We start from the raw sequence: 470,280 nt of genomic DNA on the forward strand, positions 1-470,280 counted from the left end.
GACCTAACTCTCCTTACTCCACACTCACACCAGTAGCGTGGCTGATACCAGAGGAAGTCAGAAAAAGGAAGAACAGAATGGCTGTCACAAGGTAGAGCTGCCCAGGGCATGGGTGGAAAGGATGCTTTCAAAGAAAGACAAGAATGAGAGAAAATACCTACTGGTCCAAAAAGAGTATAATCAGAAGACTTTACTGTTTAAAAGCTGCACTACCACAAAGTGTCTCTATCAATGCTGTTGAATGCTTTTTCAAAGTCTATGAAGGTCATGTATGGGGAAGTTCCACTCAAGTAGCTGTTCTGTGATCACTCTGAGAGCTGCCGTTTGATCAGTACAAAATCTATTACTTCAGAACCTGGCCTGTTCTTCCATGAGCTATCTATTTCTGTCTTCAGTCTCTCCAAGAGAATCTGATTGAACACTTTCCCAGTAATAGACAGTAATGTGATGCCCCTCCAGTTCTTGCATTCCTTCAGGTTGCCTTTCTTTGCAAGCTTGATAAGGTAGCCATGTTTCCAGTCTTATGGGATCATCTTCTTTTGTAGGTGTGCTGCTGTTAATTTGCAGAGGTATATTTGAAGGTGGTAACTCTGGAGGTTCCATGTGGGCAGGATGGTTCAGTAGCTCTTCAAGAAGTGTTTCTTCCACCTACTGAGCTGCTCACTTGGTTTCATGAGCACACAGCCCTCCTTATCCCGTACTGGCTGATCCACCGTATGCTGTGACCCAGCTAGCTTCCGTGTGATGTCATACAGCTCTTTCAAGTTTCCCCAACCTGCAGTTTGTTCCAATTGTTGTGCAAGGTTTTCCACAAAGTTGTTCTTATCCAATTTGACAGCCTTTTTAACTTTTCTGTTGGCTTCTGAATACAGTCTCTGAGCTTCCACCTTGGCTGCTCTTGTTTTGCTGTTGTTGATTGCTCTTTTTCTTGAGTAATGTGGCTATCCCAAATTCATGCCAACTGAACTTTTATAACCGCAGAGCACTACTTCAACATTCATGTATCTATCAGTCAATTTCCGGCCCATGTTCTGTGGACACAGACTGTTTCTCTGGGAAATTTGTGGTAATATGCCAAGAACATGAATCCAAGCAGTTAGCTGGTAGATATAGACTTAGTAAGTACATAGCCATCCAGCTACAATAATATTCACAGATTGAAACCACAATCCGGCAACTATAAGCCCTGTTGAAAGTGTTACATGTTCCACATCTGAGGCTGATTTAGAGATGGTACCACTCTGGGTGCCAACTGCAGGGTTTGGGCCCTGACTCAGCAAAGAACTTAAGCATGTGCTTAAGTTTATCACTCTTTAGCAAAGCTCTTAGTGCATGCTCCATTCCCTTATGTGCTTTGCAGAACAGTGATGAAGAGGCTCACCTTTAAGCTCTGAAGGTCCTATGTTCAATCTCTGATGAAAGCTCAGAAAACAATTATTACAAAACTCTTATATCCTCCCAGTTGTTTTATAATTCAAAGTGAAATGGCTGCCAGTTAAGTAATAGCTCGGACCAGAAGAGTAGGGTGAGGGAATAATTCCTTTCTTGTCCTAGTTAAAACTCACAAAATTAATAGAATATTTAAGGATACTTATGTCCATATCATGAAAGGGATAGCAAGCACTGTGTGCAATAGAGGGACCAATTTGCTCAGGATGAATAATTCCATTAACTTGAGCAATACCCATTAGGTGAAATTCTCCGGTGCGTGGAAGGCTCCCCATATTTCTTAAGCTCTGCATAGAGGCATTGTGGAGGTTCTGCTGGGTGAGTTGCTGCACAGTTCATTTCCACCATGTGACAAAACAGATCTCCGTGACAGACCTGAGCAGTTTGGATGGTTACAGAACACTGTGGAGCCATGCAAAAGGTGACCTAGGAAAGGGACTACAGGCACACACTGATGTACTCCACACAGCAACCCCAGTACTCTCTGGCCCTTGTGCATCGATTTCACATTCCCAAACCACTCCAAACAGCACCCTAATAGTGATGTCTTTTGTCAGTGGTGCAGGTTTAGCCCAAGTTAGTAAGAATTGCAAAATCAGGCCCAAGAGAGTCTTACATGGGAAAGCTGTTACTGATTCCATTCTGACTGTGAATTTTAAATCATCCTCTCTGCCAGAGTTTAAATCAAGCTATTAAAAAGAGACTTAAGATCTATTTTGTGATATTCACAAGATCAGATTCAGAAATAATAAGTGAATAAGGGGCATTCTTCCTCAAAAAATATTAATAGCTAGTTTTTATCTCAATTTTTGAAACATATTTCACTTATTAATGAGTTATTTTTTACCACAACTGGATTCTGAAATTAAACAAAAATTGGAAGGAAGACAGTTCAAAGATCTCAAAAAATAGACAAACTTAATTGTTTGCAAGAGAAAACATGAGAAATCAAAGTTTTAAAGAAAAGGAAAAGTTATAGCACATTGGTGCTACAGTAAATATAATTGAACGCATTTCATATTTGAACTAAGTGCTTAAAACTACTCCTAAGACCAAACTTATCTACCCTGAATATATTTACAGATGCTTTGATTTCAGCTGAAGTTTTCATGAAAATTTTTTTTTTTTTCTGGTTGCTCACTGAAGTCAGTCCCATGATAAAAATACAGCTAAAGGGCTTGTCCTGCAGGTGATTTGGGAAGGTGAAATCTATGCAGAAGCATGCAGGTGATCCCACTGACTTCAGCAAGACTACTCATCAATAAAGATAAGGTCCTGCATGTTTGTGGATTGTGAAGACTATTCATAATCAACACCTTGAGCAGCATGACTGCAATAAACTCCTATAATGCTTTGGAAACTGTCATCTAATTTTGAACATCCTCCTAAACAGAAAAATAATGTTCTGGAACCCCAAGTAAAAGTTGTAACCTCTATGCTAAACAGTCTCAGGTTGCCTTTCAAATGTTTAATCCAAACAATTTACTTTTAGTTCAAAGCGCAGAGTTCAGAAACTGTCTCCAAATGTCAAGTTTGAGTGACCTAGGAACTGGCTACAACCATCAGTTCACACCTAGGACTCATCAAATAGCGGCAATTTTCATTTGTAGAAACATGGGTTGAACTTAAATAAAGGGCATAGAGATGTGAAGCCAGGTTGCTTATAGAGAAGGGGTTTCAAGACTCAAGTGATTCTACTTTTTCTAGTCATTTTAAGAACACGGCCAATCCTGCACTATGTTGAGCCTTCATAGCATTTACTTTCATATGACTTAACAATAGATACATTTCAAGAGTGTGAAGATTACAAAGTCACTCAGTCACACTGGGTATCAGGTTTCCTGTTCCACCTTACCCCAGACCGCTTCTAGAAACACAGTATGATGTAGTCTCTCAGTATATGTCTGCATACTATTTTTTTCAAAGGACCCTACCTCACTCAGTTCACAGCATAGTGCTCAATTAATGAGCAGCTATTCAATATGTTGTTTTATCTCATGTTTGGCCCTAGGCCTTATTTACTGCACAGTATTCAAATCCTCTTGTGGTAACAGAATTATTCATTTCCTCAGGGGCTTTTAAAGTCCCTCATCACCATAACATCTGAGTGCTGCACAAACTATTTATCTTTACAACAACCTTGTGAAGTGAGGATGGTATTATTATCATTTTACTGATGGGGAGTGAGGCACAAAGAGATTAAAGTTAAGAAGGGCACACCAAATTGGGGTGACCAATTTGAGACACACCTAATATCTCATTTCAGAATACCTGGGATTATATGTTCCCATCACAAGCACTGACAATACAAGTGCTCAGAACTTCTCTAAAATGAGAAACAAGCTTGCCACTGAGCTTGATAGGCCCAGAATTTCACCCTGGTGTTTAGCTAAAGGTTGCATAAGTAAAGTGAATGAGGCTGCTTCTACACTCTCACTCTCCCATCAGAGGTGGCATGGTAATGAGGCAATTCGAAGCAGGCTAATAAGGCACTAACATGCATATTCAGCACCTCATTAGCATAATGGTGGCCATGTGAATTTCAAAGTGCAGACTTCATGTCTAGATTGGTGTAAGGGAATGTCGAAGTGGGACGCTTATTTCGAAGCTGCCCCCATCTACACTGTCAATCTGCAAATCAAAGTCTACACTTTGAAATTCACATGGCCACCACTATGCTAATGAGGCACTGAATATGTACGTTAGCATCTCATTAGCCTGCTTGGAATTGCCTCATTACCATGAGTGAGAGTATAGAAGAACCTGTTTCAGAGTTACAATAGTTGTTGAGCACAAGGATATGAACATCTTGGTAAGGACACAGTACATTTCCCCTACGTAATATGTCACAAATGTAATTAGAAAATGTTAAAAAGTCAGAAATGTAATGTATCCAGCACATCTAGAAACAAACAAATTTGTGTTAAAGATAGCGAACCTCTTCTTACACATGTGGGCAGCAGAATAATACAATCTCAAAGTGTCAGCTGTTTTATAAGTTTTAAATAAGTGTTTTTTAATAAAGTTAGCTGGTTTTAGGAGAGAGCTTTCGCTTCCTGAAAATTAAATAAATCAATCAGGATTTTTTTTCTTTTTTTATTGTCCTGGAGGGAAAAAAATTATGACTGGTGAGTCATCCACTTATTGATATCTTCACTCATCAAAGAGGTAAGAGCAGGTTTTATAGCAGCTTGGGGAATCATGGTGAAATGACTAGTGAGGCTTAACTGAGCTGAGAAAAGAAAATCATTAATTTAGAGTTTCAGGTTTTTCCGACAGCTGGGTCTCCCCCACTTAACGACCTCAAGATCTACACAGGTTCATTTTGAGGCTTTATTTAGCACTGGAAAGGGAATTCTGATGAGATATTTTAAACCTGAGATGGTAATTTATCAGACAATATAAATAGGCTCCCTATCAAAATATTATTTCCTAGCTCTTCGTACTGGTTCACTGTGATATAATTTAATCCTCAATTACATCCTTCCAGTTTTCATTATATGCATTAACATCTCTTGTTAGCTACAGTTTGGAAAAGTTATTAGTATTTAAGGATATGAACAATACTGAAAATAAGACAGACTGGAGAACAAGTTCTTTAGAGTCAAGGATTCTCTTTGTTACTATTCTTTTATGCTTGTTCAGTACCTAGACGAATAAGCTCCCAAATGTGACTGGGGCTTCTAGACAATACTGCAGAATAAATAAATAATATTGTTATAAACACCCACTGCAGATTTCTCAGGATCAGCTCCCAGTGATTCTGTGTATGCATGTATGAAACAAATAGGATTTATAATCAGCCATTTTTATATGGGGATCTGAGTACTTTGTACTGGAAAGAGAATAAAAAAGCAAGACCCATTTTTCATGTTAGTCCTGATAACATTTTCCTAGACTAAGACCAGACTAGAAGTAAATACATTTAAGTACAGGGCTCCCAAACCTAAGCAAACTTTGTGAAAAATACTCCAAAATATTACCCTATTTCAAAATGAATACATTATTGAGTATCTCTATCGTCTCATTTTTGGATCTTACAAGGAGGCAGAAAAGTAAGGATTGTAGAAATTTTCATGGAAAGTACTTACCATGTGCTCCATCCATCCTAATGGGTGTCTATTCTCGCCTCACTTGACACAAGTAACTTCCACTATAGGTAACGGGAATACACATAATGGAGAATTTAAAAGAAAAAAACAACGAAAAAAAACCCACTAGAACACATTAGAGCAATTACCTAGAAAAATTCAAGTAATTGGCCTCTTGTGTGAATTACGCACAGGCCCTCACCATATTTCCACTGGGAAAAGACCAGTGGGAACAGAATCATATCCAAAATAACTATCCATCAACTCTAGTTAAGTAAGCAGAGTCTGGTATTAATTCAACAGCTAGCTGGAAATGATTGATGTTATGCTGGGCTGTAGTCACTAATTCTGTTCACCAACTGGGCTACAGGATGGGCTTAGGTCTAAGCTGAAGTTCTCTTCAATCAAAACAAAGATTTGTTTAGCAGCTTTCCCCACAAGCGAAGGTTTCATGTGCATCAGCCCCCATCCAATTAGTGGGAGAGCACAGAGAGCCAATGGCGCCGACAGAGTGGGAGGGGGCCACCTCTATTCCCCCGAAAAGGCGGGGCCAAGGGTGGATGGGGCAGGGCCTTCAGCCCTCAGCGCCACCTGGACCATGGTGCTGGACCTCACTCCCACTCACAGACAGCAGTGCTGCAACGTTGATTCAAAGGGGCTCAGAGATCATAAGAACAGAAGAACATAAGAATGGCCATACTGGGTCAGACCAAAGGTCCATCCAGCCCAGCATCCCATCTGCCGACGGTGGCCAATGCCAGGTGCCCCAGAGAAGGAGAACAGAAGACAATGATCAAGTGATTTATCTCCTGCCATCCATCTCCTGCCCTTGTTCTGAAGGCTAGGGCACCATACTTTATCCCTGGCTAATAGCCATTTATGGACCTAACCTGCAAAAATTTATCAAGCTCTTTTTTAAACCCTAATAGAGTCCTGGCCTTCACAGCCTCCTCGGGCAAGGAGTTCCACAGGTTGACTGTGCGCTGTGTGAAGAAAAATTTCCTTTTATTAGTTTTGAACCTACTACCCATCAATTTCATTTGGTGTCCCCTAGTTCTTGTATTATGGGAAAAGGTAAATCATTTTTCTATATTCACTTTCTCCACACCATTCATGATTTTATATACCTCTATCATATCGCCCCTCCATCGCCTCTTTTCCAAACTGAAAAGTCCCAGTCTCTCTAGCCTCTCCCCATATGGGACCCGTTCCAAGCCCCTAATCATCTTAGTCGCCCTTTTCTGAACCTTTTCTAATGCCAATATATCTTTTTTGAGGTGAGGAGACCACATCTGCACGCAGTACTCAACATGTGGGCGTACCATAGTTTTATATAGGGGAAGTATGATATCTTTTGTCTTATTATCGATCCCTTTTTTAATAATTCCTAACATCCTATTTGCCTTACTAACTGCCGCTGCACACTGCGTGGATGTCTTCAGAGAACTATCCACTATAACTCCAAGATCCCTTTCCTGATCTGTCGTAGCTAAATTTGACCCCATCATGTAGTACGTGTAATTTGGGTTATTTTTTTTTCCAACATGCATTACCTTACACTTACCCACATTAAATTTCATTTTAATTAAAATTAAATTAAATTTAATTAAAATTAAATTAAATTAAATTAATTAAAATTAAATTAAAATTCCCCTACTTCGGCAGCAGCAGTGGCTGGAGCTCCAGGCCCCTTTGAACCACTGGATGAGGGGGGAACTGTTCCCTTTCCCCACTCCACCCTACCCCATCAGCAGGCCTACAGAGAGCTACTAAAACCAGCTCCCCTATTATGTCCCTGAAAGGAAGTTGCAGTTAGCTCGTGAAATTCTATAGCTACCCTCTATCCAAATTCCATCTGTTTTTTATGTTTCACCACTATTTACATTAAATATACTTTGCACAGCTTTCAAAAACAATCCTGGGGGATTGCTTACTGAATTTTTACCATAACTGGCCCCAGGTCTCAAGATCTTTATCTGCACCATCACTTTCAACATATCACTGATCTTTAATGCTTATGGGAAAGGGAAAAGCCATGGCCTTTCACATCAGGAAGTTGTCCATCAACTGGTTCTTATCCAGGGGCTACTTTAATGATGATACCAGAAAGCAGCCAACTATTTTTCATAAATAAAAAAAGCATCCCCCATTATGAATGCTTCCTGCTTACTGTGGGAAATATAGTTGTAGGTGAAATATAAGCCTTGGCTTGAATGTATTTATTCTTGTTATTAAGCATTGCAGAATGCTTCAAATTTTTCTCACCTGACAGCTTAAACCAGGGATAGGCAAGATACACAAATCAGGTGCCAGATCAGGCCCATGGATGGTCTCAACCAAAGAGCAGCCAGCCACTGCTTTAAGAGGCTGCCTTCTCCCTGTAGCTCTCTGTTTTGGATGCCAGAAAGGACGGGGAGGCTTCTGCTCCTGCCCCCTTGCAATACACCTCAGCTCCCATTGGCTCGTTTCTGATTTCTGATCAATAGGAGCTCAGCGATTTTGGGGGGGGGGAGGGAGGGGGCAAGAGCAGTGTGCAAAGTCTCCCCACACTCTCCAGCATCTGCAGCAGAGAGCTACAGGGAACAGGCAGCAGTTTTGGACAGTCTGGGGCTGCAGAAGACAGAGAGCCTGCTATATAGGACTGCTGGCTGAGAGCAACTCAGGTAAGTCTCCTGGACAGAGCCTGCCTCTGGCACCCCAGCACCTCCCACACCCCAACCCTCTGTCCCTGCCCCCTCCCATATAACCCTAACCCTTTTCCCCTCCTTCTGCACCCATATCCCCTCCCAGACCCTGCACCCTAGTCCCCTGCCCTAAGTCACAGCCCAAACCCCTGTTCTGGGTCACAGGCCCTTCCTCTCCTGTCCTAGGTTACAACCCAAACTCCTTCACACCCTGCTGCATCCCAGACCCCTGCCCCAGGTCACAACTGCCTCCTTCACGCAGACCCCACACCCCCTCCTGCATGCCAATGCCTTACCCCAAGCTCCCTTCTGCACCCTGCCTCCATCCCTTCACCTCCTCTGTTAATATCATGAGGAGCGCATACCTTGACCACTTTCAAAATTCTTTAAGCCCCACCCCCATCAAAAACTATTGCCCACCCCTGACTTAAGGCCTGATTCTATGCCCACTGAAGACAATGGAAGGCTTACTATTGACTTCAGTGGCTGTTAGATCAGAGCCTTCTGTGGCAAGACAGATCCTTGCAGCCTCCTAATGACAAGCTGAGTTGTGACAATTAGCAAACAAACAAAAACCTTGCCATTATTGCTCTGGATAGTTAACATACTCCAATTCACACAGGAAGCTATTACTACCTCTGCAAAAGTGTTACTGAAAATATTCTATCCAAACAGTAAGTTTAATGCATAGCCCAGTAGTTCCCAATCTTTTCAATAACATGGCACATTTCAATGAGACAAACAATTCCACAGTATACCCACTTTTCTCAGCTGAATCGAAATCTCATAAATGTCACATTTACTTACATTTACTACGGTTACAGTCTTACTAGACAGGTTTGCAACACAGTAGTGCATCTGACAAGCTGAACAAGGATCAAATGCATTAATGTTTCAAATCCATCATAGGATACTCCCTCTTAGGCAGCGAGCACAGACGCATTTTCAAAATCTGCTCAGTGCCATGCTAGGAATGAGGGTTGAGTAAACAAGTACCCACTGAAAGCAGGTTGCCTCCCCACTAGCCCATTGGAGCCAGGATGCAGCATTTCAACCATGCCCTAGCTCCAACAGACTCCCGCCCTCTTGCCAACGCAGGGAGCGGGGCCAGGCTCCCTGCCACTTGTTCAGGCAGGAAGCAGCATTTCAGCTGCCTCCCAGTATGAACAGGGTCCTGAAACAATTGGCATTTCCCCTCACAGTGACTCTGAAAAGAGCCACCACAGCAGGAAATTGATGAAATTTCATGGCACACTTGGACAATTCTCATGGTACACCAGTGCACTCCTGTACACTGGTTGAAAACCACTCGCATAGCCAGTTAGAGTACATGAGGAGAAAGAACTCAGTTATGACCTGATAATGGAACCAAAGCATTTTTATGAACTTCACTGAACAGTAATAAAGCATAGGCACAAAATGGGAGGGCTCAATGTGAAGTCAACTCCCTTAGACTTTGGTTTCCATTGATTTCAGGGAGACTTGAGCAGGTGCAAGGTAGGTGTCAGATAGGTAGATAAGATAGATTAGATAGATAGAGCAGAGCACACAAAATTCCTGTTGTACGTCTGTGTGTGTGAGTCTACTGGGAGGTTGTGGAGGAGCAAACACCCTCTTCCTTCTCCCTCATCATACTATGTAATGGTCCCCAATAGACAACAGTGATCCCTGCATTGTGATTCACTGGGCACAAATAGGGTGTCAACAGTATTGTCATTAACATTCAATAGCCCAGCAGGTGCGGGTGGGTGGAGGCAGGCTGGCAAGCAATTGCAAGGCTGGGCTGTGCTGGCAGGACTGCATGATCCCACATGCTGCGTCTACACTTGCATTCCTCTTTTGAAAGAGGTATGTAAATGAGGTAAATTGAAAATGTAAATGAGGTGTGAATTTGCATAAGTGGAACCTCATTTGCATATTCTAATTTCAAAAGAGCTTCTTTTGAAAGAAGAAAGCTAGTGTAGATGCTGCTCTTTCAAAAGTAAGCCCCATTTTCAAAAGAATCCTTCCTCCCATTAAATAAAAGGAAGAAGGATTCTTTCAAAGATGGATTTACTTTCGAAAGAGCAGTGTCTACACTGGCTTTCTTCTTTCGAAAGAAGCGCTTTTGAAATTAAAATATGCAAATAAGCTGTCAAATACGCAAATTTATATCTCATTTACATGTTCTATTTTCCTCATTTGCATACCTCTTCTGAAAGAGGAACGCAAGTGTAGACACACCCACAGTGTTATGAATATGATATGGCCCAATATATAGCCCTGGCGACACCTTCCATATGCATAGTTCCTCCAGGAGCCTCTCCCTGTTACACTTCAACACATGATTTAAAAAAACCTCCTCAGGGACAGAGAGCAAAAGATCACATCTCACACTAGCTAGGTACTGTACAGAACCATGATACTGCCATGTAGAGAACAGAGTTAAACTGAAACACAAGCATTTCTCTTGACTTGAAAGAGTCCAGTCGCATTGTATTTTGCCTTATGGAATAGCCCATAATCTGCACTTTGAGATGATGCGGTTGGTTTTATTGGAGTCTAATAGAACTATTCTTTGACACGCTTCATTAAAAGATTACTATTACCTCCAATTCCTAAGGTCTTGGATGGGAATCTTTCTATTGACTTCAATGGGGGTTAAATTGGGCCCTAAGATAGCTATGTACTGCAGTCTAATCTTTGAACAAAACAACTAACTTCTATCTTCTATTCATATTGTGCCATTCCACTACTGTTAACAAAGCTGCCTACATTTAACACACTAGAATTACTCCATATATAAGCTCAAATTCTGCTCAGCTTACCCACACTTGTAGCACCACTGAAGGCAGTTAATAACATGCAGAGAATCCAACCCATGGTGTATTTTTAAGCATTTTACAGCTTCCTTTGCTATTATATCTATGTAACTGAAGAGTTGTGCTGCCAGGAACAGAGGAGGTCCTTACCCTATCATCCTGTTCAATGTGTGGTCATTAGGGGGATGAGGCCTCCTACGGACCCTCCCATTTTCAGCATCCAAGATAACGGACAGGCAACATAACACTCCTTGCACAACACAGTGTGAACAACGCTGGCCAGGGCTGCATGCATGCATGTAACTGGCAGAGCTGAACTGGGCACTAAAGGCCAAATTCATAACTGCCACAATTCCACCAGCTTAATCATAGAATCACAGAAGTATGGAACTGGAAAGAATCTCCTCTTGTCCAGTCTGGGTCATTACAAGGGAGGTGTGGGGCCTGGGGCAACCCCCTCTCCCATCACACACCCTGCCCTCACCACTGCTTCCCCCTTCTCTGCCCCCACTCCACACTTCCCCCCAAAGCCCTGCTTCTGCTCCACTCCTTCTGCTCCCAACTGAACCCTTGCCTGAAGCCCCGTCCCCCATGCAATGCAAGCTGCAGGATTACCTGGGGCATCTGGCTTGGGGTGGCAGCAGGGGTCGGGCTCCCACATTCACCACAGCATTGGGAGCTGGAGCAAGCCAGCAGCCTGCGCCACTCTGTACCCATCTCCCAGCCCACTCCACTCTGTGAGGGTCCTGGGGCAGCCACCCAGAACCCTCCTCTGGATGGGACAGCTCTGCATCCAGTCCCCTGCACTCAGGGCAGGACTATGTAACAACCAAACCATTTCAAATATGTCTTTATCTGTTTGGTCCTAAAAATCTCTAGAGACGGAGATTCTGTAACCTCAATAGGCAATTTGTGCTACAGGTTGCACCTCCCTCATCCAGCACCATCGGGACCTGATCCATCCCAAATCAGGAGATTTGCTGAACAAAAGGAGGTCCCCAGCCTCATTCTCACCCCACCCCTCACCTCCAGCCCTACCACCCCATACCCATGGCCCATCCCTGGCCCCACTGGCCCCATGGAAGATGGCTCAAGCCCTGTCAGGGCTGCTGGCACCAGCCTCCATCGGGGAACCAGCACCAGTCCCTGCCAGGGAGTCAGGCAGCTGGATCCAGCCCTGGCAGGGTAGTCAGCACCAGGGACGCAAGCCCCTGTCCTCCCCTGCACAGGGCCACCAGTCCCCCTGTCTCTGGGCTCCTGCCAGGCAGGGCTCCCAGTTGCTGGCCCTTTTCCTTGTAACCTCCCAGCTGGAAGTCTCTCATCCAGTAACATCTGTGATCCTGCCAAATGATGGATGTTGCCAGATGAAAGAATTCCAGTTTTGAGCAGTGCAATCTGTAGTGCTTAACTACTCAGACAATTAGGAAAAATTTCCCAATGTCCAACCTAAACTTCCCTTGCTGCAATTTAAGCACCTTGCTTTTGGCCTAGGCCTAGAGGTTAAGAACTGTTTTTTCATCCTCCTTCTGGTGGCAACTTTTTATGGCATCACTTCAGTGAAATCACACATGCAAAAAAGTGAGCTCCTTACTTTTCAATATGTCACGTACATCTAGACAAGGGCCTTCCTGTATTTTTTTATTTGTCTTTAATGTCTGCATAATCAACTACAGCTGATAAGATTAAGATATTAACCACAGGACAGGGCTGTTTCATAGCAATTTTATCACTAGAAGTAAACTGATCGAATTCACAGATCTCTTGGTCTTCCTTACAGAGCTTCTCTTCAGCTATGCAAACGTACTTAATGGACAGTTGCTCATTGACTCAAGATTTTTTTATACTGAAAACTGGACTATGACTCAGCCCCTTGTTTGTCATACTGGAAAGTAATTCACTTTGATTAGCTTCGGAGATTCTCGGAGTTCATATTTTTTAGTTCTGTTAAACAGATTAGTCTAATCTTACTGTTAGGTGGACTGTTGATGTGAGAAGGACCAGTTAACCGCATGACAAGTTGCACACCTGAAGAATGACAGACTAAAATGTGGTTTTGCCCTTGGGGCTCCCTGAAAGACATTGCTGTTCACCTCTTGAGAAGTAAGAAGAGTCTGAAGTCAATGGGATTTGGAAGCTATCAATATCATGCCAGATAAAGCTCTCGGTGCAGAAATAAGCCAAGTGATCCAGACATCCTGAAATTCCCCATCTACTCCATAGCTCAAATTTATGGACCATTTTAACACCTACATGGAGCTGTTATAGTGTATTTATTGCCTTTCACTTTCTGGAAATTTACTGACAATTTCTCCATCCCGTAGCGTCTACCATACATTTTAGAATTATTTCAACAATACTGAAATACTTTAGTAGTAAATCAATACAGTTGCATAAATCCCAATTTGCCTGGGATACAGTCATTTAAGTTTAACTTGATACATGGCAGGAGGGGGCCCTGGTCCAGGTGTTTATGATACGCTACAGATTATAACAATTAGGCCATGCCAAATTGCACTCCATGTCTGTTTGAGCTTATTTACATACATTTTTTTTAAAGATGCTTCATTTGTGTGTTTATGTACAAACATGTACAGGTAATAGCATATTTTTTAAAAAGTAACAAAAGTTTAGCAGCCTCCCACGTAAATTATAATTGCTTCAATGTGGTAGAAGAATTTTCATGTGGTAGAACAATTGGTTTATCAGTCGTATATCTGCATTTAGGATTTGGCTTACTCTGGAGAAGTCACCTGCATTGTGTTATTACAACATAACTGAGTTCATAGGTAAATACCTTGCCAAATATTTAACACACTGAGTTATTTGTATCTAATGCAAGTCATTCACCCTGTCAGTTTCACTGCATGCTTCCTTCCTGTGAGAACAGAAATGCTGTTAGATAAAGTCACCATACAGTATGTTGGAGGTGAGAGTAAACACATGAAGTGTGAAATAAGGGAAGCAGAACATGGTCTTCACATTCCTACTATGCAATCATAATGACACTGGATTATCTTCAAAAGCGGCAATGAGATTCATATCAACCCAAACACAACAGGAGCATCGAAATGCCAGGAATCCCCAGTGCAGGGGCCTTGACTAACCAGATACAGTACCCTAGGGCCCAGGGAGTGATCTTTCTACAATCAGTAGTGGCCTTCCTAGGCAAGTGGCAGAGTGTGCTGTTGTGCTCTGTTACTAGTGGTGTGGACCCCAAAGTGAATGATTTGAATCAGTTTTGGAAAATATATTTTCTCAATATTGATAACTATATAAAAACCACTTTATACTTCTATGCTGCTTCCAGTGAAGTCAACTGGGCAAATCCACATAACTATTCCCAATATTCAAATCTGTGTCCTTGGACCTTGGGGCTAGCCAGGCAAAGGCAGAATATGGTTCATTACCTCTTTTCAGTAGTTTAATATGCCATATATATTGTCAATATATGTCAGCAAGTGGTACAGAGATAGCCCTTATAAAAACATGCCCTTTGTCTTAGATAAATGTACATTTGAAGTTATACCATCCACTTCCTATTGTAAGCACAGGGAATTATCAGGTGCTACTAGAGATTAGGGGACAAACATATCCCTCTATCTCAAATATTTTTTGCAGTATTGGAGGATTACCACTATTATTCATGTTCTTGAAAGACAGAAAAATTGAGGATGTAATTACACATACTATACACCTCACAGAACATTAGCAGAGAACTTCAGCAGTGCAGCACAGATCTTGACCACTTGAGCTAAGTCCCTTAGGTGACAGTCTAAGAGGATAACAGCCTTCTACAACTATGTCTACATGAGAAGCATCTGTTGACAGAAGTTACTGTCAGAAGAGATCTTCCAGCAAAACTTCTGTCAACAGATCACGTCCACACACAAAAGCAGATTGAAAGAGCAATCTGCTCTGTTGACAGAGAGTGGCCACACTGCCCAGCCCTCTCTCAACAGAACAGCTGACCAGAAGCTCAGCAAACAGGGCTGCCTGTTGAACCAGAAGCCTTGTCTATAGATAAAAGGGGCCCTGGAGCATCCATATGACTTTTTTGTCAACAGGAAAGTGTCAACGAAGGTGTTTTACCTGAATGGGAAGAGGTATAATACTCTTGGCAGATGTGCTAAGTTTTGTGGACAAACTGCTGACAAAGCACATTTTGCACGTTGATGCTCTGCAGGGTTTTGGTGGAAAAGCACTCTCTCGTAGACATAGCCAAAGTGAGTAACTACGTGGGGTGGGGGAGAAGAAAGTGACCTTTTACAAACATATTACACAGAGAGAGAGCCAAATTATGACTGGGGGTAAATATAGGTCCCTACCAGAAAACCCACATGCAGAAGAAGGGAAGATGATATAAGTTTTCTGTCCCACTCCTTGTTATTCAAAACCTCATGTATAAATCTCTTGAAAGGCCCTCTGGATATTTCCAGGGCAAGTTCAGGAGGTGTGCACCACATATTACTGCATGGAAGCTCTCTGACTTAGCAAAAACTACCCTTTTGTATCCATTATTACTGCTCTGTGTTCCGATAGCCTGTGTGCAATGTTATGAGGAAGGTATCCCAGACTCTGGTGAGGTGACAATTGAGCCTCCAAGTTCCCTCAGGTGTGACCTCAACTATAAAAAGTGAGTGAATGTTCATAACCTGTCAAAATAACTTTAAACAGCCTTATTTGTTCTGTTAGCCCAAATGACTGGTCTAGAAAGACCAACTCTTTGCCTTGTCAGGAGGAGAACAGAGGATGTGGCCCTGCGGGACAGAGTGGTGGGGAGCCATAGACAGCAACAAGGCAAGCATCAGTGGCAAAATCAGCATACTGGGGAACAATCCCCCAGGTACTTTTGAATAGTAACAGAGAGATAGCCTTGTTAGTCATTATACTATCAAAACAAAAAGGCAGTCCAGTGGACCAGGTACTTTTGTGACTGCACCCTGTCATTCTCCCCTTCAAATCTTCTCAAAGAGACCTTGGGGAAGAAAACAGACTGGTGTGATGCTGGCAGGCTGAAAGAAAGGAGAAAAGGAAGGATCAAGCTTTGTGATCATGGCTGCCACCACCACTACCTCCTGGTTCTCAGAATGATACCATTGTGCCTTCTTCATCCCATTCCTGAGAATGTCCTCTCCATATCAGGCCAGAGAGAGGGACATCACAGCTCCACTCACTGCAGATTAATCCAAACTCCTACCTGCGATGCAAGACTCAAGCTTTGTCTACATTTGTAATTTTAAAGCATAGCCACAACAGCATATTAACATGACCATGTGATAACAGCACCAGTGATGGTAGAGAGCTCTCCCATCACTGCAGGTAAACTACCTTCATCAAGAGAATAGGGAACATCCCTAGGAGCATGTTTCCCAGCGCTGGGAACCGATTTACACTTGTGCTTTACAGCGCTGTGAAGAGACAGTGTAGACAAGCCTAGAGGCTCCTCCTGTCCGTCCCCGCTGCCCCTGCTCCCCTGCTCCAACATTGCCTCTTTTTCCTTTCCAGCCAACAGGAGTCTGGCTTAACAAGCCAAGGCTGTATATTTTGGCTAAGGCTGTATATTTTGCAGTACTGCTATAAGCCTATCACAAGCGAAGCAACTAAAATCAATGCTGTGAACAGCCTGATGCTGATACAAATTTGCCAGGTGTCAGAGTGGCTGATAAGTCTGTTTGCTGGATCTGTGTTCCTCCAGTAGTGAGGCTGCAAGTGAGAGTTAACACCAGAGGCAGAAGCTGCATTTTCTATTGGTATTCTTCTCTCTCCCCCTTTGTATGTGTTTGATATGTTTTGTCTTCTAGGAAACAGGACTGGGCTTTAAAGCTCCGGCCATTAGTAACTTCTTTTTTGTACCCAGGGAACAATTACCATCCAGAAGGCTGCCAAAATTTTATTCCCCATTCTAAGAAATTTCTACAGCCGAAGGGCAAGGGGAAAATAAAAGTCAAAACAAAAGCCTTATTTAATATTTTACATTTCAAAGTCTAACTTTTTTCCTTCTTTTCTTAAATCCATAATAAAAAGTTAGAACTGTGTTTGCCATGGTACTCAGCAGTCTGTGGTCACTGTATACCAGCCCCCAAACTTGTTGGGCAGTGACAGAGTCATGTTAACACCTTTAACTCTTTGGGACCACTTAGTTGATCTAAATTAACATAACACTTCTGTGCACTCTCTGGACAAAACTGGCCTCCTCACGTGAAATACTCTTATTTCTGAAAAGGGTGAATAATTAAGTAGACTCTGTATTAAATTATATATGGATCAGTACTGCATTTTGTTCAGGTGCTAGTAACTGATTAAGAACTAATAATGTTTTTTTAGTTTGGGTTTAAATATACATTCTGCAGTCCCAGCAAAAAAAAAAAAATCTGATGATGGCAACTAAATGCCTAACTAGAGGATGAAAGTAACCTTTGTTTTATCAGCTCCATTTTTTCACCTTCAAAGAAATTATTTCAGGGCCCACCAAGGATATGCAGAATACAGTCACCATTGTGGTAGAAAAAAGCACTGTCGTCTTAGTTTGAGAAAAGTAAATTTGAGATACTGTGTGCCTGAATCATATTCTGTCATGTCTGAAGTCCCATATAAATCACAATAGTTGATAAAGATCATGCTTTGAATATAAGGACATCCTATTTTTTAACTGGTAATCCTCTCTTTCTGCCTGCATTACTCATTTCTCATGCTGAGAGGGAAGATCTACCATCTGTCATTGCAATTCAGGATGTCTAAATGGATTCTTAAGGAAGCAGTAGATATTAGCAGTAATAGCACAAATTAGTTCCTTCAAATATTCACCCTGGATGGCTCACGTGGATGGAAACATGGATACAGTGAGTGCTTAAGGGCTGATGTGTCTGTTTTGTTTTTGCTTTTTCTGTAATAAAGACATAATGCAGGAAAGTGATTTTACCAACACTACACCCTAACATGATGATAGGTTTCAAAGTTCAAACTGAAAGAAAAAGAAACAGATCCAGTAGGGATACAGAGATGGGAGTGTTACATCACAGCTAATTCAATCAGGCTGGATGGGGATAAGAAGATGAGAATCTCTAAAGGCTTACAATAAGTAATTTTCCCCTTTAGGCATTCTCACCTTCTTAACTATACCTGCCCTGATTGAATTAGCTCTAATATAACACTCCCATCTCTGTATCCCTGCCATCTGTTTATGCCATCATGCATCTCATGAAGCAAATTACAACTTGCTAAAGATTATGCCATAATAATATTGTTAGTCTTTAAGGTGCCACTGGACTCTTTACTTCTCTTGCTGTATTTACTACACCTTAAATCATTTAAAATCCACATGCCATACTTAAATTCAAAACCTTATTACTACTACAATTTAATGTTTACCAACACTCCTTATTACCCATGCATTAAGGGTCAGATTCTGGGCACTTAGAAAAATGAACTTTGGACTCTGTCCCTGTATATCTTCTGCACAGCAAGCTGTGTGGGAACTGAACAAAGAACATCCAAAGTACTACTTAACACGCAACATCTGGGCAAGATTTCGCTGAATGCTTATTTGTTATTGCATTAGAGTGTTTCATTTTCACTACCCATTCACATTGTGTTTCTTGGAAACCAATTTCCACAACAGCTAAGCATGCCCTAAATGTGTAAGTTAGTGTTCTTAGTTCCATAAAGATAAAACCTCAGTCCGAAGCAATTAGCTCATGCCTACACATGTGGCCATATCAATTTTGAACTACTCAGAAGGAAAAAATTAGGAAGCAGAAATAAAAATAAAAGTTACAGTGGAAGAGTGCCCCAAGGAGGAGCCATGTAGCTTGGCTCAATGGCAAACACTGAGATGAGAAAAGATTATGTAAATCTCTCTGAGACCTGGGTGTGATAGATGGCAACTCAGGGCAATACCCTGGGAAGAGCTGAAGGAATTAACCTTGGGGAAGCAGAGGAGGGAATCTGAACCAGGGAGCAGAGGCTAGCTACTCTTGTCAGAGCCAAAGAGCAGAGCTTGAAGCAGAGGGGACAAGTGATGCCTTCAGCCTCATCCTAATAAGATGGGATGCTGTACAATATACAGTAGTTTCATGTTTGTCTCCATCTAGCACCATGACCTTCCTTGTTACAAAGAACTAAACCTTTCAGGGCATTTCTTCCAAATCATTGAATATTTGGTTGATTTTGAAAAATGCATTAGGTAGCATGAAATCAGTGCCACCACCACTTTTCCGTGCAGAAAGATGAACAGCTGCCTCCGTCCCATACAGCACCTGTTACTAAAGGCCCACTTCTGCTCTCGCTTAGGACTGCGGGTATCTTCCCATTGCATTCAAAGGAGCGGAGCTGGGCCTTTCAGACTATTCGTTATGCTATAAAAATCACTGAATTGCCAGAATTCATTTGGAGCTACGTGAAAGTGATATAGATACTCACTGAAGCCTATGTAACCCAGGCCTGCTGAAGTGTGGTGCTCTGTCCCCCACTAGTTGTGGTGACGCCAGCTAGAGACTGATAAGCCAAATCTAGCCCTGCTTAAGACACCAGGGTCTTTTAACTCAGCTCCTCCATTTAGCTCAAGAGGTCCTAGGTTTGATCCCCAGTAACAAGGACCCAGGAGGGGGGATGACACCCTCCACAACTGACCATCCAAGGGGCCTGCAAAAAGTCCTTTTTGTGTATTTCCTTCTTCTTTCCTATTTTGTTTATTTTACATGTATTTTGCATCACCCAGCAGCTCTCAACTCCTTCCCATTCTGCTTCTACCCAGAAGAGAGAATCTTAGGCTTGCAGGCTGCTTCCTCAGACTGCAGCTCTGCACATGTAACCTTTGTCCAAAGTCTGATACACTACGGGCCATGAGAAGAACAGGGCATGACCCTGCTTTACCCACAGGTCATGTGAAAGTGACAAGGCGCCAATAGCAGTTACCATGGGAACGGAGCAAGGAGGAAGTGGAGAGCACTGGGAATGATAGAGCTCAGTTAAGGCCCATGTTTAGTTTGAACTGGCAGCAGGCCATCCAGCATAGCCGTGTCCACACGTGCACATTACTTCGAAGTAGCGGCACTAACTTCAAAATAGCGCCCGTCACGGCTACACGTGTTGGGCACTATTTCGACGTTAACATCGACGTTAGGCGGCGAGACATCGAAGCCGCTAACCCCATGAGGGGATGGGAATAGCGCCCTACTTCAAAGTTGAACATCGAAGTAGGGCACGTGTAGACGATCCGCGTCCCACAACATCGAAATAGCGGTGTCCACCATGGTGGCCATCAGCTGAGGGGTTGAGAGACACTCTCTCTCCAGCCCCTGCGGGGCTCTATGGTCACCGTGTGCAGCAGCCCTTAGCCCAGGGCTTCTGGCTGCTGCTGCTGCAGCTGGGGATCCATGCTGCATGCACAGGGTCTGCAACCAGTTGTCGGCTCTGTGGATCTTGTGTTGTTTAGTGCAACTGTGTCTGGGAGGGGCCCTTTAAGGGAGCAGCTTGCTGTTGAGTCCGCCCTGTGACCCTGTCTGCAGCTGTGCCTGGCACCCTTATTTCGATGTGTGCTACTTTGGCATGTAGACGTTCCCTCACAGTGCCTATTTCGATGTGGTGCTGCACAACGTCGATGTTGAACGTCGACGTTGCCAGCCCTGGAGGACATGTAGACGTTATTCATCGAAATAGCCTATTTCGATGTCGCTACATCGAAATAAGCTACTTCGATGTAGGCTTCATGTGTAGACGTAGCCCATGAGATGCAAGGAGAGAATACTGAATGCGACTGAATAGAAGACAGATCAGGTAGAGCTAAGAGTCAGCAGTACAGAGATTACAGCTGTTCAAAACTGAGGAAGTCACCCTGAGATAAAGGGCAGCTGGAGAAGAGAGGCATCTCAAGGATAGAGCTCGGAGAAGTTTAGAGGAATCATGAATCAGACACTGAATAATGGGCAGGGAAGCAGAGAGCTAATCTAGTGTGGAAAACCAATGTGCTAAGTTTTATCCTGAAATTTGTTACATGGTATTTTCTTAAAACTGATTTCACTGCAAGAGTGTCAAACAAAAGTAACAGGTCACTAGAATGATTCACTGTACCAAGCCTGGAAAGGGCACTGCTAAAAAGACATACATGTACAAATCTATGATTAAAGCAGGGGCTCTGGATTATCACATAACGCCTTTCTAGTGAGCAAGTTTTCATAAGGGACTCAGCCCTCTCCCCACCCCAGATTTTCACAGGAGCCCAGCACATTGATTGTGAAGCTTTTGAAAGTTCAGCTCCATAAAATTAATCCAACCACATGCTGAGCCTGAGCATTCTGAACCCCCACTGATTTCATCACCTCTCAGGAGGTGCACAGGCCCTAGCAGAATCAGACTAAGGATTTGGGAGCTCTGGACACTATCCATGCTATGCTCAGTCCTTCTTGGAAGTAGGGCATTTGTACATCACCACAAATTCAGGACTTTGCTCTTTCACCCCAAAGGAGTACACTTATTTTTCAGTCACTGAACTTATGCATTAGTGTCCAGTTGAAAAGTGCAGCAGAGAAATGTATTCTTGTTTACATATTTCCAACCTTTGCCAAGTTCTAATTTTTCAATATTGCTCTGTTTAATCTTGCCATTTGTTTGTCACATCCTGGAATCTATCCCACTGAATGACTGACTTGTTAGCCTCTTTCAAATCTCCTCTGTGGTATATCCTGGGCAAATGAAATTTCTGAATTTGATTACAATCATTATATGTCTCAAATATATTACTATGTGTTTAATACAATGCATTCCCAGCTGCAAGCCTGGAGAAACAATTAAGAGGAACCTCGCATTTAGTGGATACCAATAACATTAATATCCACCCACTTTAATCAGTGGACTTAAAAAAATATATGTGCAGTTGAGTGCAATAGTGAATTTTAAGTCTGACAGAAAGAGAGAAATGCTTTTTCCTAGATTTTGTCATTACTTAACTGTATACACATCGAAATAAGACATACGGGAACAAAAGGCTCACCCCAAGACATTCTTACTCTGAATCAGGGATACTGTATCCTTTTGCATGACCTTCCTGCAACTTTCTTAACAAGTAATTTCTACATGTGTCTGTTCTGAATCACATACTACCATGCAGCTACCAATGTAGGTGGTCCAAAAGATAAATCAATCGATTATTTTGGAAATTTACATCTAAAAAAAGATATTAGCTTCACCAGTTTCCATATACAGACATCACCAGTCACACACCAGTCACACCGAAAGTTTTAGAAAGTTTTTTTTTTTCTGAGATCCTCATTGTGCAGAATTTTCATTGATCCCTTCACATATGAGACTTGAAAGCTTTACTAGCAAATCAGTAAGAAAGACAAATTCACACAAGGGTTTGGTTTTTGTTGTGACCTGTGATGCTGTCAGACTATTCAGTACAAACAGCCAGAATATAGGCATGGTACTACTACTTCTTCTGCCCCACATTTACGAGGATTACTTCAGAGATATCCAGAATCTTGTTTTCTTAAGCACACAGTGATTAGCAACATGAAGGAGGAAGCTGCATACCTTGAGGAACACCATACTTTAGAGTTGGAGATACAACTTGATTGTTGGGAAGATATCATTTTCTCTAATAGAGAAATGTTATTAAACTGTCACTGATAGTTTATTTTCCATCGTTCAGTCTCAAATCAGGGTCTTTGTCAATGGCTTCAGAGCAAACAATGAAAGCCACTGACTTAGGAAACAAGCTTTCAATGACATGTTAACAATATTTTTCTCAAAGAGACATTTTCTCAGCACTGCCAGATTCTATGACTCCACAGCATGACAGTCTTCAGGATATGCTGCCTCCTCCCTCCAGTGCAGCTAATGGCTACAAGCTATTTTAGAACTAAAATTCAGAGAGATCTCAAAATTCAACATGTAAAAGACAAGTTCCCAATGGTAGCTTGCACAGGTGTAAATAAAGAGAGAAGGTGAAGAGCAGGAGAGAATCATTTCCACTGAAGAGAAGCCAGACACAGCAACTCTTCTCTCAATAAACAGCAGCTCTCTTCAGCCGCATCTACACTAGCCCCCTCCTTTCAGAAGGGGCATGGTAATAAGGGATTTCTGCAGATGCTAACGAGGTGCTACCATGAATATGCAGTACCTCATTAGCATAATGACGGCAGCATGCAATTCGAAAGTGATGCTTTCGAAATGCCCGCCACCAGTGTAGACAGGGACTTTCGAAAAGACCCCCCTGGACTTCAAAAGCCCCTTCTTCCCATTTGCTTTTGCATATTCATGGCAGTGCCTCATTAGCGTCTGCCGAAATCCCTCATTACCACGCCCCTTCCAAAAGGAGGAGGCGAGTGGAGACGTGGCCTTTGCGAATTAGTTAAAGGGGGTGCGATATGGTCCTTTCACCTTAAGAAGCCAACTGTTCAGAAGATATCTAGGGGCACCAAAAATATTGAGCTGATCCAAAGTCTTATATGGCAATAAAAATATTGATTTTAGATTCCAAATCTATGTTTATTTTTGTAGTTTTATCCCTGGGAGATTTTCAATAATACAGCTAGATTTTTCTATTTCATACATTTTACTGTGGCTGGAACAGATCCTTTTCGATGGTCATTTGGTTTCACTTTTGATGTCACTGTCCCTCAGCGAATGTTCATTTGGTGTCTCATTAAGTTTGACTCTGAGTTTCATCCGTATCTGAAAATCAATAAAATAACTTAAAAGTACTGAATGTAACTTCACCTCCTTCTCTCCATTTCCCTGGAAATTTTTCTCCTGATACTGAATATTCAGTCCAATTTTTGTGGTGTACAAAGTATTAGGATAAATAAAAAAGCTTGGAAATGAGACGATAGGACTGGTCACTACCTTCCCTTTCATGCCATATGCTAATTTAGACCAGCTGTTGATCTCTCCAAATAGATCAATTAGATTGTTTAAAACCTTGTTACAAGTTTTCTTATGCGGCTGGCATACAAATGATGTATTTTTTCCCAGCATGCAAGTGATAGGGCTAAGACCACTAACCTCCTCTCCTTCAGATCCCTTCAGTGTCTCTTTACCATTTCATTGCCCTTGTCTTCTCTCTCCATCCCTCCCAGTGTTCTGTGCCCAGCTACCACACCTTACCTCTGCTTACCTTACCTAGCCCTTTCTGAAAGAGCTTACCTACTAAGGGTCAGTCTAGTCCAGAGCCTCTTAGCTGTTCAGAGCTGGGATGATGCCTTTGTGGGTGTTCCTGAAGTGCCCAAGACAATGGGGGCCTCAACCAAGACTCAGGTTTTTGGAAAATATTAACACTATGAATAACTATTAATAAAAATATTAATAACCTTCATCACAAGTTAGACATGGAGATACACCCAACACAGCATACCTGTCTTTGCAAAAACTAGTATGTTCCAGTAGCATAAGATGAGTACTTTTGCCCATATTTTGTTAATGTAACTTCAGGATAAAAACATTCCTTTCTGGACCCTTTATTATTTCATAATTATCTTCTAATTAATTATATAATACCCCTTTCAACTAGATTTATTGTGAATGTCTTAAAACCCTTTTTAAACAAAATCACATTTCTAAGAAGGGCCTAGAAAATGTATTACATGAGCCAAATGTGTCAAGTTACCTCTGATGGAGTAGATAAAACTGAAAATACAAGTATTATACTTCTGCTTCTAGGGCAAAATTAGAGTCAATACTATATTTGTTCTAGGATTAGGGAATTCTCCTAAATTTGTTGATGTGAATTGGAAAACACCCATATAACTTTGAAATATATGGTTACATTTAATCACCTGAGCAGGATCCCTTGGGATATTTAAAGACTAATTAGAAGCTAAGACAAAAATACATTTAAGCACAGATCCCTACCCTTGTGATGTCTACAGTAAGATAATTGACTGAAATGAGTTTATGCATCTCAGCCTGGAGGTATCAAAATCAATTGGTTTGTGGCAGAGCAATTTCAAAAGGGACTTCCTAATTAGAATAAAAACATCGATGCATGTTGTGAATTTTTTGCAACTTTTAAATTCATATACTGCTTTTGACATAATACTGCTGTTTTCAAATTTCTACTTTGTTTTGATTTTAATCTTATTAAAATGTCACTATTAAATACTGGTTAAAGTGCATGTACTCCTCCCACAACATCAAATGTAATAGCAAACATCTGTTCTAAACTTTTAAGTATATTAATTGTGTTTAAGTTACCATAAATCTTTATTGGACACTGTTACAAGGCTACTTACAGAGTATTTCTAACATGGGTTAGGCACTTCTGGAAACAAAAGTTAACTCCCAAAATTAAAATATTATGACTTTCCCCATAGCACATACATTGCATTACAAAATGAATGGCAGGAGCCAACCTGTCCTGATTACTGAGGAGAAGCGTGCATGGGATGGAACACTAAGAGAAGGACACTGAAACCTACCCACCATCATAGCCACAGGGCAAGTGTCCAGCCTAACACTCCTTTGCTTACTAGCAAAGGATGCTCACTTCCAGATGATGTGGCTAAAGTCCAAAACCCATTGAAGTCAGTAGGAATCTTTCCACTGACTTCAGTGGGCTGAAGGTTACTGCAGTTTAGTGCTCCCTGAGTTTAGGGGCATAGTGGGATAGCAAACCCTCCTCCCAGCTCCAATATGGAAGTAAGCAGCAGGTGCTGAAATGTAAGTGATGCATCAAATTCTCTTTTTGGAACATATTTCAAGCTGGTCTTCTGAATGAGCCCTATGAAACCCTATAAGATGCCTCGAACACTTTTCTTAGCTGTTAGTATACTCTCTCAACCCAAAGATGACATGAAGGTAGAAGAGGAGGATTTAGCCTTTGTAGCACTAATACTTATAATAATCTGACTTTGTAACAGAGCAGTTTCATCTTCTCTGTTTTTAATTTATATTGTTCATATTTATAATTATATCTTGGTCAATGTGTTAATATACAAAAAGCACAGAACAACTTAACAGCCAGGAATTTTATTTAGGTCTCATTTTCAGTTTTGCCCTGCTACTGGATTGGTGGATGAGACAAAAAAATGCATTCACCAGAAGACTGACCATATCCCAAAATAATTAATTCCCACTGAGTTTTATCCCCTGAAAGGCAATTTTTCCAATCATGAACTCAACACCATCACACAGAGACACCCACCCCCCCAAAAAAAACCCTATCAATCCAACTGCGCTGTATCTTGTTCATTACATCCCCAATCCACTGGGAGTTGAACTGTGCTATAGTAATACTGGTATTCATGTTTTCATAGTTACATTTTTCGCTTTTCAAAGACTGAAAAAATGTTGGGCATTTTGACCTCCATGGAAATCAGAGAGGAAGTTTTATACTTGTAATGATTTCCACATGATGATTCTTGCTTTCATTTGGGGAGTTTTTGCAAAGCCTAGGAACTTTCATGGGTACCCTTTAAACTGCAAACACAGCCTCCACTGGATAAACCACTTTGATTTTTAGGAAGTAAATTCCAATGGAATAATATTTAGGTTCAAACTTTACAAATAACTTATATTTAGGCCTATTGCCCTGATACTTGGACAATAAGGTACATTTCTTATGTAGGTTTCTTAGTATTGCAAGACTTTGGACAGAGACTGACTTGCTGCAAACCAGTACTCTTTGTTTGTTCTGCTCTCCTCTTGGCATATTGGCAAATGTACCCCGAAAGATGCAGAAAGCATTCTAGCACCAAAGTATGCATCTATGACAATCACTGCAGAAGCGGAAGAAAGCTCTATAAATAAACAATCTGAATTCTTTTGATGCAAAATCAAAATTAATTCCTATACCAAGGACTGATAAATAGCTGGAAAACTGTCATGTACATATTGACAGTTTATAATGTGGCAATAACTTTCATCACTTGGTTAAAGAGAACTGTACACTCAGAGACTATTTACAGCAATAGCTGAAGATTTATGTAGTCAGGTACAAATAGGAAGTAATGCATTCTAGCCAAGATTTTTTTAAAAAGAACATTTAAAGTTAGGTTTCCAAGTCATATTTAAACACACAAGTGTCCCAATCATGAAAATGTTGAGTATCCAGTGACTCTTACTAAAGTCAGTGGGAACTCCTAGGTCATAAGTCTTCTAAATTCATAATAGGTGCCCTAAATGAGTTCCGTAATTTCAAGAGTGCTAAGTGTAAGCACCCATTTTGAGAAATGTTGGCCTCTAAATGGCTTTATCTCTTTGAAGATTGATCCAAACCAAACATTGGATCCAACACAAAGAGCTTGTCTACACTTACGCCCAACTTTGAAGGGGGCACGATAATCAGGGCGATGGGAGATTACTAATGAAGCGCTGCGGTGAACACACAGCACTTCATGAGGCTAGTTCTCCCCTGCAGCAACTTCAAAGTGTCAAACTTCTAAGTGCCAGCAAGCATGAAGTGACCACACTACTTCGAAGTGCCTTTGCTCCCCAAAATTTTGAGGAGAAAAGGCAGTTTGAAGTAGCGTCAGCACTTCCAAGTGCCTGCAGCTACACGCATGCCAGCACTTCAAAACTGGAGCATGCCAGCAATTCAAAGTTGCCTCGGGGGAAGAATTAGCCTAATGAAGTGCTGTATCGTCACCGCAGCACTTCATTAGTAATCTCCCATCGCCCTGATTAACGTGCCCCCTTCAAAGTTGGGGGCAAGTGTAGACCCAGCCAAAGACACTGAAATATGGGAGTGTTTGAAAACTTGAATATGATTTAGGCTCACAAATTGCTTAAGAAGTGCTCCAAAAATTCTTAGATACTCACTCAGCAATCTCTGCAGTATATTTTTTTCCTCCCCTATTGCTCATCAAGGTGAACATCTTATTAAAAGGTGAAATCTTATTAAAAGCTGCTGCTCTAATGAGGATACTTAGTCATTCACACAAATAAGGGAAGGAGATGACAGGACTCTTGTAAAGGCATCAAAGTGTTAAAGATTTGCACAACTTAGTTCCTATGATGCGCAACATATTCATTTCCAATTTATTAGGATCATTCCTCAGGTTTAAACACTTCTCATGCATTGGACAAAATATATTTGAAATATAATGATATATACACATGAACAATGTAAACGGTTGAGTAACTATAGAAACAGTGTAAATCAATTCATCAGATAGGATGCATCTTAGAATACCAATTTAACATTTATGTCTGAAGTAACTAATGAGACATGCAACATGTCAAGGAGGATTTTTAATTCTGGACTAAAAAAGCCATTTAGTAGTAAAAAGTTAAGGCTAGCAGAAGGATGCTTAAAACACAGACTGACTCTCTACTGCTTTGCTTCCTGTATAGTAATTTATAGAGATGGTCAAAAATGGCAAAAACAGATTTTAGTCAGAAAATGTGGTTCCATTGAAACTGAAGTAACTCAGGGTAATGGGTCACGTCTGATAGAAGAACTATTATTGGGAAATGTCTCATGAATATTTCAGACTTCTCATTTTAGTATGCACAAGTAATTCATTTTCACTATCATTTCATCTTTACTATACCAACATATGTTATTCTAACATTTTTAACCTCATTAAAACCATTTGATGATTCTAGACAAATTTCAAACACCGGAATTTCCTACAGAATGGAAGCTCTGGTTTCCAACCATTTTTAGTCATTTTGGTTTGGAAACAGTGGGTATTTTAAATGTTATTCTTCTGTTCCGGCAGGGTTTCTCGAACACACATTTTAGACTGGCTAAGGGCTTACACGAAGTGTAAGCCAATGGAGAATCATTCTGCAGATGATACACAGCCTTTCAATAATATACTCAACTGATAACCCTTAGAAACAGAGAATGAAAGGGGTTCTGTCATATCACATATTTGGAAATGCAATCTATTTCCTTTGTGATATCTTTATCGACATCACACTCAGGGGTTTCTGCAATTATTTATTTTGTAATATCCTTCTTGGTATAAAACTTTTCTTTTATTTAAGCCAGGCAGTTTTGGAAGTGATGATTCTCATGTTAATCACACAGGAAGGATGATTTTGTGATAAAGGCAGTGGCCTGGGACTAAGGAAATCTGGGATCAATTTCCTGCTTGGTCAGACTTCTTGACCTGGGGCCTGACACTAACCCCCTCTGTTCCTCAGCTCCCAATCTGTACGGTGGGAAAAACACTCCTTTTTCTCCCAACCATTGGCTTCGCTATTTAAAGTGTAACCTCCCCAGGGAATGGACTTGTTATTGTCATTTCAGAGCCTAGCACCATGGGCACACAAACTCAGCTAGGTATTACTGGGATTAACCACCACCACCAACACCACTAAATACCCTCAAGAGAAAAGGGACATTTGACTTTGTGGCAGAAAAAGCTGAAGTTTAATAACCCTTCAACAGAAGAGACTGTCTCCTTAAACTCTTTTTTGGTTACATTTCCTCAAGTAGTCAATAGACAAGGTTGGCACTCATTGAAATACAATCTGAGGTTTCCTCCAGTCAGTTCCCCAACAATCAGTGAAGGGCCTACACCAGCTAAGGCCTAGATATCAGAATGAAGATCTTACAGCCATCGTTCTCAATGGCTATGGTTACACTACAATGTCCTGTCAACAGAAGTCACTGTCAGGAGAGTTTTCCCAACAAAACTTCTGTTGACAGAGTTCAGCCACACACGAGCCAATCAGAAGACCACTCCACTCTGTCAACTAAGCAGCTGGACTGCCCGGCTGCTCTCTCGACAAAACAGGCACCTAGAAGCACAGCAGACAGGGCTGACCATTGTTGTGGATGCCTTGTCTGTTGAGAGAGGGCCAGCCCCCCGCCAGAGAGGAAATGCAGCTTTTTTGTCAACAGAATCTGTCGGCGGCAGCATTATGCTTCAAAGCTTTGAGGCAGAATGCTGACAGAAAAAATGCAGTGTTTTGTCCAGATATGGTCAACAAAATGCATTGTGTGTGTGCACACACTCCACAGCTGGGTCTACACTTGTCTCTGACTTGGAAGGGGGAAAGCTAATCAGGGCAACGGGAGATTACTAATGAAGTGCTGTGGTGAATACTTAGCACTTTATTATGCTAATTCTCCCCCATGGCAACTTCGAAGCTTCAAACTTTGTAGTGCTGGCATGCATGAAGCAGCAGGCACTTCGAAGCGCCCCCGCTACTTCGAAGACCCTTTACTCCCCCAAAATGCTGCATGCCGGCACTTTGAAGTTTGAAGCTTTGAAGTTGCCGTGGGGGAGAATTAGTGTAATGAAGTGCTGTGTATTCACTGCAGCACTTCATTAGTAATCTCCCGTTGCTCTGATTAACATGCCTTCTTTGAAGTTGGGGGCATGTGTAGACAAGCCCCATAAGTTTTGTTGACAAAACCTGGGTTTTGCTGGCAAGATTTGCTAGTGTAGCCGCAGCCACTGAGTTTAGAAAGGCCTTCTGACTCTTCCCCTCAACTAAGTGGGAAAGGAGAGTCCCTCACTTTTCTATCTCCAGGAAAACCCAAGAGTAATTAGCAGCTTTCATACTGCAGTTCAGCAAAAATCCTCCACTAAGAAATAAAGGTCAATACTCACTCCAAAACATGCACTACAACACTCGCGATTGCCCCTCATTTGTTGTTGCAGCCCAAAGACAAAAACTCCCTGATTCCACATTGAAAACGCAGCCAAATATACTGGTGAGGTAGGTGGCATGAGTCTGTCGATAAAAAGCACAACTACTGGAAAAAGGGAAATATATTGGAACTATAGCCTGTCTCTTTTAAGGTTGTGCCATGCAACACAGTGGAAGCACCAGAAGACTAGAAGAAAGCTAAAGCTGGTATGTTTTTAAGGGGTGTTCTAGGGTTTACATTACAGGAGGTTGTCCTAGGTGATCACAGTTGTTCCTTCTAACCTCGGAAATCTACAAGCCTCTGATGAGAGAGAGTCATTTTTAAGAGAGATTATTTGGGATTTTAAAAGGGAGTCATCCTCTCAGAACAGCTGGAGGGGGAGTTCCCAGTTATAAGGGTTGATCTGGGAAAAAAAGGAAGTGAAAAGGAACATAGAAATAGTATTGTTAGGTGGCCCACAGGCATCCCCACTATAACAGACATTTTGATATTTCTCGGAATGTTATAGTCTGCCCATCACATCTGCATGAGCCCACTCAAATGCAAAACCTCACCCTGGCAGGGGTAGTGTGTCACAATCTTCAAAATTACATCCCATATCCAGTACCAGAAAAAAATATGCCCAGTTATGTCTCAGCATGGGACAAGGGGCCAACCTTAGCAAAGCAGGACGGATTGGCTTAAAAACAAGACAAGTGGCTTGCTGATATAGGCCATATCTACACTAGCCAAAAACTTCAAAATAGCCATGCAAATGGCCATTTCGAAGTTTACTAATGAAGTGCTGAAATACATATTCAGCACCTCATTAGCATGCGGGTGGCCACGGCACTTCAAAATTGACGCGGCTCGCCGCTGCGTGGCTTGTCCAGACGGGGCTCCTTTTCAAAAGGACCCCAGCTGCTTCCAAGACCCCTTATTCCTATGAGCAGATGGGAATAAGGAGACTTCAAAGTTGCCAGGGTCCTTTCGAAAAGGAACCCCGTCTGGACGAGCCGCACGGCAGCAAGCCACGTCAATTTCGAAGTGCCCCAGCCGCCCGCATTCTAATGAGGCACTGAATATGTATTTCAGCACTTCATTAGTAAACTTCGAAATGGCCATTTGCATAGCAATTTCAAAGGTTTTGGCTAGTGTAGACACGGCCATACTGTATACCATTTGTACAGAATGAAACTCTTGACTGGGTGAGGAATCATCTGCTATGAATACCAGGCAGAACATGTGTACGATTAACTTTGAGAAATGGTGACTGAAATAATGGAACATAAAGACAAGATAACCATTATGAGAAAGCCAGGAGAGCAAAACATCCTGACAGAGACCAAGACCAGAAGAGGGGTCCTTGAGAAGTTTCCTGAAAAAATATCAAACTGTCAGTCTAACGGGTCAAAAAGAGAAGACAGTTTTCTAGGAATAAAGAATTCCTCTGAGCCACTGTCACCAAAATGAAGGTAAGGCTGAGTCCCTACTGGGACTACTCACAATGTGTAAGGTTATACATGTGCAGGATACAGATCTAAAATGCTTAAAATATAACATTCTACAGGGAACCATTTAGAACATTTCATTACTTTCTACTGGTATTGAAAAAAAAAAGAAAGAAATATTTCTACATTGCAGGTGACTGGGAAGTCTTAATAGCAGCTGTATAATCTCAGGGGATTCCAAGTGAAGAATTTTACTCCCATTTTTCTATTTGCTGTGATATTCCACTATTTAGAAACATGAAAATAAACACCCTTTTTGCTTCTGCCCCCTCTTGTTTCAATGTAATCTTTTGCTTTTGAAAGAAAGGCTTAAGTAAGATACATTATTAATTCTAATGCAGTGTGTCTTATTTGATTGGTTTTTATATGGTTCAGACTTTCTCATTTGATCATAGGAACATTCCAATCATATCCATCTTTCTGGGGATTTATGTCATGCTCATCACCATGAAATCTGAGCATCAATTGATCTCATGGTTCTACTTTATTCCCTTTCATTAAGTTCCAAGGTACAAACCAAATTCTCACAATCCCAACATGCACAGTTGCTTACTCCAAACCATGAACACAGTCCAGACATATCCATTTCTCCTCAGTAGTTATGAGACACTGGTGTATAGTTTAGAATATAATAGAGTGATCACAACAAATAAAATAAGGTCAAACATCATTTCGGGCAGAAGTATTCTTCTGATGCTTCTATTAAAAGTGTCAGGCTAAGATAATATTGTTTTCTAGCAATTCACTACCTGGATTTTCTTTAGCTTTGTCAGTGGCTAATATATTTTAAGAGATAAAATGACTTTGAAGAGAAGATCTGCAAATAGTAATTTGCCTCCAATAAATATTTCATGGGATTTTTAAATTTCAACATCAGCATCCCTTATTATGAAAACTCCCTGATTTGTAGTGGAAAAGTGCATCAACCATTTAATACGTGAAATATACATAAACATACAGTAATATTGGTTTATAAACTGACCATTACACTGGATTTAGAAATAAAATGATATTGTTTATTAATAATGGCAATGCCCCCTTTTCTGAGTTTGTTACTCACAATAAATATGAATCAACTAGTTATTTAATCATATTTGCATCTGTTACAAAATTAGGCATTGCTTTGCAACACACTAGCTACGTCTACACGTGTATGCTACATGGAAATAGCTTATTTCGATGTAGCAAAATCGAAATAAGCTATTTCGATGAATAACGTCTACACGTCCTCCAGGGCTGGTGCTGTCGACGTTCAACGTCGACGTTGGGCAGCACCACATCGAAGTAGGCGCTGCAGGGGAGCGTCTACACGCCAAAGCAGCACACATCGAAATAAGGGTGCCAGGAACAGCTGCAGACAGGGTCACAGCGCGGACTAGCACTTCCGGGGCAACAGCTAGCCGCTCCCTTAAAGGGCCCCTCCCAGACACACTCAGCCTGCACAGCACGCGGTTTGCAGAGCCATAGGCACGCACACCTCAGCGAAGCAGTTATGGACCCCCAGCAGCAGCAGCAGCAGCAGCAGCAGCAGCCAGAGGTCCACCCAGCCGTCCCTGCAGGAGCAGTGCTCACCCTGCTCAATGCCATGCAGGAGGCAGCTGATCACCTTTTAATCACAGAAGAGGAGCTGCCCCCAGGGGAGGAGGAAGCAACCCCAGACCCTGCTGTCCTCCGCCCCCCAACCCGCCCCCACCGCATACGCCGCTGGCTGTAGAGCAACCCCACAAGCACCGACTGGTGAGAGCAGCTGGTGCTCAGCGAGTGGGACGACAACCGCTGGCACCAGAACTTTCGTGTGAGCCGGCTGACATTCCTGGAGCTCTGCCAGTGGCTCACCCCCACACTGAGGCACCAGGACACCGCCATGAGGCGTGCTCTCAGCGTGGAGAAACGGGTCGGCATCGCTCTCTGGAAGCTGGCCACTCCAGACAGCTACCGATCCGTGGGGCAGCAGTTTGGCGTCGTCAAGGCCACCATCGGGGCTGTCCTCATGGAGGTAAGAGGACCCACGGGGAGGGGGAGGCATCCCTGGGGGGGGGGGAGCCCGGGGAGGGGAGGGGAGGGGAGCCGAGCCCTGGGGAGGAGGGCCAGACACACCCTGCACACCTCTCATTGGTGCTCTCCCATGTCCTTCCCCTTCAGGTCGTCCGCACCATCAACGCCCTGCTCCTCCACAGGCTCATGCGGCTTGGGGACCTGGATGCCACCATCGCGGGGTTTGCCACCCTGGGCTTCCCAAATTGCTTCGGGGCTCTGGATGGGACCCATATCCCCATCCGTGCCCTGGAGCACAGCGGAAGACGCTTCCTCAACAGGAAGGGCTACCATTCAGTAGTCCTCCAGGCCTTGGTGGACAGCCGGGGACGCTTCCTGGGCATTTATGTTGGCTGGCCTGGCAGCACCCAAGATGCCTGGGTATTCAGGAAGTCGGGCCTGTGCCGCCGGCTGGAGGCGGGGACCTACATCCCCCAGCGGGAGATCCCTGTGGGGGACACCACGATGCCCCTCTGCGTCGTCGCAGACGCGGCGTACCCCCTCTGGCCCTGGCTCAGGCACCCTTACACGGACCATCTCACAGCCAGCCAGGAGCGCTTCAACACGCGCCTGAACCACGCGCGCCAGGTGGTTGAGAGCACATTTGGCCGTCTCAAAGGGTGCTGGAGGTGTCTCCTCACCCGCCTTGATGTGGGCCCCACCAACATTCCCCAGATTGTGGGCGCGTGCAGAGCACTCCACAACCTGGTCAAGAGCAAGGGGGAGGCCTTCTTTCAGGGCTGGGCTGTGGAGGCTGGCAGGGCTGACGTGCAGCCACCCACTGCCCCCAGTCGCCAGGTGGACCCCGAGGGGATCCGGGTCCGGGAGGCCCTGCAGGCCCCTTTTCGACCAGGCTGCAGGGTGAACGCTGGCAGGCCCCCCACTGCACCCCGCCATCCTCCACAACACTCCCTGCCCCTACGCCCACACCACAGAGCACACCCAAGAGCACACCCCCCCCGACTTTTCTTGCAAATAAAAATAGACCTGTTGTTCGTGAAACCACAAAACGGTGAATTCTCTCATTATATTATTACTACAAATATATTATATATTATTATTATATGATAAATAAACAGTGGAGCACAAGGAAGGGGAGAACTATTTACACGGGGGGGCAGGTATCATAAAATAACAGGGGTCTAATACAAACTATATACAACATAAAGGAGATATGTACAAAGGGGGAGGGGGAGGCCACGCCCTGGGCCCCGCACCCCCTAATGTCCAGCGCTGGGGGTTGGCGGGTGTGACCCTCGCCTCGGCCTCAGCCCTGGCCGAGGCTGGCTGGGGGCCGGGCGAACCAGCAGATACGGCAGGCGCCAGCAGGCGCCAGGTCCCCCTCGGTGGAAGGCCCCTCGGTGGCAGATGGCGGTGGGACGGCGGGTGGAGCAGGCAGGGTGGGCAGAGTGGCGGCCGGCGCGGCATGGGGGGCCAGGTAGTCCACGATGCGCTCAAATGTGCGCATAAAGGCCCCCCATGCCTCCTGGCGCCAGGCCAGCGCCCGCTCCTGTAGTGGGAGGCGCCGCTCGTCCACCTGCAGGCGCTGCTCCGAGACCTCCAGCTGCCGCCGGAGGATCGCCAGCAGCTGGGGGTCCGTCGCTGTCCGGTGGTGGTGCTGGGTCCGCCATCGGCCCCGCCCTGGGGCTGGTCGGTGCTCCACTGAGGAGCTGGCCTGCAGTGATGGCCCTGGTGGGCTCTCCAGGACCACTGACACCTCGCCGGCGCTCTCCGGGCCCTCCAATGGTGCAGCTGCGGAACACGGGGGGGAAGAAGAGTGGAGACAGCCGTTAGTGTGGCCCCCGAGCTGTGGCCCTTGTCCCCCCACCCCTCTGCTGCTGGTTCCCCATCCCCGTCCCCGGGAGATGCTGCTGCTGCTGATGGGTGTCCCACCCCCTCCCCCCGGGGGACTCCAGGTTCCGCTCCCCTCATCCCCAGGGATGGGGCATGGCACTGTCGTGCTGGGGGGGCAGGGGCTGATGCACTCTTCTGAGGGACATGCCACTGCTGTCCTTGGGGCCATGGTCATGTGGGCATGTGGAGGGCTCTGGTCATGTCTGTTGTCCCCACCCCTCAAGCCCAGGGGTGTGCACCGGGGGGGGTACATACCTGATGGTCCGCTCCCACGGTCGGGGGACACCCTGTGGGCGGACACCCTGCTGGAGCTCCGGGACGGCAGCGCGATGTGGAGCCCCCCGTCACTGGAGGAGGATTCCGCCTCCTCCTCCTCCTCCAGCATCCCAGGGGTGGGCTTCTGGGGGGGGCCCTGCGGTGCGGGGCTTGCCTCCAGGGTGGACTCCGCCTCCGGGGCCTGCTGGGGCTCGTCGCCCAAGGTGTCAAGAGTGGCCGGCGGGGAGGAGGTGTGCCGGGGGCCCAGGATTTCCCTGAGCTCCCTGTAAAACGGGCAAGTGGTGGGGGCAGCCCCAGATCAGCTGGCCACATCCTGGGCCCGGGCGTAACCCTGCCGCAGCTCCTTGACCTTACTCCTGATGTGGTCAGGAGTGCGGGCAGGGTGACCCCGGGCGGCCAGGCCCTCGGCCAGCCGAGCAAATGCATCTGCGTTCCGCCTCTTGCTCCCCATTACCTGGAGCACCTCCTCCTCGCTCCAGAGCCCCAGCAGGTCCCGGATCTCGCCCTCCGTCCAGGAGGGGCCCCGCTGCTTCTTCCCCAGCTGGCTGCCAGCCTGGAAGCCCTGGCTCCCCTTGGGGGGGGTGCCCTGGGGGCGCTTGGGGGGCTGGCGGGTGGCCATCACAGCGGGGGGGGGTGTCTCTGGGCTGCAGGGAGGCGTGCAGGCTGGCCGCGTAGCTGTGCTGCCGCCTCCACGCTCTCTCAGCTTCCTGCACAGGAAGGCAGGGGGCGGGGAGCTTTAAGGGGCCGCTGCACGTGGCGACCATAGAGCTCAGGGGCTGGAGAGAGCGTCTCTCAACCCCTCAGCTGATGGCCGCCATGGCGGATCCCACTATTTCGATGTTGTGGGACGCGGATCAGCTACAGGTGCCCTACTTCGACGTTCAACGTCAAAGTAGGGCACTATTCCCATCTCCTCATGAGGATAGCGACTTCGACGTCTTGCCGCCTTACATCGATGTCAACTTCGAAATAGCGCTCGCCACGTGTAGACGTGGTGGGCGCTATTTCGAAGTTGGCGCGGCTACTTCGAAGTAGCCGGCATGTGTAGATGCGGCTACTGTCTCATAGACATAGAAATGTTGCATGTTGTTTTAACATTTCCTTCAATAAGACATTACCTCAGCCTCTTTCCCACTATCTCACCACTCCTCCTCCCCCTCCCCCACAGACATTTTCTGCATTGTGGTAGTAAGTACAACAAACACTATGTAACTAAATAGTCTACAACAGAGGCCTTTGATTCAGTGAATAGTTTGAAACACTGGAAGGAGGCGGAGGAACATGAAGCACATAACTAAGGCTCTACCAAAGTCATAGTCCATTTTCGGTCAATTTCATGGTCATGGTATTTTAAAAATCATAAATTTCATTATTTCAGCTATTTAAATCTAAAATTTTACAGTGTTGTAATTTTAGGCACCCTGACCCACAAACGAGTTGTGTGGGGAGGGGGGCGGTCACAAAGTTATGAGGTGGGGGGAAGTGCAGTACTGCTACCAATGCTCCTGTGCTGCTGATGGTAGAGGTGCTGCCTTCTGAGCTGGGCAAATGGAGAATGGTGGCCACTGGCCAGGATCCCAGATCTGAAGGCAGGGCCATGGCCCATGGTAATGCAGAAGTAAGCATGACATGGTAGAGTATTGCAACTTTTACTTCTGTACTGCTGCCTGCAGAGCTAGACCCTCAGCCAGCAGCTGCCACTCTCTGGCTGCCCAGCTCTGAAAGCAGCAGTGCAGAAGTAAGAGTAGCATGGTATGGTATTGCCCCTCTTACTTCTATGCTGCTGTTGGTGTCTTCAGAGCTGGTTGCCCATCCTACAGCTGCTGCTTTCCAGCTACCCAGCTTTGAAGGCAACACAGAAGTAACAGTGACTATATTGCAATCTCACCTGCATCCCCTCAAATATTTTATGACCTCTTGCAACTTCCTTTGTGGTTAGGACCCCCAATTTGAGAATCACTGATCTCCCCTGTGAAATCTTTATAGTAGAGTAAAAAATGTAAAAGACCAGAATTCATGAGGAGTTGGAGGAGTGGGACCAGATTTCATGGTCAGTGATGCTGTGATGGTTTTTCATGGTTATGAATTTAGTGGCACCCTAATGATAACTGTGCAAAAGATCAGCTTGAAACATTGAAAAAATGCTACCTCACCAAACATGTTCATCACTTGTCTGGAGAGTGGAATCTGACACTAGGTGGGAAGACTCAATTACACAGGAAACATCCTATACATAGGATGTATAAGTGACATTGTTGAATGACAGACATGTCTGTATCTATTGCTTGTTGGAAATTTTAGTCTACTAAATCCAGAATGCAAATGGACAGAGATTCTTCACAAAAGTGGCAAGACCCTTGAACACGTTACTCCAGTATTTTTTCCATCTGTGGCAAAAAAAAAAAAATTGTGAGACAGGTTAGATGATGGCTGCCAGCATCTCCAGCATGTCCCATTTGCATAAGTGACCTGATGATAGAATCAAGGGTCTGAGGTTCAGAAAGCAACAAGTGATTTTGGGCATCCAGTTTGAGACATCATGAAGGGATACTGTTTTCAGAAAGTATTACATATCTGCCCTCTGAAAGGCAAGCCTCTTTTAGGTGTCTCAAATTGGACACCCAAAAACTAATGCACTCAAAATCACTACTCATTTCTGAAAAGTTAAGCTGGGAATTAGACAAGCATTGCAGGAGGATGATCAGTGGAGACCATTTTGGGAAAGGGAGCAGTAGAAGAAATGAGAGTTACCCTAAAAATTGGAATCCAGATTGTTAGCAGTTAAAATGAATATGAGTTTGGAGGAATGTCTAAATTAAGAGCTAGGAGAAAGGCAGCGGAAGCTGCATGGCACATAATTTGAACTGAAACATTGGTAATACAACTGTATCTGTATATCCTGAAAAGGGCAGAATACAAATTACATCTGAGCTAGAGCAAGGACAGGAGAAGAACCCAGAAGTAAATTCTGTAAAGACAACTGGGTATCAGATTAAGGAGCTAATTAAAACAACACCTAGTCAAGAATAAAAACCAGATGCACATATAGAAATGCAAGACGATTAAAAGCAAAAATGGATGAATTAGAATGCCTTGCAATGGACAAGGACCTTGATATAACAGATACTGTAATGGTACAACAAAACCCAGTGGTTTATTATAATAGCTGGTGACAAACCACAAAGGAACAAGATTATGCCAAAATGGTAGGGGAAGTATTGCTGCATCTAAAGGACTTCATGGCATCTAGCGAGACGAGGATTCTGCCTGGAGAAGACAACATATCTAATACAAATCCCAAGCTGTACAGCCCTACCAACTGGGGAAACCAGCTGTCTCTGACCAACTGGGGAAACGCTTATTACCTACCACCCTTGTCGCAATTTCACACATGCTATCTGGCAACCTTTCTACCAATACAATTAGATTCTTACAACCAGCCTCTTGATAAAGAAAGAGAAATTGAATGCATAATACAGCAAGATGAAAGATGAAGTACAAACTGACAATGGAGGACTTCAACTATATATAAAAACTGTTAAAATAGCACAAGAGAACAAAGTTTCAAAAAAAATTTCTTGACCCTGTAAGTAATTGAGGGGGTCTGATCCAGTAATGCAATTCTCATATTCCTAAAAACACATCAGTGAAACAGACTAGAGCTCTCAACCTTACCCTTTCCTTCCCTGACCCTTCTGATGTTCTACTTAACACTTCATTAATCTTGAACCTTAGGGTTGAATTAACATTTTCCCACATAATATATTATGTTTTACTAATTATACACGTTCCTTCAATATTTTTAATCACAACAATTAGGTTCAAGAAGAACAAATGATAACCCAGCCACAGACTGTTTCCTTCCGCAACCCCAGTTATAATACATGTTTTTGCTAAAGCAAATTGCATTTAAATTTGCTGTTTTAGGAAACACAGTGTACTGGTTTGTTTTGGACAAGAATACTTTAAAAGATATTAACTACACATTAGTCACATACCAGTTTCAGAGACTATGAAGCAAAACAAATAACAATTTTGGATGTTGAGACATAACCACAGCTGTTGCATATTCCAGAAGCTCTACTTTTTATTATTCCTGAAAATTAAAGAGTTATTTCTTATAAAAATGTGAAAGACTAAATACTTTGCCAATATCTTTTGGAAAAAATCCTGTTTCATTACTTATTAATCATCACCAAAATGAAGAATACATGCTCTACATATGCACACACACAAAATATACAATATTATATATACAGTACATTCTTTGAAATTTAAACACAATTGCACTTTGAACTCTGTTTCAGTACAAAATGTTCTACAGTGGGAAAAGCTGATTACATTTTAACCTAAATTATTTATTAACGCTTTCTCTGCAAAATATACTGTTGGCAGATGTCCTTCCTTAGACTACTCTTCAGACCAAATTCTACCCTTAAATCCCCTGAAACCCAACTGATGTCCCCAGGGACATTTAAGGTACAGATCGGTACAGAATTTCAGACCTAAACCAAAACTCCATCACAACAACAGGAGCCTTTCAATTAATTTCAGTGATCTCTGGATCAGGCCAATAGTCAGTATCTTCACCAGAAGTTTTTAAGTATTGCGATTTTTATAAATTGTAAATAGCATTTTGGAAATCACATCTAAAATGTCATGCTTTACTACTTACAGCCAGAAATAAATGATGTAATACCACTGTAGAAAAGCAAGATCACTGCTAGGATACTCTCTGTCAATTGTTATTCTGGTCCTGTGGTGGTCCACATCCTCTCATGACATGGCACTCCAGCCAGGTCATACTGTATTCTGCATCACTTCCAGAGTACAAGAAAAGCTTCCAGTCCCTCCATCTGGTCTGTCACCCTCAAATCTGGGCCTAGATATTCATGTGCCTTTATTCCAGGGTTTCCAGTAGTCCATATTCCCTTTTCAGGGCATCCCCTTATCAGTGCTTGGTAGGAGAATCATTCATAGTCAAGGCACCCTTTTACAGAAAGTCAAGGTTTATTACCCCCATCTCCTTAGCTACCATCTCCTTAGACTTCTGCCTTCCACATTTTTCTGTCTCCCTTTACCCTGCAAGGAATCTTCATCCTCCCTGCTGATCTCTTCAATCCTACTATCAGGAGAGTAATTGCAAAGTTTTTACCTGCTTCAAACTTTCTGTTTATAATACCACACAACTCCTCCCCAGAGGGATGTCATTACTGGGGCTTGACCTACCTTGCATCTGCAAACAGGTCAGCTAATAGAGTGCTGACTCCTATTAACCCTTTGTTCACCTGTGTGCGGTACACAGCCTAGCATAAATGCTCACAAACTGTGAAAATCGAGAGAGAAATATTTTAAAGAGAAAAGCCAAGATAAGTCATAGAATACACCTACATGGAGAGCTTTTGTGCTAGAAGGGAGTGAGAGAGAGAAAGAGGGACAGACAAACAGAGAGAGACTGACCACTGTGGTTCTCTTTAACTCTGAGGGTAGAAGTTCTGAAAATTCTTCCTTATGCTTTCAAAAATGAAAGAAAAAGATATGTGTAGTGACCCAAATATTGTGATACACTCAGCTCAACGTAGTTTTATACCATTAGGAAGTTATGTCAGTTTTATATGGACATTGTTTTTTGTTTTTAATAAACCATGTTGCTCTACTGGGAAGTTATTTGCATAGCCATAGTCTTAAAATACATTTAGTGAAAGCAGTCGTGGAGATATTTGTGTTTCACTTCAGCCAATGGAGATATCTCCCCAAAGTTACATGATACATCACCATGAACTGCCACCAGAGAAAACCTTCTAGGAAAAAATCCCTGAGAATTTTCTATGTTCCCATCAATTTCCAATTGGGGATGGAGTTTGCTCTTCCTTTTATGCAATATCCCCACTCCACAAAACTGGCAGATTCCCAGCCTAGCTTCTATGCCCCCTGAACCCTTCAACAGCATGGCTTGGCTCCAGTGGGGGTGATGTATTTGCAGGAACCCACTATGGTCACAGCTGCAGCAGAGGGACATGGAGGCAGAGCTTACTAATCAAGTGAGGAGGGGGAAAGTGGATTAATGTACTTCTCAAGCCCTAAACTGCTGCTCTTCCTCCCCTGGTTTTCCCTAACCCCCTGTTTCAGCATCCAGGAGCAGAGTGGACATTGTTGAGAAGTCATCTGCGTCCCTAATCTACACAGAGGAGGGGAGAGGTCACACTGAAGAGCCCTGCATGTGCAAATTTAAGATCTGTTATCATGGATCATAACAATAGCGATTTGGCCCAAAATAAAGTTTGACTCTAACTCCACATTTAGGCACTTTATTTTCAGAGGGGCTGAGAGCCAACAACCCTTTCGAAAGCCAACAGAAGATCTAGGTGCTCAGCACCTCTGATGATTAAAATACCTAACTACAGATTTTGACCACTAACTTCAGTAAACCAGGTCTGTTGGCCGTGGTATATTGCACATGCCCCTGCAATAACACTGAAATTTAGCTTATTTGATTCACTACTGGAAGATGCTCAGATACTACATTGATTATCCATTGTATAAGAATCCTGGCGAAAGAGAATAGATTAGCCATCCCCAGCTTTTCCTAATTTAATATTCAAATTAAGGGACATTGTTCATTTCTGCAGTGCAAGTGAAAAGTACTTTCAGGTGCTACTATTGTCCCTTTGCCAAACTGTGGTTTTACAATCACATTTCCCCTATTTTTAAAGCCTCTCTTCCATGTCACTGTCTGAAACACGCACAAAACATGTATTCATGTGCTTAACTTTGTATGTGTGAGCAAGCCCAGCGAAGACTATTCATATGTATTGTTAACTACCTGCGTGTACATGTATAAGTGCCAGATGAAAACCAAACTTGGAAAAACAATTACTACACAGGAAAAGATTTAATGATTATACACCAAATGCTATAAATCACACAAAACAAATATATTTGGGGAGGAAAACAGAGCAAATATTTCTCTAGTATCTATCTGTCTTAATTATTTTACTTGTAACAATAATAGATTGGAAAACTTTGAGGCAGAAGAGTAACTTCAATTGTTAGTATCCATTTAACTAATTTGTAAATATAATAAACTACTTTTCCAGATAACAAAATTATTTGGTTTCTGAGAGGACTTTTAAAAATAAAATTATTTAACAGATTTTAGTTGCATGTGGAACTATGTCATACATATCTCCATTCCATCTCATTTATTTGGCCTCAGTGATGTAATATTTGGAGAAGAAATATTTTGGCCCTTCTATTTGGACATCTTACAGTTTCCTTCAGTTATATGTTAAAATGTAATTTAAGGCCAAAATCTGTACTAACACATACAAGTTTAAGGATCTGCTCCTGCATTGTCATAGGCTGATAAATAACTTTACTCTTTTGTGTAATTCCACTTACTTCAAATAGCTATTTATGTGAATAAAGCTACTTACCTGCTTATGTGCTTGCATACTCTTAAGACCCAAAACAGCAAAGCATCCCTATCCTAGAAAACTTCTAAAGCTAAGCACATGCTTAAGTGCTTTCCTGAATCTGGGCTTTAATCATGAGTAACTCCCCTGTAATTAAACTTGTGGAAGTCTGGCATTACTAAGAAGAAAACAAGCAAACCAAACCAAACCAAACCAAACCAAGCAAGCAAGCAAACACACACAAAAATAACAATAAAACAAGTCCCATGGTTTTTTTTTTCAATTTTTTTACGATTCCACCTACTAACCACACCACTCCAGCAACCCATGCAAAGCGTCAGCCCCAACGTACTATTCCAATGATGGGGGTGTAACTGTAACACATAAAACAATTTTCAAAGCAATTTACAATAAACATCAAGCCAAACTCCTCAGTCAGATGGATGAAAATCTGGTTGTGTTATTCTGGACCACAGATTTTTGCCCCTTTCATTTTCAAATTATTTAATATTTGTCAGAAAGTACAGCCAGAGGAATCTTCTTTTTTACAGCGACGGAGGATACGCTCATCTCAAAAAGGGGCAAATCACAAAAGGAAAAATTGTATACATGCATTTTCCTGCACTTCTCTGCACCTAATTATCTTCCCATTAAGGCTGACATCTGGCTTTAACCAGTACTGTTGGGGTAGAGAAAATACTGCCTGGTGCATGCTCTGCCACAGAGAGCCTGCCAGCTAACGTGCGGGTCCATGGAAAGCTGTAGAGCACCATGGGATGCACTTTGCTGTTTCTCTGCGTGAGATGCATGTCCACCATCTGCCAGATAAACTTGCTGCTACTGGCAGTATCTGTACTAGAGGCTTCGAGGATCTGCAAACCCAGCCTGAAGATCATAGCCCTGCTTAAGTCTGTAGTACTCATGTTCAGTGTTCCCTGTAAGCTGAACGCTTGTGTGGCCACTCAGGAGAGATTCAGATGCTGCCCAAATGTTAGAAGAGTACTCACAGCTAGGTTTTCTGTTTCTACTGGTGGTGCACATAAAAAGTGTATTCTGCACATAGATGGAAAAAATCCACATGTAGATGGAAAAGATTAGAGTGCACATTGCTCACATCTTAGTTCATTGCCCAGCCAGCCAGCCACAGGTGCTGGAATTAGAACAGGTAGAGGTGCTGCTGCATCCCTAGCTTGAAGTTGTTTTAATTATATACAAAGTTTACATTTTGGTGCAATGGCTCTGATTACCCCCACTGTACAAACTGTTCTAGCACCCTGGATCCAGCCCTGCTGTCTGCCACAGAAGCAGATTCAACTTACATTCCTTCCTTCTCCGCTACCCTCGCCAAGCGTAGGGTAGAAATGAAGCCCAAATGATATCGTGCATTTCTTCTTAGAGAGCTAATTTAATGCTCAGTCCTGCATGTCCCTGAACACTAGGACCCCAATCCAGAAAACCACCTTGCAGGGTATAGCACTTGGCCCCCTTTATTAGCAATCTATGGTACTCCACAGTGCTGCTCAATTCTGACAGAAAACCTTTGGTTGACACAACAAAATCTGAAATAGATGATAATCTGAAACTACTTTAAATGGGTCACTATAAATTGCACTCAGAATAACCCTTAAAGCCGCATCAAATAATTAGTGGTGTTCACTGAATCACAAAGAAAAGGAGTGAGTGTTCATTATACTACCTTCCTAAACAATATATCATCATTCATTATCAAAGGCTGTAGCCCAGCCACACCTGAAACAGAAAAGGCAGTGGAGCCGTGGCGTCTTATACCTCCCTAACTTCTCCTTGCCCCTCACTCTGTCCTTTGCCGCCCTTCCTGCATAGCACAGGTAGACTTTTCCCCAATTAGTATTTACAGACAACAATAGTTCAAGTAAATATAAATAAGCTATTTTAAACCCAAGAGAAGTGAAGAACAACTCCCACCTCTAAAACTCCTTTAACCATAACATCTAATGGGGCCAATGGAGGCCAGAGAGGAGTCAGGAACAAGACAGCCAGTCTGGAGGTTAAGCTAGGAGAACTGGGCTACGCAGTGAGAGACCCTGGCAGGAGCATAGCCATTATCTCCAGCCCGGCCCATGAGTTCCAGAACACTTTGACTTCATGGGCGGTAGTTTGCCTGCCCTTTCTGCCTCAGTCACTGTAACGGTGCAACTCAGTCAGGCTTGTTTTTACACTGCCTCTATTATCCATGCCTCTCTAGAACAACCCTCCCATTCCTATGCCTCTACAATCATGAGCCACTCACCCCTAAAAAAAACCCAAGAAACTGAATTTTACAATATGATGGGATTTTTATATTAGAGCTCATTTCATCCATCTTCTCAAGCTGAGTTTCTTGCCTAATGACACAAGATTTGGTTGTATTGCAAATCCTCTGACAAACCTTCTAAAGTTTGGCTTAGAAATCTTCAGTCTACTGTAGTAGTGATTCTCTGACCAAAGCTCCAGTCTACAGGAAGTTCAGGAACGGAAGGTGCCTCTTTCTTAATTATTAGAGGGGAAGCCATGTTAGTCTGTATCCAAAAAACAACAAGAAATCCTGTGGCACCTTATAGACTAACAGATTTATTAGAGCATGAATTTTCATGGGGAAAGACCCAGTTCATCAGATGGATTATCATTCATAAATATATGCATCTCATGAAGTAGGTCTTTGCCCATGACAGCTTATGTCCCAATAAATCTGTTAGTCTATACGGTGCTACAGGACTTCTCATTGTTCTTACCTAATTAGAAACCCAACTTCTCAGGCAAATTTGACCATAGTTTACAAATCTTTCCCTACTCTGGCTGAGGGAAAGAGGAGATTTGCTACAGAGCTGCCTGAGAAGCATAGACCTCACATCTTATCAATTTCCTCCTCCAGGAAGAAATATATTCCAATTTTACACAATGTGAGTTTTGAGTTTTATTATAGGCTATTTTTGGTCATTTTAAAATAAGTGAAATGCTGTTGTGAGACCTCTGTTTTTTTTTTATTAGTAGTATCATTTCAAAATGCTGTGGTTTGGTAATGACAGACTGGCCAAATTCATCCTGGATGTAGCTCCATGGACTTCCGTGGAGTTACATCTGAGATGAATTTAGAGAACTTTGTTTACAAACTGTGGTGATCTGATTTAATTCAGCAACAGTACAGGAAAAAGCAAAGTGAAACAGACTGACTACAGTGAGATATGAGGAAGTAATTATGATAATCATTCTGTTCTTCAAGATGTGCCAAAATAGAGATTGAGGAAATTATCAACAAGTTAGTTTAATATCCATACTGGGAAAAAATACTCTAACAAATAATAATTGATTTGGATGCACTCAGAAAAGCCTAATGAGTCATAAACACCATGGGCTCTTTAGCAGAGTTCATGCCACATAAACTCAATGTCTTATTTGACAAAATTACAAGTACCAGCATAGAGCCTGATCCTTAAGCTCCATGGGAGTTTTGCCTGAGTAAGGACTGCATGGGTAGATACTATAGGTTGAACCTCTCTAATCCAGCACCATTGGGACCTGACTGGTGCTGGATAAGAGAATTTGCCAGATCACAGGAGCTCAATATTGTCTAGCAGCATTACCAACACTTCCACTACTTACTGAACTCTTGGAAGACATTTAGGGGTATATTACAGCTAAATAGCAGTACAGAACACTGAGAGCCCAGATTGGTGGCTGGAAACAAACTTCATGGGACCACAGGATATTTGGCCACACCCCTAAAAAGTGGTCATTTGGTTAACTAAAATTATGCTGGATTATAGATGTTACTGGATGAGAGAGTTCCAGAATAGAGAGGTTCAACCTGTAGTAAAAATTATTAAACACTTTGTAAGCATCTGGAGGATAACAGGATAACAAGCAATAGCCAGCTTAGATTTGTCAAGAACAAAGACAGTTACCAATGGTTCACTGTGAGATTGGGAGGGTATATTTAGTGCATTCCCATGGGGATTGGTCCTGAGTCCACTATTATTTAATATTTACATAAATGATTCAGATAATACAGTGGAAAGTAGGCTTATAAAAACTGTAGTTGATGTCAAGCTGGGAGGGTTGACAAACACTTTGGAGTACAGCAATAGCACTCAGAATGACATTAACAAAATGGAGAACTGGACTAATGCAACAAAATGAAATTCAATAAAGACAAGTGCAAAGTAAGCCATAGAGGCAGAAAAATTCAAATACACAACAAAATGGGGAATAACTGGAAAAGTAGTAGTACTGCTGAAAAGGATCTGTAAGTAATGGTGGATCATAAATTGAAAGTGTCATCAATGTGACACAGTTGCAAAAAGGATTAGTATCATTCTAGAATGAATTAAAAGGAGTGTCTTATGGAAGGTGAGCAGAAGTGCTGACAGCCACCACGGGCATGGAGGCAAAGATGGAAGAGGAGCCTGGTTCCCTGCCACAGAAGGGGTGGGACTTAGGGCCGACGAGGTGGAGCTCAGGGCAGTCAGCTCCACCCCCACCCCCCCGGTGTGGTAGCACAGCTCTCCACAGAGTTTCAAAAGGGCCCAGAGCTCCAGCCACCACTGCTGAAATTGCAACTGTCACCCACCACCACTACTGGCAGGCCTGAATATGGGAACTAATTGTCACTCTGTTTGGCACTAATAAGGCCTGAACTGGAGAACTGTGCCCAGGAGCCACAGTTTAGAAGAGGTGTGGACAACTGGAGAGAATCCAGAGGAGGGCAACAAAAATGAGAAAGGTTTCAAAAACCTGATCTCTGAGAAAGGGTTAAAAAATGTGCATGTTTAGTTGTGAAAAAAGATGATTAAGGTGGGACCAGATAACAGTCTTCAAATGTGTTACAGGTTGGTATAGAAAGGATAGTGATCAACAGTTTTCCATGTCCACTGAAGATATTACAAGAAGTAATAGGCCTAATCTGCATAAAGGGAGATTTGGATTTGGTATTAGAAATAACTGTCTTTCTAACTTAGGATAGTTAAGCTGTGGCACATGCTTCCAAAGGAGGTTGTAGAATTCCCTTCACTGGAGCTTTTTCAGAACAAGTTGGAAAAACACCCGTGGGTAACAGTTTACGTTTAGTCCTTCCTCACTCAGGACTGGGTCCTAGACTTGTTGACTTCTCACTTCCAGCCTTACATTTCTATGAAGGATAGACAGTTTCAGCCAGATGTGCCTTGCCTGGAATACATGACTTCTGGACTGTGTAAAGTCGCCTGGGTTAGCTACAATACTACTAGTTTAATACATGGAAAAATGAAATTGCTCTATCATTGTCAAAAAATAAAAAAATTAAAGAGCAGCCTGTGTGACATTATCCCATTTTGCTGACATTTAAAATATTCCATGGCTACTGCAACCTCAGAATGCACTTTGGATAAGCACTCTAGTATATTAATGAACACATGGGATTTGAAAGTAAAGGACAATTGTGCCTAAATTGCAAATCACAGGAGCTTTTCAGTGTGGCGTGAAACTGGCGTACATTAGTCATTTTATTCATGCACTGAACTGCTTTTCTCCTTTAGAAATGTCACAGTATTATTCTGGTGGAGAGAGACATTTTCTTTACATGATATAAACAACATTAGGGCTACATTGTGTCCACACATGTAAGCGTGTCTCAAAGGATTTCACTCATTACTAAAAGCAAGAAGACAATTCTTAAAAGAATTCAAACCCATGTAGAGCTTCCGAGTTCTATATTTCTCATTTGAAACTCTTTTAGGTAACATATGTTTAAAAAAATCACAAAGCTAGGCAATTCCCTATCAAATATGCAGATGTAGATGCTGAAGAACATATGTTCTTCCAGCTACGATCAGGATTACTACAGAATTGGAATTTTTCCTCCTGCTTTATTGTTGCTGTTGTATGGCATAGTAACATATTTCCATGGTTCCAGTCACTTCTTGTCACTAGGGAAATACACCAACACTCATAGAGAAATCACCTTCGCTTTCACAATTCACACTAGACGTTTGAAGATCAGCCATTTTTGCAGTATAGCATCAGCCCAGCCCCTATCACCCTTCACAGAAGGATCTATGTGTTTAACAACAGCCATATGGCACTTAAACACATTCCTAATAGCTTATCTAAAAAAAAATCCAGTGCTGATCTGGCAGTATTATAAGGGTCTTAGAAAGCCTGCTTGTGAACTTTCTGCCTTTCAAGCTAACTGAGATCAGATTTAGGTTAAATAAAAATTAATTAACTGGCACTGATTTTAGTGTGTGCCCATTCAGAGGGCATGTGTTCCAAACTGATGTAAAGTGACTACTTCCTGGTCCCCTTCTTTCACCTTTCTTTGGGTATTCAGCTGCAAGTAGTCAAGTTTGTCTAATTTATTGTGTACTATTATACACATATTAGCCCCACACAAACTACTGGATCTGCATTTATGGTAGAGTTGGCCCTCCCTCTAAAATAGATTTTCCCCCTTGGGCTGCAGAGTAGCGTGTCTATTGCACACTGTGAAATAAACAACACTAAACTCTTCTGTACTAATATCAGGGAAAGAGAAAACCTATGTACAAGGCCACCTTTATTTTAGCCACAGCCCACCACATCTGCATGTTTATCTTTCACTTCCACAACAGGCAAGCTGTGGTAAGACAGCTGAGCAACCAAAAGTGGAAAACAGAGTAGCCTGGTGGCTGCAGAGTTTCAGCATGTAAATCCCTTAGGTTCCCCTCCCACTGGGTAGGGGCTCCATTTCAAATTTTGTTGGAGATGGATTACTTTAACCATGACTCCGTGTCCATATTCTACTGTATGAATAGTCCATAGTAACTTAAAACTAGACCAAACATAGCCCTATTTATTTAAACAATTTTTAATGAATGCTACAGTCTTGGCCAGCTACCCCCAGCATACCTGCCACGAGCAGCACACAAGCCAATTTTCATCAGCACACCAGACAGGAGCTCAGCCCCACCTCTCCTGGCCCAGACAGCCGAGAGCTTGCTCAAAGCCATGCCGCCTGTGGCGTAACAAAAGACCGGCTAATGCTACCAACCTCCTCCCAAATGGTAAAGCTCTGCATCTTTATTTATTAATGAAGCTGCTGTAAGTAGGACTATTAGTAACTTTTAAAAGTATCTCTGTCACATAGACAACAAAAGGTCAAATTTCAGCACTATTTCAGAAAGGCTGCTGACCCCAGCCTACACCATTAAAAACAATTACTATCTAGAGTAGTGGAGAGCAACCTGAGGCCCACAGGCTGCAGGCTGCCCCCTGGGGGTCCACAGTCCCCATCTGCCTCCTTCCCACATGTGCTTCTCGTACATTGGGGCACTAAAGCCTTACGCTTCCTACTCTTCCCCCTCCCTTCCTCGGAGCTCCACCGATCTGTTGATCCATGCTCTGTCCCTCTCTCTCCCAGAGCTGGAACACTTCATATCAGCTGTTTGCATCTGTTCAGCTCTGGGAGGGAGAGGCAGGAGCATGGATGGTGCATGAATCAGCAGATTCATGGAGCCCCAAAAGTACTGGGAGAGCTGGGGAGGAGCAGGTTAATGCCAGGCTCCAGTGCACAAGAGGCACATGGGGGACAGGGACAAAGAGGGAGTGTACAGGAAGCCAGACGGAGCCCACAGAGATGATGGAGTGTCACTCATGTGGCCCACTTACTAATCATGGTTGTCCATCACTGATCTAGAGTATAATTAAATGATGTATGTCAGTAACATGGAGCTATAATGAAGCTTGGGTCACAAATTGTTCAGATTAGTTTGGTTTTATGTGCACTGAAGGGTTTATAGAAATACTTACGGTAAATACAAACAATTAATTTGGTAGGATTTCAGAAAGCAAACATCACTGCAGTGAAATTCAAGGATGTCACTCAAGTTTTTGAGACTCTGCTACATTCAGCATATGCTTTGACATTTTACCACGGGAATGTACCACACAAGGAGAGCAATGGGTAGGTGCAATGGACTTGAATGAAAAAGGGAGCAACAGGGTTCACAAGAGCACAGGAAAGGCTGGAGTCCAGGGGCAGAAGAAATGGCACAAGGGAGCACGGGGAAAAAGCAAGGCACAATGGGCTCAGTCCAGGAGGAAGCGGCACAAGGGACACGAGGGAACAAAGGGACAAAAAGAAACATTGTGGTAGGCTCAGAGGACTGAAGGGAGTGAAAGTCAAGGCAGGATGGGCTCACGGGGTGAAAGGAGGCACAAGGTGGGATGGATAGAATTTGGGTGGGCAGTCAGCCCACTGAATGCTACTCAGGGGATCCACTCACATAGACTGGGGAGGATGGAGGATGTGGGGCAGAGTTTAGCTTGGTTTTGGCCACGTAAATGAGGTTAGCTTTATTTTGGCTCACAAAAATCAGGTTGCTTATTTGCCAGGCAAAAGATGGTCATCACCCCACCACCACCAAAAAAAAAAAAATTGGAGACTTGAAAAAATGGGGAAGTTTTCAGGGCAAATTAAACAATGTTTGTGGCATGACACCTTATGTTTGTTTCTTGACAGCAGGAAAGGATTCCAGGTGGTCATTTTTTCATATTTGCTCTTCTTGCAGTGACACACCAAACCATCCAAAGGTGGAATTACCTGAACGTGCATGGAGCAGCAGCCTGCCAGGGCAGCCCTGGGTCTCCTGGTGTCTCAAGGGGCTTGTTCCTCCCAGCCTCCGTTAACAGATCAACAGGTGCAGTCCTGGATGAAATCTTCAGCAAGCCCCTTCGCCCAGAGCTTCACTCCCCACCACGCCCGGAGCCTGCTTGTTTCAATGAATTTGTAAGAAGTGCTGCAGAAGCTCCTGGCCCTGCGATGGGCTTTGCCGGATACCTCGCTGTATTCTCACTGGCAGCGCAAAGACTGGGAGAGGCGGGGGGAGAGGGAAGCACCTTTCCAGGAACTGTGTCTGAGGGGAGAGGGAAAAGTGGGAGAAGAGTGGGGGGAGGGGCGGGCAAGCAGCATGTCGGCTGCCCTCACCTGCGTGTGTCGCGTTTGCTGCTGGAGCTCCATCCCCATCCCTCAGGGGCTGGCAGGAGCTCCGGGCCTCACCCCTCTGCGCCTTGACTCCAGCCAGGAGCCAAGCAGGAGTTTGCATGGGCGGGGCCTTTTGTTCCTGGCTGACTGGCCTGCGCCCCCCAGCAGGCGAAGTGTGTTTCGGGGGTCGGGGGAGCCGAGCGAGGGGCGGCAGGCGCGAGGCCAGCAGCGACCTGGTAACAAACGGGGGGGGGGGGGGGGCTTCTGCTCCCCTGCTGCCCCCCCCCCCACACACACACACTGAGCCAAGTTCAGGCTGAGGAGGGGAACGTCCCAGCGGCAGGAGCGGCTCTGCAGCGGCGGACACGGCGGCCCAGCCCGCCCGGGGGAGGGGGACAGCAATGGGAGGAGCGGAAGGGGGCTGCAGAGTTGGGGGAGCCTCTGGGCTCCGCTCCTGCGTGGAAGGAAGTGGGAGGGGCGGAGGTCACCGGGGCGCCCGGCGGGGCTGGGGCGCGGGGTGGGGGGAGGCTGAGAGGCGAGAGCCCCGGCCCTGCAGCAACGCCTCTCGCTATAAAGCGCCGGGGTCCGAGCAGCCAAGGGGCAGAAGCGCGCGGCAGCCGCGGCCGACTCGCCGGGGGGCGGGGGCAAGAGCTGCAGGCGCGTGGCGAGCCCGCTGGATGCTGCACGGCCCGGGCCAGCGCGCGGAGAGCCAGCGCCGCACGCGCCAGCCTGTAAGTCCCCGCTGCCCTGCGAGGCAGTCCAGTAATGCAGCCCGTGGGGTGGGTGTCTCCCCCTCGCCCCACACAGGGGTCGGGTAGGGGGGGGTTGGCGCTGCCCTGCCGCTGGAGCTGGGAGCGGGGCTTGGTTTCAAGTCACCGCGGAAAAGTTTTAAGGCTGTTTGTTTTGTTTTTTTTTCTCTTTCCCCATTGGCGTTGTGAGACCTAAAGCGATCTGCCGTGTGAGTTGACGAGGCAGCTCTGCAGGGAAGTCAGCTCCCAGGGCAGAGGGGGAGTTAACTTGTGTTGGGTGGTCGCTGCCTGTTTCCCTGGTAAACAAAATCATAGATATGAAGGAGTGGGTCTGTCCCAGGAAAGCTCATCACCTAATGAATCGATTTGTTCGTCTCTAATGTGCTGCAGGACTGCGGGGTTGCTTTTGTTAGAATACAGACTAACAGGGCTACCTCTCTGTTACTCTTTCCCTGGTAGATGGTTTTTAACAGAATCACAGAACACTAGAACGGACCTCAAGAGGTCTTCACGTGCAGCCCCCCAGCCCTCACGTTAGGAGGAAGCACTGTCTAAAGCAGAAATAGAGAAGAAGCCGTGCTAGTCTATATACTATCAAAAAAAAAAAGCAGTCAAGTAGCACTTTAAAGACTAACAAAATAATTTATTAAGTGGTGAGCTTTCATGGGACAGACCCACTTCTTCAGACCATATCCATACCAGAACAGATTCAATATTTAAGGCACAGAGAACCAAAAAAGTAATCAAGGTTGACAAATCAGAAAAAAAAATTATCAAGGTGAGCAAACCAGAGAGTAGAGGGGCAAAAGGGGGGCGGTGTCAAGAATTAGATTAAGCCAAGTATGCAAAAGAGCCCATTTCTTAAACTTTTTGAGACCACGGAACACCAAACAATAATATTTTTATGCAGAACACCTATCAAAATGTTCATTAAAAAAGTTAGACAAAATACTAGCAATTAATACAGCAAAAACAAAATGAAGTAATTTAATGAGATGTTATAACAGTGAAAAAGTTACATTGTATCTGGTTTTAATAACTGAAAATATATACTTTGAATTATTTTTCCAAATGCTCTCAACACACAGTTATTTGCAGAACACCAACGTTCCGCAGAACATAGTTTAAGAAACACTGACCTAGATCATCCCTGTTACATGTTTGTTCAACTGTTCTTAAATATCTCCAATGATGGAGATTCTACCTCCACCCTGGACAATTAGTCCAATGTTTAACCACCCTGACTGTTAAGTTTTTCGTATTGTCCAACTTAAATCTCTCTTGCTGCAATTTAAGCCCATTGCTTCTTGTTTCGCTTTTCATCTGGGGAGTGTTGGAACAGATTATTTTAATTATTCTTATTTTTTACAGAAAAAATGTCCTGCTGCCTAATGAAAAAAATGTATCCACTGTTTCTACTCTGTTGTATACAGTTTTATGATAAATTTATACTTTGTTTACATAAAGTTGGAAGTTGAATCCCTTTTCCCTGGCCAAAATGCAATCATCTACAAGCAGAACCCAGCATGAAGACTGCAGAGTTGCATCAAGGCCAGTTTATTGAAACCATGCCACATATTTATCTTTATTTGGAAGATAACTAGATTGGTCGAGCTTGCAAACTCACAGTCATGTCATGCAACTCCTCTTTAATTTCTTGTCAGCAGTTCCAAAATAGAATAAAGATGCCACTTATCAAAAGTGATGGAATTTAGAATGGTAACCCCTCTGAATCTGGAGGTTACACAGGCCAGTCCTAATAGGCCATATGGTGTGCTGAAGTAACACTGATAAAGGCACCAGTGATTACAGTGGTGCAAGGTCTTCTATTGATTTTATTACAGATTCAAACTGAACATTTTAAAGGGTTGGAAATGCAGCTTTGGCTGTCTAATGTGAGATATGGGTTTCGTCTAGATTTTGTAACTTTCTGGGTAAGCTAATGTCAGTCCATTTTTTGTGATAATCCAGAGGAAAAAGTCAGCAACAGGCTTCTGTGTTTTAACATTTTAATATTTAAATGACCTCAAACCTTAAATGTATGAGGTACAATACTTGTAGAAGTCTAGGATCTTATTTACAGAGACATGCATGCTCTAATATTTCAAGATCCAAGTAAACCCACTCATGCCAGCAAAGCAACTGGATAAATCACCTTAAGCCATCTTGCACTGTCAAATTATACTCTTTGTTATGACTACAAAAAGCAGTCAAGTAGCACTTTAAAGAGTAGCAAAATAGTTTATTAGGTGAGCTTTCATGGGACAGACCCACTTCTTCAGACCATGTTATAACTGTGTAACTCTTCTGAACTTAAGAGAATCAATGGGGATGACTGTTCGGATTCATCCCATAACATTTAGCAACTTAGTTTGAATTTCCACAGGCACTGGAGTGTACCAATACAGATAGTCCCTAATTTACAAATGGGTTACGTTCTGAACACCAGGTCGTAACTCGATTTGGTCGTAAATTGGAAATACTCTTATACTGTAATCCCTCGAGGTACGTGAGAGTTTCCTTCCACGCAACCCTCGTACACCTTGAATTTCACGTAAATCAGGGAGGGCTTGGGTTGGGGCCCTGGGAGGGGGCAGAGGTAAAGCCTGGGGTAGGTTAGGGCAGCAGGGATGGTGGACGGGTGCAGTTGAGCTGGGGCTTGCAGGGGGTTGGACCCGGACAGCAGGGATTTGGTGCAGGGGTTGAGCCCAGCCAGGGGGTTCGAGCCAGGGCTGCAGGGGTGGTGGGTGGTGGGGCTGGAGCTGGGGCCATGGGGGGTTAGGGGGTTGAATGGGGTGAACCGGGGCCGGGGGGATAGATGGGAGGCTAGAGTCTCATGTGCCCGCAGCGGCTGACAGCTGGAGCTCTGCCCACACTGGTGGCTTACAGCCCAGTGCATGCTGGGGGGACCAGCTGGGGATGGGGGGCTTGAAAGGGGATGAACTGGGGCAGGGGTGGGTTGAGCTGGCAGGGTGGATAGAGCCCCTGTGCACGCCAGCAGTGGCTGACAGCCGGAGCCCCAAGTCTGGGGGCAGGGGTGTGAGCTGCGGCCACGGGAGAGAGGGGTTGAGTGGAGGGGGGTTGGAGCCCTGCCGGGGGCTGGGAGCCAGAGCCTCAGGCATGCAGGGGTGAGCTGGGGCCATGTGGGGGTTGAGCCATACAGGGGAGGAGATGAACAGGGATGCACTGGGGCAGGGTGCTTGAGCAGGGGTAGGTTGGAGCCCCGTGCATGCAGAGCCAGCCATGCGGGGGGGTGATCTGGGGCCACATAGCATATGAGGGCGTTGGCACCAGGTGAGGGGGGTCAAGGCCCAGCTGTGCAGGGAGTTTGGGGCACAGAGGTTGGTGCCAGGTCCACGGGGGTTGAAGAGGAGCCCCAGACATGCGGCTGGAGCCCCCTGCTGGGGGAGATGAGCTGGGGCGCACGGGGGGCGGGGGGTGAGCTGGAGGTTGGTCGTAAGTATGAATGGTCGTAAGTCGATGTGTTCGTATGTCGGGGGCTGCCTGTTGTTTATTTTTAAAATTAAGTGCCATAGAATTGGGAAGTCTGGTAGATAAACTCAATGCATCTGCCAGTTGTAATTGCTGGTTCTGAATTTGGAGACAAGTTTCAGAGGGCTAGCAGTGTTAGTCTGTTTCAGCAAAAACAATGAGGGGTCCTGTGGCACCTTAAAGACTAAGGCATTTATTTGGGCATAACCTTTTGTGGGCTGCCATCCACTTCATTCCAGATGCACATTTATCACCACATACATAGCTTATGACCGATAAAAGATTATGCCCAAGTAAATGCCTTAGTCTTTAAGGTGCCACAGGATCCCTCGTTGTTTTTGCTGAAACAGACTAACACAGCTAACCCTCTAAAACTTGTCACCATGTCAGGTATTGAATTTAGCTGTATGAAGCAGATAAAAGATGCATCTGACACAGTGGGCACCAGCCCATGCAAGCTTATGCCCAAATACATTTGTTAGTCTTTAAGTGCCACAGGATTCCTTGTTGAATTTGAAGCCATTTTGTGTTGTATATTGTTGATTGGAAGCATCACTCCCTTTAACATAGCTCTATGAACACAACAATGCTACAATAAATTAGAATTAAAGTAAAACGATTCTGCCTGAATAAGGAGGGCTGAATATGGCCTACAGCAGGGATGAGCAAACTTTTTACATCAGGCAGGTCCCACTTTTGGTCCCTGCAGTTAGCACCCCCCACAACCTGTCTAATGGAATCCAAACTGATGAAAATGTTGGTTACGTTCATATGAAAAAAACCCCTTTCAGCATGTGTAAGCAAATTAGTACGTAGAAAGTAAAAGCTTTGTGAAATTTGCTATATAAATGTGAATACATGTACATAAAAATAACATTTCAACATTTTTAATGAGATGGATGAGCCTGACACATAGCAGCCAATTGTGCTGTGCCCCCCACCCATGACAATTCATGCCCCACTGAGGGGGTCTGCCCCCAGTTTCCTCACCCCTGGCCTAAAGCAGGTAACTAATGTCATTATGTTAAAGTACTCTGGCAGCAGTGCTTTGTGATTAGACAGACCTTTCATACTCTTTGAGGGTGGTCCTTTTGCTTTGCCATTATAACTTTTAAAATACCACAAAGAGTCTAAATATCAAAAACACAATTAAACTGCCAGGGGTAGGCGGGGGTTATGGCAGCAATTAAACCATTTGTACTTTACTGGTATCATTGTCCAGACGGCACTGAGCATTTGTTGCATATTTGTCCTTTCTACAAACCCCCAACCACATTCTCACAGCAATGTTAAGCCAGGAGTATGTTTCTTGAATACTTCCTGATGCACATTTCTAAGAGTGGGGAAACAAATCTGTCCCATTACTCCTTGTAGGGACAAGTGTTCATTTTGAGATTTGAACATAGTGGGCACAGATTTCTTATTTGCACCAGTGCATTGCATTGACTGAAACTGAGTTTATTCCTGCTTTACATCAGAGGAGAAAGGAGAATTAGGCCCGTTGGTAATATATCCTGTCTTCTAGCCTGGCAGCAGCACTCACCACTTTGCATATTCTGTATCGACCACTGGTAATGGGAAGATATCTGTTCCCATGGCAATAATGACAGCCAGAGGTGTTGGTACCACAACTTTGCAGAAGGAGGAGCATGCTGTTTTGTCCAAGTTACATCACCATTCTAGGTACTGTTAACTAATCTCCCATGTAGGACAAAAAGATGTTCAGTTTCTACATCTTATCTGCAATAAGATATCTGTAAAATAAGGAGGCTGAGAGACAGATAATGAAAGGAGAATCCCATTTATACTTAATTGCGGTGTTAAAATATTGTCTTCTATTTGCAGACATAAATGTGATTTCCACCCCGAAGTCTACATCATAACTAACATAGTAAACTGTTCCTGGGCTAGATTATCTGTTTGTTTGTTTTTTTAAGTGCTCATCTACTATGAGAACTGACTGAAACTGACATTATGTTACATATGGATTGCCTCTCAATAACCTCCAGATAAAATCTGTTCATTTAAAAGCTGGTTGTGAATGCTACCAGCCATCCAAACACAGGCTGGGTTCTAAAATACAAATGGATTTTTTTTTCTGGATCATGGATTAACATCACTAGAGTTTCCTTAATGGGAACATGATTAACAATTCTGTTGATGATGCAAGAGCCAGAATCTATTCCATGTCAGTCTCCTGGTGCTGCATGCAATGTTCAGAACTATCAGGTGTAAGAGGTGGGAAATACTTTTTTTTCACTCAGTAAATTAAGCAGTTACCATGAGTACACAAACAGAGCTGCTCTCTGGAGTAAAAACAGTGCTATCTTTAGGAAGTTTGTTAATGTTCAAAGTAGAACCATGCTTTAAATCAGTGGTCTTCCACTAGTGGCACATTGGTGTGCTCTGAGAACTGTTCAAGTGTGCCATGAAACTTCATCAGTTTCTCTTCGCTGCATCACTTTGTAGAGCTACTGCAAGGAGAAATGCCAACCCCAGAGGAGCCCATTCACTGAAATGTTGCTGGCTGTCGGAGTGCCTGACCCCGCTACTGCTGTGGCAAGGGGTGAGCTCACTGAAGCCAGTATGCAGTAAAGGCCACACCCTGGCTCCAATAGGCTGGCAGGAAGGGGAGCCTACTCTCTCGACCTGCCTCACTTGCTCCCCCACCTCCCCAGCAAGTAATCAAACATTTCAGCACTTACTCAATTACTCAACATCCCATTTGATTCTTGTTTAGCTTGTTGTATGCTCTAGTATGTTGCAAACCTGTCTAGTAAGATCGTAACCATAGTAAATGTGGTATTTATTAGTAATAGTTTCAGCTGAAAAAAAGTGGGTGTGCCGTGGAATTGTGTCTCATTGAAATGTGCCGTGGTACAGAAAAGTTTGGGAACCACTGCTTTAAATTCTTGATCGTTTCATTTCACACAGCAGGAAAGTACTGCATTTATTTGGGCCACTCCGTAAGTTTTCTGTACTGTGTAATTTTAAGTACTGTATTTTGTAATGGAATAAATACTTAAAAGCCAGTCTCTCAGTATTACCAACCTCTCTGGTACTCCCCTGTGCTTTTGTGCCACCAGTCACAGTATCTATGCAAATTCTGGAACGTGCAAAAAATAAAATTTCAAAAATTACAAGTGCTGGTCACAAACACAGCACCAATTAAACAACTATCCTTAGTGAGAGAAGAGAGTCTCCTGTCCGGCTACTAGACCATACACTCACAGTCATGAATTCTGGGGTGCTGGCGCAATTTGCTTAGTGTGTTGGGGGTACTGAGAGCCATTAAACCAAATAGTAAGTCCAGTATAAAATGAAAACCACTTAAATCCAGAGGTGTGGCAGCACCCCCTACCCCACCGCACCCTTAATTCCAGCACCTATCCATGCACTCAGCTGCTACCTAACATTCCATTCCCCCAGAACACTTCTGGAACATCTTTTTCACATGTGGGAATAATTGCTGCCAAATTCCTTTCATCCCAAAGCTCCTCTATAATGATTGGTATTTTCCTGCAGTGCTCAGACTCCAACCGGCTCCCAGTATGTCCTCAGCAAGATGCCAAGTATTACCAGTGGAACAAGTATCTGATCTCTTGACTATGATTCGTCCAGTTTTACAGCACTGGAGCTCTTGTGTACAACCTGTTTTTCTTTTTTCTGAAATTTTTGCATGCTGCAGTATGCCTAAACAATTCTATCTTCTCTTCCCCAGTGAACTTTGTAAAGAATCAATTCCTGCCTGAGGTTTAATATACACAATTCTTACCTGAAGACAGTAGAAGCTGCAGGCAGGTAGCCAAGGTCAGAACTAGATGCAAAGTTACTAAACCTGTCATAATTTCAATCTCTAATTTCCATTTATGACTAACATAATTCCACACTCTACAAGGTGTTGAGTCGGGTATCATCAGATCAGGGCAAGCTTTTGTTAGGCACAGTTTCTTTCAGTTGAAATGATATCAGCAAATTTACCTCCTCCCAAATCATTTCCATGCACGTGTGCCACTTGTGGAGTAGAATGAAACTCTGAAAACATCACTGCCTAAAAGAGCCTGAGTGCATCTCATCCCGTATGACTTCATGCCCCTGCTCCTCTGGGTGGTCCTTCCTGCACCCTTTCTCTCCACAGTCACCTATGCACCCTAACATATATAGTTGCTAGCCTTTGTTGTGAATCCTTCTTAGCCAGCAGTGTAGGGAGCTGTTTTTCTACTACAAATCACAGCAACTGTGATTGCTTGCCGTAAAAGTGCCTATGAAACTAAACAGTTAGTCTAATCATTTACAGACTTATCTTTGAGATAAATGATGGACCAAGCTAAAATGACTTTAGGCTTTCAACTGGATCCTAATAAGAAGTGGAAAACAGAATGCTCAACAAGGTGTGATCTTTCCATTCACTGTTGTGCCACCTCCTCACACTATTACAGATTTACCCTCCTAATGACCTTTTGCAATCTTAATTCTGTGTGGCATCTATGAGACAGCAGAACTATCCAGGTGTTAACATGTATCAGTGTAAAAATATTAGCCAGTACACTTGGTTTTCATGTGTAGTGTTTATGTGGTATTCAGTAGCATGTGTCCTGTAGGGTTAGAAATGGGATAACAATTGAAGGCAACCTCACACCAAAAAAAAACCAAGGCATCAGTAAGTGGCATGATTGTGCAGGAGAGAAAAATCAAACAGCAGCAGAAGGCAGCACAGAAAAAAACTGAATAACCAAGTGTCTGATAAACTCCCCTCAGGGAAGACTTCCTGATAGGAGAGTAAGGGTGGGTACTTCTTCAGGCCAGGGCAGTGAGTTATATAGGCCCAGGGTGTCCACGCTCCAGAAATATTTCTGGCCTGGGCGCTCTGCTCCAGCAAAGTTTGAGGCTGGGTGTTTCCCCTGTGGTGCTGCCTGCCACCCCCATGTGTTCCTCTCCCACTCCCACCACCGCATTTTCTGGCCCTCCTGCTGCCCCACCTGATTTAAAAGGGCTCAAGGCTTCTGCTGCCACCACTGGCAGCACAGCAGGATTAGAGTAGCTTCCTGCCTGTTTGCTCCCTGCAGCAGCCAGTACATCCCTACCCTGAGCATCACTGCAGCCAATGGGAGCTGTGGGGGCAGTGCCTGCAAGCAGCATGGTGCACAGATCCACTCCCCGCACTCCAGTCTCGAATTGCCCCAGGTAAAAGCAACACGTCCCCCCTTGCCTCCTTCATTCTCCCCTGCTGCCTCCACACCCCCTCCTCCCTTCCAGACTTCCTCCCAGAGCCTGCACTTTACTCAAGACATCTGCATGATCCAGACTATCCGAGAGCCGGACTCCTCACCCCTTCTGCACCACAACCCTCCGCCCCAGCCCAGTACCTGCATACAACACCTAAACTCCATCCTAGAGCCAGCATCCCAGACCCTCTCCCCTACCCAAACTCCCTCCCGTAGTCAGGGGTGAGAGTTTGGGTGGCGGAGGGTGTAAGCACTGGGCATTCTAGGCACCACCAAAATCTCTACAAACCTGCCACCCCTCTCTGCAGCCCTGCTCCTCGCCTCTCTGAACATGCACATTTCCCACTGGCTGAAAGATTGCTGGCCAGCGACTCCACTGTGATGGGAAGAAGTCCCTGAACAGAACAGGCTTCTCTCTCCACTCTAACCATGCCCAAAACGTACAGGTCTATATTGAATGGACTACTGTGTCTCAGTATTTGTGCTTCAGAGAGACCTATGTAAAGTTGGTGAAGCATTCTGAGAACCTTCTGCACAACTTTATTTTCATCCAGATGGGGTTTAGGCAAGGAGAAGAAACTTTTCATCTTAATTCACTCTAAAATGTTCTTTCTCTGGTAATATCTTCCCATTGCCCCTCTTTCTGGTATTGCTGTCTTCTGGCAAGCTCCTCTGCTAGAAGTACCTGTCACAAAAGTAGAGCAATCACCTGAACATTGTTGCTTAAATATTATGCATACAATGTCATCACCTCAGGGGAGTAAACAGCCATGCAGGCCCTGGATAAAGTGGGGTGGGGCCTTGGGCAGAAGGGGTCAGGTGGGGCTGGGGCAGCCAGCACTCCGTGTCACACGGAGGGAGTGTGGTGTGCCCCCCATCACCCCAGCTACACGAAGCATGCAGCTTGGTGCTCTAGTAGCAATTTAAAGGGCCTAGGGCATCAGCTGTCACAGTAGCAGTGGGGGTGGCCAGGAGCTCTGGTTTTCAAAACAACTTCCACCTTTGCCTCTGCACTTCCTGTCAGTGGGCCTGATCTACCTTCATAAGGGCTAACAACCTTTTCTCCACAACTTCTTGAAGTTCCCTGTTCTTTTTCCCTCAGCCATTAAATTCAGATCCCCATTACTCTTTCACATCCATCTCCTACTTTTCCTCCTCATTTTTTTTTCCCTCCTGAGGGGCTTCCTCTACCTCTGTCCTCACACACTGTGCCCCCCCACCCCCAAATCTATGCTCCAGTCAACCGAAGGGTTGGCCTCATCAGAGTTGATTAGGGCAAAACTATTAGCGCCCATGTCTTAAATGTACCATTCCTGTTAATACGCCCCAGAATGATACTAGCCTTTTTTGCAACTGCATCGCCTTATTGACTCACATTCATCCACCATACCCTGAGATCTGTTTCAGCAGTACTACCTAGCAAAGTACTCCCCATTTTATAGTTCTGCATTCAATTTCTCCTTCCTAAATCAACTACTTTGCATTTGTCTTTATTAAATTTCATCTTGTTGAATTACACCAGTTCTCCACTTTGTTCAGGAAGTTTTGAATTCTTATCGTGTTCTCCAAAGGTATTACAAAACCAACCCCATTTAGTGGCATTTGCACTTTTTATAAGCAGGCGCTCTTCTCCTCGCCATTATCCAAGTCATTTATGAAAAGTATTGACTAGAACTCAATCTACAACTGACTCCTGGGGGCCCCACTAAATACACTCACCCAGTTTCACAGTGCTCCAATGAAAATGACTCTGAATATAGTCTTTCAACCAGTTGTGCATTCACCCTTATGAGAATGCAATGTACAACTGTATCAAAAGCAAATCTATAATCAAGACATATCACAACAGCTTCTGCCATTCACTCAGACAATGGAAAACCTCACTGATTTTTCAAGAACAAATCCTGCCAAACCCACCTGGCTATTGCTAATTATCCTAATATCCTCCAGGTGCTTACACATATTGTTTAATAATTTGTTGTAATATTTTCATGTGTCACAGTTAGGCTCCGATTTGTTCCCCTTTATGAAGATGGGTTTGCCTTTCCCCAGTCCTGTGCAAGCTTGCACTTTCCAGGGCTAGAGTTACACTAGCAAGTTTTGCCAGCAAAACCCTGGTTTTGTCAAAAACACTCGTGAAGTGTGCACACACAAAATGCATTTTGTCTACAGCAGGCATGTCCAACCCGCGGCCCTGGATAGCTAGTAATGCGGCCCCACAAGATCGTAAACTTTTAACATTATTATGTGATTTATATACATTAACTATATTATATAGTTTATATGCGGCCCAAGACAATTCCTCTTCACTCAATGCGGCCCAGGCAAGCCAAAAGGTTGGACACCCATGGTCTACAGTATCTGGACAAAACAGTGTTTTTGTTAGCACCATTCGGCCTCAAAGGTTTGAGGCATAATGCTGCTGTCAACAGATTCTGTCAACAAAAAGCCTGCATGGCCTCTCTGGGGGGACCCTCCTCTCGGCAGACAGAGCATCCACAAGAATGAGCAGCCCTGTCTGCTGTGCTTCTGGATGCCAATTGTGTTGAGGGAGAAGCCAGGTAAGTGGCTGCTTTGTCAACAGAGAGGAGTGCTCTCCTGAGTGGCTTTTGTGTGTAGCTGCACAATGTCAACAGAATTTTTTCAGGAAAATTCTCCCGACAGTGACTTCTATCATGAGAACATAAGAACATAAGAATGGCCATACTGGGTCAGACCAAAGGTCCATCCAGCCCAGCATCCCATCTGCCGACGGTGGCCAATGCCAGGATCCGCAGAGAAGGAGAACAGAAGACAATGATCAAGTGATTTATCTCCTGCCATCCATCTCCTGCCCTTGTTCTGAAGGCTAGGGCACCATACTTTATCCCTGGCTAATAGCCATTTATGGACCTAACCTGCAAAAATTTATCAAGCTCTTTTTTAAACCCTAATAGAGTCCTGGCCTTCACAGCCTCCTCGGGCAAGGAGTTCCACAGGTTGACTGTGCGCTGTGTGAAGAAAAATTTCCTTTTATTAGTTTTGAACCTACTACCCATCAATTTCATTTGGTGTCCCCTAGTTCTTGTATTATGGGAAAAGGTAAATCATTTTTCTATATTCACTTTCTCCACACCATTCATGATTTTATATACCTCTATCATATCGCCCCCCAATCGCCTCTTTTCCAAACTGAAAAGTCCCAGTCTCTCTAGCCTCTCCCCATATGGGACCCGTTCCAAGCCCCTAATCATCTTAGTTGCCCTTTTCTGAACCTTTTCTAATGCCAATATATCTTTTTTGAGGTGAGGAGACCACATCTGCACGCAGTACTCAACATGTGGGCGTACCATAGTTTTATATAGGGGAAGTATGATATCTTTTGTCTTATTATCAATCCCTTTTTTAATAATTCCTAACATCCTATTTGCCTTACTAACTGCCGCTGCACACTGCGTGGATGTCTTCAGAGAACTATCCACTATAACTCCAAGATCCCTTTCCTGATCTGTCGTAGCTAAATTTGACCCCATCATGTAGTACGTGTAATTTGGGTTATTTTTTCCAACATGCATTGCCTTACACTTACCCACATTAAATTTCATTTGCCATTTTGCTGCCCAATCACTCAGTTTGCTGAGATCTTTTTGTAGTTCTTCACAATCTGTTTTGGTTTTGACTGTCCTGAACAACTTGGTGTCATCTGCAAACTTTGCCACCTCACTGCTTACCTCATTTTCTAGATCATTGATGAACAAGTTGAACAGGATCGGTCCCAGGACTGACCCCTGGGGAACACCACTAGTTACCCTCCTCCATTGTGAAAATTTACCATTTATTCCCACCCTTTGTTTTCTGTCTTTTAACCAATTCCCGATCCATGAAAGGATCTTTCCTCCTATCCCATGACCACCTAATTTACATAAAAGCCTTTGGTGTGGGACCGTGTCAAAGGCTTTCTGGAAATCTAGGTATATTATGTCCACTGGGTGCCCCTTGTCCGCATGTTTATTAACCCCTTCAAAGAATTCTAATAGATTAGTTAGACACGACTTCCCTCTGCAGAAACCATGCTGACTTTTGCCCAACAATTCATGCTCTTCTACGCGCCTTGCAATTTTATTCTTTACTAGTGTTTCTACTAATTTGCCTGGTACTGATGTTAAACTTATCAACAGAGCACTGCACTATAACCATTATTGCTATGTTTCCTTCATATTATAGTTTGCAAATTGTAGTTGTGCCTCTAATACTGTCTTCCTGAGAAACTGCCAATTCTCCTGAACTCGTTTTTCCCTTAGATTTTCTTCCAATGAGACTTTATCTACCAGTTCTCTGAATTTGTTTTACTCTGACTTTTTAAAAATCTGTTGTCCTTAGTCTCCTGCTCCAACTCCTTCCTTGTCTGGGAGTTATGAAATCCATCATTTCATGATCACTTTCACTCAAATTGCTTTCCGTCTTCAGATTCCTTAATGACATTTGTTAATGTCTATATTGTGCTTAGAGTCACCGTGGATAGTTTTTTTTTGAAAACATCTGCTCAGTGTGCAGCAGCAGTTAAGAGGATAACAGAATGTTAGGAACCATTAGGAAAGAGAGAAACAATATGACAGGAAAATATCATAATGCCACTACAATCTAAATCTAATCTAAAATCACAGTATGCCCATGCCTTGAATATTGTGCACCTTTCTGGCAGCCCCATCTCAAAAAAAGATATTAGAATTAGAAAAGCTACCAAGAAGGGCAACAAGTTATTAGAGGTATAGAACAGCTTCCTTAGAAGGGGAGATTAAAAGGGCTGGGACTAGTCAGCTTAGAAAACAGGTGACTGGGGTAATACGATCGAGTGCTATCAGTTTGTGAATTACGTGGTGAAAGTGAAAAAGGAAGTGGTAATTATCCCTTCACATAATAGAAGAACTGTTGGTCAAAGGAATTCATATGCTGCAAGTTAAAAATAAATATATTTTTATTCTCACAGCCAGTGGAGCTTGTGGCCAAGAGATGCTGTAAAGGCCAAAGGTGTACCTAGGTTCAAAAAAGATCTAGGTAAATTTGTGGAGGATAGAGCCAGAAATGATTATTTACAAAGGTAATTATGGATACCCCTTCATATTCAGGGTGTCCCTAAACTTCTGACTTCCAGAAGCTTGAACTAGATGACAAGGGATGGATCACTTCATAAATTGTCCCCTTCTGTTCATTGCACCTGAAACATCAGTCAGAAGACAGGATACAGAGCTTGATGGATTGTGTGTGGCCATTCTTATGCGAAATGCCGAGTATTATTTTTAGCTTCCAACCTTTACCATACACAGATCCATAGTCTGTCTCCCATACTCAGGTTAAAAATAGGATCTGGCCCACAGATATTGAAATGATCTAAGATATTTTTATATTACAGTGGAATACTACAATTTTTATGTTAGTGGAGCCACTTCATTCTTCACTACTTTCTTATCTCTTTTGAAGTATACCAGCTGGTCCTAGTGATCAGTTACAATTGATGAATATTAAAGTAGGTGTTGGAGGCCCCACACCACAAAAGGTAAAATGGCAGTTTATTCTATCATCTCTGTTTTTGGTACCAGTCTCTCTGATTGGGCTTTGAGTTTATTATATGCAGCATGCATCTTTGGCTATGTCTACACTAGCCCCAAACATCGAAATGGCCATGTAAATGGCCATTTCAAAGTTTACTAATGAAGTACTGAAATACATATTCAGCGCCTCATTAGCTTGCGGGCAGCCGCAGCACTTCGAAATTGACGTGGCTCACCGCCACGTGGCTCGTCCTGACTGGGCTCCTTTTCGAAAGGACCCCGCCTACTTCAAAGTCCCCTTATTCCTGTGAGCGGATGGGAATAAGAGGACTTTGAAATTGACGCGGCTCGCCGCCGTGCAGCTCGTCCCAACGGGGCTCCTTTTTGAAAGGACCCCGCCTACTTCGAAGTGCCACAGCCCTCCCGCATGCTAATGAGGCGCTGAATACGTATTTCAGCACTTCATTAGTAAACTTCAAAATGGCCATTTACATGGCCATTTCGAAGTTTGGGGCTAGTGTAGACACGGCCTTTGAGGCACACTCAAACCAGACAGCTTATTAGTAAGTTTACAAATTATATTACATTTTCTCTCAGATTGTTAAGTTACAGAGTTTCCTTGCAGGCAGCCACTGTTAAGGGGTTGTACAATTCTGGCAGCAGAAGTATTTTTGCGATCAACTCTATGATGAAGTCTCTTTCCCAACAATTTGGGACCAGATGCTGCTACTTTTATTCACAGAGGCCACTTCTACACATGCACAATGTTTCAGAAGAGGGTTATCTTCTTCCGGAAGATCAGTGGAGTGTCTAACATGCAAGGGGCTCTTCTGGAGTCCTTCCAGAAGAAGGCGCCTCATTTTCCAGATTCTGTACTTCGCTGCAAAACCAGGAAGAGCACCTTCTTCCAGAAGAAAGCATGTGTAGACGCTCACAGACAGCTTCTTCCAGAAGAAGCTGTCCACCATGGTGGCAGCCCACCAGAGAGCAGAGACACTCCAGGCAACCCCTGCAGGGCTCTATGTTCTCTCGGTCCTTGCACTTTTAAAGCTGCAAGGACCCAGACACCCCATAGCAGGAAGCTGAGAGTGTGGTAGCAGGCAGCCCATGCAGGATTGCCAGCCACACACTGGCAAGGCCCTGCTGCAGGCACCAAGCCCCACGAGCCAGATGCCCGGCAGGCCAGCACCCCATGCCCCCCCAGGACAGCCCCAGGAACCTGGCCAAGGGCAGCCAGGACCCCAACCAGGCTCCCAAATGGAGGCCCCCCTCCTGTTTAGAGCCAGAGCTCCAGCACTTCCTGTGGCTCTGGCGTGATAAGGAGGTTCTCTGGGACACCAGTGGGCACTGGAGGAATGCCTTCACATTCACGCACCTTGCCCAGGGCCTGGCTGCCCAAGGCCACCCCTCCCAGACCCCCAAGCAGGTCCGATATAAAGTGAAGGAGCTATGCCAAGGATACATACGGGCCCAAGACAGCGCCCGCAGGTCCAGCCATACCCCAGGCAGCTGCCTCTTCTACCGGGAGCTGCAGGACCTCCTGGCAGTGGATGATGTCTCACCACTCTGGGTCACTGTGGAGATGGCCACACCGGAGGGGGAGGAGGGCCCTGCCACCATGGACGTCCCATCTGGTGAGGAGCTCTCTGATGGCTCCCTTGTCACTGAGCTGCCTTCCACCACCAGCACCCAGGCCACCTCCAGTCAGGAATTACTCAACCTGTTTGAGGCCACTTCATGTAAGTGCATGCCACAGCACATCCCTGGGAGGGGTGGAGCACATCTGGGCCCCAATGCAATACCCTGGTCCCAGATGGCTCATTTCAGAATGGGACACGGGGCTATGGCCATGCGTGTTGGCAATATCCAGCACCCTCTCCCATGGAGAGCCCCCTGAGTCCTATTTGATTGACTGCTTAGCGTTGTAGTGGTCCCATTGACTTGCCCAAAATTATATATTTAAAGATTTCTTATTATTTGTATATATCTTTGGCTATTCTTCAACTTTCCTCCTATATTTTGTAGGACACAATGCACCATGCAAAACTAAATAGAATTTTTGTGTTTGTAGGGACTGCAGGACTGGGTCCTCTGTATTTTCCATATCATACTTGCTAATGCTTATTTTCCTACCAGACTCCCTTAGACTGGGCTGGATTACCATGGAGGTGTGGATTTTTTTTTTTTTTTTGTCTCAGCATATTCATGTCCCACTTAACCATATAATTTGGCATTCTCACCTTTGGTTTTCTTCTTGAGACTATAATGAGGTATTCATTAAGAAACCTCCATGCTGATTCTATGGCTTTTTAATCTTTAACTTTTTTGCCTCTAACATCTTTCACTTCTTTAACGTCTCCTTTCTTGAAGCATAATGTCTTATGATGTTGTCCCTGCTGTGAAGTTGTCTGTCTTAATTACAGAAGAGTCAAAGTAAGTCAGTGGTTTAGCCATCCTGTTATTGAGGACTAAATCAAAACAACACATTGAAAACACATATCTCTGAGTTTACAAGAGAATAAGCTGTTCTGTTTTTGTGGGGAACATAAGCAGCTATTTTGTGCATCTGAACACAAACAGTTTTTACTTTCAGACTTTAAAAGTAAGACAAATAATATTTTTTCAGTTTGAAGCCTTAAAACATTTCAGCACAAAGGACTATTTCTCTCAAAAATCTTGGATTATATTTGAATTCCTGACAGTTCTTTTACTGTAATGTGAAAAATGTGATGCCATAATTTGTATGTGAGTTGGATTTGTAAACATGCCTGTTATCAGAAGACATAATGCTGGCACACGTGTGTGAAAATATTGTGTTCACATGGGTAAATATTTTTATAAACGAATGCTGGCATACATTCTTAAAGTAAAAGCTTCTGTCGGTAACTTGAATCCACTAGTACCAAATGGGAATATTCGAATATACTATACCAAATCAATGTCAGTAAATCCTATATCTAGTAGATGGGAGAAACTTTTTCTTAAGGAGGATGTGTAATTTCCACTATTTTTTACCGATGAGTTGGTTATACAGACTTTTTACACTGGCTAAAAAGTGGGGACAGTGTTTGGATTCAGTACGCCAACAAAGAGTTAGTTTCTCTTCCCAGTTTGGGGGAGGGGCAGGGTAGTTTGGTTTTATTTTGGTGAGGTTGCAAATGAAGATGCGATATGAGCTGTAATATCTTTATCTGAAAATTTTCAGTGAAAAATCTAATTATCCTGGAACCATCAAATTATGCTGGTCCTAGTAACACCTTAGTTTCAAGAATAAAAGACTCCCTCCCTCCTTGTAGGACAGGTTGTATTTTAAGGCAACAGGGCTCTATCATTGAAACACTGCTCATGTCTGGTGAGGTCTGAGAAAGCTACGTGGAAAGGTCGCTTTGCAAAGGGTTAACTTTGTGGAAGTCCCACTCCCGGATACCAGGAAAGAGCAATAGAAAGAAGAATTCAGGTGGAGATTCTCAAAGGTGAGTATGTTGGTCAAGTGCCACATCTTCGAAAGTCTCTCCCTAAAAGATGAGGCTCCAGCTGCACGACACTCCCCTTTCAGGGGAGGAATGCAAAGGAGGGAGATCAAAAATGCAAATGAAGTACTGATTTACAAGTCTCATGCTTCATTTGCATAATCTCACACAATTGCATTTCCATAAGAAACTTCTCCAGAAACAAAAGTGTTGTAGATGGGGTTCCCTCAGGGGAAAAAAAATGTTTTTGAAAGAACCCTTATTCCTGGGGGGGGGAAAAAAGAGGTTTCAGAGTGAAAAAGAGGTTTCAGGGTGAAAAAGAGGTTTCAGGGGTGCTTTCAAAAAAGTTTTTGTTTTTTTGTCCCCCTCCCCTTCAAAAAAAACTCTCTTCTGGTAACACAATCCAAAGAGATTATTCAAATAAAGCACAGGATTTGTAAATCAGCACTTCATTTGCATTTTTGATTTCCCTCATTTGCATTCCTCCTCCGAAAAGGGAATGTCATATAGATGCAGCTTGAGGCTCTGCACACAAAATGTAAGCACTGGTGACCTTACAGGAAGGAACTAAAGCCTACTTTGTGGCTGCTATGCTGTCAAATGCTGATGTGCCTCTATCTAGAGAGGCCTAATTGTTCTCCATTTGCTGTACAATGCAGAAGGGGCTATTTTATTCTATTCAGGTTCTTGCATTATCCCCATCACCAGAGTACATAAGTAAATTCTAACAATCCATTAAGTAATGTGACTAACATCTGCCATTGGAGGTTCATCTCCCTCCCACCCTCTTCCCAGGGGTGAAAAGTGTGTGTGTGGTGCAGTGCATGCTGCTTGATTATATGTACACTATGCTGTTTGTCTTTTATTAGCAGAGTCAAAGTTGCACATCTGTTCATGGACTGGGAAAGAAAGGTGGAGAGATTTGAGAGTCTGAGCACCTGTAGGAGTTCACTCCAGTCTGGGACTAGCCCCATAGGGCTCTGTTTCCTGGACAGATAAGAGAACAACAAGAAGTCCTGTGGCACCTTATAGACTAACAGATATTTTGGAGCATAATGGAGCATAAGCTGTCATGGGCAAAGACCAAAATATCTGTTAGTCTATAAGGTGCCACAGGACTTCTTGTTGTTCTCGAAGATACAGACTAACGGCTACCTCTCTGATACTTGGATAGATAAGGTTATCCTAGCTGTGAACAGCTCCATTGTGCCTAAGGCACAATTGTCAGCCACAATCCTAATCCCAGAGTTGTAGTCAAATTTGTAGGTAGTCAGGGCCTAGGGTCTCCATGGTAAAGACCAAGTCCTTAAACTTGGTTTTACATTTCATCAGAGGTCAACATGAAAGAGCAGAGAACAGTTGTAATGTGCTTATGGTAACCCCTGTTGTTTACAAGACATCATATGCAGATGGTGTGAGATCTGGTACTACCTTCTGTCTCAGAGTGGGAAAAATATGCAGCTGCAAGGAAGAAGGCAGCATGGGCTCTGAATAAGCCAAGTTAGCAGAGAGGGGAGTGGAGGGGAGGAAAGGCAAAAGCAAAAATCTGACAACCAGTGGAAGAAGTGCCTGCAGTCTTTGCCCACACAATTTTGAGCTCTTCAGGGTTTCCCAGGTACATCCCCTTCTTTCTTCATGCTCAGCAAGTCTCCCCTAGTGAAGTAAGAGTGCCCCAGAAAATTTGGGGGCCAGCTTATATCACATACACTATTTCCATAATTGTGAATTTCATTAATTCACTGGAGTTACTGCTGATTTATAATATATAGATAAGATCCTACACACTGAGCTGGGATTTGCACACACACACACACACACACACAACGCCCCCCCCCCAATACCTGCTCCAGCTCCTGCAGGGGCTGTTGTCATCCTTGGACACACAAGTAGCTCTCAGATATTTTCCTCCATCGCTGATTCAGGTGAACCTCTCCCAAGCAAGAGACAGGAGACTCTATAATTGTCTTTATAAAGTTCACTTGTCTTCTAAATCATTTCCCTACAAATATTTCTACAAGAGCAGCAGTGCTTGTCTATGGAATAGGAATCTTTGACTGTCACAGGCAGAAAAAGTTGTTAAACAAGTCAATTTAAACTTCTTAACTGAAGTTAATAAAAACAAAAACATAGATGATTTGCACACTCTGTGTAATGGCATGAGGCCCTTTTTGTATATTTGAAGTCTCTTCCATCCTGAAGCATCAGAATTATTTATGACCAAAGAAAATCCAACAGATATTGATACCATTGGGCTCAATTTTGCGATCCCTAATTTATTTGAGGAGCCATTACTCACACAATAAGTCCTTTGGATTTCAATGCAGATAAAGACTATTTGGTGGATTGGGGGCCATGGGATTCCTTGCATCACAGTTGTGATCTTCAATAAACTGAAAGCAAAAGTGCAAATGGGGGGTGGCAGAATCAAAGGATGAAAGATTTCAAACTCACAAAAGAGAGTTAAGGAGTACTTTGAGATTCTTCATCTTGGAACAGTTCCTACTCTTATATGAAAATACCTTTGTACAAACTCTGAATTTTCAACGTTTGAAACATCTGCCTGATAGATGGTTTTGTCTCTCCATCATCTTGTCTTTGATGAATAAAAAGGCTGTCAGAAAAGAGAATTCTTTACAACAGATGCTGTTTTGGGGTTCTTGTGCCTCAGATGCTTTTATCCTAGGGCGCTGACCCTTTGCCAACCACACTGACTAGGAGAGTGCCTATTCCCTGCCTTTTCTCCACATTGTATACTTGGGTTCCATCTGTACTACCAGATAAATTTGATTTTATTAAATTTCATTTTTATAACACTGAATTTTATAAATTCAATTGAGTAGCCTCACTTCCCACAAAGTCAAGTTAGTGCTACCACACTAGAGCTGCGTCTACACGTGCACGCTACTTCGAAGTAGCGGCAGCAACTTCGAAATAGCGCCCGTTGCGTCTACACGCATCGGGCGCTATTTCGAAGTTAACTTCGACGTTAGGCGGCGAGACGTCGAAGTCGCTAACCTCATGAGGAGATAGGAATAGCGCCCTACTTCGACGTTCAACATCGAAGTAGGGACCGTGTAGACGATCCGCGTCCCGCAACGTCGAAATTGCTGGGTCCTCCATGGCGGCCATCAGCTGGGGGGTTGAGAGATGCTCTCTCTCCAGCCCCTGCGGGGCTCTATGGTCACCGTGGGCAGCAGCCCTTAGCCCAGGGCTTCTGGCTGCTTCTGCGGCAGCTGGGGATCTATGCTGCAGGCACAGGGTCTGCAACCAGTTGTCAGCTCTGTGTATCTTGTGTTGTTTAGTGCAACTGTGTCTGGGAGGGGCCCTTTAAGGGAGCGGCTTGCTGTTGAGTCCACCCTGTGACCCTGTCTGCAGCTGTGCCTGGCATCCCTATTTCGATGTGTGCTACTTTGATGTGTAGACGTTCCCTCGCTGCGCCTATTTCGATGTTGGGCTGAGCAACGTCGAAGTTGAACATCGACGTTGCTGGCCCTGGAGGACGTGTAGACGTTATTCATCGAAATAGACTATTTCGATGTCGCAACATCGAAATAAGCTATTTCGATGTTGGCTGCACGTGTAGACGTAGCCTAGAATAGCCAAACATCGACTGTGGCAGCAGTGTATTGTGGGAGCCTATCCCACAGTTCCCTCAGCCCTGCATTCTGTGCCCTCTCCGTGGGCCCTGCTGCACCCCCACCACTGGCAGCACTCACTGTGGTGCCTGGTTCCTGGGTCCCCACAACTTGGGAGAGCTGGTATACTGACCAGTGCTACTATGCCTAGCTCACGGGAGCCAGGCACCGCAGGGAGCCAGGTGCTGTGCTGACCAGTTTCCCAGTTGCCATGAGTGGCAGGGAGTCAGGTGCAGCAATGCTGTCAGTTTCCCGGCTCCCCACCACTTGCAGGAGCTGGGAAACTGACCAGACCTGCTGTGTTGGTCAGTTTCCCTGCTCCCGCAAGTGGCGGGAAGCCGGGAGCCAGGTGCAACAGTGCCAGTAAGCCTCTGGAGGCTAATGAATTCAATTCAAAGATACGGTGCTTCCACACTAACCTTCATTCAAACTGTTAAATTCAAACTTGATGCTATACCCACCCTGTTCCAATGATATTATATCAATATTAGTCCTCCCTAAATCGAGCTAATGGTATTTACACGAAGACAGTCACTGGTATAACCAAGCTAGCTGCCTTAAATTCGAATTTATCTTGTAGTGTAGACATAGCCTTAGTATGGCCAGTCACAAGAATTCAAGTTTTGAGTCACAGATGCCACAAAATCATCACCAGTTTTCTCATCAAACAGAGGTAAATAGCAGGCTTCCCAAAGGCTCTGCACTGGAATCTGTGCTGTTCAACATATTCTGAAAAAGCTGTAAATGGTGAGGTGGTGAAGTTTACAGATAATATGAAATTAATGAAGAATTTAAGTCCAAAGCTCACTGTGAAGAGTTACAAAGAGCCCTCATAAAACAGAGTAACTCGGCAACAACAGGACAGAAGAAATTCAGTGATGATAAATGCAAAGTAATGTATATTGGAAAATATAATTCCAGCTACACATACAAAATGATGGGCTTTCAGTTATCTGTCACCACTCAAGAAAGAGTCATAATGGATAGTTCTCTGAAAACATCTGCCCAATGCATAGCAGCCGTTTAAAAACTTAAGGCTACGGTTACACTACAGCTCTCTGTCGACAGAAGTCACTGTCAGAAGAGGATTCCTGACAAAACATCTGTTGATGGAGTATGGTCACACACAAAAGCCAATCAGGAGCGTGCTCTGCTCTGTCAATAGAGCAGCTGGACTGCCTGACTGCTCTCATGAGAAAACGCATTCAGAAGCACAGCAGACAGGCTGTAGATGCTCGGTCTGTCAAGAGAGGCCCCCTGGGGATGTTTACACATTTGTTTTGTTGACAGAAACATGTCGACAAAGGTGTTATGCCTCATAGCGGAGAGACAGAACCCTATCGGGGAAAGTGCTCGGTTTTGTCGATATGCTGTTGACAAAAAGTAATTTGTGTGTAAACATCCAACATGTTTTGTCAACAAAACTCTAGTGTAACTGTAGCCCTACAGACTAACTATTAGGACAGGGATAGCTAATGACAGAAAATGTCAAATAATGCAGCTATTTAAATCAATGGTATTCCCATCTCTTAAAAACAGCATGCAGTTCTGGTTGCCCCACCTTAGGAAAGATATATTAAAATTGCAAAAGGTACAGACAGGAACAACACAAATGATTAGGGGTAGGTTACAGCTTCTGTATGAGACGAGGTTATAAAAACCAGGCCTGGTCAGTTGAGAAAAGGAACAACCGAGGTGGTTATGACAGATGTGTATAAAATAATGAATGTCATGGAGAAAGTGAATAAGGAAGTGTTATTCATCCATTCACATAACACAAGAACCAAGGATCACACAATGAAATTAATAGGCAGCAGATTTAAAACAAATATAAGGCAGTATTTTGTTCACGTAACAGCATTAACTTGTGGAACATGTTGCCAGGCGATGCTGTGAAGGCCATAAATCCAACTGATTTCACAAAACAATTAAATAAATACATGCGGCTAGTCATTGATAGACACGGAAGGGGGCGGGGATTGTGATTGGTCTTCCTTTCTGACCATATTTAAAATGACTCCTGGCTTGCTGAGTGTCAATTTTGGCATATAAATTCTATATCCACTTTACTGTACCCTTTGTCCTCTCTGTTTTAGGTACTTATATGGTCTTCCTCACCATAGCACATCTGGGTGCCTCCCAAGTATATAAAAATAGAAATAACAATAATAATTTCTCCCCGTCCTGGCTGTAGGATAAATAGCTTAAGTAGTTTAGTGTTTGTGTAACTTCTTGAAGGAAAGCTAAATCACAAGAATAGGTTGTGTATGTTGTTCTCAAGGTAGTTACTTCCAAGGCCATCCTTATTTCTTGCAGCGGTGAATTCCATATTGTACCATCCGCTCTATGAAAGTTCTGCTTTTCGTCCTCCTTTCCTCAGTGGGCAACAATGAAATGGAATGGAATGTAGCTCTCAGAGCAGTATCTCAGGAAGGGAGACCCAGTCCTGCGCGGGGCTTTGAATGTTAGGTCAGAGACTGTCGTCTAGACTCTCTCTATTGATGGGAGAGCCAATACAAGTGAAGACCTGTGCTGACAAGTCACTGTTTTGTAACAGCCTCTTGAGCTCTATCAAAGCAAAGAATTCATTTCTAAACATTGTTGTCAATTCCATGGGTGCTCCCGCCCTGAACCACTGACAGGGAAAAATCAGTGAGTTCTCAGCACCCAGCAGCTGCCAGCTGCCCCCCAATACAGCCAAGAGTGACCTTGAGTGGGTTACTGCAGATTATGTGGCACTGGGAAGAAGGGTCAAAGAATTTGGAGCGCAAGTGGTGTTCTCGTCCATCCTTCCTGTCGAAGGGAAAGGGCTAGGTAGGGACCATCGAATTGAGGAAGTAAATGCATGGTTACGCAGGTGGTGTCGGAGAGAGGGCTTTGGATTCTTCAATCATGTGACGCTGTTCGGGGCACAAGGATTATTGGGAAGAGATGGGGTCCACCTAACCAAGAGAGGAAGGAGAATTTTTGCAAATAGGTTTGGAAACTTAGTGAGGAGAGCTTTAAACTAGGATTGCTGGGGGAAGGTGACTGAAACCCTGTGGCTAGAAAGGAACGTGGAGGCCGGGAAGAAACGCAAAGAGGAATGTACAACAAAAGTGGACCCTTGGTTCGAGTAGTGAGAGCGGGGCGACTGACTGGTTATCTAAGGTGTTTGTACATCAATGCCAGAAGCATGGGTAACAAGCAGGAGGAATTAGAAGCCCTGGCTCAGTCCAAGAACTATGACTTGATTGGAATAACAGAGACTTGGTGGGATGACTCGCATGACTGGAGCGCTGCCATGAAAGGGTATAAAATGTTCAGGAAGAACACACAAGGGAGAAAAGGAGGAGGAGTTGCACTGTATGTAAGAAAGCACTATGATTGCTTGGAACTCCAGTACATAGAGGGAGAAAAGCCTGTTGAGAATCTATGGGTCAAGCTTAGTGGTGTAGGCAGCACTGGAGATGTGGTGGTTGGTGTCTGCTACAGGCTGGCAAATCAGGATGATGAGGTAGATGAGACTTTTTTTGGACAACAGAGAAGTTTCCAGATCACGGGCTCTTGTTATCGTGGGGGACTTCAATTACCCTGACATCTGTTGGGAGACCAATACAGCGGTACACAAGCAGTCCAGGAAATTTCTGGAGAACGTTGGGGATCACTTCTTGGTACAAGTGCTGAAGGACCTGACCAGAGGTCGTGCATGGTTCAACCTGCTGCTTACAAACAGGGAGGAACTAATAGGGAAGGTAGAAGTGGGGTACAGCCTGGGAAGTTGTGATCATGAGATGATAGACTTCAGGATCCTGACCAAAGGAAGGAAAGAGAGCAGCAAATTACACACCTTGGACTTCAGAAGAGCAGACTTTGACTCCTTCAGGAGCCTGATGGGCAGAATCCCCTGGGATGCTACCATGAAGGGAAAAGGAGTCCAGGAAAACTGGCAGTATTTTAAGGAAGCCCTGTTGAAGGCGCAGAAAGAAACTGTCCCGATGTGCGGCAAGAGAAGTAAACATGGTAAGAGACCAGACTGGCTTAATGGAGAAATCCTTGGAAAACTTAGGCACAAAAAGGGGTATAAACGTACAGCTCAAGAATGTAGGGGAGTTATCAGGAAGGCAAAAGCACAACTGGAATTGGGACTCACAAGGAATGTGAAGGATAACAAGAAAAGTTTCTACAGGCATGTTACCAAGAAGAAGGTGATCAGAGAGGGTGTGAGGCCCCTACTGGATGAGGGAGGTAACCCAGTGACAGATGATGTAGGGAAAGCTGAAGTACTTAATGCTTTCTTTTCCTCTGTCTTCACGGACAAAAACGGCTCCCGGACTAATGCGATAAGTAATGCATTGTGGGATGAAGGTGGACAGCCTTTGGTGGGGAAAGAACAGGTTAGGAGCTATCTAAAAAAGCTAAATGTACATGAATCGATGGGCCCGGACCTAATTCATCCTAGGGTTCTGAGGGACTTGGTGTATGCTGTTGACGAGCCCTTGGCTGTTATCTTTGAAAAGTCGTGGAGATCGGGAGAGATCCCAGATGATTGGAAAAAAGGCAAAATGTAGTGCCCATCTTTAAGAAAGGGAAGAAGGATGATCCAGGAAACTATAGGCCGGTCAGTCTTACATCAGTCCCTGGAAAAATCATGAGGGGCTCCTGAGGGAAGTCATTTTCAGGCACTTGGAGGTGGGGAGAGTGATCAGGAATAGTCAGCATGGATTCATGAAGGGCAAGTCATGCCTGACCAATCTGATTAGTTTCTATGATGAGATAACTGGCTCTGTGGATAGGGGAAAAAAATCAATGGATGTGATTTGTCTTGACTTTAGCAAAGCTTTTGATACGGTCTCCCACAATATCGTCATCAGCAAGTTAAAGGAATGTGGATTGGATAAATGGACAATAAGATGGATAGAAAGCTGGCTAGAAGGTCGAGCCCAGCGGGTAGTGATCAATGGCTCGATGTCAGGATGGCAGTCGGTTTCTAGTGGAGTGCCCCAAGGTTCGGTTCTGGGTCCTGTTCTGTTCAACATATTTATCAGTGACCTGGATGAGAGGTTGGATTGCACCCTCATCAAGTTTGCAGATGACACTAAGCTAGGGGGAGAGGTAGATATGCTGGAGGGTAGGGACAGGGTCCAGCCAAACTTAGACAAATTGGAAGACTGGGCTGCGATGAGGTTCAATAAGGACAAGTGCAGAGTCCTGCACTTGGGCCAGAAGAATCCCATGCATTGTTACAGGCTGGGGTCTGACTGGCTCAGTAGTAGTTTTGCAGAAAAGAACCTGGGAGTTGTAGTGGACGAGAAGCTGGACATGAGTCAGCAGTGTGCCACTGTAGCCAAGAAAGCCAATGGTATATTAGGTTGCATGAAGAGGAGCATTGCTAGTAGATCCAGAGAAGTGATTATTCCTCTTTTTTCAGCTTTGGTGAGGCCACATCTGGAGTACTGTGTCCAGTTCTGGGCCCTCAATTATAGGAAGGATGTGGATACACTGTAGAGGGTCCAGTGGAGGGTGACCAAAATAATTAGGGGGCTGGAGCGTATGACTTATGAAGAAAGGTTGAGGGAATTGGGACTGTTTAGTCTGCAGAAGAGAAGACTGATGGGGGACTTGATAACAGCCTTCAGCTTACTGAAGGGAGGTTGCAAAGAGGCTGGAGAGAGGCTGTTCACAGTGGTCACAGATGGCAGAACATGGAACAGTGGTCTCAAGTTGCAGTTGGAAAGGTCCAGGTTGAACATTAGGAAAAACTTTTTCACTAGGAGGGTGGTGAAGCATTGGAATGGTCTACCCAGGGAAGTAGTGGAGTCTCCATCCCTGGAGGTGTTTAAGTCTCGCCTTGACAAAGCCCTGGCGGGGCTGATCTGATGGGTTTGGTCCTGCTTAGAGCAGGGGGCTGGACTCGATGGCTTTTGTAGGTCTCTTCCAGCTCTGTTGTTCTATGATTCCCTGCAGCTCCTGTCCACTAGCACATCCAGGCCACTACAAACACTGATTCCACACAATGGAGGAGGCACCCCAGGGGTGGAGAAGGCATAGGGTCAGGGCACGTTTGGGGAGAGAAGATGGAACTGGATGGGAAGAGATGGTGCAGGGATGGAGTAGAGGCAGAGTGAGGGTTTCGGGGAACAGGGTGGAGCAGAGGAATGAGCATTCCTAGACTATATCTACACTAGAGGGTTTTGTCAATGCCACTGGCGTTTTGCCAACAAAACTGGGGAATGTCCAGATTCCCAAGGCATTCTGCAAATCGACAGAACATGACACTTTTGTTGACAGCGTTCTGCCATTCCACCATGAGGCAGAATGCCTCTGTTGACAGTAAGCTGGTCTGGTCATTCCAGGGCACCTTCTGTCAACAGACAGGGCTTCTGGGACACTGGGCAGCCTGGTCTACTGTGCTTCTGGTTGGTCATTTTGTCAACAGAGCAACTGGGCAGTGTGGCTGCTCTCTGTCAACAGAGCAGATCGCTCTTGCAATCCACTTGGCAATTTGGCCGTAATCTGTCGACAGTTTTGTCTGAAGATGTCTTCCAACAAAAACTTCTGTTGAGAAATTGCTGTAATCTAGACATAGCCCTAGGGTCCAGAGGAAGCTAACACCCACATTTCTAGATCCAACTTACAAGAATCGAGCCTGGAGGTCAGGGACCTTGTCGAGACTGATGGCTATGGACTTACCCTCCAATTAATGAAACTAAGGATAAGTATATGTCAAGCCCCCACCTAAGACAAAAGACACTTTGGACTGTATGACTGGAGGGGGCTACAATGTGTGAGGAACGTGTGGCAGTTTGGGGGTAGGGGACAGACACATAAATGCTTCCCAGGCAAGCTCTCAGGGCTGGAGTGAGGGAATGGGGGGTTCAGGGCAGCCATGAGCAGAGGATGGTTATGGGGAAGGAATAGGGGAGGGAAAAGCGGGTGGGAGCAAAGAGTAAATGAGCCTGCATGTTCCAACTCTGCCAGCACAGCCCAATCCCCCTGCCTCCTACCATTCTGCCCAGGCTCCGCAACATGTGCTCAGGCCCTCTACCACATCCACAGATTCACTTAGGGTGGGAGCTCTTTGGGCTAGGGCCTGTCTTGGTTGTTACAGTAGTTCAGTAGTCACATAATACAAGTTATGTGTAGAGGCTGAGCCTTTGAAATCTGGTGTTCAGGGTAGGATTAGTGACCCAGTGCATGGAGAGGGAGGGTCATTTGAGCTAGGGGCTGCAGAGATGTCACTCTGAAAAAATAGCCCATTTTTAAAAGTTTAGGGAGGAGGGGTTTGCACAGGGCTACAGATGCTATTAATGTCATGCAGGAGAAATGCATTCAGATTCCGATTTTTACCCAAGGGCATGCATGGCACCCACTGCTTTTAGGGGGACCCAGATCGAGCATTGCATTTAAGAACATGTCTTTACACCAGTAAAGGGAAGAACATGCAGGTCGAACTGGGGGTGAAAGGGCGTCAATTGTACTGAGCTCCATAGGCCCCAAAACTTCTGTAAAATCTAAATAAATAAAGTGCAATGGGCGGGAGTGGAACCCCATTGAATATGATGTACCTGGGATGCAAATTTCATTCACTGAGCCTGAAATCATGAGAAGGTTTTTGTGCAGCCACTTTGTTTGCCTGGGCAATTACAGAGCCTGTATCAGTGCCATTACCCTGGTGAACACCTCAACCTTGGCACACCTTTGTATGCCAGGGCAAGAAAGCGTTAGTAACTCATGTTGCTTGCCACAAGTTGTCTCTGTTAGAACAGGTTTTTGCTTTATGGGAATGCTTACAGTGAGCACAGCAGAAGAGTCACCACGTGGTCTAACCCACATGTTTTATGTATCAGTGGAGGAGGAAACAGAGAGGTAGGGAGATGAGGACAAGGGATCAAGAGAGGGGTTACAGCTGTGGAGAGGGTGGGCAAGGAGGATGGGTAGTAGGTAAACCTTCAAGTGTTTGTTTGAGGAAAATCTGTTTGTTTTTAAACACAGGGCCTGAAGAGGGAGCAAAGAGCAAGTGACGACTTGCTGGTCTCAGGACAAATAAATGTAGCATTTGCAAAGATAAATAGGGTCAAGATTTGGAACTGACCATGCAGGTACCTCGACTGCTTAGGGGTAAAAAATGTTTGCTGCTATGATTGCCAACATGTGGCTTCTGGGTATTTCCTGTTCCCCAAGGTTGCAGAAGTTTGAGAGGGAGGAAGGAGTATGCCATGACATGGGGATTGCTGATTATAGACTGTTTGTCAGTGTGGAGAGGTGGCCTGCATTGGCATCATGCTTTCCCAACTCTCCATCAGCTAACCAATGGCTTTGGAGGCTGTGATGTACAGCCAGTGAACCTGGAATGCAGTGATTCTTCAGCATTTTTTAGCTCCATCCTAAATCAGGAGAGTTTTTTCTTTTAACTCGAGTCAGAGCAAAGTCGGGGCCTTTATAAGAAAGAAGAGCACATGAAATCAGAGGTTGCCTGTTGAATCAAATCCAACTGATCTGAAAAATGTAACTTACAAAGTGAAGTACTTTTCTAAAACTGTCTGGCAAATAGGAAAATAGCACTCTTTCAGCTAACCCTTCCACAAATGTGTAGCAAATAGCATACAACAGATATTGGGATCTATAAACTATTTTAAAACAAAAACCCAGGTTAGTGTTCATGTCTGAATCCCAGCACAGTTGCACAATCCTAGGGTGGTGCAATCTATCACATATGAATAGAAATTGTGCATCAGGATTTCCCAACTTCTGGCAATAGCGCACAAAAGAGAGATGGGAAATCACAGCTCCTAGATCCAAGCAGAGTTAACTATATGCTGTTGAAGGTGAAAACACATATAGAATGTTCATAGACACAGGAAGTATTAGCACAATATTATATTATATTGGGAATATTATAACCAAACATTTCATCATTGTTCCAACTTCTGTCATTCCCACATGTGGAATTGCCAGTGTAGTTTACTCACAATCAACGTGTAGGCAATTGATATACTGTACAAGTTGTACCTCCCTCAGCTGGAACCCTCTGGACCTGAGCAGTCCCAGACCAGGGATTTTGCCAGAGGCAAGAAGGCCTGCTGTGAGCCCCCAGTCACTTCCTGTTCACCGCACAGCTGCTGGCTTTCTGGCCTGGCTGTGGATTCCTGGCCCCAACCTCCACTCTTGGCCACATACTGTCGTTTCCCAGCGCTGGCCTCTCAGCTGCCAGCTACCTAGCTGCAGCTCCTCAGCTCTGTGGCTCCCTGACCATTGCTGGGCTGCCATTCCCCGGCCTCAGCAGCGACATCACCTCCCCGGCTGATGCTGGGCTGCTACACCCCTGCCCTGGCTGCTGGGGTTCCAGCCTGACTCCCAGCAAGCCCCCACCCCAGGCCATCAGGCTCTCAGATGTTGCCAGACCAGACTGTCCCGAATTTCAGAGGTGCTACCTGTATTATTAAACATTTTTCCTTTAATAGTAACAAGATGTTTTAGTAAAGGCAAAACATTTCTGAATAAAAGTTGCTGTTAGTACATGGCCAGTCCTGCCTAATGATCCTGATTGAATGTTCTGATCTGAATAAGAGTCATGCCCTATGATTCTGACATGCTGGAAGCATAACTTTTTGAACCAAGGCAGCTCTCTCCCGCCCCATACATGCCAGGTTGGTCACTCATCGCATTCCAACATTCTTGGCTTTTAGAATGGCCAGGTCCATGCAGACAGACAGCAGTGTTGGAGAACTCCTGCAGTTCTGTTGAATATTTTTATCACTGATTTATGTCATGGCACAGAGCATATGTATTAAATTTGTGGAAGATACCAAGTTCAGATCGTTCAAGTGCTTTGAAAGATGGATTAAAATTCAAAATTATCTGAACAACCTAGAAAAATGGTCTGAAGTAAATTTGATGACAGTCAGTCTGAACAAATGCAAAAGTACTCCACTGAGGAATGAACAAATAAGTGCAGAAACAAACTGGGAAATGGCTGCCAAGGAAGCAGTACTGTGGAAAGGGATCTAGGGTCAAAGTGAATCACAGTCCAAATAGGAAACAAAGCAGCAGAAATGTAGCACTTTAAAGACTAACAAAATCATTTATTCGCTGATGAGCTTTTGTGGGACAGACCCACTTCATCTGTCCCATGAAAGCTTATCACAAAAGAAATCATTTGGTTAGTCTTTAAAGTGCTACAGCTCTGCTGCTTTGTTTTGTTGGAGTACAAACTAACACGGCTCCCTCTCTGTTACTAGTCTAAATACGAGTCAACAGTGGGGTGCTTTTTTTGAAGGGATGTGGGGGTGCAAATATCTTTCCATGATATACCGTAGGAGTGTTGTAAGCAAGACCCAAGAAGTAATTCTTCCATTAGATGGGAAGGAGGTTCAGAGGAGAGACATAAAAGATTCCATGTATGTAAAAGATTACAAGGAAGAGGGAGAAAATGGTTCTCCTTAACCTCTGGGAATAGGACAAGAAGCAATGGGCTGAAATTGCAGCCAGGGTGGGGGTATGGAAGGAGGATGCAGGAGCAGGGTGGTGGAGGTGAGGGGCCTGGGTGGGAGGGAGGATGCAGAAGGGAGCTGGGGAAGTGGGGTCTTGTGGAAGCTTGCTGTGGGTGGAGGTGTGGGGTCTGGATAGGAGAGTGCAGCAGCAGGCTGGGGGTGGGTGTCTGAATGGGTGGGGCATGGGAGTCTACTTGGCACTAGTGGGGGGGGCACATACGTGGTTCCATGCAGCTCTGTTTCCTGCAGGGAACCACTCCTATCCCCCCCTGCTCCCTTTGTCCAGAATTCAGCCAATGGGAGCAATGAATGGCAGTTCCCTGAAGCATGCAGGAGTTGCTTCCTCTCCCCTGCCAGGCAGAGCCCACTGGCTGGATCTGGCCCCAGCATGCCTGGATCAGACCCATGAGGCTCAGGGCTTCTCCCTCCCTTCCCCCCCGCAAAGGCATGGCTGGTGCACCAGCTCACACCCCAGTGGTGGGGACTGAACCCCAAGCTTGATGGGCTGGATCAAAGCAATCCATGGGCCAGAGCCAGCCCATGGGCCATAAGTTCCCCACCCCTTGTCTAGATAATATTTGGTCCTAACTTGAGTGCAGGGGACTGGAGTAGATGACCTCTGGAGGTCCCATTCAGGTCTACAATTCTCCTCACGAACCCAAACAGATTCCTAGAAAGAAAGAGTGCTGCATCTGGCTGCACCTTGTGGAACCCCATGGAGTCCAAGGTACAACCGTGGCCGAGAGCAGCCCTGCAGTGCAGTCTTACTGGAGCTGCACTGCTACAACACAGGGATGAGCAGGGTATCAGAGCAGGGTACGTGTCCCTTGCCTCAACATTTAGGCCAGGCCTGTTGTTCTTGCTGACTTTTTCTACAGTCCACTTTCATGCAAGGAGCCAAATTTCAGTCTACGCAGGTAAAATTCTTTTTTCTTTATCTGAGCTTTTAAACTCAGCCTAGAAAAACTGGTGGCAATTTTGCTGCGTTTCCAGAGGCTGGTGACATCCAGTCATCTTGAGTTTGACGTCCATTGCAGATGCTCAATCCTTCTTTCCACCCCCAGAGGGCCTCCCTCCTCCCATTTTCTCAGCTCCTTTTGCGTTCTCTCCAAAATATTTCTGTTTTTACTGACTCTGAGATACAATCGGTCATTCCTTAACTCTATCAGGATTCACCATCAGATAGAATGTAACCACCTTATTTGACACAAACATGAGTCATGGGGTAGTGAAAAATTATTATATTTCTGCTAGTCTGACATGAAGAAATAAAACCCACTTGTGGTTTCCCATTGTTCCTCTCTTGACATGAGGACAGTCTTACAGTCCACATCTAAGTAAACACCACTATAGCAATCAACCACAGGAATTCACTTCTCCCTAGATTTAAGAGCTGGAGGAAGTCTCTTGTGGAGGAAGGTGCTACAGTGATGTTTACTTTTATGGGTACTGGAGAACTGCCTAGCTCAAAAGAGAACTATTTTTGTGTATCATCATATAAACACCATTCAAGGGGTTAATGTGAATGAGTGTGGCAATGGAGGGGGAAAACACACAACTTTTGTAAAATCTGAAACTAATTTTACATGGAATTAAATATGTCACGGCCTTCAGGTCTAAAATTGACAATTGACAACTGATTTAAAAATCAGTACAGAATGACAGTGCTATGTATGTTTACAAAATTCCTATTAAAAATAATGGTGTTCTTCTGATAACAACTGAAGTAGATCTGAAGTGGAATCTTCATACAACTTCAACAACACCACCCACTAAGTAAGAAAATTAATGTTTAAGAGAAGTAAACCTAGAATTAGCTAAAATTCCTTTCAATATTATTCTCACTGGTATTTGAAAAAAATGCTGTATACATAATAACACAGAGCTAAGAATCTTACAGAATAGTACTTAGTTGTCAACTGTTTTCATTTACAGTGGTATAGGAAACAGTAATTTTTTTCCCCAGACTGCAAATACATTGTTTTAAAATTTGCCTCAGGATACTTAGGGAGATGAAATGACATGTGTCCTTGTTCAAATTAATGTTGGGATCTTATTCCATGATTTACTAGAGCAGGATACTGGGTTAAATGTCAGCAAAACCAGGAATGTCCTAGATTAATAGCAACTGGTGAGAGAAAAACAAAGATTATGTCATAGAATCCATCCTAAAATTGCTCCTTCTGGCATATCTTCAGTGTTTAAATACAAAGTTTAAGGATAGTACTCTCACGAACTGCGGCTATGTGAAGAATTGCTTCAAAGACACCACATTTTGGGATTGACACTGAATGATGACACTTCAGAATTTAAAACAAAAAAAATTGTATTTTTTAATAGGAAATACAGACCTCTAGTGGTCAAATGTGGTACATAGTATGAAGCAAAATTTTAGAGCAAATTAAACCACATCACCGTGGTTAATGTCATTATCATCTTTCTACCGCTTTTCTTTTCCACAAAACAAAGAAATATCCTTCAAAATGCCTCCCCTAGAACTTCAACCTGAAAGCAGATGATTTTCAACAGAGAATGCATATTAATCTGATGTATTCCCTTAAAGAAATTTACACTGGTAAAACTGAATGAAGTTGAAGGATGTTTGGGAACTAAATGAAAAATTAATCAGAGAAAGTCAAGAAAGCAGATGAACAGAAAAATAGGATGAGAAACAACTAGAATAAGGAGGAAAAGCAAGAAATGCAAATAATTTGATTTTAATAGGTCCTGAAGTATGCAGAAGATAAATATAGAGGACAGTTCTCAGGAGCACAATATATAAATTGTACCCGTTTAAAGGCTGGGCGTCTGCTACTCCAGAGCCAACAACATTAAAGCTAATTTGACATGGTGAATCAGGGTTTCACTCTAATGGAGAACTTTGCATACTCAGAGGATGTCAGGTGTCCTATGAGCAACCAAAATAATTACTGCAAATTAGAGCCCTGATCCTGCAAACACTTGAATACACCTGAGTAGTGCTGCTGGCCTCGTAAGTGGATTACAGTCCATACAGGACCAGCAGAGGGTCAGCCAAAAGCATATCAGTGCAGCTCTTACACATAGCTTTTACACAGTACATGTTAACAGTCTGTAAAAGGACATATTCACTATTCTAGTTTGCATCATATAAACAAACAGAAAAGATTTACCCAGAATGTCTTGGGTCCTTCAGGACACGGGTGTGGAGGATGCAGGAGTCAGGACAGGGGGTTAAAGAGGCTCAGGTCAGGGGGCTGCAGGCGTCGGGGCAGCGGGTTCAGAGGTGTGAGGAACTTGGGGGATGGAGGTGGGTATGGGTAGCAGCTGCTTCCTGGGACAGGGCAGCAGGGGACACACTGCCTGGCCACCAGCATTGCTCTGCAGCTCCCCAGGCCTGTCGGGAACATGCTGTCCCCCGTGGTCATTCTGGAGTATAACAGTCCTGGCTACCAGACCCCTTCCCTTTCCATGTGATGAGAAATAATCACATTCCATGAAGATCCCATTGTCCTGGCACAACCAAACCCTGATCTTGCTTTAAGTGATAAGAGGAAGTTGCATACCCAATGTGGTGGGCCTAGCTATTGCTGTTTAGGAGGAGTTCTTGAAAAAAATGGATGGATGGACATACAAAACCACAAACTCTCTTAAATATGTAGTAGGAGAATATATATGGAGAAAGACAAAGTTCTGTATTGTATCTCTCTAATTCTATTCTTCGCTATTACATTTTTAAAAGGTTACCCTTCACTTGAAGTCTGAGGTACTAAGCACTGTGGAAAACACAGGGCTGTAGTCACATGAATATTAAACCCAGCAAATAGGAAGAGTCCAATACTTTTAAAACATGATGCACCTGAAAGGCAGGAACACACTTCTTACAGTCTTCTCAGCCTATGTGTGGACTCCTCAGCAGTAACCCTGCAATAGAGAGACCTAAGGAAACCAAGGGCAGGGAGGGTGGTATTAGAAAGACCTGAACCAGCAGAAAGGCAGATTGTTGGCTCAACAGCAGGTTAGGCTTGATTGGTCTGAGGAGTTCATGCTCTGCCAGAAGAGGGTGATGCTGTAGCTTTCTAAAAACATATGAGAAATACACCTGGGAAAATCTCTGGCACTTGATTCTAATCTTGGCAGCATTCTGACCCCATTTGAACCCCATTCCAGTCTCTTTGCCTCCCTGCCTGAGGCTGCTGCCTGTTCCCACCCAATCATTCTGTGCCAACTGGATGCCACTAGGGTGAGCGCTAGGAGTAGAGGAAAAGAAGCAATCACCCTGCCTTCAGTGGCAGCACCACAGGTGCTCCTGAAGTCCAGGAACTGTAACTGCAGGGGAGCCCATGTGGCTCAGCTCAGTCCCTGCTGTGTATGCGACAGTTTAGCTGGAGCTGGACAAGTACACAGAAAATAGGAAAGAAAATCCCTGTCATTATTTGCATATTCTTATTTAGGGTTGTAACTGAAGGGGAGTCAGGCCCTATCGTTTGGATAGCCTAGTGCAGTGTTTCAGTAATATTTTTTATGCAGAACACCTACGAAAATTTTAAAAAAAAATTGTCGTCAGACCAAAAAAAGCCAAACAAACCAGCAATATACACAGCAAAAAGAAAATGAAGTAATTTTATCAGGCACCATAGCAATGAAGTACCAACATTGCATCTGGTTTTAATAACAGAAAATCTATAAAATCAGTGATTTTTATAAACGCTCACAGCACACCTGCAAGTTGTTCATGGAACACCAGTGTTCTGCAGACCACAGTTTAAGAAACATTGGCCTAGTGAATAGTCCTCATCAGCTACTATGTATACACTAAAATAGTTTTAAAATAAACTTAACTAAATAAAAACAAAGCTTGTTTAAATCCAAGAATCTGATCATGTTTCTGTCTTGCACTTGCAAATTACTGCACTTACATGGAAACCGATCCATTAGGAAACGGTCTGAAAACTGCAGCATATTCTAGACAGGCCAGCCACTAAGCAGTCACTGGATGTGCAACCCCTTTTGTTTTCTGTTGACTTGTGCTGGATTAAACCAGTAACCTAGAGGAGGCTGCCCCTGCAGCAGCGCTCCTCAGACTTCACAAGCAAGTCTTCCCCTTTTCTGGGCATAGCAGCAAGCTGTCTATCAGAGGGCTCTTTAGAAGTAGCACCACCCTGCATTATCTTAGCCTGTTTAAGCACTTGTATTTTTTCTGCCAAAATATTTTGTCATGTTGAGGCAGAGGGGAATGTTATTAGGCATATCCGCTACTTTATCTGTCTTGGTTAAACAAGAGTTCTACCACCACCTCCTTTTGCTGTGGTTCTAGTTGGTGGCAGAGTGCTTACAGGTTTCAGTCTCATTGCCGTGAGAAGGGAGGCCCTGGTAGCTAAGCAGAAAGGAGGATAAACTTGTGACTGCAATAAGTGGAAGAACATACACTCCTTTATGGTTGTGAGGGCGAACATGCTGTTTGTGCTGCTGTTGGGAAATGGACAATGAAATGAAAAGTTTGTAAAACCTTTAACCCTCTTGCAGCAGCCAATAATAATAGACCAAAAGTAGGAAGGAAAGTGAGAATTAAATACCTGGTATACAGGGGTTTTTAAAGGAACAATAAGCAAATACTTTTAGTATGGAACATATTATTGCAAAACATTTTCCAGCCTGTCTCAGGAAGTTTACTCTGAATTATGTCAGTGTTAAATCCACAGCCCTTGTATGTGAAAGGAAGATTTAATCCTTATAAATACAGGAAAGTCTTATTTCCCATTTATAGCGGGAGCAATCATCTAGCATCAGAAGAAGAAAAGTGTATATTACAGGCTCACCAACAGGAGTGGGGAAAGGGGACTGTTGCCTCTGATCCCCTTTGAAGTGCCATGACAGCGCTACTGTGCCGCTGTGCATGGTGGTGAGGGACTGGGGGGAGGCCAAGCGCCACAGTCCGGGCAGCGCTAAAGGCTGAATGCCCTTGACCACGCCTCTTTTTGGGCATGGAGCCAGACCCTCCTCCCACCTTGCCCAGCAGCTGTCAGCCCCACTGATCTATGAACTACTGTAAAACAGATAAACACTTACAACTGGCTCTGCCTGTATCGATAAGAGTCCGTGCCAGAGCACAAACAATGAAAGCATTTTTGTTTGTTTCAAACCTGACATGTGACATCTGGTTACCCATTTATAGCTAAGAGAGTTTTCACAGGAAGCTGGAGTCAGTGGTATCGTCTCTTATGTTTCAGTTGGCAAAGCACTATTTACCTTGCTGGGGCCCAGCACCCTGCCTCGTTACCACAGGCAGTTTAATTAGGATGCATGCTCATCCAACACAGGAAATGAATCGAGTGGTGAATAATAGCTGGTAGAACAGTCTGAAACCCTGCATTACCACTGACTTATTATAATCATTGTAATTTAAAAAAATAAAAGGTCAAACAGGACAGTAATGTGCAACTGGGATTAGCAACTCACCAGCCAGCTCTTCTTAGAGACTGGCTCTCAAGCAGCCCTCTCTTCCCTTCACAATAACGTGAAATCAAGCTTTATAGCAAATAGAACTCCCAGTCACCCTTACATTTCCCAGGCACTGGTTAGAATAAAATCAGTCTGCAGCCTTTTTTATTCACCTTTCAGACTATTTTGATGCTTTGACAGTCATGGATGAAGTAAAGATACAGGTTGCCATAGACATGCTCCAGCACTAAAGTATTCATAAGTCCCAAATGACTGCTAGCAAAGTAAGAGCACAGTTCACTGCAAGGAGTTAATATCCACGGTGAAATTCCATCACACCTCACTGAGCTGCCATCTTGAGAAGCTCTGCAGAAGAAATGAGTTTCAACTTCACTTCTGAAACTTTTTCTGTTGCTTTAAAGTTTCCAGAGCAGTGTGGGGGCTGAGGAGCAAAACAAGCTGTGGCTTCTTTTGAAATGTTAAGAGCTTCTTGGACTGCAAAAGTCCCATGTAAGCATTAGCACCACTTTTCTAGCAAAACTGAAGCAGTCAGGCCAGTCAGAAATTTAGTCTCACAGTGATATAAAATGATTTGTGCTCTCAAGTATATAGGGCCCAATCAAGAAATTCACACTTCTGTGTTTCCTAGAAAGACATGATCCACATCCTCTATTTGAAGTCAATGGAAAGTTTTTCCATATTCCTACTGCTTGCAAACACTTCACAAAGCTACTCTGTGTGTTTCTAACAGCTTAAATGCATCCATGAAAACATTCTTTTCTTTTTGACACATTAAAATCTCTTGAAAGGAGAGAAAACAACAAAACTAAGTTTCATACATTATTTCTTCTTAATGTGTCATCTCTTTCACCACTCTCCATGTCCTCAGCTCTATTGTATTTTAGTTAGTATTTTGCTATTTCTCATTTTGTAATTATAGGTAGTATATTTTCCTTTCTATATATGTGCATTTGAACAAGAATAAAATATTTACAATTACTTGATACAGCAGGGACAGCCACCACAGGCCCTGGGGTAAGGTGGTGGAGGGGTGGATCTACTCCCCAGAAGGGCTGGAGCCTCAGGCAGTCAGCCCTTAGCACCGCCCAGACTGTGGCATGACTCTCCCCCCAGGAGCTCTCAGAGCTCTGCAGCACTCCAGAGGCAATTCAGAAGCACGTGGGACTCCAGCCACCACCACTTCTGCAGTTGCAATGACAGTAGCTGTGAGCTCTGGACCTCATTGAATGACCAGGCCCAAGGGCAAATTGTGCCCATCCCCTCTTCCCCCACTCATTGGCAGGTCCAAATTAATATACTTTGAAGTAGATAACATGCCAGATTCATCCCTGGTTTAACTCCACCGAAATTACTCTGCATTAGTTTAGTATTTGTGCACATTTCAATGCTCTTTCCAGGCCAAGGCCCTGATTTACCCCCATGAAATGCTGAAGTTCCTTAATCCTCCTCTCACCTAAAAGGGAGTTGAGGCTATTCAGTACCTCACCGAAAGTTTTCTCAACCTTACGTGGTCTGGCTCTAGTTACCCAACTACATTTTATTGCTGCTTTTAATGCATTTTAGCCTATTGAAGGTAGGTGTTTGTTTACAAATATTTAAAACACAGATAACAATAGTTCAGCGTTCATCAAGGCCACTGGTGTCACCAGAAACCATTAGCCATCACATGAGCAGGAGGGGGAAGTCAAACCCTAAATCACAGAAAACTGTAAATCTCAAGTGGACATCAGCACCCCAAAGCACACCAGACTTTGGGTACCATGCATTGCCGAGGGGAACAAATTCCAAAGATGGGACTGATCTACTGAGAGACCCCAGCATACCCACTGGTTATTAAATGTGCCTCAAGAGTCTCAAGCTGCACAACCATAGGAGCTGCAAACAGATTTAAGAGGAAAATACCCCTCCCCACCCTGCAGAAGGACAACTACTAAATGGTGCATTAGGCAAGACCCCATTACCTATTTGCTATAAAATCCACAGTTGTATTGAACAAATATCTTATGTTACAATTCCACCAACCTTACACACGTACAGTAGGACCTTACTACTTGGAATCAACAGGTCTGCTCATGGAGTAAGGTTCTGCTCATTATAACACTGGCAGAACCATGCTCCTCTTAGCTAGCATACAGGATGTCAGACTAAATCAGTGGTGGGCAACCTGCGGTCCATAAGCTGCATGAAGCCCTTCGGGGTTCTATGTGCAGCCCAGGAGACATTTATTTTTAAACCACTGGCCGAATGCAGGATTGCCAGATTCCACTTGTTTCGGTCCATTTAGGGTTTGCTTTTTTTTTTTTCCCCCCTGCTGATATTACTAACATGACGTGCAGGTAAAGGCAGGGCACACAAAGTGAGATGTGCACTGATTGCACGCAACACTGGATGCAGAGAGAGCACCTGGCTCTTTCAGTCCATCAAAGCACTGCTACAGTTCAGTCAGCACACTTCACAAATTCTAGCTACATGAGTGCAGTTACCTAAACTATCCTATACCAGGAGACCATCTGGGTTACAACACTCTCCTGACCCACTGAGATGAAGGAGGGCTACTCATGAGTCCCACTCACTAACCTAGGCTGCCCGTCACTGGAATATATGATATAATTCAGTGGTGTTCAATAGAAATTCAAGGATCACCACATTTGTGGTTGTTGTCCTTCCATATTCGCCACCCCAAATAAAGGCCCTCCCACAGTCAGGCTACCCAAGTCCCCCGCAGTAAGCATCCTCCCCCCTCCCAGAGCCAGACTCCCCCAGCACCCCCTGCTCTAAATAAATGCCCTCCAACTCCTGCATAGCCAGATACTGCCAGCTCCACCAGCTGCCCAGTTCTAAATCAATGCTGGCAACTCACCAGAGCCACTGCCACTGGAGCAACTACTGCTGGGACTGCCAGGGCTGAAGACACTGGAAAGGATGGAGTTTCTGGAGCTGCTGGGGCCGGAGCCACTGGGGCCCCGAGGCTGCTACCACTGGGACCAGGGCCAAAGCAGCTTGAGTGGCTGTAGCTGCTGGGGCCATCGAAGCAGCTAGGGCTGCAGACGCATGCTTCTCCCACCAAACTGGGTGCATGCACAGGGTGGATGGAGGCACTCCCCGCATGCGGCTCTAGAGCCAAAATTGCCACTCACCACAAGAGTAATAGGACACCGCGGTGTGGCGAACATATTGGACACTGAAGTTATAATGCATGATAAAGGCTCTTTCTGGCCTACAAATCTATAAGTGTGTATGGGTAAAAGTGATCCTGGAATGAGAGAGTTCATGATACTAAGTGAGGAACAATAGCAGAGTAAAGACAATGGATTTCAAGAAGGCAGCCTGGGAGTTGGTAGGTAAGATTCCATAAGAAGCAAGCCTAAGTGGAAAAATAGTTCAAGAGAGTCTGCAGTTTTTCAAAGAGACATTATTAAGGGCAGAAGAACAAACTATTGTATAACAAAGGTAGGAATAAGGGCAAGAGACCTCCTTGGCTTAACCAGGAGATTGTCAATGATGGGACACTCAAAAGAGAGTCCTACAAAATATAGAGACTAGGTCAGATTAGAAAAGAATGAATATGAGCATGCAGGGACAAAATAAGAAAGGCCAAGGCACAAAGTGAGATAAAACTAGCTAGAGACATCAAGGATAACAAGAAAACATTCTACAAATACATTAGAAGTAAGGGGAAGACCAAGGACAGGATTAGCTCATCACTCAATAAGAGAAAGAAAGACAGTAATGGAAAATGTGAAAAAGCCAGAAGCGTTAAATATTTTTGTTTCAATTTTCTTCAGAAAAATTATTAGCAATTAGACATCTGACATAGTGAACACCAGTGGGGAAAAAAGTAGTATCTGAGGTTAAAATACGGGACAAACAAGTTACAAATTACTTAGACTAGTTAGATATCTTCAAGTTAACAGGCCCCAAAGAAATATATCCTAGAACTGCTTGAAGAAGAGATATCTAAGCCTTTAGTGATTATCTTCAAAAACTCATGGAAGAGACAGGAGAGATTCCTGAGACTGGAAGAGGGCAAATATAATACCAGCCTATAAAAAGGGGAATAAGGACAACCCGGGAAATTACAGACCAGCCATCTTAATTTCAGCACTCTGAGAGAGAATGGAACAAATAATCAAGCAATCAGTTTGCAAATACCTGTGAGATAAAAGGGTGATAAGAAAAACAGTCAACATATATTTGTCAAGAACAGATCGTGTCAAACCAACCCAATAACTGTTTTTTGGCAGTGTAACAAACTGTGCAGATAGGGAAGACAGTAGATTTGGTAGATCTTGGCATTAACAAGGCTTTTGATACTGTCTCACATGACCTCCTCATAAACAAACAAGAAAAAATATAGCCTAGATGGAGCAACTGTAAAATGGATACATAATTGGCTGAAAAAACATTCCCCTCAAGTAATCATCAGTGCCTCGCATTTAAGCTAGAACAGCATATCATGTGGGGCCCTCCAAAGGTCGGTCCTGGGGACAGTTTTGTTCAATATTTTCACCAATGATGTAAACAATTACAGAAGGAGTGTACTTGTAAAGTTTATGGAGAATACCAAGCTGGGAGGGGTTGCACATGTAACTTTATGCAGGCAGGCTTAAACCTGGGACCTTTAAAACTTAGTGCAGGTGCCTTTACAGCTTGAGCTAAAGGCTAGCTGACTCTCAGCCTGGGCTAGAGAGGGCACTTATTCTTTCTCTGTGAAGTGGTCAAGGTACCACTACATGGGACAGTTCACCACACATAGGTATATAGGTTACACAAGTTCTTTGGAGCACAGTATTGAAATTCGAAATAATCTGAACTAGGGAGAATTAAATTCAGTACAGAAAAATGCAAAGTACTACAGTTAATTGCACATATGCAAAATGGGATATGGCTGCCTAGGAAGGAGTGCTGCAGAAAGAGATCTAGAGGTTATAGTGGACAACAAGCTAAATGAGTCAAAACTGTAATATCATACCAAAAACACCCAGACATCATTCTAGGATGCATTAGCAGGCATGTTGTAAGCAAGAAACAAGAAGTAATTCTTCCACTCTGCTCTGTACTGATTAGGCCTGACTTTTGTATCCAGTTCTGGGTGCCACATTTCAGGAGAGATGTAGACAAACTGAAAAAACTCCAGAAAAGAACAACAGTGATTAAAGGTCTAGAAAGTATGACTGATGCAGGAAGATTGAAAAAGGGATACATTTAATCTGGAGAAGACTGAGAAGGGAACACAATAACAATTTTGAAGTACATAGATGGTTGCTACAAGGAGGAAGATGAAAAATTGTTCTCTTGAACATCTGAATAATAAGGCAAGAAACACTGAGAGCAGCAGTTGAAGGTTTAGTTTGGTCAACAGAAAAAAGTGTCCTTAACTGTCAGGGTGATTAAGCACTGGAACAAACTGCCTACAGAGGTTGAGAAATCTCTGTCAAGGGAGGTTTTTAAGGACACCTGTCAGGAGTGTCTTAGTTATTACTTAGGGCAAGTCTACACTATACTGCTACATTGGTACAGGTGTGTCTCTGTAGTGTGTATGGTAAAGACATGCTAGGCTGATGGGAGGGTCCTTTGCCATTGGAATAATTACTCTACCGCCTCAAGAAGCAGAAACAATGTGTGGAGGAGAGCGTCTTCCACTGGTGTGAACAGCATGAAATTTCCATTGCTCGGGGTTGGGGGAGAGAGGCTTTCCCTCCATTCCTGAGAAACATAAATTATGTTGACTTAGGCTGTAGCATAGACCTACCCTTTGCCCTGGTTTGAGTGCAGGGGACTGGACTCCGTCATGGACTGAGGTTTCTCCTAGTCCTATACTTCTGTGATTCTTTATAAATGAAGAAGAGTTTTAATGACTTATAAACTGTACAGCCTCCCCCTGATGCTGAGACAAGTTATAATAAGGCAGACCTTGGAACTGCAGAACACAAGCTACAAAAATAAGCATTCATCGCAATTCAAATCCTGTGGGCATCAGGGGAATATTTGCTATTTTCCTTGTAGACTCTGAATAGCACAACTGACCACAAAGCCAAAAAGTGCGGTATTCCTGAATTTGAGCCCCCAGTGATTAAGAAGTTAACATGCCACTGATGATCAGAATATGTAGATATTTGTTGTGCCAGCTGGTTTTGTGTGACTTTTTTTACTTGAAAAAGATGGTAAAAATAACTGAAGGGTGGGGGTTTTGAGGCATTTATAACAAATGAGATACCTAAATTGTAATTTACAGAAGAAGTTGCTGAGATTGTGAGGCATTAATTGTAGCTCTTAATAAAAAGTTTTGTATTTAGTTACATTTAATTAGATATTCCAGTCTTAGTGTAATTCCCAAGAAGCTAATGCTTGAAATTGCCCCTTTTATCTTTTTTGAAATTAATCTGCTTATTAAGTCCATCATTATTCCTAGCATAAGAATGCTTGTAATAAGGAAGGATAAAGGAGGCCTTAAGAGATCGTTAGTCAAGACAAAAATATATTTGAGGCTCGCTCCATTTTTAGAAAAGAGCAACCTATTAAAGTAAAAGAATGGTCTTGTGACTAAGACACTGGCTATTTCCTTTCCTGGCTCTGCCTGATTTCCTGTGTGATCTTAGCGAAATAAGTAGGCCAGGGAGGGGATAATAAGAGGCAAGAAAAGGCACTGCTTTCCCTGCATCTCAGTGTCCAATCGCTCACAGCTCGCAGCTAGTTCAGGCCTTTGCCGGCTGCCTGTATTTCACAGTGGCTGCACCAGGTCCCCATGTGAAATGGCAGATGCTGAGAGCTGGAAGCAAGGGCTGGCTTTTTCTTTGGGTGGGGGGGAATGATTGGGGGCCTGGGTTGCCTCGCCCCTCCCCCAATCTACTAGGTTGAAAGAACATTAGAAGATGTACATTATAGAACAAAATAAGATCTAGCCTGAACTGACAGCTTTAGATAAAATTCTAGTCTATGACCTATATATCGGGGTGGGCAATAATTTTTGCTGGGGGAGGGCCAGTTCAAGAGTTTGGTACGTGGTTGAGGGCCACACTTTTCTATGGAGGTGGTGCAGGGTCTGGGATGGAGGTTGGGTGCAGAAGGGAGCTCGGGGTAGGGAACTAAGGTGCAGGAGAGAGTGAAACATTGTGAAGCATTATGAAAAATATCATTTAGAACCAATAAGAATAAACATTTTGTGGGCTGAGCATCAGCAGGTGTAAGCAAGAAAAATTTCATTGAAATCCATGGAGCTGTCACAGTTATAGCAGCTGAGGGTCTGATTTTCTAATTTTTGTGCATATTTGCAGAGTTAGAAGGCTGCAAAGCTCTTCAACAGTTCATAGGGTTTGCCACAGCTAGAGAGCAGCCAAACATATTCTGGGGACAGATACAAAATTCTCACTGTATTTCAAAGTAGTTTATTTAGGTGTCTAAAATTAGTTTTTTCTCATGACTGAACGGGAACAGAAAACAAGGATTTTGGAACCATGGAAATTTACTATCTTTAGCCTTTACTGCAATGACATTAGAAGGACAGTGTCGTAGAAATAAAGGAATAATTTATATCAAATGAACATTTTTCCTTTTACTCAGAGTGCCCCAGGAAAACGTGGAACATAGCTACATATCCTCTTTCTTTTCCCCATTTTTGGATGCAACTTTTAAGTAACATTTTTCCACCTTCATGTTGTCAGTTTCAGCTTGCTGATCTCCACTAAAGAGTGTGGTATATAAACTGTACTGGATGGTTTGGTTAGAGAAGCAGCTGACTGCAAGTTCTGAGGATGGGAAGGAATTTTTTTCCTGGAGATAATCATCAGTGCAGTGGAGTGGTTAGTTCTTTTGTTACTGGTTTGGTATTGGGCAATGCACTGTGAACAGTGGATCAAGACAGCACTCGCTGAAGTCCATAGATTTCAGTGGGAGTAGAGCAAGCCCTTAATTTGTTACCTGGCTGTTGTATCTCACTCCAAATCAGGGCTAGGTGACATATCATTGGCTCAGTGAAAGGGCAATCGCGTGCAGGGAATTTAAATGCCAGGCATAACCTTTACCATACTCCATGTTTGGACATATGAAACAATAACTATATTCTCTGTTCTATGCTCATTACTTCCATCTGTATCCAATTCTACAGGGATTCCCTGTGTAACTTTTCCATTGCAGGCAATAAGAGTAAAAAAAAAACAACTACAGGATTGAGGCACTTAATATGAAAGGAAGTTTGGTGCAAAGACTCTGGGGAAAAGAAGCCTGAGAGTTTGTACTCCTAGAATGCACCACTAAAATGTTTGCTTTCACCTGAAATGAACCGAAGGCTCTATCCTGACATCCACTTGTTCTCTGAAATTCTGATTTAATAAAGAATCATGGCAGGATGTGGCCCGAGGAGCATACAATGAAAGAGAAAAATACAAATATAAAAGGTTAAAAGGAATGGTGTTAAATAAGACTATATATCCAAGAATATGATAATACAAACAGAAGACAGCCCATGTTGACAGAACTATGAAGAACTGGAAAATACGTCCAATTTGTTTTCAGTAGGAATTCTGCCTGAACAAGGACTCCTAAGTTGTTTGGTATAGGGCTGTCAGGTAATTAAAAATGTGATTAATTGCACAATTATTCACACATTTAAATAAAAGAATATCATTTACTTTATTATTTTGGTGTTTTGTACAATTTTCAAATTTATTGCTTTCAATTACAACACAGAATACAAAATGTACAGTGCTTACTTTAATTATTGATAAAAATGTTTGCACTGTAAAAAACAAAAGAAAGTGTATTTCAGTTCACCTAACGCAAGCACTGTGTTGCGATCTCTGTATCGGGAAAGTTGAACTTACAAATGTAGAATTACGTACAAAAATAACTGCATTCAAAAATAAACTAATGCAAAACTTTAGTCCACTCAGTGCTATTTCTTGTTCAGCCAATCCCTCAGACAAACAAATTGGTTTACATGTGAAGGAAATAATGCAGCCCATTTCTTGTTTACAGTATCACCTGAAAGTGAGAACATGATATTCATATGGCATTGTTGTAGTTGGCATCATAAGATATTTACATGCCAGACAATTCATATGTCTCTCCACATTTCAACCACCATTCCAGAGGACATGCATCCATGCTAGTTCTGCTCAACAACAAGCCAAAGCAGTGCATACCAAAGTGTGTTCATTTTCATCAGCCAAGTAAAATGCCCCCAGTAGAAGGTTGATTATTTTTTAACCTGTAGTTTCTGCTTCAGATTGTTTCTCTTTTAAGACCTGAACCCATTCTTCATATCTCTTCCCTCTCAGATTTTGGAAGACACTTTAGATTCTTAAACCTTGGTTCGAGTGCTGTAGCTACCTGTAGAAATCTCACATCAGAACATCTTTGTGTTTTCTCAAATCTGCGGCAAAAAAGAAGTGTTCTTAAAATGAACAACATGGGTTCTGTCATCTGAGATTACTGTAAGAAGAAATTTATAGCAGAATGCAGGTGAAACAGATCCAGAGACATACAGTTCTCCCTCAAGGAGTTCAGTCACAAATTTAATTGATCCATTATTTTTAACAAGTGTGATCAGCATGGAAGCCTGTGCTCTGGAATAGTGGCCAAAACATGAAGAGATGTACAAATATTTAGCATTTCTGGCAGAAAAATAACTTGCAATGCCAGCTACAGAAGTCCCATGTTCTCATTTTCAGGTGACATTGTAAATAAGAAGTGGCCAGCGTTATTTTCTGTAAATGTAAACAAAAACTTGTTTGTCTTAGCAGTTGGCTCAAGAATAGATAGGACTGAGTGGACTTGTAAGCACTAACATTTTACATTATTTTGTTTTTGAGTGCAACAACGTAACAAAAATATGTTTTGTAAGTTGCACTTCCATAATAAAGAGATTGCACTGCAGTACTTGTATGAGGGTGAATTGAAAAGTATTTTTGTTTACATATATTTGCACTGTAAAAGGATCAAAAATAATGTAAGGTAAGCAGTGTATACTTGATATTCGATGTGGTAATTTAATTTAGTATTATCTGAAAACATAGAAAAACATCCAAAATATTCAGTAACTGTCAGTTGGTATTCTGTTATTTAACAGTGTGATTAAAACTGAGATTAATTTTTTAGTTTAAGATATGAGTTAATGTCAATTACGACAGCTCTAGTTTGACCCATAGCTGAGATTTCAACTGAATCAAATGGAGATATTCAGTTAATGAAAAGCAGATTTATTTCTCATATCCTGATTTAGGAGTGGATTTAAAATTTCCTCCAGTGAGCTGAAGGACCCATTCAACGTAGCTATAAAGGGAACAATCTTGAAATGTAATTTAAGAAAAAAAAAACTAAAAATCTTCACTCTCTTTTTTCTTTTTCACCCAGATAAAGTTTACATTGTGCCTGAAACCAACCTGTAGCTGCAGCAATCAAGATGCACCTTAATTCATCTACCGAAGGGACTATTAAAAGAATCCATGTTGAGTGCCCTGTTTCAGGAAGGCATGACTATATATACATTATGGTTCCAACTGTTTACAGCATCATCTTCATTGTAGGCATATTTGGGAACAGCTTGGTGGTCATTGTCATTTGCTTCTACATGAAATTAAAGACTGTTGCTAGTGTCTTTCTGTTAAATTTAGCCCTGGCTGACTTGTGTTTCTTAATGACTTTGCCACTGTGGGCAGCCTACACAGCCATGGAATACCACTGGCCTTTTGGCAACTGTTTATGTAAAATAGCATCTGCTGTGGTAGGTTTCAACCTCTATGCCAGCGTGTTTCTACTCACAGGTCTAAGCATTGACCGTTACCTTGCTATAGTACATCCAATGAAGTCCCGACTTCGGCGCACCATGCTTGTTGCCAAAATAACTTGCATCATCATCTGGCTTTTAGCAGGACTGGCTAGTTTGCCTGTCTTAATTCACCGTGATGTGTTTTTTGTTGAGAATATGAATATAACAATTTGTGCTTTTCGGTACACGACCCATAACACAACACTGCCTGTTGGGCTAGGTTTATCTAAGAATATGTTGGGATTTTTTATTCCCTTTTTGATCATTTTAACAAGCTACACATTAATCTGGAAGACGCTAAAGAAGGCTTACCAAATTCAGAAAAACAAAACCAGAAATGATGAGATTTTTAAGATGATTATGGCAATAGTACTTTTCTTCTTCTTTTCCTGGATTCCACATCAAGTATTTACATTTCTGGATGTATTAATCCAGCTAGATATCATAACAGATTGCCAAACTGTTGATATTGTGGATACAGCTATGCCCTTCACAATCTGCATTGCTTACTTCAACAACTGCCTGAATCCATTTCTTTATGGATTTTTTGGAAACAAATTTAAAAAGTATTTCCTGCAGCTACTAAAGTACATTCCACCAAATGTCAGAGCACATCCAAGTTTAACAACCAAAATGAGCTCCCTGTCCTATCGACCATCAGAAAGCTTAAGTTTAGCTATGAAAAAGACGGTTGGGTCTTTTGAGATTGAATGATGTCTTGCACAACTGAATTACAAGTGTCAAAGTTCACCCCCAGTCATGACCATCACAGCTTACTGCATATTACTGAGACGTTATATCATCTACTAGAAATCATCTTTGGAAGATTTAGCAGTGGCCTTTTATATTGTCAGGAGGACTGCTTGTTAGTTTTATTTCAAGCAACCCAAGAAGATGGCAACTGGGAGACTTTTAGAATCCTGCCTTTGTGCTCATAACTTTGGAAGAAGGGTACATGATGCTTCTACAAAGATCTCAGAACTTAGGTTAAAGCATGATCCTTTGTGAACTATATGAACTCTGCAGAATTTGCTTTCAAGGTACTGAAGCAATTCTAAGATAACCGTGTGGAACTGTTATGTAAGGCATTACCAGAGTGAAGTTGAATGTTTGTTTTCTTTCACATGCTATTTAGTGTAGATGATGGAGAACAGAGTTATGTCTTAAATATGAAAAATATCCCTTTCCCTTGATACAAACAATCACATATGATTACAGTTATAAATACAATCAGTTGGTGAATATATGTTCTAAATACACAGATCTCATTTCCAGTTTAGATGAAGATGTGTGGACTTCAAGATGGCGTTCACATACCTTTTTGCAATTATTCATTTTAAACATGGCAAAAGTCTATATATGAAATAAGATACAGTTTTATTTATTAAATATAAGATTATAAATTTATATTTCTATTAATTATATTCCATACTAGGAAATCTTATTTTGTACATATTTTATCACTATGATAAATGTAGATGGGATATTTTTATGGCTGTAGTTTATATATGAATGAGTCTTACTTTCATTTGACCATGTATTTTCCTACTGACTTCAGTGGGATTACTTGTGTGGTAAAATTTTATTTTGTGTGATTAAGAGGATGAGACTCTGCCCCAAAGTTGGTAAACTATGGACATCATGGCTACATCTACACTAGCATTCCTCTTTTGAAAGAGGCATGCAAATGAAGGACATTGAAAATGCAAATGAGGCACAGATTTACATATCTGGCACTTCATTTGCATATTCTTCCTTCAAAAGAAGAAAAGCAGTGTAGACGTGGCTCCTTTGAAAGTAAACCCCATCTTCAAAAGAACCCTTTTTCCTATTTTTTTAAGAAGGGTTCTGTTGAAAATGGGGTTTATTTTCAAAAGAGCCGCATCTTCACTGCTTTTTGTCTTTTGAAATAAGCTCTTTTGAAATAATATGCAAATGAGGTGCCAAATATGTAATTCTGTACCTCATTTGCATTTTCAATTTTCTTCATTTGCATGCCTCTTTCAAAAGAGGAATGCTAGTGTGGATGTAGCCCATGTGAAAAAGTCATTAGCAAGCTTCAAAAGATAGTCAAAATTATTTCATGGAATAACTGCAGCACTAAATGAAAAATAAATGCAATAACTCAATCCACTTATAATATCTCATACTCCCTAAAAATGTTCCTTCAGTATTTCTGGACACACAAAGCTCCACAGAACAAAAAATATAATACTTAGTGTGTCAAATTCTGCTTTCAGTCAGAGAAATGAAAACGTATGACCAACTTTTGCTCCCGATTTTTCAATTCATCTAATCACTTTCCAGAAAATGTTATTCAATTCTAATTTAAAATTTAAAATTGTCTAATCTCTCCCAAAGCAAAAACCTTTTTACAACAGTCTGGCAGAGAATGACAAACCTTTAAGAAAAAGTTCCTCATAATTTCAGATGATTAGTATAAATAAGTACCTAACGGTGAAATTATTATTGTAAGGGCAGTATTTTCACAAATTAGAGATGACATACCTAATTATTTTAAGTAGTTGTAGAATTATCCCTAGCTTCTGAATATAAACATATATTATACACAAAGGCTGTTTCTACACAGGCACAAATCTTCGAAATAGCCGTATTTCGAAGATTACTAATGAGGTGTTGAATTGAATATTCAGTGCCTCACTAGCATTACGACGCTTTTGAAAGTGCGCGGCTTGGCGTAGCTACACAGGCTCCTTTTCAAAAAGACCCTTACCTTTTGAAATCCCCTTATTCCGATCAGTGATCAGTGATCGAGATAAGGGGATTTCGACAGGTGCAGGGTCCTTTTGAAAAGGAGCCCGTGTAGCCGCGCGCTTTCGAAACGATGCTTTCGAAGCGCCGCAGCCGGAAGCATCCTAATGCTAATGAGGCACTGCATATTCAGTTCAGTGTCTCATTAGTAATCTTCGAAATACGGCTATTTCGAAGACTTGTGCCCGTGTAGACACAGCCAGAGAAATACTATCTTCTCCCTGGAAAATGAAAGGCACCATTATTGTTATATTGATTTTAATATTAAAGTATAGCTCAGACTTAAACAATTAAATATATGTAAATTAATCAACTAAATAAACTTTCTAATTCTGTACTTAATACCTTACATTTAGTCCAGATCTGCTCAGATATGCATATGATATCCAGTTAGAACCAAAGGGAGGCATGTATCTGACAGCAAAATTTGCACCATTCTACAATAATATCCAAAGTGGTCACATTGCATTAAATGTTCACTAAGTTGGAGCAGGAGTGTATGATTCTGCCTTTGTATTAGATACATGCACTGATATTTAGGTCCTCACATACCAGAAGGGCTCCATCTGTCCCATTTGCAGGTTGGTTGCCTGTGAATGCTGCCTGCTGGACTGGGCCATTTATGTGCATTAGATGTTCATAGTCTTATATCATCTTAAAATGAGAGATGGTCTCTCTGACCTGGGCTATACTAGGGACCAAAGTCAATCCCAGATATGCAGTTCTAGCCACACCATTTGTGTAGCTAGAATTGACGTATCAGGGTCAACTTGCTTCTGTGGTGTAGCTCGGGGATCTTCAGGGTCACGCCAACATCCCTTACTCTGTGTGTCAGGGTCAACGACCGAGCCCAGAGAGATTGATTTTGCCACAACTTCACACACACGGCAAAATCAATCCCTGGAAGACTGATCATGGTGCGCTGACCCCCACTTCCCCCGCGGTAAGATTAGATGTACCCTCTGTCTTCTCAGGCATCAGAAAGACAGTTAAAGACAGTTTCCCTTTCCCACCTTGGATATGAGTTCCACAGGAGTAACATTCTCACAGGCTGGTGAGTTTATTTTTCAAACTATTGGAGGTGGTGAAGGGAGACAGTTGTCTGACAGCAGAAAATGAACAGGGAGGTAAAGTGGTGAGTGGTTTTGATCACTTTGTCCCCAGGAAAGCTCGCAGCTTGGTAACAAGCCCAGGAAAACTACTGCTCAGGGTTCTATACCTGTGCAAATCCTACGGCAATAGGTCAGATGTAGACTTGGTTGTGTAGCTGGGGAAAAGGTAGAGAAAGGGTGCACATGGCATGGGGTTTTTTAACAACCAACCCTACATTGGTAATTAGAGGAAGTGGGGGATTAATCTTTTGTTAAGTAATTCTTTAATCATAATTTGTGTTGGCAGACAGCAAGTGAATAGGTGTCAAACGTGTATGGTTCCTAATCTAGCATTTACAAAAACAAGTTAACAGGTGGTGGATAAGTAACTACGCAAAAACACTACCAAGGAAAATCAAGACATTTTACAAGAAAAAAAGCAAACAGTAAGACCAGGCCTCCAAGTGTACAGCCTCCAGGGGCCCCATGTGGAGGCAGTGCCTAGCTATTTTCAAACACAGAGTGGGAAGAGCCAAGTCTTGGGCCAGGTCTACACTAGGAGGTAAAATCAATTTTAGACATGCAAATCCAGCCATGAGGATTACACAGCAGGAGCCAACGTATCCAAAATCACTTTATGCCACCATCCACACAACAGGAGATTTGATGGGAGAAACTCCTCTCAACCTCCCTTACTCCTTGCGGTTGCCAGCAGTGCCATGACAGGTCAATTTAGTGCATCCCCACTAGGCACTAATGTGAGGAGAAGTGGGGTAAAAAAGATCTCCCCACTTGCTGTTGCCATGCTGCAGAGCTCTAGCACAGCTCCTTTATAGCCACTACAACAGCCCACTGGCTGTTATGATAGCAGCTGCCTCTAACATACTGGGAAGGGGAGATGACTAGTGAATCCACATAGTGAAGACCCCCGCACTCCAGGTACACCTTCATCTCCTCCTTTCCACTTCTATGATGAAAGCTACCTCTTTACAACCTACTGCTGCAGTTCCAGTCTTTGCCTATGGTCAGAAAGAACATATAAGATTTGGCTCCTCGGACATTTTTCAATGATATTCATTCAATTCGATGGCCATTTAATCAGGCCTATATAATAAGCCTTCAATGTAAACACCAGTTTTATAGGCCTATGGAGAACAAACTCATAAGAATTAACAAATACAGGGTTTAATAAATATACTGTACACACTGTCCATCTACTCTGGAAGGACAGGAGACACTGGATTTGGTTTAACTAGACCACAACTTCATTCTTAAATGTCTGGGAATCCCCAGCAGATAAAATGTCCAGTGCAAGATATTACATAATCATTTCAGTATATTGCTGGGGGCTTCCATCAACCCACCCTCTTACTCCTTCTGGTCCCCAGCTAACTGGCAGCTGAAACCTAATCAAATATAGGTGAAGGGGCTCCAAGCACTCCCTGTTTCTGCTCCTTTAAATGCTTGATCTGATCATTGTGTCCCTTCCCTATGAAGTACTGGCAGTGCACATCCACTCTAATTTTATGCAATCAGTTGTGATATTATAGCCTAACTCCCATTTCATGTTTGCCCCAAGTAAGCCTCCACAAACCTGCTGTGTAAAGATGTAAAACCCCGTCTACTTTTGCAAATCTGTCGGTGAAAGAAAAACTTCTCAGACCTCCCTCAAGAAAGAAGCAACTAAGGCCTTGTCTATGCTTAACCTGCACCGTTGAGCTACTCCAGCTATGCAAATAGTGTATCTGAAGTTAACGTATCTACCATAGCATCTTGCATGTGCTAAGGTCAGCAGGGGCTGTTCTCCCATCAGCACCATCTACTCTTCTTCTTTTGGTGGAGTAATGGCCTTGACAGAAGTAAGCTCAGAGATCAACTGTCTCAGTGGAGCAACTGTCGAATTGTCAATGGAGCAATTGCTGCCACGTCAATCTACCATGTACTAGAGACAATGCTTAACACAATGCCCACAGCAAGTCCTGACAAAACCTTGGATTTTACTACTTCCACCGGAGAGTGCTGTCCTGCATGGCTCACGTAAAGACAGCTTTTTGTGCACTAAGTTGGATCACTATAGTGCCACCCTCTCATCTACTAAACCTAGGAGGTGAGCCAATGTCCTCATGGTGCTCTGGGCTGCAGCTGTAGCAAAGTCACTGACTGGCTCTCTAGCCCTTCCAGGGGCACACATCTTTTTTAGCAAGCCAGCCAAAGGTTCCACCACTTCATGTTTGGTGAACTCATTATAATGGGACAATTTGAATATAGATGCATATATAGATCACCTTTCAGCCTGAGACAGCTCAAAGCACTTTGCCAACTATGAGTCTGGCTCTATACATTCCTTGGTTGGTGTGGGCATCTCCTGCAGCTCTTACTGGGGTCACTAGGTGTGAATCAAGAACAGCGTGCAGTCCTAAATACCAAAATTACTTCATCCACTCCATCTTGCACTCATCCACTTGCATCTGATAAAGCAGGTCTTTGCCCATGAAAGCTTATGCTCCAAAATGTCTATTAGTCTATAAGGTGCCACAGGACTTCTTGTTGTTCATCCACTCCTGTCGCTTCACAAATATATGATGTTGCCATATTTTGTATTTCCCTTCTGCTGGCAGAATCATGTTTGAGCAATGGTGTCTGAGCTGTACATTATATTTATTTTTATTTATTGTGTAATAGTTTGTGACTCATGTTTCATACTGAACCTCATCCTAGTATGAACTCTGTGTTCTTATGCTTCATCATATATGTGCCCATGTACTGGACTAAATTTCAATGAGTTCAATAGCATTTTATCAGGGATGAATCTGGCCTCTTAGTGATTTCTGTGTTCATCAGGGTACTGCACAGTGACCATTCTGCCAAAAGGATTTTCTTATTTCCAGAATTATCATTGGACTTAAGAGTTTCATCATCTACTTGAAATGCTGGTGACATCAGAGGATGTGCATGTGGTTCCCAAGTTTTTCCCTCTTTTCCTTGTGTAGTTTCATTGCTCATCAACGTGACCTCATCTAAATATACTGCATATTACGATTGTAAATGGTGATGATCCCAGAGATAAGTTTTGCAATGGAAAGAGGAGAAAATCTCAGAAATGCTGGAACAGAAAAGTGGGAGGTGGCTTATACTAAAAATTATCATCTGAATTTGCCGAAAGTGGTTTTTAGTAGGGGATGTCAAAACGTTAAATACAAAATATTTTCCTTTTGTGTTAGTGAATAACTAGAAAAAGTTTTGAAAGGCGTCTCTGTGAAAACAGCATAACTAGATCCACATGTAAAACATCTGCCCTCACCAAGGCATTGCTATCCCACAGCAAGGCCTAGGTCTCCTCAATGCTGCTCCGCTACAGCATGCTGAAGGGCTTAGCCAAAACCCCATGGTACCTGTGGGTGTCAGACCATGGGGCTGTGTTATCATTCATCAAGTCTGTCTCCCCCACGACCTTGCTACCAAGACTGAACAAGCACATCGCTAATCCCTATAGAAAGAGTTTTCAGGCTCATTGCCAATGTCTAACTAGTCCTGATGCCCTAGCTCCCAGGCCTAGGTTTACATTCTTTCCCATCATTTTTAGGAAGGTCAGGGGAATATGAATTCAAAGTAGCATAGCAGTGAGTCATATGATAATTGTAGCAGCTAGTGTGTGGTGTCCTATAACTTTTAAGTATACGTATGAAGAAACAAAGCCACAAGACCTAAATGCAGAATGTTCTATGTTGTTCTTGTGCAGATAATCTGTAAAGTAGTGAATGTCCACTGTTAGTTGTTTTAATAGAAATAATTTTAAATTGTATAAGGCCTTCTTGTGTAACTATTATTCTTGCGTAGGAAAAGAGTTGGTTCTGTTGTATTTACTTTTAATATTAATGGCTGGATCATGATTTAATAGACAATGTTTTTCCTTTTCTGTTGGCTCTTTGGGAATGACAATTAAAATGTTTCCTCTTTATTACAAGTACTCAAGAGGTACTGCAATCATGACAGAAAGCTAAGAACTGGAGAAAGTGACAGGGAATGGCAGTTTGAATGAAATGTTAACGCTGACTACATCAGCCATAAAAAAGTTCTTATAATTAACGCCCAATTCTCTTTGGCATAAATCCAATGACTCTCTGGTGACTTCATTGTCAATAGGATCAGACCACGGTCTCCATGGAGTTTTTATCCCCAAGAAGAATTTAGGATTGAGCCCAAAAACAGCACTTAGAATTTCTGGGCTAAAATCAAATAGCCCCACTTCTGTCTATGTTTTGAACTCTGGAAACCATGCAAATCCTTAGTCATGCCTACCCCACAAACATTGCCTTGTAGAAGTTTCCGCACTATAGAAGACAGGTGAGGAACACAGTGCATCTGGGCATTTACATTTTTGTTTAACTTGCTTAATCTCTGTGTACTTTACCCTTTTTACTTTGTATTATGGTAGTGTAGTGCCTAGCCCTAGAGGACCCAGTCAGGATCAAGGCCTTTTATAATAGGAAGCATACAAACTCCCTGGATGACACAATCCCTGTCTCATGGGCTATTTCTACACTACCGCAATCTGTCAACACAAGTTACTGCCAGAACATCTCTTCTGACAAAATGTTTGTCGACAGAGTGCAGCCACACACAAAAGCAGGTTGTTGTGTCAGTCCACTCTGTTGACAGAGAGCAGCTGGACTGCCCAGCCGCTCTCTCGACAAAATGGCCAACCAGAAGCACAGCATATTGGGCTGTCCAGTGACCCAGAAGCCCTGTCTGTTAACAGAGGGCCACTCAGAGTGTCCATGGGGCTCTTTTGTTGACAGATTCTGTCAAGAAAGGTGTTCTGCCTCTTGGGGGAGAAGCAGAAGGATGTTGACAAAAGCACTGAGTTCTGTCGACAGAGCACATTTTTAGTGTAAATGCTCTATGGGTTTTGTCGGCAAAATGCCAGTTTTGTTGATAAAACCCTCTAGTGTGGAAGTAGCCATGGAGTTTACAATCTATTTGGGGGTGACAAGGGAATATTAGCAGTGGCTAGAAGCCAGCTGAAAAATTAAAATTATAAAAAGATAATGACAAAAGAGCAAAAATTTCAAAATAATTTGCATCCTACAAGTTCAAACGAAAAAAAAAGGCAGCTTTTCATTTTCTCTAAGCCCAAAAATGTTAAGAAAAAATAAATTCAAATTGGTCCTCCCACCGCTTTTGCTACTGAAAAAGGGGGAAATTAATATGGTAAAGGTTTTATTTTAGGCTTATCTTTTTTTGAGCGGGTGGGGAGAAAATTTCCCACCCAAAAAGAATTTCCCCTAAATGTTCACAAAAAACAGTCATTTTAATATAAAAGTTCACTTACAATAAAATATATTGTTGGACCCAAACATTGGACCAGATCTATTAGAAGTTAGTTTACCATTGGTTGGCCTCTGTTTCATAAGAAAGTTGCCTTTTTCTCTTAAGAACCCAACAGATCAGAGGTTTCCAACCTGTGACCTCGGGACACCACACACTATATCTAAGGATCCATGAAAGGTGACTGCAAAAATAAAAAAATTCAGAGCCCAGAAAAGGCGTTCTGTTTTACTGATCAAGAGTATGTCAATGCCCCCATCTATGGATCAAAACGCAGAAGTGCTGTCATTACCCTAACAGCCCGTTTAGTGCCCCTTTGTCATGCTGTCAAATACTATGCTGAGTATATGCAACATTTCAAGTTTAATACTGTTCAGACACTTTTCAGTCTAAGACTTCTATGGTCGGGGTCTACAGACCATGAAGTGAATTTCCAAAGGGGTCTGCAACTCCATTTGATATTATTTAGGGATCAAATGATAAAAGATTAACTATGAGAGGAAATGTACCACAATGTGTATGAGTATTAGGTATCCATAAATACCATGAGATCACATATTCCTTAGTTTTATTACACAAAAGATATACATCTATTATAGATATATACATAGAGAAAGACAAATCAAAGCAGAAGATAAGTCTGTATATTTATTTTCATAACTTAGAATGTACTTTTTCCACTGTGAAAAATAATCAGGTAAGCCAGCAATGTTGAAACACACTCCCATATGCTCACAGTGTACCCGTAAGACCGCCACAAAAGAATGTAAATGACCTACAGTGTACCTTCAGTGATGTGATATAAACAAGTTTTGTGATGTGTGAATTTTAGATAAAATAATATATTAATTCTGAAACTTTTTCAAGAAGCTGGTTCAGGTGATTACTTTAGTATGATTGTCAAGAAAAATTTGGGAAAGACTGTGTATTTTCCCATATTATACACAATTCAGTATGATATTAAAGTATCTCCATGCTTTCCATATGGAAGTGGTATACCTCTGATTTTTTAATTGCGAGTCGTTTCTCTGGGTGTTTACATAAACTTTGACTATTACCCATGATGTTTCACTCTTTTAGTCTTTACAGGAAAATTGAACAGTGGATGTGTTTACTGCACAATCACTACTTTTACAGTCATTTGCTTCTAGTTTGAAAAAAATCAACATTTTGACACAAATCCATCAGTAATTATAGTTCTGTTCCCAGAAATAGTAATGTTTTTTCACAAAAGGTATTCCCATGGAGTTTTTTGAACTGTCAGAAACATTAAAACAGCCTGCAACTCTTGAACTAAGCACTGGTTCAAGTTAATCTTCTGTTCATAACCAGTGATGGTTTGTTCAAATTTCCTTCACCTACGACATCTAATACAAGGAGCCCTCCTGGCACAGAGTCCCAGCTACTCCCTCTCTGCACCTGGTGCTACCTGTCTGCAGGCACACAGACCCTAGCTCCCCTCCGATACCTCCTTGTATCCTGAGTCATTTTCAAACTTTTTGAGATGAATCACCAACAAACCCAAGCTGAATAATCTGAGGAGATGAGTCAGAGGATGGAGGGGGTACTGCCTCCCTCAGCCCTGCACTGTGGAATTGTCCAAAGACCCACCTATCCTGACCCCAAAACAAGACCCCAACTTCCCAGCCCAGAGCCCTTAATCTTCTCCCTCCCCCATCAGGCCATGGAATTTTCATATCATGTTCCAATGCTACAGTTCACTGTTTACTTTCCTTTGTAACATCTGATATATACCAGCTAGCAAACGCATGCAATATTTGTGTTTTAGCCACATTTTCACACACTGCAAATGCCAATGAATTACACTATGGCTTGTTTTTGGGATTTGGCAGGTGTTTAAAATTTGATTAATGGTATCTACTAAAGTTAATGCTTAATTCTTGTAAAGCGTGCTCCTGTCTTAACCTTCAGATAATACTTGATCTGGTAAAGCTGTTAAAGTGGCTTGAAACTATGGAGGAAAATATCAAGGATGCAATCCATAATTTTATCATATGTTTCCAGTTTTTAAATCCAGTGTGTTTCTACAAGCACACAGGTGAAAGGTTGAGGCTCTTTTTGTGGACCTTTTTGTCCCTCAAATGATGTGCAACAGTTTTAAAAGGAAAAGAAGTAATAAAAACACACAAAATGGGAGGTGCACTCTTTGGCAGTAGTATCTGAAGCTACTTTTAAATTTATTACTATTCATATTTGGGCAACTTGAAATCTAGTCTGTTTCAGCTATTTATTACAATGTGAGTAGGGGCAATCAAGGCTGAATCCCATTTTAGTTGAATGATCTAAATCTTCACACTCTAGGAGCAATCAAAAACATAAAAATACATGCAGGCACCTGAAATTTTATACCTAGAATTTAAACTGTGGGAAAAGACTATATTTCAGTAACATTCAAGGACCAAAAATTTTTGGGAGTAATGGCATTTCAAAGTGCCCATAACTGCACAGCATGCCAGCGCTTCTAAGTTGCCATGGGGTGAATTAGTCTAATGAGGTGCTGCATATTCAATACAGCACTTCTTTATTCTTCCCCACTCAGGCTGATTACCATGCCCCCTTCGAAGAAGGGGGCCAGTGTCGACACAGCCAAAGAAAAGGTTGCAGCTCATGGCTCAGATTATTGGAAGTTGTTAATGTTGATTTAGCTCTACTCCTACTAATATCAATGGGTGTTCTTTCCTATTGACTTCAACTGAAACATACCTATACAGTAAACCCTCGCTTTAATGGACCCTGATATAATAGACTTCAGAAATAACGGGAATTGTCTGCTAGACACACCCCCTGGATCCCCAAATAAATGCTAAAAACTCACCAGAGCCACCACTGGGGCTGGAGGAGCTACTGGGGTCACTGGAGTTGGAGGGGCCACCGTAGCAGCTGGGGCCACCAGGGCCAGAAGAGTGAGTGGGGTGGGCCTGCAGTGGGACACAGGAACTCTCCTCCCCAAGCCCCAGGTGCCTGAAGCGAGGTGGAGGCTGCTGCCTGCTTGCAGTCTGGGGGCAGCCAGGCTCTGTTTTTGCACAGGCAGCTCAGAGCCGGGGGGCTGGAGGAGCCATGGCACTGATAGCTGCAGGAGGCGGAAGGAGCCAGGCCGGCATTCAGCAGCTCTCCTGGTAATGGGGAGCGGGAGATGGAGGTGTGATGGGAAAGATGGTGGAGAGCAAAGGACAGGAGCGAGCAATGGGCTGGGATGGTCAGAATATCATTATACAGTACAGCCCTTTGGCTATAACGACACCCCTTTCCCCCACTAGTCCGTTAAATCGAGGGTTTACTGTACTGAGTGCCCGACAATCTTGCCCCATGACAATACTTTTGGAGCAGACTAAAAGTGAAACAACAGATGTCTAATCGCCATTCTCCCTTCCTATACACATATGAAAATTACATACAGTCACACCATCATCACTTGCAACATCATGAGATGTTCATAGTGCGACCCACTGAGCTGTTTAACTAAAAGCACTTGCAGTCAAAGCGACGGAGCCAAGCACATTGAATTTTGGGATATCCAGTTCGCAAAGGCCAGCTATTTAATGTGGAACTACTACAGTCACACGGATTAACATTAAATCTGTTATTCCTTTTGACCTCCAAACAGTGTCTGAGTCATTTTATCTGCCTTTTCCAGTGCACCAGCATTATTTTTTAATCACATATTAATCAGAAAATTAATCCAATGCTATTCACACTATACTATGCCTCCCTGTGAGAGAGTTTAGAATAATTTGCATTAACATGTACAGTGTTGCTTAGACACAGACGGCAGAATAAAGCCATACATTAAAAAAAATCATAGCAGCATAAAAACTTTTATTGGCACTTAAACGTATTTTTCCCTGATTGAAGCAGAATTCATGAAACAATTACAACCCCATGACAAAGACTGGTAATGATTAGCCTTCAAGAACTGCTGTTATTTTCTGACAGTTCTGAAGCTGTTTTTGTTTGTTTCAGGAAAGGAAGCATCAAATCTTTTATGGACTATCCAGAATGAAGAGACAGAAGAGTGCCTGTTAATTATCCAGTGTCAGCATTTCACTGAAGCTCCCCTCGTAGAACAGAAGGCCTATGTAATAATTTAGAATTCTAATTAATTCTTGTCACCCAAGCAGAATTTTTGAAGTAATAGCATGCACTTTAGTCCTGAGCACTTACATGTTTTTCCACCTCTGTACAACCTAATATAACCCCATTACAGTGAAGGAATTCTAAGGAGAACAGCAGTTATGAAACAATTTTATTAAGTACACACAAAATGACAAATGAAATGATGGAAACAAAATTGCTATAAGGAGGAAAAGTCAACATTGTAACCAAGTCTATTTTACAGAGCTCTTTCAGCCATTTCACAAAAATTTCTACTGCTACCCGAACAGAGATACACAAATGGGTCTTTGCAGATAGGAATTACGTCTACCAATTTATGATCCAGGCTGAGCTTTGCCCCTGCCACAGAGCATGGCCTGCCCTGCCCAGCCACCCTGGTGCTCTTGCAAAGGAGCAGAGTCAGGATGTGGGGGCTTGCCCAGCTCAGGAGAGGAGATTGCAGAGCTTTCTCTACTCCACCCACCCAGCGCTCCTGCTGAGGTCTGGGGTTGGGACATGGGGGCTTGCCCAACTCTGCCCATCTGCTGCTCCAGCCATAGAGCTGGGCTGCGGACTAGTCCTGTTCCTCCCGCTCAACACTCTTGCCAGGAAGTGGAAGTGAAGCACAAGGGCTCATAAGCCCTGACCCCGCTCCCTAGCTGGAGTGCTGGAGCAGGCCAAGCGTGCATACCTCAACCCCATTCCCTCAGCAGCAGAACCAGGCAGGCAGAATGGGGCAAGCCCCCATGCCCTGACCTTGCTCCCTGGAGGAGCACCAGGGTGAGTCCCCATGGCCCAACACCCTCTTCCCAACCTCACTCCCCAGAGGGAGTGCCAGGCAGACCAAGGTCAGCCCCAACCCCACTCCCCAGCTGTAGTGCTGGGTGGTGAGACAGGGTAGGTGGGGGTGCATTTTCCCCCACTCTCCATTTTTCCAGGCCTGCTTGGAGAGAGTGTCCATCAGCCCCAACGGTGCTGGAAGGGGTAGAGGTGACCCCGATGGCTCTGGCCCCTCCCTTCTGTCACTGCCCCGCCAGCCTAAACTGCCCCCACCCCAAGTGCCACAGTCTGCCTACACCACTGTTAACTTACAGTCGCACAACAATGCCTCCAAAGAGCAGGATATTCTTAATAGTGTCCATAAATATGAACCACATTACAGAAAGACCATCTCCTGGCTCACCTTCCCTTGCAATAAAAAATCTGCTCAAAATCAGGCTACATACTGGCGGCGACTACAGCATTGGCTGATACAGAAAGCAGTATTAGAGAAGACATTATATAGTGTTATCTGTTTTCAATACAAGTATTTACTCCTCTTTGAACAAAGATTCATCTCACTGGCCACATCTTACACTACAGAGATCATTTGAACGATAATCTTCTGGAAGATCTCCTTTCAAAAGAGCACATCCACACACAAAAAAGCAGGCCAAAAGAGCAATCTGCTGTGGGGACCACTCTTTTGAACAAAGGGCCCCCAGAGCATCTACACATGCTTTTTTCTGAAAGAATCTTTCGGCCAAAGATGCTTTTCCTCATTTGGGAGCAGAAGAGAGCCTCCGGAAGAAATGCTGTGTTCCTTCAAAAGGAATTTGAAAGACAGCATTGTGTGTGTGGACACTCCACTTCTTGTTTCAGAGGAGGGTCCGATTTTCCAAAAGAACTTGCTAGTGTAGACGTGTCCACTGTGTCATCTGCTCTTTGTGTCAGCTGCCTCTTCCATTTGTTCCTGCCAATGCCCCTCTATGTGCTTCGCCGCTAACAGGCACCCAGGTCACTGAAAGGGATTACTGCTTTCAGGGTTTGGATTTGTTTTGTGTATCCCCAACTTTTAGATCACCTGAGAGCTAATAACAATGGAGCGCTCCTCCTTACGAAGTGTGCGGAACATGACCTTGTCATCACAAACACCCTGTTCCATCAGAAAAACAAATGTAAGACCTCATAGCAACATCCTCTGTTGAAGCACTGGCACCTCATAGACTATGTCATCATCCACACTCGGGATTGGCGTGATGTCCTTCTGACATGTGCAATGACTAGTATTGATGACTACTGGACTGATCACCACCTTATTCAATCCATAATGGTGATTAGGATTGTCACCAAATGGAGAAATCAGAGAAAACAGATCTGATGAAAGATCAGTGTACAAGGCTTGAAGGACCCCATCAGACAAAGTGACTTCCAAATACTGCTCCAAAGGCAGCTGCCAGCAGTACACCCTGAAGACGTGGAAGAACACTGGTGTGTACTGAAAAATGCCGTCATTGGAGCTTGTGGAGAAACCACTGGCTACCAGACCAGGAAGCATCAGGAATAGTTTGATGAGAATGATGTGGAAACTGAATGCTTGATTGAGGCAAAAAGGAAAGCCTTTAGGGCCTAGCAAAGCAACATCAATTGCACAATGAAGAGAGAAATGCATGCCAAGGCCAAGGCAGACATGCAACATAAGCCAAGGACTCTGAAAAACCATTGGTGGACTGAGAAGGCACGAGAACTCCAGAATCCTGCAGACACCAATGATACAAAAGGATTTTTCAATGCTACCAAAGCTGTTTATGGACCAAGAAATCATGGAATCAATCCCCTGAGATCAAAGGATGATACCCAACTCTTGAAAGACAATGAAGCCATTGCTTCTTGCTGGAGGGAGCACTATAATGAGCTCTTGAACTGACCCTCCACTGTGGTTCTAGAATCCCTTGACTAAATCCCTCAGCATCTGCCTAGAGACTATCCTGCAACACTTCCTACCCTGAATGAAGTCCAAACTGCCATCAAAGTGGTGACGCGCAACAAGGCAATCAGACTACACAGAATCCCCACCAAAATCTTCAAAGAAGATGAGCCAGAGCTCCACAAACAGCTTCACTTCCTAATTCTCAATATTTGGGATAGGGCACAGATGCCATAATATTTCAGAGACACACTGATCATCAGTCTTTTCAAGAAAGGCGACTGGTCGGACTGTGGAAACTATCGTGGCATCTCCCTCCTGGCAATGTCAGGGAAAATCTTAGCTCAAATCCTTGCAAACTGACTCCTGCCACTCTCAGAAGAAATTCTCCCAGAATCCCAGTGTGGCTTCTGACCGTTCCAAGGAACAGCCGACATAAACTTCACTGTCCAGTAACTGCAAGAAAAATGTTGTGAACACAACCAAGCCTTATATATGAGTTTCATCAACCTGACCAAAGCCTTCAACTCAGTCAGTTGTAGCACCCTGTGGGTCATCCTCTCAAAGATCAGCTGTCTCAAAAGATTCATTAGCATTTTAAGGCTGCTTCACAACAACATGACTGCCACAATATTGAACATACAATGGACCCCAAAGCAACCCCTTTGAGATTAAAATGGGAGTCAACCAAGGCTGCGTCATTGCCCTATCACTGTTCTGCATCTTCATTGCCATGAGCCTTTCCCTCATTGATGGCAAGCTGCCAGATGGGGTGAAGATTGTCTATAGAATGAATGGGAAGCTTTTCAATCTCAGGAGATGGAAGGCTAAAAGCAAGACCTCCACAACCTCGATCACGGAGCTCCATTATGAGGATGACAGTATGGTTGTTGCTCTTTCTCCCACAGAACATCTTAAGTGCCTTTCTGAAGCATACAAGAATCTCGGCCTCACACTGAGCATCAAAAAAACCAAGATGCTTCACCAATGGGAGACTCTCATGCACCTTCTATTGAAGTCAATGAAGAAGTGCTGGAAAATGTGGAGCACTTCCCATACCTTGGAAGTCATCTTTCCACTAAAGTTGACATTGATGTAGAAATCCAGCATCCTCTGAGCTGTGCAAGCTCTGCTTTTGCCCACCTAAGATACAGGCTCTTCGAGAACTGGGACATCTATCCCAAGGCAAACCTCCTTGTATATCATGCAGTGCTTGTTCCAATGCTACTCTATACATGTGAAACCTAAACAACATACAAGCATCATTTGAAGGCACTTGAACAATATGATCAACACTGCCTCAGGAGAATCCTAATTATCTCTTGGGAGGATAGGCACATGAACACTAGCATCCTGGAATTGTCAAACATGACCAGCATTGAAGCCATTATCATTCATCAACAATTTCATTGGCCTGGTCATATGGTTCGGATGTATGATCAGCACCTCCCAGAACAGGTTCTGTTTTCCAAATTGCAGGAAGAACAGAGTGCTTTGGGGGCCTGCAGAAACGATATAAGGACATGCTGAAGGCACAATGAAAGAGTGCAACATTGGTGTCGACACTTGGGAGAACCTTGCCCAAGACCATGCCCAATGGAGGATGGTAATGCGTGAAGGGGGTGGCACAATTTGAGAGGTCCCACCACAGTGCAAATGAGAACAGGCGGAGAAGAAAAGAGCAACAAAAACTGCCCTGTGCCCCTCCGACAGCTACTAATACATGCCTCTTCTGTGATAAGACCTGTGGCTCCAGAATTGGGCTGATCAGCCATCAGACTCACAAATAGGAGGGTGACATGAAGACATCCTACTCGTTATCAACTGACTGCCACGAAGTAGATGCTTGTGAAGGAAAACATGCATGAAAACATGAATACAGTTAGCCTATGCAATGATGTTTGCCTGAGTCTTCAGACAGCATGACACAACAGTTCTATGAAGGAGACATTTCCAGTTCATCTAAACAGGGTCTTACCTCCAAGTACCACTATCCAGAAAGCCCAATCAACACTGCCCAACCAGAGTTGTATGTGTAACAAAAGAGTGCAGTTGGCCCAACTCACCCAACCAGCCAGATATACTTTGGCTGCTAGGTAGGTACTGAGGGTCCCCCTGCTTCTCCAGAGGGAGAGGGTGCCCCTGTTCTTTTCCTAATTCTGCTTCATGTCACTACTTTTCTGGGCAAGAATGGCCTGGATAAGGGGAGCTGTAAGTACTGCTTCAAGTAGGGTGTGGGAGCACAGTGCAGAGGTGGAGGTATAGGGCCCCATGTCAGGGTACAGGCAGGCCAGTCCTGGAGTTTCTTAAATTAACTCTCTGATTGCACATACTGCCTGAGATTCTCAAGAAGAGCCTTTGATGCTGCAGACAAGGTCTAGCAGAAACCTACATCAGATGACTCAGTCAGAGGTCAGCTCTCCACTGACCACCAGAAAGCAAATTACATTCTACAACATGAACACCATCATCATAAATGAAAGCATGCAGCCTATGCAATTGACAACATACTTTGGGTTAACATAACGTGGTGCAAAATGCCATCTCATGCCAGGCACAAAAATAGCTAGATTTTAGTACTATAATTTGAATCCCATGATGATGGGTTGTGATCTCCCAGTATAAACACACAGCTGTGAATGGCTATAGCATTGCTAAGGGACAAATGCCAGAAACCAAAGAGAATGACTTGAAGTAAATTATGCATTTCTTGTTCTTTGAGCTTTTCATTCTTTTTCCTCCACCCTGAATGACAAAGATACAGTAACATCTGATACTTTCATAAAGTTGTAGAAACAGCCAAGTAGGAACAGATGTACACCAGCTGCATATAAGAGTGAAATATGCTGGATAATGAGGCTAAGCATTTCTTGCTGCGGGGTAATTCATTAATGGCATATCCCTAGCTTCCCATTATAAAACATGAAGGATTTTATTTTGGCATCACTCATGCTACACACAACATATACACAGAAAAGTGATGTGTAACATCAACATTTTGTTGAGCTTGACACTTGCATCTTCTGTTATTTTAAATGTACACAGAAAGAGCATGAACATGCTAAACAGGAGCTCCGATCAAGACAAAGGAGAATGAAAGTCCCCAAAATAAGCAATTTACAAATCGCCGCTTCTTGGCAAAAATGAAGATTGCCAAACAAAATCTATCACAAGTTACAAGAAAATCTGCACAGCTTGAAATGACATAATGCTCACTTTTTTCCCCAGGAGCAGTTTACTGCTTTCTCATATAGTAATTCCTATATACTTCATATGACAGCTATCCTCAAACACCTAGGATTTGCCCCTAAAGTATAAGCAGAGATTCTGTACACCAGTTGTAAAACACTGTTTCAAGTATATGACTGCATGAAAAATTAGAGAAAAGTGGCACATCCTTAATAAGAATAAAAATAATATATTAGTTAGGCCTGTAAACGGGTGTTACTTCCACCCTGCTCCTGGCACAATAAGCCATATAAACATATTGCATATACTCAAATTTACTCCCTACCTGGGGCTTGAGTTTAACTGGTGACTCTAATAACAAACAAACACAAATCTACCTCCTGTCCCACGCTATGGTTTGCTCTATATTGGAGAGAAGATTTGCTGAATTCATACAAGAAACTCAGCAGTAATTCCACTCCATTTACATGAAGGCTTCCAATATCTGGTAGGATCCCTAAAACAAAAGAGTCCACCTGCACCATTATATAGAGCCCTGTAGTATTCTACCCTCCTACAAAACCTAGTATTATGACCTTAGTGTGATGCCTTGCATTGGCAAAGAAGGTGCTGTACACTCACCCCCTGGCTCTGTCCCATCCATCTAGCAAGGTAAAGAAATGCAGCAGACTGCGCACAAATTTGGGATTGGGGCACAACATACCTCTTCCATCAATGGTTTTTCCTTTCATAGACGTATCATGAACCTAAAGAAGTAACATGAGGCAAATCATAGATATTTATACAAATCAAACTCTGTACATTATCTTCAACATCACATTTATTTAAAATTTCCCATTTATAGTTAGAGACAATAGACGTAACACAGTATAAAAAAAAAATCAAGCTGCTGTTCCTGATGGGTTTTGCAAATGACACTATAGATATAGATGAGTGATACTATATTCAGTTTTGCCATTGCCTCTGCATTGCCACTTTGTTCAATTTGCTAACTCCCCACTGTTAATAAAGTTTGGGCATGCCTGCCAGCCATTGTCCCTGCACTTTGCTTGCCCTTGCCTGCCCCTCCTATCTACTCCCCTGATATTCCCCCCTCCTCCCCACTTCTCGTCCCCTTCCTATTTCTGTTCTTTCATGTACTCTCCCACCTCTTTTACAGTTGTCACTCCAGATCTGCACATACATTGATGATCAACAACTGCATCTTAGCCATTCTTATATGCACATTTGTGTTTCAACAAACTCAAGCAACTGCATTATTTTTTCACCTCCTACTTACTGTTATTAGTCATGTTAAGCCTAAATGTAAGATCAAAGTTTCTTGGGGAAGAGATCATAGAATACTAGAACCAGAATTGACCTTGAGGGTCACTGAGTCCAGTCCCCTGCAGGGCCAAGTATCATCTAGATCATCCCTGGTAGATCATTAACTTGCGCTTAGAGATCTCCAACGACGGAGATTCCACAACCTCCCTAGGCAATTTATTCCAGTATTTAACCACCCTGACAGCAAGGATTTTTTTCCCTAATGTCCAACCTAAGCCCCCCTTGCTGCAATTTAAGCTAAGTACTTCTTGCCCTACCCTTAGATGTTAAGGAGAATAATTTTTCTTTCTTCTCTTTGTTATACACTTTTAGGTACTTAAAAGCTGTTATCATGACCCCTCTCAGTCTTCTCTTTTCCAAACAAAACAAACCTAATTTTTTAAGTTGTTCCTCAGAGGTCATTTTTGTTGCTGTTCTCTGGACCTTCTCCAGTTCCTCCACATCTTTCTTGAAATGCAGCACCCAAAATTGAACACTATACTGCAGTTGAAGCCTAATCAACTCATAGTAGACCAGAAGAAAGTCTTCTCATGTCCTGCTTATGACACTCCTGTTAATGCATTCAGAATATTTATTTTGTTGACTCATATTTAGTTTGTGGTCCACTATGATCCGTATATCCTTTTCTGTAGTACTCCTTCCTAGACTGCCACTTCCCATACTATATATGTGAAACTGATGGTTCCTTCCTGCGTAGCTTACTTTGCATTTGTCCTTACTGTTTTATATATTTATTCTATATATTGCTGTGTGCATTTAAAATGCTGGATAAATAAAATATTTCATAACACTACAGCTACGTCTACACATGAACGCTACATCAAAGTAGCTTATTTCGATGTAGAGACATCAAAATAGGCTATTTCGATGAATAATGTCTACACGTCCTCCAGGGCTGGCAACGTCGATGTTCAACATCGACATTGCGCAGCACCACATCGAAATAGGCGCTGCGAGGGAACGTCTACACGCCAAAGTAGCACACATCGAAATAAGGGTGCCAGGAACAGCTGCAGACAGGGTCACAGGGCAGACTAGCGCTTCCGGGGCAACAGCTAGCTGCTCCCTTAAAGGGCCCCTCCCAGACACACGCAGCCTGCACAGCACGCGGTCTGCAGAGCCATAGGCACGCACACCTCGAGCGACGCAGTCATGGACCCCCAGCAGCAGCAGCAGCAGCCAGAGGTCCACCCAGCTGCCCCTGCAGGAGCAGTGCTCGCCCTGCTCGATGCCATGCAGGAGGCAGCTGAGCACCTCCTTGCCACAGAGGAGGAGATGCCCGCAGGGGAGGAGGACTCAACCCCCAATCCTGCAGCACCCCGCCGCCCCGCCCCCCCGCCGCACACGCCGCCGGCTGTGGAGCTACCCCATCAGCACCGACTGGTGGGAGCGGCTGGTGCTCAGAGAGTGGGACGACGACTGCTGGCTCCAGAACTTTCACATGAGCCGGCTGACATTCCTGGAGCTATGCCAATGGCTCACCCCCGCACTGAGGCACCAGGACACCGCCATGCGGCGTGCCCTCAGCATCAAGAAACGGGTTGGCATCGCTGTCTGGAAGCTGGCCACTCCAGACAGCTACCGATCCGTGGGCCACCAGTTTGGCGTCAGCAAGGCCACCGTCGGGGCTGTCCTCATGGAGGTAAGAGGACCCACGGGGGGAGGGGGAGGCAGCCCTGGTAGGGGAGGGGGGCCCTGGCAGGGGAGGGCCACACACACCCTGCACACCCCTCATTGGTGCTCTCCCATGTGCTTCCCCTGCAGCTCGTCCACGCCATCAACGCCCTGCTCCTCCACAGGCTCGTGAGGCTTGGGGACCTGGATGCCTCCATTGCGGGCTTTGCCACCCTGGGCTTCCCCAGTTGCTTTGGGGCTCTGGATGGGACCCATATCCCCACCCGCGCCCCGGAACACAGTGGAGGACGCTATATAAACAGGAAGGGCTACCACTCAGTGGTCCTCCAGGCCTTGGTGGACAGCCGGGGCCATTTCCTGGACATTTATGTGGGCTGGCCAGGCAGCACCCACGACGCCTGGGTATTCCGGAACTCGAGCCTGTGCCGCTGGCTGGAGGTGGGGACCTACATCCCCCAGCGGGGGATGCCTGTGGGGGACACCACCATGCCCCTCTGCATCATCGCACATGCAGCATACCCCCTCTGGCCCTGGCTCATGCACCTGTACACGGGCCATCTGTCTGCCAGCCAGGAGCGCTTCAACCAGCGCCTGAACCACGCGCGCCAGGTGGTGGAGCGCACATTTGGGCGCCTCAAGGGGCACTGGAGGTGTCTCCTCATCCGCCTTGATGCGGGCCCCACCAACATCCCCCAGATTGTGGGTGCGTGCAGCGCCCTACACAACCTCGTGGAAAGCAAGGGGGAGGCCTTCTTTCAGGGCTGGGCTGTGGAGGCTGGCAGGGCCGATGTGCAGCCACCCGCTGCCCCCAGTCACCAGGTGGACCCTGAAGGGACCCGGGTCCGGGAGGCCCTGCGGGCCCAGTTCGATGAGGCCACGGGGTGAACGCTGGCAGGCCCTCCACTGCACCCCCTCATCCTCCACAACACTCCCTGCCCCTACGCCCACACCACAGAGCACCCAAGAGCACACCCCCCCACTTTTCTTGTAAAAATAAAAGCAGACAGTTGTTTGTCAACTCAAACATTTTCTTTACTACAACTCTTATACTATTATTATTATAAATATTCTGAACAAGACAAACTATGTACAGGGGAAATCAAACTGATAAATATATATACATTATAAAAAATGTGATAACATGAAAGGGGAAGACAAGGAAGGGGAGAACTATTTACATGGGGGAGTAAGGATCAGCAAAGTAATGGGTCACAAATACAAACTATTTACAAGAAAAGAACAATAAACTGGGGGGAATATATACAAAGGTGGAGGGGGGGGCACGTCCTGGGCCCCACGCCCCTACAGTCCAGCGCTGGGGGTGGGCGGCCGGGATCCCCACCTTGGCCGCAGCCCTGGCCGGGGCTGGCTGGGGGCCGGGCGGACCGGGAGATACGCCCGGCGAGTGTCAGATGGCCCCAGGTCCCCCTCGGCGGAATGGCCCTCGGTGGCGGGTGGCGGTGAGACGGCGGACGGCGCAGCGGCTGGAGCAGGCAGGGTGGGCGCTGCGTCGGCCGGCACGGCCTGGGGGGCCAGGGAGTCCGCGATGCGGTTGAGGGTCCACATGTAGGCCCCCCATGCCTCCTGGCACCAGGTCAGCGCCCGCTCCTGCAGGTGGAGGCGGCGTTCCTCCACCCGCAGCCGCTGCTCGGCGACCTCCAGCTGCTGACGGTGGAGGGCCAGCAGCTGGGGGTCCGTCACCGTCGGCTGCTGGTGCTGGGTCCGCCGTCTTCCCCGCCGTGGGGTTGGTCGGTCCTCCGCCGAGGGGCTGGCCTGGAGTGATGGCCTCGGAGGGCTTTCCAGGACCACTGACGCCTCGCCGGCGCTCTCCGGTCCTTCCGATGGTGCAGCTGCGGAACACAGGAGGGGGGGAAGAAGAGTGGAGACAGCCGTTAGTGTGGGCCCTGAGCCGTGGCCCTTGTCCCCCCACCCCTCTGCTGCAGGTTCCCCATCCCCGTCCCCGGGAGATGCTGCTGTGATTGGGTTCAGGGGTCCCCCTGCACTGCACCCCGTCCGCTGGCAGGAGTGACTCTCAACTCAGCAGGTACGACAGGAGGTTTATTAGGCAACAGATGCCCAGTTTCTCCCAGAAGCGACAGTACAGCAGTCAGAGACGGTCCTTCCAACCTGTCCTGGGGAGAAGACCCCGAGGGGTGCCCCTCTGGGGTGTAGCTTTCCCCCTCCTCAGGCTGGCTGCCTTCCAGATCTCCCTTCCCCTAGCCTCTAACTGCGGCCCCCGATTCAAACCCAGCTCGGCTCCTCCCTCCTCTTTGTTCAGGGCAGAGGTGTAACCTGCCAGTTGTAGCCCCAGGATCATCCTTAGCCACTGGGAGCTACTCAGCTTGTTTCTCATATCTAGCCTGAGTCTCGCATTTGCACTCCCCCCACTCCATCACATGCTGCTGCTGCTGCTGCTGCTGCTGCTGCTGGGTGTCCCACCCCCTCCCCCCGGGGGACCCTAGAGGTTCCACTCCCCCCACCCCGGGGATGGGGCATGGCACTGTCGTGCTGGGGGGGGCAGGGGCTGATGCACTCTTCTGAGGGACATGCCACTGCTGTCCTTGGGGCCATGGTCATCTGGGCATGTGGAGGGCCCTGGTCATATCTATTACCCCTGCCCCTCAACCCCGGGGGTGTGCACTGGGTGGGTACATACCTGACGGTCCACTCCCACGGTCGGGGGACATGCGGGGGGCGGACGCCCTGCTGGAGCTCCTGGATGGGAGTATGATGTGCAGGCCAGCGTCACTGGAGGAGGAGTCCCTCTCCTCCTCCTCCGGTGCCCCGGGGGTGGGCTCCTGGGGGGGTCCCCGTGGTGCGGGGCTTCCCTCCGGGGCGGACTCCACCTCCGGGGCCTGCTGGGGCTCCTCGGCCGAGGCATCAAGAGTGGCCGGAGGGGAGGAGGTGTGCCGGGGGCCCAGGATGTCCCTGAGCTCCCTGTAAAAGGGGCAAGTGACGGGGGCGGCCCCAGATCGGCCGGCCGCATCCCAGGCCCGGGCGTAACCCTGCCGCAGCTCCTTCACTTTACTCTGGACATGATCTGGAGTGCGGGCAGGGTGACCCCGGGCGGCCAGGCCCTCGGCCAGCTGAGCGAACACATCCGCGTTCCGCCTCTTGCTCCCCATTACCTGGAGCACCTCCTCCTCGCTCCAGAGCCCCAGCAGGTCCCGAAGCTCGGCCTCCATCCAGGAGGGGCCCCGCTGCTGCTTCCTGGCCTGGCTCCTGCCCTGGGAACCCTGGCTCCCCTTGGGGGGGTCCCCTGGGGGTGCTGGGGGGGCTGCTGGGCGGCCATCGCGTCGGGTGGGGGTGTGGGTGGCTGCGGAGGAGCATGCAGGCTAGCCGCGTGTTACTGCTGCTGCCTGCACGCTCTCTCAGCTTCCTGCACAGGAAGGCAGGGGGTGGGGAGCTTTAAGGGGCCGCTCCACGCAGCCACCATTGAGCTCAGGGGCTGGAAAGAGCGTCTCTCAACCCCTCAGCTGATGGCCACCATGGAGGACCCCGCAATTTTGATGTTGCGGGACGCGCAACGACTATACGTTCCCTACTTCGACGTTGAACGTCGAAGTAGGGCGCTATTCCCATCCCCTCATGGGGTTAGCGGCTTCGACATCTCGCCGCCTAACGTTGATGTTAACTTCGAAATAGCGCCCAACATGTGTAGCCGTGACGGACGCTATTTCGAAGTTGGTGCCGCTACTTTGAAGTAGCGTGCACGTGTAGACGTGGCTTATGAGTGGCTATTTAGGTTCATGTATATAGTCAAAGAAAATACCCAGGAGCAAGTCTGATCATTGAATTTTGGTAAAACTAGCCAGAATTTTCAATGCTTAAGAGACCATCACTGATCCACAATTTAAGAAGTTAGTAAGAAGTGAGGATTTGTTGTTAAACTAGTATTTTGCGACAAATTCTCAATTTTGTATCTAGCAATAGGTCATTTTTAGAGTTTTTGTTAATATAAGCCATGCTATAGTACAATTTAAATACCATTTCTTGTTATCAATACTTCATGTGAAAATTATACTGTCTCACTGGATGAAAAAAACCTCAAATTAAAATTACTTGCCTAATGAGTACTATGGTCCTGCATTTTAAACATGGACAAGGATGTCAGGAGAGTAAAGTGCAGTAGAAATGCATAATATGAAGACCAGAAAGAGGTAGGAACAAGACCAATGCTCACCCCATTTCTGGTTCCTGTCTACATGCTCATTTCCTTGTATCATGTTGGGTTTTAGAGCACACTGCCACTTTCTCCTGTTCCTTTAGCAGATTTTTTATGACTGAAACAAATTCACTTTTTGAAAAAAAGTTACTTTTTGAAATTTTGCAAACGTCAACCTTGGTTGCTATGCCACTATCATTCCCACAGCGGCAAACTATCTGGAGAGCCACAAAAAAATTGCAGTTGTTTGTAAAATCAGTCTTGCATTCTTGAATTTTCCAAGTACAAATGATCAAATATATTTCTGGAAAGATAATGTGCAAAGCGTTCACAATAAATAACAAAATGTTCAAACAAACCCTCTCTTCTAAGGCTTTTCTATACTGTGAAAAAAAATTTAAAAAAAAGAGACACTCTCCTAAATCCAAAAAACAGAGAAACAATTTTGTTTGCTTTAACTTTTGAAACATAGCTGTTGTTGCTATCAAACCTCTAGTGATGAAACAGCTTTTTTGTTCATTGGATAGTTGATTTTAAATGGATGAAGCAAAACAGATGTTGCAATATAAAGAGAGCAACAAAGGTAGACACGATTGTTCCTGCAGTCTTCAGTGTAACATCGATCTTATCCGCAATTATTCAAGACCTCATGGTTATGTTTACTAGGCCAGAGTGTAGCACGGCCGCTTTGGGAGTTGCATATGTGCAGTGGAGACCAGAATTTGGCCAGTTATTTTCTTTCCCAGCCTGACCAGCCAGAATCTTATCAATAGATCATTTTACACCCACAAGGCCAAATGTAGCCATGCCTAACACCACTAACTACAACAGAGTTGAAGTTTCTTACCCAAAGGATATAAACACCACAGTAGGCAGGACTTTCAGGAGGACGTTTTCAGATGAAATAACCTAGAGCATACCATTCACACGCTTTAGGCTTGTCACTTCTCAAAACAGGATATTCTGAGTTAAGAAATGGTTGTTGGCAACTTGCACTGCCACATTCAAAACGCTGCCAGTATGAGTAGGCACAGCATTACAACAGTGTCCTCTCACCTCAGTTGGTGTTAGTTAATCTGCGCCTTGGTTTCCCATACACTCAGGTAGCTAGACTCTTCTGTGAATCCTAACCATGAACTGGTGGTTGGCCTCCTGCCATTGCCAACTTCATACTCTGCCTAGCTTCCTTTGAGGCAGCTTAGAAGGTAGCACAGGTGAACTAAGTGTTGAGCAGAGACACACCCTTTAACAGCAGGGAAGCTGCAATAGCTGTAGCAGGCAGAATGCTTCCCACAAACACCAGAACACTGTGGCAGACACAAAGCTTGGTGTATACAGCGCTTTGTCTATTTCTGAGCAGGGTTTACTTTACAATCCCATAAACCTCTGCAGATTACAACTCGCAGAAGACCTGTCTTTACGGCTCCAAAACCTGAAGCACAGAAATATAGATCCGGGCCTGTCCTTAAAGGGATAGTAAACTTGGAGGAAAGCACTTTTCACAATGTGTCCCAAATTTCCCAGCCAATGGGGGCTGCAGAGCCAGCACCTGGAGTGGGGACAGCGTGTGCCGCCTCTCTAGCCACCCCTATACCCCTTGGTTGGGGGAGCAAGATACAACCTGCCCACCAAGCCCCTCAGTTCAGCCCACATCCACCTCTGAACAAAGCCTCCATCCTCCCACCACCTAACCCCTCAGCACCCAGCACAGAGAAGGCACATGAAAGGAGCAACCAGCCACTCTGAGTGGCATGTGGCCATGGCAGGCAGGGTGCCTATTTTATTTCAGAAAGAAGGGTTCTCTCAAACACGGGGGTTTTCCCCCGAAGGAACCCCACCTAGACATCTGTTTTTGTTTTCGGAAAAGCTTCTTCTGGAAACACTATCACGTGAGATTATGCAAATGAAGGGCAAGATTTGTAAAGCAGTGCTTCATTTGCATTTTCAATCTCCCTCATTTGCATTCCTCCTCTGAAAGGGGAATGCAGTGTAGATGCACCCTCAGCCAAAGAATGGAGCATCATTCTAACATTCAGCGTAACTTAAAGTTGCAAACAGCAGCAGCAGCAGCATGAATAACACATGGCTTAAACTGTGAATCCAGTATTTCGTAGTCATAGAGTTGGAAAGGACCTCCTGAGCACTCAGGGCATGACCAAGCACCATCTAGACTATCCCTGACAAGTGTTTGTTTAACCTGACCTTCCAAATCTCTAGTGATGGTGATTCCACAGCTTCATTAGGTAATTTATTCCACTGGTTAACCACCCTGATAGTTAGAATTGAATTCAAAGAGCATTGAGCTGAGAAAGAGTCACATGGGTTAAATTATCACTGGAGCTCAGGCATTCCACCACAAATCCACATATTACTTTAAACTGACATGCATATCTAATTATACACAAAATACATGTCCTTAACTGTCAGTAATCAATACAGATAAAATAAATCTAAAGATGTAATTAACACTTGATAATGGCATCATCTTTAACTGTATAAATATATACCATATATCACTGCTTTCTATTCAGTTGCTTGAACAGTGAATAAGGACTCCAGACCTCAGTGTAAAGTAGTCAAGTAGCACTTTAAAGACTAGCAAAATAATTTATTAGGTGAGCTTTCGTGGGACAGACCCACTTCATCAGACCATAGCCAGACCAGAACAGCCTCAATATTTAAGGCACAGAGAACCAAAAACAGTAATCAAGGAGGACAAATCAGAAAAAAATGATCCAGGTGAGCAAATCAGAGAGTGGACGGGTGTGGGTGGGGGGGAAGGTCAAGAATTAGATTAAGCCAAGTATGCAGACAAGCCCCTATAGTGACTCAGAAAATTCCCGTCCCAGTTCAAACCACGTGTTAATGTGCCGAATTTGGATATAAAAGCCAGCTCGGCTGCTTCTCTTTGAATAGCGGTGCGAAAATTATTTTTCAGTCACATGCATACTCTTAAGTCATTAACAGAATGCCCCATTCCATTAAAATGTTGACTAACTGGTTTGTGGATCTGGAGTGTTTTGATGTCTGTTTTGTGCCCATTAACCCTTTGTCTAAGGGAGTTAGAAGTCTGTCCAATATACAAAGCATCTGGGCATTGTTGGCACATGATGGCAAATATGATGTTAGTAGAGGACCATGAGAAAGTGCGTGTGATTCTGTGAGTAACCTGGTTAGGTCCAGTGATGGTATTTCCAGAGAAGATATGTGGACAAATCTGGCAGTGGGCTTTGTTGCAAGGAAAGGTTCCAGGACTGGTATTCCTGGGGTAGACTGTGGCTGTTTGTGAGGATCCTCGTAAGGTTGGGAGGTTGTCTGTAGGGGAGAACAGGCATGTCACCTAGGGCCTTCTGGAGTGTGGCCTCCTGATTAAGAATAGGTTGTAGGTCTTTAATAATTTGTTGCAGTGGTTTGAGTTGGGGGCTGTAGGTGATGACCAGTGGTGTTCTGTTTTGGGCCGATCTTGGAGTAGCTGGTCTCTAGGTATTCGTCTGGCCCTGTCGATTTTTTTTTTTTACTTCTCCTGGTGGGTAATTCAGGTGTATGAATATTTGGTAAAGATCTTGTAGTTTTTGGTCTCTGTCAGTTGGATCAGAGCAAACCCGTTTGTATCTAAGAGCTTGACTGTAAACAATGGATCTAGTTATGTGTGCAGGATGGAAGCTAGAAGGGTGTAGGTAAGTATAGCGATCAGTAGGTTTTCAGTACAGTGTGGTACTGATCAGGCCATCCTTGATCAGTACTGTAGTGTCCAGGAAAGGTATCTCTTGCATGGAGTAACCAAGGCATAAGTTGATGGTGGGGTGTAGATTGTTAAAGTCTCTGTGGAATTCTTCTAGAGTCTCTATACCATGGGTCCAAATCATAAAGATGTCATCAATGTATCTTAAGTAGAGGAGGAGTAATAGGGGACAAGAGCTGAGGAATCGTTGTTCCAGGTCAGCCATAAATATATTAGCATATTGTGGGGCCATGCGGTTGCCCATAGCAGTTCCACTAATCTGGAGGTATAAATTGTTCCCAAACTGGAAATAATTGTGTGTGAGAACAAAGTTGCAGAGGTCAGACACCAGATTGGCTATGGTGACATCAGGGATGGTGTTCCTGATTGCTTGTAATCCATCTTTATGTGGAATACTAGTGTACAGAGCCTCTACATCCATTGTGGCAAGGATGGTGTTATCAGGAACTTTTCTGATGTTTTTTAATTTCCTCAGGAAGTTGGTGGTATCTCGGAGATAGCTGGGAGTGTTGGTGGCATAGGGTTTGAGGAGGGAGTCCATGTAACTGGATAGTCCAGTGGTAAGGGTGCCAACACTTGAAATGATAGGGTGTCCAGGGTTTCCAGGTTTGTGAATTTTGGAAAGTAAATAGAATAATCCAGGCTGGGGCTCAGATGGTGTGTCTGAGTGAATGAGGTCCCGAGTAGCAGCAGAGAGTTCCTTAAATAGTTGTTGTAATTTCCTTTGGAATTCCAAAGTGGGATCAGCGGAGAGAGGTCTGTAAAATGTGATGTTGGAGAGTTGTCTGGCTGCCTCCTGTTCATAGTCTGACTTATTCAGGATGACAACAGCACCCCCTTTGTCAGCTGGTTTGATTATGATCTCTGGGTTATTTTTGAGACTGTGGACAGCATGGCGTTCAGCATAGTTGAGATTGTGTCTCATTTGGCGTTGTTTGTGTATAATGTCAGACTGAGCACGGTTGCGGAAGCATTATACATAGAAATCCAGACTTTCACTACGACCCTCAGGGGGAGTCCACACAGAGTTCTTCTTCTTTTGTTGTTGGTAGGGGGGGTCAAGAGAGTCAGACTGTTGTTCATAGGTGTTCTGGAAAAATTCCTTTAGACGGAGGCGGCGAAAGAAGGCTTCAAGGTCACCACAGAATTGTATTAAGTTCGTGGAGGAAGTAGGGCAGAAGGAAAGACCCCGAGATAAGAGAGACTCCTCTGCTGGGCTGAGTTGGTAGCTGGAAAGGTTAACAATATTTTTAGTTGAGCTGTTGTTATTGTGGTTGAAGTATCCTGAGGAATGAAGTAATGTAGAAAATTTATTCTCTTTTCTTTTTTGTAGAAAGTGGAAATGTGTTTTATAAATTTCTTGTCTAGCACTGGTAAAGCCTCATACTGTGGGCTCTTGCGTGGAGTGCCTGTTTGTTGATGATAATTTCAAGTTCAGAGAGTTCATTTTTGATCATCTTTTGTTTTGCACCGCTATTCAAAGAGAAACAGCCGAGCTGGCTTTTATATTCAAATTCAGCACATTAACACGTGGTTTGAACTGGGATGGGAATTTTCTGAGTCACTATAGGGGCTTGTCTGCATACTTGGCTTAATCTAATTCTTGACCTTCCCCCCTACTCACACCCGTCCACTCTCTGATTTGCTCACCTGGATCATCTTTTTCTGATTTGTCCTCCTTGATTACTGTTTTTGGTTCTCTGTGCCTTAAATATTGAGTCTGTTCTGGTCTGGCTACAGTCTGACGAAGTGGGTCTGTCCCACGAAAGCTCACCTAATAAATTATTTTGCTAGTCTTTAAAGTGCTACTTGACTGCTTTTTGTTTTGATAGTGTATAGACTAGCACAGCTCCCTCTCTCTTACTAGACCTCAATGTGTTTCTTAAAATACATTTACTAGAATTAACCCAAAAAACGATGTGTCCCCTCAGAGTCATCAGGCCACCCTTCATGACAAAACCCTCAAAAGATGAGCAAACTACTCAAGAATAAGTTATATTCTATAGCACAAGTTCACCCTTAGAGGCAACATCTATCTCTTGCTTTGTTAGTTTTACAGCAACAGCCGCAAGTTATCTGTCATATTTATGCGCTCTCAATATATTGTACTGTATTTGAAACAGCTGGATCAACTTGAAACCAAATGGAAAAACATGTTTAGAAAGAAAGGCTAAAGAAATGACCTGTAACATTATAAACACAATACATCCTACATGAAGTTCTCACCAATCCGTTTTTTATCAACTCAGTTATTTTTGTTTTCATTCAAGGTCTCCAGCATTTATTGTACTGCTCTTAGTGGGATTTCAGATGTGTCTAGCTTCCAAACCTTCTTAGTATTTTCTGTGGTTCTTTGGTCTCTAGAGAAATGGGAATAAAATGGCACAGAATGTTTAAGGGACTGGTCACACTTCAAGTGCTTCAGCGGCACAGCTGCTGGAGTGCAGTAGCATAGATCCTTGCTGCAGCAATGGAAGGGGTTTTCCATCACTGTAGTAAATCAACCCCCCAACAAGTGATCACTAAGGGCCAATGGACATACTCTTCCCTCAGCCTAGCTGTGCCTGCATCAGTGCTTAGGTCCCCAGAGCTATAGCTCTCAGGGGTGTGATTTTTTAACATCCTAGAGGGGCATATCTAGGTCAAGTTGTATTTTATATGTTGATCAGGCCTAATTCAGCATCTTCACTTAACATTCCCCTCTGTATGAAGGACATGATGAAGAAAATGAATCAATTATCCAGTAGGAAAGTGAGAGGAGTATTCAAGCAGATATTTCCTTTTTCCTTTCCAGATGTTGCCAGATGTTACCGGACCAGAGAGTCCCAGAACAGAGAGGTTCAACTATAGCTTATTGTGTAGTGCCTGGATAGCTCAATATTGGTACAGAGAATGGTTACAAAAATTAGTGAGGAAATTATAAAGTGTGATAAAATGTGATGTGTATGCATTATTCTGTATATAACCTGATTTATTATTATGTACTTGGAACCAAGATAAGTCCCTATTCTCAGTTCATTACATTAGGGCTTGATCATCTCAACACAGTGTCCTGTAACCAATTTAAAAAAAAAAAAAACTGACAGGATTCTTGGTAACCGAGTAGAAAGGTCAGTGGCCACGTGGCATCAGTGGAAGCTCCCTCTCCTACTGTTGAGCAATGTCTAAGAGGCGGGCCTCCAATTCTTCCTCTCTCTGCCTTAGTGTGGGGTTTATAAATATGATGACCATATTTCCCTATGCCAAATACAGGACATCCTGGGGGCAGGAGGGCAGCTCCTTGCTGTGGCTGCCAAGCAAGTGCAGCTCCCTCGCTGCCCCATGCCATGGGCTGCCGGAACACGGCTGCCACCTCACTGGGGACCTTGGTGGTTGCAGGGGCAACTGCCCTGCAGAAGTGGGATGGGTTCGCCGGCTGCTCCGTGCTGCTGGGCTCTGGGAATACTGCAGGGAGGCTCCCTGGTTCCAGGGGTGGCTGCCTTGTAGGAGCGGCTGCCCTGCAGGGGGCAGCTGCAGCTCCCAGTGCCCCCATGCCTCTGGGCACTGGGAATGGAGCTGCTGCTCCACCAAGGACCTCCCTGGCTGCCCCACACCTCAGGACACCAGGAATGGGGCTGCCGCCCTGCCAGGAAGCCTCCTCAACTGCAGAGGGTGGCTGCCCCACACCTCAGGGCACTGGGAATGAGGCTGCCACCCCACAGGAGAGCTCTGTGACTGCCCCATATCTTGGTGTGCCAGCAACAGTGCTGCTGTCCCATGGGAGAGCCCTCCAGCTGCAGGGGCTCCCTAGCTGCGGAGGCAGCTGTCCCACAAGAGGCAGGGGATGTCAACTACACAGGAGGCTGTCCTGTGGCAGGGACTGGGCTATCTCCCTGCAATGGTCTCCCTGGCCCAGGGAGGGGCTGCTCAGCACTACTGGGGTACCAGGTCTGCCTTAAAAACATAGAGAGGGCGACAAAACACACTGCCCTACTCCCCAACATACCCTGTCTTACCTCTATGGCAAGGCCCCTGGCTCCTTCTCCTGCTGCTGCCTGGACTGGCCAGTCAGTACATACTGCACATGCTGTCCAGTGAGCTCCTGATTGATTTTACCTGCAGCTGCGCTGACTTGGGGAAAGAGCAGTTCAGCAGGGGGAGTGAATGTAGGGGACAACTGGCTTTTTTATTTAAAAAAAAGAGGGATGCCTGCCTAAAATATGGGACTGTCCCAGTGAAAACAGGACATATGGTCACTCTCTTTATAACCCGCGCCCCCCCCCCCCACACACACACACACTGCTGGGATAGTATTGCTAGGGTGATAAGCTGGCCTTTGCCGACACTGATTTCCCAACCCAGCAGCTTTCCAAACAGCAAACCCCAGAAAACATTCACTACTAACAACCAATCCACTCAACTTGGTTTCATGCAACTTTTAGGCTGAGAATTTGGAAGCAAAAAAAGAAAACAACTCAGATCATTTTCTCCACAAATACTGCATCTTGATGTCTTTGCACAAAAGTAATGTTTATATTATTGTATATGCCACTTAAATAGGCATGTGATAGATAAGTCGGCTGGCTCAGTTTTGGTTGCTTGGAAACCATAATTTTGAATGCTGTGGCTTTTCTGCATTTAAATTCTCAAGCATTAATGTAGTATTTGCACTGAAATCTTTGTCTGCATTATTTTAAAATGAAAAGAAAAAATAAGTGATTGTCATTGAAATAAACATGCATGCAACCTGAGATTCAACTGGTTAAAAAAATAAATAAATGATACTGATCACTAACTGCAATAATCACATGCTTCTGCAAGGCTGTTATATTGAAATCAGACCTGCTATTATTTCACAGTTTCCCTGGTTTGGATCTATACCTTGGCCTAGAAAATCCACATAATACAGATACAGGGCCAGATACACTGACACTTGTTTACAGTTCTTTGTCAGTTAGCTTTCCACTCACTTTCAGGGCTAGAGTTGCCAATTCTGCAAAAGTACCATTGATCATCCATGTTCTGGCCAGTTTGGGAATGCTCACACAATGCCAATATATATCATTCATGTCAGGATGTGCAAGATTGCATGAGCAGATCAAGAAGAGTGCATGAAGCATATGGACCATGCTGCTTGGCTACTAAACTCAGCCCAAAGCTTGACCTGGAAGAGCTACATAATGTCATCTGAGTGGGCAAAATTCTGTTGTCAGTTTTACCCATATGGGGTTGGGGAACACAGGATAGGGATAGAACAATTAATAAAACGCAAGAAAAATTGAACCTTGGCATAAACAGGCACTACTCCCTGGACTTCAGTGGAGTTCCAGCTGCTTTTACCAGGCCTGGATTTAGTCCTGTATCTTGAAAGTTCTTTAGCAACATTAAGAATAAATCCTCATGGCATTCCTTTCAGTTAGTTTATCCCCATTTTTAGTGACAGAGCACTTAACCAACTTCTCCACAGCCACTCAGCGAAGGCATTTGATTCCTTATGTATGTGTTGGTTTTAAAGTATTTAATGTACTCTTCTAACAAACCAAACTGTACCTCCAAGTGCAAATCAAACTTTTACAAGCTAATAAAGCAAATAAAATGGCTTCTGTATTAATCCCAACTACTGCTGCATTTAATTTGATTTTAAGCCTTATTCTGGAATATCATAAGCCCTCTGAGGCTGATTTTCACATCTGTTATGGATAAAAATTGCAACGCACCTTTCTCGCATAATTTACACCAATCACTTCAGTTTTTCATGGCTCACACAGTGACAAATGGGACTCTCAGTTGATGCATGCATCCGAAAGGGTTCCTTGGAGAGGTGGCAGCACTGGTGCAAATGCTGAGTCCTGAGACACCAAAGAAAGTCTTGTTTTGTTGCTCGCTCAGTTGTATTTTAAAAATTCCCAAGAAAATTATTAAATACAAATGCAGGCGGTTTGTTTATTCCAGGAGAGGGAGAAATGCATGAAAAATTTGGACCATGTCCTGCTCCCACTGAAGCAGATGACAAAATTATCATTGGCTTCAAATGGAACAAGGTCAGACCCATATGCTCATTTAATCCATACTGCTGCTGGTCATCCTTAAGGACATCAGAATGTGAGCATAACTCTGGAGAAAGGGAAGTGGCTAAAGAATAGCTAGACAAGTAATAAAGACAGACAAAATCCATCCTGGTTATCCCATTCTTAGATACCCAAGCAGAACAACAAAGGTAGGAATGAGCCAGTCAGTAGGCACAAAGAGAAATCCAAGAAACAAAGGTTACTCAAACTGGAGTATCTCTATAAGAAAAACAAAACAATGGAGGTCCCAGAATTCCTCAGTCCACACTTCAGTGTTCCCTGTAAGCTGAGTGTTTGGGCAGATGCCCAGGAGAGATTCAGGTGCCACCCAACTGATTAGCAGAGCACCCACAGCCCCCTACATATAGCAGCATGTGTTTCTATTGGTGGTGCACATTCACCTATGCCTTGATGCACATAACAAAATTTATTTCACCCATGGATGGAAAAAATTAGAGGGAACACTGGTCAGCATCTTGCACCACATTGATGATAACCTAGGGGTCTTTTGAAGATGGAGTTTATTTTTGAAACAGCTGCATCTGCACTGCTTTACTTCCGTTGAAAGAATCTCTTCTGAAAAGAGATTATGCAAATGGAGTGTGAGATATGTAAATCAGCACTTCATTTGCAATTCCAATTTCCCTCATTTGCATTCCTCTTTTGAAGGAGGAATGCACGTGTAGACACAGTGCCAGGTTCAATTCTTTCTCACTCACCTGCTGTTCCATACACCGATAACAAACTCAGGAACTTTTAAAAAAGGGATAGCCATTCAATAACTGTTTTGCTTGAGGTGTTCAGATATTATTTTGTTAAGACAAATTCATTATTATGGGAAGTGTTTTATGAATAACTGTGCTCAATGAATGAACAGCAGACTGTCACAGAATATGTGATTAGATTAATAAATTACATCTAGAGTACCTGATTTATCAAAATGTAATAGTTTTAGATTGTTTGAGGATTTCTCATATTTTGTTTATTTATTTTCACGTGATATGTCAAACTACAGAACCAGAGTTTCTGAATTACGCGGGGAGGGAAGAAAGTAACTCTTGCTGCAGATTTTTGTTAGTAGAAGAAAGGACCTGACCCAAATTCATCTGTGACTGAAATTTGCATTAGTGTAGTGCCCAGGAGCCTATTTCAGAGGAGTTATTCCTCATTCTGTCAGCAGCAAATCTGATTTATTTCCTTCAACAGATATAACTGAGTAAATTCTCTTAGCTCTAAAGTGTATAGAGTTTTAGTAAATGGAAAATCCCCTAACCCTCATCCCTTCACACCAACCTAACAATAGTTCATCCAGCCTGCTTCTCATCTAAGCAAAGGCCACCAGATTTCAAAATTATCCAGAGTTGAAGGTAACCATCCAAACACTGAGCTTTAAACTTTATCACGTATGAGGATCACAAACACCAGATGCGGAGGAAAGGAGCTTTCATGATTTACATCATTCATGAAGGCCAATACACACATAAAGCAAAATAGAACAGTAAATTCCCCAGCAATCCTAAAAAAAAATCCACTACAAACCACACTGCAATGAAAGCAGCAATTCTTTGTCTACTCTGTTTCCTGACTTCACACAATTTATTTTTTGGTGGGGTGGGACTTTTATGTTTTACAATTAAGGTGACCAGGTATACCAGTTTTATAGTGACAGTCCGAATATTTGGGGTTTTGTTTTTTATAGGCATCTAGTACCCCCAATCCCAATTATACTTGCAATCTGGTCACCCTACTTGTGATGCATATCGAACTGTCAGCTGGTATATAGTTTGGTCTTTTCTACTGTTCACAGTGATCAGGCATATCCTACCTTGCTAGGCTGGTTGCAGGCCAATGTTCCTTAGACTCACTTAGCTGGACAAGATGGAGTTTCATCGGTCTGCCCAAATCCTTACGCTAAGGAGGCAGGGGGATGAGTGTACCAGTAGTGCTTGGTTCATCCCCCCGGCCCATGCAGAGCACCAGGACATGTACTAAGTGAGCACTGAGAGATAAATTGTGCTTCAGAGCTTAAACTAGTCTCTAACTATCTACATCAGGCCTATGGGGGAGAAGCAGGGTACCCCCACTTAATGCAGGGTCTGCACCATTAACTGGAGCACCTGGTTCTGACCCCTGCTGAAGACAGGGTGTTGGGTTAGATGGACTGCTGGTCCTCCTATTTTGTTTCAGGAAGAAGGATTCTTTTGAAGGTGGAGTTTATTTTCAAAAGAGCCCCATCTACACTGCTTTTTTTCTGCCTAGTCTTCTCATGAATGAACAGGCCTGCCTACAGGGTGGAAGGGGGTAAACGGGGCAGTTGCCACAGGGCCTGGCACTTCAAAGGGGCCCAGAGCACCACCTGCTGCTGCTGCAGTAGTAGCAGCCAGATGTCCAGACCCCTTATAAACACCATGGAGTGCTGTGCTGCCACATCACATGCAGTGGGGGCTGGGGAAAAGCAGGACTGACTGCCCCAAGCTCTGCCACTTCAGCCCTTGTCTCCACCCCAGCCTCTCACCTTGCCCCCAGGCCCATGGCAGCTGTCAGCACCACTGAGAATGAACATGTCAGTCTTCAAACATAGATCATCTTCCAGCCAAAGAGGACTACCGTCAGACTGCAGCACTTGAGAGCAGCTTTTCAGAAGGCTGTGATTGCAATGCATTCGTGAATTAGACAGGCTGGAAGTGACAAATGCAAGGCTTTGAGTAGTATTAGCAGAGTTGTAAATATAATTTGAATGTCATTTTTATTACAGACGGGAACACTTGAGGTAGTTACTAGTGAGTGGCAGTAAATTGTACCAGATGCTAAGTAGTTTTTAACAGCTTTTGAGTTGCATTTCTCATACACACAAAGGGGCTCCCATTTTAATTTTCAGGTAACTCCAGATTTTCTGCAGATTACCCAGGAGGAAAGAAATTGAAATTGTTTTGTATTGAAGCCCAATGTATCAGTTGTTTGAGTTTTCTTACCATATGCTTAACTTTATAAGGCACAAACTAAACTTTCCTAGGATCTCTAAGAAGAGGAAATTGCTGGGAAGCCAGTTTCTTCCTCAGCAGCTTTGTTATTTCTCTGCAGCTGCAGCCACACAGTTACATTTGCAGGTGCAAGGAACAATATTTTGACCTTTGACCAGGCACCCAATGGGGGGGCAAAAGGGGAAACTGCCCCAGAGTCCAATGATTCAAAAGTGTGTGGGCTTCCCAGCCACCACCACTGAAACTGTGGAAGCAGCACCAGCCAGAGCCCCAGGCCCTTTAAATTGCCACCAGACAGCTGTGCCACCTCAGAGATGTGCACTGCTTTCTGAGTACTGGCTGTCCCCACCCTGTCCTTTCCACCCAAGGCTCCACCCCTTTTGAGAGCATGGATTTCTGCCCAAGCACATGACAGTTGTCAGCTGTCCCCTTCTCCTTACCTCCCGCCTCTGCCTGTTAGCAGGGTCTTTTATCCAACAGGAACACAGATGACAGACGGCCACCATCTAGACCATCTATACAGTTCCTATTAAATAAACCACTTTTGTCACTAGATCACACTATCACACAAACATCTCCAACAGCCTTTGGTAATAGTGGAATGATAACAACTTTCTGAATTTATACAGGGCTTTTCAACAGATGATCTGCAAATGCTTCCCAAAGGTTAAATAATCTACATAACAGCTAGATATAATTCTATTAATCAACTTGGGGGATAACGAAGTAGATCCTTTATCCTCCCTGAATATTCACTCAGTGATATCCAGTAAATCTCACCGAAGGCAAGAGAAGTTCATGAAGATCTATGATATACAGTATGTTCCTTCATAGTCATAGTTTGCCTTCATCCCAGATTCCTCATAAAACAGGTCTATCTGATAGAACCAGGGAAACCTAAGACCCAGTAGCCTTCAGGAAGCTGTGGCATCAACCATATATTTTTGAGCAAACATCCCAAAAGGCTGAGCTTTTTAAAGCAATCTTTCTGTGAGTATCAGGCCAGTGGTATATAGATTCTGAAATCTTTCCAGTCAGAAGGGAATTGGCTTTTTCTCCCTGTAATACCAAGTTCTCTTTGCCATGTTGCCTCTCTGCATCTGCTCACTAATGACCGGGCCAAGATACTCCAAATTCCAAATGGAGAAATAGTTTTCTGGGTCCTAGGTCCCCAGGTGTACCCAACCCCACTCCAGCAGGCATGGCCTTTTGTATAATAAAACAGATGTATGGGGAAAAATTGAGGTCTTCTTCCTATACCCCATTAAAGATGGCCCATCAAGCACTGCCACTAGTTATTTCTTATTAAGAACCCTCTTAAACTTATGTTCTCTTTCACACAGTGGGATTTTAGGGGGACAAAATGGGAGGGGAACAATATGCACCCCTCCAAACATGCCCCTCCCTTTCCTAACCCTAGCCAGATCCTGTTCCCTCCTCCCAGACAAATCCCAGCTGTAGAATGTGCTCTCATTCAGTCTAAGGGAAGGAGGATATAGCCACAGAAGGGGACAATCTGGTCCAAGCACATTCAACTATGCCTGTAAAGGTGAAAATAATAGGACATATCTGTATACTGCCACTAAAACAGCCTAAGTCAGTAATTAGGGTTGTCCCATTGGGCACTATTTAGGGGTAGGTGGAGCCCCTCCTCCTGAGTTTTATACAGGAGGCATGCAAGACCTGAGCTGGAGCTCTAAACCAAAGCACAGACTTTTTGTGAAATGTAAGTGTTGTGGAGAAGAGGTGTCCCTGGGGAAGGGACTCAGCGGTTTGTTTACAAAGGCGGGGTGACGAGGATATGAAAGGGCTGGTGATTAAATTAAGGAAAAAGACACCTACCCAGTAAAACAGCTTTCAGAGAGGTAGCCCAATTAATCTATTTCAGCAAAAGCAAGGAGGATTCTGGTGATATTCAATGTCTAACACATTTATTAGGGTGTAAGCTTTTGTGAGACACAACTCACTTCCTCAGATGCCTGAAATGAAAGAAAGGAAGGGATACAGAGATGTGAGCATAACATCACTGCTAATTAAATCAGGGTGGATAGGTCTAACCTCCAACAAGGATGAGAAGATGAGTGTACCAGAAGGGGAAATTATTTACGGTAATGAGAGAGCCATTTCATGTCTGTATTCAGATCCATTTTGACAATATCAAGTTTGTATATGAATTCCATATACAGTGGTTTTGAATGGCAGTCTGTTTTTGGAGGGTTTTTTTTTTTTGGTTGTTTGTTTGTTTGTTTTTTTGCTTAGGAATGGCAACTTGCTGTAGTAACGTGAAGGCCTAAACCCATGCAGCACAGGCCTGGTCGGAAGCCTGAGGCCTAGCTAACAACGGACAAAACATGGCTAACATAAAGCAAAGCTAAGCTGTGAGCAAGAGGCAGACCCCTGATAACAGAACTTGGCACCAACAGGGCTGGGAATGCAAAACACTAATTGGTAATTGGCCCCAAATGCGGAAAAAGGTTGAAATCACATGGTACCACCAGCTCATTAAAAAAGACATTGGTACCCACTCCTCACAGATACAGACCCAGGTTCAGGAAAGGGTCTAAAATGACAGTATGAGGGATAGAAATGATCTAAGCAAACCATGAAGTACAGGATGATGGGTGGTAACCAGACAACATTAGAGCATGGCAACTTGATGTGTCAGCAGTGAGGTGTGATTTGTTTGTATCTGTATATACAGTGGTGTCTTGTGGGGTCAGTCTTTGTATGACCTAGGGGGCAGTGGAAATTTCCCACTGACTGAATCTTTCCATTGTGGCAAGCACATATGTGCACTGGTTCAGGAGAGTCTACTGACAACTGTTATTGTACTTTGCTTTACAATAAGCCTGGCCTCACACCTTCGATCCTTATGTTGTCTGAGGTCTTTGGGACCCCTCTCAGGGTCTGCTGTGGTCATTAGGCCCAAAAGAAGCCTTCTGGTTATAATCATCGATGGAGCCAGAGACCTGTGAGGACACCCACAGCAGTAAATCCTCCTAACCACACTAGCAAGTCAGTAACTGTATGTCCAGGGATATTAAAGTGTTCCCCCACTGGTTTTTGTATGTTACCATTCTTGATGTCTGATTTGTGTCTGTTTCTTGTTTTGCCTAGATGCAGGCTGGTATGTCCAATGTATATGGCAGAAAGGCATTGCTTAATGGCAGCAGGGCCAACATCTACCACGGGCCCAAGGACAAGATGTGGGGGACTACCGCTCCATGCTCCCTGGAAACAGTGGAGCCTTGGGCAGAAAGGGTGGAGCTGAGGGCAGTCAGTCCTTAGCGCTGCCAAGAGCACCATGCTGGACCCTCCTACACCAGCCCTCAGAGCTGTGTGGAGCAGTAGAATGGCATTTCCACAGCTAGGAGCTCTGGGCCCTTTGAAATGCTGGGCCCCTGTGCAGCTGCAATTGTCAGTGGGCCTGCATAATAGCGTATATATTCGTGAGGAAGGAGGCTTAGAAGTACCTTGGAGACCAGGGGAAAGAGAGTCATGGGGTAAGGCCCACAGGTCCAAGGAATATGGAGATACCTTGAGCAGGAGGTAGGTGTTATGTTTGTGGGGAAGAAGGGCATACAGATTCCCAGGGTTCTTACGTGGAGGTCCCCATGCATTACAACCTGAGGAACCATTAAGACTTTTATGGCTTGATAAATCTTATAGGAGTCATGATGATGCACCATAGATACACACAGACAGTTGGGATAAACGGCGTACATTCCATTGTGTTAGTGGATGCCAAAAATGCTATCACTGTGGTCTCAGAGAAACTAGTGGGGCAGGACTAGCTGTCTTGGGCCACATGCATCAGATTAACCTGTGTACATGGTGCAGTCTATTATCCAGCCATCCCTGTACAAATTGAGGAACAGGGGAATACAAGGGTGAACCCAAACCTCCCATATCCTGTCCTTATAGGATAAGACTTCCCAGGGTTTGGAGGCCTACTCTCTGTGGATGAGTCAAAGGATGGTAATTGATACAATGACCAGAATTGATACAATGGCCCTAGTAACTAGTCCTCTCCACACATGTCCACCAATGAGGGGCAAAAAGGACAGTTTCGCCAGGGTCTGGCATTTCAAGGGAGCCCATAACTCTGGCCTTGGCTGCTGCTGCTACTTAGCAGCAGTGGTGGTCAGAGCTCCAGGCCTCTTTGAAATGCCAGTAGTGTTGTTCTACGCAGCTGTGAGGGACCCAGTGTCATGGTCCCAGGAGTACTAAGGGTGACTGCCCTTGGCCTGCCCCTTCCACCTTTGGCCCTGCCCCTTTTGGGGCATAGAACCAGGCTCCCTCCCACTTTGCCCCAGGGCCCATGTTGGCTGTCAGCCCCCCTGCCTCCTAGCCTTCTGTGAAATAGACCATTACTCGTTCTCCACACAGAAGCAGCCCTGGAAGACTAGGGTATGCTATGGTAGAGAAGGAATGCCTTGAAGTAAAGTGGGCCATGGAAGCCCTTCATTACTACTTAATTGGACTGAGATTTACTCTCATTACTGACCATGCCCCCTAAAATGGAGGCACTGGCACAAAGAAAGAAATGCCAGGGAAACAAGATGGTTTCTATCATTTCAACCTATTCACTTCAGAATGCAACAAGGGTCAGGGACAAGGCGTGGTAATACTGATGGACTGCCAAGGGTGCACTGTTCTTCAACCCAAGTAGCCCAACCCCCTGGAGATGGGGAAGGGATAGGACTACATGACAGTCAGGCCAGACAATGGCAAGAGGATCCCCTGGAAAGCCGAAATATTAGTCCAAGAATGTTCAAGGCCCTTTTCCCTATGAAGTGACAAGGGTTTACCTCAGGTTAGTTAGGGACACCTGAATCCAATGGAGGCCTTAGGCTAGTGGCAACAGGGAAATAAGCTGCTCCAGGTGTGAAAGGCTGTGCTCCTTCCCATAGGGAACACAGCCAAACCTGAGTGCTTGATAAGGGAAGGACTGACGCATCAGTGCAATCAACAGGATGACAGCCTGCCCCAGTGAGGGAGGCATCAAAAGTACCCCCCTGGATTTTTGTTATGAGACTGTTTCCATTTTTGTTTGGTGGAGGATCACCCTGAGGTCAACCCTCAGGACTACCCTGAAGATTGGGTCAAGGGGGCACAGAAGAGGAAAAGCAAACCCTGCCTGAGTGAGGCTGCTTATCCCACGCCCACCATCACCAGTGGAGGAAGCACTGAGGCTGGGGAGAGAAAAAAGGTGCTTTGCCGTACATGATACTTACACACTGATTGTTATTTGTGCTTTGTTTTGGATTAGAAAATCTTGTCTTCAGGCTTTTCCAGAAGACAGGCAGCGTCCATGAACAAAGCTATCCAGTCAGTTCCAAGTATATATGGCAATGGCTTACTTATTTATGTCCAGCTGATATGCTCTGATCTGTCATAAAATGAAGGGAGCAGCTGGTCTACCCAAATTTAATTTGCTATTTGATTTCTCCCTGTGCTGCCACTTTATTATACAGATATTGAACATTTATCTAATGCTGTTAGAAATGCGAGGCCATATTTAGAGGAATGTTATCAGATCATTTGACACATAATCACCAATCCTGCAATACAAAATGAACCACTTCAATAAGATTCCCTGTCACCAGTTTCCTCTGCCCTAATCTGTGATGGACACAGCAAAGATTATTATCAGAAATTATAATATTCCACATAGCTTCGCAGCTCAGCAGCACTAGCAGTAAGTCTGTTTGTGATTGTTTTTTTCAGAATGATCTCCAACTGCATGAAATGGCACAAAGAATTTCTTAAAAGTGAATTCAAACACAGAAATCTGACAGTCTGCTATATCTAAGATGTTTCCTACTGCTCAACAGGGAATGATGACATCTGAGATTTGTTTGATTACTTCTTGTGATCATTTATTCATTGCAAGTTCTGAGCTTGATCATTCTGCATTATTATCTTAGCAATGTTTGTGAGACCATACAATTTTATCAAATATTGTAGATCTCATCTTAAAATTAAAACTTTTGAAGTCCTTGAAGTATTGTTTTGGGAGTCTGTCAGAATAACTCCTGCTGTCATCCTCCTCAGTAGACTTGACTCTTAGTAAGATTATTGTGTAGTGGCAATGTACAGCGTCACAAAATTTGGTCATTTAGTTGTAAATTAAGTTCAGTCATTATATTTTGGCAACTATAATTCTCAGGTACATAAGATATGTGCAGTGGGAACTCCTTTAAACAACACGATCATCAAGGATCAGATTGTTAAGTGCAAATGACTGAATGTGTTGGATGTTCCATTCTTTAAGTTTTCCCAGGCCTCCTTCAGGTGTGGAATCAGTTATCCATATTCATTCTTAAAAGAAGTATCAACAATTTGGCCTAAATTCAAACAGCCATCTCTGGGTCAAAGACCCTAAATTACATTATGTGTGAGGAGAACAGACTGAGGCTGTGGCTATGGTGCCCCTCCCTTTTGGAAGGGGCATGCAAATGTGGCCAATCAGTGTGCAAATGAAGCATGGACTTAAATATCACGTGGTTCATTTGCACACTCGTGCAGGCTCTCGATTCTGGAAAGAGCTGATTTCGAAAGCCAAAACAGCCCTGTAGATGGGGTTCATTAGAAAGGAAACCTCACTTTCGAAACCACCCTTCTTGCCCCTCGAGCTGCAGCCCCCCACCCTGCAGGCCCTCCTATAACAGACCCACCCCATAACTTACAGGGTCTTCAGAGGGGAGCATACCCTGGATTTGGGGCAGGGGAGCTACTTACCCAATCTGGTGGCAGGCAGGATGGCACAGCCCAGTGCCCTGCTGGCCTCTCTCTTGGTGCTGCAGCTGTGCCAGTGGCCAAGCTTCATATCATGTCCCTCCTCTCTCTGCCTCTCCCTTTTCTTGTCTGGAAAACAGCCCTATTCCTGGCAGCTCCTGTCTTCTGGACACAACCAAACCCTGATCGTGGTTTCACTTAGGATGAAAGGAAGCTGACTGCAAAATATAATTTTCCTAGCGCTTAACATCTAAGAGTTCTTGAACAAATGGATTCAAAGATGCACAGGCAGATGGAGTGAGACAGACACACCCACTCTAAAATGATAGACAGACAGATAACATAGGGAAGGGATGGGCAAAATTTGGCCTTCCCAGCATTCCTATCCAGCCTGCTCAGCTGATTAGCAGAGTGTGCTGGCAGCATGTGTTCAACTACCCTCCCCGCACCTTGCTCCATCCTGAAGCTGAACTGCTCCCATGACCCTCCTACTACCTGTGCAGGGAGTTGGGGGAGAGTGCTGAAGCCATGGTGTCCTTCTACCCTGGTACCTCATTTCTGCAGAGCAGGGGTCATGGAAAAGGACAAACAATGGAGCCACTCTAGTCCTAAGTATGGTGAGTAAGTGAGATGAGTGCCTGCCTGAAGAGGCAGTGCATTGTTGCTAAGATTTCTCCAGCAGCCAGCTCTCTCACTCATTCGTCCTCTTCTCCCAACCACACACCCCATCTTTCCAGAACGGGGGATGGGAAAGACAACACAACAGGACAACTTTCCCACTCTTAAAGATCATGGCATTGCTCAGAAATTTACCCAGCACGCACACAGTCTATGCCATACACACAATCCGTGCCACAAAGTATCTGTCTCTCATACACACTCAGTGTCTCTCTTTCTCTCACATGTACACACACCTACACTCTTTCTATCCCTCAGTCCAACTCCTTCTGCTTGAGACCTTCTAGTGTCCCAGAGCCAGCCCCTGGTGACTTACCAAATTTGTGAAGAGGTCCCCCTGCAAAAATTATTGTCCACCTTTGACATAGCATCAAAATTTTGTGGTCCTTGTTTGAGCAAAGGGCTCAATGTATCAGTTACATTTGCATGCTGTCCTCATTTTGATTGTGTATGGGCCTCCGAATTTGACTGACAATGTTCATCCTCATGCTTGACAGAGCACCCCCTACTTATTTACTCACCTCTGTTGAAATCCCCATGGAACTATTTCCATGGGTATGTCTACACTAAAGGAAAGACTGACCCTGCCACAGTCGATCTTCTGGAGTTTGATTTTGTGTGCCTAGTGTGGATACTTTAAATCAAATTTACGGGGCATCTCTGTCAACCACAGTACTTCTGCCCCCTATTAGAAGCAAGGAAGTCGACAGGAGCGCTGGGTCCCATCAATCACCTTAATGGAGACAGTGCGGAAACCCGAATTCAGGTACGTCAACTTTAGCTATATAATTAACGAAACTGAAATTGTGTACCTTAATTCAACCTTCCTGTGTAGGGTAGAACTGCCCTAAGTAGAATTCTAATATATTCACTGAGTAATACATTAGTTATTTCAAATCTTCTGCATTCCCAAATTGACTGTATAGTTTCTAAACTGGAAATATAAATATGTTGATCCATTAGTTACAATCAAAATGCAAAATGGTAGGCAGAGATTCCAGTTCTTCCCTAAGTGGTATCTATTGCTGAAGCTCTAGAATCATACAAACATACCTTAGGACAGAATGTAGCCCCTATATTCCATTTTTGAACATTTGACGGTAGCCCATCAAAAGCAATTGAAAGACTAAGATACAAAGTTTAACTCAGTACAAGTGCACACAATCAAAATAAGCCTATTGGTTTGTGAATTTAGTATGACATCCATCTACCAGAATTAAGTGTGGGGCAAATGGAGCAACTGCTATTTTTCCTTACCAAACACCTTTGTGCATTTTAGCAGGTGTGAAAACAGAGGGCACAGCTGGCACTTTACTTAATGTAACTATATGTCATTTGGGGTTCTTTGTCCATATGCAGTACCTGAAGCAGAGTATCACATGAGCATTCAGGATATATCTTGGGTTGGGGCAAATTACTCCTAGACATTTAGATTAAAGATTCAATGGACTCTCTCTCAAACAATGACAAGCAATGATCCCTAACTCACTAAATGAGATACAGCATGTGTATAGAGCCCCTGTGGCCTAGAGCTATACTGTCAGACCAATCAATAAACAGCTTGTGCACCCAATTTCTTTGCAGGCATATCTATTGAATAATTTTGAATAAAAATTCATGAAAATTGTTCACCAGCAATTCACAAATAGGAAAAAAGCCAAACAAGATTCATCACATAAATTCCCTGTTATGAATAGCTCATCCAATTTTAATGGTGATGGCCCTGAAGCAGCTGTGGGACTCAAGTGCTGTTTCCACAGGTGTGCAACAAAATACACAGATTATGAACAGTGTATTGATAAAACAAGGACAAGGAATTAATTACTCAGCTAATGAAGGGCTCCTTATGTTAATAAACAGCAGGATAAACCAGATTATAAAAGCAGCCAGGAATAACCACACTCCTTTTACTTCTAAAAAAATGTGGGCTCTATTGGTCCTTGCAGGAGTCGCAGCTGCTTCAGCTCCACTTCACAGTCTCCAGTTTGATGGGTAAGAATTTAAATTATGGTTAAACCATTATTATTATTATTACTATTATTATTATTTGCTACTCAAAACTCTCTTAGCTGACCTGCCTGTTTTAACCAGACCTTTTTCTCATGCCTCCTTCACCACCAAGAGAGAAGGTGTTTCGTGTCACACCACACAATGAAGGACAGGTAGAATTCATCAATGTCTTGGCCAGCAACATGCAGGTAAATAAGATGGAGTTTGGTGGGGGAATAGACTGTAACTTAAAGACCTGGTGTTTTACCAATAACAATCTCAGAGATATTGTATGTCATAGGGCTGAATTAGAGGCCTGGTCCTGAGTCCACTAAGGCCAATGGGAATTTTCTTGTTGGAACAGGACTGAGTCACAAGGCAGGAGCTAAACAAATACATTACTAGAAAAGGTAGCTGAATGTTAACATAACCTCATTTGTTAATGTAACAGACCCTAAAAGCAAGAGAAAATGTATGGTACAATACTTTAAATGCATGTTATAGTAAATACTGCATGAAGATATCAGTTTTCAGTGGTTTCTAACTGAATAGTTGCAACAGAATTTGGTCACTTAGAAATAAACTAAAAAACTAGGCTTGTATCCAAATTCAACTTTTCTTTAGCCTCTCCCATGATATATTTCCTTCCCTGGATTTTCTTTAAAGCTTCCTTCCATGCCCAGTTGAGCTGCCTGTTTTTTTACTGACCTTGATGTAGATATATGATGACATGATGATGATGTGAGAAAAAATAATAAAGACAGCAAATGTGTTTTCAATACATCCCTTCAACTTTGATGTTGTAAAATAACTGTAAAAGGGAAAAACAACCTTCTCTGCAAGATGAAAAGATGACATGTTTAATGATGTGCAGATGTGGAGGCACTATCATCAGTGATAGGGTGGTATCTCATGAGACCAGGAGGCTGTTAGTGTTCTTCTGCCTCCTCATCCTCATGATACGAATTAACACATTAGACTTGCTTTCAAGTGCACCTTATAAAGGAATTAAATTAGAGGGCTAGTTTTTCTTTTTCTGAAGAAATGAAAATCAAAAGTCTATGCAAAATTATAGCCAAAACTGTTGACTATGGGGACTAGTAACAAATTTTGAGCTAATAAGTAACTCATACACAAATACCACATTCATGGATGGACACAACTGCCACAACCTGCCTTTGCACTTTGAGAGGAGATGGCCACAGAGGGAGCATAGCTAGGACAGATGGTGAATCAGCTCCTGGCTTAGCAACCTCTACTAAAAGGACTTCAATGAAGCCACCAGTGAGCTTGAAAGTTGAATTCAGTAAGCCAACAGGAAGTTTGTGGAAGTACCACTGTGGCTATGTCTACACTAGAGTTTTCTTGACAAAAACTCGCGAAGTGTCTACACACAAAATGTATTTTATCAACAGTCTGTTGACAAAACTCAGCACTTCTGCTGACAAGGTTCTGCCTCTCCGCTATGAAGAATAATGCCTTTGTCAACAATTTCTGTTGACAAAAAAGACGTGTAGAAAATTCAGGAGTTCCTCTGTCAACAAACAGAGCTTCCAGTTCACCAGGCAGCCCTATATGCTGATTTTCTGATTGGCCATTCTGTCAAGAAATTGGCTGAGCCGTCTGGCTGCTCTCTGTCAACAGAGCAGATTGCTCTTTTGATCTGCTTGTGTGTATGGACGTGATTTGTCAACAGAAGGTTTGCCAGAAGGTCTCTTCCAACAGCAACTTCTGTCGATAGATCACTGTAGTGTAAATGTAGTCAACCTGTCCTCGCTGCACAGAACTCCTTTATCTGGGGAAAGGGAAAAGATATATTTGAACACTGCACCTAGTTTGGTGAATCAGGACCCACATTTCTAATACAGATTACAAATAATGACATCCATCTCACTGAGTTCTGTACACTATGTGTACTGTACTCCTATGGACTACAGATACTCTATGTACCCAATCTTGCACACACTTTAAACCTAGAACGTGCATTGATCTGATTCAGTCTGTAAGGAACGCAGAATCTGATGTTTTCTGTTGTGAAGGTAGTTATAATTTGTGCACATAATTCATAAATGTATAACTATTGTATACACAGTAATAATGGGGAAAGCATGCTGGTGCCTTTATAAAAGCTGACTAAGTCATCAGGAAGTGACAATATTGCCTACAAAAGGAGAGAGAAAACTATAGGAATCTTTGCATCAATCATGATTATTCCAAGCGAAACATACTTGAAAACGTTTGTTGTTATTAGAATCAGACCTGTCTATATTTTAAAACACTTCTGCTTGTCCAAACTCCCCCCACAAAAAAAATCTTTTATAAAAAGGAAAAATGTTAACGTGTGCTTGAAATTACAGGCTGTGATGAAACTGCACAGTAAGCAATATCCACTTAAGGAATGGTATATAGCATAACTAGAGATGGGTGTCACAGCCCCAAGGGGGAGCTCTTAACTACGGCCCAGCATTACTGTATAGATGGGACACCAGGCCCACTGAAGGGCAGAAGGGAGGGACGGAAGTGCAGCAGTTGCACTGGGGCTTGGAGACTCAAAGGGGTCCAGAGGTCATAGCTGCTGCTGCTGCTGCTGCTGTGGCAGTAGCAGTGGCCAGAACCCTAAGGCCCTTTGAATTGCTGCCAGAGCACCACTCCATGCTGCTCCGAGAGTTGGGGGAACAGTGGGAGGTACATCGTGGTCCGGACAGGGCTAAAGGCTGCCCCATCTGCCCTCGGCCCCACCCCTTCCAGGGGAACGGAGCCAGTCCCCCCCCACACACACACACACGTTGCCCCAGGGCCTGCGGTGGCTTTTGGCCCTGCTGTGAGGCACTGAGGGACACACAGAATAAAGGCCAGATTTTTCAAAGGTATTTCATCACTAGGTGAGATTTTCAAAAGTGCCTACAAGGCCAAGTTGGATGACCTGCAAGAAGGTGGTAGAAAGTAATTTAGATTTTTCTACAATTGTTTCAACTGCTGTATTCAAGAGTTCGTAATCAAGTAAGAATACAAAAATTTTCAATGTGACCAGTGTCCCTTAAGTGGTTTGATACAAGATGTGAGAACACTTTAGTATTAGAGGTGAGCAGGTCTAATATTTATTTAATTCTCTCTTTTTTTTTTTTACTATTGGAATGAGATACTGTGCTCCCATCAGCTAACTTATAAGTTATCTCTGATATATATTTATAAATAAAAAAAAGTTTCCAGGTGCCTGAATGGCCCCTGGAATCATAATAAAAGTTTCCACTCACTTCATACCTCAAATCGGCAGTAGAGGCCCTGAACAAAAGTGCAAGTAAGCTATAAATAAATAGGGTAACAAAGGAGAGGGAAAAAAACAAACAAAAGAAGTCATTTCTATTATTGTTGGGAAGAGAGAATTACAAATCTTAAATAGTGAACACCAATTTATCATAATATTGAGATGACAGCACTCCCCATCTACATTATTGTAATCCCCATGGTAATAATATTTGGTTCATTGCTTAGATACCAAGTAAAAAGCTGTTTTAGAAATGTCTTTACTCACATCAGTAGTCTTTACTCATGCAAGTAGGCTTACTGAGTCCCAGGCAAAACGTATACAACTTAAGGTATAAAAAAAGACCCTGTGACAGTGGTGTGCAAAAGCTGCCCCCTGCCCTCTACTAGCAGTGGAATGTGTCCACGCATGCCACCTGCCCCATGTCTATACAACCATGGCTTTCTCAAGAGTGGAGCTGAAGAAAGAACTGGAGATGGTGGAGGAGCTGGGGGGCATGGGACAGAGCTGGTCTGAAAGTGGAGACTGAATGAGGGCAGAGCTGGGCTGTGGCTGGAGAGGAAATCAGAGCAGAGCCTGACTGGGAGCAGAGCAGGAGGTGGAGCGGAGCTATGGTCGGGGGGGCGCAGAGAGGGAATGAATGCGGAGCCCAGTTGGGGGCAGTGTGAGGGTGGAGTGGAGCTGTGGCTGGGGACACAACTGGTCAGGGGACAGAGACAGGGTGGCTAACTCTCCCAGATAGCATCCAGTTTATCTGATTGATCCACAAGAGTTGCCAACCTCAGACACACAGAGAGATCAGAGCTGGGACTAGAGGTGGGACAGGATGAGGGCTGAACAGGGTTGGGGCAGGGGAGCAAAACAGGTGGCAGTGCTGGTTCAGGGTGATGTATGTGATATGGATGACAACACAAAATCTTTACTGGTGGAATCTAGAGATGACACAAATTGTTGGAATGATAAATAATTATGGGTTCAGGTCAGTTATCCAAATGGTTCTGGATTGCTTGTTAAGGTGGGCTCATTTACATGAATATAAACACATACAAGGCCACACATGTAGGAACAAACAATGCTGTTCACACTTATCAGATGGCAAGAGTGGGATCCTGAAATGCAGTGAAACAGAAAAACATGTAAAAGTCATGAAAGATAGCCAATTGAACAGGTAGTCTACACATAATGCTGTAGCAAACATGATCCTGGCATGCACAAGCAGAATATCAAGAAGGAGTAAGAAGTGGTATCACCTCTTTATATGACATCAGTGAAACCATTACTAAAATACCGTGGACTGTTCAAGTGTTCACTCTTTAAAAAGAAGGATGAAAAATTGTGAAGAGGTCAGAAAAGAACTAAAAGGCCTAGAAAATGTGCCTTTATAATGAGAGGACTAAGTCCAATCTATTTAGTTTATTTAAGATAAGGTTATGAGGTACCTTGATCAAGCAGAAGAGGTTGCAGTTAGCAGAGCACTCTTTAATTGTGTAGCAGAAGGCTTAATGGCTGACTATGCTCAGAAACTGAAAGCAGATAAATCAGGCTATTAAAAAGGCAGAACATTTTAACAGGGGCCCTCAAAATCTATGAGCCCCAAGCCCCCAGAAGAGTTAACCCAGCCCAGGGGGAAAAGTGCCCTGCACCTGCGTGGGACTGGAGTGTGAGAGGAAAATCTAGTGACCCAAGTTGCAAACATGAAGTGAGCGTCTCCTCTTTCTCCTGCTCATCAGTTGGGGGCCACATTCATTTTTCTTGTTTTGGGGGATTTTTTCGGGGGAGGTGTTGGCTTGTTTTGCTTCTCACTTGCATGTCCCTGCCTGGCTGATTTTTCTGTGGGTCTGTGGCCCCGACCCAAAAAAAGATACCCCACCCCCAATCTACACTACGCCTGGGAGGTGGATCTATCCCTGGGTGTAAAAATCTCCACTGATGGAGGTTCTGCAGCCTCCGTAAGCAATTTGCTACCATGCTTAATTACCTCGATAGTTAGGAAAAGCTTCCTAATGTCCATCCTAAACCACGCTTATGGCAATTTAAGCCCACTGCTTTTTGTCCTGTCCTCAGAGGTTAACTTAGTGTTTCTCAATCTTTTTTTTTAAAGTACCCCTTTAAAAAAAAAAAATTAAGTACCACGAGTACCTACAATTTTCAGACATAATTTTTTTCTACCATTGCAACAGATTTGTTTAAACAACTTAATTGTTAACTGATTGGTTGGCAAGTTTATTACCTACAGGCAATTTCTTCTATTATACTTACGATTGTGCAAAAAGGATAAATAAAAAAATAGATGAATGTAAAATAAGTTAAATTTTTTATTCATAAAAAAGGTTGAGAAACACTGAGTTAGAGTACCCTCTGGAAGAACTCTGCATACCCCAGGGGTTCATGTACCCCTGGTTGAGAACCAGGGGGTTAACAAGAACAATTTTTCTCCCTCTTTCTTGTAACAACTTTTATGTACTTGAAGACTGTTATGTCCACTCACGGTCTTCTCTCTTCCAGACTAAACACACCCAATTCTTTCAATCTTCCCACAGAGGTCATATTTTCTAGGCCTTTCTTCATTTTTCTTGTTCATCCTGGATCTTCTCCAATTTGTCCACATCAGTGCTGAACTGTGGCACCCAGAACTGGATATAATAATCCACTTGAGGCCTAATCAGCACAGAATAAATTGGAAGGATGACTTGTGTCTTGCTTACACCAGTTCTGCTAATACAGCCCAGGAGGCTATTTGCATTTTTTGTGATAGGTTGACTCATATTTAGTTTTTGATCCAGTACAACTTCACAGAGCTCTTTCCATAGTTGTTCTTCTTAGGCCTTTTCCATTTCAATAATAATTAATATTGATGATAATTAATCATTGGAACAACTTACTTATAGACATGAAGGATTTTCCACACCTAACATCTTCAAGTCAAGACTGAATATCTTTTTCACAGATATGCTACAGTTCAAACAGGACTTATGGGCTTGCTGGAAATTTTACTGGGAAAGCGTCTTTAGCCTGTGTTATGCAGGAGGTCTCTCTTGATGATCATAATGGTCTCTTCTGACTTTAAAAATAAATGAAAGATGATATTTCTAATTAAACATGCCTCAGACAGGCATACACATTTATCCAGATTTTGCCTGTTAACCTACACATTCATTCCTTGCCGTAGGTCTCAGGTCAGTTAAAGCTCTTAAAAATTTGCTTAAGTACTTTGTTGAACTAGAATTCTATAAAGCTGTCACTGGTATCTGAGCAAAACTACATCTTACAGTGTGTAAACTGTGTGCCTTAATAAAATCATCTTAGGTAATTTTTCATGCTGACATTAATTTTCCATGTTGATATCAGTTTTAGAAAACTTAGGCAGATCAATGAAATATAGCTTTAGTGTTATCTTGCATTATTGGTGTTTGCCATACTATCACTATCAAGCTATGTGACCCTAACATACATACCTGTCCAAGAACCACACATACGTATACATTCCCATTTGTTCTGATTTTCAGGTTGATTTCTGGAATCCTGAGACTGTCACACAAGTAAAACCAGAAATGACAGTTGATTTCCGGGTTGAAGCAGACAAGACCTCTGCTGTTGAGAGTCTCCTGGAGCAGAGTGGAGTTGAATATGAGTATGGTTTCTTTTATTTAGTACTTTGAATATAAGAGGTTGCTATGCAGAGAAAACCCTCCCATAACATTAAGGCTATAACTGCTAGTCAGCTATTTATCAACTTTTCATTATTGTTATTCTTGTAGCACCTGGAAGCTGCAATTAAGATTCAGGTCCCATGGGGAAAGACACTATAAAACAAGGCAGTAAGAGATGCAAATAGTTTACATTCTAAAATGTCAAAACAGACTAGAGGCAGGACGAGACATAGCAGCACAGCAAGCAGAAGCACCAAAGGCCACATCACAGTTCAGTGAGACTGACAACGGTTTCCTCCCCAGACAATGTTTTCTCTTATTTTTAAGTATCATCATAAAACTAGTATCCAGAAGTTAGAGAACTGGAATTTCACAGACCCGTCTGTTTGCAAAATAATCCCACGGTGCTTTCTGATACAATCTGTCCAATACAACACCTCAAGCAATGTATTTTACTTACAACAACAACAACAAAAACTGAATCAACTTATCCATTTGTTATGTAGTGGCTATAGAGTTTAGCATGGCTTGAAAGCTTGCCTCTTTCAACCAAAGAAGTTCTCCAACAAAAGATCTTACATAAACACCTTGTACTGTATTTGCATTAAACAATGTCTGTGATGAATAGAAAGTCAGTAAATGAGTCATTTTATTCTTATTTAATCCAGGAAAATATCCCTTGGGTTAGTAGTGCCTTTAATTAATGCTTCCTTCTCCGCTGAAGTCATTGGGAATCTTTCTATTCATTTCAATACAAATCAGAGTAGGACTTAATTGGAACAGAGGCAGTGTATATAAATTTTTAAGTCCCCTATTAATTACAAGGACGTTTCAAACTGAAAATGTTATACAGAGAAGAGTATGCAATCAGCCCCTCCAAATACATCCGGGATCCCGTTATGGTCATAAAGTCATAACTCATAACTACTTACAAAGTCTTATAAATTATCTGTTGCTGTACTGTTCATTTTTTCCCAGCAGCTACTACGGAATATCACCCAGGCAGGATGGATGAATTCTGATTGTCCTCATGTCCACAAAGTGAAGGACTTATACTGCCAAGTCACTTACACACCTTTGAAAATCCCACCTGTAATTTACATTTTCAAATCACTATCCAAACAGTGAGCTGGGTCAAAAATCAATAAGATTTACGGAGTGTAGTTTGTAGCCCTGCCAGCGTATGAGAGACATAAGGTGGGTGAGGTAACATCTTTTATTGAACCTACTTCTGCTGGTGGAAAAGACAAGCTTCCTGAAGAAGAGCTCAGTGAAAATTAAACAGCTTGTCTCCCTCACCAACAAAGTTGGTCCAATAAAAGATATTACCTTATCCACCTTTTCTCTCTATGATGGTTTATGGCTGACTTGTGTTACCATAGTAGTACAAAATAGCTGAGCATAATGGCTATACAATATCTGGTCAATTAATGATGTAGGAGGTAAGTGAGTATTACTATCTCATTTTACCAAAACACAGAAACAAAAACACAGAGTCAAGTGGCAGAGGTGGACTAGGTAGCCAAGTTTTTGGCTCGCAGCCCCATGCTCAGTTCACTAGATACAATTCCTTCCTACTAGATCATGCAGCTCTCATTTAGTCCCCTTAATTTGCTAAACCTGTTTTTTCAATCTGTTAAGAATCCATCCCCGGAGACTTTTTGTTGGAGCCCTTAATATAACATAGGACACATGTATGCAAAATAACTAATGCAAAGGCGATATTTACTTTACAAACATTTTACCCTAATATTAAAGGAGAGACCTTAACAGTTATCAGTGGGAGTAACATGACTTCATTAAAGGATCCAATGGTTTCTTTTACAAATCTTAAAGAAACCACACCAGTGCTATTAACACTGCATTTGCCACTATAATTATACTTCTGACATATTCAGAGTAGCTCCGTAAAGGAAAGACCCTTATATTCTGGCTATAAAAATGTAATTATAATTCTTGAGAAGATGATTTTCAGTGCTCTTACTTCCTCTTTATAGCAGAAGAATCCATTGAAAGAAGGATTTTCTCTTTGGCAAAGGAAGAGTTACATTGATATGAGCTAGAATTTCCTACAATACACATGAAATTTCACAAGTTCATGCACCTTTCTTCTGATTAGGGGAGCCATGAGGGTTGCAGGGTGTCCCTGACAAACTTCAGCAAAATGTCCTTGTGACAGCCAAAGTAAACACAATTCTTTGATCTGCAGCTGCAGTGCCCTGAAATTATGTCAATGTAGCCATTTTATGCATTCGTTATGAAGGCTGGAGTTGCGCAGCAAATTGACCTCTCTTCTTTCCAGATCACTTTGATCAAGAACATAATGTTTTTGCAATTTTGACCCACTAACCATTCATGGTAAGACAAACACTGACAAAACAAAAGTCTGAGTAACTGAAACAAAAGCAAGTAGCAGAGAGGCAGCCGTGTTAGTCTGTATCTTTGAGAACAACAAGAAGTCCTGTGGCACCTTATGGACTAACGGATATTTTGGAGCTTAAGCTTTCGTGGGCAAAGACCCGCTTTGTCAGACCTGAGGAAGCAGGTCTTTGCCCACAAAAGCTTATGATCCAAAATATCTGCTAGTCTGTAAAGTGCCACAGGACTTCTTGTTGTTCTGAAATAAAAGCAAACTATCCCAGGATACTGACTGTTGATAAGTCTTAACCATTAGTCTGCATTCATAGGAAAGGCGAATGGCAGAGATTCAGTCAGAGGCAGACAGGACTTCAGTGCCTGTGGACTGTCTGTTTATCAGATGACGGCATTTACCTTGCTGCAGCAGGCTTAAAACAAATACAGTCGAGCTGGGAATACAGTTCAACCCATTGGTACTACGAGGCTGCCACACCACGTTTAGTTTGACAGAGTGAGGGCTACCCTTTTACAGATGTTTGCTTGGTGGCTCCAATGCATCACATTGTGGCATTATGGAACACACGTCATTCTGTGCTATCAACACAAGAAAGGCCCTGTTCCTGAGGAGCACGGGCCCACAAGCAAGAAAATGCTGGCTGCATAAGCCCATTATGGGGTGATGGAGAGAGGGCTGCTCACAGGAAGAGAAGCTACTCCATGAGATCACTCGTCAAGCATGGGGAAAAGAAACCTGTCAGCTTTGCTGCAGCTGACCCAAAAGAGTTTGCACTGTAGAAGGTGGGGAGCAAAGAGCTGGGCTGCAGGACTACTACTGGCCAGGAAAGGCCCAATCATCCCCAAGCCCATCCTTGGAGCAGAGCAAAAGGCAAAATTAGGTTAGCTGTGAATTTCCAATAACTGTGGTCAGGAACGCAGTCCATACACTTTGTTTCAGAATCACTGTGGTTCCAAATGGTAGATCAATGCCATCTGTCCAATGCCTTCTCCAGCAGAGAAAATCGATTTTGCAGAACGTTTTTACTTTACTGACAAATCTTCTCTCTATATTAGTTATGACTGTGGGTTTGTTGCAGAATTCTGATTGACAACCTGCAGACGGTACTTGATGCTCAGTTTGATAGCAATGTTCGCGCTGCTGGCCACAGTTATGAAAAATACAACAACTGGGATACGGTAAAATCTATAAATATGTTATACTCTCCATTTATTGCTTGGGAACTGGAGTCAGAGATGCCATTAAACTTAATGATTGATTATATTGAACAGATAGCTGCTTGGACTGCTGACATGGCTGCTCAGTATGCAAATCTTATTTCTCGCACTCATATTGGGACTACATTTGAGGGGCGGCCCATGTACCTCCTCAAGGTAATTGTTCTAAATTTCTTTTTACTAGTCATGTCTGTTCTTGTAACATAAATAAACTTACAATATTTATTAAGCAATCACTAGCTCTGGCATATCTTATAAATGCTCCAGGAAATCAAAACACATTTCCAGAGTTACTTTTATTGTGAATTTTTTCATACTTTTTGATTCAAGGTAAAGAATTTATAGAGTGAAACCGATCATAAATATTTTGGAAGTTCAGACCTATAAATTTAACCATATTCCCATGAGCAATGTAAATGATAATCTACCTTTATGTAATTGTCCACACCATCTGTTGTTTGTAAACCCACTTACTATAAAGGGATCTATAAATGTCAGTTTATCTGGGAACAGAAAACAAACACAATTTTTCTGTCTTCTTCAGACATAATTTTTCATCACATAACTCATATGAATAAACAAGATACCAAAAAACAAACAGGGGAGCTGACGAACAAGATTAGTCCAAAACAGCACCAGCATTCACTAGAATTTATATAATCAGCTTGGTCTTTTCAACTAGTGACACCATCATACGAAATCTACCAACACTATGTAGTAACAAAATAATCTGTGAAAATAGGGGCTTGTCTACATTAATAAAAAATAAAGCAACTAAGACTGTACTGTTTTAACTTGAATAGCTTGATTGTCCATTGAGGCAAGAACATACTTGGTTAGTATTAGGTTTCCAATTTAATCAAGGAATATAGCTCCTGCTGCTAAGTTTCACCTTTAGAGTCACTAGTCTGGAGACAGAATATTAGTAATATAGATACCAATGAGACTGTTTTTTCATTACATTTATTTACTATAGATGGGGAGGAGTGGTTCAAACAAGAAGGCCATCTTTATGGATTGTGGTTTTCATGCAAGAGAGTGGATCTCCCCTGCTTTCTGCCAATGGTTTGTGAGAGAGGTTAGTAAATTCAGTAACAAAAGTTTTCACAAAATAAATCAACTTTAGATGAGCATGACACACACTGTAACAAATGTGAAACAAATACAATAATATGATCTCCTGCGTGTCAGTCCTTGACAGCTTCTAGTCCAGAGCTTTCTAATTTTATTCTCTGATTTTAGATTTGGGTTGGAATAATACAACTTGGGGCCTATTCTCCCCTTGATGTGACACGTATATACACATTGTGGGCCAGACCCGCAGGATTGGCCATTTGACACTTGGAGCAGCTTGTGGAAACAAAGAGCATCAGAATGGCTCAGGGATGTGATGACTCCTTATGGGGCTAGTCTAACGCCCAGTGATTGCTGCAGTCTGGTTTGCTTCTTGTCACTGGCCACATCTACTATACCAGGGACATGGCTGGAAGCCAGAGGAATCCTTAGGCAACCACTCAAATTTGCTTTGAGACTAAGTACTGCACTTTAATTTCCATTAACATTATTTAAAAAGACAGTTACCTGTTCTGTAACTGGTGTTCTTTGAGACGTGCTGCTGAGCACACACCCAGTCACAGAAAGCTTTTTGCTCTAGCCAGTAGCCATAGGGTTGGTGCGGCACTCCCTGGCGTGGTGCCAATATAGTGACCAATATATGCTGCGGGGCTGGGAACTAGTTGTGAGCTGCTGCCTGCCTCGCAGCAGTGCAGGGCCGGTGCCTGCTTGCCCCACAGCACTGGGTAGTGGGGGCTGAGAGGCTGCTGCAGGCCTGAGCTGGAGCCCTTCCTTGCCTCACAACAATGCAGGGCCAGGAGCCTGAGTGCCCCTTGTCCTCCAGCAGTTGGAGCCAGAAGATTGCCATGAGCAAGAGTTGGAGCCCCCACCTGCCCTGTGTCACCTCCTGGGATTCTGGGCTGGGGCAGATATGAGCAGATAGGAATAAGGGGACTTCAAAGTAGGCAGGGTCCTTTCGAAAAGGAGCCCCATCTGGACGACCCGCGTCAATTTCAAAGTGCCGCGGCCGCCCACGTGCTAATGAGGCGCTGAATATGTATTTCAGCACTCCATTAGTAAACTTCTAAATGGCCATTTGCGTGGCCATTTCGAAGTTTTGGGCTAGTGTAGACACGGCCATTTAGGGGTAAATTATAGCTAAAGAGCAGCACAGAATACTGGGAGCCAGGACTGGTGACTGGAACAATCATTAAGGGACTGCAGAAAACTTGGCTACACCCATGATAAGTAACTAACTAACTAACTTGGCTATACCCATGATAAGTAACCAGCTAACTAAAATCATGCTGGATTACGGATGTTGCCAGACAAGAGTTTGGGATTAAAAAGGTTCAACCTGTACTTAAAAATATCTCAAAGCATTAGCCTGTTTCGCATGCCAGACTGTGGAGTGTAGAGTCCTAAACTAGTATCATTTAATCCAGGCTGTTTGGGCCAGAGCCAAAGTCCACTGAAGTCAGTGGAAAGACTCCCCATTGACTTCAGTGGCTTTTGAATCAGGTCCTTACTGATGAAGTATGCTACCTCAGAAGAACACACTTGCACTTTTGGATTTACATTGGCAAACTGGTCTGCACAGAAATTTTTGAAGAACTTCCTGTATAACAGATAAAGGGATCATGCATCAATCACAAAAGGCAATACACACTTGTACCTTTAAAAATACATTTCAGAACCATCAGCAATTCCTGATTCCATGAAAACAACAACTCTCTCTTTGATCTATACCTAGGCTGTTGCCACCTATGGAAGTGATTCTGTTATGACAAATCTTCTCGACAAGTTGGATTTCTACATCCTGCCTGTCCTTAATATTGATGGGTATGTCTACACCTGGACCAAGGTATGTATACTCTTCTTTCTGGACAAAAATCTCACCAAACTGGTCAAATATTGCGACTATCCTTCCGTATTTACATGCACTTTCCATTTCAGTACCGCATGTGGAGGAAGACACGTTCCACAAACCCTGGCAGCAACTGTATTGGTACTGACCCCAACAGGAATTTTAATGCTGGATGGTGCAGTAAGTATGGCCTAGTAGTTAATGAAATTTCTTTGGGCACTGAATTCATACATAGGGAAAGCATTGTACTGCATGCAAAGCAAGAAAAGTGACAGCCACAGACTTCATTCGAATTCCTGGAATGCCTTGTGATATGCAGCAGACATTCAAGGAAAGGTCCCTATAATAAAGTACTGCTGTTCAATAGAATTGTTCACCTATTATATATTAATTCACTTACCTAATATGACTTTTTTCAGTGATGTACAAAATGTTTTTGTTCTTCCACATATAGAACCTGGGAAAGAAAGTATTTTTGGCAGAATGCTATGCTACATTGCCTAAAAGTGTGTGAGAACATTATAAATATTGTCTCCATGTATAGTATGTGCTTCTGGAGACTAAAGGTTGCTTGAAAAGTCTTAACTATAATTTCGGTGAAAGCAAGTCACTAAACTTTTATGGTGCATTGACAAAATTCTGTTTCATTAAATATAAGTATTCGCCCTCCCTGCAGGTGTTGGTGCCTCAAGAAACCCATGTGATGAAACTTATTGCGGCAGTGGCCCTGAGTCTGAAAATGAGACCAAGGCACTGGCAGATTTCATACGTAAAAATCTCTCCACTATCAAGGCATACTTGACTATTCACTCCTATTCTCAGATGCTGCTGTTTCCTTACTCCTACTCTTACTCTCTTACAAAAAACCATGCAGAGTTGGTAAGTAGAACACAAATACTACAACTCTTCATAATTTTGGTGCACTGGGGAGAATATGAACATTTCATCTTTTCCTATTTAGCTCAGGTTAATTTCAGAATTTTTCTTACATATTTGGAAAAAATCTGAACAAGCAGCTTTTGAAAGTAAGTTTGTTTTTTATAGCAAAAGAACTTGAAGATGGCTTAGGCATGAGATAAATTCCAGGATCCCTGATTCATCTCCATCATAGATAGGTTGTATTTGTCTACAAGGATGTGTTTGTATGCAAATAATATCATGTACAGATGTATATTATATAGCATTGCTTCCACCTTATTCAGTGGGTTACAGTGTATCTGACTGCAATACATTGCATATAAACATCATGCTCTGTTGGTCAGATTCACAGCTTTTGTAAGTTGGCATAGCTCCATAGCTTTAATGGAGCTAGAATGATTTAAACCAGCTGTGGATCTGACCTAAAACATCATTATTTAATGAAGTTTAGGACCACACCCAAGCTCTACAGATTTTTAACTCTGATAAATGCAATTCAGTAAAGGAATTATTTATCCTTTTTCAAAAAGACCGAATATGTAAAAGTTGTAAGCTTTCAAAAATAAAATTATCATAAATAATAAAATGATTTCAATTCTCTGGCGTATTAGCCATGAAAAAGTTTTTTGGCATGAAAAAACCATAACAAACAAAACAAAACAAAAAAAAACTTGACCCTCTCTCTCTTCCTTTCACACTGCCAGAAATCTAAGGCAATAGCAGTCAACTGGGTTTACTGTTGCAGAACCGTGACAGATTTATTTGGGTTCCCACATGGATCTGTCATAATTCTGACGCAGAAAGGAAGAATATGGCCAACTTAATAGTTATGCCTTGGACTTGTGGCAGCTTAAATAAAAAGGGCAGCATAAACATTGGGTTTGAAGGTTGATTGTTATAATACTTCGCATGTCACACTGCTTGTCTACACTATTCCCCTCCTTCAAAGGGGGCACATAAACAAGCCCGAGCGGAAAATAACAATGAGGTGAGGTACTGTGCTTCATATGCAGCACCTCTTTAAGCTAATTCTCGCCCTGGTAACTTCGAAGTTGCAAACTTTGAAGCACTGGCAAGCCGTGTAGCCACAGACACTTTGAAATACCCGCTCAAATTTGAAGTGCCCTGACTCCCAAAATCTCGAAGGAGAGGGCTAGAGTAGACAAGAGTTTTAATTGTAAATATTCCAGTCATTTCCTACATTTTTTTTATTTGTCTTTGGTTTTTACTCAATGTTTCAAATTTTAAATTGCACACATTAGAGCTCAGTTTCATTAAATGATATAAACTCCTGGACTACTACTTTGTCTAGGTCACAGGATTCCCCAGGTGCTAGAAGTGTGTCTTTTGCTCAGTTTGAGTCAAGCCTATGTGTGACGAAACATGTTGCTCCAAGTGCAGCACATTTCTCACATCATTATATTCAGATGGAAAGAAGTTATATTGACACTCAGACACAAAAAGTGCAGTAAGCCCTAACTTTGGAAATAGACGAAATAGTAGCACTAAGGCAGGACCAATATATCCTTTAGCACTTCTTTTTTAAAAATCCTGGCTGTACAATTTTCATATTAACTTTCTTGTTCTATGGTTTGTACTAGACTAGAAGAATATACCAAATATTGAAATTTGGCTATATTCATCCATGCTAAGGTTTTGCAATTTTATGAACAAAACGCCCATTCCTCTTTCCTCCAGGCCCTTTTGGCTTAAATATTGAGTCCTCCATTCTTTAGTATTAAAAAAAAGTCATCCAGGAATATAAGAGATATACATCAATAGACCTTCAACTGATTTCACTTAATGTAAGTTAGTCTTTCCATAGTAATTTTATCTCATATTTCAAATCTGCCACAATGTCCCTGTGGGGGGAGTTTTATTATTTTTTACTACAAAGGAGCACATCCTGTCACCACTAAAAAGCTGTGAACAGATGAACTGACCCCATGTCCTAATTAAGGAACGCGTTTCCTCAGTTGGAGTGCCCAACAGTAAAACAGCAGGAGTCCCAAAGACGTTCAACTTGTACTAATATCTAATTTTAGAAAAGGCTTGGCTTTTACAGGTGAGATCACAGTATCGACCAATCAACACTGTCTGTAGCTGAGATAACTAAATGCAAGGGTCCTGATCCAAACCCTACTGAAATCAATGGAAAGACTCAACAGGCTGTAGGTCAGGTTCTAATGGTGTAGCTTTCTGGGTATTTCACACAACTAAATATGTTCACATGAACTGTCACAAAGCATTTAGGGTTGGTTTGTTTGTTTGTTTGTTTTCTTTTTTGTTTTTTTTTTCCCTTAGCAATTCCTCCGTGGTTAAAAAAAAATCAGACAGGAAAAAAGGAGGAGAAAATAAAAGGGCATAATACTATTTATATACTACTTAATCTGTCACAAAAAATCCAAAAACAAGCAGTCCTGTACTCCCTTAAAGACTAACAATTTTATAAAATAGGTAATGAGCTTTCATAGTTAAGATGAAGTGGGTTTTAGCCATGAAAGCTCATACTTAATTAATAAAATTGTTTTTGTTGTTGTGTTTGTTTGTTTTTGGAGAAGCTCCAGACTAACACAGTTACTTCTCTGAGACTATTTAATGTGCTTTTTCCAGCAAAGTTCTGCCTAGATAAAGAATTCAGAGAAAGGTTGAAGAACTAGCATGCAAGCTTCATGTAAATTGTTCTGGCACATGAAATGATTATAAATCATGTTCTAAATGAAGAAGTAAAATTTAGAACTATTATCTTATCTTAGATGTTAGTTGCTATTTCTTATCTTTTTCAGAGTGGGATGAAATGTGTAGTTAAAATGTCTCATGCCTGCTTATCATCATTCTTATTGCTCAACACTTAAATTCAATACTGTGGGGAGAATACTCTGTTATAAAGTGAAGCATGAAGGAAGGGAGCAAAATGAAGTAAAATTGGATTGAAATCACCCTATGTCTGCAGAAGAGGGAAATGGAGGCACCAGCATAGTCCCCCTCTCTCCTTCCAAGCCTGCTGACCATGAGCACAGTGTGCAGTGAGGCTCTGCTGGTATTCAGGAGGCATACTAGGGTAGGTGGGTTGACTGTGGAAAGCAACAACTCAACACAGCATTCTCCTTCTAGAACCAGATGTACAGCAAATACCGACATAGTTGCTAATTATACCAATGTCACTACTTGCCTTCACTGTCTTTGGAAGAGGAGCATAGAGAACAGGCCCACAGAATGTGGAAACTGACAGCATCACTCTTCACTGAGTTTTGCTTCCAGATGGGATTGGGGCTACTAGAAGCAGATCCTAAGGCTAGGAGCAGATCCTAAGGTCAACAGTGGTGGAGATCATCTTGTCCCCACATCTTCTGGACAGTTTGCAGGCCAGGTCCCCAGTTCCTTCCTTTGAAAGGAGCATGAGCTGTAACTCCATTGATCAGATCCTTAGCCCCATTCTGTTCTCTTTGCAACCATCTGGGCAGCACAGGGAGGACAAACAGCTAATATAAAGGGCCAGACAGAACCTCCTCTTGTGTTAGACAATCCCTAAGGGTGTAAAATGGTGTCCAATTTCTCACTTTCCAAGGCATGACAGGGTATTCCTGGAATTCCAGTGATCGTGATCGCAGGCCTGGAGGATCATTACAAGTTAAAGAAGTCTTAGCACTACTGTAACTTAAACTGGTGACAGAAGTAGCCTTTCTTTGCTCCCCATATCAGGGTGGAAGAAAATGGTTGAAGCCACATATGTCCTCCCTAGAGCCTGTGAGGTATGCACACACAATTTTCCTATTCACAAGGAGGCTTTATCCCATAGGAAGGAGACCATAGCCCTGTATTAGACACAGGTCAGTTCTAGAGTCAGCATTTCCAAGATAATGCCACCCAAGTCAGGAAAAACTGGGTCATCTCAGAAATTTCATACCAGTAACAATATTTCTGTCATATTCTCTTGGAAAATATATAACTGACCTCCACAAAGAGTACATCCTGTGTACTGCACAACTCCCTTCAACTTCCTTTCTGCCATATCCCCAGATGTTGCACAGCTCAAAAAGAATACATGCTTGGATCAGCCAGAAAAACTGTATCTTCCATTTAAAGAACAAAAGTTTCCCTCAGCCTTCCATAATTGAAAAAAAAATATTGGATACAGACCAGCTGTCCATCCACTCTCCAGCCAAGCTTCCCTGCAGCATTCTTTTGATATTTGCACTTAGCTGTTCTCTCCATAAAATTCTGTGCATTCAATTTGTTCACATTTTGGTCTCAGCTTCGTATTACAAAATCTTGGCCCTATGCTTTTAAACATCCTTATCACTGATTTGGAAAATAACAAAACCATCACTCATAGATGACACAAAAATCGGGGGGGAGATCACTGATTCAGGGCATCTTGGTAAACTGGTTGCAAGCAAGCAATGTGAGTTTTATTATGGTTAAATGTATGCACCTGGGAACAAAGACTGAAGGCCATACTCACAGGCGGGGGACTCTATCCTGAAAAAGGTTTGGGAGCTGCAGGGGATAATCAGCTTAAAACAAGAGGGGACCAGCACCAAGAGCATGACTAGTGTGCTGATGAGAATTGGTGTCAAGAATGGAACAAATGCTTTGATTGTGATCAGCATCAAGACAAAGTTTGTCATGCTGCAAAAGACGGGTGCAGACAGCCAGATACATGGGGAAATTGGCGTGTTGAGCCAGACCAGCGTGGAGAGCCACACCTGTTGACAAAGCAGGAACAGTACCAAGGCACACCTGTGCCTGCCACCAGATAGGGCCGAGGTGATTTGACCCTGAGGCCTAGACGATGTGTGGAAGAGCCTGAACTGGAACAGCATCAAGACAGACACAGATCCTGAGACACGGCACTGAGTGTCGCTGAAGTGGGCAGAGCTTGTCAAAGGGCCAGAACTGGAGCCGCCCTTGGACAGGAGTAGTCATGTGTGGAGTGCGACAAAGATTGTTGCCACAAGTGCAACCAGTGTCGTGAGTAAGACTGATGGTGCTGGGGATTGCATCATCTCCACAAGTCCCTGTGCCGGGCAGCACATGTCAGGCATCAACAAAGGGCCAATTGGTAACAGTTCTCCTCTCGGGGAATCAAAGAGGATTGAATTTGGTGCACAAAATGCCATGGCATCAGAGTCACAGGCCACAGAGATGTTGGGTACTGCCTGCACCAAAGTCAAGGTTGATAGAGCTGGTGCCAATGACTTGAGTGTCCTGGAGACACTTGCCAAAGAATGGGAGCAGCGCTGTGCTGGAAGTTTCAGGGAGCGCCAGTGCCGGGAGGAGCCCTTTTTTGACACCAAGCCTGGTGTGGAAAGCAGTGCACTGTGCACCGAAGAGCTGGGTACAGAGCCTTGGCAGAGCCAAAATTCACACTCCTTATGAGTCCAGGGCTTGAAACCCTTACGGATTTGGCACATATCAGTCTGATGAGCTTCCCCCAAACAACGAAGTCAGGAGTAGTGAGAGCCACTTATGAGCACAGACTTCAAACAGGAGCTGCACTGCTTGAAGCACTGAGACTTTTGCATGCTGCAAGCCCCCGGAGGGGACACGGGAAGAGAAGGGAAACTCTTCCCCATCTGCTGACTGTCTGACACTAACTAGAAAACAATGGCTATGCAAAAGAATTATTTACAACTATGTACACAAGAAGAGCTAGGGAGACATGGCATAGCAACAAGTACTTAGCCACAATTACAGCAGCCCATATGAGTGGTTAGAAGGAACTGAGAGGCAGTTGGATTGGCAGGGTCATATATGTAAGCATCTGCACCAGCGCCATTCCCAAGGGCTCCTACAGCTGACCCAACGGGTAGCAGATAGGGTAAATCTTTCTGCCAGCCATGCATGTGATGTGTGCATACCTAACTTGAATAGATATGAGCAAGCACTCAAAGAAGCATCAGTTTTTGGCTATGGGAGCCTGAACCTGCAGTTTTTCTAGCACCTTTCTGATTACTTGCTTTACTTGTTACAAGTTGATGTTGGTGTTCTTAGTTGTAGAGCAGAGTAAACCAAGGGAAACAATTTAAGAGAAAGATGGACAGAGGTAAATTATATTTAGAAGTGGCTCCCGGAGTAAAGAAGAGGAAAGTGAGTTTCACATAGACTCCTGATTCTCACATTATTTAATATAATGGGGTGTTATGTAATTTAACTTAACTATCGTCTGACCATCAGTCAGTTATCTTTAGTAACAACTTTTTCACCTTGGCTCATACAGCCATCCTCATCAGCCTCAATTTAGATTTGCCTCAGCTTGATGCTACCGGTGAAAAGCACTAGCAACGTGGACCTTTGTCTTGAAATATTTGTGTAGCAGTCACAAAGATGGGTCTATCCAGTGATATTAAATTTGTTACAGTGGATGGACTCAATCTGGACTTTCAGAGTTTCCACTTCAAAGGGAAATCAAGAAATCCCTGGATAACATGTGAGAGAGTAACATGAAAAGAGCGCCACTTGGAGCCCCTTGAGGATAGTTGGCTTGAGAAAGACAGAGCTTAGAGCCAATAATAGAACTGGATGGGGCAGAAAGACAGGTAGTGTTCATAGAGACCACTTTTACAGAAAGCATTCCAGTCCACCAGAGATCTTTCAAAATCCTGTTATCTTATTACATCAAGAATCCCATCAAATATCCCACTGAATTTGCCCCAAGAGTGAAGGGTTCTTGACAGCACAGGAATAGTTGATGGGTCATACAACCCCCATACTGGAGCACAAGGGGCTAAGGAGTCACTCTGGGCCCAGGCAGCCCTGCCCAGCTGTACCAGCAAAGCCTGCACAAATCGCAAGGAGAGCAAGTCAGCTGCGGGGTTGGAACTACTGCCTGACAGCTGGAAAAACAAACCTAAAAATCCTACAGAGGAGAGACAGGTGACTGACTGTGACAGAGGCCTTGTTTGCGGTTCTGTAATTTATTCTCAGCAGAAAGGGCAGTCTTGGGAAAGAAGTAATCCAGGGGCAGTTGTGTGGCACTGTAAGATGCAGAACTTACCTCCTCAGTAACAGGGTCTGGAGTGGAATCTGTGTGGCTGGGCTCTTCTACCCACTCTCAAGAGATGACACATCAATGAAGCATTTACCTCAGTGCGGAAACCTACTGGGGAAGATCCTAATCCCCAAAACCCCATTCTAAGGTGAAAACCCTGAAGCCCTTGGGGGAGCTGAAGGCCAGAACTATAACTGAAAAGGGATGGACACCTGCTGCACCCTGATCTCACCATTAGCCAGTACTGGTTGTGATGTTCACCTTTTACAGAGCCCTAACCAAGAAAGCAAACAAAGAGAGCCCCGTAACAAACCAGATGTGCAAAAGAATCTTGAAAACCAGCAGAGTCCAGAGAAAGCTAACAGATTTTCAAAATTTAGAGGTGGGAGAGGGAACATAGCACTGCCTCCTCTTTTACTGGCATCACAAAGAACTTAAAGACTGTAGGCCTGGTTTTCATCTCACAAAAGTTAGATACTGTTTCTGTTCTCGAAAAGTGATAGGCTGGTAGACAAAATGAGGCACAGAGAGAAACCTCCTTCCAGTTTCCTCATTATTTGAAGGATAATTGTTTTCCAGCACTGTCCCTTTTCCTTTTTGACGTACGTACACATTTAAATATTCTTCCTTTGGTTACTATAAAATAGCCTTCCACTTTGGTGCTGAGGTTTTGGTTTTTCCACCTTTTTCATACATTAACTGAGCAGTTGGGAAAGAGTGTGGCCTGATGCTTACAAAAAGGGATCACATATCAGGACTTCCAGGTTCTGTCCTGAGCTTTGCTGCGGACTTTGTGATGGTGTCACATGGGCACACTCAATTTATTGAATTACAGAATACGCTATTTCCAACACCATGCTCCAATCTAGAAAACATAAGGATGTCTTTTAATAGCCAGGAACTTCAGCACCTTTCTTTACAGCTGCTACCTGCTTATTATGGTAAAACTGATCCAGGATAAGGTCACCCTTTTCACAGCATTTTTTTCTCATAGCTTGCCCCTTAAATTTGGCAGAGATGAGTAGCTGATGTTTTAAATTTGCAATTGGCAGCTGGCTAACACTTAACACCTCCTCATCCCTCCCTCCTTCCAGGAAATATTTCTATTTTATTTTCCTTAGTTTTTTGCCATTGAGGAGATGACTACATTATATTAGCAGTATAGCCTATCCTCCACATGAGGCAGAGTCATTTTGTAACTTTCCCATGTTCACTGATTTCAGTCATACATGTGTATAAAAGGAAGAAAATTACAAATTTGCAACGGAAACTCTCTTTTGTGAGGTGAACAAGAAATCCTTTTTCTGCAGTTCCCAGACGCATGCTCCTGGATTTAAAGTCAATGTAACTAAAAGGTGACTGAACAAAATTTGGTACATCACTAATAGCTAAACTCTAGTGATCAACCTCTGCAGTTCCCATGGGCCTCCACTGCAAAATTATCATAGATTTTAATAAGAGGAAGCATCAACTATAAAGTCAGTTTTTCAGCAGTGAAAGATTTAACTACTCTGGTTGTTAAGATTCTGATATTGGTTGTTTATATGTCACATCATCACTTTTCTTAAAGCTGCATATGCAGGGACAGATTTAGAGTTAATAAAGCACTGTGCACAGTTTCATTATTGCCCTCCCACCAGGACCCAGCAAAGAAAAAGAACATTCTCACTTTTGCCACAGTTTTCTTTCTTTTTAGTTCTTCCACCTCATCCTATATTATAAGTAGAAAGTATATGAAAATAAAATGAGACACCTTGGTTGTGGCAGGGGGCAGGGGTGCAGGAGGGAATGAGAAGGGTGACATTACCTCAGGTGGCACAGCTTCCAAAGTGACTGGCACACTCTTCTGGAAGCTGCTCCTAGGTGGGGGTGGGCCATGGTAGGTCTCTGCACACTGCTGCCCACACGCACCACCCCCTGTAGTTCCTGACCCATGGGTTCTATGTAGTCAGTGCCCAGAGCTGAGCAATGTACAGTGACACCCCTCCCTTCCCTGGGGATGCAGGAGCATTCCTGCCACTTCCAGGAGTAGTGCAGACAGAGGGAGGCAGAGCAGGTAAGGAGGTGCCTTAGGCCTGCTGTGCTCTGCTGGCATGTCTCTGCATGCCCCTTGAGGGAAGCGGGGGGTTCCACGTGCTCCCCAGGGTGGAGTCCGGATGCGCACAGACATGCCAGCAGCTGGCCACTTCAAGGAGCACGTGCGGCCACTACACACAGCATGCTTGCCTGAGCCCTGCTGCACAGCTGCAGTTTGGGGGCCCTGGGTGTTGGGGGGGGGGGCCCATGTCACTGCATAGTGTGTTTAATGGTAAATCTGTTCCTATATAGAGAAGAGAGAGACCAGAACCAAAACTCTGTATTTAAATCTTACCCAGTCTTTGAAGAGTGTTTTAAACAGACACACAGATCTGAATCTGGCTTTTGTACAAATTTCCTCCTCTCTGTAATGTGACAAAGCAAATCCCTACATACAACTTCCCAGAACACTGGGTTGTACAAAACCCAGGTCTCAATGTGAATGTTGCAAGTTGAGCCCATTTTTCCAGTGGGAGTTGTTACAACCCCATGGTATAAAAAACTGCCATTTTAATCATTGCTCTGGCTTCTTACTACTTTCAAAGCAGAGATTCATGTTACCAACCTATTCTTCAAAATGTTTTCAAATGCAGCTTTTGGAAAATTCATAAAAATGTACAAGAACTGAATGGAAGTCAGAAGGTTTTAAATATTCCTCCTACTGGGGAAAATAATTTATGGCGTAATCTAGAGTGAAACAAGAGAGTTGAAGAAATTCTTGGGAATACCATGCTGTTCAACTCTGAACTACAGAGGCAGATATGGTAATCCATTGTTTGTTCGTATGCTGAACATCTGTTCTCAACTAATGGTACACAAACAAATATTTACCATCCCTTAGGAATACTTTCCATAGTTTTATTATCAACATGCTGTGTTATGAAGAAATGGGAAAGCCACACATTCCAAGGGAAAGTCTGCAATTTTTCATAATACAAACATTCAGAGCTGCATTTTAGTGTTGACAGATTTTGTGAAACCCCCACTGAAGTCAGTGGGACCTGAATGGTTCCCAAACTGCACAGGAAACGCAAACTGAAATAATGGAAATGCTGTTTATAGCTTCAGGGAGCTTTGCGCATCTCTGGCTGTAATAATGTTGACATTTGCTGTCTGAATTTTAAAGGATCTAATTCTAATTTCTCTCACACCACTTTTACTATATTGCTGTGGATTTATATTTGTAAAAGTAAGAGGAAAATGCTGTCTTGATAACTTCCATATGTACACCCATTGTGCCTAAATTTCACCAACATTTTATTTCGTATTTCTAGTTTATTCACGCAGATCCAAGCACACATTTCTTTCATATACAGTAATCCCTGGATGCTGTTGTTAGTTTCCTGGCTCCAGATACACTTCCATAATTAGAGCTTTGAGTATAAACTACTTATTGATGTGCTACATGAACAAAGTGTAGACATTTGCAGATTGTTAGACGATGACAGCATGAACTCTGTTACTGCTTCTCAAAGAGAAACAAGTGTTACAAATAATTTAAAACTTCTAAAATGAAGTCCTTAAGCTACAAGATAGTGTGTTAACTCAGATTTCAGAGTAAAGCTATAAATGTATGGAGCAACTTCATATTCCCCAATTGTGCTTTCTTATAGAATACCCTTTCTAAAGATGCAGTTCAAGAGCTGGCTACACTGTATGGTACAAAATATACATATGGTGCAGGAGCTTCAACAATCTGTAAGTACTGACCTATCACACACAACTGTAGTAGGACAAAATTATGTATCATGATCTCCAGTAAAAACCATAAGATAAGTCCTCCTCCCAGACACACCCTACTTTCCTCCATCAGAAGGGGGTAGGCTGTGATATCTTTATTCTTTACCTGTCTGTCTAGAAGGTATGTATGCAATGTTTCTGGTACTGCAAACGTACGAACTTGCACCTGGGTTACTAATGAGACTCACACAGTAACTATCCAGCACCCATGCAGTAAATTGATGGCATACTAGGAACTCCTAAAACAAACAGATACAATTAAACTGTAAGAATTGTGTTTGTTCAGTCTGTGAGTTTCCTGATTTCCAGGGCTTGCAAACCTCTGTGACAATAGTAACGTGAAACCTTTTAGACCAGAATTCACCTTCACAGCTCTAGCCAGCAAACTATTACTTTCTGTTGCTGTGTGCTGATTTCAAAAATATACACATTTCTGCCTCATTCTAACACTCTTTTGAAAGCCAGTTGTTGTGGTATCCCCTTTGTGATGTTATAGCACTGACCTGTTTTTTGTAAACATAGTTTTCCAAAATTTCATAGTTCAGATGTTTTGGCTGCTAGTTCCTCAGGCTAGTGCCTGCTGGTAATTCAACATAGTGGCTGTGTCTACACGTGCCCCAAACTTCGAAATGGCCATGCAAATAGCCATTTCGAAGTTTACTAATGAAGCACTGAAATGCATATTCAGCGCTTCATTAGCATGCGGGCGGCAGCCGCGCTTCGAAATTGACGCTCCTTGCCGCCGCGCAGCGCGTCCAGACGGGGCTCCTTTTCGAAAGGATGCTGCCTACTTCGAAGTCCCCTTATTCCCATGAGCTCATGGGAATAAAGGGACTTCGAAGTAGGCGGCGTCCTTTCGAAAAGGAGCCCCGTCTGGACGCGCCGCGCGGCTGCAAGGAGCGTCAAATTCGAAGCGCGGCTGCCGCCCGCATGCTAATGAAGCACTGAATATGCATTTCAGCGCTTCATTAGTAAACTTCAAAATGGCCATTTGCGTGGCCATTTCGAAGTTTGGGGCACGTGTAGACATAGCCAGAAGGATTTAGCAATCTGGAAACTATTTTTTTTTGGTGTTAAATATAATAGCTAGAATTGTTTGCCAATGTTTAAAAGATCAACTGGGATTTTAAAAATGTTTTTGTGGATTCCTCGCAGTTCTGAGGATCACCTGTAGCTATAATAGATTAGAACGCCATTCTCTCTTTACAAAGAACAACCAAGAGAGTAGACACTGAGTTCTCTCATCAAGAAGGAAAGAAGTAGAGCTTATTTCCCAACAGAAGAAGCAGAGTTCTTTCCCCAGCTCTGTGGATCCCCCAGGATCTGTACGAATCTCATGGAGATCCTCCAGAGCTAGGGGATTCAATGTAATAGACCGTAGGTCATGCTGATTCAATGCTTCCAGTCCTCTTCTCAGGCAAAAATAATCCTCCCACTCCTCAAGAGGGACCTCCACATTGAAGAGTTAACAGCAATGCAAAATAACTCAGACTGTAAATTCTGATCAGGATTGTTTCTTCTTCACTTTTAGAAGGGGGACAGTTGCATTCCTCCTTTTACAGCTGCAGATTTCCATTTTCAAGGCTATTAAAGTGCTTGGCAAGCTCTGTTCCACATTCTGGATGCACAGAAATGCTTTACTGACTCTGAATGCTTTTTACTCTGCCCTTCGTATATTTCTAGCTATGTGGTATGATAGTTATGATTAATAATAAATAAAATGATTACCAGTGACTTGTCCTTTTCTAGTAAAGTTTTCATTTTCCCGCCAATGCAGATCTTGCTGCTGGTGGCTCTGATGACTGGGCTTATGACGAGGGCATCAAGTACTCCTTCACCTTCGAGCTCCGTGATACAGGCAGATATGGATTTGCACTCCCTGAATCTCAGATAAAGCCAACCTGTGAAGAGACTACGAAAGCGGTTAAATATATTGCCAACTATGTCCTTAACCATTTGTATTAGAATGCAATTTCAAAATTATTCAGGAATGTTTGTTTCAAATTTACTATCCCCACTGTTCTCTGTTTATGATGGATAATGATTTCTGCTTCATAGGATGCTGTTTGTGCTCCTTACATTTGATCTCTAGAGCCAATGGAAATAGCTGGAGATTATTTTGTTGATCACAAATAAAATTAAATCTCCTACTGCTTGACAAATGGATAGAACATCTGTTATTCCAGCAACTGGAAATGCATGAAGACGCCCTCAGTGTCTATTTTGATTGTTTGGACAATTAACACTTTTTTTAAAGGCACTTTAATGGTCACCAAACCAAATTTAATCATAGGGCATTAACTTCTACTAAGCTGCATGAGTATATCCAGGGGCAGAACCTGGACCTCTCTGACTTAGCTGATAATAATCAGAAGCTTTAATAGCAGCTACCTCCCAGGCAAAACTAGGGTAAGGGCAAATGGGAGCCTAACAATAATGGAATTTGGGGAAAACCTAATAATGCCTATGTTATAATGCACCTCTGTACCAGAGGCAGGCTGAGATAAAAAAGCAGATAATATGAGTGGAGGCAGAGGTCCTGCCTTGAAAATTTAAAATGTTACCATTTGAACATTAAATATAATAAAGAAAATATTAAAAATAACAGAAATAAGGCTGATACACTTCATCAGTCCTTACAAATTTTGCATGTACTTATGTAGAAAATGGTTACATTGATTACTCAAGCTTAGTTCTAACGGGTTTAAATTAAAGCAATATGTGCAGTACTTAAGATGTCAGTATGATAACTAATTAATTTTGAATGTTGTATATGATTCACCAGGTGGAAGATCATGTACTTACATTGCTGCATGTGCACTTTGTAATCCTTGAGTCAAATAATCAAAGCCACGAACTTAAAGCCTCAGTTGTAAGCTTCATTTTGTGATTAAGAACCAATTACACAGACAAGCAGGAACACCAGCACTCCCAGCAAAACTTCAACAGCTAAACAATAGAAATGAACAAAACCAAACAAAATCACAGTGGAGCACATTCTAGATGGAATTTCTGCATGCAAGACACATGTCTGGTGGTACTTGAGGAACTTTTAAAAATGGGGCTGTACTGGTATACTGGGAAAGTCAATTAAACCTCTTTCAGAGCCAAGATCTTTAACACCCAGAAGCTTTCCACTTGAATAGAAGTGCTCTTTTCCCAACTAGTATAGGCTAGAATCATTAGGCTTATTATCATCTCAGTTATTTGAGCAACAGGAAGGTTCAGATAGCAGTAAAATACAACTCCAGTGAAATTCTAAGAGAAAGTCAATTGCTTGCTGAGCAATAAGAAGGGGGGTTATCAAATTTGCCATAGAGGAAAAAACAGAAGCAGGATGTTTATGTTGTTTTTAGATTTGATTTCAGCAACTCACATTGTTCCTCACATCCGTAGCTCTGACAGGTAGAAAGTGCTCTGAGGATCATTGGCAGAAATGATATCAGTGATCCCATTAGTTCAATATTATGTACACACTGTAGCACAGAACAACTGTGCCAGACAAAAGAGAAGACCCCTATTGCACAGTGACTGATAGGCAAAGAAAGGAGCTGGAAAAGGACAGGGTAATGTAAGGGTAATGACAGGGTAATGATTACGGTTGGTTACTGATCTGTTCTGAGGTGAGAATATATTTCATGTGAATTCTCAAAATGTCATACAAGCAAACTCCTTGAAGGACTTTGCCAGTATCTTACAGCTGAGACATATACAGGGTGTCGTAAAAATAACTTCACTTCACTTTAATTCCTTTTCAGCTTCTTGCAATTGTGTCAAATCTCAGATACGCAGACTTAAATCACCATATACTGTGCCTACACCATCATAATATGGGGGCAAATCAGAAGTGGTATCTAAAGAGGTATTGCGAGTCACTTTCTCTTACACTTACATTCATGTACAAAGGAACAGAAGCAGCAGGCGGAAGAGGGCATAAGAAAGTAAACGTTATAGAATTATTGTCCCTACCTTAATTTACATGTTCTTCCAGCTCCTTGACACCTAAATTACCTTAATTCAGACTCCTCTCTTCATTGGTAAAGCAGATATAACTAGGTATAAGGGAACCTGTAAGTTATACTATCTTAGCGATCGCCTAATAGTTTCCCCCAGGAAATCTGCTAATGCTCATGTTTACACTGAGTAGCTGATTATTTATAAATAATACAGTAGCAGAAAGATAGCCGTGTTAGTCTGTAATCTATCAAAACAAAAAAGCAGTTATGTAGCACTTTAAAGAATAACAGAATAATATATTAAGCGATAAGCTTTTGTGGGACAGACCCACTTCTTCAGATTTAAAGCCCTACTGAACAGACTCAATATATAAAGCACAGAGGACCAAAAATTGTTATCAAGGTTCACAAATCAGAAAAACTGCTATCATTGTTGCCAAATCAGATAGAAAAGCAAGAGAGGAGGGTAAGGAGTACGGAAGTAAGTGTTAGAGCAAATATTAAAGTACATAAAAGAGTCCTTGTAATAGCTTAGGTAATTGCTGTCCCTGTTCAAACCACGTTAATGTGTCAAATTTGAATATGAATGTTAGTTCCGAACAATCCCTATGTAAACAGTTATTAAAGTCTCTTTTCTGTAAAACACACACTCTCAGATCTTTCACTGAATGGCCTACTCCATTAAAGCGCTGGCTGACAGGTCTGTGTATGTGGAGATTTTTGGTATCTGCTATATGTCTATTCATTCTTTCTCGAAGAATGTTTGCACTCTGTCCTATACACATGGCATGTGGGCATTGTTGGCACATGCTGGAATATATGATGTTAGTTGAGGAACAGGATAATGTGCCCGTGATTCTGTAATTAGCATTGTTAGGTCCAGGGATCATATCTCCAGAATAGCTATGTGGGCAAAGATGGCAACAGGACTTGTTGCAAGGAAAAGTTCCAGGATTAGTATTATTGCAGCCTAGCCTGGGGTTGCTAGTGAGAATCCTCATAAGGTTGGGAGGTTGTCTATAGGAAAGAACGGGCCTATCACCTAGGGCCTTCTGGAGAGTGGCATCATGATTTAAGATAGGTTGTAGGTCTATAATGATGCATTGCAGTGGTTTGAGTTGGGGGCTGTAGGTAATAACAAGTGGTGTTCTGTTGTTGGCTTTTTGAGCCTATCTTGGAGTAGTTGGTTTCTGGATATTCGTATAGCCCTGTCGATTTGGGATTTTTTTGTTTTTTTTTAACTTCTCCCAGTGGGTAATTCAGGTTTATGAATGTTTGGTAGAGATCTTGTAGTTTTTGGTCTCTGTCAGTAGGATCAGAGCAGATGTGATTGTATCTCAGGGCTTGATTGTAAGCGATGGATGACATGGTATGTGCAGGATGGAAGCTAGGCTACGTAGGTAAGTGTAGCAGTCAGTAGACTACAATTACAGAATCACTGGCACATTCTCCTGTTCCTCAACTAACATCATATATGCCATCATGTCCCAACAAAGTCCACATACTTGGTATATAGGACGGACTGCAGACACTGCTTTTTCGTTTTTATAAAAGATACAGTGTAAGACACCACTGTTATCTTGGGAGTACAATTAAGCCTTGTGAACCATGATGCAGCCTCTGTATAACAAAAACATTATAACAACCCCTAACAATAAAGACTATCACTGGCAGAAATACGTACAGGCTATGTTGGGGAGCAAGAGATTTGTCTTCAGTAAGCAGTATGGTTAAATATGTGCTGTGTTTTTTCTGGGGTGACTATATTGTCTCTTATTTTGAGCTGTTGTGATACTTGACATCTTATTGAAATTTTAAAAGGAACACAAAACATTTTCCTGCCCATGCACCAGATTAGCAATACATATGGAAAGCCTGAAAAGGGCATATTAAATTCTAGCACTGTAAAATCTACATTCAGTATCTCATAAATAATTTGTACTAATTACTACCGTAGAACTGAACTATAGTGATAGAGGCTACTCGGCAGTACATTGGACATTCTCCAGAATAGATTATTTCATGATTTCCCCAAAATGCAATAAGCCTTGGCTCATATTCCTATCCATCTAGCTATTGAATGGAATGAAAGCCACAAACCATCTTCCTGTGAAAGATTTAACACATCTTGAACTGAAGAGAAGCAATCCAAAGAATTTATTAATAAAGGAATTAAGTTCTATGTAAGCACAATTTATGATGGTTGTGTGATGAGAAAAACTAAGAGAGGAAAGCCAGTTCATTGTTCAGGGCACTTGTCAGAGACTTATGAAACAGAAGTCCAATTCTGGACTTCTGCCACAGACTTCATGTGTCACCATGGGCAAGCCACATATCATCTTATTCTGCCATCTGTAAAATGTGGATTATAGTTGTTCCATACATCACAGGGGTATTCTGAGAATAAATATATTAAAGATTATTAGTTATTACAGTTACTGGGGTGATATAAATATATTTGAATTGAAATATATAACTACAGTTTAAAATAGGGTGTGTGTGTGTGTGTGTGCAGACACCAGTTTAGAAATAGAAAAATGTATGTTTCTCACTGCAAAAGAAAAAAAACAGAATGTTTGAATTATTAGAGAGGCTGATAAAGATTGTGTCAGCTGAGGGTAATGTCAAACATATGACATTACAAATCAGGAAAAGTCCAAGACTTCTAAAAAAATGGCGGTGCTTTTTAAAAAAAACTAAATGTGAGTACATTTAGCGTTTGTAAAAGTTGCTGTACCTAGAGACAAGATTCCTACATTTATCTCCATGACAGGTAGAGCAGTGACAATGCCTTGCCAGTGTGCTTCATTCCCCTTCCAGAAAAGTCTCCACGAAAGATGAGAAGGTATTTTCCATCCTCGTTCTCTCTTCTGGAGCTGACAAGATGGCCAGTTAATGGCTATTGCAGCAGTGATTTCTGTGATTTCAGCAGTTGACCACCAGAAATTGAATGAAATTATGAACTGTATTTGCCACAAGCAAGTAGACCAATGATCAGATAAACCAATTTTGTTCACTACTCATATGTGTTACCTACCAGCTCTGTGTTTTTGGGGACTCAGAGCATGACCACCTGTCAGCCCTGTGCTCTTGGGGGACCAGGCAGTAATACTCATGGGAAACAACCCCTTCCCCCAGGCCTCTGTTGGAACCAAAAGACAAAACACTGAAACTGGCAGGGATAGACACACTTAAATCCCACCAACAAGGGTGACTGGATTAAGGAAACACCCCTAGCCTCATCTGCATTGAAGATAAAACACAAAGACATCTCCATTAGCATACTGAATGGAGAACAGATCTTCCAAAGCAGGAACCACAGTGAACTATGGGATAATGAAAGCAGAGAAGCACTGCCTGATGGGAAATCTCTGCTCCAGATGGTAACGAACCCAGGCCTGCTCACACCCAAATTAGTCATTGTCAGGTCAATTCTAGTAATGGAGCCTATTAATATCCAAATACTGAAGCTGTTCAAGGAACATCACCCATAGCCAGTCATGATCAGTCTGTTGTCTCTCCTCTGTTTAGTCATAATCAAATCTAGTGTTCTTCTTGAATTATTGTCCTGTCCCTACAAAAAATCCTACCCTTGGTCAAGAAACTGTTCTGATGCCTGGATGTAAACTCTACATCAGTTCCATGGAAACTTCATTATCTCCTGCCTGATCATGCTGGGGGCTCTTCTTGTCTCCTGCCCTCTGGACCCCCTGGCTACCATCACTATCCAGGAACCCCAACCCGTGCAAGCTCCATGGTGTGGTGAAATCTCTCTCTCTCTCTCCATAGCCTCCTGACCTTGCTTTATGTAATCAACTATATGGTTTGCTAGCCCTAACAATTGTAATCAGTTTCAGTTTATATTTAATACTGTAACTCTTAAATATAGTATATATTTCAGTACCCAGGAATAAATAATTTTCATTGTCACTTCTCTCTCTTCCTCACTCTTCCTCAGGGGTGTTGTTTTGGCTTCCCCATTCACTCTGCAACAACACTTTTGTACCTGTGCTAAAGATCCCTGTAATGCCCAGAAAGACTGCGGGGTTTTCCCATCTAGTGGGTTACCGGTAGAACAATTATGTTGTGAAAGTGGGGATTGGTGAGAGGGTGTGTGTGTGTGAGAGAGAGAGAGAGAGAGGGAGGGAGGGAGGGAGGGCAGGGAGAGGGGTGAGACAGAAAGAGAGAGAGCCTAGAACTTAATCCTGTGAACCCTAGGTTAGGCAGAATAGCTCCATTGGGAGGGAATTAGCAGAAGGGAGAAGTGAAGCTCCTTACGAACACTAGTAACACAAGCAGCACACTGATAGAATTATTCTCCTCCCACTCCCATAACCCTGAATAAATAAGCATACCCCAGAGTAACAGGAAAATCTGGTAACACATGGACTTAACCAGAAAGACTAGATGTGCCAAATTCACCCACAGTCTATAGCTGTGTCTACACGTGCACGCTACTTCAAAGTAGCGGCATAACTTCGAAATAGCGCCCGTTGCGGCTACACGCGCCAGGCGCTATTTCGAAGTTAACTTCGACGTTAGGCGGCGAGACGTCGAAGTCGCTAACCTCATGAGGGGATCAGAATAGCGCCCTACTTCGACGTTCAACGTCAAAGTAGGGACCGTGTAGACGATCCGCGTCCCGCAACGTCGAAATTGCCGGGTCCTCCATGGCGGCCATCAGCTGGGGGGTTGAGAGATGCTCTCTCTCCAGCCCCTGCAGGGCTCTATGGTCACCGTGGGCAGCAGCCCTTAGCCCAGGGCTTCTGGCTGCTGCTGCAGCAGCTGGGGGTCCATGCTGCAGGCGCAGGGTCTGCAACCAGTTGTCGGCTCTGTGTATCTTGTGTTGTTTAGTGCAACTGTGTCTGGGAGGGGCCCTTTAAGGGAGCGGCTTGCTGTTGAGTCCACCCTGTGACCCTGTCTGCAGCTGTGCGTGGCACCCTTATTTCGATGTGTGCTACTCTGGCCAGTGTAGACGTACCCTCGCAGCGCCTATTTCGATGTGGTGCCGTGCAACGTCGAAGTTGAACATCGACGTTGCCAGCCCTGGAGGACGTGTAGACGTTATTCATCGAAATAGCCTATTTCGATGTTGCTACATCGAAATAAGCTACTTCGATGTTGGCTTCACGTGTAGACATAGCCTAAATGTGAAAGACACCATGAGCCAAATACACCTATGTTGTGAGTGGGCAGAACTCTGTTAACTCTTAGGGAATTGTAGACCCTCACATTAGGGATGAATTTTTCCCTGTGAACCAAAAGATACATTGTATTTGAAGAGCTGAGTATACTAACAATATTTTATTTAAATAAATGCTTTCCTAAAGCTGCTCAAGACTGACAAAACAGACAAGGTTTTCTGAAAGTCAGTTCGTAAATACTGTGATGTATGAATGGATGTTCACAATTTTAAAAACAAAATCAGTCATTGTCTACAGTTACGGCAACACTGTCCCATGAGTTTTTCATTACTGCTTTACATACTCCCCAAACCAAATGCATTCTATATACACTACAATGAGACAATTCTGCTTTCTCAGTGTGACTTGATTTCTGCCATCCAGATTCAGCTTGTGATGAAGTTGCTAACATGGAAGTGGATTTCTGGGTCAAGGCAGTTCAGTCCAGGTACATCCAGACTTTCCTGGCAGAATGAAATACAAGTATGTTGTGTGTATTGAAGAGGAACAGGACACTGTGTGCACTGTGCTGTCTTCCAACACAAATCACTTAGTAACAACGCAAACAGTGTGTTGGTAAATATCTACAGATTTTTAGTTGAACAGTTTTTAATAGAATAGGATGTAGATAGTATGATAGGAGGGTGGACCATTTGGATGAGACATTATAATGATATTAGGAGGCACACTGTGGTGCTTGTGCAATGTAGATGGACAGGTGTGGCTCTGTCACTAGAAGGAGTAAATTATATAGTTCTGAGAAAAATGGAGTTTCATTTTCCGAAGGCCTGTGTGAATATTTGCTTAGGTTTTGCTCTGAGTGATCACTGAGTTCCAGGCTGGCACAAAAATCAAATCTTCAACCAAAACCACCAAATTTCAACTAGCTTTGTGTTGTAACTAGGAAGACATTAATGCAAATGTTCCAGTTGGTGAATGAAGAGGTACTGTAAAGACCAGCAGAAGGTATGATTAGAGGGGAAGTAGGGATTCTTAAAAATACCTAAATTACAAATTGGCCATCTCTTCTTCCTCCCTGACTGTGTCCTGTTCTCTGCTTCGTCTTACTTGTAGCATTAAATATTTTCCCTTGGACTTTTAACTGTATTTTTTCTCCTTTTAGCATCTCAACTTCTCTCATCCTCCACCTCTCTCCTGCCCCCATCCTCTAAATATCTCTATTTTCTTCACTCTTTTCCCTGGTTCCCTTAATTTTCCTTTCACATATTCTTTTTCTTCTAGGAATTCTCAAAATCCTCAACTTACCATTTTGTTTCCTTTGTTCTCTCTGCTTACCCTTGCCTCTTTCTCACCTTTACTTTTCTCTTCACATTCCATGCATAATAAATCATTCCAAACAATAGATTTCAAATTAAAAATGTTCTCACACTCTAAGGAAATACTTACTGGATTTCTGAAGTGCCAAAAGGACAACAACATAGGATTTTTAGAAAAATATGCACAGTATCAATAAGGCAAAGAGAAGTCGTACTTAAACATCTCAGGATTTGAAAGAAATTTGTGAGAGAGGGAAATGATCATTCTGCATAGCAGGGTGCAAGCTTTGCTACCTTGTCCTCCAAGAGAATGTTTTATGTCGCTCTTCCTTCTCCCTGCACTTCCCACTCATTCGCCCACCCCCCGCCCCACACACACACTTACTAGAGCTTGGCAGAAAATGCTGCAGTCTTCCAAGAACAATTTCAATATTGTTAAAACAAATGTCTTGACAAAGTCAGAATTTTCCAAGGAGAGCTGACACTTTTTGTGCAAAACTGTAGGGTTCAAAACACAATTTTCCATTCAAAACAATTAACAGTGGAAATTTTAGGCAGCCCTACTTCTTATGAAAGTTTGTCCAGGAGCTGGATAAAAATCTGACACTATCTTGGGTTTAGGGGCCTCATCACTTAACCAAATGTATAAACGTTCCTATTCCCAATGTGTTCCTCTAATCCATGCACATGCCATTAGAGGTCACTGTTCACTATGAATGCACTCTTGAAAAATCAGGCCCCTGTGACTGATAATGGGTAGTGCCCATCTGCCTAACTGGATTCTGCTCACTAAGGGCCATAAAACAGTTTAGTCTACCTTAAGTGCCCCTATTGATACCAATGGGAATCCTGCAAACAGACATAGAGCGTGAACACACAAAATGCATTTTGTCGACAGTATCTGAACAAAACACAGCCCTTTTGCCAGCAGCATTCTGTCTCAAAGCTTTGAGGCGTAACTCTGCTGTTGACAAATTCTGTTGACAAAAAAGCAGTGTGGAAACCCTGGGGAGACCTTCTCTTGACAGATGAGGCATCCACAACAAGGGCAGCCCTGTCTGCTGGGCTTCCTGATGCCTGTTTTATCAAGATAGCGGCCAGGCAGTCCAGCTGCTCTGTCAGAAGAGCAGGGAGCTCTCTCACCTTGCTTTTGTGTGTGGCTGCACTCTGTCAACAGAAGTTTTGTCAGGAAATCTCTTCCAACAGTGACGTCTGTCAACAGAACTCTGTAGTGTAACTGCAGCCAAAGACATTTGCGATAGGAGCCAATCAGCTAAAATTACATCTGGGTGATATATCACAGAAACACTAATTCTTTTCTATTAAGGTAATAACCTGAGTTACCAGATAATGAATTAGAGCTCCTAGCCTGACTGCATACAAATCTATGCCATGATCCTGCTAACACTTGAACATATGAAGAACTCCGTACACATGAACAATCACACTATAGTCAATGGGTTAATTTATATTTATATAAAGTTAACTATGTCCACTCAGGGTTTGCTGGACCAGGACTAGCCTTATTCAAGTTGAAAAGTGCCTTTCTCCACAAGTAGTCCTATTGAAATCACTGTGAAATATGCTACTTATGGAATAAAGTATTAGAAGACCCACATAAAGGTATTGGGGAGAGCTTAATCATGTAGCCCTGACATGGCCCTTACTCAGGAAAAGCTGATGATATTAGGACTTTTGCCTGAATATCTACCTCCTGACCTGCAGCTAGAAGTTTATGCCCCTATAAATGTATTTCCACTTCTCCTGGCCAGCGCTAATGTGGAATTAGAAGCACATCATCAATAAGGGCAAACACAAAGTACTCGATTTCGAATGGAACAATCCACTACACACGTACAAAATGAGGAAATGACTGCCTAGGAAGGAGTGCTGTCGAAATGGAACTGTAGGTCATAGTGGACAACAATCTAAATATGAGTAGCAGTGTGAAATTCTTGTAAAAAATCCTGAACATCACTCTGGGATATATTAGTAGAAGTGTCATACACACGACATGAGAAATAATTCTTCCACTTTCAGCTGTTTGTAAGAGAAATGACAGGCAGTTTTCAGAGCCTGAACAATATGTGTGCTTCACAAATTCTAGGTCATTGTACACACACATACGCTCATGCGCGCACACACACACGCCAGTTACTTGTATATGAAATATTACATGCACTCGAATAGCTTGCATTCATTTATGCAGGATTTTCAAGGTTTACACACCAAACTTTTTAAACCATCACTGTTATTAAAGAGCTTTAATGTCATTATTAAGGTTGCACAGTTAAACACTCAAAAAAACAGGAACTGTCTGTGCAACCTAATTCTGGCATTTCCTAAATTGGGACTTTGCAACTTTATCAACTTTCACTGTAATTTATATGTTATTTCCTAGGTTTATAAAAGAGCAAACCAACAGACATTCCACCATATGCCATTTTATGGAGACACATGAGGCCTTCAGTTGGGCTGAAATCTTTAGATACATTGCATGTATTTCCGCCTCTTGAGCTAACAGAGTAACTGATAGCAGTAGGTTATCATCTTTCCTGTAAATCAGTCACTAGAAGGGAATGAGACTATTGTCAGTGAGTTTCACAGATATTGCTAGAATCACAGGACAGCTGAGACTCAGGAATCCTGAGGTCTATTTCAGTCCTTGGAGGACAATGTGTTCCAGTGGGTGCAAACTTTCTGCCCCTTCTCCTAAAATGTGACCCACATCAGTCCCATCCCCTCCAGCCTGTGCCTGTGATAGACCTCGGAGAGGTAACCTTGTTCGTCTGTGTCTTCAAAAACCGAAAAAAGCAGCCCTGTAGCACCTCACAGACTAACAATATTATTTATTAGGTGATGAGCTCTTGTGGGAGAGTCTCAGATCACCATAGACTCAACAAAGATTTCAATTATCTTACACACGACAATGATCGTTTCCCCATCTTTGATATTCACAGTGATAGCCGGTATTCCACTTAACTTAATAGACACGTGCAGAAGTTTCCCTACCTCCCCTCCCCCTTCGCCGCAACTTTCTTCCCTCCTGCCCTTCCTTCCTCCATCTAGCTGATTTGTCAGGTTTTCTCCCTCAGTTCTTCCCTCATTTATCAGTTATTCTCCAGATCTGAAGAACGGGGCCTGTCTCACAAAAGCTCATGATCTAATAAAGAATATTGTTAGTCCAGGATGGCTTCTTTTGTTTTGTCATAGATCTGGCTTTTCTCCACCTCTGTATATTTGTCTCAGCCTCCTCACCTAATCAGCTCCAGTCACCATGCCCTGGGATCCTCAGCCCAGTCCTATTCTCAGTCCACTAGGAACTGTGATTCTGTCACAATCTCCCCTCCCAATACTCAGTCACAGTATTCCCCTCACCCACAAACTCTCAGCCTCCTTGCCTAGCCATCTGTCCTTTAAATCATGGCTCTAGTCACAAAGTTCCTTGTAAATTATACTTTCATTTTCTGTCAAAAGGTTTTTCCTGCTATGTACACAAGACATCTACACTGGCACTTCTGACAATCTCAGACTTCACACACTTTAATTAAGTTATCCTTCAAAGACCCCTGTGATTGTATTATCCCACGTTAAAGCGTTGAAAACACACACAAAAAATAATTTCCCCAAGGTCACACAATGAATCTGTGGGACAGGTAGGACGAGAACCTAGATTTCCTGAGTCCTAGTCCTGGGCTTGATTTCCTCTCTAATCATGTGCTTGGTTATAGTGTCCTTTCATATAATCTCTATCTTGCAGACCCTTTGGCTGGCTCATCCGTAGACTAGGTTTATGATCAGACTATTAAGTAATGCCTTTGCCTTCGAGTTCCATGACAAGGGGAAAAATGATTTTCTCCTCCTTGAATCTCAAAAAGTCAACTTGAAAAGAAACTATGCAGGCAGTCAAGCATAATGACAATTATATAACAGTTATGCTTTATGAAGGTTTTCCATTATTATTACAGGCTAAAGAGATCTGCTTTTCTTGCCATTATAAATTTCTTTCTTCTTGAAACAATTACATCTCAAATACAATGGCAGATTAAAAATTCGTTGTCTTTACTTGATTTTAATGGATAACAAAAAAGTGCATATCAAGTGCTGAAAGTTTGAGTGTTGCTATTTCTGTGTTTTACAATATGTCTCAAATCAGAAATCTGAGGCATTAATGTTCTCATTTTTCCTTTAAAATATCAATGTATATAACTAATGCACACTTATCTATGTATTATGCGCCTGCTTCTCCTCTCTGATCAGTTTTATGCACTTTAACCCCACTGTAGAATTACTTTTGATTTGTCCTGGCATAACTGATGTGTTAGGAAAGCCATGTATGTTGGATATTAAACTGACAAACTAGGTTGACTGGATTCCAATCCAAACCTAAACTAGAAACAGAAGAAATTAAAAACAGAAATGACATATCGTTTTATTTTCTTTTCCCTTCTTCATCTTTGTGCTGCTTCTACCAATTTTTCAGTTTTTTTAAAATGTGACTGTCATTTTATACAGCTTTCATACAAAACAAACCAGCAGCAGTCACGTAGCACTTTAAAGACTAACAAAATAGTTTGTTAGGTGATGAGCTTTCGTGGGACAGACTCACTTCTTTAGATCAAACAGGTCTTCAGCTTTCAAACAGTGATTCTTACAGTCTCCTAAAAATGGAAATAACTGTTCATGGAGATTAAATCTGCCTTTAAAAGTCCTAAACAGAACATTTCCAATTCTAATAGAGCTAGACTTTCTAATGATGTTTTATGTGCTTCTCTGAATCATGTCTGAAGAGTAACAATTTAATCCTAACAAGTGAAGCATAGCTTTACTTAGTTTCAAAGGAAGACTGAATAGAAAAATGTTTTATGTTCAGTTTTGGTCACCATTATTCCTTCAGCACTTTCCAGTCATAAAATGCATTGTCATGGACAACAATGATGGTGTCAATATACTTTGCAATAAAAATCTGCTTTCAAAATAACTGGCATATTCACTTTTTCTTACCAATTGCTCATAAGTCTACACAAGGTGAACTTAATGGCATATTGTTTTCAAATAAGTCAAACATTTAAAAAATGCACACTGGGACGGTTAAATAGTCAAATGGCTAGATTCTGACCTCCCTCACACTGACTTTAATCTGTAGTAAATCAGGGGAGAGCTATCAATATACCTATGCTACATACCAAATTCTGTGCTCAATATAACTGTGCTACATACAAAATTCTGTATGTTGGATATTTTCTTAATAGAGTAAAATCCTGGTCATCCGACCCAAGGTTATCCAACCCTCCGTTTTATCCAACATCACTTGGGGCAGTACGGGATAAAATGGAATGTCGGATAATCGGGGGTGAGATAATCTCACCCAGCTTCGCACAGCCAGCAGCTTCCTAGTGGGCCCAGGGAGCCAGCCCACAGCACCTGGCAGGCCAGCCTAGGGCCAGCAGCAGCTGCCCACTGGCAGCTGGAGCAACTGAGGCTCCATACCCTGGGCCGGCAACAGGATTGTTTGCCCACCCAAGATAAGTAGGGGCTGCCCACCAAGGGACCTAGCCCAAGGAGACAGCGCCAGGGAGGAATCTGCTCAGTGCCACAGGGGTGCGGGGATGCCCACCCAGGGAGCTGGCCTCATGGAGCCAACAGCCCGCCCCTGGTGGCCTGGAGCTCCATGCCCTGTCAACTGCGGCTCCACTCCCCTGGGCCAGCCGAGGTTGCCTGCCAGGGAGCCAGCCACAAGAGCCAGCTCCATGGCAGTCTGCTGCCTGCCCCAGGCAGCCCGCACTGCAGAAATGGCCCAGGCAGACCCCGTTCTTCCCACCCGCACCGTGACTCCTAACCCCACCCCCCGGTTATCCGACATTTTAGTTATCCAACCATCAGTTGGTCCCAATTATGTCACATAATCTGTGTTTAACTGTAGTTTTCCAGTCACTTGCATTAGACAGACTTGAAGTCCTAATCATCATCTCCATTTAAAATATTATTAAGAGGTACATGATAATTCACTCAGTAGGGGTATGCAGTAAGCAAGGGACTCAGGAGCACTGTCCTATCCTGAGCACTTGTGCCCAGGAATCAGCCACAACAGCACTATCTGCACTCTGAATGTAAGGATGAGGACTCTGCTATTACCTGCACTGCTGAGCTCCCCAGAGGATGCCACACAGGTGACTGATGTCCCAGCCCACTACAGAAAACTTGTGGCTGCAGAAAGCACAAATTACACTTTCTGTAAAATCTTTAAAAAGTCCACTAGTTATGCTGGGTTAATCTGAGCACCTCTGATGCTCTGGCATGCTCTTGGCATCCCCATGTGTAAAGAATCCCCATGTATCCACACATATGGTGAACTTTCACTCCCTGCCGAGTGGCTGTGGGTACTGGAAAGGTTTTATCTGCTATTAAATCCTGGAGCCTTGGCAGACTCTTTTCTAAGTAACAATTAAAACTGTCAAGATATTTATAGCCATGGCCACATCACTGATGCCAGATATCGGTCAATCTCAGTGTGTTCTAGTGCCAAGTGTGCACTTCGCACGCAGACCACCACAGTGTAAGTTGCTTTGAGTTCAGCAGGGAAAAGGATATGTCACTGTTCACACAGATAAAAAACTAAATTACTAATTCACATGCATCCACGTTCATACGGAAGAAACACGATGTCACAGATGCCGCTCTCATACCAGTTTTATATCTTTTATTTTAGTGGAGATATCAGCTCAGAATCAGACCCAATATTATCAGGAATTGTTGAAACCCATCTTGTATTTGTCCATGCTAGTTGACTTCCAGAAACATTTTATGGAAGTCCTCATTGATGACCATCTTCATGCATGAGAGTGGATTAATGGTGGTCAGGCAGACTTCTCCTTTCTGCCTATTCTCTTCTAAGGGAGACCTCCTTGTATCTACCTGCAACTGAACAACATTTGGCCCCAGTGACCTTTTGTTGTAACTTATATGGTTCCTAATAGCTTGTTTTTATATATTTCTCCCAAGAGAGATATTGATTCCCTCTTAATAAAAAATCCTGATGACTTTTCGGTAAATTTATTCACTCAGCCTCCCTTCCTCACCTCTGTGGAAACAGGGAAGATGTCTCTTACACGCCCGAATGCTCCCCCAGCACGTTAGCTGCAGATCATCTCCTGAGAATACTTTCAGAGCCTGGGTTCATTTTTAATAGGTCAGGTTCATGCTCTCATCTCCAGCAACTCTCTAAGAAATCTTGGAGTCTTTGAAAACTTATTTCCAGAACTGTCAAGTAATTCACAGTATGCCTTCTCCTGGTTGTGCCAGGTGAGAGAATTCCTAAGGCAGTCAAATATAAGGAGTGTAAGAGTGCACATGATGTGCATGGAATGCTTCTGTATGATGCTCTCCCAAAATATTCTTTGGTTGCTATGGAGCCTCCATCTGTTTATAAATTAAAAGACCAATTAGGATGCAGTATTCCTTTGTATGAGAGACTAAAAAGGCCTTAACAAATATTTGAGGAGAGGAGGGGTAAGAAGGAACAGAAGGTTTCTCTAAAGCCAGTATTGTACTTATCATACTGTTTTTTCTTCATGAGAGAGAAGAGAGCCCATTTCATCTACAGTGCATGTGAGAAACTGCTACATAGAAATAAGTCAGAGTAGATAAACTCAGCAATTGTATACCCATAAGTGACAAAATATTATCCATTTCCATAGTCTGGACAATGATGTTTGAATGGCTAGGACATGGAGCTTAATTCTAATACCTGAAAAACACCACCAGAAGCCAACAAATAAAAAGAGACAGATGTAACAAAGACAAAGCAATTAACAGCCCCCAATCTATTTATGAACCTCCTAGAATGTCCAGTTTCTACATTTAGTGGATGATAATCAAAGCAACAGTAAGAGCTAAAAGCATGATCAGATATAGCTATAATTGCATTATACTTGTGGACAAAGGCTCCAGGATTGCTCTGAACTTAATTCTTTCAGACTTCAGTAAAGAGAATTATTTAAGCAATAATGCAAAGGCCAGGATTCTTTTGAATTGAAAAGCAATATTTTATCAGAGGAATGAACTTTCTCCATATCAAAATAATTCTAAATAGTAGTATGGAAAGTAATAATGACATTGTTTAGATCAACAAAAGAGGGACAGGAAGGAAAATAAAGAGGAAAGTTTACAGATCCCTAATTAAAGCCCCAAATACTTGCATGGTGTTTAAATCATGAATAAATCAACCCACAGAAGTGAGTAGGACCATTCACAATTAAGCACAATAAGTATTTGTAGGATCAGGGACCAATGATAGAGAAAGGGTGAATAATGGGGAGATAAAAAGGGAAAGTTCTACAGAAATATTAAATCTTTTATACCATTGTATGCATATAATATGACCAAGTGTAAGCTGAGAGCCTGGGCAGCCATCCAAGAGAGATTCAAATGCCACCCAGATGATTATCAGAGCATCCACTGTACCCAGGGCTGGCAGCATGTATTTCTTCTGGTGGTACACATCTGCACATGCCTCAGTGCATATAAAATTTATTCCACACTTGGATTGAAAAAATTAGAGAGAATGTTGTATATGACTGCTTAATATTTTTCATTGGTGAACATTAAAATAGCAGAAATATGGTTGAACAAGGAAAAATGGAATTTATGTGGTATAAAGTACTTGAGTAGATAAGGAAATACTTATAATTGCAAATCTAGAGAGGAAGATTCTGAAACCTATAAAGTAAATATTAAAATAATTAAAACAATATCAAATTGGTCAAACTGGAAAGCATATTCAAATTAATATATTTAGAAAGCATATCTGCAGTACATGAAAGGTAAAAATGAGAAAGTAAGTCAAATTTAGCCACCATGTAAACAGGCAAAACACCATTTTTATACCTAATTTACATCTGAAATTTGAAAAAAATAGGTAAAAGATTCCTCATACCTATACCACGATAAAATGTGAGATATTGATTTCATCATTTGTGCTGCAGCAGAACTTGAATTCCCAAATGAGAGACAGGGACTTATCATGCTAGCTACCATATGTATATAATAATGAAAACATAATCCCTGTTCCAAAGAGTTCACCATCTTTCTCTAAAGTTATAGTGCTCTAATTCAGAGCAGAATTTAGCTCAGAGTTGATAGCAGAGAATGTGAGGTGGTAACGGCACTGGTATGTAATTTCCAGATCTGAAGAAGTGGGTCTGCCCCACAAAAGCTCATCTCCTAATAAATTATTTTGTGAGACTTTAAAGTGCTACATGGCTTTGTTTTGTTTTGTGACTTTTATAGAAGGAAGAGTTAGATAGTATACCAGTAACAAAGGAAATTGATATGAAAGACCATAGTTGACAAAGTATTGGTCCAGATAAAACACAGCATGCATATGTGGGATAAAGGACACGGAGATAAAAATCAAGCAGGTCTTAATCATCATTTTGACATTGTCTGATGACAGTTTAGATTTCTGAGAAATGGCTGACACACCCATAACCCTTTTTTGAAGAAAAGTGCCAGGTGTGAAATGCCAAATCCTGCTCCCACCGAAATCAGTGGCAAAACTTCAATTGCCTTCAATTAGCTAGGATTTGACTCAAGTCTAGAAAAGGTCACAAGGAGAAAAAAACAAAGAAATTATTTGAGTCAGCAAGTTAAACTGGACACAGGTTGGGATAACTCTGCGCCATCACTCCCATATGCGCCTGCACTCTGAAAAAGAAGGGGAAACCATAGACATCCACTGGAAAAAAATCTTAATAACTGTGTCTTATTTAGCTTTCCCATTTCCCACAATCCTTTTAAACACATGCGCTCATTGACTTCAATTGGAGATTTGTAGTTGAAAGGACATGGTTTGAATGCTTTTGGCGGGGTTCCAATTTCTACAAATCACATCTTCATTCAGGTAACTGTTTCCTATTGTACCTTGGAGCCAGACTGAGCTTACCAACAATGTAGAGTACCTTACACAATTAACTGAAACCAATGAGACTCCTTGTGGAGTAAGTTACTAATCACTGTGAGAATCTTATTCACAAGTGAACCCTCAATTGTTATTTTTTTCAGATGTTAAATTTGGATGATTACACAAAGTTGGCATTGTGCTCTTCTCCCATCTAGCCTGGAATCATTAATATGAATCTTAATTACATTAAATATGCATGTAGGTTAAGTCACAAAACTGCATGTAACAACCTCATGCTGTCCAAAAAACCCCAAGAGGAAGTCAGTTGCTTACGGAGCAATAAAAAGCAGATTAAAATTGAGCAGACCGACAGTATTTGCTCTAGAGGAACAAGAGACATGAAGCCTATGGTGCCTTTAGGCTTGATGGTAGCTATTGTTGCCCTTGCTTCTTCTGGCTGTTTTAACAGGTAGAGCACTCTCACTTTCACTGACCTTGGATAGAAACATTTTTGATGCTTGGATGTGTTACTAATTTCTTTCCTTTATGTTTCAAAGTGCAAAGGTGTTTCGTGTGATGCCTCAAAATGAAAAACAAGTGAATTTCTTGAAGCACTTGGCCAGCATTAAACAGGTGAGAAATTTTACAGGGATTTTTATGGGGAATTTGGATTTTGGTTATTCAATACCTGGTATGTTTTTTCTTTCTCCCACGGGCGCCTGAGGGGTGGGCCCACAGCAGCTGCTGCAGAACCTCACAGAATACCTGGTATGTTGCGGTGTGGACGTTTTAAAACTGTATAGAATAAGACTGTGTCATATTTTTATTGAGTTCTGACAACTTGCCTGGGACTGTACACACATTAAATAAGACACAGCCTTTTTCCCCAAGGGGCTTTTGATTTAGTTTAGAGACAGATAAAACAGGTAAGGCATCACAGACAAATTCTGCACTAAAGTATATGTGCACAGCTGCCACTGAACTCAGTTGAGTTCACAGTCAAGTTTCTGAGGACAGAGCTCTGCTGTGTATTACACAGTGTAAAACACTGCCCCCCCCAACCCCAACAGAAGTCTCTACTTCCACAGAGGTGGCAGTGCAGCAGCCCTACTGAATTCTTCCCCATAGTCACAGACAATTCAAAAGTAGATTAGTCTGATTTCCAAGCAAAAAATCCAGCTGGAAGTTTCTGCTGCTTGGACTAAGATGCCAAGATATTGAGGGATCCATGGATTTAATGGGGGAAAAACTCTCTTGGCAATTCCAAGAAAAATCCACTTCTCCTCTTCCCAGATGGATTAATTAGAAGAAAATATTTTCTAGATCCTTTGTGACCTTTATGGTAACATAAGGGGTTTCCATTCTATCAAGCATTTCAGTATTATAGCAACTTCAGGGTTGTATTACTTAACGGTCTATGAGAAGTTTATAAATCAGTCATAAAATGTTGCTCTTGTGTGGACTTTAGCATAAAGAAGTTACTGGTCTGAAGGCTTCTGGTCTGAAAACAGGGCACTAAAATAGATATATAGTATATTCAGTTGCATTCAGTACACACATCTTTGCATAGCAACTCTTGAGTTTATGTATGTTCAAGATGCTTATAAGATAAAAATATAAAACAGTTTTTGAAATCTATGCAGGGGTTCCATTGGCATTTTAATGGAAGCGTTATGACTTCAGGGTCAGCATGACAAGCAGACTTTTTCACACTGTAGCCCAAGGTCTTTTTGAAAAGTGCTTCTGTAATGAATCCAAATAAATAAAAGCTACAAGTGCCATTTTATAATCAAAATAACATCAAAGTACTGGGAAATTTTTTCAAAGTATTTTCATATTTTTCCTCTCCCATCAAGAAAATATCTAAAGTGACTTACAAATACTGTACAAAATTGGACCTTATTTTAGGAGACTGAAAAAAAAACCATATTGTTTGAAAGTTTCCATAACTTTCAGCACGATGCAATGTAAATTGTATGCAACCCACGTCTCCCAAAAGAGCTGTTGATCTTGGAATGCTTAACATATTATATATTATACAGACAAAAATGAAATGCTGGGCCTTTAAACAATAGCCTCTGGTGAGCCCTGCTCTTTCTCTCATTGAAGTCAATATCAACAGTCTCTGTTTGGAATGGGAATTTTGTTATTAGCTACAATAACAGAAAGACTGTAACTTCTAATATAACAGAAGTTCTCCAACTGTGGTCTACAGATTACCAGTGGTCTGTGAGCTTCATCCAGGTGGTCTGTGCATAGCTCCCTCTAAAATGCATTCCGAACAGCCACACTCAAGAGAATGAAGGGCCACCAGTGTTCCTTGTAAGCTGTATGCTTGTGCATCCACTCCAGAGAGATTTAAGTGATGCCTAGCTGATTTGCAGAGTGCTCACAGCTAGGTTTTGTTTTTTCTATTGGTGAAGCACATTCACACACACTTTGGTGCACATAAAATTTATGCTGCAGGTGGATGGCAAAAATCCTTACATCAATGGAAAAGATTAGAGGTAGTATTGAGGGCTGTCCACCAAGTTAGTGGAGCTATGAAGGTGTGGCTCCACTAATTAGGTGCCTGGACCCTGGAGAGGATGCACACATAAGGTGAGGTGGTAGTCTTGGGGGAAAGTAGGAGGGAACAGTGGGATGAGGTGGAGAGAACAGGAGGTAGGTGTGGGGGACAGTAGGGTGAGAAGAGGGGTTAGGGGGAATTTGGGATATGCAAGGCTGCAGTAGTGAAAAAAAGAGGTCTTTCCCCATCTACAGGGCTGTGGCTGCTGGTAGCCCTCCTCCCCAGCCTCAGTTTTGTGGCTACTGCAAAAGCAGAGAGACTCCCATCCTTTCTAGACTCAGCTCAGGGGGCTGCTGCAGCAGGGAAGAGAGGGCCCATCCATCACATTAGAAAGGCAAGACTACAGATCTTAAAATATGAATTGTGTGCTTTTTTTGTGGAACAATATGTTAATTATCTAAGGTATTGTTAATATAGAGGTTTTAGGCAAATTGGTTTACAATAGCTAGCTATAAATATAAACAACATTTGGAAAAATAATTAAGTGACCTGCCAAGGCCCTCATCAATTTTCAAGTGACCAAGAATAAACCAGTTTGAGAACTACTGTACTATAATATTAAAAGTAACGCAGTGATAGCTGTGTTAGTCTGTAATCTATCAAAACAAAAAAGCAGTTGTGTAGCACTTCAAAGACTAACAAAATAATTTATTAGGTGATGAGCTTTCGTGGGACAAACCCACTGTAGATCTGAAGAAGTGGGTCTGTCCCATGAAAGCTCATCACCTAATAAATTATGTTATTCTTTAAAGTGCTACACAACTGCTTTTTTGTTTTGATATAATATTAAAAGGAATTTACTAGCAACTGCAGCAAAACTAGAGCATCACCATTTCATAAAATCAAAGGATGAGTCTTAGATTCATGTTTGCATGTATTAAATGAAGGGTCCTGCTGATCCAGCTTTAACTGAAACCATTGGGAGCTGGAGCAGACACGTAATACCTTTTATTATGGGGGAGGAAGGAGAAGAGGACCCAGGGTAGATTTTCAGTTTCTTAACAGATTTTCAGGTATCCTGAGATGCGTTTTGTGTGTGACTGCAGCAATGACATCACTGCAGCTCTCTTTGATTGTTTGTCTTCAAAGCAGCACTCTAGGGAAAATACTTTTTAAAAATCATACTCTAAATTTACACCACCTATTATTTAGCACAGTTAGGCTACGTCTACAACACAGCCTAAACGCAAAATAAGCTATGCAATTTGTACTTCACAAATTATATAACTTATTTCGAGTGTAGTTCAAAATAAGCTATTTTGGCATTTGAAACAGTGCCACATGTGGAAATAAAGTGCTATTTCAAAGCATCCCTAACTCCTGCAATGATGTGTACAGGGATGCTGAAACAGTGTGCCTGTTACTATGGAAAAATATTTTGAACTAATGGAGGCATTTCAAAGACACAGAGTAGCTGTTTCAGGCTACCTTGGTATCCTGAAATAGCTCTGACATGTAGACATAGCCTTTCTGTTGAATGATCAGTCCCCAGCACAGTTGGAAAAAGGGTCTTTCGTAGTAGACTCAAACTTCTGACATGACTCCATTGTCAGAAATACGACTTTATTTCAAAGAGAAAACAAAACACTAACGTATCATCATTCTCCTGAACATTAAACTATTCAGAAGTGCATATATGATTGCATACACATTAAAATGAGACACTTTGAACCTCTCCTATGCAGCTTGATTTCTGGCACCCAGATTCAGCCCATCGTATAGTCTCACAGATGGTGGTGGATTTCCATGTCAGTGCACATCAATCCAGATCTGTACAGACTCTCATGGAGCAGAATGAAATTCAATATGAGTAAGTTTTATTTAATTATTCTAGCACACTGGAGATAGAAAGCTGTCTGGAGATCAGTGGGGAGGTTTTCAGAAACACTTAAGTGACTAAGCAGCTCACGTCCCGTTGACTTTCAATTAATTCCATATCTATTGCAGTCCACTCAAACAAGAATAGTTAGGTTGTAAAATGTCCAAGGATTCAGATTTTACTTTGTTCCAAGTGCTGAGATTTTTCCATTAACCTGAGTTTGCCCAAACCACTGCACTGATTTGTTTTAATGCTATAGAATCCCAACAAAACCTCCTAGTTTTGTAAGGCAGACACCTACACATACATGTAGTCCCACTTTGACGACAGTTGTGGGGGATAAGTACAGCTAAAAATAAGGCCCAATGTGTCCAGAGGGTACCCCCAAAAAAGGGAAATCTAGGAAATCTGCATGATGATGATAGGCTACTATAAGACTTAATTTGTGTCTGTAAGAGCTTTGACATCCTCAGCTAAAAGGGAAATAGCACATTATTAATATAGCAGGCTCAGCAGAAAAAGAATGATTGAATACTTAGAGACCTACAACATTCTTCATCACTTTTCAGCCAGGGTCTGAAGTAAACTCAAGTATACCAAAAGCAATGTCCTATAAGCGTATTATCATTTTGAACAGAGAATAAGGATTCTACTCCTGGTAGTTTGTATGGCATCTTTTCTGTGGCCTGATAATATGGAGTTATTAAATATACCTTATCAGAGAGAAAGGTAAATAGTTTAAATACTAGCCCAAGACTCAGGAAACCCATGAGATCAATTCCTTGCTCTACTGTGCAATGTGTGTGTTACCCTGGGCAAGTCTCTAAGAGCTTATGTACACTCGGGCCAGGTCTACACTTCTGGGAAGATCAATGCTGCCACAGTCCATCTTCCTGAGTTTCATTTAGCACATCTGGTAGAGATGCGTTAAATCGAACTTACAGAACACCTGTGTGGGCACCAGTACTCCTAGCCCTTGTTAGGAGTAAGGGAAGGTGACCTCCCTTAGTGGAGATGGCACAGAAGCCTGAATTAAGGTGCATTGACTCCAGCCATGTAATTAGCACAGCTGGAACTGCATACTTTAATTCAATTTTCTTCTGTACTGTAATAATGCCCTATAATAACTACAGATGTAGTATGGGTGCTCCACTGTCAATATAGCTGTCCTCCTGCACCTCTAATCAAAGAATTTTGGAAGCAGTGCCCCTTCGGCCCACACATGCTCTTTCCCTCCCTCATGCTCTGCCTGAAGGTTATCTATCACTGAGCAGGTGAATTTCCCATCATTCCTTCTCAGCCACCCTTACCCTGTGATGGAGAGAGTAGCAGTCCAGTTTACTTACTTTATATTTGATAGTGTTAGTTAATAGTCCTTCAGTTACCATTCCTTTGTGCAGTACCTTGAAAGTTTCTGTTCTTCAATTCTTTAAAAAAAAAAAATCTTCTGACCCATTTTCCCAACTCATGCCTGGTTCCCTTGGCTTTAAAAGGTCCCAGTCCAGAAGGAAGGGAAGTAATTCCCATGGCAGATGGACATTTGCTGCGGTGGGTGCCTCGCAGAGGGAGACGTCTGCAGAAGTGCACCTTCAGCCAGCAGCAAAAAGCGAGGTCCTGAAAGAACTGGAAGCTAAAGCTGAAACTCCTTCTCATGGAGGGTGCTCTTAAACCAGCATCTGACCTGGTGTTAAGTCCTTTACAGGACACAGATTGTCCCTAGAGCCAACTGGCACCCAATTCATGTAAAAGATGAACACTCTATTGCCTGCCATTACTCTGAGTATTTCTTATGAGTGGGAGAAAGTGCATGGAGGCATTTCTGACAGTCCTTAATTCCAATATATTGATATGGAGGATCAATTCCACGAGCGATTACTTTCCTTGGACTTCATGGAGAATGCATGGGATCCCCAGTCTACTTGAGAGGCAGCTGTTGTGAGACCTAGTATTGGTAAGGGCTATGTGACTGGGATTCCTACATGGATGTTCGATGAGTCTTTGGATGTTGTTTAGTACAGAGAGAGCAGCTTGGCCAATGGAACAATCCTTCTAGTGCTATTTACATAGGGAATTATATTGGCTGAGCAATGCTGTTAAAGGGTGTGGATTTTTTACATCCCTCATCAATGTAATTAACCCAACCTAATTGTCCAATGTAGACTAGGTCAGAGTCACTCTGTACCTTTGAACCCCATCTGTAAAATAGGGATAGTACTCCTCTGCCTTACAGAGGTGTTATGAGAATAAACTTGGGCAAGACTATGAAGTGCTCATAGGCTATGTCAAAGGGCCCTATAAAGCATCTGTGGTCCTCAGACCCTGGGAGTCTCCCGACTATGTCTGGAGATTTTCTAGGGATCCACACCTCCAGTCAAAACTTTTCAAGGTCCACAGGTGCAAAAATAAAGATTGAAAACCCATGCCTTAGACACACATATTGTATGGGATTAATATTTTCTTTACCAGCCAGAATTATATATATATATTGTATTACAGAATTTTATTCAATAACCTGCAAGAAGAGATTGAAAAACAGTTTGATGGCAAGAGGAATTTAACTGGCAGACACAGTTATGCAAAATACAATGACTGGGATAAGGTAGGATACTAAGATTATGGATTTATGGGTGAATCCTGACCCTTCCTTCATGGCTGCAGAGGTCCCTCTGGCAGGATCTGAAGAGGCCTCTCCAGCAGAATTTGAAAGGGTGACAGAGAAAGTTTACAGCTTTGAACAGCGTGAGGCCCCAACCCTTGTAGATTAGTCATGTGCAGTGGGGTCTGAGATGAGACGCAGTAGGAGAGAAGTTGGATCAGAGAATCTGCCACTACACAGATCTTCTTGTCCTGCCTCTGCACAAAGGGAGCAGAGAAGAGGGGAAAAGTTAAAAAGAGACATTTCCAGCTTTCAAATAACCATCAAGGAGCATCTCCACAGCATCTCTGCAGCCCGGAAGTGGGAAATGAGATTGCTCTGTTATTCCCCTGTATATAACCCAAGCAGAAAACCAAATTGTTCGGGTTGGGGAAAGGATCATTTAACCCTTTGATACAAATGGAGGCTATGAATCAAGAAAGCGTGTGCATAAGCCCTATGGGCTTAAAGTTAAGCATGTTGTTCATGCTGACCTGCATGAGAATGCCTTCCTGAATCAGTACTATAAACAAAAGCAGTCACACTTTGATTCTGAATCACATTTAATCCAAAACTCGTTCAGTAACTGCAAATTGTGTTAACCTAGATTGCTGCCTGGACTGCGAGAATTGCTAAAATTTATCCTAAACTGGTTTCCCGCATGCAGATTGGAAGTACTTTTGAGAAGCGACCCATGTACCTCCTTAAGGTATACATTTCTTCTGGTGAAATTACACACATGAAGAGTGGTTCAGATTTAAAATAGAATTAATTAAGCAGAGGTGAAAAAAGCAACATGCATAAATAATACCACTCCAATCCATTAAATTCCCTACACTGAGGTGAAGAAACAGACTTAGATGAAATAGTGCCTTAGAAAATGATATCTGCAATGGGGATATAGCAATGGAGAGACAGATATTGTAGCAGCAGATCAGATATGACAGTGGTGTATGTGGTAAAAGACCTGAACCGACAAATGTAAGTCTATACTGAGTACATTAGCTAAGGTCTCCAGATATGGTCTAATGCTGAATGTATTAACAAAAACATCTACCAAACTACACAGATCAGCAGGTCTTTTTCATTCAGAGCCAAATCCTGCAAGCCTTTTTAGGCAAGACTTCTGGAAGAAGGACTCACACCTCATGGATCGCACTCATGGCGTGAGGAGGAAGGGCTACTCACAGAATTTCCCTCCTCAAGGGGGAGAGGCAGAAGGCTATCAACAAAAGTGCTGAGTTCTGTCAACAGAACACATTTTTAGTGTGGATGCTCTGTGGGTTTTGTCAACAAAACGCCTGTTTTGTCCACAAAATCTTCTAGTGTATATTTAGCCATAATGAGCTATGGATAGCCAATAAGGAATTAATTCTGCTTGAAATAACTATCCTCGTGAAAACTTTTCAATTCTGTGTCAAAGGAGAAAGGCATAAAAATGCAGCACACAATATAGAAGTGAACTGGGTTCTAGTCACACACAAAATACTTATGGGTTAAAACTCAGGAGGTCTTGAATATCAGTTTCCCCCTTTAGACTAAAGGCAAAATAAATGAGTTTGCTGGCCATGTTTTTAACATTTGAAGGCTACATCTACATTAGCATTCCTCTTTCCAAAGAGGCATACAAATGATGGAAATCAAAAATGCAAATAAGGCACAGATTTAGGACATTGCCACTGGGGCTGGGGGAAAGTTTCAGGAAGAAGGGTTCTCTTGAAGATGGGGTTTACTTTCGAAAGAGCTGCATTTACACTGCTTTTCTTCTTTCGAAAGCAGCTCTTTTGAAAGAATATGCAAATGACATGCCAGATATGTAAATCCATGCCTAATTTGCATTTTCAATTTCCCTCATTTGCATGCCTCTTTCAAAAGAGGAATGCTAGTGTAGACATAATAAATATGTTTTCTACACACAAACTACAGGTTGGATCTCCCTGGTGCTGCACCATCAGAACCTGACTGGTCCCAAACAAGGGAACTTGCTGGACCAGAACTGGTCCCCTGCAGCCAGCTGTTTGGACTGCCTGGCTCCAATGCTGGTCAGCTGGCCCCCTGCTGCTAGCCCCAGCCAGCCAGGCTGCCCCAGCCCGCTGGCCCTACAGCAAGCTGCCACAGCCCTGGCTCCTAGCCCTGGTGGAAGCAGCTCCCCAACCCCACTGGCAGCTCCTACACCCCTGCTGGGCTGCTGATTCCCAGCCTCAGTGGCAACTCCCTAGCCCCAGCTATGGCTCTCTGGCCTCGGCCAGGCTGCCACTCCCGGACAGTCCCTGCTCTGGGACCACAAGGCTCTCTAGTCCAGAAACATCCATGGTCCTGCTGGATCATGGATGTCATCGGATAGGAAAGTACTGGATTTCAGAGGTGCAACCTGTACATATTTTCAGTGTGAATGACTTACTGTAGGTTAAGAGAAAACAATCAAAACAAAAAATAGTAGAGTCTTCATCAGACACCAGTGTGTGTTTCATGTCTCGTGAAATAGCAAGTGCTTTTTTCAGACAACAGTCTGTGAAATTTAACCATAAAAGAAAACACAATCATAGTAGTTATACAGTTACAAGCACCGTATGTAGCTAAACTGGCATTTTCCTTCCACTCTAGAGAAAGGAGGGGAAGCAGTTTTAAATTCAGATTTCATGGCATCACTATTCACATCAGATCTGAATGTTCTAAATATTCACTAATCTTTATACTTTTTTCACTATTCTTGATTATTATTTTTTCTGTAAAGTTCTCTCAGAGAGCCAGAGGCAAAGCGGGGTCTGATTTATTTTGTAGAAATGTCAGTGGAAACCCTACAGGGTCACAGAAGAACAGCTCCCCTATGAAGAAAAGTAACATTTTGTCTTTGAGCAGGTTGGCAGGGAGAGCAGCAGGAAGAAGGCCATCTTCATGGACTGTGGGATCCACGCACGAGAATGGATCTCACCTGCATTCTGCCAGTGGTTTGTGAAGCAGGTAAGAACATCTTATTCAGATATTCCCACATCCAGAGTCTGGCTAGGGTTCAGAGCATGGCCTACTGCCTTCGATGTATAAAGCTGGGGTAGAGCTATGCAGACTAGCCAAGATGAATGATCAAAGAAAGATTCATATCCTATAGCAGGCATTCCAACAGCAGCCGCCAGAGATCATTTCCCCAGCAATTAAATGGAATATGAAAGATATCTCAAGACTGTAATAAATGTTCTGTAGGAGAGGGGAAGAAAACCACACTGGACACTTGTCTCATATGAGATTCTTGTGAGAGGTATAGTCTGACAAAGAGTCCTCTGAGTAACATTTGATCTAAATTAAAAGGCAAGTTTACAGAGAAAAAGGTCTTTCTGTTTTCTTGGCATATTCTCTCTTAAAATATTTGTTCGCTGAAACACATCTGTAAGTTGTGTAGTTATTTTTACTGAATAATTGGGGTCTTCATCAATGTAGAGGTGGGACAGAATTATGCTTCTTGTAAACATCTCTCTGTTATAGGCAATTATCACCTACGGGAGGGACAAGATCATGACACGTCTACTGGACAATCTGAACTTCTACGTTCTTCCTGTATTCAACATTGATGGCTACGTCTGGAGCTGGACTCAAGTACTACCCTCATTTTGTTATTTTCTATCCCCGCTTAAAATAAAAACATCTCTCTAGGACTTTTATTATTCCTGAGAATATAACTTAGAACAATTGTGTAATAAACTTCATAATAGAGCAAGGATTCCCTTAGATTGCCCTCTGGTGTAAAGTAATGCTCAGTGGAAAATTAATCACAACTATACATAGAAAATGATGTGATCTAAGCTGTTACCACTCCAACAAAATCTAGTTCTTCTCATTGATAGTTCTCTGAAAACAACTGCTCAATAGGCAGCAACAGTTAAAAAAGCTAACAGAACATTAGAAACCATTAGGACAGGGCAGATAAGACAGAAAATATAATAATGGCACAATATGAACCCATGGTTCACACACACTTTAAACACAGTATGCAGTTCTTGTCATCCCATATCAGAAAAGATATATTAGAATTGGGAAAAGTACAGAGAAAGGCAACAAAAGTGAATGGGGGATGGAATGAATTCCACATGGGGAGTAATTAAAAAGAGTGGTCCTGTTCAGCTTACAAAAGAATAGCTAAGAAGTGATATATTAGAAGTCTATACAATCATGAATGCAGTGGAGAAATTGAACAAACTATTTACCTCTTTATGCAACACAAGAATTAGGAGTCACCCAGTAAAATCAATAGGCAACAGCTTTAAAAACAAACAAACGGAAGTGTTTCTTCAAAAAATGCACAGTCAACCTGTGAAGTTCTTACCAGGGGATGTTGTGAAGCCAAAATATAACTAGGTTGAAAAATTAAAAAGAATGAAACAAGTTTCAGGAGGATAGTCCATCAATGGCTATTTGCCATTATGGTCAGGGATGAAACCTCCAACTGCCTGAAACTGGGCCTGGGTGACAGGCCCTGAATCACTCAAAATAATCCTGTTCCATTCATTCCCTTGGATGGATATGTCACTGGCCACTGCCAGAAGACAAGCTTCAGATCATTTCTCCAACTGAATAACGTGGTTCTCATGTTCTTGTTCAAGATTAAGAACCACGCCATTTTCCCTATAGAGAATCGTACTGTTTTTATTTTTAGTTCTTGTCTCTAACAAAACCTTTAGACAGAATTCACCCAGGTAAGGTAGTAGGGCTTGACTAAGGTCGTCAATACCATATAAGTGCCTCATTGACCTTTTGTGGAGATGAAGAAATGCATGGGTATGTAACGCTGCCAGTCCTTTGCACCTTTTGCTAACCAAAGCTGGGTGTTCTACACTGGCCCTGAATGGACTAGTGCAGAGAAGACTATTTAACTAGGAATGAGGTGGTGATATCTGATCCATGCTTACACCAATCCAATTGCCCCACCCCATGCAAAAACTGCATCCTCCCTTGTTCAAATAGCAGTGGAGGAACAGCTGTATTGTAGTCCTGGGCCTGGGCGCGAGGGCTAGATTCTCTCCACGGCCCCTATACAAAGCTTGATTACATGGGTTATACACAGCAGAGGCTACATATGAATTTCACACATTAACAATTACCTCATTGCTTCTCAGATATAACAGATTGTTCTAAGATCAGAACAGGATGCTTTCTTTTTCTGGTTGCTGCAGTTCACAGTACTTTTTCTGTAGTCACATCAAGCCTTGTGTTTATAGTTACTTAAAAGCATCATATATCGCCAGCTGGGAATGAACTCCAAACAAATGGGAAGAAAAATGCCTATTCTAATTGTTAAGCTCTTTGCTAACACACTGTAGACTTGAAGTACAGTTCATGGTTTGGCAATTCTGACTGATGCTGGATAAATTCATTAGATGTGCATTCCCAGCTGACTGCTTTTTGTTTGACTGGGATTGTCTCTTATTTTTCATATGAAAGTCCTATTGTTAACCATGTGGATTTTAGACAAGTTCTGAATCAATTTTTACCTTTCACAATGTACCCAATTTAAGAAAATAAGGAAGATGAGGTCATGAATACCAGTTTAAATATATCAATCATTTTGTCTTGTAGGATCGCATGTGGAGAAAGAACCGTTCCAAAAACTCCAGCACCCACTGCATTGGTACTGATCTGAACAGGAATTTTGCTGCTGCATGGGGCAGTAAGTAACTTCACTAAAATAAAGAAAATATTAAAATGAATCAGCAGGAGTGGGTTGATGATATGGGTAAACTTGCCAGTCAATGAAAATGAAGAAGTTTAATACTTCAATTAACACTGCATTAAATTTAAACTGTAATTCAAATACTGATAAACTGAACACAAATTTTATTTGCAGCTACTGGTTTTATCTCAAATGACCCATGTGATGAAACTTACATTGGACCTGCACCAGAGTCTGAGGATGAGACTAAAGCTGTTGCCAGTTTCATTCGTAATCACCTGTCCTCCATCAATGCATACCTGAGTATCCATGCTTATTCTCAGATGCTGATGTTCCCCTATGGCTATACTTTCAATAAAGCACCAAATCATGCTGAACTGGTATGTACAGAAAAGTAGATCAAAGATGAATTTGATCTCACACATCAATGACTTCAACAGAGCTACCTATGATTTATAATGTGATAAATGAAATCAGAATCAGCTCAGGTAACTTACTCACGTAGGCTTTTGAAAACTATGAATCCAGTTATAAGATACCGAGACTTTCACGTGGGTTCTTGTGAATTCTCAACTCCTATTTGGAGCCAGTAAAAAAATGTCCATTGAAACTTTTTTAAAAAAATCAAACAACACTTTTTTTTAAAAAAAAAGTGAAATTTTCATAACATTTTGCTGCTTGTATTTGTTTTATGAAACATTATCAGTTTTTCCTTTTTTTCAGAGACAAAATACTAAAAAACCCAAAAGGGGTAAACAGGAAAGAGGGAAAAATGGGAAAAAAGCAAAATAACTTAGTTTTTTTTCCTCATCTTCTGTTTACAACAAATCTGAACCATTTCAAATACTCAAAAACATTTCTTTTAAAAACCATGCGACATGAACATGACTGCAAGTTATTTGTACTTGTACTTTAGCCAAATATCTCTACTACCATTATCTACACAGAAATCCATCAACACTGCCAAGGAGGAGATCAGACCCTTCTCTATATTTCCAGACAAACTCAACCTTTTCTTACAGGATCACTGTCAAGTTTAACAAGTTTAAGAAGCTCCAGATACACCCTTCTAAACGTCCACTCAATAAAAAAGTACAACAGGAGATGATCCCCTGCAGCTGGCAAACAGAGAGGCAACACACAGCTAATAAAAAGATTCAGACAGTCTAATAACCATGGCTCTGTTGTTGGATTGTCTAGCTAAGCAGCCAGAGGGAACACTTAACTTACACACACACACACACACGCATGCACACCCTCCAATGTGTTATTAAAAACAAAGCCATACTTATTAGATCGGCCTAATGTTTTTTTAGCTGTATGTTGCCTCTCTATTTGCCAGCTGCAGGGGATCATCTCCTGTTAAATATCAGACTTCAGACTGATTGCACCTTAAGTGAATTTAGAAAGGTGATGAGCTGATCTAGAACAAACTCCTCTGGAGGCACAGAGGCCTCCATGCTGAGTCCTTAACAGCTCAAGTAAGATGGTCAGAGTGACCAGTTTGGTTTAGATGCACTAGGAAAATGTCCTAAATCCAAGTAAAAACTAGAACTAGCCCTAACCAATAATAAATGTCTACTCATTCCCTACCAAATTGTGCCACATTCAAATCAGTGATTTAGGCCTAGGCATTACTGCAAAGTTTTCTACCAAGTTAACTGCAAAGGAGTAACACCAGTGCAGAACTGGAGTAATACAACAGTGAACCGGTTTAAAAAGATCCCCATCCAATTACAGAGCCAATCAAGCTCTGTAATCATTCTTCCAAAAGCTACGGAATGATGCCACAGAATAACTGATTCCTTGATAATCATTTCCTTGGCCACTTTTGCTCTGAACCTCATTTCGTAATTTAAAAACAATGTACAGTAATCTATGCCCTTTCTTACAACATTACCTGCCATATGCCACGTGTGGAGGTGAGATTCAATCCCGCTCTTCTTAAATCAATGGCAAAACTCTTATTAATTTCTCTAGTTTCAGAACTGAACCCCTAGTTACCAAGAACAACTTTTATACATAAAAGCCAAAGTCTACTTCCATAACTACGATGTGATCTTCTTCAAGAGCACAGACAGAGGCAGGCATGTTCTAACTATTAACAAAACAGACTTTGTTCACCAAACAACTATGCTTTCATGGCATTTGCTCAACGTATTTAAATCACCACACAACTAGCTTTCCTTTTCACTCTCTCTCATTCTTCCCTTTGAAAAACAGATGAAGGTTGCAAAGGCAGCAGTGGAAGCTTTATCCAGTCTGTATGGTACAAAATATGAATATGGTGCATCAGCTACTGTAATCTGTAAGTATCTGAATCCATTTGCTTTTATATACACTAACAACTCACACCAAAATTGTTTAACAATACAGGCTAGGTCTACATGAGAAGCCTCAGTGAACAGAAGTCACTATGAGAAGGGATTTCCCAGCAAAACTTCTGTTGACCGATTGCATCTACACATAAAAGCAGATCAAAAGAGGAATCCGCTCTGTTAACAGACAGCAGCCAGACTGCCTGGCCCTCTCTTGACAGAATGGCTGTCCAGAAGCTCTGCAAACAGGGCTGTCCAGTGAACCGGAAGCCCTATCTGTTGACAAAAGGGCCCCAGAGCATTGGCATGGCTTTTCTGTTGACAGTACACTGTCAAGAGAGATGTTATATCTGAACAGGGAGAGGTATAATGCTGCCAATGGATGTGCCAGGTTGTATCGACAAACTGTCGACAAAGCATATTTTGTGTGTAGACGCTTCGTGGTTTTTCCTGATAAAAGCCTGGTTTTGCCAGGAAAAGCCTCTCGTGTAGACGTAGACACAGAGACTTGCTGCCGCTTTTCAGTTCCAAACATAAAGAGAATGAAACCTGGCAAGGCGATGAGGAGTATTGTTTGCCTCCACATGCTTCAGTGCCTTCCCTGACCCCATGTGAGATTCTACATGTACAGCTGGGGAGAAGATTGTGAGGAAGTATGAGGTGGATACTCTCTGTCCAATCGAACCTGTAGGACATCAGTATTAACTGCATCAGATGTAACTTTGATTATATTTGCTTTCCTACTTTCTAAGTAATTACTCCAGAGAAAGAATTTCTGAAGCAGGGTAAACTCTCTGGTAGCCAAGGAGGTAGAAAGGGACTGTCTGTTCTTCTGATCCAGCTTTCATACACAATTGTGCACAGCGTTTGTGAGATCCATAGTTGGATCTGATGGAAAAAGTATAGTATGAAGTCCAGGCTTGCCATGTTTGTCTCCACCAGAGAAGAAGAGTAGAAAATTACATCAAAATTTTAATAAAGAATGCAAACTCGCCAATATTGTGAATACTCTAAAAAGGAGCAGATTTAGTGCACAATTTTCATGCAAAGACTTGAGGTAGCTAAATATCATTTTACAGCAAGATTCAGATTCCAAAAATGTATTTTGGCCAGGAAAGGTACTTCACTGTGTGCTGATAGCATTCAAGTTTCCAAATTAAAGCACAGTAATGAGGGAACCTGCTAAATAAATTCACTGAGCACGATTTTTTTTTTTAAATAGAAGAACCAAAAAAATTCCTAGGCTGTAACAAGTAGGCTCTTAAGTTGTTTGACTATTTACATATACTGTGGTCATGACTGCAATTATAATGTCCACTTTCCAAGCTCATCCACCATAAGAACATGGATCATATTAGAGGGGCACTGTCAAGTATCCAAATAGGTTTTCTTTTTGTTGTAACTTTCCAATTTTGTAGAAAGTGTAGATGCTTGAAATTTACCTTAGTTTTATCCCCTTTATTTGGCAAATGCTAATGTTTTCTTACAGTACATAAGACAACCTACCATTCTTTGCTAAATACTTATTCTTGTCATCAGCACTAGCAAACTTGTTGTGAAGAGTGTCATCCTGGTTGGGGACAGTGCTGTTTAATTAACAGGTTCCTCATTCCATCTAGTAAATCAAAATATTACATGGTCTTACATGAAAACAAAAAGGGTGGTTCATTGCTCTGCAGATTATATCTTTCAAAAAGAAACTTGTTTTGACACATGATCCTTTTTAAGCATTTGTTAAATCCTTGTTCTCCTTCTTGCCCAATTCCAGAGCAAAACAACAAGGTAAATGCTGCAATTGTCACTCATGACATCAGTGGTAGAAAAACAGGAAACTTCTTCTACCACTGTCTTCAATAGTAGTTCCACGAAATACTATAATCCTTTGCAATCCAAATTCTCTCTCTTTTCATTATTAGTACAGTAGCCTTCCACTTCTTCATAAGCAGCCACTATACCTTTCATTTGGTTTTGTTTTTAATTCTTTTAGCCAGGAGGATTTCTTCTATCTCTCTGAATGACCTCATTTGGTTTAGATAGCATCTCCTTGTTACACTTCCCATATTCAACGTATGGCCATATGTTTTTGGTCAAAAGTACCGATATTTTAGATTAACAGAACCCCATCCGTCTGACACACATACCTTCCTATTTAAAAGGGTTCCTTTCCCGCTTTCTGCTGTCACTGTCTTTCTGTAGCACCTATTATGCCAATATTATATGTTTTACAGATCCTACTTCTGGTGGCTCTGATGACTGGGCCTATGATCAGGGCATCAAATACTCCTTCATCTTTGAGCTCCGTGACAAGGGCAGATACGGTTTTCTCCTCCCTGAATCTAAGATAAAGCCAACTTGTGAGGAGACCATGCTGGCAATCAAGTCTATTGGCACCTACATCCTCAGCTATGCTTCGTGATTCTTGCCATCTACAGAGTGTACTTTGCTTTCAAATAGTTAGAAATCTCTTCCCTTCAGAGCCTATTTCAAGCCCCAGAATCCAAAACAGCACTACTACTCACATTTGCTGACCAACTGCTGATAGTTATGAACCAATAAACATTTTTTAAGTAAGCCAACAGAAACTGAGTTCAAGAATAACAATAATATTGAGCACAATGGCACTTCTCATTCTTAAGCCAAAATTCAATAAGGTTTTTAAGCATGTGCCTAAATTTAAGCAAAGGAATTAAATGGTCCAAATGAAGTCCACTAACTAGAAGAGCTGGTTGAATAAACAAACAAAAACATTTTTAAAATGACATTTCCCCTATTTTTCCTGGAAATTTTAAAAATTTCCATCTCCTCAATTTCAGATTTCCTGTATTGTATTTTGCATATTGGGCTACAGGAATTTACCCCTCATGGGTTAAATTTTTAATACACTATGACTATATCAACACTAGCCCCCTGCCCCCTTTCATAAGGGGGATGCTAATGAGACACTTTGGGATATGCTAATGAGGAACTGCAATGAATATGCAGCACCTTATCAGCCTCCCCCTTTTGAAAGGGCTGGGGCTAGTATAGTCATAGCCTATAAGTTTCAGTCCCATGAATTCTGCAATTGTTGCATTTGGAGCTATAGTAAAAATGCATAATTCGCCCAGGATGGGAATGTAAATGGATTTAGATTCATGGGCCCAGCTGACTGCCTCCACTGTGAAAGAGAAAATCAACTTGTTGGAGCCACTGTTGGAGTGGAGGGAGACTCATCTCCCCTGCCTGGGACATAGTGAATATTGTTATACTGGTGGAAAGGGTGTACTATATGTAGTTTCTTGGGTTTTGAACAGGAACAGCTGAGTCAAAGATGCTTTCACCAATACCATGCTGTGCTGGCCCTGTGAACGGACACATGACTATCCCAATGAGAGTTTACATTGCCATAATGTAAGATTTTGGGGCTATTTTAGTTTGTGTTTGGTCAGTGAAAGCATTATGGAGTGGAGAGCAAACTGATACACTTGGTGAAGGTTATAAATGACAATGCGGAGGCAGCAATGAGAATGTGCACAGAGTTGGGAAGCTGACTTAGAACAAGTAGAGGTATGAGACAATGAGATCTAACAGCACATGGTATCTTCATCACGCGCCTAGAGAAAGTGATGGACAAGACTAAGGAAGAGGCAGAAGGGATATCTGTGCATGGGATAAGAATTAATAACTTGAGGTTCACGGATCATACAGTTATCATTGACAAAGATGAAGAGAAGCTAGTGAAAATAGTGCAGGTGCTAAATGAGGAAGGGAAGCAGTATGGATTGATTATGAACATCAATAAAACAAAAACAATGGTATTTGGAGATAAGGAAATAGGAAGGAAGATCGGTGCAAATGGGATAGAATTAGAGAACATAGAGAAGTTCATCTATCTGGGGAACAACGTAACGTATGATTTACAGTGTAAGAAGGAAATAGTGACTAGAATAGTAAAAGCAAGAGTGCGTTTGAAGGAGATGAATAAGATCTGGAAAAGCAAAGCAATTAGCTTAGGAACCAAGCTGAGCATCTTAAAAATGTGTGTATTCAGCAGCGTGTTATATGGATGTGAAACATGGGTGATTAGGAAAGATTCAAAAAGAACATTGGCATCCGAGAGGAGTTGTTACAGAAAGATCCTGAGAATAGGATGGATGCAGACAGTCCCCAATGAGGAATTATACAGGAACATACAGCTGAAAGAGAACCTACTGTAGAAGGTTATACTATGCAAGTTACAGCTACTTGGGCATATTTGCAGAATGAACAACAAACAAAAAAATCAAGACCCTGGTATTCAGCATAATGGGCATTTCGAACAGGAGAGACAGACGCTGCAGAAAATGGGTAGATGATATAGGAGATTGGTGCAGAGCTACTCTACAGAAACTAAGTCACTCTGCAATGGATGGGGAACGATGGAAGACAATAGTGAAAGAGGCATCAGACACCAATGGGCACTGAGCCCATGATTGTTGTTGATAATGATGATAATGATAAGTGGAACCATTTGGTTCAAGAATAACAAGTAAAACTATACAAGTATGAGATGCTTCCCCTCCTCCATGCAGTTGTCCACCCAGCCTGGTGTGTGTGCCGGGGAGATATAAAAGTTATCCATATACAAGAAGACAACACAAGCATGAAGGAATCAGACCAAATGAGTAGTGAGCATTCAGTTCACTGAAGTGCTCTGTACCTTGGCAACACAGGGTCTCAAGTAGTGGAGCAGGACTTGTGATTTTCTAGGAATACATCTCTGAGCACCGTCTGAGCACATGCAGCCACTGTAGGAAAAGCTGGGGGAGTTACTCCCTCTGCAAATCCATGTTTTCAGTTGCTTTGTTACTGAAGTATTAGCTAATACCAGAGAGAGAGCCGTGTTAGTCTGTAAAATAGCAAAACAAAAAAGCATTTGTGTAGCACTTTAAAGAACAACAAAATAATTTACTGGTGATGTGCTTTTGTGTGACAGACCCACTTCTTCAGATCTACAGCCCTACCAGAACAGACTCAATATATAAAGCACAGAAGTCCAAAAATTGTTATCAAGGTTGACAAATCAGAAAAATTGTTATCATTGTTGGCAAATCAAGTAGAAGAGCAAGAGAAGAGGATGAGGAAGTAAGTGTTAGATCAAACATCAAAGTATGTAAAAGAGTCCTTGTAATGGGTCAGGTAATTGCTGTCCCTGTTCAAACCACACATTAATGTGTTGAATTTGAATATGAATGTTAATTCCAAACATTCCCTCTGTAGACAGCTGTTGAAGTCTCTTTTCTATAGAACACAGTCTCTCAGGTCTTTAGCAGACTGGCCCACTCCAATAAAGTGCTGGCTGACAGGTTTGTTTATTTGGAAATTTTTTGATGTCTGCTCTATGTCCATTCGTTCTTTGGCAAAGAGTGTTTGCAGTCTGTCCTACATACAAAGTATGTGGACATATGATGGCATATATGACATTAGTTGAGGAACAGGAAAACGTACCAATCATTCTGTAATTAACATGGTTAGTTCAGAGATGGTATCTCCAGAATAGATAAGTGGACAAAGTTGACAACGGGGCTTGTTGCAGGGAAAAGTTCCAGGATTAGTATTATTGTGGTATAGTCTGCGGTTGCCAGTGAGAATCCTCATCAGGTTGGGAGGTTGTCTATAGGAGAGAACAGGCCTGTCACCTAGGGCCTTCTGGAGTGTGGCATTATGATTTAGGATAGGTTGTAGGTCTTTAATGATGCATAGCAGTGGTTTGAGTTGGGGGCTATAGGTAATAACAAGTGGACCTCTGTGCTTTATATATTGAGTCTGTTCTGGTAGGGCTGTAGATCTGAAGAAGTGGGTCTGTCCCACGAAAGCTCATCACCTAATAAATTATTTTGTTATTCTTTAAAGTGCTACATGACTGCTTTTTTGTTTTGACGTATTAGCTGTAACAGAGAGACAAAATGGATGAGGCAACATGTTTTATTGCAGTGTTTCTTAAACTTTTTGAGACCACAGAACACCAAACAATATTTTTATGCAAAACACCTATGACAATTTTCTTCAAAAGAAACTGTTGCCAGACCAAAAGAGAAAACCCCAAACAGCAACATATACAGCAAAAAGAAAATGAAGTAATTTAATCAAGTATCAGAGTAACAAAGAAGTAACATTGTATGGGGTTTTAGTAACAGAAAATATATACCATCAGTGTATTTTTCCAAACACTTGCAGCACATCTGCCAGTTATTCACAGAACACCAGTGTTCCACAGAACATAGTTTATGAAACCCTGTTTTACTGGGCCAACTTCTGTCGGCAAGACACACACACTTTGGAGTTTACACAGAGCCCTTCCCCAGCCCTGGGAAACTAACTGAAAGTGTCACAGCTAAATACAGATTTGAATAGATTGTTTAGCATTGTACTCAATCTGGGACAATTTCCTCATATTTATTACCTAAAAAGAATGATTCAGGTTTGGGACCAACAACACCCCTATTAGCTATCATGGCAGAACACTCACACCTCAATGACAGACAAATTTACTTCCATGTGTCATACATGCCCTTGATGTGCCTAATCCTCTAGCCATTGACCTAAGTGGGAGTTCTTTCAAGTGGACATACAACATGAAGTTTAATGAGACTTGGCAAATCTGTTACACAGCTATAGAAACCATTTTCATTAAAGCACCATTCTGAGAAGCTATAGGCTTTAAACAAGAAAAAAATTCTAAGGTGCTTATCAGGGCTGCAAACCCATAGAAATTTCATTTATAGACAAAATGAGAAAAATTTATAGACAAACAAATCTTTTTTACAGACATAATTTTATACTATATTAAGATGACATAAACAGCCAAAAGTGAAAGGTCATCTTCCTCTTTCATACACCACAAGAATAATATGCTATTTAACTCATTTTCATTTAGTTAGTCATGTTGCCAATGTGTTGATGCTAACTCGGTGGGGTAATGTAGATAACATCAGGTGGACCACATGATTCACGTTAGTTCACCTCAACAACTGAGCTAAATTAACAACTAAAACATCCAATTTCCACTGCTCTGCAGTAAAATAGCTGAAACAGCACAGAAGAAATGTAATTGCTATAGAATAATTGTGTTTTGAAATTTTATTGCACTTTTAAGAAATTTAGAGACACCTAATTTTTTTTTAGAACAGACTTTACAGACACTTCCAATATTGGCTCTTTTTTTTACGCACTGTCTGTAAATTTACCAATGGTTGGCACCCCTGGTGCTTATCATGGGGTAGCAGCACATTTGGGAACCAAAGTTCAAAACCCATTTATCTCACAGAGTCTAAGAGGACGTCTTGAAAGTTCAAGTGAGAATGCTTCCTTATGCATATGGGACTGAAACAAAAAATATTTTATAACTTTGCTTCTACTGATAGCTGCTATCTCCTGGCACTAGAGAATATTCTAAATTGGATCAACAGTGACACTGTGTGGGCAGGTTTTGTTAAAACAACCTATGTTAGTAATGGTGCTCTCTCAGATGCTTTCAAACATATAATATACACTGAAGACTAGTTACTATAATTCCAAGGCTAGCAAAGGCCAATTTCCTCTATTTTCATGCTCTGATACCATGACAACCTACTGTGCTATGAATACATATTCAAACAGATGGAAAATAAACAGGTAAATTATTCATGGGGCTGCAGTTGCATAGAGGTGTCACCAGCTATGAGTGAACAAGCTCAGTGATTTGTGCAATCATACAAATCCTTCTAAGTGCTTTATGATATTTTAATCTAATAAATGGATTTGAAGTTTCAGATTTACACCCTGTACAGGCTTCTGCCCTCTCTCTTTACTTTAGTAACCTTTTCACTTCTCCTATTGCTAGGCCCTTACCTCTAACTGTCCTAGATGGAACAGGCTTGATTTTTTCTCAAAGTCTCCAAATTTACTTGATTGCTGCATCAACTCTAAGCTCCCTGTTGAGCTATATGTAGATGGTGGGTGCTATTTTGGGATATGGTGGCATCCCAAAATAGCTGTCCATGTCTATGCAACATGCCCATTGTCTCAAAACAGTTTTCAAGATAACAAGCTTGCTATTCCAGCATCCCTGTACACCTCATCACGTGAGGAATACAGGAATGCCTCAAAACAGAGCTTTATTTTGGTATGTGGCACCATTTTAGTCAGTGCCACATTGCTGAAAAAGCCTATTTTGAAATCTACTCTAAATAAGCAATGCAACTTGCACAGTACAAATTGTGTAGCTTATTTCAAGCTTACAGCAGTGCGTAGACATAACCCCAGAGAGGAAGCTAGCTGTCACTTCAGACTACGTCTCAGACAGTTCTCATATCTTTTATAGGCTGGAATGAAAACACAGCAGAGGAGGAGGTAAGAGAGCCACTATGTGGTGAGATGACTCTCTGGCTGCCTTACATGAGACCTAGTCTCTTGCAGCCGGTAATATTTTGGTCTACGTTCAGTTGTCAGATTAATTGTGCAGGTCTTGGCGATGGAGTTCTGTGATATATAGGAGATCAGACTAGATGATCAGGTAGTCCCTCCTGGCCATAAAGTCCATGACTCTATGTGCAGAAGTGAAGCAGGCGACTTCGCCCCTATTCTTGTGCTACAGGAAATAGTGGTGGCCCCTTATATTAAAGTTAGGGAAACAGCAGTGTGCCCTCAGCAATCAGGGTGGCCTACCCTGACCAGAAGCCACTGAAATACATGGTTTCAAATTATTTGACTTGGGAGGAAGCAGCAAAGATGCAGTGGGGAGATGCAGTTGGGATCTACAAGAACAGAGGACAATACAGTCTGCTTTGCTGCATGCCTGTTCTCAGGTACTAGAGAAAAGCAGACCAGGTTAAAAAGGGAGCATGCAGCTCAACCAGATCAGTTCAATCCAGGAAGTCTAGGTTAGAGAAAAGTTAGCACGTGAAAATTATTTGTAATCTGGCTTTGCAAAAGGAAGGGACCAAACTCGAAGCTGGTGCAGAAATGTATCTAGTAAAGATAGGCCCAGACGGGCTACCAGAGATAAAATGGCTAGCCTCAAGAGAAGGGGACCTCTGAGTGCAGACAGGCCTAAATCTCACTTCCTGCCAATATGAAGATACACACCTCATAGAGCTACAAGGGACCTCAGGAGGTCATTGAGGCAAGTCCCCTGCTCTTTTGGCAGGACCAAGCACCATCCCTGACATCTATTTGTCCCTTACCCCTAAATACCCTTCTCAAGGATTAAGCTCACAACCCTGGGTAGCAAGCCAATGCTCAAACCACCGAGCCAGCCTAACTGCCAGTGCAATTTGGTGCAGTGCAGGCTCATCAGAAGGGGCACTCTGAGACAGAGCAACCAATTTACCTGAAAACAGAATCGCCTGCAAAAGCCCAGCAAGTTTCTGCTCCAGAATCCATCAAGTCTCCTAAGGGTAAATGTATCAGTACTAGGGACTGAGACTGGAAGAGCGATCTGCACTGTGTTTGTGATATGAGTTGGGGTCCTTATTAGGTAAGACTCTGAAATCCATCTTTCATCCTGTTCCATTATATCAGCATCAACCTTTGTATGTGTGTCTGACATGAACTTCCCTGGAGGGCATGTCACATAACCACTCAGATGAGTGTCAGTAAATTCCTCAGTGGTCATTACTGCACAGAGTGATTTAAAAAAAAAAATTTAAATTTCAAAACCTGAAAAAAATTGACCAGCACCACAGTTGGTTAAAAATAAAGGATTTTTTTTTTTTGATTTTTCTCTTCAAAATCTCAACATTTTGGAAATGCTGACTTTTTCTGGCTGTGTTTTGGGGAGTGAGGGCACTTCAGCGTTGCATGGGTACTTTGAAGTGCCCGCAGCTACACAGCATGCCGGTGCTTTGAAGTTTGCAACTTCGAAGTTGCCAGGGGAAGAACTCGCCTAAGGAAGTGCTACATATTCATTGCAGCACTTCATTAGTATTCTCTGATCAGACTGATTACTATGCCCCCTTCGAAGAAGGGGGCTAGTGTAGACACAGCCTCTGATACTGATAATCCCTCATCATCACACGTCATTTCCTCATTGTTCACTAGCCACAGAAAAGAGTGTGACCACATCTCTTGAGTGGTAAGAGACTATCTTTTCCAAAGGGAGAGAAGGGACCCCAATAGGTTACGCAGAATACACAAACAGTTCCTGCTCCCTAAGTTTGGTGAGTAGGAGATAGTCAACGATGCCTTCTCCAGGGGAGTTCCCATCAGTGAGCAAAAAGTCATAGTGCTCTCAGGTTTTAATTACATTTGTTTAATGGTCAGACTCTTCAGGACATCACCAAAACCTGCAGTCTCAACAAGAGAAAACATCAGCATTATTAAATGACAAATTGTCATATGCAGGCTTATGAGTTAAACTAGGTCATTTCAGCAGTTGCTGAAAGCAAATCAAATCGTAAGTTACTGGTTTGACTGGAAGATTTAAGGATAAACTCTGGCTCTTGGTGTTAGGGCTCAGCAAACAAAGACTTCCTCATGTCAGTAGAGACATTCTGCATCTCTTCAGAAGCAACCCAGCCCATTAGAGACTTCGCTATTGCTAACAATTTTAAATGGAAGAGTGATTGATGGGCAGTAGCATTAAACCCTGAGATAATAATCATCACTGCTGTTATTCCTGATCCTTAATAGCTCCCATTAAAGTATGCTTTCATGATCCCCAGAGACAAATTTTATTCCGCAGCCCTACTCTGCTGGTATGGCACGTGTACACTCCACTGCAGCAGGGCTTCCCCCTGCCCTGCCTCTACCCTAATTCAGGGCTCATCTACTAACCGAAAACTCATGGAAATCTGGGTACAAATCTCCCACATACTAAGGCCTTGTCTACACTACCAAGTTTTGTCCCCAAAAACTGCCTTTTGGTAACACAACAGTGAGAACATGCGCACGGCAATGCAACTTTCATCACAAAAAATGCCCAGGTTCGGCAACAAAAATGTTCCACCCTTATGAAAGGCTTTTTCTGTTCTACTCCCTTTATTGTCTGGATTTTCTGACAGCCCTCTTAGTTGTTCTACATGTTTCCGCTCCATGCAGTAGGACTGATTTGACAATGGAGTTCAATAATTTGATCTTACCCTGAGTATCTCAGTGAGAGTTAACATTAACATAATGTAAGATTTCAGGGCTATTGTAGTTTGCATTTGGTCAATGGAAGTATTTGGTTCAATAATAATGAGTAAACTGTACCAGAGTGAGATGCGCTCCCTCCTCCCTGCAGTTGTCCACCCAGCATGGTGTGTGCGCTAGGGAGACATAACAGATATCCATACACAAGAAAGGCAGCACAACCATGAAGGAATCACATCAAATGAGTAGTGAGCATTCAGCTGACTCCAGTGCTCTGTACCCTGGCACCTGATCTTAGTCTGAGTTCTGATCTGCTTAGAATTCCAGATGTTTTTCATGAGAATTTCATGTTCTTGCTTCCCCAAACCTCATTCTCTCACCAGCATCAGTGCCACCCTCTTTATTGATGCTGCTGCCCAGGTATGTGAAGCCAGAGGCTTATCAATAACTGCATCCATAAAATCCGCCAGATCCACTGGCCTTACACCATCAACAACCAAGACCTGTGGCAACTGACTCACCAACTTCCTGCCGAAGAAGAAATCAGGAAAAGAAGATGGCAATAGAGTGGACATGCATTGGGATATTGCATCTAAGTGTAAGCCTTAAGTTGGAACCTGCAAAGAAGAAGGAAAAGATGGTGCCCAAGAAACACCTAGCATAAAGACCTGAAGGCAGACATTAAAAAGACAGGATACACCTGGTCTGAACTGGAAAACACTGCCCACGACAAAGGACACTGGTGAATGGTGGGGGGGTCAATGGCCTATGCTCCAAGATGTCGGAGTGGACAAGGCTTACTACCACTAGTCCCTTTATTGTCAACAAACATGCAGTGTAGAAACTATAAGGTGCTTTTTCACTTTTAGACTATGTCTACATGCAAATACAATACCATGCTTTTGTCGGAAAAACTCATGGAGCATCTACACACAAAATGCGCTTTGTCGACAGACTTCCGACAAAACTTGGCACTTCAACCAGCAGCATTGTGCCTCTCTGCGTTCAGGACTAACGCCTTTGTCGACAGCTCCCTGTTGACCAAAAAAAAGCTGTGTAGATGCTCTGGGGGGGCCCTCTGTCGATAGACAGAGCTTCCAGTTCACCAAGCAGCCCTACTTGCTGAGCTTCTGGTTGGCTCTTCTGTTGAGAGAACAGCCAGACAGTTTAGCTGCTCTCTATCCAGAGAGCAGATTGCTCTTTTGATCCACTGTTGCGTGTCGATGTGATCTGTCAACTGAAGTTTTGCTGGAAGATCTCTTCTGACAGTAAGTTCTTTCAGCAGATTGCTGTAGTGTAGACATAGCTCTACTGTCCTCCAGGCAGCATACCACAGTCCCCATACTGCCATTCTGGTCAACAGTTTGAACCACGCTGCCCTGCTGTCAGGTAAACAGCAACCTGTTCCGCCTTCTTGCAAGCTCTGGGAATTTTAAATGCCATTTCCTGCTGGCTGGTTCCGCATGGAGAGGGCTCCTCGCATCTTCCCAGGTGATCATCGCTGGCTATCATACCAAACACTCTCCCACTTAGACCACTGTAGAACCGTTGGATCTGGTCAGTATTTGGGGAGAGAAGTCTCTTCAGTCCAGGCTGAGAGTGACACACGCAATGGGGACACATGGGCAAATTTCTTGAGGCATGTGTGGAAAGGGCTATGATGGAAATACACTGCAGGGCAGAGTGATGATAAAGGAGCTGAGGTAGGAAAGTGCGGACAACCATTGCTCCAGCACTCAGTCTAAGACCTTTCCTTTCTATAAGGAGCTGGATGCTATCCTTGCTGATGACCCCCCCCTCTACTGCCAAGAGTCCCATGGATACTTCGGAGGGGGCAGGGAGGAAGAACAAAGAGGACTTAACCTGGAGGATGAAATAACAGATGAAGAGGTAGAGCTAGATAAAGATGTGGAGCTCCCAGACGGGTCATCCAGTGAGGCCGACAGCCAGGAAGTGTGGGATCTATCCTGTCTCAGTGCAAATGCTGGAAAGCACAGAATTGGAGTTGGAAAATGGCATGAAAGAAAGCTGGAAAGCTCTGGAGGGCTGGGACACAAAGCAGTGCCTGAAGGATGTTTTGCATGGTCCCAAGATGTACTGTGCCCTATTCTGCATCCTCACAACACCTAACAATAGATGTGTCACTAGACTAGGCACTGGGGGACACATACCCACAGTGCATTGCTCATGCTGTCAATGAAGGAGTTCTCAATGTGGATACAATCTGTCAACAGAGAAAGCAAGTGTGAAAATGCTGGCGACTTTACTTTTGTTGATTTTTGTACCTCAACATTATTTTCATCAACAAAACTTTGTAGTGTAGATAAACCTTAAGTCCATTAGTGTGCTTAGAGCTACACTGCTTTGAAAGGATGGGACAAAATTAAAGCAGAGTTGGAAATTTACAGTGGATGGTAGCAGGATCCACCTGGACACTTGGCACCCAGCAGGCTAGTGCAGGAAACCAGCAAATCCTCAATTTAGTGGACTTCAGGAACCACAGATGTCTGCCAGTCCACCCACCAAGAAAGTACTGCATTGTAAGTGTCAGGGACTCACCAGAGCCGCCAGGGCTGCTGTTGCTGCTGGGACTCCCAGAGCGACTGGGCCCACCACCTCAGCTGGGGCCGCAGCAGCAGGAGTCGCCACGCTCTGCCTTGGTGTGGGCAGCTCAGAGCCTGGAGGACCCATAGTAAACCCTTGGATTTAATGGAATTTCAGGATTAACAGACACCCCTGCCCCCCATTAGTCCATTAAATCAAGGGTTACTGTTATCCCATATTGCTGCAAACGATTTGTGTAGACAAGCCTCCAGAGCAGTGGTTCCCAACCTTTTCAGTAACACTCACACTTCAGCGAGACAATTCCACAGCACACCCACTCTTTACTTGTGAGGAGAGGGGGCGAGGAGGGGCAAGCATTTAAACTGTTCCAGTTCCAACAAGCTCCTTCCCTCCCTATCTCCCTCCAACCTTGCCACAGCAGGGTGGGGGGCAGGCTCCCTACTCGCCTGTTCGGGCCAGGAAACAGCATTTCAGCTGCCTCCTGGAGGGAACGGCCTCTTGCAGAGTCGGCATTTCCCCTCGTAGTAGCTCTGCAAAGCCTCTGTGAATGGAAATTAACAAATCCCTCACCAGCTAGGACTCAGGCAGCCTTCTCCTTGAATCCCAGCTGGTGCATGGTTGTCAATCCCATCCCCCCCATCAGTGGCTATGCAAAGAGCAGTGATGAGAGGAAATAGACAAAATTTTATGGCACGCTTGGATAATTCTCATGGCACATCTGTGTGTCGCAGAACACCAGTTGAAAACCACTGCTCCCGAGGAACCAGATTATTGACTGGGAAGCTACTTTGGTCTCTGCAGACCTTTCGGTCCCGGCTTAAGTCTTCCTGAAAGTAGCCAGTAATAGTGTATTGCTACTGTTATCTAGGAGTTGAACAGATACTGCCAGCTCTATTCACAAAGCCAGGAGTTAGGGAAGATTTTTACCTGTTTTGTTGATAATTATTTCAGTGTTATCTTGCTAAAGCAGTTTTGTGCACCAACTTCTACCATGATGTCAGCACAGCTCTGAGTAATGTGCTTAGTGGCTGCAGCACAGCCAGAGAGGAATGTAAAAACATCCTCAAAGAGCAAAATTACTATATTGTTTCCTCTTATTTCTCCACAGTGGGGTGACTGGTTTTAAAAAAATATGCTCAAATTAGAGGGCTCATCCCATTCAATCAGTAATGAGAATGTAGGTCAGATCTAGAGCCAAAATCAACATAGTATCAGACAGTGCTTTTTTTTCCTAGAAAAAAGGTACCAGAACTTGGATGTGCCTGATGATTCCTCAGAGGGGTTAGGGTGTTCAGTTTTAATGCCCCAGTCCCCATGCTGCTGCAGGATCAGTGGGGGCTCCTGCCCTGGTCCCTGTGCTGCTGTAGGACCGGTGGGGGCTCCTGCCCTGGTCCCTTGCTCCTGCAGGGCCGGCAGTGAAAATTGTTCTGATGTTCTAACAGAAAAGGGGTGCCAGAACTCCTTTCCAGTGTGTTCCACCGGGGAAAAAAAGCCCTAGTATCACAGAAAAGAAGCACGTTGCTTGCCCGGATAACTACTGAAAAAGCAAGACAGCAGGTATATGAAATGAAGCCAGCACAGTATATTCTTACTTCGAACTGACCTCATCTCAACTTTTAGTCCCTGATCCTCTATGAAATCTCTACAGATTCCTTCCTAGACAGCTCACAGCTATTTCAGACACTCTGTGTGGGAAGAGGGGAGTGACGTAGGGAAAGAAATTCATTAGAGCAATGATCACCTTCAGGGGATAGGACAGCCTCTGCTTACAGCCACGGACAGCTTTTTGAGATTCAAACCACAAATCCAGAGGAGGTGGGAGCCTCCTCAAATTGTGGGAACAGCACTGAATTTAATATCAGGAGGAGGGGTCTGCTCTCATCTTAGTGCAGCATCTGGCATAGACAGCAAGTTCTATGGACATGAGGCACCCAGGAATATTGCTGGCCCAGGCCGCAGATCTCCTGGCCCTGCCTGCTTCCCCCAGGAAGTGTAAAACAGCTGGAGGCCCTGACCACCATCACTAGAAGAGCAGTTCCAGTCACTGGCTCCACATGGCTGACAGCATATCTCTTCGGCTTCTAGCCTGGGAGGGACACATGGCTCCATGTGCTGTTCCTACGGCAAAGTCCTGAGAGCAGCACACAGAAAGACATACAATCCTCTGTGCAGCTGGAGACCAGCCAGCGGCCAGAAGTTGCACTATTCCTGCTGTGCTGCTAGTGATGTTGGCAGGGGACCCCCAGGCTGTTTGAAATCATCCGAAGGCATCAAGCAGAAATACACGGGGCAGCCGGGTGGTGGAGGGGGCGGGTTGGGAGTAGTAGATGGGCAGCAGCACAAGGAGACTCCTGCTTCCCCAAGACCTGCTGCCAGAGGGAACTGCCATAAGTAAGCGACCCCCCTCCCCAGACACCCCTTCAGACTCCCAAATCCCTTAGGCAGGTGCAGGGGAGGGAGTCTGAGCAAAGTAAAGGGGGCCGCTCAGGGCATTCTGGATACCACCAAAATATCTGCAAACCTGCCACCCCTACCATCTGGTGCTTTGCTACCTGTGTCTAGCCTAAAGCACAACTCGCACAGGTAAGGTCAAGATGCTCTATTTAAAATGGACTTCTGACCCCTACAGCAGTGCTCCCCTGCTGATGTGCCAAGTCACACTGGTGTGCCGCTCAGCACTGCTTAGTGTGCCTCAGAGCTGCGTGCCAGGAGCGCTGTCCGCCGCCCTGCACACACACTCCACTGTTTGGTGGGAGAAGCTCATGGTGGCAGTGGCATCCCTGGGGTGGCAGCTGCAGTGGTGACAGGTCTGGTTTGTTGCAGGTGTTGAGTTAGAGTGGAAGTGGGAAGCTGGTGGTGCCTGGCTCTGGGAAAGAAGTGGGAAACTGGGTTATAGTGGGGAGCTGAGGGTGCCTGCTTCTGGAGGAGGGGGAAGGGGCTGGGTTAGAGAGAGGGTGCTGGGGTGCTGGTCAGAGTGAAAGGAGTGGAGGGAGGTTGGAAGCTTGGACCTTTGTATTCCATCTGCCATGGAAAGAATGTAGCCTAATTGTTACAGCCTATGGTTAGGAGCCAGTGGCCCAGGTTCCATTCTCTCCACCCCTGCAGGTGGGTGAGATTCTAGTGGAGGGAGGCTGGGAGTCAGGACTGTTGTGTTCTATCACCCTCAGGGAGGGCAGTGGGCATATAGCCTCATAGCTGGAACAGCAGGCTGGGAGCCAGGAGGCCCTAGCTTCGAACCCCCTCCCCCCGAGGTGGGTGGAAGTCCTGGTTTCAAGGCCTTCCCATCCTTGGGTTCAGCCCCCCCCATGGAGGGAGGGGTAGTCCTGGGTTTCAGCCCCCTACTGGAGAGGGAGTCCTAGGTTCTGCTAGCCCCACCTGTGAGGGGGTGGGAGTTTGATACAATGAGTTAGACAAAAGTAAACTAAATATCTCACTTAGTAGGAGAAAAAAAGTCTCATATCGAACAAGGAATGGACTGCCACTGGTGCTAGGAAAGAGCTTAGAAAAATTATGTTACAGAAATTAATACATCAAGACCAGGGAACTATTACAAAGAGAGGCAGGGGCTATGAGATACTTTTCATATGGCAAGCAACCAGAATGGTAATGATTGTGCAGAGATTTTATAAATATTCACAGGCCCATGAAGCTGAATATATATGTATATGCTTTCTCTCTAAGGAAGGAGTACAAGTGTTAAGGGCTAGGATGCCCCTAGGACTGCCTCAGTTGCAAAGTACAGTAGAGTTAAGCTGTCCATTTTGAGTTTTAAATAAATAGGACTTGGTCCAAACTATACTGAGATTGTTCTGTTCTCGTATAAGGAATGGCAATGAGCCAGTTCCCATTACCAGGTGCAAGGTAAAGCTACCCATTGCCATCTCTGCTTTATGTTCTGTCTCCAAGATGTCTGAGTTAGCCTCCCCTGGGTGACATGCCTATAGTTTTTCCAATCAATAAGAGGCAATTCAATTTTTGAAAGAACAAAGTAAGTTTGCAGAGCACTTCTATAAACTTTTAGCAAATCTGGTAGATGTACCTTCCTTGATAATTAATTCTAATTTACTGAGTGCCAATAACGTACATGGCACGGCACAAGACATGATCCTTCCCTAAGAAATTTTCATTCAAATATTACCCAGAAAATACAGTTTTGGCACAAATGACCACAATCTCAAAGAAGAGTTGATTTTTTAATAGTCATCTGACTTTGGTAGATTAATGAGGGATAGGCTGGGAAAATAAATGTGTTAAGGAATGACTGGAATAAAAACAATGTGTGACAGGGTCACAGTCCATTTCGGTCAATTTCACAGTCATTGGATTTTACAAATCACAAATTTCATGATTTCAGCTTTTTATACCTGAAATTTCAAAGCACTGCAACTGTAGAGATGCTGACTCAAAAAAGGGAGGGTCACAAGGTTATTGTATGTACTAGACTAGAGCAGTGGTTCCCAACCTTTTCAGTAACATGGAATGCTTCAATGAGGCAAAAAAATTCCAAGGCACGCCACTTTTTTCAGATGAATTGATTGTTTATAAATGTCACATTTACTTACATTTTCTATGGTCACAGTCTTACTAGAGAGGTTTGCAACACAGTAGTGCATACAAGGAGCTGAACAAGGATCAAATGCATTAATGTTTCACATCCACTGCAGAATACTCCCTCTTAGACAGCCAGCATAAACACATTTTCAAAATCAGCTCAATGTCATGCTAGGGATGTTGAGTAAATGAGTAACCACTGAAAGCAGCTCCTCTCCCCGGCAGCCCACTGGAGCCAGGACACCCCATTTAAATCATGTCCCAGCTCCATCAGGCTTCCACCCTCTCTCCCTCCCCCTTGCCACAGCAGCATTAGGAGAGAAGAGGCCAGAGAGCAGCATTTCAGTTGCCTCCCAACGCAAACAGGGTCCTGTGAAATTGGCATTTCCTTGTCAAAGGCCAAAGCAAGGGGAAACGGACAAGACTTCACAGCACGCTTGGACAGTTCTCACAGCAAGCAGTGTCACGGCTGACAACCACTGGACTAGAGTGTGAGGGGGCTGCAGTTCTGTTACCCTTAATTTCATGCTGCTGAGGACTGTGGTTCTTGCTTCAGACCTGGGCAGCTAAAGAGTGGAGGCTGTTGGCCAAGAGCACACATATGAAGGCAGCACCACTGCCGGAAGCAGCACAGAAGTAAGGATGGCTTGGCTCTACTTTTCTTCTATGCTGCTTACTGCAGAGCTGGATCTTCAGTCACCTAGCACTATTTTCCAACCGCCCTTCCAGCCCTGAAGTTAGCAGTGCCGAAGGTGGCATGGTTTGGTACTGCCACCCTTCTGCACTGCTGCTGGCAAGGCACTTCTTTCAGAGCGGAGTGCCTGGACAACAGGCACCACTCTTCAGCCACCTAGCTCTGAAGGCAGCAGGAAAGTAACGGTGGTAACACTGTGGACCCTCCCCCTGCCTCCCCGGGAAAATAACCTTTTGACACCCCCCTTCTCCCACACATATACCCCCACAACTCCCTACTGAGTTAGGGTCCCCAATTTGAAAAACACTGGTCTCCCCTGTAAAATCCATATGGGATTGTGTGAAAGGACCAAAAGACAAGATTTCATAGTCTGTGATGCCTCTTTTTTTTTTTTCTTTTTTTTAAAACAGGCATGAATTTGGTAGGGCTGGACGCGGAAGAAGGCATCGCAATAGGAGCAGCACAAGGAAGCAAACAGGAAGTTAAGGAAGGAAGTATGGGTGAAATTCTGGGAAGTGGGTGGGGAGGAGAAGTACAGGAAAGCTAGAAGCTTCCCACAAGACTGGTTTTCCAGTGTGATTCTGACAATACACAATGAAAGCAGGAAAGTCTTCCTTAGGACTTACCAAGCTTGAATATACCAAGGCTTTGATTGTTGCAGCAAAACACTACCCTGAGTCTGGGTGATGCACAATCACACCACCCCAGCAGGAACTAAGCGTCAGGAAGTTACAATGCCATTCTGACCCAAATACACAGCTTTTGGTGGCATGGCCGTGTCACTAACAGGTAGGCACCATGAACACTGTTTGATGCCACTTTTCCTGACAAAAATCTTCCACCTCCTACAAGTGATGTTTGTATTTTCAACAGCAGAGCATCCCTGCCCACAATCAGCCACTGCCCCTTCCCATAGTAAAACTTTTGGCCTGGGGGGGAGAATTATGCATCTGTGAAGGACAAAGGTGTTGTGGCTCAATTGGCAGCGTAGGCAGTCCTTGATGCTCTGGTAGCGTGCTCATTGCATCATCCCTTTGTGCAGGAAACTTATTTCCACAGGCACAGAGCTGCTTAACTGGGGCAGAGGTTTTTGTCTGTTTTGGGATATGTTATGCTTCTAGAAGAGCTAGGGCACACAGGGAGTGAAACTGTGCCAGGACACTGCCCAAAGGGTACACCATGGGGACAGCGTCTTACACCTTCTCTCCAGTGCAGCTGGTGAGCAGCAGTCCCCTTGACCCAAGGAATTTACACATACCTTTTTGAGGGCTGCCACTGGACTAAGAGCACACAAAATACTCCAGTCTTAGACTAGGGGACAAGATGCAGAGCAGTGTAGCAAATGTCATCCATAGGTGTGGTGTGTTAATAAAACTGAACCTGAAAGCCCAAAGATAACTTGACAGCAATCTCCCAAATCCTATAGGGAAAGGATTTATTACCTGCCACATATGATCTTTAAAAGAGAGGATTAGAACATTAAATACTTACGCACAAATATATCTAAGGAAATTTAGTCCCTTAATTATAAATCTCTCATAGCCCAAAGTAAAGCCAATTTGTCAACAGAATATATCTTTGTTCTATCTGAACATGTGATAAAAATGAATGTGCTGGCAGTGTTTCTCCTGTCTCACTTCTCACTGATCTGCAGAGATAATTTCTAGAACAAATTTTGGTCAGTTTTTCCTTTGGAATAATAGCACTCCTGTTTCAGACAGATAAATAGCAAGTCTCACATTTTTGAGGACAGTCACTGTTCATAATTGCCTGGAGGAATTGAAATCAACCTAATATTTATGGAGCTTTACTCTAAGAGAGGAGGCAAGTCTTCTGCAGTTAATAAAACCTACAGTTTGTGAAACTGAAGCCCAAAAATGCAACCTTGTACTGTTTCATCTCTGCTGCAATCTGGGCTGTCTTCCCCATTTGATACATGGTCTGAATATTCCATGTACCAAACTGGGTGGTTGTCCTGAGTGAGACAAGAGTCATGTGCAGAGCAGCTTCCTTTCAGCTTTCCCTACCATGCTTCATACTCAATCTAGGTAGACTGCCTACTCTTCCCAAGAATTTGTAGGTTTCTTTGTGGATGCTTCTGTAACTTTTGTTTTTTTATGCATAGGGCTGTTAACCACAGGCCAACCCCTTTTACCTCGGGGAGAGGTGATCCCAATTTGTCTGGTCTATACCCTTTGACCTGTCCAAGAAATGTGTTTAATAGGATTTTCTTGGAAAGAATGAAGACAGAAATTGATAGACAGCTAAGGAAAGAAGAGGCCAGCTTCCAAAGCAAGAGATCTTGTACTGACCAAATATCAACTCTCAGAATGATCACAGAGCAGTCACTTCAGTGGAATTCCCCCCATACACAGCCTTCATAGACTTTGAAAAAGCCTTTGAGACACCTCGGAGACACTGCTGCAAACACCATGACATCTCATCCAAAATTATTAACTTGATTCATTCAACGTATGAACCCTCGACATGCCAAGTTGTTCACAATGGAGTCTTGACAGAATCCTTCGGCATACTCTCAGGAGTGCAACATGGGTGCCTATTGTCACCTTTCCTGTTATTGATCACAATGGACTGGATTATGAACAGGACAACAGATGGCCATCAATGAGGCATTCAGTGGACACTTTTCAAACAGCTAGAAGACATTGATTTTGCTGATGACTTCACCCTCCTTTCACACCAACATGAAAGCATGGAAGAAAAGATCACAACACTAGACAATACTGCCGCAATGACTGGACTGAGCATTAATGAAGGAAAGACCAAGACAATGAGGATCAAGCAGTCCAACACCACCACCATCACACTGGGAGGTGATGACCTGGAAGATGTGGAGTAGTTCACCTACCTGGGGAATATTATGGGCAGAGATGGAGGAACAGATATGGAAGTCAATGCGAGGACAGGGAAAGAAACTGCTGCATTCAAGACTCTCCGTCCCATACAGAGTTCACAAATATCATCTGTGAAGATGAAACTGGTGATCTTCAACACAGATGTGAAGAGTGCGCTCTTGTATGGATTTGAGACCTAGTGTACTAAAAAGTCTTCACATTACAAGCTACAGGCATTCCTAAACAGACGCTTGAGGTACATCCCTCACATCAAGTGGCAAGACTTTATCTCAAACAAGCAGCTTTGGAACAGAGCAGGACAAGACCCAACTGACACTGAAATCAAGAGAAGAAAATGGGATGGCTAGGCCACAGTCTCCGAAAGCCATCATCCAGCACAGCCTGTCAAGCTCTTACATGGAACCTGCAAGGAAAAAGCAAAAAAGGAAGACCTCAGACAACATGGAGAAGGTCTACTGAGACTGAAGGACAACTGAGCTATTCCTGGAGTCAGCTAGAAGTTTCGTCCTGAGACCGAGTGAAGTGGAGGAGACTTGTAGATGAGCTGTGTGCCACTCGGAGTACAAGGGTTACGTAGTAGTAGTAATTGTGAAAGCGAATCCTAAGGAAAAAAGATGACTACTGAGAATTTCGTTCTCATAAAGCATTCCAGGCCCCAATCCACACCCACTGTACTCCCACCCACTTTCAGCTCCGTCATACTGCCAGTGCAGCCTAAGGTTGCCACCTGGCTGTTTTTTTAATACTGATTTGCCCGTTAAACTATTCAACATGCCTTTCTCCCCAATCCTATTTCAAACACGTTAGAATTATCTACCATTCACACTCCTGTTGACCAGAATGCAGCACTGCACCAGTGTAAGATGAGAAAAATGATAAAATAACATGAAAGTCAATATATGTGGGGTGGGCGTAAAAAGAGTCTCTAAAACATTTTATAATGAATGATAGCTGGCACTAGGTCTGTGTGTCTTGGCAGATTGCCCGAGGTCGGTTATTCTGTGTCTTGGGAGTGGCAGCCCTAATCACAGCCCTAGTACAAATGAGAATCAGGACACAGGCCTGCTGGAAAAAATATATGGAAAGGGAAGATACACAATTTTTATCAACCAAGATCTATAGAAGGACCCTTAGCACAGTTAACTAGTTTCAATTATTTAACAAATGTTGCTTGATTAATCTTTGGACAAAGATTTGCACATTCAAAATGTGTCTTAAAACAAATCAACAAGTCACTGACCTCACTTCAGAGGAATTAAATCAGAGATTAATTTAGCCCACTGGGGTCAAGCAATTTTTCCATGGTAAACCACAAGGGCATATAAATACATCTCTTCTTTTAAAAGAAAATGGCAACACAGTCTATTGCAACCCAAGTGTCATTTTCTATAAACAACACTAGTATACATGGTGACCACTGCATCAATGGTGTCCTTGATCCCTCCAAGTAAAACATTCTTAATGTATAAATATCAATACGTTTTTACATTTCCTGAAAGTCAATTATGACTAGAAAAGGTCTGTATTAATTTCTTGTGAAGTTTGGACTTCATCACTCCACCCCTCAGCTAACAGTGGGTGCATTTTACTTTACTCGGTTTGATGATTTCTTAAGTGTTTACATGTTATCACCAATATCCCCTATGTATCATTTGGGGTTTTCTTTTACATACAGTATCCAATGTTTAAATCTCAAATCCTATAAAAAGATATAGATAAAAAAAGAAATCCTAGATGAATCCTCTTTTTCTATCACTTTTATACAATTCTCTCAGTCACGAAGGCTCTCTGCATATATATTTTCTAGGTTTCTATATGAACATTATTTAAAACTGAGCAATCTTGTCAGTCACACAAAGGTGGCAGGACAATGGAAAGATAAAGGCAGACAAAGCAAGAGAGAACACTGAGGAATAAAATAACTTTTATACAGTAAGATTTTCATTCTTTTTCAAATCTTCTAACTAATTAGGGGGTGGGGAACAGAAATACTGTAAGGCACATGCATCATGCATAACACGACTTTTGTACACAACTTTGATATCTGACCCACCCTGAAGGTTCCGCTGTATATTCAAGGCTAAGTCCCACACACTGAATAATTTACATAGGTCACCATTTAATAGGAAAACAAAGAGTAAAGAACACTAGTAGCAGATGAATGTCTCAAACCCTAAGCTCCATTAAGGAAAGATGGTTACACTAAAGTTCAGCTGAACGGAGCTGCTCTCCTGAAACACCATCAGACATAAAATTCCAGTGAGATTTTACCAACACAATTGATTTATTGCTCCCCACCACCGCACCACAAGTTCTCTGGGCTCACTTCAGGCTTCTCCAACTTCTCCCAAAGAAAAGTCTTTGGCTAACTGCCATCCTTCCTCCCCGGGGCTTTCCTGGCAGCACTTTATGGAAGGTATGAGAAGTTCCCGCACACTGGAAAAGCACTCCAGGTTTCCTCTTCCTCTCTAGGCCTTTCTCTCTAGAAATTCCTCAGCCAATGTCATCCCCCAAACTTCTCTCTCTGCCCCAGCACCCATCTCCTTTCTGAAATTTACACAATTCCCTCCCTCACCCACACGCCTAGTTCTCTCCTCCCCCAACTGCCCTTTCCCAGTTCTCACCTTCCCCAGCCCCAAACCCTGCCTGCCTTCTCTCTTCCGTTTCTGCACATTCCCCAGGCCTACCATTTCCCCAGCTTCTCACCCCTGCTTCGTACCACTTATTCTCTTACAACTGCTAGTGCCTATCCCTTCTCCCAAAACTCCACTATCTTCAGCCTCTTAAAGCCCCTGACCCCATCTTTTCCAAACTCACCTTGCTTTCTGTCATCAGTTCAGAACTCGTGTTTTCCTTCCCATATGCATTCACATTACCCCTCAGGCTTTCCTGTAATCCTAACTCACTGCATGGTTGAAGAAAAATAGGCTGCAAATAGGCCAGCTGAGTTTCAGTTCAGCTCCCTTACTGCTTGGCCAAGCTCTCTCTGCTCCACCCTAGTGCGGCAGTGTGGCACAGACGGACCTACCTGCCTGCCTCCCCTTGCCCGAGCATCAGTAGACCAGAATGGATTATAATTGCTTGATATCATTGCTCACTCAGAAATCTAAAAAATAGTCAGGATCATCTAGGACTGGAAAATGGAACCTTGGAGGTAACAAAGATGGGCATATAGTGGCATTTTCAGTTTGCAGGTAATTCCAGAAAAATACTAAAAAAGGAGTTATGTCAGGCTGAAGTGAAAAACATTTTAGCCCAGTGGTTAGGGTACTCACCTGGGAGGCTGAAGAACAAGGGGAGGCAAAATCAGCCCCAGAAGCCAGATCTGGCCCACCAAGCATTTCTCCCCCATCCACCCAGCTGATCGGCAGAGTATGCATACTCACAACCAGCAGCATGTGTTCAGCTGCCCCTTCCCACGACCTTGTTCCAGCTGCAGCTGAGCTGCTCTTCGGATTCTCCTGCTAGCTGTGCAGAAGAGGAGAGAGTGGAGGGGAGAGAGTGGTGCTGAACTCAAGGTGTTCTCCATCTCTGCAGAGCAGGCATCAGACAGAGAGAGAGACACAGGGGAGCTGCTCTAGTCTGGATCATGAATGGTATGCAGGGGAAGGGGGAGACAACAGAGTAGGACAAATTTCCCTTAAAAAGACAAAGGGTGGCTTCCCCCAAAAGCTTACTCACCAGCAGCCAGCACACACTGTGTCACTGTCACACATACCCAGTCTGTGGCACACACACACAATCAGTCACATACACACTGTACCACACAATCTGTGTAACAAAGTCTGTCTGTCACACACAAAGTGTTTCTCTTTCATACTCACACACACAGTCTCTCTCTGTAGTCATCATCCACAGCTCTTCTGCCCAAGTCCTCACCACTCATGAGAGCCGGACAGTAACCAGTGCCAAAATTCGTGGAGTGGCCCCCCTGTGAAAATTATCGCCCACCTCTGCACAAGATTCAGGTCACCTTTTGCCCAAAACAGATAATGGAAATGAACTTAGATCTCCTATGGGGCAAAAGGACAGGGCCAGCCCTAAGGGAATGTGGGGCCTGAATCTGGAGAAACCCAAGGTTCCGCCCCTGCCCTGCCTCTTCCTGAGCCTGCTCCACCCCCACACCTTCCCCAAACCCCACCCACCTCTTCCCTGCTGCTCCACCTCCTCTTCCCTCCTGCAAGCTCTGCAACCCAGGGGATTACCTAGATGGCCTGGCACAGGGTGGCATCAGGCTCAGGTCTGCCCCGCACTCACCATGGCAGTGAGAGCAGAAGTGACCCAGCAACTTGGGTCACTCAGAATGACCTCTGACTAGTAGTCAAATGTTTTCAATGTTTCCCAACCTCAGCAAATTTCAAACATCACTGATATTTGAAATCATCTGTTCAGTACAGAAGGTGAAGCCCTTCATCAATTTACATTTTTGTAGAGGTTCACAGTAATATCATCCAGAGTCTGTGAAGAAACTAATTTAAGTGAAAATAAAAGATGGGTTTAAACAATAAAGTTTGTTTAGATTTAAATTTTGGTTTAAGCACTTGCAGAAATTGAGCAAATTTCACATACAGATTTAAACTTCTCCAGTCTTCAGGGATATCCGACTAACTCATTTTGGCTATACTCAATTCCAATCTAACAGATTTTGAAAACAAAACCAACTGATCACAATATTTTCTTTCATCAGTTATCACTTTAGTTTCCTTTGAAGACAGACAGCTTTTTAAAGGTGAGATTAAATATTTTGTCATGAATAAGAAGCTGCAGGTCTGCCAAATGAAAGAATACAAGTGTGAACAATGATGAGCATAAGTGTTTCCAATATTTTTTCTAAGACTGTATTAATAATATTCATTAGAGATTTCTTAAACCAGTGATCAGACAAGACTTCATCATCTTTGGGAGCGAAACAGGCTACCAGAGAACCATAACTCTTTTATCTTTTCTCTGCATCTGCAGAAATGGCTTACTACACTGCTTTGTTGAAAAGTACAGAAACTGAATATTTTGCACTCTGAAAATGTTAGCCATGTATGACTTTGGTTTTCTGTTTCCCTACTTTGTTATGTCCTCAAAAATAATAAAAAAGAAATATATTTTAAGTGCTGTTAGGTACTTCTAACAAACACCATTTTCTTCCTACACATTACAACACGGCACAAATTAGTCTTTCTACATGGAATTCAAATTTTTGCTGCAGTCCCCAAATAAATGTATCTAAAATATATCTATAATGGGGTAGGAGAGGGAAGAGCAGTAAGTTAAATGAAGATATATTTAATTGTCTTTAAAATCAATATCAGCTTTATTCAGAACTGTAGTTTTCCGGACTAACTGAAGTCAAATCTGTTTCCTTTTATTGAGCAAACAAAACATTTCCCCAGCCTGTGTTCACGTAAGTGATGCTCAACTCTATCTATCCAAATGGTTTCCCTTAATATAAGCCATATCAGCATTAACTGCTTAATACAATACAGGCTAAAATTTATGCTCTCTCAGCTGGGCCATTACATACATTAACATTTAATGGAACAGATTTAAAAGTATTCCATTTCTTTTTTTTCAGAAATACTCATAAGACATATCAGCCAGTATTGGAAGCTATGAAACACAGATTTAAAATAATGGCTGTGAAACTCCCTAGCTCAAAGTTAGTTTTATAAAGATGCTCAGAAAGTACGGAGGCTCTCGGTGGACGATGGGATTATTTTAAAAATGCATTTTGATCTAACCTATGCAGTGTTTACCCTGTAAATGAGACTGTTCCAAGATTGTACAGCCACCCTCCAAACATTAAAACAAGGGCCTATGAACTTTAAAAAAGTGCTTGTATTGAGGAATGCCAGAAAATTCTGAAGTGGGAGAATCTCTACAATCAATAGTTCTTACTTTATGGCTGTGGCCACAATTTCAAAATGGCCATGCTAACGGCCAAATTGGAGGATACTAATGAGGAGCTGAAATGAATTATCTGGAATTGGCCAGATATAGCATATTGGACTACAAGTCTCACTAGCTTGATTTGGTACCAGATCCAGACTTCCACATAGGTTAGGTTCAGGGTTTTGGTTCATTCCACACAAGCTACGGACCAGCCACTTAGGGTTAACCAAACCTTCACCCAAAATTCAGTGTTGTTCATATTTGAGTGTATGCTTTAGGCCCACCTACGATTTTGACTTTGTTCGAAGCAGGAAACAAAACATCTTGTGAAAAACACTGTCATGAATTTTAAAAGTAAGTATATTACAATAAATATATATGCATTAAACAACATATGGCATGACCATTTAGCAACATGTATGTTACCACTGCTCCTCTGACACACTATTCCAAAGAAAATTGTTTCTCTTCATAAAGGTTCTGTGGCAAACTGCACAAACCCAGTTTCCTGAAGCCTGTTACAACTGACATTTATTTCACAATTAGGTGGTATCAAAATAACATAACCATCTCAAGCACTGACAGTACAGTAACTGCACTATGAAGCTTATTACTTATTAAAAGACAATTTTCTCAAAAATTAAGGGAGTCAAAAACAACACTAAAAATGGGGAAAATATCAGGAAGAACGTCTAGAACCATGGGGTCAACAGGAGTCATCCTAAATAGTATCTTGACAAAAAAAACACTGAAAGAGGATTGTTTGTTTGTTTGTTTTTGTTTTTTAACAAGGCGGGTAATTACGAACTCAGAGAATGGAAGAATGAATTATATTCATTATGGGCCAGCCACCTAATGGGTGGTATTCCTAAAAGCAGGTTGCTTCAAAGTGCAAACAGGCATCAGGTCAAGTCTTAAAATAAAGTGCACATGTAGACTAGGTCTATACCATAAAGGGGTCTAAAAAAAAAGTAATCAACAGCAACACTTATATTCAATATGTTACTTTATAATATAGAGGATACAGGGCAGGTGTAATAGGACTGCACTTGTTCAACCCAGTGAGAAAACATGCTGCTCCACTCTGAATAATCTGCAAGCAAGAGACGTATTACTGAAAACCCAGATGAGTGAGTTGCTGTTGACATGCAACACACAAATATATTGCATGGGAAAACATCCTTAGACCATCTCTGGCACATGGGAGCTAATCTGTGGACAGGGCATGGTCAAATATGATGCCGAGTTTCTTAAGGTCACCCCCTATTTTAGAGAGACACAGTGGGAACATAATACACTTTATTGGTGAAAAAGACAAGTTTTTGAGCTATGTAAAACTTTTCTTAAAGCTCAAAAACTTGTCTTTTTCACCAAAAGAAGCTGGTCCAATAAAAAAATATTTCACTCACATTGTCACTCTAATATCTTGGGACCGACACTGCTACATCATCACTATTTAGGAAGCATTTTTAAAATACCCACCTAGCACTGGATGTTTGCAAAACTCTTATCTGTAGTTAACAGATGTGAGGACTACAACTTAGGGAATAAATTCAGATGCAGAGCAGTTCACATAGAGGGGGTTATTAGGAGTAATGGCAAAGACAGTTGTTACCACCAGTTTGGAAGCTGTAACTGTGACACAGGAGGAAGTTGCTTTTTATATACTTTGAAGCAGAAGAGCAGTGACTTATCTTACATGAGCTACACTAGTACTCTAATCTAACTTGGGCAGGAAACCTTGGAATGATATTTAGTTAATATTTACTTGTGACCCAAGTAATCATTACCATGGCAGAACATCTGCCCTTCATTGCATGTATGCTGCTTATATGGTAGGCTTTAAATTCCATCACTGCAGCCTGTTTGCACTGCTATACTAATGGTTGAATTGACAATTCTCCAATCATCAATTAAGCCTTGACTAATGAATGGCCACTTGTACATGAAGACCTGCAGGTGCTAGAGGTTTCAGCTTTATGAAACTGAACTGTTATAAAAAGGAAGCTTTATTAATCTGCTTGCATAAACTGACATATCTAATTCAAAAACCCAAGAGTTATCTTCCTGCTGTCTCACACTACTGTGTTATATGATGAATAAAGGCCTAATGACTGAGTACAGTAGCTCTGGGAGTGGGTTCTTGAATTATAATCCTAGTTGTGCCACTGATTTGCTGCATAGTTATTTGGTAAATCACTTGGGATTAATGATGCTTATAATTTACACCAGTTAAAGACTGAAATAACACCCTTAAAGTCAATTAAGGTAAACGCCACAGTATCTTTTACACCAGCACAATGAGTAAAATTTAAGCTCATTAATCTCTATGAGCCTCATTTTCTTCCTCTACAAAATGGGAATGATAAGACTTGCTTCATAGCAGTGATGATTAATTGATTCGTGTTTACAAAGCCCTTTGAGAAAGGTAACTGCCAAGCACTAGTCTTACTGTATTCCCAAACTTGCAAAAGTGAAGCTATTTGTACTTTGGGGTATGAAATAAGCGCTAGTGTCTTGACTTGACTGTAGCACATGAGGTTATCGAGAGGGATGTAATTACATGCTCATAAATGCTCAAATCTTCATTAGGTCACTCATTTCTAGCGTCTCATCCCTTTTTCAATCATACACCAACCCTTAATAAATTACAGGGATGGTCAAACTGGGTGGGGGAAAAAAAGAAAGTCTGAATCCCACCACAAATCTTAAATTGAAACCTTTTTTGGAGTTTCATAACTATGAGCATGCATCACCCTTTTTTTCCCCCCCCACTAATTCTTGTTAGACAGCTGCACTGTGAGATCTTGAGATATCAGAGAATCTCACCATTTTCTCTGCAGACTTCTGTCTTCAAATCTTGTGAGTTTCAGGGCTTCCTGGCATGGGAGTTGTAATACATTCTGAAATGCAGAAAACCATACAGATCATTCAATGTTAAGATAAGAGGACAACGATGCTCACAGAGAATAACACCTTAATATTACTATCAGTGGGCCAGAACCATAACTATGAAGAGGATAATCTGAAACTTTCTGAGGAGTCTAGGGCAGGGCTGGGTTTAGATTATGTTATAGATGATGTTTGAAATAAAGTGTCAATAGTACAACTAAACCATGCAATAGGTCAGTGGTTCCAAACAATTTCAGTAACATGGCACACTTCAATGAGAAAACAATTCCATTGCACACCCATTTTTACAGCTAAATCTATTACTCATAACCCTTACATTTACTATGGTTACAATCTTACTAGAGAGGTTTTCAACATTGTAGTGCATGGAACAAGCTAAACAAAGATGAAGTGTTTCAAATCCACCAGAGAATACACCATCAAGGAGCACAGACACATTTTCAATATCTGCTCAATGCCATGATAGTTGTTGAGTAAACAAGTAACCATTGAAAGCAGGCTTCCCTCCCACTGGAGCCAGGATGCACCATTTAACCCACACCCCAGTTCAAACAAGCTCCCACCCTCCCTTACATTTGCCACAGCAGGGAGTGGAGGTGGGCTCACAGCTTGTCTGAGCTGGAAAGCAGCATTTCAGTTGCTGCCCAGAATGAACAGGGTCTTGCAGGATTGGCATTTCCCCTCATGGTGGCTCTGCAAAGAGCCACAGCAAGGAGAAACTGACAAACCACAGGTGGTGCAGGGTTGTCAATTTCCAAACCTTTCCCCATCCCCCAAAGGTGGCTCTGAAAAGAGCCATAGCAAGGGGAAATGGATGAAATTTCATAGCACAATTGGACAATTCTCATGGCGCACCAGTGTGTTGCATTATACTGGTTGAAAGCCACTGCAATAGGTCTCTATTAATCACAGCCAATAATGAAACAGAATAACTCACACTCCCTTCTGAATCAGACAATAAAATACCAAAGAGAAAACATTTGCATGTTAAAATCTAAGAACAACATTATAGCAGCCCTATTGCAGGAGCAATACTAGGTCCTGCAACTGTGAAATACAGCTACCAAAAATTTGAAATAAGACATTTTTGTTAAACATTACAGTATTCTCTATTCAGGCCGGGTTATTATAGCAACTGCACGGCTGTAAAATATGGAGGAACAACAGTGAGGTCAGTGGAGCTACTCCAGATAACACTTACATAAATGCTAGCAAAACCAAGGGAGTTACTCCAAATCTAGTTTTACATCAGTGTAAAAATACACTGATGTCACTGGAATTACTCTACGTTTTACACAGGTGAAAGAAGAATCTTACCCCTGGAAGACAATCTTTGGTGAATAGTTCTGAATAGTTTAGTGAATAGTTCTCAGCACATAAAGACAATAAATAAAATGAATATTTCTTAAAAGCTTACTACGTAAAGAACTCTTAAATCAGTTCAAGTTTTGAAGAATCCATGCTAGACTTGAAAACAGTTGAAAAATTCAGTTTAGTCAGAAGGTTTAGATGTTTGTTCTATCTTATTGAAACATTTCAGGGCACCCTTTTTCTCCCTCCCTGTTTCAAAGTCAAATTATATTCTCATTTAATTCAAAACCCCCATTTTCCTCTGAACTGTTCTACCTCCTTTCCAACAGCCATTAGGAAAACAGGTGGCTTTTAATGTTAACATGTGACAGCTAAAACATAACAAAATACTAACACAGAAAAAGTAAGTGCAGTTTTAACATAGGTTAGCAAACAGAGGTAAATATTTGGCTGTCCCCTAGCTAATGTGGTTTAAAAAAGCACCTTTCCCCCCCACCCCCCCCGTGAAATGGATCTATCCTAACTCTGCCAAGCCCCTCTTTATAATCCCTACCTTTGCTGATTGTCCATATGAGTGAGAGCATAATCTGGGGCTAGGTCAGATAGGTAAAACCCAGACCCGCATTCAAATCCCAGCTATGCTGCTGATTAATTGTGTGGCCATGGGCAAGTTGTTTCACTTTTCTCAGTCCTTGTTTCCTCCTGACTTATGTATTTAAGACTGTAAGTGCTTTGGAGAATGAACAGTTTCTCATTATGTGTCTGAACATAATTTAGCAGCATATCAGGGTTCATCACCAGCCTAAAAACATAATCTATGGCCCTTAGGACAGTGACCATGGGTTAGCTGGTTTGATCACTCTCTTCAGGCTCCTGGGGAAATTTACTGTTCTTCTTTTGCTGTAACTCTGAAAATTATTTTGTTAAAAGGTTCAGCAAATTAACTTCCTGTAGCTGCTCACCTTACTGAATCAAATAAGCTTTTGGGTTATCCTTACAGAGCCAACACGGCTTTGGAATCTAGCCACCTGGATTCTATATCTCATGCACCATCAATGGAATTCTAAGTGTAGAGCTGTGATTGCTGAACATTTATTAGCAGCACTGATGTAAGTGCCAGGCAAAATGCATCTTGACTCACTGATTCCAGGGGGAGAGTGCACCAGTAGAAGCATATTTTTACTTGTAAGGTGAATAAACTGGGCCTGGAAGTTGTTGAAAAAGAGCATAAGAAACCCACTGTGTCATTTTTATCAGCTCACTTATCAGATTATAACCCATAGCTGGCCATAAACACAAAAAAAAAGTAAAAAAGCTACTTTGGGCCATGTTTTCTGTGGGAGTCTTGCAAACCACACAAACTTTGCCACTCATACGAAGGCCAAATAACTTTTCCTAGCAGCATGAAAAGAAGGGTGCAGTGCCATATTCCCTTTTCCCTTTCAGGAAAGCAAGAGGCAGCTCAGCGCATCAAGGCCTTCAGATACCCCAACAACGAACATGTCCAAACAACAACGAAGAATTCCCCTGCACCATATGAATCCCCAACAAGGTAGTTTTGGCAGCCTTTCAAAAGCACAAAACATCTGGACAAGGAATGGAGAATCTGGCCTCTTCACATATGGGGCTTACTACTGTGATGGCTGCATGCAAAACATATAGGGAATGGACTCAAGAGAAGAATTAGCCAGAAGAAAGGCTGTTCTCAGGCAGAGTGGCAGGCAGTCCTAGAACACAGAATAATCAAAGATGAAAGTAAACCAGCACACCCCATTGTGGTGCACCTCTGAGAGGCTGGCCAGCTGAAGACAGAACTGTGCACGCTGCCAATACCCTGGGCTGTGCAGCCACTGCGTGCCCATGCTTCAGCCCCAGTACTTGGGTGGCTGGGCAGCTCAGTTCCTGCCACCCCGAGACCAGGTAGCACAGTCACTGTGCCTCAGCCAGCCCCAGGAATCCATTGGCCAGCTAGCACAGTGGCTGCAGCCCAACCCTGAGCTCCCCCAACACATCCCAGTCCCCTACCCTAGCTCCCTATCCTCTCAACCCCCTCCACCCCCCTGCTCACCCCTGCCTCGGCTCCTGCACTCCCCGCCCTCGGCCCCTCACAGCTCCTAACCCCTTGTCCTGCCTCCTGCAACCCCCTCAACCCAAGCCTCGCCCGAAGCCCCGCACGGCCTCCCAGCCCACTACCCGGAGCCCCCCAGCCCTGCGCTCCCCGCACCCCAGCCCACACTCACATCTCCTACAGGCGCTGCCCTATCGCTCCCAGCCCAGGTCCCCTCCCTGCCCTGACCCCGGCGAGGGGGCGGCGCCTGAGGAAAAACTCTCGCCACCGCCCCAGGGGAGAGCCCCGGGACCGGCCCATGTCCGCGCAGCGCCAGCGACCGGCTGCCCGTGCCCGGCTGCGGGGCAGCGTACGTGCCCCACGTGGCTCCGCCCGCCCCGATATAAGGGGCGGCTCCCGTTCCAGCTGGCGAGTAATCGCACTAGCCGCTGCGGGTGCTCAGCGGAGGGGTCGGCGGTACTGGCACCATGGCTGGTAAGTGCACCCGGGCCGGGGCTGCAGAGCCGCGGGAGGGTCACGCACCGGCGGGGCGGGGCAGCTGCCACCCCCATGCCCGAAGTCCCGGGTGTGGGCTGCCGAGTGGGAGCTGTTCCCTCCGGGGCGGGAACCGCAGGGAGGAAGCGCAGCTCGGCCGGGCCTTTTCCGCGCTGCGGGGACCCGGGTCCTCGCTCATGGCGGCTTCTGTTTTTAGGCTGGCTGTGCTCCCCGCCTGCCCCGAGCTGCCCGGCCAATGGGCCTCTCCCTGGCGGGAGCGCCCACCGCAGCGCTGGTACCCGCTGGCCGCTCCAGGCGTGGGCGATGATCTACCCGTGTGCCCCCAGCCAGGTTCTGCTTCCCGGGCTGGTAACTCCTGGCTCGGAAGGGCCAGGCCCTAGATGTCCCCCACACTTGGGGGCGGCAGTGGGGAAGTCAGGTCTGTACCTCCCGCCCCAGCCTTGAAGGGGAAGTGGCGGAGTTTGTCTTCAGGAAGTCCAAGCCCTGTTGGGCTTCTTGTCCAACAGCTGGAGTTGCAATTAAAACGATGCACTCAGCTCGGAATCCACTTGCCCCAGAAAGAGTGGTCGCTACCCTGGGAGGTTCTGCTTGTCCCAGACACATGCCTCGGTATTGTGCTGCTTCTTTTCCCCTCCTGCAACCCGTAGCCCCGTAAATGAGGGAAACGGACAAGCGCAAGTACTGTCAAATGCATGAGGTTTAAGAGCCCTGAGCCTTCAGGTACAAGACTAGCTCTTGTAATGCAGCAGAGGCATGTGGCTAACAAGAAAAGGAGATGGCTGTCAATGAGACTGAAGAGGATTTTTTGATACTGCCTGTCAGAGTGCAAGGGATGCCCACACGGTCCACTCTACAGCTTCTATTAGTCTTCCCTAATAACACTTTTCATCATAAGAACTTTCTTAATACTTGCTATTAGCAGAGGATCCTGTTATCATTAATAGCCAAAGCCAGGAGAGGTGCATGGAGGAAGTCAGTTTTGCTTTCAGATTCTCAGTATTACTATGAATGGCGGGGAGCTCAACTTTTTTTCTTTCTGAGACCCTTGCGACATGCTATTAAAAATGCCAGGGGACCTCAGGACAGAAACCTTAAGTATAGAAGTAGCTTTAACTTGTGTTTTGGGGGGCTGGGGTCAGTGGGGCTTAAGCAAGCTCTGTATGGTGGAGAGGAGTGCCATTTCCCCTGACTCAACTCAGGCCCACTAGCTAGGCTGTGCACTGTTACCCACAGCCCAATCAGAAATTGTATTTCAAAGATGGGCTTAGCTTAAAGTTTGAAAACTGGGTAGAATGGAAGGAGGTGGGATCTGGGATCTGTAGGGAGGTGATAAGTGGGACAGGGTTAGAGCAGAGAGGTAGCCCTGGGTTCAGGAAGGGGCCCAGAGAGACCTGGGCCACTTCCAGTGTCTGAGGTTGCTAGCCATAATAAAAAAAGGAAAAAAACACATGAAAACAAAATAAGGCACCAAAAAAAAGTGAGACATAATTTGAATATTTAACATGCTTTGCTAGCCTTTTTCGGGCAAATGCTTTAATGAGGGATGCACCTAAAATTAAGCTGTGAAATGTATCAAATACCAAAAAAATGAACAAGTGTCTAAACTTGAGGCCCCTTTTGTGCAGGAGGAGAGAAGAGAGTGCTGCTATTGCCTGATCCATGGTATCAGCCTGAGCAGTGGCTGCTGTGCTATGGCTTCCCACCTCTGACCTGCGGGGGGCAGAGAAGGAAGGTGGAGATGTGCTGTTGTGCAGTGGGTGGTGGGGAAGAGAGTAACTTCCATATCCCCAACAATGTCCGTGGGTTCAGGGCTTCTGCCCACAGGGAGCACCAGAGCTCCTGGATTCAGCCCCACACCTTCTGGCTTCAGACCCATGGTGGGGATGCCAGGGATCAGGCTTCAGACCCAGTGCCTGATGTCAGCCCTGCTGGGCCTCATGCTGTGGGTTTCAGGTTCAGGTCCCTGCATCCCCCTTGAAAGGGCTCACAGACCCCCTAGAACTGTTTGAGAACTGTGGATGCAGGGGCTTAACATGCTACATGGTAAGTATGAGTCGGACAACCTTCCTTGCATTTTTTTTTTTTTCAACCACTCATACAGATGTCCCTGTTGATCAGACATAGATTCTAATGAACTTTGTTTTGCAGTACTTAAATTTGCTAGTGTGTCACACTCAGTGGTGGAGTTTGTACTCCTTTCCCTCTTGGAATGAATCTAACGAGAATGGAAACAAAGGCCCAGTGCAGACTTTAAATATAAAGGCCTCAGCCACATGTGCAGGGAGACCTGCTGCTCAGAAGGTGTTGGGTCAAATCACAATTGCTTAGCAACAGGTCAGTCCCAAATAGCTCTACAGGGACTAGTATTGCCTTTTGGACAGAGTCAAAGGCCCTATGTTCAGACAAGTAAAGCATGTGGCTCTAAGCCAATAGTGGGTGTGTGTGTTGTGTGGTGGTTTTTTGTTTTGTTTTTTTTTTTTTTTTTTTTGGTCCGCCCCCCGCCCCCAAGCTTTTTTTTCCTTTTTTCTCACAACCTAAGTGAAGAAAATATTGGGTTTGTATCTTGACTAGAGTACAAGCTAAGGGGTGAGGCCAGGGATGAAGGGTTTGGAATGGAGGAGCAGGCTCATGGCTGGGGCATGGGAAAAGGGGGTGTGCAGTTGGGACACAGGCTTACCTCCAATGGCTCCTAATCAGTTAACCACAGTGGGTGCTAAGACAGGCTTCCAGTCCTGGCACTACAGAACATGCTGCTGGCTGCTTCCAGGATGCAGCAAGTCCTGCTCCTAGGTGGGAGCATGCAGACAGATCTGTGTTCTGCTCTCACCCATAGGCATTGGTCCCCCAGGTCCCATTGGCTCAGAACCAGCCAATGGGGGTGCAGATCTGATACTCAAGGTGAAGGCAGCACTCTGAGCTCTGTGCCCCACCCCCATCCCGAGCCAGAACTTCTATTGGTCACTTCTGGGGTGCAGTGTGGTCTTCAGGGAGGCTGCCTTAGCATTCTTCTGGTTACCCTACAGCAATGTGACATAGTGAGTGACATTCTGTGACCCAGTATTGGGTCATAGAAACCCATATGTTGCAAGCCACTGACCTGGGGCTAGCCCACCTGTGGTGAGGGGCGAAGAGGGCACTTCAGAGGGACCTGGGATTCCCAGCCAGTACTGCTGCTACTGCAACAGATGTGGTAGCTGGAGCTCTGGGCCCTTTTAAATAGCTGCTGGAGTGCTCTGGGTGGTTCTTAGGGGTGCCATGCACTCCAGGGGTGCAGACGGCGGGATGCCCCTTGCATCCCACATCTTCCAAAGGTACAGAGCCAGGGCCTCCCCTGCACATTGTCCAGTGGCCCCTGGAGCCTGTCTATTCCCCCGCTCTAGTGTATTGGTTTGCATGTGTCCACAGTATCTCCTTTGACAGATTAGCGTGAAGAATACTCCTCTGCTCAGCTGCTGTAGCCAATAAACAGAACAGAAAGCAGGAGGTTGGGTCAGTGTTCCTTGTCAGCCGCCCACTTGAGGGGCTACCCAACTGATTAGAGGAGTACACATAGCTGGCAGCATGTATTTCTACTGACTTATGTGCACATAATTTTTTTTCTGCACTTGGATGAAAAAAAAATTATAGGGAACATTGGGTGGGGTAGTGAAGGGTGGTAGAAAGTTGTTCCCAAAAAACTAAATTGACATGAAGCCTGTGGATAGCACAGTTGGAGCAACTTCATTATGTCTGGTAACTGGGTCATGCTCAAATTTAACATTGCCTGAATGATGAGTACAATAGGAAAGATTTGACACTGAGAACAGAAGCTACGCTTGTCCTGCTTCATAGCCTTGGGCTATGTCAAATGATCCAACGCTGAAGGAGTTGCCAGTGCCACATGTCCATTAAACAAAAGTAAATATAGCCATGCTATCCCAAGGGAGCAAAACTAGTGAGTAACTCAGTAGTTGGGGTTGCCTTATTTCCACATGCTTTCTCTGTTGCTCGTCCTCGAATGTAACGTTAATGATTTGGTCTGACCATAAACACTAATATGTTACCCTAATTTCTGGTATTGCTCAGAGGTGGAGTTGACTAGCAAATCCAGCAGTTTGAGTCTTGAATATCCAGTTACAAAAAGGCAGGGAGACCCACTGGCTGTACAGAAGTCTTAAGACGTGAACAGCAAGGGTGTTACATTACTGCAAGAGCCGTTTAGCCTAGGCTTCAGTTTGAATGAGGGTACAAGCTGTACAGTCGCTAGCTTATAACACTGAATGCCTGTATAATCCCTCTAAATGTAATATGCTGTTAACTTGCTGAGTCAAGCCTAGTGAACTAACTTCAAGGACTAGCTCTTCATTCATTGGGAATGTGAGGAGAGTAACTTGCAAATCAGGGACAAGGACACAAGTGTTCCTTACTTGGAGCGATGTTTACACTGCTAACACCCTAATAATTTCCTGCTCTGAGGCAGTTCATACAAGTAGTTGATAACTTCTGCATTCAGACTGGCTCCTTAGGGACAGTATGGAAAAACAGTTCTTAAGAATTTTCCCAAATAACTTCACCTATGCTTTGCATGACTTCTAGACTTGCAGTTTGTATTAAAAACAGAAGCTAGAAGCATTTATAGACAGAACAATTCCCTGTCTGTTTAGTTCCTAGACTCACCAAACAATGTGAACTACTACAAATCACTATTTCTCAGTGAATTTAAGTAGGAAACTGATTTCTGCCATGCATGACTCTGTAGGAACTTCGGAAGCCTAATACTTGGCTAGGTTTAAAAACACTTATAAACAATGCAGTCAAGATGAGTTAATTATGTTGCTATTCTAATAAGGATTCTCAGATTGGTCAACAGACCTTGTTAACTCTAAGGGTGCTAGCTACACAGGTATCAGGTACTAAACTGCCCTAAAGTACCTCCAACTCTAACACTTAGGTCACCATATAGGCCAGAGGTGAGCAAACTTTTTTTACACTAGGCCCCGCTTTTTATTCCTGCAATTGGCAGGGCCCCCCAACTTGCCTAACGTAATCCAAACCAATGGAAATTTGTTATGTCATACAAAAAACCTCTTCTGGCATATGTATAATGATTAGTTCTTACATTCTACCTTTTTTCTTACAACAGAATAACAGACAAAAACAGGAACATATTTCAACCTTTTTAAAGAGATGGATGAGTTTGAGACCCAGCAGATGATCATGCTGTGCCCCCACTTAGTGCAACCCTGATATAGGTAGATGCTGCTATGGCTGAAAAACTTTAATATGCATGTCTTAAAGAGGACCCCTTTGTCGTTCTTAACATCAAAGATGTGACCCAACATATGAGATTGAGACTATTTGTGTAATCAAGTTGTCACAGATGAAGAAACAAGTTGATTGACTCCAAAAAAGATTTTAATGCAAAAAATATGAAGCTGGCAAAATTAGACCAAACTAAATGTGAACTTTATCTCATTTCAGCAACAAGGAATGGGTTTTATTGTAGGAAGAACATTAGTTTCCTAACTTATATCACCAATTTACACTCCTTTCACCCTAAAAGAAAGAGAGCATTTGAGGTTTTTTGGCGGTTGGAGGCTAAATCCTGGCTGCTGTTCTGAGGCTCAGACATAGCTGCAGAACTCGGGTTCTAATCCAACCATTCTTACATAAGAGATGTCGCCATGACACATGCTATCCACTCGATGTTTGCAGCCATCGATATTCGTCTTTGTCCTCACTGCAGAATGCCTGCGGGAGCTCATTCCTTAATCCTTGTGGGTTGCAAGGAGTTCCAGGTTTGATGGTGCATGTGTGCAAAATGACACCTAAGTGTTTGATCTTCCATAGCAAGTGCAGATCCAGCCTCCAGATAGCTCTGTAAATCTGCAGCTTGTATTCTAGGCTCCAGTTAATGGACAATACCTGATGCTGAGTTGCTCCATGTGACACTTCAAAAGCATTGGGCTCTTTTGTGTAGAACTAACTTCTGCAAGAATGTAATCCTTAGACAGTGTTGGTCTACTTCAGTTTGTTGCACCTTTTTAAGGTTTGTTGTGTTAAAGTTGTAGCTCTGGCAGACTTTGAAATGGCTGCTACCCATTTACTTGAATATAACATTAAATCAGCTGAGGGAGCTACGCAGTCTACAGTTATTAAAAAGGACAGTTCTGTGGAAGCAGAAAGGTTCTCAACAGAAGTTGGTCCAGCTAAAAATATTACCTCACTCTACCCTCTTGCTCTAAAAATATCTGCAGTCAATTTCTATACCGTTGGGAATGTGAACTAAATTAACTTAGCTAAATTTCCTCACATTAACATACATTCTGAAACAATCCATCTTTCTTGGAAGCAAACAGGATGGACTGATTGAAACTGGTGGTTTGAATTGCTTTGATTTTTAATTCACTGAGTAGAAAATCTTGGTTTTTTTTTTTTTTTTTAAATCATGTTTTACATTTGTTTTTAATTCGAGTGAAATAACAATTGATTCTCACTAGTTAGTGGCAAAAAAAAAAAAAATTAATGGCCAGTAAAGAGAGCATTCACACTAATTCTCTATTCTCTTCTAATCAGAGAAGCCCCGCCACATCTATACACATTAAATAATTGTATAACTTATTCAGATTAATTCCAACCTTTCATATTCTGTTAGAAAATGGGGAAAGTCATTTGATAAATCAGATACTTTACTTTTGATTTGTAAGGTTCTCAAATGAGAACTTATTCCAAAAGTGCACTTTTGTGCATTAAATCTTTTAAATAAACTACATTAAATGTACTGCATACATATATAATCAGCTGGATTTCCTCACTAAATGAAGTATTATCTGTTTCTGGTCACTATCCTTCAAGATTTTAGAGGTAGTAGATCTTATTTCACCTAGGTCTTATTAACAGACTGAGGAAAACAATCTTTCCTGCTTTTTTTCCATTCTCGGCTCACTTTTTAATGCTGAACTAAAATGAAACTAGAAAAATATCTTCTCCCTCCCTTCAGAAGTGGCTGCTACTGTCAAAGGCTGATTTAGCACTTGTTTTTAGGCAGTGACTTTCACCAATTTAGGTCAGCTGGGGGTTGAAAACTTGGCCGCACTTATGTACTAAATCAGATTGTTTAAATTATTTTAGGTCATAGGTTGTCATTATTTCAAAATTTAATACATGTATTTTTAAAAACTAATTAACTGAAAATCTGACTCTTACCACCTTGAAAACACCTATGGTAGGATTGGTAGGGGATAGTTTAAAACTGACTTTATATATATTGCTGGATCTTCTGACTTTTTTGGGATAAATGAGGAATGTATTGGCATGTTTAAGATTGTTGGGGCACCAGAGTGATGCATAGATGGACTTTTTGGTAGATGTGGACTACAACAGTAACTCTTTCAAGATTAACTATTGCCCCACTTACATTGTAATTTCATTCCTCCTTATTACTAAAGAGGAGCTAACAAGGTACTTCTCGTTAAGTTTGTCCTCATTGTAGTTTTACAACTATCTTGCTAAACAAACTGGCAAGTTCTGATCAAATTTCAGAATGCTGTTACCCAGTGCTTAACTCATATGTATATCTTGCACATTACAGTAGAATTGAAATGTCAAATGTGCAAACAAATCCCTGAATATTCAGATTTAAATACATTAAAGTCTCAGAGTACATGACCCTGCTCTTGTGCAGCTGACCCCGATTCCTATAGTAAACCCTGTACTGTGATTTCCAGTTGCACTTAACTCATTCTCCCAGCCCTGGCTCAACCCCCCCAAGCTCTGCATGGCCCCAGCTCAGTCCCCCACCTCTGCTTGCCACCCATGCATAGCTCCTGCTCACCCCCACCCCCACCTCTGGCTCTAGCTCAGGCATGGCTCTGCCTCAACCTCCCCGGCCCCTGTTCAACACCCCTGCCAGCTTACCACCTGTGTGCCGCTCCAGCTCAACCCTCACGCCCACACTTGGCTCCAGCTCACTCCTCACCCTGATTTAAACCACCTGTGTGTGGCTCTGGTTCAAGTCACCTACCCTGTGTGACTCTGATTCAAACCCCACCCCCTGCTGGCTCACCACCCATGCCTGGCTCTGATTCCGGCTCAACCCCCGCCCCATCCCCTATGGCCTGGCTCACTACAGCCGTGTCTACACGTGCACGCTACTTCGAAGTAGCGGCACTAACTTCGAAATAGCACCCATCGCGGCTACATGCATCGGGCGCTATTTCGAAGTTAACTTCGACGTTAGGCGGTGAGACGTCGAAGTCGCTAACCTCATGAGGGGATCGGAATAGCGCCCTACTTCGATGTTCAACGTCGAAGTAGGGACCGTGTAGACGATCCACGTCCCGCAACATCGAAATTGCCGGGTCCTCCATGGCGGCCATCAGCTGGGGGGGTTGAGAGACGCTCTCTCTCCAGCCCCTGCGGGGCTCTGTGGTCACCGTGGGCAGCAGCCCTTAGCCCAGGGCTTCTGGCTGCTGCTGCGGCAGCTGGGGATCCATGCTGCAGGCACAGGGTCTGCAACCAGTTGTCGGCTCTGTGGATCTTGTGGTGTTTAGTGCAACTGTGTCTGGGAGGGGCCCTTTAAGGGAGCGGCTTGCTGTTGAGTCCGCCCTGTGACCCTGTCTGCAGCTGTGCCTAGCACCCTTATTTCGATGTGTGCTACTTTGGCGTGTAGACGTACCCTCGCAGCGCCTATTTCGATGTGGTGCTGCGCAACGTCGAAGTTGAACATCGACATTGCCAGCCCTGGAGGACATGTAGACGTTATTCATCGAAATAGCCTATTTCGATGTTGCTACGTCGAAATAAGCTTTTTCGATGTTGGCTTCACGTGTAGACGTAGCCTACCTGAGCAGGGCTTCAACTCGCCAACCCCACGCACACCTCTGGCTTAGCTCTACACCTCACCCCCTTGCAGCCCTAATCCACACCAGGCTTTGCCCCCTCCTCCCCCACCTACCTCCCACGGCCCCAATCTACTGCTAGGTTTAGCTCCGTCCCACCTCCACAGCTCCAACCCACTGCTAGGCTTAACCCTCCCCAACTGCCCCCCACCCCAGGACTTACCTTTCTGTTGCTTCCCTGGCTGAAGAACGTGTGTTCTGCTGGGGGAAAAAGCCAGACCTCCACTTACATGAAATCCAGGTTTACACAAGGGTGTGCGGAATGGAACCCTAGTGTACTCTGAGACCTTACTGTACATCACTGTGGAACTTCTAAGGTACTTGCTGTAGGTTGGCCAGTACGCAAACACCTAGCATCTGCAGCTGATATCTGCTTAACCACTTAACAGTTCAGGCATGTAGATCCTTGAGTTTGTTCGAATTTATACTTTGTATACAACTCGTGCAGGATGTAGGTGCAAGTTCCACATTAGGAAGGAGGTTTCTGTTTGGTAAATCAGAAGGGAGCATGTACCATTTGTATGGAGAGAAATCTAATATAGAATGTACTTCCTCCTATGTTTAAGACCGTATCTGTCAAAGCACTGGCTGATCAAATCAAGACATGTTGCTGTAGCATACCTCAGATCTCCCAACAACTTCTTCCATAAATCATGTGAATCCCTACTAATGTACAAGGGATCTTAAACATAGTAAGTGGCTCATGTACTCTTTTGAGGTTCAACTTTGCTGTCTCTCTAGCACGTTCTGGCATGAAATGCCTTGATGGGGATGAATAACTTTAGTAAGCATACCTTGATTTAAAACTAAGCGTGAGCATTAATACAACTTCTCTTCCTTTTCAAGATCAGTCTTTTGTGACTCTAGCCACGAATGATTCCTATGTTAAAGGAGCACTAGTCTTGGGTTCATCTCTGCAACGCCACAGAACAACAAAGAAATTAACTGTGCTCATAACCCCTCAGGTCTCTGCTCCCATGAGGTAAGTTAACTAGTTCATTGACCTTTCCTATTTCATTTGGGAGTTAAAATTATTGTAAGCTCTCTGAGCAGCTTCAGAAGATCAGTACAGTCTTGTTCATCTGCTTGTGTATGTTCTCCCTAGGTGCTCTTCTAACTCTGTGCAGGTAGCCGGCACAGCAAACCTCACACAAACCACCCAGCACCAATACGATCTGTTACAGTACAAAAGCGCCCAGCTAGGCTTATGGTCCACAACTCACAGTATTAACACCTGGCAGATGAGGACACTAAAGCTTTAACTACATTTCTAATGTGAAAGTGCTGCTATGGCAGTGCTCTAACACAGGAGTGTCCAATATGTTCACCACCTGCCACATATGGCAAATAGAACACTGCATTGTGGCTAATACAACTCTCCAGCCACATGCAGCTCTTCTTGAAAGCCACATGTCGGGAGTGCTGCCCGCCCACTCTGTGCATGCTCCCCACCCCGCAGCTTGGTGGGAGAAGCATGCAGCAGTGGTGGCCCCAGCAGCTCTGGTGAGTTGCTGGTATTGAATTAGAACAGGGAGCTAGGGGTGCCTGGCTTTTCAGGAAGGCATTTGGTTTGATCTGGGGGTGGGGTGTGTGCCTGGCTCTGGGGGAAGGCATTTATTTAGAGTGGGGAAAATGTGGAAGGGCAAATGCCACAAGTGTTGCAATCTTTGAATTCCTGTTGGACACCACTGCTTTAATGTGATGGTATGGCCACGATAGGCGCACTGGGAGAGCCGGCTCTGTAGGGAGTAGTGCTGGGGCCCATTTACAGTGGCACGCTACAGTGTAACAGCATTGTTATAGGTAGGGGACTGGCTGGTCAGCAGCAGAAAGGGACCTGGGGTTATGGTAGATGAAAGGCTGGATATGAGTAAACAGTGTGCCCTTGTAGCCAAGAAGGCTAATGGCATACTAGGGTGCATTAGGAGAAGCATTTAGAATGGATCTAGAGAAGCGGTTGTTCCCGTCTCTGTTTGGCACTGGTGAGGCCACATGGAATATTGTGGCCAGTGCTGTGCCCGTCCCCCGCCCCCCCCCCCCCCAAGCATGAAAAGGATGTGCTGGAGCAGATTTGGCAGAGGGCAACAAAGGTCATATGCTCCAGCCCCTTAATTACTTATGATAGGCTGAGGGATTTGGGCTTGTTTAGCTTACAGAAGAGAAGACTGAGGGGTGAGTTAATAGCAGTGGTGTCAGCAGAACAAGGAGCAATGGTCTGAAGTTACAGAGGGAGAGGAGTAGGTTGGATATTAGGGGGAAAAAGTACTTCACCAAGAGGGTGCCTAGAGAGGTGGTGGATTGTCCCTCCCTAGAGGCTTTTAAGTCCCATCTTGACAAGGTTCTGGATGGGATTACTTAGAGTTGATCCTGCTTGAAGCAGGGGGCTGGACTAGATGACCTCCTGAGGTCCCTTCCAGCCCTATGATTCTGTCAGCTTCTATATCCTTACTGATTTCGGCAGTAAACTGTCATGTCAGACCTTGCTGGTTGACAAGTCGTACGCTAAAGAGCCTGATAAATAGCTGAATTTTAATCCAGTAACCAACAAGAGCAAGGATGGCTTTCTGGTCGAGTCACTATTCTGAGGAGATCAAAATTAAGTGTCTGGATCTACCAGTGACTTCCTGGGCAAATCATATAATCTTTCTCTGCCTCACACTATCAGTAAAAGATAAAGGTTCCTCTCCTACCCCTTGTCTGTGTTGTAATGCAAGGCAGCCAGCCTTAATATACCACTCATGTCAGCATAACTTGTTTCTTAGACATGTGAATAAACCACCTGGCTGAGTGACATGATACACTGGTGTGGACAGTGCTATGTCAGCCATGTTGGTGAGAGAAGTTTTTCTGCTAACTCCACTCCTTGAGAGTAGGGATGTGAAATCTCATTTAATTAAAAGGGGGCGGGCAGGCAGGAGTGCCCACCACAGGAAGGGATGTTCCAGCTTGGGCGTAGCAGCCTTAGGGCTGTCACAGATGAGGGCTGCTCCACCAGGGCTGAAGTGCCCACCACCCACCGTGGTCCTGGGCCCTCCCTGGATGGACTGGCCCTGCCTGGAACTGGAACAGCTCCCTGCCTGTTGAGGGCTACTCCAGTCCCTATCAATTTAACCATTAACTTATCCACCCCCAGTTAGGGATTGTAGGCACCCGGGACTATGGCAGTGCCCATGGCTCCAGACGGGACCGCAGCCACATCGGCTGTCCTGGGAAGCCCAGCCCTCAGTTCAGGGCGGGGCGGCACCACAAGGATTACAGCACAGGCCCAGCCCTCTGTTCAGGGTGGGAAGCAGCCCGTCAAGGAGGGGAGGGAGGGTAGGGGGTCACAGGCCCTCCCACGCCACTGCGACCCGGCCTGGGGCTCTGTGGGTCACTTACATGTGACCACAGCAGTGGGGACCCAGGTTGCTCCACAGCGCCATGGGTTCTGGTGCAGCGTTCCCCGGGCCACTTCCTACCCCCACCTCCATCAGGGCAAGGTCCCAGTCCACCTGGTCAGGGGGTCCTGAGGGGTCGGCCCTTCCAAATCATCTACCTTTGGGGGCTCCAGCCAGTCGGTCATCTCCACATCGTTGAGGTAGTTCGGTGGCGGTAGCACAGTGGGTCTGAGGCGATCCTGGGCCTGGGGGCTGCAGGGGTCTGCTGGAACTCTGGGGCAGGCCACTCCTGGGGCCTCGTGGTTGCTAGCCCCCACGTGTCTGGTTGGGCCTAGGGTTTCCTCCAAGGAGGGGGTCCACTGCTGGCGTGAGGGCCCTGGCAGATCTGAGAAGTCCGGGTAGGTCCCCTGGGGCATCCGGATCTGTAGCTGTCCTGGCTGGTCTGGGCCACTGGGGGCTTGCTCCTCCTGGCCAGCCAGGTGGTGGCATGGTCTCTGCCCCTGGCATCTGGGAGCCCGTGAAGGTGCTCCCTCCCCCCCTGGAGGCCCAGGCTTTAATGGTTCCCGAGCTCTGCCCTTCTGGCTCTAGGCCCCGCTCTCTGGGGGGAGGGCCACTTGTGTTCTGGCTCTGGGCCTGCCCACCAGGGCCTCTGTGCAGCCTCCTCCGCCTCTGAGTCAGCGGGAGGCCACAGCGGCTCGCTACAGGGATATTCTGTCAATAGAAGAGCTCTTTCCCATTGGCAGAGAGCAGCTACTTCAGAGCTTACAACAGGGTAGGTGTACTGCTGTAAGATCTATAGTGTAGACATGACCCCCAGTAGGCTCTGTTTTGCTGCCTAGAACAATGGACAAGTAGTATAATGCACTAGCCTGAGGCTCTGATCAAGGCTGAGTACCCTGCTCTCCTCCAAGGCATTGTGCATGAACTTGTTCAAGTCCTAATCGCTCTGCTCTTGTTCCCTAGCTGTAAAACAGGAGAAAGTAGTCCCTCCCTAACTCATAGGTGGGATGCCTGGATAAGCTAGTTATGGAGGCCATATAAGGACATTAGATAGACCTTCCAATCTGAAAACAATTCATGCAAGCTTTGATACTGAACATTCTTATGAAATGCTTCATGAAGGCAGGAAATAAGCAAGCTGGTCATAGCTCATCCTTTAAGCTTCTGGGTCTTGTATTAGCATAGTCAATGCCAGATACCAACCCTTTGCTACAACAAAGCTAAGCATTAGCATGGAATGGACCGTAGAAGTCTGACTACAGAGTTTTAGCTTCAGGCCATGACTCCCTGTTGAACTTGGGAGTGGGAAGTAATTAGCTAGACTAGTGATTTTGACCCTTTGTTATCGAATCAACACAAAGCTGTTTCCACAAAATACTCCTTGTGGTAATGACAGGTGATTCTCTCTCCTGTCTAGCACAAAATGGGCTGTTTAATCTGCCTCAAAGCTTTCAACTTTAGTGCCTCAATTGTACAACAACATTTTATTCAGGTGAATCTTAATCCTGTCTCCTAAGATGGCAGTTTCCTCCTGAAGAGGAAAGGGATGAACGTACAAACTCCAAGCATGCTTGTTATATTTGGACAACCAGTTGAATGTGACATGATTTAGAATCTGCAGATTCCATTACTCCTAAAATATGCATGAATGTTGCAAATCAGTAAAGACTCCTTAAATTCCCACAGGGACTAGCATCCTACTGAATATCACTTAACACACAACAGGTAATATTTAGTGTGTGTAAAGCTTTAGTACAAGCTGAATGGTCAGGTATGCCATTTAACTAGCTGATGGGGCTAGCCAACCCACTAGTGTCTGGAGTATTTTGAGGTTCCAAGTTGCACTATTCATATCAAATGTAAAATATCGAGGAATCTGGAAAAAATAAGCATTAGTCCCTAAGTAGCCTGTAGAAATAAAGTGTAATATTCTCACTCTGATTCTGATGTTTTGGGTCAAAACAAAAAAGCAGTCACGTAGCACTTTAAACTGCCTTTTTTGTTAGTATATAGACTAGCATGGCTCCCTCTCTATTTAATGTTTTAGTGGTTAGACTATAAAAGATGATAGAAACAACTTGTGTCACTGCCAAGATGTTTTAAGAATAGTATATCTTCAGAGTTAAATTCCCACAGTGGACACATTGCTCCAAGAGACCATTTCTGAGTAAAAGCAAGTAAACTAAACTGTGGGTGTCTATTTCAGTCTGAGACACAGAGCCATGACTAACAACTTTTTGTCAGCAAAACTTATATTGACCTGCAAAAGTCCACTAAACAAATTGCTAGAGGGCATCATCACAAATGGTGTGAGCAATGCATGGTGGGTATGTACAGGCCCACCAACAGGGTAGGAGCCAGTGGAGTAATTGCTTTGGGGACCAATGATTCTAAAGGGCCCCAGGCTCTGACCACCCCCATTGCTACCATGTGTAGCAGCAGTGCCCCATGCCCTTTTAAGTTGCTATTTGAATGCTGCCTGGATGCCCTGGGCAGTTCCAAGAACGGGTGGGGGAGGGGCAGGGGATGCATAGCACTCTGGGAGAGCATGGTGTACTCACTGTGCCCCACTCCCACCCTTCTGCCCAAGGCCATGCCCCTTCAAGTGCACAGAGCTGGGTTGCTGCCCTGGGTATGTATCCCACAGTGCAATGTTGTGGAAGGGAGAGCTGATCCTGAGCATCCTTGGTACAGTATTTCCCCAGTTCTCCAACAACCTCCTGAGCTGCTGGGAGCAGCATCATGAGTAGCTTTGTGAGCTCGCTGTGCTGAGGATTCCTGGAGCAGCACAGCAACGTGTCTGCCTCGTCTGCCAGCGCTGTGTTGCTAGTGCAGGGCACAACAGGAGCAGTTCACTGACTTGCCCTTCCTGTATGAGCAGCACACTCAGCTGTCAGATACCTTCTCCAGAAGGTTGAAAGGGGAGGGACATGTGCCAGCATGGCAGCAGAGATCAAAACAGTGAGAAGAGCCCTCAGGGCAGGCAACATGGGATGCCCCCAGAAGCCAGTTTTGTCAGCAAAACAAACAGCAGTGTCTACACTCCGAGAAACTGAGGGGAAAAGAGAAGTCTCTTGTGGGGTGGAAGTTTCTTTTGTTGATGACACTGTGGCTTTTCCTGATGCATCATATTGTGGGGAGTTCACGCTCACAGCTTAGTCACCAAAAGGCAGTTTTCTGTGACAAAACTTGATTGTGTACATGAAGCCTAATTGAACACTTTTGGTGAACTAAAACTACAGGTTGTACTTCCCTGTTCCAGCAACCTCAAGACCTGAGTAGTCCCAAATGGAGGAATTTGCCAGACCAGTGGAGGTCATGCCTCAGCTCACCTGGGAGCAGCCACCAGCCTACTGGTTGGGCTCCTCTCCTGGCTGCTACCTGTCCCCACGCTGCCAGGGGAGTTCTGCTCCTGGTGGGGCACCTTTCCCAACAGGACTCCCTTGACCCAGCTCAGTTTCCACTAGGGCCAGCTCCCTGCCATCATATGATGGCCAGCATGGCTCTGCTGCAGGCCAGGCTCTGCTCCAGACCAACTCCTGATAACTGGGGCTCTGTGGCCCAATGCTCTCGGGTCCAGCAATATCTGTGGTCCTGCCAAATGTCTTGCATTACTGGACAAGAGTATGCTGGGTGACGGTTTTGGCCTGTAGTAGCATTTGGGTCTGGTCCTTGTAGATTTAATCATAACAGTTGTGGTTTTGACTTGATACTGGCTATAGAAGGAGTATATTGTGCAAGTACTGATACTAGAACTTTTCAGGATTCAACTGCTGTCCAAAGTCCTGCAGAGTCTAATAGTGTTCTGTTTCTGAGCTATAAGCTTAAAATAGTCTGTCATCTTACCAAATTGCCGTGTTCTCAGGTTTGGCTGAGGCAAATTGTGTGTGGGAGGCTCAAACAACAAGATGTTATCTGCTTGACTTGTGTATGTACACATGACTGCAGTTCTTATTGCTACTCATCCCAGCACCATGAAGGAGCACCAGCTTGATAACTAAGTCTTAGAGGGGTAGTGGTATTCAGCTGTATCTGCAAAAATATCAGAGTCCCATGGCACCTTAAAGGCCAACAGATTTATTTGGGCATAAGCTTTTGTGGGTAACAAACACTTGATATATCTGACAATTTTTGCCCATGAAAGCTTATGCCCAAATAAATCTGTTGGCCTTTAAGGTACCATGGGAGTCCTCATTCTATCTAATAGAATAGAAATACCTTACTTCAAAAACTTGACAAGACTCTTGCCTATCTCTTTAAAAAGTAAACCCTACAAGACTAACAGCTCTAGGCAATACAAAGCTGCCTGTGGGTTGGAGATATTGGAAAGACAATCTTGCAAAAGTAAATCAACAAATGTTACTTTCTACAGGAAAGTTCTAGAAAAGGTCTTCGATGAAATCGTATTGGTAGATGTCTTGGACAGTGGGGATTCAGCCCATCTAGCACTAATGAAAAGACCTGAACTGGGAGTCACATTAACGAAACTCCACTGCTGGGAATTGACTCAGTACTCAAAGTGTGTGTTCATGGATGCAGACACAATGGTAAGTTACACATTTGATGTTCAGAATACAGTTGCTTCCAATAGGAACTTAATATTGGGGACTTAAGCCAACAAAATTTTCAACTGGCAGCAATAAGGTAATATAGTCATGTTTAGAGCTATTCTCCATAACTTATGAACCCTTGTGTTCACATTTTGGGGTGGATGGCAATATCGACAAAACATAATGCTATGAAACATCTAGCCTAGAAAACGGAAAGCAATTTTTCCCCCCCGCTACAACTAGGTTTTATCAAATATTGATGAGCTTTTTGAGAGAGAAGAGCTATCTGCAGCACCGGATCCAGGCTGGCCTGACTGTTTTAATTCTGGAGTTTTTGTTTATCGACCTTCCATTGAAACATACAATCAGCTGTTACAACTTGCCACAGAAAAAGGCAGCTTTGATGGTATGTATTAACTTTTTCACTCCAGTGTAGTTCACGTGTTTGAAATGCTGCTGAGGGTTGGGTTGTTTGTTGCAGGTGGACTTTTCCTTAGGGGACACTGTGTTTACATTGGACTTCTAAAAATTCCAGCACCTCCTTGGAAAGAGTACCTGTGTTTTACAGGAAACTCCTATGCATGGATTCCTATAGATGAAATCTAACATCAAACATTAATAAGCTTATCTAGTGTTAAAAGGCCTAGATTAAATTGAGGCCCCTTAATGCATCTTAAGTGGGGAAAGCTAGGTCAAACTAAACAGCCATTTGTAGAGCTCCTTCTGTAGTACAACTTTGAAACTGGATGTTCTTCAGACTATAAACTAATATATCATCCTGCATCACCTAATGGACTGGATTTGATGGCCACTTAAACAATAATCAGTGCAAACAACTTCCCTTCAACTGCAACATCACAAGAATTTTGTGGATATCCTAAGGACAGGGTGAACATGATGCTCACAGAGCTGTGTTGCAAAAAAAGCCATTTAGAGCAATGATTGCTACTGAAATGATTCCCAGTAGCAAGTCAAATAGCATTGAGTAAAGTTAGGTGTCAATGAATAACAGCATTTCCTGAAGCAAAAATGCAGATGGCATTTGTCTCGAGAGGGACAACAATGTCACTCAGTGCATGGGGGGGAAGCATGTGAGGTCACATGCCTCTGCCCTATTTGTTGTTTGGCTTGTATGGAACATGCTCAGGACACATTGAAGTCAGCTGTCCTCCATTCTCTTCCCTCCTCTCCTATCTGTAGATGGTTTGTGGTTACTAACTACAGCTTGAAACCTTCTAATCCAGCACCTTCCGCACATGACTGTTGTGGAATGAGGGAGTTTGCCAGACAATAGGAGGCTGTTATTGTCTAACAGCATTACCAATACTTTCACTGCTTATTGAACTCTTAGACATTTAGGAGTAAATTAGAGCTAAATAACACAGAACACTGAGAGCCAGGACTGGTGGCTGTAAACAAACTATATAGGGCCATGAGAAGCTTGGCTGCACCCATGATAAGTGGTCATCTGGCTAACTAAAATTATGCCAGTTAATGGTATTGCTGGAGGGAGGAGTTTCAGATTAGCGAGGTTCAGCTGTAACTTTAACATCCTCCTTCATGCTGACTCAGTAGCAGATTGCCCATCAGGCTTTTTACTTCCAAAGAGGGTTCAGACAGACTAGTCCCAGGAGTAAATTTCCTGGTGCATACAGTTCTTTTTTTTTTTTCCCCCCTTCCTGTTTCAGTCTAGCAGGTATTGCTAATGGGCTCTCTAATCTAGAATGGTAGTCAAATGAGTGTGTAAGTGGCCTATGGATCATAGGTGTCTGTGTTGCTTGAAAATGGTGCTCTGAAGGAAATTAAGCTGATGGTAAAGTTGAATTTGCTCCCTCACTGAATAGCTGGACATGCAGTCTAGAAGTCCTCTGCAGCCACTACATTGTGGACCAGCAAATTTAAAGTGGACTGTCCCCTTGAGGGCTATGAGGCAAGACTTGTCATAGATAGCACATAGTGGTGAAGAAACTGCCCTTATTTGGGTTTTACCACTACACAGCAAAAAAAAAAATAGGCACGTTAACCTCCTGAAGTAGTCAGCACAATTGGAATTCTAGTCATGAGAAACTAAGACTGAAGATGTATTAATTACAGCCAATGTTAACACAGACGCACAACTTAATTACAAGATGTGTAACTACAAAACTGTCTGCTGTATCAGACATACAAGAAGACACTAAAGTTAGTCTGATCAGCTTCTGGGAAGTTCTTTTAGTAGTCCTGTAGCACTGAAGCTTTGACTCAACTGTGGCTGCATTAAGTTGAACTTCATGAAGAAAACAGCATACCAGAATGTTAACTTGAAGGCTGTGGGTTGAGTAACCCTGGCTATCACTTCTCTACATGCTGGGTTCTGCTGTACTTCATATTTTTACATGTCAGTCATTTTTGCTTAACATTATTTTAAAAATAGCAGTCAAGCAGTATGCCTGTGATTGTACATAAAAGCAGGAGTAAACCAGGCTTCTGATCAAATTTAGTGTGAAGAAATGCCTCTCGGATCTAGTTGGGGCAAATTCCTGGCAACTGGTGGTCTACTAACTGCAGTACCTTTTTAAACCTTGCAGGAGCTGTGGCATGTTTGAATCTTAACACTTCCTGAGAATGGTATAGCTTCCTAACCTACCACTATCCTAAAATAATCTCAAATGAGGCTAACTTGACTGACTTAGCTTCAGACAGGAAGTATACAACTTTAATCTCTCCCATAGAAAATCTTTACAACATGGCCATAAAGAGCTTGATAAAGCAACTAATGTAACAAACACATTTTAACAAAAATCCTTGTTTGTGCTTCTTTGGGGTCCAACAGTACAATGTTCAAGGATCTAAAAGTGCTGAAAACCAGCATGCCTGTCTCAAATTATTGCAACAAGTGCAGAATTTAAACATTCTAAAGGCACGCAGCCAGTCCTATGTTCATAGAGCAAAACCTAGTTACTGCTGTGATAAGGACTCTTACACATATTCAAAAATCTCACTCCTAAACATGAGAAATTTTTAGGGTGGTCACTGTAACATCTTAAACTTTGTGCGTAAACATTATTAGATCAATGGGTTTTGATGCAACAGCTGCTTTTTGTTTTTAAATATAGACCTAATAAGAATTGAATCTAGCAATAAAAAAGAAGCAAGCCTGAGGCTGACCTTTAAGATAGTGGAGGATCCCTGTTAACATATGGCTCCAGACCAGTCACTGCTTAATATAGGAGCATTTATTAATTTTTTGCCATAATCCAGAAATCCTTGTGTATGACCAGTGGTCAAGCCTTAAAGTAAGTAGCACGGCATTCTGTCACAAGCTCTGGAGCATGCACTTCAGCAGAGCTCCAGTTCTCAAAGGGTAAGGTAGAAGAAAACGGCTGATGCATTCTGCCTGGGTAAAGAAGAAGATGCACACTAAAATACTTGTCAGTGCCACTTCCTACAGTGAGAAAACAGTCAGTGGCCATAAGACTTGTTGCGTCGTTTGTGGAGCACACAGTGGTCACGATGCTTGGCTATTAGGTCCATAAGAAGGAAATATCTTCCAAAATAAGACTGCTTGCCTCAAATGTTTGTGTATGTGATTACAAAGTAGTTTAAAATGTCTACCTCCATAAGACAAACTAGAAATGTCCACTAGTTTTCACATCTGGGAATTGACACATTGATCTTGTCTGTGCACTCGGACGTTCTTAAGTTTTAGGATAACATGATGCAGCAATCTTGATACTACTCTGTCTATTGGGGGAGAAGAGAGAAGGGAAATTGAACTTGGTAATTGGAATGTCTGATGCTTGCCTTTGGCAAAAGTTTTGCCATAAACGCAGATTTCTTTAAAAAAAAAAAAAAAAAAAAAAAACACTGAGGCTTCATGAATTTACAAGCAAGAACAGCTAAAATAAGTCTGTACATTTTATAAATGAGTGCAAATTACATAATTTGCTGGACTTCCCTTTTAGCCTGGGATCCAAGCTGGTATTCTGAAACTATAACCTGCTAGATCTAGAAGTACCAACTTTACCCACAACTATAATAGCGTATTGCACAATTATTATACAAAATTAAATTGAACTAGCATTCCACCTTTGTTTTGGTGGCGCTATTGGTTTTCAGTAAAACTAGGACACTGAAAGTCTGTAGCATTAGATCAAAACTAAGCAGTGGAGAAAAAGTATTTAGTGGCTGGTTGGGATACATTTAGTAACCTCTGCTACAAGGGCTGATAGGCAAGTTCTATGGTAAACATACTGGCAAACCTCTACCAAGCAATCATTCAGGATATTAGCATCATTAAACTTACAGAATATGGGAGGTCTGGCTCTTCTACCTCAAACTATTGTAACAGTACTGTATTCAGCTGGAAGAACACCATAAGAATACACATTTAGATGCAGAGACTCTATAGTGGGAGTGTTACAGAACAAAGGCATGCAAGCTCCCAATATAGAATAATAGCTACATCTTTTGATTTCAAAGAGCTTTCCTAATAACATCAGATAACTCACTTAGCTTCTGTGCCTCTTAAATTTTATCCCATGTATCACTGCTGTATCAGTTGGTGCTTTGGCAAAAAGCTAATAGTGAAAACACTGCCATGACTTATTCAGAATTGTTTACCTTTTTGGTTCTGCTAATGGTAGTTTCTTTGACAAGTGATTGTCTGGTTTCCTATGTGCTTGTCTGCCCAAACTTGCTGGCTGGAGTAGAGTGGCGTTGTTAGTTGTATTACTGCTTCCCCCACGTTGTTAGTACAGTAGTTTCAATTCTACCTTAATCCAAAAGCATATATCAGAAGTGTGTGTGTGGTACACACTTTACCAACAGTATCCAATCTCACTGGGGATAGCCCTATCATGCCCCAAACAGAAATGCTCCAGCTAAGGTGGGGGGGAGGCAGAAATTACTAAGGCTGTTTCTGTATGTAAAGAACAAACAAGCAAAGTCACTTTGATATCTACTTTATTTTCAAATTTCTACATTTCTGTTCAGCATTCCCAGTCCCTTAGGAAAACACCTACCATAATTGCTCAGCAGCCAGGCAGTCATTCACTGACTTCACATGTTTGTAAACTAGCCTACATTCAAAATAGGGGTGTGAACACTTACAGCATATAGCAACTTCTAAAGCATATAACTTCTAGCTTCATATAAGCTTAAAGCTAACTAGGAGCTTTAATACAGTAGATACCTAGTATGACATCACTCAGACACAAACCAAAGGAAGCAGTCCTGTAGCACCTTAAAGACAAACAATTTTATTAGCATAATGAGATTTTTATAGGTAAAATACTCTTCAGATTATGGAGCAGAACAGAGAAATCCGACAATTAAAGCCTAGATTGCCCCTTTTTTGGGGGACCAAGGAATGAATTGGCTTATTAAAAGCAGTCTCATGTACAGCACTAGTGAGCCTCTCATAATCGCAAGCCAGTTGTTATATTGGTTACATACATTAAACCAGACTGATTAGTTACTCCAGATTTATGTATTTGCCTAACTGCAGCTGAAATAACAAATCGGACATTTCTGATGTTTACTACTGCAAGTTGTGAATGGAAGTCTTCATCGCACAACACCAAATGCACGTTCATATGTAGCCATTAGGGCAGGCATCTCGAACTCCCAGCACACGGATCAGTCCCCGCTAGAGCGATTGCACAATCTGACCTAGGGCTCCTAGCAGGCTGAGGGAGTGGGGTAGGGAGTGTCTTACCAGCCCCCCAAGCCTCACTGCTTCTTGACATTGTCCTGTCCTGCAAGTATGCAGCTCTGGGGTTTGCAGGGAAGGGTGTGCTGTGTGGCAGCAGTGGGCATACCCCTCTGCGCTCACTGTGGTGGCAGAAGCTGCGAAGGACGTGGAGTGCAAAGAGTGCACTTGCCGCAAGGAGTGCATGGGAGCCTGACTACTGCTGCCATGTGGCACTGGTGAGCCCCAGAGTGGCATGCTCAGGGGATGGGATGCCACTGGGGGAGAGGGTGGGATGGTGGTGGTGGTGGGAAGGGCCTGGGCCTGGGCTGGTAACTGCCAGGAGTCCCCAGGCTAGTTTGCCTAATTGCTCCAGCCAGGCCTGGCCTGGCCCACTTATGCACAGGTTTCAAACTCCTCGCCTTGATATTCTAAGCCAAGGTAAAATAGCCTAGAAGTATGACTTGACTTTACAGATCTATACCTAGCAAGAGAGAGGGGACTAATGCACTCTCCCAGAGTGAAAAATCTCACCGTGTGAAGAGAATTAACTTTCTACAAACAGCCTACTGCTGTATTGCCACCAATTCCTATTGGATAGAGTTGTGCTCAATATTCAGTTTAGTCATGGCCTAAATTCAACTGATCTAACTTAAAACAGGAATACTGATTCCCCTTCCTGCCCCCCCCCATGCATCCTGCTAACTGTCTGCCTTCTGCTTTCAGGTGGGGACCAGGGGTTATTAAACACCTTCTTCAGCAACTGGGCAACAACAGATATCAACAAACACCTGCCATTTGTTTATAACTTAAGCAGTGTTTCTCTATACTCCTACCTTCCAGCATTTAAAGCGTAAGTTCAACATTATCTGGATTAATTGGAGAAGTGGTCTGAGGTAAACAGGATGAAGTTTAATAAGGACAAATGCAAAGTGTTTCTTCCCAAGTGGAGCAATCAGTTTCACACACAGAATGGGGAGAGACTGTCTAGGAGTGACTACAGCAGAAAGGGATCTAGGGATTATAGTGGACCACAAGATAAATATGAATCAACAGTGTGATGCTGTTGCAAAAAAAGCAAACATGATACTGGGATGCATTAACAGGTGTGTTGTGAACAAGACAAGAAGTCATTCTTCTGCTCTACTCTGCACTGGTTAGGCCTCAGCTGGAGTATTGTGTCCAGTTCTGGGCACTGCAGTTCAAAAATGATGTGGAGAAACTACAGAGGGTCCAGAAAAGAGTGACAAGAATGATTAAAGGTCTAGAGAATGTGACCTATGAAAAAAGGTTGAAAGAACTGGGCTTGTTTAGTTTGGAAAAGAGAAGACTGAGGGGAGACATGATAGCGGTTTTCAGGTATCTAAAAGGGAGTCATAAGGAAGAACTTGTTCTTGACCTCTGAGGATAGAACAAGAGGCAACAGGCTTAAACTGCAGCAAGGAAGGTTTAGGTTGGACATTCGGAAAAAGTTCCTAACTGTCAGGGCGGTCAAACAGTGGAATAAATTGCCAAGGGAGGTTGTGGAATCTCCATCGCTGGAGATACTTAAGAACAGGTTAGATAGTACTGGGTCCTGCCATTGGGACAGGGGGCTGGACTCAATGGCCTCTTGAGGTCCCTTCCAGTCCTAGTGTTCTATGATTTTCTTGTAGAAAAATGATTCCTAACATACTGCACCCATTATATAGGCCAACTCTAGTACAGCTCTTACGAAGCTAAACAATCTCTTGCTAAAACAACATGCAGGCATGTGACACCTTAGAGGCTAACATTTATTATGTCATGAGCTGTTGTGGGTAAAACCCACTTCACCAGATGGGTTGGAATGCAAATAACAGAATCCAAGGTGTGTGTGGATAGCAGCCAAAAAAAGCAAATTACATGTTTAGCTGGATTTGTCCCACGTGATATAGCAGTGACAATATCAAATGTGAGGAAATTGCCCTTGTAATACATGTTAAGATCTTTATTCAAGCTTGAGTTGATGACAATACACTTTTGTAAATGAATTACTTGTCAGATCTTTTCCTTTTGTAATGGTGATAATTCTTTTGACAAAGAGTGGCTACTTCTAGACATCCATTATTGAATGTCCAGGGAGGCTAAAATTTTACCGTGTAGGTTGCCTTTCCTGATGTCTGATTCGTGTCTGTTCATCCTTTAGTGCACAGTGTGTTCCGTTTGACCACTGTACATGGCAGAGGGACATTGCTGGCACTTGCTAGATGATGGGGCGGGAGGGGACTAGATATTAAAATCAGTTCTTTGACTCAATTTCAGTATGGAGGTACTTGGTTTAGGCCAAATAAAGGGTATCTGACAGCTAGTGTAACCTTCACTTTGAACCATGTAACTGTTAAACTTAAATTAAAAAAACTAATCAAAAGGGAAGTAAGTGTGTTTTTTTTTTTTTTGTTTTGTTTTTTTTTTTTATATATCTGTGGCCTAAACTACCTCTGTCAGAGGCAGTAACTCATTCTTTTTTTTTTTTTTTAATTAATTAATTCACCTAGCAGAGGGGCATTTCACAAGCATCTCTTTTTTTAATGATGGATATACTGCTGTGACCAAAAGGTTGAGTGAGGCCCAAGCCAATGCAGCTGTATATAGTGGCAACTCCCAGCTAACACATTCTCTTTCCTTTGTGACAGCCCTCTTAATTTAATTATGATACTAGCATAGTTGGTAGCACACATTTCACTAAAACAAATGTGGCAGGGACAGTCGTGTTTTCTATCCCTTAAACAAGCAGACAAGCTGTCTTGTCTTCTGTTGCTTACTCTACCAGGCAGCAATCTTCCTAAATCCACAATAACCAGCTCCTATGGCAGCAAGTAACAAAGCTTGCTTTTTTTTGTCCTACTGATCACAATGCCCCTGCAATTCCCTGCCATTTCAGGTAATGTTTTTTCCTATATAATGGCAACTCCAGCTGATCTCTAGATGACATCAAGTTGCTAGAGTAGTGTTTACCAAATTAATTTGGCCATGGAACACTTCTGGGCTTGGAGTATATTGATGGAATGCATACATGTGGGGAGGGTGTCTAATACTGAAAAACTGCTGTACATAATGCTCAAAAGCTAGAGAGGCAACAGTGTTAGTGTGTATCTTCACAAAACAAAAAAGCAGTCCTATAGCACTTTAAAGACTGACATTTATTCATTAGGTGATGAACTTTGAAAGCTCATCACCTAAAGTGCTACAGGACTGCTTTTTTGTGTTGTAATGCTCAAAAGTTGATTTAAGAGTTTGGGCGGGGGGTGTATCTTTGCAAAGATCAAAAACAGGAGAAAAACCATCTGAATGAATAACTGATGTCCTTCTGATTAGGATGGTTAGCTGCTCAATAAGATTAAAAATTAAGTGCAAATCCAAAAAAGACATCAATATAACAGATGAAAGAAGGATGGTTAGTGGTGGTCTCTTGTATAAAAATACAAAGGACAATATTTTTCAAAAAAAAAACCTCCCTATACAGCTTAAAATTTATGGAAAAAAATGCAAAACAAATTAGATACAAAAAGTTCTAAATTTTGTAGTTTTTATAAATGGGTTTTTTACAGAAAACTATTGGAAACCTAAACATTTGGGTGCAGTGGGTGTGGTGTCTTTTTTTTTTTTTCTCCCTCCCCCCCCCCATGGGAGTTCCTGCATTTTATTAAGCAGATTTGTGATCAAATTAGGTGTGATGCAGGAGAGTTGGATCCTCTGAATGCAACTCATGCCGAAACAAACCAAAAAGACTTCTGGCATGAGTCATATAATAACTATAGTTATGAATGTGTTTACAAATATTAATATACCTACAATCTAAAGACGATTCAAATGCCTTAATGTTTTGATACACAATTTCATAATAAATATCTTAGAAGAAAAATTGTGCAAGCATCAAACTTTTTTTTTTTTTTTCGGTGAACACCTATTCACAGAACACCAGTTTGGAAAGTGCTGTGCTAGAGATTAATGCAGCAACATAAGCAATACTGTTGCTGGCTTAAGTTCAAACCATGTCTTGTGATCTGAAATATTGTCAGGTTAAAATTAGAATGCTTATTTTAAGAAGAAAGACATGGAACCCAGAGTGAACGCTCACTACTGAGAAGTTAGAATAAGCTGCAGTCAGTAAACTAATAGCTATTGTTATGTATGCCCTACTCCTTAGCTACAATTTTGCTGTAATTAGTCATTTCACAAAAGAACTTCTATAATTGACTTTGCTGTGAGAGGGCAACTGCCTGTGCCTGGGCCAGGCAAAACTTCCTTACAAATTGAACTGAGATGTACAGTCAACTAAAGTTGTTTAAAGCCTGAGGCATCTGGATTTTGCAAGTAACAGATGAACTATCAGGGTAGGCATTCTCAATGAACATCTTTTTGATGTAGATGCTGAGATCTGAGACAATTCAGTAGTTGGAATTGTTTAAACTTACGCCGACGCATCTAATCCTTCAGAGTATCTGTGTTAAGATGTTAAGCTTTACACCTACATGCAAAGTTTTGCATGCTGTCAAGCTTCAAAAGCAGTGGATGGAGGCACTGTAGTATTTTCTCTTTTCCTTCTCTGAGAGCAGGAGAATAGTTACTGGTAGCAATCCACTTGAACATAAGGGCTTGGGGTGGTGTGTGTGGTTTTTTTTAATAAATAAATAAATAAACCCTATTTGCCCCAGACCACTAAATGGCCTCCATGAGGATTGAACTCGAAACCACAGGTTTACAAGGCAATTTCATCTTAACTCCAGCATGAGTGGCAGTAGAGAAATTCAGGAATATATGGAATGTGCTAGTGAAACTTAGAGAACTGGCATTCCACAGTGAAGTGTTTAATTTTATTCCCAAAACTGGAAGGATCCTTCTATAAACTCAGCATCTCTCAAATGGAACCATTGCCTTCTGTACAGTGATGATTTGATTGGGTGTGTGGGGGGGGGGGGGGTGGAATGGTATTAATATACAAATATCACTGTTCACAAAAACAGACTTACTAGATTGCAAGTCTGTTCCTTTAGCTTTTTCTTTAAAGGCGGGGGGGAAGCATGCAGAGCACATTTTGTTTCTATTCCATTTAGAGCTGATGTAGTGTTGACTTGCCCTGAAACCGATCCAATTGAGGGAAGGCTGCCTTCAAGAGGATAAAATGGAATTGTCTTAATTACATTAAAGTGGTCTGGACTAGCTTAAAACTAAACTTAGCCATCAATTCCACTCCCTTACTCTCTAAAGAAGTGCACTTGAAGCTGGAAACCAAAGTTCTTCAAAGCAATCTCTTGTATGTTACTTCAAGTTGACAGTTTGACCTAAACTCTAGCAGCAAGATTCCTTTAAGCTGTATACAATCACACAGCCTTAGATCACTGTCAGGCTTATGCTGGCACACATTTTAAAAACATACCTTTTAATAAAACTTAGTTTTAACTTCCTCGAAAATGCTAAACTTCTAACATGCTGCGGCTCTTATTGATGTAGCTCTGTTTCCCTCAAGAGCTGAGGGAAGCCAGAGTATTTCCCAGCTGCAGCAGAGCACCAGGGAATTTGGCCCCTGGGGGACAGTAACATGAGCTTGTTGAATGATCTGAAGTGAAATGGGGAATTTGAAGATCAAAAACACCAACTTTTTTCAATTTTTCACTAAAGTGAAAATGGAATAGTTCTAGACTTTGAAAATCTCTGCCTGAAGAGTGGAGAGTGCTTAGATGAGGTTCCTGAAGGAAAGCTGCTTCTGAAACCAGAAGGGCTAAAAATAACTCATGCTTTGGTGAAGACAAACTGTCTAGCCATGTATCACGAGGAGTTTGCTGGGCTGGGCTTTCTGGGCCTACTAGATTACTACTAGCAGGACTTCAAAAAGTATGTCCATACTATAGCTACATGTCTACTGATGTAGAACTTTACCTTTTTTTTTTTTTTTTTTTTTTTTTAAATGAAATCACTCATCTGCCTAGAGAACCAAGACACCTAAGGGTTCTGAATGGCTATGTATTTAAAGAACATAATTTGTCAGGGTGGGGTAGGAAATCCATTGACCACAACTGTAGAAGGTGACTGACTGACCCCAGACCCATCCCTTGAGCGGCTCTGGGCCCAGAAGACATCCGCCACCCTCCTCATCGTCTTCCTGTACTTGACTCCCATCTAGTCGTCTTGCCATCATGGGGGCACATATCCACCCACCTCTCACTCACCTGCTCTCCTCCAGGCTATCTGTCCACTGCCCCCTGCACTGGCTTCCCTAGCCCCCTGCGTACCACATGCCTTCACATTCTCCTGTTTGGCTGCCCACCTCGCCTCTCTGCCAATCTTCTCACCTAAATATTGGGACAAAACATCCTGATTGTATATGGTTTAGGATGCAGGACAAAGGACCAACTACTGAGACTGTCCTGATTTTTATCAAAGTATGGCACAGATACCTTTCCAGTGCCTCAAAACATGGGGCCAGGGGTAGTTGCCCCAGTTTGCCCTACCAACAGTACAGCTCTGGCCTGAACTACCCTCAGCAGAGCTGCTGTGGCAGAAGCTTCCTGAAGCTGGATATTCTGACCAACTAGAACTTCCCCTTCTATAGGACTGCAGCCTAAGAAACCAGTGATCTTGCCTCTGATGGCTGATTAAGCTAAGTGAATGGTGCCTAGCTATTTTGATCACTGAATCTGTAGTGGAAACTCTCACTCTTAAAACTTGTTCTGATTGCAACTGCTGCTTGTGACTGTTCCATCCTGAGCTCTTGTGGACACCCAACTACCAAGAGACTGGCTGCCGTAAGTACTGAAATAGCCAAAAACTAGTGATTTGGGCTATTTTCAATCTGAATAAGCTATTTGAGAGAGAATTCCATCTGCATTCTCCTGTTGCATAGTGATGCTTTCAGTGTCAGTAAGCAGTAGCAATTTCTTAGCTTTTTCTTTAAGCACAGGAATGCTAGCCTGGTATGTACTTTTTCCTGGACATCTACTATCTACTTCCTTTTTCTCGTAGGTTTGGTGCAAATGCTAAAGTGGTGCATTTCTTAGGAAGACTGAAACCATGGAACTATACATATGACTCCAAGACAAAAAGCATAAAAGGTGACACAAGCGATTCCACCATCATTCACCCAGAATTCATCAACATGTGGTGGGAAACCTTCATCACTAACATCTTACCACTACTAGAACAACATGGAATTGTTAAAGACACTGCTACAGGTGTAAAGGCGGTATGTCTTACCCTTATCTTGGATACCTGCATTAAAACAGTATAAATGGTAATGTTCTATCCTTCCCCATCCCAAGCTTCAAATTACTGAAGGCTTTGGGAGAGTCCACTGACTTGGAAGTGTAGATTTCTCCAACTCCTTGTTTAAGACCATGGGGAAAAGTCGAACAAAGAAAATAGCAGGGTTACTCTGATCACTAGTACAAGTGTTTAGCCATCTCCTGCTCTAAATAACTACTGTGAACTGCAAGGAATTACTGAGGAATTGGCTAACAACAAAGCTGCAGAAACCGAATTGGGGTGAATCTCTCTTCAAATTACATACAGCGGCGTGACTCTTACCAACTGCAGATGAACAGCTTTAATCATCTAGCTCAAGCAGTGAAGGCTGAGCGTTTTGTGGGGCAGTCCTCAGATGACACCCAAACAAGGAGTCAGGATCCTGAAGCCCTTAAGTAATTTGTAGCAACTAACATTCCTACTAATAGGAGTTGCCTGGCTGTTAATCAGCTTAAAGCTAACAAAAATAAATTTGAATAATTCTTTAACAGGAGTTCCCAGATTCACTGAACGAAATGTTTCTAACTCTTCCGAAGTCCACGCATCTCAAGTTGGAGAGAACCTGAGACTGAACTTTCTCAGTTTACTTCTAGTAGTGAAGTTGTTACTGATCTAGAAATACTAACCTGCTTCAGTTATCCTTGTTAAAAAGGATATTAGTCTTGTAACAATACTAAATTTTTACTGGAGATCACAAACAGGAGTTACTCCAGTAATTATTCCACTCAGTGGAAAAGAGCATACCAAGCTCCAGTAAACTCTTTCATATCGGGCAGCCCTGGGACTGAGAGGCTGACAGATATTCAAATACAGTAAACTTTCATATCCGGCATTCTATCATCCAGAATGCTCAAGTAGCTGGCATTTTAACCATAAGTCAATTTTAGTTATGTTTTCCTTAAGTACATTAGTGATAGTAAATACAAATAAGTATATGTTTTCAGCATACAATACTAAAGCACTCAGCATATACTGTTTAATATGTAATCTTGTCTTTTCTTTAGTATTATCCAGAAGATTTAATATCCAACAATATCCTGGTCCCAGGGCTGCCAGATATGAGAGTTTAGTGTGTTGTGGATAGAGGCATACCTAGCAATGCATAACACTAAAGAAAAACAAGATTAGATACGTAGGGTTTAAAAAGCCAGTTATTTGAGAGTTCTGGATGATAGAATGCTGGATATGAGCATTTACAGTGCTTTGTAACCCACCCTTTACTGGCCAGCGCATGCCCTTCATCAAAGATCATAAAATGGGGGTAAAATATTGATGTCGAAAGGCCTAAAATTAGCATAAGTCAGGGACCTCCAATATTAGATGTCCCCCCCCCCCCCTTACAACAAAACTAAATTCCAAACAGTATTCAAAGTTCACTGGTTAGCAGAGGCCGTAACTGTGAGCGAGAATAAGCAATCTCACACAGTGTTTAAGATTCCTCCCTTAATGACAGTGTGCAGTGAGGGGCACCACAACAGTGATATGGTAAAGGGTGTGCTCATCCCTTTAGGTCAGAAGCTACTGTGTAGAAATAACCTAACTGCACTAATATTCATGCATCTCTGAGTGCAGCTGCAGACAAGCATGACTAAGTGAACTTGGTACACCCAAGCACTGCTAATAGGAAGGAGATGAGAAAATAAATAGAATCCTACATGTCTAATGCTTGAATCTGACTAATCTACAAGAATCTAGAAAAACTAGTTTAGGAAGCTTCCTCTCCATAAAATAAGAGGAAAGTGTAGGTTAAGGCAATTTTCTATCTTTTACTTTTTACATATGAAGTGTAATAGCATGTATGGAATGCAGCTTTGCAGTAACTTTATACTAAAGTTAATATAACAAAATAAATTAGAAAGGCTGAGAACTTAAAACTAAGCCCAAAGTTACTGATCTATTAAGCTGTATTTTCTCTCACCCATCTTACACCTTTCTAATGAACTATTTGCAGCTATCGGGCTTGGTCTATTCTCTGGCTGTCTCTTGTGGCTTCTGTAGAGAGGTACGAAGAACTTAAACCAATACTAACCAGTACTTTCCTGTGTGCCCTCCATTGACTTCTCAGATTTTTTGTTTTGGTTTTTTTGGCTAGGAAAGTTGTATAATTCCTGTATATGTTGTTTTTTTTTTTTTTTAAATGGTGCCTGCTGCTTTGCATGAGAGCATCTCATTGGTTCTCCTGCCCTCTATCGCTTGCTTAGAAATAGCCATATATGTCTTACACAGAGAACTTACTGTGCTCTCCTTCCAGGAAGAGATTACAGAAGCCGTATCCCACATGTCACTTTCAACAGCACCAACATCGTCGCCTTCTCCCCCACAAACCATATCTTCAGAAGAACGGAAGGAAAGGTGGGAGCAAGGCCAGGCTGACTACATGGGAGCAGATTCCTTTGACAATATTAAGAAAAAACTTGACACCTACCTCCAGTAGAAGCATTTCTATTGCTCATGTTCACAGAGCTACAAGAACTGGTTCCAGAACTATCGCAGCTAGGAAAAGTGTTGAATATGGTCAGTTATGCTTGCTAGTAGTTTGATAAAACTCATGAGGCTGAAGATATTTGTAGTACTACAGGTGAGAACTGAGCAAAAGGTATAGAGTAGAAATCCTTGTGCCAGCTGTACCTAGAGTCCTGAAGTCTTCCCTTTTAAATAAGACTGCTGCATATGCCTATTTAAAAAACACACAAAACACTTACTGGGAACAGAGGCACTAAACTGGCTTGACACTTATTCCTTGAAACCAGTAAGACTGGGCTTTCTCTCTTTTAAAAGATGAATGGCATCACTCCCTTTGCTTGCTTTCTATACAGGAGACCCTGTTGCAGGGCAGGGAGGGTGGGTTGTTTAGAAGTTGTTGCAATGCTGCCTTATTGTAAATGCTAGTACTAAACTTATCATACAAACTTAATACAACTTCTAACAGCAAATGCATGGCTTTACTGTATTAGTCTCACACTGAAGATCTTGAGCAGGCTTTTATGTACAGTACATGCACCACAGAATCTTAGTTCTGTATACTATGGGACTAGTAAAAGTGAGTTTTACTTGTAGTAATGCATTCGTTGCACAATAAATGCATCATGCATTTCTGGCTTCCCTAATTCAGTCTTGAGTAATTTGAAGTAAAAATATTTAGTAAATCTGCAGAGGCCTCGAGGTCGTGTTAGAAATGTGACACCGCCACAGTAATTAAACTGTACAGCTAGTAACATTCCTTACCTTCACAAGCTATTCTATGAGCCTACAACTTAATGGACATTTTGGAGGCAGTGTGAGTGTTCTGAAAAGGGGCTCAACCAGCTGAGTGGGACAAACTCCCTCATTCCCAGCTACTGATGTAATCTCTCATCTTGTTGGCAGGGGATAGTGATGACAATATAAAACCCACTTCTGCTGGTCAGACTAGGAGCAGAGACATCTTTTAATGAGTACTTCTTTAAACAGACTAGTCAGCTCAGGAGACCTGACGTCCAGAGAATCTCATCCCTCAAGTCAACCAAAAGCTCTTCAGCATGATAAAGAATACATGTGCACTTCCTGCTGGAGGAGGGGGAGTGGGGCAGATCAACAATCTAGCATACAACAGCTGGGAGACTACACATGGAATCAAGTTTATCTCCCTGCCTTAAAAAAAAAAAAAAAAAAAAAAAAAAAAAAAACTCTACAAGGTCTTAAAGGGTGCTTTAAGGATCACTTGCGAACAACTAGCTCCCTAGGGTTTAAGAGTCCACTGTATCAAGTTCCAATGCAGGTCCCTGGTACATAAATGTATCCCTAATAGGAAAGAAGGCCTATATAAACAATCATGCAAGGAGTAAGATAAATTTCCCTAGTGCTAGGGCTTGCCTCCTTCCATTATTGTTGACCAGAAGAGCAAGGCAATGCAATGTGAGGCTGTGTGTGTCAGGTGCCAAGGCCCTCCAGTAGACCTTCATATAGCTCCAAGCATATCACCTTCATAGTGTGTAATGAGGTAACATGGGGCTTTAACCATCACTCTAACCTCTCCTTTGTTTACTGACTCTTCAGCTTGTCCCTATCAGCCTCTTTTTAGTCACCAGTTCATTCTCTTATCCTAGTATCTAGTCACTGCTCCAATATAGACTCTGCACATGTTTAAAAAAGCAAGTTACCAGTGTTCTATTTTTCTCCATTGGGGCAGAACAAATTTTGTTATGAACACCAAGGCATGTGTGGCTGTGCATCACCAACAGAAACACATGCTGCCACCTGTGGGTGCTCTGCTAATCAGCTGAGTGGCACCTAAATCTCTCCTGGGGGGGCCACCCAAGTGCTCCACTTACCAGGAACACTGGGTGTTACCTTACTCAAAATGTAGCAAAGGGTTCAAGCTAATTACTGTTTGAGAGGGTACCTGCCAGGTGTTAGTTCTATTAAGTTTAGCATCCTACTTAGAACTAACAAGCCTGGAGTTTGTCAGCAGTTATAGCATTACTGCCATACTGTGCTACAAAGTAAATAATTCTGCAAAGGATGAACTATGTAGGGACAAGATCGGTAGTATACCAAGAGCCCGTATCTCTGCATCCCTTTATTTACTGCCTGAATACCACAATACTGGCACATAGCTTGTAGAATATGCCCTAAGACTTAACACAGCTTTCATTAAGTGGATCCAGTACTTTGCTCTTAAGTCATAGTACTGTGCTCCATTTTTTAATGGGAGTCTGGGGCAAGCCCTCTGTGGTATAGGAATGTCAAAAGCATCTATGCCTTCTTTACAGTTAAGAAGGCTTTCCTGTGTCATCTGAAATGGAAGGGGCAAACATCTGCATCAACTGCATGCATTTGTATGTAGACATTTTCTCAATATAAGGAAATAGCCAGTTAAAATAAACGTGATTATAAATGTACCTTAGCAGTCCTTGGCCAGACAACAGGTAGATGTCCAGATTTTTCTTTCCAAAAGAGTTTAACAAAGGTGTGCACTCTCATTTAAAGCTGAGCTCTTCTATATGTTCATGCTACTTTTACTGTAGATCTATGTACCACATTCACTAAAAGCTGAGGCTTCACCCATTTTCCACAGAAAAGACCAGGACTTTTTTCCAGCAGAACTGTGTTCTGCCACCATTTTTTCTGGTGGCATTTTTAAGAGGCACCACTGCCACTGCCCCCCTTCAGCTCCCTGCCTGCAGAGGAAAGAGCAGGACTTGATTTAATTGGTTTAATGGCCAGCTGGACCATTAAACTAATACCTGCTCTTTCAACGCACTGGTCAGACAGCTGCTCCTGTGGCTGTATGTGGGGGGAGCCATGCAGCCAGCAAAGCAGCAGAAGCACATGGAGCTCCTTTTGAAATGTAAATCCTGGGATTGGGGGGGAGGGGGCAGTTTGGGAGGATTAAGCCTGGCAGTAGGTTGGTGCCAAGGGAGGGAGGCAAGGGGTTAGGGCTGGGGTGGGGGAGTTGAGCCAGGGTCATGTAGCTGCGAGGAGGGGTTGAGCTGGGGTGTCACAGTTGTGCAGGGGTGGGGGCGGTATTGAGCCAGAGCCATGCAGACAGTTGAGCCAGGAAAGTGGGGCTGTAGGGGTTGAGCTGAGGGGTGCTTGGGTGGAGAAGTTTAGAGCTGCAGGGAGGGGGGGCAGTTTGGGGCTTGAGTTCCAGCATCATTTTTGTATAGGAAAAACCCACTGGAAAAGACAATAGCCAACTTCTGTTAAGCGGTTCTAACTAATGTTTGAAATGAAACAAAAAAAACTTGAGTACAGTAAACCTTTTGTATTTCATATTTTATTATCCAGAACTCAAATAACCAGCATGTTAGCCATAAGTAAATTTTAATTATGTTTTCCCTAAGTTCAGTCTAGTGAAAATAAATTCAGTATAAGTTAAGTATACAATACTATTGTGGGTTCATAAAGTACTCTGCATACTTTTTTGTTTCTCTACATCTAATCTTATTTTTCTTTAGCGTTATGCATTGTTAGGTATAGCTCTCTGATATCCAGCATATTTGAATTTCTGGCAACCTCACAGTCCCGGCGCTGCTGGATATGAAAGAATTTACTGTACGTTTGGTGCAGGACCTACAATCAAAATTAAGACTGTACATGGAATCGCACTACTGAACTAATACTATGTAAATGCTAATTAAATGATGGGATCTGTAAAGTGCGTTATTTACAATTTGATGACTAATGAAGCTTTTGACCTAAAGGCTAACATGGGCGTTCTACTTTCAGTAGAGAATCTTCCATGAAAAACAGGTAGGGCTACAAGTATTTTAAGTAAATGTTTTATTAAGAAGAAAGTCTATATATCATTGTTCCAGAGAACTGGAGAGCAGAAGCAGTCTGTTTACTGTCCTCCATTTATAGCGGATAAAAGATAAAGACTACTGAACTAAGTATGACCTAGTTTGAGCTCAGAACTCGCAAGCATCTGCTACCACTGCTGTAGATGCAATTTCACGCCATAGTTACCTTAGCTCAGTGAAACATAAAAGATCTAGTAACCCAGTCCTGAAAGCAAGCCATAGCTATTTGGCATTTAAATTCTACCCAACGTCCAAATAAAACATTTTAAATTATTTAAACAGAAACATTCAAAATTGACACAATACAAATTTTTATCTTGACTAGTCAGAGACTAACCTGGCTTTAGTTTACCAACCACATCATGTGAACAGCTACCTTACCAGCCTCTGCTGGTTTATTAGTATTATTTCCAACATGCAAAAAGCTGAACATATTTTCACTACTCTGATCTTTTGTGTTTCACCAGAGTAGTATCTCCCCTATCTCTACATCAGTTCCTGCACTGAGAGAGAGCCTTAAAATGCAAGTCTCAAAATGTTAACAACTAAGTATAGGTGTAGAGTACAGATGCCTTAATTCTGCTCTCAACACAAAGCAATAAACAGTACAAAGCTGAACAAAGCTTAAATGCTGCAGTATTTTGAGTTGGCCAGCAAATGTACTGATCATTTATAGATAGAATTTTCCAAGTTTTAATATCACATGGTCAAATTCAATTCCGTCACACTTTAATGCTGAAGTCAGATGCTCACCATAGCAGCAAGGGAAAAGACCACATATCTGTGCTCTCTTGCATATTTTCATGCAACCATGTTTTTTCTTTTTAAACATACTCTTATCTCCTTCCTAACTGATGAGCTTGTCACTTTGCAGAAAGTATGCTACTTTTACCAATCGTTCTTATTGATCCACGCTGTGTTGTGCATTACCAACATGTACACCACTGTAGTGTGTTTTCATATGCCTGACAGGAAAATGCAAAGATTAAAAGATGACTAGTCTGACATTAGTGCCACAAGAATCTCAGCCTTCCATATATTGTTGGTGATTCAAGCAGCAAGGTTCCAACTACAGCTGCTTTTATAAAGCACAATATTTGAACTGTACATGCTAACAATAGATGCAACATGGTAAAGAGAAGACTAACAGAAGGATAAGCACAATTACTCATTCTTTAGCATCCAGGGACCCTTAGAATAGAAAAATTAGTAATCTTAAAACTCATTTTAAGAGCAAAGTCTAAAGCCTATTTACATTCCACCGAAAAAAATGGGTTAGTAGCAACTTAGAACCCATCCTTCCCAATCAATCCCATCGAGTCTCATTGCTCAGACCCCTTTAACAGCTGCAATAAATGGGAAGCTACACACCAACTACAATTTAGACAAGTACCTTACATAGACATACTGAAAGAGACACAGGCCAAAAAAAGAAAGCATTCACACTGCACTTTAACCACTCTCATCTCCCAAACAATGTATTAATACAGGTAGACACCCCCCACGACTTACATGGAGGTTGCGTTTTTGATAGCCCTACATAAACTGAATTTTCAGGTAGGTCAGGGAGTTACCCTTGAGTGGTGGGGAGCCAGGAGCTGGGCTGGGAAATTGACCAGAACATCACTCCTGGGGATCAGGAAACTGTTCCTGCCAGGTATGGCAGCCAAGAGTCAGGCTGCTACAACTGACGGGCTTCCCTGCTCCTGTCAGGGTCAGCAGCCTGACTCAACTGCTGCCTCTGACAGGAGCTGTTTCCCCACTCCTGTCAGGGGCAGCAGTCATGTGAACCCAAGATGCAGGTGAAATCTACTGCCAGCTGTTTACAAAAGGTTGCCCATCACCATTGTCTCTTCAACAGAATGGAGAAGCAAATTCACACTCACATACAGGAGCTGCTGCAACAAGGAGGTTGGCTATAGAAAAGCAGATCTATGCTCCCCAACTTCCACAGAACTTCCCTCTAAACAAGCAGCATGACTGATTGAAAAGTTAAGATTAGGGGGGGCCATATTCAAAATGAACTAATATGAAGAGAAAGCATTCTACTGGAATAGAAATAACACAAAGCTTCACATTAAAACATCCTCCAATGGTCAGATAGATTACAGGCAAATTACTTAAAAGTAGCCTTTTTTTGAAGCCATCTGTATACCTAACTTACTTCTGCTGAGAGTTACCTTCATTGTGCAGCACGTAGCACAGTATGCTCAGTTCAGAATTAAATACTTTGAGTTCTACAGTAATGCCATGCTGCATTAAATTAAGGGGCTGAAAAGGCCTAGCATCTCATCTTCGAAAGTAAGCAGTGTGGTACTGGATTTTCAAAACGATAGTGCAAAATTCCCCATCACGCAACAAAGTCTGTAATGGTTTATCACAAACAGACATATGACGTCAAGCTTGTGATCAGCTTCTGATTAAGCTGCATTGTACCTAGAATAACTACAGATGCTTTTATTTAGCTAAATATCTACAGCTTTAAGATTAAACTATTGGTTTTGACTTTTGTGTAAGAGGACAAATCAGTGACTTGGAGGTTTGCTTTAACATGACACCCCATTCATACCTCTACAACACAGCATTTTAGGATGAATTAGCAAGTTCAGGATGACAAAGGCCAGGGCTAAACTGATATTTCTAAACACTACAAAATACATACAGCCCTCTTGTGCAGCTGCAATAAGAGCACATACACTTAATACCTTGCCAGACACAATTTTTTCTGCTTCACCCCAGGGAGGAGGAACTCAACTGCAAACAAAAGACGTGTCTACATAGCAAAGAAAGACCCATGGCTAGTTGTTCCCAGCATATTTAGGCTTACAGGGCCCCTCCCACCTACACAAGCTGTTAGAAGCCCAACTACACCACTAAAACAACCTCAGAGGCCAAGTCCCAGGAGCTCAAGTTGTTTAGCACAGGCCAGTTGTGGGTCTTTAGTTACTGTGTCAATATACCCAAAGGCTACTAGTCATTTCATAATCTAATGTCCAAAAGGCAGTCACAATTCTACCTTATTGTTGGATCAGCATAACTCAGGACAAATTAATGAGGAAAAAGGATAAAATAGCAATGGTTGATGTATAACCTGGTGAGGGAGTGTAATTCAGCAGATTTACTGCCATGATGTCCTCACAGGTCTTTAGTTCTTTCAGTGATGATACCTAGAAGGGGTGGGTGGGTTTTTCTTTCTTCAATGAAACAGGCCCACTAACAGCAGCCCAGGCTTCCCAAAAACCACAGACCAGGATCAAAGGTGCCCAGCTGGGATTTATTGCCAAGCAAAGTACAAACAGTTGTTTGGTACAGTATACTGTACTGATAACCCTGTACATATGCACCTGCTGCAATGGACTAACACAAACAGTGGAAATTTTACTGCTCCCCTCCACCCCCAGGCTACACAAAGACAACCCCCAAAGGCATCATGTTATATACAAACTTCACAGTATTGCTGACATATTAGGTCACCACCTTCTGACACTAATTAGCTACCACCCCTCACCCTTGTGGTTTGGTTAGATAATTTTTATTTATTATGATGTTATTTTAGACCCTTTCCTAAACCTGGGTCTGCATCTGTAAGGAGTAGGTATGTTAAGGTCTTTTTTAGTAAGCTGGTGAGACATTGTGATTTTAACTTATACCAGTTATTGTTCTACACCTGAACCAATTACCAAGGAGTGTTTTGTACTTTTAGCCCTGTCTGTGCCAAGTTTTGTTAGCAGAGGCCTGCCTCTTGCTCACAGACTAGCTTTGCTTTGAGACATATTTTGTCCATTGCTGCTAGGCCTTAGGCCTTAAACCAGGACTGTGCTGCATGGGCTTCAGTCTTCCATCTTACTAAAAGGGGTATTTTTGGAGCAAGTCAGGGAAGCTAGAGGTGGAAAGTTGGGCAGGGAAGATTCAATGCTAAACCCATCTCTAATCCATCAGCAAAAATTATTTCCTATTTCTAACCACACTAACCTGTTCCACATATATATCAAGGAAAACCTGACTTGCCAAAAGGCATAACTGCATAAGGGCAATCAGCTTGTACACACTTGCTCTGCATTTGCTCCAGCATGCAGCATAATGCACTGAGTTTATACAGCAGGCATATGGGAGACTTGCTTGTGCCTGTGTGGGATCATACAACTATTCAAATGGCAAAGGAGATGCTTGTGACTTTAGTCATCACTTATGAACCCCTGGGTGGTGGTTGTTTTTTGGCTTTATCACTGGCAGTGCTAGACTCTTCCCCCGTCTCAACCCACACATCAAGGCAGCATCCAAATCTTGTCAGTACTTCCTCTGTAGCATCTCTCTCTCTCTCTATATATACATATATATATACACACACACACACTCTCTCTCTCTCTATATATATATATATATATACACACACACACACTCTCTCTCTCTCTCTATATATATATATATACACACACACACACTCTCTCTCTCTCTAAAATCCAGCCTTTTCTTTCTCACTTCATAGCTAAAATTCTCATTCAAGCTTTCGTCTCCTCAACCACCTTTTTCCCCTAACAACCCACATTAAACTATACAAGTCAATTCAAAACAGAGCGATTAAACAAATGTTTCTTGCCAGCTGTCACCATATCACACTATATCACTCAACAACAACGACCTCTACGTCAGGGTTCAAGCATCTTACCCTCATCTCCAAGGACTTTCCAACTTCAACACACTTGTATCTTATGTCATGCCCTCACCCAGCTCTTCCCCTCTGTCCTTTATGAATAAAATGTCCACCCCAACCTAGTCTATGACAGTCCTACCATCTTCTCGCTATGCCTCATTTGTACTGTAAGACCTTCATGAATCCATCGTACAGCAGCTAGGTAAAAGGCCCACAGGGATTGAACATCCATTTAAAAATATTACAGCAATTCAAAACCATATATTCATGCAAATAACAAGGTAAATGTGATTGGCCAGATACCTCCATCCTCCCTCCCCAGTCTGTCTTGTTTCTCTCACACGCTTGTGTCTTGTTTTAATTACATTTGTAACCTGCTGGTGCAGGATTCTTATTTTCCAACCAGCTTATGCAGCACTTACCACCACAGGGCCATGATTTTGAATGAGTGCCTTTGAGCTAAACAGACTAAATAAAATATTGCTGACATCACGGAATTATCCAGTCTTGTTAAATAACCATTCCCACTAGGACCATTAAACCAGAAGAAAAGTCCAAATATAATGGATTTGGGTCTGATATTTTTATATCTGAACAGAGTAAGGGCTTCTACCGCTTACACTGAATTTTAAGACTTTATTCTCCCAAAGCCAGTATTATTGGATGTGCAGTTCCTGTTCAGTTACAATTTTACATTAATACCTAGAATGCTGAGCAGCTGATGGCAAATGGAAAGTAGAATATGTCAAAAGCAAATGTTGACTCCCCTTCCCTGTTACTAAAAACCCATCTTGAATTTCCTCAAATACGTAATTCTTTGCTTTTGATTCTGAGCCCAGGTGTCTTATCACATTGGAGGGCAGCATGGAGCAGTAAGGAAATACAAGTCTAAGGAACAGAGCCAACAGGAGGAGGCAGGTGAGAGGGATAGTACCCCAGCTCTTAGATGCTACCTCCTCTGTTTGAAAAAACAGAACTACAGATTCTCAGCATTTGAATAATTTTTTATTAAATTGCTCCTCTCCCTGTAAATCAAGTTCTAGACAGATCAGTGTTCCATATGACACCTTCCAACTTGGACATACAAAAAAATATTCACTGATGGAAAAACTTACTATAAAGCTTTCCACTACTTAAAAAAGAAATGTTAGTTATTTTCCAATGTCCAAATGGGATTAAAAAAACAACACAATATGCTCTGTATATTGCATACAGCACAACTATGTATATGTAGCGGCATATTCCAAAATCCAAACATATATATGGGTTACAAATACTAGCATTAATACCAAATTAGAATTCACATGTTCTTTCCCACATAGCAAAATGCTTTTTTCAATACCGAAAAACAATTCTCATATGCTTAAATGGAATTCTGTTTAACAGAAGGAAAACACTGAAAGTATATTGCATGTATAGTCAAAATAGTTCACTTTCATAAAATCCTGGAAACTCCTGAGTAGCACTCATTCCCTGATACACAAAAATGTCATCCTGTACATTTTACTTACAAAATATTTTAGAACTACCTATACAGATTAACAATAATTAAAATCAATCTTTAAAATATCACCACTTCTTTACTTTTGCAGTTACTATTAACCATCTGTCCTAAAACACAATGAACAAGATCTGACTAGTTAAAGTTTTATATTCTAGTCTGCTTTTATTTTAACTTTTAATACTTCTGGGGAGGGGGGCAGCTGATCATATTTTCAGAGCCAAAAAATACATAATTTTCATTTTCATTCTACAAATAGGTCACAAACTAACAAGACTGAACAGTAAAATAAGTTACATCATTCTGCTTTGAATTTTTTGGTCCAGTTCTCGAACTACTTGCATACAGAAATTCTGTAATGTTTGAAATACGATATTTTATACATGAGTACAAAACTATTTAAAGAATTTTTTTAATTAACATTTAAATACTGAAACCAATTTTTATCCTCGTCAGATGATCTGACATTCTCCATTCTATCTGCCAAAGTACTTTAAGAGCATAATTATAAACACACATGAAGTGTGTGTACATAAAAATGAATGCCACATCAACTACAGCAAAATATCCCTTATTCAGAAAGAATGATTGACCTATCCTCTTCCATAATTATAAATCAATCAGAGTCTTAATTTCATTGATCTTGGTTTGTTTTACTTCACTAGCAGTAGGCTTTTTAGCTGCAAAGGCTCCTGCTGCAAGTTCCCTCTTCTTGTTCTGGATTTTTAGCATATTGTCTTCCACTGAGTTCTTCACAATGAACTAACATACATTAAAAAAACAAACACACAAAGTAAAAGGCTGACATTTTCAAGAGCAGGTGTCTAAATTTACAGACTTAAGTAATGAATTTGGAATTCCTCTGTACTCAGCACTTTTGAAGTCAGGCCACATAGGTACCTATGTATGGATTTAGAAATACAGGCCCTTGTGTCTAAAAATGTCCCCAGATCGTAACACTGACTGAAGTGTGGCTCTATCATTTACTTACTTTGCCAAAGCAGAGAGTGACAGAGTACACAGATACATTTTGGACCTTGGGGAGAGAAATAATTTCTCTTTTGCTTCCATTTTGACTATTAGAATAAAAAATTCTTCCTCCTTGCAAGCTGATATCAGAAGAGCAATGATTCCAATTTCCTAAATGGGATCCTCCAGGTTGCTGGAGGGGGAGAAAAGGGAGACAACTGACTGGTGCAGAACAGTAGTGATGTAAGGAAGACCACTTGGGTCCCTCCCTAAAAAGGCCAATAAGCCTGGGATCCTCCAGACAGGTGTACTGGCTGGCCCCCATTCAGGCTTCAGGAGCTTGAAACATCCTGGGAATCGAGAGGACAGAAGTTCAGATTCCTCTCTCAGCAGGTCTACTGGATAGCAAGGAAGGGATGCTTGCAATGATCTGTGACAGAATGGTGGCAGTGCAGTGATACAAGAATACTTTTACAATACTGTTCCAAGGGGTTACACTTGCACTCTTTAAACGGAAAGCACACATTACAAGCAAGCACCTCGTGGAGGGCAGCTTCTGGGCCTACATGTGCAGTGAAATTTATCTGCTGCTGATCAGGAGAAATTGGAGCTGGTGGCCAGGATGCACTCCAGGATGTCATGGGGCACAATGAGTCACCTGCTCCAAACCACCAGATGGGAGTCCCTTTTTCCTACTGGGCATCCAGTGATAAGGCCCATAAATAAACCAGAAGTGGGTCTACAGCTATAGATGCTGGAGGAGATATGGATGGAACAGGAAGCCATAGTCAGAGCTAGAACAGAAGCTTGCTGACCTGGACAAAACAAAGGCAGCTCAAACAGGAGTAGAGGGTCAAGTTATGCCCATGGGAGCAAGGAGCAAAACATAAGCATGAAACTGGTCAGGGTCAACATACACATAGATGAGGCAATGATGGACACTATCATTCTGCCTGCACTTGAATCACTACAAATACTAAAAATAAGCAGTCCTTTAGCACCTTAAACACTAACAAATTTATTTATGTGTTAGGTAATGAGTTTTCATGGGCAAGACCCACTTCTTCAGATTTTCACAGAACTGCTTGGTTTTTGCGAAGCTGCAAACTACCATGACTACCCCGCTGAGACTATGAACACTAAAGTTTGTTCTGGGATTCTGAATGTTGGGAAATTATTTTTCTTGATGTGTTTTCTGCAATAGAGGTCAAATTCTGAGTTTTCAACTACAAGCCCACCATGACTGGATTCTGTGGTCAAGGAGGCAAGCTTGCCACCTATCCTCCCCCGGGGAAATTGAGCTAGTGCTGAGTGTGTCTGTGGCACAGCTAAAAGGTGCTGTAGCCCAGAATCTGTCAGGAGCAGTGAGACTGATAATGTCATGGAACAGAAATCCACTAACTGGGAATAGGGAAGATTACTGGGTGTGATGAGGTGCTGTGGACCAGAATAGTGCTGGGAGAAGGGAAACTAGGTATGGCTGTGATATGCCTCAGAGCTCCCCTGGAAAAAGGGAGACTCTGGACAGTAAAAATGCTGACACATCTATACCTCACAGTAAGGGTGGGAAAAGTCCAGACAGGTCATAACCACAGCAGCAAGTGAAGACGTAAGGAGACGGAAAGGGGCCTTTTAGGGAGATAAACGTGAGAGTAAAGAGAGAAGGAGACATATCTCATCTCTCCCCAAGAGGAAATTAACATGAGAAACTAACCTATTATTGTATTTTAGTTTGATTATAGGGGCATTTTGCTAGGTAAATGAATGCATGAAGTTCAAATTAACAAGCATTAACTGCTGATACCCTGTCCAAGCAGGGGACTTTACACCAAGATCTGTGAAGAAACCAGCAGATAATCCTATCAATGTCAGGAGAAAGCTATGACACAGAGGCCCATTGGTACCAGCTGACAAATACCTGCTGTCTTGTAACAGCAATTCTTAAGAAACTCAGCTAATTCACTACAACCAAACACACTGCTTCGGTGGTATTTATTCATACATCCCATCACGCAAGATCTCCGATAAAAAACTTATATCTTACTAATGATCACAATCAATGCATCACAATGCATTGTGTATGTATGGATAATATTTTTAAAATTGTGTATCTGTATTGAAAATAAAGACCGTCACCAAAGAGAAAAAAGGTTTCTACCAGAGAGGAAACGGGATGTATGTTCACTGGCTTCATTAAGAAGTAAATTAAGCATTGTAAACCAAAGCAACAGGAGAGGGAGGGATCATACCCTATTATTTCTGCAACTTTCACAAGATGTCACACTTTTGTATGTGAGGAAAACAAAGCCCAAGCTAACATTTCAAAATGGCATCTCAGGGATAGTTATGTTATATTATTGCTACATTCTCTGTCCAATTCCTATAAATTAGAGTTGTTTAAAAGAAAATCACTCCCATATCTAAATCACAGTTCAGACAGCTCACCTTAGTAATAACAACCTCTTTCTTCTGGCCAAGTCTGTGACATCTGTCAAAACACTGATCTTCTGCAGCAGGATTCCAAGCCTATCAATAATACAAAATCATCAGTCTAAACCTCATCCTGAACAATCAGTTTTCCAAAACTACACTTCTTGTACATTAAGACACTAAGATAAATTTAAAAAATAAATTCATTAAAACATGCTAGCCTACCTATGAAGGCTTGTGATAAAAACTGTCATGTGATTAGGATTGGTTTTTTAACCACTATTATTCTCAGGTTACGTGACAAGACCACAGGATTTTGTATAAGGAAATGGAGCTGATTAAAAAAAATGTAAAGTTTAAAAAAAATCATTTACATTTTCAGTAAAACCACTGATGAGTTTGTAATCAGGACCAGGAAATTCAAGCAAGACTCCGTAGATGAAAAGTTTGCTCTGTTCATTTATGCAACCAGTTCTCTCTTTTGTCTTGTTCAGAACAAATATTCCATTTAGAGGGTTTGCTCATTATAAAGACATCTGACAACAAAATTAAATTGCATGCACTGAAGAAGTGGGTGGATCAAACACTCCATCTCAATTTCTTGCCAACATTACCAACTCAAAATAACAAGGAGATCTCACCATTAAAGAAGATGCTGCTCTGTGACCTGGCATCTAATCCCATCAAACACGCCAACCGTAACAGATTTCAGGGCTGGAGGTGAACTACTCAAGCAATACATATTTACTTAAGATATTTTAGAGAACATCACACTGCCAAACTTATATAAATCCCTAGCTAAGGATTTGGAGCTAGAGTTTGTTGAAGTGCTAAAGCAGCCAATCCTCTCTGTGAAAGTGCGTAAGGATGGGGGACAGTGAGTGACGTAGGGAGGGGGAGGAAGCCGAGGGTCCCTGAAAATTTAAAAATCAAATGCTTGAGAACAGATGCTAAATATTTGACTATGAATATCTGCTAAACAAATGCTAAAATATCTGACTGAATATGACACATGCACAACCCCATTCAGCTGCACTTTGCAACCTGGCAGAAAAGGGATAGGACTTCTACATTCAAACTCAGTGCTATCCCACTCTGATTCCTCCACAACAGCCAAAAGACAGGAAGCAGGACACAAAGAACAGAAGGGGGGGGGAGAAAGATTTAAAAAATATGAAAATCAACAGAAATAGTGGTAGTTCTTTATGTCTGTGGCTTACATGATGTTCCACCAACTCTGACTTTTAGTAGTCAGTTCTACTACTACTGCATAAAGTAGTTCTGACTTTTCCAACTTTTTTTTGAAAAGAATACAAACAGTACTACATGGAAGACATTTTTTTCTTCTATCTTACCTGCGTCTCCTCCATGTATTATTGATCTCATTGCTTCTTACGGTATGTCTACGCTATGCCAGCTGACTGACTGAGGGGCTTTTTAAATGCAGTACAAACATTTGGGCTCAGGTTGCAGCCCAAGTTTTGGGCCCCTCCCACCCCACAGAGCCCTACAGCTCAGGCTTCAGCTCAAGTCAGAATATCTATACCACAAATTAAAGAGACCTTTTACTCAAGCCCTGAAAGCCAAGTCAACTAGCATGGGCTAGTGTTGGGCTTTTAATTATAGCATAGGCATACACCCAGTTCTTCCTAAAATCCTGTGGGAAATACATCTAGCTTTGCATACACCGCAGCCAACATACCATTGGTTGAGTCTATTACTTACAGGATCCATTAAAAACACTTGTGAAGCAGCGGTCAGATTTAAACCAACTCCACCAGCCTTCAGGGATAGCAGCATTATGGTTGGGGACTCTGCTTGGCTGTCTTGGAAGCTCCGAATTGCCTGCACTCTCTTCTTGCGTGTCATGGTCCCATCCAGACGAGTAAACACAAACCCTGATTCTCTGCAGAAAGAAAAAACAGTATTTATCAACATTTAAGACAACAGGAAATGCATCTATTTAAAATCCTGACCTTCGCTGTGAATGTTTAAAAGGTTACGCTTCTTAGTCAAAACAGAAATTGAGATACAGTAGACCCTCGATTTAACAGACCCCAATTTAATTGGCATCAAAAGTAATGGACCACCCCCACTGTAAATAAATAAATGCCAGCAACTCAGCAGACACCCCGGAGCTGCCACTGGAGCCACCACACACTCCTCCGAGCAGTGGTGGGTTGTGTATGCGAGTGCCACATGCCTGCATGTGACACTTCCTCCAACCCTGGTGGCTCTGGTGAGTCACCAGCAATTACTGGGGGAGTAGGGGGAGACTGGGGGCTCTGTGGCGAATACTGTACAGTACAGTAAACCATTCAAATTTAACAGACTTTCGGCATTAACAGACATCCTTTCCTCCATTAGTCAGTTAAATGAGGGTTTCCTGTATATGGATCTATACCACTAGGACAAAAAGTAATGATTCTCTAACATTCGAAAAGAAAAGCATATGTTGTCCATTTCAAATTAATTGGACATTGCACAGACACTTCAGTCACTAAAAAAAGTACAAAATTATAATTATTTCAACTTACTTCAGTGGAGTTTCTATTAGAGACAGGAAAGCAGTGAACTGAGAAACAATCAGACACTTTACAGCTGGATTCTGGTTCCTCAAGTCTATCAAAGCATGCATTAGAGCACTGATCTGAAATGCCAAAAATTAAGACGTATAAGCAGTAGAAGTATGATCCTAATCCTATAAATACTTCCAAAGCTTTATGCTTAGGAACCATGCGAATGACTGATAAATCGGTTTATCATATTAGCCTTTAAAAAACAGGGTAATCCTAAAGAAAATTTGCTTTCTAGAATAACTCCTGAAAAGAAAATAAGGGATTGTCTATTTCTTATGGTTCTGAGGTGGCTGCTGGGAGGCTTTAAAAAAAAAAAAAACACTTCCTGAAAGTGTTAATATCAATCTAGTTTGTGTAGCCAATGCACTTTTTTCCTACTGACAAGTGTTAACAACCTTCCTCAAGCCAGGAAGCATGCAAAGGGGAAGGATGTTGAGGGTTGAACCCAAGCCAGTGAGATCACAACGACCTTCAGGAGGAACCCTATAGTACCTGAGGCAAGGAAAAGGGAGATCAAACATTCCTTTTGGAACTGAGAAACAAACACTGACAACCTTCGCTTTGTGCCCAAATGCCAAGTATATAGTCTCTGCAGCTTTTATAACTGACTGCCAAAGTGGAGATATTTTTAAGGTCTCTCTCTATATAGATTTTGAATGGGAAGTAATCTTTCAAATTTTAATTAAGTTTGTTGAGAAACAGTTAATTCTGCAATTAAAAAACAGAACAGACAAGAAACCCAGTGAAAGCAGGGAAATTTCAAATTTGGCAGCAAGACCTTATGCATGACAAGACTGAGGCTAAACAAAATAAAAACTTTCAAAACAAAACACAATAAGCTCAGCAAACTAGTAAAATAATGTTTCTTAATAAAACATTTGTGAAATATAAAAGGTGTGAAGCTCATTTATTTGTCATTCAGGAATTTGAAGAATTTTCTAAAGAAATTTATTCACATATTTCTGAGAAATTAAAGATGATTTACTTTCTTTTTTAAGAACATGTCTTCAAAAAAGAAAAAAAAATAGGATTTCAGCTCTTCTGCTGAAATAATTTAATTAGCATACTTCAACACCCAAAAGAGCCCTTCATGAAGGGACTTATATGTCAACACCACTACTAAACTGCAATTTCCAGTACTTTGTTTCATTGTTGCAACCACAGCTCATGGTAGGATTTTCTGTTTTTAGTAGTACTATATTAAACTAGATGTATATACCAAAAATTCAATTTTTAAGCATGGAAGAATACTTCCAAGTAACATGCTAGATTTCAACACACAAGACAGTAGTAAGTTACTTTTGAACTTGAGATCCATTCCCAGTCACCCTTCTTTGCAATATTAGGATCTGACTCCTCCAGAGGACATTCTACCAAATGTTCCACTCGAAGCTCATTCCGACAAAGAGGACATTTGGCATTTGGCTATAAAATAAAAAGCAAAATGATCATTAGCAAAAGTACTTTCTCCATTTTCCATTCAATTAAGAGCATCTTCCCCCTGAAAATCTATTTTATCACTCACTCATCCAAAGAGTTGTAAGATTGTCAACATGAGATACATGCAGTGGAACTGAAGACTGCATCATCTACACTAATTCACACACAGTTCATTTTTCAATATGACAGAACACCTCCATACCAAGCCCAACAAATGATGCATAGGCAAGATGATTATGTGTGTTTCACCATTAAGACTATACTGACAATTCCCTTTTAATACTATTTCATTCATATTTCTTTAAAATTTTCCCATTGAACCGAAATATTTGTTTAGAACAGCTCAAACATTTGTTTATTTTTAAACTTTGAGCTAAATATGCTATCGCATTCAGTCCTCTAGAAAAGGTAGGAAAAAGAAAACCTCTTTTTATTCAGATATCAGAAGCCAAAAAATAAACCACTTTTTAAAATCTGAGTTTTTACATCCAGAACAGTAAGGGAAAAAGACTTCTTTGCAGTTAATTTTACGTTTTATTTTTGAAGTTAAGCACATCCCTACCCTTACATTATATTTAGGGATAGATATATGGACACTGGTGTCACTGTCATAGGTGCAAACAACTGCAGATGTAATTTTATGCCTACTCTCAACGAAATGGAGACCTGTTTAAAGCAGGGCCAAGAGTTTCCCAATTAATATTTCCATGGGGCTATATTCAACAAATGTCTGGATGGATTGTGTGGTGAGAATGGAGGAAGGGCAAGAGTTCCAGTCTACCATCTCTACAGAAGGGAAGGAAAAGTTTTATTTAAAAAACAACTAATGGCTTTAATAAAAAGAACGTTTCTGGTTTGCGATTGTAACTGCTGAATTATAACAAAAGAGAATGACGTCCATGTAAGAAATAAGTGTTGACAATTTTTATATAGTGTTCTTCTCCCCTCCCCTGGCATTTGACAGCTCCTAAAAATGATAAGGGAAAACCTCTGTTGTTCGCATCATGGTATATCTACTGATTCCAAAGATTTTTTTTTTGTTAATATGTGAAAAGCAGGAAACCTGCCAAACAGGCAGTAGGGACCACTATACAACAAAACTGTTAAAGCAACACTCAAGGAAATCAAGGCCACCGAGAGACCACTAGAGAGGATGAGGGGAAAGAAGCAGTTTTAGAACAATAAACTAAACAGTATTAATTCACAAGGACCGAGAGTTCTCAAGGATCAAATATGAAATTCCAAACTACTAAGAGTAGTATGCAACCTATGATGGAAATCAACCCTTGTACCAGATGTCCGGAAGGTAGCTAATGCAATACTGATTTTTAAAAAGAGCTCCAAAGGAGATCCAGATAATTTCAGACCAGACCAGCGAGCATTTTATACTGGGCATTTTGGTGGAAACTATAGTGGAAACAGAATTAACAGACACAAAGATAAATATGATTTGCTGGGGAAAGGAAAGGAAATCATGCCTCAGCAATGTATCACAATCCTTTGAGGAAGTCAACAGACATGTAGATAAGGGCGATACAGTCCACTCAATGGAAATTTGAATGTTCAAAAGCCTTTGACAACGAACCTAATCGGACGCTCTTAAGGAAACTAAAGTAGCCATGGGATAAAAAGAAGCATCCTCTCATGGATCAACAACAGCTTCACAGATAGGGGGAAAAATAGGCATATATGATCAAGTTTTCCACTGGAGAGGCAAACAACAGGCTCCTCCAAGGATCTGTACTAGAACCTGGTGCTGTTCAACATATTCATTTAGGATCTAGAAAAAGGGGTTAAGTGAAAAAATTGAGACACCAAACAAAGTATTCAAGAAAGATAAGTCCAAAGCAGACAGCTAGCTGTCACAGAGGGGTCTCTCATAACTGGGAGACTGGCCAACAAAAAGCCTGATTAAATTGGATGTTGATAAACGCAAAGTAATCCACACTGGAAAAAATAATCATAATTATACATATATAATGATAGTTCTTAATCTGATATCATCACCCAAGAAAGAGATCTTGGGGTCATGGATAGCTTTCTGAAAACTGCAGCTCAATGCACACAGTGGTCAAACAGGGCTTGTACTTAGATTTCCAAAAAGCCTTTGATAAGGTCCATCTCCAAAGGCTCTGAAGCAAAATAAACTGTCATGATATAAGAGGGAAGGTCCTCTCATGGACTGATAACTGGTTAAAAAGATAGCAAACAAAAAGCAGGAATAAAATGGTCAATTTTCAGTATGGAAATGGATAACTAGTGGTGTCCCACAGGGATCTGTACTGGGACAAATCCTGTTCAACATACTCAAAAATGATTTGGAGAATAGGATAAAGAATGAGGTGGCAAAATTTGCAGGTAATGGCCATCATATTTGTTTCAAAGGCTAAAAAGGAGTGACTTGGCATAGCACATCTGTATTCTCAAAAGATTATTCCCTGTTCATCATGAGAAAAAGGAAACGATGACTAAAATCACCACTGAAAACAGCTGTAAGACTCATTAAAGTTTATAGGATGTATGAGCACTACAAAGATAAAATATGGGCCTTAGATTATACCGATGGATGCTAAACCTGCTGTATTACTCTGGCCTTACAGGTGCTCTTTGTTTATTAGTATGTTTATGATTCATCATCTGGAATGCAACATCACCTCCATTCTTTTGTAACGTGACTAACATCAAAAGAATTACATCACGGATGATTACAGCCTCCTGCCTCAACAACTTATATATCGTTTATCAACACAGTGGACAAAAATTTCTGACTGTCCAGATTTAATCCATGTTGCTTTTGGATTAGTCTCTATGATTAAATGCAATATACAAAATAGCTAACCTTTTCACTCTGGATGACTTCACAGATACATGGTTTACAAAACACATGTGCACAGTGTGTTATCACAGGAATGTTCAGTGAATCCAAGCAAATTGCACATTCTTCATCTGAGCCAGAGCTCAGAACCAGCTTCATTTTATTTACTAACTTCTCACGTAACTCTTCAGGAGTACTATCACCTAATACATAAAGAAAACGAAAAAAAAGTTTTCTAAAAACTAAATGTGATTTTACACGTGGGGCCAGATAATCAGAACAGTTCCTATGAATCCAACAGAACCACAATGATTTACAACAGGTGAGAATTTGGCTTATGATTTATAAAAACAATTACATACGACAGAATCAAGAATAATTCCGTATTACTAAATGAAAACATTTTTAAGAATATTCAATTTGAGCCACTCAGACTACACTCAAGAAATCCTGACTAAGTACACACTGATCAGTGCATGATGCAACATGCTCAGTAACTGAGGGGAACTGTTTATGCAACAGCAGTTTTGGACAGTGATTCTATTATGGAGATGTTGGTAGCTACTGCATAGTTGAACTTGCACTGTGATTTGTATTTAAAAGGAGAAACAAACCCATTTGTTTGGCACTAATTGAACGTAGTCTCCAAAGTTAGCATAATAGAACTCTACATGGAAAATTCATGTCCGATGATTTTTTTTAAAGGAATAATGTTTAGCCACATTTTAAAATGCTCTTTGAAGTTCTGCCCTATTTTCTCGTATTTCTTTGCTTTCAGTAGATCAAAACTTCATACTGATCCCGACAACATGTCAGACACACGATTTTGAAATTTTAGAACTGGGCATTGAAAGTTTTCTTTTATTCAAGATATCTTAACTGGACTGTGGTAAAGGCAGTTAATGGACCTATTCAAATCAGCAGCTACTTTTCATTTTCTCAGGTTAGAAGGGCATCTGCCTGTGCAATGGAGCTGCACATTCTTGCATTCCAAAAACCTGGCCTTCAACTCTCACTGTCATCCATTCCCCCCCGCCCCCGCCTTCCGTCGCTCCTTATAATGGAAAAGGAAAACAAAACCCACAGCTTGCAACTCCACTGCAGAGGCAGTTGCTACTTCTGATAAAGCTACAGAGCTGTCCCCACACCTCTCTCATCCTCTTGTGCTCACAAGGGGGAAAGTGGGCCCAAGACAGATCTATATTAATGTCTGTGACTCCTCAGAGCAGAACCATCCTCCAATAAACCTCCTACAGTTCACTATACAGGAGTGTGACATCAGGTGTTCATACATGTACATTGGACAAACCAGACAGGCTCTGCACCAATGGATAAATGGACACAAATCAAACACCAGGAAACATAACACATTTAAACCCTCCTGGATATTCAATTCTTCTATAGAAGAATATCATGAGATAACAGAGAGAGACATCTGAACTGGAATTCATTTACAAATTTAACACCATTAACTTGGGCTTGAATAGAGATCTTATCTGGCTATCACATTACAAGAGCAATTTCCCTGCCCTTGATATTTGCACTTCTACATCACATGCTATGAATGAGACACATCCAGCTTAATTTGCTTCATTCACCAGTTCTACTAATGACAGGTAACTAACCTCCTTTTCCTTCCTGGATTCTGTTTTCTTCCCTTCCAACTCATCGGATGAAGTGGATTTTATCCACGAAAACTCATGACCTAATAAATGTTGGTCTCTAAGGTGCTATAGGACAGCTTGGTTTTTTTGAAGTCATAAACTAACACAGCTACCCCTCTGAGACTTTTCATATAAGGTCTATAACAGCAGAGCTGTGAGATTCAGGGAGAAGAGTACCATCTCCCTGTTTCAGCCTCCATACTGCTCTGCTTCCCACACATGTACTTGCCAACCACCTTCAGCTTTTAAATTTGTACTAGTATTGATAGAGCTACACAGGTTATAGTAGGAAAGGAGGACAAGATGGCAGGAGGACAGGGAGTAAGGCTACCGAGGCAAATCAGGCAGTGAAGGGTACTGGGGAGGAGGCAGCCAAGACAGGGAGCAAGGACTATGGATAGGGGAGGGAGAGGAGGACATGGGAAACATCAGGGATTTGCAAAGGGCTTACAGGGAATAATATGTATTAATGCTGCATAGCTAAACAGCACGTATTAAAAAGACAACGGTCAACACCAATACACAGTCATTAAACCCTGGTAATTTCCCCCACCATAAAAAAAACAAAACATATACCTAAAAGTTAAGTTGGCTACACTATCCTGTCAAATTCTTTAAAAGAAAATAAATGTTGATTTAACCATTCAACATCCTCCTCTCATCTGCATGCCACTCCTGCTTCCTCCCCTCATACTATACATAGGTCCATTTTAAACTTTCAATCAACATATAATTTTAACTCCATCCACAAATATAAAATTCTCTATTGCATACACATGCAGATTTTGGCTGTGTCTAGACTAGCCCCCAACTTCGAAGGGGGCATGGTAATTAGGGTGTTTGGAGATTACTAATGAAGTGCCGCAATGCATATGCAGCACTTAGGCTAAATCTCCCCCACGGCAACTTCGAAGCATGAAAGTTCAAAGTGCCGGCTTGCACGCAGCTGTGGATATTGTGAAGTGCCCGCACTTCTTCCAAGTCCCTTTACTCCTCAAAATTTTCACATTTTGAAGTTGCCACAGGGGACATTTAACCTAACGAAGTGCTGCATAGACACTGCAGCACTTCATTAGTAATCTCCCAACACCCTAACTACCATGCCCCCTTCGAAGTTGGGAGCTAGTCTAGACATAGCCTTTATGTAGCAATTAGAGAACTCATTCCAAATTTAGAATGAGATCACCTATTTACAAGTTAAACTTAGGCATTTCAGGAAAAAACAAAATTTCAGTCACCAAACCTCATTTATTTAAACACGAAGAACAAAAATCCTGCATGGAATTACAGTACAACTTATAAAAGCCACATTAACCTATATTAATTAAAATACAGTAAAAGCCAGGTTATCCAGAATTCGGACAACCAGCATGCTTAATTAATTGGCACCTCTTCTACCAGTGGCCACCCAGCTGGGGCTGGCACAGCAGGGCTGGTTGATGCAGGGCCAGGGCTGGGGTCAGCACCTACAGGGCTGACTGCCCAGCTGGCAGCCCCAGGGCCAGCTGTGCAGCTGTTGCAGAGGGGCCAGATGCCCCACTCCAATAACCATCACATTTGATTATCCAGCATCCCCCATTACTCAGGGGCGCAAGACAATAGAACTTGTACTGTACATCAGAATTTGAATGCTCAGAATGGTTGCTCAAGAAAATGATACACAGAAAACAAACCTAAATTACCTATCTGACAACTGGAAGACGATGCATTTCTGCAAAGATGAGGATGACAACACAGCTGCCTCAATCTGAGCAAGATTCCAAGGACATCTGCATAATGTGCCAGAACAGTTCCTTCACTAAAATACCTGAGGAACAAATGCAGTGATAGTGTGAAAAACATTACACTCAAAATACATGCTCTCAATGGGTCACAATCAGCAATATAAACCATGTTCTATGCTTACAGTTACCTTTTACCTATTTTTCATGCAATATATGCCCTTTCAGCATTTTTTAAAAATGCATGCACACCAAATGGCAAAACTGGAACACTAACACCACAACAGTGGGGTCCTGAACATTAATCAGACCTAGATTTTCATGGCATTGTAGACATTACATGCTACACTTTCGCTCATAGAAACTAAGCATTTTCTGTACATTTGAATATTCTCAGCTATTAAAACTGCGATGTAGATTTTCAAAGAGCTGAACAAACATTTTCTCAACTATTTTACACTGGCCCTTGTTCTCCTCTCACCCATACTAGTGTAACTTCATTAAAGTAAATGGGTTGCACCAGGCGAATCTGGGCCACCAGTTAATATAAATCATGTGGCTGAAACCTTGTGCAGGGCTTTGAAAAGCCTCACACAGAGCAGCATACCACAGTTCCTTTGTTCTCAGTTGTATTAAAGTTGTAAAACACAAAAGTAAAACAAGCTCTTTCAAGGTTATCTAAATTTACGAAGCTATATATACATACTTCACATAGAGGCCAAGGTAGGAAGTTCCACATAGCACCATACATCAGTGACTAATTCCTAAGACTCCCTTTAAGTTCTACTTTTCTACTGAAGCAGCATATGAGAGTGTTTATAATGTTCTACGGAAACAAGTTTTTCAAGTGCTAAAGAGTTATTTTTAAGACCACTCTTAGTACATTTTGTGTTCTTTTTTGTTTCTCTCAAAGACAGTTAAGCTCACTGATTGCATATGCTAGACCAGGGATATCAAACTCAAGACCTACCAAGGGCCACAGAAATGAAAACTGATACATTTTCTTTGGTGGCCCTGAAAGCTACTTCTATAGGAAAGTCATAATCATTTATTATAGATTATGTTTAGGTATATTTTATATTTTTTTCATGTCTTGTTTGAATGTAATACAATAATTTTAACTGAGAATTTAATACTTCATATGAATTTTACTGTTTTATAATTTTATTAATAGATCATAAAATTTGATGTGTAAAATTACTGTTTGCTCTTCCCGCTCCCCACCATCATGCACTAGCCCCCCAAGGCTGTTGAGGCTTGCACTGCCCCTCCTCCACACACCAACCCCAGCCCCTTTTAGGCTTGCACTGCCCACTCCCTCCTCCCCAGGCTTCACCCCTTAGAGCAGTCACAAACCCTTCCCTGGCATGCATGAGCAGCTGGGGGAGCCAAGCGAGCAGCACTGGTGGGAGGGAACACAAACACACTCTCTCTCTCCTCCCTTCTCCTCCCCCCCCACCCAACCCCAGAAGTGCCACAGTGCTCCTCAGCGGCAGAGGGAGGGTTTGACCCTGGGTTACTCCCAGGAAGATGGGGGAAGAGAAGAATGAAGGACAAATGAAAAGAAAAGAAACCAACGCAACACAAAAGAAAAACCTCCCCCTGGCACCCTGGACCTCCCTTTCATTGGGGGGGGGAGCGGACACATGGGCAGGGCTCAGCCCGGAGGAGAACGAACACACACACACACCCCTGTTCACTTACTACCCCCACCTGCTTGGGAAGACCTGCACAAGGGGAGAGAGGCTGCTTTTTCCCAGAGCCTCCTTCAAAATCTGCTCTTCTCTAACTACGGCATGGAAAGAATGACAGAATAACCTGTGCACCAGGGCTGCAGTAGGCACTCAGGGGTTGGAGGGGTGCAGAACATGCTTGACCCGAAAGGCAACAGCCTGAGATAACCTCTGGCCAGTCCCACCAACCCCCCGAGCTCTTAGAAAACGCACACTTCCATAAACACTGAAGGAGAAAGAGCACACCTTCCACCCGCCCAGGGCCAGCAGCCGGCAGAGAAAACCCTTGCTTGTCCTGCTTCTTTACGAGTGGTTTTTCCTGTGTAAACCTCTTCCCACGCCCCCGTCTTCCCTCCCTTTTTCTGTTGGCAGCTCCAAGAGCAGGAAGCAGGACATATCGTAAGCACCGGCAAGGACCTGTTTTTCCTCTGTACAGCCAGCCACCCTCTCTACCGTTCTACCAACCTCTCAGACACAGCTCACTCTAAGGGGGGTAGCCTTTTCTGTCTCCATGGTCTCTAGGCTTCTTCCCTGCAAAATCACTAGCAACAGCCAAGTCCCCAGAGAGCTCCACGGTATCTCTGGCACAAACAGGCCAGATGAACAAGGAGCTTGCAGCCTCCGGTGGCAGGAAGAAGGGGGCTGGGCCAGTAGCCGCAGGGGCCAGAATAGGCGTTTGTCCTGTCCCTGCCTCCTCAGGCTGCCTGTGTCCAGCCTATGCATATTAAAATCCCAGGGAGCCACGGGGGTTTTAATACACCTGCACTGGACACGAGAAGCCCAAGGAGGCACATGCGAGCAGCAGAGGGGTTAACACCCTGGCTGGGTGTTTGACATGGCTGTGCTAGACCATTCTTCATTTTCTTCTTCATGCTAGCAAATGAACACATTGCCAACAGTCACTGGCAATTATTCATTCAGGGCATACTAAGAAATGAAAAAACTGTGCTGAGGGGGAGGGAAGAGAAAGATAAGAGTTTGGCATACTTCAGATACATTCAGCTAGCAAGCTTGAAACATCTCAATCAGTAGTTTTCAAAGTCAGACCACAAAGAGAAATGCAAACAGTAACTACACAATTTAGTCTTTTTCTCTCTACCTGCTAATAGCAGCTTTGCCTTCATTCTTCACAGTCTGATAGATTTTTCTCTCTTCCTCTGTAAGTGTAACATACTGAATAAATACCTTACGTTCTGGTAACTCCAAAACAGGCTTTCCATTAATTTTGCTAGTTTTTGTTCTTCTAAGGGTCATGTTTTTAATTAGAGATTGTAAACGCCTAGAAAGACACATGAACCAGATTTTAATACATTAAACACAAACAACTAATTTTTGTATTTTTGTACACTGCATAACTGAGTCATGTGCATAAAATATGAGCTTGATAGTACGTTATACTCCACTAAAATTAAGTTTTATTTTTGTGTGTGTGTGTGTGTGTGTATTTTACAACCAAAGTATAAATAAATCTCATGAACCACAAATGTATATTATGTTTATTCAAAATTTAAATGCGTAAGTCTGTCATGATATGTTGGCAATCAACAGATTTATCATCCAGAAACATTTTGCAAGCTCTTCATACCTCAGTCCTCCTTGCTCTCCCAGCATGACAGGGCGCTGGATTGTTCTGTGCCACCACTCTCTATCAGTAAAAGGTTTGAGTTTTAAAAAGGAAAGAAGAGACCACAAATCCTTCAAGGAATTCTGGATAGGTGTGCCTAAAATAAGAAAAAGAGTCCAGAAAACCTTAAGAGCCAAACATATAAATTTGATTAAAAGTAGTTCACCATCTGGCTCCACAAGCATACAAAATACCACAGAACACAGACTTTTTTTCAGATTGATTCAAAGATCCACTGTGTGAATCCAAGTGCTGGTTTTCACACAAAGACATCACTACACTAGCATACACATTTCCCGAGCAATCTTTTTGCAGATACTTTTAAATGTATAAATTTTCCCATAAAGATCAGCTGCTGGGTCTCGGGCTTATCCAGCTTATTAAAATGTTGAAATATCTTACTGTTTTTATGTAAGTGTATTCACATTTATATACCAATGAACAAAGCTTTTACATTCTACATGCTTATTTTGTTACAAATGTCAAAAGAGGTTTTTTTCATATGAATGTAACCAACATTTGTTGGTTTGGATTACAATAGATGTGTTTGGGGGCACTGCTAATTACAGGGACAAAAAGTGTGGCTCCCCAACACTTAATCATTTGACTAAGTTCCATTGATTTAAGTCAAGCACGTGCCTAAGTGATAGCCTGAATAAGCATATTTTCCTGAATCAAGGTAAAATGAACAAAAAAAACCCTGGGTTTCCTCCCCCACCCCCCAAATATGTAATATTTACTTTGGTGAATCAGTCCCTCGTTTGCTGCTGATCATTTAAATTGAAGTTGAGAGAACAGCATTATTTTATAGAGTTTAATTTGATTGCATTCTCATCAACTTTTCTAAAGATGCTATCAACAGCCATTTTCTGTGGATTTCTAACTCAGTACTGAGGATCGACGAAAATTGTTTTGAGAGCTTCATTCTGAACTAAAACTTATTTTAAGAGCATTCCAAAATAAATATGCACTTAAGAGTCCAACAGCCAACATGAATGTTATATTTCCTATTTGTCTTTATCAAGAAAACCTTTCCTTAAAAACAGTCTCATAGTACAAAAATGAAAATAATGGCTAATACTGCAATTACTGTGGTATAGAATATTTCACCTGTCAGTATCCATCTTCTCTGTGCCTCCAGATTTAACGCAGCTTTTGTTTGCTGAGCATTTGGGTTCCGAATAGTGTGCCCCTCATCCAACACAACTCTCAGCCATTTTACTCTGTGAAACAGGCTATCAGCTCTGCTCTGAAATACAATTTTATTTTTGATCCTGTAACTCAACTCAAAGATGTCTTTTTGCAACTATTATAAATCAAGCCACATGCCTAACATACAAAGCCAAAGTGAAGCAGATTCATTAAGACAGAGTATTAAAATTAAAAAGCATATTCATTTCTATCATGCCTGTTCATCAACAAAGAATAGCAAAACCAGTAGTGTGAGGAACCTACACTTTTGGATTTAAAGAATCACTGGAAATGTACATCAAGTGCCTGCAACTAAAAGGATGCAAAAAGGGACACAAGAGTAAGGCATAGAGGCCATATCAGACAGCGAAAGAGTGGGAAAGCAGGCTGCATAATACTAAATTAAACAGGAGAGACCATTTCAAAGATCTGATAACCAGCCCTTTTTCTTAAAAAAAAAAAAAAAAAAAAAAAAAAAAGGCTGATTTGTATGAAAACAAAGCTAGTCTAATGCATAGATTCACATTCAACAGATACTCTTAAGGAAATCATTACACTCCTCAATAAAATAATCAGTTTTTATAGATTTTCACAGACGGCTATGCAATTCAAAATACACTACTATGGCAATTCAGTACAGGTAAAAGCACCACACAGGGTTGGAACCATTCGACCCACTCCAAAGTAGCATTTCTCCAAATTGAACTAACAGAGTAACTAACAGCAGTAGTTATGTGGTCATCCTTAGCGTGGATCTAAGGGGATGGGACATTTTGCCACACAGATTAGCAGACTTTTTACTGACTTCAGAGGAAAGATGATACTCAGGAATCTTGGGTTTCATTTCAGGCTCTGGAGGGGAGTATGCTATATACAGTAAATTCTTTCATATCCAGCACTCTATCATCCAGAACTCTCAAATAAGCAGCATTTTAACCATAAGTAAATTTTAGTTGTTTTCCAGAAAGTACAGTTTAGTGAAAGTAAACACAAATAACTGGCTGGATAACCTTACCCAGAGAGTAGTTCTTAATGGTTCTCAATCCTGCTGGAAAAGTATAACAAGTGGGGTTTTGCAGGGGTCTGTATTAGGACCGGTTCTGTTCAATGTCTTCATCAATGATTTAGATATTGGCATAGAAAGTACGCTTGTTAAGTTTGCAGATGATACCAAGTTGGGAGGGGTTGCAAGTGCTTTGGAGGATAGGGTCATAATTCAAAATGATCTGGATAAATTGGAGAAATGGTCTAAGGTAAACAGGATGAAGTTTAATTAGGACAAATGCAAAGTGCTCCACTTGGGAAGGAACAATCAGTTTCACACATACCGAACGGGGAGAGACTGTCTACGACTACAGCAGAAAGGGATCTAGGGATTATAGTGGACCACAAGATAAATATGAGTCAACAGTGTGATGCTGCTGCAAAAAAAAAGCAAACATGATTCTGGGATGCATTAAGAGGTGTGTTGTGAACAAGACACGAGAAGTCATTCTTCCGCTCTACTCTGCGCTGGTTAGGCCTCAGCTGGAGTATTGTGTCCAGTTCTGGGCACCGCAGTTCAAAAAAGATGTGGAGAAACTAGAGACGGTCCAGAGAAGAGTGACAAGAATGATTAAAGGTCCAGAGAATGAAACCTGTGAAGAAAGGCTGAAAGAATTGGGCTTGTTTAGTTTGGAAAAGGGAAGACTGAGGGGAGACATGATAGCGGTTTTCAGGTATCTAAAAGAGAGTCATAAGGAGGAAGGAGAAAACTTGTTCTTCTTGGCCTCTGAGGATAGAACAGGAGGCAATGGGCTTAAACTGCAGCAAGGGAGGTTTAGGTTGGACATTAGGAAAAAGTTCCTAACTGTCAGGGCGGTCAAACAGCGGAATAAATTACCAAGGGAGGTTGTGGAATCTCCATCGCTGGAGATATTTAAGAACAGGTTAGATAGATGTCTATCAGGGATGGTTTAGATAGTACTTGCTCCTGCCATTGGGGCAGGGGGCTGGACTCGATGGCCTCTCGAGGTCCCTTCCAGTCCTAGTATTCTATGATTCTATGAAATGCAGCAAATACAGTTTATGCTGCCAGTGTACAATACTACGGTTTGTAAATAAAAGTACTCTGTATACATTTTTGTTTCTGAATATTTATTCTCGTTTTTCTTTAGTGTTATGCATTACTAAGTATATCTCTCTATAATCCAGAATATTTGAATAGCTGGCAAGGCTAGAGCTACCAGGTAGGAAAGACTTACTGTAGTGAGCACAACATTGCTGTCAAATTGCCCCCACCCTTCAAGCTCACCTACTTCTGCTCTGTCCCAGTCTTATCTCTTTTCCACCATAGCTCTATCTCAGTTCCATTCCCCTTGTGAGGCAGGCGATCACCCCATTCCAGTGAAATAAGGGCTAAATCCATCCCTGAGAGAGGGTTGGGACTGTGGACCAATCAGAAAAGGGCTGAAGACAGCCAACTGGAGCCAGCTAGGCCCTATAAGAAGGGCTCCTGGTTGAGGAGGAACATACACACTTGCACCAGTTGTGGAACAGAAGGGACCTGGTTATCTGGGTAGGCTAGAGAGGGTAGCAAAGACTGACCAGTGTAGGGCAGCTCTGTCCGGAGTCAACTTACATCCTGCAGTCCTGATACAGAGGCTTTGGGAGGTATTAGGACTGCAGAGAAGCAACCAGGACCACACCCCCTTACCAATGAAGAGTGGCCATTTCAGACTGCAGTTGGCCCCTGAGGCAAGGTCTAGATGATGAGTAGCACTGGTCAGTGAGCGAAGGTGGGTATGAGGAGGTAGGAGTTCCTTGGGAGTGGAGGACCTCAGAATGTGAGAGCACAGCCACAGGGAAGAACCGTGAGGGAAGGGGCACTGCAGGCTAGGAGAGAGATACGGCATGAAAAGGTGGAAAAGACAGGTAACCGAGGGCAAGACCTCGACCAACAGGGAGCACTCCAGGGCTGGGCAAGATAATTCCCAGATAGACCAGCAGGAAGGGCCATGAGAGTGGAAGGGTTCAAACCCTTATAACCACCTCTCTGATACCTATAACTACCTTGCCTATCCAACCACAGTTACCTTACCCAGAAAAATTCTGGCCTCACTCCTTAGGACTTCCCCATCAGTTATTTGTTTCCACTTTCCTTTTCCTTCCTCAACCTTAGTACCCTTCCGTTCCCCAGCTTTCTGTCCCCACCCTCCTTGCTCATACAGTTTTCTGTCTCCTTTCTGCCCCAACCTCCAGCTGTTCCCACACACACATATTCCGCAGCTTGATTAACAATGAAGGTGGAATGCTGGATGTTAGTGTCCTCCATAACTCCCAGCCTTTTGTCCCAGGTCTTTTTGTCCAGACAGTCCTGGTTCCACTTTTGCACCCAGTTCCTTATCAAATCTGTCTCCCCTAGCACCTTACCTCTTTCCCCCATTGGCTCAAAATCCCAGTCTCTTCCTCAAGCTCTTCATCCAATCTCAGTCTCTACACACACCTCTACTTGTGGCCTTTCAGTCCATCTGCATCCTCTACTCACAGTCCCAGTCTCCTTGCCCAGGTAGTCCCAAATTACCAGCTAGTCCCCCACCTCAGTTTTTGCCTCCCATCCAGCTGCCTGCTCTGAACTGCTCTGCACAAGTCTGACTCTTGTCCCCCTCTGCATCTGAATGAGACTGCTTCATCCTCCTTGCTACCAGGAGCTTGAGAGGTCACTGACAGCACTAAAGATACATACACCTTTTTCTCAGTTCAGGTCCCCAGACCAAGCACAGCCCACAACTATTCAGAATTAAAAATTAAAAGGAAAAACTCTGCTCAGCCCCCCAGCCTAGATCAAGCACAGTGCAGTCATAATCTGTGGGGAATTTAACTGAAAAAAAAAATAAAAATAAAAAAAAAAATCAAAGTAATGTCTACTAAGCTCTTAATACAATAGACACATTCAAAAAAAACCTCCATAAATGGCATTTGGGGGTTTGTATTTTATCATTTGATACCAACAACTTTTTGAAACTTTTTATATTATACTTACAAAATCACTGGCTAAAGTGTTGTAGGTTGTCAATACTACGTCTTGTTTTGAAAGAAATGCTGGGTCTTTGATGCGGTCAGGACCATAATAAACATATATATTCAAGCAAATATCTGGCCTGATATGTTGCTCAAACTGATCCTGAAAGGAAAATCATTAGAGAAACTGAGAGTCATCAAATGTTGCTACAGATCTGTAATCTTGAAGATAGCTTACAAAAACAGCTATAGATTCTGTTCCAAGTCTATGGCATTCTGCCACTACCAATAGGAGAGCATAGGACAGACATATAACAGTTGTTTGTTTTGGAGTAAGAGAACAGAGGGAACTGTAGCATCCAACTTAGTTACAGCAAAAACAAACAGAACCAATAACAAAGCAAAGCTGCACAGTCACTAGTGACTGCACTGCTATGGAGTTGAGAGGAAGCAGGTGGGGAGACATTTTTACATAATGTAAAACAAAGCTATGATGCTATTTTCTGAATAAAATCTCATGTGTTACTAACTACATTTTATTAACATGAAAGACTTCATTGAGCTACTTTTCATCATTAGTTTGATGCACCTTTTCAAATAAAACAGTTAATCTTGGCTCATCACTTTAATTTTTGTTTCTAAAGAGTTTCACCTTTGTAGCTCTGTGGCACTAGACACAATGGTGCAGAATCTGAATTGCTGACAAAAAGAAGGGAATACAGTCCAAAATTAAACTGATTTCAATCAAAGGTATCAGAGTTCTAGGGTGTAAATATAATGTATTGGGTAAATTTAACTTCCTCACTCATAATTTCCCACACAAAGCTTTATTCATTGCGTTTTCCGCAAGTTTCTCCACTACTGAACAAGTATTAGGAAGCATTTTCTTGGTAACTTCATGAATCACCAGAATATAGAGAAATAATTATAGCTAGAGCTAGACAAGATTTTTTTATGTGAATAGTTTACTGGCCCACCAAAAATTGCTTTTTCAGTTGATTCAAAACTATTTCCAAATTTGCTCATTTCAAATAAGGAATTAAAACAGTTTTAGATGCTGCATCCTCAGTTCAATTTTGTAGTTTTACAAAAAAAAATTACACAGACCAAGAAAAAACTGAAAAGGCAAGAATAGTCCCTCTCATCTCTTTTCAGTTTTAATTATTCTGTTGTAAAATCCATTGGCATAAAGCTTCTACAGAGACAAGTGATTTTGAAGCTGAGAGTCCCTTTAACATGGTTACAAACAACAAACCCCTTACTTGAAATAAAGGAGGTTGGAACCGTGAGCCTGTGTGGAACCCAACTGCTCAGTAATGACTCCCTAGCATGATTGCTTGGGTGACAATATTTACTGCTCTTTAGTGGACATGAAAAAAGTCACATGTACCCATGAATAAAATCCATTTAGTCTCACTGCACTATCACTTCACTTCAATTTGTTCCATTATAAAAATTACCTATTTTTAAATAAATATTTTGTTTCAAAATTAGAAGGAGAAGCAGGACTTTTTAGTCACATGACATGTTACAGGAGCACTGTAACTTATGCTGCCAAAATTAAGAGTCATGACATATTAAAGAATTAACAGGATAATGTAAAACGTACAATCCAGTTGCTCAAGACAGAAAGTGGACATATGATCAGTGTTGTTCTGGGGCCCTCTTCAGAATCACTTTTCTTAATAAACTGTACACTTGCAGAACCTGAGAAAATAGAAGGGACACTTAACAGGATAATCATTTACCTTAATCTTTTATTTTGAAAGGTAACAAAGATGAAGCTAAAAGAAACAATAGTTTTCTCACTCTCACTCTCACATTATGTGGCAGGAGATGCTGTATCATAAAATGTGCCCATATTTTGAGCTGGGACCAGCACCCGGCCCTGCTCTCATTCTCTCCCTCCCCACCCCCAACACAGGTCAGCCAACCCCACAGCAGCCACAGCAACCAGCTCCTCCGCATGCCAGTTAAGTGAATATGTCAGCTACCTGGGTGCCAAATAACCAGGATTTTTCTGTATTTCACTTTAAAAGGAACAAATTCATAAGGCTTGTGTTTATTTTTTCATTACCTTTTTTCTTTGCTTTCTTTTTTAATGGAGCAGATGGAGCTTCAAGAGCAGAAGCAAAACCTGTGTCTTCTTGAATAATGAAAGAAGCTGCAGACAAAAGACCACATCCAATACAAGACATTTTAAAAATGTGTGCAAGTGTAGGTAAACTTTTTTATAAATAAGTCACACTAAAAAAAAAGTTGAACAAATGAACCTTTTTTCAGACTATTTTGCAGGTGGCTACCTAATAGAGCACTGACTAACATGAAGTGGCTCTCAAAGGGACAGAATCTATGGGCCATTAAGCCAAGTGATTTAGCACAAGTTTCACTTCAAACATGCAAACATACATTATAACTTTGGATTTGTTTACACAAACACCTACCTCACACTAAGCTGGGGTGTAAACCTACCCTCTGCTAGACTACTAAGCATTAAGTGCCCACATGGACTCTGCTGCCATACATACTACAGCTGGCCCCCTCCTTACAGAAGGGGCATGGTAATGATGAAGTTTGGAAGATGCTAATGAGGGACTGGCATGAACATGCAGCACCTTATTAGCATAATGACGACTGTGTGTGATTTGAAAGTGCCACTTTTGGAACGCATGCTGCCCATGTAGACGGGGGCCTTTCGAAAGGCCCCCTGGACTTTGAAAGCCCGTTCATCCTAAAACCAAACAGGTGCAGGCAATGTAATGTTGGCTATGTTTACATTCCAGCTTTCTGCAAGTGTTTGTATAAACAAGCCCTCAATACAGAGTGCCTACAGTCTTTCAGATTTTCTTTCATGCGAAGTATTTAGTCTGACAGATAACATATCTCCTTGCACTTTCAGATTACACCTATGCATTTTATTTTGTATTACAACACTGCCTTTCACATGCACATTCTCAATTTCTGTGCCTACACATCACCACATCCTTTTTAGAATCCAAGCATCTCACGTAACCTCACTGCACCTTCTACCACTGAAGAAAGGACACTCTTCAAAAGTTTATCACATCGTTACTTCTTCAGTCAGAGAAGCTATTGAAAAGCATAAGTCCGGGGAAGGAGTGCAAACTCAGGAGTCCTTTCTTAAATAACAAATCAAGGTTTTAGTTCTAATAGGTAAATTCACTCTTACAGATGATATTTGGTTAAACCAGGTTACACACACACACACAGTGTTGAACACAAGTCTGCAGGACCCTTACTGAAATCTCTTTCTGGATAACAAGTTGGCCCAAAGTATCTGCTAGTGTACAATTTCTGGTACAGAAAAGAAAACCAGAAACAAAAACTACCATACATTTATTTCTCTTTCTGGTTGCTGGGATATCTTTTTCACATTTGACTGGGGAAAAAAAAAAAGAAAAATGTTAGAACAATTGTTTTTTCAAAATTGAAGGAAGTTCAATAGTTAAGTTAAAACAGAATTAAGTACAACTTACTCCTTGTTTTTTGTGGCAGCCACTCTTCAGATTCCTCTGAGTCACTACTTAATGTGCATTTCGTTTTCTCAGATTTAGCTCTAAAAATAATACAATAAAACCCCCTTCACAACCAATACTAAAACTTGAAGACCATGTTTTAGCCAAACAGATTAATATGACATAAATATAGCAAATAAACATTTGAAATCATCCTCAGAGGGTGTGGGGGGGGGGAAAAACAAAACATATTCCGTTATTGTTGCACTTCAGTATGCAAACAGGATGTGCCATGGTGAAATGGCACAAACAAATTTACATATTTTAAGCTCAAGCCAAAAAGCTGTCCATTTTGTCCACAGAACACTGTATCTAAAGTAGACCTGAACCACTGACCAAAAATATTGGAATTTAGCAGGACATCAGAATTTCATGTCAAGTTTTAAAATCATAAAAACAGAGTTTCTGATTATTTTAATTGTGAAGTAGATATGTGGCATTGTTACTTCATGCCTATTCCTCAATTAGTCATCTTTCATATATTCCACCTTATAATGCATGCTACAGCACACTTTTGACAATTTTATCTGCATCTCGGGAAAGAAAAAGGATTATTGTTGCATGAATGCTGGCAATATACCCTTTTTTTTGTTTGTTTGTTTAAATTGAAAAAGAGGTATCAAAACAGCAGTATTACAAGAATGGATTAGAGTTATGACCTTTGATAATAATATTAAGAGTCCTGCATGGATATCCAAAGACATAAATCGGTATCCCTGGAACTGCAGGACTCTCCCAGGAACCACAGAAGTAAAAGGAGCAGACAATGGAGCTGCTACTCCCAGGAGCCAGTGCCCTCTAAATGGCTGTACCACACCGAACCCTCCCTTCAGCCTTTCCATGCAGCTGTCTGCATCACTGTCCAGGGGACCTGCTAGTGACCCTGGTGCCTGTCCCAGTGGGCAGGGCTGAGGGCAGTACAACTGTGCCAGAGTTGATGCTGGTGCTTGGCACTGGCTTCTGGGAGCAGCAGCTCCACATTCTGCTCCTTTCACTGCTGCAGTTCCCAGAAGAACCCTGAGGTTCTGAAAATACCATTTTATATCAGCAGATATTTGCATCTGTCAGTATAAATCTGTATCCACGCAGGACTCTACTACACTGACAAGATGGACAAAAAATTTAGACTGTAGGGAAGAGTCACTTAGAAAAAAAGTTCATAATGAGCAGAGGAGAGGACACCAAATACTCACTACCTGGCTAAGATCATCCTTACTCCAGTCCAAATTATATATAAGCCAAGAAGGACCTTCATCTTCTAGTTTCTACCTAATTGCTTTAACTTTATTCAAGTGTCATGTAACAAGTTAGCAAACAGAAAAAGTCTGTTTCAGAATATTACCTTTTTGGTTTGGAACTACAACATTGTTCATTCACAATTTCATTCTCCTCCTTTACATTAGAAATGGTGGGTTCCATATTACAACTGTTCCCTTCAGGAAAAAAAATGTTATGAAAAAGGTAAACACAGTGTTTTTGTCTGAAAGACAAGCTACCTGAGACTACTTTATTAATAAAACTAGTCCAGGTTTTAGATAATGCGGTTCTAAATTCCTCAGCATGAAATAAGCATAAGTAATATTTTTGAGTCAAGATTGTAAATTTAAAATAAATATATTTCCAGCCACCTAACACAATGACATATAAAAACAACCATTGAGCACTTTTCCTAACTAAATAAGCATACCATCCAAAAATGTAAAAAGGTGATAATGGCCTGTGTGATGCACTCAACCTACACAATGTTGTAATAATTACGTGAAGTATGCCTGTGTATGGTATAATTTGAAAACTAATACTTTTCCGGTCAATACTAACCTGATAAAATACATATGGCAGCATTGTATATGAAGTTCTGAAACTACTGTGTATGATGTTCAAAACTCATGTTCTACCAAAGTGATCAGAGAGATCTACAAAGGAGTGTATGTTTACCTTAATTTCATAGAATCACAGAATATTGAAACTAGAAGGGGCCTTGAGAGGTTAAGTTCAGTCCCCTGCACTCATGTCAGGCCAAGCATAACCCAGATCATTCCTGAGAGATGTTTATATAATCTGCTTTTAAATATCTCCAAGAGAGATTCAACCTCCCTAAGTAACTTATTCCAATTGCATTTTGCATTTAAGAAGTAAACAGAATAATCAAGTAGGAAGGGAAAACAAAGAAAACGCAAACAGATGGAAAAGACAGGAGTGCACATCCTCCCACACAGACCGAATCACATCTGGAAAAGATTTTCAGGAGGGAGGATACGAAAATTGAAACTATAAAAAGAAGGGGCAAACACCCCAAGTCTCCACACTCAGTCTACCACTGGCATTTCACCTAAGATGACAAAAGAAAACAGCCATTGGAATCTGAGGGGCATCTGTATTTCAAGAGTTTAGTCAATAATAGTGTTTCCTCTAAATTTTTATGGCTATGTGCAGAATGAATTTTGCTGTGTGTACCATATCATGTTCATACTGGTGCACATAAAATTCATTTTGCACATAGTACATGGAAGGAGTATACTCTTCCCTCACTATATGAGCACAATTGGTTCCCAACTTTCTGCTTGTAAGTGAAAACTCGTAAGAGAGACACCAAATTACCATTACAATACACATAAAAGTTTCTGAGTGGTTCCTAGCGCTCCTAACTCAGTGAAGGAGTGGCAGTACGTAGCGCTGCTTTTGAAAGGTAAGTGAACCTTGGGTTGGGGAGGGTTAGTGGCTGGGGGCAGTTTGGGGCAGTGAGCAGGAGGGAAGGTTAAAATCTGGTGGCCAGTTGCGTCCATAGGGGGAGGAAATGGGCAGGGGTATTCAGGCTGCCACAGTTTGGGGCTGTGGGGCACAGGTGGCGGTGGGGGGTCTGGCTGCAGGGCCAACAGGGGGGTGATCTGGCTGCTGCAGTTTGGGGCCACGGGGCTGGCAGGTGCCTCAGGCTGCCACAGCATGGGGCTGGCAGGGGGTCCGGCTGCGGGGCTGGTCAGGCTGGGGGGGGGTCTAACTGCAGTGGGTTGGGGCTGCGGGGCTGGCCGGGTGGGGTCAGACTACGGGGGCTATTGGAGCTACGGAGAGGGGTTATGCTCATATTAGCATGGGGGGGAATTCACTCATCAAGTGAACTAAGGGAGGTATGTGTGTCCCTCGTTTAAGCAAGTACTCTAAAGTAAAGTAAAGTAAAGTAAAGTAAAGTACTTGTTTAACGAGGAATGAGTGTCGTGCCAAGAGGCTTGACGTGCAAGCTACCCAGCATGAGAGTTATCCCCAGCCCTCTCATTGCAGTAGTTTGGGGCCAGATGAAAGTTGCCTCTCCATGGCCGCAGCAGCTCCAGCAGGGCTGAGCCAGGGGAGGGGCACCTGTCCTAGCGCTGCACCATGTGCTGGAACTGGGCTGGATCCAGGCAAGGGACACTTCTCATCCATACAGGCCAGGTTCGCACTGGGGGAGAGGTGCCTCTCCCTGCCACAGAAGGTCTGGGGCTGAGAGAGGCCCCTTTCTCTGCCATAGCTTTAATCTCCTGTGTGGGACTTAATAGGCAACTGTGCAGCCATACAACTTAGGGGGAACCTAGGTCAGTAACCTTGCTGGAAACATACGCGGAGAAATTTTGCTGGAATTTAATATAGTTAGTTGTGTTAAAACATTTACTAGTGCCTTTTTTGTAACCATTTGTCTCATTACTTATGCTCCACTTAAAATCTCTTTTGTAGTTAATAAACTTGTTTTACTGCGTTATCTAACCCAGTGTGTTGAAGCTGAAATATCTGGATAACTATTTAAGGAAACAAGCTCGCAGATTCTTCCTTTAAATGGAAGAACAGACTTAATATATTTACACTGTCCAAGAGAAGGCTGAATAGTATAGGATGGGCTTGTCTACACTACCACCCTCCTTTGAAGGGAGGATGGTAAGTAGGGTGTTGGGAGTTTATTAATGAAGTGCTGCGCTGCACATGCAGCACTTCATTAAGCAAAGTCCCACCCCCCCTCTCGCCCCCGGCAGCAACTTCTAAGTTTTAAACTTTGAAGTACCGGCTCGCGTCTAGCCACGGCTCACCCGCCGGTGCTTCGAAGTGCCAGGACAACTTCGAAGTCCCTTTACTCCTCTTCTAAACTCTTGAGATACAGATGCCCCTCAGAGTCCAATGGCTGTACTCCTTTACTTCGAAGTACCGGCGGGTGAGCCGCGGCTAGACACGAGCCGGTGCTTCAAAGTTTAAAAAACTTAGAAGTTGCTGCCGGGGGGTGGGACTTTGCTTAATGAAGTGCTGCGTATGTAGCATGGCACTTCATTAATAAACTCCCAACACCCTACTTACCATCCTCCCTTTGAAGGTTTGTAGTGTAGACAAACCCAATGTGTATCTGGTGGGAAATCTGAGACTGGGAATGTGCTGAAGTAAAAAATGATGAGAGTGAGCAGATAACTGCCTGACTGTAGTTACACACAGACACTTAGGATATGGGCTCCTTGCTAGAAAGCTATCTGCACGCAGCCTAGGTGGCAGCTACTTCAGCAAGCCATTGTAAGGCACCCACTGTTGCCAGGCTGGAATGAGACAGCCCTCCACTTGCCTGAATTCTACCCTTATATGCCACAGTCTGGTTCTAGCTGACGTACTTTTAAATTAGAATTCTCAAGCTAAAGATATAAACAAAGCTTTTTAATAAGACACTGAAAGGTAACTCTACACATTTACCCTCTATTGTGAGTTTACGCTAGACCCTTTTTATTTTAAAATCACTTCTGAATAGATGATTCTTGTTAATGCTAGTATATTTGAAATCAAATAAAAATGTATAATTACAATATAATTATAAATAGACTATCATGCAAGTTCATACAAAAATACAAAGCACTGAGTGAAAACACAATTTGTCCCCACAGACAGAGACCACCACAGGACTTAGTCAAATAATGTTATGTAGACTAAGTATAAAAGAACCTTGTTTACACTCAATTTCAAAATAAAGAAAAAAAATAAAGAAAAATGACTTAATTCTGGTTAGTTGATCACATAAGACTATTAGAGCATGGCTCTATCCAAAGCAGGCTAATTACATTAGACAAGGTAGTTAGAGATTGGCTAATGTTACAAGCACTTTTTACACCAAAAGGACAACAGATAATGTGAAATGGAGAAATATGAGAACAATGTCAGGCTGATGAAGAGCTATGGAGAAATAAAAAAATAAATGGTTCACAACAAAAGAGGCTCTTCCCTACAGTGGAATACAGTGACTTTTATATCAAAGTCCATAAACCTCACTCACACCTGTTTACAAGATCAATACCTAAAATTGGGTCTGACTGCGTTATTGTAGTCAACTCAAGTACAAAATTTGCAAGACCAGTCCCAACAAATGTATGTCAGAATAGAGCGCTTCTTTAAGATAAAAGTTGTTCTGTGTGCAGATTTGATTAATTAGGGATTAATTAGAGACATCTGAGTTTCTGAACTACCTAAAACTAGTTAAAATCATCCAGAACAGAGCTATGACCCTAGGTCCCCAGTCAGAGGCAGTATGTATTGCATGGTTACCCTGAAACTACAGACCATCAGAAACTATCCCAGGACTCCCAGGGTCCAAGATCTGTGGCAATAATCCTGGGAGCTCTCATGGCTTCCCAGCTCCTTACTGAAGGACAGGCAACCTAGGCTGAGAGCCTTGGCTAAAGTTCTGTTTCTTGGGGCTTCCAGATTCTGTGCTGTGGAGTCAGGACCCAGGCCCCAGTTAAGAGGCAGGCCTTCCAGATTTAGCAGGCTCTCAGCTATGTAGGAGTCTGAAAACTCCGGCATAGCAAAGCTGCCACAGAGCAGCCCACACGGTGAGGCTCCTCAGCAATGTCCCAGGCAAATATGCAGGGTTCCACTGGGCAATGCCAGAATCCTACTTGTGATCTGGCAAAAGTTCATCGAACTGGATTCATTTTGATGAGCCATTTCAAACGTGATGATCTAGAATTTTCCAGTCTGGTTGCAACTAACTATAATTATTTATTACTATTCTAATACTAGAGTCGTGGTATGCTACTACGTTATCTGTTCTAGAGCTAGAATGAAGTATTAATAATTCAAGTACTTTTGTGTGTCCTTTCATATCTTCTGTTACCTTTCAAAAGTTCATGTCCTTCATTTTTCATACCAGTGACGAATTCCTAAGGAAAAACAACAGTACATTATTACTTTTTATTACATTACAAATATAATGTGCTATTTACTGTTTTAATCTGTCCAGATAATTTTTGAATGCAAAAACTGGGTTAGTGGTCATGCATCTATATTAACCAAAAACTTTTAAAAAATTGAGTTTAACACATCCATATAATAAAAATAATAAAAAAGCAGATATTGAAAATGGCAGAAAGAAATTTTAAGTACACAAGTATAATGGAAGCAAAATTAGCCATTAAGCTTTTCAAACTATTCTGAACCCAGAAACTAAGCACTACCATATAATTTTGATGCACTCATGTACAGAATACAAATAATTAGTAAATTCTCTAACTCACTCTGTCCACAGCATAGCTAATTACAGTTATCAGAAAGGCGTGAGCTCAGCAACAGACAACTTTGATAATCTAAAAGAACCTTGCCAATCCTCTATGCCCCACCCCATGTTTTTTTAAACCATAAACTATTTGGTAAGAAGGTTTTCCAGAAAGTAAATTAGTCTGAGGTGTTTCTCCACACCCAATATTAGACTCTCTGCTTCATATTTTTTGGGAGCTATGTAAGGAAAAAACTATGGAGGAAAAAACACTTAGCTGTGCAACATAATACTGTTAAAAAGGACCTTTGTGTTTGATTTTATATGAATTAACTCAATAGAACTTGAATAAAATGTGTTTTCAAGATCGCTATATTAGCTCTTCCCTGGAGTACATTGTTTTAAGTTAAAATACACAGACCATTTTATTTTAAAGGGGGAGAGGCATGTAAAAATAAATTTATAAACAATGCCCTCTAATTAAAACAGAACTAGGCCATGTCTACACTAGCCCCAAACTTCAAAATGGCCATGCAAATGGCCATTTCGAAGTTTTCTAACAAAGCGCTGAAATACATATTCAGCGCTTCATTAGCATGCAGGCAGCCGCAGCACTTCGAAATTCACGCACCTCGCCGCCGCACGGCTCGTCCCGACAGGGCTCCTTTTCGAAAGGACCCCGCCTACTTCGAAGTCCCCTTATTCCCAGATAGGAATGGGAATGGGAATATGCACGGCCATTTCGAAGTTTGGGGCTAGTGTAGACACGGCCCTAGTGATTTAACATATCCTTCTGCTTCTTCCTTGATATCCCAAGCATAACAATACGATCTCACCTATAAAATGATATGAGGTAAGGATTATTGATTACTTGCTATAAGAAACTGATTACAAAAAAGTCATGGTATGCAACATCTACCCTTTAAAAAAATAAAAAAAAAATCTCACCTTATGCAAATGATCACTTTTAATCTTTTTAACAGGAAGAGGTTTCCCATCACAAAAGTTGGTAAGAATCAACGCAATTGTTGCTAGTGTTTTACCCTAGATAAAAATACAAAGAATGTCATTTATGATTTTTCCAGAGATTAGCAAATTTGAACAGAGTTTGACTTAAGTACGACAAAGTTACCAATCCCATATCATCAGCTAGTATTCCTCCAAGAACATTTTCTGGTCGTTCTTTTTCAGCAAAGTTTGTAAGTGTGTTATAGAAGAAGTTATTTTTCTCTTCCCAAAACAGTGGCAACTCCTTACTGTTCTCACGTGAAACCATCCAAGCTAAAGCCTGCTTTTGGTGCGGAAGTAATGGTGTTCCAACAGCCTATAAGTTTAAAAAAAAAAAAAGAGTTATACATCTTTCACATTAATCAAACATACTCACCCCTTCTCTTCCCAAAAGGGGTTATTTAATCAATCTTAAAACTTTATTTAAATAAACTGGTATCTTTGGGCAACTCATTATTCTGGCCTGACACTGCTAAACTTTAAAGATGCATATAGATGTCATATACAAGTTTGTACCATTGAATTTAACGTGTGATAAAAGGGCTTATGTAAGGAGAACCAATACCTCTGCTGCTTCCATTTCATGAGTTTTATCATCTTCTTTCAAATCTTCAAACAATTTGTCAAACTCACTTTTAAGCTGCAATGCAGAAATACAGATTTTGCAACTAAACTCAGCTTTTACCTTAAACACTTGACATAATATATGCCAGTCACATGGCCATATGGATACCCAGATACCCAAATGACTCTTGGAGCCACTACAATTTGTTGCTGCTGGGAAAGTAGGCAACAGAGAAAATGTGACAACCTGAGAATCCAGAAGTGGGTGAACAGCCTCATTCAGATCCTAGCTTGGCATTAAGATACGCATTAAAATAGAGTGAACTATACTAGCAAAACTACATGAGAAAATCTTCACGGTGCTGACTATACCTGGCCAAGTTTAGACTTGAAGTGGGTGCAATCTTTGAAACTCCCTAGTGCAAACCAAGGCTTTTCACAGCTTGAAAATTCAGATGGACAAAGTCAAACTAAAAACACTCGCAATAATAAGCAAAACAGGGAGACAGAACTAGCACTTGGTGTCCAATTGGTTTCACTGTTGCTGTGTGTAAAACCCAATGAAACAAGATTTATAAAACACATTTAAGAAAATAAAATGGCTTTAAAACCATAAAAACTGATGAAGGAACTCTAGGGCAGGGTAGTAGCTGAACCTACCTAAAATGATATATTTGGGGTTTAAAAAAAAAAAAAAAAAAGCCACCCACCACACAGATTTCAAGTTTACTGTAGCCTTTAAAAGATATTTGTTTCAGAGGAAAAAACAAACACAATACTTCAGTGCCCATGAAAAGACTTAATCCCCACCTTCATGATCAGGAAATTCACCTTTTTAAAAGTATATCTTTTCAATGTAGAGTAACTACCAAAAAAATTCCACTACACACCTGTTCTGTTGTCATCTGCACAGCAGCATGTCCTGGAGCAGTATAGCTTGGCCCAGCTCTACCAGAAATCCAGCTTGATCCATAACCAAATTCTGAACCTGAACCTGTGTTCCATTTAAGGAAGAACACGCACACAGACACACACAAAACTGAGCAGTTAGAGACTTGGCTTGCTGAGATGACTGTTAAGAGACAAGTGGCAAAAAGGCACCATATCATTTTGTATACAACCCTGTGCAATAGAAACCAAAAAGTTTCTGCCAAGTAATGTCCATTTGTGACATATGTGAAATGCCTATGTAAGCGTACTGCTTATCCGTTAGGCAATTTTATTCTTATGTTTTCTAATATTTTAGTAGGCTGACAATTCAGCACAATTATATCAACAGAAAGGAAAGTGCAGCATAAGGTTTGCAATAATCAAATATCAAAGCATGACTGATTTCAAGAAGCCTGGTGCAAGGAGTTTCTGGAAAAAAAGTGAAGTTTACATTTGTGTTATAACATGTTTTGATGTAAAAAGATGAAACTGTGCTCCAGTCACAAGACTTTAAAATACAATTTCTTTCATCTTTGTTTTGAATATATCAAAGCACTTAGTTACAGCAACGTGCTCAGCAATTTTATAAAACCCCAACTTGACTGTCAACATTGTATGTTCATCCACCTTTAAATTATATACCAACTCTATGATCTATCTTGGTCAGAAAAAAGTAAAAGAAATGGGCCTAATTTTATGCCAAAAGCCACCAGCCTCTCTTTTGCAAAAGCTTACAGGGGAAGCAATATTTTGGGTCAACACTATGAAAAGAATTAACATGAATTCTTGATCACCTTTCTTTCACAAGGAGGTTTATTGTACTAACAAACAGTCTCCATGTCACAGTTCAGGGCTGATCATGTTCCCAATGAAACCCAGAAACATTACCACTGACTTGACTAGAAGCAGGATCAAGTATTTGAAGTTTCTTTTAACAACAAATGTTTTACAAAGCTCATAAGAACATAAGAACAGCCATACTGGGTCAGACCAAAGGTCCATCCAGCCCAGTAGCCTTTCTGCCGACAGTGGCCAGTGCCAGGTGCCGCAGAGGGGGTGGACCAAAGCGATTTGTCTCCCACCATCCATCTCCAGCCTCTGACAATCAGAGGGCAAGGACACCATTCCTACCCTTGGCTAATTGCCTTTTACGGACCAAACCTCCATGAATTTATCTAGCTCTTTCTTAAATTCTGTTATAGTCCTAGCCTTCACAGTCTCCTCTGGCAAGGAGTTCCACAGGTTAACTGTGTGCTGAGTGAAGAAGAACTTTCTTTTATTAGTTTTAAACCTGCTACCTATTAACTTCATTTGGTGTCCTCTAGTTCTTGTATTATGGGCACAAGTAAATAACTTCTCCTTAATTACGCTCTCCACACCTGTCATAATTTAATATAACTCTATCATGTCCCCCCCAGTCTCCTCTTTTCTAAACTGAAAAGTCCCAGTCTTTTTAGCCTCTCCTCATACGGGACCTGTTCCAAGCCCCTAATCATTCTAGCTCCCCTTTTCTGAACCTTTTCCAGTGTCAGGATATCTTTTTTAGGTGAGGAGACCACATCTGTACAGAGTATTCAAGATGTGGGCGTACCATAGATTTGTATAGGGTCAATAAGATACCCCTTGTTTTATTTTCTATCGCTTTTTTAATAATACCTAACATCCTATTTGCCTTCTTGACTGCCTCTGCACACTGCATGGATGTTTTCAAGGAACTATCCACAATAACTCCAATATCTCTTTTTTGATTAGCTATAGCTAAATTAGCCCCCATCATATTGTAGGTATAGTTGGGGTTATTTTTTTCCCCAATGTGCATTACCTTACACTTATCCACATTAAATTTCGTTTGCCATTTTGTTGCCCAATCACTCAGTTTGATGAGACCTTTTTGCAGTTCTTCACAGTCTGCCTTTGTCTTGACTATCTTGAACAGGTTAGTGTCATCTGCAAACTTTGCCACCTCACTGCTCACCCCCTTCTCCAGATCATTTATGAATAAATTGAACAAGATTGGTCCTAGGACTGACCCTTGCGGGACACCACTAGTTACCCGTCTCCATTCAGAAAGTTTACCATTTATGCCTACCCTTTGTTTCCTGTCTTTTAACCAGTTCTCATCCCATGAAAGGACCTTCCCTCTTATCCCATGACAACTTAATTTACATAAGAGCCTTTGCTGAGGTACCTTGTCAAAGGCTTTCTGGAAATCTAAGTATACTATATCCACTGGATCTCCCCTGTCTGCATGTTTGTTAACCCCTTCAAAGAGCTCTAACAGCTTAGTAAGATATGATTTCCCTCTGCAGAAACCATGTTGACTTTTGCCCATCAAATTATGTTCTTCTACATGCCTGACAATTTTATTCTTTACTATTGTTTCAACTAATTTGCCCGGAACTGACGTTAAACTTACTGGTCTGTAATTGCCAGGGTCATCTCTAGACCCTTTTTAAATATTGGTGTCACATTACCTATCTTCCAGTCATTAGGTATGAAAGCTGATCCAAAGGACAGGTTACAAACTAGGGTTAACAGCTCTGCAATTTCCCATTTGAGTTCTTTCAGAATCCTTGGATGAATGCCATCCGGTCCCAGTGATTTGTTAACATTAAGTTTATCTATTTGTTCCAAAACCTCCTGTAATGACACTTCAATCTGGGACAGTTCCTCAGTTTCATTTCCCACAAAAAACAGTGCAGGTTTGGGAATCTCCCCAACATCCTCAACCGTGAAGACTGAAGCAAAGAAATCATTTAGTCTCTCCGCAATGGCTTTATCACCCTTGATTGCTCCTTTTGTATTTGTATCGTCTAGGGGACCCACTGGTTTTTTAGCAGGCTTCCTGCTTTTAATGTATTTAAAAAACATTGTGTTATTACTTTTTGAGCTTTTAGCTAGCTGTTCCTCAAAATCTTTTTTGCCCTTTCTTATTACAGTTTTACACTTAATTTGGTAGTGTTTATGTTCCTTTCTATTTACCTCACTAGGATGTGCCTTCCACTTTCTGAAAGATGCCTTTTTATCCCTCACTGCTCGTTTTACATGGCTGTTAACCCATGGTGGCTCTCTTTTCAGTCTCTTAGTATGTTTCTTGATTCAGGGTATACATTTAAGTTGGGCCTCTATTATAGTGTATTTGAGAACTTTCCATGCAACTTGCAGGGTTTTTGTTCTAGTCACTCTGGCTTTTAATTTCTGTTTAACTAACCTCCTCATTTTTGCATAAGTCCCCCTTTTGAAATTAAATGCTGGAGTGTTGGAGTCCTGAGGTGTTCTTCCCACCGCAGGAATATTAAATGTTATTACATTATGATCACTATTCTCAAGCGGTCCTGTAATAGTGACCTCGTGGACCAGATCCTGCACTCCACTCAGTACTAAATTGAGAACTGCCTCTCTCCTTGTTGGGTTCCTGAACCAGCTGCTCCAAGAAGCAGTCATTAACAGCATCGAGAAATCTTATTTCTGCATCTCATCCTGAAGTGACATGTACCCAGTCAATATGGGGATAACTGAAATCCCCCATTACTATTGAGTGTTTTATTTTGGCAGCCTCTCTAATCTCCCTTAGCATTTCAACGTCACTATCACTGTCCTGATCAGGCAGTTGATAATATATCCCCACTTCTATATTCTTAGTACAGCCTGGAATTACTATCCATAGTGATTCTAGGGAACATTTTGATTCATTTAAAATTCTTATTTCATTTGATTCTACATTATCTTCACATACAGAGACACTCTGCCACCCACACGGTCCATTCTATCCTTCAGATATATTTTATATCCTGGTATGATTGCGTCCCATACATTGTCTTCATTCCACCAGGTTTCTGTGATGCCTATTATGTTAACTTCCTCATTTAATACAAGGTACTCTAGTTCACCCATCTTATTAATCAGACTTCTAGCATTTGTGTAGAAGCATTTTAAAGATTTGCCTCTGCTTATTTGTCTTCTCATCCCAGATGTATTAGATTCTTTTATAAGTGATTGTCTGATCTAGCCCATTGTTTGATATCTCCCCTCCTCTCTTTTTTTACTAAAGCCTAAAGTCTCTCTATCGATGGATTCTCCTCTAAAAGTAGTTTGTCCGATCCACTTGCTCCTCTGCACCAATCAGCTTTCCCCCATCTCTTAGTTTAAAAACTGCTGTATGACCTTTTTAATGTTTAGTGCCAGCACTTTGGATCCCCTTTGATTTAGGTGGCGCCCATCCTTCCTGTATAGGCTCCCCCTCTTCCAAAAGCGTCCCCAGTTCCTAACAAATCTAAACCCCTTCGCCCTATACCATCATCTCATCCATGCATTGAGACTGAAGTTCTGCTTGCCTACCTGGCCCTGCGCATGGAACAGGAAGCATTTCTGAGAATGCCACCTTAGAGGTCCTGGATTTCAGTCTCTTTCCTAGCAACCTAAATTTGGCCTCCAGGACATCTCTCCTACCCTTTCCTGTGTTGTTGGTACTAACAGGTACCACAACCATCGGCTCCTCCCCAGCACTACACATTAGTTTATCTAGATACCTCGAGAGATCTGCAACCTTCACACCAAGCAGGCAAGACACCATACGGTTCTCCCAGTCATCGCAAACCCAGCTATCTAGGTTTCTAACAATCAAATCACCCACTACTAACACCTACCTTTTCCTAACAACTGGCCTTCCCTCCCCTGGAGAGGTATCCTCAGTGCAAGAGAATATCGTAACATCCTTTGGAAGGAGGGTCCCAACTATGGGATGGTTTCCCTGAGCTTCCAATGCATGTTCTCTTCCTCTGAGCCTTTCATTCTCCTTAAGAGCACTGGGACTCTCAGACTCGAGGTGGGACAGTACTACAGTTTCCCGGAAAGCCCCGTCCACATACCTCTCTGCCTACCTGAGCTCTAGTTCAGCCACCCTGGCCTCCAAAGCCCAAACTCGATCTCTGAGGATCAGGAGCTCCTTGCAACAAGCGCACATATATGCCACCTGCCCACAGGGCAGGTAGTCATACATGTAACACTCTATGCAATAAACAGGATAGTCCCCGCTCTGCTGCTGGGCTTCTGCCTGCATCTTCTCTATAGAATAATCTGAATATAAATGGACTTTTTATTTAAAGGCTTGGGATATATATGTCAGAAGGAAATGACGCCCTCTAACCTCCTCACTCAAAACTCCCTCCTGTTTGCAACTGCCCTGTTCGCAAGCTCCCTGGTTGCTATCTAGCAGGGTTTATAAAGCTCTGCCCTTCCCGATAGCCCCACCCTCTGGCTACAGCTCAATCAATGAGCAGAGAGTTTTAGATTTCAATCCCAACTATGACTCACAGCTTCCAACTACCACTCTGAGCAAACAGCCTTGCAAACAAGCAAACAAACAGCTCAGCACTCAAAAATCTCCAAACAAACAAGCCCAGAACCCTCAAGCACAAAACACCCACACACCTGCTTACCTCAAGATGCTGGAAATTGACCCTTCTTCACCAGAAGAGCCCCTCTCAAAACTCCCCCCTGTTTGCAACTGCCATTTTTGCAAGCTCCTAGATCTGGAAGGGACCTCAGGAGGTCATCTAGTCCAGTCCCTTGCTCTCTTAGCAGGATCAAGCAACATCCCTGACATCTATTTGCCCCAATCCCTAAATGGCCCCCTCAGGGATTGAGCTCACAACCCTACATTTAGCAGGCCAATCCTCAAACCACTGAGCTATCCCTCCCCCCTTGTAAACAAGAGAAACATGTAACTTACTTTTTAAAGGAGGAGCCAATTTAAATCCATGCATTTTCAATTTATCTAGAACAGCTTGCTTATTTTCTTCTTTTCCCCAAAAACTCATTTGTACAGGCATAGTAAAGGCATTCTTCGCACCATAAGGGACAACCCTTCAGAATAAAGAACATACCTCTCACATAAAAGTAAAAGAATTTGCAGCAAATTCCAATGAAGAAAACATATAATTAATGCTTCCATAAAATAAGGAATTTGTCCATAGTCACTAGAGCACTGAAAAAGTAAGTCATAAGTATCAGAGATTGCCACCAAGGAAGCAGACTCCTAAGAAAACTATCAGAAATTTTTCTGTTTAGGAAGAGTCCAGAACTGACATTCTGTGTGTGACTATAGAGGACAGCATTTCTATTCAGTCTCTGTAAAGTTATGGAAATGGGTACAAGCATGGTAGAGTTCATTTTGTTCAAACAATCATCAGGTTGAATCATCAATGGGATTCATGGTCTGTTATATAAATCCTCACCCATTTTGTCTTTTTGAAGTATATTCATTTGACATATAACTATAGTAAGGGAAGTACTTGTGGCATACCTAGAATCTCTGGACTATCATGATTAGAGGGAAGTCAACCAACAGATGGTGTTCTATAGCTAATTTTCATGCAACAGTTTCAACTGGCTGTATGAGGCAAGATGCCATGTAGTGAATTAACTTGGCCCACATGCCAAACCCATGTGACAGCATAGGCATTCAACTTCTATTACATTAAATAAGTAGGCCAGATTCTCATTTGCACAAAGGCCTGTTTTTACACCACTATGACAGCATATAACTGCTTAAACTAACTTTATGCTCACTTTAAGCCCTTTGCCCTATCAAAACAGTTTAAACCACTCTTAGAATAAGTAAAAATAAGTCTCATAGCATATTTTATATTAATACATTATAGATGGGCCAGTTAGTTTCAAATGTTACACTTGCCTTACACTTTCAATTATAAAATCCTGTTCATTACTTATAACTTTTTGAAATTTTACCCACTCAGGCTGAAGTTTTCCATGCAAGATGTCAGCCTGTGGCTGAATTTTTCTGCAAAGTTCCAGCAAGCTTAGTTCAAAAGCTCCTCAAATTTGTTTAAGGGAAATAAAATATATGTAACAATAATGCACTAGGGAACTCCAACACTTCTATGTTGTGAAATAAGAACCTGAAATTTAACAGGAAGCAAAGGCAGCAAAGTGCCAGAAACAGAGCTAGGGAAAGTTTTATTTAGATAAGGAAGGAGAAGAAGAATTAGAGGAGGGAACCAAAAATGCAGCAGATTTCACAAAAACTTTTCACAAATTCATATCAGTTCTGTTCAAAGTTGGTCATGTAAAAAAAAAAAAAAAAAAAACCTACTAAAATTGAGAAAAAGATAAAAATTGTTATTATGACATTTTCTAGGTGAAATGTTTTTGGTTTAAAATAACTTAGTTGCAAAATTTCCTTCATTTCGATTAAAATATCAAGCATTTTAAAATGTTTGAAACCAAAACAAGAAGATATGTTTTAGAATTCCAGACTTCTAATTTTTTTTAACAAGTCCATGTAAGATACGAGAATATAGCATTAGTCCAAAATTTTCCCATAGAAGAAAAAAAATAATGAAAATGTAACCTTTACTTGAAAATTTTCCATGAAACTATTTTAATTTTTCCTCAAAATACTGAAAGATTTTGGCTGAAACCTTTCTGGTTTAGAATAAAATATTTTGGTTATTAAAAAAAAATTCTATGGAAAAAAGATACATTATGGGGGTGGGGGGGAGGAGAACACATGTATTCAAAAATGTCCAAATTTTCCATCAAAAAAAGTTTCACACAGAAAATTTTCACCAGCCCTACTAGAATTCTTTACAGGAGCCAAACCAAAAAGTAAGAATTCTAAAATGAGTTTGTAATCAATTCATCTCTCACTGGTGCATCTAGAATTTGTCATTTATAGAGGAAAAAGAACTGTTATCTGAATGGTTCAGTAATGGAGCCTATAGCCTGCTGCTATGACACTAAAATCATGTCTACACTGACACTTTACAGCACTGTAACTTGCTGCGCTCAGAGGGCAAGAGGGTGTGTTGTTTCTTGCTCAGGGGTGTAAAAGTCACAGCACAATAAAGCACAAAATAAATGAAAGTGGCTCTCAGCACTCTTAGCTACTTCCTTCATTTAGGCAGTTTACATTGAACACTGGGAAACCTTTCTCCCAGCTCTGACGCCATGGCAATACATTAAAACAGAAGCACTTTGGTGAATCTACACTTATAGCATTAGTGTTAGCAAGCTCAGCACACTTACCCTTCAACTACTGCTAGTTTGTTGTCCATGATGTATGCCAACGGTACTGCGAGTTCCTTTTTGATGTGGCCTACCTGGTTTCCACTCACGTTGTTCACTTTCACTGCATTTTTATCATAGGGGTTACTAGGCTCTCGCTGAAGTGCAACCATTTCATTGTTGTTAACCTGAAAAAAAACAGAGACTTGTTTAGTTCCAACTTATTTACAAAAATATCTAAGGGTATAGCCATTCTGAAGCTAAGTTTAAAAATAATTTTGGCATAATAGGCTGTTTACCTCCAATACTTCTTTATTCAAAATACCAACGATTTTAGAAGTTATTTAAGTGATGGGATTTCAAACCCAAGCTCCAGCATGAACTAGATCCTCCAAGCACTGCCTAAACAGGTATTTTTGGAACATTAGGACAAACCCCATTAGGCTCACTGCCTGTGAGCTGATTAGACATACCCTATAATACTTCATATTTCAATATTTGCAGAATTCATGGCTCTTTATAAAAGCTAGCAAACAACCTCATTCCTTTTTACCAGTGGAAAAAATGAGGGGCAGCCCAGAGAGGTGAAGTGGGGGTGGGGGGTAACAGTGGCAGTGCATGGAGCTCCTGTGCAAGGCAGGTGGTGGGGGATGTTGTTTGGGGCTGAGAGGGGTTAAGCCTATGGGCAGAATTGGAGCCAAGAAGAGTTAAGCTGGGGGTGGGGCAGTTTGGGGCTATTTTGTGTTCAGCCTCTGGAACATGTAAAAAATTGCCATGTGACCCCCAATGAAAAAGAGTGGCCACCCCGTCCTAGACCACCAAAAGTATCCTTCATCCATCAACGCTGTCACATCACACTGAGGATCTGGTCAAGAAATAAGTTAGCCACAAACACGTTTGCACAGCTCTAAATGAGCGTACAAATGGAGACAGCAGGAACAGGAGAGTACTTTGAGAAGAGATAACATCTTCCCTTCCACTAGCCAACTTCGTGGAGGTTATTTTTATATTTCCTCCAGCCAGCTCCAGAATAACTAACTAACAGAGATATAAAAGATATCTTTATAAGTTCTAGAATTTAAAATTGGGGTTTCAATTTAATTTTTCTCTTGGAGCTATGTAGAATCTTAGAAGCAGTGATACCCACAAATGAATGAGAAAACCCAATGATTGATCAGAAGATTCTGGAAGGCTGTGAAACTTTAAATAACAAAAAGGCAAAATGTTCAATTTTTTCCCCCCACTTTGCAACTACCTCTATTTAGAAGCACTTTTATTATTCATACTGCACTTACAACCCCTGTATAATAACGTAATCCAACCACATTTCCTCGCAAGGTTCCAAATAAAACTGCTGAATCTGTATCTTCATCCGTCCCAGGAATATCATCTGTATATAGAAAATCTTCTAATCCAAACTGAGAAGAAAAATCATAAGATGTATAACAGGAATAGTTCCTATCTCCTCCACGATGGGGAAATTGCAAGTATTTCCAGGCAGAATCACTGCAGAAAGACAAAATAAAAGTTATGCAACAATATTTTTTAAAAAAAAGCAGCATGAATGCTTCAGTTACTATTTATCCCCTTTTATAAGCATCTATTTAATTTTCCCACATATATAAAACTGTGTTTCAAATCTTTATGTAACCATTCCACCTTACCTCGTCATTTTCACTGAAGTTATACCTTAAACTATTGTCAGTGCTAGACACTAATTTAAAAATACTGAGTATTTGGGGCTGTCTGGATTAGCATTAGTTTCTTTTACACACCACCACTTTAAAACCATATTTACCTGCACTTCCATAGGTATCAAACAGTGCCAGCCCTAACTGGCCATGGATTGCCATTCATGGCCAACAGGAGTGGCAGAAAGCAGCACAGACAGGGCGTTACTGCTCTGGGGGGAATTCTGTGCCAAAAAATTAAGAATTCTGCACACAGTATTTTAAAATTCTGCATACTTTATTACTCAGAATAATGCAGTGTCTCTCCCTCTCCCTCTCCCTCTCTCTGCCCCTGTAGCAGTTTTATATCTCCACCAACTACTCTGGGTGCCCAAACTAACCTGCCTGCACTGCTGGGGAAGTCACTCATGATTGCTTTTGCGACTTCCCTTTACTTCATCATAAAAAGTAATTTTTCTGTAAAGCAGCAAAAAAAGTTGTGGGGCCCATGAATTCTGTGCATGTGCAGTTACACAGAATTTCACATGAAATAAACAAGTTGTCAGTTCAAAAGCCACAAATAGCGATAAAAAGCATTGCATGGGTGGGTGAAGGAGCAAGTTAAATAAGCAGTCCCCTAACTTATTGTGTCAACTCTACCTGTGACTTGACATGGAAAGAAACACACAAAATCTGTATAGAGGGGGGCTGAGCAACTGGTTTAAGGAGTACTTGTTCCTGTGGTATACCAGGGCTGTGTCTACACTATAAAAATTGTACTTTGAAGTGCTTACTTTGAAGTACAACTTTGAAGTAAGCAACTTCAAAGCTGAGCAACTACACACACCTTAATTCAAAGTAGGGCACTACACCATTCCTGGGAATGGAGGAAGGACTTCAAAGTAAGGGAAGAATGCGTATCCACTCTCTGCCGGCTACTTGGAAGTAGTTAGCTCCTAGTGTAGAGGCACCCCAGGTGAATCATTCATAGTTCATTTTGAGACTCCTCAGGCAGCACTTTCCGCTATACTGATTCTGACTCAAATTCTACACTTGTTCAAGATGTGATATTTAAAGGCACAACCTTGATGTTGCTGCAATGTAGAATATTTACAACCAGTATATAACTAAAATGGGATGCCAGGGTTTAAGAGCAGGAGAACCCAGCTAAGGAGAAATAGTGATCACAGCATAAATAAGGAGGATGGAAGAGGCAGGCATCTCACATCATAGTGAGCACTGCTGCTTTCTCTCCCTAGTCCATCGGTCACACCCTCTCAACACTACAAATGAGAACTCTCCATAATAACCACCACTCCACTGTCCCAAAAACCTACTCCACCCCTCAGTTCAGCTCCACGCACCCCCCAAACCCAGGCATCACCTAGGTCCAACCCCTCAGCCCTGCAGGCCTCGCTAGCCCAGGGTGCCAACCACACCCCGACAACCTTCCTGGCCCAGGGCACCCAGCCCCAACCCCTTAGCACCCCCCCCAGCAGTGCCCAGCTGCGCCCCCCCTCCCCGACCAGTGCCCAGCTCCACCCCGGTCTCCCTAGCCCAGAGAGCCCAGCTCCACCCCTACCTCGGCCTCTCCCCAGTGCCCAGCTGCGCCCCCGCTCCCCGACCAGTGCCCAGCTCCACCCCGGTCTCCCTAGCCCAGAGAGCCCAGCTCCACCCCTACCTCGGCCTCCCCAGCCCAGGCCGCCAAGCCCCAGCATGGCCTGCACTGGCCGATTACACAAGGCCTGCCTGCTTGTCCCCCGCGGGGCCTCACCTCATGTGCATCCAAGCCATAGTGCCACTAGGGACCGCCGCGCGGCACGGAAGACACAACAGCCCCTCCGCCCTGCCCTCCTGTTACCTCCAGCTCCTGCAGTCAGCACGGCATTACCAGCCTGACTGACAATAGCAGCACCAATCTCACTCCGAATTTCACTGGCATCAGCCAATGAGAACAGGGATATGACGGAAGGGTGGGACTTTCTCGATGGGCTCTCCGTGCTACCAGAACAGATCCGCGAGACTTTCCATTCGCCGCCGTATGGGAGCTGGTTGCTTCAGCGGCTTTCTGGCTCCGTGCCGCGGCACAACGCTTCTGCTGCAGAGCTTGCGTGGCAAGCTCCCGGCGATAGTTTAACAGCTCAAGCTGTTTGGCTCCCAGAAAAGGTTAAGATGCGGCTCAGCTTCCTCGCCTGCAGCCACCTGTGGGGGAAAGCGATTTCTGAGTTTCTATGGGTCTTTAACCGAGCAGCGAAAGGCCTCCAAACGAGGACATTTTAAACTGGGCTGGTAGATACCCATTGAGATAACTCAGTTGGGGAAGTAGTGTGGCCTTTCTATGACTGGCAGTCTTTAAACCAGGACTAGGTCCCTTTCTCAGAACTATGCCATGGCTGTGACTCAAACAGAAGTGCTCGGTTTGAGGCGGGTGTTACTGCAGGAGTGGGTACGTATGGTGAAGAAGAGGTGGATGAAGCTTCTTTTTACAAACTAACGAAATCATGTCAAACAGAGGACCTGGTGGCGATGGGTCAAATACCCAGACAAGTATTAGAAAAATACAGTACAGCCATGCATCTGACAAATATCAGAGGGGTAGCCGTGTTAGTCTGGATCTGTAGAGCAACAAAGGGTCCTGTGGCACCTTATAGACTAACAGAAAAGTTTAGAGCATGAGCTTTCGTGAGTTAACTCAGCATCTGAAGAAGTGAGTTAACTCACGAAAGCTCATGCTCTAAACTTTTCTGTTAGTCTATAAGGTGCCACAGGACCCTTTGTTGCATCTGACAAAGTGGATCTTTGCCCAGGAACACTTATGCTCCAAAAAATCTGTTAGTCTGTAAGGTGCCATTAGACTTCTTGTTACATAGCCATGAACAGTGGTTAAACACTAAGCTGAGGAAGGCAACTCCTAGCTCTGTCCCTTCTATCAGAGGCCTAACCCCTGCCACAAACTCCACCCCCTCACCCCACTGCAATCCCAAATTACTGCTCTCAGCTCCTGAGCACCCCCCAGTAGGTGGAGCAGCCCCATCCTTCCCAGCTGTCCAGAGTCTCTGTTGGCTAGAGAGCCATGCCACAACCTGGCGAGCCCGGCAACCATGCAGTGGCCTGATCCTTCCTGGCTGGTTGGAGAGCTGGGCAGCCATGCTGCAGTACCAGCCAGCCAGAGCATGGGCTGTTTTGGGAAGGCAAGGCCTTTCCTTGACTATGTCACCTGTGAGCCATGAGCATGGCAAAGATTATCCAGCAAGCTTTTTCAATGCATTGGAGACAATTTTTTTATTCCAGAAGGGGGAGAAAACTTCTCAGGGGAGAGGCTGTTGTAGATATGCTTTTGCAAAAAAGGGAGGAACTGTTTAAGCATTTGAATGTGGAAAGCACAGTGGGATGAAAGTGATCATGAAATGATGAATTCACGATTATAAGAAAACAGGATAGTAAAGATAGTGGGTTTCAAAAAGGCAGACTTTAGCAAACTCAGCAAATGGTAGGTAAGCTCTCAAAGGAAGCAAGTCTACGATGAAAAAAGTTTGAGAAAGCTGGTGGATTTTCAAAGAGACATTATTAAGTCCACAAGAACAGACTCCCACTGCATAGGAAAGACGGGAAGCATGGCAAGAGAGTAACCTAAATTAACCAGGAGATCTTCAGTGAGCTTAAACTCAAAAACCAGTCATATCACTTCAAATTACAAAGGAGGAATATAAATGCAAGTATATAGGTGGCAAAAATAGAAAAGCTAAGGCACAAATTGAGATTAAACTAGCTAGAGGTATGAAGAATAACAAGAAAATATTCATTACGTTAGAAGCAAGAGGAAGAACAATGTCAGGGTATGTGCATTACTGAATGGCCCTGTGGGGAGTGAGACACCTAGACCCTGGATTTCAGCCCAAGCCAGGAAGTACAGATAGCAATGAAACAGTCCTGTGGCCTGAGCCACATGAGCCCAAATCAGGTGGTATGGGCCAGTCAAAGGTTTTTCTTTGCTGTGTAGACATTCCCTAGGCAAGGTGTTGACAGAATACTCAGTGAAGACCATTGCAGAGTAGCTAAATGAGATCTTTGTATTAGTCTTCACTGCAGAGTATATGAGGGGGATCCCCACACCTAAGCCCTTTTTTCAGGTGACAAGTCCGAGGAACTGTTCCAGAGCAAAGTGTCTATAGTGGAGACTTTGGAACAAAATGGTGAACAGTAATAAGTCATCAGGACTGGATGGTATTCACCCTCAAGTTCTAAAGTTGTAACGGAAGTCAAATATGAAATTGAAGAACTGCTAACTATGCTGTGTAACCTACGCTTAAAATCAGACTCTGTACCAGATGACTGAAAGATAGCTCAACTAAATGCCAACTTTTATAAAAGACTCTAAAGGCAGTCTTAGCAATTACCAGCCAGTAAGCCTAACTTCAATACCAAGAAAATTGATTGAAGCTGAACAGAAATTGAGAGGAACATGGTTTGTTGGGGAAGAGTCAACATGAATTTTATAAATGGAAATCATGCCTCACTATCTATTAGAAGTCTTTGAGAGCGTCAACAAGTGGACAAAGGAGATCCAGTTGATCCTGTGTCTTAAACTTTTAGAAAGCTTTTGACTAGGTCCCAAACCAGTTTCTTGCAGAAAGTAAATACTCCTCAGGGGTTCAGAGGTAAGGGTCCTCTCCTTGATCAGTAACTAGATAAGACAGGAAATAAAGGTTAAAAGTAAATGGTCAGTTTTCACAATGGAGAGAAGTGAATAGCTGGGTCCCTCACAGTTCTGTACTGGTACAGTAAACCCTTGAGTTACACAGAGGTTGCATTCCTGCAACCCCTGTATAACTCAAATTTTCATGCAAATCTTGGGGGTGACGGGGGGCAGCCTGCTTCCCGTCTCCCCACTGCTTGCAGGACCTGGGAAACTGCCCAAGGCAGCCCATGGCTGCTCAGTTTCCTGGGTCCCACCCCCAAGCATCAGGGAGCTGGGAACCAGGCAGCAGCCTGGCTCTCAGCTCCCCTCCCCTTGCAGAGCCAGGAAACTGACCAGGGCAGCAGTCTTGGTCAGTTTCCTGGCTCCAACCAGTGGAGGGGAGTGGGGAACCAGGGGCAGCCTGGCTCCCAGCTCCCCTCCCCTCCTTGGAGCCAAGAAACTGACCAGGGCTGCTGCCCTGGTCAGTTTCCCAGCTCTGCAAGTGGAGGGGAACCAGGCTGTCATCTGGTTCCCTGCTCCCCACCACTCCTGGGACCAGGAAATCGCTTCTGTCAGAGGCAGCAGTGAAAAGCCAGGCTGCCACCCCTGACAGGAGCAGTTTCCCTGCTCCTGTCAGGGACAGCAGCCTGACTCTCACTACCGCCACTGACAGGAGTGGCTGCCACCCCTGACAAGAGCAGGAAACTGCTCTGGTGGGTGGCAAGAGTCAGGCTGCCACCCCGACAGGAGCGGTTGCCCTGCTCCTGTCAGTGACAGCAGCCTGCCTCTTGGCTGCCTCCCCTGACAGGAATGTTAACCCAAGACATGTGAAACTTGGTTGTGTGTATCTCGGGGAGTTACTGTATCTTTGTTAGACTAGATGGATCAATGGTCTGACCCAGTGTGGCCATATTTATGTTCTAAAGTAGTTATCCCTTACAGAATTGGGCCCTTTGACAATAGTTTCCTTACTAGTGCCCCAAGCAGTAAAACTGAATGGAAGCTGTCTACCAGTGCTGCCATAGGTGTAACTGGATAAGCTGTAAATTGAACCTAAACGCTACCATTGTATCTGATTAGTGATGAGGAGAATGCATACACAACCAGTTTTTTGTTTTGCAGCACAGGACTAATGCAAAAAGAAAGGGGGACTTCTTAAAAGCTTTTTTGGCTGCATACTGTATAATACCCCCACCATGCAAGGATACATGAGATTTCAATAAAGAAATTCAGAGGATGCACTCTGAGCTCAGTTGAAAAATAATGCTATCTGGTGAAACAATGCGTCTTTTGGAACGAGGATCTCTAGTGTAATGCCTACTGATAAATCTTCCTGCCAGCTAGGAGAAAGTCAAATACTGTACAAAATTGTGTTTTTTCAGCTGTTTATCTATTAAAGTGTTCCACCTATTTATATTACATTTATCAATTGGGCAAACATTTTAAGTCATGAAATTAATACATCAGAATTGGTTGATTGTATAAGGTTACAGCTCAAAGGAACACTGACAAGAACTAAAGTCAGACTTCTTTAAAAATGCTAAAATTTAATCTTGCAATGAAAGGCTTAAACAGCAGCTGTCAGGAAGGACAGTTTGAAAACTGAAATACTCTACCTTTTAGAAACCAATTTAGGTAAATCAGAGCGCACACTGATGTTTCAAATATGAAGGTTGCTTCCTGGACATAATCCTATTCCCACTGGTTTAATGGTATAGCATCAGGGTCTTCAAATGCATTTCCAGTTTGTTTAGTGGAAATTGTCATGGATACCACAGCAAATTTCAGCTAGCATTTGTGCCTCATGCACCTGACGAAGTGGGTCTTTGCCTACGAAAGCTTATGCTCCAAAATATCTGTTAGTCTATAAGGTGCCACAGGACTTCTTGCTGTTTTTGAAGATACAGACTAACACGGCTACCTCTCTGATATTTGTGCCTAGGTGCATGCAAGAGAAGGACAACCAGATGGGAGATCACAAGTATGTCTGCAAATATGTGATGGCCTTTTTAATAAAAATTCACAAAGCTGTCACAGTACATGAAGTAGAAGTCAAATGCTACTAATTTTACCATGACTGCTTCCTGAGTTTCAATAAAAATTTCCCTCCTTCTCACCCAATGAGGGGGTTCATCACCTGCTGCAGAACCCTCTCTCCCTGGCTCCACAATCTTAATCCTGGCCTGGTGCAGAGAGAAGCCCCATGGGTTTGCAGGGAGGTGGCTAGTATCCTGTGGGACTGAGTATAGCAACCACACTTAACCCACTCGCAACTCCATGTGGTATCTGACTTAACAGGGTTGGTCCAGTGATCTGCCCTGGGCATTGTGTCCTAGCTTGTGGGAGCACAGTGCTGCTCAAGTTCGGCCCATCTGTCATGAGGGAGGGTGGGTCAAGTCTGAGCAGTGCTGTGAGCAGAGAGCTGGCCCCAAACCTACAGGACAGGAACAGCAAGAGACACTGCTTTGGACTGAATCACACACTCACACACAAAATGCCAGATAAATGGAAAAATCATGCTATCCATGACTCTCCCTTCTCCAGTCCTCTTCTGCTCCCAGCCCCATGACAAATCTGCCAATCCAATGAGGCTGTTTATTATAGAAAACTTCTGATAAAGTATTTTTCCATAGAAATTTCATGATTTGTCACAATCAGAACTTTCTATGGAGTGGTTTCAACATAGTTCTGATGGAACTCAGGCAGAGTCTGACAAAATGCTGCCATTCAAGTGGGGCCTGCCATTTCACCTGCCTTCTCAGCAGCTCTCCTGGTAAAGTGTATGACAGCCTAGATTTCCTGGCTCTTTAGTAGCCCCACTGGGAGACTGAGGCAGAATCAAAAGGTAGCTCTTGGTACTGGCCAATCCCAGTCTCTCCAGTGGTAAGGGAGAGGAAGAGGGAAGTCATGGAAAGGATCTGGCTTTCTATTTCCCAGAACCCTGGGCCGCCATCTCCATTCTCCCTCCTTCACTGTTTCCATTTCTAGAAGCTCTTCAGATGGAGAGATGGCAGTTTGGTAAGAACATGGCAGGTAACCTAGCCCTCTCATTGGGATACTTCGGGTTGTGGCTATTCTTGAAAGGTCTGGAGCAAGTCCAGGACCTGATTGCACCTTGGGACCCGAATCTTGTGCTGTCATGGCTTATGGTTCCCTAATAGGACTAATAGGATCTGGGGCGCAGAGACAGCTTGTCATGTGGACTATAAAAATTCTCTGTGAATTAGAATTGCCTTTCTCTACCGCTTATCATGCTAATTATGATTACCTTGTGCTCTCTCCATCTGTTTTTTGTAATCACTTGTGTTTTATCTTCCAACCTCATCTTGTAAACTCTTTCTGGCAGGCAATCACTCCATTCCTTATTTAAATTTCTTACAGGTGCTGTCGTAGTGCAACTCCCCAACCTCTTGCCCTTCCTTTCCCCCTCACCCCTGCAAGGGTGGATTGCAATACAACAGTACCACTAAGAAATTTAAGTTATTTCAGCCCTGCTGCCATCAGAACAGGTGGTGGGCCTGCCAAAACAGCTGATCAGAAGCCAGTCCCAAGGCCTGCCCAAAGAGCTGTGGCTGGTAAGTGCTGAGCACTATTTTTTTTTCTTTTGTAATGAGTGCCTGACTACCCATGCAGACAGTGTCTATGGATAGCAGGACTGTAAGGCCAAGTCCTGAATCTGAAATGACCAAGGTGGCTGGTTGCAACACACAGGAGTGCACACTACACCTTTTAAAAGTGTGTAGCAAATTCTACAGCTATTTAGATCCATCCAATAATCTGAGGCATTGTGCTTGTCACTGTTCAATGAATAAACACCAAGAAGTCCTGTGGCACCTTATAGACTAACAGATATTTTAGAGTATAAGCTTCCGTGGGCAAAGACCCACTTTGTCAGATACATCTGTTGAAGCAGGTCTTTGCCCATGAAAGCTTATGCTCCAAAATATCTGTTAGTCTATAAGGTACCGCTGGACTTCTTGGTGTATTTGAAGATACAGACTGAGTAACTCAGCTACCTCTCTGATACCGTTCAATGAATGAACATCAGTAGCTCCGTATAAGAATAAAACTGCTGGGTATGGGGATCCAGAGTAATTTTCAACTCTATTATTTTTAGTAAAGTTTTACTAATGCTTTCTTTGGAAAATACATGAGAGCAGATGGAAGCATCAGTTGCAGGGTTGCTCTCAGTTTTCGCCTGCAAACTGAAAATGTCAGACTCATTTGCAAAAATGGAAGTAATGGTGAACAAAGACCAAACAATCATTATTTATGCCAAAGAATTTATACCTTATGAGTGGGATTGTAGGGGGAAGGAAAATCAAGACTTACATAAATTTACTTTCCACTTTTAAAAGTGAAAAATCTTTCATCTCTTTTCTTAGTTAATCTAGTCCCATGTTTCTTAAACTTTTTGAGACCACAGAACACCAAACAATATTTTTTATGTGGAACACCTATGAAAATTTTCTTACAAAAAAATTGTTGTCAGACCAAAACCAAAACAAACAGCAACATATACAGCAAAAACAAAATGAAATAATTTAATGAGGTATCATAGCAATAAAGAAGTAACATTGTATCTAGTTTAATAATAGAAAATATATACCATCAGTCTCTTTTTCTAAATGCTTGCAGCACACCTGGGAGTTGTTCACGGAAAACCAGTGTTTCACGGACCACAATTTAAGAAACAGTGGTCTGTTTCATACATAAAATTCCCACAAGATGGCATTGCTGTGCCTTTTTCTTCCACCAGTCCATTTATCACCTAAGGCAGGCTGGAAGGCCTAGAAAAGAGGTTCTCAGCCAGGGATATGCATAGTCCAAAAGGTACAGAGGGGGCTTTCAGGGGATACATCAAACTTATCTAAAAGTTTGCCTAGTTTTATGACAGGTGATATAAAAAGCACCAGCAAAATCACTACAAACTAAAATGTCAGACTATAACTTTTTTATACTGTTCTACATACACAATAGACTGAAATGTAAATACAATATTTATAATCCAATCAATTTATGTTATAATTGTATAGTAAAAAATTAAAAATTAAGGAATTTTTCAGTAATGGTGTTATGTCACTTGTATTTTTAAGTCTAATTTTGTAAAGCAAGTAGATTTTAAATGAAGTGAAGCTTGGGGATATGCAGGACAAATCAGACAACTGAAATTGATACAGTTGTCTGGAAATGTTGAGAAACATTAGCTTAGAAAATTGCTAATACGATATGAAGACTTTTAGCTCCCAGATTTATATTCAGCACAGAGAATGACTCTAAATTGTTGTCATCTGATGACTGTGAAATTAGCTGCTATTTTCCATCCAAATCTTAGTGGACGGGAGTTCACACCACTCAACTATCATTTAATTTGGCAATTTGAATATGTATCAAGCATTGTTTCTTTATGAAATAAAGAGTTCTCTATATTTGACAGGTAATTTAGACCTTAACATGTTTCCTGTTCAAGATGGATATTGAAAGATTACATAATGGTACATCTCCTAAAATGGACTACAAAGACTTTACCAATTTTTGTATGGATAGGCCTGATTCATCAGTACACTCTGAATGCTTTGAGCTACTACAGTGATGCAAAGCAGCCACAAACACAGATAAATTGGCTGGCCATTAGAAAAGCACCAAGAAGCTGTAGTGTACTGGTGAGCTGGACACAATGAACATGTGATTTATGTATATTTGTGCATGTCCAATTTTTAAAATGTCCACATTAGAAGACTGAAAAGCAGGCAGGTTAATGAGCAAATTCTATATTATGGAAATAACAAGGTGACACTTTGTCTTGACTTACCCTGCATTCTCACAGTACCTTAATCAGAAATACAAGGGCCAGATTCTGAGTCAGTATAAATCCGCATAGCTCTGTGGACTTCAGTAGAACTTCCTAGTGACTTCAGTGACAATTTATTTACTTCATTTCTGGCCAGTGCTTACTGGAAACACCTGAGGATTCACCTTCATTTGTCTGTTAAAGTAACATGAGAGGTAAGCTGCCATTAAGCAAATATTCTTTTATTAGTGCTGTTTTTTTTTTTTAACACAAGGATGTGGTAGACCAACGTCATCAGCAGATAATTCTGATGAAAGGTGTTGTGATAGTTTTTATAAACTAAGCTCATCTGAAGCAGACCCTGCAAATTTGCTGGCTACAAATTAAGGTAAAGTAACCCAGATTTTAATCTGTTACAATTTTAAAGGGTTTAGACAAGAATATTAAAGTTAGCTGAGAACTAATTTAAACCTCGTCTGATGATTATTTCTGATAAAAATAAATAGAAAATATCAAATGCACAGTGTCCTGTTTATCTTATAGCAGAAGACATTTCTGGGATTTAATGACTAATATCAATAAATATTATAAAAATATGATCAAATTATTAATACCTTAGTATAAAAATAAACTATGTAAATATAATTTAATTACATGGAAACAACATGGGATGTCTGTTAATTACTGTACTGAATAACCCCATTCTTCTGCTGCCTACTCATAATACATCAAAAATAGTGTCCCTGTATCATGAATAATGAACTAGAAAATAGAAATAAACAAATTCTACTTAATAGCAGAAATTAACAATACTTAATGTCTTATTATTGACTATAAGGGGAGCCTACCATAAAAAGTAGGAGCCAAATTCTGTTCTCCATTATATTGATGCAATATTAGTGTTAGCTGTGAGCAGAATTTGTTCCATTGTTGTGCTCAAAAATTGCTACATAATTATTACAATTAGAATAATATGCCCGAACACTTGTGTTTTAGTTGTCATCCTTCAACATTTAGTTTCCTTTCTATTTAAAACTACACCTACAGTTTTCATCAAGACCTGAGTTATATGGTAAGAGTTTAACAGATGCAAACCAATTCCAGATCAGTAGTTCCATTTATTGCTATGCTCAGATTTGAAGGGGCCCACAGCAGCAACAGATCAGCTCCAACTTTAGCTTCATAAAGAACATAGTCTATATTGCACCTTGGAAACCATCAAAAACCTAATGTTTCCTGGTTTATGGTAATTGACTTTACTAACAGCGTTGCGGTTTTCTGTATACTTGAAGGGCTAGACTGTGGCTTTTAAGCCATGTATCTGCTTACAAGGCTGTGGAAAGCCAAACTGTCACAGAACAGCATTGCAGAGGACCTGTGGATGGAGGCAGATTAACTCTGTTGGGTATCAGTGAGCAGTGCAGAGGGGACTGGGCCCCTGGGACACCTCACTTACATTCAATCTAGTACAGAATGGGCAATATCATGATTACCATAATAATATTAATTATAGTAAAACAAATGTCAGTTTTTACCTTTTTTCTGTTTGTGAATTGTCTATGATTTTTGCAAATTTATTCATAAATCAAAAATTTGTTTCAAAATGCCTGTTGTAAATCATGTGTGCTCTGTACAGAAGATGCAATAATTATATTCAAATAAGATATTTAAAGTTTTAGAGATACTGATCAATTTTGATTGGAGGGATAAATCACAATGAGTAGCCTGCCCCACATTTTGTCAAAATGAGTCAGTTTGGTGAGATAGGAGATACGTGATGAAAAATAATGGTGATGGGTCACCATACATGTCAACTTCTTTGTTGATATCTCAAAAATGATGTTATGGCCTAACCTTTTTAACCCCTTACATCATCTGACCCACAAGCCAAAGGCCTTAGCTAGCCAGGGAAGCCAACAGGATTTGGTCTATGGCCCCAAATACCTAAGCCACCCATAGAAATAACAAACAGTGTCAGTTAAAATAGTGAGACAGCTAGCATGTAAAAATAAAGAGGTTTAAAATATATGAAAAGAAACACCCATCTGTACAACCTGCACACATTCATATTTGATGTTACAGCAATTTCAGAAAAATAAAAATAAGTATTATGTCCTTAAGCCACAGGCAAAGCCTCCATGTATGCTCATGCATGTACACAGGACAAATGCAAGACACAGACCAATACACAGACATAGGCATATTTGTTTTTCAGTATTGCTTTAGGGCAGGGGTCTGCAAACAAAATAGTAACAAGAGCCATTTTTTCAAATTCAGTTACAAAATCAATACTTCAAGAGCCACAATGCCCGTGAATCCAAGACAGTCCTTAATAAATACATAAAAAACTATAAATAAAGTCAAATGGTACTTTTTGTAGCCCCTATTTTAAGAACAGCACACACACAACGATATTTACCAGTTAGAAAGTTGTTACTCCCATTCCCTAGCTTTAACCCCATCCCACAAACCAGTCCCCCATCTCCAGGTTTAACCCCCCTGAGCCCCAAACCCGCTCCCCAACCCCATGTTTAACCCCTTCAGCCCCAAACCACCATCCCAACTTCTGCTCCCCACTGCTGCCTCCTTTTCCACGTGGCTGCACAGCTCCAGCAGGGTAGGCTCGGCCACCCCTCCCCCAGCTCTTCTGCAGGCTGACCTTCCTCTGGCTTCCTCTTCTGGGGCTTCCTACCCTACCAGCTTGCCCCACCCCACCCACCACCGCAGCTCACTGCTTGGCAGCTCAGGAGGCTGCTGCCACTTAAACAACAAAACTAAGCGGCGGCAGCCTCCGGAGCTGCACATGGAGTCAGTGGTGGCAGCAATCGGAGCTGCAAGTGACTCCTTAAAGAGTCACATGCAGCTCCGGAGCCACAGGTTGCCAATCTCTGCTTTAGGGAAAACACCACAAATGTGCTAGCTTAAAAGAAATGAGTAAGAGACCCTCTTCAACCCCTTGGCAAAGTGAAGGAATGCCCCCGCATATGCCTGGCTGGCCACCACCCTGGCTTCATGGGTCCACTACACCCACACCAGGGAGCAGGTGTGGGTGAAGATTAAAGAACTCAACCAGGAGTACACCTGGGCTCATGACATCAGGCAGAGATCTGGGGCAGGACCCACCTGCCCCTACTACAGGGAGCCACATGAGCTCCTGGGGGGTATGATACGTCCCCATTAATTTCCCCTGTCAACACAATGGAGGAGCCCACCCCACCCCACAGTTGGAGCCTGAGGAGAAGGATCAGCAGCACCCTGGGACCCAACCCCCACCGAAGGCAGACACAGGGTCCAAGGCCAGTGGTGGCACCCTAGTCCTCACCCTGGACTCAGGCCACTCCAGTCAGGCCACATCAAGTGTCCCCAGAGCTGTTCGAGGGACCCTCCAGTAAGTATCCTGGACATCACACACCGGTCAAGCATAGGGACACCAGTTTACCAGAACTGTGCAGGACGCCATAAATCCTAAGGACAGCCCTGAGTGTAGATATACACTACAGCTCTGGGAGGAGTTTTCCTGTTGCTGTAGATAATCCACTTATATGAGAGGCAGTAGCTACAATGACATAAGAATTCTTTGATCAGCCTAGTGCTGTCTGTATATCAGGTCAGGACAACAGAGCTACATGTTGCAGGGCTGTGAATTTTTCATAACCTCTGCTTATGCAACTTTTCAGTCCAGACCAGTTCTAAGTCACTGAAGTCCTCCACCTTTGATATTCACAGCAATGGCACACATCCCACTTAATTTACGTCTTCCACTGGTCCTATTAATGACAGCTGATACCAGCTTTTTCCTTCCCTCCTTCCTCTCTTACCCCCACTACTATATAAACCTGGGACTTTTATTATCTGCTCCAATCTGAAGAAGTGGGGTCTTACCCACGAAAGTTCATCACCTAACAAATTGTTAGTTTTTAAGGTGCTACAAGTTTGTTTTTGTGAAGCTACAGACTAATGTAGCTATCCCACTGTCACTTTTGAAAGTGACAGCCACTTTTGAAAATGTTTACCCTTTCATATGTCACCTATTTATAATATAGAATCATAGTGTTTAATCTTCTCTGCAGGTTTTAGAAGAGAAATGAATGCCAGCATCTTCAGCAAGCAATGCTACTTTGACCACATTGAGATCATAATGAAGTATTTTGAGCTGGTGATCTATATACCTACCTTCATATTTGGTTTGATTCTCAATTTGCTAGCTCTGTGGGTTTTTTGCCGCTTTTGGAAGAAATGGCCAGAATCATCAGTCTACATGATAAACCTTGCTTTTACGGACCTCCTTCTTCTCCTCTCTCTTCCTTTCAAGATTTACTATTCGATGCAAATGGGGCAGTGGTCCTTGTGCTCATTTATGGAATCACTCTACTTTGTCAATATGTATGGAAGTATTTTCCTTATAGCCTGCATTAGCTTGGACAGATACATTGCTATCAAGCACCCTTTAAAAGCTAAGATTCTCCGGTCCCCCAGGAGAGCATGCATAACATGCTGCTGCATTTGGGTTATAATTTGGCTTGGCAGCATCCCTATATATAATTTCAAAAACACTGACAATTTCAGATGTTTCCATAATATGTCAGATCAGACATGGGGCATGTCAGTGATCCTTCCTGTTGAAATCTTTGGATTTCTCATCCCATTGACTGTGATGGTTTATTGTTCTGTTAAGATCATCCAGACTCTTCTAAACCATAACCACCAAGGAAAGAGACAGGCTGACCAAGTTACCATTGCGCAGACCATTGCTGCCAATCTCATAGTATTCATAGTTTGCTTCACACCAGCCCATCTGGGGATCTTTTTACAGTTCCTCGTAAGACAGCATATCATTGTAGACTGCACTATGAAACAAAGCATTACCCTCTTTGTTCGCATGGCAATGTGTTTAGCCAACGTCAGCTGCTGCCTGGATGCCTTCTGTTACTACTTTGCTGCAAAAGAATTTCGCAAAAAAACTAACTTGAGGGACTTAGTGAAATCATTTTCTGTCGCTCAGGCCAGTTCCAGATGATTGAACTTCATTCTATAGAATAGTTCAGGCTACGTCTACACTATGAGATAAAAATCGATACTAATAAATTTGAATTCATAACACTGGATTTTATAAATTCAAATTTGACTAACCTCACCTCCCCACGTGCGCCTCACAAAGTCGACTTATTGCCCCCACGCTCAATCAGCAAACATTGACTGTTGTAGCAGTGCATTGTAGGGATCTATCCCACAGTTCCCTCATTCCTGTAGTATTCTGGGTATTTTTGCTGATATTTGACAACTTCCCACATTGCAGTGCCCTCATTCCTCTCCCATGGTAAGCAAACATCGGTTTTTCCAGTCAGAAGTAAGGAAACGTAGGGCATCAACAAAGATCTCCAAGTTAACAGAAATCTCTTGTTCCATAACTAAATTGATTTTTAAAACTGTAGCTGTAACTGAAATATCAAGGATTTTATAAAAATCAGCAGGTGTGTGTCTTCTCAAGTGGCCATCCGCTGACCGTCCGCACTCCCTTGATTGCATCTGATCCCTGAAAATAATACAGGGACAATGAAAACCATGAAGGAGGAGTTGATAGTAAAGTTTTTGAAAAAAAGAGTTGCTAAGCGGGACGTATTATACGGTTTCTGTGCACAGTCAGTGTTCTCAACTGACCCTCTGCCCACTCTTCCCTACATGAAAGGGTCCAAAGTTAGAAGAAAGAGGATAGAAAAGGCTAGGAAAAAAAGATTTTTGTCTTCCCTCTTCACTACACAGAAATTGCCAAAAGGGGGATGGCAGAAACACCCCGAAAATCTTTGCTGCTTTGGGAGACTTTCCTCCAGCGGCTACAAGCCTCTGAAATTCTTTTCCACACTTGGAGCCTTACTAGCCATGTGCAAGCCAGGACACAGTGCTGCCTGGCAGCATGGTCAGCCCCGAATGGCAGGCATGTCCTTTTATTGGGTCTGGGCTAGCCAGATGATGCAGTTGAGCCTGGAAAAAAAACCCGACTTGCATGGCACCTGTCGGGGAGGGAGAGCATGTAGAAATGTAAACCACTGAGAAGAAGTTTCTTAGTCTCTTATGCAATCATGACCCCCACAACAGCCTAGCTGACATTTCGTGCAACGGGTCAACAGCTGGTGCCAGGCACAGCAGAAAAAAATTACCCAGTGTAGAGACAAAACAATAGATTAAACTCCATGCTGAGGCTATTTGTAATGAGTAGATACATTCACAGCACTAATAGCAAAGAAGGATGTTTCTCAGACTCTCATACAAACATGAGCCCAGAGCCACAGGCTTCCTGGTCACAATTTGAAATTCATGGTTTTCCTTTTATCTAATTCCTGCGCACCTGGAGAGCAGTGGCCAGAGCGGAGCACTGAGGGGCATTGTGGGGTCCATACAGGAAACCTCTGCAGGCTAATAAATTCAATTTAAGGAGTGGCGCTTCCACACTGGCCTTTATTCAAACTTTTAAATGTTAACTTGACGCTATACCGGTCAGGTAACAGCGATATTGTAATCTTAACATTAGTGCTCCCAAAATCGAGCTAATGGTATTTACAGTGAAGACAGTCATGGTAATATTGAGCTAACTGCCTCAAATTCGAATTTATGTCATAGTATAGACCCAGCCACAGTTTCCTCAGATAAGCCTGTCAAATAGATTTTTGCAAAATTGAAGTTTATTGCTTTTAAATAAGATTACCCCAGTAATCTTGTGATTGTGTAAAGATGTATTTGAGAAGGGATGAGTAAAAGAAGGTGGACATCCTTGCAAATGAGTGTGAGAGCACACATGCAAATAGAAAAAATATCGTAAGCCTTGTAAAACTAAACATCTGTCTTCCCTTTGAAACAAAAAGAAAATGTAAAACAAAAAAAAAAACCCCAGATGGCTCAAAGGCATAATAAGAAAAGATTTATCTTCTCAAAAACTTTAACCTGTCTGTTAAAAATATCTGAAATAAACTTGCTAAAGTAGATGAATCTTTGCAACCCAAGTGTCCACTGAAATCACTCACCCCAAATCCACTCGATGAAATAAACAGAAACTTAAGAATGGCTCAAAGGCAGACCTGTTTATCTGAAGCTCTTCTCCATGTTCAGAGATTATTGTGAGCACAAAGTAGGCATGCATTCTGAGTATATATTTAGGTTTACACACAAAAAAAAAACACTTCAGAGTCCAGTCAAAACATCATAACCAGGATAAATTATCTGGTACTGGTTTCATATAGCGACAGGTTTCAGAATATCCTGCAGGAGCAACAGTAGTTTGGGATTCATGAATGTCTCATTATCGGAACTTTTCAAACCAATGTGGGATATTTCTGCAATTTTGGCATGAACTGTCCACGTGAAAAAATGAGCCTAGTGCTCTTACAGAAACACAGTATAAAAGGAATTGTGCCATAATCTAACATATTTATGCTTAAAACAAAGATGTAGAAAAATACAACGAATTTATTGTCTACGTTTGCGTTGTTTAACTTTGGGAGTAAGGGCTCTATGAAGTTGCACCAGTACTTCAAAGTACCTGTGGCTACACGGCTTGCCAGAGCTTCAAAGTTGCTAAATTTGAAGTTTGCGCAGCAGGAATTAGGCTGAGGTGCTGCATATGCAGCATAGCACCTCATTGCTATTCCCCGATCGGGCTCATTTACATGCCCCCTTTGAAGGAGGGGGTTAGTGTAGACAAGCCCTAGGAATAGTAAAACTGAAGAAATCCAGTGTCTCCCAGGCTACATAAATAAATTAAATCCTCTGGCATCCAGGAAGAAAAATCTGTGACCCAAGACCACCAAAGTCACTTCATCTAATGTCACAGCCACTGCAAAAGGGTTCTGGTTAGTAAATGATTTTACTCATCACCTGAGCAGAAGTACCTATTAGGCATAAAGAGGATAGGGGACTGCACAGATTCAGTGAACAAAGGAAGGACGTATTTGGTTCTTACAAAGGAGAAACTTAATTTCCTGAGCTTGCCAAGTGCCAACATCAGAAAGAGGACAGTCATGTATTGTAGCACCATATGCAGCAGGGTGCAAAGAGTGCAAATGCACACACATCCCACATCCGGTTTCTATCCTTTCTTCCCTGCTGCACTGTCCACGGGAGCCTCCAGAGCATGATAGGTGAACCCAACACACACTGGGAGCTGTAGTTCCTTGGCTAACTCTCTGCCTATACTGCTGGCTCTGGAGCAGAGAGAGGACTCCATTTCCCAGCATGCCTTTGGCTGCTAGCAACAGGAATAACTATGAACATATCTTAGACACTGCTGTGAGCTTACTGTCATGAAGAAGTTTGCTGTTACCTACTATACACACACACACACGCACACACACATATATTCTTAACTTAAAATCTCTGAAGACAGACTGGAGTATTTTAGAATATTGTTTTTCCACTTACAATACTACAGCAAGATCCCAGAAAGTAATTTCTATAATGCCTTTATTACTGTATACATTTTTAGTTTGTTTGTAATGGAGCAAGGCTTACCACCACCACACCACTTGCTGGTCACTCAGAAATTAGGTCTTCCAGCCTCTGCAGTGCCCTCTTCTGGCCAGTGTCTTGCTTGCTGTTACCTGCCTTGTTTGATCACCTCCACCTTTAATCAGCACTCACATCTCTTCCAGACCACAATGCATTTCCCTCAGGCTACTACCCTCTCTCTCTCTCTCGCTCTTTCTGGGGTCCTCCCCTCTTGGAGTGCTCTGAAAGCCAATGCCCACCTTGCCTCAGTGGCCCACTGCCAGTCATCATGTAGCCCCTTACCTCGGGGCAAACTGCAGTCTCAAATGGCCACTCATTAGCAAGGGGGCATTGACCTACTGCTGTTTCCAACCCTGCCTGCCTTTTGCAGCCCTAGTATCCTTAGGCCTTGTCTCAGGCCCTGCAGCCTAGGAGCTTTCCTGGCTGGTGTCCCCCAGCCATGCTCTGTGTTAGACAGCTTCTAGCTTTCTGACAGCTAGGTCCCTCCTGCTCTACAACTGGAACAGGAGTCTTTTCCTCCAGAAGCCCTCGTTTATACTGTACAGCCCTCAGCTGGGCCCTAACTGGCTGTTACATGCCACAGCCACAGGGTCCCCACTCTCAGCCCTCTCCAATGGTAGGGTATAACCCTTGGTAGGTCAGTGCAGGGCAGATGCCTCATCACGTTATAACAAAATAATTTTACCAATCACTCTTTCCATTCAAATTTTTCATTTACTTCTCTTATGCACACTCCTTGCATGACTATTTTGAACTCCTCTATATTTTGAAAAATTTAAGTCCACATTTACAAAAAAACACCCCCCACAGTACAGAAATTCTTGCGTACAGGCCTGTATTCACACCACTGGCCCTCAGATGCCTATGGAAGTATGCAGGGTGCAGAAGTTCATAATCAGAAGAGCCTCCTGAGGTTATTAAGAAAATCTGGTGTACAAATCCATGAAGAATGGGATTACATATGTAGATAGAATTCAGTTTAATTTTTAAAATGAAATAAATTATAATCTACCTCAGAAAACTGGCTATAAAATAGTATCATGGGATCCAACATTTATTGTGTCTGGATGTTTTGCTAAGTTTATGAACAAAAATATACTTATCCTAACTGCTGGTTGTACAATTTCAAGGCAACATCTGAAAGTCAGACTGGATTATTTCTTTGTCATGCATTATCATCACCAATAAGAAAGGTTTCATTTATGCAAGGTACTTCTAAATAAATCCATTGCTTTCAAAGTATATCCTCAATCACGCATGACAATGAAAGCAGAATGTGACCTGGATTTATTTAGAAATTCATAGAAGTGCTGAGTATTTATGACAAACAGGAATTTAAAATAGTCAACTCTTTTCCTCATTAACTTAAATACATTTGGTAGTACTAACAGGGTAGATCTCGTAGTACCATTTTACAAGAGGATATGGTTTTTGCATCACACTTTTCAGAGATGAACTACACTTTTAGAAGCATAAAATCAAGATTAGTTTTTGTGGAAGAACTTTCAATTTTTATGCTTCTTTTAATGTAAATTGTTAATTGATGGAAATATTACGAAAAAAATAAAATCGAGAAGCACCAACCCCTGAAATCTAAATTTTTTAAACATGTCATTTGAATAAAGTATGTCACATAAACTGTTTGCAGCTTTGTAAAGTGTGAGGTCTGAGCTGGGTCTGAGTTTTTTCTTTGCTAATTGAAGCCCAGACACATACGTTTCTCATTTTGCAGACAAACGGAACTGTCTGCCCACAATAACCATCTGAGATCAACAGAGGCTGAATCCTAAAGAACAAGATTATTTGTTTGCTCAGTAGAGCAGTCTGAAAATTCATAAGAAACATTTTTCATGATTAATAAACTTTAAAATGTGTTTGACCTGAAAAACAAGCACAAAAAACATTGTCCTTTTCTGAGTCAATGCTGTTTTTCCATTTTAATTTTAGATTTCTCTCAGAAGAATGAGAAGAGCGTTTTCCTCTAATGTTAATTCCTAACATGTTCTGCTAAATAAAGTCCCGTTAGGAGCCTGGTAGAATTTGTACACAACAGAAACTTCCACAAGGGGTTAGTACTAGATGCACTAAGATGTTAATGAAATATCATCAAGATGAAAAAAATCAGGTGATGACAAAAAAAAAAGGAAGGACCCATTTAAAATTTCACATTGTCAACTCTGCTTTCCTGTGTAATCTTGAATAAAAGTGATTCAAATAACTAAACACTTTAAGAACAATCTGTATTTGATCTGAATTCTTTTGGATGAGTTTACTTTTGGGCTGTCAGGCAATGATGCTAGCGAAAATCAATTTTATTTGCACATAGATTCATTTATAGATTTTAAGGAAGAGACCATTATGATTATTTAGTCTGTCCTCCTGTGTGGCCATCCAAAGAACCTCACCCCTCAATTTCTATATTGAACTTCTATTTGAGCTATAGTACTGTATATCTTTTAGGAAGATTTAAAGAGATGAAGACTTCACCATGTCCCTAGATAAGTTGGTCCAATGCTTAATTACCCTGAATGTTAAAAATATGTCATACATTTACAGTACTTTGAATCTGTCTAGCGTTAGCTTGCAAATGTGGACATAGCCATCTTCTCGCCTGGCTGCAGGTGCTGAGTTGGGGAGACAGCAGATTTATGGCTTGTCACAGTTTGTTGAATGGGTAATTAAGCATATTCAATGCCTGACACCCATCTTTAGCATGAAAACGGCAAAATTCCAACTTCCCTCTACCCTGAAACCCATTCTAAACCTCTCAAGCCATCTCAGGAGCTCAGGAGCTTTTTCACAGACTGTCCCCACAGGTATGCTGGATTAAACTGTATGGAAGCCATATGACATTAAAGCAAGTAACACAAGTTCCTTTCCAAAGTGCCCCTACCACCACACACACGCTTTACTCAGGTGGCAAAGAGGGCGCTGAAGGACCCGCCGGAAAAGGCCAAGAACACAAGCAGCGCGGCGGTTGATGCTGTTTCAAAAAAAGAGATCGCACCATGTTTGCAACACTAACGTTCCTTCTGTCGCGCCACAAACTGTCCCAGAGCCGCGTGGCGGAGGCAGGCGCCCAGCCAATGAAAGGGCAGGGGGCGGAGCGAGAAAGGCGGACCGCCAGCCAATGGGGTGTCACCGCGTCGTGGTGAGGCGCGCGAGGCGAGGGACTGCCGTTAGCTGGTCGCAGTTGGCGCGTGTTGCAGGCTGAGGTTGACGTAGACTCGCGGCTTTGAGCCCATTGACGAGGCACCATGGTGGGCAGCTGAAACCTCGGGGGAAGGAAGCTGCTGCGGTGGCTGTTATGTGGCACGAGGATTTGGGGGAGATGGGGGAGACTGGGGCAAGCCGCGGGCAGCCCCCTCTGACGCCGCCGCCGCGAGGGGAAACGCTTGGCTCTAATGTTTGCCGCCTCCCACGAACAGTGGCGGACGGGAAGCCAGGCTTGCGTGACGACCTGCCGCCTGACGGGAGGGGACCACGTGCCGAGGCCGCGGAGGGAGGGAATGGGCGCGCGTGGGGATAGGCGCCAGCTAACCCCCCCGCCCAGTTCATGTCGCTTCGGGAAAGTGCTGCCCCCTTCCCCGCATGCCCGGCGTGCGGTGTGGGAGTCTGCCGGACAGCAAGGGGGGTGGTAGTGCGTCGGGCTAGAGGCGGGTGGGAGGTGGTGGGGACGTGGTTAATCCTGGGGCCTGGTGCCATACCGAGGAACTCTCCAGGCGGAGGCCGCAGGGTCTTGAAGCTGGCAGGAGGTCTGGAGAAGAGAAGTGAGGGCGGCACTTGGACGTGGAAGTCCTGGGGAGTCAAAGGGCATGTCTCGAATGGGATGGCAAGTGGGATGAAATCAAGACGAATTTGAAGGGACAAGAAAGCAATGGTGGGGCCCAGGTGATGAAGCAGGGCCACAGGCACTGTGGAGACTGCCCCCAACTGATTTTTCTCTTAGTAATTGTTCCCTGGACAAAAGAAAAGGGTTCCCTATCTCTTATTCAAAAGGAGTTTTTGAGCAGGTAGACTGACAGATTCAGGGCTTGGAAAGGAGCTGAAGGATAATATTTCTAGACAGAGTGAGAGAGAGATTTGGTGAAAGGGACTGTATATTACTGAGCAAGTAATGGTAACTGTAAATGAAGCTTTCATAGATTCAGCTGGGCAAGCTGAAGTCAGGAGGTTTGTTTGAGGACTCTCAAGGGATCTGACGGGGAGCCACAATAAAAAGAATTGCCAGGCAGATGACCAGAAGATGTATTAGTAATTATAGTACTTTTGGTTAAAGTAAGGGTATCTTGGCTAGATTCTGAGATCCTTTATGTAATACATCATTAAATAAGAAATTGAAGGCTTTAGGGCAGTGGTTCTCAAACTTTTCAGCCTCATGCCCCCCCCCGTGTGATTTTTGAGAAACCCATGTGCCCCCCCTTCTTTACCATCATCCAACCCCCCCTTAACAAAAAATTAAATTCGTAATTTGAAAGAACCAGAAAAGCTTGATATAAAAGTGTTATTTGAAATTAAAAATAAGCACAAATAATTTTTCTTGGCCCCTTGTGCTTGCCTGGTGCAGCCCCAGCTGCCTGAGCCTTGTGCCAGCCTCCAGACTCAGCTGCCTGCCTGAGTCCTGCACTGACAGAGCTGCCTGCCTGAGCCCCACACTGCCAGGGCGAGCTGTCCACCTGACCGCCAGCAACCCAAGCGCTGGGCTGCCAGGACCAGCCAACCACCCCAGCTGCTGGCAAGCTGCTCACTCAAGCCCCATGCTGCTGGGGCTACCCACCCACCCACCAGCCCTAGCTGCCCAAACCCCACACTGCTAGGGCCAGTCACCTGAGCTCCACAAGTCCACAAGCTGGCCATCCGCCCAAGTCCTGCAAGCCAGCCGCTCAAGCCCCTCCCAAGTCCTCCCACAAAGCCAGGCACCCCCAGTCTGCCCTCTAACCCCATCCTCCTCCCCCCAACCCACACTCACTCTCATTGTCAGGAGGCAGCTAGCTCCATGTGGGTCTTTGCCGGCCGCCTGCTTTTTATAGAGGCTGCTCCAGGTCACCCACGTAAAATGGCAGAGGCTGAAAGCAAAGACCAGATCTCTCTTCAGGTAGGGGGAATGTTGGGAAGGGGCAGCTGGGTCATCTTGTGCCCCCCTGGAATTTCTTCATGCCCCCCAGTTTGGGAAACCATGCTTTAGGGATTTGTATAGCTATTTCTGCCCTGACTATATATAATATTCCATGAAAAAACATGTTAATAAAAGAATGGTGTACAGGTGGCTAATAGGAACACAAACATATGTATGCAGTGTGCTAGAGGGGAAAGACGAGATAAAATACTTGGAAAACTAATTCAATTCATGAGGGTCAAAACTGAAAGATGGAGAAAAACTTGCACAGTACTCTATTATTTAACTGTTGAACAATTAATCAAGAATCATGGTGGATTCTCCATCACTGACAATTTTAAAATACAGTTTGGATGCTTTTTCTAAAAGATATTTTGGGAAAGATCTAGTCTATAAGCATGTGCTAAACTGGAGGTCTGATTAGGTGATCAGAGTGTCTTATTCTGGCCTCAGAGTCTGAAGTAAACCTGTTCTGTTTTGTCCTCACAGCGTGAATGTATCTCTATCCATGTTGGTCAGGCTGGTGTTCAGATTGGCAATGCATGCTGGGAATTATATTGTCTTGAACATGGAATCCAGCCTGATGGTCAAATGCCCAGTGACAAAACTATTGGAGGTGGAGATGATTCATTCAATACTTTCTTCAGTGAGACAGGGGCTGGTAAACACGTGCCCAGAGCTGTATTTGTGGACCTTGAACCAACTGTGGTTGGTATGTATATGAAATTGAGATATTTTACTTGAGTACCTGCCTATAATTTGTTTTTTTTCCATTTATTTTTTCAAATGAAATTGAAAAAGTCTACCTTTTAGATAGTCTTAAAAATAGACACGGTAACCTTAAAAATACAGTAGTCCCCTGAGTTATGCTAGGGTTGTGCTCCTGCACACCCTTGAGTAACTCAAATTTCGCACTTGGGGGGAGCTGGGAACCAGGTGGTAGTGCTGGTTGATTCTTGGCTCCCTGCCACTCTGGGAGCCAGGTGTGGCTTCTCCCGCTGCTGCTGTCTGTCTTGCAGGCTTCCCCCATCCGGCTCTCTAGCTCCTGGGAACCTCACAATTTTGACTTGTGCTTAACTTGCTTAAGAGCTCCTTAGAGTTTGATACAGTAAGCATCGGTTTCCCTTTGAAATGTCACTGATAATATTTCTCTTGTCACAAAATGGAAATCACCACTTTCAAGCTCTTCTGTCATGCCCTATCCAGCATCAGTGCTGAAGTAATTAATGTTTTTAAAACAGTGGAAGCTATCATTGGGAACTATTATGAGAGGGGTGGGAAACATTTTTTGCATCAGGTCACTGACCCACAGAAAAAATCAGGTGGGGGGGAGGGGCAAGCAAAAGTGAGAAACAAAAGTTAAAAACCCCTACGAATCCTCACTCTCCTTGTGCTCCAGCCTAACAGTGGGGATGAGGAAGGACTGAGGTCCAGTGCTCCCCACAGGCCAGATTAACTCTTCTGGGGGACCAGTCCCAGTAGATTTTGTGAGTGCCCCTAAACTCTGGAGTGGGGCCAAAATGAGGGAGCGTGAACAAGCAAGATAGAGGTGGGTGCACAGGGTCTGGGAGGAAGGTAGAGTGCAGGAGTGGGCTAGGAGTGGGTGTAGGGGATCTGGTTGGCAGGCAGGGTAAAGGAGGGGGTGCAGGATCAGAGAGGGGAGAGTTGAGGATCTGGAAGGGTGGGTGGAGGAGGCAGCTAGAGGTGGGGGATCTGGATGGGAGAGGGTACACAGCTGAGGTGGGGGAGGAGCAGTAGTATACACAGCTGCTTCCTACCCCTGCCAGGCAAACCTGCTTTCCCTGGATCTGGCCCCTGGGGCTTACCCGCTCCCAGCAGGGAGCCAGCACTCCTGCTCCAGTGACTCAGAGGGACCACTGGGCTGGAGCACCAGTGCACATTTCCTGCTGCAGGGAGGTGCAAGCCCCAATATTCAAGAAGGCTGTAGGTTCCCCATACCTGTATTACAGAAATCCTAGTATGCCTTCTTCAGTTACGAAGAGTAAGTATAATGGCATGGAGGAGAGGCAGATGCACAGGTAGAGAAATCTATGGACAAAAATAATCAGGGTTGTATTCCCTGGGTGCTATAAATCTTCTAAATGTATTCTCTTAAAGAAGAAATGTATCTCCCCCTCAAATTACTTTGCTGTTCATCCGTTACAATAATGTGATACGAGAAAAACTGTTGTGCTTTTGTCATAACATTGCATTTCCATGGTTTAATACATATCTAAGAGACCCTTGTCACTTACCATAACTATTGTCTTGCATGCTCTTTAAAACTACTTACATATTACTTGAGCCACTTCAAAAATTAAAAATGACATTTCTCCTATTAAAACCTTTCAAACTGAAGTAAATTGTGAAATTTTCTCATTAGAATATGGAGTTGTGTGAAGGGCAGTACAGAGTGGGTGTATCAGATTTTTGCAAATAGGAAATTTGGGGTTAGATTTCTCATTCATGTTAACAGTTTTTTTAAATAATGTCTGTTCTGAGTTGCTGTGATGGAGTGTTGGAAGTGCATGTGAGACTCAGGCTGGATGTATGTGTGACACACAGAGCAACTCACAGCCACTAAGGATGACCCCTGGGACTGTAACCTAAGCTGGCAGGTAACACCTCTGACCTGAACAAAGAGCAGGGAGGAGCCGAGCAGGGTTTAATCGGACGCAGCAGTTAGAAGCTGGGGGGAGAGAGAGTTGGAAGGCAGCCAGCCTGGCAACGGGGGGGATGCTACACACCAGAGGGGCACCCCTCAGGCTCCTCTTCCCAGGATGGGTTGGAATGACTGTCTCTGCCTGCTGTACTGACACCTCTGTGCTGAGCTGTGCCTCTGTGGACTAATAAACTTCCTGTTCTACCTGGTGAGTAGGAGTCACTCCTGCCAACAGATGCCCTGCCCTGAACCCCATCACAGCTGCTGACACAGCGTCGTCTCTAACAGCAATATGAAGGCATATAGGTCTGGAATGGCTTGCAGGCTATGGTCATTGTGGTGGTCATTGTAGCAGGTATTATGTTGTCAGCTGAGCAAAAGGACTGAAGTTGTCAAGTCTTTACACAAGAGAGATGTGTGTGGTATTTATTTACCAAAAAAACCAAAAAAAAAACAGGATTCCCCTTTATGCCTTTTTGCCTCCCCCATGCATCTACAAAATGTGGAAGTGCTGAGATAGCATACCAAATGGTTATTGATAGAGAACAGAACAGACCAAATTTACATCTGAATATTTTGTATTTTTGTAGATGAAGTACGTACAGGCACTTACAGACAGCTATTCCATCCTGAACAACTCATTACTGGGAAAGAGGATGCAGCTAATAATTATGCCAGAGGCCATTATACTATTGGAAAAGAGATTGTTGATCTAGTGCTAGATCGCATTCGCAAGCTGGTAGGTGTTAATAGTAAGATCGGTATTTTAATATCTGCATCAAATCCCTTTCCATGCCTAATGGTGAAACTGAAGGTTGTATGAATTCATACATAAAACTGAAGGTTCTGGCATGTTCAAAAGAGAATTACAGTTTCTTTTTAGGAAGATGGGACATGGATTCCTAAATCATTCAGGTGCTTTTGAATATTTTACTTTTTCCACTGATATAGGTGCCCAATTTAATGTGAGCCAGTCGCTGAATACAAATTCCCAGAGCCTGGAGTCTGTTGTCTGGAGTAATCTTCTCAGCACGTTTTAAAAAATTTTAAGTACCATAAACCAGCATTACAATTTCACTGCATTAGCCTGCACTCCCTCTTTTAACTGAACTGTTTTCCTGTGCATGTCTTGCAGAACAGTTTCAATGTTAAAATTTTACAACAACTTAAGAAATACTTCATTTAAAATGTAGTTATTTAAAATAGTTCTCTAACTGTAACTTACTAAAACTATATTGCAAGACCTGATATGAAGGCATGGTTCATTTCAAAATGAAAGCGATTGCACGATTGTTAATACTGTAATGCTAAAACCAAAATTTAGCCAGGTGTGAATTTTTATGGACACCTACAGACACCGTGGCAGTCTACAAATCTGCTAATTCTACCAATAAGGAGACATGCAATTGTAATACTGCTTGTATTTAGCTTAACTGGAGTCTTGCTGTTGACTATACTGGAACTATATTTGAGCCCTAAAAATGCAGGTTTGTTCTGAAAAGTGATTTCATATTTACATAATGGGGTTTGATTTCTTTCCTCAGTATGCATGCACATCAAATTTGCTTAATTTGCATGTAAGTAAAATACTTTTTCTAATTACCAATCCTTCAGCTTCTACCTGGAGAGTTAAACTGGGTGGTTATTTGTATACAAGGAAACTATTGGAAAAAAAAATCTATACTGGCTTCCTTTTGCCTCTGTTATAAGTGTAAAATCCATTTGTTTTCAGTAAAGCTGTACAAACATAAGTAAGGGCAGAATTTGGTCTTGCATTGGGGTTGGCTTATTTGTGTGAATACATATAAAATAGACTGGAATAGAATCCATTTATGATCACAGGTGTGAGCCAGGACAACTAAAAGTTCAAATCAACATTCATCTTGTTTTTAGCCTAAAAATGAAGGAAAAACTTCTGAAATTATCTGCAAAAAGTACCCTTCTTCCCACTGCATGCACAAAAGTTTCAACATTAAATAAATTAAAAGAGGAAATAATATAATTAAAAAGTACAATCATCACATAGTCATGGGAAGAAAATATTTTTATCGATAATCCAGAAACACCAACATTACCAACCTTGATCCATTTTAGAAAGTCTCTTCTATAATAGGTCTCATCTATTAGGTATGTAGATCTATAATTGTCAAAGTACCTAAAAAAACTGAACTGAGTTCAAAAATATTTCATGACAGCAGCTTTCAATTTCAGGTAACAGTAGAATCCAAAAATGATTGGCAGACAATAAAAACACTCACAGACTTAAACACAGTTACTGTACAGTATTCTATAACTACCAGATTGCATGAAATCAAGGAATAAGATTTAGTGTCCTTTGTTCTCCTCGAATTCAAACATTTACATTAGGAGATCTGATGTTTGAGAAAAGCAGTTATTTTCAATTAATATGGAAAAAATTAATTAACTCGACAAATAGTCTATGCACATAAAAATTATACATTTTTTAGTTCTCCACTTTAGGAAAGCATAATAGTCCAGAAAAAACTAGCCTAATATTCACTCAGCAATAATTTCAAGCTTATATTATTATTCTCATTCCCCTGAATAATATCCATACTCCAGGGCCATTTTCCTTCTCATATTCAATATCATGCATGCTTGTATCAAGATTCCTTTCTTCATATCCTGTCACAGTATCAATCACTGCCTCCTGTCCACTCAATCCACTTTTGATTTATCATCCGCCATCTTTCTGGACTCCATAACTCGACCCAAACCATTTTAACAAGACATTAACAAATAGCACCCAGTATCACATCAACCTGTTCCACTTAGTAAACTAAGAAACAGTAACTGTGACATCTCTGCATAAGTATTCCATTCTATTCCCCAGACTGATGTATATTAATGAGGAGATGGTATTTGAAATGCTTCTTCCACATCAGCATCTAATATGATCAAATTAGGAAATGGGATGATTTATTAAATTTTGTCGATCTGAAATATTTCTGTCACTATATGTGTGGTTTCAGAAAGTGAGCTGTTGCTTTCAATTTCTCTACTGAGGATGTGCCTCCCTTTCACAGCCGTATTATCATCTTTAAAAAGATTGCAAGAAGGCGAAATGTTATTAAGCAAATGCTCAGTAAAACAAACTAAATCAGTTTTACATTTCCTAATTTAATGTAAATCTTGGTTGTTTTACTGAAATTCAGTTTGTGATCTTATTAATTCATATTTGCATTATACTATCTCGCTGTAGGACAATTTTAAATTTATATCATTCCTTGGCAGCCTTACTTCTTGACTCTTAAGATGCATCTGACGTAAAATAAGTAATTGTAATACACACATATTTTCTTATATTCTGATAAAAGGAACAAAATACATTTAGGTCACAAAATATAATACCTACTCAAAACATTAAACATTACAAGGATTGGATTTAATGTTATAATTTTTAAAAAAATACTTAATACTTTGAGTGTTTTATATGTTCTACTTTAATTTACATTGCTCCTAATCTGAATCAAGTAATTTAACCTCACTGACCTTTCTTTCCCACTTCTTTGTTTTCTTTCTCCTATAGGCTGATCTGTGCACAGGGCTGCAGGGATTCCTCATATTCCATAGTTTTGGAGGAGGCACTGGCTCAGGATTTGCATCTCTACTCATGGAAAGGCTTTCTGTTGATTATGGCAAAAAGTCCAAACTAGAGTTTGCAATTTACCCAGCACCCCAGGTTTCTACTGCAGTAGTAGAACCCTACAATTCCATTCTAACTACACACACAACATTGGAGCATTCTGACTGTGCTTTCATGGTAGATAATGAAGCCATTTATGACATATGTCGTCGTAATCTTGACATTGAGCGTCCTACTTACACCAACCTAAATCGACTCATTGGGCAAATTGTCTCATCCATCACAGCTTCACTACGTTTTGATGGAGCCCTCAATGTAGATTTGACCGAGTTTCAAACTAATCTTGTCCCATATCCACGAATCCATTTTCCACTGGCAACGTATGCACCTGTCATTTCTGCTGAAAAAGCATACCATGAGCAGTTGTCTGTGGCTGAAATAACCAATGCTTGTTTTGAGCCAGCCAACCAGATGGTAAAATGTGACCCTCGCCATGGCAAGTATATGGCCTGCTGTATGTTATACAGAGGTGATGTTGTCCCCAAAGATGTTAATGCAGCCATTGCCACTATCAAGACTAAAAGAACCATTCAGTTTGTGGATTGGTGTCCAACTGGATTCAAGGTATTTAGAAATTTGTCACACTGCTTATTTTTGGAATTGTCAGTAAAACATTTGGAGGTAGTTTTTATACTATGTCTAGTGTCTACATCATTATACTAGTCATATGTCAGGTCAGATTTTAAGTATGCATGAGAAAGGCCTGCAAAAATAGGTAGCTGCGTCTATAATTTAAATCTGTGATCAAAGCACTTTTACACCTTATTTGTAAAAGTCATAACCTACTAATACTGCACTTATCTAAATGAAATTAGCTAGGAATGTGGCAATCTTTGATGCACTCAAATGCATTTTCAACACATGCAAATTGTATAACTAAGTTGATTGGTGGGATAAAAATTCTGAGATCCAAGTTTTGAAAGGAATATACAATAGGAGAATGGTGCAAAATATGTAAGCATTCAGAATTTTGATAGTTTTCCATAGGGATTTAATAACTTTTTTCTTCAAGATATTAAATATAAATTAACCATATGCCCAGAATCTGCTAAACAAGTAATGTCATCCACCCTCACATCTTATGTGCTCTAAATGCTGCAGAAACATTGTCTATTGCCATAAACCACAAACAGATGTTATTAGTGAATTACTGATACACAATTCAGGATGACTTATGGCTCACTTACTCATCCTGATAGCGCACAAATTACTTAAGTACACTGGCCTGGCTATTGCTGTTAGGTCAAGATTTCATGACATCCCTCCCTCCTGGCCTCCAAAAATTAGGCTTCTGGATCTATATTTTGGTTCCTAAATAGGTATTCTTATTTTTTCAGAGTGCTGGTACCCTAGAATTCTCATTAAATTAACTGCTTGTTACCTGATTTTCAAAATTCCTGAGTAATGTATTCAAGTGCCTGATTGTGGACCTAGGTTAACAAAAGTTAAGCTATTCTTAAAAATCATGCCCTGAGAATTTAGCTACTTATTTACTCAAACATTTCAACTTATCAAAGAGATTTAAAAAAAAAATTGTGTTTAGGGGAAGCAAATATGAAATTTTAACATGATACCTTACCTATTTCAGCAGTAGTTCCTCAAGCCATGTCTTGGTTTTTCAGCTTGCTAATGGTTCACACGCAGTACATGGCAGATGAATATTTATCTGTCAAGCCAAATCAAGTGTACGTGCATGGCAGGACACGAAAGACCAAATTTAAAAAAAAAACTGCTTTTTTTTCAGGGTTCAGTAGTTTTTCACTCCTTCTAAATTCATTTACTTATTCAACATTAAATAAGGGTCAAATGGTGTGATCTTTATTCAGCATGAGCAAGTGAGGCAAAATCAGTTATTAGGCTTAAATACATGTGTTGGTTCTTAGAAGCTGAGAAGTTATTTGTGATGATGTTGCAAGCTCAAAATTAAGTTGAGTATTACTGTGTTAAGTATTTTTTCATAAATCTGTTAAAATCATGATAATGCACAAGGATTTCAAGTTTCATTTTTTAGAAGTCTAGCCTTTATGGTTTGAGACAAACACAGAAAAAACAGGAGGCAGATAAAGACACAACAGTTACTATTTTTAATCACAATATTTTTAAGCCAGTCTCAAAATTTTCAGGAACTTGACTTAACAATTTTTGAGCACATGGAGTTGGCAGTGTTGCACCAGTCTTGTCAGCATGTTTCAGTTTGCTGAATAAACTATGAGCAAAATGAACACTTTGAAATACTAACTTACATTTATTGTTTTGTTTCCTTTCTTTAAAGGTGGGCATTAACTACCAACCTCCAACTGTAGTGCCAGGAGGTGATTTGGCCAAAGTGCAGCGTGCTGTATGTATGTTGAGTAATACAACAGCAATTGCAGAAGCTTGGGCTCGTCTTGACCATAAATTTGATTTAATGTATGCTAAGCGGGCCTTTGTACACTGGTATGTTGGAGAAGGGATGGAGGAAGGAGAATTTTCTGAAGCCCGTGAAGATTTGGCTGCGCTTGAGAAAGACTATGAAGAAGTGGGTGTAGATTCTGTGGAAGCAGAAGCTGAAGAAGGGGAGGAATATTAAACAATAGAAGAAAGTCAGAAAATGTTTATTTCAATTATTTTTCTTAATTTAGTTCACTTGTTTGGTTTTCAAATAAAAGTTTAAATGTTAGAACAGTATTTTTTGTTTAGTGGTTAATTAGAAAAAATTATAAAGCACAAGAATATTGCTAGGCTAAACTGTTTAGTAACACAGTAAACTCTTTCATATCCATCAGCCCCAGGAGCAAGAGGTTGCTGGATATTCAAATATTCTGGATAAGAGAGATATACCTAGCAATGCATAACACTAAAGAAAAACAAGATTAGATAATAAGAAACAAACAAAAATGTATGCGGTGTACTTTATTTACCAACAACGGTAGTATTGTACACTGCAAATTTATACTGTATTGGCTGTATTTACTTTATTATTCTGTACTTAAGTAAATTTTAGTTACGTTTTCCATGTGGTTAAAATGCCACTTGTTTGAGAGTTCTGGATAATAAAATGCAAGATATGAAAGAGTTTACTTTAAAAAGTGTACTTCAGAAGTGCTTGCCAGGAAGCATGCTATGGGTGGAGGCTGGGAGGGTCACTTGCCATTTACCTTGCATCCTGCCCCTGGGGGCATGAGGCTTGGTGTCCTGTACTGTTCCCTGACACTGCCCCCTGCAGTGGGGAAGCACCTCAGGAAAGCACTTCACTGTACTGCCATTACCCCAGTGTGGGAGTGTGGGATTAGGAAGAGGAGGAGCAGTGCACAGAGCTGCTTCTTCCTCCTGCCAAAGTCCAAACCATGGTAGTTCCCAGATTAGGGGCACCCAGATTAGGGAGATTCAAATGTAGCACATGTAAGGCTGATTGACCTGAGTTGTCAGCAGGAGAGAATGAACCTGTGACTTTAGGGGCTAAATAAAGCATGTGTTCTTCTGTATAGGCTAAAGCCAGCTGGCTCTTGGACAAGCCTGTATGTCAGAGGCTTCACTGTCCCTCATCCCATAGCTTCCCATCCAGATCTTGTGACTCACCCCAAGCCACTCTTATGCCCTCCCTGATTCTGAACCCTTGTTTCCAACTCCTTTAAAAAAGAAAAGTTAAAGCAGGCAAGGATAAAAATTAGGGCTTCCAAATAATTAAAAATACTCTTTGACAAAACATGCTCTAGCACACACAAGTTTATGCCTACATAAATTTGTTCAGTTAACTGGCATGCCAGCCAAGGCTGCAAAGGCCAACTGGGCTGGTTTCTGTGGGGCTAGTTTCCTGGCCAGTTGTCATGGTTTCTGTGTAGTTGGCTGGGGCTGGCTGCCAGGAGGCTGGTTACCTGTCCAGGGCTGACTGCCACAGGGCTTGCCACTGCTGGGCCAACTGACAGGGTGCTTCCCTGCCAGGGGAGTAGAGTGGAGCCAGCTGCCCAGCTGGTGTCACAGAGCAGGCCCACTGCCAGGATCAGCTTGAATGACTGGCACATTTTATTATCTGGCATCTCCTGGGACAACAAAGCTTATTCATAGATAATAGATCCATCAATGGCCATTGGCCAGGATGGGCCTGGATGGTGCCCTTAGCCTCTGTCAGAAGCTGGGAATGGGTAACAGGATAGATCATTTGTTCTGTTAATTCCCTCTGGGGCATCTGGCATTGGCCACCGTCAGAAGACAGAATACTGGGCTAGATGTTCTTATGACTTGCCACAAGATGTCAGAAGATGATATTAGAACTGAATGGGTCTTATATTTCTTTTTTTAAATAGAGGAATTAGATAATACAGGGTGTCTGTCAATTAATTGCTAAATTATCTGCCAGACAACTAGAGTTTAAGTTCCTAAGTAGCACCTGGAAAATCATGGGTAAAGGTGCCAACCTCAACCAAAATCTGAAGTGGTGATCCTGGGTGGAAATACATCATTACACAAACTCAAGGTCATCGCATAAAACTGAAGATTCCTTTTAGAAGGGACTTCTTTCACTTCCAATACATGTCCCATTAAGAAACTAAAGAAAAGTTTTGAAGTGTCATGTGAGAGCAAGTTCAATTCATATTGATTTTCTAAAAAATGCGAAGATAAATAATCATGACTCAGCTGAAGATCCTAGTGACTATCTTGGTTTTAACTGATTTCTGTATGCCTGAGGTTGACAAAAGAACCTCAATTTGAAAAGCTGGGGAGAGGAGAAGGGGGAATTTACTAAGGTGTTACTAAGAACTAGCTTACTTATAAAGCCATCCAAAGGTAAGTTAATTTTAGAGATGATTATTTGCTGAGTACACAATGGAGGGAATATGCCTAACAAAAGAATGACCAGACAGAAGAAACCTGCTGTTCCTTTGGTTTTAAGTTCTAAAATTCTGAACTATGTTCCTTATTGTCCAGACTTCTGAGTGGCTGAAGAAAAGTTGGACTTCTGGAAGGTTTAATTCTTCATAGGACATAGGTGCAGAATACTTTACTTCATTTTATTTACAAAATTTTGCCTTTAGGTGAATATAAAAGAAACAGCAACCTTAATTTTCTGAACTCCAGGTAAAGATTTTTTTTTGTCTCAATACATTCAGCACCTTGTCTTTGTTCTAAAAACATTTTCTACTCTCGTGAATCTGTCCCAACCCTGTCTCAGGTGTATCAGAAGTCCTTTTCTATTTGGCCTACCACTCAGAATTCCATCTCTACAAGGCTAAATCTAGATTAGAGCAATTTGTCAGCACAAGTTTTTGTCAGAATACATCGTCTGACAAAACTGTCAGTTCACGGCCAGACCACTAAAGTGGATCGAAAGGGCGATTTGCTTGGTTAACAGACAGTAGCTGGACTTTCTGGCTGCTCTATCAGCAAAACGAACAACTGGAAGCACACCAGAGTTGCCCAGCATCCCAGAAGCTGTTTCTGTTGACAGAAAAGCCCCCAGAACACCCAGACCGCTTGTTGTCAACAGATCTCTGTCAACAGAGGTATTCTTCCTAGTGGCAAGCAGGGTACAGCTGTCGACAAAAGTGTTTCATTCTGCTGACAACACCCATGGGAACCTGGATGCTCTGGGTTTTAACAAAACATCCATATTTTGACAAAACCCTCTAGAATAGACACAGCTCAAGGATATGGTTACAAAGCACGTTGGCAACACAACTTGTTCATGGGTGCTTTAAAAAAAAAAAAAACATAAAAAAGTTTTGTTGGGGCAAGTCAAAATGTGAATATGGCTTCTTTGGCAAGAGCATTCTCCTGCCCCCAAAAAGAAATCCAACAGTATTTTCATGCCAACTTTTAGCCACAGTGCTGTGTTGACACAGCCTTATTGCTATAAGCTACACAGGTTGGCTACATCTACACTAGCCCCAAACTTCGAAATGGCCACGCAAATGGCCATTTCGAAGTTTACTAATGAAGCGCTGAAATGCATATTCAGTGCTTCATTAGCATGCGGGCGGCCACGGCACTTCGAAATTGACGCGCCTCATCACTGCGCGGCTCGTCCCGACGGGGCTTCTTTTCGAAAGGACCCCGCCTACTTCGAAGTCCCCTTATTCCCATCAGCTCCTTTCGAAAAGGAGCCCTGTTGGGACGAGCCGCACGGCGGCAAGGTGCGTCAATTTCGAAGTGCCGCAGCCACCCTCATGCTAATGAAGCGCTGAATATGCATTTCAGCGCTTCATTAGTAAACTTCGAAATGGCCATTTGCATGGCCACTTCGAAGTTTGGGGCTAGCGTAGACATGGCCGTTGTGTCTACACTAGGAACTAACTTCGAAGTTAGGCACTATGTTGAAGTACCCATCAGAGGGTCTACTTGCATTTTCCCTTCCTTAGAAGGTAACTTCAAAGTAGGCAGCCCAACTTTGACATCCTTACTCCATTCCTGGGAATGGAGTAGTGCCCTACTTCAGAGTTTGACTTCAAAGTAGGGTGTGTGTAGACACTCTACTTCGAAGTTGCTTACTTGGAAGTAAGCAACTTTGAAGTTATTTTAGTAGTGTACACACAGCCAGAGTGCTGCAAACATGCAAGCACTAGTTCAAACTTTTGCTTTTAACTCCTTTCAGTTATAGGCCCTGATCCTGCAAGCATTCATGCAATTTATGCATTTGAGGAGTCCACAAGGCCACTGCTCCCTTACGCCCCCAGCCCGTGGCAGGGCCACATGCTAGCTACACTTGTACCTGCCGAGACACAGATAAGTGTCCACTGAAATGCCCTCCCCAACCCAGCCACACACCCCAGTACGTGATGTGCACATTAACACCCACGCAGATGCGGACACGCTGCTGCGCACAGATATATACACGCACACTGACACACGTGCGGGCACTCACGGTCCTGCTAACACACATGCACTCGCGTACGAGGACCGCAACGCATACCGGGACACGCACAGACTCCCCCCGCCCCAGTCGAGACCAGCCCGCCTTCACGCTACAAGGCTGACGCTGCTCACGCCTCCCGCCACCTGACCAGGCCAGGGCGGTGCCTGTTGCGGAAGGGGCAGTTGCAGTCTGCCCGCTCTCGTGCTAGAGGGCTGTGGGGGGTCCCGGACGGCCTCCAGCTCAGGAGGGCGCTATGGTGCAGCTCTACAACCTGCACCCGTTCGGCTCGCAGCGGGTGGTACCCAGCAAGCAGGAGCCGGCCCTGTTCTGCTGTGGCCGGGACGCGCTGCTGGTGGCCTGCGCCACGGGCGGCTGCAAGGTCGAGGCGTTCAACGTGGGTGACAAGGAGCTCTGCGAGCCGCTCGGCAGCTTCAACACGCTGGGCCGGGTGCGGCGCATGGCCTACAGCGAGGCGGGTAAGCGCGGGGCGGCCGGTTGGCTCCTGCGTCCTCTTAGCGCCCTGGGGTAGGGACCCTGTGCCGGGGCACACGCGAGCTGGTCTCTGGGTTCTGGACCCAGCTTCCTCTTACAAAACTCAGCTAGGCGCCGGAAACGGAGGGGGCGGGGCAGCCTGAGCGCTGCGGGGAAGCAGGGCCCCTACTCAGCTCTGTGCCACTGAGCCATGGAGGGCGAGGTGTGTTTGGTTGGCCCAACTGATAAGCTTTCAGTTAGGCGGAGCTGCTGCTTGTTTCAGCTGTCTGTTCCGCTTGCCGCTCTTATTTTCACTTACTTCCCCGCTCCTTCAACAAGCCTTCACCCCTCCGTCCCCATGTTCAGTATCAGTATTTATAAATATTTGTGAATCTATATGTATAATGTTTCACGTATCAGAGGGGTAGCCGTGTTAGTCTGTATCTCCAGAAACAATGAGAAGTCCTATGGCACCTTGTAGACTAACAGATATTTTGAAGAATAAGCTTTCCTGGGCAAAGACCAGCTTGGTCAGATGCAATGTAGTGGACATAGTATATACTTTTTCAATATCAGGTGCATGATTGTATTTTATTCATCCTCATAGTTGCTTCTTGAGGGCCATTGTGTTTGCCTCCATGCTGTGGTTTCAGGCCATTGGCACGTTTTCCTCAGGCTCTGTTACATTTAATCCTAATTTAGCAGCACCTTGGCACAGGGAGAGCCAGGCCAGTGTGGATGGCGGGGGGCGGATTTTACTTTCTTTGTTCAAGAGACTTATGGGGCACAGAGCTGATTGCAGGTCCTGGGGTTGGAGGAGCCCTCAAGTGTCCTAAAAAAAGCTTTTGAAAGAACCAGGGAAGACGGAGCTGTACTAGTGGATGATTTTGACCCTGGTGCATGGAAGGAGACAGAAGTACTCAGGAGCGCTGGAGGAAATATGCTTAGTGTTCTGATACTTTCTTTTTAAGAGGTGAAGTGCACATACTTTACCTAGCTTTCTGGGCATTATATCACACATAGAGGAAGTGGCCCCCAGCCCCCAACTTTCCCCTGCATCTTTGAGGTATTGACTTCTGCTGGTTTCTCCATCATTTTTTTTTTTTTTTTGTCTTGGCAGATTCCTAATGAGTGTGCCATGGGACTGAATGGGAACTAACCATTATTTTTGTGTTGAGTCCTAATCGTTTGTCTTCATTCCCTTTATTTTTATTGTATTCAGGATGTGCTTCACTCTGGGTAAGAAATTCCCAGCTCGGGTTCTTAAACACCACATTTTCACAATATTGCCTCCTTATAACAACCCAAAACACCTTTTTTTATTTTTCAAATAAGTTTTTGACTTCTTGGAAAACTTCTTGCAGTTCTCCATTCATCCTAAAACAAACATCGGTGCCACCAGCAACCTGATCAGATTTCCTTCTAGATGAGTGTTTTCCCATGATTAAAATGAAAGATTAAACTGGAGAGTGGTAAAATGATGTGTCTGGAAAGGTACAGAGGTGTTGACTATTCTGTTCTTGGAGTAAATTTTATTGCTGTGTTGATTTTCTTTTCAAAAGATTTCTCTGAAGCTCTTCTTGCTAATCAAATACAAAGTTTATATTAGGATTAAGGATAATATTTGAGCATACATTCCATGTGTACTTACTGAACTCTAAATTTAATGGTAATCTTTTTTTTAATTTTTCAGAGCATATGTACTAGTACAAGCTCTCTAAAGTTAACTGAGATAGTCCAATTTTTATGTAAGTGCATATTGTCTTAGATAATATACTTTTAATGTGAGTTCACTACTGCTATTAATAGCACAGAAAGCTGGCAAATAACCCCTATTGTGTTGTGATACATGATTCCTTCTGCTGCATGGTTAATATGTTTAACTGGGTTTATACTTTTAATCCTTCTTATTCAAGAAAAAATATTTGGTAACAAGAATAACACTTCAGACAAACTTGCTTAATTCCACAAATTTTTTCATCAGAGTCTTGGGTTTAGCAGCAATAGGATTCAAACTGCATGAAGTTTGTATGATATATGGGTTAATGTTATCACAGTATTGTTGCTTTCTTTTCAGGAGACTATTTGGTGACAATTGAGGAGAAAAACAAGGCCACTTTCTTACGAGCTTATATGAACTGGAGGTGCATGTCAACAGGGAACACTCGAGTTTGTGTCCGGATGGTGGGTCACAAGGTAGAAGAATCGTACAGCGAATCTTCTAAAGTTCAGATGTCAATTATGGAAATGCCTCTTTCAGACCCACCTTTGTGCATTTCATGTTGTCCAGTAAATGGAGATCTTCTTGTTGGCTGCAAAAATAAACTGGTCCTGTTCTGCTTGAAATATCTTGTCATAAATCAGGATCTGACGGTATTAGACTTTGAACTCTCCTTGATTTTGCACATTGATAATGTCACCCCTACAGAAGTAGCATTTTGTGCTCGGTACATAGCTCTAACAACAGAGTTGGATGTTTTAATCCTGAAGCTGGAACCTGTTCAGAAGGATGCAGATAATACAGAACTATATGCAGATAAAGCTAGAGAACCAGAAAAGCTTGTAGATGAAGGTAAATATGGAATTAATTTTCCTTTTCATAAATCTGGAGATTAAGTTGTATCAATTTCAAAGTGTTCTCAAGTAAATTGGCTGCTCTAAAAACTTTTCCATAACAATGTAGAGGGACATCATCAGCTTGAATATCACATTTGTCAGAAAAGCTTGTATCTTTTGTATTTACATGGAACACCAAGATTACTGTTCTTCACTTTTGCAACACTTGCACATTAACTTAGCTCTTTTTTGTTGAGGCTCCTCAAATGCATAAATTGCATGAATGCTTGCACGAGCTGGGCCTATAACTGAAAGGAGTTAAAAGCAAAAGTTTAAACTAGTGCTTGCATGTTTGCAGCACTTTGTGAATAGTGAGCTTCAATACTTACCTGATTAGTCAGTTTCTATGTTGCTGAAAAGAACCTATACATGTAAACAGTTTGCTGTAACATAATTTAAGTGGAATTTTAAAATATAAATAATTCAACCTGCTTTGTATAAAAGGTGAGCTATCAGAAACTTCATTCTTTTTTTAAATTCAGTTGGTAGTGTGCATGTAGGTGAGGAGGCCAGGCAAGATGACAGGTTTCCCATTTAAATTTTACATAGCGTGTAAGGGATGCATACCTATAGTTCTTATGTTGCTTATACTTAATTGGCAATTTCAGACTGCTTTCTGGGTGCTTGTGGCTCTACTTGCTAGCGCAAATATGATGTTAAGACAACATTTATTCTAGCTGCTTGTCCCAGTTCAGGGTTACTCTGGTTAGAGCAGACACACTTCTGAATACCCATGCAATAGTTATATAAAAACGTGCCACTTTCTCCAAAAATCAGACTGTATTTTCTTTGTACTGGGAAGAATAGTTATTAGCTGTCATAATCCTTAACTCATAGGTTGTCTAACATTTAAAGATTGAGAAGAACCGACTGGTATTACCAAACCAAATCTTCTGTTGTTTGAGGCTGATACAAATTCTCTCTCTGCCTTTGTAGTATTTTATTGAACACTTTCTCTCATCTCACTCTTCTGTTGTTGAGAGTTGCATGGCACTGGTTTGGAAAATTTGATACAATATTTTATTTTAATTGTTTAAGGTGTAAAAGATGAAGTTCGTTCAGCCTCTTCTTCTTCTCAGCTTGAGTTGGATGACTTTGTCATCTGTCAGAAGCCAGTGGAACTGCTTGGGAAGGAAAGCAGACTATGCGGAATACTGGTAACACTGGAATCAACAGGCTTAGCTAAGGAAGACACTGAATATTTTCAAGTACGGTATCTCCTATTCAGGTAATAAATATTGCACTTGCCATATATGGCTTTTACATTCCTGCTCTGTGTTGATACTTTTCCTTTTGGGGGCATGTAAATAACTGTGGTTTACTTCCTGAAGGGCAGAATCTTTATAAAAAGCTCAAAGCCCAACTTGATTGGTTTGGGTTACAGAAATTGCTCTTAAACACTGGGGAAAGATAGCCTCAAAGCCACCCCTGTTCCTTTCCTCAGGGCTTTCAAATCCACTTGCTTATCCCATTGTCATTTCCTGCATGAAATGTGGCTGTGTGCATAAATCTTCTGGTAATGTTTTAAACTTCCTGGTTTTCCATTCTGTCTCTCTGGGGCAGTGTACAGAGCTTGCCTTCTGGTATGGAGGAGAGTAGTGAGTCCTTGCATTGGCTCAGCACTATGAGTCACTGATCCTAGAAATGCATTGACATCCTATGCTGGTGCTGCTTCAGGTTTTGGCCCTTACTGGTTGAGACTGCATAGTCCAATCAACAGGACAATGATTTCTGCTGTTGACTTGATATGCGTCTTCAGTCAAGACGCTTAGAGCCTTACTTTCAAAGGTGGTGACTACGTTCAGCTTTCATCAACTCAATTGGATTTGTATCTGCTCAGTCCCTCTCACTGTTCAGCCAGAAGAAAAGAGACGACGAACCACCAAATAGGTTCCCCATCCTTGGCCTCGGGTTTGTCAGGCTTGCTGTATGCACTGCCTCTCAAGCTTATTTCAAAAACTTATTTCCAGTGTGTGCGCACAACTGTACACAACTCATACAGCATTTTTTGTTTGGTTGTTTTTTTAAAAGGGGCAAATGTGTTCACATACCATACCTTACATGACCCGTCTTAGATACCTTGCTGTCATAACTTGTGCTATGGGTAGTAGTGTCTCAAGGCTTGTTAGTAGTCACAGTATGGTGAGTTGGCCCTGAGTAGTTGAGCCCTGTGCAGATACAAAAATGTGGACTTGCATCCATCAGTATCAGTGTGCAGCATGCTAGTTGTTTGTGTGTATCCACATCACCCACCTGCAGCAGCAAGCCTTACAAGGGCTAGTGGAGTGCAGGGTCTTGAGGGGGAGGAACAGCAGGGAAATGCAGGATGCAGCACAAATGTGGAGACCGGGAACAGGGTCTTGAGGGGCAGGAGCAGCGGGGAAGTAGCTGGGCGGGGGAAGGGCATTGCATCATGTGCTGCTCCCAGAGGCTCACAAGCAAAGGCATATGGCAGTGAACAGTAGTATATGTTTCATCACAGTGGGATGGAGCAGCAGGGCTACACCTGCTTCCGACCCTTTGGCTGGTGGCAGGCCATGCTGCCTAGGAGCTGGTGAGTTGGGACTGGGAGAGTGGCCAGTGCTTCTTGACCAGGCAATGGTGGGGGATACTCGTGCTGTCCAAGGATCCTGAACTGCTGGACAGGAGGTGGTATGGTGAGCGGGTGTTGGGCAGCCACAACTCGGATTTGCCACCCAGCCTGCCCACTGTCCTTGAGCATTCTGCATCCCCGGGGCTGCCTGGGCCAGACGCTGCAGGAGAGTAGGGCCCTGTGAGTTACATTTGCATCTGATCCACTATCCACAAAAATGACCTCAGCTGTCCACATCCTCAGATTTGTAAGGCTCTACTGAGTGCCTCCCAGGGTTGCACAAACTCAAACCCCAAAACAAAAGACCGTAGAAAGCAACTTCTGTACCTTTCCCAGGCTTGAATCTTTATTCCATCCTGGCTCATCCCTAGCTCTTAATACTTGTGCAGAATTCTGACTCCATGCAGGGGGTTACCTCCCTGGCACCTTGCTCCTACTCTGGATCCTGAATTCTACTCCCTTCTACCCTGAGGCTACCTGCCTGTGCATTGGCCTTCTCTCAGGCCCACTTTAAGAGTCTTTCACCTCTGCTGCCCTCTCCAATCCCAGCTGGAATGAATGCTCCCCCTTGTAGCTCCTCTGCTCTCTAGTTCTGAGGCTATGTCTACACTGCAGGGTTTTTCCAGAAATCACTTATTTCAATGTTCTAACCTCAAAATAAGTTATTTCTGAAAGAGAGTTCACACTGCAAGAACATATCAAAATTGAGTATTCACATAGAGAACCTAATTTTGAAATAAGAGCAGTGATGGGATTCCTCCCTGGAGGCCAGTAAAGTTGTAATTACCTATGCTTAGTACACACTGAGTCAGTTTTGAAATTGAAAGGGAATGGGGGTCATCAAAAGTTGTTCATTTTGGTGCAGTTACCATTTTGAGTTAAATGCCCTGATATTCCAAAATAACAAGCTTTGCAGTGTGTCTGCAAGGGTTTTATTTCTGGAAAAAGGGGGGTTTTCTGCCAAAAAACAAAACAAACCAGTATAAACAAGCTCTTAACTGTATTAAAAATGTTAAACTTTCAAGAACGTAGCATTTTTTAAAATCTAATGAAGTCTAAAAACAGTTATTTCTATAGTCATTATTTACTTGTCTTAGTTTAATCTCTTTTGTTGGTTTTTCATGGATTATCTCATGTTTTTTTTTCTCTAGACGTTTTACTCCAGATTTGTCATCTTTTGTCTTCTCCGTTGATGAGGCCAAGTTGCACTCTGTTCAGCTCCTGCCTATGTATAAGACAGGTAAATGTCTGCTTATACAAAGAAGGTCTAGGGCCGGGGTCAGCAATTCCTGGCACGGGTGCTAAGAGCGGCACACAAGGGCCGTGTCTACGCTAGCCAAAAACTTCGAAATGGCCGTGCAAATGGCCATTTCGAAGTCTACTAATGAAGCGCTGAAATACATATTGAGTGCCTCATTAGCATGCGGGCTGCCGCAGCACTTCAAAGTAGGCGGGGTCCTTTCCAAAAGGAGCCCCGTCTGGACGAGCCATGCTGCAGCAAGCTGCGGCAATTTCGAAGTGCCGCAGCAGCCTGCATGCTAATGAGGCGCTGAATATGTATTTCAGCGCTTCATTAGTAGACCTTGAAGTGGCCATTTGCATGGCAATTTTGAAGATTTTGGCTAGTGTAGACATAGCCTAGCTGACTTTCATAGGCACGCAAAGTTGGAGCTCAGCTCCACCCATCCTCCCCCATGCAGCCAGGAGCTTGCCCAAAGCTGTGCTGCCTGTGGATTAACATAAGACCAGCTAATGCTACGAACCACCATCTAAGCGGTAAAGCTCTGCATCTTTATTAATGAAGCTGTTGTAAGTAGGACTGTTAGTGACTTCTAAAATACCACCAGCACTCGGACCATACATAGAGGCCAGAAGGTCGGATTTCGGCACTCCAGCTAGGAAAGGCTGAAGACCCCTGGTCTAGGAGAAAATGTGCTTTGTATTCTCCTTCTTTTACCCTGTTTCTGTTTTAACAGTTACACCCTTTAATGAAGAAATGACTGTGACTTGTGCTGAGCTTCCAGTAATTGAAGTAGAGCCCCAAACTCTCTGTTTACTGTTGTCTTCACACAGATTAGGCAGAACTTAATTTGTAAAGTATTAATAAAATATTGATTTAAACTTAATCCTCCTGTGTGGCAAACTGACATTATGGCACAAGAGTGTTGCTCATAAATTATTGTTAATAGTGTCACACGAAGTTAGGATACCTACAACCAACAGTAGAAACCTCATTTATGTGATTTGGAGTAGATTAAACATTCCAAATCTCTAAATCAAACGTTAGCAATACATTTCCTTTTTTGTTACATACAGGAAATTCTACGACAGCTAATGGAAAAACTGCAGCTAACAAAGAATTGCTGAGCATCTTCTGTTTTTTTTCCTTGCCTCATGTTGGATATCTCTACATGGTTGGAAACTTAGTAGAGCTGCTTTCTACCTATCTGTACTCGGAGAGATCTGAGCAGGCCGTTCTTACCCCACAATTCCTACATGTTATTACAAGGTACTGTGCTCATAACTTTGATCCTTGTGTTGGCTGATCTAACCTGCTTTTCATCAGCTCCCTAATTAAATCATCTTTACACCCTTCATTGCAACTTCCTAGGTTTGGTAATATAACACTGCTTCTGCTTTCACCCTGTGGCTCAATCCACACAAAGGAAACTTTTGCGTAGGTGTGTACTGTTGTAGCTATTATTAATTGATAAATAAATAAGTAAATCTTAATTTTAATCCATATTGTCATTTCTCTGCCTCAGTAACAGCTTGCAGTGTTTCACAGTGCGATGCAGTGCAGCAGCAGCTCGTGAGGAGGACCCATACATTGATACAACCATGAAGGTGTGCTTCCATTAGTCTCATGACAGTTGCAAAACTTAACAAAGCAAATGTGTGTATCAAAAAGGCATTTATCTTCCTCGCACTGCTGTATGCCTTTTGGTTAAACCTTAATGAATTGTTTCAGCCTATAGAACTTAGTGACACCAGAATGCATTCATGTCACCTTAATATTTCCCAATAGCACATTCCTCTGTTCTACTGGGTGTAGAAGTCGTAGCTGCAACAGGATCTACTATTGCTCCTTAAAATCCTAAATCATTAACCGAATATTAGTGGAGGCTTTACAGAGGTGTTTGTTTTGTAAAACTTAACTAAGACCTGAATTCAGGGATCAAAGTTCAGCTTGTGGCAGCAGATAATCTTTGACACCTAAAGCAATATAACAAATACACGTGGAAGCTCTCTCTGCTCTTCTTGAAGGCTGGGTCTACGCATGCCCCTTTCTTCCAAAAGGGGCATGTTAATGAGCGGGTTTGAAAGATGCTAGTGAGGCGCTGCAATGAATATGCAGCGCCTCATTAGCATAATGGCAGCCGCGGTGATTCGAAAGTGCGACTTTTCGAATCACGTGCCGCCTGTGGAGGCGGGATCTTCCAAAAGGACCCCCCAAGTTTTCGAAAGCCCTTCTTTTGAAAAAAGAAAACCAGTATAGACACTGCTCTTTCAAAAGTACATCCCATCTTCGAAAGCCCTTTTTTCATGGGACGAAGGATTCTTTTGAAGATGGGATTTATTTTCGCAAGAGTAGTGTCTACACTGGTTTTCTTCTTTCGAAAGAAGGGCTTTATAAATAAGAATATGCAATGAGGTGCCAGATATGTAAATCTGCACCTCATTTGCATTTTCAATTTCCTTCATTTGCATGCCTCTTTAGAAAGAGGAATGCAAGTGTAGGCGTAGCCTTTCAGTGGTAAACTGATTAATTGTGCAGGATTGAATTAATATCTGCATACTTACTAGTAGGGCAGCCAGGTTAAAGCTTTTATAAACATTTGTGGGAACTTTCCTACATTAATTAAAAATATATTGGTTGGCATGCAGATTGTTGAAAGGAGGGAAGTTGTAGCACTCTGAAGAGGCACCATATCAGGAAATAAAAAGTTTTGTTTTTCAGTATGAGAGTGACTTTCATAAAAATTATGTATCTGAATCTTAATTGAGAGGGCTTGTGACTAAGCTAACCTAGTACATTTTTGGAAATTTCTCCAAGAAGCACATAATATACTTGATGATAAATGTGACCAGGCATATTTGCTTGACTAAGTGGATGGATTTGTAGAATTCACTTTATGCCACTTTAGTCCTTTGGGAGAGAGCCATCTTAGTCTCCTGAAATGTCATCCAAAATGTTCTGCAGGGAGACTAACTTTGCCATAGGACCAATTTACAGGATAACGTGGTGCTTAAATGGTAGAGATAGAAACCAATTTAAACATCAGGAATTAAGTACTACGATATGCACAATAACAAAGTGTCAGGCAACCTTAACTGTATGAATCCTAACATGAGATGCCTGTAGTATATAAAATAACAGAGAAGACTTTTATTACTCATTAAAGACCCTGTTGTCCTGGGAAATTATTTTGGGTTTTTATAATCGCTGATTTTAATCACAACTGAAATTTGCAAGCAGGAAACTGAATTTAAATAACCAGTTTTAATCTTGTTTTGCATTTGTTCTTTTTAGTTACTTTTGTTCATCCATATTCATTGGTATAGCCATTAAAGCATGATGATTTGCTGCTAATAAAGCCTCAACGCTTAATTTGGAACTTCTTGCTAACCAGGCAGATGCACTGTATCTTTACACATTTTAAACAATCATATAGCTTATGTGCAATTATTAAGTCTTACTGTTTGGAGTTTTTATTGTGTTAGAAAATGCTAAATGATCCACTTATTTGCTACGTGATGGCTTTTCCCTCTTTCCTCCTCTGGGATTTATGAAACTGCAGTTGAATAGAATTAGAATTGGATTGGAGTTTCACAAAAACAGCATTTAACAGTGTATTAGTTACATAAAGCTACCTTAAATATACTAGGGATGCAAGAAGGGTGTGCTTATGTTTATCAAAAATGTTTTTGTATATTTTAAAAAGTTAGTAAGAAATAGGAGGTCTTAACTATAATTAGTAGATTGACTGACTGACTGTTTCTGATCACCATGGGTCAGATTTTCGGAACTATTTTGAGCAAACAGTATTTTTCTACAGTGTTTGTTATATACCAAAGTGCCATTGAAATCAGTAAGTTAAGCGTGTGCCCTAATAAAATATATATAGTGTTTATGATGCCACCTGACAACTTTGTTTTTAGTATAACTTAGGTGCCTTTTGAAAATACCACTAGGTGCCCTTTTGGGTGCCGCACCTAAATGCTTCTGATAGTCTGGCCTCGTGTCTCTCAAATTCTAAGATTTTGCAGATCTGTCTGTCTCCATCATGGATTTTATTCAAACTGAGAAGGAAAACAAGATTTCCTGCTTTGAAACTAGGCCAATAAAGCAAATGCTCTGATAGCAAAACTGTCTGAAACCAAAAATCATCAAAATCAAAAGCTTTGTCCACAACAAAAAATGAAAACATTTGACATTTGGAAAAATGTAAATACACTATTTGCTCCACTGTAAAGACCTAAAATAACTATATATTTACTTTCTGCAATATGTGGCATTTTGACACATTCTTGAAGCTTAAATTGACTTTGAGTTAGGTGTCATCCCCTGATTCTATACGATTAAAAAGGCATCACCCTTTAACTCGTTAAAAAAACTGGGGAGGTCTCATTGATGCTAACTTTTTTTTAATTAGAATTATAGTTTTTACAGTAAGTTCATTTCTTGTCATAAATTTTAAAAGGGTTTATTATTGTAAAATAAGCCTAAATAAAGTCATATTTTAACATTTTTAATCTCCCCTGTTATCTACAGTCCCTTTTAACTTGAACAGATTCAAGCTGTTTAGGCTGAAATTTTCTGTATGGATTGCCACAGGCTGAATGTTTGTTTTTTTGGGAAGCCACTCTCAAGAATAAGGTTAGGGAAATACATGCGTTGTCAATGTTTTCTCTAAAAATGGGTTTTTTACAAATGTCACCCATAAGAGACCTTAATTCCTGTGTTTCCTGACTTTTAAGATCTTGTATTTGCAATAATGTTCTTGTAAATAAACTCTTTAGAACTGTTCAAAGTTATAAAGTGTAACTTTACCTATGAATTCAGAGTTTTTTTGTTTCTATCCTGTTAATTATGGGCCCTCTGGTTCTTTAACCCTAAAATAATCAATTTCTTTATAGGCTTGTCCACCTGTGTCCCTAGATGTCTGTGCATTAAGAATGCAGCTCTTCATAGGGCTGAAAGCTATTTGTCACTTCAACAATCATGTTATTCTTCTGACTAAGGCAGTTAGTGAAGATATTACTGAAAGAAGAAAGCCTCCAAGAAGAGTCCTGTAAGTGCTGTATTTCAGAGGTTAATTTTGTGAAAGAGGCAGTTTTGCCTTGTGATTGAAGGAGGATATATGAAGGGGTTGTAAGAATGAGCATAGTAATCAAGTTTATGAATTTTTGAGTCTTAACACACCAAATGAAATGGATCTTATTCCAAGGGATTTTCTTGTAAAAGGCTGTGTCTGCATGAGAGGCTTTTCCCTGCAAAACTGGGCTTTGGTTGACAAAAAAATGTGGAGCATCTACACGCAAAATGTGCTTTGTCAACAAATCCTGGAAGATCTGTCAGCAGCGTTATACCTCAAGTAGAACACCTTTCTTGACACCATTCTGTCAACATAACAGCCATATAGATGCCTTAGGGACCTTTTGTCAATGGATGGGGCTGCCCCGTGAACTGAAAGCCCTGTTTGCAGAGCTTCCAGTCAGCTGTTCTGTCGAGAGAGGGCTGGCCAGTCTGGCTTTCTGTCGACAGAGCAGATTGCTCATTCGATCTGCTTTGTGTAATGCAATCTGTCAACAGAAATTTTACCAGGAAATCCCTTCCGACAGTGAGCTCTGACAGAGGATCCTCATGTAGACATAGCCAAAGTGTGAAAAGAGTAGAGGAAAGCTTATAAATGTAAAATAACGTATAAATTACTCAAGATACTGATAGTGTTACTCTAAAGAGGCATTGCATTATATTATTAAATACACTTTTGTATCCCTACTGTCTTTCACCTTAAATACACATTATACATAAATGTATGTTCCTGAGTGACAGTGCTAAAATACCGATGTAGATGTGTCACAGCACAAAACAAGGTATAGTTCTCATACATTCTCTTGTTGGTTTTGGGGGGCATATATTGCTAATGGTTGGGCTGAATTCTAAGGAGGGCAGTGTGCTTTTGTCCCAGAGAACTAATACATCACTGTAGTGAGGTATAAGAAATATAGTTGTGATCATTGAGGCAAAATATGCTGTGTTGCATGTAAGAATGGCCATACTGGGGCAGATAGTGGTCTAGGTGCTGCAGAAGGAGTGAACGGAACAGGTGATCCATACCATGATGTCTGTTCCTAGCTTCTGGAAAACATTGGCTAGAAATATCCTGTCTGCCTAACTTGGCTAATAGTCATTGATGGGTCTATCCAGCATGCACTTACCTAGTTTTTTGAACCCTGTTACAGTCAAGTGACGGGTTGCACAGTTCTAAGTGGAAGTAGAGTATGAGTTCTCTGCTACAGCTATCTGCACAACACATTCATCAATCAAATTAATTCAAATATGTAACTTTATTTCATATATTCAATTGAGAAGCGAAGTATCTAAATTATTTCACATCCTATCACATAAGAAAATGACAGAAGTACAACTATCCAAAAATAGTGAACTAAGTTGTGATCTCGTAGAGTACTAGGCTTTCCAAAATATTGAAGACCTTGCCAGTATCTGAGATAAGAAAAAGGTTTTTTTTGACCCACCTCCTTATAGTGACCCTGGTAGTAGTTACTGAACTGATAAAAGTGTGCTGAATGCCATGTGAGATGCAAGTGAAAACAGAGGAGCAGATCTTGGCTGCTATAAATCTTTAGTGCCATTGAAGTCAGTGGCATAGATTGTTTAGCTAAAGATTATGCTCAGCATTCCCTACCCATAAGAACTTAAAGCCTACAGGCTTGTCAGTGCATGGAGTTGTTTAGAAATGGCTATTCCACTCCCTGCTTTAATCCAAATTAACTCTCATATGTGGACAAGTCCTGAAAGCAATCTCTGCACATATGTTTGAATTGTTCCAGTCTCCATTTACTTCATGCAACTATCAGTTTAGTAAATCAGTGATTGTAAAGCTTTTATGTTCATCCACAATTTTTATTTGGCTAGCGATGGCTTCATTCTTTTCCTTCTTTCCTTTCAGTTCCAGAAAGGCTGACAGCGTCAAACTCAAGTCCCCACCCGAGTCAGAAGCTGGCTGGAATTTGTATATTGTGAACACTATCTCAACCATTCAGCTTTACAAAGAAATGGTATTCAGTTCCTGTCTGATTCTTGCTGATAAAAATATCATGCTGGAGATTAGATATTGGAGATGCTACTTTGCTCCGGATATCCTATCTGGTATTCATGCATGCGACGTCGCATGCAATCAGCCAAGATTTAAAATGGCTTCTGCCAGCTTTAAAACTGTCCATAAACATTCTGCATTATGGGCTGACTATCTAAGTGTTTCTTTAATGTGCTCTAGGTAGAGTACAGTAAGACATATGAAAATGTAAGAACGGAGAGTTGCATCCATCTTTTAAGTGAGGCTCACTTGTTAATCAGAGCAGCTCTCATGGACCCCAGTCTGATGGAATCAGAAGAGAAAGAAATGCTCCTGGCAGCATTCAGAGAAAGCTGCGCTCGTCTAGGAGATTGTTACAGCAGGTTTGTATTTTGAAAGATGTTAATTTAGGTTTCCAAGGATGCTCTCCTGGGCCAATTTTAAGAATTTTAGGATCATTTGTTCTCATCGCCATTTTACATTTGCACTGCATATACAGTCTCTTGTCAGAGTTAAAATTTTCTTCCGCTTGGTTTCTCATTCATTAGCCATGTAGTTTTGACTTTAGCATAGACTAGAAATATGTAAATACTGAAATATCTCCAGCCTCAAGAACTTTACAGATCAGTGGAAGTCTTTTTTATGGTTAAATTTTGAGGACTTTGCAGCAATAATTTCTTTTTTTTCCTCCCATGGCTTTCAGGTTTGACACAAAGGATTCCCATCTTGCACTGCCTTACTACAAGATGTCTGGTTTGTCCATAACTGAAGTTTTGAAGAGAATGGACTCACTGGTAGAGGGTGGCACACAGAAATATGAAAAAGGATTTATCTTTTACTTAAATCATTCTCTTTATGAGGATTTAAATGAAGAGTTAAGCAAAGTAAGAAAAGGACTTTCTCTGTAACCTACTGCTTATTTCCTATTCTGAAGCTCCGTATCTGTCTGTTTCATGATTATTCTCCTTTGCACGTGAGAGGCACAAGGGGACCCGTTTTAGTTTTTGCCGAGCAAATATAAGCAAGGGGTAGTTCCTGAAAACACAGATTGCCAATGATATGTCCAGTTCAGGACTCTCATTGGAAGTATGCGTTTGTAGGTTTGGTTGTCATGACACATGAACATTCTCTGGAGGTAGATTTTTTTGACCAAGGCTGGGGATCTGAACATTCTAGGAAAGTTTAGTTCCAGCCTTTTCGCTGTCTCTATCCATGTAATGAACCAAGCCCAAGCTACATCTACAAATAGCACCTTTAAAGCCCTCCAGATGCATCTTCATTGAGTTGGCAGAATGTCTCTAGGGACGGGATGTCTGATAGAGTTCATTTGCCCCTACCATTTTGAGCTGTGGCTTAGCAACTACAGTATGCCCTCATGTTTGTAAGCAAGTATGTACCATTTCTGCACATTAGTAGCTGACTTCCATTTTTTCATTCCGGTGTGCATCCAGGAGGCCAAGATTATTTTAAATGCCTTTTTATTTTAATAGGAATCAGCAGCCAAAGTGCTTCAGATATTCAGTATTGCTGAACCAAACCAGCTGCCCCATGTGCTCTGCAGTCCCTGCATGAAGAATGTATGTCCCTTGATAGCAGTGGAGATTTTGCAGAAAGTGGAACTGATTGTGCCATCAGTGGTGTTGACACTAACCAAAGCTGCCATGGCTCTGAAAATGGGAAATCTAGAGGCATATAAAAATGAGCTGGATCACTATACAGAGGTACAGAATGTTTCCCGTGCAGCCACCTTCCCTTTTAGTGCTAGATTCTCTGTGAAACCAAACTCAGCAGGTCTGGCACAAAGTTGTGTCTCATGGCAGGGGAAATCTTGTTCCTCCTCCTCCTCCTCCTCCTCCCCCCCCCCCCCCCCCAGACATCTTTATTAGACATCTGGGAAAAGGAAGGTGGATGGGGGTATGAATTGGGTTTGTTTAGGTTGTTGTTCAGGGAAGCTAGACTTCCCATTTAGTATAGATGTGGACATAACATTCAAATATTAGTTCTTTAACATTTTAATTTTTAATAATATTTAATATTAATCATGAAGCATGTCAGTGTTTCTGAATTACAGCAAACAGATATTAGTTGCAGCCTGGTAGCCTCTGCAGTCTGCTGCCCTGTCCCCGACCCACAGAGAAGAGGTGCAGAGTCCTGCCTGACCCTGAGTATGGTGTTTTGTGTGCAAAGAGTTATGGACAGGATGTCCAGGTTGATGAAGCATTCCTTGTATCCAGTCCACTGTCCCCAGTCTTTGTCCTCTTTTTAACCACAGTCAAAGCATTTTGTCCTTACTGAGGGAGGAGGAGAACATGCTTTGGTGTCAGAGTTATCAGAAGGAAATGTATTGCAGCAGGACTTGATCTCAGTCTTCTGTAGAATGGATGTACACACACTTTGGCTGTGTCTACGCTCGCCCCCCATCTTCGAAGGGGGCATGGTAATCAGCTCAACCGGGGAATAGCAATGAGATGGTGCGATGCATATGCAGCACGTTGTTAAGCTAATTTTTACCACAGGCACTTTGAAGTTAGCAACCGGGAAGCCGTGTAGCCACGGGCACTTCGAAGTGCCCACGCAACCCCATTTTGAGAGTAAGGGCACTTTGAAGTTGCGTGGGTACTTCGAAGTGCCTGTGGCTACGCAGCTTGCCAGTGCTTCAAAGTTGCTAACTTCAAAGTGCCCATGCTGAAAATTAGCCTAATGAGGTGCTGCATATGCCTCGTAGCACCTCATAGTTATTCCCCACGTGGGCTGATTACCATGCCCCCTTCGAAGAAGGGGACTAGTGTAGACAACTTTTGAAGGGAGGTCACCATAAGCTGCCTAAATCCAACCCTGGTATTGATGTTTCTGTTCAAATTCCTATGTGCGAGGGGAAAGGCCACAAGCTAGAAGTTGGTGGTAGGACTGGTCAGGGTGCTTAAAAGTGAATATTGCAAGAGGGCAGGAGAGATTGGACTGTGCTGGGGCCTAGAGTGACCTCATCCTTCATGTATTTTAAACATTGCTTACAAATGGCTTTGGAAGAGATGTCACAAGTGTCTAATTTTTGTCAGAAAATACGGCCGTGGGTATATCTCAGCGCGGGGCTGATGCCAGAACCATCACTAAATACAGACTTGTCTTTGATTTCTCAGTGCAGAGTGTGGAGGTTTGGATATGTTAAATCTGCAGTTCTGAAAATTTGTGGAATGGGAAGGAGGTCACCAGGGCTGGCCTAGATGTGCTAGGGCTGAGCACCACTCCCCATGGCCTAAGCCAAAGCCCAAGGGCTTCAGTTGTGGGTTTTGGGCCCAAGGTTACAGGTTACCCTGCCTTTGCAGAGCTCTTGAACTTCAGCTTTGTCCCGTTCCCCTACCCCCGCACACAGCCCAAGCCCCAAGAGGATGGGCTGAGGCTTGGGCCCCCTCAGCTGAGGCAGTGGGTCTCAGGCAAGCTAGGGCTTCAGACCTCCTTTTGAGGTCATGAAATAATTTTTTATCAGAAGAGGGCTGCAGTCCAGTGAAGTTTGAGAACTCCTGTGTTAGAGCATCAGCTATAGAATTGTTCAGAACCACCTGCTATCTTTTGCATGGCAAAACATGATCACCTCTTTCTGACTGGATGCAAAAATACTGATGAAGTAAAATAAACAAGGGAAAATGTAGGGTTCTAGAAAGCGTAAAGAGCACCTCAGAGGCTGAGTTAATATGCTGCATAAACTGCAGTTGCTGATGAATAAACTGTACTTTTCCTGAATCTGTCAGGGTTGGAAAGATAAGAACAGAGAGGAAGCCGTGCTAGTCTATACACTATCAAAACAAAAAGCAGTCAAGTAGCACTTTAAAGACTAGCAAAATAGTTTATTAGGTGAGCTTTCGTGGGACAGATCCACTTCTTCAGACCGTAGCCAGACCAGAGCAGACTGAATATTTAAGGCACAGAGAACCAAAAACAGTAAGCAAGGAGGACAAATCAGAAAAAGATAATCAAGGTGAGCAAATCGGAGAGTGGAGGGGTGCAGGGGAGAGGTCAAGAATTAGATTAAGCCAAATATGCAGACAAGCCCCAAGTATGTATTGGTTTGGGTTTATAGTCAAGTCTAATTTTCTGTGCATATAAAGTGAGTGAAGGTCATGGAACTGGAGCAAGAACAAAGAGAATGAAATGTTTCACCATTAAGGGTAGAGTATAGAGATCCTGTGCAATGTCTTTGTTCATATAAAGCATGTGATTGGTCTGCAACACCAGGAAGCCTTGGATGCCAAACACTGTGGCCTGCATGTGGCTGAGATCCATGATTCTACAGAGCCAGTGGCCTTATTGCCCATGCAAGTGGTGCAAAGGTTTCAGCAACCACTATTCCTGTGCACAACTTGAAGCTGCAGCTGTGGGCAACTTCACAATAGTCCCACAGGTTAGCCCAGTGAAAAGATACATTTCATCTTGATAAGCCAGACTTGCCTGCATAAGCTCTCAGTTTGGGAAGGGTTAATTTGTTTGCCTGACTTTTTTGAATGTCTGTGTCTAGATGAGACTGGCCTATGGTTTTGTTGGGGAACCAGGACTTCTGAGGCAGCAGAGAGAAGGGTGCATTGTTCCAACCGAACTTGCCATTCACCTGGGGGAGACACAGCCCGGGTTGCTGGTGGCTTCGATGTTGGCTCTACATGAGAACAGTAAAATGGAATTGGCAGAAGCAGACTCCTATTTTGAGGTTTGTCTGTTTTTGGGGTGGTTGTTTTTTTGGTTTGATTTGGCTTCTACAAAGCCCAGGCCTGGTGTAAACAGCTACAGGTGACCAAAACAATCAGTGATCCTCAACAATTACAGCAGGGAAAACGTGAAAGCCCAGTGGCTTCTAGCACAAAGTTTAGTAGAAATTTTTTTACTGGAATAAGAAACTGGTTCTTTTTGTGAACCACCCAACCATTAAATTCAGCCAAAGAAATGCATTATGTTTATCTTTGTTCTGCATTTGTCAGCTGAAGCAAGTACATGTTGATCTTGGAGACTGGGATTTTCAAAGGCATCTAAGGGAGGTAGGCAGAGTTTAATAAGAGTTGGGTAAATAACTTCCCGAGGTTCTTTCTGAAAATTGCAGCCAGGATTAATGTAGCATACCCATCTCTTTCAGAAGGACATCAAGTGAGATGTGACACTACATAATCTATGTACTTATTCTAAAATATTGTCTGAATTAAGTAATTAGTCCTCACAGACCTAAGCAAGAGGTGAGCCATTCCCACATTACAGGAAGAAAAACTTGAACAAGTGCTTTTTTTTCCTGGCCTCAAAAGAAAGCTCAGAGCAGAAGTTAGAACTAAGGGGTTCCTTGCTCCACAGTACTTGATTATTCTTCATTATAAGGAGTTTCAATCTTTTTAGAGCCAAATTACCTTCTTATGCCCCTGGCCCCAGGCCTTTTGTGGTCTCACTTCTGTCATTCTGAATTTTCATTAAATATTCACTCCTGAAATGAAAGATATTAGCCAGCATATTTACGGTTAATGTGTTTGGTTTCAGCTTTAGGGGTCAATGTAAATGCTGTAATCAAGTTCCCAGTCTCTCCAACCAGCATTTAAAAGCTCCGCAAAAGGCTCAGTGGTGATGTGGTCCTCTAGATGGAGTCTTTCAAACTCCTTATGATTAGTGCCTACTGGCAGGTGAACTGAGGAGCATTTCCTTTAAGTTAGCCCCAGTTCTCTCTGATTTAGAATGACTCTTCAAAGGGGACTTGATTAGGTGTGGACATAGGTTAGAAGTCTTCAACATTTTGGTTCTTTAAACAGCTTACATTACAACCACCATTGATACCAGAATAAAACCCCATAAAGGAATGGTTTTTTTCATAAACCAAATCTATACACTAAGGAATCAAGAGTTCAGGTATGTTGTGTGCACTTCTGTGATGCCATTAACACAGTTTCTGGGACCATATGTATTAGAAATACATCAGCACTACACAAAAACAGGAACACACTCAATGAGTAGAGCAAAACTTAGTCTATTGAAACTTTTGTTCCTTCAGGCTTCTGTTGCTACTGTTATATTACTTAAGCAGTCTAGGCAAGTGAACGGGCTGTATGAGTGGCCCTTTTGCATCTCGGTTGGTCACAAGATTGTTGTAATCAAGACCATTTTCCAGGCCAAGGCAGTTTTGCCAGCTGAACCTGCATACTTGGAATTTTAAGTTTTGTTCCAGATGAACTATAATAATGCTTTGATTGGATGAAGAGGGAGCACACAGATCTCAACATACTGTGCACAGTCAGCACACACTGTAATACTGGAAGGAAAAAAAACATGCAGATGAATACCAGCAAAATCTGGGAACTCTGTGCATGGGCAGCCATAAACAAAATGTCTCATGGGCTACACACAGAATCCTGATGGGCTGCAGGTTGCCAACCACTGTCTCAGCACCTTGGAGCCCGCCCCCGCCGTGTGCTAGCTCCTATACCAAGAGGGTCCCTTGCCCCAAAGAGCTTGCAGTTTAAGACATGACACTGCTGGATATAGACAGGCAAGAGCGTATGAAAAAATGATGAAACAATGTTGTAGTAGTAGTCATAATTTTCCTTAATATTTGAATCTTCTATGGTGTTCAGATGCTTTGTGAGAAGAATGAAGATACCACCCCTCAGCTGTTAGTAGACTTCTGGGAAGCCCTCCTTGTAGCAAGCCCTGAGAGAGAAATACTCGAAGAGCTGCTGTTCAGACTTATTTCACAGTACATTTGGAGACTGTCGAGGAAACGGCTTCCTGATACCAAGTCACTAAAAACCACAGAGGATCTGGTAATTACACATGTATATTGTCATGAGAGACAAACTCTGTGCGTGCATGTATGTAAGGGAATAGTCATAAAACTCTATTTGAATGCTTCAGTAAAAGTAGTGAGAATGCAAGCACCTAAGCTTAGTGTTGAATTATTAAATAGTAATTCTTGCAAAGAATTCCTGGCTTTGGATTAGCAAGTTTAGAATACTGCTGTGTGGGGGCAGGGTTCCCATTGGCATATCTACATGCATTTTCCACAAGACAGTTCCAGTTTCTGACATCAAGGGGCTCTGACTTGCTATTGCAGTTTGCAGGATGAACTTGATCCAGAACACATGGCAATTACTTCAGAATAGTTAGAGCTTCGGAGTTCTGAAAAAGTTCCATGGGTGTTGGGCATCTCTTAAACTGTAGCTAAATAAGAGAATTTGGGTTTCCCTCCCCATTCAGGTGAAAATTAAATATAGCTTTAGCTGCATTATCTGAAAAACAAAGGGGAAGGTGCCAATGGAACTGCTTAATAATTTTATTAGGATAATAATGGAATAAGAGCCATGGTATGTATGAACAGCTAAAGCCTTTCATTGTTTGATGGGTTGTTGGAGGTGCTTCTAACTAACAAATGTGAAATAAATCATTGGGCTGCATTTGGCTTCAAAGCATACTTCAGTCAATTAGCCTAGTTTCAGGATTTTCCCAAGATATTTACAATATAAACTTTTCTAAAATGGCATCCTTTATTCAGAGATTTCCTTCATTGGAAAGGGTTTCATATGTGACCATATTGATTTGAAACTTTTCTAGATAAACTCCTGCGATCATTATGGGTTAATTTTCCCTTGGGTGACCGTCATAATGTCTTTGGGACCTGCATGTGATAAGTACCCTGAAGATCTTTCAAAACTACAGGTATGATGTCCTTGTATCTTCACCATCTACAACTTTGATCTATACTCCTCTGACCACCTACATCTATTCTTTTCTTTAAATATCAGAGTTGTACCATCAAAGCTCTGTGTGCGCAAGAGTTTGCAGAACTGGGGCCTTGTAAATGTCTCTATCTTCTACTTTTTGTATATTTGTCTTAATTCACGTAAAACTGGATTCCAGTGCTTCAGTCATGCAATTTAATAAATTGTGTTCTTACCTAATGGGTGTTGGATTACATGTGTGAATAGACATTAATATTTGGCTTGACTGGAGCAACTGGATTTTCTTCCAGCTCTGTAGAGAGTGCTGTCAAAATGCAAGTGGGTGTAGAGGATGGAGGCTGTCGAATATTTTCTTTATATGAGGGGCCCTGGGCATGTGTTGATGTCTGAGAATTCCTGTCCTTTGTGGGAAAGGAGACTTGTACTTTTATCTTGAGAGGTCCTGAGTGGAGCTGGTCAAATAGTCCAAAAATATTTTTCCAATGGAGAGTATCCTGTAATCAAAATCCAAACATTCTGAGGTGGTTTGGGTTTTTTTTTTTTTTTTTTTTTTTTTTTTTTTGTGATGGTCTGATGGGAAGCAGTCACGCCTCTGCTGGAAATGTGTGAGACTTCCTGCCATTTTGTCATCCAGACCTCTCTCACCTTCTTTGGTGGGCTGATTGGGAGCCAAAAGCTTCGTAACAACTAACTCCTAGCTCTGAAGCAGTCTGGGCTCCTGACATTTCAGGCTCCTACAAAGACAGGTAGGCCACTCCAGGGCTTGCTGAGAGAGTTTTGAAATCTTTGGGTTTCATTTCAGATTAGAACAAATCAATTTTGTAATATCAAATCTTTTGCAAAATGGAATTAAGGTATTGGATGTTGTGAGAAAGATAAACATAGCATGAATTTTTCTTGCTAGCAAGGGGGTTACCACCAACGCACAATTTATAAAAAGGGTGTGATAATTCGGGGCTATATCTGTAAAACTTATGAATTCTGACTGGTATTGTGACATTGTTTTATGAAAATCAGCTGTGTCATGTGTGCTGTTTTGTATGTTGGTTCCACCATTGCTAGTAGGACCTGTATCATGTATGCATCAGGCAGATACACTAAGAAGATGCTTAGTACTTCATATCCCTTGTTAAATGTAACCATCTGGGGTGGTGTGGTATACTGTGCTTAGAAAACCAGTGTAGGAAAGATAAGAGTAGTGGAAAGTTACCCAGAGGAGAACACAAGAGGTCAAGTGACCAGGAGGGAATTAAGCACCCAGGAAGATGCATGAGCCAAGATAAGCTCTACCAAGCTGGACAAGGCACAGAGAGAGAGAGAGGGGGAGAGAAACCCCAACTAGCTTGCAGCAGCCTGCCTGAGAAGGGACACCCCACCTGCATTCCTGCTGGATTGTTCCCCAAGGATTCATAAGAGAAGGGAACTATAAAGTGGGAGACATTTGGATTTCAGATGTTGACTTTTGTGTGAGGTGTATAGAAAAGAACGTAAGACTGTTAGAATGTGCTATGTTTGTGTGTTGACTGCTTCGCTACTACTGCGAGCCCAAGAGAATTAAAACTGTAAACAAGAAGTGTCACACCTTTGGGTGGAATTCTGGGGGAGGGCATATTAAAGCCATGCGAGGCTAGGGCAGATTGATCCAGGAGCCCCATTCCCAAGAAAGAGTAACTGAGGATCAGCACCTACAAAATGTGCAAGAAAGGCCAAAAGAGGAACCAGCACTGCTACCTGCTGAGGCTGTAGGACAGTAGTGGGAAACCTGTGGCCTGTGGGCTGCATGTGGCCCATCAGGGTGCTGTGTGAGACCTTTTGTTTAATGTTTCCCATGCATGGGGTTGCCAGATGCCGCTGGCTTACATGCAGAGAGTTCTTTCCCTACTGGTATTACTGATGTGACGCGTGTTAAAGCAAGAGTATGTGGAGTGAGGTGCATGCTGATTGCACACAACATGGACTGAGCCATGCGCTCCCTCAGTATCCAGTCAAAGCTCTGCCGTGGTTCAGTCAGCACACCCCACAAATGCTAAGTGCGCAAGCACAGTTAGCAAAACTACTCTGTCCTGGGAGATTGTCTGTTTACAATAATCTTGTGGCCCAGAGTGATGGGGAATGGCCACTCATGCGGCCCAGTCACTAACCTAGGTTGTCCATCACTGCTGTAAGAGCTTGAAATATCATGAGGATCCAGAGCATCAAAGGCTTTTATCCCCTCTTAGACCAGTCCTGGAGGGTAGCAGCCGGGGGGTGGGGCAGTGAGGTCCATTACAGAGGACCACAGTAATTGAGTAATGTCTTATCTTTGGCATAGCAGTAATGTTTAGTCAAAGCTCTTTAGGGGTAAACTGTCAGTACCAAGCCTGTGTACTTTCTTGTAAAGCATTAGCAGCTCAGGTGACTGAGTACAGGAACTACACCAAGTTCAGTGAAGGCCTTGTTTACAATTATCATACTATCCAGCATAATTTCCTAAGTGATTCTGACTGTAAGGGTGAGTAGAGTTTTGTTCACGTTAGGTCTAAATGAAATAAGACAGTTTGTTTAACCCTCTTGTTAAGCAGCCTGGCGTGTTGCTGACAAATGTACATGTGATGTAAAGTTGTTGATAAAACAAAACTTGTGTCCATTAAGCTGAACTGTGAAAGAGGAATTGTGGAAATGATGGGAGAGTCAATGACAAAAGAATTATGTAAATAATGATCATATATCCTCTGTATTTTTGGTCTAGTTGTTGAACCAAGCAGGATCAGACTTGAATAGATATCTTTTTAAATTTAATGTTGTGTACTTGTGCGCATTTTGTCTGTTTTGAAATACAAATGGCAAGTTTTTCTCATTCTCAGTCCCTGTTATGTGGTCCCTCAGTCGATGTAGCTTCAGTTATGCCTTTCTTGGAACCACTGTCAGAAGACAGTTGTGCTGGTCTCAGTGTCCATGTTCTGTGCACTACGCGAGCAGGAGAATATGAAAAATCCATTGACAAGCTCCTAGACAAGTGCCCTGAAGCACTCATACCATATGCCCAGCATGAGCTGAAAGATGAAAATCGGGTGAGCTTTCAAAATGTGCATCTAGTAATTTATTATAGTCTTTGTCTGTCTCTTTTTTTGGTGTTTGTTAGCTGCTTGTGGGAGAAATAATACTACACTGCAAAGATAATCAAAGGGCATAGATTTCTATTTAAGTTGAAATCCCCATCCATGACTTGCTTTGAGCCTGAAACTGCTTGCACTGGGTTTTATTGGAAGCAGGTTTGGACTCTTTACCTAAGTATTGTAGCACTGAAAGTCATAAGTACCTGTGGCTTAAACACCTGCAATGCACAAGTTTAACGAGGCAAGGTAGGAGTTTCATCCTCTCCCCTAAAATTCACAGACTTCATTGAGTTCAAGTCAGATTCATGTTAGCATCCCAATTTTGCTTGTGTTTTTATGATGGTTGTTATCACACCAGATGCTCTGAGTTACTTACTTATAGTTGGAAACATTGGTTATATATCATGTTTCATTGTAGATGCTCTTGCTGAAAAACTCCTTTAGGGACGAAATTTTCCAGACTGGTTTCATCCTTCAGGTGTGATATCATTGTATATTAAATTTGTGGGAAATGTTCTTAGATAGCTGAGCAGAGAAGGGAATAATACACTGATCTGCAGTAAGTAGAGAAAGCTGAGTATTTTTGGCTTACATATAGCTCAGGAGTACCTGAACTCTTCTCACGTGTGAAATTTGCCACATTAAAAGGAAAACAAGTCCTTATTAATGCCTCAAAATACAGTGACTAAATAGGTTCCCAGCTCCCTAATGACACCTGAGCCATAACCCCATTGCTGTTGGCTCTCACACTGATGATTCCATTTATGTTTTCTGCCCTATAGTAACATTGGGAGAAACTTGATCTCCCTAGTCCTGGTCAGGGCTCCAGCAGTACTGCTGTGATTCCCACACACGCATCCCCCATTCCATCCCAAGTGACTGCTAGTATAAGAACATCAGAACGGCCATATTAGTAAGACAAATGGTCCCTCTACCCCTGTATCCTATCTTCTAACAGTGACTGGTGCCAGACACTTCAGAGGCAGCAGAACAAGGCAATTAGCAGGTGACTTATCCCACTTTGTCCAGTCCCAGCTTCTGGCACAGAGGTTTAGGGACACCCAAAGCATCCCTGCCCATCTTAGCTAACACCCATTAATGCACCTATCCTCCATGCACTCGTCTAACTTTTGTTTTAACCCAGTTATATTTTTGGCCTTCATAACATCCCATGCAATGAATACCACAGGCTGGCTATGTTTTGTGTGAGGAGGTGCTCCCTTATGTTTGTTTTTTAAACCTGCTGCCTATTAATTTCATGGGGTAACCCCTCGTTCTTGTGTTTTAAGCGAAAAGATAAATAACATTTGCTTATTTACTTTCTCTGCACCATTCATGATTTTTAGACCTTTTCCCCAGCCATTTTTATTGCCCTTTTAATATTTTTTTTTTCTAATTCAAATACAGATTGCACCGCTTAAATCCAGTACTCTGTCATCTGGCAGCTAGTTACAGGACCAGTGTGTCCCAGAGCTGAGGCCAGACCAGCATCCCTGAGACTGGGATCCAATGATGGCTGGCAGACCAATGTGCTGTGAACCACAGCCCCTGCATATCCTATGCAGCCCGGCCAGGGCTGGGGACTGGAGCCCCATGGCAGCCCCAGGGAGTCAGGGTGGTGGCGATAGTCTTGGGGGAGCAGGAGGCTGCGGTCTGGTCTCTGTACAGATGAGTGGGGACCCTGTTATTTTTACCTCCCTTCATTGTAAAAAATTTTCAATTAATAGTGGACAGAACTGATGAACATAAAAGCAAAGGTGGAGACAGTCCTGCAAGCAGAGATGCTGGAGTCCCAGTCAATACAGTTGGGACTTGGGTGCACTCCTGTTTGGTCCTTGATCAAGAGCTGGAATGGAGGAAACCAATTTCTAGGCTAATTGTAGTTTTTGCAAGTGAAGACTAATGGGAGAAAATAAAGAGACCCCAGAGTTTGAAGAGAGCGAGTTTTTCCTTTGCTTCTTGTAAACACAAAATTAGAAACCATGTTGCCTTATTAAAATTAATATGCTATATTTCAACTTCTGAGTGATTGGCAGTAAAGGGGTTATGTCAAGAAACATAAAAGCACAATGTTCTCATGGTAACACGTCCACCTACACTGCAGAGAGCTACAACAAGAGACTTAACATATTTGTTCATGCAATGTTATTGTTATAGCTCTAACTTAAAAACCTTCATTAATTATGTGGGTTTGTATTTTGTCTGAACCGCTTGCACAGCCACTCAAGAACAAGCACAGCCTTATCTGCACTAGGGGGTGCTATCCTCACTCTAATTTGCTGGGTTAGAAAAAAGGATCATGGTGATGTCTGAAAACATTGCATTTCAACGCACTGTACGGACAAATTAATTACTAGGCCCATCTCAACTCACATCACCTTTTTTTTTTTTTAACCGTCTTTGATGTTGGCTCAAAATACTCATTAAAAAATGTGTGTTGGTGTCCTAGTCATAGCCACTGCTAACTTATTTTTTGTTTATGTTTATTCTTGGACAAGTTAGGCTCTGTGGTGGAACAAAGTTCTTCCTGAGCTTTGTAAACGAACCAGATATGCTGGGGATAACTATTCCATTCTCATCTCATCGCTGAAAGGTAATGAACTAGCAGAGCTGCCATGGACCCTGGGGCAAGGTGGGGGAGGCTGTCTCTGTGTCCCAGAAGGGGCAGGCCCTAGAGCACTTGGTCTTGAGCGCTGGGCCCCCATTTCCCTCCTCTTCCTGGACCCTGCTCCCTCCTAGCTGTGCACAGCTGGAGCTGTGTGCCTGCAGCAATTCAAAGGGACCTGGAGCTCCAGCTGCCACCGCTACTTTGGCAGAGTGGTGGTTGGAGCTCTGGGCTTGGGGGCAACTGTTCTGTCCTGTTGTGCAGATACTCTAATGACCATAAGGATTCTCTCTTCCATGCTGGACTCTTGGCTAAAGGAAGCCAGGCTGTTTTGTTTGTGGTCACTGGGATTAGGCAGAAGGAAGCAATCAAGTATTTGTTCAGTGTGGAGAATGTGTGCATCCTTAGCCAAAGGAAGTGACCCTCTGACTGTGATTTTTCTTCTTCCTGAGACTGAAACTCCCCCCCCACCCCTTTTCCTCTGGAAACTTGGCTGAAGGGCCAGTGACCAACCACGCCAGCTGCCATGGTCCCCTTACTCAGTGTTTGCGGAGCACATAATAGACTGAGTGTTTTGACCCTTTCATAGCCAGTGCAGAATGCTGAATAAATTGTCAGTTTTTCCACAACAAGAACTTCTACAACACCTGCATAATGTGCGACTAGAAGAGGGTTACCACTAAACTGCCATAGAGTGCAGAGCAGACCCCACTCTAAGGAGCACACAAGAATGTAAGTGTCTGCTGTCAGAAGTCAGACAGGAAACAAGCATTTTTCATTATAATTGATATTAATTGACCAGGAGACCCTACAATCAAATCGCTGCCTTATAGGCTGTTCCCAAAATGCCAACTGCTGAGTTACATCATCTGCATATGTTTATTTTAATAACTCCTTTGTTTTATGCAGCGCTGAAGGTACCAGAAGAAACCTATGTAGGATTTGGTGGTATATGTTTGAAGTGATTAGTTCAGATAGACATGATGTCTCGATACTAAATCCATAAACAACCCTGAATTGGAACTGTCACTTCTCAGGCTTCCTCAGTTGCCAAATGTATCTGTTGCCATTTGGATCTAACAATTACATCTATAATTTGTCATTTCATTTAATAGAGATGATTTTAAACACAGTATTCTTTCCTTATGCAGAAACGTTATCGGTTGTTTCCCTGGAACTGGAACTAAGGGATTTCCTTAATGTTCTACCAGATGATGGGACTGCAGCATTTTTCCTTCCACATCTCCTTCAGTGCAGCAAAAGGAAATTAGCAACCTAAACAAAATGAAAAGTGTGGAAGCTAAACACAGTGAAAAGTGTGGACTTGAAAGCACTGCAATAAATAGGCAAAACCAAATGGTGGAATATACATAAAGCATTGTGGGAGTCCATCTACTTGCAGACGTCCTGGGTTTATTGGAAAAACTCTCCCTCCTTGCTTGTGGTGGTGTTTCTAAATTAGGAATAAGGGTTCTTTTGAAAACGGGCTTTATTTTTGAAAGAGCCATGTCTACACCATTGTTTTCTTTCAGAAGAGTCTTTCTAAAAGAGATTATGCAAATGAAGTGCGAGATGTAAGTCAGTGCTTCATTTACATTCCTCTTTCAAAAGAGGAATGCAAGTGTAGACGTAGCTAATATGTCTACACTATAGAGTTACTCCAGAATAGTTTCTTCTAGAGTTTTTTCCAGAATAAGCTATTCTGGAATAACGTGCCTACGCTACAGGGAAGCCCAAAAAGAAGCAAAACTTTTCAAAAACAGGGTGTCCATACACAATAGACCCTGTTTTGGATTGACTCTTACCTGAAATACCTATTTCTATTCATCAGCTTTATTCCAGAATAAGCTATTCTGGAATAGTAACAGAGAGAAAGCCATGCTAGTCTATATTCTGGAACAGTTTATTTTCACACAGTCCCTATTCCGAAATATCTATTTCAGTGTAAGTGCTATTTCTCATGAGGTTTACCAAATTTGAAATGAATGTCTGCTGTTCAGAAACTGTGTCAAAATAGCAGTTGAGTAGTGTAGATGCTCGCCAAGTTATTTCAAAATAGCGTCAGTTATTCCAAAAACTTTGCTGCCTAGGAACACCCTGAGAGAGGCAACTTAAGAAGTCGTCCAGAGAAACAACACCCAGGTGTAGAACAGTGCTGACCTTCACTGCTGGTGGTATCATTCCTGGGGTGGAACCCAAAGAAGCGTGTGGGCTGGATTCTTCTACCAACCACTGGGGAAGTGGCACAGGCTAGGCAACAAATTGGAAGTTGGCCTGGGATAGCCAATACACAGAGACTTCAGTACACAGCCCTGTGCCTTCTCCCCTTCCAAGGGGGAAACTGCAGTGATGTGGCCAAAAGGCCAACCCACATAGAGGGAGCAATCAGATAACAAGAGTCAGCACCAGCTGGAAGAGGCATCAGACTGGCAGAGCTGTTCCCCAGAATTGCAGGCAGTAGATGCTCTAGTGGGGAATAGAGCATGCTAAGAGTTGTGATACATGCTTATTTACATGTGACAGTTCTTTGGGTGCTAAATGACAAATTCCATTCCACTACCAGGCCGTAGAGACTGAAACAGCAAACGGCCATACCAGGAACCTCCTGGAATGTTCAGTGGTTGTTAATGCACGAAGGTTTATTTATTCAAAGTATTTTACGGAACAGCTATGTGAATACATATCTTAACTGTGGTCCATGAATTACCAGGTTTCTCCTTGTTGGGCTAAATTAAGCCTTCTGTGAACCACAGCGAGAAAGGTCAGCTAGAGCACTTCCTTTCTAAAGAAGCATTTCAGGTGAAGATTCTGGAGAATCCTTGTGATGAGCCAGTTCCTTTAGCCTGTTGTGATTTTGTGTTTGAACTGCTCAAACAGCCTTGGGAACAAAGACCACTTCTCTACAAAGGGGAAAAGCATTTTTGTAAACGTTTGTATCAATGCAACAAGTTATTTTAGGCTTATTTTACACACCTGTATCCATCCCCAATTTTTTAGGGAACTTAGGTGCCAAATTCATAACCCCATCTAAATTCTGGGGGTTCAGAGTGGGCTATATATTAGGACTTGAATCAATTTTACCATGTAGGTTAATATCAAATACAGATCATGGTATAGGGTGTAGATCAACTTACACTTACTGTACCAGTCTGGTATAACCTATACTTGCACTCTCTTTTCTAAACAAGATTTATTTACAGAAGTTAAATGTAGTTTCTGGAATTCAAGCTAGATCATGCACACATATGAATAGCTGTTGCTTTTAAGTAGAGATCAAGGGTTAAAAATCCTTTACTGCAGGTTGCACTTCCAAAAACTAGCACTCTGGTCCAGCAGCATCCCTTGTTGGGCAAGACAAGGAGCACTCCCAGACCAGAGGGCCAGGGCAGGAAGGCAGGCTAAAATGGCCTGCCCATAGCCCCATGGGGGACAGCAGGGAGGGGGCCAGAGGTGGCAGCCCTGCAGGGGAGCAAGACACAGGGAGCCAGTGTCTGTGGGATGCCCTGCATGGAGCCACAGCTTGGGGCAGGGGCTATGTCTAGAGTTTTGGAGACAAAACTGTGGTTTTGTAGACAAAATTTGTCAAGGGTATGTACACAATGTGGTCTGCCAACAAACTGTGGACAAAAGCCCTTTTGTCAACAGAGCAGATCAAAAGAAAGATCCAGCTGTCAGCAGATCACATTTACACATAAAAGTAGAAGTTTTGTCAGAACATCCCTGGCAGTAACTTCTGTAGACAGACAGATGCTTCTAGTGTAGACGTAGCCCCAGAAACTGATGTCCTGTGGCTGCCCTCTGCACAGAGCTGGGGCCAGGGAGGACAGCCCGCTGCAGGAGTAGGACAGCAGGGGTAGCCAGGGACTGGGAAAGCATTAACCATCCCTGATCTGGCAAAATCCCTCATTCAGGACCACTGAGGTCCCAATGGTGCTGGACCAGGGAAGTGGAACCTGTATCTACTTTCTGGCATTTTTAAGTGTGGTGCTTACTATAAATTCAACATCTGTTACCCCTTTCTAGCACAGAAAAGTTTAGGAGGGTTTTTGGTTTTTTGTTTTGTTTTTTTTTCTTCAAATAATCATTTGATTTCAAAAAAGATTTGATCATTTTTCAGGTACCTATTTGTGATGGTAGTTTTTAACGAGGGCCCTTTCTGCAAATACTGTCTTCTGTAAGCAATTGTATCTGATGCACATTTTTGTCAGAGGGGTCAGATCTCAACTTTCAAATACGTGGGAGGGTGGATAGGAAGAAACTTTACTAAAGGTTGTTTACCTTTTTTTAAAATTGCCAGCCTTCTTCTTACCTTGTCCTTGTGAGGGTAATTTAGTTATTTTCTAGTTTCTTTGATCTGTTGTTCTGTCCATGGTCCCATCATGTACCCGTAGACCCACCCAGACTTATTTTCTCTAGTTTGAGAGGTAGGACAGGGCATGGGAAGGGGAATCAATCATTTTTAAATGTTCTGTATTCTTTAGCATCCTTTGAGTTAGGGTTGATCCTGCTTTAGGCAGGGGGCTGGTCTCAATGGCCTCCTGGAGTCCTTTCCAGCCCAAAGGATTCTATGATTTTTACAGGCAACCACACCAGAACAGGCCTACTGTACATGATAAACACTCCCTGAAGAAAACTTACTCTTTTCAAGAAAATATTTTTATAGGGGCTTTTCAATTTTGCATAACAGCTATAGGAAAATCAAAAATGCATGAGGGGGCCTGTAATGCTCTGGAAGTAGCATTATACAGCCATTGCAACATTTTCTCTACTCTTCAGTGTTCGCTCTTATTTAGGAATATTTTTATTCTCACGCTGGCATGAATCTGATGTAGTTTGACTGCCCCTGTGATCCTAATTCTCTATACTTCATGTTGGCGGTTCCATTGACTTCAATAAAATTATGCATGTAGAAGGTCACGTACCTTTGGTAATTGCAAGAATGGGGCCTTAGCACAGATTAACAAGTGTAACTAAAATGGTTATCTAAAGTGTATTACATTTTAAATGTTTGCCCTGCTTACTTGTATTACTGTAATTAACCTCAGCTCCTATTGATGTCCATAAGACTTAGCAGGAAGCTTTTGCTAAACCTTAATTGTCAAAACTTCATCTAAAAATCTACATGGTTGTCAGAGATCATTACAAACCAGAGTAACATTTTCAAAAAGGCCTAAATCTTACTGAAAGCTAATAGGATCTGCATGTCCCAGTCAACTAAAATTAATCAGCAGTGTTCCTGAAAAATCTTTTAAAATGGCATATTTTATAAGACAGTTCACAAATTCTGTGTGCCCTATCCAAATCTTTGATTTCCTTTTTTTGCAGTAGCTTTTCCCTGGCCTTAAAACTATAGTAGTATGTCAAGAAACACTTGGATATATAAACTACAGTTTGTACTAGAAACAATAAACCAGAGACAGAACTAGAAATAAGATTGTCTCCAAAGGAGTTGTAGCTGTTCCACTGTTGTAAGGTGATCAAGCCCAATATCTGCTTTGGCTGCCCCCGTTTACTCATGGAATGAGAGTCTCATCCTTTCTTCGGGCTTTTTTACACCTGAGAAGACGGTCAGAAAGGCAAACAAGGGATTCAGAATCCTGTGAGGCATTAGGGAATTCACCCTGGGCTACAGGAACTAAGGACAACTGTAGGCTGTGGTCCAAAGCCACCCAAGTAAACCTTAACGTGAGAGTTGTGCTGGAGCAGGGTGGAGATTATGGGCAATGCAATTACCCAATGGGTGTCCAATGGGGCTGCTGTAGCTTAATGTTGATAGTGTAGCACCTAGAAGCCTCAGTTATGGACCAGGCCCTATTGAGCTAAGTATTGTACAAACACAAAATAAAAAGGTCGCTGTCCCAAAAAGCTAGATAACTACCCCTTTTGCTTTTGGCTGACTGAATTACACTGCTGGCTGCCTTGGCCCATTCTGGTTGCTGGAACACTCCAGAATCAGGAGTTGGGGGTTGTGTAAAGTTCTCTTAGCATGACCTCTCTGGGCTATGCCTCTCCAAGAGCACTCAGTTTCACCCAGGGCTGCATTTCATTCTTTGTAATATACTCAGGCCTTCTCAGATCTCTTCTTCCCCAGGGCCTGACCCCCATTGCTCAGCTCCTCTCATGATATGTTCCATATTCCGCAATGCAGCCTTAAATATAGCCCAGTGATTGCTCAAGTTAGCCATTCTTACCTTCTTTAGGGATCACAGTGTAGGTAGTTTCCATGCCCCCATGGATATGATCAGTCACATGACAGTGCAGTAACCAGGTGCCAGGGTACTTTGGAAACATTTCTACAGTTTGAAATGTCCCAGGGAAAAGGTCAAACACATCTGCCCGGTAAACTTCAGTGTGCTTCAAGGGGAAAAACAACAGTTACACCTAGGTGATGGATAACAAGGTGTGGCAGTGGGTTACATTTTCCTCAAACTTGCACAGGGGCTCACTCACAAAAGCCATTCAGTGATCTTAGCAGAACTTCAAATGGGAAGATGACAAAGATTTGGGCCAGGATGTTAGGCAAGGTGGGTGAGGCAGTATCATTTATTGGACCACTTCTGTTTGTTGAGAGCATCAAGCTTTTGAACTCCGTAGAGTGCTTTCTCCAAGCAGATCAACCCTAGAGCAGACTCACTTCATAGATCCATTAATTCATATGTTTGTATATCTTTCTTTCAAAATTTCTAACAAAAAATGTAACTAGAACAACTGCATGAGGTGTGAGGGAAGCATGATTCTCATAGCATGAGTGAGGCAGTTTGGAGATCAATTGTGAAAGTAGCATGAGAATTACCTATAATAAATCCCATTAGCAGACATTATTTAGCCTTCTCTCATAAAGAAGTTCCTCAGGCTGATCAACTATTAGTTTTCTATAGAAATGCTGTTAAATTCAAGTTACAGGACTGTGGCTTCATACTGTAACATTTCATTCCCTTGTAATCCTCATGAAAAGAGTGACTATAGTAAGAAATTAACATTAAAGAAATTTTACCTTGTAATCAAAGCTATGGCCATGGAAATGGGCTGTATGCATGTCTACTTCATTTCCCATTCCCATTAGGTACCAGCTTACTTTGTCTCCAACATGCATTGTAAGGCCGTGTAAGTTTCCAAATAGTTTTCCATTAATGGCTATAAGAAGGGAAGAAAACATAACATACTTGGCTAAACATGTTTGTTTGCTGATGTTATTTAACAATTCATTTTGCTCTTGGGGTTAAGGATGTCAATGGGGATAAATTCATATTAGCTGTGTCTACACGTGCACAATACTTCTAAGTAGCGGCACTAACTTCGAAATAGCACCCGTCGCGGCTACACGCATCGGGCGCTATTTCGAAGTTAACTTCGACGTTAGGCAGCGAGACGTCGAAGTCGCTAACCTCATGAGGGGATCGGAATAGCGCCCTACTTCGACGTTCAACGTCAAAGTAGGGACCGTGTAGATGATCTGCGTCCCGCAACATCAAAATTGCCGGGTCCTCCATGGCAGCCATCAGCTGGGGGGTTGAGAGATGCTCTCTCTCCAGCCCCTGTGGGGCTCTATGGTCACCGTGGGCAGCAGCCCTTAGCCCAGGGCTTCTGTCTGCTGCTGCGGCAGCTGGGGATCCATGCTGCAGGCACAGGGTCTACAACCAGTTGTCGGCTCTATGTATCTTGTGTTGTTTAGTGCAACTGTGTCTGGGAGGGGCCCTTTAAGGGAGCGGCTTGCTGTTGAGTCCGCCCTGTGACCCTGTCTGCAGCTGTGCCTGGCACCCTTATTTCGATGTGTGCTACTTTGGCGTGTAGACGTTCCCTCGCAGCGCCTATTTCGATGTGGTGCCGCGCAACGTCGAAGTTGAACATCGACGTTGCCAGCCCTGGAGGATGTGTAGACATTATTCATCGAAATAGCCTATTTCAATGTTGCTACATCGAAATAACCTATTTCGATGTTGGCTTCACGTGTAGACGTAGCCATTATGATATAAAATATTCATTATTTTTATTTAAATGGGACATAAGCATATGCTTAATTGCTGTCCCGATGAATATAAGTTCTTGTGTGTCTGAATAACGCTTGGGCCTAAAAACTGGACATCCATTAAAGATTGGGAAGTCATGTACATATCCACAACCAACGATCACAGTTTTCAGAGGCAAATTTGACAGCCATAGATTTCAAAGATACATGAAAATGAAACTGGGAAATGTACCATGCATTTTATTGCTTTCAATAAATTCCTCATCTTGTTTGTTCACTTTGTCTGGATTGGCAGAATAAGTTTTGATATTTTCATCCAAGTACCAAGACTCATTTTCATCAAAAACCAGGAAAAGAAGAGCAAATTCAACTTTCTTTTGGAATGGCATTTTGGGCAAATATGTCTTGAGGCAGACGACGAGTGTACCTATTAATCCACTGTAGAGATCCTGAAAACACAAAGGAACAAATTTTTCATGAGTGCCTCATCTAAGCAGAATGGTCTTTAATATCTGAATGGAATACTCATTAGTAACAATATCATTACTGACACTGAGAATGCATTTGTGCTGACATTTAAACAAGGAAAGGTCACAGATGAAGGTTATTCATTTAATCCTCCAGCAGCACAATGTGCAATACAACATAAACAGCAACTGTTTCTTCTCTGCATGTATTATAGTTAATATTACAAAACAGCTCCCATTTTTACTGTTTTAATTTGCTTGTTTCTTTAAAAAAATTTTTTCTGCATTCTGTCTCCATTCAGATGAACACGTGCACAATAACTTCTGCTTCCAGTTTTTGTGGGTTTGGTTGGTTTTTTTTTAGTTCTGTTGTGCTCAATTTGGATGGAAAGATGCACTGGAATTAGGACACTTTTCCGTGCAAATGACCAATTACATATGTTTCATTTGTTCCTATCAGAATTAATGGAATCAGCTCTTTCTCTTTCAAGGATATTTAGGATGTTTACTTTAAATGTTAGTTTAGGCTAACCTGTACATAATGGTAGGAATGGAGTGAAAACACGGGGAAATGTGGTTTGTTACAAACGAGTTATTCGATATGAAATTCCTCCTCTGCCCTTTGAAGTAACACATCTGACTAAATAGCAGCAGTAGTGGGGGCTTTGCTTTCAGCAGAGAAAACAGAAAATGGAGGAGTGCCAAACTCCTTTCCTGTTCACTGCAAAGGAATTCTTGTTTAACTGCCATTGGAAATGTACCTTAACTCTATCCACAGTTGAGTAATAAGCCCAAGGAATACAGAAGGGATCTCCTTTCCCAGAACCAGATCGGTCAGGGATTTTCCAGACGTATGTTCCTGTTTCACCTGGATTAAGCAGATATTAGCATATTTAAAAGGTGTATTCACTTTGTTCACCCTCACCATAAATTTATTTATTCCAAGAAGCTAATGGCGAGTGATCCAAAGAATGTTGCCAAGGATTTCAGGTCCAAAAAATGACCAGTTTGATGGGGCTTCCCACCCCCAACCCTCCCTTGACAATCAAATCATGCTTTGCAGAACTTTTCCACAGCCTAATGCATGATACAATGCATTGTCCTTCAGGAAAAGTTATCATCTACAAAGTCATCCTGAAACAGATGGTATTTCAGTTCACAGACAGTATTTTTACTGTGAATTTCCTTTTCTTGACTGCAGCTGTGGCTGACTCGTTTCCCTTCTGCAGATCCCTGAACTCTGGCACTATTCAATTCTGCCACTTCTTGGCAAAGTAACTCTGAATTCTTTGAAGCCAGAACCCAGACTTCAAGGGGAGGCTTGCCTGTTTAAGAGCTGTGACATGTAACTGCAGGATCTGGCACTGCCTTTCCAAAGCCAAGTCTATGCTAAAAAGTTAATCCAGCTCCATGACTCAGGCTGTGAAAAATATGCACCTCTTAGGGGCAAAGTTAAATTGTCCCAACCCCTGACACAGATAGCACTAGGTTGATAGTAAAAGTGTTTCCAGGAAGGGGGGATTACCTAGGGCAAAACCCCTACCACCACTGTAATGAGTGTCTACACCAATGTGCTATAGCAGCACAGCTGTTGCATTTTGAGTGTAGCCATAGCCCAGTGCACTAACTAGGGTGACCAACTGTCCCATAGTGGGGGGAATGGTCCCATATTAGGGAAGCCAAAAAGGCATTCCAACTTTTTTTTTTAAAAGGGATGAACTGGACTGTATTTAGGCCCGGTGGGGGTGGGAGCACCCGTGGCCACCACTTTACCAGGGCTCCAGGCCAGGAGCTGCCACGGACACAAGTTTCCTGGGGCTCGGGGGCAGGAAGCGCTTGCGCCCTGGGGCTTGCTGCAGCTGGGAGAAGCCACCCCTCCCCCACATATCTCCCTGTATTTGGGACAGGGAGATATGGTCAGCCTTGCACTAACTGTAAATGATTAACATTAATTACAATTAACCAACAGTTCTATGAAAATATTATAGCTTTTCTTGAAAGCAATGCTAGCTTAACATAATTGCAGTGGCTGAGCAGAAGAAGAGGGAGGTTTTGTTGTGGTCCTCACCCCCATCCGAAACCTCATTAAATCACTTTAAGTTTGCTGTGAGAACAGTGTCCTAAGTGATCTGCTTACCTGGCTGAGTTACAGCAACAGTGGAACTGTCTGTTTTCACTCCATGGGCATGTATGGAATAAGGTCTCTTGGCCAAATTCTTAAAAACTATTGTAACTTTATCTCCAACGTTTGCCTGAAGCAATGGACCTGGTGGAGAAAAGAAAGATGAATCTTTCCTAGCTTTACAGATGTTTGCAGCATTATAAAGTCGGTTTCTTGTGCTGTGTGTGAAGATGGAGCTGAAAGGGGCATGAAGTCTCTGTTCTAATACCTAGCCCAGAAAGAGTCTCCAAAACTAGTGAATTATTCCTTATGCATACAGTAGATCAAATAAACAACTTAGATGTGCATATAATAACGGTAAATTATTTATTTATTAGACCTAGATTATGTCCAGAAGGAACCATCATTTGACCTGCATATCTCAGGCCACAGAACTTCTCCCACCAATTCCTGCAGCAGGCCCACAAAGTCTGGCAGAATCCTCAAATTTCGATTTAAAGCTTTAAAATTAAATAATCAGCCAGTGAGCTGTGCCCCATTGCTGCAGAAGATACAAGATCCAGGGTCTCTGCCAATCTAACCTGGGGGAAAAAACTCCTTCCAGACCCCAAGTAGGGTGATCATTTGCTGCTGAGTGTGTGGGCAAGGCCCACCAGCCAGACCTACAGAAGAATTCTGTGTAGTGATTCACAGCCCTCCCCACCTAGTGTCCCATCTCCAGCCATTTGCTAGGAGACACATATGGGCCATATGCCTTTGTAGGCAAACTTGCATCATCCACTCCATAAAACTTATCAAGTTCAGTCTTGAAACTAATAAAGCTTCTTGCAACCACTGATCCCCTTGGAAGGCTGTTGCAGAACTGCTCCTCATTTGACTCATTTTAAGCCTAAAATAGTTGACAGCTTGTTTATATCCATTTGTTCTTGTACCAACATTGGTCGTTAAATTAAATAACCCTTCCCTCTGCCGGTATTTCCCTCTGATGTGTTTATAGACAGCAATCACATCTCCCCTTAGCTAACAAACCAAGCTCCTTAATTGTGTCCCAGTAAGGTACCTTCCCCATTCTTCTGATTATCCTACAAGCCCTTTTCTGCACCTGTTCCAGTTTGAATTAATTTTTCTTAAACGTGGAAGACCAGAATACGTGCATGCAGTATTCCAGGTGTAGTCTCATTGATGCTTTGTACAATGGTGGTAACACTTATCTTTACTAGAAATACCTCATGTAATACATCCTAGGACTGAATTAGCTTTTCATGGCCACATCACGTCAGTAGCTCAGTCATCCTGGGATTGACCATTATGCCCACATCCTTCTACTCCTCCTCTGTTGCTTCCAACTAACAAGTTTTCTTACAGCAAAAACGCTTGGTGTTCATTCCTAAGTGCATGACTTTACACTATTCAATCTTACCCCACTTCTATTACTTCACTTTTCAAGGTCGTCCGAACTGTCTTGTATGATATTCCAGTCCAGCCCTACCTACTGGCAGTACCTCCCAATTTTGTGTCATCTGCATCTTTTATTGGTATGTTGCCTTTTTGTGCCAAGGTCATTAATGAAAAAGTTAAAAAGGTTGGCCCCCGGCCCATCCTTGTGGCACTCCAATAGTATTCTCCCTCCAACCTGACAGTTCATCTTTCAGTGTGACTCACTGTAGTCTCCATTTTAACCAGTTTCTTGCCTAACCTTTCAGTTCTTGTATTAATCCCCATCCTTTCCATTTCGGCCGACAATTTCCCATGTAGAACTGTCTCAAAAGCTTTCATGAAAACCTAGTTGTATTAAATCCAACTGCATCCCCTCAAAGAACGAGATCAGGCACGATATCCCCTGTTGTATTTTAGCCCAGTTATTTTTTACCTGTGTCTTTAACTACTCTTTCAAATTTTGTTCTAAGTCCTTGCATACAACTGAGGTCAAACTAACATGTCTGTAATTTTCTAGTTCACCTTTTAAATATAGATACTTTATTTGCAGTTCTTTAGGGTACTGCCCTGAATTTATGAATTAATTTAAAATATTTCAAAATCTTAGGTTTACAATATTGTGTCAGTTCCTTAATAACCTATGAGGGAGATTATCTGGGCCATCAAATTTGATCCCATTAATCTATTTGTGTTTGACTTCCACATTGGATGTGATCATTTCTGCTTCTATATCCTCATTTCCATCCATCACCCTGTCAGTGCACCCAACCTCCTTGTTACCTACATTAAAAACTGAGGCAAAGTTCATTTAGGTTGGGCCATACCTAGGTTATCATTAACCTCCACTCTGTCAGTGTTTAGTGGTCCCACTTCTTCCTTACAATTTATATAACTAAAGAACATTTTTATCATTGGCTTTAATTTCTTTTGCCAAGACCAGCTCAGCTTGGCTTTTAGCAGTTCTCACTTTAAATTCTACATTTCGTGACTTCCAAGAAGTAGCTTTCCTTGCTGACTCAGGCCTTGTTCCATTGCTTGTGGGCTTTCTGCTTTTTCTTGTTCATCATAAGAACATAAGAACATAAGAACATAAGAATGGCCATACTGGGTCAGACCAAAGGTCCATCAAGCCCAGCATCCCATCTGCCGACGGTGGCCAATGCCAGGCGCCCCAGAGAAGGAGAACAGAAGACAAGTGATTTATCTCCTGCCATCCATCTCCTGCCCTTGTTATGAAGGCTAGGGCACCATACTTTATCCCTGGCTAATAGCCATTTATGGACCTGACCTGCAAAAATTTATCAAGCTCTTTTTTAAACCCTAATAGAGTCCTGGCCTTCACAGCCGCCTCGGGCAAGGAGTTCCACAGGTTGACTGTGCGCTGTGTGAAGAAAAATTTCCTTTTATTAGTTTTGAACCCACTACCCATCAATTTCATTTGGTGTCCCCTAGTTCTTGTATTATGGGAAAAGGTAAATAATTTTTCTATATTCACTTTCTCCACACCATTCATGATTTTATATACCTCTATCATATCGCCCCTCAATCGCCTCTTTTCCAAACTGAAAAGTCCCAGTCTCTCTAGCCTCTCCCCATATGGGACCCTTTCCAAGCCCCTAATCATCTTAGTCGCCCTTTTCTGAACCTTTTCTAATGCCAATATATCTTTTTTGAGGTGAGGAGACCACATCTGCACGCAGTACTCGAGATGTGGGCGTACCATAGTTTTATATAGGGGAAGTATGATATCTTTTGTCTTATTATCGATCCCTTTTTTAATAATTCCTAACATCCTATTTGCCTTACTAACTGCCGCTGCACACTGCGTGGATGTCTTCAGAGAACTATCCACTATAACTCCAAGATCCCTTTCCTGATCTGTCGTAGCTAAATTTGACCCCATCATGTAGTACGTGTAATTTGGGTTATTTTTTCCAACATGCATTACCTTACACTTACCCACATTAAATTTCATTTGCCATTTTGCTGCCCAATCACTCAGTTTGCTGAGATCTTTTTGTAGTTCTTCACAATCCCTTTTGGTTTTGACTGTCCTGAACAACTTGGTGTCATCTGCAAACTTTGCCACCTCACTGCTTACCTCATTTTCCAGATCATTGATGAACAAGTTGAACAGGATCGGTCCCAGGACTGAGCCCTGGGGAACACCACTAGTTACCCCCCTCCATTGTGAAAATTTACCATTTATTCCCACCCTTTGTTTTCTGTCTTTTAACCAATTCCCGATCCATGAAAGGACCTTTCCTCCTATCCCATGACCACCTAATTTACATAAAAGCCTTTGGTGTGGGACCGTGTCAAAGGCTTTCTGGAAATCTAGGTATATTATGTCCACTGGGTGCCCCTTGTCCGCATGTTTATTAACCCCTTCAAAGAATTCTAATAGATTAGACAGACACGACTTCCCTCTGCAGAAACCATGCTGACTTTTGCCCAACAATTCGTGCTCTTCTATGTGCCTTGCAATTTTACTCTTTACTAGTGTTTCTACTAATTTGCCTGGTACTGATGTTAAACTTATCGGTCTATAATTGCCAGGATCTCCTCTAGAGCCTTTTTTAAATATTGGTGTTATATTGGCCGTCTTCCAGTCATTTGGTACCAAAGTGGATTTAAAGGATAGGTTACAAACCACTGTTAATAACTCCGCAATTTCACATTTGAGTTCTTTCAGAACCCTTGGGTGAATGCCATCTGGTCCTGGGGACTTGTTACTATTCAGCTTATCAATTAATTCCAAAACCTCCTCTAATGTCACTTCAATCTGAGTGAGTTCCTCAGATTTGTCGCCTAAAAAGGCTGGCTCAGATTTAGGAACCTCTGTAACATCTTCAGCCGTGAAGACTGAAGCAAAGAAATCATTTAATCGCTCCGCAATGGCACTGTCTTCCTTGATCGCTCCTTTTATATCTTTATCATCCAAGGGCCCCACTGCTTTTTTAGCAGGCTTCCTGCTTCTAATGTATTTAAAAAACATTTTACTATTGTTTTTTGAATTTTTGGCTAGCTGTTCCTCAAACTCTTTTTTGGCTTTTCTTACTACATTATGACAGTTAATTTGGGAGTGTTTATGTTCCTTTCTATTTTCCTCACTAGGATTTGACTTCCACTTTTTAAAAGCTGCCCTTTTCTCTCTCACTGCCTTTTTAACATGGCTGTTTAGCCATGGTGGTTCTTTGTTAGGTCTCTTACTGTGTTTTTTTATTTGGGGTATACATTTAAGTTGGGCCTCTAGTATGGTGTCTTTAAACAGTTTCCATGCAGCTTCCAGGGATTTTAGTTTAATTACTCTACCTTTTAGTTTCTGTTTAACTAGCTTCCTCATTTTAGTGTAATTCCCCTTTTTGAAATTAAATGCCAGAGTGTTTGACCGCTGCGGTGTTCTTCCCAACACAGGAATATTAAAAGTTATTATATTGTGGTCACTATTTCCAAGCGGTCCAGTAACAGTTACCTCTTGGACCAGATCCTGCGTTCCAGTCAAGACTAGATCGAGAATCGACTCTCCCCTTGTGGGTTCCTGTACTAGCTGCTCCAAGAAGCAGTCATTTAAGGCATCAAGAAATTTAATCTCTGAATCCCGTCCTGAGGTGACATGCACCCAATCAATATGGGGATAATTGAAATCTCCTATTATTACTGTGTTTTTTATTTTGATAGCCTCTCTAATCTCCCTCATCATTTCAGCATCACTATCACTGTCCTGGTTAGGTGGTCGGTAATATATTCCTAATGCCATATTCATATTAGAGGAATGAATTGTTATCCATAATGATTCTATGGAACATTTTGATTCCTTTAGGATTTTTACTTCATTTGATTCTATATTATCCTTCACATATAGTACCACTCCGCCACCCGCACGACCTGTTCTGTCTTTCCGATATAATTTATATCCCGGTATGATAGTGTCCCACTGATTGTCCTCATTCCACCATGTTTCTGAGATGCCTATTATGTCAACTTCCTCCTTTGATATGAGGTACTCCAGTTCACCCATCTTATTAGACAGACTCCTAGCATTAGTGTAAAAGCATGATAGAAAACTACCACTATTTATATGTCCGCCTTTCACAGACGTGGTGGATTTTTTTATGCACGATTGTTTCACATCTGATCTTGCCCATATATTATTTCCCACGTTCCCTATCTGACTAACTTCTAGGGAATCCCTGTCTATGGAGCCTCGTGTAAGAGAAGTCTCCGTCCGATCCAGGTGCTCCCCCGCACCAATCGGCTTTCCCCCACCTCTTAGTTTAAAAACTGCTCTATGTCCTTTTTAATGTTTAATGCCAGCAGTCTGGATCCACCTTGATTTAGGTGGAGCCCATCCTTCCTGTATAGGCTCCCCCTACCCCAAAAGTGTCCCCAGTTCCTAATAAATCTAAACCCCTCTTCCCTACACCATCGTCTCATCCACGCATTGAGACTCTGAAGTTCTGCCTGTCTATCTGGCCCTGCGCGTGGAACTGGAAGCATTTCAGAGAATGCCACCAAAGATGTTCTGGATTTCAGTCTCCTTCCTAGTAACCTAAATTTGGCCTCCAGAACATCTCTTCTACCCTTCCCTATGTCATTGGTACCAACATGTACCACGACGACCGGCTCCTCCCCAGCACTGCCCATAAGTCTGTCTAGATGCCTCGAGAGATCCGCAACCTTCGCACCAGGCAGGCAAGTCACCATACGGTTCTCCCGGTCATCACAAACCCAACTATCTATATTTCTAATGATGGAATCCCCCACTACTAAAACCTGCTTCTTCCTAACAGCTGGCGCTCCCTCCCCCGGAGAAGTATCCCCGGAGAAGTATCAAATTTGTTCTGCAGCCCTTCCATGTGGGATTTTTCTTCTTGCGTGTAACATGGGCTTTCTGCCATTTTGACTTAAAATAATTCCAAGCCTCCTCCAGATTCTTATATTTTCTTCCGTAATTCCTTTAATTTTAGTTTGCCCTTTTGAAATCTGATTCTGTGTTTATGTAAAATGAATTAACTTGATCACTTGAACCAAGGTTGTTCTGTACAATCCATTCTTAAAGTCCTCACTGCTGACAATTTTAAATCCAAAATGGATTCCCTCATTGGTTTCAAAATGGCTTGGGAAAGCAAAGCAATCTATTGTGTGTCACATCCAGAAGAGCTGGAATCCTTCCATTATTAATAGCATTAGTCCTTCAGTCTACATGTAGGAAATTACTCTCCCATAATACCACAATTCCTTGCAGCATTTTATTTCTTTATTTTGTAGAAATGGGCATTTTTAGGGTGTGTGTTCATTATATTACGACTCACTGAGCCCAAACTCTGGCTTTTAAAAATAGGTGGAAGTGTACCTGCTCTGGCTTTTATTAAATAAGCACACTCTAAAACACAGCCTATAGAGTAACGATGGTAGCTGAATCTTATGATAGCAGCCTTAAAACAACTGAGAGTACAACTAATGGATATAGCTAACATATTCACTCTGACCAATATTTTTAAAGTGACATAACAACTGTAAACTCTTTCATATCCAGCAGCCCCAGGACTGGGAGGTTGCTGGATATTTAATTGTTCTGGATACTAAAGAGGTATACCTAGCAATGCATAACACTAAAGTAAAACAAGATATTAAGAAACAAACAAAAATTGTTGCTGAGTACTTAATTTACCAACAACAGTATTATTGTACACTGTACACTTATACCGTTTGCTGTATTTATTCATATTTACTTTCACTCTACTGTACTTATGGAAAACATAACTAAAATTTACTTATGGTTAAAATGCCAGTTATTCGAGAGTTTCAGATGATAGGATGCTGGATATGAAAGAGTTTACAGTAAATATGTAGCCTAAAATTTAAAGGTGTTGATAACCTCCAGTTTTCATTGAAATCCAAATGGATTTAGCTGTCTAAATTTGAAAATAGTGCTATACATACACACCTTAAATATAAAACGTGTTTATAAACTGGGACTTTTACAGTAACCTCACATATGTCAAGCAGAAGTAATTATGTTTCCGTACTGCTGTGAGTGGAAGCAGGCCACATGTTGTTCTTCTTACTCTATTTTGTTTTGCAGAGTAGAAATCACTGTTCTGTGACACATGACCCTGCATTTCTAACAGGTCTAAATTCATTATGATCATACCTAAAATTTCCAGATGTTGCTGCTCATCTGCTCTTTTCTTGGGAGTGCTGAACGTCCCATCAGTGTATTCCCTGTACACCACTTTCTTGTACTTTGAGCCAATGAAATAATCTTCCCTATTTAAAAATGGATTTCCAGGGCTAGAGGAAAGAAGACAAATTCAGGAATTCAATAAAACCCTCTTCTTGTGTTCCAAAAGCATACTTCACAACTGCGTCAGGGCCCTGTGCAGTTAACCATAACAACATTGCAAACACAGGTAAATGCTGCAGTAAATGGACCACTGAACTGGCCACTTCTACTGTACACATTTTGTTGTTCTGATGCGCCTCTGCAGAGAAAGAAAATAACCCCAGGGAAGAGGCTGTAATCTCAGCAGAGGTCAGGAGGACACGGTCTCACATAATATACTTATCAATAAACTACGCAAATACAACTTAGATGGGGCTACTATAAGGTGGGTAACCTGGTGGCTGGATAACCATACCCAGAGAGTAGTTATTAATGGTTTTCAATCCTGCTGGAAAAGTATAACTAGTGGGGTTCCGCAGGGGTCTGTTTTAGGACCGGTTCTGTTCAATATCTTCATTAACGATTTAGATATTGACATAGAAAGTACACTTATTAAGTCTGTAGATGATACCAAGCTGGGAGGGGTTGCAACTTCTTTGGAGGATAGGGTCATAATTCAAAAGGATCTGGATAAACTGGAGAAATGGGCTGAGGTAAACAGGATGAAGTTTAATAAGGACAAATGCGAAGTGCTCCACTTAGGAAGGAACAATCAGTGTCACACATACAGAATGGGAAAGGACTGCCTAGGAATGAGTACAGCAGAAAGGAATCTAGGGGTTATAGTGGACCACAAGTTAAATATGAGTCAACAGTGTGATGCTGTTGTGAAAAAGGCAAACATGATTCTAGGATGCATTAACAGGTGTGTTGTGAATAAGACACGAGAAGTCATTCTCCCGCTCTACTCTGCGCTGGTTAGGCCTCAGCTGGAGTATTGTGTCCAGTTCTGGGCATCACAGTTCAGGAAGGATGTGGAGAAATTGGAGAGGGTCCAGAGGAGAGCAACGAGAACGATCAAAGGTCTAGAGAACATGACCTACGAAGAAAGGCTGAAAGAATTGGGCTTGTTTAGTTTGGAAAAGAGAAGACTGAGGGGGGACATGACAGCAGTTTTCAGGTATCTAAAAGGGTGTCATAAGGCAGAGGGAGGGAACTTGTTCTTCCTTGCCTCTGATGATAGAACAAGAGGCAATGGACTGAAATTGCAGCAGGGGAGGTTCAGGTTGGACATTAGGAAAAAGGTCCTAACTGTCAGGGTGATCAAACACTGGAACGAATTGCCAAGGGAGGTGGTAGAATCTCCATCACTGGAGATATTTAAGAAGAGGTTAGATAGATGGCTTTCAGGGATGGTCTAGAAAGTGCTTGGTCCTGCCATGAGGGCAGGGGGCTGGACTCGATGGCCTCTCGAGGTCCCTTCCAGTCCTACTCTTCTATGATTCTATAAAGGTACAGATTAAGGACAGTTTATAAGCAGAAGAGCATTGATGTCAATTGATCCGAACAATGGGTGTCCTTCAGTGCTAGGTTCCTGCCTATGAACTGAGCTGAGACACAGGTAATTTTGTGGGGGATTAGGCTGATATAGTACACAACTTGTTCTTGTCAGAAGCAGCTTCAGCACCTAAACTACCTCACTGCAGGAGGGGTTCCCAGCTGTGGGTTGCAAGCTGACATTGGTGCTGGACCTAGGGGTGCTGCCACCTTCCTTAGTTTGAAGCAGTTTCCACCATGTACAGGCAGGCCCACCAATGGGGAGAAAGGCGGAAAAAAGGGTGCAGTTGTCCCAGGACCTGCCCTTCAAAAAAGGGCCCAGAGCTCCAGCCACCACAGGTGTTGAAGGAGCAGCTGCAGCGGCCAGAGCTCTTAGCCCCTTTGAAATGCTGCAGCAGAAATGTGCCACTGTTCTACATGCAGCTCTGAGGAAACTTGGAAGGGATCATTAGGTTCACTGCCCTAAACCCCACCCCTTCTGCATCTGGCCACACCCCTTCTGGGGCAGGGTGCTGCCCCACCTCCACCTTGACCCCAGGCCTGTGGTGGCTGTCAGCCCCACTGTGTACAGGTTTTGCAGTGTGGTTAAATGGCTCCCAGCACCTCCACAATGCAAAGTGTTCCAGCACTCTGGCAAGCAAAGATAGGTGCTTCCTGCAACCTGTAATTAGGTGCTTGTGATACCAACATCTGGGGTACATTCTCAGGGTAACTTTGTTTCCCCCATTCCCACCCACCTGAGTGAGAGAGACCTGCTGCTGCTCAGCTGTCTTGTACTAAGATCTCTGACACTGTCTATAATCCACCCAAACACATTCCTCGGGGATCTTGCTGTGCCTTGGAGATTAGCACTTGTCGGGGGCACTGGTGGGGGAGGGAGAACACTCCAGGCCTGAGGCAGCTCAGACGTTTCTATACCCCTGTAGTGTCCAGTTCCCTCACAGGACACTCTCAGGGATTATAGGGTTCTGCTAGTATTCATTCAGCTGAGGAATATCTCTATTCTAATACCACAGCACAGTGCTTTGTTTATAATGAAAACACAAATACCTTATTAACAACAGATAAGATTTAAAAGTGTAAAAGAGTAATGTGTGTTCAACAAAACAAGCATAGCGCATCACTAGATTACAGCTCCCAAGAAGCTAAATTGTCTAAAGCAAAGTCCATTGTCTAGAACCCCTAGTCTAATGGTTCTAGTCTCTAATGCTTTGCACACACCATAAACAATGGATGGGAGATTTAGCTTACCATGCTTATTTTACAATTAGCCTGGAAATACTCGCTTACATCCTCTTGGGCTAGGTTGTGGGGAAAGGGAGCCTGTTTGTCAGTTCTACCTAGTTAGGGTAAAATAATACTAGTATTTGCACAACTTTTTAAAGACCATGGCCTTGTCTACACGTGCCCCAAACTTCGAAATGGCCACGCAAATAGCCATTTTGAAGTTTACTAATGAAGCGCTGAAATGCATATTCAGCACTTCATTAGCATGCAAGCAGCCATGGCACTTTGAAATTGATGCGCCTCGCCGCCGTGCGGCTCATCCAGACGGGGCTCCTTTTCGAAAGGACGCCGCCTACTTCGAAGTCAGCTGAATATAAAGAAGTTCAGCAGCCTATCTTTCCAAAAGTAGTGTGAAAATTCTTCTTCGGTGAGACGCAAACTCTTAAGTCATTAACAGAATAACAGAATGGCCCACTCCATTAAAATGTCGGCTGACCGGTTTGTGGAAAACCCGTCAGCCGACATTTTAATGGAGTGGGCCCTTCTGTTAATGACTTAAGAGTTTGCGTCTCACCGAAGAAGAATTTTCACACTACTTTTGGAAAGATAGGCTGCTGAACTCTCTTTTATATTCAAATTTGACACATTAACACGTGGTTAGAACCGGGTGAGAATTTTCTGGGTCATTAGAGGGGCTCTTTTGCATACTTGGCTTAATCTAATTCTTGACTCCCCCCCACCCCGCCCCTCTACTCTCTGATTTGCTCACCTTGATAATTTTTTTTCTGATTTGTCAACCTTGATTACTATTTTTGGTTCTCCATGCCTTAAATATTGAGTCTGTTCTGGTATGGCTATGGTCTAAAGAAGTGGGTCTGTCCCACAAAAGCTCACCTAATCAATTTTTTATTAGTCTTTAAAGTGCTACTTTACCGCTTTTTTGCTTCGATAGCATATAGACTAGCACGGCTTTCTCTCTCCTTTAAAATAACGGAGTTTATACATATCTGGGAATTAAGGAAAAGGGTAATCTTCATTGAAAAATGTTTCCAAGCAAATAGGTAAGATGTTTCATATAAGTAAGTGTTTGTGGCACTCCAAAGTCAGAATAGCACCTTGGAACCCCTATATTCACCACTGTCATATAGGCTATGTCTACACTAGCCAAAAACTTCGAAATGGCCATGCAAATGGCCATTTTGAAGTTTACTAATGAAGCGCTGAAATACATATTCAGTGCCTCATTAGCATGCGGGCAGCTGCGGCACTTCAAAACTGACACAGCTCGCCGCCGCGTGGCTCGTCCAGATGGGGCTCCTTTTCGAAAGGACCCCACCTACTTCGAAGTCCCCTTATTCCTATGAGCAGATGGGAATAAGGGGACTTTGAAGTAGGCGGGGTCCTTTCGAAAAAGGAGCCCCGTCTGGATGAGCCGCGCGGCGGCGAGCTGTGTCAATTTCGAAGTGCTGCAGCCGCCCGCATGCTACTGAGGCGCTGAATATGTATTTCAGCGCTTCATTAGTAAACTTCAAAATGGCCATTTGCGTGGCAATTTCGAAGTTTTTGGCTGTGTAGACACGGCCCCAATGATGTATCTTTTGTAAACATGCCACAAGCATAGCCACAACCACTGTTCTTTCAAAATGGGTGTCTCAGTGTGTATGAAGTAGAGAACTTGCTGTATGGTTGCAGTTCAAGTATGTGGTAAGTTAGTGAGTCTCCACTGCTCATACCCTCATGACAACAAAGGGGTGAGCCATCAGCAGGGGAGTTGTAAACAGGGGATTTACAATTTGATAAAAAGCACAACACAATGGGGATTTCTCAACACCGTGACGCAAGGTCCAGCAGGACATGTCATGACTAGTTTCTTGCTAGGGCTAGTCTCCCCACCCATACCTGCCCCATAGAAAACCCCACACAAAAACACAAAGATAGTTTTGAGTATGTTGGTGATGAGTTTTATGGATATTCATTATTACCTTTCCTCATGGAATTGATGCCTCTCCCGTTCCCAGGTTCTGTTGGGAGCATAGTCCCATTCAACTTCTACTGCTGCAATATAATACTTCTTTTCATGCAAGTATAGCGATGGACTTAGATTCCACCAACTGCATTTTCTCACTTTGTATTTCTGTTTCATGCCCCCAGTGTAGTGATCTGTGGTCAAGCACCCCACTTCAAAAACCCCTAGAGAGAGAGAGAGAACAAGCAAGGAGGTGAAAAGGACATCTGCAGAGCTAGGGCTCAACTACTGAGGTGCCCAATTTGCCTGGCTCCAGGAGAGCAGCTCCTCTCCTGGGGGTGCTAGATAGAGATTGGCACCTTCCTTCAGCACCTATTTCTGTGAGATGGATGGGGGTTTACACAATCTAAGCCCTCGCTTCTGCCAATAGTTCAACATTCAACTTTACTACTGTGAGTAGGACCATTGGGCAAGTACCTTGCAACTTGCAAGAGCTTATTATGGTCTGTTTTTTAAGCAGTTTATAGTCTAAATCAACCAGATGACATAGCATAGACATAGATGCAGTGACTCAGGTACATTTTTAAGGGGGCGGGAAAGCTGAAATCCAGCCCCTTGTCCCTGTCCAGTTCCCCCAGATGAAGCCAGGAGCAAAGCTCCAGTGCATGGGGCTGACAGCTGGCACCCTAGGCACAGGGGTGGCAGCTGAGACCCCACGCATGGCAGTAGAGCCTCCAAGAATGCAGCAGCTAGGACCCTGGCACACAAAGCCAGCAGCAGAAGCCCTGTTGTAGCTCAATCCACACAAAAATGCCATAAGATGATTAACAATGAATTTGTTGGTCTAAGCTTCTAATATTACTTTAGTTAAGGTAGATGCCTTTGTCAGAGACAATACCGCAACAATGTGAGTGCTCACACTGAAGGAAAAATATTAACAGCTGGTTGTCATTCACCTTCAGAGTCAGGCTTCATAATGGCTGTCAGAGAGGTATGTGGAAACAGATTTGTGGTGTCCCTTCTTGTTCCTTTAGTTAGCAAAGTGTTTTCTGAGAAGTAAATCCCATGGATGTCAACCTCTGATCCCAAGCCAATCAAATGCCAAGAAACTGTGTTTCTTTGACACATCTCAAGGCCAGGCTGGTTTCCGTACATATATCCATTAATAGCTGCAGGACAGTTGTAAAAGCCAAAAGCATTCTGATTAGTGCATATATATCACATTCTCTGTTCCTTCCATATTTAGTAACCCCTGTCAGATTATGTGGTTTCTTCTTCTGGCAAATGTATCATTAATGTCCTCTTTGATCAGCCAGTCAAAACAAAGCAACTCTTCAAATCTAGTTTGTATAACTAGAATATTCAGTAACATTGAATCACATACTTTATTTTCTTTGATAATATGAGTCCGATAGGAAAATCCTTTAGGAAAAGGGAACCTTTCCATTCACTGCAGAAGCTGATCTGTTGTATTCAGAAACACAGCTGCAGACTTTGTTGACTAAAATACATTTCTACTGCTTTTTTACTCCTACCATTTCAGGGCTAATATAGCTATGAGACAATGAGATGGGATTCTATTCCTTCTTGGATACTAAATGTAATTGTTTAAATGTAATCTGAAGAAGTGGGTCTTACCCATAAAAGCCCATTACCTAATAAATTTGTTAAGTCTTTAAGGTGCAACAGGCCTGCTTGTCATTTGTATAAATGACAGTTAGCTATACCTGTTCAAAGGCACTGAAGCTGCACAAGATTCACTGAGAGCCTAACTTCAAGGTAATGAGGGTTGCATGGGTGTCCACGTGAGCAAAACTCGGCTTGCTGATATTGGTGATGTAGGACAAGAAAAAAAAATGAATGCTTGATTCTCAAATCCCAGAGATTTGAGATTGAAGGGCTAGCAATCTAGGAAATTAAAAATACATTTTGAAATCTGAATGTATTTGATCTAGAAGCTATTGAGGGATAATAAGCATGCAGCTCCATCATGCCATGGGAACACACACGCCCTTTGTGGAGCGGCTTTCACTTTAAGATGATTTATAATGCTGATGGAAGGCTCCAGAATCAGTCTTTGAAACTAAGATCCTTCAGTCACTCATGTAACATGCACAACAGAGGCAGAGAGCACTCTCACATCCACAACCCCTGCACTTCAAACTGCCCCCCTGCACCTCACTCGGAGGGAGGAGGGGGAATTCATGCTTTATGCTCATGCTTTATGCTCATTATCTGCTGAGACTGCAGTGCATGTCTACACTGCCCGACAGATCCCCGTCCAGCTATCAAGCCAGTGGGAGGTGGATTTACTGCATTTGGTATAGACGAAATAATCAACTGCCGAGCACTGTTGATTCTAGTACTCCACCAAAATGAGAAGTGCGAGGAGAGTCAATGGGAGAGTAGTATCAGAGAGGCAGCCGTGTTAGTCTGTATCTTCAAGAACAACAAGAAGTCCTGTGGCACCTTATAGACTAACAGATATTTTGGAGCATAAGCTTTCGTGGGCAAAGACCTGCTTCATCAGATGCATGGGAGAGTACTAGCCATTGTCTCACCACAGGGAAGACACTGCACTAAACAGATCTAACTGCATCGACTTAAGTTGTGTAACTCAGGTCAATGGCCTTAGTAGTGTAGACTAGGCCTGAGATATGGAACGGCTGTCAGCTGGGGGTTGAACTTGAAGCAGTGGCCTAAAGATAAGCTGTGTTAGAAGGTATTTCATTTTGCACATTAAGGGAGTTATAGACCCCGTACAAAACACATCCTCAACTGTAGCTTAGGTGACCCTTATCAGCCACACAATGGATCCATTATAAAGTTGTTAAATCTCCTGAATGCTTAATAATCACTTTACATTAATTAGCATGCAATAATATTCTTTCTATAGCTACACACAAACTGTATCAGCTGTACGATCTCGTCCCTTCTGCAACTTGCTAGGGAGACATTTTCAATATATTGTTATAGAGCAGAGAATTTTTTACAAGTAATTACTTTAGAACAATTGAGCTATATTGCCAAAATGGGCTCAATGCAGCCTCTAACTTTGCATAGAGAACCATGGAGAAATGTAATTCTGCAGACACTATAACTGACTTGAACTAACATAAAGGTATGTGATACAGACAACATGCTATACAAGTATTTGCTTAGTTAGTTATAATAAAGTTATGTCCTTACAGTGCATCTTGTTGGACTCCTGGAAATCCTCATCTTCTTTATCAATGTCATTCGGATTTATTAAAAACAACAAAATGTTGTCATCCAAGTACCAGCTCAGATTCTCATCAAACACTGTGGCAAGTAAGAAAAACTCCTTGTCCACCTTTTTCTGTGGATAAGAACCAGCACACACAGAAAAATGCAAATGAATAAACTGAAGGACAGCAAAAGCTAAGAGACAATGAGAACTTCTGTTTGTCAATTGTTTTGTGAACATAACTTACCGTGAGGGAGATGCACATAAAGATGGGTGGCTAGAGAGAAACTTACATCCAAAGAACTCTAAACTCTCCATCTACCGTACTTGATCTGTAGCTACCCTCACCCTCCTGCCAGGATGTCTGATTACTAGGTGGCAGGGCCCACCTCCATAGGGGCAGAAAATAGGGGTACAGCAGGTGCTGCAGCACCTCCCAGATTTTGTGTTCTGCACCAGGTCCCAGCCACCAGTCTGTGCCTGGAGGCCCCACTGTCACCCAGGGTCCCAGCTTGCCAGCTTCTGGGGCTCCTGACTACTGGCCCCACTGCCTCTGGGGATTCTGGCCTGTGGGCTTCACTGCAGGCCCTTGGGTTCTGGCCATTGGCCCCATACCCTCCACAGCCATCTCCAGCTGTGGCCCTACCCTAGGATGGTGAGGGGTGCAGCTGAGGAGGGAGGATGCAGCTCACCACCCTAACCCTAAAAATTGTTCCAGCACCACCGACTACCTCTAGTGATGAGGATGCCTCAGTATCTACGGCCATTTAAGTCCCTGGAGTTCTCTGCTGAGATTTGCCAGCCAGGATGTCACTTGGTGCTTCTTGTGGTGGTGACTTTGTGATGTGTATGGCAGTCCATCAGGAACTGGACTAGAACCCTCATTGCGTACTGCCCAGCAAAACACACATTAACTGGTGATAGCCTTTGGTCACTGCTTCCCAAGATCTAGAATCAGTGGTGCTGATAGTTGTCATGGGCCTGGGAGCAAGGTGGAAGGGAGTTTTGACTTCCTGCCCTGGAAAAGGCAGGGCCAAGGGCAGGCAGTCCTGGACCCCGCCCCCCACCAAGCTCCCTCAGAGTTGCACAGGGAGCAGCAGGACAATGCTCTATGGTGTTTCAAAAGGGCCCAGAGTGCCAGCTACCTCCACTGCTACAGTGGCAGCGGCTGGAGTTCCAGGCCCCTCTGAAATGCCAGGCCCTGAGGCAACTGGCTCCTTTGCCCCCTGCTGTTGGGGGCCCTGTCTAGAGCTAACCGATTCCCAGTTCTCTACTCAATAATACCACCACCAACACCCCAGCCCCTCTCGCAACTTTAAAACCTGCCCCACCCCCACCCCCACCCCACAAACAAAAGTGGTTTTTAGCCTGCCACACTTCAGAGTCACAGTTCAGGAAGCAAAAGCAGTTTGGGTTAGTGATGCAAACACTTTCGCTGTCTCCTTGATTTACCTGTTTCCCAGAGGGAAGCAGAGTTTCTCTCCTGCATACTAAGAGAGGGCCCACAAGGCCAGAGTTAGTGTCTTTGACTGGGTCTGCAGCAGAATAGTAAAGCCAAGTTAAGCAATCTGGATCTTCCAGGGTGGGACCCACATCTTCTGACACCTTCCACTCGTATGTAAACATAGCGCCAGGACTCACTTGTGAAGCAGGAGCTGCAGTGCCTGTTAAAAAAACAGTGTTGAAAATCAAGCTCACAAGCTCACCTGGTGATAAGCAATTACTTTTATCACAAATGCACCACAATCACCACCTGCTTGTTCCCTACTCCTCTGGGACTTGCAGGAATCTGTTGGTTTCTATACTCACCTCCAGAGATGGTATGGTACAGTGAACCCTCATTGCCCTTGCTGTAGCTCAGTCCGTGAGGCTGAATGCTGAATGGGTGGCTGCCATTGTTCTTGAAGGTCACCCTGATGATGTCGCCCACTTCTGCCTTGATGACAGGTCCTAGGAAAGAACAGAGATTTTGATGTCAGACTGTGTTTGATCCAGGCAGGGCATAAAGCCAAAGGACTGAAGCAGGGATTGTGGAAGACAGCAGAATCTTTTACCGCCTTGAGCCCTTTAAAAAACTTACTACCAATTGGTTCAGACCAGGGTGCTTTGGGATCTAGAACATGCTGCTGCATGGAGAGAGGGCAGGAGACCTGCAGCTGTGCCTCTGTGGAGGCCAGCACAAGTGGCTGGGCTCCAGGCTTCATTAAGGGGAAGCTGTCAACGCCGGATGATTGTGTAGGGCAGAGAGAGGCTAGGCAAGGAGGAGAGGAAGGCAGAAGGTGGGAGACTGAAGGAAGACAGGTACAGCGATCAGACCAAGGGTTGTGGAGACTTCACTTCAACTAACCATACCCATACAGGCAGTAATGTCTGAACCTTCTCTCCGGCTTTTAATTCCCAGTAGATGTACATCTTCCTCAGCGACAGGACATGTAACCCCATGTCATTCCTTTTGCTGCCAGACTACATCCTCTCCCTCCTCCTGGTCCCCTGCCCATTACACATACTAGCTCCAGCTCTATCTGCCTCCCCATTTAGTTCATGTACTTCTTCACTCCTCCCTCAATGGAAGTAACCCAGACAATGAAAGCACCACTTACCCTCCATTTTTTTGCTCTGTTGCAGATCCTAGGCCCCACTTCCCTGATTGGTCAGGGAACTGGTTTAACCATCTCAGTGCCAGTACAAATTCTCCCTTCTACCCTTTCTCCTGTATGAAGCCTGCAGCATTTATCAGCTCTGCCAGGTAAACCAGTTTTGTACAAGAGGCTTACAAATGCTGCAAGCTCAGAGAGGTAACAAACTCCTCCAGCTTTGCATTAAATTGCTTTAAGCAGCCTCACCTAATAGGCCAAGGTGTTCTTCCTCAGGGAGCCTCTCCTTACACTGTGTGAAGGTGTCATCTGTGTACTCCTTATAAACCGCTTTTTTATAAGAACCACCAATTCTTTTTTCATTTTGTTCAAAAAATGTCTGAGATTCACTGTGCAGGAGAAATTTGATAGAAACAAACAACTTTAATAACACTAGTATTGCTGTTAGTGCTTCCAATAGTAGATCTCAAAATACTTTACAAAGGAAGTCAGTATCTTCCCTATCATACAGCTGGGGAAGAAGTAGTACAGGGAGATGAGGTGATTTGCCCAAGGTCACCCAGAAGGAGACCTGGAAATAGAACTCAGGTCTTCTGAGTTCTGCCTTAGTACTCTACCTGCTAAGTCATATTATAGCCAGATAGAGCAATAAAAGTGAATCCTGGGTATGCAGGAAAAGCCTTGCAGGCCCATGCATTCAGTTTTCCAGTTTTGTCTCTTATTTGAGATCCTGCCTTCTTACTCTAAGGCTGAGTATTCTTCAAAGTGTATTAGGAGACTCATGCATAATAGTTCCTGGCCAGCACTTTGAAATCTTTATGCTGGTTTTAGGGAAAAGATATTTCTCTTAAGAGTTATACAGGAACACAAAGAGAAAGAAGACCATAAAAATCTTTGCAAATTGCATGAAAGCTTACTTGGGATTATGATTGCCTTTTCATTCGATTATCTCATAACACTTCACAGATATTTATTAAGCCTCAGTCCAAGATGATAAAAATGTGTTGTTAGATCCATTTGATAGATGAAGAATAGAGATGTTAAATGACTCAACTGGGTCTTAGTTAACAAAATCAGGTATACCAGGACTAGATTGTCAGCTGGTATATGTTGTCTGCTGATTTCAAAAAACCTATGAGAGGATCTGACCTCTCATTCCCATTCTTTTATTCCTTTGATGGATGGCTTGTCCCTAGGTTTCCCCAAGACCCTGGTATTGTCTATATATGGTGATACAACATTTCTTCATTCTTATGCTGCTACTAACACTACAGTGAAATTAACTTTGAGGTGTCAAGGGAAGTAACAGGCATAGTACTTGTGGGCTATATCTTGAAACCAGGGTTTAAGAAGTGATGAAGACATGGGGGATTTTCCTTAACAATCAGTGGCATGCTATGGCTACGTATGTTCCACATGTTATAGATCTGATTTAGTAAACAAACCTCCTTCACTTGTGGTTATATCAGTAGCTGCTTTTTATTTAAGGTAGTATTTACCTGTCTATAATTAATGGTTGTCCTGTAAAATGGTTTACTGCAGATGGACCATAGTTCCAGATAACTTCCTCAGCTGCAATGTAGTAATGTCTTATATTTGTATACTCATTGTGATCTGTTGTAGGTTTTTTACAGTCTTTTACTTCAAATATGGCCTGCATACCACCTGGAGAGGGGAAATAAAGAGATATATGGACCTTAAGCAGAGAGGGAAGGAGGGGATTTGTAAACCCTGTTTTCTAATTCTCTCATTTCTAATTTTCTATTTCCTTCTCCTGGGACTCAGTCTGGTTTGCATATCCACCAACAAAAACCAAACATGAAACACCACACCCAAGCCAAATTAGAGCATAGTAATGCATGCAAGCTGATATGTAGCAATAAAGGATGTCTTTGTTTTATGATGGTGCAGGTCACATTAGTGGCATTAAGGTTGAGTGAAAACAGTCTGAGAGACAATCTGAGATGCTTCAATCTCTGCAAAATGCTATTAGACTGGCTCTGCTTTCACTCAGAAGTTAATCAGTGACTCATTTCTGAAATTCCTACTCCTTGTTTAAACTAGAAACAGTTTGCAAGTATAACTGCACCAGCAAATCTTCCTTGTGGAGATGGAGCTTATAAGAGCAAAAGAACTTAGACCTATGAGCAGTTCCCTGAATGAAATAAGGACTTTTTTTTTTTTTGCCATCTACATGAGAGCTTTTAGAGCCATAACTGTCAGGTAGGACTCTAAAGGGTTGTTTGTTTTACTCTTCCTCTCATTTCTTACTGATGTATTTATGTCAGCAAAACATTAAAATGTAGACCAGGCGTTAAATGGAGAGAAGTAATAGCACAATGGCCATTGGAGTTTGGTATGCATTTATCACTTGCTATTTTTCCATACTCTGCACTGTATATACATAAAAGCCGGATCCAAAGTCCACTGATATTAATGAGGTCTTTTCTCTTTTCACTATGTATTGATTCTTGAAATTATAATTATTCTGCAAAAGTGCTGAGCACCCAATCTGTACTCACTGATCAGGGTAAGCTTGTGCAGAATTAATTCAAATGGGCATTACAATTCTGAAATGTTTGTATCCCCTTTATATAGGACAAGAAACAGTGGGCTTAACTTGCAGCAAGGGAGGTTTAGGTTGGACATGAGGAAGAACTTCCTAACTATCAGGGTGGGTAAGCACTGAAATAAATTGCTGATGGAGGTTGTGTAATCTCCATTGTTGGAGATATTTAAGAACAGGTCAGATAAACATCTATCAGGGATGGTCTAGGTGTGGGCTGGTCCTACTGTGAGAAGACTGGACTTGATGACCTCTCAAGGTCCCTTCTAGTTCTACACTTCTATAAAGTTTACCGTGGCTCTTCTGCTTTATTTTTTGGTATCATGATTATGGCATGGAAATAAAGCCTTCAGATATGTCTTACTTGCCTGTAGGTTATAAAATATGATAGTAATTAATTTCACACCTTCTATGTGATCATTGACTTGGCAGCTAAGCAACCATTCCCCAGGGTTCTTTGGTACCATAAGAGCATCAACAAATGTAGCAGGGAAGAGGCTGATGGTATCAATGCGGCGATTCCTTTCTGTAAAAACCTGTCCATGGAAATAGGCCGAATGGACATCAGCTTCGTTGCCCATGCCAAAAAGATGCCATTTCACTCTGTCTTCTGCACACATGGTGAGATTGGGAAGGTATCCATACATATATCCATTGATTGCTTAAAAAATAAGAAATGCTATTTATTATCCACTTGCCATCAGAGGGCTCATAGACCTTTGTGCAAAAATTTGTTTTCTTGCCAAGTAACACTAAAGTCACTAACACCAAACTGCAAGGCAGAGATGAGCTCTAACCAGAAACTCTGTAGCTGAACACCCCTCACATTATACCCTGGTGTTCCAAAACGTTAACCCGTATCTGATCTACCTGACAAGTATTTGTAGCAAGATCAGCAAGACTTCCCATGAATGCTTAAACCAGGCCAGATTTAAGGCTAGCTTCTGAGGTGACACAAAGCAGCACAGAGTGTATTTGGGAGTATAATGCTCAGGGGAGAGAAAGCAAACCCAAGCCTACAGTGGCCTAGGAAACTATGCTAGTCGAGGTTCCACAGCAGTTTGGGCAGTCTTGCAGCTGACTCAGCCCCCTTGTACATACTTTGTCATAATGACATGGTTTCGGTTTTCCCGTACCTCTGGTACTGCCAGATACTTTCACTTTTTGTCTCTCTTATTAACATCTATTGCCCCAGTCCGGTCCAGCGGCAGATACTCTATGGGCCAAAGGAGCCCTTGCCTAAGGCACTGACCAACTGGGGGCCCTGCACTAGCAGCAGCTGGAACTCTAGCCACGGCTCCTGCTGTCCTCTCTCCTCCTCCCCTCAGGCAGGGGGCAAACAGACTTGCTGGGCCCATGCACAAGTTGTTGGGGTGGCTCCAGGTTTCTGGAAGGGGCGGGGCCTTGGGCAGATGGGGCGGACCTGGGGGGCAGCCAGCATTGAGCACTGCCAGAAATGCATCACATCGCACTGCATGCACTCCCCGCGCCCAGTTAGACATTGAACTCTCCAGAGCCCCACACCTCACTCCAACAGCGATCTAAAGGGTCCAGAGCTCCCAGCCACTGTTGCAGTACCAGTGTCCAGAAGCCCTGGGCCCTTTCGAATTGCTGTGCTTCATGGTAGTTGCCGCCTTTACTCCCCACGTGGACGGGTCTGCCCTCAGGCCCTGTCCCCAGCCCAGCCAAAGCAGCTGTGATCCTAGGGATGGTGAGCAGTTCCGTCTCATCCCCAGGCAGAGTTGGCTGCTCACCCAAGCCCCATGCTGAGCTGCCATGAGTCTCCTCCTACCCTCTTGTGCTGGCTAAAGCAACCCCTCCAGTCCCCCCCATGCAGCACTCAACCAAGGTGCCCCTTCCCCTTCCCCTGTGACACAGCATTCAAATGCGGAGCACTCTGCTTGCTGCTTTACCCCAGCCACCCACTCACGCTTAGCACCAAGCTCACCCAGCGTCCCAGGATTAGGGTGACCATCCAACCTGTTTTCACCAGGACAGTCCCATATTTGGGACACCAAATAGGCATCCCGACTTATTTTATAAAAGAGAATAACTGTCCTGTATTTCCTGTGCAGGTGCAGCTGCTTGCCGGAGAGCACGTATTATCCATCAGTACATGATCTCCGCAACAGAGGGAGCCGGCAGGTTAGCTACTTTCCCCTTCCCCAAGGCTCAGGGGACTGGGAATGCCCCAGCTGCAATGTCCCAGCTGCTTCCCCGAGGCTCGGGGAAGGGAGAGGGGCAGCACCTGCCCACCCCCGTCCCATCCTGTAAGTGGCCATAGGAGATATGGTCACCCTAGCCCAGCTCTTACCAATACCTGGCTTCTGGCCAGGCCAGTGGATGGGGAAGAGCAGAAGGTGGGGCCCGATGGTGTGGGGGATGGGAAGGCCCCAGCATTCTTTGTGTGCAGGAACCCAATATGTCTTAATCTACCTCTGGCCTGATCACACTAAAGTCAGTGGCAAAACTCCCATTGATTTCAATAGGAGCAGAAACAGGCACTAAACCTTCACGTCAAGCATTTACATTAAATCTATCTGAAAAGAACAAAGCACTTCATTAAACAAACTAGCAATCATTCATCTTTTGAGAGACGATAGGCAGGAGTGTTAATGGGATACAACAACAATGAACAGTTCCTAAAAAATATTCCTTACAATGCATTTTATTGCTCTCCTGAAAGTCCTCATTCTCTTTGTCGACTTTGGCAGGCTCAGAGCAATATGTCTTGATGTTGTCATCCAGATACCAACTGAGATTTTCATCCATCACCGAGAACATAAGGATAAATTCAGCATCAATGTGTTCGTCTCTTCCCTCATCCAGCGTACCTGAAAAATAGTCATTTTCATAGACTGGGCAGTGAAATGCTCCTTTCTTCAGTTCTTAGCTATAGTAGTGTTAAGGTAGATTTGTATTGGATGCCTTTAAATGTGGGTTGGTATTTATGTCTCCTGTAGATTTTTCTAAGATAATGTAACGTGAAACTACATACAGTTTTAATAACAAAAGTTGTTGCTCGTTACTCATTATGGCCAAATATAACAGAAAACACCTTTTACCATACTGCACTTTAAAAAAATCAAAATAAGGTATGTGTAACTGTTGTAGATTTCAACTTGCATTTTACATATATGTGTAAACCCCACATTCCACAATATTTTATATTCATATTATGCATTTCATTCCAACTGATTCCAGAACAAGTCACATGCTACGTCAATTATCCAATGTGTACAATTTCTTACTATACCCAGGGATTACAGCTGAAAGGCAGCTGACTCTGTATGAAATAGTCACTATTTAAGAGCACACAGCAACATTACACAATATCTGTCTCTGATGAAAATAGAAACCAAATTTCATTCTTTTGTTTCTTGCTTTAACATATTTTAACTCTTTACCTTTCCGGCAAGTTATCAAAGGTCCAACAAGCCCAGAGGCAACGTCCTTCGGGGCATCTGTGTGTGAGTGATAAACCCTGGTCACACAATTGCTGTCTCCTTCAGCGGGACCGTGATCTTCTGTCACTTTCCATTTATAGGTATACAGTTCCCCAGGCTTCACAGCATCATCTTTCTTTTGCAAATCTGTAGTATTGTCAGGATAAAGAGCACCTAGGGAAAATAACAAGTGAGGCAGTCGTTGGTAACACATGTCCCTTGTGGTTTGGAGTGAGACTGACAGTTCACAAGTAGGATGGTGTGCGGTGTTCCCTGTAAGATGAGCACTTGGGCAGTCACCTAGGAGAGATTCAAATGCCACCCTACTGAATAGTAGAGCACCCACAGTGCCCAGAGCCAGCAGCATGTGTTTCTATTGGTGGTGCACATCCAAGCGCGTCATGGTGCGCATAACAAAATTTATTCTGCACACAGATGGAAAAAATTAGAGGGAGTTCTGCTTGTGTGTGCTTTAGATAGAGCCTAGTGTACATGACTATTGGGCCTCTTGGATTCTGTAAAATGGAGATGTTGACAAACTGTGGTAGTAACATAGCCCAGACTGTCAAATCAATAATTCTCAAAAGAGCAGGTGAGCTTATCTTTTTCTACTTGTCTCCCTTTGAGGAGAGTTTTGATGCTGAGTTCAGGAACTTGTCCTAAGTTGGTTAGAGCTTCTAGCAGTATCTTCAATTCTACGTTTACACATTAAAACATTTTTAAAATCACATTGAATTTTTACTTGAAATTAAATGAGTTTCCATTTAGAGTCCAGGCATGATGTGTTATCATTAAGCAATGATCCCATGTTAACATCAATTTTCTTCAAATTACTGTAAGTGAAGAGACATAAGGTTACTAACAGCCTTGTCTGCTGAAATGTTGATCAAAATTATCCTCTTTGCAGACTGATTTGATCTGAATAAGTACCTATTCATTTAACATTTTGACCTTTGAAAAGAAGTTTCCAAGTGATCTCAGCAATGTTCCTGACTGAACCCTATTTTCATTTCATCAAATTCTCTCAAATCCTAATTCTGTAATTTTGACTTACTTGAGCAGTCTTCATTGTTATGACAAATTCTCCCAGAGTCAATGGGAATTTTGAAGTGCTGATTAAATTCTGGAGAGAATCAGCTGAAACTTACCTTCATTTTCTTTAGTATATGTCACACCATGCGGGTGAAGTGTATAGGATCTAGAAGCCAAGTTTTTCATATGGACGATAATAGAGTCTCCAACCTCTGCCTTGATAATGGGGCCTAGGAACCCCAACCAGGAAGGCTTCTTGATTGTTTTTCTAAAGGAGTTGTCAGTGAAAGCTGTGTAGACAGCTTTCTTGTAAGTGCTTCCTATTCTGTCCGGGCCTCTTTCAAGAAAAACTCTAGCCTGTCTGTGGAGAAAACAAACACAACACTTTAAGAATGTATTTATTTAAAAAGATTCTGTTTAAAACTCTAGAGATGATTATATTTGTATTAGGAGAGCACCAGGAGTAGCCCCAGTCATGGGTCAGGTCCCATTGGCTACAAGTACATACAACCCCTCACCCTCTATTCCTGAACCACAGAGCTCACCATGTAAATCAGAGAAAAAACAAACATTTCATATAAGGACGGATTTTTCTACCTTATGTCTGTTGGGGGATTATGTTGTAATTTGGTGTTTTCTGAGTTCTTCCTATGTGGACAAAGTAAATGAGGCTTGGTTTTTAACTTTTTTGAAGATAGCTTAAAGCAATTTTGAATTTCTAAAATGAAATGGGTTATTTTAACTTAAAGCAAAACTTGAGTAAGGAGAAAGATCCTGCATGTCCTTGTCCTGTGCATGAAAATAAATACAAGAGTTTGGCTCCATCTTATTTTGGCTACATCTACACAAGAAGCAGCTGTCAACAGACGTGGCTGTCAGAAGGGATTTCCCAGCAAAAGTTCTGTCAATAGATTGCATCTACACACAAAGCAGATAGAAAGAGTAATATGCTCTATTGACAGGGAGCAGCCTGACTGCCCAGCCCTCTCTCGACAGAATGGCTGACTGGAAGCTCTGCAGAGGGGTGAACCAGAAGCTGTGTGTATTGTCAAAAAGGCTCCGGAGAGTCTACATAGCTATTTTGTTGATAGGAAACTATCAAGAAAGGCATTATACCTGAATGCAGAGAGCTATAACACTGCCAGCAGATGTGCCAAGTTTTGTCGACAGCACATTTTGTGTGTTGGCGCTTCACAGTTTTTTCCAACAAAAGCCCAGTTTTGCTGGAAAAGCCTTCTCATGTAGACATAGTCTTTACTCTTCCTAATAACTATGCATATCTTGCTCAAAAATTATACTGAAAGTGTGTAAATTTTATTGAAATAAATTACACTTATACATTAATTTCTTTACATACTAACTAAAATTTTATTGTTGGGTTAATACTGGTTATAGAATCCCTCCAAGTGGAGAAAAGAGATTACTCAGCTGTAGAGAGAACATTAAGGGTATTCTTCATTGAGGTGGCTGGACACAGGCTGTGCCAGTTAAAGAGAACCATCTCCATAAATCCTGGCTTGTGCCAGCTATCCATGGAAGGAATCACTGACTATACGCAACTTCAAATTGAGCCAAGATTTCCTTTTTCATTTGGTGCAAGTATTGGTACTCACAAACTGCTGCTCCAGATGGCCCACTACATAAGGGCTACAGGACTATGCCTTTGAATTTGTGGACTTTAAAAAGAAAATGTATTTTTTGCAGGTTCCTCATTTTATTAGAGATGGCTCAAAATCTTGTATCTAATTCACCTTGAATTTTGAAAGCTTATATTAAATAGGAGCCTGATCCAAGCTGCCTCTAATTTTTGTTTTGCAAAATCATCCAAGTTTGTGTGACTGGAGAGATGGAATAAACCTAAATTTGTTGTTTTAGTGTAGACTGAGCTGGAGAATGAGTGAACCTGGCACACCCAGTGAAACTATGACACCTGAAAGAAAACTGCAAGCCTGAGCCTTTTGTTATCACAGAGGTCGGCAGGAGTTTTGCCACAGATTGTGGGGGAGGAAGGGAAAAAGAGAGAGCAAGCATCTAAATAGGTCCTGTCCATAAGGGCCAGGAAAACTGCTAGCACTATATCTGAACATGGTTGCCAGCGTGATGCTAATACTGTCAGCTAGCATATTTATGCCAAATCCTCTGACCCCCTACAAGCCCATTTAATGACTACTGCTATCAATTGACCCATTTGTTTCAAGCGGAGCAACTGCTGGAATAAGGATTATTCTGGGAGGAATCAATCCCTTAATTAGGAAAACTTCGTTTGACATTCTGAAGTTCAAAATTCCTCTGATTGCTAATCCTATGTTCAATGTGCTTTCAAATTCTTTGTGTGGCACTATGGAGCAATTTAATGCATGCACAAAATCCAAGGCATTTAGCATGGGGTTGAACCCTGAGTAAGCACGTGCCGTACCCAGCTTCAAAGGATTGATAAGGAGCAATGTGTAATTTGGAGAGAACAGACACTGTGCAAAGAGGTCAGCCAGTAACTGGAAATCGGATTTCAGGAAGCTTTGCCAGCCACAAATTAAATCAGGGAGCATGTTATGACTCTTCCGCACTGTGCAAATAATTAATGTTGACTTGTTGCTTCCTGTTGATAGTGTTGTGTTCTTTTCCTTTTCCCCCATAATAGGTTTCATGAAAATACGGCCTCATGGTGTGAGGGATCAGGCAAAAAAATGAATATTTGGGAGCATTTGAAAATTAAGTGGAAGACATGATGGAGCTGAATTCAGCACAAATATAACTGTGAGGCGAGTAGTTTTACACTGGGCATAGATGTGGTCCTTTGTATTGTCACAAAGACAATAAGACCAGCGCAATGCATAACCTGACAGCATTGCTCAGCATTATGCTCTTCACACTCCAGACCATGTACTAGCATTCCATTTCCCATCATGCTGTTTGTTGGCTCCCTGGCTTCATGCTTCATGCCTAACAGCTTCTTGGAAAGAGGAGACTGATCAGCAGTCTCAGCAGAGTATTAGTGGTATCCATGGGAGTTAGGTCTGACAAAGGGCTGTCCTCAGGCCAAGCTATTTTTGGCTTTCAAACTAGAAACCCTCATTAGATAGAGTTAAATGTTTTCAGAATGAAAACAATTCTCCCTCCAAAAACCAAAAGAGAAAGTTTTCCTCATTTTCACTTTTGATGGATCTCCCACTATAGATATACTATTCAGTGTTTCATTTCTTTCTCCACTCTCCCAATGTTACCTCACCATTGCCCATTCTCCCTTTCTACCTCCTCGTCAGCCCTCCATTCGCACTATTTGTACCGACATCCCCCACCCTTCAGTCCACTTGGGATAGAGGCAGTTTTCTCTGCAAGCTGAGCCCTGGGTCAGCCACCAAGACGAAATCCAGGTCCCACCCAGCTGATTAGCAGAGTGCCCACAACCACTCAGAGTGGGCAGTATGTGTTTCTATTGATGGTGCACATCCACAGATGACTTGGTGCACACAACAAAATTTATTTCACCTATGGGTATAAAAAAAAACAGAGGGAATTTGCTTTCAATTCAAATTCAAATCCAAAACTGGATGGCGGGAACAGCATATAGTATGATTCTTCTGACAAGTGAGGCTGGGGAGTGTTTCAGAGGCTGACTGATGGTGAATTTACTCTTCAAACACTCATGAGTTGGACAAGCTCGTAGTTCTAGGATATCCGACTTTTTGAGCTTTCTTTCTGTATTGTTTAGAAGAATGAAATCATTTCACGTGCTGGTGGGTCAGCATGGCTCCGTGCATTACATAGTTCAGGGTCAGTTTAAGGCCCATGTGAGGACATGGGCTCCTCACCAGTACTGATGCTGCATTGATCTACTGATGCTCGTCTCTTCTTCAGCTGGACCCCCCAAACCCTGCTGTTTGCTTTGGGTCAAGCAAAAAAACGCAAATCAAAACTTGCCCATAGTTGCTGAGTTGCACACTGCATCAAGGCTACCCCCATAAATATGCCCACTGCATTTGAAGGGGTCAGACAGTTCTCCATGAACTTAAACTGAAATTTCAAGTTTACAGCGAAATGTAAAAAACAGACAGATATGACATAGTCTCAGAGTCAGTGGTGATAGTTTCCAGGCCCTACAGAAGTAAGGTGAAGCTTTCATGACCTGGCAAGATTCCTTCCCTCATGACAGGCGTGAATATCTAAAGTTTTTGTATTAAATACTAAAAATATTATTTGCACAGCAGTACTGTTAGGCTCTGAACAAAAAAAATAGTTGCTCTGTCACAGAGCTTACAACTGAAGTCGCTTGTAATCATGAGTATTAGGGTTCTGAATGACTGTGTCAAATTGTCCATCATAATGGTCTATGTACATTACAAAATACAGGATGGTAGTGCAATGCCAGGTCTTTGTGGCAAAAACAACTTCCTAGAGAAGCAGTTGTTACTGATCTGCAGCTGGTGGATTCTTTTACTGCAGAGACAATTCAGGTTCCAGCTGTAGTTTTGTGAGTGAGATGTATTCTCACACATGATGGCTGATTTACATGTGTGTGTGTAATCACCTTAACAACTATAGCATGTCTTGTCTCTCTGCCTCATCTGTTCATGAATAACATTGGAATACTAAAGTGTCTGTGACATGTTGAAAACAAATGGGTTTTCTTTCTACACTACAGGGTAACACCAACATTGAATGGTGTAGAAACTCTCGTGACCTTAGCAGACAGCCTCTTGCATAACTTTGAAGCCATTAAACACAGGAATTAAAAGAGATCCAGAAGAAACATGTAGCAAATATCAGGGTTTTGCCAACAAAATATACTAGTTTTTTAAAAGAGTGTGCAAAATCTCGTTACAATAGATGTCTTAACTAATACTCCTACTTCCATTTTCTCTCCTTCTGAGACGCTTTTCTCTTTCTCCTCCCTATGACTCATATCCATTTTTGAATAGATGCTTCCTTTAGTATTTTTTTCACTCGCACAGACTAAGGCTCTGATTTTGCAGTGAACCTTATGGGTGTGAACCCTGTGTCCACATGAAACCCACCTCTGGAGGAACATAAGACCCCAGAAGACCCCTTATAAGCCTTGTAGAAAATCACTAGGAATAAGGGCCTGATTCAAAAACCATTCAGAGCAATTGGAATATTTTCATTGTCTGCAATAGGCTTTGAATCAGGTCCTAACTAGCATCTTATCCTACACCGACCTTTATTGTAAGGTTAAGAGCATTTCTATGTAGTTAGCACACATTGCATGTTACTTACTCTTCTTCTGAGAAAAGCTGCCCAGATATTATGTTTTTAGTCCCAGGTGCATAGTTCCAAGTGGTCTCTGTAATCTCAATGAAGTACTCTCTGCTCAGTGCCCCAACTTGGCAACCACAGCAAGCCAGCAAGCAGCTTAGTAAGAACAGCTCCATTTTGCACTCATAAACCTCTGTTAGAATGAGGGAGTAGAACATGAGACAAGTACTGTGTCCCTTTATAAGATCACTCCCCCACCCCTCAATATTTTTTGACCAACAAAAGAAAAGGTTTCACAACCTCCCTCCTTGTCAGAGTAAATAGTGGGTTGGATTCCAGTAATTATGTTGGCTCAGGTGATGTAAAACAAGCAAGACAGTTTCTTAATTGTTAAAAAAAATCTGATATTCATGCAAGTTACCAGTTGATAAATTTTGTGGATTAGTTTTCAAGTATTTTCAGTTTTAAAGGGACCCTGAGTGATCCCAGTGACTCTGAACTCATTTATTCCCTATGTCATCTAATTAAACTCTTTACTTTCCCTCTTAGTTTTATTCCAGTCACTCTGAGACGACTGGGTGAAGCTCCAAAGTGGCACCTGTTGTCATTTTGGTGTCGTCCATTCAGTGCTCTTCTTCAGTAGTGCAATCAGAAGAGAGCCAGAATCTCTGGGTTGCTCATTTGGGGACAATGACTCTGCCATATGACCCCCTTCCTCTTCTTCCCCTCTTCAGGTTGCATCTCCAACCCAGGATCTTACCTAGGAAAGGAACAGGTGAGGGCAAGACCAGGTCTGCAACTGGCAGCTGATTTCTGAGTATTGCACTGCCTCTCTACTAAGGTGGCACTGATATATGGTTTTGTGCAGGGCTGAGAATAGCTAGCTAGCAGAAGAACAGCCCCTGAAGGAGCTATTGTGCCATGGGGAAAAACTAGTTTCTCTTCTTCATGACTGCACAGAATCTTTTGGGTAGGGAGTGTGAGCCCATAAACTGCTCTGCTCTCTCCCAGGAAAAAATATAGTTGTGAAGTCCATGAGCTGAACTCCCTGGGGTTTTCTGGCCCCATTTTTTTTTTCCTGTGAGCTTTTCGTGGGGGTTAAGGTTGCCAAACGTCCTGCAATGTGCAGGATCATCCTAAATTTCCCTAACAAGTCCAGCATCCTGAATTTACACAAAAATGTCTCGCCAGACATTTTTGGATAAATGGGGGATGTGGGACTTGTCAGGGAAATTCCTCACCCTGGTGTGGGCTCCTGCAGTGGGGGCTGCTGGCCAGGGCTCAGTGCCCCAGCTGGCTCCCCACTACAGAGCTGTGTCCCCACCCCCTCACACTTTTTTTGGAAAACTTATGAGGGGCAGTCAGCCCCAGCTGGGGATCCCATGGCAGGGGCTGCCTGTGCTACATAAGTTATCAAAAAATCTGTCAACCCTATTTGCTGGGGGGAGAAGAAGCTGTATCATTTGTTTTTGTTATTTTCAAATTAAGGGGGGAAAATCAATTCACAGTGCAAAAGAGCATAGCACACAGCCCATGTGCAGGATAGCTTGTAACTGCAAGCCGCAAAGAATGTACAGAATGGCCAAGATTGTCAGATCTATCGAATCCATCTAAATCAACATTTTCAAAGGTCTGACCCTGCAAAATTTGTACAGGCAGCTCTTGTATGAAAATCCCACCAAAGTGGCAGCTCCAAGTAGATTTTCCCAAAGCACCAAAGTGATAGTCCAATGGCTTTTGTGCTGTTATGTCACCAAAGCTGTGTCTACACGTGCACGCTACTTCGAAGTAGCGGCACTAACTTCGAAATAGCGCCCGTCGCGGCTACACGCGTCGGGCGCTATTTCGAAGTTAACTTCGACATTAGGCGGCGAGACGTCGAAGTCGCTAACCTCATGAGGGGATTGGAATAGCGCCCTACTTCAACGTTCAACGTCGAAGTAGGGACCGTGTAGACGATCCGTGTCCCGCAACGTCGAAATTGCCAGGTCCTCCATGGCGGCCATCAGCTGGGGGGTTGAGAGATGCTCTCTCTCCAGCCCCTGTGGGGCTCTATGGTCACCGTGGGCAGCAGCCCTTAGCCCAGGGCTTCTGGCTGCTGCTGCGGCAGCTGGGGATCCATGCTGCAGGCACAGGGTCTGCAACCAGTTGTCGGCTCTGTGTATCTTGTGTTGTTTAGTGCAACTGTGTCTGGGAGGGGCCCTTTAAGGGAGCAGCTTGCTGTTGAGTCCGCCCTATGACCCTGTCTGCAGCTGTGCCTGGCACCCATATTTCGATGTGTGCTACTTTGGCGTGTAGACGTACCCTCGCAGCGCCTATTTCGATGTGGTGCCACGCAACGTCGAAGTTGAACATCGACGTTGCCAGCCCTGGAGGACGTGTAGACGTTATTCATCGAAATAGCCTATTTCGATGTTGGCTTCACGTGTAGACGTAGCCCAAGAGTGTGCAAACAGGGAGGCAAGCAGTAGTACAGGCTCCAGGACTGTGCAGGGCCAGACAATGTACCCCTCCAAAACTAATCACATTTAAATTCCTGGGCACATCCCTGTATGTCAAATAGACATTTTTGAAAATCTTTTTGCATATTCAGAAACAGGCACCAGTGCATAGTTTAGTAACACTTCTCATTGCACAGAAGGCAAAAATATTCACGAGATCTTCTTATCTGATGTTATTTTACCACATTACAAAACCAAAATGATTTACACTCTTTCAAGCAGAAAACTGACAAGAAATCCATGTTCAGATTCCTTTTTCCGTACATGCAAATCCAAACGTTACTTTCCATGACCTGGTCATAGAAAGAGCAGAGTAGCAATTTGAATCCCATTCCTATCCAGGAATTCACACCACTGTTACATGAATCAAATTTACCTTTCACAAAATACCTTAAATAACATCTGTATTGCATGTAGGATTCACTATCTACTTCTCCATACAATACACAGCAAAAAAGCAGCAGCACATTTCAAAGCCTACATTGCCTGACTTGGGTTTCCTGGGTTGCTCTGGGACCAGTGACACTCTGGGGCTCTGCTTCACTCCCAGTGCAGTGCTGGTCTGTGCTGAACACCTTCAAGCAGCCCTTAGTTTGAGTCATTCTCCATTGACTCGATTTGTTTTACTGTGACTCTTTGGGGTAACGGAGATACATTAGTACATAGTTTGAGCCAAATCTACCTTCATGTGCAGCTTCCTTTGATTTCAAGGACAAATTTTTGCACCGATGCAGCTAAGGCAGAATTCGAGCCTCTGTTAAGTCTTCCAGTCTCCAATGCATCATGTTCATTAGGACTGGGAGTATTGAGTGAACTTTGCAAAGGACAAGCACTTGATACAACTAAACTCAGGGCTCAGATAGAAATAAAGATGGTGGGGTATACTCAGGAGCTGCTGACATTCCTTCAAAAGGACCGAATAGCAAAAAAAGAGGTGCTGCCTTTTTTACCTTAGATTTTAGAGTTACTTCTCCATTTATATGAATGGGGGCAATCTGCAATATGCTCAGGATTAATTTGGCCTCTTGTGTGTTTTCAGGCCAGGGCAGGCTGTATCACATGTATCATTTTATGTTCAGTGGGCTTTCTTTATAAGGGGACAAATCTCTTCTGTATTATATCAGTTTTGTTTGTTTGCTGACTCACAGAATCAACAGGGTGCAGCTGCATAAACAGATGATTGCTTTGCCTCCTGCTCCATCTGCCAAGTTGCCAGCTATGGTAGGAGTTCAGAGGTACTATTAGCATTGAATAGGGGAAGAGATACAAAGCAGAAAGAATGCATGCTGGGTTTTAGCTACCAGACGTCTAGTGTGCTGTTAGTCACAAAGATCTAGGGCAGGTCTACACTGCTGGAGAAAGTTGACCTAAAATATGCAACTCCAGCTATGAGGATAGAGTATAGTAAACCCCCAAAATATGTGGCTTCAAGTTGTGTGTAACTCTCTTTAACTTGAGTTAAGCACAACTTGAAGCTGCTCTGTGGCTGTCAGCCTGACTGGCTGCCCACAGCTGTGGGAAGCTAGACAAGCTAAGAGCCCCTTCTCCCTGCCTTCCCCCAGTGGTGCCACTGTCAGGCTGGGAGAAGGCAGGGAGAAGCAGCCAGGAAACTGACCAGACCTGGTGGGCTGTTCAGTTTCTCAGGTCCCACAAGCGGCAGGGAGCTGGAAACCAACTGGCAGCCTGGTTCCTGGCTCCTTGCCCCAACTTGTGTGAAAACTGAGTTACGCGGAAGGTTGCAGGAATGAAACCCCCCTCATAAGATGGGGTTTTAAATGTATCTGAAACTGATGTAACTTGGGTTGATTTTTTATTTTTTTTCATTTTTTGCAGCATCCAATGGAATAAACTCTGCTTTTGACCTCCCTTACTCTCCATGACCTGCTGGAGGACCAGGGTCAATGGGGCACCATCAGCAGTTGATTTAATGGGTCCTCACTATATCCATTAAATCAAACCTTGGGAAAGTGACCTCTGCAGCTTCAGTCTCCAGGGAAGTAATTACCAGCCCCTAGTTTGGGGTTGGTAATTGGTTACAGAGACATTCACCTCTAGTTTATTAGCCCAAATCCAGCCTTGGTTTACCATCTGATGGCCTGGTTTACCTTAAGCCCACAGGTAAGGGTTATTACCAATGCATTACCAATGCAGCATGGAGATGTTTGCGTAGCTGTTGGCTATTCATGGGATAAAGAGAAGATTTCAGTTAGAATTATCAGGCCAACTCTTTCCATGAGCAATAAAGTCACGTCTTTTTATGCCTGTAACCTACACGGATGTGAAATGGACACCTCGGATAGACTATATATGGCCTAACAAGATGTGATGATGCTGGAGGGCAAAGTGAGAAGCAGAGACCAGGGCTTGAAACCTGGCGTCACTCACCAACAAAAGGGGTTTTGATAAAATATATTATCTCACCCACCTTGTCTCTCTAATATTGTGGGCACCAGGCCTACAGCACCATTGCATACAAAATGAGAAGCACTCAATCCTTCTCAGTGGTGCTAAAGCAAACCATAATGATATCTACAAATAACGTCATTGTGTCCTAGCTGGCTTCATGCTCTTCTTGTCTCTTCCTCATGTCTCTTTCCAACCAAACCCATGTCTTTTCATTCTATGTTTAGAATAATTGCTGGTGTGCATGGAGATACCAGTGTTCCAAAGATACCAGTAAACCGTTAGCAGTAAATGACCTTTAAAGTTTCTTTGGCTTCATTCTATTCATGAAAATCCCTTTCAATAGCCACTGTGTGCTTAAGGTTATAGTACAAGTTTATCTCATTAATCAACCCCAAGCTTGAACAGAATACCTTGTTTATTTTCTTTAACCATTACAAAGGAGCCTGTTACCTAATGAAGGCATTGCAGTGCTGGGGATTTCTGTTTTATGGACACACCACTCATGTGCTTTCACAATCAAAGATAAGTAATCCAGAGCATTCAGAAATAGCTTTTAAAATAAAATGTCCAAAAAAATAGCCATTCCATTGCATCTAGGGTTGAAATGCAATTTAAACAAGACATTTGGTTGGAAAAGATTTTTATTTTCAGCATATTGATTTTCCCCTCAAGTATGTATCTCTAAACACTGGTAAAGTCACACATTTGATTGCTTCCACAGTACCACAGTGGTACTGTATTCTAGAAGGAAATGTTCCAGTCTAAGAAAACACCAAGCGGGTTGCTTTCATTTTGCTAATATTCCTTTCCACCAGACCTCCCATCTCCCATTCCACCTTGGATTGTAATGCTGGGGACTAAACCCTTTGTGACAGTAGGCACTGAGAACCCTACGATATGCTAAATCCTCACGGGTGTGAAGCATAACTTCTTCCCTCATTAAGAATGGCCATCCATTTGTTGTCTCTTTTAACCAAACATACCCCATTCCATTGCTCTCTAACACTATTGGCATCACTGCAACAAAGAACGGGGACCAGCTCCTGCCATTTGCACTCAACCATTTTAGTGTGATACTGGGCATTGCTCAGGAGGGCACCATGATCAACAACGACTGATCCTCAGTATTTAAATTCTCTTTGCTCTTCTAAGCACTGTCTATGATATCTTCTCTGGTGAGTCCTTCTCCTCAGTATGGTGAAGACAAGATAACTCAGCCAGCTATTTGGGTAGCTTTATGAAGGATGAGTCCTTTCCTGTTGACTTTTATAGGCTCAAAATGTCCCCACACCCGTGTAATGAGGTCTGTATTTAGAAAAGTAGTTGAAAACTAGATTTTTCTCTTTGCTCTGTTGCAATAAGGGCTTGTCTACTTGGAGCCAGCAAAGCACAGGAAAGGGGCATGTTTTATGAAGCACTTTAACATGTCTCGCTCTGACTCTATGGACTCCACTGGTGTGCTCAGAAAGCTGAGTTTTTCAAACACGACTGTGTTAATGGGAAGAAGGTACCTTTTCAAAGTGCATCAGCATTCAGCTGGGTCTACCTTGGGCAGGTGGAATAAAATGGACAAGCATGCTTTTCAAATCAAACATATTTGTCGTGCTTTGCTGCACTGTATAGAAAAGCCCTTTTAGTAGTTCTCTTAAAATATGTTCTAAATGGACAATGTAGCTTTGAATAACTAAAGAGCAAGAAACCAAAACCAGTTATTGGGTATGTTGGTCATACCATAATGAGCATAGATGTTTCCAAGCAGTTGACCCAGGTCTTTAAATCATGACTGGATATCTTTCTAAAATATTGCTATAGCTCAAGAAGGAGTTACAGATGCAATGCAGAAATATTAGTTGCGGTTTGTGGTCTGTGTTTATATAGGGAGTTATGCTGTCATGCTAGAAGTAGATGATCCCTTTTGGCCTTAAAAATCTATTAATTTTTTAACATCAAGGAATTAAGATCTGATCCAATGCATGCTGAAATCAATGTAAAGACTCCCATTGATCCACTGAAGCCCTTGGAGATCATCTGAAATATTTATAAAGTCTAAATAAGGAGATGAGACAGTGGAAACTATGAAACTATGCAAGCATGGCAGCTTTACAGCACTTCATTGAAAGCTATAGTCTTCTCTGTAAAGGTAGTTGCATACCACTCATACAACAAAAACTGAATGGCAGAGCAAAAGAGACATAGTTGTCACAGTCATTCAGGGTTAGTTGTGGTTAAGAAATGGCTCCTTTAGTTAAGAACATGTGGGAAAGCTTCACTTTTTTAGCTTTCAAAGCCCATTTAAGTGAATCTAAAAGTACATCCAGGAGAGACATGGGTATCAAAAAGAAATTAGTCAGAAATTAGTTTCAGTGGCGCCCACAGATCTGCTGTGTAGAACAGTGGCCACTGGAGGAATGAAGTCGGGCTGGTAATGAAGCACTCTGCCACATTCAGATAATCCCAGGCTGTCAAAGGAAACAGGAAGAAGTCAAGGAGACGTGTAGTATTAACTCTGAGTATAATTTACAATTTAACAATGGAAACATCCACATGATACCAAAGTAACAGAACCTCTCAGGATTAAACAGGGCACCCAGCTGTGTCTTCAATGAAGACAGCAGCAAAGCTCCTGTTGCTTTTATTGGGAGCAGAACTGGGCCTCCAGTCAAATCAAACCCTGTTTATTCCTAAATTCCTGGCAAGCACAGTGTTAGATGGAGGTTCAAATCCCTGAAATGTTGACCTTCTCAGTACAGGCTGTTAACATGAGAGATTTTCATCTCCATTTACTCCAGCTATTGCTTATTTTTTGAATGATCCTTTGTCTCATTTCCAGTAAGTATGTACTCCATAAAGGAAAAACTAGTGATCTGCACTAATTTCACGTCTGCTGAGTCAATGAGTTATTTGCCTACTAGTGTGTGCCTTCCTTTTTAGTAACACTTGCTAATGCATTTTGACGAGACAATCACTTACCATGTAATAAAAGCAAAGCAACCAGGAGCAGGGATGGGCAAACCTGAATAGTGGTGGAGGGCTGTAGGAGTGGCCCTCCTTCACTTCAGTGGGCCACCGAAGTCTGCAGCCCACTGGGGCTCCCCCTGCAGCTGCTCAGCCCCCACAACTGTCCTCCTTCTCCCACACACCTTTTGTGCATGGGGGCGCTGGAGCGTCACACTTATCTGTTCCTCCCCTTCCCTCCCAAAGCTGGAATGCTGTGAACAGCTGATTCACAGAGTTTCAGAGCTGGGAGGGAGAGGGAGGACCAGGTTTAGAGTGCAAATCAGCAAATTAATGTGCTTCAAATGTGCTGGGTGGGAGGGCAGAGGGGTAGGAACTGTGGGGCTCGAGAGCACCAATGTGCAAAGGACACGTGGGGAAGTGGGGCAGCCAGCGGATCTGCAAGCTGCAGCTGGACTCCCAGTGGGCCGCAGGTTGCCCACCCCTGACCTGGAGGCTCTGCTGAGTAATGTGCCCATGATGAAAACTGAGAGCTACATAAGATCACTGAAGGCTACCATTCCTGGCTTAGCACTTCCAGCTCTGCCCAGCCTCCAGAGCTGACAATGAAACATGTCATACACATTTATAACTGCTGGCTATTATGCTAGCACTGTTACTTCACACCATCCAGCAGCTCAGAGTATTTAAACCAAGATGATTCAAAGTTATTTTTTATTGTACAGGTTGAACCTCTCTTGTTCAGTGTCCTCAGGACCTGACTGGTGCCATGTGAGAGAATTTGCTGCACCACGAGAAGTCAATATTTTCTAGCACATTACCAACACTTCCACTGCTTAGTGGGCTCTCAGAAGACATTTAGGGGTGAATTACAGCAAAATAAAAGCACAGAACACTGACAGCCAGGACTGATGGCTGTAAACAAACTTTATGGGACCACAGGAAACTTGGCCACATCCATTGTAAGTGGTTGTCTGGCTAACTAAAATCACGCCATTTTGCAGATGTTGCCAGAGGAGACAGTGCCAGATTAGAGAGGTTCAGCCTCTAGTACTATTGTGGATCAGGGCTCCTGGTGCTAAACCCTCACATCTGATGCACGGGGTTTTCGATCTCTTTAATAGGGCTCTGCTCAGATGCCCTGCTGAGCAACTTGAGCACATAGACATAAAATACATGACAAATTCTTGAGTGCCAAAACCCGTCAGGATATTTCTTACTCTCTCAGCTACAAAGCCCACTTGATATTAAAGAGAAATGTAGACTTCTTCCTAGAAGGTAGATGCTCTGACAATGAAGTCCTATATTCTTTATATATAAATTAATAATGTGTAATATTCAGGTTCAGCTTTTTAACCTTCACAACCCTACATCCCCAATCAGAATAGTTTAAGTAAGACTCCTTCGATACTTGCAGGTTGTATGGACTTATAAGATTAATTTGAATAGTGTAATGTTGTTAAAAGCACTTCACTACAATGCCTGGTACCAGTTTATACTGTACTGTTAATTGCTGGGCAGTAACATTTAAAATGCATAAAAAACAATGGCCAGATTCTCCATTGGTGTAAAGCGGCATCACAGTGAAGATGATGGAACAATGCTGTTTTGCACCACCCTAAGATTTGGTCCAAGTTCTTTTGTTACCTGAATAAACACAGAGTAGGTCCCACAGAGGATCCGTTTTAACTCGGCAATTACTTTGAGAAAGCAGATGATCACTTGAAGTCCACTAAGGGCTATGAGAATAGAGAATAAAATGATGTTCCATTCCACTATGTGCGCAGGTTCGCTGCATTGAGACCAGGAACTGTACTGAATCAGGTAGCTAACAGAGAAACAAAAAATGGGGCATTAGACCAGCTGAATGCCTTGAAATTCAACATTCAGTGATTCTAGAAATAATCAGACAAAATAATAAAACTTGCTGTTTTTAACTTATGATGTCCTGGAGCTGAATTCTGGTCCCAGTTACACCAGTAAATCCTGACTAGCTCAGTTAAACCCTCTGGTGATACTCAAGATTCACACTAGGGCGAGTGAGACCAGAATCCAGATCAGAGTGTTGGAAGTTTTGCATCCTCTGCTAAAGATAGAAAGTGAATCTAAACAGTGACTATTTACAAGGCATCTGTTTGATGAGCCCCAGTCCAGCTGTTGTCCATTGTACTATAACTGATGTTTTTTTTTAAACTGGCATAGAGCAGGAATGCCCAAATAATATTTCACTATGACAGGGCATGACCAGATGTCCCCATTTTATAGGGACTCCCCCGATACTTCAGATTTTGACTTATATAGGCACCTATTACCCTCTACCAGTGGGGCTGTCAGCCACCACAAGCCCTAGGGCAAAGGGGGAGGGAAGCCTGGTCCTGTGCCCTGACAAGGGGCAGAGCCAATGGCAGAAGGGGTGGGGACAAGGGCATTCACCCTTAAAGCCACTAGGACCATGCTGCTGGGCTCCCACAGCTGCACAAAGTGGCAATGCAGCAATACCGGCACTTCAAAGGGGCCTGGAGCTACAGCTGCCACTGCTGAAGTAGAAGAGCAAATATCCCCTTTGCCCGGCCTCCCACCAGCGGGCCTGTCCCCTGCCCCCAGCCCGATTTTTCACACTGGCTATGTGGTCCTATGGCAAGTGTACAGAGTTTTGATAGAGGCACCCACCTAAGAGACTTCCACCATTTATTTCCATTTGGCCTACAGCCTACCCTCCTCCCCCCTCCCAGCCCTATGTCATATATGATTCACCTTATCTGTTGAATCATCTTAAAAACATGAAGAGATGCAGTGTTACCTTCCTCAAGAGATCTGAGAGCATGAGCCAGATGTCTCCCTCCCTCCCTCCCTCCCTCCGCGGGGATACTTTCAGATTGAAAAATTCAACCTCTACTGGGCACAACTGCAGGTCTCTCCCTGCCTGCTGAGATGGAGACACCACTTAAGCTGCTTTTGGCCCACAGACAGGAAATGGAAGCAGTTCCTTTATGGCTGTCTTGAGTCTCGCCCTTCCTAGTTTATCGCAGTTGATAAAACAAGGAAGGTAAATAGTCTGAGAACCACGGAACTCACCATGGTTCATGCGAGCACAGAGAATGTATGTGACTCTTTAGAGCTGATGAGTTATAGCTTACGTATTACAAAACTTCTAGTGTGTGTCAGTCAGTCAGTCAAACAGGTGATAATGGCACAGTACAAACAACATGGGACTGAGCTAACCCGGTGGTTCTCCAACTGTGGGTCGCGACACTGTGTGCCCAGTGTTCCATGTAAGTTGAGCATTGAAGCAGAGACCCACAAAAGAGTCAGGTGCCACTCTTCAAATTAGCAGCGTGCCCACAGTGGCCCATGTGTTTCTATTGGTGGTACACATCCCCATATGCCCTGGTGCATAGAAGAAAATTTATTCTACCCAGGGATGGAAAAAATTAGAAGTAACATAGATTGTGACCCCTTTGAATGGGATTACCAGGGCTGTCTTAGACCTGCTGGGGTTGGGGCGCAGCCTTGGGCTCCCTCACTCAAGGCAGAGAATAGCAATTCTCCCCTCACCATCCCCCCATTCTCCTGCGTCCTTGGCTTTGGGGGCTTCATTCTACTCCCCTGCACCCTAAAACTGCCTCCTGCTCCCCCTTCACTGTTCCCATCTATGTTTCACAGTATCTCTGCTGCCCCTCACTGTTCCTGTGTTCTTTCCACCCTCCAAACCATAGAAAAGCAGTCAGGGGCTTATTTCATTGAATGTAGCAGGAGGCATCAGCCTACATCAGCAATGTGCAGCCTCCCTTCCACAAGCTGATAGGCTGCAGGGGGTGGGGCTATCTTGCTGGCTTTAGCCCCCTTGACAGTAATAGGACAGGGTGGCCATTGTTAATCAAGGAACATTCCTGCACTGGTGCCTTTTATCTTCTTTTTATAAGTCAGACAACTCCCCAGTCACTAGTATGGCAACAAAATTGTGCAAGTTGGCAATAGTGCAGATGGTGGGATGCTATTATTGGTTTCAAGAACTATCACAGTAATCATATTTGTGAAATTTTTAATATATTCAGTGCTGGCCTCCACTTCTCCCCTATGAATAAATTCTGCAGTTTGGGCTGTATCCAGTGTCCCTCGCTTGTCATTTGGCCCTTCATGGTCAAATCAGGCTCTTTTTAATTTAGGGATTTTAAAAACCCCAAAGAGCATTGCCTTTAGTAGCACATATTTCACTAGTGACATGAAAACTTTATAGAGAATACACCATATGAATATAAGGAATCACTTCTTATGTTTCTTCTCTGAACTGAAATAAACTGAAGTCAGTTATTCACGTCTTTTAGGGCAATGGCTTTCAATTTGTGGTGGGTGGACCTCCGGGACCTGCAGATTAATTTTCAGAGAGGTCAACAATTCCTTTTGAATTTTTTTAGCTGTCCACAAATGAAAAAAGTTAAAAATCATTGTTTTGGAGAACAATCCCATACTTGACAGATAATTTGGTTTCTCATTTCCTACTACACATATGGAGGATTTTGTGACCAGTCCAATGTTTAATGTACTCCATTGGAAGTGGACAGAACTTGATATTATTTTACATTAAATATTTACGTATTAATAATCTTATCTGAGATAGATTCAAAGCAGCCACAGACTGTAGATCTGTACTTCACATATGCTTAGGAGCATTGATGTTTCATTGAAAGATCAGCAGAATTAGCTGAACATTAAGCTTTCTCTGTACAGACTGCAAAGAATTTTTTTCTTTGTGTGCACGGCTCAGAAAGAGCTTGAAATATACAATTTTCTTTGTGGGACAAAGGTTTTTAAAAGCTAAGAAAATACAGATGCTGTGATAATGGGTAAATATATTTTTATCCATAAAATACCTTCCAAAAGGATTTCCTGTACAGTTTCTCTCTCAGGTTAAACCTTTCTCATCCAGCACCCTTGGGACCAGACCGGTACCAGACAAGAGAATTTGCCAAATGACAGGAGGTCAGTATTTTCTAGCACATACCAACACTTGCACTGCTTACTGGGCTCTTAGAAGACATTTAGGGGTAAATGAGAGCTAAATAACAGCACCAAACACTGAGAGTTAAAACTAGTGGCTGTAAACAAACTTTATAGGACCACAGGAAACTTGGCCACACCTATGATAAGTGGTCATCCAGCTAACTAATATTGTGCTGGAGTACAGAGTTTGATGGATGAGAGCGTTCCATAGTAAATACAAGGGTGTTTCTTACCTGCCTGAAGTGTCTTTAAAAATGTAACCCCAGCCAGCTGGTGTGTTGCAGAATGGGCCTTGCACTAAGCCCCAAGTAGAGATAATGACGCTATACCCAGAAAAAGCAATGCCAAGCAGAGCTAATACAACGGAAATGAAACTCTGTATTGAAGAGAGAATACATGTTATCAACATGAGAAGGGAAGGTTTCCCTTAGGCACCTTATCAGAGCCAATCACCCGTCAATATGCTCCGGCTGCTTTGCCAGGTTTATACCTTACAAGCACGGCAGTCACAATTTCACAGGAAATGGGATCAAGGAGACAACGGGGACAGCCACCCCCCAGCAACAGTGGTTGCTCTTTTGGGATTATGTACTGAATTAAAATGCCAGATTTCTGGAGAGGTAAGACAGCTTTACTTCCAGGGGATTTTAAACAGTACTTTTGCAAACTTGTTGTAGGGAGCCAGGAGGACATCATGACTGTCACACAACTTGTTTGCATCCTATTCAGCATTTACAAAGGAGATTGCATATTCTCCATCTAATCATTTCCAGGTGTCCAAAAGGGATGCACAGAGATGGAGCCCCAATTCAGCAGAAAAGAGAGCTGAAAGATAATAGATCAAGGCCATCAGTGTTCACTATTGTTTCCTGGAGGCTTCACTAGTGCTGTTGGAGGAAGCAACTGGACTTGTAGTAACCACTTGGGCTGTGTCTAGCCTGACCCAGGGTTCTGTCCTAATGCAGAGAGAGGAAAGGACTAGCCATAAAGAGGTTTGGCCGAAGGAATTGGGAACTGGTTACTAAGAATGAATTCTGAATAGAGAAGCAAAAGACAGAACAGACTCACCCTGTACGTTTTGTTACAGCTCTCACTCTGGCAACACTGATAGAATGAATCATGCTCCAATGTTATTAGAAGTGCTGCTAGCAGAAGCATCTGTGAGGGGGAGACAATACAACGAGTGGAAGTAGCTGGAAATAATATACCTGATTCTTTCTTACCTGCTCCTGGTAGCTGTAAAATACCACCATTGTGAACTAGCAGCACTTTACACCTGCTTTGCAGAGAAGTGTATGACTCCTGCAGGTGCATGGCAGAGGAAAAATTGGCCCCTGGGTTAGAGAAATGGGAGAGGTAATAAAAGAAAGCTAATCTAGACTAGGTGCTGGCAACACCAGAATTTTAAGCAACACGTTATGTAGATGTGCTTAAAATAGCAGCGGTCACCTGGAATTCTGTCTACATTAGGACTCTCATGAATGGAAATGAATTACCATTGGAACTGAATCAATAGTAACTACAATGGGAAATTTTAGTAAAAATATGCTGTGTGCACACAGCCTTAACTGCATGCTATTTGATTCTCAGTTTGTAAAATGAGGGTAAAGGTATCTGTCATGAATTTGTTAATATTCCTGATGGGCTCTGAAATGAAAAAGTGCTAACTGGAAAAAAATTTGAAATCTCTGTGTAGGATATTTCTAATCTGTGTAGTTAATATTTCCTAAACCTCCAGATTATCAGTTTTTACTTTTGAGTTTCTGGGCTGACAGTAAATTTTCTTTGATTAACCACAAGTTTGACATTTTTCAAAGGACTGATATAGAAAGAGAAAACACAAGGATAGTTTCAAAATTATGTCTCGTCTCTATTGATTTAGCATCTTCCCCTTTTTAAGGCATCAGTGGAAAGACCTTACCAAACAGAACTGATATGACTAATATAAGATACCTATATAAACATGTGAGAGTGTTGCAGCTTTTTAACACGGTGGAGTGTATACAAAGAAACTACGGGTGCTGGAGGTGCTTCCATATCCCATGACTTGATGTGGTTTCCATCATATACAGGATCTATATGTTGGTTCAGTTGCTCTCAGCACCTCCACATTGTTCCCCTTTACTACCACAGGTAAGAATACTAAAAATCCTTTGGAAGAAAGTTACTGTGCATGATCTGCTGTTGATTGTAATTGACACTTCAGCATAAGCTTTGTTTATATGACAAAAAGCATGCAAATCCATCTCACAAAATCATGCATAAAAATATGCGGGTTTTGTTCAGCTGTCCATGATCAGTGCCCATAATTTTTTAAAGTTGATTAAATTTGCTGCTTATAAAAGTAGCTAAAATTTTTTGTCTCCTGATTTAAAGCAAGCTTGTGACACACTTACACTTTGCTGCAGGGTAAGAAGAGAAAGCCATGCTAGTCTATATACTATCAAAACAAAATAAATTATTTTGTTAGTCTTTAAAGTGCTTCTTAACTGCTTTTTTGTTTTGCTGCAGGGTTATCCCTGCAGCTGTAATTGCACAAAGATCATTTAAAGTACCATTTATAATTCAATAAAATCCACAGAACTAACACTTACCATCACACCAGAGAAACATATTCCTTCAAAATACCACACGTAGTTGGTGAGCTGGTTACTGGTGGCGTATGAAGTTTTCCCATTAGGGAAGTATAGCAGGATATTAGCAACAATACTCCAGAGTGCAAGAGGTATCAACAGACAACTCAAACAGCTTCTGCATTTTTGCAAACCCATCTCTTAAGGACTTTAAAGCCTTTTGCTCTTCTCAGCCCACACAGGGATATTTCTTTTAAAGTTGTAAAACCATGCCACATTCTGGTTTTGATGCAGTCATTTTGTATTCATGGGAACCCAGTCGCTGGGGTATGGTTCCAGTCAAACAATCCCAGGATTAAAATAAGTGTTTTACTGTTTGTAGAACAAAGGGCAAAATATCACTGGCTGAAGGGCTAGTCTATCTCCTGTGCTGGAGCCTGTGATTATTTCTTTAAGTAACTTTTTTTCCCTCTAAGGGTTATTCCTCAGGGAGCTTCCGATTTAAATGAGCGTCTAGAAGAGAGAGTCAGGAAGGAACATGTGACAGGGTTGTAACAACAACACCTTCAAGCACATGTATCACTTTTCATCTTCTAACATGTGCCTTAGAAATAATAAAAGGATAATCTCCCCAGCACCCTACACACAGCATACATAGCAGGTAAGTCTTGGACTGTGACACCTTCCAAAGATAGATGTTTCGTTGTCTTAGAACACTCAGCTGATAGGAATAAGGGGATTTCGAAGTTGGCGGGGTCCTTTCTAAAAGGACCCCCCTCTGGATGAGCCGTGCGGCAGCGAAATGCTGCAATTTCGAAGAAATGCAGACAGCAGCATGCTAATGAGGTACTGAATATGCGTTTCAGCGCCTCATTAGTAATCTCTGAAATGGCCATTTGCATGGCCATTTTGAAGTTTTGTGCCAGTGTAGACGTAGTCTTAGTGATTTTCTGATTAAATACCTCTATATGATAAGAAAAACCAAAATAACAGTTTAAAAACAGTGCATTAAGGATGCATCTTACGGCATGTTAGATATGTACAGTGCTCTATAATGGTTTGTATGCTTTAGTAATAGACTTTTTTTACGCTTCATTTATAGCGAACAGCCCTGGTCTAGACAATTCCCTAATTCAGCATAGCCTGTTTCCCAAAATTGCCAGATTAAAGAGGTTTGAGTACGTTGTTGTTCAAGACACCGGTTCTATTCCTGGGCCTCTTCTAAGGGTATGGCCACACTTAGGAGAACACTGACCGGCTGGCAGCCAATATCCTGCGGTTCAATTTAGCACATTTAGTGGGGATGCACTAAATCAAACTTTCATGGCGCTGCCATCAATCCAAGTGCTGCTGGGAGTCACGAGGAGGAAAGGAAGTAGATGGGTGTGATTTTTACCTCCTCATGTAGACCTGGCCTAAGACACTTAACTTTTGTGTGTGTTTTCCCTCACTCCCTTTGTCTCGTCTGTCTATTTACTGTGTATGCTTTTTGCGGCAAGGACTGTTTCCTACTGTGTGGCTATGTTTGCCCTAGCCCCCATCCTTTTGAAAGGCGGATGCTAATGGGCATTTCAGGATATGCTAATGAGGTGCTGCAATGAATATGCAGCACTTCATTAACATAACAGCAGCCGCAGCACTTCAAAAGTTCTACTTTCTATCAAGCATGGCTCGTCTACATGGGGTCCTTTTCGAAAAGACCGTGCACACTTCAGCATCCCCTTATTCCTATATCCAAATAGAAATAAGGGGATTTTGAAGTGTGCGTGGTCCTTTCAAAAAGGAACCCACGCAGGCGAGCCACACACAATCAAAAACAGCACTTTCGAAGTGCTGCAGCCGCCATTATGTTAACGAGGCACTGAATATTTATTGCAGTTCCTCATTAGCATATGCCAAAATATCTCATTAGCATCCCCAATTTGAACGGCGGGGCTAGTGTAGACATAGCCTATGTGTGTATTTGGGGCTTCCCAGTGCTATGGTAATATCACTTAGTGAGAATAACTTGAGCAATAGGGAAAGCAAAGACCAGAGAAGATAAGGATGGTGTTGTGGGTAAGGCACTAGAGTGGAATTTAAGTCGTCCCTGGGCTAGTTTCCATTGTGATGTTTGTCTGGACACTCATCTTTTTTTCACTTCAGTTCCTTCTCTATAAAGTGGGAATAATGATGCTCAGTGATTATGAGACTAAATTTTTTAGTGGCTGTGACAGGCCCAGAGAAGGTTCCAGATAAAGGCTGTGTATTGCCTAAGGCCATGGCGAAAGCTGGGATTACAGTTCAGCACACCTCAGCCCCTGTACAGTAGCTTTATAGGGCATCAGGAAACAAATTTATCTGAAGTGGGGGAGTAGCAGTGAGTCATCAGGGAACTGAAAACTTCAAGCCTGCATTTAACAAAGCCTGTTTACAGTCCTGCCCCAGTAAATGAGAGATATCTGGCTCCTCTAATAGCTCGCAATGGTGGTAAACTTTCTCCATATAGAGTACAACAGAGCATATCCCAACCAGTGGTAAATTGTACTGGGCTGTACAACTGAGCTCACTAGGGATTATAAAATATTGGACCTGGAGATTATCCAGTCTCAGTTTGAACCATTGCAGGACATTCTCTGAAGAACGTTTTCTATGGTTTTGTCTAATCCAGTTTAAAATGACCTAAACAATGAGGCACATACTCACTTCCTTGGAAATCTATGTCAGATATGGACTGTTTACAACAGGGGTCAGCAACCCCTGGCACAGGTGCCAAGAGTGGCATGTAAGCCAATTTTCATTGGCACATGAGGCGGGAGCTCAGCCCTGCCCCACATCTCCCATGGAGCCAGGAGCTTGCTCAAAGCCGTGCCGCCTGTGATGTAACAAAAACCAGTGAATGCTACCAACCACCACCTAAACAGTAAAGCTCTGCATCTTAATTTATTCATTAATGAAGCTGTTGTAAGTAGGACTATTAGGGACTTTAAAAAGTCTCACTGGCTCTTGGACCATGCACAGAGGTCAAAAGGTCAAACTTTGGTACTCCGCCTTGGAAAGGTTGCTGACCCCTGGTCTGGAAGCTTTCATAAATATGTAGCATACATTTTCTCTTTTTTGCTCGAGCCTGTTACTCCGAGCTGTATGCTGGTGCCATCATTGCAAATACTGCTTCATCCTTGATCTGTTGAACTCAGGTCTGCTGATAGGGAGTGGGTAGGAAGTGGCGAAGGGGGAAGTTGCCCAGGGCCCGGCAATACACAAGGCCCTGGAGGTCCCAATCACTGCTGCTGCTACTACAGAGTCTCTGACAATTTCAATAACTGCTGGATTGCCACACTGTGTGCTCTGGGCAGCTTAGGGCACTGTGCAGTGCATTTCACCCAGGGCTGAATGCTGGGGAATGTGCCCTTAGAGACCTGAGCATTCCAGATTAATAGGGACACCACAACAATTCCTTTGACTTTGGGGATGTGGCTGAGGGACACAGACCTTGTCCATTTCTGAGGAATCATAAAATGAGTTCCTAAGAGCCAATGACGACGGGGTTGGTGTCTGCTCTTACTCCTACTGAAGTCAATAGCAAACCTCCGTTTGCAGATCTTGGCAGTTTAACATGACTAGATGGGGCATCCTTCCCAGAGGCTGCTCCTCAGCATCCTGAGAGGACATTGCTGAGTACAGCAAGGCATGTCCTGGCTATAAACTGAATTTTTATGACCAAGTTCAATATTTGGAAACCGGACATCTTCTGCTTTTTTAAAAATTGAAGCCTGGATAAAAAGCAGACAGCTGTGCTTGTAATCCCATTTGATGCTGTTTCCAGCTCTGTTGTTCCAGTTAGACTATGCCTCTATGAAAATGAGATTTTTGTAGGGAGTAGATTGTCTGACTATGTAATTCAGATGCCTGGATACCCAGATTATGTTCTGCAAATGTCATATTAAACTGGCTCGTTCCTTAGCACACGGTGATGCTAGAACACACAGGAGTTCTTTCATATGTAGTGTTCAGTGAAACCTGTAAACTTCAAGGTCAGTTTCTCACCCACATTGATAAGTTTTGTAAAACGCCTGCCCCGACCCACCACCCCCGGTTTGGTGAGCTTGCCGTTGCCAAGACTTTCATTACTCATGGGGGTGAGTGACTCCTCTGCTAACTAAATCAGACTTTAAATAAAGTCATCATTTTCCTAGGGTTTAATTACTACATTTTCTGTACATGTTATTATGCATCAGCCATTAAGAAAGAAGCTCAATTGGATTTTTCATCCCGCTGTGATCTCTGTGACATAGCACTGATGCTGTACACTGCCACTACAGAGATCAGGCAAGTGTGGCTCCCTTTGTGGACTAATTCTGAAGCTGATTCTCTCCTCTGTGTCCTGTGTGGATAGATAAAGCAAGGAGAGTGGGGCTGACAGCCATCACAGGCCCAGGGGCAAGGTAGGAGAGAGGCCTGGCTCCTTGTCCCTGGAAAGAGTGGGGTCAAGGGCAAAAGGGGTGGGGCTTAGGGCAGTCAGCTGTGAAACATACGGCTGCTAAGCTGCATCTCAGAACTGTATCTTTAGCTTCTGGAGATCTTAGATTAATATGATCATTTTCCTAGCTTGGAGCACTATTATATAAGGTAAATTTCTCTCCCTATGGAAAAGCTGCTGCAATGCCATGGGTAATCTCCATGATTATCCATAGCCCTTAACAATCTTTTCCAAAAGTCACATGGAGGTCAAATGACTTGTACCACCTTTGCTACGTTCTCAAGTGTACAATGTTGGCCAGAATTTTGTGGCTTGAGTCCCTTACTTCTAAAAGGCAAGATGAACCCTAGCTGTGCAGCTCTGGAATGCCATTTTGTGACACTTCCTTACTAACTTGTGGCATGTCAAAAATTGTAAGTGTTGGCATTTTTTCGCAGTTTGTCTTGCTGGGGATAAAGCAGGTGCTCTTGGTGTACTGCAAAGGGAAAATACAGGTGCATATGCCAGAACTGTTACAGAGTTCCTCACATGTGATGCTGGAAGAAAGCTGTCTCAGTTTTGCTTACCATTTCCATCTACAACTTCTGATGATACCAGATCATCACATAGCATTTGAGGTTTATTCCTGGTGCATGATGAGCTATTACTGGGCTGGGCTGAGACAGGTAGGATACAACAGCATGGTTATGTGACAAAGGAAAAGGTGAAAATAACTTAAATTTCTTACAGGTACTGTCATATTGCAAACCCCCACCCATCCCAGAGGGGGCTCAGAGCAGGAGGGGGAGGATCGTGATATGATAGCACCTGTAAGAAATTGAAGTGTGAGACGGAATGCAGGCAGCAGGGCCTGACAGCCATCTCTGGCCCTGGGAAAAAATGGGAAGAGGGCCCAGTTCTTCACCCCTGAAAAAGGCAGGGCAAGGGTGCAAGGGGTAGGGCCAAGAGCAGTCCCCCTTAGCGCCACTGGGACTGTGGCTCTGGGCTGCCCCTCCACAGTTGCACGGAGCAGTGGAGCAATGCTACTGGCACTTCAGAAGGGCTGAGAGCTCTGGTCTCCACCACTGCTGAAGTATTAAAGAATAGGTATAAACACATACCTTAGCTTATACAGAAAAAAATTACCCTGTAGAAATGATCAAGAAAAACAAAACAGGAAAAGAAGGCTGAAGCTACAGGAGCAATACAACTCTGGAATGGAAGGAAAACACGGAGAGCTGATGGGTGTCTATATTTTATTTTATTGTCAGGCTGAGAGGGAAAGGAGGTTGAAACAATCCAAATTACTACTCCCTTTCCCTATTCCCCCGGTTTCTCTCTTCAGACTAGTCTCTTTTCTTCCTCCTGTTTTATCTCTACCTTTTTCTGGGGGAGATAGGGCCCCTCAATATGTGGCTACCCTAGTCTGTCCCTTATTGGGAATCAGCTGTATTTTCTATTAGACTACATAGATGCCAAAAATCTGGTATTTAGGGTGTTCCTAGTTTGACCCAATGAAAGCAGTATTCCTTTTGTGAATGACAGCTCCTAGTGGGGTTTCAAAGTCTGGATAACTATGGAACACTAACAGGAAAAGCTGCCTATGTATCAAAATCAAGACGCACCATGTAGTGAGAAACTGAACCACATCAACACAATCAGCTATTTGAATTATGTTTAAGTAAACCAATGATATCCTTTTATGTAAGGAATAAGTTTATAAATACAAAAAAATCAGAGTAGGTCAACTCATGCTCTTTGGTGCACACACATAATGACTATTGTGTTCTTTGGCAGTCCTGCAGATTTCCGAGAACATAACTTGACCCAGTCTCTGAATTAATGGTGACAATGCAGTTGGGCAAGAACAACCACAGCACAAATAACTTGTTTGATGTATAATTTACAGTATGTACAATATAAAACAAAACATTCAAATAAATGTTTTACACAATACCACCAGCAGAGATATAATTACAATGATTTCAGCCCATTTCCTGGAATAAATCTTCTAGCAAACATATTTCTGTGGGGAGAAAGAAAAGAATAAGTGGTACACAAGGGCGAGCAAAACCACAAAATCAGATACTTTGTTTGTTGTAAAATATAAGGTTAATGGGCTGTATAATGTGTATCCAGATTGTGGATCTATTTCCTTACCCTCTAATCTGTAAAAATTCATCTATGGCAGCCAGAAGTATGTCTTAATGACCCCCATTAGATCACACAGGAGGGGAAAATCAGGGGAGACAAGAGCTTTGAAGGCGTCATCATAACCTACCATACCAATAATGTCCATGACTAAAGCTGTACACAACAATCACGAAAGATCTTCTCAAAGAAAACATTTTAAATATCTGCCTAAAGCATGTCTTTTGAAACACCTTTGAGCAGACATCAATACCATTACAGCTTGCTTTGCATTTTAAGGGCAATCAAGCTTTATCATCATGTTATACAAGATTTCTTTTGTTTTTAAGAGCTTTCCTCTTTTTCATTGTAAAAGTTGCCAACATTTTCCTTTTGCAAAACTCTAAAAGCTACACAGGACAAAGGGGCATATAGACCTAGCAGAGATCAGGGATAGTGGGCGTTTCCAAGATGCATGAAGGAATGTAGGGGAGCAGACTATTGGCCTGTTGTCAAGTATCCTCAGTTGGCCAAATATTGCTCCCTTTGAAATCAGTTTGGTAGTTTCACAGATTCTTAAGTGAAAGGTCAAAAACAAATTAATCAGCAAATCTATACAATTGTGTAACATTACAAAATGGAGGTGGGGGAGAAGATTGGGACAGAGAGCTCCTTCCTCGCCAGAAGACTTAGTCTTTGCCTGAAGTATATAACTTATGTCCTGAACGGCTAAGATGACCAGTAATTTCGTCAAGTTGAGGGGGGACTTCCTTCTCATGTGCATAAGCAACTCCTTGCTTGTAGCTGAGCTCTTGCCCCAAATCACTCCTGTTACGCTATACAAACAAATGTCAAAGGGTTTTGTGAGCAGTATGGCTCAAAGCTTACTTACTGCACCTGAGCTTCGAAAGAGGAGCAGTGACAGTGAAATAATGGAACTGAATGTTCTCCTGGCCTGTGTCTAGATTGCTGAGAACTGTTGGCAAAGGACTCACAAATTGCACAATGCATTTGCATATCTCCTGAAGACAGTTCTGACCGGAGAGGCTTTCCAGACATTTGGCCCATCCACATGGGGCCAAATGCCAAGAAACGCCCCCTCTGTTGAGACATCCCTTCTTTCTCGTGGAACAAGGAAGACAAGGATGTCAGCAGAACACTCCTGACGCAGCAGACTTCTGCCAGGAGACCTCTGGGCTCCGGAGAGAAGCCTGAAGTTTAGACATAACCCTGAATGAGACCCTTATGTACCTTGACAGAATAAGGAACAATGGCCTCAAGTTGTAAGTGGGTGAGATCTAAGTGGGATATTAGGAAATACTATTTCACTAATAGGGTGCTGAAGTACTGGAATGGGTTGCCTAGGGAGATGGTGGAATCTCCATCCTTAGAGGTTTTTAAGGTGAGGCTTGACAAAGCCTGAGCTGGAATTATTTAGTTGGGGTTGCTCCTGCTTTGAGCTGAGGGTTGGACTACAGGACCTCCTGAGAGCTAGTCCAACCCTAATCTTCTATGAATCTGTACTTTGGTTACTGGATAATACATTATGCTATATTTTTTTCTTATTTGGGCACTGTGGCTGTAATCCAGTAATGCTCTTACCTCATCTCGATTACAGCAAACCCCACATATTCCTCCAAGAAAACCATTGATTACTTGGATGGTGCACAGAATTAATTCTATTGCTCCCAAGACCAGAAGAATTGAAAAGAGAGTCAAGTTCCATTCCACAATATTCCGTGGTTCCCGACACTCAGACCACCTGTCATGTTCAAGCAGATACCTGTTCACATCAATTAAAAATAAATTAAAAACTCATGATTCAGGGAAGCATGTTGCTCCTAAATATTTAATGTGTATCAATACAGCAGTTGCAATGTGGGCCTAATTTAGTGGGGATGAGGGAGTCAAAGGTTTGCAGCATAACCCAGACACTTTAAACTGCAGAAGCAGCTACTAGGTGTAGACTTTCGATAAACCTAGTTTTGATTTTGGTTTTACCGAGAAAAACAGGGCAGGAGCAGGGTGGCTGGACACAGAGGTAGCATTAACATACCTTTTTTTTCTTCCCAATTCCAGAATCACATGGAGTGACCTGGTTCCCAGCATAATTTAGAACAGGCTGAGGGCTGCTCTAAGTGATGCCTGGCCATGATCATGCCTTGGCCCTTTTTCTCCTAGGAATGGCCCGTAGGCTGGGGGCCAGGATGGAATCAGCAAAGAACTATAGCTTGCTAAAGATTGCCTTTATGCAAGGAGCTGAAATGGTGCAAACGCTTTCTGAATGAGCTGAATACACTGAACACTTTTCAAATAGGGCTCAGAAACCTTGCAGGATAAGTCCCATATTTGCTCATCCAAAGTGAACTTTGCTCTCCATTTGTCATAGCCTTATGTAAGACTCTGTACTTGGCGTCTGCAAACACACCCTTGAATTGCTCTGACCGCAGGATTAACACATTGTGGCTAAAGAATAAATGCTCGCAGCTCCTGCCCACCCATTCCAGACCACAGTGACTAGTGAGAACTCAGCAAAAAGACACTTAGTTCATCTTCTCTTTCCTGTACTAGTGAAAGCTATAAAAACAAACAAACAAACAAGTAAATAAACATGGCAAAGAATAACCGTCTGTGTTCATATCAGATCCTCTGCTTCAAGGGGCCAGTGAAATTTAGATGCAGCTCCTGATTCTCAGGCCAGCTCTGCTCTGGCACCAGCAACAGTGACAACTAATGGAAACAGGCCTCAAGAGGCTACCCACCAGTAAAGTACTGCTGGAGTACTTCATTGTTCTCTGACCATGCACTCCACACCCTTAGTATGCTCCTCACATGGGGCTGAGTTGGAAGTGATGCAGGAGGGCATGTCTATACTTACCAGGAGCTCAGTGCTGTGGCAATTGAGCCCCCAGGAGTTGATTTAGCAAGTCTAGTAAAGACCTGCTAAATCAACCATTGATCATTCTCTTGTTGACTCTGGTACTCCACAGAATGAGAAGAGTAAGGAAAGTCCATGGGAGACTTTCTCCCATCGATCCCCTGCAATGGCAACCCCATGGCAGCTCGACCTAAGGCACATCAATTCCAGTGACAGCATTGACATAGCGGAGTTGCATAGCAGGGTCGACATTGCCCTGCAGTGTAGACTGCAGCTATGTCAGCAATGTGTTTCCTCAGGAGTCCCGTTGCAAAAAGACCATCCAAAGCTAGGGAAACTGAAGGGATTTTTGCCACCTTTGTGCAGTTCACATAGTTCTGTTGTGCAAACCGGGGGAGGGATAGCTAAGGGGTTTGAGCATTAGCCTCCTAAACCCAGGGTTTTGAGCTCAGTCCTTGAGGGGGACATTTAGGGATTTGGGGCACATAGGAAGAAAGGGGAAAGAAAAAAAAGGGATGGTGTTTGGTCCTGCCAATGGGGCAGGGAACTGGACTCAATGACCTTCCAAGGTCCTTTCCAGCTCTGTGAGATGTGTATCTCCATGTATTAAAATATCTATACATAGATCTGATCACAATTTTGTATTCATGGTGCTTTCATAAATAATGTGTTGGGGTTAACAAATGACAGAAGTTACAGACATGAGCAATGTGTTGTGTCATTGTAAACTCTTCAGAAGAATGTGATTAAAGTTCATTATTAGAAACTTATTGAGAGGTTAGATTCAATAACAATTGGTTTACCATTTATCAAAATCTTCATCAATCATGTATAAACAATTTATAAATGTATCCTTCATCAAAAGTGTTACCCTGGTCTTTGACAGATAAGTAACCTTATTCAAGAATTCTGTGTTAGACTATAATCCTGGGCACTTCTGTCCATAGAACTCATACAAAATAATGTTTATATTAGCATATATTAACCTGGGAAACTGATAAGTTACAGCAGATGGGAAAGAATAGTTATACCAGAGGAAAGGCCCATTGAAATATATTATCTTGTTACTCTTTTCAGCTGCCATTAATCATGCCTTAACACTTAAACCAGGTAAACTCAGAATGAATGGAAATAACTTAAGAACATGTGCTTCGTTTTGCACAGAAATTTTCTTTTCTTAAAAACCCTATATAACGACACTGGCATGGGAACTGATTAGTCAGTGAATGTATATGCCACCTCTCTCCAATTACAGTGCAGAAGAGACACAGAACCAGCATTTTGTTATCTCACATCAGAGGGGCAATGTATCAGTTCTTTCTGTATTTTGTATAGTGCTGAAGTAATCTCTGATAATCTTTGATCACATAATTCTAATCATCCCCATTATTTGACAATCTTGAGTTATCAGTGACTTGGACAGTCCACTGTGGCTATTTCCAACAGTGCCAATACACGTACAAAGTTACAGTTTAGAAGAGATAGTGTTTTACATGTGCTTTGTGTAAAGTCCAGGGTTTAATACCGGGAACATGGCTTGATATCAACTATAACAGCTGAGTAAATATGTGTCATCTGCAACAGCTGTACTCCTTTGAGTTGAAAATCGTCCCAAAATGAGATGTTCTAAACCAGGGGTCAGCAACCTCCGGCACAGGTGCCAAGAGTGGCATGCAAGCTGATTTTCTTCAGCACACGAAGCCAGAGCTCAATCCTGCCTCTCCTTCCCCAAGCTAATGGGAGCTTGCTCAAGGCCATGCTGCCTGTCGATTAACAAAAGAACAGCTAGTTTTACCAACCTCCACCTAAATGGCAAAGGTCTCCATATTAATTTATTTATTAATAAGTAGGACTATGAGTGACTGGAAAAAGTATCACCAGCACTCAGACTATTCATAGAAGTCAGAGGGTCAAATTTTGGCACTCCTGATTGGAAAGGTTGCAGATCCCTGCTATAAACTAATTTAAAGCTGCTTATGTGGCTTCTGCATCTTGCATCTTAACACTAATAACTCTACTATTAATCTCCCTCCACAACACACGGTTTTCCAGAATTTTTAGGATTCAAAAGCTATATGTTCATCAGGAGAGTGTGCTTCTGGTCGCTCTTTTTCTAAAGCTGATTGTTAATGGACTCCCTCAACTGCTGCCTGTTCCCCGAGATGGGGTAGGAGAAGGGATGGAAAGCAGAACTTGTTGTGAGGTTCCCCAGACTGTCAGCCAGACAGGAGTGTTAGATGGGTGATGCTCACAGCCCCTGGGAAGGAGACAGCCAGTCATATTGAAAAAGGAGGAATCACTGATGATAAAGTCAGTTTCTAAGAGAATAGTCCTGTGGAGTGTTGCAGACATTAATTTGGGGCACCCCTCACTCCCGCCTCGCCCTTGCCTGAGATGGGCTGCAAAGATATTGGCCACAGGACCTGGTAGAGCCTAGCTCAGAAATAGAAGACAAGGCTGGTGGGAATGCAAGGGAGAAGGATGGTTCCCATTAGCTGCAGTTCCCAGTACATCTTGAAGGAAGGAGACAATAGCAGCACTCAGGAAATGCTGTTCAGGCTCAGGAGCCAGCATCAGGCTATTCCCCTAACCACCCCACGGATCCCTGGGCTATAGGAGGATAGAGATTGTGAGCGTCTGAGCTGGCGAGGCCAACAGCTGGGCTTTGGGGGGGCAAGCTGAGTGTCTGGGCTGGAGAACACCTGCTAAATATGATTCTGTGATTCAAATGCTAGGAAATGGTTACTGAGCTGCCTTGAGAAGTATTTCCCTGTTCTCATAGTCAAAACAGGGCCATCTCCAGAGGCCTGTCACACAGTATGTTTCCTATCATGAGAGATGCTGCAGCTTTGGTGGACATTTGATAAAGCCTTGGCTAGTTGTGAGGGCCAGTTTGTATGCTCTTAAGGATTCTCTTTCATCCTGTGTAAAGTGTCAGAAAGGTAGCCAAGTTAACCTGTGTCTTTGAAAACAGCAAGAAGTCCATTGGCACCTTATAGACTAACAGATATTTTGGAGCATCAGCTTTTGTGGGCAAAGACCCACTTCATCAGGTGCAGCTGAAGAAGCAGGTCTTTGCCCACGAAAGCTTATGTTCTAAAATATCTGTTAGTCTATAAGGTGCCACAGGACTTCTTGTTGTTTTTCATCCTGTGGGTACCCCTCAGACCCTCAGGTGTGAACAACCTATGAGCAAATTAGGTGGTGATGACATAGTGAGAGCTGGAGGGAGAGTGTTGTTTGGAAGCAAATAGTTTGTTTGCAAGCACAAGCTAATTAGTAACCACACATTGGTCCTGATTTCAAAGGTGCTACTCTGCTTGGTTCTAGTGGTGGTTGCAGATATTTGGCACCCCTTATGATCTTCCTCCTCAGCTGTACAGAGGGGGACAAGGTCCCCAACATGAGAATGCAGCAAATCCATTAGTTTCTACAAAGATCAACACCCTTTTTTAACTCCTGACTAGCTAAGGGCCCAAAAGGTAGTTTTTGTTCACAGACATAAGCAATCCTTTCTCGTAAGTACAATCCTGTTGAAACTAATGGTAGTACTCATCTGAGGAAAAAGCAAACTAATGGGACAGTTTTATTTTACTCCAGTGTAAACCTGTGCAAGTGGCACTACTTCCTTCTAAAATATCATGAGCTTTAAGAGAATCAGGTCTAAGGTGTTTATACCAGTGCACAGCTTGCTGGTAAAAAGACTACTCACCCTCCACTGGAGTTAGTGAAAGGGTAGACCCACTTCTGTTCAATCCGGGATAGGCAGTAAGGGCCGTGGGACAAACCCAACGCTGAAATGATGAAGCAGTATCCAGCCCCGAGGATGCCGATGAAGGCAGCCAGAACAGAGGACAGCATCTGCAGAGTGAGCACACAAGTGACCCTCAGCCTTCTGAGCATTACTTCTTAGGGAGCACCTGAAAATGTTGAAGTGAAAAGCTCACTTACGGCACAGCTTTTCCCACAGTTCTCATGCCCGCAGCATCCGCAGCAAGTGTCATATTCTAAGCTGATGAACACTGCAGCTGGGAGGAATATCTATGTAAAAACAAAGAATTGTGCAGGTTGTTTGGTCGGGCTCCCCTAAAGGCCGTGTGTACCAAATCCTGTCCTCACTTCATTTTACTTACATTTCTAATATCACTTTCCTTTTGAAAAGGAAAATAGTAAATACTCAGCAACTTTTATAGATACAATTATATATATAATTTTAGAGTCTGTCTGTTGGCACTATGTTTGTTCAAGAACTCCTCTTAAACAAAGAGAGCTACCGCCACAAAATCTTGTCTGCAGCTTCCTCTTACCCTAACTTAAACCAAGGTCAGGGTTTGGTTGTGCCTGCAAAGTGGGAACTGACTGAAATCCCAGGATTCCCCAGCACATGGAAAGGGAGGCGGGTAAAAGGTGGAGGGAAGAGAACGGAAGGGGCAGAGAGAGGAAGGATGCAATACTCAGAGTGGTCACTGGGGGCAGCTGCAGCACTAAGAGAGAGGCTAGCAGAGCTGGGGCTCTACCATTTTGCCTGCCACAAAAACCAGGTAAGAAGCTCTCCTGCCCCAAACCCAGAGCCTGTCCCCCACCCATGGAGAGCCTACAGGCCACAAAGGGGCCTGCTGGAGTGTGAGAGCCCCCAGGAAGCCTGCAGGCCATTGGAGAGGATGCTGGAGGCTGGGGAAAGCCCCAGAACCTCACCCCCTCCAGACAACCTGCAGGCCACAGGAGGCAGCTGGAGGAGGGACAGCCCCCAACGCCCCCCCCCGACAGACAGCAGACCAGAGAGGGGGTAACTGGGGAGAGGGCAGCTGGAGAAGGGGGCCGCCTCCTGCAGCCTGGCCCCACCTAGCCAGTCTGCAGACCATGGGGGTAGGCAGCTGATGAGGCTTAGTTCCACAGAGCCTGGTTCCTCATTGCCAGACAGCCTGCAGGTAGTGGGGGAGGTCAAAACTGGGGGGACTGCTGTGTAAGCCTGTCCCGCCCCCAACAGCTGGCAGGCTGTGGGGGAGGGGAAGCCCACTGAAGGCTGGGGGCAGCCCCTAGAGCCTCTCTCCCACTTCACCAGCCTTCAGGCTCCAGGGGATGAGGGGTCTGCAGGAGGGAGGTGCAGCTCCAAGAGCCTGGTCCCTCCCCAGGCAGCCTGTAGGCCACAAAGGGCATTGGAGGTGGGGGGCAGCCCCTGGAGGCTGGCTTCCCCACCTACATTGCCTGCAGACCACAGGGAGCAGCTGGAGGGGGCAGCCCCCAGGCCCTGCCCCACCAGACAGGCAGTGGGGAAGGGGGAGCCCACTGAAGGCTGGGGGCAGCTCCAAGACCCTCCCTCACCACAGCCTGCAGGCTGAATGGAGGCCACTGGAAGGTGGGGACAGCCCCAAGAGCCTGGTGCCTACAGAGACAGCCTGTAGGTAACAAGGGGCACTGGAGGTGGGGGGCAGCCCCTGGAGCACCCCACTGAACAGGCTGCAGGATGGAGAGGACAGCTGGCGGCTGGGGTAGTTCCTAACATGCCTCTGCCCTTGCTGATCAGTACAGGGCTGGGGGCGGGGGGCGTAGCTGGAGGCCAGGATCAGCTCTCAGAGTGCTGCCCTGCCCCTCAGAAGCCACAGGACAGGGTGGTCACTGCTCCAACAAAGACCTGAAGACCTGGGGAGCAGCAACAGGCTGGGGCGAGTCCAGAGAGCCCCAACCCCCACCCGACAAGCACACACAGCCCCAGATCCCTCCCTCCCTTCCTCCCAGGAGGAGTCTCTAGATGGGGAACACGGCCCCTGCCCCTCAGGAGGAGTGGCTGGCCAGGGAGCACTGCTCTGACCCCTTGGGAGGAGCTGCTGCCACAGCAGCATAACCCTCACTGCAACGGGAACCCCCTGGTAATTCCTCCCCACCACCTTCCAGCCCCCTGTCCTGAGATCCTGGCCCTAACTTCTGCACCCCCCACCCTTTGCCCGGAGCCTCTACCAACCCTCTGCCCTGAACCACCCACACTCTGCTCCTCCTCACACTGAACCATCTCTCCAGCCTTCATTTCTCTTCATGTTTGAAAAAACGTACTTTTTTCATGTATTTTCAAAAAATCACTTCAAGTAAAGAGCTGAGCAATGCTGGGTTCATCTGCTAGTACAGTATAAACCCTGGGTCCAAAGCTACCGACATGGACACGTGTATGCCTTTACTAATGTTAGTAGTCCCACTGAAGGATCAGGACCTCCTTTTGCATTTCTTTGTCATACAAACTGAATGCTCCCTAGCAAGATGGCTGAATGTGATTAGTCATAATAATAATTTTTATATACAAATATATACACTCACAAGTTTTGGAGCCGTAAAGACTTGTTAACAAAGCATTCAGACAAAATTCCAATTACTGACTGAGAAATATGAATCCTTAAGATGGCCAAAATAAGAAAACAAATTAAAACACAGTAGCTTTGGCAACTTACCAAAATCCCTCCTCCTATAATTCCATGGAAGCATTCCACATACTTGCTAAGCCGATCTTCTGAAGCGAACCTTGTTTCACCATTGGGAAAGTAAAGCAAGATGTTAGCCACAATGCAGAGAAAGGCAAGAATGAGCAACTTGTACCCAATGAACCTCGCACACTTTCCAAAACACATGTCTGCAGTTCTATAGATCTTTCTTCAGTAGCTCAGTGCTACCACTGACCAGCCTGTATGGTACCCAGAGCGTAAGAGTAAGAACAGGTTATAATCACACCTCCTTAAATAGTCTGGGTTATGTTGTTACCTGTCTGATGATTACATGTCTACATAAGTGTCATGCCTGTTGCAGAACGCAGAAGCAAGATGAGAGGAATATCACTGCCTCACCCACTTTAAAGAAACATTTCTCAACATGCGAAACCCAAGGCAGGGAAATGGTATTTTCCCACAGTGTTGATTTTAGCTTAATACACAGTTTAGAATGGACGACAGTGGACATGATTAGGCATGAAAGCAATGTTACGCCATGATGAAAGCTCTTTGGTCATCAGAAAAGAGTCGAGAAAATGAAAGCCCATTTCAACTTGTAGGTGTATGACCTGATTAAAATTTCGTTGTAGTCAGTGGCAAGACTCTAAGGTCACGTGTACACTACAGAGTTTTGTCAACAAAACTGGGCTGTTGTTGACAAAACTCAGGGAGTGTCTACACAAAAAAGGCATTTTGTCAAAAGAGTCTCAACAAAACAGACCCATTAAATAAAGGGAAGAAGGATTCTTTGGAAGATGGGTTTACTTTTGAAAGAGCAGCATCTACACTGGCTTTCTTCTTTTGAAAGAAGCGCTTTTGAAATCAGAATATGCAAATGAGGCACATAATATGCAAATTTATACATCATTTGCATTTTGATTTGCCTCATTTGCGTGCCTCTTTCAAAAGAGGAATGCACGTGAAGACACACCCACAGTGACTTCTGTCATCAGATTGCTGTAGCGTGGATGTCGCCTCTGTGACTGCAAGGGGTTTTGAATCAGATTTTCAG

General features: G+C 42.7%; 11 protein-coding genes and 2 long non-coding RNA genes across 21 annotated transcripts; 7 read left to right on the forward strand and 6 right to left on the reverse strand.

The window, feature by feature from the left end:
- The first annotated feature begins 53,146 nt into the window (after positions 1–53,146).
- On the forward strand, positions 53,147–137,962 carry AGTR1 (angiotensin II receptor type 1). 4 transcript variants are annotated; one of them, XR_012646787.1, is made up of 3 exons: positions 53,147–53,327; positions 115,546–115,661; positions 135,215–137,962. XR_012646787.1 is itself a non-coding variant. In XM_075004020.1 (2 exons), the coding sequence occupies exon 2, from the start codon at positions 102,008–102,010 to the stop codon at positions 103,085–103,087; it is 1,080 nt and encodes a 359-aa protein (XP_074860121.1). In that variant the 5' UTR covers positions 53,147–53,327; positions 101,959–102,007; the 3' UTR covers positions 103,088–104,063. The 4 variants fall into 4 exon arrangements, 3 of the variants coding, with proteins under 3 accessions (XP_074860121.1, XP_074860122.1, XP_074860123.1); XM_075004020.1 differs by lacking the exons at positions 115,546–115,661; positions 135,215–137,962 and adding an exon at positions 101,959–104,063; XM_075004021.1 differs by lacking the exons at positions 53,147–53,327; positions 115,546–115,661; positions 135,215–137,962 and adding exons at positions 53,345–53,554; positions 101,959–104,063.
- Positions 72,902–178,947, reverse strand: LOC142018314 (uncharacterized). Its single transcript, XR_012646788.1, has 3 exons — positions 178,816–178,947; positions 177,739–177,922; positions 72,902–72,990 (listed from the first exon to the last, which is right to left on the reverse strand). It is a non-coding gene; the product is annotated as an uncharacterized LOC142018314 (long non-coding RNA).
- On the forward strand, positions 150,789–178,022 carry LOC142018312 (carboxypeptidase B-like). Its single transcript, XM_075004019.1, has 11 exons — positions 150,789–150,859; positions 150,990–151,065; positions 157,628–157,752; positions 161,224–161,323; positions 161,417–161,518; positions 162,339–162,440; positions 164,169–164,279; positions 164,372–164,462; positions 164,959–165,161; positions 175,884–175,968; positions 177,788–178,022. The coding sequence occupies exons 1-11, from the start codon at positions 150,789–150,791 to the stop codon at positions 177,973–177,975; spliced, it is 1,254 nt and encodes a 417-aa protein (XP_074860120.1). The 3' UTR covers positions 177,976–178,022.
- Positions 178,948–196,620: 17,673 nt separating the features above from the next.
- Positions 196,621–213,840, forward strand: LOC142018719 (mast cell carboxypeptidase A-like). The gene is made up of 11 exons (XM_075004726.1): positions 196,621–196,796; positions 196,885–196,960; positions 200,582–200,706; positions 203,212–203,314; positions 203,958–204,059; positions 206,210–206,311; positions 206,828–206,938; positions 208,916–209,006; positions 209,184–209,389; positions 211,233–211,317; positions 213,556–213,840. Exons 1-11 carry the CDS (start codon positions 196,621–196,623, stop codon positions 213,741–213,743), a joined length of 1,365 nt encoding a protein of 454 aa, XP_074860827.1. The 3' UTR covers positions 213,744–213,840.
- LOC142018721 (uncharacterized) lies at positions 200,577–245,980 on the reverse strand. 2 transcript variants are annotated; one of them, XR_012646898.1, is made up of 4 exons: positions 245,431–245,565; positions 244,332–244,395; positions 241,796–241,869; positions 200,577–203,568 (listed from the first exon to the last, which is right to left on the reverse strand). It is a non-coding gene; the product is annotated as an uncharacterized LOC142018721 (long non-coding RNA). The 2 variants fall into 2 exon arrangements; XR_012646899.1 differs by lacking the exons at positions 244,332–244,395; positions 245,431–245,565 and adding an exon at positions 245,781–245,980.
- On the forward strand, positions 245,594–280,875 carry GYG1 (glycogenin 1). Its single transcript, XM_075004727.1, has 7 exons — positions 245,594–245,732; positions 255,479–255,614; positions 262,382–262,556; positions 262,803–262,965; positions 268,957–269,083; positions 275,212–275,431; positions 277,742–280,875. The coding sequence occupies exons 1-7, from the start codon at positions 245,726–245,728 to the stop codon at positions 277,922–277,924; spliced, it is 1,011 nt and encodes a 336-aa protein (XP_074860828.1). The 5' UTR covers positions 245,594–245,725; the 3' UTR covers positions 277,925–280,875.
- Positions 280,876–284,576: 3,701 nt separating this feature from the next.
- HLTF (helicase like transcription factor) lies at positions 284,577–334,205 on the reverse strand. The gene is made up of 25 exons (XM_075004079.1): positions 334,086–334,205; positions 331,937–332,147; positions 330,663–330,829; positions 328,345–328,478; positions 322,574–322,677; positions 321,685–321,759; positions 321,244–321,435; positions 321,060–321,155; positions 319,734–319,779; positions 314,970–315,060; positions 313,589–313,668; positions 313,447–313,491; positions 312,169–312,255; positions 311,701–311,798; positions 310,114–310,254; positions 306,012–306,150; positions 304,863–304,998; positions 304,377–304,556; positions 301,506–301,630; positions 298,184–298,362; positions 295,204–295,329; positions 293,863–293,975; positions 293,051–293,231; positions 291,341–291,421; positions 284,577–288,688 (listed from the first exon to the last, which is right to left on the reverse strand). The coding sequence occupies exons 1-25, from the start codon at positions 334,103–334,105 to the stop codon at positions 288,536–288,538; spliced, it is 3,000 nt and encodes a 999-aa protein (XP_074860180.1). The 5' UTR covers positions 334,106–334,205; the 3' UTR covers positions 284,577–288,535.
- A 12,659-nt stretch (positions 334,206–346,864) lies between these two features.
- LOC142018651 (G-protein coupled receptor 55-like) lies at positions 346,865–347,797 on the forward strand. Its single transcript, XM_075004610.1, has one exon. The coding sequence runs from the start codon at positions 346,865–346,867 to the stop codon at positions 347,795–347,797; it is 933 nt and encodes a 310-aa protein (XP_074860711.1).
- A 7,596-nt stretch (positions 347,798–355,393) lies between these two features.
- On the forward strand, positions 355,394–365,469 carry LOC142018235 (tubulin alpha-3 chain). The gene is made up of 5 exons (XM_075003832.1): positions 355,394–355,402; positions 356,882–357,104; positions 359,645–359,793; positions 362,605–363,285; positions 364,994–365,469. Exons 1-5 carry the CDS (start codon positions 355,394–355,396, stop codon positions 365,288–365,290), a joined length of 1,359 nt encoding a protein of 452 aa, XP_074859933.1. The 3' UTR covers positions 365,291–365,469.
- A 4,211-nt stretch (positions 365,470–369,680) lies between these two features.
- Positions 369,681–398,323, forward strand: HPS3 (HPS3 biogenesis of lysosomal organelles complex 2 subunit 1). Of its 5 annotated transcripts, none has more exons than XR_012646896.1 (17): positions 369,681–370,026; positions 372,099–372,593; positions 373,676–373,865; positions 376,382–376,470; positions 377,547–377,739; positions 377,996–378,077; positions 381,372–381,526; positions 383,429–383,537; positions 383,756–383,937; positions 384,258–384,438; positions 385,045–385,275; positions 388,065–388,250; positions 390,145–390,333; positions 391,121–391,225; positions 394,092–394,298; positions 396,842–396,936; positions 398,100–398,323. XR_012646896.1 is itself a non-coding variant. In XM_075004711.1 (17 exons), exons 1-17 carry the CDS (start codon positions 369,804–369,806, stop codon positions 398,225–398,227), a joined length of 3,036 nt encoding a protein of 1,011 aa, XP_074860812.1. In that variant the 5' UTR covers positions 369,683–369,803; the 3' UTR covers positions 398,228–398,323. The 5 variants fall into 5 exon arrangements, 4 of the variants coding, with proteins under 4 accessions (XP_074860814.1, XP_074860812.1, XP_074860815.1 ...); XM_075004711.1 differs by having other exon boundaries at positions 369,683–370,026; positions 396,846–396,936; XM_075004714.1 differs by lacking the exon at positions 369,681–370,026 and adding an exon at positions 371,173–371,260 and having other exon boundaries at positions 396,846–396,936.
- A 140-nt stretch (positions 398,324–398,463) lies between these two features.
- CP (ceruloplasmin) lies at positions 398,464–438,582 on the reverse strand. The gene is made up of 20 exons (XM_075004710.1): positions 438,515–438,582; positions 437,938–438,109; positions 432,822–433,066; positions 431,635–431,847; positions 430,888–431,061; positions 428,634–428,888; positions 427,161–427,326; positions 425,911–426,050; positions 424,877–425,017; positions 424,520–424,731; positions 423,049–423,199; positions 420,816–421,028; positions 419,876–420,083; positions 415,098–415,237; positions 407,519–407,647; positions 406,143–406,249; positions 405,147–405,363; positions 403,943–404,082; positions 403,140–403,302; positions 398,464–399,848 (listed from the first exon to the last, which is right to left on the reverse strand). The coding sequence occupies exons 1-20, from the start codon at positions 438,537–438,539 to the stop codon at positions 399,787–399,789; spliced, it is 3,273 nt and encodes a 1,090-aa protein (XP_074860811.1). The 5' UTR covers positions 438,540–438,582; the 3' UTR covers positions 398,464–399,786.
- Positions 438,583–443,306: 4,724 nt separating this feature from the next.
- Positions 443,307–453,748, reverse strand: TM4SF18 (transmembrane 4 L six family member 18). Its single transcript, XM_075004117.1, has 5 exons — positions 453,374–453,748; positions 451,848–451,937; positions 451,013–451,155; positions 447,426–447,606; positions 443,307–445,282 (listed from the first exon to the last, which is right to left on the reverse strand). The coding sequence occupies exons 1-5, from the start codon at positions 453,548–453,550 to the stop codon at positions 445,268–445,270; spliced, it is 606 nt and encodes a 201-aa protein (XP_074860218.1). The 5' UTR covers positions 453,551–453,748; the 3' UTR covers positions 443,307–445,267.
- Positions 453,749–459,040: 5,292 nt separating this feature from the next.
- TM4SF1 (transmembrane 4 L six family member 1) lies at positions 459,041–469,570 on the reverse strand. The gene is made up of 5 exons (XM_075004474.1): positions 469,236–469,570; positions 466,750–466,839; positions 466,511–466,659; positions 461,523–461,703; positions 459,041–459,816 (listed from the first exon to the last, which is right to left on the reverse strand). Exons 1-5 carry the CDS (start codon positions 469,410–469,412, stop codon positions 459,802–459,804), a joined length of 612 nt encoding a protein of 203 aa, XP_074860575.1. The 5' UTR covers positions 469,413–469,570; the 3' UTR covers positions 459,041–459,801.
- Between the last annotated feature and the right edge of the window lie 710 nt (positions 469,571–470,280).

The sequence above is a fragment of the Carettochelys insculpta genome, chromosome 10 (assembly GCF_033958435.1).
Source record: "Carettochelys insculpta isolate YL-2023 chromosome 10, ASM3395843v1, whole genome shotgun sequence".
NCBI classification, from domain to species: Eukaryota; Metazoa; Chordata; order Testudines; family Carettochelyidae; genus Carettochelys; species Carettochelys insculpta.

Coding starts and splice junctions, on each gene's coding strand:
- TM4SF1 (XM_075004474.1), bottom strand. CDS start 469,412: ATGTGTTTTGGAAAGTGTGCGAGGTTCATTGGGTACAAGTTGCTCATT. Junction 466,840..469,235: donor TTATAGGAGGAGGGATTTTG/GTAAGTTGCCAA, acceptor GTTTTTACATAG/ATATTCCTCCCAGCTGCAGT. Junction 461,704..466,510: donor TTCACTAACTCCAGTGGAGG/GTGAGTAGTCTT, acceptor TGATGTGAACAG/GTATCTGCTTGAACATGACA.
- TM4SF18 (XM_075004117.1), bottom strand. CDS start 453,550: ATGGGTTTGCAAAAATGCAGAAGCTGTTTGAGTTGTCTGTTGATACCT. Junction 451,938..453,373: donor TATGTTTCTCTGGTGTGATG/GTAAGTGTTAGT, acceptor TCCCCCTCACAG/ATGCTTCTGCTAGCAGCACT. Junction 447,607..451,012: donor TTTAAAGACACTTCAGGCAG/GTAAGAAACACC, acceptor TTTCTCTGTTAG/CTACCTGATTCAGTACAGTT.
- LOC142018235 (XM_075003832.1), top strand. Junction 357,105..359,644: donor CCTTGAACCAACTGTGGTTG/GTATGTATATGA, acceptor GTATTTTTGTAG/ATGAAGTACGTACAGGCACT. Junction 363,286..364,993: donor GGTGTCCAACTGGATTCAAG/GTATTTAGAAAT, acceptor CTTTCTTTAAAG/GTGGGCATTAACTACCAACC.
- LOC142018651 (XM_075004610.1), top strand. CDS start 346,865: ATGAATGCCAGCATCTTCAGCAAGCAATGCTACTTTGACCACATTGAG.
- CP (XM_075004710.1), bottom strand. CDS start 438,539: ATGGACGACACCAAAATGACAACAG. Junction 427,327..428,633: donor AGTCAATGATCACATAGAAG/GTGTGAAATTAA, acceptor TCCCCTCTCCAG/GTGGTATGCAGGCCATATTT. Junction 421,029..423,048: donor GGAGTCCAACAAGATGCACT/GTAAGGACATAA, acceptor ACTGTCCTGCAG/CTATTAATGGATATATGTAC.
- AGTR1 (XM_075004020.1), top strand. CDS start 102,008: ATGCACCTTAATTCATCTACCGAAGGGACTATTAAAAGAATCCATGTT.
- LOC142018719 (XM_075004726.1), top strand. CDS start 196,621: ATGCTGTCCAAAAAACCCCAAGAGGAAGTCAGTTGCTTACGGAGCAAT. Junction 204,060..206,209: donor GACCCATGTACCTCCTTAAG/GTATACATTTCT, acceptor GTCTTTGAGCAG/GTTGGCAGGGAGAGCAGCAG. Junction 209,390..211,232: donor CACCAAATCATGCTGAACTG/GTATGTACAGAA, acceptor TTTGAAAAACAG/ATGAAGGTTGCAAAGGCAGC.
- LOC142018312 (XM_075004019.1), top strand. CDS start 150,789: ATGTGGGCTCTATTGGTCCTTGCAGGAGTCGCAGCTGCTTCAGCTCCA. Junction 151,066..157,627: donor TCTTGGCCAGCAACATGCAG/GTAAATAAGATG, acceptor TCTGATTTTCAG/GTTGATTTCTGGAATCCTGA. Junction 164,280..164,371: donor ATGTCTACACCTGGACCAAG/GTATGTATACTC, acceptor TTTCCATTTCAG/TACCGCATGTGGAGGAAGAC.
- HLTF (XM_075004079.1), bottom strand. CDS start 334,105: ATGGCTTGGATGCACATGAG. Junction 313,669..314,969: donor TGTAGTTCCAAACCAAAAAG/GTAATATTCTGA, acceptor TATTATTTTTAG/AGCTAAATCTGAGAAAACGA. Junction 301,631..304,376: donor GGCAAAGCTGCTATTAGCAG/GTAGAGAGAAAA, acceptor TTTGTTCCTCAG/GTATTTTAGTGAAGGAACTG.
- HPS3 (XM_075004711.1), top strand. CDS start 369,804: ATGGTGCAGCTCTACAACCTGCACCCGTTCGGCTCGCAGCGGGTGGTA. Junction 370,027..372,098: donor CATGGCCTACAGCGAGGCGG/GTAAGCGCGGGG, acceptor CTTTCTTTTCAG/GAGACTATTTGGTGACAATT. Junction 383,538..383,755: donor TTCAGCTTTACAAAGAAATG/GTATTCAGTTCC, acceptor AATGTGCTCTAG/GTAGAGTACAGTAAGACATA.
- GYG1 (XM_075004727.1), top strand. Junction 255,615..262,381: donor CAGGTCTCTGCTCCCATGAG/GTAAGTTAACTA, acceptor TACTTTCTACAG/GAAAGTTCTAGAAAAGGTCT. Junction 269,084..275,211: donor TACCTTCCAGCATTTAAAGC/GTAAGTTCAACA, acceptor TTTTTCTCGTAG/GTTTGGTGCAAATGCTAAAG.